General features: G+C 36.2%; 3 protein-coding genes and 1 non-coding gene across 9 annotated transcripts; 2 read left to right on the forward strand and 2 right to left on the reverse strand.

Moving 5' to 3' along the window:
• Positions 1–2,531: 2,531 nt before the first annotated feature.
• Positions 2,532–144,657, forward strand: LOC145688465 (uncharacterized). Of its 6 annotated transcripts, none has more exons than XM_081762728.1 (17): positions 2,532–2,777; positions 4,906–5,042; positions 12,591–12,697; positions 14,673–14,802; positions 31,882–32,047; positions 42,242–42,425; positions 48,010–48,229; positions 49,189–49,277; positions 58,966–59,119; positions 59,617–59,757; positions 91,724–91,960; positions 100,808–100,917; positions 109,640–109,843; positions 111,405–112,000; positions 120,392–120,543; positions 130,441–130,598; positions 142,962–144,657. In XM_081762728.1, the coding sequence occupies exons 4-17, from the start codon at positions 14,677–14,679 to the stop codon at positions 144,334–144,336; spliced, it is 3,912 nt and encodes a 1,303-aa protein (XP_081618854.1). In that variant the 5' UTR covers positions 2,532–2,777; positions 4,906–5,042; positions 12,591–12,697; positions 14,673–14,676; the 3' UTR covers positions 144,337–144,657. The 6 variants fall into 6 exon arrangements, with proteins under 6 accessions (XP_081618854.1, XP_081618855.1, XP_081618857.1 ...); XM_081762729.1 differs by having other exon boundaries at positions 4,913–5,042; XM_081762731.1 differs by lacking the exon at positions 12,591–12,697.
• A 7,857-nt stretch (positions 144,658–152,514) lies between these two features.
• Positions 152,515–414,006, reverse strand: LOC145688467 (ras and EF-hand domain-containing protein-like). The gene is made up of 13 exons (XM_081762733.1): positions 413,239–414,006; positions 294,413–294,565; positions 249,275–249,461; positions 238,518–238,738; positions 230,972–231,040; positions 227,186–227,368; positions 217,785–217,933; positions 216,006–216,142; positions 210,547–210,802; positions 186,646–186,717; positions 172,082–172,206; positions 168,604–168,800; positions 152,515–159,427 (listed from the first exon to the last, which is right to left on the reverse strand). The coding sequence occupies exons 1-13, from the start codon at positions 413,601–413,603 to the stop codon at positions 159,328–159,330; spliced, it is 2,214 nt and encodes a 737-aa protein (XP_081618859.1). The 5' UTR covers positions 413,604–414,006; the 3' UTR covers positions 152,515–159,327.
• Positions 290,101–290,172, reverse strand: TRNAC-ACA (transfer RNA cysteine (anticodon ACA)). The gene has a single exon. It is a non-coding gene; the product is annotated as a tRNA-Cys (tRNA).
• Positions 414,007–446,202: 32,196 nt separating the features above from the next.
• On the forward strand, positions 446,203–446,928 carry LOC145687489 (uncharacterized). Its single transcript, XM_081760949.1, has one exon. The coding sequence runs from the start codon at positions 446,203–446,205 to the stop codon at positions 446,926–446,928; it is 726 nt and encodes a 241-aa protein (XP_081617075.1).
• The last annotated feature ends 129,788 nt before the right edge of the window (positions 446,929–576,716 follow it).

Here is a 576,716-nt window from a genome sequence, read left to right on the forward strand (position 1 = left end):
ATCCAATACTCCCAATTCAATGACGTCATAGCAGGGCCAAGGTACCTCTGACTCATTCGCACCACCGTGCATGGCCCCTGAATAAGCATAAGCAAAATTTCAATAGGTGACACAATCCCGGACCAAAACATCCCTGATTCATTCACTACGGTCCATGGGGACCCCGAATTGGATAATTAAGAGTTCGATCAAGTGCTGCGAGTACTACTATGAGACGTGGACTTAATGATCAACGTGGAGTCCGAACCACGTGAGCTCCCCCCCGGGAATCGAGCCCGGGTCTCCCACGTCAAAGGCGTGTACGCTAACCGCTTAGCCACGAAGGAGCTCAGTAAGGAATATTAATTTTGCATTGTAATATACGAGTTTAGGGGTGTACATATACAGTTTTGTGTATATACAATTAAATTTAGTAAATTCAGCCTAATTCTAGGCTTTAGGATTATTTTGTATAACCGAAATGTGGAGTGGCTTAAGTATTGCTGAGTATTGATATATTCCAAGAAAGTGAAAACTGTATTTAATAGCAGCGAACATGTTTCGGGAAGCTGCAAAAGTATTTCTTTAAATGTCGTAGCATATGCTTGTTATATTCACTGTCATTCTAAGAGTAATAACACATATAACAGCATGCGTGGAATTAAAAATATAAGTTGATCATTAATTTCCAGTTTCAATATAACTTTGCAAAACAAGCTTCATCATTCATTACTATGATTATTTTATTAATATCATCCTTTCTGTTTATTTGTTTTGCAAATTTGTTATTAAATAGGCCCGTAATCTGATCACACAATTTTCCAGACAGATATTCATGAGTAAGGAATTAAATCTCTTCTTACACCTTCGCTGTTTAAGAGTACAAAGGGCTAGTATCTACTTGCGTTGCTCTTATCAATTTACTTAATAAATATGAAACAAGATATACGGCATTTTAACTGAAAAAGACAGTATCCTAATAGTTATACATCCTTTCGTCAAACAAAGTGTTACAAGCAACCAGGAAAACTAACATTGATATCAAATATTCAGATCATGTCTTGCCCCCCCCCCCACTTTTAACGTCCAACCGCCGCCACTGCTAGGTGGGTTCTCTTCCTCCATGGCCAAAAAGTCGATGGGGAAAATGTTGCTCGTAGAGGGATAAATCCTTGTGGTCTTTTTAATTTGGCTAATCAGAGTGCTGATGTAACCCTGTATGTTCGACGATAACCATTTGGGATCAGATAAAATCCGTTCGCCATGTAATTTTATAACAAAATGACGCGCTTCTCTTTACTTTATTTCATGGTTCTTCCATTTTCACTTTCAAACGATCGGCGACAGTTGGCATCTAAAAAATACAGTTCTTTATCCCTAACTACGTAAATAATTAACTGTTCACATACGTATGAAAGATTCATCTTAATTTTTATTAATCAGTTATGTCATTTCTTTCTTCTACATTTATCTCCCAAATTTCATGCATTTGTTGCTACTTTTTTCTAAGCGATTGTGTACTAGGACAGAAAGTGGAGCAAAAAGCGCGAAAAACCGTTGCATGTTACTGCGCATGAGCAAATGCAAAGAGCTGACTGTCATTCGTGTGTCGCTGCAGATATCAATTATGTCATAAGTATTTGAAAAAGTATGCACCTAAAGTAAGTACCTCGAACATGAAAGATATATGTCCCAAGTGACGATATAAAAGCAAATGATTATCACAGTGCTAAACTGAACCAGGGATATAAATGCTACATTTGTGGTACATAGTCGCAAATATCAATTAGGTGTAACAAGCACCTAAAACTTTAGCTAGTTGAAGTACATACTTAACACATGCCATATGTACCAAGTGTCGGGTACCTAAAAAGTAGCTGAGACACCTAAATGGCACATGCCTAGCACATCTTGTGCCGTTATGGTAGATATTTAAAAGTATCCACTTTATTGAAAGATTTCTTTGAATTTTGACATTTCCATAACCCGACCCCGGAAACTAAATTAGGCTTAGTAAATGGAAACTGGTTAACCGGAAGTAGTTAAAATTGGCATTGATCGATTTGTTTTGTCAAGCTGAATCGATTGATATATAGATTTATGTTTCGTTGCCGATTATGCGCCACCCCCGGAAACTAAATTAGGCTAAGTAAACCGGAAGTGTTTAACCGGAAGTAGTTAAATTTGGTATCGATCGATTTGTTTTGTCAAGCTGAATCGATTGATATATAGATTGTATATGTTTCGTTGCTGATTATACCCCAACCCCGGAAACTAAATTAGGCTCCTTTAACCTTTACCTCTGAAAGATATAATTAAATTTTGCGTTGCTTTAAAATCGACAGTTTTTGCGAAGATTGGTACAGAATTGCAGAATTGCATAGCCACGAAAAGTGGGGATCATTCTCTACTAGTGTTCGCTAAATTCTGGCTACAGTAATGCAATGTGTCCATGTTGTTCTATCGTCTTTTCTTTGTATTTTCTTTTCTCCGGATTTTCCCCTCCCTGAAATAATTCTAAAGATTAAATGTATTTTTTTCTTCGTGAACTGGCAATAGTGCGATTGGGTTGAACAATTGAATTTGTGTAAATAAGCAGAAATTCGTGGAACAAATTTTAGATAAGAAAATTACATTATAAAGAATGGTGCTTCAATTATACCAAAGGAAATACATTTATCCAGTTACGATGTCGTCTTTCACAATGTTTATTCCAGTAAATACGGATATCGCGTAATATGAATTGTCAAGGACGCTAGCAATACATGCTTTAACTCGTATGTGGAAGCTTTTAGCAGGTTAAGTATAGTTTCCTTAAGCTATGTTATAAACTATTGTAAGGACTAATGGATTTAAACCATATAAAGTGCTCCTGGTGTAGATTTCGTTTACGGATTCATACAGAAATTCATGGAATATACACTTCTTTTTTCAGTGAATTGACTATGCTTTAAACAATTAGTTTTAGGATGTCACTTCCATTCCTCGGTAAAGATTCTCTTTAGGAGAACTAGTGAAAAGAAACACCAACAAAACTGCTAGTTAGCCACTAAAATGTGGTAATAGTTAAGAACAGCTACTTCTCATCTCCCGTGCACGAGGATACATCTTACTGTTGCACTACCTAAACCCACCCTAAGTACAAGGGCAAGAACTCAGTCTATTACCTACTTTTTAACATCCTAGATAGTCAATGAATAATTCCTGAAAGTATGGCGTTTCTCGTCCTTCCCTAAATGGGAAGTACGGCTCCTTAACTATAACCCAAAATTGTCAAATACCGAACCGTGGACCAAAACGTGGGAAACACTGGCACAAACTAAAACTCTCATAGAAATTGAAGCTCTAGAGTGTCGAAAATGAAGTTTTATTGTCTATGCTAATTTTTACACATGAAGTAACTATTTGGCTAAGTTATAATAAGAGGAAATAAATCACTTGTAAGAATTTAAGAATACAAAATATTCGTCTTCCTTCCTCCTGACGAAAAATACAATATCCACGATTTCAATCTGTGTAAATGTAATACAACTGCTATTAGTACTCATTGTTTTCTTCTATACATCCTTCCAATGGACTTGTCCCCCACCCGAGCTAAGATAAATAAAAGTTGCGATTACATGTTACTCTTGCACACTAGCCCAAATCCCGGGGGGATGAGGGGGCACATCTTTCCAATCTTGGAACTGAGGGGACTCTCCCCCCAATAATCCGATTTGAACTGCGTTTTTCGAGAGAAATGTGATTATTTGTGTCCAATTGCCACAAAGGAAAGTGGGATGAAATTCATGCCCCCAGAATAAACCTCAAATCTGCCCGCCTCCCAATGTTGAAGACACCTCTGCCCTCCTGATCCTCTACAGCATTGTTTTCCAACTTCATAAATATTTTGAACATCTCTTAAGAAAATGAAAACGGTCTTACCTTCCCGCCCCCCCTCATGTTGAAGACAAATTTGCGCCACTGCTCTTGTACAAAGAAGGCAAATAACAGTTCCAATGCAGCCCACTCCCATTTGATTTTGCCCCCGGACGAAATTTTCTGGAGGAACCCTTTTTAGTATTGTTTGTATTGTCTTGGTCTCTCAGCTAGGAACCTAATAGTTAGGTTAATAATACAGAAACAAGTATAAATATGCAAAATTATATAACAGCTTATAAAAATTATCTCCTGTTTATTTCTGTATAATATCTTGCACAATGGGGTTCAAACCTCGAGCCCCTTTGCTTACGCCATTGCGCCACTGATTACACATAAAACGAAATGATAGAACAAGTTTAGTGTGGTTGAATGTGTCATGTAACTGTGGTCCTTAACAAGTATGTCACAGGTGAAATTGTCTGTGTACTGCGTCTATTTATTTTCTGGTACGTACGTTTTATTCATACTACTTATATTGTTAAAATTTATGGAGAAACAAGTAAAGACTGTGCCTGTGTGAATAACAAAACGTGAGTGTACCGGATAATTATTACTGCACTTGCTTCAGGAAACTGCTTATTCACTCTAGCAATTCCCAATCCTTTTCGGTTAGTAACAAAAGAGACAGCGGACCAAAGATAGTGTGTCTTTTCCTATGGCCATTTACAATAGGAGTTTCATTTAGTTAAAGGGGAATAAAGAACTCAAAGTTTTTGTATTTGTTTCGAACTGAAATATACTTCTTCCTATTATTTGAAGAACCTTTTTTTCGTGTGTCTGCATCTGAAATGGAATACCAAAAATCACTAGAATGTACAGATTTTCTCAAAGTACGTACTATATCACTAGTTCAACAGTAAAATCACTAAAAGTGGCATCCCTGGTATACAAATAAACGAGAATGGCACAAAACACGTTACTAAGGATGGTATAGGTGATATGCCGGTATCTTTTCATTGTTTGCATATTTATGTTTCAAAATAACGTAATACATTACTTGCGTAGATTTCAGAAACATATGGATCCTTTAATTCTGGAACACTTCTGTGATTGCACGTCATGAATTGAGATACTTCACATCACTTTGGAGCTAAGTCCCGCTGCGATTCCTGAAAATTTGCAAAATATACTGAAAGCAGTTGGTGAGTGTAGTTACTGTACATTGTGATAAAGTAGGAAAAGGTTCTAGAAATTAATGTTTATTAATGAATTGATGATAGTGAACACGGATCTGTTTTACTAGGCAGACGTTCCGGCGGAAGGTTAGCCCATTATGGAGGGAGTGTATTAAGAAAGTGGCGAATATCTGGGCGAAGTGTTAATTAACACTGGATAGTTTTGTCCACTTACAATACCAATAACGAAGAAAATCCGAAATGCAAAAGAAACGAATTAATGAGTGTAAGAATGCGATGTCGAAAGTGTAAGAAAAATGTTAAGATATGGAAAAATAAAGAAAGTTACGTTTTCAAATGTAATGCAAGGGTTAATGGTGTGAAATTTTTTTCGAAAGTGCGGCAGCAACGGGAAAATCTTTTAAGCGTGATCGATTATGAGAGAAAAGATGCTGTATTTTGCTCCATTCTGAACACATGATGAAGTGAAGTGCTATGTGTATCTATGAGTGTACAAGCTGATCATGGAAATGTCGCGAAGCCTTACCATAAGAAGTCTCTCTACACTATTCTCGTTTATCCGTATACCCACCGTCGCTGACGCTCCTGCTCCCTACGGACGCACACATTGGCTTCCACTTGGGTCCCCTTGCTGCGCGCCTGACCTGACTCGATTCTTTAACATTAGTGCTATTTAGTGGCCACCGATCACAAGTTGGTTGGTGTTTTTAAGTTGGTTCGTGCTTTGTACTCTGACACCCTAAAGTCAATTTGTACTCAGTAATATAACATCTACCTTAATAAACTTTTTCTATGACAGTAAGAATGCATTTTTTGCTAAAATAGGATAATATTTCAAGAATGGGAACCCTCCCCCTTGAAATAGGATAGTACCGTTAGCGAAACTGAACCTAACCTCTCAACCAAATCTTATAATGCTTTCGGCAGGAGATTTGTAATTTTTGATTCATTAGGTAGTGGGGCTTAATGAAATAAATGCCTCACTTCGTATACTGTGGCTGCTGGATAAATATCATTACATTTTTTTTCTTTAAATTTTACAAATCCGTAAAGTATTTCTGCACCGTACTCCTTCCCAGAAAATTTTGTAAGTAGTGCTCTTAGTGCATAAATGCTTCATCCGAATGTTAGGCTAGGTTAGGTTCTGAACATTCAGATTTAAAAATAAAAACATTAATCACCGCATAGACCTTTAGCCAGAGCGATTGTCGTGTTTTGTTAGAATATGATATATGTATATCTGCGAACTTTCTCAACAGGTGTAGCAGATAACTTACTGATTCTCAAATATGTTCTTGATCACAAGGAACGGAGTGCCAAGGTTAAACCTGATTTACCTGCTCATTTTTGAAAATGTTTCCACGATTCCTACATAATTTAATGCGACAAGTCGATTGGTGCAGGACCTCATTTCTAGAAGTGCCCTTATCAAGGTCAAATCGAAGTCCAAATATTTAAAAAGCTCTCGGTTAAAGTTTCTAGCTTGCACCCTCCACTCTTGTTTTAAAAAACAGACTCAAAGAGGAAGGCACACTCATACACAATGAGTTTAGTTAAATATCAGGTTAGTAGGTTCATCTTGAGTAAGGTTAGAAAATAAAGTATAATAGATTGAAGCTCTCCTAACAGCATTGTTGGTATGGATATCAAACTTTATTGCGAAGAAAGGCAGACAGAGAGAGAAAATAAGAGATGGAACTTACAAAGCCCGCTCCAGTTAGTATCCTTATGCAGTTGTATTAGCAGATGTTGAAACAATTAAATCTTCATTTATACACATACCTACCTTCACTAACGCGCCTGCTCTATTCGTACGAACTCAAGGGTGGACCCTGTAGTTTCACCCGTCCCTCACGCAAATAACAAGCAATTGGCAGATATACATATATCATATTCTAACAAAACACGACAATTGCTCTGGCTAAAGGTCTATGCGGTGATTAATAATAAGCACTAGGTAAGTTAGTGAATGTTCCTCGCCATTTGTTGCAAAACATTTTCAGAATAGTTGTACCTTTCGTTTCTGCATAACGATTCCAAATGGAGCGTAAGACTTGAGTGTTCACCAACTTTGGATAGTCTCGCAATTTATGACTTAATGTCAAGATTTGGATTTGGTGATGAGACAATTTGTGAAGTTTTTTTTTTTTTTTTTTTTTTTTAACTTCTTGTCGGCGAATCTCTTTTGTTTGTTTAACATCCCACTAGAAGTCACCGAGGCTAAGGAAGACGGTAATGGTGAGATGGATGATGATTAAGAAACTGAGAGTAAACGAAAGAACCCCGAAAAAACCTACACACACAATGTTTATCTCAAATTTCAGTTGGTGTGGTGAGGGCTTGCAACGTACCTGGAACCCCAGGCGCCGGATATGAGCACTCAAACACAGAGCCACATTGGCATCAGAGACAACTCAAGATACAAAGGAAACGATCGGAATCACATTTTTAGTTCAGGTTCAAGTTTATTGTTGCATGAAATACACCGCGGAAGGTGCGCATACAGTGATCCACCGATGCGTAATGGCTATGGTAGGTTTCTTTGATCTTTAACCTAGGAAGTGTCTTTGATGTTGTCACCTCAAGAAATTGGAGCCTTCACCAATCGATTCCTCACATCAAGTTTCATAGAAATCTTTGAACATCTTTTTGAATAAAAGAATAATAGATGTTAACTCCGGTAACAAACAGTGGCGTACGCAGGGGGAGTTTCAGGATTCTAAAAACAATTGAGTAACATTATGCAAAAGTAAACATTTACCCGTTCAGGTTAAGTTTAAGAACACCACTCCATATAATTCCTGAAAAATTATAATTCTCTTATTAATTTTCTTCTTATTGTTCTTCAATATATTTGCTCTGGATATTAAAATACCCCACTTGCCATTGATAAGGTTCAAGGAACCACCAGAAATAATTACTCAAAAATTAGAATTCTTTCATGGTTTGCGTACAAATACAGCGTTCGTTCGGACATGCCATGAAAACTACAATGCTTAAAACAAATCAACCTGGGCTAGGTGGCCACTAAGATGCACCAATGTTTTGTAGCCGAGGCAGGGCATGGCGAAGCTGGTAGACCCGTTCGGAGTACGTCTGTAGGGAAAAAGGCACGTTGTCGACAATGGACATGCTCGTAAGCTAGGATAGTGTAAACACTCTGTGTTCCTCATGTTACTAGATGCCTTACCTATCAGACAGTTTTATCTTGGCGGATCGTAGGCCATGTTAAGTTAGATTAGTGGAATATGTTAGTTTAGTAGGGTAGATTATATTAATGATTGTATGTTGCGTTTACAGGTAACTTTAATCTGAGTTTTCACATTCATACAAGTTCCTATAACAGATGTAATAGTTCCTTCCTAGTAACGCTACGCTTGTAAGATAAAATACAGATTTTGTGCACTGTGCAGAAATACTAAGACGACGAAAAATAATATCTAATGCAATCCTTTTTTCATATGCACTTGCTTATTTTAACCTTCGTGTAGCGCTTGTAATGATTTTACGCTAGCAACCGTACACCTCTAAACATAAAATACAGCCTCTAAAATACAACATAAAATAAAATACTACTTACTATTTAAATCAGTCGCTTGCAGAAATTTGTTACGTAGAAAAATGTCTTTATACGCAATGTGCGTAATTATCCCTTTAAATATTTCAAAATGTGATGTTTTTAAATTTAACCTGCACCCATTTACCATATTAAGATATGTATACAAACACCTAAAATTACGTGAAATTGGGAGCTTGAACTCTATCTTGGCGAACTCTGCGTACGCCACTGATGTCAAGTTATTTTTATGTATATAGTTGGTAAACTTCCCGAAAATACTACGTATAGAAGATTTTTTTTTTTTTTTTAAATCATCATCAGGAAGGGTATAGAAATTTCCTTTGCTTTGTTCTACAAACTAACTTAAAATACACCTAAAACTGTTCTAGAAGATGTCATCCAAAGAATCACATGAAAAGTTTCTAACGAAAAGACGAATATTTTTCAACCTTAATTAATGGCCCTGAATTCGTACTGCTTTCTATTGTGGAAAAATAATTATATAACTACATAATAAAATATTCCTACTTTTTGAAGGTACATTTGTATGAAACGCAACTTCTCGTTATCTTTATTAAACATGAGCGTCTCTGCTATGCCAAAATTGAAGGGGAACCCTCCTCACTGGTTTTATGACTAGAACGCAATACTGTTGTTCTAAATGAAAATAGCCAATGAAAACTGAGGACGGCGACAAGAATATGGAATTTCGCACGTCTATGTTAAAATCTCGAGCTAATTTGGGGATGGATTGAATTAAGAGGTGCGATTTTGTATGGTTTCTCCTTCTCTCAATAATTCATAATTTCTCTGTTATGGGTGGTAGCTCACTTCTTACACATTTAGAAGTTTCATGGTCCAGCTAATCTCCTCGATACAGAAATTCTTGTTCCTCGATAGAGATTTTCATTGTAGTCTTTCTCCTCCTCATCCTTTTTCTTGCCACCATTCCATTAACCACGCTTCTCACAATACAATTTTTCTCCCAGGGTTTTCTAACCACTTTCTAATAATCTCAAATTATGTTATTATCAACCCATTATTTTCATCATTATAATTTAAAGAACTTTCATCATCCGCATCTCTGCTGTCTATACTCCGTTCACACTTAACCCTGCTCCCGCCAAGTGAACTTTGTGGTGGACAAACACCGTGTGCGTGGGTTTTCTCGGGGTTCTCCCGTTTCCTCCCACTTTCTTCATTCCACCATTTCATTCATTACTCATTATCACCGTCTCCTTTAGCCTAACCGGCATAACCGTGGGACGTAAAACTCAAAATTTCATTTAATTTCATTTTCCGTTCACACTTAGCATCTCCATTACTGTAATAATACTGTTTAATACTTAGATACTACTCAGTCATCTTTGTGTTTTCGTCCTTAAAGTTCTATAGTTCTAATGCTCTCCGTCATTCCGAACCATTATTTTCATCTCAGCTTTTCATAATAATTCGTACTCAAGGTTAATTATTTAATTCAGATTCAAGAACACCATATTATCTGCAAAGCAAATACTCTGGCACTTCTATATCCTTTCCAAAAGCCTCTTCCTCGTTCAAACCCTTCTTCAATATTCTTCTAAATAGATATTGAATTATGTCGGCTGGGTGCAGTATTTTTTAACGAACTCGATATAACTAGGTATACTAGTGAAAGAAGGAAACAGACGATTTTCAACGAACTTAAAAAGTTCGTTATTGAATTCTCTATGTCTGTGTGTCTGTCCGTCTGCCTGTTATTTGCGATTTTTTTCAATTTTGAACCTGCATTCGATAGAGCTTCAAAAACTATCAGAGAAAGTGATTAAATTTTTCGTGTCACTCTTACCGTTCCCGAGATATTGGCCAAAAAATGGCCGATTTCCAGAGATTTAAGGAGCCATATTTCGGAAACCGTAATTCATAGAGAAATCATATTGGTGTTGATCAATATCTAAAAGAATGATAAATATTCTGGTACCAAACAGTAACCAGTGGCCACTGGTTTCGCCAATAGCCAGTTGGAGAGTAGCCACCAATTAATATCGATACCAGAATGTTTATCATCCTCTTAGGTATTGACTAACACCAATATAATCTTTTTATGACTTACCGTTCCCGTGATATTAGCCAAAAATGGCCAATTTCTAGATATTGAACGATTCATAGCTCGAGAACCATAAGTTGTAGAGAGATCATATTGGTGTTCATCAATGCCAAAGAGGATGGTAAATATTTGTTTATAAGATAGTAACCGGTGGCCACCGCCCAACTGGCCACTGGTTTGGCCAGTGGCCATCAATTAATATTGGTGCGAAAATGTTTTAACATTCTATTAGGGATTGATTAACACCAATACTATATGTCTATAACTTACTGCTTCCGTGATATTTACCAGAAAATAAATTCGATTTCGGTAGATTTAAGGAGCCAAATCTCAGGAACCGTACGTCACAGAGAGATCATATTGGTGTTGATCAATACCTAAGAGGATGGTGAACATTTTGGCACCAAATAGTAACCGTGGCCACTGATTAACTGTCAACTGGCTACCGTTCTCCAAATATTGGCCAAAAAAGTTCGAACTTCTAGATATTTAAGCAGCCATATCTCGAGAACTGTAAGTGATAGAGAGATTACATTTTGCTAATTTTTGCGAGAAAGAGAAGAAGGTGTAGATAAAAAGATTTACTTTTACATCTAGGAACAATGACAGTCATCCTTCCCGCTCCATCTCTTCATCCTTTTAAAGTTCGTTCTCGCAATGCTCTTGGAGCATTCTCAACTGGTTTATTTTACACACCAAATTCTCTATAGGTGCGAATTCCAACGCAAAGACTAAAAAAATGACTGACTGAACCGAGACTCGATTGGACCACGTGGGTTGTATCCCAGACCCCTGCTGTGATTGGACAATCCTGTGTGTCCATATACCGAGCACCTTATGACAATATATACTAATGAAAGGAGGAAACAGTCGATTTTTATTTTACATACCAAATCCTCTATGGGTGCGAATTGTGACGAAGGAGTGTAAAAGTGGCTGTTCTAGGAGGCGGACTGGATGGCGTAGTGGTTAATTCATCGACACTGTATGCCGGAGATCCCGGCTTCGAGTTCCAGCCCAGTCAGTCACTTTTTCACTCTTTGCGTTAGAATTTCATCCAACCTTTCTTCCCCCTAAATCCAATGAGGAAATTCTTCAAGTACTTTATGTATTCTTCCGTAAAATAATTATAATATTGGAAACTAACTCTGGCTACATGTGATTTGAGGCTAAAAAAGTCTTAGTCACCACTTTGTATTCGATTTCTTAGTTTACGAAGTCATAACTCTGTCGAAGGATACTTACGACATATGTCTCATTTGATTACAATCTCAGAATATTCCTTTTTTTCTTCTTCTTCCGCTATATTCTCATTAATCTCAATTAAATTATCTTCCTCACTAGTCTTTTCTTCATTTCACTGACTTTTGTTTTTTGAACTTATTCCTCAGTATTGTAAACCTCTTGTCACTCTGTAGTTCGTTCTTCTTTTCAATATTTAAAGCACGTAACTAACAAACAGTATGGCCTGTGGAACCCGGAGGTTCAATGCCGCGTTCGTAAAGCTCTCCAATGACTTCTCTCCTCAGCTAACTGGATCCAGTTTCTGCAAGGTCCATCTTAATATCGTCTTCCCATCTGCATCTATGACTTTCTAATGGTCGTTTTCCGATTAGATTCCAGTTAAAACTTCGAAGGCGTTCCTACTTTCTTCCATTCTGGTTACTTGACCTCCCCATCTGAGCTTCCTAGACTTGGCGACCCTAACAATTTTTGGTAAACGGGATAAATGATGCAGTTCCTCGTTACAAAGTTTCCACCATTCCCCATTCCTGTCCTTCTTGGGTCCTAGTATAGTTTTCAAAAGTTAGTAAATGGAAAGCCTCATAGGCCTTTTGAGTAAAATATTTCAACAAATCTGACAAATATTTTGTATGTAAACTTCTTGACATGAAGTTCCGGGGTTCAGTTGACAGCCAGCGATTAGGAATTGGGGATTTAAGGCTCAGCACATCGAATCCTGTCCCCCGTTGTTGCTAATTTTCTTAACTGGAGTTCGGAATCTCTGTCTTTCAGGTAAGCCTTTGCTCTCACAGCTGGCTATAAAAACATTAATTTTGGTAGTTTTTTGCAACAGAGTTATGAAATGTGTTGTCAAAGATGTGAAACTTAACCAATGATATCTTTCTGACCGTCCCTAATGTGGCGTACAAAAGGACAGGATTTGTATTAGCCGCCGTTACGGCTGAGCCATATCTTCTGTTGCTTCTCATTGATATATAAGCTTCGCATCTTATCGGTCGTTACATTCAGGAAGAAGAAAGATTATTGTTGGTATGCAAGTTGAGAAAGGAAACAAGCATAATGAAAACACACAGATTTTAGTTGTCAGTAACACTGATAATACCAATACTCGCGGCTTTCGAACTTTGTTCTTATTTATTATATGATAAACGATTGTTGTCTAATCTTGGTCCAACTTACTGGATAATTCTTTTGTTGTTTCACGGATATTCTATGGATTAGCGCATTCAAACGATCTTGATGAGCGACCCGTGTGAGCGCTATTAGCAGGTTTAAGAAAAAAAAATAGTTCCCTTGGAAGAGAAAAATTATTGTGAATTCAGTTGACTTTTAGAGTGAAAATGTGCGACTGGGAATTATTTTACACGGGACAGGACGTTTGGGCGCAAAGCCGTTTAGGCGCCAGACGTTTGGGCTCGAGGTACATAGTAAAAATCACAATTTACGACATATAAAGTAGCTAGGCACTGAAAACTAAGCGCGAATCAAGATATATACATTTCCTACACTTCTGTTTCTATCTCACCTCATTTATCTGTATATTTTCTAAATTAAATAGTTTAATGCGTTTGTGGTACTTGTTGCTTAACCTCGTCATGGTCTGATTTTTCGCTTGTTCACTATTCTTGTACTTCTGATCTAATGATCTAATTTTTGTATTATATAAGAAAGCTAAAAAATGAAGGAATCAGACGAACTGTTAATAATGCCGGGGTGGTATCTAATTTATAGGTCCAGGCCGCTTCCTTCCTTCCCTTTCCCCGGATAGTGTGCTCCCTCAAACGTGACGGGTTAAATGGCCTTAGATGCCGAGAGCCCAGAAATCTAAAAATCCTAAATCCTAATGAGTTGAGGGAAAGATGTTAATACAAGGTGTCTGAGACATTGAGTTTAGGAACTGCAGTATGCCGTACTTGTGCTATCACTTTTTTATATTAACATTCCAATATAAAAATCAAAATTTAACACATTTTTTTTTCGTCCCATTGTAAGCATTTAATTTGCATTAAAGAAAGTGGCGAAAGGAAAAATAGAACGATTTCAAAGTGAAAAATATTGTTAAGTGTACATATATTGGTCATTTAGCCACTAGAAATGTGTTTGACATTCACACTTATTGCATAACTACAGTAGAAGGCCTGTTTAAATTTTTAATGGAATAGGCTCACTATGTATGTAATGCAGTCAATCATATCTAGTCTGGTCTACTTACCTTTGACTTGAAAAGTTATCAAATAAAAAGCACACTTAACTTTGGCTGAAACTTAAATTTACAAAATTTAATTGTTAATTCAGTTTTTAGAATTTTGAAATTCCAGTATTTCTAGTATGTAAAACAAAATCCAGTATAATTCAAGGACTTCCACTACAGTAGACACCTTGTGATATCTTGATTGGAACTTAGTACTCAGCGCCTAACATAATGACTTTTTAATTTAACTCGCGCCGAAATGGCTTCGCGCCCAAACGTCCAGTGCCCAAACGGCGGGGCCCAAACGTCCGCGCCCAAACGTCACGTACCGTATTTTACACATGTTTTAAACAAGGCTTACAAGATTCATGAAATGTACCAAATACGTTAAGAACAAATCTTGTATATTTATCTGTTGCTGTTAATAATTATCGTGCTATTAAAATCGAAAAGCATTGAGTATAATTTTTTAATCGCAGTTTGCCGTTTTGCATGTAATAAATTTTGTCTGCTTACAAAGACTTAGAAGTGACATCGTTTATCTGTCTTTTTCAGGGACATGGATGAATCATCATTAGACAACAGGTCCCTTGATAATGATGACGATCGTCCGAAATTTACTTTTCAACCATGCGCCAGTAAAGAACCAATTATTTTGTCTCAAGCTGGAGATAGGATAGTACAGGTATGTGATTTTCTTGTATTATCACAGTTTTCTTTACTTGAGGAAAAAAATTATGTACTAATAGCAATTTTGTGATACTTGTTGTAAAATCTGTACTTAACAAATGTTGGTTATCATGTAAATCTTGAACTTTCGTCTCTATGAAATGTACTTTCTGCAGTCTCATCTACATGATGCTTCACTTTATAGAGAATACTGTGAAAACTCATTAGCGATTAAAAAAAAAAAAAAAAAAAAAATGTGGAACCGAGTACTTTAATGCCGTTAGTGGTATTTGTCTTTTATTATTAATTTTCTTTTGCGTAACGCCTAACATTTCCAATCCGTCCATTCTAATTACTTTTATGAAAGTGACAGATCAAAAAGTCGCTGAAATTATAACCAGAACATTATTGGCATAGAACACAGCATATCTGGTTTCTCATGTAACTCATGATATTTTTCATAATAATAAAACGAAATGTCATTTACGAAGGAAGATCATAATCTAAGGTTACAAGGCCGTATTTTTGTGGAGTTTCTCCTGTTATAGAGGAATGAGAAATGTGCGGTAATTTTACTAAATGGAGTTAGCAATTGTGCAGTGTTTCAGCCACCCACCACCTATGGCACTAGTTGTAGGTAAACACAAATGACGACTCATTTGGAAAACTGGTCTTTCAAAGAAGTGCACTCAGTTATTCGATTTCTGTGCGCGAAACATGTAACCGCATCTGAAATCCGCAGACAGCAATCAGGAGGAAACGGCCAGGACTTCTCACCGAGGGCGTCATCTTCCTTTACGACAATGCTCACCCACATGCAATCCATCACGCTGGAAGCAGTTTTGTTGGGACATTATCGACCACTCTCCTTACAGCCCGGACCTCGCTCCAAGTGACTTTCACCTGTTCCCGCACTTGAAGGAGCACCTAGGAGCCATCACTTCACTTTAGACGAGGAGATGAAACACTCCTTGACAACGTGGCTGAACATGCAAGGACAGGATTTTTACCAAAAGGGAATCTTCAAACTCGTCCCACGATGCGACAGACACCTAAACCAATATTTAGACTATATCGAAAAATAACCTAATATATGTATTATCTGTTGGCTGATTGATTGTATGAAATAATATATACACGTTTTACTGTAGGCTTTGTAACCTTACTTTCTGATCACTCCTCGTAGTTCAGTATTATTACGACAAAGGTTCAAGAATCTACAGTACCTTGAAATTTACGAACTGCGATCAATAGTCTGAATATCGGCCGATCTCTTGTAAGTTTTCAGTATCGTAAATAGTGACTTGCAACACAGGATGAAAAGTGAAATTGCGCCATGGTACCAGAGATGTCCAAATTGGTAAGTTCGACAGAAATTAATACAAAAGAAATATTTATGTATAGTACCAGAGTAACGATGGTTGCTCTTCTAAAGATTTGCATACAAGTGAAATAAATATCATTCATTTTTTTTTTTTCTGGTAGGAATGGTGTGATACCTACCGAAATCTTTTGGCAGATAAAGATGAAGTATCCTGATGTTTGTACATTAATTTATAGGTAGAATGGAAAGTTCTGAAATCGATAAAATTTGACTCTCTTCGTCGAGACAAGCATATCGAATAGTGTCTTTAGTGGTTACACAAGTATAACGCATCGTGATGTAATCGACCGAGTGACGTGAAAACAGTAATTAGTCTTGGCCATCGTCCATTCTCGTAAGTGTTATAAGTGACAAGATAAATAACCCCGCTGGTGACTTCAGAGAATTGGTATTGGTGATGGAAGTTCGTCTACTGACAGGCTTTGGCCACAGTGGATTACTTATTGGGTCCACTCAAGTTGGCGATGTTGGAAAACCTTATCTTTTCTCCGTCAGGTGAACAGATTCCTCAGTTGATAGATCTATGTTACCCACTCACTAATGATATATCACTGAAGCGCCCTTGAATTTCGATAAACTCCGGATAACTCTCGTCAACCATAGAGGAAACTGTAGAAATGTTGTGCAGTTCTACGACATTTGTATTTCAATTAATTGTAGGAAAAAATATTAAGTAACCGTTTAGTAAGAAGCACAACTTAAAGTAACCTGATTTTGTTTATTTGAGGATTTTCCTTTGACACAGTTAAAAGAAGTACGGTATGATTTAAAATAGAACTCGATTTACAGACGGAAGTGTTTGTTATTGTTAATAATAATAATAATAATAATAATAATAATAATAATAATAATAATAATAATAATAATAATAATAAACCAAGTCCAAGGTGAAAACTCTTCTCATTTCAGAAATTGCTGTTGTAATGACATATAGACGTGTTTGATAACGAATTGAAAATGTTAAATAACATCGTAGTGTCCTTGTAAACATCCTTCATTTTAAAACACCTTCATTCTCTTATGAAAGTGTATAAAAATTTCAGATTTCTAAAACAGAAATTCGCTTTTACGCATGAAAAATCCTGATGGAGACAAGCGAAATTTTGATATACACATGGAAACAAACCAGGGGTATAGAAGCAAAACCTGCTAAACCCATTTTTCAATTTTGCCAGGAAACGAAAAAAAAAAAAAAAAAAAAAAAAGTGAATCCCTTATGTTTCAGAATTGTTGTACAATTGTTTTTCTTTAGTGGTAGATTTCACTCATCTTCATTAAGTAGTAACCACTAAACAAAAAATTGTTCAACAATTCTGAAACATAAAGGAGTCACTTTTGTTTCGTCTCCTGACAAAAGTGAAAAATGGATTTAGCAGGTTTTGCTTCTATACCCCTAAAATATTCATGGCGTTTTTAAATAAATACATTGGTGGCATTAGTAATAGCGTATGCAAATATTTGCGTTGAGCCACGGCTTGATTATATTTCAGACTTAAGAAACTTCTCATGTATACGATGCATACGAAAGAAAGAAAAAATATGATGGTTGTACTTCTACTCTTGTTTAACCTGACAGTACAACGTAATTTTGAAAGTGCAGAGACTCACTCTGTACTTCTTTGCGTGTTTCGATATTTAAATTAAGCTATTTGTGTATCAATATTAAAGTTGAAAAGTAGTTTATATTAAATTAGGTATTAATTTCGCTGATATTATAGTAATATTTCATTATATTAACGTTTAATATAACGATATTAAATACGACTGCAACTATTAATTATAAATAACTAACCTTTCTATATTAGTTGATCGTATGTAAATTAGTGAGTGCATAGGGGCCGCGGTGGCTCAGTGGTAGCCGCGGTGGCCGCGGTGGCTCTGGTGCGTGGGGTCCCTGGTTCGATCCCAGCTCTGGCCAAGTGAACTTTGCGGTGGACAAACACCGTAAGCGTGGGTTTCCTTAGGGTTCTCCCGTTTCCTCCCACTTTCTTCATTCCACAATTTCATTCATTTCTCATCATCACCGTCTCTTTTAGCCTAGCCGGCATAACCGTGAAACCTAAAACTCAAAGATTTCATGTCATTTCAATTTAGTGAGTGCATGGGCCATCACTGAAAGAAAATATCTATATAGTTATATTATAGAATGAGAAGAAACAAACAAACAAACAAAAAAAAAAAAAAAAAAAATACTGAAATTGAAAGAAATAAAACAAGCTATTCCATCTAACTATGAATCTGGAAGTTGGCAAGCACAGATTTTTTTTTCTTTCTTTACTGGAGAACCCTCGGAGTACGAAACTGTAAAAGTTGCAACCACGTCGTGCAGAAGCCACCAAGAGAGAGTGGAAATACTAGTACACTTCTCATTTGAAATAATATTGAACTAAGCATATGAAAAGAAAAAAGGGTTAATAGCACTTCAGTTGCTTCGTTGTTGATTTTTGTTTCAAAACCTATATAAAAATTGCCTTGCTAAGGTTTCAAGTACAATATCTGGCGCATTAACACCTTTGGAAACTAGTTCGAGCCTTTAGCAGAGGAAGCTTGGCTTGGTAGCGGATTTACCTTGGCCAGCGATGCAGCCTATGTTAGTATTTCCCATAATGCACTAGCGTTTAAATTTTCTGTTGTTGTTGTACCCCTTGCTGTTTTAAATGTAAACAATGTTGTAAAATTTTTGAGAGAAACCATATCATCTTGTGTCACATTCCTAAATGTCCTAGAGCTAAAACTGAAGAAAGCATATTCCAATGCAAATACTGCACCAGGAGGTTTTATACAGCGCACGGCCGAGGAACACATACTAGGATAGAACATCCTACTGAGAAAAATATAGAAAAATAGCCGAAATAAATAAAAGAAGTCTTGAGACAAATACCGGGCGCTAGCCCCAAGTGGACAGACACGGAAATCAAGTCGTTTGTCGATATTGTAAGAACTAATTGGAGGAATGATATTTTTGCTGATAATTTTCAGGACAGAGCAGTAAATCACATCAGAGATAAAAAGAAACACTTAATTCGCATTGGTCGAATTTCGAAAGAAGCTTCAGTTTCAGGAAATGGCATAAATGAAGAAAGACAAGCTAAAAGAAAATTTGATTATAAAGAAAAACTCGAAGATGATGATGAGGGGAAATATGATCTGAGCTTTAAGCGTCCCAGATTCTCAAATAAATCGATCGAGAATAATGTCCACGACGAAACAGAACTCAAATTTAACAGAGGAAGAGGGTTAAAAGGATAGTAATGTCCTCTGATGAGGAAGAAGATAATATGGAAGCCTCCTCGAGTGTCCCTGTGAGATCGATAGAAGATGAAGATTTGTTTGTTAAATTGAACGAGCAAAACGTTAATGACAAGGTTAACACCGAAGAAGGAGATGGAAAGGGAAAGACTGGTGAAAATAGTACCAACCAAGTTGAAACGACTACTTCATTGGATGCAATTGATGAAGTAATTAGGAACACACTGAGGGAAAATGGAAACAACGGATAGATAAAGAACAATGAATCAGACTGCTCAACTAAAAATGGGGAAACCATTGCGGACTCTTTATGTTCAAACCTAATATCTGACGACTCAGTTAGTTTAGATATAATCAACAACATTATTAGAAATTGTAGAAAACTCCAGTGCAAGTAATTTCGAATGATCAGGTTGACTTGACGTTTGAAACTCAACAGAGATGTGAGGATGGAGATAAAAGTGGGGACATAACTATTGTCTGGAAATTAGATGAAATTTTCACTAGTCAGAGAGAGGAAATAAAACCGATTAAGTCCACCAAACTGGAAAAGATGATTGAAGATGGAGCACTATAACACTAATTAAAGGAAGAATCGTAAACAGGGAGCTAACAAAGATAGAAATAGAGCTAATTCCGAAACAAATGAAGGCTAGAAAAGAAGAGAGATTTATTAATGAATACCTAAGAAATCTTATCTTGGTTAACACATCTAAGGAACTTGGTGTGATCGTGGATCAAGACAAAAAAAAAAAAAAAAAAAAAAAGCCCGCCAGTTGTCATCAAAAGTGCAAGGAAGGTCAATATAATGGGTTTTTAGCTGGCTCTCAGCAACGATTTTTCATGGGCTCAACTTAACGATGCACATAAAAGGTTTTGTCAATTGTTTGTTTCCGATGAAACATTTAAGGGTATTGACATGGTCCAATTGTTTAAATCCAGGAAGAAATATAGAGAATTCTTGCTCCTCCAAACCGATAGGAATGAAAACCTTTCTAACAGCAGGGTTGTTAATGATATTGAAATTCTTTCATCAAGCGATAATGTAGAAGACGGATATTGTAAATAAAGAGCCAATTGTTAGTAAAAGGAAATTAATAAACTTTTATTCATTGAGCGATTTAAAAAGCCAACCAGATTAGAAAGGGAAAAAAATATGAAGATAATTATCAAGATCAAAATACTACAGTTAAAGACAATAAAGGCAAGATGGAACCGACCAAGAATAAAGAGGAGAGGACAATGAATGACGACACTCTATGGCAGTTGTACCAGCATGTGAGTCAATATATAAATGAAAATTTAAATAATATGGAAAGCAAAATGGAAGATTTTTTTTTTCCGATTATCGAACTTACTAAAGGAAAATAGGAAAGTCAGGAAACAAACCACTGCAGGGTATGCCGTAGCTAAGAAATTTACACGAATTAATGGTAGAAACTCCATTATACGCCATAACTCAAAATACGCCATAACTGGCGGTGATCCCTTAAAGCCTAATGACAGCGATATTTTAAAATTATACAGTATTTTATGGGGCACTATTGATAATTGCTTGATAGAATTTAAAGAAGGCCAGTTGCAGGGGGGTAAAAAATCAGGAAATAACTCAATCTATATATATATATAATTGAAAATCACTATATTTGTTACTCTAAATCTCCTGAACCGCCCGACCGATCTCGATCAAGTTTGTAACATGGATGAGGTTCGAGGCTGGGCTGGTTTTAGGCTATTCACTTTGATGGTAGAACTAAGGGGAAGGGATGGGGATGGGTTATAACAAATAAATAAAACTTAATAACTCCTGAACCACTCGACCGATCTTGATCAAATTTCCAACATAGATGAGGTTTAGACCTGGGATCGTTTTTATGATTTAAATTTGACGGAGCAACGTAGGTGTGTAGAAGGAGGGGGGGGATATAAAAATCTATTTATATAAGGCTGAAAGTGACCGTTTATGTAACTTAATAACTCTTGAACTATCTGACCGATCTCAATCAAATTTTCAAGATACATGAGGTTCGGATCTGGAAACACTTTTGTAATTTCACTTTAACGGTTGATCCTAGAGGAGGGGGAGGGGAGGGGTACGTACAAATAAAAACTAATAAAACCTAATAACTTTTGAACTATCTAATCAATCTCGATCAAATTTTTAACATATATGAGGGTCGAACCTTGGGTGTTTTCTGTCGTTTCACTTTGACGAGCCAATCTAGGAAAGGGGGACGAAGGAGATATATGTAAAAAAAAAAAAAAAAAAAGAAAAAGTTAAAATTAAAATGACTGCCTTTGTGGCTTCATCACTCTTGAACCACCCGACCGATTTCAATCAAATTTTCAACATACATGAGTTTAGGGGCAGGGATTGCTTTAGGCTACTCACTTTGACGATGCAACGTAGGGTTGGGGGAGGGGAAGAGATTTAAAAATGATCAAAAATGACCGATATTAGTGTTGAATCCATAGTTTTCGGGGTCGATGAGAGAAACAGTGACACTTCTGATGCTGTTTCAATCCAAGTTCATCCCTGATGTATGAGGAGGAGGAGGATAAACGTAGGGGAGGGGGATAAACATTTTAAAATGATCGAAAATGACTAATATTAGTGTCGAATCCATAGTTTTAGGAGTAGCTGAGATTAACATGACATTCTGATGCCGTGTGCCGCAGCATGGAGGAGGAGAGGGGAGCTATATGTAATAATAATAATAATAATAATCGAAAATGGCCAATATTATGTCTAATCCATAGTTTTCGGGATCATTCAGATAAACAATGACATTTCCATTCCGGTTTAAATCCAAAATCAGCCCCACCACTTAGGGGAGGGGTAGAAAGAGATATATATAAAAATGATCGAAAATTGCCACTATCAGTGTCGAATTTATAGTTTTCTGGGTCACTTAGATAAACAGTGATACTTTCGATCCGGTTTAAATTCAAATTCAACCCCGCAACTTGGGGGAGGGGGAGGAAGAGATTTAAAAATAATCGAAAGTGACCGATATTAGTGCTGAATCCACATTTTTGGGGTGGCTGAGATAACGGTGACACTTCCGATATCATGGCCCGCAACATGGGGGAGGGGGAAATATATATATATATATAAATGATCGAAAATGACCAATATTGGTATCGAATGCATGGTTTTCGGGGTCGCCGAAATGATCAATGATCTTTCCGATGCTGCTTAAATCGATGCCATTGAAAACGAAAGCAGCATATTTCACGTGTACTAAACACTGGAGTTGGAGTTGTGCATTTATTTTTTCATTTCAACCCAGCGAAGCGGGTAATATATGCTAGTTAATTACTATAGAAGAAGTGATTGTGAAGGTAAAAAGAACTAAAACATAACTGCTGTCCTGAATTAGATGGAATTAGTAATGTGCAAAACGCCAAAGTTATTGAAATCCTAACGCCGTACTTAACGTCATTTTGAAATCGCATACGATTCCAAAAGGCTGTAAGCAGAAGAAAAACAATTCTAATCACCAAAGATAGAGATTTGACAATGGCAAGAAACTGGCGGCCAATAACAGTTCTACCTTCCATTGAATTTTCAGCTCGATAATCGACGAACATCTAAAAAGAAGTCTTGGAATATAACAAACGGCAGAAGGGCTTCACTCACCATCAAAGCACTTCTGACAATTTTCTTCTTAACCAGATAATATTCGATAGTAAGAAGAGGAGTGTTGGGGGTGGATATCTTCAAAGCATTTGATACAATTCCCTACACTGCAATTGTTAATGTATTGAGAGCTAGGGATTGTCCTGTAGAACTATATGAATTGGTAGCTAATATGTATACAGACATAAATTTTAACATAAAGGGAGAGAGTGAATTACAAATAGAAATTAAAAGAGGAATAAAACAAGGTGATCCATTGAGCCCTTTGCTGTTCAATCGGGTATTTGATGATCTAGTTGAGGAACTACAAGCAATGCAACATGCATATATCACCGAGGATGGTGTAGATATCTCCGTATTAGCCTACGCAGATGATTTGCTGATTTTGGACCAAACCGAGGATGGTCCTCAGGCCAAATTCTATGTTATAGATAAAAAAAAAAAAAAAAAAATGAGGGAAAGCTAATCTAAAACTTTACTATTCAGGAACCATTTGAATATTTAGGATGCCATTACACAATAAATGAGGGTTCGGGTAACAAATTTACAAAGAGTTGAAGATTTAATGGATTGGGTACACGTATTAAAGCTTAAGCCCCGCCAAATAATAGAGTTAATGTGTGCCTGTACAACGATACTTGTATTTTTAATATCTTTATTTATATTTATGGGTAAAATGTACTTTTAAATTATGCACAAGCTGTTCAAGAAAGAAGGAAGAAGAAGCATATGCTAAGAGAAATAGAAGTAATTTATTTTCTGTTGTTATGCGATGATATTTTGTTATGATAGTGATTCGACGATATGAGTGTAGTTGTCATAGCAATGAAAAATAAATAAGATAAACGAAGGATCGATCTCGTGAAGACTGTATGTACAATTTTTAAAGAGTGTAAACGATTAATTTGTTTCGTACTACAATAAAAGGTAATATCATGACGCAGTGTGTAAATGGATTTTAATAAATCAGTAGCCTTGTTTATGTAAATATATGAACTGTGGACTTTACGTTATATAAAATTGGTGTTTTCCGCCTCAGGATTTTAGGAGATTTGTGTGAAGTTAAGTAAACAATCTCCTAGATAATTAACTTCAGGAGTGCAGATTGATTTTAAGGCTACGTAGTGATTTTGCTAAAAACATAAAAAACGGAGTATACTTTATTAAGGAGTGGAAGAATAATTTTCAGAAATATCAAAATGAGTCTTCCTGATATTGAAAATGCAACTGAATCAAATGGTAACAGGGAGATGAACTCCCTTGACCTAGCTGACCTAGCAGATTGGACAACTGAGGCAAGATTTTGGTGAGCAGATTGGACAACTGAGGCAAGGTTTTGGTGACCAAACGAATCAACAAATGGAACAAATGAATCAGCAGATGGGACAATTAAAGCAAGATTTTGGTGAGCGAATGAATCAGCAAATGGAACAAATGAAACAACTCGACAGTAAAATAGACATTATCAGTCAACGTTTATCAGAACAGATTAATCAGGCAAATCAACGAATTGAACAAAGTGACCTTAAAATGAAACAGACTATACGTAGATTTACCGAAGTGCAAAATTCCGTTGAAGTAATAGAAACTATAGTTAATGATCACACCACCCAAATAAGTGCACATAATAACCAGATTAGAGAGTTGCAAGAAGAAGTAAATTCTATCAAAGAAAGTCTTGTTGCTGCTAATGAGAATCATATCAATGCTCATGCGAATGGTGGTAGAGTTCTCACTAACATTATACAGGCACCCCAGTATCATCATCGAAGGAACGTGAAAGAAAGTGACTCATCTGAATCTTCAATAAGGAGTGATAGTGAGGTTTGTGTAGGCCAGCGTCGGAAAACCAATCGTTCCTCGCAACGTAGAAGAAATCATCATGTGAATTCCGGACAGGAACAGAGGTAAATTTTTTCTTATTAGTGAAATCAAATCTCTTACAAAGTTTAGTGGAAGATCTGATGATATACCAGCTACTACATTTATAGAGAAATTCAAAGATGAGTGTGATCTAATGAGGGTGGATGAATCTAAATTCTTAAAAATTCTGCCACACGCTTTATTACCTCCCTGTTCAACTTGGTTTAAGACTATTAAAGTTAACCTGCGTAATTACTCATTTTAAGAGTGCGTTATTATCCAACTTTGAAAATGACTTTATGTTAGCTAATAGGGATGCATTAATTCGTAATAAGCATTATCACCCTAAACTGGATCGGAGTATTACTGACTTTGTAATAGCCTCTTATAATGAATTGAAATCAATTAATCCTTTTCAACCTGAATCTAGGATAATAGCATCCATATGTATCTTATTACCCTTTAAGCTACAACAAATGTTAATTTCGGCTCAGTGCGTCAACTTCAACCATCTCATTATAATTGTTCAAAATTTTGAAAGCCAATCTATGATGCAAAATAACAATAGAGGACAGGCTAACCCTAATCGTAGCCACGTTAATTATGCCTCTGTCCGTAATATCAATGTTCAAGAAGAGGGTATTTCAAATGTGCGAAATAATGATAATAGATTTCATTCTAATGGGAGATCAAATGAACTAAATTTTACCGGTACTATAACCGAACCTAATTACAGGAATAACAATAGAAATAGTAATCGTAATATGTTTTCATGAAACAGATTTCCTAATAGATTCACAGGTGGCACGAATTCACAATATAGAAATCGAAATACTGTGGCAGTATATAGTAAACAGGAAAATACACAGGACTGTGGAGTGCAATATAATATAACAGAATTGTCAGATTGCCGTAATTTAAACTAGATCCGACTGACGTGGACGGGGTAGAAACCACGTCAGCGTTAGATGCGCCCAAACCTTTTTCTGAAAATGAAACTAATCTTAAGATTTTAGATACTAATGATAACTATCAATATATTCCTATTGCTAACTATCATTGGATGTTTGATGATGAAATAGAAGAGGTATGCACCTCTCAAGGTAATTTTGTTTTTCTGAAGACGTTTAGTACTGCTAAAATACACGTCAAAATTAATGAAATTCCTCTTCAAGGTTTAGCTGATACTGGAGCTACAGTATCACTTCTGTCTTATTCATTTTGGCGTGAACTTACAAAAGATTATTCTAATCCCAGGTTACAAAAGGTAGATAATTTGATATTAATTGATTATACTGGTGGACATAAGAAAAGGGTTATGGATAAAACACAAGTAGTTATTACCATACAAGGTTATGAAATTACAATTCCTATCTTAGTCATTAATGAATTGAACGAGAATGTATTAATAGGGTTAGATTTCTTAACCCAATTACGTGCAATTTTAGATTTCGAAAATAAAACATTTTCAATACGTACGCTTAATGATTGTATGCTAAAATTGTTCAAAATTTAATTCCTGTTAGCGACAGCATTGCTTGCCAATGTCAACCGTTTATAAATAATGTTTTAAGTATAAAACCAGGTGATCAGGACAAAACCAATGTCAAGAAAATTGAAAAAGAAGAGTTCATGATAGGAGATAATGATTATTCATTTCAGAAATGTGTGGACAGCATTATAAATCATATAAATATTACTGATAAGGATTTTATATTACAATTCAGGGATATTCTTTATAAACATAAAAAGGTATTTTCGCTTAGACCTGGATGTTGCAAAGATTTCGTCTATGATATTGAAGTCGATGCCAAAGATCCCATAGTAACGAAGCCCTACATTGTGCCTTATCGATTTAGAGGAAATGTGCGAAAACAGATATCGGAAATGCTGCGAGATGGTATAATACGACATTTTCAGAGTATTCATTTGAACCCTTTACATGTGGTACCCAAAAAGGATGGTAAACATTTGAGAATAGTTTTGGATTTAAGAAAATTGAATACTCATATAAAATTGCAACAAGTGAGGTACCTACCAGTAGATGAGATTCTTAGCTCATTACAGGGAAATACGATATTTGGAAATCTCGATCTCGTAATGGCGTACAACCAAATTTTGTTGGGAGAAAGTTCAAAACCATTTACTGCTTTTTCCTTTGAAGGACAATTGTATGAATACAATCGTATTGTTTTTGGACTAATTAATTGTGCTGCTTTGGCCTCATGTTTGAATAAAGTAATAGGACAAGATCTACGTACTAATGTTGTTTTTTATGCTGATGATATTTTGGTTATGGAGAAAACTCCCAAAGATTATTTGGAAAGTTTGGACACCGTTCTGGAACGATTAGAAAAATCGGGTTTGTAAATATTGGAAAATAAAAATTTTTCAGGGAATCAATTGAATTTTTAGGTTATTTCATTGATGCAAGCGGAATGTGTTTTGATGACTCTAAAGTGCAGGCCATAAAGGATTTACCCGTTCCTACCAATTTAAAGGAAACACGACAAGTTCTTGGTTTGTTTAATTGGTTTCGAAGATCAGTACCTCGATTTGCGGAAATTGCAGAACCCTTATTCTCGATAACTAAGAAAGGAATACCGTGGCAATGGGGTAATTTACAAGAACAGAGCTTTCACAAATTAAAAATTTGTATTATGAAAAACATTCGCTTAAATCATCCTAAGTATGATTATCCTTTTTATGTGCAATGTGATGGTTCATTATCTGGAATACTCTGGCAACCAAATCCTACAACAAATGAACCTGCTGTTATACATTGTATTAGCCGAACGCTAAAGAACGCCGAAAAGGGATATACCACTACAGAAATTGAATTACTCGTTGTACGCTTTTCACTGCGAAAATCCGCTCCATACCTTAGTGGATGTCATTTTACCGTTATAACTGATCATAATTCTTTACGTCATCTTAAGAAAGTACAGGGATATAACAGCCGTTTATTAAGATGGTCCTTAGAACTTCAATCTTTTGATGTGGCTCAGTGGTAGAGCGTTCACCTCTGGTGCTTGGGGTCCCGGGTTCGAACCCAGCCCCCGCCAAGTGAACTTTGTGGTGGACAAACACCGTGTGCGTGGGTTTTCTCGGGGTTCTCCCGTTTCCTCCCACTTTCTTCATTCCACCATTTCATTCATCACTCATCATCACCGTCTCCTTTAGCCTAAGAGGGCCGCGGTGGCTCAGTGGTAGAGCGTTCACCTCTGGTGCTTGGGGTCCCGGGTTCGATCCCAGCCCCCGCCAAGTGAACTTTGTGGTGGACAAACACCGTGTGCGTGGGTTTTCTCGGGGTTCTCCCGTTTCCTCCCACTTTCTTCATTCCACCATTTCATTCATTACTCACAATCACCGTCTCCTTTAGCCTAACCGGCATAACCGTGGGACGTAAAACTCAAAGATTTCATTTCATTTTTTCCTTTAGCCTAACCGGCATAACCGTGGGACGTAAAACTTAAAAGATTTCAATCTTTTGATTTCGATGTAAAACATATTAAAGGGGTTGATAATGTTCCAGTGGATACATTATCCAGATTGTTTCCAAATGAGAACCACCAAGTATTATCTATAAATGTATTCAAAGTCTTACAAGAGGAAATATCTAAAATTTCCGTGGAGGAATTGCAAGAACATCAAAGAAGTAATGAAGAATATGCAAATATCATACATCATTTAACATCTTGTTCTGGAAATTGTGATTGTCCTCGCAATTGGAATGCTTTATATCAAATGTCTAATGGTGTATTAGTAATCAAAGATTTTAAATATGAACATAGGAATAAGATTTGTATTCCACCGATATTGGTACTTCGTATATTAAAGGCCTACCATGATGATTTTGGACATTTTGGATATTTGAAGGCGTATTCTTTGATTAGCAAATCTTTCTATTGGAAATCTCTCAGAACACAAATCAAAAATTATATCAATGATTGTGAGGAACTGACACACAATCATAGTCAACGTCTTGCGAATAAAATCAGAAAAATAAACACACTGCTGAACAAGACTGCACTTATTTAATAAAATGTTTTTATTATTATTATTATTATTATTAAATAAGTGCAATCTTACAAGCAGTGTGTTTATTTTTCTGATTGTGAGGAATGTATGAAAATTAAACACAATTATCAATTTCTATATAAACGTATGATGTCGATAATGCCTGAACGACCTCATTCCTTTATTTCAGTAGATTTGTATGGACCTCTTCCTAGAGTGGCTACAGGGGAAACTTTCCTTTTCACAGTTATGGACATTTTTACCAGATATTTAGTAGCATATCCTTTGCGTAAAGCGACTTCTTCAGCAATTGTCAACCGAATTTTAAATGTATATAAACCTCATTGTGGTCCTATTGAACATATACTTTGCGACAATGGTGGACAATTTCGGAGCAATTTATTCATTCGTGCAATGAACAACGCCAATATTAAGGTGCATTTTGTTACTCCTTACCATCCCAGTAGTTCTATTGTGGAAAATATACATAGAAATCTCGGTATGTTATTTAGACACTATTGTCGTATTAAACATTCTGATTGGATTAGGTATGTTACTGAAATTACTTACTTTTTAAATTATTCAGTGTCAGATACATTGGGTGTAGCACCAGCTAATATTCATAACGGGACCGATTTCATAAAACCGATTGAGCAACATTTTGGCATTAAACTTAATGAAAATGATGAAATGGACTATTCACATCTCGTGAGTATGGTACATCTTCGTAGAACGCAGAAATTTTTATCACGCAATCAGAAAATAGAACAGCAACAATTAGGTAAAACTAAAGTTCAAACAAATGATTTAGTCTTTGTGAAATTACACCCACAAAGCGATGCATCTTTAAAAAGGATTTATAAATTTTGTGATTTATTTGCGGGACCATATCTATGTATAAGACAAGTTAATCCTAAAGTTTTCGAATTAATGGACATGAAGACTGGAAAACTTTTGGGTTTACGCAATATTGATGAACTTAAGTTATGGCGTCCTGCAAAGTATATTAAAAGTAAACGGATTCAATTAGTTAAAACATTAGTTCCTTCTGAGATTGTGACCATGAATGACATTTAATCTTCGAATTTATTTTCAGTATGATAATTTCTTTCCTTGTGCTAGTTTTTGTTGTGGTGTTAATTATCGTGTTTTGTTCTGGATATTGTCGATATTTCTTTTTAATTTGTATTTTGTTGGAATATATCATATATTTGATCCTTTCTTGTTTAAAAGAGCAATTATGTAAATGTCATAATATTATATCCTTCATAATCTTCTTAGTTTTGCCCGATAAAATAACATAAATTTTGTTAACCTTCAACTTATAACACGTATCAATGGCCTCAAAAGGACCTAAAATTAAACAACTTTTATGCCGTTATTTGAATGTACCTTCTGTTATCGACGTTGAAATGTATAAATATTTGAAATGAAATTAAGAGAATTAAGACAAAATATGAAAATAATATTGATATAAAAGTAAATATGATATATGATTATATGAATTGTAATTTTTATATATACGAGGGTCATTCAAAAACTTAAGTAATTAGTATGTAATAGTTAACGGTCCAGAACTTCTCTCTTTTTTTATTTTTAGAAAAGAAATGCCCTATTTTTAGGCGCTACATACAACGATACTTGTATTTTTAATATCTTTATTTGTATTTATGGGCAAAATGTACTTTTAAAAAATGCACAAGCTGTTCAAGAATCGAAGAAGAATAATATGAAAAGAGAAATAGGAGTAATTTCTTTTCTGTTGTTATGCGATGATATTTTGTTATGATAGTGATTCGACGATATGGGTTTAGTTGTCATACCAACGAAAAATAAATAAGATAAACAAAGGATCGATCTCGTGAAGACTGTATGTACAATTTTTAAAGAGTGTAAACGATTAATTTGTTTCGTACTACAATAAAAGGTAGTATCGTGACGCAGTGTATAAATGGATTTTAATAAATCAGTAGCCTTGTTTATATAACCTTATACCTGTTATACCTGTGTGTTGCCTAAATTTTACTATTCCTTTATTAACGCTATGACATCTTTTAATTTTCTATTATCAATTGACACAGCACTTAGGAATAAGATGAAGGGAATTTTACACTTGAATCATTCGGTTATAAGCTGTTATATTCTAGGAAACGAGCTGGTGGCTTGGAAATCCCGAGAATATGAAATAAAATATCCTTTAATATTCTCAAAATGAGTAGGAAAAAAAAAAAAAAAAAAAGGAAAAATTAAAAGTGAATTAGGTCAGAATTGTACTATTGTAATCGGTGCACGGGGCGCTGTAACTAAACAAACAAACGAAAAAACAAAAAGAAAGAAAATTGTAGGATTTAATATCACTAATAAAAGGATTTTGAAAACAATTAGTTTGATAGCTATTAGAAATGGTATGTAGTAATTACCGTAAGGTCTTTTTTATGATCAATTGTAGATTTGCCATATTTGACTTTACATTCATGCCAAAACTTCGGTACTATCTAATAAATTACAGTTAAGATTATTTGCGCACGTATGCATGGAATGACTGAGGAGTACATCATGATTCCTGTGTCTTATTCAAGAGAATTTCCGAAATTTCAGAAGTGGTTTTATTCACCCTTCCCTAAATTTGAGGAGGTAAGCCAACGTTTCCATTGCCAAAATTCAGAAGGGGTGATCCTAGGTACCCCTGAGTCATTGCCACCAGTACAAGGATCATGGGATTTGAGCAAGGGGCCACGAAATATTCTTGATGACTCGACTAGATGAACGTTGACTAATACTACTACTATAATAGGTAATCATTAAATATATATATATATATATATATATATATATATTTCATTAGTGATCTCTTAAATTGTGATTTTGTGATGCACATTTGTTATATTTCGAAGACATGGTTTGCTTTCTAATTTTGTAAACATTTTGTATTGTAGGTCCCTGGCTCTATTTCTCAATACCTACGAGACTACCAGAGAGAAGGTGTGAGATTTTTATATAACCAATATGCAAAGGGCTGTGGAGCAATATTAGGAGATGATATGGGACTTGGGAAAACTGTGCAGGCTATAGCATTCATAGCAGCCATCATTAAGATGAAAGGTGAGAATCGAGATAAATCTTTTAAAGAATAGAGGTTTGTTTTATGTTAGATCCTTTAGACTCATGTCAGGTTCAAATTGTGTCAGTTTTTATGGCGCTATTATCGGGAATGAATTGCAATTATCTGAGAGTGGTGTAATACCGTATAAAATAATAAAGGATTGTATGCTGAAATAAATCATTTCGTTTCAAATCAAAATCGGGCTTGCTTTGTTCATGTCGGATTTCATTCATCTTGTTGAAATACTGAAGGACACGAACTAATTTACATACGGAAAATATTAAGTTAAATTGTAAACCACTAGCTCATTGTAAAGTTGCGAAAAGGTTCAAAGTGATGTTTGCGCACAAGCTCAACTGCAATCATTCATAGCTAATGCTAGTTGAGATGGGATTTCTTTTTCTTAGTCGTACTTTGAAGCTAAACGGGCGTTAAACCTGTTTTTTTGTTTAAACCCGTGTTTTTTTTTTTTTTGCTTAAACCAGGTTTTTTTTGGTTTAAATAATTATCTCCATGTATTTATATCACATATGGACAGAAATAACTTGTGTTTCGCCTTGGTGTTGATATACAACAACCGTGTTATGCTGGAAGGGGTCACATAAGCTTAAAGTGGAATCCAAACCACTTCTCGGCTTACATCCGAGAGAAATTGTCCTCCATTTGAACTCGAAACCGGGACTAAGTGGCCACAAATGCGATACGTCTCCCAACTCACTCACAAAGGACTCCTGATAAAAATAAATTGTACTGATCTTTACATACTTGTTAATATAATTGTCAAGAGTCATTTCAGAAGGACAAAAAGATAAACAGTTACACAAGTGAAACCATTATACAGAATTGCATATGGACAATTTTAAAATACTGCAGAGTACAGACGAACTAATTTAGTCCAAGTTAGTTCAGTACGACATTTAGTCAAAGTTAAAGAAATACGACGACTTAATTTGCATATCAGTAAGAAAAGTGAATAAAGATATGAATTATTTGAGTCCACTTCGACTCTGACCCATTTATACATGAGGGGGCGCGGTGGCTCAGTGGTAGAGCGTTCACCTCTGGTGCTTGGGGTCCCGGGTTCGATCCCAGCCCCCGCCAAGTGAACTTTGTGGTGGACAAACACCGTGCTCGTGGGTTTTCTCGGGGTTCTCCCGTTTCCTCCCACTTTCTTCATTCCACCATTTCACTCATCTCTCATTATCACCGTCTCCTTTAGCCTAATCGGCATAACCGTGGGACGTAAAACTCAAAGATTTCATTTCATTTTTTTTTTCCATTTATACATGAATAGATACCAAAGATACTTCTGATTTCAATAAATGCCTCTCGTGGGGTTTGTATGACCCCTCCCCCCCCAAAAAATAAGTACGACATTTCGATGTATTTTATCAATAGTTAACATTATTACAACGAAACAATATTTATAATTTTTCTTTGATTACAAATGCATAACAACAATAATAAACTATAAAAAAATCACAGAAGAAACATTCATAAACTTATATATATATAAAGTGGCTCTTGTGGTATAATCTCTTTGAGTAATGAATGGGGAATTTAGGCCTGAATGTAATACGAATAATATACGGCAGTGAAACGTGATAACCCACAAATGTGTGTTCATCAAGATTTTACAAACACTTACACTTTTATGAACATTTTTCGTCTTTTGGTTTAAATCAGTTTTTTTTTTTTTTTTTTTAAGAAAAAAAAACAGCTGGTTTAAACCAAGATTTAAACCATGGTTTAAACCACCTTGGTTTAAACCAGCCAACCCTGCTAGAAAGTAATGAATTTGTTTAGGTAACTACAGCTTCACGTGGTGTGACATAGACACTTGACATTGTCGTATAGAACAGTGCAAGTTGGATGCTTTTTGAAGAGATGTTGCTTCTTCCACCAAAGTGCTGGACGCAAATTGAGTTCCAGATAGTGAAAATGCCAGACGTCTTTTGAGACGCAATATCATTGATTGTATTCCTTTGTAGAACAGTAGACATAGTGATTAGTTTTTGTAGTCATATGCCTCTTTCGTTAACACTTCCACGTTATACATATTTCAGTAATAATGATGGATAATGTATTTATTTGTTTAATGTTTTACGTGAGGTTCATATCCTCTTTCGTCTATTGCAGTTATGCGATAAATTAATATTTGTATTCTTATTGTGAGTGTTCAGGTGCAATTGTGCGGAATTCCGAGTTTTTTTTTCTTTTTCTTTCCGTTGTCTAACTTACATATATTTACCCCAACTGATAATAGTTAAATATTATATGCATTTCTGTCGTTTGTGTCATTAAATTCCTCATGCTGTCTTCAATTCCACAATGCACGCTCTCTTTACGCGCAAACACTATTTAGATAGGCCAAACGAAGACACACTGCTTTAATTATTTCTGATCGCGGGCTCGATTCCCGCTGCCGACCATCTTGACTGAGGTCTTCCAGGGTTTTCCTCAGTTCTACCAGGCAAATGCCGAGATGGTACCTGCTAAAAACAGGCCCTGACCGATACCTTCCCAGATCCTTTCCATTGTTGTTGTTAGATATCCAGTATAAAATGGCCTCTGAGCTGTATCTGGTGATTATTAAATAAATAAATAAATGAGCAAGTTAAAAAGTTCGGACTGACCGGGAACATCTCTTTCTGTTTGCAAATCCAATGCGGTAACGACTTTTTCTACACTAATCAGTCCTTTTAGGTTGCACAAAAGTTGTTAGCTAGTTGAAATTCTTTCATTTAAATTTCTACGAGCCAGTAAGGACCTATGAAGAGATGATCATTATTTGACTTAATTAATTTTCTTCATCAAATTTTGTTTAGGTAATCGAATTGCTTTATTATTATTAACGACTAGCAACAATTATCTCCTTCGCTGGGTTAAATTAAGAAAAATATAATATGTTAGTCAGTCATTTTTTACTATTACTAAATTGGTCTTTGATATCGATCATTTTCGATGATTTTTATATATCTTCCTTCCCTTCTCATGCTGCGGGGCACTGTATCGGACATGTCATTTTTCATCTCAGTGACCCTGAAAACTTTGAATTCGACGCTGATATTTTGTTATTTCGATCATTTTTATATATTTCCCCCTCTCCACCCCCAAGTTGCGGGGCTGAATTTGGATTTCAACGGTATTAAAAGTGTCACTGTTAATCTTAGTGACCCCAAAAACTGGATTCGATACTAAAATTATAACGATAAATGAATGACGGTTTATATATTCTATATTTCGTTATATATGCCCACAGTCCGAATTGCAATATCCGTGGGACGTAAAACTCAATAATTTCATTTTTCCGAATTGCAATATAAGTCAACACGGCTAAACACCTTAATTTTATTTACCAGTACTTGTAAAAACTACTAATTGCATGCATTGAGAATTAGACACATCAACTGCAGAACACCAGTAACTTTTTTATTCTCAAAACCTTTTTGAAAATTATTATTCTGTTGTCATAGCAACCAAGCAAAATAGCTATCTTCTTTTTAATAACTCACATTATTTGATTATCAATATAAAATCAACAACATATATTCTACATTTCTTCTTCTTCTTATCAACAAATCGTGCACTTTCAAGCACCGTTGTCCAAAATAACTACAAGAAAATGGAAGTAATTTATCGCATAGATATACATTATCGTTGTATACATGGCTCCTGACGAGGACTTCTTAAATTGATCACAACTTAAGAAAGAATCCTGGAGCGTTACATATTCTTACATACATGGTTACCTTACTTTTTGAATAGCCCTCGTATATATATATATATATAAATTAAAATACATATATTAATTTCATTTTATATCAACAATAATCTTACATTTATTTAATAATCAATTATATTCTATAAATTATCGTCGGAGAGGACTTATTCAATACGACCAACTTGTTATTATTCTGGTCCTAAAATAGATTCTTGCATTCAATATCTTCGGAGCTCATTAAATCATTAAACAAAAGTACATTGACATATTACACAACTTATTCCTTCCATTTGAGCATAATCAAGATGATAAAAAAAGAAAAGAATTGAAAAGCACAATATTGATAAGTTAAGCGAATTATAAAGAAATCAGAATAATACTCAAAGTAAAACGAAACACAAACAATATGATATTCAGGAATAATACAAATAAAGACATTATCATATTAAGAACTAGCAAAGTTTATGTGAGTTAGAGTACAATATAATATGTTTTATTTATTCGGGCATAATTAGCATAACTTTGATAGGCACTATTGGTATTCATTTACATTAAAAACATTATTTATATTACCTGTACAGAAATCAAAGTACGGATTATAAATGAAATCATAACGATATTTAAAGTGAAATGAAACAAAAATCAATTGAATATGTTTTCTCGGACGCCACAACATTAGCTTAAGTTGCATTACCAAAGAATTCGGTTAAGTTATATTGCTCGCTACAATCTTGTATACAGTTCTGCTTATTATGTGCTTCCACGGTACCTTGGTTTCTATTTTGAGAATTTCGGCCACCCATGAAATTGTTACGAAATCTATTTCGAAAAAAAGTAGGTGTACGGTTTGCCTGATTTCTAAACGCCATGGGCGGCGATTAGGGGGGTAAGAGGTGGAAGTTGCTCCCCCCACTTTTTTGAAGTGACGACCTAATTTATATAGTTTCATTTGGAAATGTAAACAGGGTGTCCACACAATTTGGAGAAAAGACCTCTGACTTTTCCCTGACTTTCCATGTTGAAAGTTCCAGATTTCCCTGACCCCTGAATAACTTAAAAATATAGAATTAAAAAAGAAACCCCATCCTCCACATTCCCCATAGTTGGCCTTGTTCTCTTCCGCTTCTGTTTCTTTCTTTTTTTCAATTTTTTTTTCCAAAGGAATGTAAATTTACAAACATGTGCATTAGGCCGATATTACTTAGGCCTACATATTACACAAAATGTGAAGTTACAAACGAAAATGTGCAGTATACAGAGTACTAAGATATGAAAAAAATTACACAATATATGGTTACATATTATAATACCAGTTACACAGCATTATAATATTGCTTATAGTAATAAACAGTTCATACATGATTTTACTGATTATTAAAAAAAAAAACACACACATACACACATTACTTTTGCTGGTGCAGTTGTTAAATGCAACCCATTTAGAAATTTGTTTTCATCCTTTCTCTCATAGTTTTCTTCTCATTGATCTGAATATCCTTCTTGTTGTCTCCGCAGTTTAATTTTCTTCTCTTCTTCCTCCAGCTTCTTTAGTTGTTACTGAATCTTCCGTTTCTCTTTCTTCTCGTCTCCAGCATTTATTTCTCTTTTCTTTTCCAAATACACCTGATATTGTCTAATTTAACTTCTCACTGAATTTATCATACCTCTTGTAATTATTAATCCTGATGATCCACCTATTCTCATCACAGAATTATATATGATCCGTTGAGCCACCAGAGATTCTCCTTGTAAGTTCTCAACAGAGAATTTTATTTGTTGTGAGACCACTTTCAAAAAATGCGTTTCCGTGAAAGAAAATAAAACAATTTCATAACTGACCATAAGTGAACGAAGTTTTTTCCATGTCCTAAGACTAAGTTAAAAAAAAAAAAAAAAAAACCCTCATCAAGTCCAATACCATCTCTGTTGTTGGCTATGAATTCATACTGTGTTCCTTAAATTCTTCAGTCTGAGCTTTCACTGTGAGCTGGAGATATTATTTCTTTGCGTTCTCAGCCACTTGTCCAGATATCCTCTTGGCACCATGCAATTCTTCTAGAACAGCGCCTACCCTTTTGAGCAAATATGCCAGGATGCAGTTAGATGTGTTTCTTGCAGAAAATTAGTTTCAACAACTATATTAGAGAACACTGACTCCCTCAATATCATCATTGAGAAAACCACATTTTTCATCCAGTAACAGTAAAGAAATCAACCCTATTTCATAAATTCAGTAATTGAACAATGGACCTAAATCGATTTTTTCCTGACTTTCCCTGACCAGTCTGCCATTTCCCTGACTTCACCTGATACATTTTTACTTCCCTGACCTTTCCCTGATTTTCACTTATTTTCCAGAATGTGAACACCCTGCTAAAGGTTTTGTATGTATTACTGTTTCATAGAAAAAAAAAAAAATGGTGCCATATGATATTTGCCGTTGTGTGAGTACGTATTGGTTATTTGCCTTCCAATTTCCAAGAGCTATGCATAATTTGTATAAGAATATTCCGCACGTCGTGCTGAATATACTCACTATAGAGGCTAAGAAAATTTTGTAGTAAAGCTTTGTTCTGTGGCTTGGTTGAAAATATTAGTGTTGCTTAGTAAGCCATTAACGTTTATCCGTATCTTGTGGTGTATATTCAACGTGTCAGGAAGGATAAAGTTTCTAGCTCTTCGTGTATACGAATTGATGTGGAAAATGAAGGAAATCTTGTTCCTGTAAAATACGTCGACGTTGGTTTAGCTATATGTTGTGCCATTAAGAAATGCCAACCAGTAAAGAATTTAGACATTCTGAATCTTCGCCATGATTGCAGAAAGTGTCTACAGAAATTTGTTTTTAAACTCCTGGAGAAGTCACCTTTAAAGTATAAATTGATTAGAACTCCTTGATATTTGAGTTGATGAGTTGATATTGAGTTTAACGTCCCGTTCAGCAGCGAGGCTATATGAGACGTAGACCTACTGATTAACGTGGAATCCGAACCACATGAGCTCCCGCCGGGAATCGAACCCGGGACCCCCACGCCAAAGGCGCGTACGCTAACCGCTTAGCCACGGAGGAGCTCCTCCTTGATATTTGAATTCTAATGTTTCTGCAAAATCTGATGTTGGAGTAAATTGCATGAAGTTCCTTTTAGCTGTAGCCGCTGAAATAATTGATTAGATGGCAATAGGGCTGATAGAGTTTCGAGGCAGTTCAACGATTTTTGTTCAAATCCAAATTGTAAATAAGTTATTAGTCAGTATTCTATGACTGGACAGCGTTTGTATGACTTTTGGCTATAGAATTCAGAATCTTCAGAGTACAATGATTTAAGAGATGTTAAAATGGTCCTGTCTTTCTCTCCTAGAAACTCAAACCTAGAAAGAGGATTTTCAATCAATGCCGGATGTATAGCAGGTAATTTAAAAGAACAAACTTTAGTAGGACACAGACTTGTGTACGATTCGGAGCTGCTTCTGGTGGTCTTGAGAAACTGTTCATTGGCAAACCCACGAAAATTCGTACTTGTTTTGCAGAAGCAATAGATCAGCGACGAGAGGAGAAAAAGAAACAAAAAGAATCTAAAGACATGAAAATAATGAAGATAATCGAAGACGTGAATTGCGTAACATCCCAAGTCCACTCTTTTCTTCGTATTTTGCGTTTTTTGTTTTGATCTTAGCATCTGTTTTAAGGGCTATTTGCATATGTAAATCCAAATCAAAACCTTTATATATATATATTATAATTCAGCTAAACAGAGTAGCATGACAAGTATAATCTTCTTGTCTTTCTTCTAAAATCACAAAAGTATTCCGGTGGACTTAGGTTGTTCTGCAATTCAGGTCTTCAATTCTGAACGATGGAAGATGTGCGCAATATTGATGAGAAACCTGAATTACATAAATACTATAGGTTTTTTTGTTCTAAAGGTGTGTTGTTAATATACCATAGCCAGTTTTATGTTGTTGTTTTTTTATGAGTGTCTCATCAACTTTTTCCTTTCAAATGTGACGAAATTTTCATCATGTGACTAAAGTTTCAGATTAAAGTTTTAGGGAAGATGTTTAATTTATTGTTTGTGTAGGAATTTTTATTAGATAAGTATTCTGTAATTTTATAATAAAATACGTTGTATTTGTTTTTATATTATTCATTACTCTCGTTGATTAGGGTATCATTGTTGTCATGTTTTCTTGGCCTTCTTTTTCCATCAACGTGGCAACTCTGCGGCTAATTACATAAAAAATTAAAAGTGTTCTAAAAAACCGGGAAAAGTCAGGCAATTGTTTCACCTAATTTTTGTGGGTAAAAAACCTCGCGGCGACAACCTCGCGGACCAAAACCTCGCCTTCCGAAACCTCGCTGCCCGAAATCTCGCCGGGCCGAAACCTCGCCGCCCAAAACCTCGCGGGACAAAATCTCGCCTGGCCAAAACCTCGCCGCCCAAAACGTCGCAGGCCAAAATCTCGCGGGCCAAAATCTCGCCGGGCCAAAATCTCGCCGTACCCAAAATCTCGCCTGACGAAAACCTCGTTTAATGATCTCGCGACACAGAATCTCACCTGTTTTAAATTAAGCGAGACGTAGTGTCGCCTGGGAAGAAATGTCGTCAGGATAAAACCTCTTCACGACGATTTCTTCAATGTAGAAAGTTCTATATATTACTATATGTATATATTTAGTAATAACACATAATTACATTAAAATAATGACAAGAAAAAATCTAATGCATGCTTTGGAAATCTATATATATAAAAATTAAATGACCATGTTTGTTACATTATACCTCTTGAGCCATCCTACCGATCTCAATCAAATTTTCAACATAGATGAGGTTCGAGCCTAGGATGTCTTTTATAATTTCACTTTGTCGGCACAACAAAAGGGAGGGGGAGGGGGATATATATATATATATATATATATATATATATATAGTCGTAGCTAGAGATTTCGGCGCCGGGGCGAAGTAGAATTCGGCGCCCCTGCTCTCACCACACCAAGCTCTTCCTTCCTTTTTTTCTTTTTACTTATAAGAAAAGCAGCAGATATTGTTATACTACACTGAATTTTTATTAAGCTGCAGGCGAGATTTTGGACACGCGATGTTTTGGGTGGCGAGGTTTTGGCAACGCGAGGTTTTCGCCCGGCGAGATTTTGTCCCGTGAGGTTTTGGGCGGCGAGGTTTTGGCCCTGCGAGGTTTTGGCCGCGAGATTTTGTCCGTATCCCCCTGATTTACTCTGTGCTCATGGATACATTCAAACACGTTAATACCTTTTTGTCATTCTTTCACACTTTTGCTTCGACCCATCGTGAGCTGTTTCTGAAATTGAATCTGAGCTGACAATTGGCAGTCAGTCCAGTTAACTGCAGTAGTCTAGTCGCGTGTTGCCAGTGAAACGCTATGTCTAACAATAGAAAGAAACGGACCAATGTTCAGTTCTATAGGGGTTGACACTAATTTTATGTTCAGTGTGCCTTTGTAGTCAAAATTACGTTATATTTTTTTCTTACATTTCAAAGTTCACGTCCCTGCTTATTCGTGTTACTTGCAAGTTCCTGTTCATTCGTAGCCTATTCATTGCTACATAATGTTTTATTAGCAGTACATATATTGTATAATGCTAAGAGTGAGTGAGTGTATTTGTACTAATATTGCATAATATAAAACAAGGTAGGTTAAGAAAAATTCGAGCAAATCAACGGTTTCCTTATCTGTTCACTTCGTGAGGGCTAATGAAGAAAGATCTGCCCATTGATTCTAAAGAATAGGTAGTATTGGTAAAATATCTCAGATGAAGAAAAGAAAATATTAACTTCTAGTGCATACTAATATGAAACTATGCTTAGTGGAGTTTAGCTGTGAAATGTGTCCAGGTGACACGATTTCACCCTCGAGAAAAAGATCCGTGTGCTCGGAAGCAATAGGACAGAATTTCACCTGTTTCCTGTTTCGAAAATTATGTTCCATTTTGGACATCGATTTCACTTAATTTAGTGCCTTTGTCACTTTATATGAAATTCTATGGGAGAAAGAAATGTTTTAATTATTTCTGTGTAAATACGTGCCAATTCCGAATGTGGCCACCGTATACCCTTCTCATCAAGTAGTCACCACCACCGTACAAAATTTGGTCTAGATGGATTCAACGAATTTTGGTGCAAATGCCATTCTGCTCAATTCATTTACCTAAGTTAGTGAAAAATGGAACGACGCTCTCATCGCTCCAATACACATACAAAAGAATTGTCCTCTGTAAATGAAATTGACATATTCAATAGAAACTGTAACTTCTATATTTATTTATCAGTTATCATTAATATTTTGTTTACTGTAGGTAGTATCATAAATTGTGAAATTGACACATGATTTAATATGATTTTCCCCCCATGCTGATATTTATCGACCTGAAATTAGCTATAGACTAATGTTGCTGTATGTTTCTAATTATACACGATGATTTGTTTATTTGTAGGAAACAAACAAGATTCTTTAAGGCATCTATCTCCCTGTATACGTGAACAAATTGAACCCAATTATATAGAAGAGAAATATCAGCCTGTCTTAGTTGTGTGTCCTTTGTCGGTACTTCATAATTGGAGTGATGAATTTGAGACTTGGGGATATTTTACAGTGAAAAAATATCATGGGAAAGAAAGGTAACTCACTTATATATGTGAAATTTCATTCTACTTTATCTTTACTTGTAAGAGGCAACTCAGCTTTCATTTCATTATTATTATTATTATTATTATTATTATTATTATTATTATTATTATTATTATTATTATTATTATTATTATTATTATTATTATTATTATTATTTCTTCCCGTGTTACACCACACTAGCACAATTTGGAGCTTTCTCGTGGCTATATGTTTAGCGTACGCTCCTTCGGTGCGGGAGATCCGGATTTGATTTCTGGTAAAGCTCAGCTGGTTTGGATCCCACTTTAAACTGTAGGTTCACGTCTCATGCAACATCGCTGCTGAAAGGGACGCTCAACTCGAATCTATTAACCAACTAGCCCGTAATGCTTTGGTGATCACGTCTTATTGTCGCTTTCGTAATATATATTATATATTACTATAAATATATTTTAATATCAATTTTCGTAGGATTTTTAAAAGATATGTCTTACTATAACTTGGTAATTCTTTCGTCCGTTTTTCAAGTTGGCTGGTTTCTTGGTTTGCATTTTGACGTCCCGTTCAGCACCTAGGCCTTGAGATGTGGACCTACAACTTAACATTTGTATTCGAACTACAGGATGTTTCAAAACAACACCGACAACGTTTAGGAGGTGATTCCTGACATCAAGATAAGACAAAAAGTATAGACCAACTTGGGTGCACAAATGCTTCCTTTCGGAGTTATGGCTGTCAAAAACAAGAAAAAATTAATTTTAAAGGTCCATAGCTTCAAAACTATGGGACGTACCGTAGTCGGGCCAAGACTTCCCTTAGGAAGTAATATGTGCCCTTAGGAAGTAATATGTGTGACCGACTACGGTAGGTCCAATAGTTTTGGAGCTATGTACTTTTTTTGTCATGTTTTCGGCAGCCTATAACTCCGAAAGGAGGCATTTGTGAACCCAGGTTGGTCTTTCCTTTTTTCTTATCTTGGTGTCAGGAATCACCTCCGTGGTCGGTGTTGTTTTGAAACACCCTGTATATAAGCTTCCACCGGAAATCGAACACGAGTTACCGCGTAGAGGGCACGTACGGTATTCGCAAATTGATTCCAACCACAATGATGATAATCAATGTGTCTTGTTGTGTGGTGTAACAATGTATTATATTGTAAAGTACCCAAATTCAAATATATATTTTGGAAATTTATTTTGGCTGTTGTAAAATAAGGAAGCTGCAATCAAGCTATTTGTTTAAGAAAATAAAAGCAGATAACATAGGCATCACACTACAGTTATAGGAACTTTCCTATAAGGAAATAACAGAGTCTTAAGGAATTTCATAAGATCTACACTACAACCAGGAAGCGTCCGGATCTCGGAAGAGAATGGTGCTGGTTGGTATGGAGAGTTAAGTTGGGGAGTTTGAATTATGATTTGATAGTGAAAAATCAACATTGGAGATTCATCTAAGTTGAGTTAGCTAGTGAGTATTACATACACAATAACACACTGAGCAAGGCTATGTGATAATATGTAACCACAGGATAGGGTGGGAAGGAGCAGAGGTCATAGAAGTAGAGAACAGAACTTTGGTGAGAAAATGGAAGGAAGCTAGGGAGATTATGAGGGCAGGAGACAAGATGATGAATTGGAATGCAGGATTCTCGATAAATAAAGAGTGGGAGAAGATTCTGCTTAAAGAAGAAGAAATGAAAAGGAAGAAAGAAAGAGGAAAAATTAATAAGGATAATTAGAGGACAGAATGTAGCCAACGAAAAAAGTAAACTTTTAATTGGACACGTGTGCAGCTAAAAAGTGAAAGTGAAAGCCACACAAGTGTTACTTTTTAATGAAGGGGCGGAGCCTAATTAAAAGTTGGTCTCCGGAGACTATAGAAGTGATGACCAAATCCCAAGCAGCCAGAAGGAGTGGAAGTCTGATGAAGACACAGTTATTGTGTTGAAACTGTTACGTGATTGTCTTTTACATATTATCACATAGCCTTGCTCAGTGTGTTATTGTGTATTAGTACAAAATGGAAACAAGGCCTGATAGAATAGTTTATTACATCTATTTACGATATTGAATAGACATAATGGTTAAGTTTCTGTGCCATTACAAGTTAGTAGATTTTTGTAATTAAGACCGTTTCGAGTCCTGATAGCTTGTGGTGTGATCTCGAAAATATCCAAAGAATTTATTTTCTATTATTTCATTTCTTATTCTAAGAGATTCATTAAATATACCCTTAAGTTGTCATAATACATGGTGTTACAAATTTCTGATGAGCTACGTTCTGCCCCCAAGCATAAAAGTTTCTAAAGTATTAAGCTATTTTAGTTTGAAATTTGTAGCACATGTTAATAGGATCAGTTTAGTTACTATCAAAGAAAAGATTATTACATTTATGTAATAGAGTTTCCCTGTTACTATTAATCTTAATATAATGTTTAAGGGATATTCCAGGAGGATAGCGCTATATCAATTATTGATATAAAAAAATGTCCTAAAGTAAGTGTTGACACAGTCTCATTTTCAAAGTTAGACACATTAATTCTAGTTTTATTACTAGTATTCTTTTTACAATAAAATTGCCCGGCTGCTTCATTAATCTTTTAAAATTTGTAGGTCTCTTTCAACTATTAACAAGTAAAAGTGAAAAATTCGAAGTTCCAGAGATTGTCTTTTGAATATATTTTATATAAATCTTCATGCTGAATGTTAAAATCAATCATATATACTTTTTATTGCATAGTTAGTGACTCTTAACGATGAAAATGCCCGTGGGTATACAGAGGGTTTTTTTTACAGAGTTTTTTTTTTTTTTTTTTTTTTTTTTAATGTAACATCCTTATCTCCAATAATGTATATTTACAAAGCGTTCGTTGAGTTCGTAGTTTATTATTATTATCGTACATACGCATACGCATTATCATCAGTGCAAACTGCTGAACGTGTTTCCAGGGTAGAAAGGTCCCAACAGCCAGCATTAGCCATGATGTGGATGGTTGTGAGATTCAACGGCATAACACGGCTCCATTTTTGTGAACAAGGGTGAAATCATCGGTTAACGTGTACCAAACCACAGTGCTGGAGCCCATTGTGAAACCACTGAGTACCACTATGTTCTCCAACCAACAATGGATCTTCCAACAGGATTCTGCTCCGGCGCACAATCCACAGGAATAGCTATAGGCCAACGTCATAGACTTCATCTCCACGTTAGACTGGTCCTTTAGCAGCCCGTATCTGAACCCGCTCGACTACAAACTATAATGAGTGCTTCAGTCAATGACCCACAAGAAGAGACACTCTGATGTGAACTTCCTGAAGCATGTCACCATTAGGGTACCCCGCCAGACTTACTCCGGGCTCACATCGAGGCTCAAGGTGGACATTTTAAAAACTGATTGGTGCTCTTCATGCTCCACACTTCCATGTATATCTTCCAAAAGTATATCAAATATATCAACACTCTGTCTGTGTTTCATTTCTAAACCTCTTTGACAGTATTTATGAAATAACTAGCTATATCCATCTGATTAGAAATAATATTTTCTTTCTATTGTGCTTCGCTGATACCCACTAAATCTACGTTGAGTCGTTCTTTCTCTCTCTCCAGATTTTCTAATTTACTTGCTATGTTTAGACTCCTGACGTTCCATCCTCCACTTTGTATTATTTGTCCATAACTAAGCAACTTCTTGCTTTTCCCAAAATCAATGGAGCTGATGGGAAAGATACGGTGATGATTTCGCGTTGCTTTTCACCTGTTATGAATATACTTTTTTGCTGATACTCTATTGGTTTGGGTGGGGCCGCAGTGGCTCAATGGTAGAGCGTTCACCTCTGGTGCTTGGGGTCCCGGGTTCGATCCGAGCCCCCGCCAAGTGAACTTTGTGGTGGACAAACACAGTGTACGTGGGTTTCCTCGGGGTTCCCCGTTTCCTCCCACTTTCTTCATTCCACCATTTTTTTTCATTACTCATCATCACCGTCTCCTTTGGCCTAACCGTCATAATCGTGGGACGTAAAACTTAAAGATTTCATTTCATTTTATATTGGTTTGGCCGTTGGCCATTGCTGCCGCAGGCACGCCTAGTCCTTTCCTGTAGACCAGGGCATCCGTGCATATCATTATTTTGAGATTGACCATCAATCGCGACAGAGTAAATGTTTGATCTGTAAACTATTGTCAGTTGGTCCGACGAATAAGAGACAAACGAATTTACTCTTCACTCTGGAGTCTTAATTTTTCACCATTACTTTTTTATTATTATTAAGTCACATACAGTTCAAAACGCGTTGCCTAAAATAAACACGAATTTGACAACTACTCCCCACAGATTTTCTGAAACTTCTGAATATCATTAACCGCAGTGGCGAATTCCATTAACGGGGTCAAGTTCTCATGTTCATGTTGTTTTCGGATTTTTGTTTACGTACCTTATATAGTAAATTTTATTTTTGATAATATTACTTGAAAAAGAAAGTTAAACTCCGAAAATTCCCCATTTGCATACACCAGTGATCAGCTGCAATGTGCCTTGGACTATACATATGGTTCTCTTCGCAGAGGCAGCGTTTACATGGCATGAAGAAAATTTTACAAGCAATAAACCGGGAAGAAACAGGTTTTGATCTTATCAGTCAAACTATTTCAATGTTTCCTTTGTTTCCGGAGCAATCTGAAGCCCACATGCATGATCTTGCAGGGAGAAGCATAAGAAGTTCGAGGAATGAACGTCGTCTGAAGCGGACGACGGTACTGTATGGATCAAGAGCGTGGCATTTTGCATATTGCGTCAAGATTGTTTGCTTGTTTTGAAATTCGTTTGTCCGTACCCGAAAATGATGGTATTGCTACCTATGAAAAACAGATGTGTAGGGTTTATAGAAATATGTAATTTACAGGAAGAAACAAAATATTTTTCACAAAAACGGCACTTAAAACTGATAATTTGTTCCTCGCATGGAATTCAGCAGTACTCGCAATCCACATTTGCATTTTCAACTAATTATAATTAAACATCTGTTAACGTAAATCATTATTTTATGATAAAGAGAAATGTGTAAAAAGTTACATTTTGTTGTTTTGTTTACTTTGGGCAATTGATTGCAAAAAATAAACAAAAATGAAATTAATTATTAATTGTTTGGTAATTACGAGTAAATATTGAGTTTTGCACAAAATTACGTTTAATCATACATACAACCAGTGTAATGTTTCGAAGCAAATAAGGGATGATCAGTGCATTAATATTGTAAATCTTAAGAACAGAAAAATGTCCCCTTAAATTTAATTCGTGAACTTAGGTTACTTTACTCTTACTTTATGACCTCTATAGAAATATGAAATTAGATGAAAATAAGTATTGTGTAAAGCAAGTACGTACGGAAACATGTACATCTACACGAAATAGAGAATTTTAAAGTCTATCTCATAGTATTCTTTGAATAGAAAGAACTTGAATGTAGAAATACTCGAACATATAGGATATATTTCCCCTGTACTGACCTTCTTGAATTGATAATAAGATACACTGATTATATAAAATATTAGTCACACTTGTTCTCATTGTGTATTTTTCTCCCATTGTTAAACAAGAGAGGATGTTCTGATGGCTGCCATGCAACAGAGATTAGATGTCATGTTAACTACTCTAGAGACTGCACGTGACAATATCCAAAGCCTTAATAAAGTGAAATGGTCTGCAGTAATTGTGGATGAGGTTCATCGCCTCAAGGAACCCACGTCTCAAGTAACTGCTGCTTTAAAGGAGCTGCGGTGTCGCAGAAGATACGGATTAACAGGCACTGCGTTACAGGTGCGTATTACAGGTTTCAGGTAATATTGAACATTGCAGTTTGTTTTAAGTCTTCTGCTGTTGTTTCGCTGCTGTTGAAGGTTGAATTATATTTTGCGCTAAAATTGCGGTTTTCCTTTTTTCTTTTCTTGTTGGATTCTTAGAAATGTTAGTAATTATGATTATTCATTTATGTATATATATTCTTTAAAAAACAAAAACATAAAATTTAAATAGTTTCATTATCTTCTTAATAAAAGTGAAATATATATTTCCAGACATTGTAATCATCGAAAAAATTGTTTGCTGTGTGAAGATGAGGGAGCATAAGTGAATTTCATAATTTTTTTTAAACAAGAAATTGAATGGAGGGTTGTCTCACTCCAGTGGTACTAAATTGTCCAAAATTGTAAGTTGAGATAACTTTTAGAAGGTATCAGTGTTCGTTTTAATTTTTGCTCCTACAAAACTGACTCACTTTTTAGAGATATTTAAGTATAATCATATAAATCTTCCTGCTTGATTCTGCTAATACGAAGCGGTAAGCATAGCTAATAATTGATGTGGTACTACGATTTTGTTGGTTCCGTAGCTTCAAAACTGAAAGTAAAGTTGATGTGTAAACTTATCTGTTTCTTAACACAGTATGCTTGTCTGAGTCCTTGTGGAGTTGAAAAATGAAGTATGTTCCATTTAAAACAGCACTTGAACCGTAATACTTAATCAAATTTAGTTTTCCAAGTATTTTGTCAACTTAGAAAACTGCAAAAATAGCTGCTCATGTGGTGATCAGCAGTCAACAGTATCAATATAGTTGTGTGCCTTTACAACGGAAATTGTAGATCAATAATCAAATTTGACTCTTTTTGTTGCCCTGACTATGCTAAGGAGCGCTGCAGCTTAATAATAGAGATCAAAGGGAATTTTTGTAAAAGTATTGTAAGTCACCAAGCTACGTATATGCTTTTCTCTCTTTTCAGAATAATCTAAAGGAATTGTGGTGCATTCTTGATTGGGCTAACCCTGATTGTTTGGGATCTCTTCCTTCATTCGTTGAACAATTTGCTAAGTATGTATAGTTCAGTACGTTTGTTATCTTCATCTGGATTTAAAATGTCATTAAAAATAATTCAGTTTTTAGTGTGACAAAAAGACAATGTTGAACAACTTATTAATTTTTTAAACCAGAATACACTGTAAAATGCGCAAATAAATAAATAAATAAGAATAAAACAAAAACTCATGAAACATTTGTCTGTCCTAATTAGCTGAAATGTCCATTCTTTGCATGAGGAGAATAACTTCATGGAAATTATTTGTGCCTTCTCTCTCCCTTAAGATACGCATATCAATGAAGGTGAACAATATAAACTTCATCTGCATAAATTTTGAACCGCTACTCCCCTTAGGATACGCCCTTTAGTCAAAGTCACATGTTAAATCCAAGCTTGAGGTAGGTACTATTTACGTTCATAAATTAATTTCAAAATATCGAACAGTTTTTCCGTGACGCGATTACAAACTTTGTCAACATCGAGAAAAAAAATATAGAAAATTCCCTCCTCCCCTCGAAACAGAAATTTTCAAAAACGGGAGAGACGTGTCCCCTTATTTTTGATGAGGAATTTATATATCAAATATTCTTGACAGATTGGAGGCGCGGTGGCTCAGTGGTAGAGCGTTCACCTCCGGTGCTTGGGGTCCCTGGTTCGATCCCAGCTCGCGCCGTGTGGACTTTGTGGTGGACAAACACCGTGCTCGTGGATTTTCTCGGGGTTCTCCCGTTTCCTCCCACTTTCTTCATTCTACCATTCCATGCATTTCTCATCACCACCGTCTCCTTTAGCCTAACCGGCATAACCGTGGGACGTAAAACTCAAAGATTTCATTTCATTGACAGATTTGTAAGATATTGAATTTTTCGCATAAATTTAGACTTCCCTTAGGATGCTTATTTAATTCAAAGTAACGTGATAACAAGCGAGTATTGTTTTACAGTATGAAACTAAAAGTTCCAAACTATGAAAATTCAATAGTCAAACTTGAAATAGTACATCTGTGAATACTGGTTGCAATACAATAATATCAGAAATAGAATCTTTTCCTCACATATCAAAAATACACAACTAGCTATCCCTTTGTATTTTTGTTCAATGGTGATAAAGGTTTAAACCAAAAATCGTTAATTTGAACCACTTCCGGTTTCAATAGAGGATTAGAGGAATAGACAGTACCTATTCTTGACAAACTGAATCAATTGCCAAATAGCACTTCTTGATTTCGTTTACAGTTTTTCCTCTGTGAAAATCTGAAACCAGAAGCACTAGTAAATTCAACCATTTCTGAATTTGATAGTGTTGCGAGTTGTGATGATATATACATATGTGATTGGGACGTTGTATCGATTGGAGAAACTATTTGTTGCTATCTATTATCATTTCTGTTCTATGATCTTAAATTTTAAAATTGGAAATGAAGTTTTTGAACCACTTCCGGTATTAACAGAAAGTTAATGAAAAAGATAGAACCTATTTTTGGCAGCCTGAATCGATTGTAAAAACCGCATTTCTACAGGGTGTCCGAGAAGTCCTTCCCTGATTACAGAAATTGATAACTCAGGCTAGAAATAAGATAGAAATATGAAATTGGTGTTGAATTGTTTACAAACTATAAAAGTTTTGGTCACATCAGTACACTTCCACATGAGCACCCTTGGTAGCACGTAGCACATCTAGGCGATATTCAATTTCCATCCACACATTAGCCAACATCACTGGAGGGATCGATGCAACGACTGTGATTATTCGTTGCTGCAGGGTTTCAAGATCTGGTACATGTGTTCGGTAGACCTCATCCTTGACATAACCCCATAAAAAGAAGTCTAATGGGGTTATGTCAGAAGAGCGTGGAGGCCAAGCTGTTGGTCCATCACGACCAATCCATCGCCCAGGAAATGTCCTATCGAGATAGGCACGGACGTCCAAACCCCAATGAGGTGGTGCACCGTCTTGCTGAAAAACGACATCGGGGCGATACTGAAGCAGCTGAGGAACAGCATACAGCTGCAACATATCCAGGTACACTGCAGATGTGATGGTATCCTCAGCGAAGAAGAATGGCCCGATAATTCGATCGTGCAATAACGCGCACCAAACATTCACCTTTGGACTGCCTCTGGTGAACTCCCTGACCTACCTGAGGGGTTCTGAACCCCAAATGCGTACATTATGGCGATTCACTACTTCACTGACAAAGAATGTCGCTTCGTCGGAAAAGGCAATTCGTCTGAGATAACCATTATCGTCCTCAATACGTGATAGCATTTCGACCGCAAAGTCATATCGACGTGTACCGTCGTCGGGCAACAAGGCCTGAACGAGTTGCACTTTGTAAGCACGAAACAATAAACGTTTGTGTAAAATGTCATGGATAGAGCTTTTTGGCATCTGTAATTCACATGAGGCCCTGCGCACCGATTTCTTAGGACTTCTCAGAAAAGACTGCCGCACAGCCTCCACCGTGTCTGCTGAGGTTCTTGGTCGACCAGACCTCGGAAGGTCAGCAACCGACCCTGTGTTCTTGAACTTCTCATACCAGGCTTTAATGCTCTTCACATCAGGTGGAGTCCTCCCAAATGTTGTCTGGAACTGTCTCTGCACCGTGGTTGGTGATCGTGTCTCATGGTACCACAGGACACACTGTGCCTTCTCCTGGTTGGTTGGCATGGCTTCTTGGGCTTCTTACTTACGTACTACAAACCTAAAACAAAAAAAAAAAAACAAAAAAAAATTGAGACGTGGTAAAACAGAACAAACCTAACACAGACAAAAACTTTTATAGTTTGTAAACAATTCAACACCAGTTTCATATTTCTATCTTATTTCTAGCCTGAGTTATCAATTTCTGTAATCAGGGAAGGACTTCTCGGACACCCTGTATAACTGCTATCATTCCCGCTGTATGTAAATCAGTATTGAAACAAGCCGTAGTAGGGAATTGCAACCACTTTCAGTTTTGGTAGTGTTTTGTAGGTTTTAATGATATGTTCCCCTGAAACCTTGAATCGATTGTAGAAAACTGTTTTTCGCTATATATTATCATTTGTGTTCGATGATGATAAATTTTGAAACTGGAACTGGTTAATCTGAACCCCTTCTGGTATGAACAAGCTGTTAATGGAGAAGATGGAACATATTCTTGGCAAGCTGTATCGATTCCAAAAAGCCACATCTCCATATCTGTTATTGTTTTTGCTCTATATAAATATATATCGAAGCCGAAAGTAATAGTAAATTTTAACCTCTTCCTGTTTTGTAAAAAGGAAAATGAAATCAAATCTTTCAGGTTAATGTCCAACGATTATGCCCTTAACGTGAAGGGAGACGGATAATTAAGGCAATTGAGTGATGATGGATGAGTCGATGGAATGAGTATCTGATAAGAAATGGGAGTACCGCGAGGAAACCCACAGACACGATGTTGTCCATCAGAAACTTACATGGCCGGGGATCGAACTAGAAACACCACGCACCAGATGTAAGCACTCTACCACTGAGCCACCGTGCCCCCTTCCTGTTTCGTAAAGTGTTGTCGATAGTCATGTTATACTTCATGAGGCGCTGAATCTTTTGCAAGAAAGAGCTCTGCGCTAACTGCTACCGTTTTCATTGTATGGCGATAAACGTTGAAACAGGAAATGGCTTGCTTGTTTTAACTACTTCCGGTTTGAATAGAGCTTCTGATTATGCTACTTATTCTTGTGATGCTGAATCGATTGTAAAAACAACTTCTCGGTATCTCTTACCGTTTCTGATTAACAAAAATCAATATTGAAAGTGGAAGTAATAGTAGATTTGAACCACATCTGGTTTTAGTAATGTTTTTGATACGCATGATATGTTGTCTTGAGATGCTAAATCGTTTGCAAGAAACCGCCTTCTTGCTATCTGTTACCGTTTTCGTTCTAAAGCGATAAAAGTTGAAAAAAATTGATATTTTGAACCACTTCCGGTTTGAGCAGGGGGTTAACATAGGAGATGGAACCTATACTTGGAACGCTAAATCGATAAATAAATAAATAAAATAATAAAAAAAAAAATCTCGATTTCTCTTACTGCTTTTGCTGTGGTACCTGTCAGCAAACGGAAGGACAAAGCCGTTCTTTAAAACTTCCGACACATGCATAGTTTAGGTTGGAAGTCTAAAAACCCAGTTAGAGTTACGTGATAACTATCCAAAAGTTCACTTCAGACAGTTTTCCCATGATGCGATCACAAACAAGATCTTTTTTTCATTTTTTTATAATACATAGAATGCAGTGTGTATTTAGCTTTTGTATTAAACGAAACTGACCAAAGCACTAAATATATTAATAACCTTTTTGTAACAGTTTTGGTAATGGAACAGCGCCTTCGTCAGACACGTTATCTTATAATATTACCTAAGCTATAATAGTCAGTATATTAGTCTTTGTGTTTGGATGTATCATATGCTATTTATTTCTGTTCATGACCTTACATAGAGTCTTCGAACTAATATTTGACATCAGGTTGCATGTGGGGAATTTAATTTTGGTACTTTACACTTCGAAAACTCACCGGAAGTAATTGATGAAAAATCTGAATTACGCGAGAAAAAAAGAAATTTTGTACGAACTGAAAATATACACAGCTGGATCTGGATATGAATCCAGTCTCTGACTTACCGAGCCGATGCGTTAACCAGTACACTACCCAGTCAGTTTCCTAAACAAACACACTTCCTTCTGTGCTTGATGTCGGTACTCAGCAACTCAGACTACATGTACTGTATCACACTGTTGTGCTAGGACAACCCAGCGTGCACATTACAGAACACTTTTGATGGTTGAATTATATATTCTATTTCAGAATTTGAGGAAATAACCGATTTTATATCACACCAATTCCTAGGGTTACCAGACTTCCTCTTTGTCCGGCCCTAAAAGTGGTTCAAGGAGTTTTTAGAAAAATGGGTTAATGTCCTCTTTTTTGGAGGGAAGAGTAGAAACTACTGCTTCTACTTCAAAATTTCGTAATGTATATTTGCAATGATTAATTTCCAAGGAAATACAACATATTCAGCTGTAAGCGCGAAGGATAGAAACTTAATATTTCCATAAATGGTATTGTGAAAGTTTAGTTGTATAAATTGTATTTTTTTACCTTGGACATAATGTAGGGGAGGAGAGGGGCAATTATTACCCTTCCTCTTTGGTGGATGTATATATAATTAGTAGTATAGTAACATACCAATAAGAAACGTGAAATTCTACTTATATAGGTGAAGTATCTCGTTTCTCCCATCCTCCCTCTCCCTCCCCCCCAAAAAAACGAAAAAGATCTTAAATGACATTACTGTTTCTCACTATGCTATTAATAGATTTGTCAAATAACATAAATCTTTTTGACAAATGTAAAAACATCCTCTTTTTTAAGTCTGTTCTATTGTAACCTTTCCTTTATACCAATTCCTATTGTACCAATTCATTTATACTGTAAGTGCGAAAGATGTACTTCATACATGGAACATCATCCTTCCACTCCTCCCAAATTTTGGAAACTAAATTTTTGTCAACATATTCAAAACTTCGATAATTGAATCCTACATGTTGCATTAAATGGTTTCATTTCTAAGAAAACAACAGACCATAAGTTGATATATAAATCGGTATTTACTCGATTTATCATAGTAATTTTTGAATCAGATTTTGATGTACGTAAGAAATTAAGAAACTTCTGTTTCGCTTTTCCGCAATGTTTCCTTTGCCCGTAAAAGAACAGTGTAAACGCTTTCTTTGTGTAAAGTTCGATTCCCGGCGGGAGCTCATGTGGTTCGGATTCCACGTTAATCAGTAGGTGCACGTCTCATATAGCCTCGCTGCTGAACGGGACGCTAAACTAAAATCAACTCAACTCTTTGTGTAAAGCTAATCTCGTCATACACTCAACCCCATTTCAAATGCAAAGAGAACACTTGCAGAAAAAGTGTTTAAAAGAAAAGTTTCCTATTTTCAAGCGAACATTCCAATCTCGCTGAAAAATGAACGAATTCCATTTAAAAAATTCGACTTCAGCCTTGAATAGACCACTTCCAGTTTGTTCAGAAATTCGAAAACTCAGTATTTAATAGCGGATTTTGAATTTAGTTGCCACGGTATTTAATATTTTAACAAGGTGGAAGAATGGTGTCCTAAGTATAAAAAACCTTTTTTTTTTTCTTTTAAATAAGAATAAAATCTGACGAAATACAGCTTATTAATATTAATGTTTGCTTTGTTCAGATTTTATTTTATTTAAATTATGCTTAGCTCCAAAGCTAAAATGAGGAGCAGTATATATATATATATTTAATTTGCGTGTCATTTTATTGGCATTTTGGAAAGAATGTTTGTAACAATAATTGCGTTTCTTTATTTGTTTTAATATTATTGTGTTCATTGTTAACTGGGATCAAAAATATAACTTTTCACTTAAAATATATTCTTCAGGTCTGTTTTGGAAGTCTAGAAAGCGACCATTAAATTTGGGGCACGCGATTTGATATGTTTCAGTTTCGAGACTAAATATACACAATGACAGCTGAGTTAAAACGCCTTGTACGCTTTGACCCTTTATATGTAGAACACAAGAATTTCGATGCCTGGATTAGGATTCGATTGCTTATGTAATAAATTTCTTACCGAACAGTAAGAGCATTATAGCATAACACAAAATAAGGCTCTATGTACTCTTATTATGAAAGAATTTGTAGAATGAGAAACGGGACAATCCCGGGAAAACCCACGAGCTCCATGTTGCCCACCACTTGAATCGGACCAGGAATATCTCACATTATAGCTTTCTACCACTGAGCCACCGTGCCCTCCTCCTGATATAATTATAACTGGAGAAACATTAAAAAAAAACTATTGGGATGGTTTTGTCGGTAATAATACAGCAAAATGAAGGAATAAGAATTGAAAAAGGAGATTTGTGTGTACATAATTGTAGAACGGGAAATTTTTCTTTTTTTATAAAAAATATAAATTAACAAAAACTGAATTCTAAAGTAGTAAAGAAGTAATGGTAATAAAGAAAGATAATACAACATAAAAATAACGTATGAAAATTTTTAGTGGAAACATTGATGTAGATTAATAGTAATAATAATTTTCTCTCAAAGAACACTATTTTCATGAAATGAAATATTTCAGTTTAACGTCCCACGATTATGCCCTTTAGGCTAAGGGAGACAGATGATTAAGGGAAGTGAATGATAATGGAATAATTTGTGGAACTAGTTTCATTCTAACTGATATTTTGGTTTACTCTAGTTAGAGGGTTCTCAACAACTTTAAGAAAGAACACTTGTCGCTTGCTTTCTGACTGTTTTGTTCGAATCAAATGAAGACACTTACAGTAGTAGGTTACAGAAACCCCTATTTACTGCACTGTTGTACTATAAACACTTAATAAAGATAATTTTTCTTATCCGCTAGAATCAAGTCTTCTTGATAAATGGAAGTTTATGGACATTGTCTCAGTGTTAGCCTGTAAATGCTGTTACGTTAAGAAGCTACAAGTAGAAGAACGAACTGTTTAAATTTGCAAGTGGAAAGTTTCGCACTTCAATCCTCTGCCTCCCTTTCTGATTGATTTTTTTCCAATATTTTACCCAGTCGTACCAGGCGAATGCTCTGTTGCCCCTTTTTTTATCTATGTATTTGTTATTAATTGTTTTAGTTTAATATCCCACGATAATGGACCGAGTCTAAGGGAGACGGTGATTATAATAATGAGAAAAATTATGGAATGTTGAAAGTAGGAGAAAACAAGAGAACCTCTAGAAAGTTCACTCTCGGTGTTTGTCCACCTCAAAGCCCATTTGGCGAGAGCTGGAATACAACCATGAACCTTACGCACCAGAGGTGAGCGCTCTACCGCTGAATCTCCTTGATCTTTAATTATTTGCCGTTGCCGTCGTCTTTATAATCTTTCATCGTAATTTTTTCCAATGTTAAATGATATTTGTATCTGAATCTGAAAGTCGTTTTTGTAGATTTATTGTGGTTGCTGCGGGTGACAAAAGGAACCAACGTGATAACCAAGGTTGGGAATCGAATTTGGAGTCCGTCCATCACGCGTGTATTGACAGCTTCACTAATGGCAACCTGAATGCATATAAAGCTATCCGCACACAAATGCTGTTTCAATGCAAATTGTTACGTCCATCTATCAATCAGCCATTGTTCACAATGGCATGTCTTCCTTCCCGCTCCTCTCACGAAGCCCCGCCCACGGGTCTAGATCTCAGGCGTAAAATATAATTTCGGAACCCTTAATCCATACAAATTTTTATTCATTTCTTCTGCACACTCACTCTCATTGGCTGGAGCATTATCTTGACGTATAAGCAGAATCTGACAGAGTATGTTACATCTACGATTCCCACGGATGAGGTTCAAATGTAGATAAAAAGTCCATTGTAACGTAAAAAAAAAAAGAAAATGCAGAAGTGAAAAAACAAATGCAATTCTTTAAATCCATTGTACAAAATAAAATGAATGTCCTCAAAATTACTTCATAATAAAGATAAGTTAATAAGTTATATGACGTTTAAAATGAAATTCAGAGAACATTGTGGACGTTAAAGTTATTTGCTGCGGTCACCCACACTTTTCTGAATTTTAGTGAATAGCTTAATCACCATAAAATATTAAGAGTGTAAGGCAGGTCGTAACTGTAGAATGCTAGTAAATGAACTAATAACTGCTTTGAGGTTTTTCTTATAGACCAAAAATTTTAGTTCGCAGTTTATGACATAACTGTGGAGCACTGGTGTTACTGCACTTAAAGAAATGCCTTGCGACAACCATTAGTTCATTGAATATCATTTTGCAAGTATGTCTAACCTACTTTCTAATTTTTCATTGTTATTAATTTATTTTCTAAAAACCAAAGCAGTCTGAGTGGGAGTAGTGAAAACTCTTTAAGGTGTATAAGAGTTTGTGATTCGTAGATTTAACTTGAACAAGGGAGAATTCTTTGTGAATCCAGTGTACAATAACAATATGTGGGTGACATGCATGTGAATGCTCTTTAATTGGTATATGTGTTGTGAGATAATAATAATAGTAGAAATAATAAAACAGTCTACGTCATGATCGTGACCAATGACTGCTGGGTAGATAAATTTTACCTTCTATAAGCCATCGTAAATCTAATCATGTACTTTATACATGTTAAATATAACGTTAAACCATTGCTTCATCATTCCAATGACAATATTTTTCCTTTAAATTACTTTGAAATTTTATGTTGATACTGAACTATAATATTAATATAGTATTTCATCACTGGAGTCTAATATATAAATAATAATAATAATAATAATAATACAGTATAACTACGATGTTAACACAAAAACTGATGCAAACCGTATTATCAACTTGATTACCTTCTGCTTCTTCTTCTTAAGCTCATTTGTATTAGCCTAAATCTAAGTCAGTATTTCTGTTTCCCAACAACCTTCTTAGACCTTTTAATGAAGCATTGCATCCTTTCGCTCTGAACCTTCGTCCTTTCTCCGTCTACCTCTTTGTCAATCTCCTTAGTCCTGATTTCGAAAACCTTTGTTATAGTACAAATTTTGCAAATGTACACACCATATCTAAAATGTATTAACAAGTTGTACTGTATAGAGTTACTTCGTTGATAAGTAATGTTGATGATACTACAGTGTATTTCTCTTTTCTTCAGGCCGATTGAAAAAGGTATGCGTCAAGATGCAGTGAAGAGAGATGTTGCCGAAGCTCGACGGAAAAGAGAGATTCTGACTATTCTGAGGAAAACATGGATGCTTCGTAGAACGAAAGCTCTCATAAGCAGTCAGTTGCCGAAAAAGACCGATCAGGTTAGCTTATTGTATTTCGTTGTTAGTGATATCAGATAAGCACGGTAGGAAATAGAAGAAAGAGATCGCAGGTTTAATTTTGATATGGTTGGCACCATAAAGTATTTTATCAACTCTATTTTTGTTCTTTATAGAAGCATGAAGACATCGTAAAGACCAATCAGACGTAGTCTCTTATATTTCTGCTTAATCCTTTGGGGATTGCTTACACAGGCGACAAACAATGTTACCACCTAATAACTAACGAAAATTCTGTAAAATCTCAGTCTAGATGGCCGGTGCATGCATCGAATAAGACACATTTGTTACCATAGATCAGATTACACACTCAAAAGTTTTGCATAGATTACGTGTGTTTGCGCACACTCGTCTGTGCAGTTCCCTCGTTAACTTATTGCCAGAACTCATTTGAAGTTAGGAATGTTTTATCATGCATTTTATTTATGGAAAATAAAACCAGTATATAGTAAATAAAATTCTCCATTTATTCTCTGTAGGTAGTCTTCTGTAAGTTGAGTAACCTTCAAGTAGATGTATATAGAGCCTTGCTTAACACCAAGGACGTTCATCTTGTTTTAACTCAGTGGGATCCTTGTACATGTGGAAGCAACTCTCCAAGAGGAAAATGCTGCTTTAAAGTAAGTTCGACTGTTAGATATAAATGATCAGAAATATATTGTCAGAAGATGAGGGGAGTTTCTTATATCTGAAATGAAATGAAATGAAATCTTTGTTTTACGTCCCACGGTTATGCCGGTTAGGCTAAAGGAGACGGTGATTATGAGAAATGAATGAAATGGAATGAAGAAAGTGGGAGGAAACGGGAGAATCCCGAGAAAACCTACGGACACGGTGTTTGTCCACCACAAAGTTCACTTGGCGGGAGCAGGGTTTGAACCCGGGACCCCATGCACCAGAGGTGAACGCTCTACCACTGAGCCACCGCGGCCCCATTCCTTATATCTGACTTCTTTACACCAATTTACTCAAATTTCAGGAAATTCTATAGGTGACCTTATAGTCGCTTTACAATTTTCGTTGCAGTTCTATAGTTTCATATATCACTTCTTAATTGGTTGACTTATTTCAGGCAGATACCTGAATGTGTGTACGAAATTGAATCATCTTACAGATTTACTCCAGGGTTTATACTGATCTTGAAAGTCAGGGAAATTAATATGTCAGAGAAATGCTTCAAAATATGTGAGAGTCAAGGGAATCTGCCATATTTCACAGAAGAGTCAGGGAAGTTTCAAGATCAGCCGTCCTTAAAAATCTTTTTAGTGCATCTACAAGTATTTCAGGAAAGAATGATTGTTCTCCTCCTAATGTTCCAAAATATAGCATTGAGGTTTAAAATATCCCTAAACCTTCGATTAGTTAACCAACTTCTGTACCTGCTAGTTGGTCTCGAATTGTTTTGCACTAAAGATGACATTACAAGAGCATAAGTGCTATGGGCGTTGAAGATAGTAGATAACAAGATGTTCAGACTGTTTTCAGATAGTGAAATTGCCTCATCCTTTAAAATGGAGGCGACAGAGTTTAAATATGTAATTAACCATGGTCTTGTTCCGTATTTATTAATACTCTCAAAGCTTGATGAAGTCAGTTTGATATATATATATATATTTTTTTCAATAATACTTGGAAGATACTTTGATATTAATAGAAATAGAGCGAATACTGATTCTTTTCAACAGTGTCTTTTTGGTAGAACCACAGCACAAGATCACTTAATAATTCCGTTGCAAGAATCAAACCATTGCAAGAAAGAACATTCTTTAAATCTCAGTGGATGACGAAGTGAATTTAAGATTAATGAGAAAGTTAGGTGAGAAAATCAAAGATGGTGATCCTAGTGGGGAAAAATGGAGTTTGTGAGGTTCATGTAGTAAGTGGTGCAATTAAATGTGGGCTTGAAGCTTCCAAACAGGATTTTCATAGTCTATATATATATATATATATATATATATACAAGGTGTTTCAAAACAACACCGACAACGTTTGGAAAGTGATTCCTGATATCAAGATAAGACAAAAAGTGTAGACCAACCTGGGTGCAAAAATGCTTCCTTTCGGAGTTATAGGCTACCGAAAATGTGAAAAAACGAACTTTAAAGGGCCATAGCTTCAAAACTATGGGACCTACGGTAATCGGGTCAAAACTTCACTTAGGAACTAGTATGGGTCCTATCCAAACATCCAAGTTTCAGAATCCTGCGGTACTTTCGTAAACATTTTTATGGAGATAGTTGGTGAGTGCTTCTAATTAAATGCCCGTAGAAAAACTGCCTGTATAAAAAATTGTTGCATGAATACCTTAGAATTCTGAAACATGTATTTTTGGATAGCGCACATATTAGTTCCTAAGTGAAGTCTTGACCCAACTGCGGTAGGTCTCATTGTTTTGGAGCTATGGGCATTTAAAGTTCATTTTTCATGTTTTCGGCAGCCTATAACCTCGAAAGGAAGCATTTGTGCACCCAGGTTGGTCTATACTTTTTGACTTATCTTGGTGTCAGGAATCACCTCCCAAACGTTGTCGGTGTTGTTTTGAAACAACTTGCATATATATATATATATATATATATATATATTAGGGATGGCCAAAATTTTCCGGAATCCGGATTCCGGAAATTTTGTTTTCCGGAATCGGAAAATTTACTTTCCGGAATTCGGAAAAATTCCGGAATTCGGAAAAATTCCGGAATTCAGAAAAATTCCGGAATTCGGAAAAAATCCGGAATTCAGAAAAATTCCGGAATTCGGAAAAAAATCCGAAATTCGGAAAAATTCCGGAATTCAGAAAAATTCCGTATTTCGGAAAAATTCCGGAATTCGGAAAAATTCCGGATTTCGGAAAAATTCCGACGTTCGGAAAAAAATCCGGAATTTAGAAAAAATCGGAATTTTTCCGAGATCCGGAATTTTTCCGATTTTACTTTCTGGATTCCGGAAAGTAAATATTCTGGAATTATCCATCCTTAGCTAATAGCTGTTAAAAGAGAAACACAATAATGAATAGGCTATATATACTGTATTAATTTCTTGTAGTTGGATATGTCTTTATCATTTACGTAGACAATTGCTACTGCAGTTATTTACTACTTTATGAGAAAGGTCTTATTTTCACACAAAAAAGTCGCCGGTATGTCTCAAACATTATCGCGTTCCCACCTGCAGCTGCTCCAAAGCACTGCAAACTACTTTCTAACCAGGCGAAAGGCAGTGAAGGAAAATAAATCTCAACAAATATTCTAATAACATTCGCTTATTGTCAACATACCTACAGTGAGCGCAGAAAGTGTTCGTACACCGTGCATACTTTATATTGAAAACAGCTAGCATGAGAACGGGAGGTGGAAAATATATATATATAAGCAGAATTAAGACTACACATTCATACATTTTATTTCTATATACAAGAGAAAGGCCAAACAAACACAATCACTGTTTTGTTCAGAAGAAAAGAGAGAATTCCTTTTTTGTAAACGCAAAAAGTCACCGTACACTTATGCTTGAATTAATGCTTATAAAGTATATTACGTTATTTAATATTTTGTGGGATTACCCTGTGCGTTAATGATTGTCTGTAGTCTTCGTGGCATTGATTTCACCTGTAGTAGTTCGTAGTTCTGTAGCTTCGGGACTGATTATGTCCCATTCTTCTTGAATAGCTTTTCTTAGGCCTTCTTTAGTAGACAAGCTGTGCCTTCTGATTCTTGTCTCCAGAACAGATCATAGATGTTCTATGGGGTTCATGTCTGGGGATTGGGGAGGTGTGCGAAGCTGTTTCAAGGTATTATAGAGTCAGGGGCGGATCCAGAGGGGGGCGATCGCCCCCCCCCCCCACAAGAGGAAACTCTTATTTTATATATAAATAAACCCATCCATAACAAGTTTGGAGCTCTTAAAAGTAGCAGTATTACCGCCGACCGCCCCCCACCAGAAGTCCGTCCTGGATCCGCCCCAGGCAAACCTTGCAGACAGGCCTCGTTCAACAGTACAAACAATAATTGCGATGTATAATGTTTCTATCACTGTGCGAAACCATAAAAAAATAATTAAAATAATAATAATAAAAAAAAGAACTGGAAGACCAAGAGTGTTGAGTGAACAAGTTAAACGTTACATTATTAGGGAAAGAAAAAAGGTTCCAAAAAGTAGTGCTGTGCAATTGGCAACGGATCTGGAAACACGCGGTGTTAAAGTATCAGCCAGTACAGTGCGGAATATTTGCAGGGTATCATGGTCGGATAGCCAGGAAAATGTTCTGGGTGAACAAGACAAATCGTATAAAGAGACTAAAGTTTGAAAAAGAGTATAAAGATAAGGGATCAGGCTTCTTTCTGGAATAGGGTCATATTTTCGGACGAAAGTAAATTTAATTTTATCGAGTCCAATGGGAGGCGTATGGTATGGCGCAAGGTGAATACAGAGATGAATCCTCAAAATCTCGTTCCTAAAGTAAGACACGGAGGAGGGTCCGTGTTCGTATGGGGTTGTATGAGTGCCTCAGGAGTGGGTCGTCTCCACCTTATCGATGGAGTGATGATCCACAAAGTGTATATTAACATATTAAAGGAATATCTCCATACTAGTGCGCAGAAGATGGTTCTTGAAAACAATTTATTGTTCAGCAAGACAACGACTCCAAACATACAGCGGAAAATACTCGATTGTGGCTACTCTATACAGGGGCGGATCCAGGACGGACTTCTGGGGAAGGGGCGGTCGGCAGTAATACTGCTACTTTTAAGAGCTCCAAACTTGTTATGGATGGGTTTATTTATATATAAAATAAGAAAGTTTCCTCTTGTGGGGGAGGGGGCGATGGCCCCGATCGCCCCCCTCTGGATCTGCCCCTGAGGTTTGCTATCTTTCTCAAAGACTTACCCTTCTTATGCACTTTAATAATTACTTTTCTTGTCTCCTCATTTGTTTCTGTTCGGTTGCTTCCCATTTCGACAGCCCACCGTGCAGTTTTTTCACTCCTATTCACAACTAAACTCATTCTGTTACTCGTCATGCTATACAGAGGTGTATACTCAGGTGAACACTAGTGAACCCCAGTTGTGGTATCTTTGTTTCGTATTCGTACGTCAGGTGTACGATCACTTTTTGCGTCTACTCTATACATTTTCTACGGAATTTATTTACTTTCTGACCATTAAACTTGTCTTTGTGGTTCTTTATTGATATATTCATAAAGCTTAGTTTTCATTATTCATATTGTGTGTGTTATTACACTTCTTAAATTTTCTGTTTCTTTTTCGCAGGCATTCTCGTTTCAATAGCATAGGTGTACGAACACTTTCTGCGCTCATTGTATGTACAGTAAATACAAATTTATAATTTTTGACTTTACGAAGTATACAATGTAATTGTTCAATAATTAACATAAGCAGGCATTCATTAATTTATATTAATATAATAGTTAACAAAACTAATAAGCGGGTGATTGATGACTCAGTGGTAGAGTTTTCATCTATGGTATTCTAACCCAGGACATGTGGGTTTTCGATGGCTAATTTTGTGTTCGAAAATTTTCCCGGTGGTACTCTTGGTTCCCTTTCTTATATTTGTTCCATCATCACTCATTAACGAATTTAGTTTATCAAAACTCTATAGCCATATATTCATTCTGTCCGTCAGTGAAACAAACAGTCTCAAGAACTATCTGATGGATTACCAATCAATTTTGGCCATGATGTACAGAGTCAATAGTTAAGAATCGAGTTCCCTGATGAATGTAATATTCAAACCGGAAGCGGTACAAATCAACCATTTCCGGTTTTAACGTTAATCATTATATAGTAAATATGGTAATAGATAGCGAGAAGCGGTTTCCAGTAATCGACATATATAACATTCATGTAGATAGAATGTTACCCAGTTTGTGCATCTGCTGAAAATAATGAGCTTAGGTATTTAGAGAGCACTTTCCGCTTTAGAAAATGTGTGCTTGGTAAAGAATGTAGAGAATTAGCTGAGTCAGGCACGTAGCTAGAATATGGTAATAGGAAGGGGGGGGGGGGGGTCTGTCACAAAATACTGTGGTTATTTACCAGGGGCTCAATCATTCTAAACTATTTTATTGGCAATATGTATTGGTTCGTTTAGCCAAGATTTCTAATGGGGGCATGATATGAAATACTGTGGTTACACACCAGAGGCTCGATCAATGTAAATATTTTACTGACAACATACCCATATTGATTTGTTAGGACAATAAAATTAGGATATATTAGTAAGTATTTTAATAAGAAGCTATGAAGAAATCTCGAGTAAAAGAATATAAAAAAAGTATTGAAAAAGATATCGTCTTCCGAGGTCATTCGAACGGTGTCGAGAATTTTGCGTCTGGGAAATTTGCGCCCTACCTCAAGAACAGGGAAAATTGCGCCTGCAATGTACCTCCACCGGGAAGTTTGAGCCCTGCGAAATAAAAGAACCTACTGGAGCTTACGCATTTCCTCGGAGGGGCTGACATTACAGCATAAACAATCCTCCCCCCACAACCATGCCATTTGTGATTTATTTTCATTGTGGCTATATAAGGGGAGAATAAACTTCAATATAAGCCAAAAGAACACAACGGATCAACGCAATCACTGCTTCTTCCAGAGATGATTTTGGGGGAACACTGGCCTCCTCAGAGCTCTCAGAGTGCCCCCTCGGAGGAGACCAAAATAATACGTCTATAATATAATAATAAATAGAATAGTACCAGCAGTGACCCCCCTCCGGAATACTAAATGTGCCCCCCGGAACATTTTTCCTGAAAGAACGACTGAACGCAATTGTGTGTTTGAAGTGTAATTCCAGCAAGTAAACACACTGTACATAGTTTTCTTGATAATATTACTGAACTGATTTTACATTCACTTTACATTTTCTTTTCTATATTTTGTGTCCTGAAAAGCCAAACAACTCGCAAGGATTGTGAACAGAGATATCTGGGTAGAGCCAAACAGCCTTTTGTAGATTAAATTATACTCTTTGATTATATTAATAAATAATTATATATCAGTCATTTATACGTTTATTGTAAATTTTGTAGTATAATGAAAAATTGTATTTGTATGGATTGCCCTTTAGTGAACGAAAATTGTATTTTTTTCATTTGTTCGGAATATTATAACGGATGGAGTAACTCACTGAGACGATGAGAGGCAAGCCTAGTTCAAGTGCGAGTGGAAGTTACTTTACACAATACAATAAGAAGTTGAATTGTAGGGCGCTAACATCCCAGTGCAAATATATAGCCGGCGCATTTTCCCCTCTTTTTGGGGTAGGGCGCAAACATCCCAGTGCAAATATATTGCGAGCGCATTTTTTCCTATTTTTGTGGTAGGGCGCAAATTTCCCGGGCGCAAAATTCTCGCATTCAAGGAAAATATAATGTCCGTGAAGTTGACAAGCCACTTATGTCAGACTCCAATTTCGACTTTAAACGTCGCTAGTGCTACGTTAGTGTTCGATAGTGACGCAAATCGTTAGTACTCCAACTGCATGCCAACACGCCCACTTCTAAGAATCATCTCAAAAATGAGGTTAACCGTTAGAGCAAGTAAGTGCTTATTGGTGCCATTAACATTAACGTTAAAGCCTCCATCGTACGGCCCTTTGAGTAATAATAACACCACGTTTTTTGCTAGTCTCAATGCGTCCCTATATTCTCGCGAACATTCTGACGTGCCCAAGTTAGTTACTTTTTTTGGGGGGGGGGACTATTGTTTATCTGTTGCTGTTTATTGTTTATTGCTAGTCTGCAGAGTAGTCCTTACATTAATATGCCATTGTCCTTGATAATCATTGCGTATTTACAAGCAATTTGTTATTACTGTTAGAAGATATCAAAAAACAACAGATAAAATCTACTACTTAACGGTTCATATTTTTCTTTTACAGTACATAAACGATTAATAATAATAATAATAAGACTATTCCAGCATAAAAGTTATCAATTGCATCACACTGGCAACAAGCGACGCATATTTTAACTTCATAAAAAATCGTTTCTCACGATTTTCTGGAAAACTACGTATGATAACATCTTCATTATGTCAAGTTGTTTATCTCAGTGTGATATATGTCTTACCTCTGGACAATATCACAGTAAAACAAAAATTAAATATTAGGAGTACATCGTACTTTTGGACTACATCTCATTAACCATGGGAAGATTGAGTAGTGTATACTTTAGGATGTAAGTTTCAGCTTAACTTGCATCATACATTCTTAGGATTACAAAAAGGAAATTTGTTCGTTTGCATTTGAACAAAATTCTTAGGATTACAAAAAGAAAAAATAATTTTTCTGAAATCCGGATTTTTTCCGAATTCCGGAATTTTTCCGAAATCCGGAATTTTCCCGAATTCCGGATTTTTTCCGAATTCCGAATTTTTTCCTAATTCCGGATTTTTTTCCGAATTCCGGATTTTTTCTGAATTCCGGATTTTTTCCGAAATCCGGATTTTTTCCGAATTCCGGAATTTTTCCGAAATCCGGAATTTTTCCGAATTCCGGATTTTTTCTGAATTCCGGATTTTTCCGAAATCCGGAATTTTTCCGAATTCCGGAATTTTCCGATTTTACTTTCCGGATTCCGGAAAGTAAAAATTTCGGAATTGGCCATCCCTAATATATATATATATATATTTCACGTTCAATGATTCACCAGGCAGGACTGCTGAGTTTATCACTCTGACTGGAAAAACTGGATTTCCCGTAAAGCATTGCACACAAGGTGGCTTAAAAATGTCGCTTCTATTGACAGAATTTTGACTATTTTCGAAGATATTAAGAAATTTATCGACAGTTGAAAATCTCAACACCAAGACATTAAAACTGTTTCAACAGATGTCTTTGTAAAACACAAATTGGCAGTTTTCAAAAGTATTTCTTTGTAGTGTGAACGAGTTCTGAGAAAATTTCAAATCTCTAATTCACTTGGTTCATATTTGTTTCCGATTTGCAAGTTGCTGTTCAGAGTTTATCGGAGAGGTACAAAAAGTCAAAGAAAATGCGTACCACAATCAGTGAAATATTCTCTTTGAATCTTCATGACAAAGAAAATTTAGGTAACTTAAAAAGTATTGATCTAGGCTTCGACACAAAATAGATTCTTAAAGAAATACTTCAAATGAAACTGATATTCAAAGATTTCATATAGAGTCAGACTATCCTCATCAAAATGGCAGAAAGAATGTTAGAGAGGTCCCCTTTAAAGTACAAGACTGCTCAAGGTTTATTATTAATGAATCCTTGTCTAATTTTTTACCAACCAGAGCAAGGGAAACGACGGCTTAACTTGTTACTACTATCCATTTCATAATGATAGGCCCCTGACTTCGCGGTGCTGCCGTGACGTCCAGTCAAAACTTATATCGCATTGTCGTACCTCGTTGGAATTGCTGGAATGTTGTCTTTTCAATACTTAAGACATAAAAATTTTCTTTGTACCATGTAGTGAGAAAAAAGTAAAAATTAATGAAAAAGTGCGTATTTTTTCGTACTTTTTTGGTAAATCAATGTTTATAGGACTATATCTCAGAAACGAGATCACGTGAAATAATTTCCTGTGTACAATATGTAGATGCATCCATTAACTGTAAGTTGTGAAAAGTTCAATTTTCACCACTTGATACTTTTTCTGTAATTAAAACAAATGCACGACGCTCTGATCTCCTTTACTATATTAGGTAGAGAAATGTACAAAACACTGTTCGAAAATTTGGAAGTCTAGTGTTCCAAATATTTGGAACTATTAACAAAAAAGGGTTTAGTTGGTAGAGTATTTATTTTTTTTTAAAAAAAAGTTTACTTCAACATATTCTCTGCGTTAAGCGGTGAGCCATGTTGCAACCCAATCTTTAAATTCCCCGCGCTTATATGAAGAAACAGCATACAGTAATTGCAAGTGTGGCAACGCTGTCGTGCAGTGTTGTCGCGTTCAGGAAGCTTGTAGCGCGAAGCCTACTTCATAAGAATGTATTAGAAAAAAGTATTTATTATGACCTTTCACAACATCATAAAAATAATAATAATGCATGTACACTCATGTCCAAAATTATTGTTGGATGTCTATAAATATGTTATTGTAGGAATATAATTTGATAACGAATTCGCCTGGTATTTCTTATAATGTTTGTTTATAATCGGCAAAGACATGTATGTGGCAAATTTCATGTCAAAAGAGCAGTAAATAAGAACAACAAAACGAAAATAAAACTTTCTTATTCATTTAGCAACATTTTGTTTTACTCGTACTAATTTTTGTATTTATAGTTCTTTTCCTATGAAATTTACCACAAATATACATTTCTCGACTCTACATATAGTATCAGTATTAAAAGTAGCCTGCAAAATCATTATCAAATTATATTCTCACAAGAAGACAGTTATAGATATGCGACAATAATTTTGGACATGAGTGTACACATCTCAATGTAATCGAAATAAAACGCTGAAGTAACACATCCAAAAACTAATCTCTTAATCTATTTACTTCATTCACTTTCGTCATGGCTTTGTTGACTCATCGCTGCTCCTGCTATCTTCCTGAATACTTATTAACAATGGCTCCATTTCTACCTCACATCAGTATACACACTTTCCAGGTTAAAAAGAAATGTATTGTAGCCTTGGCAATCACATGTTCACCCAAGTTCTGCGATCAATTCCCCTGCCGAATGTACAGTAACACAGAATGGGTCCTTTGTTTTCTTTCAACGAAAGAAAACAAAGCAATGAGTAGGTGACAAGAGTTGTATTTGCGTCTAATCACGTCGCACTGATTACGTCTTCAAAACTTCCCTTCGGTTCGTAGGCGTCAAAAACTTACACATGCACTCACGTCATATGGGTTCATTGCAATGAGACGGACGAATGGGCATTTATATTTTCCTGAGTAGCTATATCTCGTGCTTTTTGGTTTAAAAGAAAATATGGATATTCCTTTACAAGCGGCGGTATTACAAAAAGAAGAGGCAAAATGTTTAGCGATGATGAAATTGCAGAACTGATGAATGACTCCGAGGTGAGGTGGTGAGGTGATTTTAGTTTAGTGTCCCGTTCAGCAGCGAGGCTATATGAAACGTGGACCTACTGATTAACGTGGAATCCGAACCACATGAGCTCCCGCCGGGAATCGAACCCGGGTCTCCCACGCCAAATGAATGACTCCGACTCAGACGGTTATGAGTTAGTAATTAATAGTAATGACATTGATTATTCTGTGCTCAGTGGCGTATCCGGGAGTGAACAAGATAGTAACTCTGTTTCAAGTAAACCTGAGGCTGCGCCGGGAAAGAGAGAGAAAAAAAACGTGTCGTTCTTATTCAAAGGCAGATTCTGATATAGCTTGGAGCGATAAAATTCAAGTAAATATAAAACCCCTGTTTAGTGGTGTCCCGGGAATTGATCAAAATGCTGGGCTTACAGAGTAGTCCGCATATAAAATGTTTCAGCTGTTTTTACCGATGAAGTTTTATAGTAAAAAGAAAAGTTGAGTTGATTTTGAGTTTAACGTCCTGTTCAGCAGCGAGACTATATGAAACGCGGACCTACTGATTAACGTGGAATCCAAACTACATTAGCTCCCGCCAGGAATAGTAGTAAAAGAAATGAATCAATACACAAAACAGCAGATGTAAGGTTGTATCATATAATAAACTTTGTGCGTGTATTTGTTTATGTGCAAGTGTATTTTGTACTGCGTGCAGTAAGTGAAAAACTGACAAAAAATAATAAGTTTTCGAGGACCATCGCATGCAAATCCAAACAAGATAAGAGTTCGCTTTTCTAATTTTGAACATTTGGCACATTTACTGTATATCCTGGTAATTTCTAAGAAATTGGTTTAAAATCTGTGGAGACATTAAATTTTAAAAATATCTAAAAAGTGCCGGACAGTGTGCGTGACAAGTTTAAATACCCGTCCGGCTGAGAGTGTATACGCGCCAGGAAAATGTGGCAACGTAGCACTCCGTATAAACTGCGATAGCGAAGGGCGCAAAGCAGAGAAAATCATAATGTCATATTTGTGATTGTTTATCTTTTAAAACAAGTCAAAACAGTTTGGTTGAAAAAGCTACTTTAAGATCTTTCTAAAAGTTTTTTCAGATTGTTAATACACCGCAGCAATTCAGAGATAATGACGTCTCACTTTTTAGTGAATAGCAAGAAAATTACTACGTGTTAAGTAATGAAATTTTCAGAACTTACAGGTAATATATGCATCTACATATCGTGCACAGGAAATTATTTCATGTTCTCTCCTTTCCGAGATATAGGCCTATAAACATTGATTTACCAAAAAAGTACGAAAAAATACGCACTTTTTCATTAATTTCTATTTTTCTCTCACTACACAGTACAAAGAAAATTTGTATGTCTTAAGTATTGAAAAGACAACATTCCAACAATTCCAACGAGGTACGACAATGCAGTATAAGTTTTGACAGGACATCATGGAAGCACTGCGAAGTCAGGGGCCTATCTTTATGAAATGGATAGTAGATCATTTTACACTAATAATAGAATCGCAGATGTTGCTGACAAGGCAAAAACACGAAACAGTGTACTTTTTAATGAAGCTTAATCCGTCTTAGAATTACAGTTGAAAATAATTTTCAGAAAATGTTTTCCCATTTCAAGACTTGATTTTTATTAGTCTATAATGCTAAGAAATAAACTTTATTTGAAATCATGACAGACTTTTAAATTAAGCTTGATATTTTCACAAGGGAACTTTGCAGTGGAGTTTTTTTGTTTTTTTTTTCCTCCTATAAATAAGAACTATGGTGTAGAAAATATATATGAATATAGTTTAGTTGCTCAGAGGACAGTGTAAAATGCAATCAGATTTCATGAGAGTATTGAAAAAATTTATATTATTCAAGGAATGTTAAAAGCATTAGAGATGCCCACTGAAGATGTAAAGAACGCCTTGATGAATCGAGGCAGATTGCAAACAATGACCATAAGAAAAAAGCTGGAAAAGAAAATTGTCTTTAGAAATGAAGAAGCTACAGGGAAACATGTTAAAATGTCAAGCTTTAAAGGAAGAAGAACAAATATCGTTAATGTATGTTTGTTTGATACTAGTGCCTCATTGTATTTTAACCACAGAAAGTTTGACTTATAATAAGCATCTACAGCAAGAAAGTAAGTTCATACTGTATTTAGAAAGTGAAAAAGAGAGCATAGGACGGCTATGAAAATGGTGGGGGCCGATTAAATAATTGATATTTTTCGAAATCTAACTGTATAAATAACAAGTGTTCGCAGGTCAGGAAAAGTTTACTCACTCAGTCATGGAAAATCAATATCAGAAATTCAGTATGAACCCTGTACTTACTTCATTCAAGATAAAAGGTGGTGAAACACGTCTATTGAAGGAAAAAAGAATAGATTTAATTAGGTCCGAAACATTAAGAAAAAATATATTAGAAGTTTTAAGGCAATCCTGAGATAAGTTGGTTTGAAAAATTTAGTACACTTAATGTCTGTGTAAAGGAAACATCAAATTTGAGAGGTATCTGCAGAAAACCTGTGTATTATTCATTATTATACTTCTTACATTAATTTTTCATATTACCCAGCAATATGGTGTATCATACTCCGAGACTAATAAATAGCTTCACCTTAACCAAAAGGTTATTCCGTATTTTTAGTATTGCATATACTCAAACCAAAGTCATCGTATTTCAGTTTATGAATTCGAAAATTCACTCCTCAACGTGAAAACACCATAACAATCTAATTATACGAAAGTATAGCAGCAGAAAACAAGAAGACGACTTTTATTATTACTATTATTATTATTATTATTGTGGTTATGCTTAAGGTTTATCCTAATGGGGGTACATTGCGAGAGGTTTACTTTTTTAAACATAATTAACTTTGTTTTATACTTTTGATAGAAGTGTTATGTAACATTAAATAAACTAGGAAATTTTAGGCGTGAATAAAAGATACAAGCCTTAAATGTGTGATTGATTTTAATTTTTAGTGAAGTTATGAGATGTTTGTGAATTGGTTTATGTGTAGAGACATTTTGGCAGTTGACAGATTTTTTAAGTACATACCTGATTTTTTTGTTGAAGATTATTGTTTTACGACAGTTATTTCAGATTTAATCTCAGCCCAAGTTTTTATTGACACAACAATAACTTTTTAAATTTTATCCGATGTAGAATTTAATGTTTGAAGTTTTAAGACAAAATTGTTTTAAGTAACTCAGTTATATTGAGACTATTAACGATGTAATCTCTGGTCGCTCTTTTTTTATTTTGGAAATATCGTGAGATTATATATTATTTTTTTTGCTGAGGTTGTTACCCAAAGTGACGTAGATTCATGGCATGACCCAGAAACTCGGGTTTATGTACAAGTCGGAATTTGGTTCAGACGAAGAAATCTGTCAACGCAAGATTTACATAATGAGGAAGTTCATTATGTAAGTCAAACTGTCTTCAGCACATAAAACGAATTCGCAGACAAATTACATAATTTTTAACATAGAGTTTTAATTTGTATTTAGATAAAGGAATTTTTTTTGTTTTGTTTATTTTTAAGAGTTGAATTTAGAACCAAAGTACAACACAAATAAAAAGTTTATAACTGGCTGGTTACATCTCCGGGCCTGAATCCTGTGTTGCTACGCAAGACAGAATATATTTATATACAGGAGTAGAAATAAATAAGTTTATATTAATAACAGAAGTAAGTTAACAGTTAGTTGAAATAAAAAAATAAGAATGTGTAATAATAGTGTACATAAAATAAAACAATAATAATAGCGAAACCCTAATACAAAATTTGGAATTAAAATATTAATTTTAATTATAAATGTTTTTGCTTGCACAAAGCAATATGCGTGCTAGTCTTGTAGTAAGGCAAATATAACTTTGTTTATTATTAAATTAGTTTTAATGTTAAATGTTTAGACGTTTTAATTTGTGCTTAGAGACAAGAGACAGAAGTAAGTTTATTAGTTTAGTTTACATAAGAATGCTGATTAAGTAAGCATCATATTTGTATTAAGTTCGACTTAGCGACTCAGCTTCATATACAGTTTCCGGGATGCTTTTACATCGTTTAGAGAGTGAAAAATATAAAAAGTTGGTGCACAGTGAGCTGAGTGCGAGGATGCTGTTAAATTATTATTTTGTTTATATATTAAATTAAAAGAAAACACTTAAATTATGATGACACTGAATTAGAATTATTATTATTATTATTATTATTATTATTATTATTATTATTATTATTTTCGTCAAGCCAAGTGCTATTTATTAAAGGCTATTTCCTTATCAACAGAATTAAGTAAAATAAATCAGTCGGTATATAATTAGCACTTAGTAGCCTGTACTAGCTTACAGTGAAGCGTTAGTGTTATTATTAAAAAGAAAGAAAAAGAGACAGGGAAAAAGAAAACATCAACCAAATGAGAGAACTGAATCACAGCATTCTCGACTCACTACATTTTGTAACAAAGATTTTATTTCCCGGATTTTGTGTTGTTTTGTAGTAGGACCACCATTGGGAAATAGATAAAACTCTTTTTCATGTGCCGTGGGACGTAAAACTGAAAGATTTCATTTCATTTCAGATTTTCTTTTTCATGTGTCACGTAGAATATTTTAGGGACGACCCAATTTATTCTCAAACTGGTAAGGAAAGTATTCTATTTATAAAGACGTTAGTTTCGCAAATCGGCAATGCTGGTAAAGTGTTGCATAGGTGGCAGCGTGTTTTGCAAGCAATTCGACATTCAGTGTTAAGTGTTAATAAGGTGTGTTGAAAATAACATTGTTTTGAGTAGGTAAATAGCATGCCTGTGCACTACAAAAGTGTTCTATACTTAGATTGTTGTGCAACATTATCTCTAGACGCTGCCAGACGAATAGTGTTAACGTCTCGATGTGTGATGTGTTCAAACTTATTTTATCGTTTTAAATAAATATAAACAATGAACCATCACTGAAAAGATGGCATAGGAACAATGACATTCTTTAAAATCAGATATTTTTGTGCGTCATTATGTCGTCTAGATGCTGTGTGAACAATAGTAATATGTTCAGTCATATCCATGGGCAGTTTACTTTGTAATCACAGCGAAGAACTATGACTCTCATTGCTAGTAAGGTTCCTATGTCCTTTACTTCTGGTGTAAGATTGACGACCAAAACAAAATACAGAAACCACACATATGTCGTATGTATTGTTGAAGGCAATGTCACTTAGTGTCGCTAGATTTGATGGGAACCAAAAGATCATATGTCTCACTTTTACAACTGTTTGACAGGTGTTTCTACGCACTCATCTAAATCGAAACATACTATCATATATCCTAATCTACCGTCATCAACTTGCCCTGTTCTCATTAAAGAACACTAACTGAAATTGATAGGGAACATGATACTGGGCTCAAAGGAATGGAAACTGATCCACATAATGTGCGATATATATGCTTGGAAGAACCGCATTTAATGAGTTAGAGCGAATTAAATAACCTAATACGAAACTTAAAGTTACCAGAAGAAAAGCAGAAATTCTGACTTCAAGGTTGCAGGAAAGATACCTGTTGGGAGAAGCTGTGAAGACTTCCATCCAGCGGAAACGCGAGAATGAAATTGCACCCGTTTCCTCGAATGCTGGTGTGATGACTTTTCGTTCTGTAGTACTGGTTTGGCGAAAGTATTTGGACATAAATAAGGTCAGATGACTGGTTTCTTTTGATCGGTTCATCAATACAAATCGGAAAGCAATTCTTCACAGAAAAAATAAGTTTTCTTCAATCTCTATTGGCCACTGCCAGTAAAGAGACTCGTGCAATAAACAAACTCTTTCAATACATTAAGTACAAGAAACACAACTGGAAAATATGTGCTGATTTCTAAGTTATTGCTCTTCCTATTCTCTTCCAAACGGGTACACATAATTTTACGGCTTCCTGTGCGAATGGGATAGCCGTAATAACAACACGGCTATATTGTGAAGGATTGGCCTCGATGGAAACATTTCCATTACAGAGAAGAGAATGTAATTTGAAGAACCTTTACACATAATATAATTCTTCCCCTAGTTCACAAAAGTTGGCCTCATAAATAACTTTGTGAAGCCATTGGATAAAAACAATGACACATTCAAATACTTGAGACAAAAATTCCCAAAAATCGGTGCTGCAAAATTAAAGGAAGGAATTTTCATCGGTCATCAAATTAAAAGTCTTATGAAGCATCCCCAGTATGATAGTCTTCTAATAGAAGAAGGAAAGTCAGCTTGGCATTGATTTGATTTGATTTGATTTTTAATTTAGCGTCCCTTTTAGCAGCGAGGCTGTATGAGACGTGAACCTACAGCTTAACTTGGACTCCGAACCACATTAGCTCCGGCCGGCGGGAATCGAGTCCGAGTCTCCCACGGCTAAGGCGCGTACGCTAACCACCTACCCACGAGGAAGCTCTTGGCATTGACTCAAGCTCGTCTCAGACAACTTTCTGGACAACAATTAGGATTCCAGTCACAAAGAATTGCGAAAGCTACGAACAGATGAAGTGCGAGTTATCTTTAAATATTTACTTCCTTCACAGCTACGTCGGTTTCTTTAATGGGTACTCCATAAGGATCAGCGATGGACATGGTAAATGCTTTCAGTACCTGTATCGCAGAAAAGATACCAGGCTAAATGGACACTAACACTATTAGCAGATTACTGCTGAAACCTGAAAAGGATGTAGACAATTGACATCAAAAGCTTTCACGTAGAGCTAAATGATGTCAGCTACTATTTCATTACACAGTTTCGCACTCTAAGGAAAACGGACAAAGATGAACAGACATGTATAACTGTTTTCCGGATCTTTTTGGCAGTTTATAGCGCACAATTATATGATTTTTCTGTAGATAGTAAAATATTTATTGTAAATTTTACGTAATCTTAAATTTGTAACTAATCTGATAGTTATCTGTTTTGATTTTATTGAAGCCAGAGAAAAACAGTATAATTTAAGTAAGTTGTAAAGAATTTACAAGGCTTATAACTAGGGCTAGAATTTTTATGTGCTAAAAAATTGTAAAATATTTATTTTTATGTGCTAAAAAATGAAAAAAATACTTGCTAAAAATTGAAAAATATTTAACAAAAAATAATAAGGAAAATCATGGGAAAACGCCCAACATAAGAAAAATAAATACTGGTACTCTCCAATAGCTCTTATTCATCAGATGTTGAAATTTCATGGGCATTGTAGTGAATAGCTTACGTCTTTTCCAAATTGTCTATCGTGAAGCCATGCCTATTGTCACGGAATAATGCTTTATATTGAGAAAAGAAACGTTCTATATCACACGGTTAACCTTACGTATTTGAAAAGGGGCATATCACGAATATTCACACCATCAACTTCACTTGTGTTTTGGCCTTCCAGTACTTCAGATGTTTTACGATTGTAGTCAGTTTTTCCAAACATTTTTTTTTTCTTTTTTTTTTTCTTATGACTTCAGCTTTCGAAGCAGAAAGAACATTCAGCTTTGTTTAAACGTACTTTAAAAAAATACCGAAAAATCTCCCGTAGTTTCTAGTTTCTTTATAGATTCAGTCAAGAAACAGAAATTGGCAGATATGAAATTACCTTCCCTTTACGTAGGCCACTTCCCCCCCCCCCTTCCTTCTCAGTTTTGGCTTCAAAGTACAAAGTGCTCCTTTAGAAGGTCTTTGTTTGGCACAAGTTACCCTACCGCTGATAAGCGAAATGTATGACGACACTGTTTCTGTAGGTGTGAAATTGCTTGCAAATACGATGAATAGATTTATGTAGCATTCTTTTCGCGATGATGATTTCTTTATAGAGAAAGAAGAAACAATTCGTTGTGAAATTTAGAGCAAAATAACGGAAAATTATTTAAAAATATGTATTTATTATAAAAATATTTATTTACATATTTTTTTCAGAAAATATGTATTTTTATGTGAAATAAAATTTGTAACTTACACTTCCAGACTCTTATTTGGAATAATAAACTTTGAGGGGGGGGGGAACTTGTATGAGTTTATGTTTTTACATACAAATCCGTTCCTTACTTATAACAATACATTTTACGCTGGAAACTATGTTTCAGGATTTCAATGGATATTTGCAATTGAGTCCAATGGTGGTCAAGAACGTTTTAAGTATTTTTGTCGAATTCGGTGATGCTGAGGACTTATGTCCTGCAAATATTTCTCTCTCTTGATGTTTCTGAACAGGAACAAATAAATAGAAGCACTACCTTCATGTGAATACTCTCCTGTGACACCAACTAGTATCTATCTTGCGAAGAGACGAGGTTACCCACCTGTATGGGCAATGTTACCAATTAACATTTAAAGTTACTTTGCAATTGCTGAGTAGATTCCTTAATGCTATTCTGTTTTCTCTATTTAAATATACTGTATATTTTTACGTTCACTTGATTGTTAGTGTGTGCCAGATCAAGTTTTTCTTACCATTTTTTTTTTTTTTTTTTTAATATGCATCATGGAAAGCTTTTTTGACACTAGGAGGAGGGAAGGTGGTTTCCATTATTTCCAATAAAATGGCCACATTGATTCTGAAAGTCGCTTAAACCCTTGTGGAACCAAGTGACGCGGAAGTGCCCCTAGGTTCACCACAGAGGCAATTCAGCAACACGCTCTTGCATGTATTGTGTGCTTACTCAACCTAGTTGTCCGGGTAGAAGGAGGCAAATACATTCTTTATTGGAAAAAAGTGAATTTTTGTTTTCCATGCCCACCAAGGCGACTTCTACTAAATTCGAAAAACTATTAAATATTCTGAATGTCTGACCTGTTTTGCCTATAATCCTTTTTCTAAGGTTCCAAGGCCATTAGGGCTGACTTATAGCTATAGAAAGATTATATATATATATATATATATATTATATCACGCTATGGACTCCCTCGTTACTATGTAGTCAGCGTACACACCTTCAGCGCGCGAAACCAGAGTTCGGTTGCCGGTTGGTAGTTCATGACGTTCGGATCCGACGTTAAGCTATAGGTCGACGTCTCATATTACCTCGGTGCTGAACGGGACGCGCACTTCAAACCACCCAACACAGTTTACGCTATGTTGATCATATAATACCGAGGCATTTACGTATCAGTGCTCCCTGTGCATCCAATTTAATTGCTTTGGAGAAGGGGAAATCTGTTCTTACTGAAAAATAAATGAAATTTCATTGTTCCATGTTCCTTTCCCCAAGAAACGCCTTACGCAGTCGCTTCAGACTATCCTACATTTTGTTCCAGAGGTCTATGACAAGTAAAAACTGACCTATTAACAGTTTAAAGAAACTCTGTATAGTCCGAATATACATCCCCTTCCCTGAAATTTTAATATATCTCAATCTGACGTTCCTCTTACTTTATCAGATGTTGAAACAAAGGGAACCAATTTTTCGTTTATAAAGAATAAAAGCTTCGTGTAATTACGATCCACAACTTAAGTACTTTTTCAAGAGACAAATATAGTTACAATTAGTATTTCTAATTATTTTTAATAACCTTAAAATAAAATGTTGAATAGTTTAGTAGAGGCAAATATTAGAACATTATATGAAAATATTGATTTTTCTTATCTTGGAAGCTTTTCTGAAGCTAAAAAAACAGTGAGTGTGCTGGTTTCGCTCATTATCCTTTGTTTTATCACCAATGTTCATATTTTTCTTAAAGATTGTGTCCTATAAATACGCACAACGCATGTATATTAAGATACTAAGTTGCAATTTGTGAATTACTATTCTCCAAGGTTCTATTATTTCTTTATCTATTTCTAAATGTGTGATATTATTCTCAAATGACCTTAATTCTTTTTACCTTGACCACATCTACCTGATATATGAGCGAGGCTTACTATGGAATACCAAATTCAGTGATGAAATTTTCCAATATTTAAGTATTTTTCTTGATTTTTCGTTTTAATTTGTGTACTAAGGTCATGTCGTTAGTAAAAACAATTCAGAATCCTTTGAATTGTGTGAAATGAAACATTACTATAACATTGTCCGGAACATTTTAAACCGAAAAAATGACGAAAATTTTCAGTCACGGGCAAATTTTTAATTCTTGGTGTCCATGATGAGAAGTAACATGATGAAGAAAAGGCTAAAAATAATAATTCTTTCTGAATATTTTGAGAAAAATAACATCTTTACTTTTTTTGAAAACCATATTTAGCAAGGAGAAGTTATATACACTAATATAGTACATAATCTAATATTGTGTATTGTCTTATAAAAGAATTTGGATTTCCCCTTATTTTTCATAGAAAATATCCCTCTAGTTTATAGAGAAATAAAGTTTTTGTAAATTAATTCAACAAATAAAACACGTTATTTATCATTATACTTTAAATGTGTAAGAACGTACAGTAGATACTATATTATAATAAACAGCGAATTTATTTATTTATTTATTTTATTTTATTTACACCTATTTCTTGACGTTACCGGCATCTATGCCCCTAAGCCCGTTACGTATGAGGGAAGACGTCCCTTGGCAAGCACACTCTCCGGAGAAGTAGAAGGACTGGAAAAGGAAGGTAGCGGCTTGGGACCTGTGTTAGGTACCACTGAATTTGCGTGAGTGTAATGTTCTCGATCCCAAGTCAACAGAAAAGAGAAAGGAAACTAGAAGGTGGTAGGGAGCATAGAATGATAGTCAAGTTCCTCGTCGTAATTATAAAAATGTGAGTAAAATCGTGTGAAAAACACTCAAATGCGATCTCGAAAATCACTTCGTTGTAGTGAAATTTTCTTATACTCAGATAAGTGAATTCTCAAGAACTTCCCTGTTCTTATATGCAATGCAGTATCTACATTATTCCAACTTGAATTTTTAGGCAGAAAAATGTAATATTTATTAGACGAGAGAGAAGTTAGAATATACACGAAGTAATATGATGTGCAGTAATCTCAAGAAGTATTTTTGTAGTTTTTCAGCGTATCAAATTTTTACATTGTACATTTCTCCAAAATACATTTGTGCGCCTGAATTTTTCTGTACCTTAAAATAGGAAGTTAGGCACCAACACATTCGATAGAAGAAGAATCGAAGCACTGAAGCATTCCTGACACCTCGCTGTTTGCTGTTTAAAATATTCACTTCCTATTTTGTTACCTAATGCAATGTTACTTTCAGAACAAATACTACCTTAGTAAATGCAGAAAACTTTGTTGTAGTTAAAGAGAACACACACGCTTTTAAACTAAAGACAAACAAAACAATTGAAAAAAAAATGAACAACAAGGGTTGTTAAGTAGTTCCTTAACTATCAGTACAATTAAAAGATAATTCCACAGCTCTTTTGGTAGCCGTGCATGTTAAATTGTCTCTTTGTATTGGGATTCAATACTTTTGAATCCAACTGGGTGATATTACTTTTTTCTCGATTTTTTGCTATTCTTGGTTACAGTTTCTAATTTTGTGATTCCTTTCCTTGTCTGTTTCTTCAGAAGTCATGGTTTAGAAAGTCGCTAACTGAACACCATTTTTATCTGACAATATTCTAACCAAAGAAACGAGTAATCCCAACTTTTTTCCTTTTTTTTAAGGGTACATATACATGCTACTAAATTACTAAAATTGGTTAAATCGGTTATTCTTCCCAGTGTGTGAATTGACGCAGGGATGTCAGAAACTTCCTCTGCTTGCAAATTTTTTCTTCCCTCGAAAAGAAAATTTTCATCCCGGTAGGGGTATCTTTTCTTCCTCAAGATTTGTTTTCGAATGTTTATGAGGATATAAACTTTTATTTTGTAAACAAAGTACTACAATTTAGAAACAAATCGTGTTAAGCAGATTGGTTTACCAAAACTACTTTATATATTTACCCTGTCCGTTCGTCGGAGAGGCATAAAAATCTCAAGGGCTATTTGAAGGAACAACACCAAATTTGGTTGGAATATAAGGGATCAAAAGTTAGAAATCGAATTTGTTTACGGAGGCGATATACAAACAGGAATTGATAGCAATAGAGCATTATCGGTTTTTACGTTGATTACTATAGAGCAAAAACGTTAACTAATAGCAGGAAACGTTTTTCTATGGTGGATTTAACATCCCAAGAAGGTATTTCATCTCCATCCTTAACTCTCGAGTAAAGCCGGAAGCAGTAGAAATCTACTACAACATTCGATTTCAACATTAATTTAGATAGATCAAAAATAATTAGAGATAGCGGGAATGGTTTCTGCAAAATCAATTTAATGTTCTAAGGATAGGAACCATCTTTTATCTTAACCCCGTAATCAAACTAGAAGTGACAGAAATCAATCACTGCAAGTTTTAACGGTGATCGTCATAGAATTAAAGGCATAAGAGAAGCAACAAAGCGTCTTAAGAGTCCCAAGAACATATTCCATCTCTGTCCTGATCTCTCTACTAAAACCAGAAGTGGCATAAATCAACCACTTCCGGTTTTAACTCACTATGGAATGAACACGATGACAACGAGAAGTCAATTAAGCATCCCAAGAATATATTCTCTCTTCATCTACTCTACTTAAATCGAATGCGGTAGAAACCCACTGCAACTTCCGATTTCAATATTGATTTACATAGAGCAAATATAATAAAAGTTAGCGAGTAGCGGCGGCGGCGGCGGCGTTATTATTATTATTATTATTATTATTATTATTATTATTATTATTATTATTATTATTATTATTGATTTAGCATTCTATGAGTAAGTACGATCTTCGTTCTTAACCCCTATCAAACTGGAAGTTTCAGATATCAACAAATTCCGGTTTTAACGGTGATTGCTATAGAATAAAAACAATAATAGGTAGCGAGAAGCGGTTTCCTGTAATTAATTAAGCGTCCCAAGATATTCTACTCCACTCTAATATATCTACTAAAACCGGAAACGGCAGAAATCAACCACTTCGGTTTGTATCGTTGGTCGTTATAAGGTAAAAAGAGAAATAGATAGCGAGAAGTGGTTTGCTGCAATCAGTTCAACGTTCCATGAATATGTCCCACCACCTCCAGTCTGATCTCTTTGTTAAAGCAGGAAGTGGCAGAAAATCAACCACTTTCTGTTTTAACGATGATTTCTATAGAGTAAACACGGTAATGGATAGCGAAAATCGATAATCTGTAATGAATTACGTCTCCACCCTAATCCACCTACTAAAACTGGAAGTGATAGAAATCAGTAAGTATAGTATTAATTAAGTGATAGTATCAGAAGTGATAGTATTAATTAAGAAAATATCACGCAATTCAAACCAAACTCTTTCACGTCATATGTACATGTCATTGGTACTTGTTTTATAATGCATGATCATATTGAGTTTGAACGGCAAGCATGCTATTACTTCTTCCATCTCTCTCTTCCATCTGTTTTTATAGATAGATGGAGAGAGAGAGAGAGATGGATTGGCACCACATATATATGTAAAGGAAGTCACACATATGGTATTCAGAAATGCATATATCAGTAATGTTCAATGTGTGCGTAGCGGATTTCCTATAGGGCATGATCCCCAGATATACTTCCAACGGAATTCTCAGATATGCTCTGGCTTAAAGGTGGGTTCAAAGTAGGCAAGAGGTAAACTTTGACCGTAGTGAATACAGAAAGCGTCAACGGGAAGTCTGAAGTGTTAGTGAACCGTTTTATTTTAGTGTCAGGACTATTCTTTAGACACTGAGTCCTATTTAAAGAAAAAACTTTTCTTGATATCTCTTACAGTTTTTGCTATGATATCTGTCGACATAGAATGGGTATACCCATGCGTCCATCCGTCGTATCTAAGACTTCCTATACGTATACATAGCATACTTCGGAAATATAAAAATACAGATAATAAGCTACTGCTATAATGAATGCACTTTGTTTTAATTAGAATGGTTTGCAGGCCATACAAAAGATAGCAAACTCTAGTACTATATACTATATTGTATTGCTATAAAGTGTAATGGATATTATTATTATCATTATTGTTATTATTACTGTTTCCTTGTTTTAAATATTTAGTGGAATATCACTGTAGTTAATATGGACAGTCCAAGTAGACGGAAAATAATTTATTCATGATGGATATGGAATTCTCCTCTACATCACTGACCCTTAATTTACTTACCACAGGCTCCACAGATCGACAAAACTGCCGTGTGAATAGGCATGGCTAAGGAGTAAACTGAACAATTATCGAATATATCCACAAGAAGTGAATGACCCCCAAAGAATCCATCTTGATATGTGTCAGTCGTTGAGGAACCTTGCACTTTGTAATACTACTGTAAGAAATTGAGTTGCAGACTTCAAAAGTGTCAGACGAACTTTGAATATGAACTTTGCTGGAGTGCACAATTATCAATGGTGACCTAGAAAACATTGATGTTATCCATGACATGGTATTGCGGAATCGAAGACTATTGATGTATTATAGAAACTATTGACATTTCGCATAAGAAATTACAACACACTGAAGAAGTGTGACCACACTGGTCTGTGGCTGAGCATGAAGAAAATATTAGCGAGATATGTTCCCAAATTTGTGAATGCTGAATACGGCCGGCAGCGAGTGCAGTATTCTTTCCAGCTACACTTCCCCTTCCCCTCGAAGTAAACTGACCGTCCTTCGCCGGAGCTACGATACATCAAATAGTGTCCCGCTACAACCTCAACACATTTTGATTTCTTCGCCGTACAAACTTTTCTGGAAGAAAACATGAGTAAATGCTTGCTTGTGAGTTCATCATTTATTTTTATAAAGAGGATACAAGCAGATTTTAGTAAAAATTCATACATAAGATATGACTTACATCCACAATTTTAAACCTGACACAATACAGGTTTCCAAGTAGTGAAAAACACACTTCATCCCCACTCCAAAGTATTTCATGTGAGACTGTTCGGGGTAAGATGATGGTCAGTCTTTTATAGAACTCTGAGGTCAGTCTTATGGTAAACTTACCAAACTGCAACAGTGACATGAGTATATTATTGTGAACTTGTATTAAGTTAAAAATGAACAAGAATTTTAGGAATGATCCAAAAAATAGATCAAAAGATTGTGATCTTGGCCAAGAATTTTGGGAATGGTCCAAAAATGCATCAAAAGATTGCAAACTTGGCCAAGAATTAGTTTTTGGATCAGGGATCACAAAATTTTTGATGACCCCTAAATCGAATTTTCGTATTTTTACGGAATAAGCACATCATACTGAGTAAATCGTTAGTTTGTTTTAGCTACACTATATGTAGTTCTCAAAATATGGAGCGTGCAAGAAAATGTTTGATTGAATGAAATATATTGAATTTTTTGAATCAGTGGCCACAAAATTTTTGAGCGGTCCCTAAATAGAGTTTACGTATTTTTTACGGAATAAGCACATCATACTGAGTAAATTGTTAGTTTTGATTTGGCTACACTATATGTAGTTCTCAAAATATATAGCGTGCAAGAAAATGTTTGATTGAATGAAATATATTGAATTTTTTGAATCAGGGACCATAAAATTTTTGAAATGCCCCTAAATCGAGTTTTCATATTTTTTTTACGGAATAAGCACATCATAGTGAGTAAATTGTTAGTTTTGGTTTGGTTACACTATATGTAGTTCTCGAGATATACGGCCTAGAAGAAAATTTTTGCCTGAAATATATTGGATTTTTTGATCCGAAAAGGGAAATGGCCGTGGAAAGCTGTTTCAAATCGTTCTGATGCACCAAGGCAACAGAAAAGCCATAGGTGTAACAGCAATTTGCGAAGAAATAATATATTGTCTCATCAAATTTAGTACACTACCATCAAGCTTTCTTTCTGTTCGCCAGCTTAATAATAATAATTGTGATAATAATAATACTGTAGTAATAATATACTATGTTCCAATAGTGATGAAGGAGTTATGGCAGATAGTGATTACCGAAGCACTAGATCTTCGGATATATATCGGGTGTTGCAACTCTTGGGAGGTGACTCCTGCCACTGAGACAAGAAAAAAAGTTCTCTTGAACTTTCGGCTATCGGACATAGTTTCGGATCTACAAGGTGCCGAAAGCGTGGGAAAATGACTTTCGGACGCCAATAATTCGGAAACTATCCAACGTAAAGAGGGCGGGTAAAAAATTCACTGAAGAAGTCATACCTGCTGTATTGAATTTTGCATGTTTCACAATCCTACCATGCACGCGCAAGGGATTCCCCAAAGAAAAGTAGGGAGTCCCGGATAATCTGCCAAATGAAAATTGGTCTAAATGGATATGAATTGATAGGGTTTCTACCAGGTAACAATAATTCGTTTGTATTAAGTCGATATCTGGGACAAATACAAAATGGCGGACACCTTCATGCCTGTTGTGTGTGATTGCATAATCGCCAGGTACGGATGCTGGCCAACAATGATGTTCTGAGTATTAAGTGTAGCGAATTTGTTCTCAAATGCTCTTGAAAGACATCTGGAGTGTCGGTAGAAAACAACAGATGAAACAGGGAGATTCACATGTGTGGAAACACGTAACGAAAAATGCCCAGAAATGCACTCATACTAAGTAAACGTGAGTTCAAAGCGTCAGAAATGAATAGAGTCAAGAAAATGAAAGCCATTGCCGATTCACCAATAATATTCCATCAATCCGATGCAATATGATGTACAAGGTTGTATACCAATAAAGATGCAACAACTGAGGCCAAGTTGAAATTGTGCAAGGAGACTCACAAAGAAACTGGGTAAACTAAATGAATGTCACTAGTGGGATCGCATTATCGATATTAAAATGTGGCCAAAGCATGCGTTGATATCAACACGTAGCTAATGGACAAATGTCAACATGTCCCACTACTGCTGGGACACCGTCCCACGTGCGAAAAATAGGAAAATAACTACACAGGTCTTGAATCTGAGACCATGGGCTCCCAGTAGAATTGGAAACTGCCACCACGCGAGCGAAAGCAAGCGCTCTAGCCCTGAGGCTTCGAGGGAGCCTCACTTTCTGTGTATTCATTTCTTTGAGGAGTACCGACTTTGTTTGGCAAGCGCTCTTGTACAGCCTCCCGACATGCTTGTGTGTTTCATTTTGTTACTCGTACTGCATAGTTGTACACAATCAGACCTTTAAGACGTTTCTTTCTATTTCTCATGTCGTTAAATTTTCCATATGTATGGTGTTCCAGCAGTAGTGTTACATGTGCCAAATTGTCTTTGTCTTTGCATGTGCACTGTGTGTTACATACGAATTTATGGATATATTTTCCTATATTTCGAGTACGTCATATGTCCCAGAAGACGTGGGACATGATACAAGTTTGTTATTTTCACGCTCAATCAGAATTTGAACCATGGATTAAGGGATTTCTTTTCATATGGTCAACTGTGGGACAATGTCCCAAACAAACAGGGACATTGATACAATGGTGTCCTAGTTACGTTCTACCAAAAAATGCACCAGATGTAATAGCAGAATGTACAACGTTATTTTCCTAGTTTTCGAACTTGGGACGGTGTACCAGCAGTAGTGGGACAAGTTGACATTTGTTCATTACCTACAAGTTGATATGAACACACACATTGGCCACATTTCAATATCGATAATGCGATCCCACTAGTGACATTCATTTAGTTTACCCAGTTTCTTTGTGAGTCTCCTTGCACAATTTCAACTTGGCCTCAGTCGTTGCATCTTTATTGGTATGCAACCGTGCACACCATATTGCATAGGATTGATGGAATATTATTGGTGAATTGGCAATGGCTTGCATGTTCTTGACGCTAATCCTTACATTTCCGACGCTTTGAACTCACGTTTACTGAGTATAAGTGCATTTCTGGTCATTTTTCCTTACGTGTTTCCACACATGGGAATCACCCTGCTTCATGTGTTGTGCTCTACCGACACTCTAGATGTCTTTCTAGAGCATTTGAGGGGGAGAAAGAAAAAAATGTGGTGGGAGATAGAAAGTTTGGGAGAAGAAACAAAAATTACACTGTGCGACAAATTTAAACTTTTTTTTCTGTCCTTCAAATGAAATTATATGATTTTAACAAAATGACAGGTGCTGAATTCATTGGTGAAAACCAAAATGTTCCATGACGTCACGTTTCTGTTGGGCAGACCACAAGACATTATACGAAATTTACATATTTACATATATTTACTATCGAATATAGGCTAGGAAGGCGTATTATACTCATATTAAATTTTGTTGACTTACCCTTTTAAAATACCTTCTTTGTCCGCTTACGCTTCTAGACATCTCTTGGAGTCTCTCTAATGATAGACCAGCAATACTCAGCAAGCATACTTTCAGTCCATTTTCTAGTGTAACGGTTTTCAAATGTGACAAGTCCTGATGAAACCGCTCTCCATGTTCATCAGTTATTGTGCCAAAGTTTTGAGGTAAAAAGTCAAGATATGAGTACAAAAAGTGTAATTTCAATGTCATGTTGTATCCCGTGAGTTGAAAACTGCGTACTATCTTACTAACAATAGCTCCATAATCTTGAGCTTTTACATTTCTAGGAAAACCTCAATAAGGTTGTGAATTTCTCCTTATGGTGCGTGAAAGCAATACCTTCTCTATCTAGTGATTTAAATATTTTCATCAGCCCAAGCTTGATATGTAATGGTGGCAGAAATACATCTTGGGGGTTCACAATTGGTTTATGAGACATGTTCATGGTGACAGGAATGAAATCTTGTCTTTAAGGCTAGTATTTACGGACGTAGTGGTTTCTTTTATCACGACTGTCTGAGTTACATAGAAAACAACAATACTTTGTGTATTCTTGTTGCATTCCTGTAAGAATACCAGTAACTTAGAATTCCTTACCCACACATGCCATTTAAATTTTAACATCCAATGAAGGCCGATATCGCACTTATAACTTCATACATCTCGTTTGTATGAGCCGCATATGTTACAGGAACACGAATAGGTGAACATTTTCAATGTGGAAAAGCACTGCTTTCAACTTCAGACTTAGTTTCGAGCTGTTAATAAACAAACTGCACTTGGTGGTATTATGTTTGTGTCCCAAAGACTGAAATAAGCCATCTACATCTTTGCAATAAACAGTGACTCATTTTCAAGAAAATTGTTCTTAAAATGACTTCGTCGCTTCCTAAACAAACTTATTTTAACACTTCAAGGTAAGGGATTCCAACCTTGAAACCTGGAGCTCAACAATTCCGCTTGTCTTTTACGAAGATTTAAGTCAGGTACAAAATCGTTAAGCTCTTCTTGTGTGATTAAATAAAGTGACGTAGACTGGGATGTGGATGGCTGAAAGTCTACATCTTCGCTGCTGCTTGGAAAGTCTGAGGTATCTTCTTCTGAATGAATAGTGTAATGTTCTGGAGCCTCAGGTACTGGAAGATCTTTACTGTGGGGAACTTGTCGAATAGCTGACTTTTAAGTTAGGGTCATGAATCTGAAGTTTAGATTTAAAGGAAAAGTCCTTTACATCTTTCAAGCAAACGTAACAGTCAGTTACATTATCCATTTGTTCTCGCCAAATCATAGAAACAGCAAATTTCATAGAACTACGTTTTCCTTGTGGCCAGTTTCTCAAATTCCTGGGACATGTAGTGCAATATGTGTGTGGGGCCCAAGATTTATTCTAGTTTCCAACGCTACAGCCAAAATAAAGTTCATAAGCCTTTTTAACTAAAGGTGTAAGGCTAGTTTTTAAGTTTTAAAGATAAACTCACACACATAACAAAGTGAGTCAGGATTATTTTTACACTCCACTGCACGGGATATTGCACCCCACTATACGTAGCTAAACGTTTATTCAGCACTTTCTTGAAACCCAGATGCACAGTACATATTACCACAAAAAGACACAACCAGGCAAATCCGCCACTTTTAAAGAAACACCATCTCAGCATATAACAACAAGATCGAACCAGAAATTACTAAAATGCTAAAACATATGGCAGCAGTTAGGCAACACAAATCTGAACTCGCTTACCATTAGATGTTAATGGATTGCTACCTGAAATGAAGACAAAGAATGAGGAGAAATACAAGAAACTACTGCTCCCTGTTATAACGCAGAAAAAGACTTACGCAGTAGGAGAAAATTGGGGGGATGAGGAGAACTCCTCTTTAAACAGCGTATTCCTCCTTTAACGAAGAAAAATTGTCTCCTGGACGATATTTAAATGAGCGTATATTGTAAAGTATATTACATAGGCAACAATTTTTCTCTTAAACACATTTCTGCCCTGCCCGCTGGTCTAAAGGGCAGCAAGCGCGCCTTCGGTGAAACTTACGCTAAATTTCAGTAACCACACCAAACAATAATATTTCATCTCCACCCGTAAAAATACGGTATTTCACAGTACAAAATTTCAAACGTTTCATTTTTTCACAAAATTGGTATGTGATACATAAAAAGTAATTACAGATTTGATTTTCTCATGTAAAAATACATAAGAAAAACATTTTCATGTAAAGGACAGATTTCGTGTTGCACAGTGTTATTAAAAGAATGCTGAAGAAGATGGGAAGCATATCAACATATAGAAAAGGAAGCAAGAGACTACTGGAAGTGATAAGGGAGGAAAGAAGACAGAAGAGGGAAGAAGAGCAAGGGATGTCGATGGAGAAGAAAAGGAATGATCTATAAAATTCAATTCAGTGAGTGATATGTGCTACGTTGGAGAAACTGAAAAGAGACGAAGAAAACTAACAAAATAACATATGGATGACGTTAGGTTAGAGAGGGGTAAAAATGCAGCCTACAAAGACATGAGAGACACGGGACATGAATTTAATTGGAATAAAGTAAAAATTCTAGGCCAAGAAATGGAAGCATAATCCGAAAATGGAAGGAGGCACTATATATAGAGATGGAGGATAATAAAATAATGAATTGGAACTCAGGGCTAAACATAAACCAACAGCGGAATACGTTGTTAAAAAAGATTAAAGAATAAGAATTTGATTATGTATATTTATTATGGTCGATTTATTTATATATTTAATGATTGATGTACACTCATGTCCAAAATTATTGTCGCATATCTATAATTGTTTTCTTGTAAGAATATAATTTGATAATGATTTTGTAGGGTGCTTTTAATGCTGATACTATGTGTATAATCGGAAAATGTATATTTGTGTTAAACAAACTATTTGCTGAGCAAAACAATATATTCACATAAAAACTACATACGTGTTACAGTTTCGTCAACTAACATTTTGGCTTCATCAGACACTATCAAGATAGTGATTAGATAGTGCCTGATGAAGCCAAAATGTTAGTTAGCAAAACTGTAACACGTATGTAGTTTTTAATGTGAATATATTGTTTTGCTCAGCAAATAGTTTGTTTGTGTTTAAGTATATACAAAGCAAAGCTCCTACTTATGGAGTATATTTGTGGTAAATTTCATAGGAAAAGAATTATAAATACGAAAATTATAATGAGTAAAAAAAAATGTTGCTAAGTAGACAAGAAAGTTTTATTTTCATTTTATTGTTCTTATTTACTGCTCTTTTAAGATGAAATTTACCACATATATGTCTTTGCCGATATATATATAAACAATTTCTTGATTTCATGACAGTTATTTTTGCTTCCAGAGAAACAAAAATGGTCAATCGATGTTCACGCTCACCTTTACGTACTTGCATATGTTGCTGAAAGTTGCCAATCACATTGCTCTTCTGCAACCTAATTGTTCCAGTTCAATAACACAAGCTTCAAAGGCAGAAGAAATATGTCGCCAGGTGTTTGCTACTAATCCAGAATTTGCCGACTTGTGTAGAAAAGCAAGTTTAGCAACGTTGAATGAACCTAGATTTTCCGGAAAAATGCAGGTAAAGATAAATAATTCTAAATTTTATTTTTGTTTCCAACTATGCTCTTAATGTTTTCTGTCTTCGTAGGCATTTCTTGACGAAATAAAATAAAGAGTGGGTACTGGAAGCTCTTAAATGGATGCGAAGCTACAGATTAGATCACTTTTTAATAAATTGAATCTGTCATTGTAAGACGAAGTATTTGCTGTTTAAGTACAAAGAACATATTATCTTTCAAATAATTACTTAATGGATAAGGGCTCTTTAAAAAAGTTGAGACGAAGAGGAGGTATACGTAGTATCTCATAAAGCTATTCCAGTGGACTTTCATCATTATAAAAAACAATACGATTTATTCTAAAATAGACTTTTATAAAAACTTAAAAGCTTCAAGCATGGAATGCTTGACAAGCTACACATTTAAGTTACTTAAAATTCTTCAACAATTCTCTCTTACATTAGGCCATCGTAATATATAATGTCAGGATACTCAGGTGCTTATATTATTAGATATGTCACATATGATTAAATGAACCTAGCACATGGTCCAAGAATTAGTAAGTGCATTCTATGTACCTTTTAAAACTTTTCTGCTTTTCATAATCGTGTATAACTAACTCTATGTCTATGGAACCCGGAGGACATAAAACAAAAACTCAAATTCCAAAGAGGTTGCGGTGGTGGGTATATATGTGGGAGTGTATGCATATGCATACGTATGTGTGAAGGATTATGTATTTGCACGTGTATGTATGTTTCGCTTCGTTTAACCCAGAAACTGCTGGATCGTTTTCATTAAACCGTCACCAATATTTTCCTAATCTTGTAGGCTGCCTATAAACACCTTAAATTACTGCTAAAGCCTAAGATGCGTTGCAAGATGCGTGAAAATCAAATGAAAGCTTTTAATTTTATTCTGTTGTTAGCGTAATACTTTCCATGATATAAGGTGAATATGTCATTTTCAGTTGCGAGTTTACCTACGTCTCGATTTCGATTTACTTTGGAGGGTGTTGGGGTAGTCCAAAACTCCAGTGTATGCAAAATCTGTTCAGTGAATTTCGTGAGCCAGAAGATAATAATGCTAATTAATTAGCCACAAGGGAGCATTCAGGATATATTGAAATATTAAGCATCATTTGCTGTTGAAATTTCTTTTAGTTTAAGGGAGTTGGCAATAAGTGCAAATGAAATATGACAAAAGAATTGATTGAAAGAAACAGGAAAACTCTAAACAAATTAACAGATCTAGTTTATTTGGCAACAGTTATGTTTGAAAGCTTCCACTACCACCTTGGAAATTATACTTATTCGCATTAAAACAAAGAAAGAAATAAGTTTGTCTAAATATTACTTACCAATCTCTTGTGTCAACCATATTTACATTTCTATGTACATTCATTACGAGAGAAGGTGAGTGGAAAGTTGTATTTTCTGTTCAAATTGATTACACCAAACAAACGCAATAGACACATGTGGGAAATATTAAATTAGACGAAAACTAAACCTCGTTTTCTGCGTGCAATAAGTGCAAACTCCATAGGAAGTAAACACTAAATAATTGTTCTATAACAGCTGCAACATGACTCAGATGGCAACATGTCTGTACACTGGGCCGGCCTTGAGCCGATTGGACCGATTGCTCCCAATCGGGCCCCGAGCTTAAGGGGGCCCAACATTAGTGCCGTCTACTCTACTTGCCAGTACAATCTACTGTCCAGTACCGTTTTAACAGCGTATTCGACCCCAAAGGAGACAAGCGTGTTGTGGTTCCTATGATTAAATTTTGCTCCTGATAGAAGTAATTAATACATGCCATTCTGCCCTCCGGCCCAAGTGGCTATGGTACCGTTAAGATGGCTCTGCTACTCTCGGTTGTCAAGTATACACAACAACATATTGCAATACTGGTCTATCCGTGGACTCCACAAGGGAGGTTATGGCCTCTCCCTAATAAGTGAATGAATAATTTGTATTGTTTCCAGGCATAAGCAAATATTTTCTGGATGTAATACTGCAGTAGTTTCTTTCTTTATTATTATTATTGTTATTATTATTATTATTATTATTATTATTATTATTATTATTATTATTATTATTATTATTATTATTATTTTACGTTTACAACTTCTGTTGTAAAAATAGATATGTCCAAGGAGTATTCTGCACACTCTCAACATGCCTAACACTCCCCCAAATTTCTTCACACACACCCCTGGGCGTAAAAAATATTGTTTTCTTTAAGTTTGTGTAAAAATATATATCATTATTTCAGGTGCACACCCCTCTTTTCTTTTAAACCCCCCACTAAGTAAAAGTTCTGGCTTTCTTACTGATTGTCATGTGATACTACCGTGAATACCAAGATGGTATCAAGTAAATTAGCCTCATTGCGACTTCTTTGCTTATCCTTTCTCTTATTAAAGCTATATTAAAACTACAGAATCCAGAGGACAAACTTTGTCTTCTTCTGTGAAAAATCCCGTGGAAAGATATATATATATATATATATATATATATATATATATATATATATATATATATATATATATATATAATTTTTTTTTTTTAAATAATCAAGTCAGGAAAACCGAATGTATGCTAGTGCGTACTGAATAGGTGGCTGCTTATGAAGGTGTGTCTTCTAACTCGAATAATCCAATGGAAAATATGTCATCCATCTTCCTTCAGTTCCTTAAGGTTCGTGATCGTCTCATCACCATTTCATTTTGTCTGCAGTCAATAACGGTTTCAAGCTGATTACAACTTTCATAAGTAGTTACCTACGATGTTCTCACTAGCGTACATTAGGTTTTCCTGACTTGAATTTAGTTTCAAAAAGATACAGCTGTTAATAAATCTTTGAACCAACGAATTCATATCAATGTGCATTTCATTACGTCTTACACATATAAAGTTATGGAAACATAGACTTCACCGTTGTATTTATCGTAAAATTCTAGTCCAATTTGATATATCACATGACCCCTTTCCTATTTATAAAAGTCGAACGAGATACAAGATGGCCGACTTCAAGATGGCGGCCATGATAAGCATACCCCCAAATAGATGTCTATTTCCTCCCGGTGTCGGTTAATGTGTTTTTCCTTTTTATCTCTTTACCCGTTTTACAAATAAAATGAAATTTTCAAACTTGAAACACATTCTTATGGCTTATTCTGATCAATCAGGTTTTTGGCCACTGCGGCCGTCGTTATGGACGGAAGCTTTTTAAATTTTGCTTACACTCGTTTCTTGATATTTCATACTTCTCTGCCAAATTTGGTCAAGAATCTAGATTTCGACATCGATAGGTTTACTTGTAAGGAAACTATGAAATACTGGTAGAGAACCTTTTTGAAAACTGCAATGCACAAGGGTAAAATATGGATTTTAAAATTCGTTCACTGTCTGTATTTATATTTGAGTTATTTCTCTAAAAAATTAATTGCTATAAGCAATGTACAGGGTGAGCGTTTTCACCAGAAAATTTTGCAGATGGAAAAACATTATAAAGGGAAATGGGACCTATCCATGATGAGAGATTACTGTTAAGTTCCTCCTGAAAGAGGACTCCAAAACACAGAAACGGGAAAATGTTTCGAAACTGATTTTGCCGTTGATCATGTTTCTTAATCAAGCTTATAAGTAAACATGCAGCGTGCTCCAGGGAGTTAGCAGAAAAAACTGATGCTCAAGCAAGAAGTGATCCTATATCGTTAGTCAGTCAAATGAGAGATTACATGTTTCTGGTCTCACTAGTTCTCTGGTAGCCCTTACTATTTCAAATAAACTATGAAAGTAAGGAACTTCAGAGTGATGCTATGGATGTTACTACTGGACTTCCATCATTCCAAAAGCTTTGTGATTGGCTAAAAACATACAGGGGAAAAGGTTTCGATGAAGCCTTGATTGAAGAGGGAATCGGGCTCGAGACTATGTACACCACAGGCGCACGCGCAAACCACAAGACCAGCAGGGAGAGCGCAATATAGCTACAGACCTTGGTGCAAGTTAGTTGTAAACCTGGGGCCCCGCAAAATGTTCCCAATCATGTCCCGCACCACCTAAGGGCGGCCGGAGAAGGGAAAATAGACGAAACTGCGCTGACTACAAAATTTGAACGACATCACTAAATTTCGTTGGCATCGGGCGGGAAACTTCCAAAATGTTTAGAAAAAAATTAATAAACTTAATTAATAACTTAAATTAATAAACTTAAAGATAATAGTAAAAGAAAAAAAATCGAGACATGTTCAAGAGCATCAACGAATTTAAGAAAGGATATCAACCTCGCGCGTATATATTAAAGGGAGACGACGGAACAATTCTTACTGATACAGGTAGCATCTTGAATAGATGGAAAGATTTCTGTGACGATTTGCTTAACACGCAGCCAAAAACTAATGTTCGTGGGGAAAGGGAAATGCACAGCAGAGCCATAAATTTCAAAGTTTAGCCGAACAGAAGTAGAAATTGCTATAAAGAAATTATAGAAACACAAATCTCCGGGTGTAGGTGAAATTTGGCTGTATTAATTTTAGCCAGAGGGAAAAATTGTGGAACAAGATACACAAAATCAATCTCTTTACCTGGAACAAGGAGGAATTACCACAAGAATAGAAGGAATGAACCATGTCGTAATTCACAAAAAAGGCGACAAAGCTAATTGTAATTAATTTCGAAGTATTTCTCTTGTGGCAACATCCTATAAAATCCTGTCGAATATTTTATTAGCAAGATTAATCCCATGCGCAGATGAAATTATTAGAGATTATCAGTGTGGATTTAGACGAAATCAATCAACTATGGACCAGATATTTACCATTTGACAAATACTCGCAAAGAAATGGGAATACGATACCCCGGTACATTAATTATTTAATGGTTTTAGAAAGGCTTACGATTCTATTAGGAGATAAATATTATACAACATTCTTGCAGAATTTGAAATACTGAAAAAAGCTAGTTAGACTAATTAAGACGTGTTTAAATGAATCCCAAAGTAAAATCCGAATAGTAAAATTCTTGTACACGAGCTTCCTCGTCGAGAATGGCTTGAAACAAGGAGATACGTTGTCGAATTGTTATTCAACTTTATTCTGGAGACACTATAAGGGAAATAAAAGATAGCATCCAGGTCCTAGAGCTGAATGATATTCACCAGGTTATGTCATATACTGATGATGTAAATCTGATAGAAGAAGATAGGAGAACAATAGAAAGAAATGGAGAGACATTATTAAATGCTTGCAGGTTTAGAAGTAAATGCAGAAAAAACTAAATACATGGAAGTTCACTGGGATCGTAATACTGCTAATTTTGGATGCGTCAAAGTATCAATTAATATTTTTGATAAAGAGGATACTTTCAATATTAACAGACCAAAATCATATCCACGAAGAAATCAAATGTCGACTGAAAGCAGGAATTTCGTGTTATTATTCAGTTCAAAATTTTTTGTCGTCGCGAATTCTGTCGAGGAATTTGAAGCTCAAGATATATATAGAACGATAATCATGACTGCTGTTCTGTATTGCTGCGAAACAGTCGCTTGTTTTAAGGGAAGAACGCAAACTGAAAGTATTTGAAAAAATGAAATGAAATCTTTGAGTTTTACGTCCCACGGTTATGCCGGTTAGGCTAAAGGAGACGGTGATGATGAGTAATGAATTAAATGGTGGAATGAAGAAAGTGGGAGGAAACGGGAGAACCCCGAGAAAACCCACGCACACGGTGTTTGTCCACCACAAAGTTCACTTGGCGGGGACTGGGATCGAACCCGGGACCCCAAGCACCAGAGGTGAACGCTCTACCACTGAGCCACCGCGGCCCCTGAAAGTATTTGAGAATAAAATCCTGAAACAAATATTCGCACCTAAGAGGAACGGGAATGGGAGATGGTGGAAACTTCACAACGAGGATCTGCATAATTTACAGCTTTCCCAAACATTCTAGTCTAGGAGGCTCAGGTGGGCAGGCCATGTAGTGAGACTGAAAGAAAGCAGGAACGCTTTCAAAGTTTAGACTGGAAATTCAATCGGAAAACGTGCATTAGGAAGACCTAGAAGCAGATGGAAGGACAATATTAAGATGAATCTCGCAGAAATAGGAATACAAAGTAGAAACTGGATTCAGTTGGGTAAAGACAGAAGTCATTGGAGAGGTTTTATGAACGCGGCATTGTAGCTCCGGGTTCTATAGGCCATAGAGTTAGTTCTTTTACGGTAAAAAATAAATAAATAAAAATAAAAAATGTGAAATATAACGGAAATTCAGAAGGTTTATGTTTTATCTGTGTTTAGATAGATAAAACAGCACAACTGATACGAATGCACAGAAAACATATCCTGGCGATACAAGTAGTTGATGGGGAAATGATTCGAATAAATTCCTTCAAATTGGAAGTATTTCATATATCAATGAAATAAAAGAAAAATCACTGGAAGTTATTAGTCTTTGAAAAAGGCGAAATTCGTTGGGTTAAGTTCTGACTCTTTTAGCCCCTACTCTGCGATTTCGAATATGTTATTTTCCCCTTGTTTATCTTCATTTTTAATATTCCCCTGCAAATAGCAGCTTGCGTGTGTCTCTTCACTCCTCTCATTTTCATACCTTCATTCTCTCATTTTCATACCTTCATTCTCTCCATCGTGATTAATCCGATTGGATAGAAAAGGGTGATTAACTAAGCAAACTCATCACCATCACAACACTGAACACGTATTTCAGACTTAGACCGTTTCCGATCTTGAAAACGCTTCTGCGTATGTTATAAGTCATTACTCGACACTTTGTATATCACATCGTCATTAACAAATCATATATTACAACTTTCTTTAAGTAATAAGTAAGAACTTGTTGTGACCCTTATTGAAAATTTTGGGTTGCGAGCGAGGCGAGCAAGAAAATTTTTAGCACATTTATCTCTTTGCAAACTGACAATAATATTGATTTAATAGGGCGCCGCGTCGTTTACTCTTTTTCGACACCTTTTCTTTCTTCTTGTTCGTTCGGCGCCCCTTGCTATCAGCGCCCGGTGCTACCGCCCCGCTCGCCCTCCCCTAGCCACGGATCTGCATATTGCCAACCCCATTATGCTAGTGCCCTCGTAGGTTTGACATAGGTGGTTGAAGTAGTAATAAAATATCTTCCATAATTGATAGTATAGCTTCACCATTTGTTGTTGTAGCTCTGTAAAACTCCGCAAAGGTTTCATTAGGTTCAAACTTTCATTTGTCTAGAATACAGATAGCTTCGTATTCATTCCTTTATAATATCTCTAGCACGATCACAAATTACTGAAAACATTATGGGATTGTTAGACTTAATTTCGGCACATATTAGCAGCAGTATCTTTAGCCCTACCCGTAAAATATCTGCCAGATAGCAACCTTAGAAAATTATTGGATCTGTCGCTTCCTCTAACGATGACTTTGTATATATATGTATCAGTGCGTAAAATATGGTACAAAGGTTTCAGAAAAATGTCCCAGCTTTGGAAAATTTTGAATGAAGGGTATTTGAAATAACTTTTTCTTTTAGCTTATTAATATTAAATAGCAACAGTGGAAACAATTACAAAATTTGATAATCTTTACATAATCCTTCCATTGCTGTCAATCGACAAAAGTGGCACTATATGGTGTTCTGAACGACCGTGTTGCTGTGTAGTAGGTTGTTAGTATATAGATATGTAAATTACTACCACTTGTGATACCACTTGTGGCAAAGTAAGGACTACATGATTCCACGTGGAGTTAACGGCGACGTGGTCAATGATTACTTATCTACAGAAGATAATTGAGGTGACAAAAATATAAAGGTAAAGTGTGGTTGCCACAAGACAATTATAAACTGTATTCAGACTAAGTAAGTTTCTTTAAACGTTGATAGAAAGAAAAAAGAAACACACAAAATATAAACAATATCATTTTCAATAGTTGTAGTGTAAAATTGCAGACATATATGCGAACCGCCACTGAATAAAGATTCTACAATATCAGTTCAGTGTAGCGCGGTCTTTTTTACTCCCTTTTCTTAAACGCGAAACGATTTAAACAACTTTCGTGGAGTTAAACATAAGTTGAAATATCAAAGCTTCTTAAACAAACACACAAAACAGAAAGCATTTTATTCTACATTGTATGTAGTTAGGCTTAAGAGCACGTTTGTATACATCAGAACCAATGGTTTGTGCACAGTTATTATTTTTTTCTTCCCTTTGTAAAGAAAACAATTGTCTTCAGCATTCTTTCCCCCATCCCCTTCAAATTAAAAACATCAATAGTATTTCTATTTGGCTTTAAACTGTCTTCAATGCACGAAGAATATTCATTCCAGTAGGACTGTTTATGTTAATTTTACGAAAAAAATATGCATCTTGTATCAATAGTGAATAAGTTGCTGCAGAAAAACAGAAGGAAAAAAACAGAAAGCAGCATTGATGTAGGAAATGTCTTTTCAATGCATAAAAAACAAAGCATAATACACTGAAACTAAAACACAAGACCACATTTGGTTACGAGAAGTTCTATATTCCTTTTTCACCCTTTCGCGTCTCCATCTCATACAAATATACATATAGCCCGTGGTTTCGCGGTCTATGTTGTTGTAAGCTGTGGTGAAATTCTTCGCCTCGAAGGCCAAGAACTGATATCGGCATGGGATCGAAAAACTGGCAAAGAGTGGCTTTAGACGGGCAACTCGATGGTCTCTTGGTAGCTTTCTTTGTAAGTTGATGCAAAGTAACCGACATATTACAAAACTTTTGACTTACCTTGGTATTAGAAAATAAGTGATCTTAGAATTGATATACTCCGTCTATAGTTAAATGTAATCATACTGAATTGATTTCTCCGTTAGGTTCTTGTAGAACTATTGAAGGTTTATCATCACCAAAAAGACAAAGTCTTACTGTTTTCACACTATACTACAGTCTTGGATATTATACAACATCATATTGAAGTAGAAAGGTATGTGTTAATTTTTTGTATTGTTACTTTGAGTGTTTTGTATGTCAAGATTAAATTTGCATGACACTAGAAAAATACTATGTAATTCGAACTTCCTTACAATAATCTTGACTTGATTTCAGTTTAGTGTCCCTTTCAGCCGCGAGACTATGGGACGTAGACCCACAGCTTAAAGTGGAATCCGAATCCTTTTAATAATCAATCAACACGATATAACGACTTATCAAAAAGATAGTCGTAAATCTGGTTCGTTTGCTAAAATAAAAATTCGAAGTGGTAGTAATTCTTTGGCATAAAAATATTAGCTTCGATATTTAAATACCATTAATCTCACCTTTTTAATAAATATGACAACGTCTATAAACGATGTTAAACTGGTTTATTATTTGATATAACTTATAATATCCTTTTCTTAAAACTGTTAAGTACACAAACTCACCGACTAGGTAACCATAAAACATGTCCATATCAACAACTATCCCATAATAATCACTTACATATATTAAAAACATTCTTCTTTTGTTAATAAGAAATGAACATTCTACTAAGTATAGTGCACATGTATGAGTACTTTCTGCCCAAGGTACAGGTAAATATTACACAAACCAAAGTATTTTGTTATATAAAATGTCGCTCGACAAAGGGACTGAATATAAAAGTCATGAGTAGGCTTGGCTTTTATCTTCAAGAACCACTGGTCCGTTTACATTAGTATTCTTTACATTACTCATGTCCATCATATTTTAATCGCACCTTGTATATCTATTCATTATATTTCACATATACATATATATAAATACATTCATAACAAATCTTTCATTTCATCAGTACTTATCTTTAACAATAAAGTTTTAACACAAATTAATATAATGAAAACAATTTTTGTGCTTGATTAATCATGAATTAAATTACAATCCTTCACGTTAATAAGAAAGAATTCAAGTCATTGAAAAATTATCGTTGATGAATGAAAATCAAAGAAAATATAATTGAACAAAAATCAAAAATTAAACACAATCTACGTTTGAATAAGCACATGTAAGTAAATAACTCTATTTTTATAGAAACAAAAGACACCCTTTTGTTATTATATAAATACATTTTTATTATTATTATTATTATTTTTCATTCCTATTTATTTGAGCAAGAATGTCCGGTGCTACTAGTTCTTTCACTAGATGCATCCATTTTTCCTTTGTATACGGAGTAGGTTTCCAAACCTTTAACTCATCTATATTGCGAAGTCCAATTGACATCCCCGTTTTAGCGTTCAACAATTCGAAAACTTTAGGATTTATTTCCTTAAAACATAAATAAGGACCTGAGAAAATGTCACAAAATTTGTAAATCTTCTTTAATAACATATTACTTTGCGGATGTTGTTTAACAAAAACTAAGTCATTGACCTTGATCCGATATTTCCCTTCTTGCAAAGACTCTACTTGCGAATTACGTTTCAAAAACTTGTTATGTCTTCTGATCTTTACCATATTCACTAAATTGGATGAATCTATAGTTGTCGAATTTTCCAATTTGACATCGAAATGTTGTTCCACAGGGAAAATCAAATCAGAGCCATTATGCACATTAGCAGGAGACACACCTAAAGTATCTGATATAGAATGGTTCAAAAGGTACGTAATTTGGTTGACATGCTTAATCCATTCAGCATGTTTATCCTTGCAAAAGTGCCGAAACAGCATACCAAAATTGCGATGTACATTTTCTACCACGGAGCTACTTGGATGGTACGGAGTCACAAAATGAATTTTAATGTTGGCCTTGTTCATGGCTTTGAGAAACACATCACTTTTGAATTGTGAACCGTTATCGCATAATATATGCTCGATAGGGCCACAATGTGGAATATATACATTCAGAATTTTATTCACGATAGCAGCGGAGGTTGCTTTACGCAAGGGATAGGCTACCACATATCGTGAAAAGATATCCATAGTTGTTAACAAATAAACTTCTCCAGTAGCTGCTCTGGGTAACGGTCCATATAAATCAATCGATAGAAATGAATGTGGTCTCTCAGGTGTTATTGAGAGCATTGGTTTTTGTATAGCCTGATAATTATGCTTAATTTGCATACACTCAATGCAGTCATTGATATAACTTTTGACTTGAGCTCTCATTCCCTTCCAGTAAAAAGATTTATTAACCAAGGCACATACCTTCACATACCCAAAATGTCCGAAATCATCATGGTAGGCCTTTAATATGCGTGCTGTTAACGTAGGTGGAATGCAAATTTTGTTCCTAGATTTGAATTTAAAATCCTTAATAAGTAAAATTCCGTTATTTAATTTAAATCTGGAATTCCAGTGTTTGGGACAACTACATCCCTCGCCACATGAAGATAAATGTTCCATGATTTGTTTATATTCATGATACTTCATTTGATGTTCTCTTAAATCTTCTATCGAAATGGTAGCTATTTCATCCTGTAAGATCTTAAATTCGTTAATGGACAAAATATGTTGCTCTTCTCCAGGAAACAAACGTGATAAGGTATCTACGGGTCCATTATCTACCCCTTTAATGTGTTGTACTTCGAAATCATAAGCTTGAAGATCTAACGACCAGCGAAGTAATCTGTTGTTATATCCTTGTACGCTATTGAGGTATCGCAATGAATTATGGTCGGTAAGTACTATAAAATGACATCCGCTAAGGTATGGAGCGAATTTTTGTATTGCAAAACGTATAGCCAAAAGTTCAATTTCTGTCGTGGTGTATCCCTTTTCAGCTTTCTTTAGAGTACGGCTAGCGCAATGTATAACAGCTGGTTCCTGAATAGTTGGGTTAGGTTGCCAGAGTACTGCAGAAATTCCAAGTTGAGAACCGTCACACTGTACATAGAAAGGAACGTCATATCTGGGGTGATTCAAATGGATGTTTCGTTTTACGCACTCCTTCAACTTATTAAAACTGTGTTCCTGAATCGGACCCCATTGCCATGGTACCCCTTTTTTTATGATCATAAATAAAGGCTGGGCTATCTCAGCGAATCGCGGGATGGCTTTGCGAAACCAATTGAAGAGTCCTAATATTTGTCGTGTCTGTTTCACATTTACTGGCGCAGGTAGATCTTCTATGGCTTGAACTTTAGATTGACTGAATTGTAAACCAGAGGCATCAATTTGGTATCCAAGAAATTCTATAGAATTCTGCAGAAATTTGGATTTCTGTAGATTGATAGTAAGGCCTGAACTTTCCAATCTGTCTAAAACTATATCTAAGTACTTCAGGTATTCATGTGGATTTTTCCCCATGATTAAGATGTCATCAGCATACGTTATCACGTTGCTACGTAAGTCTTGACCTAGAACTTTGTTCAAGCAGGATGCTAATGCTGCACTACCATTGATAAGTCCAAAGACTACACGATTGTATTCGTACAAGTGACCTTCAAAACTAAATGCTGTGTATGGTTTTGAATCTTCATGTAACTCGACCTGATTATACGCCATCACTAGATCTAGATTTCCGAATACAGTGTTCCCTTGTAAAGAAGCTAGTATTTCTTCTACTGGAGGATACCTCACTTGTTCCAGATCAATGTGACTGTTAGTGCGTCTCAAATCTAATACCACACGTAGAGAACCATTTTTCTTGGGAACAACATGTAATGGATTAAGGTGGACGCTTCTTGAAGGCCTAATGATCCCATCTCTTAACATATTTGCAATTTGCTGCCGTACATTCTCCCTGTATCTATATGGAATTATATAGGGCTTGGTTACTATGGGTTTGTCTGTTTTAACTTTAAAAGAATAAACAAAATCCTTGCAACGTCCAGGACGTTCTGAAAAGATATTTCTATGTTTATATAAGATGTTCTTAAAGTCGGCTATTACTGTATTATCAGCAAAATCAAGGCTGCTTTCGAGTGATTTAACATGTTCAGAAAATGATACATCGTCCTTTATATTCATCAAATTTTGTTTGTCTTCCAATCGTGGATCATTTAATTTATCACTTTTTGCACTAATAGAAACATTATTCACTATAGGAGACATATCATTATATTGACAAGCAAGATTATCTAATTTTGGAAGCAGTTTCTGAACGACTTCCTGAGGTATACCCGGTATCGTCAACGTTTGGTTTTTGAAATCAAGCATGACACGTAATTGGGATAATAAATCTAAGCCCATAATTAATTTCTCGTTAAGATCCTTTATCACCAGAATAGGGATTGATATTTCAAAATCTTGAATAGATATTGTCACACGAGTAATTCCTGCTACTCTCTTTTTATGTTTACCGGTAAAATCAACTATAATAAGATTCTCAGCCTTTTGTAGCTTAGGATTCGAATAATTATTAGTAATTGCTTTCCACAATGAATACGATAATAGAGAGGCATTTGCTCCTGTATCAAGTAGAGCTTCGGTACTTAACCCATTGACTTTAATAGGTATTTTAGCTGTACTATATGACTTTAAAAATACAAAATTTTCTTCAATATTAAAACCATCATTGACAGTATCATCTTCAAACCAACAGCGATTTACAACCGGTATAAATTGGTACTGACACCTATTAATTGCTATTTCAGAATAATTATTTACAGCGACGTCATGTGAAAGATCATTTTCATAATTAGCATGAACATGTAAATTGGAAGATAAATGTTCGTAAGAATTATCGCTTAAATTTTTAGATAAATGTTCATGAGAATCCACAGCTGACATGGGTTTAACCCCTACCACATCAGCCGCGATTAGTTTAAATTCATACTCGTGTATGGTTCCAATAAGGTACACTGTACAGCACAATCGTGGTTATGTCCCGTATTATTGTTCTGTACAGAAATTACTTCAATGCCTGGATCTTGATGCGAAGTGCCATCTCTTGTCCTTCCATTACGTCTATCCGCGTAGTTCGCTGTATTTCTGGAATTTCGCCATACATTACGTCGATTTTTAAATCTATTTTGACTATATGGTCTAACATATGAATTGCTACGACTAATTAGGTTAGGCGGATTCTCTACATAACCTTGTCTATTTTGCTCATTTTGATTGCTAGAGTATACTCGGCTTAGGTTAGGTTCTGTATTATTCACACTCCGAATATTTAAATTCCGAACAGGCACCAAATGATCTGAATTATTCTTATTTTTACCTATTCCTGATTGTGGATTCATGGCATGGTATTGAGTTTCGTAGCATTGGACAAGCATCAATAAATGGCTGAAACTCATACACTGTGTGGAAAATAAGATATGTTGCAATTTAAATGGAAGCAAATTTCGAATCGATGCTATTATTCTCGATTCCGATTGCAAAGGATTAACAACCTTTAATTCGTTGTAGACATTTACAACAAACTCTACAAGAGATTTGTGCAATCGAGGATTGAAGTGTTGATTTCTAAGGGTGGCATCTCTATTTGCCAGCAAAAAGTCATTTTCATAATTTGCGATCAAAGCCGCTTTGAATTCCTCATATGTACTAATGTGATCACGTATTGCTTTAAACCATAAGGAACAAGGTGGGAGTAATACATGGGGTATTAATTTCATATATTGTGATCGATCGATACACATTATATTGCATTCGTCTTGGAATTTCTCTAAGAAAGAAGTAGCATTCTCATTACACTTACCACTGAATTTGCTCATAGCTCGAATTTCACTCATCTTAACACTTAATTTTACCTTCTTTTTCTCATTCCTTGTTCTTGTTGAGTGATAGTTCCTATCCGTGACATGCTGTGTCGTGACACCATCTATGTGTCGCTCATCAGTACTCTTCGGACAACTTTCTTCTAGTATAATATCTTCATCAGACCCCGGCGAAGGCGAGTTCATCCCTGGTGAGTGGGGCAACTGAAAGCGATCACTACCCAAGTTATTACGGTAAATGTGGTCTTTAGCCTGTAACGTTCTAATCTCTTCCTGAATAGTAGCTAACAACTGTGTATTTACACGTATGTTATTAGAGTTGTTGCTGACCTGGGTCTTTTGCTGTTTAATGGAAGATTCTATTACTTCTAAATCTTTTTTTACAGCACAGATTTCTTGATTTTGGTGATCATGCTTTTCCTGACAATCATCGGATATCTTTTTTAACTTTTCCTCGAACTGTGAGGATATGTCGTTCACCACCTGGACAATTGTCTGTTTCGTTTCATCTGATTTCTGTTCTATCCGTCTACTTAATTCTTCATATTGCTTATTAGATTCGTCGAACTTTTGGTCCATTCGTCTACTTAATTCTTCATTTTGCTTGTTAGCTTGGTCAAACTTCTGTTCCATTTCGTCAAACTTCAGTTCTATCTTCTGTTCCATTCGTCTACTTAATTCTTCATTTTGCTTGTTTATCTCGGTAGACATCTGCCTGAATTGTCGCTGTAAAGCTAACAAGAGTCGATCCTCTGATGACAAACCTGGTGTTACACTAGTTTCACCTTGGTCACTAGTATTTGATTCCTGCTGCATTGCTTCGTTGTCCATTTTTCTTATGATTACTTTACCACTTCGCAATATGGTTAAGTTTTTATTCATTAACTGTAGTATAAAAGTAAATTCAACCTTACTCTTCTTCTTCGGGAACTGAATTTACAAAATCCCGGGTGAGGTAAACCAAATTTTTATAACGACTTATCAAAAAGATAGTCGTAAACCTGGTTCGTTTGCTAAAATAAAAATTCGAAGTGGTAGTAATTCTTTGGCATAAAAATATTAGCTTCGATATTTAAATACCATTAATCTCACCTTTTTAATAAATATGACAACGTCTATAAACGATGTTAAACTGGTTTATTATTTGATATAACTTATAATATCCTTTTCTTAAAACTGTTAAGTACACAAACTCACCGACTAGGTAACCATAAAACATGTCCATATCAACAACTATCCCATAATAATCACTTACATATATTAAAAACATTCTTCTTTTGTTAATAAGAAATGAACATTCTACTAAGTATAGTGCACATGTATGAGTACTTTCTGCCCAAGGTACAGGTAAATATTACACAAACCAAAGTATTTTGTTATAACGAGTTTTAATTTTTAGTGTTACTAATTGATTAAACAGAATTACCTCATAAAATGCATTTGCCCCATATTCTAATGCAGTCTAAAATGCAGCTGCGTTCCTGAAGGTATTTCATTCACTAACTGCAGTAAACAATTTTTGCAAGAACATATTATTTATTGATATTTCATGGTGAAAAGGGCCGCGGTGGCTCAGTGGTAGTGCGTTCACTTCTGGTGCTTGGAGTCCCGGATTCGATCCCAGCCCCCGCCAAGTGAACTTTGTGGTGAACAAACACCGTGTGGGTGAGTTTCCTCGGGGCTCTCCCGTTTCCCCCCACTTTCCTCATTCCAGTATTTCATTCATTTCTTATCATCGCAGTCTCCTTTAGCCTAGCCGGCATAACCGTTGGATATAAAACTCAAATATTTCTTTTTTTTTCACAGTGAAAAACACGCATTAGTTAAGGAAGGTATCAAAATGTATGATCAAAATAAAATTATGTAGTCATGTTCTAAAATATTTTATTCACCATATGTATGTATTATTGTTAGTGGTACTAGTATTTCATTATTAATAATTTATGTATTCGTCAAGCAAATACAATAATATTTAAATAATTACATAATGTATACAAAAATAATAGAATTCCTTGAAACCCATCTAGAGTTGGTCTCAGAAATATCTTTAGAAATGAAAGTAGCCTTTACAATCATGACAAGTAGCCATACCCTATTTTTATTGCAGTCAGTTAATTTATTTGAAGGTTCCTTTCACCATACCTGAAAACAAATGTGGAGTAAATAAGGATCCTGGTAGAGTACTAATGTCGGGAGAGCTGCAATTACGATTATGAATGACACCCATAGGATGAAATGGATCAATTCTCTTCCCTTTGAATTTCTTTTCTTGAATCAAATCCAAAGCTGTTCGTATCCAAAGTATGCGTGTTTAACGCTTTTTTTTTTTTTTCATGTGGGGCATTAATACAGAATATAAAGCTGAAATATTTTAAGTTTTCCATTCGCCTGTTATATTTCCTATTACGCGACGTATCTCATGCTCGATAGAGCTATTGTTAGAATTTATGCATTCAGACAATTAATCGGATGCAATAGTTTCTTTAAATGGTTATTATAAACTACTTAGTATAAATGTTAGAGAAATTATTTCGTGTGCACATAATGGATGGACTTCCATGTTGTATAATATAAAAATTGCTTCATGGGAGCACGGTGGTTCGGTGGTAGAACGCTTACCTCTGATGCGTGAGGTGCCTTGTTTGATCCCCGGCCAACTAAGTTTGTGTCGGACCACATCGTGTCCGTGGGTTTTTCGGGGTACTCCCGTTTCTTTTTACATTTTCATTGCAGCAATGTCATCATCATTTACTTGCCTTAATCATCCATCTTCCTTAGCCTAAAGAGCACAATCGTGGGACGTTAAACTGAAAGAAAGAAACTGTTAGTGTGCTCTGAACAATTATTTTAAAAAAATGATGCACATCATGTCCATGGGTTTATTCACGGTTCTCCAGTTTCCTCCCACATTCTTATTCCACCAGCTATTTCGTTATCACTTTCACTAACATCCATCTTCTTTAGTCTAAAGAACATAAATATGGACGTTAAAGGTTTCTAATTTATTTTTATTTGTTATTTTTTATTTATTTTATTTTATTTTATTTATTTATTTTTTTTAGTAATATTTGAATTTTGCAGTTACAGCTACAGACGTTTAGATGGAAGCACCAAAGCTGAGTCTCGTTCTCAATTTGTAAAAGAATTCAATTCGCGGCCTGACATATTTATTTTCTTGATTTCTACGAAAGCTGGTGGACTTGGATTGAATATAACTGGTGCTAATGTTGTCATAATGTATGATCTGAGTTGGAACCCTTCACATGATCTCCAGGCTCAAGACAGGTAGGAAAATGTTATTATAGGTAGAAGTTCTTAAAGTACTATCCAGATGTACTAGTGTGTACACTAATTAAGAATTGGAACTTTCCAGGTAGTAAGGATGAATTCAACGAAAGTGCCAATTTAAACTCTTCAAAATGATATTTGATGTGTAGGAGTAGTAGTAATACCAAAGTGAAAAGCTAAAAGCACTTCCAGGCCAGAAAGGCGTTTACGTAAGAAATTTGAGCGAGATCGATCGGGCTGTTCCAGAGATTCAGTCACGAGCATAAATAGACTAGCCTTTTGCTAGCTGGGGGCTCCGCCCCCAGGCCCCAAGGTATTCTCGGCCTACGGCCTCGCATTTCTTATCTTTCGGCCTTTGTATCAACAGTGAATTTCGTGAACTTACTTTTCATATTCTCTGAATCTGCCCATCCGGGAGCTTCGCCCCCCACACACTGTCTTTGCTCGGCCTACGGCGTCGCACCCCTTGAACCCACAATTCTGTCGTTTCTTTTTCTATTTCAACTATCTAAAAGATGAGATTTCGTATCCCAAGAAAACGCCCATTCAAATGGCATGGGAATTTCTTCATCCCCCTTTAGACCCCTAAAAATTAAAAACATTCACTTTTAGCAATTTTCCTGTCGGTTAGTCCTGGAAGGCTACAATAATGCCAAATTTCATCATTCTAATCCTGCCGGAAGTGCCTAAACAATTTGGGGTGTAGAAGACGTCCCATATTAAAAACATGGGAAAGATTTTTCAGTTCCCCATAAAACCACTCTACACTTCGAAATTTTTATTTTTAGGATTTACTTAGGTAACTCTAACGAAAACGTACAAGCATACCGAATTTCAAGTTTTTATTCCAATTCTAAGTACTTAAAACATGAGATTATAGGTTTAAAAAAAAAAAATGATTATTTAAATAGCATGGGGAAATTCTTCATACCCTCTTTACACCCCCTAAAAATTAAAAATATTCACTTTTGGCAATTTTCCTGTCGGTTAATTCCGGAAAGCTACAATCATGCCAAATTTAATCATTGTAGCCCTACAAGTAGTGCTCAATAATTTATGTCAGCTCATGTAGTTTTATGTATAGTTAAGATTAAGATTTAATGAAGGCGTGTGTGTGACAAATGGAAGATTTTGGAGATCGATTTCCACTGATTCAGCGACTTTTTTTTTTTTCCATACACACTAGTATTGCGGGCAAATTAAACATATATATATCTGCATTTGAGTAGTAGTTGATTAAATATATCTGAATCTCTTAATGTAGTAGATCACATGACTAGAATATTATTAAGAAATACAGAACAGGCTTTAGGGTTAGTGAACTCACTACTATAATATTAAGAGTTTGTACATAATTTCACACCACTGTTAAAACATTAACATGCGAATAACAGCATAGAGGGCATTCTTAAGCCCTAACACTGCAGAAGAGTACCTATGGGACATACTGAAAATATTGGCAAAAATCTTTTAAATAGGAATATTATTTAGGTTAGTTTTTGATATATACTTTGTATTATAGTATGTTGCATATGCTTAATTATTAATTCTCTTGTAGAGCTTACAGGATTGGACAGAGAAGAGATGTGCAGGTCTTCAGGTTAATATCTTCTGGCACAATAGAGGAAAATATGTATCTCCGACAATTATATAAGCAGCAGCTTACGACAGCAGTTGTAAGCAATGAAAACGCAAGAAGATACTTCTGTGGTGTAGCAGGTGATTCAACAAGCAAAGGAGAACTTTTCGGCCTGAAAAATATGTTTGCACTACGCGTTGGAAACGTATGCTTAACGGAAGAAATTCTTAAGAGAAATGAAAAAATAGAAAATCAGCTACAGCAACGTGTTTTACCTGAAATAAAAAGTGGAGTTGGTGGTTTTAAAGTATGTAATTATTTAATTAAACATTCCAGTGACGAAGAAAAAGAAGAAGCAATTGATGATAAAGCCTACGTTAAAAATATATTTCCTGAGTTAGATTGTGCTCAGATTGCAGGTGATGAAGAACTAATGGACGAGTTGTTAAATGAAGGCAAAACAAGTGACCATGCAAAATTAACAGACGATGACAAAGGTGACGATCAAGTTCCTTCCACTAGTAAAGCAGAAAGTTCAACTAATTCCAAAGTTAATTCCGTGGAAGGTATTTTAAGTGAGTATATATATGTTTTCTATTTTAAAATTAATTTTACCATATTTTAAGCACACCCACTGCCGAAGTCGATATATATATATATATATATTTATTAAACTGTGCTTTTTGTCAAGAACTAATTGGATTCAACCTAACTTTTACTCCATTTTTCCATGAAATAAGCTCTAACAAAAGAAATATGTTGTCAACAAGTTCCTTACAAACAAAAAAATAAATAAATAAATAAATAAATAAATCTTTACTTGTGCAGAAATATGTGAACTCTTTCAAATGTTTTAAGTTGAATGACTGACATAACAAAACTCGCTTTCAAATGTTAATAGGAAGAATATTATGAATTTGCATATTAAATATTTGCATAGTTAACTAAAACTACTTTTTATTTTCAATTTTTAATTGTTCTTGTCATTGTAATGGATTTCTCGTAATACCTCACACACTCTAACATAACACCGTGCTCATGGGTTTTCTCGGGGTTCTCCCGTTTCCTCCCACTTTCTTCATTCCACCATTTCATTCATTTCTCATCATCACCGTCTCCTCTAGCCTAACCGGCATAACCGTGGGACGTAAAACTTAGATTTCATTTCATTTCACTCTAACATAACAGTATTCTGTTAGGTCATTATCCATTTGTAAAGAAATTCTAAGTTTCATTTGTAGAAAATCATGATCGGTTTTTACATATCTCTGACTCCAAGGTACCAACAAGAAAAGGAACAGTACTTCCACATAAGTACCTGGACTCCTGATCGTTATAATTCCATTACTTGGGGTCCAGGTACTTTTGTGGGTGACTGTACAACATATTATATTGTATGCATCTGATTGCGATATATATATATATATATATATATATTCTATGTAAGTGGAAGCTAATGCTTTTAAATATAGAGTTATTTTAGTTCAAAATCATAGAAAGCATATCCAAGGGTTCAATGTATAGGGCACCTAGCAGGCGCCCTTTGGTCCCGTTAAAGGCAGAAATATTTTATGATTATCCTGGGTTATATTGTTTTCTTAAATAATATACATATAAAAACACTTAGGAAATAAACTGTATAGTTTTCCAATTTGATACATTGATTGCCTTCAAACCAAAGATATGTGAAGAAAGGAAAAGAAAGAAAGAAAGACAGAAAGAAGACAAGGAACATAAAACTGTTATTTGTTTGGCGCAGTATATTGCTTTACGTGACGTAGAAAGATGAATATGAGATTATTTTTTTTTTAATAGGCTTTAATTCATTCAGTGTTTATTGCTTTTATTTTGTAAAAATCCATCGATTTCTGTCTGATTGTGTGCAATGAAATAGGATCTTAATCACAATAGCCTTAGATATTGGTATAAGATCTTTCTTTTATTAAATTTCAATCAGTTTAATTAATTTCACTTATTTATAAATGTCAGAATGTCAGTTATTCTGTTTGGTTTCGATTGCCGTACTAATATAAAAAAAGAGCGTGTAGTTATAAAATTACTTTTTAGTGTCATGTTAGAAAGAACCTCGTGTACATATATATATATATATATATATATATATATATATATTAGGGTAGAGAGAAAAAATCAAATTTTCAAGTATCGAATTCTAATAGAGCTCAAAAGTTGTGTATTTGCATGCTAATCGATCAAAAAATAACGGAAAAAATTCACACTTTGGATCTTCAATTCGCGCAAACGGCCTTAAAATTTGAAAAAATGACAAAAAAAAAAAAAAAAAAAAAAAAGACCAAAATTTACCTTTAACTAACTACCTCTATGGCCTATGAAACCCGGAAGTTAAATGCCGCGTTCACAAAAGCTCTCCACTGACTTCTATCCTTAGCCAACTGGATCCAATTTCTACTTTGTATTTCTATCCTTGCGAGATCCATCTTAATATTGTCTTCCCATCTGCGCCTAGGTCTTCCTAATGGTCGTTTTCCGATTGGCCTTCCAGTCAAGACTTTGAAAGCGTTTCTACTTTCTTCCATTCTAGCTACATGACCTGCCCACCTAAGCCTCCTAGACTTAATGACCCTAACAATGTTTGGGAAACCGAATAAATTATGTAGTTCCTCGTTATGAAGTTTCCGCCATTCTCCATTCCCGTTCCTCTTGGGTCCGAATATTCGTCTCAGGATCTTGTTCTCAAATACTTTCAGTCTATGCTCTTCCCTCATAGTAAACAACCATATTTCGCAACCATACAGAACAACAGGCATGATTATCGTTTTGTATATTTTAAGCTTCAAATTCCTCGACAGAATTCGCAACAACAAGAGATTTTGAACCGAATAGTAACACGAATTCCCTGCTGTGAAGAGCAGCAAAATCATTATGAAAATAAAATGTATAAAATCACTCACATTAACGAATTAATAACAAACACGACCTCACACAACTAAAATAAAGTACTTGGACACTATAGAAATTTAAAAAAAATAATATTATATTCCTTGTGTAAAAGAATATTTTGGTGTTTTTTTTTTTTTCTTTCTTTCTTATTTTAGGGCGTTTGCGTAAACTGAAGATCCAAAGTGTGAATTTTTTCGTTATTTTTTCCATTGATTAGCATGCAAATACGTAACGTTTGAGCCCTATTAGAATTCGATACTCAAATATCCGATTTTTTTTTTTCTCATAAAGGTAAATTTTGGCCTTTTTTGTCATTTTCTTTTTATCAAACTTGTGACCGTTTGCGCGAACTGAAAATCCAAAGTGTGATTTTTTTTTATTATTTTTCCATTAATTAGCATGCGAATATACAACTTTTGAGCCCTATTAGAATTCGATATTCGAAAATTTGATTTTTTCGCTACACTCTTATATATATATATATATATATATATATATATATATATATAGGGTGTTAATGAACTATACCGACAAACTGTAACAGGTTCCTCACATCAAAATAAGAGAAAAAGTTCATATGGACTTATGACGAAAAGTGCATAGTTTCAGAGCTAGGGCTGTCCAAGACCGCGAAAAATCTTAGTTTCAACAGTCCCTATTTCGAATTCCAGAAACTGTGGATGGTGGCCCTTACCAGCATACACAATCCAAAAATGCATATTACATCAATTTTCAGTGACTGTGTAGGATATTCTGTACAGTATAATTCTAAAATATGCTTTCAATAGAGTTTTCAGATATACTGTCGTTTCAAGGAGGGTCCAAAGTAGTCAGGAGGTAAGCCTTGATAACAATCAACATCCAGTGTATCGGAGGGAAATTGGAAGTGTTAGGAACCGGCAGCTCCATGTTTTCTGTGTTCTGAATAACGTGTGATGCGATGTATTTCGTCACAATATATTTCACGTTTTCTTTACTTATAAGCGTGAAAGAAAACATCGCAGCATGCGTTTTCCCGAGTACGAGAGACCGCGCAGCTGACGATCCTTAACCCTAAAAACACAAGGTGGGTCCAATGGGCCCTTATACATTAACCGACTTTTTTTTTTTTTTTAAGTGGATACTAAAACTAACCTAACCTAACCTAAACATTGTAAAGCACTAATATTCTATAACAAAATCCTTTAAAATAAGTTAGAATCATGTATTGATAAGTATGGGTCCAACGGACCCACCTTGGGCATTTTTGTATGTAAAATACCTTGGTGTTTCTAGGGTTAACACTTCGGACATCCCGCCAAAGGATTCCGTGTTCATTGCTGTCAAGGTTTATTATTTGCCTACTTTGGACCAATCATAAAGTCAGAGCATATCTCAAAATTTGGTTGACGGCATATAGTGAGTGCGTTCCACGAATAACAATAAGGCCCGTCTCCGAAGAAACCAAGGCAGATAGAAACATGAAACCTTTTGTAACCTTCGATGGTCATAAAAGACAACATTGTGCTGATATAGAGAACCCCTCATTGAGATATGAGTAACTACAAAATTTTAATAGCAACCCCCACCGTGTGGTATTTCGTTTGAAAGGTAATCACGTGTAGATACTAGTTTTGGAAGTTACATGTCGCTAGCTTGTCCCTATCCAACATGGCGGCCATCCGTAAATAGGTCGAAGTACATTCCACGCATAACACTAAGGCCCGTTTCCTGTAGAAACCTTGGCAGATAAAAGCATGAAACCTTTTGTAACCTTCAAGGGACATAAAAGACAACATTATAGTGATAAGGAGAATCCTCCAAGAGGGGGACCTAAGGGAGTTACGGGGGGTAAATACAAAGTTTTAAATAGCAACCCCCACCGTTGTGGTGTGTTAGAAAAGTAATGAGACTGAGTTTGTACTAACTAAAGTTTTTGTTTTTCAAACAACAATGTAGTTCCCTTGGACAGCTATACACCGACGGAGTCGTGGTTCCCACTGTTGGTAGCAGCGCTGGAAGTCTTCAACTGGTATGGCTTTTAACTGGTCGGTCACAGTCTTTTGAATGTTCTCCAGAGTTCCAAGATGACGTCCTTTTAGGACATGTTTCAATTTCGGGAAAAGGAAAGAGTCACAAGGACTCAAATCAGGTGAATAGAGGGGCTGAGGAACAACGTTTCGAGGTCAAAAGTTCACTGATGGAAATGGCCATGTGGACTGGGCATTGTCATGATGAAGCATCCACTTGTCTGCAATGTCTGGTCTCATACGAATCACTCTTTTCCTGAGCCCTTCAAGGATACTTTTATAAAACATTTAGTTGACAGTTTGTCCTGGTGGAACAAATTCTTTATGCACAATAATCTTTACTGTCAAAAAAACAAATCAGCATCGTCTTGATCTTTGATTTGCTCATTCGACATTTCTTCGGCCGAGGAGATGACGGAAAGGAGATGACGGAGTGTGCCACTCTTCGCTTTGCCGCTTTGTTTCAGGATCGTACTCAAATATCCAGGATTCATCACCTGTGATAACACAATTGAAGAATTCTTGGTCATTGGCAATCCTCTCAAGAAGATCAACACACACGTTTTCTTGATTGTCCTTCTGTTCAATTGTGAGGTTTTTCGGCACCATTTTGGCACAAATCTTTCGCATGTTCAAATCGTCCGTCAAAATTTGATGTACGGTAAAAGTGTTTAAATTTAACTGTTCACTCATCATCCTTATTGTTAAACGACGGTCTGATCTCACAAGAGCCCTCACACTTTCAACGTTTTCATCAGTTTTTGAAGTTGAAGATCTCCCTGAGCGAGGTTCATCTTCAACATGTTCTCGGCCTTCCAAAAATGATTTCTGCCAGCGGAAAACGCGCTCTTGATAAGCAATGTTCCCCATAGACCTGTTTCAACTTTTCAAAAGTCACACTCGCGGATTTACCAATTTAACACAAAACTTTATTGCACAACGTTGCTCTAAATTCCGATGCTCCATTTATGTAACACACAACAAAAACACAACTTCACTGATGACGCTGTCAAAAATAATGTGTTACATGTACAGTGTTGTAACTCGGACTGAGGAAGTGGAAGGGGATAAACAAACCGGTCAAGCACAGACCGGTAGACACAACGTTGCCAGATCGCCCGCAGTGTCGCCAGTCTCATTATTTCTCTCACACACCTTGTATATATATATATATATATATTGCTGTGAATTCAAGATTAATCACGAAATTGCTAGAATTCCAACCACAGGGTAAAGACTCAAATGTGCACTCCTACTCCATCGACCCCAAAAATGGGAAGGGGGATTTTTCCTATGTAGGAAAAAAATAGGTAATTAACACTTGTGTGTAATCTGAACTCACACATTTTAACGCTATTATTATTATACTTACAGGGTGTCTAGCAATCGGGAAAATCGGGAAAGTCGGGAATTTGTCTTAAATTTAAAAAATGGTCGGGAATTCGGGGATTTGTCTGGAATTTGCGAAAAAAAAGTCGGGAAAAATGGAATTAAATTCCACATGTTAGAAATGATGCTGACGCTTGTCGGAGCGACTCCGATAAACCTCGCATTCCTAAATGCATCGCGATGTAGTACGTTTATATCGTATTTTTTTTAAAGTGTTCCTAAATACATCGCGATCCATCTCAACCGTTTTTCTATTTTCTACGTAGAAGCGGTCACGTGGTACGCGTTGCATCTCGTACACCGTGGATTTTCTGCGATTTATGTGAGGCGCGCGGTTTGTCTCCTGCTGTGGTGCTGGGGGAAGAAGAGTAGTTGGCAACAATGTTTGCTGACAGCAGAAAGGTTTTTGCGTTTCAAGAGTAACGGGTGGTTAATTGGGCGTTGCATCGTACTATGCATATATAATATTTAGTATAAATTAAATGTTGGATTGTTTTTCACGTACAGGTAAGTTTACTTGGGCAATGATTTCGTAAATAATTCAACACTGTAAGGCTAGTTGTTTTAGTGTCACGGCAAACGACATGACATTTCTTACTTTGCCATGAATTACAGGCATGTCAATTTTGAGTATTCAACATTCCTGCCGTCATAAATAATTCCTGCCGTCAAAAAATTGCATGATTAGATTGTTTCATTGTATATATGAAAGAGATATTCTATGATCAGGTAGGAACTTGTACACTTTTTCATGACATTCAACATTTCCTAATTTTACGAAAACATTTTTTTAAGAATGAGTCGGGAAAAATTTGGAAATGGTCGGGAAAAGTCTGGAAAAAGTCGGGAAATTGCTGCGAGAAATTTACTAGACGCCATGTACTTATTTGCTTAGTTGTTGAATACCTCCTTGTGCAATCACATGTACTTACGAATCTAAATTCTTCATGAAAATGGATCTTAAATTTGAAATAGTGTAATGGATGCCACAGTTGTCAGAGCTAATTATCTAGCTTGTGTACTCTAGCTACTAACCTCACTATCTTGCGATGTCGTAGTGAAGGAATGGGCTAGTTTGAATCCTGAATGAAGCTGTACATAGTCTTCGTGGACACACCACAACGATATTGGTGTATTGATATACTGTGTCGGATTATGCTTGTATTCTTTTCTCACGAATATAATTGTCGAGACATAAATCCTCACATATTTGTTTTTGATGTTAATTTGAAATGATGCTGATTTTAGAAAAGTAGAATATAAAATCATATATGTATGCATATAAAATTACGCATGTAAAGATTATGAAGATTTTTATTTCTAAAATACAGCATAATTTCTATTGGTTCGGATAGTCAGTGAGAATCTTAGATTGCAATTTTGATGAGGGGAATTTAGGAAGAAGTTTGAAAACTTCCTCTCAGGCAGGAATAAATTGTCAAAATTCAACATCAACTGAAAGAGAATGATTTCTTTCCCATAATTAACGTATTAATTCTCACTGTGGAAGGGACACATACATCAGTTTTAAGGTTTAAAAATTCTGTGAAATATATCCATTTCGTATAGGATCCAAAACAAACGTTTTAAAGAATACTGTTCTTTTCTTGTGAAGTTAAAAATATATTAGTTTTACAACATTCAGTTAAATAAAGTGTATTACTTGTGTAAGTGAAAATGCATTAGTAAGATAATTGTTGCATTTATTTAATACTGGAGATGTAAGTAACTGAGATTAATGATCTTTGTCATCAAAATGTTTGTTTGGCAGCTAATTTTGAAGAAGTTTGAAAGAGAAAATCATACTTTTTTTTTTCAGCAGTGAATATGGTTTTAAAATACTAGTAAGAAATATTGATATGAGAATTTCTGAATCAAAATTAAATTCAGTAGGTTAAGGCAGAGAGTCGAAGTTCCCCTTTTATTTGTTGATATAGGCTGAGGCAAAAGACCCCATTTCATTTTTTACATAAATTTACTGAATGAATACCAAAATGATAATGGTGTTAGGTGCGCCCATACCTACCGAGTTATTTGACTAGCATGGTTACCAATGTGTAGACGGGTATCTGTGATCTTGAAACTACAGAGAATCATTAAGTCATTTAATTTATCAGCCTGAAGGTAAAAGTCTTATAATAATGTTTTTACTGCTTTTATTCGTTTAAAACTTGGGATCTACAAAGTTGAGAATTTTGCAGATTGGAGTCGAATTTCTTAGTGTTTCGAGGTACGTTAAAAAGGATGTGGCCGTTATATTTGAGTTGTATTTCTATCAAGTAAAAAATACAATCAAACTTATTTAAAATGATGAGCTACATAATAACTTTGAACTATATCCATGCAGCCTATGAATGTAGTCATGTGTAATTATTACTCCATAAGTTAGCCAATTGCGTAAGTTCGTCATTTTCTGGTAATATTCTAATATTGTGTGATGTACCACGCGACACTCTTCACATTTGGTATCCATTTCGTCACTCGTTTGTGAAAAGAAATGTTCTGAGACCTTTTCTTCAATATATATATATATATATATATATATATATATATATATATATATATAATTATTTGCTTCACTGTTATAATATATATTTAAATTAGTCTCATCTAATTTTCGTTTATTACGAACTTTTTCTTTTTTCATAGAATCTGCAGGTGTGGTTCATGTGCACGCTAATCAAAATGTTGTTGGCGGAAGCAAAGTTGAAGACCATGTGTCTCGTTGTGCTGTGAAGGATGTATTTGAGAACCAAGTAAACAGTCAAGAACTTGCTGTATATTGTGATCCATTACAGCCTGTAAGTACATTGGTATTATATGGCTTCAAAATTTCTGAGGTAGTAATTACAAATCATACGCAGTTTCGTGAGTATACAAAAGAGTACTTAAATGTTTTTCTAGAGAGTCGAGAAACCGAACACTCAAAAATTAAAATACTTGCAAAAAGACTATTTTTCGTGATTGTATTTCAAGCTAGACCGTTTAAATGTAGATATTCCACTTCAACCATACTGTGATACCCATGACAGATTATTTTTTCTTTTAGCTCGAGCAGTGTCTTTTTGAAAGTGCTTGGAAATATTTCCAAAATATCATATAGAAGTTGCATTTAAAATAACGAAAACGAAATTATACCTCGCTTGATAATGTTTCGAATTTTTAAAATCATATATTACCAATAAAAGCACTAGAATTTTAGAAAAAAGATATTATTATGTCTTGTTCAGCTGTTGTATATTGGTGATTAAATGAATTGATAAATATTTGTTTGGCATGATGCTGCAGGAGAGGATCTCGAAATATGTGAGAAATAATAAACAAATTGTAGGTTGTGGATAAAATGGAAAGCTCAGTAAATGAATGATTATGATTTAATAGGGACGTCAGCAGCGACGCTATTTGTTCCGGTCACAATAAAATGAAGAGCTCAAGTAAACTAGTTTACTACGGAAAATTGTGAACGAAGTTGTCACAAGTGTATTTAATGACGTTATTAGTTTTAGCAATCCTAGCTTTCCTATATATAACTTGGTCAGAATTCCTTAAAGTAAAACCTGCACAAGTATTTTGGGCTTGTTGCAATTTTTACTTAGATTTCTCGCAGTGTTAACATGAACTATGTCACAGTAACCAGATTATTGCGCACAGATGACTGTTCATCCAATAAGAAGAAAGCAACACTCATCATCAATCTGTTTTTCAAGATCTTCAGCAAATAAGTACAAAAAAAAAAAATCATCTTTAGTCCTAAGTGTGAAACTTTGTTTCAATGTAATTCAATAACTACACAAGGACACTGGCGATAGCTCAGGAGTACCTCCGTTATGAGTGTTAGAGATTTCGAACAAAATGATGGTGAGTAGTATGAATACGTCACAGTAGCCTAAGATAAAACCAATACTTATCCAGTAAGGCAAAGCCATTCCTTGTCCTTAAAAACATAAACATTTAGAATGTTAGTATTACCTCAAACGAAGTTGGTAAAGCATTGACAATAGGAAACCCTTTCTGTGTAATTCTTGGAACGTGTTCATTCTGGTAAAATAAAATTCTAACATTTTCTTGAGAGCAGTATGGACAGAACAAACTTTATTTAAATTTCGTGAGCAGATGTGTATGATCTCATTATTTTTCCTTGAATATACTATACTATGTCTTCCACAAAACTAGCCTCCTTCTGACATGCTTCTGATTCGAGATGGAATTTGTTTCACGACTTCCTTACGAGTCCCTCAGTTGGCGGCATAATGACTTAATGGTAGAGCGCTGAGCTGTGTTACGAGTAGTGTTGTAAAATTTCTGGAAATTTTGAACCGGCTGGTGAAAAACCTTTTTTTCCGGTTTCTTTCCGGAAAAATTGGAAAAATAACAAAAATCTTTGTATTAGGTTAGTTTTACTAGTAATGAAACAGTTTTTTTTTTTTTTTTTTTTTTCCGAACGCGTGAAAAATGTAAATTGAGAAATTTCAATATTGTGAATATTTTTTAAAAAGAAGCATTCGAAAATAAAACTGTTGTAAATATTCTTGAAAATTAATAGTTTGCACTCATTTTCTTTATGTGCCTTTTAGTCGTTTAGGCCTACTCCTGGTTGTGCATTAATTACAGAAATTTTATAATTGCATACACATCTACCATCATGAAGGGTTTCTGTTGCAACAAATAGGGCTCTTAAATGTGCTCTTTGATCTAGTGAAATTTTGTTAATTTTAATCGAATTACTTCTTAAAAGAAAGAGTAGTAAGCAAATTTCACTAATACTCATGCACTAACAAGGGAAGAGAGGGGCATTATATATCGAAGTGGAAGATGGTTCATATACCAATCGAAAGCACTAATGACATCTATTATGAAACTGTAATAAAAATTTTCCGAATACATATACAGTACGAGTTATATGAATATACAGGGTGTCCAGAAAGTCCGTTGCCACCCCTAGAAATGGCAAACGGTGAGACAAATGTCAAACCAGGAAAACACGTTTATCATCATTTCAAAAGTACAACGCATCAAAGTAAAAAGTGTTCTCACAGGGTCCCAGTCGGGATCCAACTCAAAAATTACAAATGGTAAAGGGATCAAGTAGCACATCAATGGTAAAGGGATCAAGTAGCAGTTGGAAAGCTGTTGGAAAATGAAAGAAGACAGAACAAGTGTTGACTCTCTAAAATTACCCTGTGGAAAATGTCGGCCGGTCAAAATGTCAGCAAAAACGTCATTGTAAAGTCTATGGCCACTCCAAAAACCCTGAAAGGGTGAGATAGATGTCAAAACAGCAAACCACGTTTATCATCATTTCAAAAGTACAATGATTTAAAGTAAAAATATTTGTTCCAGGGTCTTCCCTAGGGTCCCAGATGGGGTCATCCTCAAAATTTTCAAATGGTAAGGGGGATCAAGTAGCATATCGTTGGAAAGCTGTTGTGAAATGAAAGAAGACAGAACAAGTCTCGACTCTCTAAAATTACCCTGTGCAAAATGGCGGCCATTCAAAATGTACATCCTCATTTCGGTTCTGCGAGCGCATTCGCTTTCCATTTTGCAATCGGCACTTGTCACTGTGAGACACTTGCACGTATTCACTGTTCCTGGTGCAAGAAAATTTTTGTTTGAATCATCTTATACTTGATAATCCAGACAACGAGCATAAGTAGCACTATAGTACATTATATATTAACTAGTCTGTTCCATACTTAAAGATGTCAAAGTTATTTCTTTTTTTGTTTATTTCTTAATTTCTCATATTTTATTATATATTTTTTTATGTATTTAGACATTACTGGACCCAAAGAGCAGAATCTCACATTAGGGGCATTTCCTTTATTTCAGTTGAGTACAATAATTAAAGTGAAAACAAACTAAAACCTGACTACAGACAGAAGAACTAAAAAGCAAGATGTTTGCACAGTGTTATCGTAGTGCGTCCCGACTTGTTCCATCTGCTTTCATATAATAACAGCTTTCAAACGATATGCTACATGATACCCCTTGCCATTTGAAAATTTTGAGGAGGACCCCGTCTGGGACCCTGCGGAGGACCTTGGACAAATGTTTTTACTTTCAATCATTGTACTGTTGAAATGATGACACAGGTGTTCTCCTGTTTTGACATCTGTCTCCCCGTTTCAGTTTTTTGTTTAGTTTTTGGGTGGCCATGGACTTTACAATGACGTTTTTGTAGAAATTTTGACCGGCAGCCTTTTTGCACAGGGTATTTTAGAGAGTCGAGACTTGTTTCGTATTCTTTCATTTCCCAACAGCTTTTCAATTCCCTGTTATGTCCGATATGTTACTTGATCCCCTTACCATTTGCAATTTTTAAGTTGGACCCCACCTGAGACTCTGCGGGTGGCCCCGGGACAACATTTTTTTTGCTTTGATATGTAGTACTTTTAAAATGATCAAACACGTGTTTTCCTGTTTTGGCATCTGTCTCACCGTTTGCGATTTTTAGGAGTGGCAACGGATTTTCTGGACAACATGTATATTCATATAACTCGCACAGTATATGCATTCGGAGACTTTTTATTACAGTTTCATAATAGACGTCATTCGTGCTTTCGATTGGTGTATAAACCATCTTCCACTTCAATATAAAATCTCCCTCTCTTCCCTTGTAAGACACATAATTACCATTATTTAATATTCAAATACACACTAATATAAAATTTATGTACAAAATTTTGTATGTAAACAAATACCTGTTTTCTAACGCGACAAATTATCTACGTATATAAGATGAAAGTGACTATATTTGTAACTTAACAACTCTTGAACCACCAGAATGATCTCGATAAAAAAAAAAATCAATGTAGATGAGGTTCAGGCCTGGGATGGATTTTACCATTTCACTTTGAAAGTGCAACTTGAAGGAAGGAAGTGGGGATATATATTGAAAATTACCGATCATAGTGTCGAACTCAGTTTTCGGAGCTGCTGAGATGAACAGTCACATTTCTGATGAAGCATAAATTCAAATTCAGCACTGCAACTTGGGGGAAGAGAAGGGAGATACATAACATGATAAAAAAAAAAAAAAAAAACTGACAGATATTTGTGTCAAATCCATAGTTTTCGTGGTTGCTGAGATGAACAGTAACATTTCCGATGCTGTTTAAATAAAAATTCAGGCCGCAACTTAGGGGAGGGGGAAGGGTATATATATATCAGGGGCTGAAAATAGCCTATATCAGTGTCGAATCCAAAGTTTTCGGGGACGCTGAGGTGAACAGTGACACTTTCGATGCAGTTTAAATCCAAATATATCCCCACAAACTAGGGGAGGAGGGAGATATATAAAAATGATGCAAAATGATCGATATTAGTGCGAATCCATAGTTTTCAGGGCCGCTGAGATGAACAGTGACATTTCCGATGCAGTTTAAATCCAAATTCAACGCCGAAACTTTAGGGACGGGGAAGGAGGTGATATATAAAAATGATCGAAAATTAACTGATATTAAGTGTCGAATCCAAAGTTTTCCGGGTCGGTGAGGTGAACAGTGACACTTCTAACGCCATTTAAATCCAAATTCAGCGCCATGACCTAGGGGCGGGGGACATATACAAATGATCGAAAATGACCAATATTAGTGTCAAATCCATAGTTTCTGGGTTCGCTGAGATGAGCAGTGACATTTCCGATGCTGTTTAAAGCCAAATTTATCCATGCAACTTGGGGGCGGGAAGATATATAAATATGATCGAAAATGACCGATATTAGTATCGAATCCATAGTTTTTGGGGTCGCTGAAATGAGTAGTAACATTTCCGATGCCGTTTAAATCATTAATTCATCCTCGTAACTTGGGGGTGGAGAAGAGAGGAAATATATATATATATATATATATAAGAATGATCAGAAATGACTGATATTGGGGTCGAATCCATGGGTTTTGGGGTTCTGAGATGAACATTAACTCTTCCGATGCTGTTTAAATCCAAATTCAGCGGCGCAACTTGGGGGAGGGAGAAGAAGTGGATATATAAAAATGATCAAAATGGCCAATATTAGTGTCGAATCCATAGTTTTTGGGGTGGCTGAGATGAACAGTGACACTTCCGATGCCGCTTAAATCCAAATTCAGCCCCCACGAGTTACTCCAGAAGGGGGAAAGTGACATGTAAAAGTAATTGAAAATGACTGATACTAGTGTCGAATTCATAGCTTTTAGAGTCCTAAGTGCATTTCGTGACAGTTTTGGTGTCCCTTATACTCAAAATGAAACATTCTCCCCGTGCGAAGAACGTATATTCTGTTAGTCTTTAGGGGGTCTAATAATAAAGAACGGAAATTTCACATGTTAAATTCTTTAATATATTTGTCGCTGCTCAAATTTACGCACTTGTGTGGTATATGTGTGTGTATATGTAAATAAGATAATCTCTCTTTTTGAGTTGTTCGAAAAATATAATTACAAATAATAAAGAGGGATTTTTATCAGAAGTCAGAAAACTTAAAAGTAAAATTAAAATCAGTTGCCTTAAGTATTTTTCCTGCTAGCGAAATAGGTTCTATACACAACAGCAGATAAGATTAGTATCAGGCGAAGAAATAGTTTTTAATTATATTTTCCGGGTTTTGCCAATATTTCCGAACAAAAGATTTTTTCTAATGCGTTCAAAATTTCCGGAAATTTTACACAGCACAAGAAAGATACGTATCTCCATAAAATGTATATCTGATTTAACATATCGGTATTAACTAAAATTATTCTGGCCCTGTTATTTAAACACTTCCCTGCCATAAAACTGCAACTTTATAAGATTACTTAAGATAATTTAAATTACGTCTATATTAATTGATCTAACTAGAATTATATTCTAGGATCTTTTGTAGCAATAACTCCATTCTATCACGGTGCTAACTTTAAAGGAGTGGTATAAATATATTTGTTGCCACAAAATTTCCCAATTCTAATACAAGAAACGTAACTACTCAATGATCTTAACTGTAAACTAGTAAATTTAAAACAGTTTTCATTTTAAAAGCATAATGTAGTAAAATATTCGAAAATTTCAATTTTTCCCAATTTTTCCGTTTTTTTCCAAGCTCGGGAAAAAAACGGTGAAAAAACTGTTTTTTTACCCAAAATTTCCAGTTTTTTTCCTGGCCTTTACAACACTAGTTACGAGGGGTCCAGGTCGATCTCAGACCATGTGTGTTTGTGAAGATACCATCGTGCCCGTGGATTTTCTCATGAATCTTCCGTTTTCACCCACCTTCTCATTCCGCCAGTTCCTTTATAATCGTTCACTTTCATTAATCTTCTTTAGCCTGAAGAGCATAATCATTGGATGTAAAATTACAAATTTCATTTAAAAATGCCAATTCTTTAATTGAAAGTTTGCTGGTGCATCCTTACCAAAGAACATCCGATCATGGCACTAATAAGAAAGCACCCATGCTTGGATAAATTTCCAGTTGCGTTTTTTATACAAACTTGAGGACCCCCCCTCCCCCCCCAAAAAAAAATCTGTTTGTGGTACCATGAGAAAAATTACCTCACAGTTGGGAGTCTTTAAAGTACCATTTATACCAGTAGTGAATGTGCTCACACTTTGATATGTTTCTAATTGCGTCTTTTTACTTAATTTGAGAATACTAAGTCCAATGAAACTATTTTCAAACTTATCCGTCCATGGGATCACGCGGAAAATGACTTCAAAGGTGAGATATGCATCTTTGCTTTATTCATCATGAAGAAGAAATTCATTGAATATATCATACTATAAATCATATACATACCGTATCATTGCCTAATCACATGCAGACACTTTTTTAAATAAAAAATGCGATTAAAAATGTATTGAAGCGTGGATATTTTTACTATTGGCATTAATGGTACTTCAGAGACTCCAATTTTGAGGTCACTTTTTCGTGACTCCATGGACGAATAAGTTTGAAAAGTAATTTCATTGAATTTAGCATTCTGAAATAAGTATTAAAAAATACAATTAGAAGTGTATCCAAGCGTGAATAAGTTTGCTATGGACGAGTAAGTTTGAAAAGATTTTTTTTTTTTATTTATTTATCACCCTCAAATTAGGAAAGAAAAAGCGCAATTAGAAATTTATCAAGGCGTGGGCACCTTTTTATTAGTGTCATGATCGGATATTATTTCCAGTAAGGTTTCCTTGGCAGTAAAGTAACAAAATATGCGAAAATAATTTTCAATTAGACACGTTTTTCAATATCTACGCATTATTAACGAATACTGACACAAAGATATGTGCACTTGTTCAAAGGAAATCTCAGCATTGAGCTCTAATACTCGGTCGATCTGCTAACACCAAACACTCGATGAACCTACAACATCGAGTTTTATTGATGAACATTTTTTTTTGTAAGTTATTCTCCTAAACCTAACATCGAATGGATAGTGAAAACCTTGCATAAAATCGCGGATAGATATTATTTATTTTCTAGAACTTTTTAGCAAGGTTGATTCGTGTCCATCTTATTGATACAGATATTGATGAGACATTAGAAAACATCAGTGATACAGTACTATAAGAATGCAACGAAGAAAAGCATTGAATGTGTCAGTGTGGGGGAACGTAAGCCCTAATGCGAAAAGGAGTATAAAGACATGAAGGAACAAAGGAAACGGATTAGGCTAATTACAATCACTTTAGAATACAAACACCGGAAACCCGGAAATAGGCGCAAAAGAAAGGAATCCGTCCTGCTTAGGCTGAATCCTGTATCAAAACATGGAAGATCCTTAAATCTCCGGGAGCTAATTCTAGTCCAGTCGAATCACTCAAGATGAGAGGAGCCCCTTTTATGAAAGAAAGTAATTGACTTACGTGCTTAATGTAGCAGAAAGAGGAAATCCCTAAGGAATAGAAAGATTCGATAATAGTATCTATGTTAAAGAAAAGAAAAACGAACTGTAATAACTGACCAAGATATTTACTACTATCAGTATGCTACAAGATATTTTCTAACGTTCTGATAATATGGCTAACCCAGTATGTGGATAAAGTGATCAGCGTGGCATCAGAGTGTATTCAGATGTAATAGATGGAAATAAGACCAAGTATACTACATCAGACAGATATTAGAGAAAAAGTGCGAAGATGATGGCTCACCTCCTATTCAAGGACTGTAAGGAAACCTATGATTCTTTTAAAAGATAGGCTATTTAGTTTAATTAGGACACTAAAGAAGATAGTAAAGCTGGTAAAGGCGTTTCTTAGTTTTCTTTTTTTTCTTTCGTAATACGTAAGGTCTGATGCAAGGGGCACCGTATTCCTATTACTTTTTAATTTTGCTTTAGAATTCGAAATTAGAACAGAAAGAATAAAAGGAACAACACAAGACTGCTGTTTTTGGAGTGGACGTGGACCTTGTACACGCGATAAGAGACGATGAAAAATGAGTACAGAAATATAAGAACATGTTTTTGAGAATCAATCTTGAAGTTAGGTTGATAAGATGAAATACTTGGTGATAACCCGATACTGTACGACTGAAACATCGTAATCAATAATTATGACATGGAGAAGGTGAATACATTTAAATAAGGAGTAATAATAACATATAAGAACTAAATGAGTTAATAAAACTTAAAACTATGTCTAAAAATGCATGCTACTATTCAGTGCCAAAAATGGTTGTATCGTTTCGAATTATAAAAACCCGTAAGAGTTTAATTTTGCCTGTTGTATTCTATGGATGTGAAATGTGCTCGCTGGCTTACAATTAAAGGGTAAGAATTTTCGAAAACGAAATCTTGAAAAATATACTTGATATGAAACGAATTTAGTAACGATTGAATGTATAAAGTTTCCCGAAAGTCAGTAGCCACAAGTCACCGAATATCAGACGCATAAAGAAAATAAAGAGTTTGTTTGTGTGTCTGTCTGTCTGTGTGCGGCCTGGGGACCAGACCAGCGGACCAAAAGTCGCCAAATTTTGGTCACGGGTATCTTGGTCCAGGCTCCAGACCAAGACGAAGCTTTTTCTTTTTAATTTCGAATCAGGGGGTCTCGGGGGTTGGGGTAACCGGGACATGTAAAAGTAGTAGAAAATGACCGATATTAGTGTCAAATCCATAGTTTTCGCGGTCGCTGAGATCAATGGTGAAAGTCCGATCTGAACTTAGACTGAATTCGATTTGGCACAGCATAGGATGCATTGGAAAAATTATTTATTCTGTGGCCATGAAATATTGGTTCTTTACAGCATAGAGCTATTTAGTAAGATCGGTCTAAATCCAAACTTGTTTATTAAATCTTAAGTTTGCTGTGAATTAATTACAACGCTACTTTCAACATCTGAATTATATTTTCAAAATTAACATCATGTTTGGGAAATATCGAGGCTTTTGCTTATGTAAGTGAACTTAAAGAATAAACTGAATAAAATTAAAACAATAACAGTTTTCACAATGTTTCTTTTTAGTCATTGGTAGTTGTGTAGAGCAATTGAGAACTTGATTTTAGATCTCGTGGTTCTCCGTCACAGGCAATTGTTACCATTGACTGAAAATGTTTATAAAATATGCTAAGAGAACAAATTACTTCAAAGATATTTTAAACTTACAAAAAGCGCAGGCAAAAATAATATGTTAAAATAGTTATGAAATTTGTTTTAACCGAATGCCTTTGTGGAAAGCTGTCTTAATCCTTTGTTTTCTGTATCCAAATGTATTAAATAATTGTGATTGTTTCCTCCTTATTTTCAGACATTGGATCTCAGTATGCCCCAAGAAGTGGATAGTAATAAAAGAACAGTAGCTCATAGGTCTAATCTAGAAAGACCTAACAGATTTGTTCATAGGAAAACTTTTAAGTGCGGGGATAAAACTATTATCTACGGATGCACTCCGACTGACATAAAAAAGTATGTAACCGTCTTTGTAAGAATTATGTAATTAGCTTAAGGAAGCAGTAATGCCATAAAAGTTCGTTTCTCGGATAAAAGATGGTGATACTTCTTTTTTTTTTTTTCCAAATAATAGATAATAACCTTAATTGATATTAAATTAACTTAGTCTAAGTACACCAGAGGTTGGAAATGGTGGTCGAGGAAAATGAAAATATATATTCTATAGTGCTGCTAACACTGGAAACATTGGGTCTTTTTGAGTTAGCAGGTTTGTGGATTTTAGGTAGAAGATAGAATTTAGGCGTTTTGTTGTTTTTGGAGTAAGGTACAAGATTGTGATTTGGGATAGGCGCTCTAGTGGATCCTGGTTGACTAGATAGAATTTGATTTTGGTGACGAAATCATGAGTGACCGCCTTCTGTAGAAGTCTATAAAATGTGCGTTTTGAGTGTTGCTGCTTCGTTTCCGACAGAGAGAGTAATTTTTTGATCACTGATTTTGGAAACTCCTATTTATTTTGGGCACACCTTGAGATCATCCGACGATTTTGCTATCTGACGTCACGCTCAAGTCGCCAACGAAACATAGTTTGTAACATGGTTTCGGCTCCTCTTTCCAAATTGTTATCACTCTGAATTGTGTTTATATTTTATGTATTTTTTCTTGTTTTCTTTTTCTTTAAGCACTTCGCATATTTGTTTTGATAGCTTGATGCTCGTTGTATAATGAATATGGTTCTAGAACGTAATGATGTATATTTTGGCAGCGCGTTTTGCGCTCTGTTTTGCTAGCAGTTGTTTCTTGTTGGAATTGAAGATATAGTGTTGAAATATAAGATGTTTAAGGTAATAAAAACTAAGACTCAGTAATAAAATGGGGGGCGCTGTGGCTCAGTGGTAGAGCGTTCACCTCCGGTGCTTGGTTCGATCCCAGCTCGCGCCGTGTGGACTTTGTGGTGGACAAACACTGTGCTCCTGGGTTTTCTCGGGGTTCTCCCACTGTCTTCATTCCACTATTTCATTCATTTCTCATCATCGCCGTCTCCTTTAGCCTAACCGGCATAACCGTGGGACGTAAAACGCAAAGATTTCATTTCATTTCAATAACAAATTGTACCCTCATGCGCAAAAAAGAAATTGCGCGTATACTGTAACTCACGATTTTTTGCAATTATTCCATTTTCCTTATGTTTATGGGTAAAATTCAATTATTAGTATGTGGAGATAATAGAAAGCAATCTATCTAAGGAGACATTTCCAAAAAAAATAATAAAATAATAAAAATATAAGCAAAAAACAAAATTATGTTCCGTTTTGTGCATACTGGCAATAATGTTTTCGAGGGATTTTTTTATTTATTTATTTATTTTTATTTATTTTATTTTATTTTATTTTATTTTTTATTTATTTATTTTATTTTTTTTTTGCAGTAGCACAGCACGATTGTAGAGGGAATAACAGGATTGGTAGGGGAAGAGCTGAATGAAGGAACTGGAAAGTGGAGTAAAATATTGCATTTATTGGCTTAAATCCAGGGTGTAAATTGTCTGCCAAATATAAATTAGCTTCTGTAACCAAGATGTTGTACAGAAATATAGAAACAAAGAGAAAAACTGTTGTCTTAAGTTTGGAAGTGACATGCTCTAGAGCCATGAACATTTATTTGTTAAGAAAAAGACAGGCAACAAGAGAGAGTCTGTGTGGTCAAGTGAATAGAATGGCGGACTAGTAATTCTTATACTGTTTTGACCCCAGATCGAATCCCATCCGATCCCGTTCAATTTTTTTTTCTTTACAAAACATTGTAGAAAGTGTATAATTTTTATGTTAATAAGAACCAAAACAATACAATAATGAAATAACTTTTTGTTTTTCTGATGATGTATTTATTCAGAATTAGCTTACTATTTATTACTAATAGCGATTGTTTTCAGTTTATGGTATGGTATGCTTAATCATTCCCTCTCCGTTTTTACACAGCAGAAGTAACGTCAACTCACTGCGAGTGTGTCTATGAGTCAGGAACAGTAAAAAACAAAACAAGCGCGACCTGCAGCTTTACACACAGCGTGACGAACACAGTCACAGCGATAGCTCGTTGTCATGAAGAAAAAAAAAAGCTGATGTTAAATTACTGTTTTAGTGTTTCTGTGTGTGTGTGTCTTTTTAGAGTATTGACTCTCTCTCTCCTTTTGTTCCATATCCACAAGTGCAACAAATGCAAGTCTGTGTAAGAAATAAAGAATGCTTTCTTTTGACAAAACTAAATTTTACAGCTCTATTTGTGAGGAACACGAATGCTTCCAAAAGATGCCATGGATATTAACTATAATCATACCGAATTATACAGTAGCGTGAAAAACTGTTAATAAAATGATGTAACATGCATAAGCTTTTTTTTTCTAGCGTGACAACACATTAAACATAACAAATTAAATTTTTGTGATTACAAATTATCACATTACGTGTCGGTGTAGGTCTATTCGTTTTCACATTCGAGCGACGAAAGAAGAAAGTGTGGTGATAGTTATAAAAACCGAATACCAAATTTCAATGAATTCAAGTTACATGGGTCCTACATATCGAAAAAATGTTTTTTTGATGTCTGTCCATCTATTCATCTCTCGGTTCGTCACGCTTTTACACGCACTCAAATACAGGCCATACTGTTCAACGTATCTGGACCGAATTCTAGATTTAATAACGTTTTAATAACATACTATCTTTCGAATTTTATGTCCTTCGACACCTAAAAGTAAGGGTAATTTACTGACGGATTAAAATTTAAAATAATTAAATTTTCTCAAGTAAAAAAAAAGCTGTGACGATTTTATTTACTTTTTATAAATGTATATTTATTAACAAATTTCCACCGCATATGAATAATTTTTCTGAAAAAATATATATGGTGTAATTTACTGTATGGTATGGGTTCTTTTTGCACAGTTTTCTCAACCACATTTCATAAATAAACGTATCATTAATAACCTAACAATATGACAACTCGTTCGAAGGAGTAGCTTAATCTTGGGGTGAGCTTTCCCCCGATGGTTTTCCCATTAACTCCTCAATAACTGCCGCCGCATAACGCCGCAATAACTGAGACAAATTTGTTCTAATTTCAGTAAAAATATTTTCTGTAATAATCTTACAATATGGTATAACTCGCTTGTTCCGAAAAGAAAAATCCAAAAGAGATAGTTTACTTTGACAGTGAAATTTTTCCCGACGATTTGCTTAAAAATTACTCGATATACTGTCAAAATTACAGATAGAAGAGTTTACCTTTGGGGGTAAGCTTTTCCCGATGACCTTCCTAGAAACAACTCAGGAGATGTTTGTTGTTCATATTTTATAAATACATGTTACATAAATAACGTAGCTATATGGTATATTTCCCTCATCCGGAAAATCTAGAAATTGTATATTACTTTTGACTGTAAGTTTTACCCTGCGATTTTCTCAAGAACGACTCAGGCGATTGTGTTCGTATTTCATAAATAAATGTTTTATGAAAACACTAACAATATAGCATAGCTCGTTTGTCCTGAAAAGATCCACAAGGGATAATTTATTCTTGGGGGTGACTTTTTGCATAATTTTCTCAGAAACTACTCAGACGCTTTTGCTTATAGTTCACATACAATTATATCCTTAATAGTTCTAATATATGGAACAAGTTATTTCTAACGGAAATATGACCAATGGGTACTTTACTTTAGGGCCTGAAGTTTCTTCTAGCAAAGTTTTCCAAAACATTAGTTTATTCGCAATTTCCCAAATAAATGTTTCAATAATAGTTGCAGCCTAACATAAGTCAGTGTAAAATATTCGAGCGAGAAAGTACAGTGCGTTTGCTCCGTACTTTCTTAAATATGTTTTTAAATGTTACACCTAATCACAATTTTCCGAACAAAATCGAAACTTCTTTTTAAATGTGCCTTGTTGTGATCAAATGGTTCAAGTGCATTGGTTCTGGATTTGATTTCCAGTGAGAGCTAATGTATTTTCATCCAAGAGATGTGACACGTCGGTGCAAAGAAAAAAGTGTTTAAATAAGCCTAACCAAGCTAATCAACAAAAGAAATAACACAATGTTACGAAATTATCGTAGAAACGTTGTTAATACTAGGTAGGTGCAACTGAAATGTCCAAACGATGATTGTCAATTCCAAAGGTCTTTGTTTTCGTCCGGCGGGAGCTCATGTGGTTCGGATTCCACGTTAATCAGTGGGCCACGTCTCATAGCCTCGCTGCTGAAAGGGACGATAAACTCAAAATCACTTCACACATCTTTGTTTTCGCCTTTGTTTTAGCTCATAAATGTCTCTGTTCATGAGCTCCTTAGTGGCTAAGCGGTTAGCGTACGCGCCTTTGGCGTGAAAGACCCGGCTTCGATTCCCGGCGAGAGCTCACGTGGTTCGGAGTCAACGTTAATCAGTAGGCCGACGTCTCATATAGCTTCGTTGCTGAATGAGACGTTAAACTCAAACTCAATGTCTTTGTTCGTACATTTCTTTGTGTATGATTTTGCATATAAGTGGCATGGACATTAAATTTTGATTTCTACGTCATATGTATCTAATTACATACACACCTATAGAACGAACACAACAAACTTGGAATATCTACCTTGTTTGCGTATGGAAAATCATCACGCTCTACTGCACAGGAGAGCCGTGTGTATGGAATTCCATACACATGGCAATCAACGTATTAAGAAATGTATAATAATAATAATAATAATAAACAGAAAACGATACGATCACTTACATAATTTATAAACATAAGTTAACATTCAATAAGCATAACTGCAATGGAATTAAGTTGTTTCTCTCTCTCCCTGAACTCAACAGCCCTTATTGTGCTAAGGCGTAGAAGAGAACTTGTGGCACTCACGATTTGGGGCGTGTGTGGTCACAACATCGGATCCCTTTGTTAGTCCTAGCTCTCTAGACGGATGCAGTTATTCCCGGTAGAATATACAAGCAAATAGACTTTTGTATTACTATTAAAGTAAATAATTATACTCATTCCCTCAATGTGGTACTTGAGGTTGCCTAACCGTATACAGACAGTTGATCCATGGAAGAATCGTTGATAATGATAATAATAATAATAATAATAATAATAATAATAATAAATAACAGAAACTCGACAAATATTCTTGCAAATAATAGGAAAAAGTTTGCGTCACACTGTTCACTTTGTTGGACACACCAGTGTGCCGCGTTATACCGATTGTGGCACACTGGAATATAGGATATGTTTTTTTTTTTAATTTTTTCCAACTATTCCAACTGCTTCAATTGAAATGGATCTATAATAATAAGAGAGTGAATTTAGTCTTCTTACCCTTCGATTTAGAAATAAGGTTCGCGAGAATTTCATAAAAGAAGAAGATACTCAGAATTGTATATAGTAGTTTTCGAAATTACATACTTCCTGCAACTGTTTTTTGATTGAAATGATTTGAAATGAAATCTTAAAGTTTTACGTCCCACGATTATGCCGGATAGGCTAAAGGAGACAGTGATGATAAGAAATGAATGAAGAACGTGGGATAAAACGGGAAAACCTCCAGAAAACCCACGCACACAGTGTATGTCCAGCACAAGGTTCACTTGGCGCGAGCATAGATCGAGCCAAGGACTCCATGCACCAAAGGTAAACGCTCTACCACTGAAACACCGTGGTTTCTGAAATCACTTAAAGGAGAAAGTGAAAACTTGACGACGAACACATTTGTTAAAAAATACCAGCTTTTCGTGAAATATTGCTTATAGACAGGGGCGGATTAAGGCTTTTGGGAACCTAGAGCCGACTATTTTAAGGGGGCCTTATGTTAAGAATAGTTCCAGTGCATAAATTTTCTTTGCTGTCTTCCACAGCCTCATAGGCTTATGGAACTACCGAGAACTATGCTGTAATATTTGAATGTGCTCCAAGTGTACAATAATTAGTTCAGTTAAATTCATTATTAACAATTAAATAATTGCATTCATTATTAACAGGTAAATGCTGCTGATGGAAAGATTTAAGCCTAGCGATACAGCGAGCGTAACGAGCGAAAAAAAAATTAGCATCGGTCTGAAGCCTATAATATAATAAGTTGATTACTATATTTTAGTATTAAACAGAGGGATTTTAAAGGGCCCCCTGAGCTTGGGGCCCCGAACTCTAGGCTCCATTGACTCCGCCCTTAATCCGCTAATGCCTATAGATTATAAATTAAAGGGGACGGGCCGGGTCCGTTCTAAAAATTCCGGCCCGTGCAGACCTCTAGCCCCTGTATATATGGTACCTTTGAAAATACAGTAGAGTTTCGCTTATCCGACATAAAACAGGCAGGCAGAACGCCGGATAATATGGATGTGTTAAGGAAAGACCTATTAAAAGTCAAACTATGATATATAATGCCCCCTAAAACCATTTTTCCTCAGAAAATAAAAAACAGGTATTCGTTTAGTTTTTGCGTATTGTCCATACACAAAGTGTCGTTGAAATTCTTCGTCCTTTACACACATCAGACATATTGTTACTAGCACTTTTGATATTTCATGATCAAAGGTTTGGAGGGGTCTGTGCCCCACCTAACTGTTTTTTCCAGGAAAATACAAAATACGTACTCCTTCATATTACGTCTGCCATATCTGTGCACAATTTCGTTCACTTTGATCCAGTTGTTTTTGTCTTTCGGGCATCAACTTCCAAGATTTTGGGTGGGGGCTTTTGCCCCCTAAAACCGTTTTTCCGCAGAAAATAAAAAAAGCATTTATTCGTTTATTTTATGTGTAGACCCTGGTATCTGCCTGTCAAATTTTATCAAAATCGGAGTGTTACACTTGGGAAGTATTACTTGTAAGAATATACCGCAATGTCATTGATACCAGGTGTAATTAAAGAACACTTTTAAATGGGATTACAATTTCGTTTCCGTTCTGTTTATAACATTACTGTATTGGAACGACACACTCATTGCCATTTGCTATTTTTGTTATGTGATATACGTAGCAGACAGTTTTCCTTACATATCCCTAGAAAATATTTTATGATTTCATTTGTGTTAGAATGCAGTTTCACCGGTTCATGAATGAAAAGTAAGAAACATTTAAGAGAAATACAGAACTGTTGCATTGTTATTATTATTACTATTATTATTATTATTATTATTATTATTATTATTATTATTATTATTATTATTATTATTATTGATATTTTTGAAACATTAGAATTACGTGCTTACGAGGATTCGTGTTAGGCCCCCTCCGAAAAGAAAAGCTGGATACGTGCCTGTACTGAATGGTAGACGTATGAGTCAAGGTATAGACGGGCGTGCTAGGCGATCGAGTCCGAGCATCAAAAACAGACTAAGACCACAACTTGCAGTTCTTCTTGCCGATTGATGCTGCTTTTTACCTGCTATGATATGTCGGATAATAATGTGAAATAAACGAAGGTCGAGACCATGACGTATTCGTGTTTCATGCACCTAAACCTGTAAAATATTTGTCCCGAAAATATCTTTCACTCACTAGCTAAATTTGTGGGTATGATCGCACATCTTGCCTTATAAAGTACAGTCTTATAAAGAATATATATAGCATGCTGAAAACCTAAAGAAGACCAAATTCAATAATTTTCTATAGTTTTCTTTTTTAATAACGGGTGGAGACAATTTTTTTTTTTCAAGAAAAGAGGATGAGAAAACAAGCTATACAACAGCATAAACTGAAAGCATTCGCTATTTCTAATAGTACACTAATTCTAAATAAATACGTCATCAGAGGAAACAAAAACTTATTTCCTTATTATATTGTTTCAGTTCTTATTAACATAAAAATTATATACTTCCATAATGTTATGTAAAAAAAAATTGAACGGGATCGGATGAGATTCGATCTGGGGTCAAAACAGTATAAGAATTACTAGTCTGTCACTCTACCCACTTGACCACTCAGACTCTTTTGTTGCCTGTCTTTTTCCTAACAAATAAATACTCATGGCTATAGAGCATGTCACTTCCAAACTTAAGACAACAGTTTTTCTCTTTGTTTCTATATTTCCGTACAACATCTTGGTTACAGAAGCTAATTTATATTTGGCAGACAATTTACACCCTAGATTTAAGCCAATAAAGGCAATATTTTACTCCACTTTCCAGTTCTTTGATTCAACTCTCCCCCTACCAATCCTGTTATTCCCTCTACAATCGTACTGTGCTACTGCAAAAAAATCCCTCGAAAACATTATTGCCAGTATACACAAAACCGAACATAATTTTGTTTTTTGCTTATATTTTTATTATTTTATTATATTTTTTGGAAATATCTCCTTAGATGGATTGCTTTCTATTATCTCCACTTACTAATACCTGAATTTTACCCATAAACATATGGAAAATGAAATAACTGAGAAAAATAGTGAGTTACAGTATACGCGTTTTTTTTTTTTTTTTTTTTTTTTTTTTTTTAATGGGAGTACTTTAAAAACAGAGTTTAGAAAAGAGCTTCGAGAGTAATGGAGCTATAGTGTGCATGCTGTTTATTGAAGTATTTTGCTATAAGTAAGCATGTATTTTGTTGAGGAATGATTTTGTGTTTAGTGCTTAAAGAAATATTTGGATATGTGGAAAGATACGCTTCTTTTGTTGTTTAACTTGAGAGACTGATTTGGAGTAAGTTACTGATATTGATTTTGAGATCACCCACTCTGATCTTTCGAGTTTATGCTACAGTCTCATTTTATTATTCTTCTGAATTTGTTCGAGAGGTCATATACTCCATTTTTTTGTTTATTTTCATGTATGAATACTTATTTTTTTTTTCTCTTGCAAATTTTTACCATACTTCTAATTTAATATAACATGGTATATATTTATGTTTGTGTTCATACCTTTATACATCTTAGCTATTTTTATTTTTTCTAAATTTGATTTTTATTTAATATTTTTTTTATTTATTGATTTATATAAGAGAACGATATTTTAATGAATAGTGGTGACAATCTTGATTTTGACATTTTATCCTGATTTTGACTTTGTTACCCGATTTTGACTTCCTTTATATTTATTCTGCCGTTGAGGTCAACTACATCTTACCTCTAATTGGCATATATATATATATACATATATATATATATATATATATATATATATATATATATATATATATATATACTATGTGATCAAAAGTATTCGGACACCCCAAAACATACGTTTTTCATATTAGGTGCATTGTGCTTCCACCTACTGCCAGATACTCATTATCAGCCACCTCAGTAGTCATAAGACATCGTGAGAAAGCAGAATGGGGCGCTCCGCGGAACTCAAGGACTTCGAACGTGGTCAGATGATTGGGTGTCACTTGTGTCAGAAGTCTGTACGCGAGATTTCCACACTCCTAACATCCGTAGGTCCACTGTGTTCGATGTAATAGTGAAGTGGAAACGTGAAGGGACACGTACAACACAAAAGCGTACAGGCCGACCTCGTCTGTTGACTGATAGAGACCGCCGACAGTTGAAGAGGGTCGTAAAGTGTAATAGGCAGACATCTATCCAGACCGTCACACAGGAATTCCAAACTGCATCAGGATCCACTCAAAGTACTATGACAGTTAGACGTGAGGTGAGAAAACTTGGATTTCATGGTCGAGCGGCTGCTCATAAGCCACACATCACGCAGGTAAATGCCAAACGACGATTCGCTTGGTGCAAGGAGCGTAAACATTGGACGATTGAACAGTGGAAAAACGTTGTGTGGAGTGACAAATCACGGTACACAATGTGGTCATCCAATGGCAGGGTGTAAGTATGGCGAATACCCGGTGAACGTCATCTGCCAGCGTGTGTATTGCCAACAGTAAAATTCGGAGGTGGTGGTGTTATGGTGTGGTCGAGTTTTTCTTGGAGGGGTTTGCACCCCTTGTTGTTTTGCGTGACACTCTCACAGCGCAGGCCTACATTGATGTTTTAAGCACCTTCTTGCTTCCCGCTGTTGAAGAGCAATTCGGGGATAGCGATTGCATCTTTCAACACGATTGAGCACCTGTTCATACTGCACGGCCTGTGGTGGAGTGGTTACACGACCATAACATCCCTGTAATGGACTGGCCTGCACAGAATCCTGACTAGAATCCCATAGAACATGTTTGGGATGTTTTGGAACGCCGACTTCGTACCAGGCCTCACCGACCTACATCGATACCTCTCTTCAGTTCAGCACTTCGTGAAGAATGGGCTGCCATTCCCCAAGAAGCCTTCCAGCACCTGATTGAAAGTATGCCTGCGAGAATGGAAGCTATCATCAAGGCTAAGGGTGGACCAACACCATATTGAATTCCAGCAGTACCGATGGAGGGCACCACAAACTTGTAAGTCATTTTCAGCCAAGTGTCCGGATACTTTTGATCACATAGTTTATATTCCATATTACTTTTTAATTGTCAATAGGTAGTCATAGTTGATTTTTTTAAATTAAAAATATAAGAAATAAGGTACCTGCTGTTTATGAAATACTAAATTTGACTCACATTTTACTTTTCCCCAATTTTGACTTTTTCCCTGATATGACTTGTTTTATTGTTGTAGGTATCGCCTTTTGTTGTTTTATTATTGACAAGTTTTTGATTGCCCTATGGTGCAGTTATTTATTCGTGAATTTTGACTTACCTTTATTTACTGTTAGCTATATGTCATCATTCTATACCTTGGTTGTTTATTTATAAAATTTTACATGTTATGTTTGGTTTTATTGTTTGAACTTATATTTGTGCATTGCTTTCATTTCGTGTGCTTATTTTGATTTGCCTTGCACTTTTATTGAAGTAAATGTCCCCAATTTTAACTTTTGCAATTAATAATGTTCGAATTCAGTCATTGCAAAACCACGCTCAGGAAGTGTAACTATCATTTTACTGACAGGTTTCTGTAATTGCTCAATCTTTCGAGTTCCAGGCTTTCGACTCTCTCCAGGAGTCTTGGTCATGGAGGTTAAAAACAGGAAGAAAAAGAACAGAAATATTAAGGAATAAAGAGGAACGAATTTACCAACGGGAAGGGCTGTGTTGTACAAAAAACACGTTGTTGAGTGCGTCAGCGAGCTGCTGATGATGTTGAAGCAAACTAAAATATGGTGGAGTCAATTTGTGCGCCTCTCCTGTTTTTTGTTGGAAGGTTGCCAACTCATGGTATTTTTATTGTCATGTCAATGCTGTGAAAATTTTGTAATAACCACCTGCCATTTGTCACTCAGCCATCCCTTGTATAGATTTCGTCTCACAGCTTTTTCCCTTGCTAAGTCCGTTCCTTTTTATTTCTTGATGTTTCTGTTCTTTTTCTTCCTGTTTTTAACCTCCGTAACCAAAATTTCAGGGGAGAGTCGAAACTCTAAAGATTCAGGAATCTGAGAAACCTGTAAGTACAATAATAACTGCTTTGAATCTTCATTTTTGATTAAGAAAATGTATTTACACTTCATTTCATATTTTGATGTTAAGGTTTAAAAAAAATGATTAAGGTAGACTTAATTTTAAATTTCCATTTTAATTTGAACTCTGTAACAAATTTGTGTTTTCATTAAATCTAGTTCAGGTGTTGATTTATTATTTTTTTGCTATTTTATAAACTTTAGTATTATTTACTTTTCCTGAATAATTATTTTGTTCTTACTGCCTTATTTTAATTTATTTAAATTTCATGCTTGCTGACTTAAATGTGTCTTTATTTTTTTAAATTCATATATATATATATATATATATATATATATATATATATGCACGCCTGTGTATCAAAACTTGTTGTGCATTTTTGAGACGTGAAGTTCCTGTGTGTAAATTCCATACAGTTAAATCTATTCAAAACATGAGTGCCATCCATATTTTCCCATAATGCTATTTGCACAGGCTTATTTCCTGTTGGGCTTTCGCTCTCACAGTAATTATTTCTTACCAAGCAAGTTGGAAGCGCTGGTCTGCAACCAAACTTTCCCCGATGCCATTTTTGTACCTTGAGGAAATACTAAGTAGCCTTCTTTTATCTTCAAGAAATAATTACCATCAGATCTCTTTGTGTGATGTCAACTTTTTTTATTTTTTTTTATTTATTTTTTTTAGGTTAGAATAATTAATTATTAATAATTAATCCTCTATCTTTATACAGAGAGATACATGGTTGTATATAAAGGAACATTACTGAGGCTAAATATGAGAAGAAAAAAGAATTTCTCTTAATATTTGTGAAGAAAATATTTGTTATTCATTCGTAAGAACTCTCTATTAGAGTAAAAGCTTTTAGGTGTAATCTGAGTGTGGTAGTAGATTTTAGATGATATGTTGTGGATTGGCGTGTTTCTAGAAATGATTCTTTCTCGTTTTCACAGGAGACATTTTGAAGAGATAGCTCGAACGACAGGACAGAGTATTGAAGAGTTGGCTAGAAAAGTTTTGTTGATGACCGAACTGGAAAAGTTAAGGCTTTTACAGATTTATTACGTTCAACAATCGAACTACGTCGCAGATATTTTTTCTGAATTATTTCAGGAAGTGAACTCTAGATTATTAGAACAGAAAGGTGGTTTAGTTCCTGTTGATATTGAAGATTACTTCAAGTGTAAATCACGGCCTAAAAAGGGAAAGAAAAGAAAAAAGTTAGAAATTAAAATTTTGAAATCAGGCGAAAGAGAAACAAGAAATGAAGTTTGCAAAAGTGAAGATGAAAGCGAATGTGAAGTTCCTGTATGTAAATTCCATAGAGCTAAATCTATCAAAAACATAGCTAATGAACAGTCTTCTTGTTCAAGAGAGAGTGCTGGTGAAGCAACAACTTGTGGGGAAGTGCGTGTAGGAGATAATACAAGCTTGTCTAGTGCGAAAGCGTCAACTTCAAGAGTTGTTTCTGCTTCTCAATGGTCCACTGACAATTCAAACAAAGATAACCCTTCAGACAATGAACCAACACCTCAATCTGCAGAATATATTGATCATGATACGGCCTCTGTTTCTGAGTCTTGTTCATTACATATAAGCGAGGAGAGTCGAGGAATTCTGGATGATCTTCTGTTTTCAAAGAAACAAGTTCGACGTAAAACTGCTCCATCTGTACAGAATAGACGTTATGCAAGAAATAATGTAAGAGCAAGATGCAGTTTAAAGGGCACGAATTCACAGTACAGTATTATTTTTGACAAGGAAAAATCTGCAATTTCTGTTAACGGAGAGGAAATAGATGTAACTAGAATGGTAGAAGAGCCAGCAAGTGACAATATTAAGGTAACTATGGAATCGGAATCTATACCAGATAGACTAACAAAGAAAGATGAGACTGAAAATTGTGCTTCCTCATCTATAGGTGTTAGAGGAGAAAAAGTAAATCAGAAACCAGATACAAATATAAGGTCTGAAAGTAAAGACGATAATGATTTAACTTCACAAAGAGAGAATGTACGTACCAGCGAAAATAATAGTGAAAAAAGTAATGCTATTATTTCATTACCTTCATTCTCGAATCAATGTATAGAAACAAATACAGATGAGTGTTCATCTTCTGTGTATGATATGCTAGATGATCTATTTTTTTCAAATAATTCAACTCCGAATGATACTCCCTATCACTCTCCAGATTCCCTTAGTCCAAGTAATTCGAGAAGTAAGTGGAAAAAAATTAACCGTAATAAAGAGAAGGAAACTCAGTCGTTAACTTCGGATGATATTTTCACTCGCTGGCTCAAAACAGGGAAATTAAAGAAGAAACAATAACACATGAGTACCTGATGTAGTAAATTAATTTTCTACTCTCTAATAGATCACAATTTGTTTTGCTTTGCTTAATTTATTTGTACGTTTATGTATAAAAATGTGTTGTAAAATATGATTTTGGAAACTATTTAGACAAAATTTGAAGGGACGTCTTCAATAATTGATTTTAATTATTGTTTGTTGTAAATTTTTAAGGCTGAATATATATTGTGTATTGATTTTTCAAAATATTGACTATTACTATTGTTAATGAATTCGAATTATAGTTTTATAGTGAGGATTGTAAAAAAAAACTCACTGTTCAAATTAATTTAACATTTTCGTAATTATTTCCTGTTCATCATTAGTTCAACTTCCCTAGTTGAAACTACTAATATATATAATGTTTACTGAAAATAATTTGATTATTTAAGGGGGAAATTGTAAGTTGACTTTCTAGAATTCCAAATTCCAGTGATTCTTAAAGTATAGTTAAAACTATAAATTTATATTTTAATTGGGTATTAACTATCAAAATATATTTATAATTTAATATATTTATAATTGTGTATTAATATCTTGACTTACGCAAATTGAAAGTATGTATTTATTGGGTAACTTAAAACATAAACTGTTGGCTTTTAAAGTATTTTTTTACTTTTATAAATGTATTAAAATTTGAGTTGTTAATTATTATTATTATTTATTTGCCTCTGCCTTTAACCTATAGAATAAGAAGTGAAAATTTAAGATTAAATCAAAAGTGAGATGAAAAATTAGAGAAACATTGTTATTTGAGGTAATGCCACAAATTGTACTTTAATTTATGGTTTACCAAAGAAAATATTAGGAAGTGTTATTACGGTAGATATTTTCCGTGTGCCAAGCAAAACATCATGAAAGGGTATTTTGGGTAATCCTGTATCTGAAAATTTTAAATATGATCTTCGAGTGATCGGATGGTTGCGCTTAGAGAGACACATCTTGCGTACTAACTATCTTTATGACCTACGAAACCCGGAGGTTCAATGCCGCGTTCACAAAAGGTCTCCATTAACTTCTATCCTTAGCCAACTGGATTTAGTTTCTACTTTGTGCTCCTGTTTCTGTGAGATCCATCTTAATATCCTCCCATCTGCGCCTAGATCTTCCTAACGGTCGTTTTCCGATTGGTCTTCCAATTAAGACTTTGAAAGAGCTCCTATTTTCTTCCGTTCTGGTTACATGACCTGCCCACCACCTGTCTCTCCTAGATTTTATGGCCCTACCAATGTTTGATGAACGGTATAACTTATATAATTCCTCGCTGTTTGCATACTAACAAGCAAAACTTAAATTTTACATAATATAAATTTGACAAAAATTAAAAGTAATAACAGAAAAATAATTCAAGAAAAATATTTTTAATAAAAAGTACGGACCACCGCACTAAACTATCTCGCTTCAGTTTGTTAAACCAAATCACATTGTGCTGCAGTTATTATGAACGAAACATTTTCTTATCAGATACGAATAAAATTATGCGGTGTTTGCAAAAAGCTTCACCCAAGAGTAAATTATCCTTTGTGAACATTCTCGTAAGAACTAATTTCTGCAACATTATAGAATTACTAGTGAAAATATATTTATCAAATATGAACAAAATTGCTTGTGTCGTTTTTGAGGAAATCGTCCGATAAAAACTCATCCCGAAAAATAAACAACCCTTCGTATATTTTTTTTTCAGAACAAATGAGTTACGCCATGTTGTTAAGTTACTAATGAAATATTTAATAATCTATATATATAAAAGAGAACGTACAAATCCTTTGTCCGCTCATCACGCTAATACGGCTGAACCAATTTCTTTTATTTTTGGGGGGTTATTAGGATTTGGACCCTAGATGGTTTTTATCATATCACTTTAATTTTCAATTACCAGTGTCTTGAGATAATTGACCATTCAGGTGTCCTCCTTTGTTAGTTCATCATAGGTATAAAAATAAACGTATGTATATGCAACCCGCATGACCGTGTCACTCGGCGGGTTAACATAAATGACAGGCGTTATAATGGTTTTTATCATATCACTTGAAAGCGAAAAAGTAAAAATTATCTAAGTAACAAAGTTTATTGCGTTCGGGGGTGACCGCAGCGAAGCGGGGCGGGTTAACATAAATGACAGGCGATATAATGTTAACATTTACTGCAATCTTCTATGGTTTTTATCATATCAATTGAAAGCTAAAAAGTAAAAATTATCTAAGTAACAAAGTTTATTGCGTTCCGGGGTGACCCCAGCGAAGCGGGGTGAACGCTGCTAGTGAAGTATGAACAAATTTGCCGAAGTCGTTTTACAGAAAATCTAACGAAAAAACTTATCTTCAAGAATAAACTACAACTTGTTTATTTATTTTTCTATGAAATATGAATAAATTCGCTTAAGTCGTTTCTGAGAAAAAATTCTGGAAGAAATTCACCCCTAAGAGTAAGCTACCAATTATATTTTTTCAAGACAAATGTGTTATGTCATGTTGTTATATTCTTAATGAAATATTTATTAAATATGAATAAAATCGCCTGAATGGTTCTAGTGAAAATCGTTAGAAGAAAACGTAGGCCTACCCCCAAAGAATAAATTATTCCTCGTAGATCTTTTTAGGACGAATAATTTACACCATATTGTCAGGTCATTAATGAAATATATTATTATGGAATACGAACAAAATCACCTGAGTCGTTTTTGAGAAAATTGTTCGGGAAAAAGCTCTCCTAAAAATAAATTACCCTTTTTTTTTCATGAAAAATGACTATGCTATGTTGTCAGGTTATGAAATATAAACAAAATCGCCTGAGTAGTTTTTTGAGAAAATCTTCTGAAAAGAAGTTATGCCCTAGAATAAACTACTACTCGTAGATTTTTCCCAGGGAAATAATGTATACCACAGTGTAGGGTTGTTAATGAAATATTGATATAAAGGTAACCAAGAAAGTTCTGTCGCTTTTACACCCACCACCTTAGAACATCGATGTCACGTAAGAGGTACCTTAGATATACGTCACCTAAGAGAGGATCAAAAATAGTCCCTATCAGCATCGATGACCTTCTGCCAACGTTCTGGAAGGCCTTGCATTCCATCGCGGTAGAACTTGGTGGGCCGTGAAGCGAAGAAGGTATCAAGTGCATTTTTGCACCTCTAGTAGGGATTTGAACTGCCGTTCTCTAAGGTGATTGTCCAAGGAATGGAACAGGTGATAATCAGACGGTGCAATGTCCGGGGAGTATGGATATAATATAATAGTGTTTCCTATCCAAGGCGTAGAATGGTGTCCTGGGTCATCCTAGCCATGTAGGGCTTAGTGTTGTCCTGTAACAGGAGGAGCCCTTTACGATTCAGAGTTCTGGCTTCAGAGTTTTGAATTTTTCTTGAATACGGCTCAACTGCTGATAATACATAGTTGCGTTAGTGCTCTGGCCAGCTGGTAGCATTTCCCGATGATGATGCGCGAGCAGTCCATCAAACACACAGGAGGACCTTCTTGTGGTGCAGTGCTAGTTTCGGTTGTTTTGGAACCGGTTCATGGGAAGCTGACCAATGATGACGGCGCCGTGGAGCTTAGTATAGGACCCAGTTTTCAGCACATGTCAACACTCTGTCCAGAAATGGCTCTTTTCTCGGACGAGGCAGCAAAGAAACACAGGTGTCTGCTCGTGTTGCGTTCTGGCCCGGAGTCAAATCATGTGAGAGCCATCGACCCAACTTGTAGTACTTCCCAAGTTGATGGATGTGCTGCCGAATGGTTTATCTACTCATACTGAATTGTAGTTCCAGTTCCTCACATGTCTGGCCACTGTTCACCTCAATTTCTGCCTGAAGATCTTCATTTTGTACATGTGTTCGTCATCCGGCACGTGGTGCGTTTTTGAGTGTTTCGTCACTGTCCTTAAACTTGTTAAACCACCGCTGCACTGTCCGCGTAGTCACGACACCCTCACCAAAGGCCAGGCATATCTTCTGCCCCGCTGCAGCGGCATCTGACCCCAGTTTGAAATCGTACAGCATACACGTCCTTATGACTCTCTATGGAGGTCCCATGCTCACTCTGTCCTTATGCACGTTGACGGTGTAATTGAACTGCCACAACCAGGTAGTATGTTGAATATACCCACACCAGCAACTGACCTTCCCCTTATCTCCATTCGCATTCAACTCAATTGAACGAGGCCTCCCCAAAAAGCGACAAAACTTTCTAGGTTACCTTTATATATATGTAAATATAAACAAAATCGTTAGAGCCGGTTTTGGAGATAATCAACATTTTTTTACAATTTTCACCTTTCTGTAAACTACCCTTAATATTGGGAGTATTAAGATTATTGGAAAAAGATTCTGGAAAATCATTTAGAAACCTGAAGTTTAAAATTTGGTGCTGATACGTTGAACGGTACGGCCTCTAGACGAGTAAACACTTTTACTCCGGGACGAACACACGGAAAAACATCCAAAAATATTTTTTCGGTACCTATGAGCCATGAAACTTGTAAATATTGAATTTGGTTTTGTTTTCATGATCAAAATACATGTCTTCCATTGTTACTCGAAAGTAAACGTGTGAATGGAAACATTGAAACAAAATGGGAATAGTGTGCAGAAACAGCAATAAGCACAAGGCTCACATGCAATGGAGATGAGCTTCCTAGCCCCTTGGCGCGTGAGGTATGCGTATATCATTCATATGTAAGTTTGTAACTTTCTTGTGTGTTTGTCAGAACAATTGCAAGTATATGTTCACTTTGTTGCACAAATTAAATACGTTGAAACATTTACATGGTATGGCAGTGTGCTTATTTCTGTTTCTGCACACTATTTAGACTTCGTTTTATTATTTCCGTTCACATTTATTTTCAAATGACGTTTAGCGCCGAGAAAAAAAGAAAATTGAGCCAGTGGTGATATTTGAACACTGATCACCGGGTTACCACTTAAGCACGTGTAACCCAACTCCACGCTAACAAGAAACGGACATGAACGTGTCATCCAGACATCCGAATCAAACATAGTCCTTTCGATAACCATAACAAAGATATGTTCATGCACAAAAAATTAGGTGCCATGGACAACGGAGTAAGTCCCTGGGGCCCATTAACCCTATTAGTATAAAGAAAATCGTAAACTCGCAGTGAAAGAGCTATTGCATCAACACTGTTCATTGGAAAGTCATGGTCTATAGTTTATTATTTTCAGCATGAAACAAGCTTTCCAGAGGTGCTTTGTATTGGGGCCCATAACGTACTTGGACACGGAAAATTTCTTCCAGAAATCCTGCCCATCAGCTTTGACCCTTGACCCTAAAACCCGGACAAAATTCGAAAAAATAAAATTTGAAAAATGCATTAAATGAAGTTTATTTCTTGTTCTTCAATTGACGGATCTTGTAAACATAATCTCCATTATTAAAATGTGAAATGAACGTAAATAATAATTGCTGAATCACTCAATTTTTTTGGCCATGCAAATTTAAATTAGTGTGGCCGCGCGTACAGTTTTTGAGGTATTAATTTTAGTAATTGTATTAAAGTCATTATCAACAAAAACTGTATTGTTTTAAAGAGCATTAATAGAAGTTTTAATTTTATAAAATGTGAACATTTTAGCTCTAAGTCTTGGTGGTTAAATATGAAATGTCAAGAGCTTTTTTCAAGAAAAAAAATATAGTTTAGAAGATAAGAAGTGTTTTTATTTATGCTCTGATTCTAGTTGATCAATCATTCCTTTTGCATTTTAAAGTTCAATCTTTTGTTAACTTAGTCCAAGAATAAAGTTTTGCTCGAAATTGACCCATGAAAACAATAATAATTATAAAAAAATATATATATAAATTATATCTCTTTTTTTTAGTGCAAGTTCAGAAGGCCTTACAACAGTTCCCTGACATAAACCTGAGTTTAATCTTCAGTTGATTGAGTTTATACAGACAAGTAGAATTAATTTATTTAAGTAGGGTTTCATGCAATTAATTCTATAATAAATGACATTTACTGAAACTTTTAAGTTTATGAACTGCACCATGAATAATGACGCATGAAATTTGTTGTTTGTCCTTGTTTGGGTTGTCTGTCCTTCATACAAGGCTCAGCTCAGGTTTTTCGAATCAATATTACACTTATCCTACAAAGTCCCTATTAAACAATGGCAAGGGAATTTAGAAGAAGAGAAAACCATAGTTAAAGAGACGAAGAAAAATTAAAACCAGTGTCAGAGAAGAGACGAGTTTGTTAGTGAACGTCCCTAAGTATGGCCATGGGAATAAGAACGATGAGAACACTTCAAGCAGGTGTTTTTGCTGACCACGAAACTGCTACCCGAAAAACTAGTGTGGATTTAAACTTGATAAAAAAAAAAAGAAAAAAAATAATAATAAAATAAAGATTATTCTGTAGGCAGTTTCTAGTGGCCATGAAATACACGTGGAGAAATTTCAGAACTTCGCTACTGCCACTGCAGAAATAACCTTAACCACGTCATAATGTTTCTCCCTACCACCAACATTGATCACAATCGACTTCAGATCGACTGCATTTAGTTTCTCAAATATTTAGTCCGGTCCAGACTTTTGGACACACCCTGTACAGTATATCTAAAAAAGTGTATTGCTGTTTCTATTTTATGTTACTTTTTAGCCGTTATTTGATGTAGCAAGTATTAATAGCAAAACTAAGAATTTTTTCTTAAAATGTTTCAAAGTATTTACCATAGACAATTTAAAGCAATAACAAGTAGTAATAATAATAATAATAATACAGAATATGATTTCCCTGACTGTTCAAAACTACAGGACCAGGTTTTGGCTATAATGTATCGTTAAAACTGTAGGTAAACACAATTTAATTTAATCGATTATTTTATGATATTAAATGGTAAATATTTTTGTCCGAGTTTCAAGACTTAAATACTCCACTGTGCCCTCTGGAGCGGCCCCGGGTAAAAGCACACAAACCAAATGTGTCTCGAAAAATACTATAGAGGATAAGAAATGTGTGTACCAAGTTTTGTATTGACAGGTGGAATAGATATTAGGGAAAAGCTTGTATGCCAATACACGCTTTCTCCTCATCTATTCCGTCTATCAGTCCAAAACTTGGTACACACATTTCTTATCCTCTATAGTATTTTTTGAGGTACATTTAGATTGTGTGCTTTTACCTGGGGCCACTCCCGAGGGGTCCAAAGTTGATGGGAGGGGTTTATGGAGGGAATTTTCCCGACATTCTCCTAATTTTCCCTGTTCAAGTACGTTATGGGTCCCAATACATAGCACCTCTGTAAAGCTTGTTTCATGCTGAAGGAAATGAACTATAAACCATGACTTTCCAATGAACAGTGTAGATGCAATAGCTTTCTCACTGCGAGTCTACCATTTTCTTTATACTAACAAGGTTAATGGGTCTCAGGGACTTACTCCGTTGTCCATGGCACCTAATCTTTTGTGCATGAACATATCTTTGTTATGGTTATCGAATGGACTAGGTTTGATTCGGATGTCCGGATGACGGATGTTCATGTCCGTTCCTTGTAAGTAGATGACAACATTTTCTGCTTGACACTTGTCTAACGCTGAAAGTATGTACCATGCAAATATCTGACATTATTTGACATACTCTTCAATACAAGCGAATTATCAGTGTTTCTAACCTAACAGAATATTGTGTTTTTCAAATGGCACTACGTCAGGTTATTCCACATTAAACGAAAAAACGCAATACCGTACGTATTGTTCAGTGTTCCAAACTAAGGATCGTACAGTATCACAGACATCGAAAAACAACCACACTTTGGATACCCCTACAACAATATTAGCGCAAGTGAGATGAACGGGGCAATGCCCTTCCACAGTACCTTAGTGTCAAATACTATGATCATGATGTGAGGTGTTTTGAATAAATAGGAACAGAGTTACAAGATAGGAAATTTTGATTTTTTTAAATTTTATTTCAAGAATATGCGTAGATGACATGTTCTGAGAAGGTATTGAACGGAATAGTTTGAGTTGGGGTGTATTAATACAGATTTCCTATATATAAAGGGATAAAAACAAATAGTCTATCAAGCGTATAGATCATCTTGATCTACTGAGCAAGCACACTAGTGCTATTACTCCTTTCAGTACAAGGAAAATTTTTGTCTATCGATATTGAAAGAAAAATTCCATAAATAATTTCTGAAATTTATTTTTATAATGTGTTTACATACATCTCATTGCTAATTATTAATGAAAGCTAACATGTTCATTTCCACATTATTTCAACATTAAACGTACTATTCTAACTTATTGTAGCTCTAAACTCTAAAATTGTGTTAACAATTTTTTATACAAGTGCGTATTCTAATGTAAAATTACATCGATGTCCCAAAGATTTTACCAGGTTATAGACTACGTATAGTTAGCGTTGTAAAGTTAAATAAACAGTACGCCCTGAACAAAGTTAGTAGAAAAATCGTTGAAAGGAAATACACATGATAATAAAATAGCACAAATACTACCATAGACTATACTACAGTATTTTTATACTCATAATTAGTTACGCAAATAAAATTGTACAACTGTTATGTTGCATGAACTCTTTCGACATTACATTTGCGTACCCCCCCCCCCATTCCGTCTTCTGTGAAAATAAATTGTAGTAATTCATGAAGTTTTTACCACCAAAGCAAATAGTTAAATTTGAGCCTTATTTCGTACAAGCGTTCGCAAAAATTGTGGAGCATAACGCAACACAAAACTTACAAAAATCAATTACAGCTGTTATGCCTATTATTACAAACTAAAGTGCAGTTTTTGCGTGCTTTGACACAAACCAGTACAGAAAGAAGCTCCAGTCATATAATATTAACTTTCGTTTTCAGGAATAGCGTGTATATATTGCACAACTATTATAGCTGTTTTCAAATGCTCAAAGTACGTTTGTTTACATATAATTGGAGCTTGTGATTTACAACTCGTTTGTTCTTTTTTCGCTCATTTATTTATTTATACGCATTTTTTGCCATTTTCAGACGATGACGTACATTTATAGTGCTTTCAAACAATATGTAACGTATTCCTGATATTTTGGAGCAAGACCTGATCCTTGCAACGTTTTAGAAATTGTATGTGCAAAAGACGATTTCTCGTGATTCTAAGGTAAATTTGTTTCAAGTGAACCAAATTTTGGATTTTTTGTTTAAATAAAAATTTTAATTTTTCGTTCCATAGTAATACCCTTTAGGCTAAATGAGGCGGATTATTATAAGAGTGAATTATTTTGGAATAATTGGTTAAACAAGAAAACGGTAGAATCATGTCGAAACTTATGGACACGATGTTGACAACCACACGCTCACACGACCAGGGATTGAACCATGAATTCCTTGCACCAAAGAAGCGCCCAACCACTGAGCCAATGTATCACTAGATTTCAATTTCGTTTCGTATGTTCGATTTGGTACATAATGTAAGGAACCAAATGAAAAACATTGAATGAAATTCTAAATAAAACTGAAGATACAATACACTTTGTTTACTTGCATCTATATTGTTTTACAAAAATAAATAACTTGCGAAAATTGTGAACGATTGCGAAACAAGTTATATTGCTTTTGTATTATGTAAATGCGTTATTCCCTTGCACCAGAAGCCGTATGTCCGCACTGAAGACCAAACTTGGACACGATTGAGTTTTCCTGGGAAGAAGTTTAAATGATTTAGTTTCTAGTACATTTTTAAGAAATTTGCAATACGACAAAATCCTAACATTACACATAATACAAGTAGTTTATCATTAACTGAAGACTCTATTTTTTCTTTAATTAGGTGTATCACAAATTGAGTTTGTTTATTAAGCTTCATAATGCTTTGTTTCTCTAAACTTATTAAACAATAGATCTACCACATAAACCTGCCTTATTTCAAACATTACACACTTCATAATAATCCACATTTAGAGAAAAGTGCAATGAAAAGAAGATAAAGGTAAGTATTGATTAAAAATAGGATTACTCTAATATTCTGGAAAAGGAATATTTTCCGTACCTCTTTCTATTGATTTATTTATTTATTTTATTATTATTTTTATTTATTTTGCATTTATAATCTTCACTTGGAATTTTGGACTTCCTATTTCAATGAAATATTTTAATTTTATTTCTTTCTAATTGTAGTTTAGATTTGAGTATCCATCCATTGTTGTGTATATAATATTAATTTGATTTAGTAAAGTCAGATAAAAATCTAAATTACCATTGCTAAACACTAGGCAATGCATCGTTAACACAACTAACTACTTTACCGCAAGAAACTAAAATTTATTGCTTTCATCGTAGTGCATTAAAAACTAAAATTATCATAAGTGTATAATCTGAGAAAAAAACATTACATTTAGAAATGCATAGTTTATTAAATACTATCTATACAACACGCAAAAAGTGATATTAGTTAATTAGAAAAGAAATCTTCGAACGAATTTACACCTAATCAATATTTTGAAGTACGCCAAATTGCTACTCAAATCTCAGCAAGAACTGCCGCAGTACCCTATTGGTAATAGAGAATAAATCCAAAGTAAAATTTATTACTACAAGAATGACCAGCGAGTATTTATTAATTATCCAATTTTAAACCTTCGTTGCACTATGTTTAAGTGTGCGTAAATAGTTAAAGGCAGAGTAAATTATTCTACGATAGTCCGTCATTCTATATGCAATTAAACTAGACACTACACATCATCTCCTTAAGACTAGTTTTTCATATTTAAGCAAAGTACAATCGGCAGCTAAATTGGTTATACGTGTCTTTCAAGTACATATATATGTAGTCAGAAATGTTCTGCATTTGAAACTTTTGAGAAGAAAATATATAGGTAGATAAGGTAGATACCCAATCATGCTGGCGAGTGTACAATAGCTTTAACATCCTTTAACCAGTTATATATACAACGTTCTGTTTTAATCTAATTGTTCTGTAAGAACCAACATCAAAAATCTAAAGTAGCACTTAAAACTGCGCTAAATCTATATCTTTCGAAATGCAATTCGCAGTGACTTTTTCCACTTCCTGACATGGATTATATCAGTATAACCAATCTTCTCAAATTGTATAATGTCAGTGAGATAATTAAGCCTCAAGTTTACCAACAATGTGAACTAAGTCCAAAATCTTTCCCGTCTCACACTGCACTGTGTTCAGCCTTATCTTTTAGCTCTGGCGTTCAGGAAGAATGACTGTTATTGTAATCAATGGTGAAGGTAGAACCTTATCTGTATCAAGCGCTATAGTTATTCGCGACTTCCCAAATATTTCGTTCAATAGGTGTAGTTTGAAGTGGTGCTCTAGAAAAGTTAGTCTATTTCGATAAAAGTACATTTGCCTAACCTTTCTAGTTATTCAACAATTTTATTTAGAGAGGAGGGGTTCTCTGTCACATTACAAAAATAACACTTTCTGCCAAATAACTTTCAAGATTTTTTAAAAAGAAACCATTTGTTTCAGATTGTAATTTATTGCCAAATACTGGAAAATAGAACCAATCGGTTCATTTTAATGACTTTTTTTTTTTTGAATAGTAGTAAGTAATCATACAATTTATCCATATTTCCTTGTATCATACAAGAGCTTTATTTATATATTATTGTCGTCACAATAATATTCGTTTACAGAAATGATAAATGTTATATTTAGTTTATATACATATGTAAAAATACAAATTTCTTATTGCTAGGTTGTCTCTCAAAATTACCATTTATGTTATATTAACTTCATACAAAATATCACATTGTTGTAATGAGTGGAAGACCATTATATTGACATAATACTGGTATCTCTTCTTTAATATTGCTTATTTGATTTCAGAGATGATCTGATGGTGTAGTTGTACGTATACAGAACGTTTATTCCTTTCATGAACGTTTACCGGACATAAAAAAGAAATGCAGCACTATTTGTTTCTTTCTTTCATTCTTCAAATATAGTAATTGAAATTTGCTTGCAGAATTTTAAAGGACACAGAAAATCGTTTTATCTTTTGCAATTGCTAGACTAGCATACTAATGTCGCTATATACTGATTGTTCTTATATGAAAACAATCCCACTGTAAATTATTAAGACATCTACGAATTGACAGTAGACTATTACATTTTAAGGCAAGTAATGTCGATTGATCGACTGGCTGATTATAGTTTTAATGCCCTTTTCGACAGTGAAGGTATAATGAGACGAGACCAACTGCTTAAAATGGGACTCGGATTTCTTCCGACCCTATGCACAGAGATGGTAATGTGTGTGTATTGAAAGTGGTATATCGTTTAACAATGATCTCATTGCTGCTAACTATATATCTTCTGGATATACCAGTAAGAGACCAGTTAAATTATTGTAAATGTATTAATAACGATAATGTAAATATATTGCTTCTTTGGACAGTTTAATCCGACTTTTCACTATAGGGTATTTCCAATGAATGTTCAATATCTCTCTATCTAACTAAATACAAGTGTTTGAATGAAATGTTTGACTCTTGCATGATACACACACACACACACACATACGCACATGAGAGGAAAATCACAAATATCTGCAACATGCCTTCCTTTATATATAAAAGCGATTAATAATTCCTGTTTAAAATTAGTTTGATTCCCACATATTACACAGGTCTACATCGTAGAAAAAGGTTGATACAGTACTAGTGCAAATAAGAAACTTTCACAAGTGCCTGTTAGTTTTTTGTATGTTTATTCAAGACGTAGAATAACTTATACTATAATGATGAATTACCCAAAAATTACGTTATCGAAGTATGAAAATACTCCGCTGTAATGTATGGCTAAATGGGTCTGCACAAATTCAAACGAATGATAATGAAATGAAATAATGAAGCTGAAAGAAATAAAATTACATCGAGAAACACCCATATATACAATATTAAACATATGTGTGTGTGTGCTTTTTTCTCAATTTGCAATTGTCTATTAAATGTTTAGATAGACCTGAAATATTTCCATATATAAATTAAAGCTGAAACAATAAATGAACATATGAATATGAATTCTATTCCACTTATCTTACAAGACTCAGAAATGTTATTTAATAATGATTTTAATCGTGTCTAACAGCTCCAAAAAATAACGAACAATCACACTCAACACCTAATAATTATTTAACAAATTAGGAAATATTCATCCATGAGTGCAAACATAGCCATGTTGATGTAGCTAAGCGCAATGTAAAAGTAAGGACTAAGAGCACATGAGGAACTCAGAAAATGACACCGATTTCAGGTTTATTTAAGCATTTATTAGATAACAATCACAGTGTTAAATACGTAACAATGCTAATATAAATCAATAGCAAATTGAGAGAAACACCAGGCTTACTATATTACACCTACTAATAAGACGTTATGCATTGATGAAGACAATTTAAACATATTTTTGTATGTCATTATGTACAACTTCAATAAAAACTTAAGTTTTAACTAAAAGTAAAATACTACAATTCAGTATCTGGGAACACTCAACACATTCAATTATTTTTACTGGCAAAAGTAATTTTGAAAATTCGGAATCTAATAGAGAGATAAAGGATATTTATACGTTAATTTTGTTCATAATTTCAATTTACTCATTATGTTTAAAATCTAACCTTATTTTTCGTTCCTTTAATGGCCAGACGCAAAGTGTGGTTCTCTTTCATTTTCCTTCATATTGTATGGAACGTTCGAATACGGACATACTTTAGTGTATGAGAAGCATGACGACGTCATTGGAAGTGGCGCCACTGTCTCTTAAGTAGGTATACTCGTGTACGAAATAGAAAACTGTTTCCTTACCGAAGATAACATTGATTTTACACGAAATTGAAGTTTTCACAAGTACATGTTAACGAGCAGTCTAAAAACGAAGTTGAATGCATATCGTTTTACTGCTATGCAACAGTCACAACCTCCCGAAAAAGTAAAGTCTGTTATTGTTCCTGGTTCTAACAGTGTACATTCGGGATTCCTTGACTACACGTAGTTCCATATAAGTAGGGTCGTGAATTGCAAAATATCCAGCTTTCTACTACTAAGAATTCTGACACTGTGCAAGAAACCACCTTTGTGATGAAAAAAATGGAGTGCCGTCCTTTCCAAAATACTTTGGCTACCCAGAGGACCTTCCTAACCTTACCCGACTGAAGTTCTTCTTATGGGCTATGCTGAAGGGAAACGTTGATTTCAACAAGCCATAGATTATGAGGGAACTGCCAAATAGTATTTATTCAGTGAAAAATTGATGCTATGATACCTGGTGTGTTGGTGCTAACCTTCCGTAATATGGAAGGGCGTGTGCAGGCATGGATGAATGAATGGCAACCACTTCCAACACTTGCTGTGACGTCACCGTGTTTCCTATGCACCGAGAAATGTCTATAACAGATTTCATTTCATTACATTATGATCAATAGTTTGAATTTTATAAGGACTGTCTGTTCAGGAAAAGCCTCGATAACTTGCAAAATATAGAGAACAAGGTATGAACATCCATTTTATTTGGCAAGTTCCTCATACACAAGTACAAACCGAGTTCTGATGCATGGCCTTGCTAGAATGACGAAATAGATGCCTGCCTAAAATAAAGATATATATGTATGTGTGCGCTATTCTTTTGCTGCATAGAGATAAAGATATGGAGCTTCTGAAAAAGGGGTGTGTGTTCATTTTTTAAAATCATTTTTACACATAATTGTTTTGATCAATTTCGTGTGATCTGCTTTACTGTTTTCTAAACTACTGAATCAATGATAAACACTAGTATAAACGATGATATTTTAGGACACTAACAGAAATATAGAAATGTTCCTGTAAGAGATTTAACTAACATACGTTACTAGTCTTAATAAATAGTATTTAAATATTGGTGGTAATTTATATAGGTTTATGTAAGTAAAATTCTCCGAATATAAACCTTTTAAACACTTAATAATTCGTAGTATTTTTACTCGTTTAATTCCCACTGTTACTTCTTCCCACAGCATGATGATTTCTTCTTCTCGTCATCTAGTGTGATTCTTAAAGCTGATGTCTGTACTTCCACGTCTTCACGTGTAAGCATTTCTCTAAGGAAGAAAAAAGAAAAGAATGACTGCAATAATGTATTTCACTAGCAATTTATTTATTTGAATTCCATACTACTCTCTTCTCAAATGCCCCTCTCACGATAAAAATAATAAACAGTACATGCATTAAAAATTGGACCACAAATGTAATGTAAACTTTCAATAAAACATCGTATTACCACTATGTACATCCTCAAAGCAAAACAAATAACTTCTAGTCCAGTCAGCGATGCAACTAGGCTAGTTATCGCCCGGGGCCGGAACTCGCCTTAGGGCAGGAACCCCTGACCAACCAAACCAAAATGCTCCCCGAAGAAACCTGATATTGGCATCACACAGTAATTCCATTTTTTTTCAAGTGGGAAAGCTTGATTTCAAAATTGCAGTACGTAATTTAATTTTTAGTACAAGATACATCACCAAAGTAATTAGTATTTCTTTGCTAAATAATCTGAGAGTAGCACGCTTGGCATATTCTTATAGTCTTATCATAATAACTGCAAATCGTAATCCTTTAATGCTCTTGGAGTTATATCAGGATGTGCATATGTATAGAATGAATGAACAGTTTGTTGCTTTACAATAGAATATTTAATTATGACAAACAGTTAAGCTGTCGTCTCGAGTATTATACTCGAACATTTTACAAATCTCGTAAATTTACTTTACAAACCGAGCGAAGTAACTCAACCGAGCGAAGTAGCTCAAGTGGTAGAGCGCTGGCTTCGCATTGCGGAGGTTGCGGCTTCGATTCCCGCTGCCGTCCATCCTAACTGAGGTTTTCCAGGGTTTCCTTAGTCCTACCAGGCAAATGCCGGGGTGGTACCTACTAAACAGGCCCTGGCCGATACCTTCCCAAATCCTTTCCATTGTTATTGCTGTTGTTAGATATCCAGTGTAAAATGTCCCCGGAGCTGTATCTGGTGATTGTTAAATAAATAAATAAATAAATGATGTACGTTAAATGAAAACACAAAAAGTTGGAACTAAAATTTAATTTTGCGGGCTCTTTTGGCCGCAAAGGTTTTTACAATGTCCTCAAAAGATAGCTTTGAAGCTAACTTATGCTCTATGGATATGATCCTAAGGTCGATGAGTTGTTATTGTCCTGTTAAGTTCCTGAGGTAATTCTTTAATAGTATTTAGTTTGTTAAAACTCCTTTCCTTGCCTTATAGTGAAAATAACTATTTGCCTAGGTTTGCGCCCTCTCAATACGTCGCCCGGGTCACAACCCTCGTTTGACCCCCCTCCCTTTAGTTACCCAAGGGAGTCTCTGAGTGCCTAAGTACGAGTCCGTGCCTTCTAGGTTACCGTCTCACAAGGAATAAGCCCTGTAGGATGATTGACTATTAACTGTACCCGGTACCAATTCACTCACCAATTACGGCCGGTCCTGCCAGAAAGTTGGCGTAGTCTGTAATTTAGGATTTCTGAAATAAAATAAAAAATATCCGACACCTCAGAAAAATAAGAATTTCGAGAACAGTATGGAAAACTAAAGTGAAGTCGTTATAATAGGAAAATCCTAACCAGGGAATTTGCCAAAATAAAAAAAAAATAAAAAATATTTTTTTTTATTTTGAACTGGTGATTTTTTTTGCCAAATCTCATCTTGCCCTCTTCGCAAGAACCCCACATCTTGAGGTGTCGAATGATTTCAATAGCTATCTAAGTTAAAACTAAGAGAAAAACGAAAAGATATCTGCAGGGAAGAGAGGGTCGACACATGGGTACGAAGTACCGAGTCTACTGTAATTAATTTATAAAAAATGTTTAACTCTATCCATTTTGTCACCTCTACAACCAAAGTAACTTAGTCGGAATAGGTGACTTGAAAAAAAATTTCAACGCTGCAGGTTAACCTCAAAACAAATGCATATAATTCGACGGCACCACATTTTAAGCAACTATTGTACTTCCGTGATTAATTGTAAAATAATTTGAATGGTTTCTTATATGATGTTATTCACCCCGCTAGACTCGATTCTCAACGAACAGGTACTATTGCTCCTGATTGCCAAACTGCGAAGTGCTTTCATAGTCCGTCCACTAAAACACCTAAATTCTCGTGAGAGGGTATAATGTAGAGGTCAGTGTTCGAATACTCATTACTTTACCTCGTAGTAAATCAATACATTAAACACATACATTCAGGGATGTCCTATTATTCATTCACATTCATTTTCATGTATATATATATATATATATATATATACATTATTTATCTTCATCACACTCTACAATGTTTATTCACTAATGGACTCCCTATACTTTAAATATACTAGAAACTGTTCAAAACAGTTATATCATATAATCGTGACATATATGTCACTATAAGATTAATCGCGCAAGGACAATACACGAAAACACCTCACGAACTCAGACCTTTTGCAATCAAAGCCAAATTATATACAACTTCACAGTTTAGCAATGCATATACGTTCAAAGAATAACAATATTATCAACCATAATATTAATTAAGTATGTTTCTATTCTGATGGCAACAATGAGATTTATTCTACAGCATGAATAAACGAAAGAAGAAAAATTTTGCATCGCGATCTAAGAACGGAAAAATAACATCATATGTCCTAGTTTCTGCTTAATGTCGAATTATAATAGTTTATTTTTGCTAATATTTTTTATTTCTGGTTCACACAGAGCGTTGTAATTTTGAGGAAAGCTCAATTTGGAAACAATTTACCTAACTGTTTGTTTAGATAGTCCAGAAATAAAATTTATTCATAATTTATCTAGAAAAAGAGGTCATTCTCGAGTTGACCAAATCGTTATGGTTCGGAGCAACAAACCACTAGTTTGCGAAAGCAACGGAGATGGTGTTAGCGGCATCTAAATAGCCTATGCACGATCAAATGTGCCCTTGTAATCTAAATTACTATATAATAATTTTATGGATTGTAACTGTATTTTAATACCTTTTACTACGAACAAAGTATGAAAAATCATATACTAAATGATACACTGTCCCTACTTAGACATATCACACTCTTATTCACACACTACTTCCACTGTCATAATACTACATTACACATATACATGCCACTACATTCCACATAAACTAAAACACAAAGATTAATACATGTTATTATACACGTTTATTAACACTACTATGCGGTTAGATTATACACAACAAACAATATCCAAATTTTACCATATTAAATCGGCTCTGTAGGTCGGAAAATTGAAGCAGGTAAAATGAATCAGGGCCTCAATAGACCCGGCTACCAATTAACTCAGTTCTTTAAGTGACTGCCAAAGCAAGGAAAACATGTTGAACTGTTAATGGGAGGTCCCTTTCCTGAAGGGAAAAGAACACCTAAGAATTTCGTTCAAATCATTTTTGCTGGAAGCTATACTCAAGTCAGGAGTAAATGGGAGCCCCTTTCTTAGTTTGCACTACCATAATGAAAATTAAACAGCTACAGGAAAACCTACCGCCATGTTACTAGTTATTTTAAAAAATCACGGTTACTACATACACAAATTGAAGCTATATATGGACAGGTCACTGGAACCCTAAAACTGAAGTTTGGGAGGAGTAAAAAAAAGGAATTTGAATATTTAGTTCACTGAAACTCCATTTACTACTGAGAATTAACACACAGCACTATGATCCTGTCCATCACCATTAGTATGTAGTAATATGGCGTCCCTGAGTCGAATTTCTATATTTTACTAGGTTTTTGACTGTTCTCACTGCAGAATTTTACTACTTCGGGCTCCCTTCAGATTCCTGTGTGTTTAATTATCGATTAAAACTAGGTTTACCTTAATAATTCAGCTTTTTCCTGGCTAATATCCACCTTTTTGAGGATCCGAAATTACATTCTATAGCTCGGTTCTTTTCTGGTTCTAGAATGGAGATTCTCGTGCCGTAATACCATAGTTCAGGAAATAGTTCCAATCACAGCAGATTTTTGGCAGTGGAGAGTACAGAACGAATAGAAAACGGTAAAATCTGGGTCAAACCGGATTGCAGAGAGGATATGGGCATCTCAAGAAGGACGAGGGGGATCCAAAATATTCTGCCCAAAATTTAGATTGGTAGATTTTTTCAAGAAATCCTGCCCAATAGCGGGCCTACTTTTTTATATAGCATTAAAATGATGATTTCAATGTTTCCCTATTTGAAATACCCATATACTATATATTATCGTGAAATAACGTATGAATAAAGATGTTATTCCCCAAAATATAGTTACTACTGAATTATCCTGAATTTCCACATTAATTCCAAGTATAATTATAATCAATTGAATATCATATATACATCGAAATCTATTTCGGAAAAATTTAGCGTGGTACAGTAGGTGATAAAATTAGTGGGCCCCTCCGAGACCACATTACGTAATTGTAATGGTACATTACAATGGTACATAACCATTTCCCATTTAAAATTTCAAACTTGCATTCAAGATGGCGATCATGATCGCCATGAATCCTACATACTGCGGCCTCCTGCTACTACTATCTCCCATTCATAGATTTTACATTTCCCCCTCAGATTTCAAAATAAAAGTGTCCACTGATTTTGACACATCGTTTACATATATATAAAGATCGTTGTCAGTGTTCAATGAACCTTGTGTTTGTAGACCTAGCAGACAAGGTAGAAGATGCATATTGAGTAGAGTACGTCGGGTTGTCCTGGTGGTGCAGAGACAGGGATTTTCTGCTGGAAGATGCGAAGAGTCTAGGTAAGGTAGGAAGACAGGGTGTACAATTTCACGGTGCGCGATACAAAAGTCATATCCCCTGAATGAAGACCACAGGCAAGGGGAATGTGTAGTCTATAACCAAAAGCGGAATTCCATATGTGAGAACACACGATGATTTTGCCGTTCATTTGTATGTCTACGGACACAAAAACGGTCGTCACTTACCCGTGATAGAAACGACTCTCATCACTGAATGTCACTACTTGCCTCACCACTGCAGTCCCTCTCGCCACCACCAAAGGCGCACTCGGCGATGGCCAGGTGTCAGGAGTAATCAAAGAGGAACACTGAACCATGAACTTGCCTTCAACAATAGATTGTTTAGTGTTTGTGTCCCCATATGGGGCTCTGAGGTGCATTGTGAGGGCGATGGGGAAAAATTTACTGTGAGAATCCTCTATTGCTTATCATAGACGCCACCAGCGGACAACTGACACCTCTTGGCCAACGCGAGCGTCAATTCTGGTACACGGCGACTCGGCCTTTCGCTACTCCAGTATATGGCCACGAAGTCACTTAATTTCGCAATAGGCTTCATCTTGACATTGCAGATACAGGCTTTAATCAGTATACAACAGATTCACACATACACAAAATTTGTATGACCTTCGAACAACTGGCAGCTCTATAAGCACTATGATCAGCCTGCCCTCTGCGGTAGCCAGTATTTTGAGACCTTCAAACTTTGATCAGCATATCCCCTATAACGTGTATCCTGTTATTGAATTTTGTTCGAATTTTGAGTTTAGCGTCCCTTTCAGCAGCGAGGCTATATGAGTTGTGGACCTACAGCAGGGACGGACCAATGCAAAAGCTTCACCCGCACAAAGTAAATTTTTGACGCCCCCTAATCCTAGCCTATATTTTACATTTTATTACAGTGATTTTAATATTTGAAACTCATTTTTCAAAAAGAAAAATGAATACTCAAATACATGAAATAGGTATACGAGAACTTATATTTAGAACTTAAAAATATACATATGATATCAATTACATTGTGTTTTTATTATTATTATTATTTTGTACCGATATGTATAAACAAAAATAATATCGAACAGCGTTTATTGAATACTAATGGTGACATGATTGCCGCTATACTGTAAATTGTTTTGTTATATGAATAACATCAGGAGTCATTCTACCATATATTCGACTATGTAACAATCTATTCTAATGGCGTGAAATACGAATACCAATAAATACATTTCACATATGTTGAACGTGTTTCACGCACAGCAATATAAACAACCCTTTTTTATGTAGGTCCTACGTAGTAGTTGAAGTCCATAGCATTCATAAAACGTAACTCATGAATTTGTACAAAAGCTGAACACTCTTACAAGACTAAAGCTTAATAACAGGTTTTATCAAGTATTAGAAATCCTAAAAGTTTGATATGTAAGTAAACCATATCAAAGTCAATTTAGGGAACTTTATGAGAAAGCGTCCATATCTTTTTTTTTCAAAAAAACAGTGCCTTAAAATCTAGAATAGTGTACACAAACTGTTTTCCTAATTTTGAAACCTTTGGCCTCAGGCGTGATAATAAATATCATAAAAGAACTTAAGACAAACTAAATAAAAAGTTAAATTCCACTATTACTGAAAATTAGCAACAAATTAAACAATTTTAAATACACTTGTTTTCAGCAACTCACTTTCGTAGCAACTCACAACTCAGCAATATAACCTTCCGAGCTTTTGTGTCTGTAAAATCTGCCAATGACATCTATATCAAGGTTTTGAAGAATGTCGAATGCAATCGACATCATGGTGAGTCCCACGAGGCGCTCCTGGCACATTAAAGATTTCTAATAATTTTTAATCAATTTTAATTTTGAGAAGCTTTTATCGCCTGAAGCCACGCTGACAGGAAGAATGAGAGCAATTCTGAGTGCAGTTGATACATTAGAGAAATTTTCAGTCAGCTGGTTACTCGTCAAATATTTTAATACTTCAAGGGGGCTTTCAGCATTTTTATCTGTTAGTAGGGAGAGTAAAACCAATAGTTCCTGTTGAAGTTAGAAACCCTCAATATCACAATGCTCTTCATCTGTTAAAGCCATTTGAAAGTCAGCACGTTACTTCAACATGGAATCCTTGCCTTAATTTTTGATCCTGTATAAAAACCCAGATAGGTTGTGATGGTGGTTTAGTTGAGAAAACCGTCCTTCTAGTCAGTTTATGGCGTGATCCAAAACATGAAAGTATAACCTACTTTTGAAAGAAATTTTGGGATCCGTAATGCGCTCATCAGGGGCCTCATATTCTGATTGACGTTTGGTTTTCCGTGGTCGTAATTGTAACTCACTTGGAAATAGAGGGTCGATTTCGATAATCTCTGCAATTTCTCTTGTATCCACTAGTAGCTCTTGAAACCCTCTATCGGTTCACCTTGTTTCAAAATGATTTTTCACTTTTGCGATTATTTCAACTGCTTTTGAAATGTCCATTTCTTCTTTTTTGAAGTGTTTTGCTTCTGAATAGAACTGTATGCCAAAGTGCGAGACAGCAAATGAACTTGAAACTCAAACTTGCTGGCTAGACTATTGCTTTTTTCACTTTTGGGATCAATAGACAGTGTATATAATACATCGTATATTTACCCCGCTTGATACCGAATAACAGTCATTGCACCAATATGATTTTCCCATCGAATTTAACTTAAAAGTTTCACCGTTAGAGAACTGACATTTTTGTCAGTACAGACCGCCTATGTGCCGAAGCACAGAAAAAGTTATAAATTTCCTGCATACTGCTGAAGAAGTCAGCAGCATCAGCGCAAGATAAAGCAGCGTCGTTTACGACAAGATTAAGAGAGTGTGAGCTACATGGTACGAAGAATGCACGAGAGTTCATGTTCAAGATCCGTTTTTGAACTCCAGTGTGTTCTTCCTTCATGCTGTCGGCGTTGTCGTATCCTTGTCCACGCATATTTCTTAGTGGTATCTTCATTTCATAAAGTTATGTGAGAAGTGTGTCTGTTAATGCTTTCCCTTTTGAACAGTCAATAGGGATGAATCCCCCCCAAAAAAATCATGTATACGGGGTTCTTGTCCCCTGATTCGCATCTCACATAATAAATTACCAATGACAACTGCTCTTTGTGGCTTATATCAGGAGTGCAATCTAAGGTAATAGAGTAATACGTCCATTCTTGCATTTCTTTCAAAATTTGCTCTATCTTTGACCCCTAGCCATGGGTGGAGCTAAGGGGTATTGCCCCCGAACTTTTTGACAAAAAAAATGCCACCTATAAGATGGCCACCTACCAAGACCTGTCAACACAGGTCCGAGGCCGACTAAAAAATATGCCCCCAGTAGACACTTCCTAACTCCGCCCATGCCCCCAGCCACTCGATGATTTCATTCTGGATTCCTTTTCCTAAACAAGTAACGTAAGTTTCTCTTAAAATGATCCTGCGCAAGTGTTCTGCATCACTGAGTCAAATTTCGCTATGAACTCAGTCAATTTTTTAAAAAAATCACATTGTCTCTAGAGTAGAGTTTGCCAGTCTTCCCACGAAATAATAAGTTTTGTGAAACAAGGAACTCATTTATTAGAACTACTCGAAAAAAAAAAACCCTTCTCTTCAACGTTGAATTTCATTATTTATGATTCATTGATTTTCATAGTCTATGGTTTTATACAACCAAAGCCTTGATGTAAATTCTACCCATCTTGAAAAGCATTCATATGTTCTGGAGATTGTTTGTGTTCTGATAAAAGTTCGGATATATGTTTCCAGTCACAATAGCCACTCTTTCTTCTACATGCTATGTCTCCATTTGTCGATACAGAGTCCTGCTAGTACAATGAAACTTTTTTCCATGATGGAATGGAAAAAGATGATGTAATTGACGCTACTTTACAAGAATATAAACCAAAAAAGGTCAGTAGAAAACACGTTATAAAATTTAATTTTTTGAGGATCGTTTTGTCGTCCCCCCTGACTGTGTCGCCCGGTCCTTGGCGCGCCCCTGACCTAAAGTTTAACGTGGGACCGGAACCACAAGAGATCCCACCGGAAATCGAACCCAATTTTCCTACGCCCAATTTTCCTAGCCACAATGGAGCTCTGGAATTGAATAAGATGTATGGGAGTTCTTAAATACGTTTCTTTCAGTGCATATGATAGATCAGTAGTAAAGCGCTCACCTCTAATGCGTGTTGTCCCTGGTTTCATCCCACCTCGAACCAAGTGGGTTTTGTACTGGACAAACACCATGTGCGTGTGTTTTTCGGCGCTTTCCCATTTCTTCTCACTTCTTCATACTACCATTTCGTCCATTACCACCGTCTCCCTTAGCCTCGGAGCATAATCATGAGTCTTTGAACTAATAATAATAAGAATAAAGTGTATATAATAACCTTTCCACACCAGGTAATCACTCTTCCACTTTGAATCTATTGAACTCTACAAATTACTTACCTAGATAACAAGACAAGCGCATCCAATACATTCGAACCACTCTTTGAACTGGTTTCGACAAAGATGAGACCGAAGTCTCGTGCTAATTTTTCTCCCTTCTCTGGATCTATACACATCAACCCTTTCATACGGGCAGAGTCACGCAGGTCCACTTTATTTCCACACAAAACAATAGGAATTTTCTTTTCTGTTGCTTCCTGAAATTATAGAAAGTTTACATTTTGTGTTTTGAAATTATAATTTAATAGAAACATATTCTCGCACAACAATGAAATCACACAACGTACGGATATATTTTTATGTATGCAAAAAGCTATAACTGCATACTTAAGTGAAATCTGCATGTGATAAAGGCTTTTACTTTAATTGTTAGAACTGGATATCTTTACTTCGAGTATTTTCAACGCTGGTATGCAAAACTAACAAGTTCTAGAGGTGATTTGGCTAACAACCCGGACTATTTTTAGATTATTACTGATTCCTAGCTATGATGCATCTGTGAGAAGCCGGAACCTCAGAGGTAAGATATGCAAAGACAGTGATACATATTCACTTTCTAAAATAAATAAAAGTAAGCAAGCTCAATTTACATTCAAGTAGAAATGTGAAATAAGTTCATGGTGAAACTTATAATTTGAAAAGAAAGTACACGCACCCTACGCTCACTTACGTAGAATTTGAAGTTAAACTTAATATATGATTGATAAAATATTCTAACCTCTAATTGTAATTGCCTTCGCAATTCAGTGGAAAACAGCTACCTTTAAAACAACTAAAATTGTATTTTCTGATGTTGCTTATCTAATACCAAAAACTAAAACTAATAGGAACTAACTCTACAGAAAAAAAGAAAAAGTAAAAGGCAAAGTTCCCTCTTTAAACCATCCCTTGTGCAAAGCCTCTGTAACACTCAGAAATGAAATGACTTGTAAAAATTTCATTTTAATATTAATGGTTGAATTACAATAGGAAAATTGTTTACTCATCATTGGAGTAATAACGGTTTTAAGACTCTTACATTCATATTACTGAATGTCATTTTGAATACATACACTATAAGTATTTGGTTTTTGATACAAGATATTTTATATAAAACAATATTTTCAATTTTTCAGGAGCAGGTTCACTTACGCAAGATGCTGATCTAAGACAGTGTCATGACGATATATTTTTCTTGCTTTTTATTCATTTCCTGTCGGAATATAATTTTAATTTCCAGAACAAACAAACAAACAAAAAAAGAATAATCAAAAATTAACACTTCATCAGAGTAAAGTGACTTGATTTGTGACAACAGAGATCAAAGGGCTTATGGCTTATTGTCACAGACATGGGAGAGATGTGAACCCGTTTTATTTTTATTTTATTATTTTCGAAACTTCATGAAAATTTAGTTGAGAGAAATGGGAGAGAGAAGAAAAGAGTTATGCGAGAAGGCTAGAATTTTCCTTTCGCGCCTACCTCGTTGTTAATGGAAATCCACTAATTGATGAATGGTGCTGAAGCGCATGGTTACCAAAATGTTGGCAACACTTGGGGCCATTCTAATAACTTGGATTTTCTTTCTATTTGATAGCTATCTTCATTTATCAAAATATACGAAGAAAAGGATAGAATGATCTATCGGAGGATAAATTTGGACTCAGGAGAGGAAGAGGATACAATAAGTAATTCTGAGTATTGAACAACTTACCAGAATTAACAAAAATGACTTTATAGCTCTAATACATTAAAAAAAAGTTCTTGACAGTGTAGACTTGGACAATGTGTTAAAAACACTAAAGAACTCGAAGAATGACTGCAGAAACAGAACAATGTCATATGGAGTCTACAGGAAGCTAAAACCTGGTAGAGAGAAAGAGGAAGAAAGGAAGAAGTAAAATAATGATATGGACTTCCAACCACTTTTGTTCAATACATATATGGAAGAAAGAATGAAATAATGCATTGGTACTACTTGCAAGAGCGCTAGCTAGCGAGGAATTGAAGAAAATATGTACAATAATCTGAAAATAAACAAGACGACGAGGAAAATTCTCAAGTGAATGAAGAAAGAAATGGATTAAGTAAGACTCTTAATTGACGGGGAAGGAAGGAGATTGAAGATATAAAGATATTTATGTATTTCAGTAGCACTGAGTCCTAGGGTACGAGAAATAAGAAAGACGTCAGAGAGAAATGCTTACTTTAACATACTTTTGGATGGCACAGTCGAAGGGAGACCCAAACGTGAAAGTCCAAAAGTAGAGTATCTGGATTAAAACAACTAGCACAGAATATCCACCAACTTTTGGTTGAAGGGACAGGTTATAAATCCATTATTATGATAAGTCTTCTGCAATCAGTGGCAGGTCCCTTTTTGAACATTCAGAAGAAACTCAAAGAGAAGTTAGATCAACATGATAAAATACGCTAGTAGTCCTCGAACGCTCCTATAATGACAATGTCTCTAAAGAGTTACAGAGTTATGAACATAACCTCATATTCAAACTCTTTCACCTCATTCATTGATGGCTCCAAACGTGGTTATTTCAAATTCAAAAGTAACATCTTTGAAGAGTAAGAATATTCCAGCCCCCAAACGTCACCAATTGAATACTCTTTGAGATCAACGAAGAAAAGTCAAATTTCAGTACAAAATCTATTTACTCTAATCTATTACTCTGTTTAAGTTTTATTTCTAAAGTCTTTTTGCTACCTGAATTCCAAGAGACACGAAAATGAGCTCAGACTGAAGTGTTAATATAGAAAAAAAAATAAAATAAAACAATTTGAAGCTGAAATTCTACAAAACGGTAATTAAGATCCAAGGCAATAATGGATGTAACTCATCGGAAAAGAAATAATAAATGATGAGCAAAGCAAAAAAATAAATCTATGATATAGGATCTAAGTGAACAGGAAGACGAAATGTTACATAATATGTGGTGATTTTCTCTGTATAACTTTTTTTATAGGCCCAAGAAAACTAAAAATATTGAACGTTGTATTTTAATTGAAAGGTGCGACATTGATGAATTTCAGTTCTGTTGTGCATCAGTCTCTATGAGTGCTTGAAATATTGTATTTTTTTTTTTACTTTACAATTAATAAGGAAATATTTGCTTTCAACAAAATATGTTGCTTTACAAATATATGGACTATGTCTAAATTATTAACATCCTTATATCCTTAATTTAATGCGATTTTCTTACTTTGTTATTTGTTCAATATTTTTCACATTGGGCAAAAAGTTTCATTTATAATTTAATTTTATTGTATTGTATTTATTTTTATTCTTTATTTATTTTTGTATCGTAAAGTTATACATTCTTGATTTGACACACTTTCACATAGCAAGATGATGTAGAAATGATTATAGTATTTGCATATTAACTACTTTTGCATAAGAGTTATGGTCACTATTTCTTCTAAATTAAAAAAAAAAAAGTTTTACAGTGTTTAAAATAAAGAATGACAAATACTTTAGAATACTTACATCAATGTTCATTACCCACTGTCGTACGTTCAAGAAGGACCTTTCACTTGTAACGTCGTATAACAGTAACACTCCATCTGCCCTTCTAAAATACGTTTTTGTAATGGATCGAAATCTCTCCTGTCCTATTAAAGTATAAAAGGAAATTTTAAGCTTTCAAAACACATTTGCCCATTAAGAATGAAATCACAAAGAACAAAGCTTTTTAATGTTCTTTTCATTAGCATTCATGGAACCTCCTTGACAAACAAGGAATTTAATTGAATTTGAGTGCAGCTGATTTCATAGCGTATCAGAAGGCTCACTTCCGTAACATTACAGAATGTATACCGATGTGCAATAAATTTTTCTCGTACACTGTAACTGACAATTTTGTTGAAATAATGCGTTTTCCTTTGTATTTGCTGTGTATCAGATTTCTAGCAAAGGAAACATAGGACCTATATTTATGGTATGTTTTTGTTTTAAAGTAGCTACACATAATTGAATTGTAAACAAACAAGCACAACAAAACAGTCAAATTTATGATAACTGGTAAACCTGGAAAGAAGTCGAGAAATTGGGAAATTTACTCCTACTCAAGAAACAACAGCTATATACACAATAAATATGCTAATCCTCAATTGATTATTCTATGGAAACACAAAAATCTGCAGAAAATTATTTCTAATACTCAAGTAGTGAAACAGTGAACATTTTAAATACACAATTTTAAAACATTTGCTTAACAGTGCTTCTACTGTGATATCATTAGTTAGGTGCTAGTATTAAAACAACAGCTGTGAGTAATCAGTTCGAACCCAGTAAGAAGTCAACTACTTTTCAATTTGTGAATATAATTTACTAATATAAAAATAAAATATTTTAGTTTTAAAAACAACTATCAGTTTTGCTACTGAAATTGTGTATAATGTACTTGACATATGATATAAACTAAGTTAGATAAAAGTCAAAGATCAGAACGGATAACAATTTCAAAATCAGCAACAGCGCTTTCCCTAAAAGCCTAAAGGCATTTCCTCGAATCTGTACTCCCTTGCGTAGGCAGTTACCCATTAGATCAAGACTTTGAAAGCAGTTATGTAATTGAGGGTACACAAGAACATACGGCGTATACATATAATATTTATATAGTTTAGTGCATGCTCAATTTAAATTTAGAAGTACTAGAGTATATGAGATGTGACAAAAAGGTGTTTAATTTATGTTTCATAAAGGCAAGCAGTATGTTTTTGTGTAGATGTTTCACACTTCATATGTTTGAACTTGGGTATATATTCTCTTGTTTACTTTTTGATAAATGATTTTTAAACTTTTCGAAGTAAAGAAGAAAAGTTTATGAATAATTCGAAGTATGTGAATGATTTTGCCTTTCTTTGGAAACAGTTTATTTCTGTATATGACAGTGGTGTATACTAATTCAATGAATTGGACTACCACTGACATTGATAATGCGTTAATAATAATAATAATAATAATAATAATAATAATAATAATAATAATAATAATAATAATAATAATAAGAAGAAGAAGAAGAAGAAGAAGAAGAAACCATATGCAGTAATGAAAAAATAAGTGGCTGAATATACTACTGTTGAACTTTTAGTCTTCTTAAGATTAATTGTTTGGTTAAATTGGAGTTTAGCTTTGCTTTCAGGATCTAGACTATATGAGACGTGGACCCACAGCTTAACGTAGATCCGAATTACACATGCCCCACCAGGCATTGAACCCGATCCTACAGCGCCAAAGGTGCGTACCCTAATCATATAACCATGAAGAAGCTTATTCAGAACTAATTCTGAATTAAAGAAATAACACGAGAGACTTTGAGCTTAGATGGTCAATTTCACTCAAGGATTTTCAATGTTTAATATAATTTCCTTGAGTTGAGTTGAGTTGGTTTTGAGTTTAACGTCCCTTTCAGCAGCGAGGCTATATGAGACGGGACCTACTGATGAACGTGGAATCCGAACCACATGAGCTCCCTCCGGAAATCGAACCCGGGCCTCCCACGCCTTCCGTGAGTATCATATTCTTTACTTTTGCCATGACCCTGAAAACAGACTGCAATTATTACCTCAATAAAACTTTCCATAAAAAAAAAAAAAACACATTATGTTGGACATGTTATGGAATCTGTCGCTTATGTAACAGTAAATAAAGTCTGCGTAAACAAAATTTGCAAAACTCATGCTCTTGTAAATATAAGCCTTCGATCTATCATGTTTCGGTCACGTATTACTGTAATTTTGCTGCTGAATAACACAGCTAATGAAATAATTTTGACAGCTTGTAGCTATCGTGAAACCAATTCCGTTAACCACATGAAGATAATGTAAAAGTGGCATCAACACTCACGTTGTTTTTCTTTTACAGTAATAGGTGGGTAAGATGGAATGGTAATGTAATCTGGCTCTCTTGGTAATGTGGTGGAGAACGGCCTATATTGCAAAACTGATCATACATTATGGTCTGCGCATCTACTAACTTAACCAAATTCAAGTCCCAGTCAAGAATCAGAGCCCATTTTAATAGTAGGTCCTGTCATTCATAATATTGGTGTTGCGTAAGGCTCAAAATTTAAATTTTATAATAATGCATACATTTAAAGGACTCAGAAATTGGTCTACCGATTCTCATAATTCAGATTTTCTCGTTGTATGCATGATGGTTAAAAAAAAAATTTATAAAATTTCTACACCCTTTGCCAACAGAAATTCCTCTGGAAGCTTGTACAGATATTTTTAAAACAATTTTGTGATACAAGAAAACTCGATAAACTTGATTCTAGTTCCTGCATTTCAATGAACACTTAAAATTCAATTGCATTGTGAACAACAACAACAAAACCTCACTTTTCAAGTGCAAACACTGAACTGTCACACACTTGTTTCGTTCTTCAGCCTGCAACACTGAAGGAAATATTTTTTTCCGATTTTGTTACTTGACCCTTGTTTCCACCGTCATGGTGGTGATTTTTAAGCTTACAAATAAACTGCATGCAATTACTCAATTCCATAACAAAAATGTTCACCTAAACAAAAATTAATACAATATTTAAATTTTCTTTTTCTTTTTTCTTTTTTTTTAATTTTCGTAGTAGATATAACTCAGTGTGCACCTTCATGAATATTTGAGAAGCATATGAGTCGGTTGGCAACTGGCTAACCTGGCAACCCATTAGAACATTTGTAGGTAAACAAATGTGAATATCGTACAAGTTGTGGTTTCCATTGCTAGCAGCCAGCGCTTTCTACAGTGTGGTTACATCTCTTGTCTAGAGAGCTGCATGTAAAGAGACGCAGAGTACACATAGCGGAGAGCTGCTGTATCTTATTACATATTCACGTTTCCATAAAGTTTTCTGAAACGTGTACCATTAAAAGAAGAAACTAAGCAGTAAAACCATTAATCTAAATTATTTTATATGTATTGCAATATTTTTTTCTCGCAATATTCTAGGGGTACAGCCGATTGTCCACAACGTAGACCACTGGCATACTAATCGTTTGTTTACATTCTTAGCATGTGCTACGAGAGGTGTTAGGCTGGGGTCAACAAGTGGAGAGTTCATAGATGTCTACTAAGGTGATTTCAAAGATTCTTGATAAGGTTGAGGTCAGATGAATTTCACGGCCAATGAAGTACTTCGAACTCTTGATCATTATTTTCCAAGAAGTCTTTGATAACTGTGGCAGGTATCATCATTATGTTGAAAAAATCTGTCGAAATCGTGTAAGACATAAACAATATGTAACGGATGATTATGTAATTCCCGAAATAATGCTGTAAAATCGTAAGGAAGACTACCGCCTATTCGTGTTTGTCCCTTTTAAAGTACTTCTTCCTGGATCTACACAATAATTCCAACCTTGTTCCTATCGCTAGAAGCAGTTCTGGAATGTCTGATGTGGAATGGGCCGAAGTTTCCTCGTCGTGTTATTCTGGATGCTCCGAATGGCATCAAAATCTTTTCAGTTTTAAGGTTGATTTCAGTATAGGGAAAACAAAACTCACATGGAGCTAAGCGGCGTGACAAACATCTTGGCATTTGAAGGCGGCGCTCCAAGTTCTCTTTAAATGCTGCTAGCAAATGAGAGGCCAGCGGTATTGCCACGTTTATTTTTTACACATCCACGTCTATCCCCTGTCACCTGATCGCGCTGTAGATTGTCTGCTTAGCCATAGCCACACCCCTTTACCACTTGGCAACGTCACCCCAGAGCTTGCATTTTATTCGTTTAGCAGAAATGCCAAGATGTTTGTCATAGGCTTTAAATTTCGCGACAAGCGATAGTGTGCAACGGGGATGTTGTTTTAGCCAAGAAGTTGGACACCATTCTTGAAGTGTGACACGGAGCATTGTCATGGTGCAAACGCTACTGTGCAGATGCACCCTTGTCCAACCTTTAACAGCGAATGGAATAGCGAAACCGTTGGAACACAGATACGTATGACACATTGACCACATTGAAATCAATTCGTGATGCACGGTCCTGAACATATCAGAAACACAATCAGGAGCACTTTCACCTGCAATCGGACTTCCCTGGACTTTTGGGCCTCGAAGATCCAGGTGACTTCCATTGTGACGACATTACATTGGTTTTGGGATTGGGCCCGTAAAACCCATGATTTATCCTCTGTGAATATACTGAGCAGGAATGTCAAATCGTTGTCCTCAGTTTCCTCTGTGTAACAATCCTCGGCATATATTTGGTCGATATATGGAAGTCATTTGGTCGATATATTTGGTCTTCGTGCAAAATTTGGTGATAAGAGCCGATGGGCAGTTGACGATTTGATCTCATAAGTGCACTGACTTGGGCAATATTCACGGACGGATAACCAGGACGGACATCATCCTTCACAGACACTCTTCGAGTAGAAAGATGAAAACCACTGAAAATCGTTGCATGATTCATTTACGCATCACAGAACACTACTTGTAACATTTTGTACGTCTCTACAGCTGTCTTACCAAGTTAGAAACAAAGTTTAACACATATTCTCCAGTCCTTTCAATTACCTATTTAACATTTCGAGAAAGATCGTACAATACATCGCACACTATCACGTCTAACTAAACAGTCCCCGAGCTGTGGTGAACGATTTGTTACATGTGCCTGCGGTGAGGGTTCCAAACTACAATTGATACTTTTTGAGGAAAATAGCAACAATCTTGGAATTAGTTTAATCTTGTTCAGATTATTTTATATGTACCAAAAACCAAGAAAGTGCCATTAAAATATTTTTCAGACTATAACGCTGCTACCACCAGCCTGTGTGTTGTATGTAAATGCACGCCCAACACATTACCGTCTATTTACTTGGTGAATACAAATATGGACTCATCGAAGAAGCAATATTTTTTACAATTCAGATAAGGTTCAATTTTGATTCTTGTTAGCAAATTGTAGCTGCTCGTGTCATCGAACTCTCGTGATTATCGCCGCTGTTACGTAGCATCGGCTGCGGACTTCCATATACTGTGTTCTCTGAACTGTTGTGTTTGAAACACGTCTAGAAACTCACTTCTTCATTTTTGTGGTGGAACGATCAACAGTTGCGCAGTAATCAGCCTCCACCAACCTTCAAAAGTCCCATTAACCTCTCCATCAATGTCTCGTGGTGTCCAAGAGATACAAGTTCGATCTTCGAACTAAATGCCTGTAGTTTGTATGTTACGTTAAACTACAGATTCAGGTCTTATAAAGCCTTGGAGATGAAAAGGTGTGTGCAATCCCAAACAAACAAATTAATCCTCCTCTGTCCAACACGGAGCCCCTGTCTCCCTACCTGATGGCTTTGCTCATAAGCGTGAGGTGACTACAGATACAAACTAAGAAAAACTTAAAAGGCTTCGAATTTAGTTCAAATTTTTAGGCAATATAATCTGAAGTTCTATATGTTCTGTTGATGATTAACTGATCAGTATCCACATGGTCAAAATTAACAAGGAAGGAGGTAAGATAAAACTATTTTCATGTCCTATGCAATAGAACTTCCTTGAATAATGGATTCACATTTTAAAATATCCTTGAACAAAATTTTAGTAGTCTCTTTATCTGAAAATCCTAAATTTGATGTGCTTGTTACTTTGTATGGAACAGTATCTGTAGACTCCTTAACTGTTTCATCACAATTAAGAAGAGGCTCGGGAAAACATAATGGTATGTCAGATTTTCTAACTTTTCGAGTAAACTGGGGAAAAAAAAGGTTCAATATTCACATGCAATTCAATGCAATGACACATATCAAAGAAGCTTCCCCTGACATCTACAGGTACATATCTGAAATTAAATAACCTACATATTGCAGTGTGGTCCGATCCCAACCTATGCCACCTAATAACATAATTTCACCAGTAGTGGTGCTTACCATTGTCTTCCCTCGAGCCGCTCATATAATGAAAGTTAACTGTTCAAATCACGTATTTTCTCATCCATAATGTGCAAGACCACTTCAAACAGAGTTTTAATCGCATGAACACAGAAGGTATAACTTTTACATCAAAACTGTACATAAGTAAATTAAAGATAGATTAAAGATATATAAAAATTAAAGACACACTGGTAAGTCATAATTCTTGCAATATTTCCACAAACCAAGCAGTAGGTGCGTATATACGCTGTGATTGACCGCAGGAACAAGGCCAAACTGGCCCAAGAGGTAGTATTGCAAGCATACTATTTAACACGGAGGACGCCATTCCGTCAGTATCTTTAGTCAGTTTTAGTAGCAGTGACGATGAGTACTGAACAACATCTGATACGTGTACTATTACCCTATGAGTAGCCCCAGGGTAATAGATTCTGAAGTCATACGACACACCATTAAAAAAAATAAAAAAAAAATCTACAAGCACACGATGATTGTCAAACCAATTTGGCATGTCACAGTTCACTGTAGTGTGCCACTTCACGAACTCGAGAAAATCATGAGGACTTGTAGCATTGTGCCACCTGAGTTGACCCTAGCTCAGGTCCAGAGGAAAGTGGATGTTGCCGATAATTGCTGCAAAATCCGCGTGATGCGCGTTTCCTAAACAAATTGTCACATGCAATGAAAAATGGGTGTTTTTTCCTAAATCAAAATGTACAATAAATGATTCAGAGAAGGTCAACTTTCAGAACTGGTCATCAATCAGAACAGTTTCGAGTATAAAGTCATGCTCTGTTTGTGTCGAAACTAGGAGAGGGTAATTCAGTTCGAGTTCGTTCTTAACGGTCGTACCATAAATACTGATCTTAATTCCGAATAATTAGAGCGGATGTATGGTGCACTAAGCCAAAGCTATCCTGCATTGGTGAACCGAAAGCGCGCCCTGCTGCAACAGGCAAACCCAAAACCACACTCGATTAAAAATACGCCACAAAAATGCAGGAACTTGATGGCATCAAACTGATGCCCCCCATCACATAGTCCCGACATTGATCGTTTGGATTACTAATTTCGGTCCATGGCACACTTCCTGAAATCACGATGCTTCACAAACCAGCAGAAAGTGGAAACAACAGTGACTGACTTCTTTGTCTCTAAGGATAAAGACATAGTAGTGCAGTAGAATAGTGCCAAAATATTTCATGACTGGCTACAAACGGGATTTGTTTTTTTCAGGATAAAAGTACACTTATAGGAAGTGTGAAAAACACCGGGACACAAGCTGGTAGTGATGTCGCATGGCCACAGTGACGTCACAAACATGGCCGACCATCTGAAGTTTTAAATCATCATAACTCACGAACCATTTATCCTAAGGACTTGGTTCATGAACCGTTGGAACCGAAATTACAAGCTCTATAAATCATTACATCAAAGTCATATTCGTAAAATAATATCTTCATGGAGAAATTTGAATATTTTCATTTTTAGCATCATTTTAGTTAACATTTTTACATTTCAATACACAACGGGCTCACATTGATGGAAACAACCATTACATTTATTATAGCCTGTAAAACAATCTTTCTAACAAGACCAAATAGTTATTTGACTTTGTTACTTCTTGACATATTCAAGTTTTAGAACATACTAGCATATATTACCCGCTTCGCTGGGCTGAAATAAATAATTTAAATGCACACTGATATTACTCATTTCGGATCACTTTAATGCATGTCATCCCTCCTCATCCCCAAGTGTCAGGGCTGAAAATGGACTTAAACAGCATCAGAAGTGTCACTGTTCATTTCGGCGACCGCAAGAACTATAGATTCAACAGTAGTATATGTCATTTTTGACCATTTACCTGGTATATATATATATATATATACATATATATATTTCCCCCACCCCAATGTTGCGGGCCATGGCATCGGAAGTGTCACCGTTCATCTCAGCGACCTCAAAAAATGTGGATTCAGCACTAATATCGGTCATTTTCGATGAATTTTAAATATTTCTTCCTCCCCCTCCCCAAGTTGTGGGTGTGAATTTGGATTTAAATGGGATCGAAAGTACCACTGTTCATCTAAGGGATCCAGAAAACTATAAATTCGACACTGATAGTGGCCATTTTCGATAATATATATATATATATATATATATATATATATATTTCTTCCCCTTCCCCAAGCGGCGGGGCTGATTTTAGATTTAAACCGGATCGGAAATTTCACTGTTCATCTGAATGGTCCCGAAAACAATGGATTAGACACTAATATTGGTCATTTTTGATCATTATTATATATAGAGCTCCCCTCCCCTCCTCCTCGCTGCGACACACGGCATTAGAATTGTCACTTTTAATCTCAGCTGCTCCTAAAGCTATGGATTCGACACAAATATTAGTCATTTTCGATCATTTTAAATGTTTATCCCCCTCCCCTAAGTTGTACTCTCCTCCTCTCCAAGTATCAAGGCTGAACTTGGATTCAAAGCAGCATCAAAAGTGTCACCGTTTCTCTAATCGACCCCGAAAACTATGGATTAAACACTAATATTGGTCATTTTTGATCATTTTGAAATTTCTCTCCCGCCTCCCCCTCCCCTGCGTTGCATCATCAAACTGAATTGCCTAAAGCAATCCCTCCCCCTAAACTCATGTATGTTGAAAATTTGATTGAGATCGGTCGAGTAGTTCAAGAGTGATGAAATCACAAAGGCAGTCACTTTCATTTTATTCTTTTACATATATCTCCCCCTCCACTACGCTGGCTCGTCAAAGTGAGACGACAAAAAACTCCCAAGGCCAGACCCTCATATATGTTGAAAATTTGATCGAGATTGGTTGGGTGGTTCAAAAGTTATTAGGTTTTATTACTTTTTATTTATACGTCCCCCTCCTCTCCCCCTCCCCTAGGATCTACCCTTAAGGTGAAATTGCAAATATGTTTTCAGACACGAACCTCATGTGTCTTGAAAATTTGATTGAGATCGGTCGGATAGTTCAAGTGTTATTAAGTTACAAAAAATGGCACTTTCAGTCTTATATAAATTGATTTTTATATATCTCTTCCCTCCCTCTCCCCTAGGTTGCACCGTGAAAGTGGAATGACGAAAAGATCTTAGTCCCGAACCCTATCTATGTTGAAAGTTTGATCAAGATCGGTGTGGTGGTTCAAGAGTTATTAAGTTTAATTTATTTTTATAGATTTCTCCCCTCCCCTCCCCCTCCCTAAGTTCTACCGTTAAAGTGATATGACAAAAACCACTTCAGGTCCGAACCTCATCTATGTTGGTTTTTGTTTTAAACATCGGTTAGGTGGTTTAAGCGTGATAAAGTCACAAAAACAGTCACTTCTATTTTTACTTTTCTGACATATATCTCCCCCCTCTCCTCCCCTTCATTGCACTGTAAAAGTGAAATGAAGAAAACGTCCTAGGCCCGAACCTTATCTATGTTGAAAGTTTGATCGAGGTCGGTTGGGTGGTTCAAGAGTTATTAACTTTTATTCATTTTGACATATTTACCCTCCTCCCCCCTACCCTAAGATCTACTGTCAAAATGAAATGATAGAAAAACTTCCCAGGTTTGAACTTCATATATGTTGAAAATATGATTGAGATCGATCGGGTGGTTCAAGTGTTATTAATTCACAAACATAGTCACTTTTATTTTTATATTTATTGATTTTTGTATATTTCCCTTTCCCCCCTCTCGACGCTGCTCCGTCAGAGTCAGATGATAAAAATCATCCCAGTCCCAAACCTCACCTACATTGAAAATTTGATCAAGATCGGTTGGGTGGTTCAAGAGTTATTAAGTTTTATTTAATTGTTTCTATGTCCCCGCCCTCCCCGCCCCTAAGTTCTACCGTCAAAGTAAATAGCTAAAAACACTTCCAGTCTAAAACCGCATCTACGTTGAAAATTTGATCGAGATCATGTGTGCGGTTCAAGAGATTAAAAGTCACAAACATAGTCTCTTTCAATTTTATAATATAGATTTGACGTAAAAATAAGGTAAAAGCCCTGAATTTACAGAAATTTCAAATATTTCAAATGTGTATAATGCAGACACTGTTGATCCGACATACTTGATCCATATACCGTTGGATCCGGAATCTCAGGCACTATAAATCATTATACTAGGGCCATATTTGTAAAATAATATCTTCATGAAGAAATTTGAATATTTTTATTTTTTGCACCCATTTTAGTTCACATTTTTGCATATCAACACACAACGGACTCACAAATCAGAATATCTCAGAAATCTTCAATTACACAACTTCAAAAAACTTCAAGGTGATGTTGGAAATGCCATTCGTGATGCTTGTTCTTTTAATTTAATGACTGATGGCATGTGTTTGCCTCGAGTTGCAAATATTCTTCGGGGTCATATGTTTAACAAGTTCTTCAAATTGGACAGTTCCTTTACCAACCAGTTCATTACTGCCACACCAGTGCCAATTGTAGCAGCCAAAGGTCATCTGTCTTGTCAATAACACAGTTGATTCGATTTAGCAGCCTTAAACGTAAACGGTGTCATTTTTCTCAGCATCACCCTATCGAACGAGAAACACCACTTCCTTTGTACGTAAGTCTTATGCTCCATGTCAGAAGTACAAAACATGACATTCTAGATTTGCTTTCTGAACATGGAATTTGTGCCTCCTACGACACAGTGTAGCAGGTTTCTGTAACAGTAACTAATAGTTTGTGTGAAGCTTTTGAAAATTGTGAAGTTGTGTGTCCTCCAAACCTCCTCACTTATGTCTTCAAGACTGCTGCTATAGGCAATGTTGACCACAACCCTTCATCTTCAACACCAACAGATAGTTTCTGCGGTACCAGCATTTCAATTATTCAACATCTTTCCGTGCTACATTCTAACCTACAATCCTAATCCTACAGATTTCCCAGTATTAGTGAAGAAAAGATAAAGAAACGACTTACAGACTCATACACCACAGTTCCTATAGTTCCTACTGTCATATGAGATCTACATACTGTATGTAAACATTTAACCATATTTACCCAACTTCTTCGAGTCTTATAAATGCAGCAACAGACTGGCTTGATTCTGTGTACACAGCAATTACAAGTGGAACCGAATCCTCTGATGAGACGATATTATGGGCAGCCTACCACTCCAAAGGATGTGAACCACAATATGCCAATATTTCAACTCACATTATTACCTTTACTAGAGGAAGCCGTTCATTTTCTAGCGATGGTTCGACATACCATGGATATTGTTCATCAGTGTTTTCATATCTTAAAACTATCCAGACACCAGTTATTACAGATAATCAAGCAGTGTATGCCCTGACGAAACAAGTGCAATGGAAATATCCAAAGAAGTATGTAGAAGACAAAATTTTGGTAATGATGGGAGGGCTTCATATTGAAATGGCTATCATGAGTACGATTGAGACTTGGTTAGAAGGATCGGAATGGGATCAGATATTAGTCAAGGCAGATGTCACTACATCAGGGAGGGCCGAATCTCTCGTGAAAGCCTCTCATGTTAAAAGAACTAGATATATTCATCAAGTGTCATCAGTTATTCTTCGGCAAGAAGTGTATAGTCGTTACAGTGAAGCTTCTAGTGATCAAGATATTGCATTTGATGAATGGCGTAATAAGAGAATAGGCGAATCGTCACAGTTCGTGTTTTGGAATATAACACTAGAACTTGAAAATTTCCTACTTCAGCTTGTGAAAAGTGTACGGCTCGCAAAGTTCAGTCTATTCTTTGACACTCTTCTTCAGGTTTGTCCGTGGTTCTCTGCCTGTGCCCATGTTCACTATACCAGGTGGATTCCGGTATTTATACAGAATCTTCTTGAGTTGCCAACTAGACATCTCCAAATGTACTCCGAGTTTCAGAGAAATGATTTCTAAAGTAAAAAAAGTGGGAGGGCTTTTCCACATATCGCAGTAATCATCTACATGAGCAAAATAAAATGGTAAAAATTGATGGTGGTGCTGTAGATATGTTGGATAAGCCTTCTTCCCTTCTGAAATGAATGGTGACTGTCTCAGTATTATTTATGACTAAGAACAGGAGGCTGGTTTAATTGATAAGATGGGTGCGGATACAGAGCACAGGGAACATACACACGTGTTAGATTTGCTGTACCGAAAACACTTGTCAGGTATACCACAGCAATTTCGTGAGCAAGAAAACCAGTTTGAAGAAGATAGTCTTGTGACAGCTTTTCCAAAGTAATTATATTAACTGAAGCAGAGGTAAATAAGAACAATAAAACGAAAATAAAACTTTCTTGTCCATTTAGCAACATTTTGTTTTACTCATTCTAATTTTTGTATTTATAATTCTTTTCTTGTGAAATTTACCACAAATATACATTTCCCAGTTATACATATAGTATCAGTATTAAAAGTACCCTGCAAAATCATTATCAAATTATGTTCTTACAAGAAGACAGTTATAGATATGCGACAATTATTTTGAACATGAGTGTACATCCATGGACTCCACAAGGGAGGGTATGGCCTCTCCCTAACAAATAAATGAATAGTTTGTATTAAGTTTCCGGGCATAAGCAAATATTTTCTGAATTTAATGCTGGAGTAATGTCTTTATTTTTTTTACGTTTACAACTTCTGTTGTAAAAGTATATATTATGTCCAGGGAGTATTCTGCACATCCACAACACCCCTAATACTCCTCCAAATTTCCTTACACGCACCCCAGGGCGTAAAAGTGTTGTTTTCTTTGAGTTTGTGTAAAATGTATATAATTATTCTGAGTGCACACCCTCTTTTATTTTGAACATCTCACTAACTAGGGAAGTTCGCGGGGTGTTACTCTGAATTCATATCGATATTATGCTCAATACCGAGATGGCATCAAATAAATCAGCCTCAGTGCGACTTCTTTGCATATCCTTTCTCTTATTGTAGCTATATAATAAAGATACAAAACCAGAGGACAACCTTTGCCCTCTCCTGCGAAAAATCCCGTGGATGTGCATTTTTAAAAATCAAGTCAGGAAAACCGAATATATACTAGTGCATACTGAATAGGTGGCTGCTTATGAAGGTTTGTCTTCTAACTCGAATAATCCAATGGAAAATATGTCATCCATCTTCTATAAGTTCCTTAAGGTTTGTGATAGTCTGCAGTCGATAACGATTTCAAGCTGATTATACCTTTCATAAGTAGCTACCTAAGCTGTTCTCACTAGCGTACATTAGGTTTTCCTGACTTGATTCTTTTCAAAAAGATACAGCTGTTTCAAAAAGATTCTTGGAACCAACGAATTCATTTCAATGTGCATTTCGTTATGTCTTACAAATATAAACTTACGGAAACATTGATTTCACCATTGTATTTCTCGTAAAATTCTAACCCAATTTGATATATTAGATGACCCCCCATCCTATTTTAAAAAGTCGAGCAAGATACAAGATGGCCGACTTCAAGATGGCGGCCATGATAAGCATACCCTGAAATAGATGTCTAGTTCCTCCCAGTGTCGGTCAATGTGCTTTTTTTTTTTTTTTTTTGTTTTTCATCCTTTTACCCGTTTTGCAAATAAAATTAAATTTTCAAATTTGAAACACATTGTTATAGTTTATTCAGATCAATCAGGTTTTTGGCCACTACGGCTGTCTTTATGGACGGAAGAATTTTAAATTCTGTTTACGTTCGTTTCTTGATATTGCACACTTCTCTACCTAATTTGGTCAAAAAACTATATTTCGAATCGATGGGTTTACAGAATCTTCTTGAAAAATTGCGAGACACAAGGGTGAAATGTATTTTAAAAATCATTCACTGTCTGCATTCCCATTTGAATTATTTCTCTGAAAAATTAGCTGCTGTAAGCAATGAACAGGGTGAGCGTTTTCACCAGATAATTTTGCAGATGGAAAAACGTTATAAAGGGTAATGGTTACAACTACTAGACCAGCGGAGAGTGCAATATATATATATATATATATATATATATATATATATATATATATATATATATTAGTTCTACAGACCTTGGTGCAAGTTAGTTGTAAACCTGGAGCCCCGAAAAATGTTCCCAATCGGGCCCCGCACCACCTAAGGCCGGTCCTGACCAGAATATTGCAAGACTTACAATCTTCCCTGTATATACATAAGATAAGATTATGTAAAGATATTAACTTACCAGCTGTATCCCAGAGCTGTAAAGCCACATTTCTGCCATCTACTCTGATCGTTTTAACTTGAAAGTCAACACCTAGAGAAGACAATTATAGTTGATGCAAAAGAATATCATGCCATTTTTAGCATTTATTTTGAAAATAGTGAAGTTATATATTATTTAAAATTGTAGTAAAAGGAATATCTTTTAAGCATAGTAGAGAATCAATTAGGATCCAATATAACTGATCTATAAAGCGGAAGCAACAATCTAGATCAGTCATTTCCAGCTCCATGGTTTGTGACGTCATGGTTTCCTTCTTATATGCTCTGCAAATTAGACGAAGAGACTTAACGAGCACATCGAATAAAGTAGCGTAGGTAAACAGATACATCGATGGCTTTACAAGTACAGCATTCGTAGATCCATAACCACTAGTACGTTACCAACAGTTTTCTATACATTCCTTTAGCCTCCTCCTGTCCCTTTTTATCTCTTGCTCTCTCTCTGTGTCGCTGCCCCAAGTGTAAATATTGTCCAGTTGGAAATGACTGATCGAGAAGACACATTAAAAAAAAATCTAGCATACTCTTGCATCTAGATTATCGTCAGCAGTGGTGGCTCCAGAGTTCTACAAGAGAAATCACTTCGAAAATGGCAGCAAAACCGAGTTTCTATCTCTCCCTTACAAAATCAATCCCTGCCTTTGGGACTTCTATGATTTTTCAGTTTGAAGACATTCTCTAAATCCTGATGTGAGGTACAAATATTACAGGAAAATACAGTAGATATGACATTGCATAATCAGCATCCAGTATGTATGCAACAGAATTGTTTAGCTTAATTTTAAGTAGTTTACTTAGCACAAAGGATTCAAGCTATCAGGAAGTAGAAAATAATCAATGTTGCTAACACTGTTCAAATTTTTTCTTCAATTAAGGTTTCTAGTTCATTCTGTAAAAATCATTTGATTACATATTCATTAACATATACACTTATTAACAATGAAATTCGAAATTAATACAAAAACTAAGTAATGATGAAAATTTAACTAGCTGTATTTCAAGTATACTTATAATATTTATTAGCTTGTAAAACAGAGGCACGATAATATTTTCATCATCTATTGAAATTCAAGTATTCATTCGATTTCGGTCGTTTGTGAAGCAAATCAAAATTCACTCGATTATTCATTTTTAGCACCAAAATGAGACCTCTATTTAATGGTTAATCTGGATCACACGTGCTCTATCATTAATCGAACCCTATCCCATACAGAAGACCTACTTACTAACTCTGTATCCACGAGTAAGTTTCAAAATGTGCATGAAATTTCTCAAGTCTACATATTGAATACCCCGTGAAAGTGTTTTGCACCTATATGATCTGAAAATGACTTCGCATGGTTGACTTTACAAAAAATTTCAGAGGTAAGTCAATTTAAAATGTAATTCAAGAGTATTCATTCGTTCTCTAAATGCTTGAAAAAAGTTAACATACATTACACTGTTATTAAATTCTGAAATCTCAAAGTGCATTAAGATTTTTTTTTCGTAATAACTTGTATATGATAGTCATAAAGAAAGCGCAATCTTTTGTTTGAAGACTTACTGCGAAGCTATGTCTCCCTTGAAACGATATGAGTCATTCTTTCTCCCGCGACTAGCAGGTCTTACGCCTACCTTCATTGTGTGAGCTGCTAAACCCTCCTACCCATTCGCTCTCCTCTTCACTCCTCATTCCGTCTGCTGGCGACAAGGAGATAGGCAGAAAGCGTTTTTTTTTTCGTCACGTTAAAAGTGTGGTTAGCTCGTACGTAAGAGCAGACGTTTAAAGAGTTGTTTTCTGAGGCAAACTAAAGCGAGAAAGAGTCAAGCTGGAACACAGAGTAAGTCACGATGCTTAATGCTACCTCCTGTTCATATATTTCCAAATCTTCATTGACAACAATCAGGGTTACAACCTCCATACTAAAAATAATTAAAAAATAATCGTTCGCTCCTGAATCCTACGCAGGAATAAATGTTCATAATTTTTTTTTATTTTTTATTAATTATCATTTTTGTATCAATTGAGGAGGCACATGAGTTTGTACCTACATTACAGAGCCGCCTCCAATCTTCGGGTCATTTATGGTTTCACGCAAGAATTTGATTTTATTACACTACAATACTTAGGTTTGCTTACTAGTTACAGTTTATGTACTTCATAACCACATTATAATAATTAAATAATTATATAAAATTTTCAACTCTTTTATGAAATGTAATAGAAATCGTAGCTTTCACAGTATATTTCTTTCAGGAATGAATTTTCTTTTGTATTTAATTCATATATATATTTGGCAAGATCAGTGTAAATTCCTTCTTTCTGCTTATGATACTTATATCCAGTGGTGCTACTCTAATTCTTTAACAACCAGTTCTGTATAGAGACCCCTATATATATTTGAGAGATAGATAAATAGATATAATTCTCTTAGGAAACAAAAGATATAAGGTAAACAAAAGCAAATTTTTACTGGATACAACGAGTGGCAAATAGAGATCTACACAGCTTCCTTTCATCCAACAATGGATCGACAATTGTTGATAATAGTATATACGTGTTTCACGAATAACCCCCACCACTTCACTCGTATGAACCCAGTTTTTATTTTTGATAACTGATCATTTGAGATTAAGGAATAAATGAGGCGCCTAGTATCAAAAGCCGCCAAATCCATTTTTTTTTTTTACCGAAATTGAGTTATATATCGCATATTATATGGGTGATCTAAAGGAACTCCATGGAAACAGAATTTTGCTTAAAAGCTTAATATTTCATACTAAAAAGCTAGTTCAAATATGGAACTTTGTACGCGTGTATATGGAGCTTCACTGCACGTTTTGCGAGATTACTCGAAACTAAGCGAAATGGATGTGGCGGATTTTCATACTAGGCACCTCAAATGTTTGTATTTGTTCTGAGATTACACGTTTAACCCCGTACCTATAAGAATTTCTAAAAGAAAAGACACTTAAGACTTAAAATTTACCGTTCCCCCATCGCGCCATTAATATTTTGGTATGTACAGAGCATAGCAAGGTTCTTTACATAGGTCAATTGTGTTTTGGCTGTGAAAAGTGTGTATTCAATAAGATCTTCCTTCCAGCTGCGTGTGTGTGAGAGAGAGAGTTTATGACGGTATAACAAACGGTTCTTCGAACTCGACATATTTTAACAAAGGTTCTACCGAACCGGTGGGAACCAGCTGAATATCACCACTGCTTATATCCGTAGTAAAATTTTAATTACCAAGAATATCATCTTTCTGATTCTATTGAGTTTCAGTTTCATGCGCTACTATTTTATTTTCAAATGCCTGATAAATATAGAAAAGAAACCACCAACAGGCAACACATTATTAAACACAGTATTAACATGATTTTCTAGAATACTAAGGTAAAATGAAGAAGGTAAATTATTCTAGAAATAAATTTAATACATTTTCCAACTTCAATAGAAATACTTCTTTCACTAAAGCACTTATTTATGTACAGTTTGACTAAACCTCATTGCAAATTAAGTAGACATAGGAACTTCTTTTATCGAATTTCTGTTTATCTGGCTTGCATTAAGTTACGATTTCAGTTAAGAAATGATTTGTGTTATTTGTCTCTTTTTCTTCAAAGATTACTCCTAAAATGTTTGTAAACGAACTCCGTTTACGATCACGTTCACTTTTTTCATGTTCGACCGTGTTACGACTCTCTTCATTGATTTTGGTGATGGTGCTTTCATTCTCTAATGTATCCTCTATTATTCCTACTCCCGCAAAGTTTATACATTTGATATTCATTCATTAAATTTTATGCTTTTTCGTCTTCTGGTGATTTTTTTCCTTTTAGTGGTTTACATTTTTAATTCATACTTTTAACATTGTTTAAACACAGTTTACTTTTCATTACACTAAAACAAGTAAAGAAAACCAACTCGAGTTATTTCGACTTAAGAATAAACTTTATTATCATCCGTATTTTCTAAACTTTAAGATCAAAATTCATATTCTGATTATCAATATGAATCCCTTTGTTATTCTCTGCAAATATGAGAAATTACTGTGTTGCTGTATTTGTTCTTTTTTGCAAATTTGATTAATATGTGCGTTTATAATCTTTTTAAGATTATACTATATACATTCAAATTTCAAATTTTAAGCGTACGAATTATTCATTTTAAAAATAGATTGACACATAAGCCACATATATCTTCGAACTGCACCATCTAGATATAATGTAATAATAATAATAATAATAATAATAATAATAATAATAATAATAATAATAATAATAATAATAATAATAATAATAATAATAATAATAACGTAACTAGTTGTTAAATATGTTAACACTAGGAGGACGGAAATTTGTGCCTAGCTGGGATCCCGGCTTGTCATTTTGATCCAATCTTTACATCGTGATTTTTTATGCCTAAAGATTTAGTTGGTTAGCAACACTATCGCTAATAAATAATAATAATGATAATAATGAAAAAAACTATCACGTTACTGAACAAAACGTTACTTCATTTTAAAATAGCAGAGCAACACTCATGCATTAACTTAGACACTAATTATTGATTTATTTACTATATCATTAGTTATTATATGCCTAGGTATAATATATAGGTGTAGAACACTTTTATTTCACAACAAAGAAAACAAATAATTGAAGATTCGCTGTAGAAAACAATGTAAGTGCCAAGAACAATAGTTACTGTAACAGGAGAGACAAAAAAATTTAAATTGTGCCCAAGCGTCACAAAATAGAAAATACTATTGCTTAGAAATACCACCTAGCATATAACGAAATATGAAAAGCATATAATAAGTTAAACAATTCCAAGGTAACACTTACATTGTTTTCTACAACGAGTCTTAAATTCTGTGTTTCCTGTATTTTTGTACATGAAGAATTATTTTTACTTTCAAAATTGCACAATGTTTTCTAACATGGATATTTTCTGAATAGAAAAAACACGTTTATGTCTTCATTATTTGCATTTTATTATTATTTGATTATAATATTGAAGCACGCAACAGTTTTCTTCCACATACAAGAAATTACATTGAACAGCTTTCAGAGATAAATATTTTAATTGAATTGGAAGATAGTAATGATTTGTGTTTACAATTTACTATAGTCAGGCAGTTTTCTTTTTAGCTAAACTTTATTTTTAGGTTCAGTTGGATTTTCCACAGGTTTCAATCATAATTCAATCTGGTAAGTCGAAGATGAACCTTATTATGTTGATTCCTCACCTGTAATTCTCATGTACACTCCGCATCAAAAAAATTGCGACAGCTAACGCCGTGCAGCTACGCCACCCAATATACACCTTCTTATCCCATAATCGAATATGGTAAGCAGACCCCCCTCTCTCTCCCTTTCTTCTCTCCCATACTAAAATTAGCTAACAACATGAACGCAATTCTAATGTCAAACTACACATGTATTAGTATCGATAAAATGAAATAACAAAACCGAGACGAAACAAGATTCATAAGTTGATTTAGGAAGAATCTGAAAAATTGAAACCAATGGATGTCTGTTACACAGAGATTTAGAAATGAGACAGTGAGAGAAAGAGAGAGAGAGAGAGAGAGAGAAGGCGAGAGAAGAAGAAAAAGAAAAGGGAGAACAGATAAAAATATGGAATTTTAAACTAACAATATAAAATTCCGTTACCAGAAATCCAACAGTAATATAGAAATAACGATTGGTTTTATATATTTTGTTCAGGACTGTTCAAATATATAGAGGATGCTTGAAACATTCAGTCTCTTTCATAAAGGATAGCATACTCAATTTCCAGTAGAACTGTAGATCTCACAGACGCATCTAAGATAACGTGAACAGTTTAACACATTCTTTGTTTTCGCGTGGTTCGGTTGTAAATTCGGTAGTGTTCATTGGACGTACTGATGCAAACTACATTCCAATAAACCCAGTAGGTAGCGTAGGTCATATCTTCCATTCCAGACTACTAATGCAAAGTGAACAGAAAAAAGAAGAAAAAACGAAAAGAAAAACAAAGAAAGAAAGATAAAATTGAATGAGTGCTATTTTACTGGTAATTTTTATCAGAAATATCCTATATTAAAAGTCAAACCGTATCATAATGAAAATTTACAAATGTTCAAATGGAAAATTGGATGTTCCTTATAGATGAAGCAGACCTTACATGTTTCAAATTTCAATGTGAATAAATTACATTGAATTATAGGATGGAAACAAATTTGTGTCGAACTAGTATAAATAAAATTTTGTTTTCAAATAACCAAAGAGATTGCCATTTTCTAGTCTTTTCCGAAGATTTATCTCTTGCGAACATTCAGAATCACTCTCATTTCTTGCGGATATAACGTTGTAATTTCCACAGATAGAATGAACACGCTAGAGCTCAAACGGATCATGTTGGTTAGCTTATGGACCACCACTGGGTCGAGGATTCAAAACCCGTAGTGACCCGATAATTCGACTGAGACTCGGTAACACAGATGATAAAAAAGATAATTTGCTTATCCCGTTGCGTTTAAACAGTATTGCTTTCAGAGATGACCAGGGCTGGAGATGTTATGCACAGAGCACGAAAAACTCGACACTGAAGTTGCCAGTTAATTACATTCTTCAGACCAGGTCTATTGGTCTCTTGCTCCGTTTTAACTTCGGAACGTGCACACGCATATGAAGTGCGTGTGTACGTGAGAGAGAGGGGGAAGAAGTGAAAGATGTAACGCCAAGATAGGGAAACGTCAAGAAAGAAAGATATATATATAGAGAGACGAATATAAATATGAAACATACTTATCATTACAGTGTACGATGAAGAACGCACACACTGTTTATTCGAATTCTGGTCAGTAATGCTTTGTAAGTTCTCCAACAGAAGATAAATCTCTGTTCGCAGCCATTATTTTATGGGAAAAAGTTATATTACCTGACAGGGAATCGAACCCAGATTTTCCGCTTGCAAGTCTGGTACTTTACCACTACACCACCGATTGCTTTACCCAAACTTTGTTCAACAAATACTGTAATATTTCTTTCTGAGAACTATAACACGAAAACTTTTTACTGCAGATCAATGAAGTGTTTCGAATGTCCTGGTAAATCTCTTGACCTTTCCCAACCAGCATTCGTAAATCGTCTCTATCATGATAAAGGTGTTTGCTTCCACATTCTTAAGCATTGCATGTCGAATATGAGAAATCGATTCTTCACTATCACTCTGTAAAAAGTTCAACTTTGGCTTGAATAGGACTTGAAGCTACGCTAGACAGCTGTATTAATTGTAACTCGTTACGTTACCGCTATACTATCATGCCACCTGAAATTAGAAGCCGAATATTACTTACTTTAGCCTTGATCATTGGAACGATCAAGCTTCTTCCTGTAAGGTTATTTGCACCTAAGTGCACAACGAAATTCATTTATTAGATGACCTAGAGAAAAATTAGTACCCACTAGTAAAGGAAACAAGAAACAATGCAGGAAAAATTACAGAAATAAAAACATAATATCAATTAATTTCGCCCTGCAAGTTCAAAAGTACGCAAATAATAATACTAATACTATTATTATTATTATTATTATTATTATTATTATTATTATTATTATTATTATTATTATTATTATTATTATTATTATTATTATTATTAGCGTCAATTTGGCCGCTTTGCTGGGCTAAATTGAGAAAAAATAGTAATATACTCCGTTATTCAGTCACTGTTTAGTATTACTAAAGTGCTCTTTGATATCGGTCATTTTCGATGAATTTTATATACCACTCCCCTTCCAATGTTCCGGGGCACGGCATCTTTAGTGTCATTGTTCATCTCAACCATCCGGAAAACTATGAAATCCACAATGATTTTGGTAATTTTGATCATTTTTATGTCTCCCCCTCCTCCATGTTGCGGGCTGAATTTTGATTTAAACGGCATCAGATGTGTCACAGTTCATCTCAGCGACTTCAAAAATTATAGATTCGATACTAATATCGGTCATTTTTCGATCTCTTTTAAATGTTGCTATCCTTCCCCTTCCTTTAGTTACACCATCAAAATGATATGAGGGAAACCATCTTGGGTTCGAACTTCATCTAGATTGAAAATTTTTATCGAGATTGGTGCGGTGCTTCAAGACTTATTAAATGTTATTTATGTTTATATATCTCCCTTGCCCATTTCCCTTCTGTAAGTTCTAGCGTCAAAGTGAAATAATAAAAACCATATCAGGCCCGAACATCATCTATGTTTAAAATGTGATCGAGATAGGTCGCATGGTTCAAGAGTTATTAAGTTTTATTTATTTTTATATATCTTTCCTCTCCCCTAAGTTTTACCGTCAAAGTGATATGATGAAAACCACTCCAGGCTCGAACTTCATTCATGTTGAAAATTTGATGCAGATCTGTCCGGTGGTTCAAGACTTATTAACTCATTAACATAGTCACTTTTATTTTTATTTAAATTGATTTTTGTATATCTCCCCGTCCTCCCCCTTCCCTACATTCCACTATCAAAGTGAAATGATTAAAAGCATTCCATGCACAAACGTAATCTATGTTGAAAATTTCATTCACATTGGTCGTTTGATTCAAGACTTAATAAGTTTTCTTTATTTTTTTATATTCTCCATCCTCCCCCTCCCCTAAGTAGCATCATCAAAACGAATAGATAAAAATACTCACAGGTCCGAACATTATCAATGTTGAATATTTGATCGAGATCGGTCGGGTGGTTCGAGAGACTATAAGTCACAGTCACTTGCAATTTGATAATATAGGTTGTTATTATTATTATTATTATTATTATTATTATTATTATTATTATTATTATTATTATTATTATTAGATTACTTTTGAATTTGCACGGCGAAATTGCTGCATAATATGTTTTTTATTTCTGTATTTTTTTCTGGATTGAATGTGGTTTCCCTTATTAGTGGGTACTAATTTCTCTCTAGGTCGTCGAATAAATGAATTTCGTTGTGCACTTAGGTGCAAATAACCTTACAGGAAGAAGCTTGATCGTTCCAATGATTAAGGCTAAAGTAAGTAATATTTGGCTTCTAATTTCAGGTGGCATGATAGTATAGCTACAATTTCACGGATTTCAGTTACCCACTCCTACCCCAGGTACTCAGACTATACCGCATGTTACGTCCTTAACTATTTTAGGCATTCCATTCACGTCACTTCCCACTTCCCATTATGACGAAGTTTGGCAACCTATCCTTAAGCTAATTCGTGGGTTATTCTTCTCTCTCCGTTTTCGTAGACTTCATTTATGGCATCGCATTCAATTTATCAATATATACGTGGCATCTAAGTTGTGGTATAGGGCTCGGGTATTTCCCCTCCCTGAGATTTACGCAAAACGATTTGAATCCCTGTTCCTTTGGTATATATGGCGGGGTTACTATTTTCGCATTCCCAGAAATGCCATTTACCTTCCACGTTCCCGAGGTGGTCTAGGTTTAGTTCATATCCGTCTCAAATGTCAAACTCTCTTCATGGCAGATTCATTCGTGGGTCTTTTCTCCGTTGACTCTATTACGAACCATTGGTTTAGCTGTTTTTGGGCGGAGTACGATCACCCTGGCAATCCCCCTTTTATTCAATTTGCCGATCAGTGTCCGAAATACGTCTTGATCTTTATTCGATATTGGACTTATGCCGGGGTGCCTTTGATCCCTCAGCAGCACAATGCTCGCTCATTATATTCTGTTGTCTTCACATTGTCCTCTCAGCCGACTCAATTAAGAGTAGTACAACAGTTTCCACATATAGAGTGGCAGCGAGTATGGGCTAACATTTGGAACCCAATCTTACCTTCCTATATGCAAGTGTTATGGTTTCAAGTAGTCCATCATCTTATCCCGACACGTGCGCGTCTTTATGCAATACAACGAGTACCAGATGCCTTGTGTCGTTCTGAGGACAGTTTGGCTCACCGGTTTACAACATGTGAGGGAGCGCCAGTGATATTGAACGCCTTACAGGTGATGGTGGGTCGTATCACTCGTCCGAGTACACAGTTTAAAATTGATCATATGCTCCTGCCGGACTTTCATTTTTTTCCCTCCACTAAGCATCGTACAGTGCTTTTCCTACTAGCAAAAGCACTTTACTATATTTCCAGCGGTATATCACGTTACTGGATGCACGCACTTATTTTGATTTTCTTCAACGTACACGCCGGAAATGTTATTCTCCGGAGAAGGAAAGGATTTCTTTTAGTAGGTTTTTAGAAGTGCTTTTGTCATGAAATAAAGTTCCTCTCTCGTGTGTTTTTTATGCATTTATCTATTTCTAGTTCTACGTATTTATAGTTGTAAACCTAGAATTGGTCATTTTTATTTTTATGTATAGTGATTTTCTTGTATAGAATCATCTAGTTGAGTCCCTTTTGTATTTCTCAAGAAGGTAATAATAAAACTCATAGTATAGCGGTAACGTAACGAGTTACAATTAATACAGCTGCCTAGCGTAGGTTCAAGTCCTGTTCAAGCCAAAGTGGAATTTTTTACAAAGTGATAGTGAAGAATCGATTTCTCATATTCGACATGCAATGCTTAAGAATGTGGAAGCAAACACCTTTATCATGATAGAGACGATTTACGAATGCTGGTTGGGAAAGGTCAAGAGATTTACCAGGACATTCGAAACACTTCATTGATCTGCAGTAAACACTTTTCGTGTTATCGCTCGCAGAAAGAATTATTACAGTATTTGTTGAACAAAGTTTGGGAAAAGCAATCGGTGGTGTAGTGGTAAAGTGCCAGACTTGCAAGCGGAAAATCTGGTTTCGATTCCCCGTCAGGTAATATAACTTTTTCGCTTAAAAAATGGCTGCGAACAGAGATTTATCTTCTGTTGGAGAACTTACAAAGCATCACTGACCAGAATTCGAATAAACAGTATGTGCGTTCTTCATCATACACTGTAATGATAAGTATGTTTCATATTTATACTTCTCTCTCTCTCTCTCTCTCTCTTTCTTGACGTTTCCCTATCTTAGCGTTACATCTTTCACATCTTCCCCCTCTCTCTCACGTACACACGCATTTAATATGCGTGTGCACGTTCCAAAATTAAAACGGAGCAAGAGACCGATAGACCTGGTCTGGAGAGTGTAATTAACTGGCAACTTCAGTGTCGATTTTTTCGTGCTCTGTGCATAACATCTCCAGTCCTGGTCATCTTTGAAAGAGATTTTGTTTAAACGCAACAGAAGAAACAAAATGTCTTTTTTATCATCTGTGTTACCGAGTCTCAGTCGAATTACCGGGTCACTACGGTTTGAATCTTCGACCCAGTGGTGGTCGAAAAGCTAACCAACATCATCCGACTGACAATATGATCCGTTCGAGCTCTAGCAAGTTCATTCTATCTGTGGAAATTACAACGTTATATTCGCAAGAGATGAAAGTGATACTGGATGTTCGCAAGAGATAAAAGTGATACTGGATGTTCGCAAGAGATAAATCTTCGGAAAAGACTAGAAAATGGCAATCTCTTTGGTTATTTGAAAACAAAATTTTATTTATACTAGTTCGACACAAATTTGTTTCCATCCTATAATTCAATGTAATTTATTCACATTGAAATTTGAAACATGCAAGGTCTGCTACATCTATAAGGAACATCCAATTTTCCATTTGAACATTTGTAAATTTTCATTATGATACGGTTTGACTTTTAATATAGGATATTTCTGATAAAAATTACCAGTAAAATAGCACTCATTCAATTTTATCTTTCTTTCTTTGTTTTTCTTTTCGTTTTTTTCTTCTTTTTTCTGTTCACTTTGCATTAGTAGTCTGGAATGGAAGATATGACCTACGCTACCTACTGGGTTTATTGGAATGTAGTTTGCATCAGTACGTCCAATGAACACTACCGAATTTACAACTGAACCACGCGAAAACAAAGAATGTGTTAAACTGTTCACTTTATCTTAGATGCGTCTGTGAGATCTACAGTTCTACTGGAAATTGAGTATGCTATCCTTTTTGAAAGTGACTTAATGAATGTTTCAAGCATCCTCTATATATTAGAATAGTGCTGAAAAATATATAAAAAGAAATGTTATTTCTATATTACTGTTGGATGTATGGTAACGGAATTTATAATGTAGGGTTCTTTCTTTACTAAGTTTAAAATTCCATATTTTTATCTGTTCTCCCTTTTCTTTTTTCTTCTCTCTCTCTCTCTCTCTCTCTCTCTCTCTCTCTCTCTCACTGCCTCATTTCTGAACCTCTGTGAAATAGACATCCATTGGTTTCAATTTTTCATTGTGTGTGTTTCAGTTTCTCCCTAAATCAACTTATGAATCTTGTTTCGTCTCGGTTTTGTTATTTCATTATATCGATACTAATACATGTGTAGTTTGACATTAGAATTGCGTTCATGTTGTTAGCTAATTTTAGTATGGGAGAGAAAAAAGGAGGAGAGAGAGGGGGTCTGTTTACCAGACACGATTATGGGATAATAAGGTGTATATTGGGTGGCCTAGCTGCACGGCGTTAGCTGTCGCAACTTTTTTGATGCGGAGTGTACAAAATAGAAGAATTTGTGGCTGTTCTATGAAATTCTATATTATAAAAGAGAACGCACAAATCCTTTGTTAGCTTATCACGCTAATACGGCTGAACCAATTTCTTTCATTTTTGGGGGGTTATTAGGATTTGGACCCTAGATGGTTTTTATCATATCACTTTAATTTTTAATTACCAGTGTCTTGAGATAATTGACCATTCAAGTGTCCATACGTACAAATCCTTTGTTATTAGTTCATCATAGGTATAAAAATAAACGTATGTATATGCAACCCGCATGACCGTGTCACTCGGCGGGTTAACATAAATGACAGGCGATATAATGTTAACATTTACTGCAAGCATATTTCACGGGTATTAAACACATGAGATATGGAGTTGTGCATTTAAATTTTCATTTCAACCCAGCGAAGCGGGTAATATATGCTAGTATATTATAAACAGAAAAACTTGTCATTGCCTGGTTTTGCTCAAATAGGGTACTTACATTTACCCTCATTTCTTATGTTTCCATAAGTCGTAAGACTGATCAGAGGGAAGTTGATTTTCATGCCTATTATCATATTTCCCTAGGTGAGGTAAGCCAGTTAGACAATATTCAGTGTCTGCAAGTATCTGTTTATGCTGCATTTTTTGAATACAGTAATTCACCACTTGTTGCCTTTTCCTCACGATTCAGACTCCAAAAAATCCTGAAAATATCCCATGTTCAAGATGAGAGAGCAAATTTGTCATTGTGTGGCCTAATAATTCTTCCCGATCTTATTTTTCATAATTTTTAATATTTTGTCCCTGATCATTCTTCAAGAGCTAGAATTCCTCATTTCGCGAAATAACAACTTTTTAGTGGTATATTACGTAAACTCGCATTATCTATAATGTATAGCAATGCGATGAAGTTTTGAAGCTCATATTTAGACTCTGTCTCATTTCTCTCTGTGCCTTATTTTTGTACAACGCTTGGGGATTTACAATTTTTCACTTATAATCAATCGAAATGCAGTGAATAAATAAATATTCAGTTACGTATTTAACCACACAGTGCGTTGACCCCGTGCAATTCGTACAGCGTTATACAACGAATGTTTACCTGGATTCATCTAAGGGTTTGCATTTGGTTTCATCCGCTGCACATTCATATATAGGTATATTCTGTGGTGCGGAAAAGGTGGAATCGACATTTGGTTCACCTGAGGAAGACTGGTCAGAATCTTCTGAGGTATTACCACTTTCTTCTGAAAAACTAAATATCTTTATCCGTTTTGTGTTTCTTTTGGTCAGATATTCGAACACCCTCCCTTACCAGAACCGTCACTTACTATATCCTGAAGTTCAGCTAGCATTTCTTGAGTATACAAAATTTTGGAACTGTTTCATGACATGCTAGCAAAGACACACTTTTCCCAATATAATGAGAAAGTACTACAACAATAATTTATACATTTTGTAGTAGATACTGACATGACTATATTTCTAGTTCATGAGAAATGTTTTGTGGAATCTGGCTTTGTAAAGAAAAACTATACAAATGATTTCCTTCAGATTACTCAAACGATCTGATTATAATACTTTGTACTGTTATGTATGATATAATAGGTATCTTTGGCAAGAAACTCTGGAAATGAGCTGTGCGTAGCCAAGAAATGACCAAGATTAACAATTATTTGCTATTAGGGTTATCTACAGTATATTGTCATAGTTAGGGTTACCTGCGACATAAGAGTTCAGGCTCCTTTGTCTCAAAAATGTATCGTGAAGGTGACATCTCGTCTCGGAGACTGAATGTATTTATAAGATCTCTGTCTCATCTTGAACCTCGTCATGCAAATACTGTCTCATCTTGTCTTGTTGGCACCTCTAGTCATTCTTATATACTATTATTATATTATTAACTGTTCCCGTTATTGTTTATAATACAAATTGCTGTATATTATATATGATTACTGTTTTCAAAATTCAGAAACAGTGATTAAATCTTGGTTTTCTCGTACGTAAAAAAAGCCGGTTTTATAGCTATATCCTAAAATTTTCGTTTCATTTTCAAATAGAAATGAATTTAAAAGATAGTACAAGTTAGCTACACTACAAAGTATAAAGTCAGAAAACTAGAAGGGAATTGCAAGAGAAATGCCATTGTATTTCCACGGGAAAATTAGTAATGGGTCAAATTGGCCCATCTCATCACTCTAATGTATACAAATGAACAATCTTCCGATACAGTTGCTAAATATTAAAGAATATGGGTACTGTACGTAGCCAGTTTTCATAGCCTTTCAGCAAGAGAACAGTCATATTTAATTCTCCTGTTTCCCAATTCATGCCTATTATACAATAGAGTGAATATAAATTTCCCCGTTGCTTGCCTTCGTAAAAAAAAAGTCTGGTTTTAATGCCACATACACAGGTAACGTTTAAAAAATTTTTGTAAGTAAGTTAAATGACAACTTATGATATTTTTAATATTAAAAGAGTATCGAAAGACAAGTAAAGCAGTGGAGGATACAAAACGAGGGAGCACGCCTCTGGCTAAAAGTAAAAATATAACTGTTTGCGTTATTTTAAGAGACTAACTAACTAACTAACTCTATGGCCTATGGAACCCGGAGGTTCAATGCCGCGTTCACAAAAGCTCTCCACTGACTTCTATCCTTAGCTAACTGCATCCAGTTTCTACTCTGTATTCCAATCTCTGCGAGATCCATCTTAATATTGTCCTCCCATCTGCGCCTAGGTCTTCCTAATGGTCGTTTTCCGATTGGTCTTCCAGTCAAGACTTTGAAAGCGTCTCTACTTTCTTCCATTCTAGCTACATGACCCGCCCATCTAAGCCTCCTAGACTTGACGACCCTAACAATGTTGGGTAAAGCATATAAATTATGTAGTTCCTCGTTATGAAGTTTCCGCCATTCCCCATTCCCGTTCCTCTTGGGTCCGAATATTCGTCTCAGGATCTTGTTCTCGAATACTTTCAGTCTATGTTCTTCCCTCAGAGTAAGTGACCATGTTTCGCAGCCATACAGAACCACAGGCATGATTATCGTTTTGTATATTTTAAGTTTCAAAATCCTCGACAGAATTCGCGACGACAAGAGATTTTGAACCGAATAGTAACACGAATTCCCTGCTTTTAGTCGACATTTAATTTCTCCGTGAATATGATTTTCCTCTGTTAATATTGATCCTAGATATTTGAAAGTATCCACTTTATCAAAAGTATTATTTAGTATTTTAACGTATCCATAATTTGCTGTATTCCGGTCCCGACGCACTTCCATGTATTTAGTTTTCTCTGCATTTACTTCTAAACCCATGTCCCTGCAAGCGTTTAATAAGATCTCTGCATTTCTTTCTATTGTTCTCCTATCATCTCCTATTAAATTTACATCATCAGCATATGCCATAACCTGGTGAATACCGTTCAACTGTAAGCCCTGGTTGCTATCTTTGATTTTCCTTATAGCGTATTCCAAAACCAAGTTAAATAATAATGGCGACAACGCATCTCCTTGTTTCAGGCCATTTTCGACGTGAAAGCTCGTGGACAAAAATTTTCCTACCCGGACTTTACTTTGGGATTCATTTAAACATATCTTAATTAATGTAATTAGCTTTCTCGGTATTCCAAGTTCTGCAAGAACGTTGTATAATGTTTCTCTCCTAACTGAGTCGTACGCCTTTCTAAAATCAATAAATAGTTGATGTACCGGGGTATTGTATTCCCACTTTTTTTCGAGTATTTGGCGAAAGGTAAATATTTGGTCGATAGTTGATCGATTTCGTCTAAATCCGCACTGATAATCTCCAATAATTTCATCTGCGTATGGGGTCAGCCTTGCTAACAGAATATTTGAAAGGATTTTATAGGATGTTGACAGAAGAGAAATGCCTCGATAATTATTACAGTCAGTTTTGTCGCCTTTCTTGTGGATTGGAACAATGATTGATTCTTTCCACTCTTCTGGCAATTCTTTCTTGTTCCAGATAAGGAGAATGAGTTTGTGTATCTTGTTCCACAATTTTTCGCCTCCAGCTAAAATTAACTCAGCCGGAATTTCATCTACACCCGGAGATTTGTGTTTCTTTAATTTCTTTATAGCGGTTTCTACTTCTATTCGGTTGGGTTCTGGAATATACGGTTCTGCGGTGTGCATCTCCTTTTCTCCACGAACACTAGTTTTTGGTTGCGTGTTAAGCAAATCGTCAAAGAAATCTTTCCATCTATTTAAGATGCTATCCGTGTCAGTGAGAACTGTACCGTCAGATTTCTTTAATATATAAGCACGAGGTTGATAGCCTTTCTTAAATTCGTTGATTCCCTTATACATGTCCCGAATGTTTTTATTTTTACTATTATCTTCAAGTTCCTTAATTTTAGCTTTCAGAAAATCGCGTTTCTTTGTTCTAAAAGTTTTGGAAGTTTCCCGCCTGATATCTGCGAAATTTTGCGTAGTCATTTCATTCGGATTTTGTAGCCAGAGTAATTTTGCCTGTTTTCTCTTCTCTGCTAGTTTTATGCATTCCTGGTCGAACCATGGTCTGTTCCTACGTATTTCCGCGTGTCCCAATTTTTCTATTGCTGAAATTTTAATGCTATCTCTAATTTCAATCCAGGTATCCTCAACACTAGTGCATTCCGAATCTTCTAAAGCCGAAAATCTATTCGAAACTTCAATCTGGTATTCCTCTCTTGCCTGGCTCTCTTCTAATTTCTTTAAATTGAATCTCTCCGTTTTCGGACAATGCATATTACCCTTATTTAACGATAACCTCTCTCGTATTATCGCTGCTACGAGGTAGTGGTCAGTGTCACAATCAGCCCCTCTAAACGACCGGACATCAATTATGCTAGATTGCCTTCTTCTATCTACTAAAACGTGATCAATTTGATTATGTGTTTTCCCGTCTGGTGATGTCCAAGTGTATTTATGAACGTCGCGATGTGGGAATTTTGTACTCTTCACGATTAGGTTTTTGGATGTTGCAAAGTTCACGAGTCTAACACCGTTGTCATTACTTTCCTTATGCAGACTTTCGTTCCCTATAATCGGTTTGAAAATATCCTCTCGTCCTACCTTCGCATTGAAATCCCCTAATAGAATTTTCATATGGTATCGCGGGAGTTGGTCAAATATCCGTTCCACTTCTTCGTAAAAACTGTCTTTTATATCGTCATCCTTATCTTCCGTTGGGGCATGTACATTTAAAACAATAATATCACACCATCGTCCCTTAAGAGTAATAAAAGAAAGTCTGTCAGTAACAAATTCAACCCGTTTAATTGCTGGTAATATACGTTTATGAACGAAAAACCCTGTTCCTAACTGGTGATTTTTATTTCCTTCCCCATAAAAGAACGTAAAATTTCCGGAATTCTCAGATCCATTTCCTTCCCACCTAACTTCCTGAACTCCTACTACGTCCACCCTGTATTTCTCTAACTCCCTCGTTACGGATTTTAACGCGCCTGCCCTATAAAGACTCCTAATATTCCATGTTCCAAATCTCATGTCCATTTTCTTTTGCTGAGGTCGTGCCAAGTTATCAGTCCTTGTCCGAGGCTTTTGTGAATATTTCTGAACAAGTGCTTTTTTTTACAGGATGAGGTTGTTAGCCCTACCCAAACCCCCAAGCTGGAGGACCACTCCTAGTCGGCTGTCCGCGACTGCTTATTCAGTATATTCGCAGCTAACCTCTATGTCTAGAGGCCTTCTCCTCGATCCGCAACCTGAGGACGCGCCATGCCGTGGTGATAGGAACCCACGTTACACGGATTTTAAGAGACAGTACATTTTAAGAGACAGTACATTTTTTTCTGTCAATACAATAGACGAATAATCTGTTATCAATCTATTGTTAGTAAAAACTTGCTACTATCCTCAAGTTCTACAGCAGATCATATTTTGTACCCCTTCCAAACCTTCCATCCTTCTGTGCAAGAATGATGAGATAAAAGCATCTCAAGACCCAGCAGTATATCCGAAGTGGTTGCGCGTGCAGGAGGTGAGTCCTGATAGTCCAGACCCCGGAAATTTTGACTTTTCTGTAAATTTAGTCTAATTTTAGGGATAATTTTACAAATTTTAATATCATTTATCCTCATATTGAATCTGGACTTCCCAAAAACTTTGGACCACGAAATAAATTTATGCGTATATCCCTGGCGCGCGTACCGTCAAGTGAAATGTAATTCTATTTGTATTTCTTCAACGAGACGAGACGACCAAAAGTATTTTTATTATATCACTATAGTAGATCAATAATCTGCTCTCAGCCTATTATTATTACAAACTAACTAATATCTCTAAGTGTTAAGTGGATAATATTTTGCACCCCCTCCGAACCTATCATCCTTTTGTGCAAGAATGACAATTTATAAACCTTCCTAGGTGGAAGCTCTAACTTATCGAAGAAAATAAATGTTTTTGTGATGACGTGCTCTGTCATCCCCGGTAGCAAAATGAACAGAAATCTTTCCATATTGATCAAAGATAAATATTTACATTTAAAACCAGCTGTTTCCAATCGAATTATACAAAGTTTTTAGCAGGCTGTAGAATGGAAGTTATAATACAATATATTATGTAAAAAACATGCCATTTTCTCCTGTTAGATTTTTCAGAATTATCAGCACAGCTCCTGTTTCAGCAGGAACACGTTGATAAAAATACTCCCCGCATGCACTTGAACAAACTTTCTTCCAGGAAATGTTGTCCAGAGGGCAAAATATAAATATGAGGAGCTGCACTGGGACACTATTTGCTACCCTGCACAAGAGAGACACGTAATTACAGTTTAATTCACTTTAGCTTCGGCATGGTACAGGGAAGTTGGTCTACTTCGGGACACACGAGGTGTTATGTCAGCAAGAAACATTACAGCTGAACAAATGGTGATTGTCCGTCCTTTATATATACGTATATATATATACAGCAGAAGTTGCGAGGTTACAAGAAACTAGGTCTAATGGAAATGCACATACTTTCTTTTACTCTTAAAAGTAGTATAAAAATACATTTTGTTTTCATTCTATTCCTTAATTTCAATTTTGGTGCTTTGAAAAGCTATAATCCACGTGTATTCAAAATCTTTTCTTTTCTTTCAGGGTATAAAGAAAATAGGTATAAAAATAGGTACCGGTATTTGTTCATAAATTTATATATATATATATATACGAGGAGGTGAATAGAAAAACCCGTTAAATCCAAATTTTTAAATTTGTGGCAAATCGATAAAAACTGTTTAAACACGTCATAATTGTAAAATAACATTAGAGACTTTTTTAAGAAAGGAAAAATAACGTGAATGTCGGTCTGTCGAAAGCTGTATAATCGGGAATGTGCAACAGGACCAAAACGGCATACGACCGAAAATTCAGCTCAAAAACCGGTCCTGTGCCGTTTAGGTTCTGTGCCGTTTTGGTCCTATGCCGCTACTCTAAATTAAATTAACTTTTAATCATGTTCCTTAAAAAACGATATTTCTATTATCTGTTTAATCTGTGCTGCTATAAATTATAAACTCCTGTCGATTCTATGCCGGTGCGTGTCATATGAATGGACTGCGTACGATCAAAACGGCATAGGATCGAAAACAGAATTATGCCTACTAAAATATTGAAAAAAATGTATTATCAATTATACGTCGTACAGATTGGCACAAAATGAATATTGATACATAAATGCTACATTAATTTTGTTCTGAATTGAAAACAACTAGATCCAAATGAACAAAAAATTGAGTTATATAGGCTTCTCTGCATCATCTTCTACTAAATGGATATCCATATCGTCGTTGTCCTCTGGTGCAGTATCATTCCCTCAGTTTCGTATTGCTGCAAAAATCTCTGCGAAACGTAAGCTTTGTGTTGCTTTCGAATTTTCACCAAAATGTAGCAACAAAAGCTACTCACCATCATGCAGTTTCTCTTCTTTGACATAACGTCCCCCTCGGAACCGTGCCGATTGTTACATTTTGTTATTGTCTTTCCTCGCTTGCTAATTGGGTTTAGGATGCCTCTCTGGAAATTGAAAAATGGTTCTCCTTGGACCAGAGCTGTATACAGCTATAACTTTACTGAAGAGTAATTTTGCGATATTTTTGAAATTGAAAGTGCCAATTACCTTGATTTTTTAAGATTTCGTCAGAGGCATGTTTCCAGTCCATGATCTCACAGTCGCTTCCTAAATGTACAATAGTACTGAACTCTTCAATTATTTCTTTATATTTTGCAGGATTTCCTATGACGGAATTGCTTTTGATTTGCCGTTCAATATTGCCAAATACACGATCTGGAGGGATAAATGAGTGTCCCACTACTGGAAAATACAAAATAACAGTTTTTGCAAGTGGAGGTGCTTCATTCAGAAGCCAGTAAGAAAGCATGAAAAATACTGGAGTGTTTTCATTTTGACCACCACAGCGATGCGAAGGAGACGCAATTTGCGCTGATCCTTTATGAAGTTCTTCTTCGGACCAAATGCACGAAGTACTTTCTTTGGTTTGTTGATCATGTCAATACCCTTGGCACACCGTAAAATTATACAAATGGAGTTTGCGCCGATAGTACGCCTCTTAGGTACTTTTGGCAGTATCGAATTCTTCATGCAATCTTAACTAAGGCTTACTTCATTTACCGGGTGTCGTGCACGTTTTCCAGACATTTTGGTGTTGTCTGAACAACAGAGTTATGATCATCGCTGCCTACAGTATTGTTTTCTTTCGATTTTGCGTTAATTATTCTACATAATTATTACAGAAAAGCCGATTAGCACAGAAACACGACACGAAAAGTTAGATTAAGACGTTTAGTGTCTCAATTCTCAGTCCAAAAGCTAATAATAATAATAATAATAATAATAATAATAATAATAATAATAATAATAATAATAATAATAATAATAATAATAATAATAATAATAATAATAATAATAATAATTATTATTATTATTATTATTATTATTATTATTATTATTATTATTATTATAACGAAAGCACAGACTGCAAATGTTGCCAGATAAAAGTTCGAATGATTTACCAAGAGTTGCAATAAATATATAGAGTCTGACTACTGAACTAATCCTACACAGTACGAAACCTCAAGTTTGAAATATGGAATTAATCGGGTTTGATTCTGCTTTCCTCATGACGTTATATGCAGGTTTGGGATTTAAAAGTTAATGAAACTGAATGGAAGATGGATTCAACGGGTTTTCTCATTGGCCTACTCATATATATATTTAGAAAAGGTCAAATAAGTGGATTTATTATTATGTAGAAACTAGTTAATGTTAAAGTATCTAATGTAGGGAATATCGGAGCTTCATAGTTGATATTCCAAGTTGCACTTAGCAGCACACACACATATTATATATGAAAAATATGAAAATATCTGAATATGAAAAATATCTTTACTCCCAGACCTGCTTATCCAACTCAAGAAAATCATGTATCCTAATCTGGGATAAAAATATCTAAAATTTTCGTTATGAACCATGATATTTTCAATTCGTTTTTCTTAGGGAACGCTCTGAAACTATCAGATTTAGTACGAAATTGCTTATGTTGGCAGCATTGACTGAGAAAGGAAAATGAAATATTTCAGACTAAAGATACTTTTTTGTTGTCACATCCTCCTACTTCCACTAGTAGGAGAGTGATTAAAGATATAATAAGGAAAAAAATTGTTAAAATACCTTCGCAGATAGCAGGTCTAGCAAAGACTAGAAACAATCTATTCAACAGCAAGTCAGTGTAAGGCAATACTCAACTCTTGATTTTTTAAAGGGATTTCATAGCACAAGCCCCAAATGCACCAGTTGGCAATTAAGCGCTTAGAGAATGAAGGATGAAGGTGTTATGTTACATTTTTAAAACGCTACATTCTGACGTTCATGCACGTGTTATATGTTAGCCATGCTATGCAACACATCATTTAGTGAGTCCTCGTTTGAGTGAAAAGATTTAGAAACGAAAAAGGGTATATGTTAACGGAAAAAGTTGTGAAAGTCAATTTTCCCAAAATGTACAATTTGCTACATACCACCTATATCCTCTAACCGTTTCAATTGTTTTCTACACTCTACATATATGCGGTTCTGATTTAGTAAGCAAAAATATATAACAATACTTGTATAAATGCACGTATTTCACTTTAAAGTGGAAATTAAACTTAAAAAAGAAAATACAACTGAAAATGTCACTGATTGAAAGAATATAGTAGAGCAAGGCCCAATCAGCCCTTAGAAAAAGACTGACACTTATGATGATTGCAAAAATAATGCAGTAATCCTAATAATACTGACATGGACAAACATCATGTGTGTGGGTTTTGTTGTTGTTCTCCCACTTTCTTCATTTCACCATTTCGTTCATAATCGTCATCATCCTCTTCCTTGGGCTAGAAGCAAAAGTGTGGGACGAAAAACTTCTTTTAATGACGAGTTCAAGCAAAAAGAAGACTTAAATATATAGTATATATCTTATTTACTTGTTAAATGGTCTTAATAACTATTAACACTATTTGCTTCTAAATTTTACACATATATCTACAAAATATGCGAGCTCTACTTGTAGCAAGGTACGCAGCTTATAAGACAAAAATCTACTTATACAAAATTTAAATTTGAAAATTACTGTCTGTCCTTAAAATTATGCACACAAGTAAAATACAGCTAAGTATGTCCGGCTGGTTACCTGCTTATTTGGGCTGCATGTTTTTGAGCAAATATAAGTAAATTACTGCAGCTCAAGGTTTTGAAAAAAAATATATATATAATAAATTACATATTTACTTTTACAATTAAAATACAATTTTCTGTGTCTTGTTTGTTATTGAATACAGTGAAAATAAAATGGACATAGACAACTTTATCCATGTCAGAAGATAGTATTGTTTTCTACAATGAAACATTGAAAATTTAACTAAATCTCAATGCAGTAAAATTTGTTTAAATAGATTATCTTCGACTCTGGAGGAAATTATCCAATTTTTACAAGTACCTAACTTAAAAGCTATAAAACCGTAAGTGCGTATCTCTGTTTTCATAGATATTTGCCTGTTTTTAACAGGTGTGAAACTTGTAGAAGTAGGCTATTTTACAAGTTTTAATTTGTTTTGACATGGGAGAATTTGTCTAGATAGAACTAAAGGAAGCTCCGTCCATTACAACTATCTGAAAAAAGCTTAAAATCTTAAGCAATAAGAATACAAAGCTGCTACTTTTCAACATGCATTTCCTACTGTAATTTTCTGCAAATTGAAACGAATATTTACGTTTTTTGTTTCTTATTCTAAGGCTTGTGCAAGATGAAAACTTACCAAGAGTTGAACCAAGGTTATTTACAAACACGCCCTTGCAGAATCGATGGATGAAACAACTTTTTCCAACAGCTGCATCGCCAGCAAACACAACTTTGTACGTTCTATCTGGAGCGCCAGTTGGAGTCAAATCAGCAGCACGGATTGGTTTTGGAGGTGGTACCGGGGTTGTAGTTTGGCACGTGTATCGTGGTTCAATAGGAGGTGCAGGCTCTTCCTTTGGACAGGGCTCTAACGATGGAGGGTCTGTTTCAATCTAAGGATAGGAAAAGAACATTATAAATATATAAAGTTTTTCAAATAAATGTCTCTTTCACTGGACATCACCAGCTTTACATATCGCGAAAATTCTCTAAGAAAGAAATTTGGCAAGAAAGGCACTTTGCTTTTCGAATGTCTTACAGAAGCATGTGTTACTTTGTTTCCCATTTAATTTAAAGTTTGATAAATACCATATCGAATATATGTAAATATAATAATCCATTATAACAATTACTTTCCCTCTGAACAAAATTAGGCTGATGTCTTTCCTCTAGGAGTGCCATTTTAATATATACTTTTACTTGCTTTAACATTTCTTACTTAGACATGTATGAAGTCACAGCAAGTTAACATAATCTAACTGGAGTGAGAACATTGGCAGATTATGTTAAAGTAAGTAGGTATATTTATATTCCCTTGCGTTAAGACAATGAAGTGTTGTGTCCCGTACGATAAAAAAATAATAAATGGAAAATTGCTTAAAAACAAACAGAAATGAACACATGTAATGGAAAGAAGAGCACATAAGGTTAGTTTTGTAAGGCTTTGGTAAGCTGTAAACAATTTAAATACTAAACATCATTATGTGTTCCATACTTACGATTATTATTAATCGTAAGTATGGAACACATAATGATATACACTTCAGATGCTTAACAAAATAAAAAGTAATTACATTTTTCAGCAGTAGGAAACAGAAAGACTTCTATGGACTAAGTTAACACCTTCAATCTAGTGGACTTTCCAGAAGTGAGAAGATAGGCGGCAAGAAGTAGCCAAGGAAAGAAGGAAGAAATGTAAATTAATATTAGATTAAAAGATATATTCATTTTCTTTTAAATGAAATTTCTTAAGGAAAAATGTCTCGCTGCAGAACTTGCTACTTTCACAATAGCCAAGTTAGCTATCTTACTATTGGTTTTGTGCTCATGGTAGCTGTTGGAAGTAAAGCATTATAGTAGGTATGAATCATTAAGTGAGAGTTACCGTGAATGTAAAAGTTTGGTCACCACTGCATTTTCATTATTTGGGTCATATACAAAAACAATAGAAGGGGGCACAAACTGGCATTCCATCAGATCGAAAGTTATGACGTCATCAACATGGTATCATATACATGTTGAAGAAGTTGAGTCACATCTAGTGAGAGCATACCATAGTGGCAGAGCACGACTTCTAAGTGGTCCGAGGGTTGCTGTGATCTTCTCTACGTCAATTATTCTTTTCTTATTTCCTGTTACGAAATGTATCAACAGTTGACAGTCTTCTGCGTCTGTTAAAATGATAAACTAAAATGACAATAACATCGGAATCTATGGTTCGTACTAGTATTGTCCTTACTCCTTCTCTCAATGAGTGTGGGACATATAACACAATTCTGGTGTCAGCTTCTTCATGGTTGCATCTCTCTGTCATGTTGTTTTCTGGCCCAACATGGCAAATGGCATCGTCTGCAGTTACGTAGAAATAACTTTGTATATCTAAGATTTGAAACAGATGCGTCATTTAGATATTTAGATAACTTCTGTTTGTTTCGTGAGTGAACAAAAACGTTGATCAGTCTTTGAGTATTCTTACATTCGGGTCTATCTTCTGTCTCATTCCATGACCTCGATCTTCACGTGTCTCATTTATAATGAAAGTTTCATAGTAAGTGTCCGAGACAACACGTAATGCTAATGTTTTCCTCATTTCAATTTTAATTTGCCCCAAGAAACACATATAAAAGTAGTCTTCAAATGTTATAGAATCGACCATAGGAGTCAGCAAATGAATAAGGTTCCACCATCTTAAATAATAGCATAATAATTTAAAGGCTCGGCTGAAATGACATCGGTTGCTTCGTTGGCCTGAAGTCAGATTTCTTGGTACGGTACATTTTGTCAATCTTGAAATTGAAGTTGGATATTTTTGAAATTCATGAGCAAAGTTTTTGTCCATGTTACCTTTTCTTGATTGCGTAACTATGCACAGTTTGACCAAAAGAGAAACATTTGCTCTTAATATTCTCACTTGCTTTTCTTGTACCCGCTTAAACTTTGGTGTTTTGAACAGCAAAACAATTATTTTTCTGTATTGGGGTGTCAAATGGTTTACTACTTGTAATGAAGACTTCATTTACGAAACGGTCATTATGTTGTTTATCTTTATCCAAAAGGATTGACAACATCTCCTTGAAGATTCACTTGTTCATTACCGAACTCGAGAAATGAATTTCCATTCTTCCGAATCGCTTCAATCATGTTCTTCACATCACATAAAAAATGTCCTTGTCCTTTTACTATTTCATATGATGAAAATAGTCACACTCATTATATTCGTTGTCTTCATTACCAGGATAAATTTTAAAGTCTTCAAGTCTCTTATTTACTTCAGGGGCAAACGTAGACCAGTTCTGAAGAGCAATTTGATCTTAAGCCAATTATTTTCCCTGTTCCCTTTAGTATCTTGTTTAGCTGTTCATGGCCTTGATGGATTGCAATGGAAAAGAAATGTTTCTTATATCAGTTGGCTGTGAACCTTGCAATCTTGAACTCATTAAGGGCCGATTTTGACAATTGTTTCATGTCACTAACATGGTAGGAACCCATCTGGCATAGTGGCAGTAGTCACATGCAAAAAAGAGACCTCCGAGATGTTAAAAGGCTGCAATATAAGTTCAAAATATTCCCTCTCTATGAGCACATACAAAGATCATCAACAGACACTATTCCATACCAAGAATCTAATTCGCAAACGTAAGGTATATACTGTTGTTCTTAACCCAAGTACTAAATTCAGTTTCCGATGATACTTCTTCGTAAGCTTCATTGAGGAGTGCCTGCAGTGCTACGTATGTTAACTGATGGGTGTATCTAGCCTTTACCATGTACGGCATTTTAGAATATCATATGCGATTCCTTGAGGGGCTAAACCAGCTTCGACAAGAGCTTAAGTCTATGCTGATCCCTGCAAGATATTTCCAGTCGCCCTTGCACTGTGTTTTTCTGTATGAAAGTCTCCAAGCATGATCATAACATCCTTCAGAGAATCATAGCTCCACTGAAGACTCTTCATTATACAAAAATTGGCCGATCCACTGTTATGACGAATATCTGGTCTGAATTTAAATGACTTTCTTAACCACTCCATTGAGTGAATAATCATTCGTGGATCACTAGACGATTCTTTAAATAAAGGTAACAATCCATTTATGTTTGGCTGCACTTTCGTTACTAGTTTCTTATGATAGGCTGACCAAGTATCTCCAGCATTTAATTGTTCGGGAAAGTTTTAACGAAAAAGTAAAACTAAACTTAGTTTCTCCCAAAATAAAAAAAAAGTTTCCACGATTAGTTTGTCAGAGATTTTAGATACAAATGATTACAATGCAGAACGGTATTACTAACTGAAATATTATGAAACTTCATTCTGTAAAAATAAAATTTTGTCAACACTCATTTCTTATATAATTTTCAACTCCGAAAATGGTATCCAGAATTTATAGTTAACAGTATATAACGGGATTCTGGACATTGCAAATTAATTTTGTATAAATGCAATTAACATACTTTAGTTTGGTGCAAAGAATACGATTCTATCTACTTTCTGTGAGAAGTTATACGGTTTTTAATATTTTACTAGAATATTCATGGGCAGCCATATTGATGACGACGTAAGTTTTGGTCTATTATAATGTCACTTCTTCCATCCTATATTATTAACTAGGTGACCTAAAGACTAAATCTGCAGTGGTGGAACATCTTTAACTCTTATTTAATGATACAAGCATGACATACCTATAAATTACGGCTACGAAGCCACCGCACCATGTCTTATATAAAATTACATAATTACCTTATGTAAAATGACACATAAAATATATTGGTACCATTTTATAGAACATGATAAGATCTACATTTTTGTTACTGCAATGTTTTTAGAGTTCTTGATAATTACGGAGTTATACAGATCTAAAATCAAAAACGAATGTCAAAAGAAACTTTTTTCAAGTTTGCTTCAACATATCTCAAATATAGTATCATATACAGATATTGCAACTATTTGTATATAATTTGCAGTTAATTTACTTTAGTTTGGGACAAAAATGACGGTTTTACCTCTATTCTGTGAGAAATTGTACGCGTTTAAAAATTCTATCGGACATTTCACGGGCGGCCATGTTGATTACGTTATAATTCTCGATGTACTGGAACACCAGTTTGGCCCTCTTCTATTGCTTGTGTATATGACCCAAAGAATGAATTTGCAGTGGTGTTCGAACTTTTACATTCACGTAACTTCCAACTCAATTTAGCATAGGGATTCATACCTACTATTATGATAGAATTCCAGTGTGTATGTTCCAATTTGCTACTACTAATGCTACTCAGAAGCTCAGAGCCTTGAATAATTTTGAGTAATATGACCACTATTGTGATAAGTAAATATATCAAAGACGTTTTAGTTCCCCGGAACAAATAGTAAGATGAATGGCTCTACTGCTATTCGTTCCTCCCTTCGTTCAGAAAAGGAAAACGTGTCTATTGGTTATTCTATTTATGATACAGAAACATGTCAGTCTGTGGGTAACGCTAATTTTTAACACTACACAGTCAAGCTAATAGCTGTGGCAACATGGGCTACCGACTGCCTGGTGCCAATAGACGCTGCTTGCGTGCAGGCAATTTGCGGATTTAAAACTATTGGTGATTTACTGTAACTTAAAAACTGAGTTGTTGCAATTCGATTATTTCAAAATAGGACAAAAGTCTTAACCAAACTTAGATTTGACTATTAATATTTGGACATTTCTACAGTAATATATTTTGACGATTTAATTGCAACTTAAACTGTAATGTTTCAATTTAAATATTTCAAACTGGATAAAGATGATAATGAACATAAACGCGTTTTGCTGTTTATTAGGATAAGTAAAGAGCCGGAGTTTTAAAGTAAACATGATTTTAACCTATAATGTATATAGACCCGAAGGCTTAGGTGCAACAAATAGTATTTTTGTTTAAGAATAAAGATAACATAACTTACAGTTAAGTTGCACAATAGAATGTCAATTGCAGATGAGAACACAGGTGTTTAAAAGAAATTTGGGCTATTATAAAAAAAAAAAAAAAAAATGTTGATACTGATGTGCTATCTACTTCACAGATTGAAGATAGGTTCCACAAGAATCAATGAAACAAGAACTTTTTATTTACCTGGTCAATGTCATGTTCAGTTTCGGTATCAACCTCTTGCTCTATAGAACTATTTTCTGGTGCTTCCAACAATTCTTCCTGAAGAGACTTGTCACTTTCCAAATCAGCTGGATCTCTTAATGTGGATCGCCCACTGTCTATAAAATAGGGATTAATAGTTATAATATCATTTCTTTAGATTTCTGAAGAATGACTTACAATATTTATTAGTATTAGATTACCATTTATTAAAGTAATGCTTCTTATAAAAGATAAAATGTCGAGAATACTCAATATGCATCAACTTATATTGAATATTAATGTTTTCAAACAAAGAAAACATAAAGAAAAGTGTATTTTGAAAATATCAACTATTTTATACAGCGTTACTTGTTAAGCCCAAATCTAGGGGAGAAAACTGTCGGGAAAGCATCCTCTTCTTTGTTTGTTACAAAAAAAATTATTTAACTAAAAAATGAATGTCTTTGTAGTATAAGGTTAGGAAATTAGATTATCACTGTGCCAATTAAGAAGATATTACCTCATTTTCCTAAGTGTTCCACATACAAGGGAAATAAATAAATAAAATTCTTGCAAACTATCAACTGTTTAAACTTTCTGTGTTGAAAAAGCAACTAAATTACTGTTTCCTGTGGCATATAGAGAAAATGTTTTTAAATATTACCTAAAAGTTTGCTTTTCTAACGAGGATCAGTACATGTAACATATTGAAAGGTCGTATGCAACATATTGTAATCCGTCACTACTCTTAATTATCGGTCCTACTTGAGGTTGACACTTTCATTCTTTCTTTTAACTGTTCGTTTATTGAGAAAATTATGATCATGAGAAACTCTCATCCTATGGCATCTTATGTAATGATAAACTTATCACAGGTTAGTCAATTTCTAAAATAAAACTTTCTTTTTGTCAGCAGATCATGGCAACATTTACAAATGTTAAACAAATCACTTGAATCAGCAAATAGAAAGAATGTTTCAATATTAACAAGTTTCTGGGGAAGAAAATAATACCGAGGCTAAAAGTGTGCCAATACTAAAACACTATGTCTAACTGTGAAATACACTAGTTATAGTTCAAACAACTAATGCAATACGATATTTTCCAAACAAAAATAAAAAAAATGTTAAAGATTTTAGCCAGTGGATTATTTTTTCTTCTTTTTCTGACACCAACTTCCGTGGAATAGTTTCCCTCTGCTTACTTGATAAGGAATACAAATTACTGTGTTAAGAAGAAGGTTCACAACAGCTTTGCCAGACGTACAGTCTTGACAGTGAAAATATGGTAACGTGCCATTCTCGTGCGGTATACGGTTCGACTCTTTGACCATGCACATTATGTACGGTCTTACAGAAATTGTATATCGATATTTTATTTCTAAGCAAATATATTTCATCTTCTGTCATTTTTCCATCTCCCAATGATTACTGATCAACAACTCGCCGCAACCAGTTCTAATGATAATGAGTAAGATATTACTTTTAAATTTTTCTGCAATTTGCTTGTAAAGTTTCACCATATGCATACACAGTTGAACAATGTGAGAGTAACTTCTCTTTTTCATTTATTTTTATTTTCATACATACTATATATTGACAAATTTTGAAAGCAGTGGACATTCGGAATCCAATGTCTCACTGAATTCTACTCAATCTTTTCTTCCTTATTTATTGCAATAAATTGTACGATCTATCACTTCAAAGTAACATTGAGATTAAACAACAAAAGTGCCATCTACTTTTCTCTGTGTCTAAAATAAACAGAAAAGAATATTACCTAAGTCTTCCATAAGTCTTTGAATCCCAAATTGAACATCTTCTCCAGAGCGCGAAGTAGTCCACCCAAGAGGTGATCGACTTGAATCTGCTACAGACTCCACTAAACTACCTCCTTCAGAAGGAGTTCGACTGTAGGTTTGTGATGCTCTGAGACAAAAATATCTTAAATTTATTAATTAAATAACGAAATATTGATTAATGAAAATGGATTTCACATTTTAACAAACTGAAAAATGTGTGGTATGCATAATCTCATATTTCCTTTTAAAATATAAAATTTAAACAGTATGTAGCTCGTTTCCAGAATGATATAAATTGCTTGATTTTTTTCCATTAAAATAAAATGTCACTCTATCTATTATTAAAATCATACAGTATCAATGACATTATTATTATTATTATTATTATTATTATTATTATTATTATTATTATTATTATTATTAGTGCACTTAAAGCAAAAACAAGAGCAAAATTTTCTATGTTTAAGTCTTATGAAGTGGTAAGTAATTGTTTTCACACTGCATGTTACTTCAGTATGTTTAGATATTTGGAATGTAACGGTTTACACACACAAAAAAAAAATAAATAAATATATTATATACATTATGCAAACTGAATTATTACGACACACACCAGTTTAAATAAAATTATCATTGCCTCAATGAATTCCGAAATAGTCAGTATAATAGTTTTTAAAATCAACCTTCTACTTAGTTTTAGAAAACTATTGAGAAAATATACATTGGTTAACAATTGCTAGGAAACAGACACATTTTCAGCCATAACTGTTTAGAGTACAACCAGAGTACAGTAGGTGACCAATGCCTGACCGATATTATGCCAGTTTTATTGAGCAAATATGGAGGGAATTTGCTATCATTAAAATAAACAGGAAGTGAAAAACCAAACACACGGGGAGCATTACGGAGTGATAACATGAAATGCTATTTGTCGTTAACATAGTAAGATTCTGAGCAAATCAGTAAGGCATATGACTACTTCGGACACCAGTGCATGCTTTATATCCGCTTGCCGTGCTGCCCACGAGAGAGTCCTTGAGTTCCAGGGCCATGTTGTCCCATTTCTCCCTAAGGACAGTTTTCAGGCTGTGAAGGCTCAAAGGTAGTGGATTTCGCTATGCAACCCGTTGTTCAAGAGCATTCCAGGCATGCTCAATGGTATTTAGATCGAAGAAATATGGTGACCAGTCCATGCGGTAGATATTCTCACTCTCCCGGGTCACTTCAACTTGGAAGATTGTGTGTGTGTTGTCCATGAACACGAAATCTGGGGTCACTGCGCCACAGAAAAGACGAAAAAATCCTATCAGGATCTCGTTACAATACTGTTCTCCGGTTACGGATCCAGCTGCAAAGATATCCAATGGTGTTCGTCCATTCTGCATGATGCCTGCATATATCATAACATGAGACCTACCGTACCTGTTACATTCATAAGTGTTTGGTGAATAGTAACGTGTTTCTCGTTCTTATGACACCAATTGATGTTCGAAATCACTGGATACACAGAATAGTTTATAGTTTTGGCCGGCATCATCAAAAATGGACGAACACCATTGCACATCTTTGCAACTGGATCTGTCACCAGAAAACGGTATTGTAACTAGTCCCTGATAGGATATGTTCATCTTTTTCGCTGTGTAGTGGACTTACACTTCGTTTATGGAGAATCACACACGTTCGCACAGAACCGCCCAAGTTTAAGAGATCTTAGAGCGTGAGAATAGCTACTTCGTGGACTAGCTATCATATTCCCTCCGATCTGAATACCATTGAGCATGCCTGGAAGGCTCTTGAATGACGAGTTGCATAATGGAATCCAGCATCTTTGACCTTTCAAGACTTGAAAACTATTCTCAGAGAGAAATAGAACAATATACATAGGGGTGTAGCCATGGGGAAGGGCATCGGGGCTAGCCCCCAAATGATTTCCTGCCCCCCCCCCCCAAATGACCAGTCTTTTAAACGTCATCATAAGATTATCTCGCTTCAGTCATTTCAAAATAACAAAGTTTAAACATAATTAATAATTTACGGTAAAATGATATGGAAAGATATTTTACCATATCAATCGAAAAATAGTATGGTATCTCTTTCTTACACCGATCGAAAAATAGTACGGGGCGGTATACTTTTTTGTGACAGCAGATTACGCAATTTACTGTGATTTATATTTGACAGTTTGAACACAAACGTTTTAACAAGGTACTACAAATATTGCACTAAAACAATGATACTTAACTGATTCGTAAGTACATTATATTTTTTATATGGTGTAACTAGTGTTTTGAAAAACATATTTTTTACCAGTTGGAAAATTTGGTGTAAAACAACGTTTTTATTCAGTTTGGATTTCATTCGCTTTTTTTTTTCTTTTCTTTTCTTGTTACTTGGTGTAAAACAGTAAGTGAGATACAGCTTTTAATAAATTAATTATGTTTTATAGTCTCGAATAATAAATATTTTTTGTCAGGAAATCTTAAAGAAATTAAGCAAAAAGACCCCGCACAATCCTTATGGAAATTTGATTTTGGTAAAATTGCTTGAAACTGTGATATATTGTAGATAGTATGATCCTGAGAGAAAGTCGCAATGGACACAACCACCAATCACTAATAGTTTGGCCACTACAGGGCTACTTTTTTGAAAACAGCCGAACATGACGATACTCTTGATTTCGGTGAAAATGACTGAAACCGTGATATCTTTTAGATATTGTGATCCTGAAAAAAGAGACAAGCACATATCACTGGCCGTTTGCCCATTACGAGGCCACTTTTTTTAAACAGCCGAAGATAATGATATTCTGAATTTTGGTGAAAATGACAGAAACCGTGATACGTTATAGATATAATAATCTGAGGAAAAGTCTCAATGGACACAACCACTAATCAATGGACATAACCACTAACCACTACGAGACCACCTTTTTGTGCAGGCAAAGATAACAATATCTACATTTCAGTGGAAATGACTGAAACCGTAATATGTTGTAGATATTGTAATCCTGAGAAAAAGTCTCAATGAGTACAACCACCAATTACTAACCGCTTGGCCATTACAGGGCCACATTTTTTAAAACAGCTGAAGACTACGATATTCTGGATTTCGGTGAAAATGACTGAAACCGTGGTATGTTGTAGATATTGTGATCCTGAGAAAAAGTCTCAATGAACACAACCACCAATTGCTAACCCTTTGGCCACTATACGACCACATTTCTGTAAACAAGAGATTCTTTTTCACAGGCGAATGCCCTGATAGTACTTGTACGATAGGCCTAGTGTTGATATTCAAATCAGGGTTCACCAAGGATCGTTGTACCCTTGACTTGACACGTGCATTCATCACAATCGCCAAAGCAGTCTAGAAACACCAACGAAACGTCGATGTAATCATAATACTTACTTTCAATGAATAAAATCCTTTGCTAGTGAAATATACTATGTATACGTTTCACCAAACAGGCACTGATGGATGTTGCGCCCATTCGTGAGTTCTTCTAAGAATAAGAAGATCTAAACCTTTTCATGGTGACATGAAATTCCACCAAAATTCCAGAATATTGTCTTCGGCTGTTTTTTTTTTTAAAGAAGCCTCGTAGTGGCCAAATGGTCAGTGATTGTTGGTTGCGTCCATTCTGACTTCTTGTTCGGATGACAAGATTTACAACATATCACGGTTTCAGTCATTTCCACCGAAATCCAGAATACCCTTACCTTCGGCTGTTTTCAAAAAAGTGGCCCTATAGTAGCCAAACTGTTAGTGATTGGTGGTTTTGCCCAATGACACTATTTTTAGGATCACAATATCTACAAACATATCACGGTTTCAGTCATTGTCAGCGAAATTCAGAATATTATTATGTTCGGCTTTTTTTTTTTTTTTTTTTTTTTTTTTTTTTTTTAAGTGGCCCTATGATGGCCAAATGGTTAGTGTTTAATGGTTGTGCCCATAGAGACTTTTGCTCAGGATCAAAATATCCACAACATATCATGGTTTCAAGCAATTCCACTGAAATCCTATTTCCATAAGGATTGTGCGGGGTCCTTTCAAAGAAAATTGTCTTATGTAGATAGGTTCTGTATAGAAGAGCTTAAATTAAAATAGTTATGCGCAAAAGAATAACGTTTGGTCCGGGACAGTAGTTCTTCGTTAAACACAATAAAAACTCCTGCAATATAATTTATGGGGAAAAAGCAAATAATAATAATAATAATAATAATAATAATAATAATAATAATAATAATAATAATAATAATAATAATAATAATAATAATAATAATAATAATAAGAAGAAGAAGAAGAAGAAGAAGAAGAAGAAGAAGGAAAAGAAGAAGAAGAAGAAGAAGCTGAAAACAATGCTTTTAGTTTTCCGCAAGGGAACCTTTTTTTTCAGGCGTTAATTTTTTGGCTTTGTTCATTATAATTGCCCCCCCTAAAAACGACGGGCCCCTCCTACATAAACCTGCTGGCTACACCCCTGAATATACACCTGGAACTCATAATGTTCTCTTGGACAGCAGGGCAAACAGATGTGCAGGATGAATTGGTACTCAAGGTGGTAATACACCTTACCGATTTACTCAGAGCCCCTCTGTCTTCATGACAACTTATATTTCATGTCATCACTCCATAGTGCTCTCCATGCGTTTGTTTGATTTTTCATGTCCTGTTTCTTTCCATGATGGCGAAATCCCTCCATATTTGATCACTAAAGCTGGCATAATGTCGGTACTCATATATTTGTCACTTAGGGTACCCTGATTGTGCTAAAACACTTGGAGATGTGTTGAAAGTGTGTATGTTCCCTAACAACTACCAATCAATATAAGTAATAATGGCTATTCCATTACAAATTGTTACTTTTTTAGACTTCCAAACTATGCTATGCATAAGCGTCGGAAGTCTTATAGAACAGTTTTGTTTTGTCCGTCCACCTGTCGACAGGTATCATTGCAAAAATGGTAAGAGACATCGAGGTGCAGTTCTTTGTAATCGATTCAATGTCCCAAGAATAGGTTTCATCTTCTTCATTAAGCTCTATTCAAATCAAAAGTAATTCAAATTATCCATTTCTGGTTTCAATATTTATTGCAACAACATACCAAAACTGGAAATGGTTAAATTTACTACTACTTCCGATCTCAACACTGATTAGCACGGCGTAAAAACTGTAAGAGATATCCAAATGTGTATGATCGATTCATTGTCCCAAGAATAGGTTTCATATTCTTCAATACTCTATTCAAACTAGAAGTAATTTAAATGAGCTATTTCTGGTTTCAACATTTACCGCCATAGATTGCCATTTATCGACAAGTTTTTTTTTTTTTTGTTTGTTTGTTTTTTTGTTTTTTTGCAATCCATTCAGAGTGTCAACAGAACCTCTACTGTAGTTTCATACCGAAACGAAAGTCACTTGTTTTACAAGTAATTTTAAGCTGTAAATGACTTGACTATAGGATAAATGGTAATGTGAACAAAATTAATTTGATCATTTAATGAAAGAATTGAGGCTTTTTAATCAATCTCAACATTTTATTATCAAACTTCTACAGGCGATGTACACTGTTGGGTCATAGTATGAAAATGTTTTAGATTTTTTAGAATTTTTAACGTGTAATTTACATATTACAGTTACTGCGGCAAGTGACCTGCCAGTAAAGGCAGAATACCTATGATGATGATGATGAATTTACATATTATAACATGGATAATATGCTTTCAACAAACAACTTTTTAAGTATCAAAATATCAAAATTGGATATATACGAAGTAAGATCTTTAATATAAGCACATAACCGACAAAAAGAGATATGCCTATACTAGAACATTAAACTGTTTTACTAGAGTAATGAAATATATTATACATAAAACTCAGGTAAGGAATACCTACTATTTGATTTATGTTTGCGAAGTTTATTGGCAGTAGGCATATTGTTGCTTTACATTGTTTATTAAAATAGAAAGCGTAATTCTTGTACATAAGATGAGAGAAAGATCAAATTCTAATAATCATAGATCGATTTCCATTTTACAACTGTTGTCTAGAATTCTCAAAATGGCTAAGTTGAATAGAATAAACACATTTTTGACTGAGAACATTCTCTTAGATAACCAGTATGGGTTTTAAAGCCGTAAGTTTCTTAATGGTGTTATCATAAATTTTCTACCGGATATGCACTTAATGCTAAAACTTTTCTAGATCTATTAGGCGTTTTTGACGTTGCAAATTCCTATATATTATGAACTAGGATGATTTGCGCCTGAGCAAATCTTGTCTTACTTAAAACACAGGATGCTATTTGGAAAAATATATTCAACAAAATCAAACTACAACCTATCACCAATTTTATCTCACACGACTCACATTAAGACTATTTTTTACTTTATATATTAATGAATTCATCAATATAGCAAATGTGCATAATAGGGTATTGTATTCTGAGAATTAAAATGTTTTTAAATCTACCAAACCAAGATTAGCAAATTTTATGAAGTTGCAGATAAACTTATCAAGCACCAGAAATCTAACAGCAAGACGAAGGTTCGTAAAAATTATAAATTCACAATAAATTGTACTCTGCAAGCTAATGAAAAATAATTTTATAGCGATTTCCACTTTAATTGTAATCAGATACAATTTAATGTGAAAGTTAAATTTTGAGGTTTTTGAAAATTTGTCATGGAATAAGCATGTAACGGAGTTGTCTAAGAAGTTGATTAAAATAATATTTTTATTTCGTAAATGCAATCAAATATTATCGATCATTAACCGCAGAACTATCAATCAAATTTTCATTCGTTGTTAACAGTGATATTAGCACGATAACTTTTACCTCAGTGTTTTGTGTGTTTTGGAAACAGTATCATACGTACATATACACAATAGGTTGGAAGGAAATCAGATTTTTACTCTTACAATTTAAGAGATTTAAGAGTACCCATGTATTTACACTTAAGATTTCAGTTAACTGAGTCAAATCACATAATTACATTCAAAGACTAGAACTGTGTATTATATGCCAAACCAACTAGTAGAAAAAAATGAATAATATCAATTTCAAACAAAAAGGAAGGAAATAATTACAAGAACAATTATTTTACAATTATGAACGGTCAATTAGAGATTAACATAATTAATTTAATAGTATAAAAAGTTTATTTTTTTAGAATTTTTACTGTGTAACATGTGAGTAGCGTATACTTTTGCTTTTATTTCTATATTTTATCGTATGAAAAAGCCAGTGTACAAACCGCGGCAGCTTACTTCTAATAACTAAATAAATAAATATTTCGTTTTGCGAAAGCTCTTACTTACAGAACATTGAGCATACTATTGAATCATGGATGCAAAAATATGGATTGGTAATGAAATTCAAGCGAATAGTTTTCTTTTTCTTTTGATTATTGTGTAAGACATAAGAAAACCCTCTATATTAGAATAAATACAGTGGTGCACGTTTGTAAAATTAAACCTATAAAAAGTTTACCCTGTGAAAACATTAATAAATGATCGAAAATCATCGATATTAGTGTCGAATCTATAGTTTACGGGGTCGCCAAGATGGACAGTGGTAGTTCTGATCCCGTTTAAAACTGAATTCAGCCCCACAACTTGGGGAGGGTAAAGGAAATACATAAAATTGATCAAAAATGACCCATATTAGTGTTGAATCCATAGTTTTCGGGGTCGCTAAGATGAACGGTGACACGTCCGATGCCGTGCCCGTCAACATGGTTGACAGGGATATTATATACAGGGCTACCCGGACCTTTACTCATCCTTCAATGTTTACATGAATGAATTTTGCCATATTGTTTGGTTATTAGTGAAATGTTTATTTATGAAATCTGATAAATATTTGAGAAAATTGTGAGAAAAGAACTCATTCCATGCAGTAAATTACACCTTCTGTATTTTTCCAGGCGAATGATTCATACTACGGTGTAGGCTTGTTAATAAAATATTTATATATAAAAAATAAATGAAGTCGTTACAGTTGTTTTTGAGAAAATTTAATTATTTTAAATTGTTATCCTTCTGTAAACTGACCTTATTTTTAGGTGCAAAAGAAACATTTGAAACGATAGAATATTATAAAAACATTATGTCTATAATTTGGTCCATATACTTTGAATGACATGGCATCTAGCTGAATGCATGTAAGATGATGAGGAACAGATGAACAGATATCGAAAAAAAAAAACTATTTTACGATATGTTGTGGGCCATGAAACTTAAATTCATTGAAATCTCGAATACGATTTTTATCACTATCACCAAACTTTCTTCTTTCGTAAAAATTTGTCGCAAATCCCAATATTTTTTAATGAAATATGGGAAAGGTCCTTAGAACATCGTCATTTAGGAGCAGTTACTGGCAACATAATGAACGAAAACGTCACCCTACCAGTAAGTACATTTTTAGATCTTTGGTGTAATATGAATAAAGTTGGTGGACAAAGATGGATGAAATCCAAGAGGAGCTTTATGTGCACAATTACATTTCGAGAACTATATATATATATATATATATATATATATATATATATATATATATATATATATATATGTATTACAGAGTCATAATGTTTACTTTAAAAATACTCGTACGATTTTTTTTTCAATTTCAGTTTAAATCATTAAAATCTACTAACGTTTTCGATAAAGTAGATACTTTTAATTTTCACTTTTCAGTAAATTCTTATTCTGGTTCTAGGGAGGCAAATGTGCAATTATTCTGGGGAATTGCATAAAAGTGTTAGAAATCTTGGGCCTTATGCAGAGTCGTTCTGACGTGTGGTTAGTGCCATACTAAAGAGTTCCACTAACATATGTTTCCTGCAGTAGTCAGGCCTTTAGTATGACGCTAATCATACGTCTAAACAACTCTGCACTCTTAACTTTAAAATTTGTTATCGATACATTTAATGCTGTGGTCTATCCTGCATATATACAGATGATAGATATTTTATATAATATGAACGGATATTCAGAAAAACACTTCTTCTACTTGTAGAAGTCATGAAATATGTCAATTCGTTAAAATCTCGAATTCGATATAGGTTGTAAATGTACATTTTTTACGATTACAAGGTCTTTTTCACTTTTATCGTCACTCGAAAGTTTAAAAAAAAAATAAAATGAGTTATTTTCAGTTCTGTAGTATGCATCTCACACAGAATTCTCTACTCTATGTTTCCTTAATAGTGGTGTAACAAAGTCATAAATTTCTTTGCTTTCTATTTCCATTCCTGGGCAGCTTATTTTGATGTAAAAGCTTGCTAGAGATGATTGAAAGAGAAGAATATCGTGCGCCTTGTTTCCTGTAATTTTATCTTGAAATAAGAATATGTTTATTTTGATACTAACCGTTTCCTCTTCCTTCCCTCACATCCGTGATCGCTTGATCCTTGGCCTGGTCCCTGCCCTGAGCCCATTGAACTAGTTCTGCTGCAGCAACGTGGTGAGGAGGGTCGTGGAGATCTGAGACCAGATACATCCATCACAGTGAGCAAACTGTCATTTGTATCTTGTAGTTTTGTATTGGCTTCGCTAGAGAAAATATATATTAACGTTATTAATCAACAGTTATGTACTCTGATTGTACGTATTGTAACAAAACTTTGTAAATGTATTAAATAATCCATTGATTAAAGATGTTTTCAAATGATAGGAATTTGATTGAGATGGAACATAACATAGTGGGAAATGAGAAAACAAGTTTACCTTTTATTATTTATTTACTTATTTCTAAATGACGCATTAGTAATTAGGAGTTACAGAGTAGAAATACAATAAGGAGGTAGGAGTAATGATCTCAAAGATCAAAGTAATGGGAAGAATAGCCTTGATGCTAATTTTCTCATTAAATTCTTAGCAGACCGAACCTAATTATCCCTCCTTAGAACTAAAATAGATATTTCAAAATTTGAAGAAAGCATTTAAGTTACAATATTAAAGAAGACATTCTCCATTTAATTTATATTTACTAATATAATGTCCAATTTTCACTAATAAACTACAAATGTAGTTTGAAACAACATTAGTAACTAATAGGTAATGTATTGTTTTCAAAGTTTACTACTAGTGTCTGATCATGTAAAATGCGTCTATTTTTCAACGAGTCTAGTTATAAACATATTACCCGTTTTCATAATCATAAGTAGTATAATCGTAACTGGTTCTAAGACATAAGTATTTGAGAAATCTTGTATTTGCTGTAGTTTCTGGGAATGAATTTTAACTACAGAGTTTCATATTTGAGACAAATACTTTAATTTTGGTCTTGCTAAAACCGCACACAATGAAGTATACGTATCAATATTCTTAAAATTTTTGTATTGGGTTAATATGAAGCCCAAAAGTTCTATGGTATCTCTAGACACTATCTTCCGATGTTCCACAAACATAAGTTTTTCGCCTATTTATGTTACTTATAAGTATTTTCTACTTCTAGCATTTTAAAATTTTCCTTGTTTATAGAATATCTGGTCACCAGGGAATTTGTTTCTCTCGTATATGACGTTTTAAAAAGAAACTCATTCACATTAAAAGATACCTTATTTCATTAATCCAGTTCCCTACGCATATCATATTTACAACTCTCTACAATATTATAAACTGTAATAATATTGCACAATTTAATATTGTCAGCATACATCAGAATTCCAACATTATTAACTAATATTGGTAAATCAATTATAAAAATTAAGAACAGTAGAGGCCACAAAGAAGAATCTTGTGGCATCTTTTGTTGAATATTTCCAGCATCAAGAGGATATCGTACCTATTTTTACTACTTCACTTTTACCATGTCTTTTTCTTTAAAAATCTTGGAAACAATCCTCTGAAATTTTATTTTTGGCACATTTCCCTTTATTTTATTATATTTTATAAGAACGTACATATATAAAATTATTCCATTTTGTGTTTTACTAAAATCAAATTTGTTCACTTTTAGTAAAGTTCTGTATTCGTAATAATAAAATCTTGTTTGAAAATTTAGGGATTCATTATACACATATCTGTTATACAGACTGTTGGTACGACTATATTACTAACTCCATCTAGGATTAAGAGATCCATCGTACAAGTAGATTCTAGATTTTAGGTTCCAGATGTAATATACACATCACCATCGTTCTCTTCATATAATGTTTTCCATTAACCGAGCTAAATTAAACCAAAAGACAATATGCACATTTTTTTACAGATAATTCATAATTGACCAGTTTCTGAAGAGATTGACTTTAAGGTACTGTCAGGATTTCATATTACATTTTCAAATCTTACGCATTTTTAAAGTTTAATCCAACGATTATTCTTTGAGAACTAAGGAAGACAGTAATGATGATAATGATCGAAATGGTGGAATGAAGAAAGTAGGAAAAAACGGAAGGACTCCTAGATAACCCCACCCACTCACACACAGTGTTTGTCTAGAATGAAGTCCACTTGGAAAGAACTGGGATATAATCAGGGACCCCACGCACTAGGGGTGAGCACACCACCACTGAGCCACCATGGCCCCCATTGTAATGTTCATATTTTTAACTCCACGTATTTAGAAATATAATATATTTCAACAACAGATATGAGAACAAAGCTTCTTACTTATTCTGTACCCAGTGTTATAAAGGTTACAATGAAAGGGTCTTTCCTATTAAGATAGTGAAATCGGCCCTTGATCCAAGTTGGGTTGCTATTGACCCAAAAGGTTACCCTTGACCTAAAATTACTTCAAAAAAATGACCCTACCCCCTCCCCTTACCGAATTATCGTATCATACATGCTCAAAATTGAATATTTTTAAATTTTGGTGGGGTGGTCAAAAGATTTTGAAAGTTTCACAGATTGTAGATACTATCTAGATGTAAATGTGCATTTTTTCAAAACCATCGATGCGTATTTTCTTTTTTTATTTTGCGTGTTGGAAAAATTAAAAAAAAATGTAGAAAAAATTTGGGAGGACACGTCTCTGACTTTTTGGTTAAAAAATGTGTTATACCCTTAGGTACAACATATATTTTTTTCGGGGCCTGAAAGTGATGGTAACATTGTCAAAAAGAAATAAAACTGAAAACAAACGCGTTTTTTGCACAGTTTTCCCACAATTTTAGGGCCCTCAAGGTGACCCCTAACAAACCTTAAAACAATCCTTTCCCAGAGTTTACAGTTTTCCTTTCTCTTGCGTCCCTTACGATTCTGTCGTTCTTCGGCTGCTTCGATTGTGTTCGTTTGGGAATAGAAACACCAAATATATCTCCGTAACAGAGCTTCCACTGTAACCGACTCTTGCACAACGAAGTTACACACACTTCGCGTCGGCTCCTCGTATCTATCAGTGTTTGCTTCACTGGCCATACACACAGCGGCACTCTCTATCGGTAGCGCTCTCTACCGCGCGATGTGTAACTTTGTTGTGCAAGAGTCGGTTGAAGTGGAAGCACTGTTACGGAGATATATTTAGTGTCTCTATTCCGAAATGGACACAATCGAGAGCAGCCGAAGGACGACAGAAGCAGAAGGGACGCAGGAGAAATGAAAATTGTAAACTTTGGCAAAGGATTGTTTGAAAGTTTGTTAGGGGTCACCTTGAGGGCCCTAAAATCGTGAGAAAACTGTGCGAAAAACGTTTGTTTTCAGTTTTATTTCTTTTTGACAATGTTACCATCACTTTCAGGCCCCGAAAAAATATATGTTGTACCTAAGGGTATAACAAATTTTTTAACCAAAAAATCAGCGACGTGTCCCCGCCCCACATTCTTTTCTACATTTTTTTTTTGAAATTTTCCACACGCAAAAAAATAAAGAAAATACGCATTGATGGTTTTGAAAAAATTGCACATTTACATCTAGATAATATCTACAATCTGTGAAAATTTCAAAATTTTTCGACCACCACCACCAAAATTAAAAAATATTCAATTTTGAGCATGTATGATACGATAATTCGGTAAGGGGAAGTGGTAGGGGGTCAATTTTTTTCAAGTAGTTTTAGGTCAAGGGTAACCTTTTGAGTCAATAGCGACCCACTTTGGATCAAGGGCTGATCAAAGACCCTTTAGGCTTTAAACATCCAATTGATTAAAAGTAACTAAAAATCAATCACAAAGATATTACTTTCTGTATGTAAGATGTATAGAGTGTACTTACTGGAGAAGCTGCAGCTGCCTATGTACATGATCATATTGATGCATATATTCCATCACTGTTTCCTGTTGACTGTATGCAAAATAGAAGAAAAACAGGTTTAATCTAGGGTATTTAATCTATATGTAACATCTATATGCTAGTGAGATTTTTTTCACACATAAAAATATGTGAAAAGATTTCTTCTCATTATGAACAATGATACATTAGACATTAAAGACAAAAATGAAAATTTATGAACTCTTCACTAAAGTGGTGTGGAGGTTTGAAGCTTGTACGACAAGATTTCTGACATAAGATCCTCGAGTATTATGTCGTATAATTCTAATTTTTAAACTGACGAACGTTTCGCTGAGTTTGTCGTCAGCTTCATCATCTGAGGTGGTTCAAAAATTAGAAATACACGGCGTAATATCCGAAAGCCTTTACGCGATGTTTCCAAAAGCGCAACAGACTGTAAATGAATTCAATAATAATTTTGTAAATTGCAGTAATGAAACAGCTGAAACTTGAATAAATCCTCACAGAAGAAAATAATCTCATGGTAGTTATCTAAGCCTTTACATTGCGTACTGATTTCTTCCTAGAAAACCGATAAATATTGAAGATGATTATGTTCCCTAAACTAGACCGGCCTTTAATAAAATGCAGTATTAAGTATCTATTATAGACCGTTCTACTTAACTGTTATATTCAATAGAATATTAGAATGCATTCTCATGAAACGATTCATTCATACCTACAGGATCGACCGACAACTCCTTCTAACTTACAGGGGGGCACGGTGGCTAAGTGGTAGAGCGTTCACCTCCGGTGCTTGGGGTCCTTGTTTCGATCCCAGCTCGCTCCGTGTGGACTTTGTGATGGACAAACACTGTGCTCGTGGGTTTTCTCGGGGCTCTCCCGTTTCCTCCTACTTTCTTCATTCCACCATTTTATTCATTTCTCATAATCACCGTCTCGTTTAGCCTAACCGGCATAACCGTAGGACATAGAACTTAAATATTTCATTTTTTCCTTTTAACTCACCAAGCAATTTTCATAGTTTAGATGAAAATAGCATCTTAATATTCTTGCTAAGTCTATCCAGCTTAAACTTCTAGTTACGCATATCTGTATCATATAATTTGTTTGTAAACAATCCCACTTACGTTGACATCAACGATGAGTTATAATATTATTTCATTTATGTCTGATGTCCGCATGAACAGGGGTGGCTTTTGGGGCTCTGGAGCCGAATATTTCAAGGGGGCCCTATGTTACGGATAGTTCCAGCGCATAAATTTTCTTTGCTGCCTTCCACATCCTCATAAGCTTATCAAAACACCGAGAACTATGCTGTAATATGTTAATGTGGTCCAAGTTTACAATAATTAGTTTAATTACATTCATTATTAACAGTTAAATGCTGATATACTGCAGCGTAACACACAAATACCAAATATAAGCCAAATGATCAACAGTCCCTGTAAAAACACTAATGGAGTAAAAGAGATTTGGAAAGCCTCTTAGATTTGCTCTAAGTAATGACAGAGGTATTTCAAAAGAATTATCACCATAAACTAATAATTTGGTTTGTAATAGAGGCCCAAAATAGCTCACACCCTCACAAAATAATGGTCGAAGAAGGAGTTAACTCCAGCGATATCGCGAGCGGAAAAAAAATAGCATGGGTCTGATGCCTATAGCATAATAAGTTGATTACTATATTTAAGTATTAAAGAGAGGGATTTTGGGGATTCCCCTGAGCCTGGGGGCCCCGGAGCCTGGGCTCCATTGGCTCCGCCCTTAATCCGCTCCTGCGCACGAGTCGATGTTATCACTATTACTTGCTATTCTACTAATGACTCATTTTCTACTACTAGCCACAAATGTTCGTCCGTTTCAGCATGTTGAATATCAAGACTTTCCCCGCAATTGACAGAATTCATACCTCTCGCGCAATCTCACATAAGCAGCAACAGAACTCAAACCATAATTTTCATACTTCCACATACAAGATCCAAAATGCGCCGAAATCGCTCACTTCTATCGTTAAGAATTCAGGATACTCAAATACCACCCTCCAACAATCGCATGCTTAGCAGTTGTATTGGATCAAATGATCCCTGATCATCCTTACTGATAAGTTTTTAAACTCCATTTTATACACTGGATTAACATTTTATGCTCATTTTTTTATAAATTTGTAAAACAAAATAATTTGCATAATTATTTAGCTTTAGTAAAGTACACATCTTGAATATGAATAAGAAATACAAAATATCAAACATGTAGTTGAAGTTTGCTAAAAGTTAAAGTGTAAATGCTTATTACAAGTTGTGTTTTATTCACCAATTACCCGCTTCGTTGGGTTAAATTAAGAAAACTTAGTAATATGATCCGTTAGTCAGTCACTTTTCACTATTACTAAAGCGCTCTCTGATATAGGTCATTTTGGATGTTTTTTATATTCCTTTTTCCTCCCCTTCCCCCATGTTGTATGACTAAGTTTAGATTTAAACGGCATGGGAAGTGTCACTGTTCATCATAGCGACCCCGGAAACTACGAAATCAGCACTAATACCGGTCATTTTTGGTGATTTTATATATATATATATATATATATATATATATATATATATATATATATATATATATCCTCCTACCCCATGTTTTAAGGCACGACATCGGAAGTATCACTGTTCATCTCAGTGACCCCGAAAGCCATAGATTCGACACTGACAGCGGTCATTTTCGATCAATTTTATATATCTTCTCCCTCCACCTCCCCAAGTTGCGGCGCTGAATTTGGATTTAAACGTGATCGGAAGTGCCAGTGTTCAACTCAGCGATCCAGAAAGCTATGGATTCGACACTAATATTGGTCGATTTCGATAATTTTTAAATGTTTCTTCCCATCCTCCTCCCCTCCTCTAAGTTGCACCGTTAAATTGGTATTAAAAAAAACATTCCAGGCCCGAACCTCAACTATTTTGAAAATTTAATTAAGATCGATTGGGTGGTTCAAGAGTGATGAAGTCACAAAGACAGTCACTTTCATCTTATTTTTGTTTTTTGCGTATATCTGCTTCCTCCCCCTCTCCGACGATGCATCGTCAAATTAAAATCATAAAAATCGTCCCAGACCAGAACCTCATTTATGATAAAATTTGATCGAAATCGGTAGGATGGTTCAAGATTTATTGTTTTAATTATTTTTATAACTCCACTCCTCCCCCATCCTTAACTTCTACCATCAAAGTGAAATGATAAAAACATTCCCAGAACCTCATCAACGTTAAAAATTTAAACAAAATCGGTCGGGTGCTTCAAGAGATTAGGAGTCACAAACATCGTCATTTTCAATTTTATAATATAGATTTCACATTTTATTTCCGTCACAGCTTCCGCCCCTTACCGTTGCTCGCTCTTCACGCCCCCCAAGTTGGGAACCACTGCTCTAGTGCAACCGGAAGTTGTAAAAAACTACTACCAGTTCCGGTTTGAATATCAATCTTCAGGTAACAAGAAAGGTAAGAGATAGCAAAATGTGGCCTTACAAGTAAACCTTACGTTTGGGTGAATCGAGTTGCTGACTGAGACATATATGAGAAAGTAGTACTAAATGTGGTCAGTATTTCAGTGAAGTTTTAGGTGCGAAGCTCCAGGGGTTTAGGAGATACAGCTACCAGAACATCACATGGAAGTACAGAATAGTCTTCATACAGTTGGAGGTAAAAGCTCTGTAAGACCCCTTGTAACGACAAAAGATGAATAACAAATATATGGGTACATATTAGGACTAGGAGGAAGTCATATAGTAAGGGTATACCTGACGGCGGCCATCTTGAAATCCGCCATTTTGAATTAAGGTTAAGTTTTTAAAATAGGAATAGGGTCATGTGATACATGATTTAAGGCGAAAATTTAATCAGAAGAACAATGGTGACTTTAATTTTGATTTACGCGCAATTGGTAAAAAGTTACAGGGAAATTAAATATTGTTGCTGCATATGTATTAGTCCTTTACCCCACCTTGTAAATTTTGTGTTAATGATAATAATTAAATAAAAAGCAGATGGATAAATATTAGGTCTATGGTAAGAGTTGCCTTGATGGCGGCCATGTTCAAATCAGCCATTTTGAATCAGACAAAAGTTTTAAACAAAACGCATAACAGTGACACCTTATTAATAGCAAATTTTACCACAACTCCAACGGTATATCCATTTTTGCTTTATCATTAACCAGCACAAAATTAAATGGATCGCTCCTTACGACTACTGCTTTGACGGAATTGTTAACGACAAATGTGTCAAGTGTAACTCGATTGCCTTTGTCAGGTGTGCTCACTGTGAGCAGAGCATTTGTGCAAGTCATGCACTCTTTTCTGAACTACATATTGATTGTACTAATTGAGGACTTTTCTGGAAGAAAGACCCAAGTTCAATTATGACTCAATTCCACTTTGGTCATTTTTCCTTAAATTAGCAACTTGTTTATGCGATAACAAATGCTGGTTAATGATAAAGCAAAAATGGTTATACCGTTCGATTTATGGTAAAATTTGCTATTAATAAGGTGTCACTGTTATGCGTTTTGTTTAAAACTTTTGTCTGATTCAAAATGGCTGATTTGAACATGGCCGCCATCAAGGCAACTCTTACCATAGACCTAATATTTATCCATCTGCTTTTTATTTAATTATTATCATTAACACAAAATTTACAAGGTGGGGTAAAGGACTAATACATATGCTGCAACAATATTTAATTTCCCTGTAACTTTTTACCAATTGTGCGTAACTCAAAATTAACGTGACCATTGTTCTTCTGATTAAATTTGCGCCTTAAATCATGTATCACATGACCCTATTCCTATTTTAAAAACTTAACCTTAATTCAAAATGGCGGATTTCAAGATGGCCGCCGTCAGGTATACCCTTACTATATGACTTCCTCCTAGTCCTAATATGTACCCATATATTTGTTATTCACCTTTTGTCGTTACAAGAGGTCTTACAGAGCTTTTACCTCCAACTGTATGAAGACTATTCTGTATTTCCATGTGATGTTTTGGTAGCTGTATCTCCTAAACCCCTGGAGCTTCGCACCTAAAACTTCACTGAAATACTGACCACATTTAGTACTACTTTCTCATATGTGTCTCAGTCAGCAACTCGATTCACCCAAACGTAAGGTTTACTTGTTAGATATCACTTTAGCATAGAAAGAGTAAGTTCTACCTCTGACTTATCTCTTTATTACAACTGAAAAGTTATAGATCTACTACGTCTAGTATCAGTATTGAGTTCGCATAGTTTGGAAGTTTACCAAACTTTCAGGCATTTTGTAAAGTGGTTAGCAAATCAACATGACCGTTGTGTTAAGTTGGGTTGCATATAATACACTTAAAGATCACCAATGAAATATCAGTTCGAAAATCAATAAAGATAGACAGCTCTGGATTGAATACAGAACACTCAAGTAACAAATATTCTAAATGCACTTGTTTTATTTGTAGAATCTGCTACAGGAAAACAAAGGCCAAAAATGTAAATAGTAATGTAAAATAAAAATGTAAAAAGTCAAAAAACCGTTTTTTAAATAATGCGACTTTTTGTAGAAGAAACTCCGTCCCGGCTTTTTTGAATCTCTAATCTCAGTTAACAGAAACATGCAAGGTAAGATCAAATTAGCAAGAAGAGTATATCAATACATGGTGGTTAGTGACTCTCATTATTTTAGTTTATATTTGATGCTTATTCACCAATAATGGAACTTAAAACAGTTAAATTATTATATTACTAGCTGAATGGGGAGAATAGGTGTATTGAAAATATCTGAATCCCCTTTTCCTGTATGAAAGTGTAATGATAAAATACACAAGATACTGTACTTTTCGCCTAAATATCGAAATACCCCACAGAAAGCCCCTTTAATCAAACTGAATTGATTTAAAAGCTTGATGCGAATACCAAATATCTTCCAAAAGTCATTTCAAATGGGTCAGCCGTTTTTCCGACCTTAAAACTATGAATTCGGTACCAATCTAGTCACTTCTGATATTTTATTTTTCACCCCTCCCCATTCTGCCGATGGGGCTAAGCTTGGACTTAAACAGCATTGGGTGTGTCACTATTCATTTCAGTAATATCGAAAACTATGGAGTGCATTGGTCATTTTAGACTAATATAGCTCATTTTGGATTATCTTTACATGTCTCCCCTTCCAATCCCCACTCCTTGGGATGCATTACTTCCACAATACTTTTTTAGATGGCAAGTTATATGTATACCGCGTTTGGTTGAATTTTTTCCAGGCGTTCCAGACTTATGAGTCATACATACACATTCAAATCTACATTATATAGATGTACGAGAAACGCTTTTGGTGTTGCTCCTGTCAGTAAATAATAAATGATGAGCAACGCATTGGGCGTTGTCCCTGTGGATTCCCATGTCCGTTCTTGCCTAAGCTTGGGCACCTCAGCGATCCCGAAAACTATCGGCTCGACACTGATCTCGGTGACTCGAGACATTTTATTTTTCACTCACTCTTATTCCCCCGTGACGATAGGATCTCAACTTGGACTTTAATGCTATCTGGAGTGTGACTATTCATCTTAGCGATTCCTTAAACTATGGTTTCGACAATAATATAGGTCGTTTTCGATTATTTTAATGTTTCACCTTCTTTGTAACTCTAGGGTGCTAATTAGGGCTAAGCGTGGACTTAAACGGCATTGGATCTGTCACTATTTGTCCCAGTGACTGCAAAATCTACGAATTCAACACGTATCTGTCGTGTTCGATCATTTTTATATCTCACTTCCCCACTGGACGTGCTAAGTGGTTTTACTTCCACTGTGGTCAGAAGTTGGACATAAAGAGTATCATAACTTTCACCGATGAACTTAGGGAACCCAAAACCTATGAATTTGACACTAATATCAGTCGATTTTGATTATTTTTACGTGTCACCCTTTCTCCTTAGGAATGCTAATGCAGGTTACATTTAGACTTAAACGGCATCGGAGCTGTTGCTATTCATCTCAGCGACCACAAAACTATAGATTCGGCACTAATATTGACGTTTTCGATTATTTTATGTCACCCTCTCTTATTTCGCTGGGGGATAAACTTGAACTTTGGACCTGTCACCAATGAACTTAGGGACCCTGAAAACTGTGGATTTGACACTAACATCGATTGTTTTCGATTATTTTTACGTCACCATTCCCCTTCCGAGGGGTGATAATTTGGGGATGAACTTGGCTAAACAACATGGAGAGTGTCACTATTCATTTCAGCGACACCTAAAAATATGAATTCGACACTAATATTGGTATTTTCGATCAATTTTATGTCACTCCTCTCACTTCCGATGTGCCAAAAGGTTCTAACTCCCACAGTATTATTTTCCGTATTGTAAGTAATACGTGTACCAAGTTTGGTTAAAATTGCTCCAGGCGTTCCACAGTTATGCCGGAACATACATTCATTTTTAAATACGGTAGTACGATATATACTAATATTGAATGACTTGCCATGTTTTAGACTTCTTACCTATGAAGCAGACGACACTTCTCTTCGTATTCTGCTCGAAGTTGTGCCATTTCCGACCTAAGAAGGGCAAGACTAGTTCGTGTGTCAGCTAATGACATTCGTAATTCTCGGTTTTCAATAGCGGTTTCGTCTAAACGCTTTCTGGCTTCTTCTCGACGATCATTGTCAGGGCTCCCTTCGCCATGATTTGTATTACGACCTCGACTCAATAAGCTGTTCACCTGGAAGAAGAAAGATTAACATTGTTAACGAGGAAGAGGTATTTCACGTTAGATTTAGAAATACATACTATGTAGATTCTTCTATTGTCTTTACACTTTCCACTCAGTTCTCTTTGAAAAGCTTTGTATTTTGATTCATAGATGTTACTAAATCAAATTGATGCGATTTTTCTTCGACCAATCAAGTTTTTTTTTCCTCTAGTCAAAATATAATAATTTCCAATGGACAGGTGCAAAAATATGGCCTTAGAAGAGTGGTATAGGTGGCCATTTTTTAACAAGACTATACAAACTTTTTTAAAAGAAAAAACTGAACACATAAAGGAGATTAATTTAATAATACCATCAGGACAATTTATTTTTACTCGTGTAATCAATGGTTTCATCGATGACACCACATATTACTCAACCTTGTAAGTAAAAACTCTGAAAATTGCGAAACAATTACAATTAGGAATTTATATTATAAAATTGAAAATGACTATGTTTGTGACTTGAACCGCCAGACCGATCTCGATCAAATTTTTGACATAGATGCAAGGGAATATATATATATATATATACACGAAAGTAAAAACTTTTGAACAACCCGACCGATCTCGCCAAATTTTCAGCATAGATGAGTTTCGGGCCTGTTATGATTTTTATCATTTTACTTTAACGGTACAACTTAGGGGGAGAAGGGATATATATATATATATATATATATATATATATATATATATATATATATATATATATATATATATATATATATATATATAGGGGAAACTGTTGTACCATGGAACACTTTTTGCGTTTTCCAAGATATAATCTTACCAACAGTTATTTATGCAATTCTATTGCAGCGCATTTAAACTTGGATGTTTTCTGAATGAAATCGTGTCATTATTTAAGTTTTTATTTCCGTTCTTCGTGATGTTTTTAAGCTTTCAAAAATTCTCAAGAAAGTGTTCCATGGTACAAATACTCATGTACCTTGGAACACAGCCTCATGTACCTTGAAACATATATTTCTAATATGGTAATTAACAGAAATAAAGTCACAAATAATTATTCTAAGATTTATTTTGTATATCCAGATTTGTTTTTTTTGATATACAGAAGCGTGTGAAAGAAAAGAATGGAAATTTTAATACTTACTCTAATCAGGCTTTTACCTTCATATTGAACCTAATATTAATCCGAAGGTTAACTTTATTTATTTATTGAAAAATTCGTAAGCTTAGCAACAACTAAAGTATGAAAAGGACACAATAACAATATTCTATTTGTTAGTCTATTCTTAAAATCCTTAAGAAAAAAAAACAAAGAATAAAGGCTCTAAAACAGTTACAAAATTGATCATATGTTGAGCATACTATTTTCTAATTCTTTCCACGTAAAGTAGACAGGCCTATCAGAAGATAACATATGGAATTACTAAATTAGGAAATATTGACTTATTCGTGGAAACGGTCTCGGCCTGCGTGATCTATTACTTATGTACCTCAATGTTGCTCAATTATACGAACCAAATCCACTTGAAACCACAATTGTTCAGACATTCTACTGGAGCCTATTGGCCGAACGGGTGGTGGCAGTTCCACTATAATATCAGACGCATTCACTTCAGACTGTCCTGCAAACTCTTCATAAAATTTATTTGCAGTACCTGAAATATGATTAAATAACTTGATTTTAAATTCGTTGTAATTAGATTCAACTGAACAAATCTTTCCTGCATAAAATTCAATGCTTCGTTTTTTCTTAAACTGCACCAACACATAGTCAATCCGGATTGACATTATGGCTTCAATGCTTTCGTCTAATTCAACTTCTGTGTTCATCAGTTCTGCAAGCATAACATCACTATCATAATTTTCATACAGGCTTATGTTCTCAGATTCTTCATCAGATGTTTCGAAACTAATTTTTCTATTGGATTTGTTCTTTCCTTTTCTTTGCTGTTCTTGCTTCTTATTTCCTTTCTGTGTGGCTCTGTGCTCTTTCTTATCTTCCAATTCTTGCTTTGCAAGTGTGTTTCTTACTACTCTACTTTTACCTGTGACACTCTTTCTTCGACATTTTGTACTTTACGGAGTTTGTGCTTTCTGGTTTGAATGCACTTCCTCTTTAAAGACTGATGTAGAAGGCAAAACTTGCACGAGTTGCACAATTGTTTCGTTTCGTCCATACAACAGAGTGTTGTCCTTTTCACATATATCATTTAGATGACAATCCGGCCGGTGGTCTGTTAGTGAAGCTGGTAAAAAGTCTAACTCCAAGAAAATGATTGTATCTATAGGATAAATCCCTGAACAGCGAAAACCACTGGTGATATTTGATAAGCTGAAGGCACGTGCGGATAAATAATTCCCAACACTTCGACCACAGCATAAATATCAAAATGTTTCCCCGGATTATTATGTAAACATTCTTCCACAGCTTGGTTATAAAAAGCATTTAAAAGGACCGTAAACAGCCACATCCAGTGGTTGTAGTCCTGAAGTATGCGAGTGTGGAGTCAGCATGACAACTCCAGCTTCAGCAGTCATCTCAACAGCCTCGACAGATAAGTGCGTTTCATGGTTATCGATGTGGCCATTGGTCACATTTGTTATGTATGTAGTTAATCTCTCCCGTCCGTCCTCACATTTCACACTATACTCAAATGTTTCTTCCTCTGACTGTCTAAAATATTTCAGATGTCGGGTTAAAATAGCTAAAGACACTTGGTAAACTTTGCAAACTTCACGAATGGAAATACGCTTCCCAGGCTCGAAAATGACTGCTTTAATTGTGTTCTTGATTGAATTTGGGTTAATGGCAAGCCTTTTCTTCTCTATCTTGCCTCTTGGCATTTCGATTCCTACAACGATAATAAAAGAATGTTCAAAAATACACTTGACAATGAGTTCATGTACCTTGGAACATGTTCCAAGGTACAAGATGTGTTTCTGTTTCATGGTACAAGAGGCTGTAGACAATTACTAAAATGCCGCAATAATGATAACGCTACATTCAGCGTAGAAAAACAAGTCACAAAAATGCTCACCTAATCCCCCTGAACTAATAGGTTATTACAGATTAAACAAACAACAAAGAGTAATGGCACTAAAAAACAATATTTCAATTTCTAAATAGTTCGTTTTATCCCTGAAAAAAAGTTTTTCACTTTCATAAATCGCATATGCTTCTGAGCACAACGAAAGCCATGTTGGGAATGTCTGACAATGTCAAAGCATCATATAGTTCATTGAATCACCACAAGATAGTATAGCAACTCAGAAACATGCGAGTGTTCCAAGGTACATTATGCTCAAGGTACAACGGTTTCCCCTATATATATATATATATATATATATATATATATATATAAATGAAAGAAATTGTCTTTCTGACTTTATCACTCTTCAACCACCCTCCCGATCTCAATGAAATTTTCATCATAGATGAGGTTCAGGCTTGGGATGGCTTTGTCATATCACTTTGAAGGTGGATCTTAGAGGAGTAAAGAGGGAGAGGAACATTTATAAATGATCGAAAATGACCGATATTAGTGTCGAATCTATAGTTTTCGGGGTCGCTGAGATGGACAGTGATAGTTCTGATCCCGTTTGAAACTAAATTCAGCTCCGCAACTTGGGGGAGGTGGAGATATATAAAAAATGATCGAAAATACCAATATTAGTGTCAAATCCATAGTCTTCGGGGTCGCTGAGATGGACAGTTACACTTCCGATCCCATTTGCATCCTATTCAGACCCGCAACTTGAGGAAGAGTAAAGAAAATACATAAAACTTATAAAAAAAATACCCATATTAGTGTTGAATCCATAGTTGTCGGGGTCGCTAAGATGAACGGTGGCACGTCCGATGCCGTGCCCCTCAACATGGTTGACAGAGATATTATATACAGGGCTACCCAGACCTTCACTCATCCTTCTGAATGTTTACATGACGAATGAATTTTGCCATATTGTTTGGTTATTAGTGCCGCGGTGGCTCAATGGTAGAGCGTTCACCTCTGGTGCTTGGGGTCCCGGGTTCGATCCCAGCCCCCGCCAAGTGAACTTTGTGGTGGACAAACACCGTGGTCGTGGGTTTTCTCGGGGTTCTCCCGTTTCCACCCACTATCTTCATTCCACCATTTCATTCATTACTCATCATCACCGTCTCCTTTAGCATAACCGTGGGACGTAAAACTCAAAGATTTAATTTAATTTCATTTCATTTTTGGTTATTAGTGAAATGTTTATTCATGAAATCTGATAAATATTTGAGAAAATTGTGAGAAAAGAACTCATTCCATGCAGTAAATTACACCTTCTGTATTTTTCCAGGCGAATGATTCATACTACGGTGTAGGCTTGTTAATAAAATATTTATATATAAAAAATAAATGAAGTCGTTACAGTTGTTTTTGAGAAAATTTAATTATTTTAAATTGTTATCCTTCTGTAAACTACAGATATCGAAAACCTATTTTACGATATGTTGTGGGTCATGAAACTTAAATTCATTGAAATCTCGAATACGATTTTTATCATTATCACCAAACTTTCTTCTTTCGACGCTCAAATGTGAAAATGAAATGAAATGAAAGCTTTAAATGTACGTCCCACGATTATGCCGGTTAGGCTTAAGAAGACGGTAATGATAAGAAATTATTGAATGGGTGGAATGAAGAAAGTAGGACGGAACGGAACAACCCCGACAAAACCCACGGATATGGTGTTTGTCCACCACAAAGTCCCCTAGGCACGATCTGGGATCAAACCATGAGGTGAACGCTTTACCACTGAGCAATCGCGACCCCGAATGTGAAAATGAATAGGTCCACACCGACACGTAAGGCGATAATCTGTCATTCCAAAAAAAAAAAAAAAAAAATAATAATAAGTTATGTTTAATGTGTTATCGTGCTAGAAAGAGAAATAGCTTATACCTGTTGTATTCTGTTAATATCAGTTGTTCACGCTAGTGTATATTTTAGACGAATGGTATGATTATCAACAAGAAATTGTTTATCTTAATGCTTTTATATTTACCGAATGATTTTGACGTGCTAATTACGAATCTGGTATTAGTTTTCCTCAAATGTCGATTGTTTGGAAGGAATTTTACAAAATCGTCTTTGTTCAAGAACGCCATTTTAGAGGAATAATTTCAGCCTTTTCTTCGGCTGTCAATAGGTGGCAACACAGAGCAAACTCTTGTGGAGTAATTAGCAAGTTCCCTTTCGTAACATATGCGTTCTATGATTACAAATTTTGAATACAGCATTTATTTTGAATGAAAATAACTGTCTAGAAAAATACAATTTATTTTTTCCCCTTACGTTTACAAAAAGAATTACTTAAGTAAAGTCAATAAATTTCTATATGACTCCACTTGGATAGCCAGCTGCATACAGTATTGAGTAACTATAGTGGTAACTATATTATATCAGTGGCATTTGATTTAATTTCACTAGGTGCTGTGTGGAAGATAAAATGTCTACAAGTAGGCGTTGTAAAATGTCAGCAGACTCATTTTGTTATGATTGTGGGTGTTACATAAACCCCAAACAACTTAAACCAGGGATGCAGGTAAGTAACAAAATTTTACTCGCCCAAGAAAAAAGCTACTAGCCTACATCCCACAATAGAAATCATTTACTTACCTTGGGTATGATATTAAATACTCGCCCGCACCGATAAATCACTCGCCCCGGGCGAGTGGGCGAGTGGTTATTTGCATTCCTGACTTAAACATAACATTGTGCTTGGAACAATGTTCTGTGTTGCATATGAAGCTTACTTTCGAGTGCCCGTAGGTGATCAAGACAAACATTGGACTCCGCATGTGGGTTGCGGTAGTTGCCGCTCTACATTAGAAGGTTGGTTACGGGGAACCAGGAAGTGTATGTCATCTGCTATTCCTCGAATTTGGAGAGAGCCTACTAATCACCATAATGACTGCTACTTCTGTTCAATTGACGTGACACACTATAAAAACAGAAAGAATAGCAAAAAGAAATAGAACATACCAATTTACCTCTATCCATTGCTTCAGTTCCACACAGTTACGAACTTCCTGTACCCAACCCACCAGATATATTGTCATCGGAAAAAAAGCCAGAGGAATCTTCCGATCTGGATATTAGTTTTTCGCATGAAACCAAGAAAAAGGAGCCACATTGCTTAATCAGCAAGAACTTGATGACTTGATTTGATATTCCTCGAATTTGGAGAGAGCCTACTAATCACCATAATGACTGCTACTTCTGTTCAATTGACGTGATACACTATAAAAACAGAAAGAATAGGGGAAAAATATAGAACACCCCAGTTTACCTCTATCCATTGCTCCAGTTCCACACAGTTACGAACTTCCTGTACCCAACCCACCAGATACATTGTCATCGGAAAAAGAGCCAGAGGAATCTTCCGATCTGGATATTAGTTTTTCGCATGAAACCAAGAAAAAGGAGCCACATTGCTTAATCAGCAAGAACTTGATGACTTGATTTGATATTCCTCGAATTTGGAGAGAGCCTACTAATCACCATAATGACTGCTACTTCTGTTCAATTGACGTGATACACTATAAAAACAGAAAGAATAGGGAAAAAATATAGAACACCCCAGTTTACCTCCATACATTGCTCCAGTTCCACACAGTTACGAACTTCCTGTACCCAACCCACCAGATACATTGTCATCGGAAAAAGAGCCAGAGGAATCTTCCGATCTTGATATTAGTTTTTCGCATGAAACCAGGAAAAAGGAACCACATTGCTTAATCAGCAAGAACTTGATGACTTGATAAGAGATTTAGATCTTCTCAAATCAAAGGCAGAACTTCTTGCTTCACGTTTAAATGAGTGGAATTTTCTCCTTCCAACATGTAAAATATCAAAATAATGGAAAAGGCATAAGACTTTTTCACAATTCTTCAAAATGGAAGGAAGTTTGTGTTATTGTCATGACGTTAGTGGTCTATTTGAAGCTATCGGTTTCCCACATCAACCAGAGGAGTGGCGTCTTTTCATAAACAGTTCATCTAGAAGTTTTGTGCAGTTCTTCTGCACAATGGAAATGTGAATCCTGTACCAGTTGCACACTCAGTCCTCATGAAGGAAGACTACGAAAACGTAAAATTATTGTTGGAAAAGATTGAGAACCAAAAATATAAATGGGATATTTGTGGAGATTTTAAGATGATCGGTTTTCTTCTAGGTTTGCGGAGTGGCAATACTAAATATTCGTGTTTTCTTTGCCTTTGGGATAGCAGAGCTACTGACCGTCATTATACACTCAAGGTGTGGCCAGAAAGGAAACATTTACTTTCTGGTACTTACAATGTCATACATGAACCTTCAGTTGAAAGAGAAAAAATCTTACTGCCACCACTCCAGATAAAATTAGGACTTGTAAAACAGTTTGTTAGAGCATTAGATCCACATTCTGCAGCTCTTTCTTACACAAGACAAATGTTTCCACAGTTTCAGCTAAAATCACAGCTGGCGTATTTACTGGCCCACAGATACGTGTGATGCTTCAGTCTAAAGAACTTCAAAATAAAACGACTCGAGAAGAAAGAAGTGCTTGGGAAGCTTTCAGGGCGGTAGTGCAACGTTTACTTGGAAAGAATAGGAGTGAAAATTATAGGGAGTTAATAGATTCTTTGATTGACCTATATCGCAATTTGGGTTGTAGAATGTCGTTGAAATTACATTTTCTGTTTCCCCATCTTGATTTTTCCGTCCAAATTTAATAAATGTGAGTGAAGAACCTGGTGAACACTTTCATCAAGATATTGAACAAATGGAAAGAAGATACCAAGGGCGCTGGGACACCGCGATGATGGGAGATTACATTTTCACATTGATTTTTGATGACAAGTCAGCTTCGCACAAGCGAAAAAAAGCGTGCTCATTTTAAAAATGTTCTGCATTATGTGCTTGTAGTAAAAGTGCATATATATTTTTGCTGAGTTTCTTTATTTTGTACGCTGTGTTTGTACTCCATAGTGATTAAGTTAATTCTGCATAATTTCTTCAGTGAAGCATATTGTAAGATAGCAATTAGCTTTAAATTTCTCGATAAAAATCAAAACCGAGCCAAAACTGCGGCTTAGACTAGCCATTTAATATTCACTTCTTCTGCGTACGAAAAGTGATAGAAATGCAATATATTTTAGCTGAAAATAGATGTTAGGAGCTATTACACGGAAACGAAAAATGACTTTTTTCTTTTTTTTTCTTTTTTTTTGTCAAGTTTCAGTTGATTTCATAACCAAATTTCTAATTTTGCCCCCAAAATTTTGTGTCGTCTCGTAAATACCAATTTAAAACTTACAGAATCAATTTCTGATCAAAAAATATCTGATACAATTTGACTAACCGTACAGTGTTGCCAACTCCAGAGATAAAAAATACTTAATTTTAAGGAAAAATTAAGAATGTTCTTAAAATTTGTTGAATAAATTTTCTTTCGCATGTAATATTGCAAATAAACTTACGCAGTTTAAAAATCTGTTCCTTTGCTTAAAAAGCAAGGCATAACCGGTTGTGTTAGGGCAAACGGTTTCTTAGTTATTACGCTTTAACGAAAAACGGAGGAAAAATTCGACAAATTATCCGATTTCTAAGGGTTAAAGACGAATTTTAAAGCTATTTTTGACATTTTGGGAAAACTAATGTTATGCACGTCATTAGTACCACCCAACGATATTAAAAAAAGAAAAGAAATCAGATAAACATAAAGTTGGTCAAAATTTGTTACCCAGTGACCCATGATACCCTTTGGAAATAATCGTGTTCCACGCACCATGATCCGTATAGTTTATTTGTGTTCAAAGAAAGCATTCTTTATTCCTTACACGGACCTATGAGTATGATTGCATTTCTTGCACTTGCAAAAAGGAGAAACCCAAAACAACAATAATTTGGCATCATCTTTTCCCTTCTTTCATGACAACAAGCTTTTCTATTTCATTCGCTGTAGCAGGTAATGATTGGTGCCGAGATTGGAAAGGCTTCTTGTTGTGTATATTTTTTTCTTTTGTTCTTGACTCAAACAAACTCGTGGTGAGTTGAAGGTTGTCTGTTGTGGAAAAACGGGTAGGGGACGAGTAAGTATACAAGACCATAAACTAAAAGCGACCGCAGTTACCAATAGTACTCTAATCCTGACTAAATACGGCAATTAAACTAAAATATCAGTAAGTTATTTCTTTATTATATTGTTTCGGTTATTATTAACATGAAAATTATACAGTTTCTATAATGTATTGTAAAAAAAGAGAAAGAGAGGGATGTATGGGATACGATCTGGTGTCAAAACAGCAGAAGAACTTTTAGTCCGCCATTCTTCCCACCTAACTACGGAGACTCCTTTAGGTTATATTCTGTTTTAGGTTTTTGGTTTCCTTTACAGCCATGGCGAGTTTCACATCTAATCTCAAGACAAGAGTTTTCCTGTTTATCTCTATATTTGCATACAAAATCTTGATTGCATACGCTAATTTATATTTAGCAGACAATCAACACTAAGTTTAACTAATGAATTCAATATTTTACTCCACTTTCCAGTTCCTTGTTCCAGCTCCTTCACTGGCAATTGTCAATTTCTATTCGCAATCGCGCTCTGCTACTGCAAAAAGCCCTCGAAAGCATGATTGTGAGGATAAACAAAACCGAGCATAATTTTGTTTCTTGGTTATATTTTTTATCATTTTATTATATATTTTGAAAATCTCTCCATAAATGGATTGATTTCTATTATTTTCACTTACTAATAACATAATTTTATCCATAAACGCAAGGGAAATGAAATAAATGCGAAAATCGTGAGTTACCGTATACGCGCCATTTTGGGGGGCAAGGTTATACCTACATCTATTTATTTAATGAACGGAGTACCGTAATTCATCTAAGAAAATAACGCAAAATGTTTCTAGACTATAAAATATTATTGTAGTGTTTATATTTTAAAGGAGTTATTAATAACTGCATTTTAACTTATTATTAATTCTTTGAAATGGCTTATGTATTGCCATATATATGCAAACCAGCGTATACCCTCTAAAAATTTTAAGACTACGGCATTATCCGTACCATAGTAAAGCCAACGGAATTAGCTTAGGTTTATTTTCGTATTGGTATAGTCTAAGCTGTTAGCGTACGCGCCTCTCGCGTGGAAGACCAGGGTTCGATTCTCGGCGGGAGCTCATGTGGCTCGGTTCCCACGTCAAACTGTAGTTGCACGTCTTATATAGCTTCGCTGCTGAAAGGGACGCTATACTGAAAGAAATCAGTTTAGGCTTATTTGCGAAATAAGTTTAGGTTTATTTGCGTATCAGTATACTGTTCTAATACATGTAAAATTAAAATCCATTATTATAATGTCCTGTTTGTTCTTTCGACTTCAGTAGAATTAACATAATTACGTAAAATATTGAAAATATTATTTCGGTCAGTTAATATCTTTTTTATAAATCTCCGGACATAATTAGTACAAATGTTCGTGTTAAAAAATATTTTCCCCTATAATTATAAATCCTTACCTTTTGAAATAACTTCAGATGAGCTTGAAGTTCGGCCATTTCTGAGTTCATTTTTTCCTGCAAAGCTTTTTTCTCAGCCTCAAACTTACTTCTAGCTTCTTCTCTGGCCTGGGCTTCTACTCGAGCAACCTGTGCATCCAACTCTTCCTCAAGGCTTCGTAAATGAGCCAAATGGGATTCTTTCTCCCTGATAATAAAAAGGTATTGATGAAATTATATTTATTGAATTGAATCAGATATATTTATACTGTGATTTATTCCTCCTTTGTCAATTATTGCAGTGTTGTGGTTAAGTTAAAACGAAATCATAAGAATTATTAATAATCATCATTATTAATAACTGAACCTGAATGTAAATATATTGGTAGAAAATAATAAAATAAAATGAATATTCAGAGGGAAGTGACGAAGCAGCACAATATTTGCGTGGGTTACTGGTAGAGAAATGTATACACAGTGAATAACAGCAACACACCGTAAGCGGAGAACGTCGTGATGGAAGCGAGCTTAGTTAATGTACTTTTGGCGACAACATATCTTGAGCCGAATGACAAGAGTAATCCCCGCTCCCTAAATCGCTGATTAGACCAGACTGACTATTTCAGATATTATCTTTTCCCCAATTGATCTATAACTCAGTGGTTTGCTTAAAACAATTAGTTATGAAACGCTTGCCTTTTTTCAAAATTACATTTTTACTTTTTTTCAGATATTTTCCCAATGTCTGATTGTGAGAGCTGTATTCACGACTAGTGTAACTGAAAGTTTTTCCTTTATATATTATATTTTCTTTCAGATCAATTCAGCACAGACAATAGTGTTGAGGATAACTGTGACATTGCAATCAACTTAAAAGTCATTTCAGTTGCCATGAAGCGTTGGTCAGCAGAACATCGGGCATTCATCGTGGGGGCGTTAAAATAAATAAATAAATAAATAAATAAATAAATAAATAAATAAATAAATAAATAAATAAATAAAATGAATTGTTGCTGAGCGTAAATCAACACTAATTGGAATCACGGTGCACTGTGAAGAAGATACCTTCAGGAAAATCGCGTACTGTTCGAACTTTACAGAATATTGAGAATGGCGGATATTAGCTTAAATTATTATTGTTTTGGAGTTTAGCGTCCCATTTAGCACCAATGCTATGTATAGCGTAACATGGGAATCGGAGTGCACGAGCTCTCACCAGGATTTAATTTAGAAATTCAGTATGAGTCCCAATGTGGTTGATGTCAGCTACGACGCAAGCTTTACTTTTACTAGGCAAGTGCAGGAACAGCTATTGTTTTGTGTACTGAAAAGGAAAACTTTATATTATTTGACTTACACTAAGATACATTATCTCTGGGGGCCAGAGTTAGACTCCGGGGACACCAGTACTCTTGCCCCCTCTTTCGTCGTCACTGCTTGATATAGGGCTACTAAGCAAACCTCACAAATAAATTCCGTATATGGTAGCCAATAGTTCTTCTGGAATGTAAAGTCTGGAATTTATAGTATACTTTACTATTATTAGGCCCCCTAATATTTTTTATTCAGGAGTGTGCATACCAAAACATTTAATTTAGATGATTATTATAAGAGATGGTAAAGCATATCCATAAATGGAAATTCAACGCATTTGATTCGTAACTCTCATTAGAGTAAGAGAAGAGCTAAGCATTTAAAAAAGTGAGCAGTAAATTTTCAAAATTTTACATGGAACATTACTCCAGTTAATCGAACATGAATGCCGAAACCCCAAGTGCTCACTGGTATCCACTTTTTGTCTGAAGCGAGCAGATTGTTCAGTTGTGTCTTCGACTCGCTTCCGTGAGCACCCTACCTGGTGTAAGATTGGTTCTTTAATGCTGTACATTGAGAATATTTAGTTCCTTTGTGATGTTCGAAGTTTCTTTTGACATTTATTATATTGTCTTATCATGCATTCAAAATTACTCACTTTAATTACTGCAATCACAGCTATCAAAGAGCGTCGAATTAAACTTTTGTTCGGTAAGCGTATAACAAGTGTCCACTCAAATCCCAGTCAAATCTATTAATGACTGGTTACAATCTTTCTGGGTATCTTTGTTAAAATCGGTGTGTTATAATTGAATTCATGGAAATACACAAGTTATCTACGTTTTTCTATACGGAAGATTTTCAACAATTTCTTTATAGTGCAGATAGACTATGGACTTTAAACACATTAATAATATGCTGAGCCAAGTAATATGTATTTTGTCAACCTGTGATAGCACTAAAATTGTTCTGTCCTAAGATTTTCCTCTTGAACTTCCGTTGAATTTATTGGAAGAACCATTTAGTCAATATGATCAAGTCATAAAAATTGAACGAGAAAATTTTAGCTCACCTTTTTCCTCCAGGTATTGATAGTGGTATTTGTATAGTACAATTACAACATTGGAAAAATATTCCTTTAGAATTGATTATGACAGATTTTAAGGTACGGGTTTCGTACGATAATCAACCCATTACTTTTTTTTAAGTGATAAACATACCTTTATTTCCTGCCCTTTGAAATGACTGGGACCGGCCCATCAAAACCTACCCCAGACCCATTCACTCCCCATATGACAGAGTTACACAAACTTCCCAGGAACTCTGGAATGCACAATAATACTAAGGACCATAATCCACCATCTATAATACAGCCAACTTCAGATTCAACTAATACTCTGACTTGCAAGGTATAAACCAAGAGGTTCGGGCCGTTCTTCCTCAGCAGATGAAAACTCGCGTGCTTGTGCAGAAACAGTGATTCTATCAATAGTTTTTCTAATCAGTTTTTCTTATGCTATTGTGAAGCAGTTTTCCAACAACAAATTTCAAAGATGAAGCTTTTGTTAAAAGAAAGTAGTAGAAAATAAAATATAGGGTAGGTATAGGTAAATACGCCATGTTGTATTCATGGCTTTAATTTTCATGAAACACAAAGCACAAGGTATGCGCGTTGCAGAGTACCCTTTTCCGTGTGTAGAAGAAAATGTGGAAATGATGCTACTCACTTCAATTTTGTACTCAAGATAAAAGAAAAAGTGTTACAACGTGGCGTATTTACCAGCACGTGCAGGTAATTTCGCCAAGTCTAGGTTACTACTAGAAACCTGTAATAAATTTTACAACTGCTTACATCGTCTGTATTATACAAACTCAAAATAGAATAACCGAAGTGCAATATGAAGATAAAAAGATAAGATGTAAAAACGATTATCTTCAAAGTTGAAAAGAAGTTCCAAACTGAGAAGTTTTAGTCACTGAGAAGATAAACAAACGGTATCACTGTAATGTGACTTAAAGAAAAAAAATCGATATTACTAGGATGCGAATTACCGGGCAAGATGAGGGGGATTTCCCCCTCAATCGCATTCTGTTCCCTCCAAACAAATTAACTGAAGTATCCCTACCGAGGATGCTCGCTTCCCCCCCAAACCATGCTTACAAGGGACATCACCCAATTGTCCGGCTCCGATTTTAATGCAATTTTTCTGCATGATAGAGGACATATATGTATTATTTGTGATGACAGAAATTTTTGCCATGGTGCATGTTTTCTATTTTTTTTTTATAATTTTTAAGAGTTGTGATGTGGTTATTAGAGATTACTGCAGAAGTCCCTTACTAACCTTTGTAAACGGAGCGTCAATGAAAGAACAACCATATAGATACATATAAGGCCTAGGGGGAAGTTGTATGGTAGGTATGACCTTGATGGCATCCATCTTGAAATCCGCCATTTTGAATTAAGGTCAAGTTTTTTAAATCGGAATAGGTTAATATGATACATAATTTCGGGCTAGAATTTAATCAGGAAGACAATGGTGAAGCTAGTGTTGAGATACACTCATTTGGGGAAAAGTTACAGACATTTAATTGTTCACTTACTACGTGCGAAAGTCACTTACCTCCGCTTCTAACCCGCGTATTAATGATAATAAGTGGGGAAAAGCTTCGGTAATACATATTATGCCTAGAGGGAAGTGATACGGTAAGGATATCCTTGACGGCACCCATCTTGAAATCCACAATTTTGAATTAAAGTGAAGTTTGAAAAATGAAAACCATAGCATGTGACACTTCATTTTAATAGCAAATTTTCTCCAAAAGCCAATGGTATGCTTATTTTTATTCTATAATTAACCAGTGTGAATTTAGGACTGCTTCTAATGTGCACCAAACGTCCATTATTCGATCTTTCAAATTGGCAACACTCCTAATTTTCGCCGCATGTTTTAAGATTCTAACTGGCACTCTGCAATTGTTGCCATGGCTCATGTTTTCTAAATTTATTACATTTTTAAGAGTTGTGATTTGTCAGTTCATGAATAGTGTTGGGATAAGCATCCAGCAATCTTTCTGAATTTTGAAGACTTGCCATGTAATTATTTATTTTCTATACCTGCCCTTCAAAAACTTCGTTTACTGGCATGAATCATCGCATAACGAAACAACTCCAACTTTGCATTCAGGTAATACCGAAGACGTAGCTTTTGTAGTAGATGAGACGAAAAATCAAATTGAAATTCACTTCGGAAAGGAAAACGAAATATGATTGTTGTGTAAATCAAGGGTCTTTTGTTTTGTTTTATATTTATTTCTTCATTGTATATTTATTTATTTTCTATGGCAATTTTTTTTAGCTAGTCAGACAAAAAAGTCATTCGTTTTCTAGCGATTGTTGTCGATAATTCATGATTGTAAAATTTATAATCAGTATTGATCGGGCACTCAATTAAGTTACACCTCTTTATAAACAAGTTGCCTTCATATTATGCTCATGCCACAAACAATGTTGTGGGAACAGTCATATAATGCCTCTTTGATATTTTCTAGCATTGCTGCTGTATCTTAAATGTATTTATTAAGAATATTTTATTGTTTTTCGTTTCCGCAACATGTAGGCTACATTTCCTGATAATTTATTGTTCGTATAACACCAATTTGTTATAATTTCATTTGTATTTCTTTATGTCACATAGGTCCATAGGTTCTTCATGTATTCTCGTTTAAAATAAATAATTACATTTTAAGTTTTCACAATTCAGAAAGATTGCTGGATGCTTATCCCAACACTATTCATGAACTGACAAATCACAACTCTTAAAAATGTAATAAATTTAGAAAACATGAGCCATGGCAACAATTGCAGAGTGCCAGTTGGAATCTTAAAACATGCGGCGAAAATTAGGAGTGTTGCCAATTTGAAAGATCGAATAATGGACGTTTGGTGCACATTAGAAGCAGTCCTAAATTCACACTGGTTAATTATAGAACAAAAATAAGCATACCTTTGGCTTTTTGGAAAAACTTGCTATAAAATGAGGTGTGACATTCTATGGTTTCAAACTTCACTTTAATTCAAAATGGCGGATTTCAAGATGGCTGCCATGAAGGATACTCTTACCATATCACTTCCCTCTAGGCATAATATGTATTACAAAAGCTTTTATCCACTTATTATCATTAATACGCGGGTTAGAAGCGGAGGTAAGTGACTTTCGCACGTAGTAAGTGAATAATTAAATGTCTGTAACTTTTCCTCAAGTGAGTGTATCTCAACACTAGCTTTACCATTGTCTTCCTGATTAAATTCTAGCCCGAAATTATGTATCATATTACCCTATTCCTATTTTAAAAACTTGACCTTAATTCAAAATGGCGGATTTCAAGATGGATGCCATCAAGGTCATACCTACCATACAACTTCCCCCTAGGCCTTATATGTATCTACATGGTTGTTCTTTTATTAACTCTCCGTTTACAAAGGTTAGTAAGGGACTTCTGCAGTAATCTCTACCCAGACAGCAATTTAAGCTTGCTGCAAGTTGCCACAAACTTGCTGTCGCAAGGTCAATTAGCTTGCTGCAAGCTATACTATGCAAGCCAATTAGCTTGCTGCAAGCTTGTAGCAAGCTAGTTAGTTACATCTGGGCAAGGCTTGCACAAGCTTGTCTTCACAAGTTAAACACAAGTCAAATTATCTCAAACGCAAGCCAAGTATAAGCGTATTCTCATCAATGGCAAGCTTTATTAAGCTTATTGCAAGCGAAAACACGCCAAACAAGTTATATGGAAGCTTGCAGTAAGCGAATTTAGATAAAACAGTATGAAATCAGTATAATTTAACCGTCTGACTAAATCTTGCTACAATATATTTTCCCCTCGCCTTCCCAATTATTGAAGCAAATGCAACAACGGTGAAAACAGCCAAGTCTCCCATCCACTTCTGCAAAACATCAAAATAAGCAAAATTGTTACGCTTTAGTTGTGACAAGCAACGCGTTTTTTTTTTAAGGGTTAAGCCGGTCAAAGGGTTATGCCCTTTCTTCGGGACGAGAGTTATAGGTATGGGGAATTTTCTTTATTTATAGGGGGGCATTGAGGGTTAGGAGCATTATTTTATTTTATTTCATTTCATTCTTATTTGTGGGCATCTTTTTTTATTATTTTTTTTATTTTTTTTATTTATTTTTTTTAATTTTTTTATTTTTATTTTTATTTTATTTTATTTTATTTATTTATTTTTTTTATATATGAGAGATGAGGTGAAGTGCTGATGGACGTCACAAACACGAGGGTAATGTTAGTATGGACGAGTGAATGGTTATCTTCTGCCCTGGGGCGTCACAGGGCTGATGAGGACAGATGAAGCCCGCTGCTAGCAACATTGATGGAACACTAGTGCAGAGATGGATAAATGCATGGACTAAGATGAGGTGGACGGTATATAGCAAAATCGGCCTTGTGGGGGTCATTATCGTCTAAAGTCGTATGGTACAGAGTAAGAAGATGTTGAAGAGGTGTGGCTTGATGTTGAGGAGGGGTATCATGAATGATGTCCTGGTGAAAGGTGTCGAGGAAGAGCGGATTACCTTCGGCAATGACTTTTGTTATGTATTTTGTGCGGAGTGTTTCCAAGTGTTGTAAGATGGTGGGAAAGTTGATACGGCGATAGAGATCGGCAGTTGGTGCTGGTAGTCTTATGCGATAGGCAAGGCGGAGAGCATGACGTTCGGATATTGCAAGTCTAGTATATAGTGTGTCAGGGGCAGAGATCCAGCATATATGGCCATGTGTGAGAGCAGGTCGAAGGAAAACCTTATAAGTCTTAATAACAGTGTCAGTATGTAAGCCCCAAGTGGTGCCCACTAGCCGCCGGAGAAGGTTTAATCGATTTGTAGCCTGTGATCGGATTTTCTGTAAGTGAGGTTTCCAGCTGAGTTTTGAGTCAAAGATGATTCCGAGGTATGTTGCTTGTGATGATGGGCGTATGAAAGTGCCATTGACGTGAACATGAAGAAGAGCAGGATTGCGATGAATTCGTGATCGGCAGCGAGGTGGAAGAAAAATGATAGCCTGTGTTTTGAGGGGATTTATTGTTAGGCGCCACTTGTCACACCAGGAAGTGAAGGCATCAATTGCTTGTTGAAGTGTTCGATTTATCTGTTGAACAGTGTTGGCTGTGGTGAAAAAAGCTGTATCGTCGGCATATTGATATAATGAGACATTTGGTGGTAGAGGGGGCATGTCTGCTACGTATAATACATAAAGAAGGGGTGAAAGAACAGAGCCTTGAGGAACACCACAGTGAAGAAAGATCGGATGTGAAAGTGATTGGTTGACGGTAATGTAAGTCATACGATTTGAAAGGAAAGAATGGATACATCTGATGTAGGAGAAAGGAAGATGAAAAGAGAGAAGTTTTGCGATGAGGCCGGCATGCCAAACTTTGTCAAAAGCCTTTTCAAGATCGAACAGTAACAGGCAGGAAGGTTTGGAGGTATTGTAATGATTAGTTATGGCAGTCGTGAGGCGTAAGAGTTGATCGGAAATACTGATGTTTGGGCGAAAACCAGCTCGATGAAGAGGAATGAGGTTTCGTTCAGAAAGATGGTTATGAAGGCGACTGACAAGAATGCGTTCAAAGATTTTGCTGAGTACTGATGTCAGTTGTATAGGACGGTATGATGAGAGTTCTGTAGGAGATTTATTGGGTTTGGTGAAAAGTAGAGTTTTTGAGATTTTCCATTGTGGTGGATAAAAGCCGGTGCGGAGAATGAAGTTGTATATGGCTGCAAGAAGTGTATATAAGACGGGAGGAGAGGCTTTTATGAGTTTATAAGTAATATGGTCAAAGCCAAGCGCCGTGGTACGTTTCGATTTGATGGAGGCTGAGATATCTGCAGGAGTAATGGGATCATTAAGAGGTGAATCGGTGAGTTGATGGTGAATGTTGGGTTGTAGGAGGGGGGAGTGCGGATTTGCAAGGCGTTCGACACGTCGGGTGATAGTTGGATGTGGTAGTTGTACGGTAGGGGTAAATATTTCTTGGAAGAAGGAGGCAAAAGCATTTGCTTTATCAGTATCGGTTTGGAGAGGATGATGATGAGAGATGATAGGGTATGATGTATGTCGAGTTTGACCAGTTAACTGATGGAATTTTTGCCAGAATTTGGTAGGATGTGATGTAGTTGAGAGGGAGTTGCAGGTGGAGATCCAACGTTTTCTTTTATAGGCAGTAAGGTAATTATGAAGCATGCGGGTCCAACGACGATGCTGTGCTAAGGATATAGGATTATGAGTACGTTGAAAGTCACGGAAAGAGCGACGAGAAGCAGCAAGGATGGAAAGGTATTGTGGAGGGATCGGAGGTTTGTGTGGATGACGTATACGTAAGGGTATGTTATTGTGGGTGGCTGTGTCAAGAGATGCTGTGAGTTGGTCAACAAGGTCATAGAGTTCGTGCTCTGAGGTAGGCTCTGGAAGATGCTGTATCGAATTTGTAAGATCCGCTTGGAAATTAGCCCAATTTGCATGCTTATAATCAAAGTAGTGAATGGGCGGTGGTTGTGTTTGAGCTGAATGGGTGAGAATAATATCGAGTAGTATCGGAGCATGATCGCTGCCGAAAGGTGGGAGAACCCTAAGATTTTGAATATTCAGAGACGCAGAGCTAATAACTATGTCTGGGGAAGTGTTGCTGATGGGGCGAGATGGCGATGGGAGATGATGAAAATCGGCGGCAATGATATTAGAGATGTAGTTGTGAAACTGTTGTTTCTCAGCCTGCGGGCTTCAATGAATATTTATGTCTGCCATGATGATGTAATGCCGAAAAGTATTGTCAATGTATTGAAAAAATTCATATGGTATGGGGTGGCCTGGTCGAATGTAGATAGTGCATAGAGTGATGATTTTGGTGCGAAAATATAGTGTGACTATGGAATACTCGGGAAGGTTATGTGGCTTTGGAAAATAGTGAGTGCGTACAGGGATATTGTGATATGTTCCAATTGCAGTGCCTCCATTTGCTCGTTGGTATGGTCTAGAGCAATCATGACGGTGTAGTTGAAACTGTGGAAAACGGACATGATGTGTAGGTTTGAGATAGGTTTCGTTCAATGCAAAAGCCTGTATTTGTTTCTCCCTTAGGAGTTGTTCAAAAACTGCTTTGTGAGTGAGAAGAGATCGGATATTAATGAACAGGAAAGTGACTGCCATGAAGATTGATAGTGTTTTAGAAGTTGTTGGGCGATGGTTGTAAATTATAGAGAAGGCCATTCTGGATCTGTTTTAGTAGATGTGATGGAAAAGTGGGCATGTGGACCGGTGTAAGTGGCAGAAAGTTGTAGGCCAAATAATTGTTGGGCTATGTGATCGACCTGCATAAGAATGTGTGGGCGTAAGAAGGGCTGGATATTTTGAAGAACAAGAGTGGTGAAACGGAGCAAGTCCTCAGCTGTGATGGGTTCTCGTAAGGAGTTAGCAGGTGGTGTAGCGGAATCGGTGGTGCGGATGGGAACGGATAGTTCAGGTTTATCAGTAGGTGGAGCAGGTTTTTGATGGCATTTATAACTATAGGTTGGGTGTTGTTGATGGCAGGTATTGCATAGAGGTGTTTTTTTCAGGTTAGGACAGTTGTTAGTGGAATGGTCCTCATTGCAGTGTCCACAGCGGGGTGAGTTTGGACAGTTTTTAGTCAGATGTGAGGCATATGTTTGGCATCTTTCGCAGCGGATTGGGAGTGGTGGTGAAGTGCGGGATGGTTCTACTCTATGACGTCTGCGATAGATATAAGCACCATTTTGCAGCAGATCGTCTACTGTTTCCTTGGATGTTGTAAGAACTCGAACGAGATAGGTGGGACCGGACTGACACTTGATGCGAATGCATTTGTGAACTTCATAACATTCGAGTCTTAATTCGTCAAGGATTTCTTCATCGGAATATGCTGGTGGAACGCCTTTTATCACCACTGAAAACATGGGTTGGCGTCGAGGTGGCGGTGGTTGCTTTTTTCTGGTTTGAGAGAGAGCTTGGATGTTAGCTTTGTCGCCAAAGATGTGAAATCCTGCTTTGTTTCTTATTGTAGTAAGGAAGTTTTGATCTGGAGATTTTATAATTATTCCGTTTCTAGTGAAGATGATTTCTGAAACATTAGCTCGCGGATAGTATTTCATAAGTTGAATTAGAATGTGTTTTGGATTAGAGTATTTTTTGTCAGCATTAGTGAGAAGATAATTGAAGGTTGCTGGAGGTTGGTTTGAATCGATGTCCATAGCTAGATCATATAGGTCACTTTCGGAAGCCTGACTGACAGGAGATCTTGATCGAGGACGAGGTTGCTTTTTCTGATTTTGTGATTGTAGTGTTTCACCTGATCGTTTTTGGGAATTGGGACCCGTTCTGGGTTTGGCCCCCTTGCACTCCATCGAGTTCACAGGGGACACACCCACGGATCGCGAAGACTGCGGAGTGGCCGAAGCCAGTACAATATGAGAAGTGAATAACAATGATCAGTCAGGATGATGTCGATGATATGATGAAACGGTGTACAACGATGATGATAGGTTTCACCCTCCAGCACTGAAAAGTACTGTCAATCCCAGAGAGAGCGTATGCGTGCTAGTCTCTATTGTGCGTATGCTACACAATGTCCTCGAAAGCACGTTAACGATTCTCAGCTAGGCTAGGCTTGGTACAAAATACAGCTCGTGACGTATGGTACGTCTAGCTGTTGAGAGAGTATGTAAGCAACGCGCCGTTGCTTCGTACAAATATCTAATACGATGTTATATTAGCCGCGAGTACTTGAAATTTCTACCCTTTTTTTATATAAAAACGCAGAAAAATATTTATACTTTAAACACAGCATTCAGAGAAGTTTATACTGTGAGTTAAACTTGAAGTTTATATTAAAATATCTGCAACAGTTCTGTATTCTTTCGCGAAATAAGTAGGCTCAAATCTGCTGCCATCTATGTTCACATTTATGCTTTATACATAAATACTATAATTCGTTATGCCTCATGGTTACCGAAGTATGAGGAAATAAAGAGCGACATTATAGGTACGTGGGACTAGAGTACTAGAGTACTAGACGGCACAATTAAAACAAATAATTAAGTTTGTCCTTTATTCAAGCTGAATGCTAACAAGACGCCAACAACGCGAACACTACCTTGTCGCCGAAAGTTGAGGTCAGCGTCACGTGGTTTTTGAGAACAACTGAAAATCGAACGCGCGCTGGCTTTTTACTTCAATCTAAAGAAAAGCGTCTCGCAAGTGAAGCGTGGGTTGCCCGCACCACAGCTTGCGCTAAGCAGAAATAAGCTTTTGTGTATAAGCCAAAGCGAAATAAAATCAAATAAAAGCAACAGGCAAGCTTGCGGTAAGCAAACATATGGAAGCTTGCAGTAAGCGAATTTAGATAAAACAGTATGAAATCAGCATAATTTAACCGTTTGACTAAATCTATGTTACAATATATTGTCCCATCAACTTCCCAATTATTGAAGCAAATGCAAACCGTGAAAACACTCAAGTCTCCGATCCGCTTCTGAAAAACATCAAAATAAGCATAATTGTTACGTTTTAGTTGTGACAAGCAACGCGTTTTTTTTTGTCCGTCGTCCCGCTAAAGGGTTTTGCCCTTTCTTCGGGTAAGTGCTTTAAATAAAATGTAGTTTGCAGTTTAATGTGGTCGGTCTAAGAGGTGCACAAGTATATAATATTTATTTATTTATTAAATACATATACACAGAGAGGGGATGGAAGGGTGACAATAACATCTAATGAAGTACAAGCATACTGTAAGGATGAGACAGCAATATTGTAGAAAATAATACGTTTATTACCATGTAGTGCGGAGTTAAGACGAGTGCAAAACTGGAATGAATATGGTACAGGAGGCAATATAGAGAGAAGTAGATGAAGATGAAGTGAAGTGCTCTGAACGCCACATCACAAGGTATTTGTTAGTACAGACGAATGCAAGTTATCTTCTGTTCCTGGGGCGATTCAGGAACTGATGGAGACAGAGGAAGCCCATGTTAATAGGTAGTTACGGTGCGTATGATGGATATATGAAAGATGAAAGCTCACGTGGTTCGTAGATGTGGAAGATTTCGGGATCCACTACAGCATCATCGAGTTGCAAATTATAAAGAGTCATGAAGTGCTGTAGGGGAGTATCAACGTAAGCTGAGGGTGCGTCGTGATCCCGATCGTACCGTAGGATATCAAGTAACATGGGATGCTGCTGGTCAATTCGCTTGCAAACGTACCGAGTACGAAGCTGTTCGAGATGGTGCAATAAAGGTGGAAAGTCAATCAGCTCGTAAAGTAACCGTGTCGGATGCGGTAAGCTGATGCGATGTGCTAGGCGTAGAGCATGGCGCTCTAGGATAGCCAACTTCTGATAGAATTTTGGCGGTGCAGATGTCCAGGCAGTGTGACCGTATGTTAATGTACTGCGCATAAATGCTTTATATGTATGAAGTACTGTTAACGGTTTTAAACCCCAGGTTGTACCAACTAGGCGCTTGAGGAGGTTGAGCCGATTTTGCGCTTGGCGTATGATCTTGGTGAGGTGTGGGGTCCAAGTAAGTTTGGAGTCAAATATGACACCAAGATAAGTAAGAGTATTTGACGGCACGACAGGTGTATGGTCTACTTGGAGGTTTAAGCGACTTGGATTCCTGTAGATACGTGAACGGCGTCTACGTGGCAGGAAAACAATAGCCTGAGTTTTGGTAGAATTAATACTTAATCGCCATACATTACACCAGTCAACGAATGCATCAATTGCCGTTTGCATAGTTTTACTGATGGATTGTACTGTGCGGGCTGTCGTAAAAAAGGCGGTGTCGTCAGCAAACTGAAATATGTTGTTGTTGTTTGGAACCACAAGGTCGGCAACATACAGTAGGTATAATAAAGGAGACAGTGACGAGCCTTGAGGAACGCCAGATTGGATGAAGATCGGATGAGAAAGTGTTCCGTTAATAGAGATATATGCTAGTCACCCTAGTAAGAAAGAATGGATGAATCTGATATAAGAGGATGGTAGAAAATAGTTATGGAGTTTGTACAGTAAACCAGGGTGCCAAACTTTGTCGAAAGCTTTTTCTAGATCAAAGGCTACCAGACAAGAAGGAAAACCTGTGTTGTATTGATCATAAACAGCCGTAGATAGTCGTAATAACTGATCCATTGTACTAAAATGAGGTCGAAAACCGGCTTGATGAATAGGAAGTAGATTATGAGTTGCAAGATGAGCGTGCAAGCGGCGGACTAGAATGCGTTCTAATATTTTGCAAAGGCAACTGGTGAGATGAATAGGGCGATAGGACTGTACGTTAGTTGAAGGTTTGTTAGGTTTGGGAAATAGAAGAACTTTCGAGTATTTCCAGTCGATTGGAAAAAATCCAGTTCGCAGGATGAAAGTATATATGGCGCTGAGAAAAAGTAGAAAAGCAGGTGAGGCTTGCCTGATGAGAACATAGGTAACAGAATCAAAGCCTGGTGCAGTGTTTCGTTTACGGAGCAATGTTTGGCGAATATCATCTGGTTGGATCGGAGTGATAAGTTGATTATTGGGCTCTAAAGAGTGGCTGATAGATGGGCGCAGAGAAGCAGATGTTGGATCTGTACGTCGGTTTATTGAATTTTGTAGGCGCTGCGGTGTATGCCAACCAGGAAGAGGTGTAAAAATATCTTGAAAAAATGAAGCAAACGTATTCGCTTTATCCATATCAGTGATCACTGCCTGATTATTGTGAACAATGGGGTATGGTGTGCGGGATACTGTACCGGTGAGTTGATGGAATTTGCGCCAATATTTACGGGGGTGTGATTCACTTGCAAGTGTGTTGCAAGTTTGATTCCAATGGCGTTTCTTATAGGCAACAATATAATTGTGCGTAATTCTAAGGTATTGGCGATGAAGTCTAAGCGCTTCAAGATTACCCGTAGCGAGGTACTCACGATGTGCTCGACGAGAAGCGGATATGAAAGATAAATAGTGCGGAGGCAATTTTGGTTTATGTAATTGTACTTCTGCTGTTGGAATGGAACGGTGTGCTGCATCTTGAATAGATTCAGTAAGAGCGGCTATTGTGTGATCAAGATCACATTGTGTAGTTGGCATGAGTAGTGTATTAATAGCATTGTCCAAATCAGAGCGATATTGCTCCCAATTAGCTCGTTTGTAACAGAATACTTTCTGAGGAGGTAGCTTAGGTTGAGAGCGAGGAGAGCAGTGAAGTGCAAGTTTGATAGGTACATGATCACTACCTATAGAATCGAGCACATCGATATGTATACTCTGCGAGAGAGATGTTGATGTGATGACAACATCAGGAGTAGTATTGCTGACAGGGCGTGTAGGTTTCGGTAAAACATGGAACTCGGCAACTGTTTCAGTCTGAAGAAAGTCGAGAAAATTAGTTTTATCTCGCTGTGACCGGCTATGAATGTTTAGATCTGCCATGATAATGTAATGCCTAAAGGTAGAATCGATATATCGAAAGAAGTCATAGTTGATTGCTTTGCCTGGACGAAAATATATGGTGACGAAGGTGACAGTTCGGCCTCGAAAATAAATAATCATGACATTATGCTCAGGAAGATGGTGTGTGAGCTGAAATGGAACAGTAACTGCTCGATAAGGAAGACGTTGGCTAACACCTATAGCTGTACATCCGTAGACTCTTGGGCCAGATGGAGCATCATGTCGGAGAAGATGATATTTCGGAAAATAGCAGGAAAGATGTGGTGCGAGGTAAGTTTCGTTAAGTGCAAAGGCTGCTATGTTTTCTTCTTGCAGAAGTTGTGCGAAGAGCACGTGATGGGTTAAGACTGATCTAATGTTGAGAAAAAGTAAATTATAAGCCATACTGATACGTAGTATATAAGTGTATGTAGAAGCACCCATATTAAACATAGACTTCGATTGGCTGAATTTGAAAGTGAACTGTAGGTCCGGAATAGGTAGCATGAAGTTGTAAGTTAAACAGTAATTTGGCTGCATACATGATCTGATTCAGGATGTGGTTGCGATCAAAAGGATGGATATTTTGTAAAGATACAGTAAGGAAGCGCAATAGATCTTCAACAGTTATTGGGTGGCGTAGCGAATTTGCTGGTGGTGTTGGAGTGTCAACAGAACGTATCGGTACAACAAGTTCTGGCTTAGCTGGATCGGGTTTAGGCTTAGCTTTGCACTTGTAGCTATAAGTGGGATGTCTTTCAGAACATCGGTCACAGTGTGGTGGTTCTTTAAGATTAGGGCAGCTTTTTGTCGGATGTTCCAGTGAACAATAGCCACATTTGATGGTATTCGGACACTCAGATGTCGGATGAGAATTATATTGTTGGCATTTCTCGCATCTAACCGGCAGAGGTGCTGGTGTGCGAGATGGTTCCACTTTGTAACGACGCCGGTATATATATGCACCGTGTAGAAGAAGTTGGTCGATCAACTTTGTTGATCAGTAAGAACGCGAACTAGGTATGTTGGACCCTGGTTGTTCTTGATACGTATACACCGCTTGACAGGTAGTCCTTCTTGATGTAATTCAGAGTAGATTTCCTCATCGGTGAAGTCGGGTTCTGCGCCACGAATGACCACGGATAACATTGGAGGAAGTCGTGGTGGTGGTGGTGTCTTTCGTCCGCTCGAGCTTAAAGTAGATATTTTTGCTTTCAACCCAAAAATTTCGAAAGTCGCCTTGTTGCGGACGTGAGTGGCGAAGTTTGGATTGGTCGATTTCAGGATTATACCCCGACGAGTCTTGATGATTTCTCTTATTTCTGGACGAGGAACGTATTTTACAAGTTGCTGAAAGACAGCGCGCACTGTGTCGTATTTCGGATCATAATCAGTTAACAAGAAGTTATAAATGGTTTCTTGATTAAACAAAATTTGATTTTCAGCGGAAGTGGATGTCCAATCCATATTAGTGCTAGGATTATTAGCAGCAGTAGGATCTGCGATTGGTGTGAGACGTTGTTTCTTTGGATCCAATGTTTGCTCGCCATCAGAAAGAGATCTCGAACGAATTCTTCGGCCGTTAGCTACACAGGTGGCATAAGATGTTGGAACACTGGTGGTAGCTTGTACTACACGCGTAGTGCCAGTAACAATACGCGGTTGCGTTTTTTGCCGACCATTTGGCCCGATATTTAATGGAGATGTCTGAACCAGATTCGACTGTCCGGGAGCATTGCCTGAGTCCGCCATAAAGATGAAGAGTACTAGGGCCGAAGCCCAAACGGAGATGAAAAAAGATGATGTTCAAAAATCAAGGAACCCTTCGAAAGCGAGAACTTTCGTCAATCCCCTAAGTGTAGTATTTGTGTTATGCTCACAGGTACGTATTACTATACCTGGTCCTCGCTAACACAATAACAGACACAAGAGAGGCTAGGTTTCTTGTTAAGATATGTTTTTTTTAAGCAACGCTTTTTTTAACAAGAGTTTCATTCCCATCCAATGGATGGGCGGGCCGTAGAAGGCAACACCTTCTCTGTGGCCAGAGATATTTTCAACTTTTTTTGAATTTGATAACATGGGGAATGATTTCAGGCTATAGAGTAATGTGGATTGAAGTAAGGAACTAATAGCAAATCAAGTTGACGAGGATGTGAAAGAGGTGGCTATTGTGTTAAAATGTTTCTTGGGTACATGTGCGGAGGTTATGAGCAATATATATGTGGATTTCGGTGGTAGATACGGCGGTCAGGGTTATACTGATCTATGGCTTCGGTACATTCGTATATTGCTAACAGATGATCCAGTGGTGGGTAGGCATAGCGTGGTACAGCAGGAACTTGGTCTAACAGCTCATGAACAAGGGGATGTACCAATTGGATTCGTGTCACTATGTAGCGTTGGCGTAGATGGTAGAGGTGTGGCAAAATAGTTGGAAATTGCGCACGACGATATATTTCAGCAGTGGGAGTATCGAAAGCGAGAGAGTAGGCCAGACGTAAGGCATGTCTTTCGAGAACTTTCAGACGTTCATAGTAAGTTGGTGCTGCTGATAACCAGGCAAGATGTCCATACGTGAGTGCTGGGCGTACGAAGACTTTATATGTTAGCAGTAGAAGTTTTGTATTAAGACCCCACGTGGTGCCTTTAAGGTTTCGTAAAAGGTTCAAACGGCGCCGGATATTAGCTTCCAATTGTTTTAGATGAGGCTTCCAAGTAAGATGTTTGTCGAATATTACTCCCAGATATTTGAGACTGTTTTGAATTGGGATTGAAGAGTCAAAAAGGGTTAAATGTAGACGTTCCGGATTGCGACTGTTACAGTATTTATTGCGTTTGAGCCCAAAGAGAGTCATTTGAGTCTTAGTTGAATTCAGCTTGAGCTTCCATTTCAGGCACCATGTAACTAGTTTGTCCAAAACTGGTTGTAGGAGTTGATTAATGCGATCCACAGAAGATCCCAATGCGATATAAGCGGTATCATCAGCAAATTGTAAGGCATATAGTGGGGGCTGAGGTTGAGGCATGTCGGCTACATAAAGAATATATAATAGAGGAGATAAAACAGATCCTTGGGGCACACCGGCGCGGAGTTGAAAGATGCGTGACTTTGCCCTGTTGATCTGAACGAAAGCCTGGCGCTGATGTAGAAAATTGGCTATTAATCGGACATAGCTGTGAGGAAGTAGACGTTTGAGTTTGTAAATTAACCCCTCATGCCAAACAGTATCAAACGCTCTTTCAATATCAAAGGAGATCAAAACAGATGGTAAACGCTTATTAAAATGGTTGACAAATAGTGTAGAAAGTTTGAGTAATTGATCAGCAGTGCTATAGAGTGGACGGAATCCAGCTTGAATAATTGGTAGTTTGTTCGTGATTAGTAGATAGTGATGTAGCCGTTTTACCAGAAGGCGTTCTAGTGTCTTGCTAAACACGTTAGTAAGGCTAATGGGTCTGTAAGATGACACAGCAGTTGGATCTTTGCGAGGTTTTAGAAAGACCACAATTTTAGCAAGTTTCCATGTAGTTGGAAAATAGCCTGTAGATAAAATAGTTGTATACAAAGAAGCAAGTAAGACAAGAAACGCCACAGGTGCCTTAAGCAGTTGACGATACGTAATTGAGTCTGCCCCCGGAGCTGTGTTGCGACGGCATTTAAGAACAGCTGTAATATCATCTGATGTTATTGGAGCAGTGAGCTGATTTGTGGGATCAAGGTGGTAGTTGAAATCAGGTTGAAATGATGGCTGCACTAGAGAACCAGCGTGTGAGATATGGGTATCTGTAGGACAAGTGAACAAAGGTGTAGTGTGTGGAGTGAAGACTCCCTCAAGATATGTAGCGAAAGCAGTTGCTTTTTCTTCATCCGTCGTTGGTACTTGGTCAGCACATATGATAGGGTATTGTGGGCTCTGTTTCTGAAATGTTAGACGTTTAAAGGTATTCCAGAATTTAGTAGGATTTGTTTCTTGGCGCAAAGCATTACAGGAGGCACGCCAGTCTAGTCTTTGCGGGCTACTATGTAGTTCTGAACCGTTCGTTGGAATTGACGATGGAGAAGAAGAAATCGGCGGTCATGTGTGCGACGAAACTCTGTTAAATACTCGTGTGAGCGCCGGAGAAGATCGAGGGCGCGTGCTGGTAAACGAGGTCTAGATGATTTGGTGGTACATTTAGGAACTGCGTAATCCGTAGCGTGAGACACTATGTCAGTCAGAGTATGTGAGAGTGTTTCAATAGATGCAACTGATGTGAGAGTAGGTGCAGTAGCCGGCAGATTTTCGTGCTGTACTGGTCCCACCGAGCTTTGCTAAAGTTATATCTGGGTGTGCGTGGTGATGCAGATGCAGTGGATGTCAGACGTGGAGTTATAGAGAGAAGTATTGGGAGATGATCACTACCTATGGAACCAAGGACATCTATAGTAGTAAGTGGTAACAGATTATTGGAAATGATTGCCACGTCGGGACTAGTGTCGCTTTCCGGACGAGTAGGATGCGGCAGCTGCAGTAAAGAACTATGAGTAGTTTGGAGGAAATCATGAAAGCGTTGTTTCTGAGCTGCTGTACGAGAATGGTAGTTGATGTCTGCTAAGAAGATGTATGTTTTAAAGTTGAGATCTAAGTATGTCAGAAAACGATACGGAAGTGGCTGTGTAGATCGAACATAGGTGGTGGCGATGGTAATAGTAGTAGCTGGAAAATAGAGCGTCTGTATGACATGTTCGGGATATTGCCCGGGAGAAGGTGGTATGATATGGCGTCGTGGAATAGAATGCTTAACGGCTATTGCTGCACCACCACGTGCGATGTTTTGTGGCAGATCAGAGCGTATGAGATGATAACGTGGAAGATAGAAGCGGTCAGATCGTTTTAGAAAGGTTTCATTAAGAAGAATGCTATCTGCATTGTGCTGAGTTGCTAAAGTTTCTAGGAGAACTCGGTTGGTAGGTAACGAACGAATATTGCAGAATAGCAATGTAATAGTCGTCCTTCTCGACCTGTACTATTCATGATGGGTGTCTGTATGGAAATGGAAGTAGGTTGAGAGTCCGGAATATGTAGCTGCCATGTGGAGCTGGAATATATCGAAGGCGGCTTTGGTTGCATGATTTAGTAGAGCCTCACGCTGGAAAGGAAAGGCATTTTGAAGAACGATAGTGATGAACTTCAAAATACTTTCCACAGTAGGTGGTGGTAAGTAAGATGTTTGTGTGGTCGCTGTGGTACTAGTCGGACGTGATGAGACATGAACGCGTAAAGGTACAACAGTCTCGGGCTTATCTGGAAGTGGTTTAGGTTTGCCCTTACACTTGTAGGAGTAAGTTGGATGTTCCCCGTCACAAGTGTTGCATCTGGAGGGTTCGTTGAGCTTAGGACACTCCTTTATTTTAGGATCTCCTTTGCAGTGGGAGCAGACGGAAGGATTTGTGCACTTGTTCGTTGGATGTGCATTATAAGTTAGGCAATTTTCACACCGTAGTGAGAGAGGCGGGGGTGTGCGTGAAGGCTCGACCCGATGGTGGCAACGGTAGATGTAGACACCGTTATTTAGAAGATCGTCTACCAGTGCTGGATCATCTGTTAGTAGTCTGACCATATATGTAGGGCCATTTGCATTTTTAATACGGAGAGCTCTAGTAGGTTGAATCCCATCTTGCTTTAGTTCCTCCAGTATATCTTGTTCGCTATAGGTAGGATCAACTCCACGGATAACGACAGAGAGTAATGGAGTACGCCGAGGCGGAGGTGGTGTTTTGATATGAGGAGTTTTAAGGAGTTGAATTTTCGTGTTAAAGCCAAACATTGCTGGTCCCACTTTATAGATGAGATGCTTATAAAGATCAGGGTTCTTTGTTTTTAGGATGATTCCGTTAGATGTCTTGTTTAATTGATGGAGGTCCAGTCTAGAACAGTATCGTATTAGTTTTTGGTAAAACTTTTTGATGTCCATGAGCTCAGCAGGAAGATTAGTAAATAGAATTGTAAAAATGAGAGTAGGAACAATGTCCATAGTAGCTTCTGAAGTAGATGGCGTAGATTGGATGTTGGCTGTACTGGTTCTAGGAGGACTGCGCAAAGCATCAGTGTATCTAAGCTTTTTAGGTGAGCGTGAACGGTCTCTGTTTGGTTCGCGAGTTGGTGACAGGCTAGAGGTAGAGGAGTGAGATGCTGAACGTGCACGCGCCCGTGGGCGGTCTATTGGTGGACCCATAACAGTTGGCGGTAGTTTATGCCTTTCCACTCGACGTTCCGGCGGATCAGAACCCAGCATTAGTGAAACTCCTTAAGTACTGCCTTGTCAAAGTTTAAGTAAGAAGTTGCAGATAAAGCGATAAACAGCACACAGTTGATTTCCAGTAGCTCCGCCTCCGAAGAGGAGAGAATAAATCGAAAAGCCAAAAAATTTGCCAAGGTCGTCAACTTAGAATCAATTTCGTTTGTTTACCTCCGTGGAGGCTGATACTCAATTCGACGGTTGTTTCCTTACCCTGAAAAAGGCAAGTAATCCAACCGTTTATGAGAAGATCGCGACTAAAATAAACCAATAGGGATGGAATACCTAAGGGACTTGCTTATTTTTCTCCGCCAGCTACGGATACCCTAGTTTTTTATCTAGTTAGAGATTCCAGGTGGCCAGTTCGTAAGCAACGCTTTTTTTTTAATCGGCCCACCATCGGTGAGCAACTACCCGAAGAGGGTTACGCCCTCTGTAGGGGAAGAGTTGTCAGCTAAATGAGAATGGTTTGTAAACAATTGTTGTGGGGAGCTTAGGGGTTTATACATATTGCATTTACCTTCGGCTTTATTAATCATATTACATCATTTGGTCATTATGATCTTTTGATCATAATCATGAGGAAGGGTAGAAGCTAAGGGATGAGAATGAAGTGCACTTTCACATCACATCACAGGGGTAAGTGTTAGATAAACAGATGCAGGTTAGCTTCTCGCCTAGGGGCGACACTAGGCATTGATGAGAGACAGTGGGAGCCCTGTTAGATACAATAGGTGTCACTGTGCATGTGATGGCCAAATGTAAGGAAGAATGACATCGGAGCAATATGGCTGGTAGTAAGCAAAATCTGGGTGGTCTGGGGGAAGAGTAAAACGGTAAAGAGTGAACAGTAAAGCGATAGGAGTAGGAATAGACGGTGTAAGCAATGGAGGGGGACTGCGATCATGTGCTTCAAAAGTATCATGGAGAAGGGGTTGATTGAGTGCAAGGCGGCGGCAGATGTATTTGGTGCGAATGTCTTCAAGATGGTAGAGGATGTGGGGAAAACTGAGTCGCGCATAGAGTTCTCGGGTGGGACTGGGAAGCTTAACTCGATAGGCAATTCGTAAGGCATGGCGTTCAAGAACTTTGAGTTTTTCGTAGTATTGAGATGAAGCAGACAGCCAGGCAGTGAAACCAAACGTGAGGATTGGACGAAGAAAAACTTTGTACGTTTTCAGAAGCGTGTCGGCGTTAAGTCCCCAAGTAGTGCCTGTCAGACTCTTCAGTAAGTTCAGGCGAATATACGCTTTATTAGTAATGTCTTTTAACTGAGGTTTCCAGGCGAGGTGATGATCAAATGTAATTCCAAGATATTTGACTGTTTTTGTAGGTAGTAAGGGTGTGCTGTCAACGGAAAGATTAAGAAGATTAGGGTTGCGCTGGATACGGGAGCGAGCATGAGGTGGAAGGAAGACTATTGTTTGAGTTTTAGATGCATTAATTTTCAATCGCCAGTGATGACACCACGTGACGAATGTATCGATGGCTTGTTGCATATAGACATTGATCTGATGAACAGTTTTATACGTGGCGAGCAGGGCAGTATCGTCGGCGTATTGGAACAAATGGACATTTGTTGGAAGAGGGGGGAAATCAGCGACAAACAGAATATAAAGAAGGGGTGAAAGGACAGAGCCCTGAGGGACACCAGAGTGAAGGAATATAGGAAAAGACAAAGTGGAGTTAATGCAAACGTAGGCCAGGCGACAGGTGAGAAAGTTGAAGATGAATCGGATGTAAGATATGGGAAGTTTAAGCTTATTGAGTTTATAGATCAGTGCAGGATGCCATACCTTATCAAATGCCTTTTCGAGATCAAAGAGAACTAAACAGGAAGGGCGTGAAGTATTGTAGTGATTTGTAATGTAATTACTGAGCCGGAGAAGTTGATCGTTGATACTATAATATGGGCGGAAGCCAGCTTGTTGAAAGGGAAGTAGGTTTCTAGAAGACAGAAAGATATGCAAGCGTTTAACTATGATGCGTTCGAGTATTTTACTAAATGTAGATGTGAGTTGGATTGGACGGTATGACTTTGTGTCGGCGGGAGGTTTCTGTGGTTTCAAAAACATTAGCGTCTTGGAGGTTTTCCATTGAGCGGGAAAGTAACCAGTACGTAGGATGAACGTATAGATGGCCGATAAAAGGTATAGAAGGGAGAACGGACTCTCTTTGATCTGGCGATATGTAATGTTGTCCAGTCCAGGAGCGGTGTTGCGTTTGTTTGCGAGAGTCGAGGTGATGTCTGGAACTGTGATTGGCGCTGTTAAAGGAGTGTCAGGTAGTGTGTGATCTATATGGGGTTGAAGATTTGGTGAGGTTAGGTTCAGATGATCAGCTGGATGTGGGCGATGCGGGTTTGCAGACGGGAGAGGAGTAAAAATACCCTGTAGATAATTAGCAAAGGCATTGGCTTTGTCGAGATCAGTATGTAGAGGTTGATTTTGGTCTATGAGAGGATAGGTGGTACGAGTGTTCTGCCCAGTAAGAGTCTTGAAGCGCTTCCAGTACTGACTAGGGTGTGCTGTAGTGCCTAATTGATTACAAGTTTTGATCCAAGAGCGTAATTTGTATGCCTTAAGGTAATTGCGGACTGTGCGAAGAAGTTGACGATGATGGTGAAGGGACTCGATATTGCCAGTATGCAAGTAATCTCTGTATAACTGACGAGAGCGCTTAATGAAAGGAAGATAATGTGGAGAAAGGGGAGGGCGAGAGAAAGAACATTTAGATGAAGGGATGTATTGGGTTGTGGCAGAGGTGATAGCGTTTGTGATAGTATCCACACAAGAATAGAGTTCAGACTCTGAAGTAGGAGGCAAAACAGTATTTACGGTTTCCTGTATGTAGAGTCTGTATTGTGCCCAGTCGGCCCGATCAAAACGTAGCCTAGTACGAGTAGAGGTGTTGGATCGATCAATGGTAGCTGGTCTGGGATGAAATTGTAGCTTGATAGGAGCGTGGTCACTGCCTATGAGATCTAGAACATCGACCGTAAACTGAGATGCGAGATTAGTGGAGAGTATGACTACGTCTGGGGTAGTTTGACTATCGGGGCGAGTAGGTTTCGGTAGAGGAAGTATTATGCCGGTCGTATGATCGGTGATAAAGTTATGAAAGCGTTTTTGTTGTGCTTCGGAACGGCTATGGAGGTTAATATCTGCCATTATAAGATAGGTACGGAAGGTGTTAGATATATATTGGAAGAATGGTAATGGAATGTTATGGCCGGGCCGCACGTATATGGTGGCTAAGGTTATGTAGAAGTTCTTATAGTAAACAGTTGTAAGAAGGTGTTCAGGAAGGTTGAGGACAGGCGAAAAATGCTGACGATACGGAATGGCAGGCGAGAAGCCAATAGCAACACCACCATTGGCACGGCGTACGACATGTGGATTGTCGTGACGAATAAGCTGGTACCCAGGAAGGCGACAATGTTGTTTTGAAGTAAGGCAGGTTTCATTTAGAATGAATGTGTCAACATGTTCTTCTTGGAGTAAGGCTTGAAACAATAGTTTATGCTGTTGCAAAGAACGAATATTTATAAATAAAAATGTAAGCCCCATAATGAAAAAGAACATGTATTGGATTATGAAGGAATTAAACTGCTGTTTCCTGAGTACTGGAGTGAAAGTAAACATACGGTCCAGTGTATGTGGCATGGAGATTTGCATGAAAAACATATTTGGCAGCTAACTGTATATGATGTAAGATATGATTTCGCAAGAACGGATGAATGTTCTGTAGTGATAAGGTGATGAAAGAAAGCAATTGTGAAATGGTGACAGGTGCGTCCAATGAAGGTGGTGGTGCTGGTTGTGCTTGTTCCGGGAGACGTAATGGGACAACATTCTCTGGTTTGGACTGATCTGGTGATGGTTTAGATTGACATTTATAACTATAGGTTGGATGTTTTTCTGGGCAGAGAGAGCATTGAGGAGGTTGCTGCATATTGGAGCATGTACGGGTTAGATGCGGACCTGCACAATAGCCGCACTTTGGTTGATTATGGCACTGATTTGTAGGATGTTGGCCATAAGTTTGGCAACGCTCACATCTAATAGGCAAAGGTTTAGATGTGTGAGACGGCTCTACACGGTGTCGTTTCTTATAAATATAAGCTCCTAGATCCAAAAGATCATTGATGGTCTGCTGAGAATTGGTGAGAACCCGCACCATGTAGGTCGGGCCTTGGTTGTTGCGAATTCGCAGGCATTTAAGAATATTATGACCTTCGTGGGTGAGTTCCTCCTGAACCTCTGTGTCAGTATACGTAGGATCTACTCCACGAATAACCACAGAGAGAGTAGGTGATCTACGAGGTGGGGGTGGTTGCTTTAGACGTGAAGTAGAAAGCGTCTTGAGTGTTGCCTTTGTGCCGAAGATTTCGTAGCTATAGGAATTCAAAAGTTTGCGAGAAAATTCTGGATCAGTAGTCTTAATAATAATGCCATTTCGAGTGCGAACTAATTGAGTAATAGCAGAACGGGGCATGTATTTGGTGACTTGCAGAAACAAACGTTTGAGATCCTCATACTTAGGATCGTAGTGTTCTAAAAGAAATGAGTAAATTGGAGGCTTGAGTGTCTCTTGCAAAGTTGGAAACTGGTTCGTGTCAGTCATGTCAACAGACATGGATGAAGTATCTGCTGGAGTATTATCATGAATCTTATGTGGTCTCTTGGCTGGTGGTTGTGGAGTACTATTTGAAGATTTACTAGGTGAGCTTGATCGAGAATTACTATCTAGATTTTTCTCCAGAGATCGTGCCCTCCGTAACCCTGGTTTCCCAGAGGTTGAGGGGGCAAGGAGAACAGGTGGCAGATTAGAATGACGACCAGCCAAAGGTTGAGACGCCATGATGAAGATTCAGGCACTCCGGCCTGATATGTAAGTTAACAATGAACCAGGTGAGGTAAATAATGTAGGTAAAGAGAACCCCGTTTGGATAGGTTCTCAGGTAGGCTTGAAGTCGCTTTTAGCCTGCGTCGGTTTACTCTGGTATTGGCTAGATCAGTCTGTCAGAACAAACACACAAGCTATCAGCTTCTTCAGCCAGGAAGAGGATAGGATCGCAAAAAACAGCCGTACTGACGTCTGGTACGTCACAGCTGATAAAGCCAATAGTGATATTGACCTGAAGATGAGCAACGCTTTTTTTTTAACTGCAATTTCATTCCCAGTCGAAACTGGGCGGGCCACAGAAGGTAACGCCTTCTCCGGGGCCAGGAGAAAAAACAGAATTGTTAGAAGCGCCTGAATATAGTTGGGATACAGGAAGCTATTGATTGTGGTGATGTACGATCATCGTTATATTGTTAGATGTTGTAGATGAAGTGTAGAGTAAGAGAGATTATGGACGATAGATATGCAGATGGCTTTGATAGATGCGACGACGAGGGTTATAAGTTGCCGTGGCCTGGTCAAGTTCATGCAGTGCAAGTAGATGGTCGACTGGTGGATAGGCATGCCGTGGTCGTGTAGGAGTCTGATCGAGCAAAGCACCGAGAATTGGATGTGCCTCAGCTATACGGCTCTGTATATAGCGAGTGCGAAGACGATAAAGATGTTGTAAAAGCGTGGGTATGGTGGTGTGCCGATAGACCTCCCGAGTAGGAGTATTTGCCGGTAAGAAATAAGCGGTGCGCAGAGCATGACGTTCCAGGACTTGCAATTTGCTGTAGAAGTGCTGTGGAGCAGACAACCAAGCAATATGACCATGGGTAAGAGCTGGGCGGACAAAGACCTTATACGTATGGAGAAGAAGCCTGGTGTTGAGACCCCAGTTGGTGCCGCAGAGGCTTCGCAACAAATTTATTCGGCGTCGAATTTTAGTTTGTAACTGAGAAAGTTGGGCTCTCCAGGTAAGATGTTTATCAAAAAGGACGCCGAGATATTTCACACTGTTGGACAAGGTCAACGGTGAATCGAGAAGCGTAAGATGGAGACGCTCAGGATTTCGTGTCGGACAAAATTTGTTGCGGTTACGGGCGAATAGGGCCATTTGGGTTTTGGCGGGGTTCAGTTTGAGTTTCCACTTGAGACACCAGGTGACCAACTGATCGATTGCTGGTTGGAGAGTAGTGTTAATACGATCCACAGAAGAGCACAAGGCGAGATAGGCTGTGTCGTCAGCAAATTGTAGTGCATGGATGGGTGGCCGAGGTTGTGGCATATCTGCAACATATAAGATATAGAGTAAGGGGGAGAGCACGGAACCTTGTGGCACCCCAGCACGAAGAACAAAATGGTGAGACTGAGCCTGGTTGATTTGTATAAAAGCTGGGCGTTGATGAAGGAAATTGGCTATGAGGCGGACGTACGGTATAGGAAGAAGATGTAGCAGTTTAAAAAGAAGGCCTTGATGCCATACCGTATCAAATGCTCGCTCAATGTCAAATGAGATTAGGACAGAAGGTAGTCGTTTGTTGAAGTGGTTGGTCAAAAGGCTCGAGAGCTTAAGCAGTTGATCCGTGGTGCTGAAAGATGGTCGGAAGCCGGCTTGCGTTGTAGGCAGATGATGATGTGTTTCTAAAAAAGGATGAAGGCGGGTGACCAAAATGCGCTCCATGGTCTTACTGAAGACGTTGGTGAGACTAATTGGGCGATATGAGCCGATATTGGTAGGATCTCTTTGCGGTTTCAGAAAAACCACAATTTTGGCGAGCTTCCAGAGAGGAGGAAAGTAGCCAGTTGTTAGAATAGTTGTATACAACTGGGCGAGAGCATGATGGAATGCCTCTCCGGCTTGCCGAATTTGGTTGTATGTAATAGTGTCGGTACCAGGAGCTGTATTGCGGCGTCGATGAAGCACAGTGACTATCTCAGCACTAGTTATTGGAGCTGTCAAAGGATTAGTGTGATCAATGGTATGGTCTATTGCAGGGGTAAATAACGCTCGCTCAGGATTGCCCACAGTGGTAATACGGCGGTGAGATGGATGGTAAAATATTGGAGCATTATGTGGTGTGAAGACATCCTCAAAGTAAGTAGCAAAGGCGGTCGCTTTTTCGGAATCCGTGGTAGGAACGTTGCCATCGACCAGAATAGGATAGTGGGAACCTCGGCGTTGGTATGTGAGCCGTTTAAACAAGTGCCAGAATTTAGTGGCATTGGTTTCATTGCGCAACTCATTGCAAGAATTTCGCCAGTCGAGGCGTTTCCGGGCTATGATGTAGTGTTGGACCATGCGTTGGAACTGTCGATGGAGTAGGAGAAAGTGTCGATCGTGAGTTCGCCTGTATTCAGTCAGAAAGGTATGAGACCATTGAAGTAGAGTAACTGCATGATGTGGTAGGCTCGGGCGATGCGAGTGTGAGGTACGTTTAGGAACTGCGTGTTCAGTAGCGCCGGCAATGAGGGTACTGAGAGATGTGGAGACATGGTCAATGTCAGCGAGAGACGAGACGTCGGTGGGAATAGAAGCCAAGTTCTCCGTGATGTACGTTCGATATTTCTCCCAGTCAGCCTTGGCGAAATTGTAGGTCGCAGGGGAGGCTGGTGGTTCCCTGGATTGGATGTTAGATGGAGTTATTGTAAGTAGTACCGGGAGATGATCACTGCCTACAGAGCTAAGTACCTCCACAGAAGATTTGGGCAGTAGGTTGTTACTAACTATTACCACGTCAGGGGTGGTATGACTCGCAGGCCGAGTGTGGTGTGGCAGAGGAATACAAGAACTATGGGTAGTTTGAAGGAAGTCCTGGAAACGCTGCTTTTGCGCCGCAGTGCGTGAGTGATAATTGAGGTCCGCAAGAATTGCGTATGATTTAAAGTTGACGTCCAAGTAAGTGAGAAACCGGTATGCCAACGGTTGAGTAGATCGTACATAGATGGTTGCTAAGGTCAGAGTAAGAGCTGGAAAATAGACGGTACTGATAACGTGTTCAGAATATTGCTCAGGATATGGTGGGATGACAAGACGACGGGGTAGGGAGTGCCTAATGGCAATAGCGGCTCCACCACGAGCAATGTTGTTAGGGAGATCACATCGTAAGAGGTGATATTGTGGGAAGCAGTACCGATCAGTAGTTTTTAAGAAAGTTTCATTTAGCGCAACACAGTCGACACTGAGTGAGGATGCCATGGTTTCAAGTAAAACTCTGTTTGTCTTGAGCGAGCGGATATTGGAAAATAGGAGTTTGACTACCTTCTTATTTTTGTTCCCCGCCATCTGGAACAGGAGGAGTAGATTCAGAATGGAAATGAAAGTGAGAGTAGAGGCCAGAATAAGTGGCTGCCATATGGATATTAAAGATGTCGTAGGCAGCTTTTGTTGCATGTGACAAAATGGCCTCACGTTGGAACGGGAAGGCATTTTGCAAGACTAGCGTGATAAATTGTAAGATATTTTCGACTGTAGGAGGAGGAAGTAAGGATGTTTGGGTGCCAGTTGAAGTATTGACAGGAGTGGAAGAAGCGTGGAGGCGGAGCGGCACGACTGTTTCGGGTTTATCCGGCAGCGGTTTCGGTTTGGTTTTGCATTTGTAAGAGTAGGTAGGATGGTCGCCATCACAAGTGTTGCATACCGGAGGTTGTTGGAGAAGTGTGCAGTTTTTAATCTTGTGTGGGCCCTTGCAGTGTGCACATTTAGGTGGAAGAGTGCATTGAGTGGTCATATGGGAATTATATGTTAAGCAATTTTCGCAACGCCGTGAGAGAGGAGGTGGCGTGCGAGATGCCTCGACGCGATGGTGACAACGATAGATAAAGACACCATTTTGAAGAAGATCGTCTATAAGCGCTTGGTTGTCTGTAAGCAGTCTCACCATGTATGTAGGACCTTCGGCGTTCTTAATGCGAAGTGCACGACTCGGATGGATGTTATCGGCTTTGAGTTCTTCCAGCAATTCCTGTTCAGTAATACTAGGGTCAACCCCACGAATTACGACAGATAGTAAAGGAGAACGTTTGGGTGGAGGTGGTGTTTTTAAGCCAGGAGACTGTAAGAGCTGTATTTTCGTATTGGTGCCGAGAGCAACGCGCCGTTGCTTCTTACAAATATCTAATATGTTGCTACATTAGCCGCGAGTACTTGAAATTTCTACCTTTTTATATAAAAACGCAGAAAAATGTTTGCACTTTAAACACAGCGTTCAGATAAAGTTTATACTATAAGTTAAACTTGAAGTTTATATTAAAATATCTCCAACAGTTCTGTTTTCTTTTGCGAAATAAGTAGGCTCAAACCTGCTGCCATCTATGTTCACATTTATGCTTTATACATAAATACTACAATTCGTTATGCCTCATGGTTACCGAAATATGAGGAAATAAAGAGTGACATTATAGGTACGTGAACTAGAATTCTAGAGTACTAGACGGCACAATTAAAAAAAATAATTAAGTTTGTCCTTTATTCAAGCTGAAGGCTAACAAGACGCCAACAACGCGAACACTACCTTGTCGCCGAAAGTTAAGAGGTCAGCGTCACGTGGTTTTTGAGAACAACTGAAAATCGAACGCGCGCTGGCTTTTTACTTCAATCTAAAGAAAAGCGTCTCGCAAGTGAAGCGTGGGTTGCCCACACTACAGCTTGCGCTAAGCAGAAATAAGCTTTTGTGTATAAGCCAAAGCGAAATAAAATCAAATAAAAGTGGCAGGCAAGCTTGCGGCAAGCAAATATGCTGTCTGGGTAATAACCACAGCACAAATCTTAAAAATTATAAAAAATAGAAAACATGCACCATGGCAAAAATTTCTGTCATCACAAATAATACATATATGTCCTATATCAGCTAGGAAAATTTCATTGAAATCGGAGCCGGACAATTGGGTGATGTCCCTTGTTAGTATAACGCCAAATTTCACTGATTTTTGTCATTTCTTGTACGTTTAATGTGCTAGGCGTATTTCGAAAGGAGCAATGTAAACTATTCAGTTTTGGTCATTTCTAATTTCTTCACTATTTTCACCGTTGCTTAGTTGAACTATATTATTATTACTATAGTTGTTACTTCCAACGGTATCTTCATACCTTCAGTTCGTCGTCGTTCGTGTACTAATTGCGCATAACAAAGTAGCATATGGATTTATAAGTGCTCTTAGCGGTTGGCCAAGAAGTAAACAAATAGCTTCTTCTATCATACTCGGGTATGTCATATCCATCCTTTACATTTGTGTCGATTATCATCTTGTTTTAATTTTTGTTATACCTCATTTTAGTTTGCAAGTTTGCATAATATTTGTAATATCCAATAAGTAGAACAAGTGGACTTAATAGAACACAAATGGACTATTATTGCCTGAACATCACTGCCTTTTACAGTTTACGGAAATGAACTTTTGAAACTGTACTTAAAATCTGAGTTATATATTCTCTCGCGGCTATATGTTAACGTACATGCTAACGGTGCGTTCGTAGTGAGCAGACACGTTAATGAAGGTGAGTAAGCGCATAAGATTTGTTTCAGCATTTGATAATACGACTGATTCTCCGCGCCATTCATTGTCAGTGTCTGTATAAGCACTTCAACTGAAGCGGGCTTTTTAAAGTTAACCCTTGACTTTCCATCTTTCTTCTCGCTCTACAGTTTGCTGTCCACGCCAATAATGCTATGTGGAGAACTTCAATGTAATATTTGTACTTCATTTGATAACGTAGTACATAGTGAATAAACTCAGCCGTAACCTAATAGTAAAGTAATTATAAGTGTTTATTTCCTGAGCTCCGTCATGGAATCGATATTTGAAAAAAAAGTGGAGGGCGCAGCATTAGCGAGAAGTAGAAACGCAAGCTCGAAATTTGAATTGAGAGTTCTTTTAAATATTTGGCTTTCGATTTGACCTTGATGCCAGAAATCCGGACCAGCAACAATCCATGATAGGCTAACACCTAGATTTTTTTTAAAGTAAGTCCGGTTTAACTGATAATTTTAGTGGTTTTCGTAACACTGAAGTAGGTATTCTTTCGCAAGGCTGTGTGTAATAACGCAAAGTGGAATATTTCGATATGAGCGGAAAAATTAACATACGCTTGTGATCATGGCTATCACTCGGGCCGAATTATTAAGTAAATAATCCCTAGAGAGCTACGAGCACAAGAGTCAGTACAATATTTAAACACGTTCAGAAAGATTAGGTGTGTTCTATGCATGTCAAACAATATATACATAGTTATTGTCGGTATATTTATTGAATTAATCAATTGTTTATTACAGATGTCATATCATATTTATGTGTGTGTCGGGGGGGGGTAAGGCATTATTGTCTCATTTTGAATTATTGCACCTTCAGACTCTACTTCAAAGTGGCCTAATTTTATCCCCCCACCCAATATAAATTGTCTAATTCGCGCACTGGACATTACGTGAAACATGCGGAACAGATGGAAACATCTTTGTCTTCTGTAGTCAGTCCTGCACAAGTCCTGGCATATTTCGCTGCACCATGATTAGTTTTGATTTAGTTAACATGAATCACAAATACTGTGAAAATTCACTTACAAAAGAAAGTGTTCCGAGACGAACACGAAATAAGGCATACATTGCTGTAAACAATCGGCAGTGTTCTGAATTAGCACGGTACTAATAACGGATTCTTACATCTATTCAAATAACAACGTCCTTCCACGGAAGCTTCCCGAAGCAAACAACACTGCATGGCATGGCGGTCTCAGCGTTGTCTCCCGAAGTATTCGTCAAATCAAACTTGTCCAAGACCGTGACACATATTGGAGGCGCATTTTAGCGGATTTCGTCGAAAACGTAAAAGTACTGAACACTTGGCGTATTTAGCTTCACTGGCGTATATACCTACAGTTACCTTAGAATGCTTAAACAAAATTTGTCAGGGATACGATTGAAGGTAACGTTCAGAACACCTAGTAGTCGTTATTTAAATTGTTTAATTGATTACTTCTACATGAAACAGGAAATTGGCACGAAAGTATCATTTATCTCATATTTGAAGTAATTCACACGCGGCATCTAAGCTTCTAAGAACTCATAATGAGTCTTACACCGAATACGATGAAATGAGAAAAAAGAGTCAGTGAAGTTGTTGGATTTAACTAATTTCGTACTGCCTGTGAAAACGACATATCAAAATGTTATTTAAGCTTGCTTTAACTAAACTTTTGTTGTTTGTTGAAAGTATGTCTTTAAAACGACACAGAAATTCCACTCTTATATAAGTTGGAATGAAAAATAACATTATTATTATTATTATTATTATTATTATTATTATTATTATTATTATTATTATTATTATTATTCAGTTGTAGAACGCTCATCTTTGGTTTGAGGAGTTCCTGGTTCGATCCCCGTCCACACAAGTTTGTGGTGGACAACATTGTGTCTGTGGATTTTCTCGAGGTTTTCCTATTTCTTCCCACGTTGTTATTTTACCACTTATTTCATAATGATCTACTTTCGTTAATCAACTGTCTCTTTTAGTATTAAAAGAGAATCGTAGGATGTAAAGCTAGAAAACTGATTTAATTTATTATTATTAACATTCTGTAAAATAGGATTTTTTTTATAATAACGTTCTAATTGATATGGGTAATCGCGTTTCGCTTTGTTTGGTTTGCCTTCAGTTTTTTTTTCTCTTACTAGAACCGAGGCTACATAAAACGTGGATCTACAGCTTAACGTCGGACTCAGAGTCATGTGAATCGTATCTGGACATCACGCGGCCAAGGCGAGTGTACTAGTTATATATCCACGAGAGAGCTCTTGAAAGTCTATTTCTAAACTAGATATAAAATCAAACTATACTCACAAGAGACGCGTGTTCTCGAACACTCAGAACCGCACGAAAATGTGCTTGATTACCTCCTCATTCGTTTCGTTCTCTTAATGTTATTGTGTATGCTTACGATTTGACCATCGTATTCGTCATCCCGTCTCATCTGTTCCTAGGTTTTGATATTCTTCGTCACTTTGCAAGCTGTTCTGGTCTGGTTTATAATCCACAGAAATTTTCTGTTTTTCCGTTTAATGGCTTTTCCCTCCCAGCTCATCAACCGTATGCTTCTCTCATCCTTCCTGTCACTTCCACATTCTTGGTATATTATTCCATTGTTTTCACTCCATTGAACAACCACATTGTTGAACAAAAACAGCAAAAACATCTTTTACAATTATTTTTGACGCTTGCACTTATTGCATAAATTTCAGTTCATTAATTTGTACATTACACCCAAACTTTGGTTTTATGCTCAGGTTTATTCTCTCCTTGAACTTCATGCTAAAAATAATGTGAATTGTTATTTTTAGGGACCATGTGACAAGGCTATTTTTCATCTCAAAACGACGTATTTATACCTCCCTTGTTCTCAAGGTGGCTTAGATCTTATTAACATCAGCCTTAAATGTCAACCTGTTTATATGCTAGATTTTTTAACCTTCTATTCATTCTCTATTTTACAACCACGTTTGGCTTCTGTATTTTTGACCGTTCTATCTGGTACCCCAGAACTCCCCGTTATTGATATTTTCTGACGTTTGTCCATCATACTCACTGATTCATTGTGGCTTCACTCTGAGTACACTTTTCCACGTATTTTCCCTTCTGTACGTACATTATATCAGACCTTCCTTGCTTCAGTATTTGAACATTATACATTACACATACCCCAGATGTATCCACAGTAGCACTGGCCACATATCTGGTGTAATATTTTTGCTCCTTTTTTATCTCATATAGAATCTGATTGGTATCAAATTGTTCATCGCTTAATTCCTACTTACGATCTCTCTTTAAGATAGCACGTATTCCTGACTCCCACTGTACCTTGTGCGGACAAATCGATACCATTGAGCATCATTATATTATTTGTATGGTCGATTCCCCGGTCTGGGAGCTTTTGGAGCTTTTAGTCCAGTTATTAGGGCGTGTTTCTAGCAGACATCCTTCATTTTTTACCATTGCATACGTTCTTTTTCCTTAGTTTTATCTGTATCCTTCTATCAAACACAACATAGTTTTATTTTTGATTGCTAATACTATTATATATTTTCCTAGTTATTCTCCTACTCTTGATGCTTAAACTTGCACTGATTTCCTCCAATGTACTCATTGTAATTATTTGAATGTATTATCTGTTGTACGTTTTCCCTAACGAATTTCAATATTCTTCCTTCATGTTTCGATGAAGTAACGTCTCCTGTGACTTTGTCTTCCCCGCCCTTTCAGTTTCTTCTTTGACACTTTTTTGTCTTAATATTTGAGAGATAGCTTTTTGTTGATCTCTTTCTGTATTATGTTAATTTTGCAATAAAAGTTCATTGAGAGCGGTATAGCGTTTACTACCTGTGGTGCGTGGGGTTCCTGGTTCAATCCAACTCCCAACTCGCGATAACAAACACCGTGTGCATGAGTTCATCGGGGTTCTCCCATTTCTACCACTTCCTTCATTTCATTATGTCATCCACTCATCATCACTGTCTCCTGTAACCTACACGAAATAATCGTTGGACGCAATGGCGTGTGGTGTTGTTTCCAGCCGAGAGACAGGTCACGAAAACCAACACACCTTTGCCATTGACAAAACATAACATAATATTAACATATACTGCCAACGCTCTAGCTGCACATGGAAAATGCCTCTTCTCCTGAGAAGTCAAACAATGCCAGGTTTGGTCACAGAAAAGATAAGTAACCCCATTCGTACTCCTCAGATGGTGTTGTCATTGGGACGTCTTCCCAACGTGTAAGGATAATTGGGAAGCCATTTGAAAGTAACAAGTAGTGAAGTTCGGTCTAGAAATCCAGCATCAACGGTAAGGGAAGCCGATATGCTGACCATACATCACCCCAAAGGCATGAGTGCCATATGCTGGCTTGTAGGCTCTGATTCCTTAACGGTTGTTTCGCCAGGAGTTAAATATTTTACTAATATAAAGAACATGTACTGTGTTCGTAGGTTTTCTTGTTAGTGCTCTCATTTTCTCCAACATTATCATTTCACCATAATTTCATAATCATTCACTTTCATTAGTCACGCGTCTCAGTTTTATTTTTACACTGCTGCCAATGCTGCAAATGATTGATTCCTAGTAACATCTGTAAATCTTAGGAATCTTCTTCCACCTTATCACCATTTGTCAGGTCGTGTAACGGTGTTCAAAGTTGCGACTTGTTTGTTGTATCTTAGTGGAGAAATACCGTGTACGTGGGTTTCCTCCGGGTTCTCCCGTTTCCTCTACTTTCTTCATTCCACCATTTCATTCATTTCTCATCATCACCGTCTCCTTTAGCCTCACCGGCATAATAGTGGATTTCATTTCATTTTTTTCAAATGTCTTTAACGCAATAATTGGTTGAAAATGCCTCTTAGACTATTAATGAGGTACATTATCTAAATGTATAACACTAAATTCCGGAACATTCCAAAGTCATTTCTCAATAACAAACTAAACATTGTCAATATTACAATTTATTACTCAACATAAACATCTGGTTAGCCATTTCTAGTGCATGGAGTTAGTGTCAGAAACCACCAAAATATTTCACTTCCGGCTACCAGTCTGCAATTTTACACAGTTCTTATATGTATACCAAAGAACAAGAATCCGCCGGGAGACACTCGATCTGATGTCCGGAACTCCTGTGATGACGTCACCAAAATGGCGGACAGCACGATTCAAAAAATAAGCCATATCTCCGTTATTTATGGACCGATTTTCTTCAACCATGTCTAGTTTTAAAGGAAATTAAATTTGCAATAAAACATCTTACCAAAATACTTCCCCTAAAATTAACCGTTTCGGAGTTATTTAAGAATTTAATAAATTAATGAGAATTTATTGAAGAAAAGTACAAAATAACTCCGAAGCCCTTAGCTTTAGACGAAACACTTAGGTAACGTGTTATATTGTTAATTTTATTACCTTTAAAATGAGCTATTAACGAAGAAAATCGGTCCATAAATAACTGAGATATCACATATAACGTGTTAATTACATTATTAAAATGGCGGTCACGACTTCTAACAGATAGCGACAAATTCAGCCAAAATACTTCACTTCCATATACCAGTCCCAAATTTTACACAGTATTTATATACATAATAAATAATTTTAAAATACCTGGGAGACATTTGATTTAACACGCTGAACTCCTTCCTATATTGACGTCATCAAAATGGCCGCCGGGATTAAAAACATAGGTTTGCTTAAATACACTTAACTCCATTACCAATCATATTATTGAGTCTTCCAATTGCTCCGTTTGAAAGAGCATGAAATAAGCTACAAAAATTTTGTTCGATTGTAAATGGTTTATGTCGATGACAACGTGGAAGGGAGTAAAATTCAATGTTGTGAAATGGTTGCTGTTGGCTTAATATATTTTGCAATGACATTTCTGTTATTACAAGAGGCGTTCAGTCAAGTAAATACACATTACATCCATTGCAATGTTGCATGCTTGTATATTTTTTTATGAGTGATTCATAAAAGAGTGAACATGAAAATAAAAATAGTTATTTACATCTTTGAGTGGATCCCATACCCTCTTTTTACTGATTGGCAAAAATGAAAAAAAAAAAAAAAAAACTTTTCTTTTTTAGGAAGTTTAACAGATATTTACAACAGTTTTTCACAATGAAAACATGTACAATCCATATGGATTATTAACGCGGAAGGCACAACTATTGAAAACAATGTAAACTTTAAACAAAGTGACAAGTTTGTAAGATTAAACTTAATTTCTGCATTGACCCTCACAACTACAAAGTAAAGTGCAAAGTTCCTGTACACATCGACATCGCGTGCAAATCTGTTTGCACTTGCATGCTATCAACTCTTTTAGCTGTTCCAGGTGAAGTTTGGGATTGTCGACTAGAGGGGCTCGTAGTCATTTGCGGTCTTCTTCCATCCCCACTCACAAGGATCCAAGAGTTGATTGTTCCGTTGAAGACAGTTTGTCCACAAAGTTCATTGTAGGATGGCCCTCTTCAAGTGTTGCAACAGAGCGTTGCTGGTTGGTAGAATATTTTCAATGGGTCTGTTTTGCTGGGTAAAGAGAATCCACCTGGTATCATTGACGGTCTCTGCAGAGGTTGGTGAATGGTACATAAGAACTACAAAGCGTTGCATGAGTAAAAACGTGTCGTCATCTTCAGAGATGTTGTCCAGAACTTGAGAATATGCCGAAAAAGCTTTGTCTACGTCTCGGAAAGTCATCTACGTTTTCCATGCAGTGGTTTTACCAATCCTTGCAAAACTTGACACAGTGTCAGCCCCCGTAAATGCATGGAAGAAAGGCAAAAGATCTGGAACTCCTCGTGGAACTTTGTTGTGCAACTCGTGGATCGGAAGGCATTGTAGCTGTTTTCCACTGCCGTATTCCATCCAAAATTCTTTCAGTGTCTAGAAAAGGCATACATAGCAATTAGTACCACATCACTATCAACAGTTTTCACCATGACCTTAGAACAACCCGACTATTCCATTGTACGCCATACATGAAGTAGGAGACGGGCATCGGCTTCTACATGGAATTCGGAAAATGTAGCTTCAAATGTCGCCTCCATTTGCGATCCAATTACCGTGTCTCTGTAGGTGCAAATAACTTTTTTCCCGGCGGGAAGATCCATTTTGACCAGGTTTCCAGCTAAAAATTCAAAGAGTTCTTCTTTGTTTTTACTGTGAACAAGGAACATACTGCAAAACTTGGGCATGACAACATTAGATTTTACATTTATTCTGATCCCAGACCCCCTCAACTGTCTTACGTCATTTTTTAGACTTTCTTGTAGGTAGCGGTCAAAAACTAGGCCAACTCTTTCCACAGATCTTAATCTGATTAGAATGTATGGTTTAACAATCTGGTTGCAGTACTCTTGAGATGTTCGGCTGGATTTAGGGACAAGCATATGAATCAAGGCTGCTGCATCGATTATGAGCGAAGAAACTTCCGGCTAATGAGCAGTGATCACCCGAACTCCGCTTGACTCGACGATACAGGGCACCACGTCGGATTTTTTTATTGGTTTTCTGAGCTTACCGCGGTCGGATATGGAAGGTGGACATGAGATATTTTCATGGGCAAAGAACTTTCTGACGTCAATTCCCCTTGATTGACTGGCAACGTACAACTTGGCAAAAACAGTACTGTCTTTTCTCAGCTCTACTATTTTCTGCTTGTCTTTGGACTTAACTGTAACTTTCTTAGCACTCATCAAGGGAAGGATGTTTCTTTTGATGACTTCATGGGTGAAAACTTTTTTAAGGATCAACCGATCTTCGACAAACGTATCAAATTGGCTTTTCTCTGTAGCATTTGCCGACATGACGCATATTTCATATAGCATAGTTCATAAACCATTTACCTATAAACTAAATCGAATAACATTTTTGTAACTTATTTCATGCTCTTTCAAATGGAACAATTGGAAGACTCAATAAATGATCGGTAACGGAGATAGTTTGAATTTAAGCAAACCTATGTTTTTAATCCCGGCGGCCATTTTGATGATGTCAACATAGGAGTTCAGTGTGTTAAATCAAATGTCTCCCAGGTATTTTAAAATTATTTATTATGTATATAAATACTGTGTAAAATTTGGGACTGGTATATGGAAGTGAAGTATTTTGGCTGAATTTGTCGCTATCTGTTAGAAGTCGTGACCGCCATTTTAATAATGTAATTAACACATTATGTGTGATATCTCAGTTATTTATGAACCGCTTTTCTTCGTTAATAGCTCATTTTAAAGATAATAAAATTAACAATATAACACGTTACCTAAGTGTTTCGTCTAAAACTAAGGGTTTCGGAGTTATTTTGTATTTTTCTTCAATAAATTCTCATTAATTTATTTAAATTCTTAAATAACTCCGAAACGGTTAATTTTAGGGGAAGTATTTTGGTAAGATGTTTTATTGCAAATTTAATTTCCTTTAAAATGAGACATGGTTGAAGAAAATCGGTCCATAAATAACGGAAATATGGCTTATTTTTTGAATCGAGCTGTCCGCCATTTTGATGACGTCAACACACGAGTTCTGGACATTGGATCGAGTGTCTCCTGGAGGCTTTCTGTTCTTTTGGTATACATATAAGAACTGTGTAAAATTGCAGATTGGTAGCCGGAAGTGAAATATTTTTACGCTAACTCCACGCACTATTCGTAGAAATATAATAGCTACTTTGAAAATGAATTGTGTAAGATTTTTTTCGGCTTTAAGTTATGTGAGGTAAGGGCAGGCCTATCATTTAAAGTAACCTTGCATTATTATAAAATACAGTGAACAAATGGACAAAGTCCCATCTACTCACCCATGAATTCGTAAGACCAAGTTTCCAACACCGCGAACATGCAACAGTTATTGAACACCTGTTCTTATACTGTCTTATTTGCACAGATTTAACTAGCAGTATTGAAAACTAAGCCTTTCCGATTTTTTTTTCAGAAAGTGTTACAAAATGGCTTACAACATTATAGCAAAGAATGAACGGAATGAATTGTTTTATTGTTTAACGAAATTAAATTACGTAAATGAGACGAACTGAAGGAAACGCTAAATTTCTACTATGCGCAATGCACTGAAGGGAAGAGATCAACGAGACCGCTTCCAGTAGCTTCATCTTTATGAGTTTGTATCTGCTCGGTTATTCTAGGAAGAAAACATTCCTCTTTCCACCGGTCAATAATTGAAAATGAAATCTTTAAGTTTTACGTCCCACGGTTATGCCGGTTAGGCTAAAGGAGATGATGATTATGAGAAATGAATGAAATTGTGAGGAAACGGGAAGACACCGAGAAAGTCCACGAGCTCGGTGTTTGTCCATCACAAGGTCCACACGGCGCGAGCTGGGATCGAACCAGGGACCCCAAGCACTGTAGGTGAACGCTCTACCACTGAGCCATCGCGCCCGCGGTGAACAATAGACTGAAATAGTGATGTCGTCATTTCCTCTTCGTTACCATGGTGATCGCCATGTTGTTTTCCAAGCAAACGCATGAAGCCTTAGGAATACTATGAAGTATACTGTTAATAAGAACACACATTTAATAATAATTTTAGAATATTTTGAGGACAAAGTAAAGTTGACAGGGAAAGATACAGATTAAGAATATGGGTCCAATATTTAGAAAATTTTTGAGTGAAATCTAGTTATTAACCAAGTAATATATAAGGAACCTTTTTCTACAGGGGGCATCTCTAGGTAATCTGATAAGATAGAAATTTCATAAGTAATACCAATGCCATTACCAGGTAATGCACAATGAAGAAAAATAACTACAAGCAATACAAATACTCATAAGGTACAGACTGACGAGCTGTCGGCACAATGAAAATAGAACAAATACTTAATTTGTCTGTAAGAAAAAATAGTCCACTTTGAAATCTTTGATGTTAATTATATTGGCATATTCAGCTATTTTACGCCCACCGTTCAAAATATGAGTACATAGTTACAGTGGCTACAAAATAAAGAAACAATCAATCAAAAAAAAAAAAAAAGACACGAAGCTTGTAACCATATGCGTTCTGAGAATTTTCAATCTGGACCAATTTCTGGTCAGTTAACATGCATCGAATCTTTCCTTATACTTCCTACTCACCTTAAAAATATAACAAGGAAACATTCAATTATGAGAGGTTCAGCATAAGCTTTAAACATTATTTTTGCAGACCTACACGTTTGGAATGTAATGTGTGATATCGATGGTACTAAATAAAACTTTTCCACAATTATTTAAATTCAATATCCGATAATAAATAAGCTAAATATATTTTGACACTTAACGTAACCTCTAAATGTATAAAACACAAAATCTGCGATATCAGGGGAAACATTTCACTTTCAACGCTTGGCATATTTTAACATATTTACCAAATTGCTTGCTTTTTCTATGTTTTCGTAGTTTCATTCATTGGAATCTTTTAAAAACATAGAAGTGTTTCTTTTACTCTGATGTTTGCAATTCGGAAATTAACACGTCACTGTTTTCGCTTTGTACTTAGGTTCTAAGGCCATGTTGTTTAGAAAATAAAACTACGATCACCATAGCAATGAGACGGATGTGACGTCACACTATTTCAGTCTATTGAGTGTAGAATGACATTGCAGTGCAGACGACAAAAGTGACAAAAGCACCTGCCTGGTTTCGGTAAGCCAGCAAGTGGACTTCTTCCCTAGAAAAAACGGTTTCTTTTGAAAGTTTTTAAAATAACACAAACCTTAATTAGAGGCAGAGAAGGAAGGGAACAGGCTGTTCCGTCTCTTCCACAGAGCAATCGTCACTGGTCGGACACAGGCTGTAAATGATGTAGCATACCAGACGCAAGTCCGTATTTGTACATTGTGCGCCCCCTGTGCTCTAAATAATTTGCCGCCCCTTGCACAAAATTTGCCGCCCCACCTCCTTCCCCGAAAACGACTTATATTAGAGTTGAATTCACGGCTTTTGTGGTCACTGAGATGAATAGTGACAGTTTTAAAACAATTAAACTTCAAGGTACTCCACTCCCCAGTGAGGGGGCGAGATTGTAAGAGTAATCGAAAACGACAGAATTAGTCTTGAATTCATGGTTTTCGAGGTCGCTGAGTTTAATAATATCAGTTTTCATGATGTTCAAGTTCATCCTCATCCCTTGGAGTGGGGCTGGGAGAGGATGACTTTTTAATAAGAATATGATAAGCTAGCTAATTAGAGCGAATTAAACACATGTACATACTTTTTCGCGCTTGTGCGGGCCTCTGCGGGTTGCTAGTTTTAAATATTACTTTACTGGGAACTTTTAAAAACTCCAAAAATTTATCGCCCCCTAAATTCTGCCGCCCTGTGCTCGAGCAGAGAATAGCACTTACCTAAATACGGGCCTGACCAGACGGGCAAGTATACAGTCGGTTAGGCAGAGAATTCTATATTGTGATAATAAGTGAGCAGGGAAAAAATTGGGAAGTAAGATTGCTTGATCAAATTATAAAGGTAACCAAGAAAGTTCTGTCGCTTTTTCACCCACAACTTTCGAACACCGATATGTCATCTAAGACGTACCTGGAAGATCAAAAATAGTCCCCATCAGCATCGAAGACTTTCTGCCAACACTCTGGAATGCCATGGATTCCATCGCGATAGAACGTGATGGGCAGTGAAGCGAAGAATGTATCAAGTGCATTTTGCACCTCTACTAGGGATTTGAACTGGCGTCCTCTAACGTGATTGTCCAAGGAATGGAACAGATGATAATCTAACGGGGCAGTGTCTGGGGAGTATGGAGCATGGTAATAGTGTTCCCCATCGAAGTCGTAGAATGGTAACCCGGGTCATCCTAGCCACGTAGGGCTTAGCTTTGTTCTGTAACAGGAAAACCACTTTGCGATTCAGAAGTGCTGGTTCCAGAGTTTTGAGTTTTTCTTGAACACGGCTCAACTGCTGAAAGTACACAGTTGCATTGATACTCTGACCTGCTGATCCAGTGCACGATGCCGCGAGCAGTCCACCAAACCCACAGGAGAAACTTCTTCTGGTGAAGTACTGATTTCGACTATTTGGGAACCGGTTCATGGGATGCTAACCAATGATGGCAGCGTGGTGGAGCTTCGTACAAGACCTACTTCTCATCACATGTCAACACCCTGTCCAGAAATAACTCCTTCCTTAGACGAGACAGCAAAGAAACCCATGTGTCTGCTCGTGTTGCCTTCTGGCCCAGACTCAAATCATATAGGACTCATCGACCCAACTTGTAGTGCTTCTCAAGTTGATGGAGGTGCTGCCGAATGGTTTACTCCTTCACACTGAATTGTAGTACCAGTTCCTTACATGTCTGGCCACTGTTCGCCTCAATTGCTGCTTGAAGATCTTCATTTTGTACATGTGATTGTCTTCCGGCACGTGGTGCATCTTCGAGTGTTTCGTCAACGTCCTTAAACTTGTTAAACCACCGCTGTACTGTCTGCGTAGTCACGACACCCTCACCAAAGGCCTGGCATATTTTGCGCTCCGTTACAGCGGTGTTGATCCCAGTTTGAACTCGTAAAGCATACACGCTCTCATGACGCCCTGTAGAGGTCCCATGTTCACTTTGTCCTTACGGAAGTTCACGGTGTAACTGAACTGCCACAACCAAGTTGTCTGTTGCATATACCGACACCAACAACTGACCTTTGCCTTATCTCCATTCGCAATTAAATCACGGTATAAGGGCCAATCGAACACAGACCTCCGCAAAAAGCGACAGAACTTTCTTGGTTACTTTTACATTAGCGTGGCCTAAGAGTAAGTACTATGTTTGACGTAGTTTAATGCATTGTTCTTATTTCCTCCAATATTTGTATATGATCTGTAACATCAAATGCACTTTTCGTTCTGTTCTGTTAAATAATTCCTCAACTGTTCAAGTTCGCGTTTGTACTGGCAAAATTGCAGAACCTTCAGTACGAAGAACTTTTTGAAAAGGAACATCGAACTATTCGTAGTTATAGAATTTGAAGAAGAATATGGTACGTAAACTGTAAAATCTACACTCACTCCTAGGGTAAATAATCTTCTCAGGAAAATCACCCAGTTAACATTCCAGCCTCCTCAATTTTGCTGCTAGTTATGCCAGAAACAGCATTGACAACCAATGATGACTTCAGTTGATGCTCCTTCTGTTATAGCACAGAACATAATATTTCTTCAGAATAATTCTACTATTTAATGAACTTCACGTATTGCATATTACGAATACGTGGCTCTGTTGTAAAAGACTTACCTCTAATGCGAGAAGTCCCTGGTTTTAACCGAAGCAATATAAATTTGTCGTAATCGTCATCCTAGTAGGGAATATCCCTCGTCTTCCTACCATTTCCTAGATTATTTCATAATATTTTATTTTCATTTATCATTCTATAGGGCATACTCTAAAAAATATATAATCACTGGACCTTAAACTGAAGCAGTTTATCACATATGCCCAATTTTATTTCCCCAAATACTCTGTTTTATCTCCTAGAAAATTTAGATTGGAATCTTTTCTGTGTTCAACACGTGCAATTATTTTTTCTCTTTTGCTCTCTAGTGTGTGAAGTTTTTATTATTCATTTAGAAAAACTGTACTGCACAAAAACATTTTGCTAAAATATGACAATTAACACAAAACATAATTTAGGTTACTCACTTATTAAACATTTCCTCCATTTGTGAATTTTCTTCCTGAAGCTTTTTAACGTCATGGAGCAAACTGCTGAGAACACCTTCAAAATGAGAGACTATTTGAGGAGATGTATCGGTTGTTTGAAGCTCTTGGTACAATTCAGCCAACTTATCTCCGCTGGAAGAAAGAAAAGCGTCATTCTTAAAAATTTACATATATCATGTGACTGAAACTAAATACTTATCTCCTAATCCAAATCAATCATTGTGTAAACAAAAACGATTCTATATTGAATGCAAACAAAAAACTTAATTTACTTCCATACTCGGTACAGCGGTCAAACAAATCAGTCCCTTCTAGACAAACTGTTCGAAAACTTGAGTTGCAGCGTCGTTTTTCTTTGGAATGCGGCAAAGTCAAGTTGCAATCTTACAATGTACCATAGCCTTCTATTGGTGACTAGTATTACGGCAAATTTTGGAATCCATTCAACCTAAAGGTAATGGGGATTTTTGCTACAATTAGGGGCTGAACCTGGACTTAAACAAAATCAGATCTGCCACTATTAACTTAGCGGCGCTGAAAACTAATGATTCGACACTGTTGTCGGTTCAATTTCAATATGTTTACATCAGTACGTCACACCATCCCAAGTGAAAATCGGAGGTAAAATCAGAGTTGAACGGCATCTGGAGTATCACTATTTACCTAAGCGACCCCGTAAACCAGTGGTTCTCAAACTTTCCGATAACGCGGATCCCTGTTCATTCGGAAAGTGATCTGCGGACTCCCTTGGAATGCTATCTGAAATTTCACATATTAAAGAATATACTAATTAGAATTGCCACTGACAAGAAAGAGAACAAGGAAAATAATGCAATAAGTAATTTATTCTGAAGATACATGATTGTTTCCTACTAAAAATTGGAAACATGATTGAAACATGATTGTTTCAATTGAAAATACAGTAACTTTCAAGACTGAAAATCATTTTTTTTTTTTGTTAAGGAAATTCACTTGATAAACAATTCTCAAGTGTGGGGTCACTAATATGAGAAATGAAATTCTTAATGATTTCCATAATTGCATTAAAATCTGGAATAAGTTTTGTCACCATCAATCTTAAATCCGATTTCATCGGTTAAGAGGATTTCCTTTTAAGGTTTTAATACTACAAAGTGCAGAAACGATCTGCTCACATAAATAAGTGGTAGGGAAAGGCATCAAATGTTACAATGTTTTTGAAAACAACACTTCATACTACAGCGCACACGCAACCATAAGCTACAAAGTTCATTTTCTTTGAAAACGTTTTTCCATGAAGTATCACAGGATATTCCAATAGCTGTTCTGGTTCTGTGTTAGGGAGATTGATACTTTGTATGTCATGAATTTCTACATTAGTGAAAGGATTTTCAACCCAACCTTTACCAGGTTGTGGAACAGGAAAATATTCTCGAAAACTTGCAGCTAATGCTTTCAAGTGTTCTGCAAGTGTTTTGTGCATTTCAGCAGATTTTTTTCACCTGAAGAATCAATGAAATCCTTGAGCACTGGAAATGATAAATTGTTTTGTACTCGTACTGAACACAGTTGCAGCTTCTTAATCTTAAAATTACTTCTTACATAACAGTTTTGAGTTTCATTTTATTACAACAAATTCTAATTTTTAGGCGTCGCGGGTTCCCAGGAATCCGCGTACTCCACTTTGAGATGCGCGTAAACTATTCATTAGACACTAATACCGATCGTTTTGCATCATATTTATGTATATCCCTAATCCCACTCCATATCGGTGTGCTTACTCTTTTCCAGACTATAAGTAATGTGAGTAGGGAGTTTGGTTAAAATTGCTCCAGGCGTTTCAGTTCTGCTGGAACACACACACATGCATACATCCATATATATATATATAGGATCCATATATATAGGATAGAAAGAGGAAGCATCCAAAGCCTCACCACATCCATATACAAAAAATTTCAGAGTACCCGATGGATTGGGGAACTGACACACGATGGAAAAAAGTCCTGTTCTGCCTTTCTTCTAAAGCATAAATAAGTTTGTTAGACGTGGATTTGTTTCTGGGAATCGTGAGTTTTGTGTCTGGAAATAAGATTCAATTTAGGATATTTTCTCTTTATACCTGCACGTTCTCTTTACGCCTCTGATTATATTTCAAGAACGTAAATTACTTGCTGTAATCATAATATTGAGAAGTAACCTCCGTATAACAAATAAGTGCAGACAAATATACTACACAACTTATTTATTACTATTATACGATTTTCTTAATTTGTATTTAACATTCACATATACTATGCCGATGTTTTGTCAACATCAACTATATCTCAGATCCTATATTTTGAACATAATAATTACTTATTTTCCGAAATGATTAAGTGAATATATATATATATATATATATATATAGGGTGGCCCATTTTAATTTTTCCACGGAGATGTCTCGAAAACGGTTGAACATAAATGAACTGAACAAAAACTCAAATAGGTAATACCATGAGGCAAATCGAATAGTGATATCGCAGTGCCCTCCAGGGCCGCTCTTTCGATAGATCTTTCAAAACTAAAAAGCGATGTGGCAAAAGGTTTTTCATATCGGTCACCGTATTCAAAATAACAGCCTGGATATGTTACCTGTATCAGATAAACGTCCAGTACCACTCATATGAAAATGGTTGAACATAAATGAATCAAACAAAAACTCAAATTGGAAAGCCATTGGGCAAATGGTATGATGTCGCCGTGTCCCCAGGGCCGCCTTTCATGGGGGCCCAGTCCCAACTTAGAAATTTTAAACGAAAATATGGGTCAAGTAATACCTCGTTCGATAGATCTTCATACACTAAACAGCGTTCTGGCAAAATATTGTTCATATGGGTCACCGTTTTCCAAACAGTAGCCAAGACATGGTGCCTATTAGATAAAACGTGTAGTACCATTATTATGAAAACGGTTGAAGATAATAACGGATGAACAGAGTAAAACTCCTATAGGAAATCACAAAGGGTATTTATCATTCCAAGCTTCGAGAATAATCCAACGGAGAAAAAAAATTAAAGTATAAGTGACAATGCTAAAGAGGAAGTCTAATTCTTACAAAATTATCTTTCCGATCTCCCTCCGTAAGTGGGTGAAGCGGAAATGAATGGTAAAATCTCAAATGAGGATCCCAATTTTACTTGCAATAATTATAAACAAATGAAATGAAGTATTTGAGTTTTACGTCCCACGATTATGACCGGTTATGTTAAAGGAGACGGTGATGATGAGAAATGAATGAAATGGTGGAATGAAGAAAGTGGGACGAAACGGGAGAACCCCGAGAAAACCCAAGAGCAAGGTGTTTGTCCACCACAAAGTCCACATGGCACAAGCTGGGATCGAACCAGGGACTCCAAGCACCGGAGGTGAATGCTCTACCACTGAGCCACCGCGCCCCCTGCAATAATTATGGTTTGTCTGAAACACTTGGATAGACAAATGACTGGTATTGTAATGTTAGGGCGCCGATTTGTCTGTAAATTTGGGGGGGAAGGCATTCAGTTGCATAAGGTATATATATGAGGATTTAAAGACAAATTGCATTCAAATTATGCCAAATATTGTATATTCATAAATAAAATAGGGGTCCATAATATCTTTGGGAGGCGTCCCCCCAGGATCGACCCCCTTGCTGTAATGAACCAATATTGTGCAGACGACTTTTGAGCAAAACCAACGTTTGTACACATTGTTCTAAAATTGCATTGTTCGACAAGTTGGTTTCGCATTTCAGTTGATTCATTTTTGCATAGGTCATTGCCTGGAATCGAAATGGATGGTACCATTTAACAAGAATTTTTCCATTACAGACATATATCTCTTATAAAAACACACTTCAGATAATTTTGTTGTGTAGATACAATTTGCAAAAACTAAGGTTCTCATTTGCAATTTCACGGTTCCTTCCCGTCCCGCTTCACCCACTTACGGAGGACGTTGGAACGATGATTTTCTAGAAATTAGATTTCCTCCTTTGCATTATGGCATTTTTACTCTAATCACCTCTGTTGCAACATTTTCGAGGCGTGGAATGGTAAATACCCTTTGTGATTTCCTGTAAGAGATTTACTCTGTTCATCCGTTATTATCTTCAACCGTTTTTATATTAATGGCACTGAAAGTTTTATCTGATACAGACACCATGTCTTGGCTACTATTTTGAAAACGGTGACCAATATGAACAATCTTTTTCCACAACGCTGTTTAGTTTACGAAGATCTATCGAACGAGGTATCATTTGACCCATATTTTTGTTTAAAATTTCTAAGTTGGGCCTGGGTCCCCATGAAAGGCAGCCCTGGCGGACAGCGCGACATCATTCCATTTGCCCCATGTCTTTCCTATTTGAGTTTTTGTTTGATTCATTTATGTTCAACCACCTCTGGTGCTTGGGGTCCCGGGTTCGATATCAGCCCCCGCCAAGTGAACTTTGTGGTGGACAAACACCATGTGCGTGGGTTTTCTCGGGGTTCTCCCGTTTCTTCCCACTTTCTGCATTCCACCATTTCATTCATTACTCATCATCACCGTCTCCTTTAGCATAACCGGCATAACGTGGGACGTAAAACTCAAAGATTTCATTTCATTTTTATGTTCAACCATTTTAATATGAGTGGTACTTGACGTTTATCTGATACAAAAAAAGAGCTCCTCCGTGGCTAAGCGGTTAGCGTACGCGCCTTTGGCGTGGGAGACCCGGGTTCGATTCCCGGCGGCAGGTCATGTGGTTCGGATTCCACGTTAATCAGTAGGTTCACGTCTCATATAGCCTCGCTGCTGAAAGGGACGCTAAACTAAAATCAACTCAACTCAACTGATACAAAAAACATATCTAGGCGGTTATTTTGAATACGGTGACCGATATGAAAAATCTTTTGCCACATCGCTTTTAGTTTTGAAAGATCTGTTGAAAGAGGTGCCACGCGCCCCATGTTTCTATTTAAAATTTAAAATTTGGGCTCCGGGCCCCCTTGGAGGGCACTGCGACATCACCATTCGATTTGCCCAATGGTATTTCCTATTTGAGTTTTTGTTCAGTTCATTTATGTTCAACCGTTTTTGAGATATTTCCGTGGAAATATTAAAATGGGCCACCCTGTATATATATATACAATTGATTTAATTTAAAGAAATTATTTTATATAATTTTTATGCATTCTGGAAATAGCATTCCATAGCAAAAGTTTAACTCTAACAAATAGCAAATTCACGACGTTACGAATAGAAGTCCCGCGCTTCCACTGAGCTAACATAAATACTATTGCTGACCTCTTTCTGAAGAAATATAACAATATGCACGACAATTACATTCATACCCGTTGCAAATGCTGTTCTTTCTTTCCTTTCTTTTTTATTCTACTATGGATGCTAGAACTATATTCACTGTCTTTCCTTTCATTGGAAATATTCTTTTACCTATGGAGGCATAAATAAAAAGCATGTGCTAATTCGTATATATAGTTTCATATCTTATCATTAATTATTTTAATCAATGTTACATTTTTATACACTTTATAACATTTCAACGTATATTATTACACGTAAAAGAAGAAAAAAAACATATTTTCATAATTGTTTCCATTTGCGAAGGTTGGCTTCGGTGCTCGAACGTGACATATTTGGTTTACTATTTCCGAAGATGCCCGAAATTTTTAACTCAAAACAGCCATAATTAATTGAAAAAATGTAATACGTCCGGACAAAACCCGTAAACGAAAGGTCTCTCCGTTTATAAGACCTTAGTCGGGAACTTGGCTTATCACTTCAGAAATTAAATTTATAATGCTTCTAATATTCACTTATAACATCAATGTTTTCTTCCTCGACAACCTGAGGTGTGGAAGGAGCTACGCAGATTCACTCAAAGGGTACACTTCATTTCCTGGCACCCCGCTAACCACGCCCCTGTGTACATAATGTATGACTACAATTACGTTCTCAATATCATAATAATTCTAGTGATTCAAGTATGATTTAACCGACTACTGCTCGATTACTAGTACCCCACAAGATTTCCTCAAAACGATTGTCGTAACCGAGGCTTGGCTACTTTAGCCTTGATCCGGTAACTGAAGAGTTTCTGTGTTATTTCTGTTTTTTATTATCCAAAAATTGTTTTCTCCATCACCGTCTCCTTTAGCCTAACCGGCATAATCGTGGGACGTAAAACTCAAAGATTTTTTTCCATCTAAAGATGAGGTGCAATAATCATACTCATATTAACCAAGAGAGTGGAGATAGTAGTTTGACTACGAAATGTCATTTCTTATTACTTTTGTTAACTGGAACAGGATGAATATTTTGACATAATATACTTAGAGAGTGTATTATTACTACATATACCCATATTGTATCATACGTATTGACCCTATAAATCGGGTAGAACTATTTTACCCATTATATTTTAAGGAAACCAATTATATATAATTAACAATTTGAACTTCTATGTCTGGTTATTAATTTGGACTAAAACCTATCTGTATATGACTCGGAATTACTGATCTTTTCTGTCGCAGGCGTATAATAGCTTCGACTTGGCGTATAATATCATTCTGCAACATTCATACTCGGAATAATTTTCTTTCATACAATGCAAACTACTATAAACCATTTAACAGGGGCAGCCATATTTCTTTTATTTTCGGTAGCAACTAACGACCTCTTCAGCCCTTCTGCTGTCGACCTGAACGAAGTCACTTCTCGTTACTTAGCTTCCGAAAGTCATTAACGACATTTAGAGAATTCCAAGCACTTCCGAGCGACTTACGTCAAACCTCGATAGCCAGCTTACGTAACGACTGATACAGAATAAGCTTTCTGAACCTAAATTACAGAACCTTCTGCTGAAGAGCACTTTATTTCTGGAGATATGGGGAAAGAAAATGTTAAGTGCTGATTCAAAAGTTTCAAAAATGTACTACACAATTATTAACTAACTAACTAACTCTATGGCCTATGGAACCCGGAGGTTCAGTGCCGCGTTCACAAAAGCTCTCCACTGATTTCTATTCTTAGCTAATTGGCTCCAGTTTCTACTTTGTATTCCTATCTCTGCAAGATCCATCTTAATATTATCCTCCCATCTGCGCCTAGGTCTTCCTAATGGTCGTTTTCCTATGGGTCTACCAGTCAAGACTTTGAAAGCGTTTCTACTTTCTTCCATTCTAGCTACATGACCTGCCCACCTAAGCCTCCTAGACTTGACGACCCTAACAATGTTGGGTAAACCGTATAAACTATGTAGTTCCTCGTTATGAAGCTTCCGCCATTCCCCATTCTCGTTCCTCTTGGGTCCGAATATTCTTCTCAGGATCCTGTTCTCAAATACTTTCAGTCTATGTTCTTCCCTCAGAGTAAGCGACCATGTTTCGCAACCATACAGAACAACAGGCATGATTATCGTTTTATATATTTTAAGCTTCAAATTCCTCGACAGAATTCGCGACGACAAGAGATTTTGAACCGAATAGTAACACGAATTCCCTGATTTTAGTCGACATTTAATTTCTTCTTTTTACACATTATTAGCATCTTTTCACAATTATTAGCATCTTTAAAAAAAAATAGGAGATTTTAGTGTAAAGTAAAAGTAAAAAAGAAATCTTAAAAAGTATGAACCAACTTCAAAAGGTACAGTGGGCTACATAAATTCTTGAGGTAGAAAATCCGTGAGTTAGGCATCCCAACTAACGCCCGCTCCGAGATTAATTACGCCTGGTAGAGTAGCTAGAACAGCAGCTTGAAGAAAAGAGAAATGAAATCCTTACACTGTAAAAATCGTTGTGTTGCTTCAACGACATGCCTATGTGTTAACACGATTGTGTTAAAATACAATACAAACAAGTGGTTAGAACAACTCACTTTCCATTTGGAGTTGTGTGTCAAATGCCGGTAGTTGAAATGAAACACAGCCTCTGTGATAGATTAACACCAGTATAGAATCTTCGGTGTTGTTTTCTGCGTGATAGCCAATTATGTTTGGCATCTAATTATAAAGGCTTCTGAATTGAAGCTACAGACAAACACAATAGAAAGAAATACTTAAACAAATCCAGGCATACACAAAATTTCAAAATGCAAACCGCGCGATATGTTTTCAATTGTTTTACATAATGTTTCTGAAGAAACCCTAACAGCACAAAATGTGCTAGGCATGTGCCATTTAGGTGTCCTAAATTCATCTCCCACATTTGATGCATTTATTGCTTCTTTTTCTAAGCGATTATGTACTAGAAGCAACAAACACATCAACTTTATTAGATGGCAACTGTCGCCAATTTTTTAAAAGTGAATATGGAAGAACTATAAAATAAAGCAAATAGACAGTCGTCGTTTTCTTATAAAATTAGGTCTACATGGCAAGCAGATTTTATTTTATCCCGAACCGTTATCGTCGAATATATGCGGCTTAAAGGAGCACTCTGCTTAGCTAAATTCAAAAGACCTCAACAATTTATCTTTCTACAAGCGACGTTTTCTTCATCGTCTCCGTGACAAAGCCGGAAGAGCATGCGGCTAGTAATTGAAAGATTGGTGGTTCGTGCCCCCCCCCCGCCACTGGAGTACATTTTTGACTTGTTTAAAGTGCTTTTTAGACAGCATAATGTAAACACATTACGCATATAGGCGATTTAACATATTTTGGGGGAGTAATTTTCTGGTTCATTAACGCTTACGGCATGGCTCAACACCGGTTGTATGTTAAATACTTCACACACACCCTGTGTTAAACGCCAACACCGCGGGATATGTATTGAACTAACACCGCATAGTGGTAGTCACGCTGGTACCACTGCCCTGTGTTAAAATTGAGTTGAATTAACACAAGAATTTTTTACTCTGTAAGTTTTACGTTCCACGGTTATGCCGGTTAGGCTAAAGGAGACGGTGATGATGAGAAATGAATGAAATGCTGGAATGAAGAAAGTGAGTGGAAACGGTAGAACCCGGTGAAAATCCAGGAGCACGGTGTTTGTATACCACAAAGTCCACACGGTGCGAGTTGGGATCGAACCAGGGACCCGAAGCACCGGAGGTGAACGCTCTACCACTGAGATCCTTAACACACCTTTTGATGCACTGAAACATCAGCAAAGTTGCCAATTTACGCCTTCAGTTACATCTGGCAACACTGTGTGGTTCCTAGTGTACTTCAATCGTTGCTTCCTAGTTTAAAAATATATGCATGAACAAGGCTTGATTTTGGTATAACCATTATGTGTGTGTCACTTCAGGTTCAAAAATCTACTATCCCAAACTCCGGGTTGCATTGTATATTGGACACCCTGTATTAACAGTAGTCCTACCTGCAAATCATTTAAAGTATGGATGGATCATTCGAAGGAAGAACCCAGCTCCAGTGAAAATTTTGGGGGCCTAACAGGGCCTAAGCTCCTAGGTTCCGACGCCAATGATTGATACGTAATACTACTTCAAAAGAAGAAATTGTCCGATTCCATTATTCGTGAAGTGAGTTTTGAAAATGCTAAATATTGGCATGTAGTAATTTATTTGTAAATATTAAAAATGCAAAATTCGATAACACTCAAACGAGTTGGAGAACTTATCCGTACTAAGCGTATTTCCCCTTAGGTTACAAATATAACTGAGGGTTCTTGATTTGTATAATATTTGTGAATATTTACACATTGAGACACAAGGAGAAAAGGGGCGAATATAGTGTCAATAAACAACAATTTAAAATGAACGAAATTAACGGATAATATCAAATATAGAACCATTACCAGAATTAACTCTCTAACTCGTTCTGCCGGTTCACACTGGCAGAAAAGTCTGCTACGGACCTGCAGCGGGATATTCTGCTGCGGACTCGCGCGAGCCCGAAATACGTTGGTTCTTATCATTCATGCCACACTAGCTGCGGACCCACGGCGGCAAAAGTTGAGTTACGTTAAAATTGAGTCTGGTTGTGTTGGCTCGCAGCGAGTCCGCGCAGTTGTAGCGAGTCCGAAAACCATTGCTGGCAATCAGTCAAGCCACACGAGCAGACTTTCCCGCGTCCGCAGAAACGGAAATCGATGAACTCGACGTAGGACTCTTTATAAATAAAATTCAAAAATATCCCGAAATATAGGATTTTAAATGTGAAAAATATCGAGAGAGAGAAATATCGGAATATATATGACAAAGTTCTGTACTTTTTGCATATCTGCTACCAGCTGTTCTCAGCACGTAATAATAATAATAATAATAATAATAATAATAATAATAATAATAATAATAATAATAATAATAATAATAATAATAATTATTATTATTATTATTTTATTATTATTATTATATTTTTATTACAAGGCAGGATCAAAAAGTAGGGTAACAAGTGCCTAAAAATGAACCACTATATGCTAGTAACTCTTTGTGTTTGTGTGTTGTAGGTATTGATGGGTAGTATCCCTGGTGACCGCTAGAGAGCAGCACGGGGACGTAGTTGCAGATAATCGCAGTTCGAACATGGTAGGGCTACTGAAAATATGGGCAAATGTTGAAGTGCGAAGTGTTATAAGATTTCTGCATGCGAAAGGAAAAAAAAAAAACCAGCCGCGATCCATTTGGAACTTGCGGAGGTGTATGGTAACAACGTGTTATCGAGGAAACAAGTATGGTGTTGGTGTAGGGAGTTTGATAATGGGAGGACTGACAGCCATACTCAGATCGATACTATAATCGATCTTATCAGCTGTGGATGTACCATACGTCTGAAAGCTGTCTTTTGTGCGTTTACCTTCCTATTCCTCATCCCGGGTACTCTGTCGTTCCTTCTCAAGAGAACTTTGACGTCAGACTGATCCAGCCAAGGGCGTCTGGTTCTACTGTAAAGGCAACGGGAGCTATTCAACCTAGACTACTATCCAAACGGGTAGTCTAACCTTTGTTCATCTCATCATCATCACACAGTTAGGCTTACACTGCTTTGTTTACGGCCTTCGGGCCAGAGATCGGTATCATGTCCCTTGATACTTCACGGGACCTAGGGCATCATCATGGCCTACCTATGGTTCTAGCTGCCCCTTCTGCTACTGCGTCAGGAGCAAAACGAAAAGGTGCCAACAATCCGAGTACAAGTCGTGACACCAGTCCTGCTAGGTCGTTAATCGGGAAACCCTACACTGACCATCAAAAGTCACCGCCATCAAAGAAAATCCATCAAGGCGACTTGTCAGATACAGCTAGTGAATCAGGTCTTGTAATGGACCTCGAAAATTTTCCCGAATTAACAGAGACCACTCGTCCACAAACCTATCAGTTTCTACTTACCAACTTTGATCCAAAGTACTCGCAGGCACACCATCTGTACAAGCAGCTAGTTAAATACATGCCACGCGCCAACATCACTCAAATCATACCTACACGTAACGGGACTATCTTACGGACTCCCGATGCAAACTTTCGAACTACCCTGCTCAATAAACATGGATTCGAAATATTTGGGAAAGGCACTACACTGACTAGGCTCGCAGAAAAACCGCTAAAACAACGGCCCCCACCACGTAAAGAGCCTTTGCTATCAGTGGTTATCCGAGGCGTAGATACTGATATTACTGACCAAGAAGGCACTGACGAACTTACACTCGAAGGCTATACCATAACCAAATGCATTCGCATTCGAAACAACAACGGCTTAACCTATATGGTGAGAGTGCTTACACACTCGCAAGAGACCATCGACGATCTTCTGTCAAATGGGGCATACATATATCGTAAACGCCATAGAGTCGAGCCTTCTAGATCTCAGCCACCACTACCCTTACGTTGTGAGAGATGTCAAAAATATAATGCTCACTCTACTGATAAATGTCCGAACCAGCCAATCTGTGGGTACTGCTCCGGACCACACAATACGAGACAATGTCAAAACCTTGCTCAACCTCCGACCTGTTCAACCTGTCATGAGCAACATCCAGCATTCAGTTACAAGTGCAAGCAGCGACCTCCTCCGGAACCGACCAAACCTGAAATGACTGTTCCTTTGCAGCATCACACCAAGTCCATTCCGTCTTCTATACCTACTGACAAACACCAGGCCGTCACTATTGAACAACTCCTTGCTTTCATCACACTCACACTTCAAAATATTAATCCTTTTCACCGCCCTCACATCCTACAACAACTGCAATACTCAACACGTGCAATCTTTCATATGAACTTCCATGCTACTTACAGCGGACATAAAGTATACTTTCATGTCAGTCCACTTGAAACCGAAGTCTAATTCCATCTTACTTCTCTTACGAATGATCATGGCATTATCCTTTATATTTGTTAATATCAGTTCTCTCATCCAGCACAAACCACTCTTCGCACTTTTACTGCAAGAACACCGCACTTCAGGATTTCTTCTCAATGAGACTCGCCTTACACCTCGAAGCTCCTGCAAAATATCTGGATATTCCGTCACAAGAAAAGACAATAATATGCCAGCTAGACGTGCTAACGGCGGAGTTGCAATAGGCTTTCCCCCTTCTATACCGTGTCGTCATTACGAACTTCCACAGCACAATCTTCCAGAGTACCTAATAACATCCCGGCCATCATCTCAAACCACACCTGATGTTGTAATTACTTCTACAAACTTACTATCTTCCTGTACAGTTGAAGTGCTGGATCCAATAGGAAGTGATCACTTGCCAATCAAGCTTACCATCAACCGCTCGCATCCTAATACCTCTAACCATAAAAGTTTAACACGCAAATCTCTGAACTATAACAAAGCAGACTGGATCGGATATCGAAATTTCCTAACTGCAAAGCTTTCTAACATTCCCGAACCAACATCAGAAGACGATATGTATAACTATTAATCTCCTAACCAGTACAATCAATCAGGCCTCCAATAACTTCATTCCTACATCCAGTTCAAATCCATACAGTCCCAAATTACCTCCGCACTACCTTCCGCTCATACGTAGATCTCGTCAGTTCTACCGAGACTACGAGCGTACGGGAAACCGAGAATCATTAGTTCACCACCGATACATGCAACACATCGTCACCAATTACATCACAACATATAAACATCGGCAGTGGGTTAAAACTTGTAATACGCTAGCTGATACTTCTCATCCAACGCAGTACTGGAAAAGGTTCAATCAACTCAGCGGCAAACGTAGTATCACCACATATCCTATTCTTCTTCATAATCAACCGCTTCAAACTGATACTGACAAGGCAAATGCTTTCGCTACTTATCTGCAGGATATATTGACACCGCCTTTAACACATCCTAATCCTCGACATCCCGTCGATCGAATTGATTTTCAATCTCCACACCTCCAGCCTGCACTCAGCCACACATTGGGTCATACCCAAGAACTTACAACACCTATCACAGTCGATAACATTCTAACTGTCACCAAACGAAAACGCAACAGTGCACCTGGCATGGACAATATCTCTTACCGGCATATTAAAGAGGCCCCTTATTGTGTCCTTCATTTCCTGGCTATACTCTTCACATTCATACTCCGCACAGGTTTCTTTCCTATCACATGGAAAATGTCCAAAACTTTAATGTTTCCGAAACCTAACAAACCTACCAATCTTGTTTCTTCCTACCGCCCCATTCAGTTAACCAGTACACTCAGCAAAATCTTCAAACGAATTCTAGTTACTCGCCTTCACACTTACTGCACAGATCATCGCCTGTTACCTCTTTACCAAGCCGGATTCCGCCCTCAATTCAGCATAAATGATCAGCTACTTCGTCTTGTCAATCATATTTACAATCAATTTCTCTCCACGAAACCTTCTTGTCTGGTTCTCTTCGACTTAGAGAAAGCCTTTGATACTGTTTGGCACCACGGCCTGGTCTACAAACTTACTAAATATAATCTGCCTCTCACCTACATACGATTTATATTCAATTTTATCACTGGACGCATAGCCTACATCTCCATTAACAATTCATTATCTCATCCAGTATTTTTACATTCAGGCGTTCCACAGGGATCTGCTTTGTCTCCGCTTCTTTATCTTCTCTATGTGGCAGATATTCCACCTCTTCCAGCAACTGTCAGCACTTTTCAATACGCGGATGACACTGCATTTCTGGCACTTGGCAAAACCATACAGCACATCAACAAACATCTTCAGGAAGCTATCGATCTATTCACCTCCTGGTGTTCCAAATGGCGACTTAAAATCAACGCCGACAAAACTCAAGCAATTGTCTTTGTGCCTCCTGGCAAACGCACTAGGGTTCACCGCAACCCAACTTTGCTGAATGTTTCCGTTCAAGGAAAACGAATTCACACTTCAAACACAGCCAAATATCTAGGACTTCTCTTGGACAAACATCTCACCTGGAGACCTTACATAAAATCTATTTTGACCAAAGCCTATAATCGAATTAATCTACTCCGTCGATTGACTGGCACGAACTGGGGTCTCAACGCCTCTACAGTTCTCACTACATATAAAGTCTTTCTCCGACCAGTACTGACTTCCGGATTCACAGCCTGGATACCTGCAGCACCCTTCTTTTATAAAAAAGCTACAAATCTTAGAACGTCATGCCTTCAGAATCGCTTACCGAATATCCTTACCTAGCCCCACTGCCGATCTCTATAGTCGCATTACTTTTCCCACACTTCTTTCCCACATAGAACATCTTCGGTTAAAATATATCACTCATCGACTGACAATGAACCACCCTCTACTCATGGACACAGTATATACTGCAGCCGACTTCGTTACTCTCACACCATTACGTCCCACCCCTCTATCTCTGCTTTTTACCCTTTATCGATACACTGTCCCTCCGAATCATCCCGACATTCCTCTTCTCGATGCATTTCATCTCGATATTCATTCACATTTCATCTTTCCATCACATCATCCACAGTAATCCTACTGTACTAACAGGGCACCAACTGTCTTACATTAATGCCCCGCGTAGCCCCGGGGCGAGAAGATAACCTCACTTGTTCTTCTAACCTCACCTATGTGTTGTGATGTGTATTGCACGTACTCATTACTTTCATACCACATAATCATTTCATATCTACCTATGCTAATGTTTATGATCATAAGATCATAAAATCCAATGACCATTAAATGTTAATAAATAAATAAATAAATAAATGGATAAATATCACTTATCCCAACAACAGTAGTCCATATTCAATTTTCCTTATTACCTCTTCCCGAGTCGAGGGCGTAAGCCTTGGGTGGGGCTAGCTTCAGGCTAGCAAAAAAAAAGGACATATAGCAACTGGCCACCTGGAGCTCTAACCAGGTTAAAAATAGGGTATCTCTAGCTGGCGGAGAAAAATAAGCAAGTCACTTAGAATTTCCATCCCCATTGGTTGAATCGCGAACTTCTAAAATACGGTTGGATTACTTGCCTCCTCGAAGTTCAAGGAAACAACCGTCGAGTTGATTTTAAGCCTCCATGGAGGCTAACACACCTAACTGGTCTTACCTATTGACGACTTTGCTATTCCTCTTGGTTTTACGGTTTATTTGGCATCACTCACCATCGCATACTCGGGTTTAGCCCACCAGGTGTTTTTTACTATGGCGGAAAATGGCATCGATCATGGCAAACGCGCAACACCGGCTCTATCGGTTGCCGTTAGAGGGGTTGACTCTTCTCTAACCGACGACGAGGTCATGGAAGAACTTACTCTTGAGGGACACCATTCTAAAATGCCTTCGTATTAAAAACGACCAAGGAGCTACGTAAATGGTACGAGTATTAACAAATTTTCAAACCACTATTGATGATCTTCTCACCCACGGTGCCGTCATCTATAAAAAGAAACATCGAGTAGAGCCTTCGAAATCGCCGCCACCTTTACCATTGTGTGAGCGCTGCCAAGCATACAATTCACATCCAACATCGAAATGCACCCAGCCAAGCAAGTGTGACTACTGCAGCGGAAACCACGAAACAAAAGCTTGAACTACTTAACGAAGCCACCCCAATGCTCTACGTGCCCGGAACAACATCCCACATACAGCTATCGCTGCAAAGCACGGCCAACTGCCAAACCTTTAAATCCGGAGCTCACTGTTCCGCTGCGACCCATCCTACCTGACATTCAACACAATGTAGCACCAGAACCTCTTGGCGAAGCAATTTCCATCCAACAACTCCTTTCGTTCTTTACCATCGCATTGCAAAATATTCATCCTTTCCTACGTCAACATATTCTCCAGGTGGTCAACCACGCAGCCCGCGTCATCTTTAAATATTCTTTCCAAGCTACTTACTCTGGACCTCACGGCTATTTTCCATGTCAACCCTCTTGAGGAATTCCATGTGTCCTCCGCCACTTCCACCACTACTACTGCACCTTAGTCATGGGTATTTCATTACTGTTTCTTAATATTCGGTCACTTATTTCCCACTATACTCCCTTCGAACAGCTACTTCTAGATGAAACTATTCACGCCTTCCTTCTGAACGAAACTCTCCTTATTGCATCTATAACGTTCAGGATACCTCGCTATACTCTACTCCGTTCTGATTCTACCATCGCAGTACGCCGAGCAAATGGGGGAGTGGCCATTGGCTTCCATCCTTCGATTAGTCACCGCCAATATCATCCTGCATTGATTAACGTTCCAGAGTATCTTATTACTATGTTATACTTCCACTCCCTTTACGTTACCATAGCTACCATATATACGCCCTGGACACCCCATCCCACGCTCATTCTTTCTTTACATCTCGAATAACTTTAAATATTATATCATAATGGCCGACATCAATATTCACAGCCGTCCCGATAATCAGAAACAAAGCTTCCTTGACTTCATTACTACTCATACCACCGGCCATATTTTTGATATACCTAAAGCAACCAGATCCATCGCGAATACCACACCTGACGTAGTTATTTTTTCTGGCAATCTCTGGCAGCGCTGCACCCTTGAAGTGCTCGATTCCATAGGTAGTGATCACCTTCCCATTAAACTTCATATCGATCAACCGCAGGCTCCTACTCTTCGTTTCCTACCCGAACCTCGCCGTGTTCCGCGATTTGATCAAGCAAAGTGGGACGATTATCGCACTACTATTGCTGAAGACATGGTTACCATCGAGCCTCCTACTACCGAAGGTGATCTTTACGCTCGGGTCTCTGAAATCACGTACTCAATCCATAACGCTTCTGATCTTCATATACACACAAATGAAATCTCCAGGTACCAACCACGTTTACCGCCAAACTACCTATCTCTCGTACATCGTTCTCGCGAATTCTTTAGCAAATATCAGCGCACTGGTAACCTAGAAGCTCTTCGTCCTCATCGCCAACTCCCGCGCACTGTGCGTAACTACGTCAAGGCACATAAGCTTCGCAACTGGGTGAAGACGAGTAACAACTTATCTGAAACTTCACACCCTACTAACTATTGGAAGCGATTTCATTTGTTAACTGGGAAGCTTACTCGCACACCATATCCGCTGTTAGTTAATAACCAACCATTGCACACAGATGAGGAGGAAGCAAACGTTTTTGCAGATCACCTGCAGACTATCTTCACCCCGTTCAATATGATTTTGTTCAAAGACATCCTACTGATCTCTTTAACTTTTCATCTCCATATCTACAACCCAGTACAGCACACATTCTTCCAGACGACAATAGTCTCACAGCTCCAATCTCTACATCTGATATCGCCACCGTCGTAAACCGTAAGCACAACACAGCTCCTGGTATCGACCAAATGACTTATCGTAATATCAAGAGGGTCCTTATTGTCTTCTTCTGCTTATTTCATATATATACTCTTTTATTCTCAGGATCGGCTACATCCCTTGGACTGGAAGACTTCTTCCACTATTATGTTTCTTAAGCCCAACAAACCTGCAGATTTTGTTGCTTCTTAGCGTCCAATACAGTTAACCTCCGTTTTTAGCAAAATTCTTGAGCGCATCATTGTCATCAGGCTACATCACCATCTTTCTCAACATAATCTCTTGCCTGTACACCAAGCTGGTTTCAGACCTAATTTCAGTATCAATGATTAATTGTTCAGACTTCTCAATCTCATCACGAATCATTATAACACTGTTCATATCTCATTCTTTTTGACCTAGAGAAGGATTTTGATAAAGTGTGGCATTTAGCTCTCATGTTCAAACTTCACCGTTTTAAGCTTCCATTCTCCTACCTCCGGTTCATATTCCATTTTCTTTCTAACCGCCTATCTTGTGTTACCATTAACAGTTTCTCATCACATCCGATCTGGTGTATCCATTCTGGTGTACCTCTAGGCTCCACTCTCTCGACTCTTCTCTATCTTCTGTTTGTAGCTGATATGCCAACCCTTCTTCCCAATGTTCATACTTTTCAATATGCCTTTCTTTGCTTTTCTTTGCACGGCCAGAGCTATTCAACAAGTCAATTCTGCTCTCCGCCTAGCAATAGACTCTTTTCTCCGATGTTGTACTAAGTGGAGCCTTTATATTAACTCGACTAAGAGTCAAGCTATAGTCTTCATAGAACCTCGAAAACGTTCTCGAGTTCAGAAAAAAACAATCTACTCAATCTCGAGGTTCACGGCACATGAATATCACCTACTAAACAGGTCACCTATCTTGGTATCATCATCGGTCAACAGTTAACTTGGCGGCCACATCTTCAAGCAGTCATTCGCAAAGCGTATTCTCGGCTCAATTTACTAAAACATCTACTTGGTACCACATGGGGATTACAACCCACTACAATCCTTAATACGTATAAGGTATTTTTACGTCCAGTTCTAACATATGGTCATCTCGCTTGTATTGCTCCACCACCTTTTTTTCTATCAGAAATTACAAGTTCTTGAAAGACATGCATTTCGTCCGACGCACGAGCTTTACGACCATATCACTTTTCCTACCATTCCCCGTCATCTGGAACAGTTACGAGTAAAGTTAATCACAAACCGGTTTTAGCAACTTCATCCATTACTTCTGGATACTATGGATGCCGGCCGCCACTATGATTTAGGATATAACTTTTCTACTTGCCCTCTATCCCTACTCTTCTCTTTATATCTCAGAACCATTCCACCAGACCATCCAGATAATTTTGTCGCTTCAGCTTATTTTTCTGATCACCTTCCACTTCATATATCTCCTACATAGGCTAGCACCTTAACCTATTGTGCTAACAGGGCTCCACTTGTTCACATTACTGCCCAGAGAAGCCCCTGGACAAGAAGATAATCTACATTCGTCTAACACATCCTTGTGTTGTCCTGTCATATGCACTTCATTGTCATTATTTTTTCTTCCTGTCCTAATGATTATGAACGAAGTTCATAATGTCCAATAAAATTGAATAAAATGCAATAAAACCATAAACTGTAATTATGATCTAAAAATAAAATAAATGATTTTTCCGCTTATCCTTACTTCCCATAGACCACCTCCAATATCCTTCCTTCCCGTCTCTGCACCCCTCACCCCGGATAGAGGGCGTAACCCTCGCAAGGGAGCTATCCTTTGGCTAGCAAAAAAGACTGACATCACCCAATAAAGCTCAGCCTCCAAGTATCTACCACTTGTACTACCGTAGCACCGCCACCTCCACGACTCGTTCCCCGTTATGATAAGGCAGATTGTTCGAACTATCGCATTTATTTAACACATTCTCTTGAGAAATGCGCTCCTCCTAGTATGGAAGATGAGTTATACTCTACATTGGACAATATCACTAACTATATTCAAGTTGCCTCTGAACAATTCATTTCCCATTCTACCTATTCACCCCACAAACCTAAATTACCCCACAATATCTTACTCTCATTCAGCGTTCACGTCAGTTTTATAAAGAATATGTTCGATCTGGCAACCGCGAAGCTCTTCAACATCACAGAGCCCTCCACCGTACAGTCTCAAACTACACTAAAACATATAAACTAAAACACTGGATCAAGGCTTGCAATTCTCTTCGTGACACATCCCACCCCACAAAATATTGGAAGCTTTTTAACACACTCACCGGAAAATACACAAAAACGTCCTATTCACTCATTCATCATGATCAAGCACTCCACTCCGACCAAGATAAAGCCATGCCTTCGCTACTTATTTACAGGATATATTTACGCCATTATCATCTATGCGCCATTTTTGCCATCACCCCACAGAGAACTTTAACTTCTCTTCTCCACATCTTCAACCTAACGTAAAGCACACAGTTTCTTCTCGCCAAACATTCACTGCTCCTATCAATCCTGCTGAAATCACGAATGTAGTCTCCCGCAAACGTAACACCGCTCCAGGCATCGACATCTCGTATCGCCATGTGAAACAAAGCCCACCCCTTCTGATAAATATTCTTGCGATCATATATACTTTTATTCTTCGTACCGGCTATATACCCAACACATGGAAAACGTCTAAAGTTCTTATGTTTCTTAAACCAGAGAAACCTCACGACCAAGTATCCTTTTACTGTCCGAATCAGCTCACCCCTGTTTTCACTAAAAATCTGGAAAAAATAGTAGTATATCGTCTTCATCTCCATCTTTCAAGGTACAATCTTCTGCCACCACACCAAGCAGAATTCTGTCCACAATTCAGTATTAATGATCTGCTCATGCGTCTTCTAAACTATATCTCTAATCAATACAATACGGCAAAACCATCCTGCCTAGTCTTTTTTGAACTGGAAAAGGCATTTGATAAAGTTTAGCATCAGGGACATCTCTCTAAGTTACTTAATTTTCACCTTCTACTCGCATACATACGATTCATGTATAACTTCTTGTTTGGACGCCTCGCATACGTTTTCATCAGTCAACGATCATCTCATCCTATCTTCCTACATTCCGGTGTACCATAGGGCTCATCTCTCTCTCCCCTACTCTACCTGCTATACGTCGCCGATATGCCTCAACTTCCCACCAGCGTTCATTAATTTCAATACGCTGACGACACAGCCTTTCCTGCTGTAGGCCGCACTGTTCACCAACTTAACACAGCACTACAGGAGGCGATAGATACATTTGTCCTGTGGTGTGATAAATGGAAACTTAAGATCAATGCCAGTAAAACTCAAACTACAGTATTCTTACCACCGAACAAACGCTCTGAAATTCACCGCAATCCATCTCTATTGAATATCACCGTTAACGACACTCGTCTTCAGCTTTCTAAAACATTTAAATACCTGGGACTTACATTGGACAAACACCTTACTTGGAAAGCACACCTACAGGATGTCACTGCAAAAACTTACCGACGACTTAACTTAAACGACTAACTGGTACAACTTGAGGTCTTCATTCAGAACTTATTTTAAACACCTACAAAGTATTTCTTCTTCCATTGCTGACTTATGGCCATCCTGTCTGGATTGCAGCTCCCATTCCTATTATCACAAACTAAAAGTCCTAGAACGACACGCCCTTCGTATCGCCTGCCGCATCAAACTTCTCAGTCCAACTCAGATTCTGTACGATCGAATGCCTTTTCCCCACATCTTATTCCATCTCGAAAAGCTTCGCCTTAAATATTTTCAAACACGTCTCAATTTGCATCACTCGCTCCTCCGTGATACTATTAGCGTTCATACCAACTTTGATCTTTTACACCCTATCACACATTCTCCTCTTTCCCTTCTTTTTACATTGTATCGTTACTCTCTCCGTCCCGACCACCCCGATCTTCCACTCACTTGTACTCTTCTCATTGACCATCCCTCACCTCATATCATACCGTCATATTCCGCACAGTAGTCCTTTGTTACTAACAGGGCTTCCACTTGCCTCTCATCAATGCTTGGAGCAGTCCCCAAGCGAGAAGATTAACTTGCATCTGTCCTCTAACAATCATCCTCGTGTTGCAATGTCAAGTGCACTTAATCTCATAGTCAGTTCATTCCTCTTTTCTCCCCCATAAACAAATATTGTCCAATCCAGCAGTGTACTGTAATCAATTTATCAAGTAATGCCGATATTCCCCTACCTTATGATTGCTATCGCAAAGATAGCAATATCCAAATTCTATATACTAAATATTATGAAATAAAGTGATAACAAAGTAATGAGAAATTCCCTAGACCATCTCCCGGTCCTTTCCCCTAAATTCCCAAACTTCTCTCTCCCCATGGAGGGTATGAATATTGGGTGGGTAGCTAGCCTCGGCTAGCAAGAATAAAAAGACATATCACTGAAGGGCATCGAAGTGACAGACTGTCAATGTCTGATAGCGGCCAGAACATTTGTCAGGTGGAGGGAATGATGAGGGAGAATAGACGAATCACACTATCACGCATTGCAAAGGTACTGAACATTTCGTATGGTTCCGTTCATAGCATTGTTCACAACACGCTTCACAACAAAGTGTGTGCACATTGGGTACCACGGAATCTCACAGAAACGGACAAAAACAGACGAATGGACATTAGTCTGAACCACCTGACCAGTTATAAACAAGAATGGTCTTCATTTCTATATCGCATCATTACGGGTGATGAGAGACCTGTGTCATTGTGGACACCTGAATCGAAACGTTCCTCCATGATGTGGAAATATCCTTCATCGCCCCCATCCAAAAAGTTTGAAACAGTAACATGTGCAAGGAAAACAATGGCCACCTTGGTGTGATTCAACTGGAATTCCTTCCACCGGGTACTGTAACCATATGGTTTAGCTCAGTGAATATTAATGAAGGATTTTTTTTTTAATTTTTAAAGAAACCTCGTATAAAATCGCTCTCAAGAATTTCTCTCTCAGCAAACAGACGAATATGCATATATGTGTGTGCGTCGCGTCTGCAACGGAGATCTTGGTGACCCTCTCGTCTCCCCAAATAAGGTGCTAAAATTCAACTCAGGAAGCAAACGTCGTCTCTAAAAATTCCTGCCTATGGGTTGTCATAGCTATTTTTAGCTTTGACATCACCAGACTGCAGCAAAAGCTTGTCCACGGCGTAGAAACGCGAGGAGACGGGAAGAAAAACTAAGTTAGTCTGACTGGTGCATCTACTATGACAACAGCTAACAGTTGCGATGGAGGCTGCTCAAGACGAGTTTCACAATACTGCATATAGTATTATACATCTTGTACGTTGTAAGTGCAATACCACAGTACATTTTAAAAGTGAGTCGAAAATATTAAAAATGTTGTTGTAAGACGAAAACTCGAAATCTCAATTATTGGCACGTGATTGTTAATTTTAATATCATCTCAACGATGAGAAGCGGCAGAGCAGTGAAATACGTTCTATTCATCACAAAGAAGATAGAATGACAACAAGGGAATTCAACCCGTAACCTTCAGGACTTCCCACCTGGAACCACCAAAAATGGTTTTTCTTCATCAACAAACCGAGTGAGCAGTGACAGTGCGAGATTGTGGAAAATAACGATGTAACAAAACACAACAAGTAACCCGCGACAACCGTGTCTTCCGCGTTTACAGCAATAATTAATGGGCCGAGTGTTAAAATTCTATTATCATATTCAATCATTCAAATCAAAGTGCCTAAATGTAATATAATATGTGCTCATGAAGTCTTAGTTTTGTTAATTAAAGTGAAAAGTGAAATCTTGAGTATCCTTTACCAAAATAATTATCATGATCTAAATTCACATTTTCTAGTTTTAAGAAATAATTTAATTTACTTTTCTTTTCAGCACACGTAACCAATGCTTATGCGACGTAATAATTTTTACATTATTAAATCGCATCAGCATTAAGAATACAATTACAGTCAACTTTTATGTCGATTTCTCAGAACGTTCTGACCCGAACTCTGAACTGTGTTGTCCAGTGGCTATATGGTCGACTTTGGCTAAAGATCCGAATCGTTGTCAAAGTCTGAAGGAGACGTATAAATGGTAGAGGATCTAATCCTGGACCATAGTAAATGCCCAAACCCTCCTTGGGAAACGCAGGACACGAACCACTTACTGTTATAAAACGTCTTCCCAAACAGGGACATACCAGGTTCGAACCACATACTATTATAGTACCACGATCGCTGCTCGGACCTACTGTCAGACGTTGGGCAGACTGAGAGAGGCCATACGTCGAAAAAGACCTGGAGCACTAACAGAGAGTGTCTTGTTGTTACACGACAATGCTCGACCGCACACAGGCCATCTTACCCGTGACCATGTCACACGTTTCAACTGGGAGGTTTTGGAACACCCTGCATACAGCCCGGACCTTGCACCCAGTGATTTCCATCTTTTTCTTACCAATGAAGAAACATCTTCAAGGACAACGCTTCAACACAGTGCAAGAGGCACAGCATGCAGTGAAAACCTGGTTGAACAGCCTTGACACAGATTTCTTTCATAGCGGCGTTGATGGATTGGTCACCCGCTGGAACAAGTGTTTAGAAAAATATGGCGACTATGCAGAATGTTCGTTTGCAGTGTCATGTAAACCGAGACAAACATTTCTGGAAAAAAGCAGTTACCTTCCTTTTTGATCCTACTTTGTATTATTATTATTATTATTATTATTATTATTATTATTATTATTATTATTATTATTATTATTATTATTATTATTATTATTATTATTATAGGGACCCACAGTCAAAGGATATAATGAGAATTATGGTTGTTGTCACGCACATAACATCTTACAACATTGTTAGTAATTACACAGCCATACACAAAAGATAGAAGTTGTGTCCATAGGACCCCAGGGTATGGATTCGATGTATTTTGTTACACAGAATCCAAATTTCGAAACCCCAGGACGACTGAACATGTAAATTTTTTACGGGTGGAAAATTTGAGCAATTTTGGATAGGGAGGACATATTTGTCGCCCATAAAAAGTTGATACGTTAGTCGTCCTAAGGTTTCGAAATTTGGATTCTGTGTAACAAAATACATCGAATCCATATCCTGGTGCCCGCTGCACGGAAGTGTTGTTTTTTGTGTATGGCTGTGAAATTGGTGTAATGTGGTTTAGAAATTTAAGCTAGTGACCCCTTAACTAGTGCCTCCTCCAAATTTCTGTAGCTTTTTGCGAGCCTGAGGTGGCACAAATGTTAAGTCTATTATACTTTCTTGTGCCGTTAAATGCATGTATACTTCAGATTTTTTCATAATAGACGTACCTTGCGCTTTTTCGTGTTGGGTTCACCTGATTTCACGGGTGGCATGTATAGCAACAGTAGGAAAAAGAAAGCAGTATGCGCGCGACCAACCCGATATGCTGTGGGGAATATTGATAAGCTTTTGAGACAGTGAGCATTGTTAACACTGCACCGATGTCATCACCAAATTAAAAATAAGGAATTACTTTATATCTTGATAGTCCCTCTGTTCTACTCTTAAGGCCAGCCAAGCCAAGGCAGAGAGATACAGGAGAAGATACTGAGGGAGAAGCCTGAGTGCACTGACTGTGTCTCTCTTTCATAACGTTAGAGAGGCCTTTGCCTAGCACGTGCTCGAGTGAATATGCAGTCCGAGGCTTTGTTACGTTGGTCACAGTACTCAATCTCGGCTTGGCTGTCCTGTCCTATGGTCAATATACAGCCGGCATTATGAACATAGGACTAATTTTATCCTACAAAGCCGCCATAATTCATAATTTGACACTTTTTATTCAGAAAAGGGGATAGTGTGTGGGCCTCCAATCCACAGAGCTCCGCGATACCGTAACGCTACGCCACTGTACATCATTATCTTTACACTAACAGAAAGGCCAGTTGTACGAACGCTCGTCAATGTCAACATAGCTAACTTGTAAAGTAGTAAGGGGAAAATTTCACGACAGAAAGAGAAAAGTACTTTGGACTGCAAACCTTACTTTGAGAATTGTACACTAAAAACTAAGGCAAAGAAGACTGAGTTTACAATTTTAGTTGAAAATCTTCCTAAATTTTGAAATATGATGTTTACAATTTTCATAATTTGAAACTGTAATCGTTGATAACAGCGCTTATATAAACGCCTCGAGTCGCAGCTATTAATAGAAGAAATAGTAAAGAATGCCTACATAGGAGAAATATCTGCATTTGGTGCGAGGTATAAAGATTATGTGTATATGGTTTGCAAATGATATACTGTACTAGTTATTGGAGCATCTCAACGAATATAAAATGGACGGAAACGAAAGTGGGAAAGACAAAAGCAATGGTTATTGGAAGGAAGCGGTTTGTATCAAATATAAGGTAGAAAGAAGAGTTGATTAATCTTTGATACCTTGGAAGCATCATTAGGGAAAGCATGAGTTGCATGATTTTAGAAGACACGAAAAGAAGGGATAGGTGTTGTGATGAAGCATCTACAAAGAAATATTTTTGGACCTGTGAATAAAGAGATAAGAAGAAGAGTCATCAAATATTTCCTGTATAGTATTATACTCTACAAGCACAAACATGCACATTACGCGAAAGCGAAGAAAAATGGTTACAAGAAATTCAAACTTTAGGGGGGAAGAAGAACGTAGATTTCTAGATGAGTCGATTAGAAAACCAATCAGGAAGTGTCCGAAATACTATAGAAGGAAGGAACAACATAGGTTGTAACTAAAAAGGAAAGGAGATACTGGTAAGGACTTGCCTGAGAAAGAACTGTACCTTGAGAGACGCGATATAACATACAATGGAAGGTAAAAATGAAGAGGTAGACAACACTGTAACCGATGGACAGCTATAATATCAAGCGCATAATTGCTACGTGAAGACGAAGAGGTAAATGGGAACCATAGAGCACCGGCAAGTGACCTCCCAGCAATAACAAAATATTTCTGTTTATGTCAATTATAGTACGATCTTCTGTATCTTTGAACCTTTTTTTCATGTGTACACTTTATGAATTGGCCTCTAATCAACCGAAATATTGGACCTACTACCAGGAGATCCCTTAACCATGGAACTTCTAAATTAATATTGAAAAATATATTTTCTTGCAAATACTTAATGCTAAATAGGCTTTAGTATACATAAAGGAATCTAACAGACATTTTTGTGGAAGATTGATGGATACATGTTGTATGTCAATTAAACAACTAAGGAAATAACGACAATTAAGCCACAATATTCCGGAACCTTCATATTTTGTTCATACCTGTATTTAAGAACTCATAGAAATACCTTCGTCTAATGGAATTTCATTCATTACAACTGTTTAAACGCCCTTATTGTTAATCACAACCGTGTGATAAACCAGCCCGCATGTATTTTAACGATGTCAAGGTCAGATAAAGTAAGACATTTTTGTTTACATTTATTTCATAAAACTTGACCTCTAATAATGTCGTTTACAACACTAAGTACCCTCGAAATGTTGAAAGTTACAATGAAACAACTTTTGGATTGAAATGTGTAGTCTCTACATAAATTTTTGACATAATAATAAGAATCCTGTAACACTGGCAAATCTCTGTCAGGATTGAAAAGTTTTTACACATTAAAATCCTCTGCTAACCTCCTCATATTCACGCAGAAATCATGCCGTTCAATTCCGCTAATCAATATTATACGTAGACTCACCCTACCACCCTCTTTTCCTTTCACTGTATCTTCTACCATGTCTCTATAACATCAATCATCCACAAATTAACCGGTTTATTATCCCCTTTTTGTTAGTCCAATAACGTTCTTTCTCCCCTACGATTTCCTTCATTATCTCATTATTTTCTTCATTCTTCTCTTCATTTACGTTTCAAATCTCCATTTGTTTTTCATTGTTTTTTTTATAGTATTACTCCTTATACCTCGAAAATTCAATACTCTACACGAACCATTTAATGATTTTTTCAAATTCTTTATTTTAACACGCATAAAGAACGCTCTATCCTTACTTCTACTTCACGTTTTTACTCTGTCTTCATTAATAATTCTACTGTGGTCCTACTTCCATTGAATTGATGAGATTGAAATATCCGTGACGTGTGTCAATGATAAAGGTATGACGAAACTTGTAAACTACGAAACCTGGTTAGTAAAACTGATCTCCGGCTATAGTTACACACTTTCATCATCCTTAAGCCAACGAATGAATTCCATGACGAATGAAGTACGGAATCTGCGATCCGAAGAAGTTCTGAAGTTTATGTAGCGCCACCCGGGCATCAGGGAAGTTCTTCATTGCCAAGAAGTGAACGAGATGCCGAAACAGGTGGTAGAGATTCATACTACAATTTGGCGGGTGAGGAAGGGATTCATATTACAACTGATGGATATCCTGCACCGCTCTCTCGAAAACATGTGAACAGTGTAGTCCAAAATAGGGACAAAGTTGGATGCTTATGAGTTTCGCTTCGACAGAGAAAGTTATGATAGATCACCCCACCATAGACTACTGTACCAGCAACAACCTCTCCGAAGCAACAATAAAACTCTTACCTTGTTTTCTTCTAGTGTGTTCGGGAAAGTTGTGATTGGACCTTTTCGATATAAATTGATAACTTTACTAATTTGTTTGTAAATACGAAAGTTAGCATCACGCATTAGTCAAACTTTTAATACGACGCTAAAAACGATTCTGCATAGGGTACATTCTACTAATCTCTATTTCATTTTTACTCAGAAAAAATCGCACAGTAGAATTACGTCATTTAATTTAGTGTAAACTTGAGAATTTCGCGTTACCCACACCTAATATTCTTTGTTAAGTACTGACATGTCCAATACACAAACATCCTTTCCAAGTATTACAAAATATTCAAGAAAGCCTACTCAGGATGTATCCATGAGTTTTTCAGTTACGTCACTAGCTCTTGTTAGTTTAACTGTAGACTTCGTTCGAACATTCGCAATTTAATTCTATTAATTCTTTGCAATTTGTTTCCAGTAAAAAAATATAAATGCAATTAATCTATTAAATAAAGTCAGAAAAATACATACGTTTTAATAGGAAAGTACAGATACAGTCTTATTATAAAACTAGAATTAGCGCTAATTGTGTTTACAAGTAAATAATTTTGAGTTTGCGCAAGTGTATTCTATTGTACTTGACGCAAGATGTTCGGTGATATATTCTTTCTCAGTTTCTTTACATCGTGAACATAACACTTGTATTGTACAGTGACCAGAAAAAGTATATAACTTCGGAACGGATGGTAATTACAAACATTTTCTCTTACAGTTCAATTACATAATCTTCGAATAGTTACTGGAATCTGGAGTCAAATTGACCCTTCGTTTAGGAGTTATTCAGAACAAAAAATTAAAGACTGAGATACGTAACTTCAATAATTACTATAAATACTCTAAATTCTCTGTATGTAATCCCTGATATATTCACCAGCAGAAATCAATGCATGCATTTTACATTTTTTTTAACAATTTTGGGAAGGGTGCTCATTTCTTAACGGTCTTCGCAAAGTTTGCAGATTGCGGCGCAATACAGCGCAAATATTGAACCTAGTAAATTACAATTGCTATGTTGTATATCGGAAACTAAAACTTAAATTCTGCGTTGCGCTGACGCATACTAATGCTGAATGAGGGCCAACAAACTAATGCTACGGACTGAAGTATTTAATTATCACTTATATAATTGATTATGTATGCTATGTATACATTATAATATGTATATGTTGCATTAAATTGCGGTTCTTATCTATTTACAAGGATTATGCATTTTATTATAACAAAAGGTTTAGGTTTAAATTATTTTCAGAGAAAGCAGAAAGATATGAAAGCTACAGAATTGCAGTATCTCACGTTATATGCAGCAAAAATCCTCTTTCGAATATTGTAATGAACATTATATGGTTGAACAAATAAAGTTGGAAAACGAGATAAAATGAAATCCTTAGTTTAATCTGACATTTTATACCCTGCAGGCAACAGGTGGATTATTAATGAAAGCGAACACTTGCGGATAATTTTATGGAATAAAGTGGGAGGGAACGGGAAAACGCAGAGAAAATCACTGATTTGATGATGTTTACCGGAAACCTGGCCTTGGATTGGATAAGGATTTCCCGTACTAGAGATGAGCGACCTATTACTGAGACTCTGACCCACCAAGAAGTCGAAGAGAAATACAAGGCTTTTCTGAAAGTATCCGACCTTTTTTGTTTCTGGAGGAAATACATGGTGCAGCTTGGCCTCACTGGTGGGGTCCATGATGTGTTTGTCCTGTAGGTGTGATTATGTTCACTTATATATATTGCTGTGGAGGAGTAGTTATATTGGGAATTGTTATGCGGCCTTACCACGGGTCTAAGAGGATGAAGATGTGGGTGTACAAGTACGATCCGAAACGAATGTATAATCGACTCTGTGACAGTATCCAAGTTTGTCAAAGCAGAAAATACTCGCAGTTGTGGTTATATATATATATATATATATATATATATATATATATATATATATATATATATATATATATATATATATATATATATATATATATATATATGTAAAACTTCTGGTGTGCAGCGAAGCCAAATTAATGTTGATTGCATTCTTTAATTATCGTAACACGGTTTATCATGTGTACGTGAAGAAAAGGACGTATAGTTATAAAGAACTACTTCTCCCGTGTTTTCCGTTGTCTTGGCACTTTTATTCTTAGAAATTACCAAACCTGTGGAGCTCAAAGACTAGACAACTGCACCAGAATAATATTCTCATTCATGCGGCTTATGTAATTGTGTCTTTCGGCACAGTACAACATTCCGACAGTTTGTTAAGCTCTTCACTCTTCCGACATAGTTCCGTGCGAGTTTCGCTACTCACGAAAATTAAAACTTACCTGAAAGGAACTTACTCGGCTTTCTCACCCGAGAAGACACTACCGCAATGCGATGGCTGCCCTAATATCAATTTGCAAGTAGGGATTGCAAGCCAGTTTCGAATAGTGGAAAGTCCACTGAACTCGGAGTGTGGAAGTGAGGGAAACTAGTATGAATGAGGGGAATCAGAGCGACGAATACAACAGATGAGTGTTTTGCTTTTAGGGATTATGGTCGGATACTTTTCAGAAAGACCTTGTAAGTGTGCTTTATGGGGAGAACGGTACTATGGTTGCAATTAGCTTTCAACGAGGAATAGGCAAAAATATTTAGACGAAGGGAAGAAAGTGTAATGTTTGTTGATTTAGTTATCCTTCGTTGGGAAAGGATTTCAGATATGTGAATTGTATGGAGGTACTAAAGAAACTTAGGAAGAAATTGAAAGACCCAAGACCCAGAAGAAACTTACATATCATCCAACGATCGGGAGCTAGAACAGAAGAATAAATGACTGTCTAACTGGAAGAGGTATTTGATAAGGATATTGTATGTCATGTGTATTATTTAAAACCTATTTACAAGTTTGAGTAGAAAGTGGTTGTATACAAAGAGGGTTAGTGTATTTGGTTAATAAACGATATGTCTGTTGTTGCGTAATCTGAGTCGACAATTAACATTATGTTACAAGCCATGATGAAAATAGAATGTGAGACGAAAATAAATACGGAAACGACGAAAACAATGGTGATCGGAATGAAGAGAGCTGTGACAAATAAACTGACTACTTTTTGCTATGTAGATAGTATCGTTGATGGAAATCTAAAATGTGAACGAAAAATATTAAGAAAAAAATAGGAATAGAAACAGAAAAGCAAAAAGTATATAATAAATATAGTTGATGAATAGATTTATCAAATGTTGACTATTGTACTATATGAAGCACAAATGTCGACATAATGGAAGGCAATGTAAAACAATTAGTTCTCCTAAACGTTTGTATTCATAACAATGGCCATGTTGCTGTATGGAAAAGAAAAACAGATGGGCATTGAAAACAATAGACAGAAAACATAATTGAAGAGAATTAAAAAGAAGTTATGCATAGTTTGATAAGAAAATATGCTCTGAGGAACGTAGTAGAGGAACTAATGGAAGAAAAACAAAAGAAAGAGAAAGACCACAAATAACAGAAGGAATTAAAGAGAATAATTTTTACATCAAGATGAACAGATAAGCTGATAACTCCATGGCAAGTGTTCTACCAGCAGTGCCAAATAATTATAATAATTAATTGTATTAGTAAAAGTCCATCCCTATGCGTTGAAATACAGCACAATAAAGTAGATAGCGCAAGGCATTGCAGTGTTTCCGCATGAGCAAACAGGGACCATTGCCCGGGGTGGCAATATTGGAGAAGTGGAAAATTTTCAGTTCTGCGAATTACATAAATTTGGCAGAAAACATCGGTATTGACGGGGTAGAGTTTCTAATGCCTCGGAGCAGCAAACATGTTAAATATGACCCTGGCACAGTGTACCTTCACCCAGTTTTCGGAAATAATGTGCGAATGATAGATACAAAACGAGCCATTAGTCCACCGCTTTAGATTAAATACCAATAGTCACAGTTAATAAAAAAATTCTACATGTCACAAAAATTCACATTCGTAATAAATAATCCATTTGAATACATCAAATTTCCAAGTGAAGTGGTATAAAAATTAACTTTATACATACATACATGCATATATATATATATATATATATATATATATATATATATATATATATATATATATATATATATATATATATATATATATATATATATATAATACGACAAAAATGTTTATAATCCATTTTCCTTGTCTTAATCTTTTCCAAGATCATAAAATTAATAATATTCAATGAAATATATAGTAGTATTTCTCTCGAAGTATAGCAATGCCTGATTTAACAACACGGACTTAGTGATTTACATCTACATAGAAAAAATGATAGCGGTTTTAGACAATAAGAAGAAAGCTTTACGCATTTTTCCTTGCCTAGCAAAGACGTTTAACACCTCATAATATCTTGACCCAATTTTTTAAAAAGTCTTAGGTTACGAGGAATTTATGGAACGGGCTTAACTGAATCAATAGAAATAATCTTATAACAAGGAAACATCTAGTTTAGCATATTCCTAATTTCAATATTTTACTAAATCCTGTACCGTTAGGATGGATTTTATTTGTATATGAACGACTTTTTCAATTAAATCACTGAAACCAAATCGATTTTGAAGAAACTAATGTGTATACTTGATAAGTGTAATTGTTCTACTCTTCGACCAATAACAAAGTCCACCACAATACGATTACAGAAATAGTTTTTCCAAAGGAATTTGACAGCAAACATCAAAATCGGTATTTTTCAACTTTCACTATACACGATATTATTATTATTAATAATAATAATAATAATAATAACAATAAAGTGATACATTGTTTAACAATATTTATTTAAATAATAGAGTATAAACAAAATTGTTAGGCTATTAAAATGGATTTGCATACGTTTGTGCTAAAGAAAAACCCTCACAAACTACGCTTTCAACATGGTTAAAAGTGCTTTAACTCAACATAGTCTGCTGCAAGTTTTTTCTAACTCATTCACTGCTTTTTAACGTAAGGTATTATCTTACAGTGTGTACTTATTTACTGAATGTTTCAAGACAATGCAAGGCCATTTGATTCTGAAACTACAAACCAAATTGTGAAACAAAACAGTTTACAAGAAAGAGTAAACAACACAAAACAATAAATATACAACATAACACTGTGTATTTATATGATTTTCCTTAAATGATTTCTAGAATCACTATTCGTTTTCAAGATATTTATATCCCACGATAAAGAATTGAAATTAAATCACAGTATGTGCAATAGGGAACACTTAGTAGGAGATAATATTGGTATTTTATAGAATAAATTCTGCAAAAGTGTATGACGGGTAGGAGTCCAACTATTAAGTTGAGGTACCAGAAATTCAAAATAAATTCTACTTCTAAAATTTTTGAATAAGAACAGCAAGTTAGTCATACTTCGTTATCCCTCTAGGATGTTGGTTGATTTGAAGTTTAGCGTCCCTTTCAGCACCGAGAATATATGAGATGTGGACCTGAACTACATTAGCTTAACGTGGGACCTGAATTACATGAGTTCCCATCGGGAATAGAACCTGGCCTTCTGCGCCAAAGGTGCGTACGCTAACTACACAACCAATAGGAAGTTTTCACCTTTCTAAGGAATGGATATCTAATAAGGACAAGGAAAAACATCCCCAAGAATAAACTACCCCTTGCTGATAGCTTCAAGAGAAACGCTTTATGATACTACATTATAGGGTTGTTAATGAAATATGAACAAAATCGCCTGCTTCGTATAAGAGAAAATCGTCCAAAAATGGACTTATCCTCAAGAAACAAATATCCTTTGGGCCATTCCACTGAAATCGAGAAATCAAGGTGGCTCATGTGTTTTAGAATTTCTTCAAATTTTGTACAAATGTTGTGTTATCCTAACATGGAACACCTGTCAAATTTTACAGCTCTACCTCAAAGGGGACTGCTGTAGGAGTCATTCGAAATTTGGGGCTTTTGTGCGAAAAGCATCTAAGTCCGCCTTCGACTTAAAGTACTGAAACCGTTAATCTCTGGAGATATTGAAGCTATTTGAAAATGGTTTTCTCTAAAATATTCTTAGAATTTGTAGCCTTTAAAACATTGTACTAATAAACTTCTCAAGTGGGGTTAAGCAAGTGAATTTTGCCATCAAAGAGAAAAAAAGAAGAAAAAAAAATGTCAAAATTTGGCAATTATTTCTGAAAAAGGCCCTCCTAACACCAACCTCATTTTTTAAAAATAAGTAGTTCTGGTGTTCCTCTTTAACATATAAAAAAATTAGGAGGGTGTTTTTTGGTATGTTCAAGAAAAAAGCAAATTATGACATAATGTAAGTTGAGGGCGGACTTAAGCACTTTTTGTGCAAAACCCCCAAATTTCCAATGACTGTTTCCAGTTTTCCGTGTTGAAAATGTTTATAATTGTCAAGAGTGAACTAATTGAGTAAATGAATTGTGCGAGAAATTTGAGACTTCAAGTACCATTGCTGAAGGGACTCAGATTTTTTCATTAGTTTCAAAATCATCGACGAATAAGAAAACAATTGAACCATTTCAAACAACTGAGTATCTCGTTCGTGCATCAAAAGAACTGACTCACTCAGAAGATATAAGTACGAACAATGGGTACAAACAGTCGGAACCGAAATGGAGGCAATTATTAAAGAAACAGACGACTACATTGAGATTTTTGTAGGAAAAAATGACAAATTAGCGCAGCATCACTTCATAGCCAAATCCAAGAGCTACTACTTCAAATACACACAATAGAGATTTTGCATGACAAACCATGTTGATTTTGCTGATTTTGAGTTGATTTTGCTGAAAACTAGTACTGTATTATTCAAGATGAAGTTCAAGATTAGCACTGGACCAACATTCTACTCAACTGTTCAACATTCTAATCTTTTTAAATGCAACATCCTAAGAGATCCTGTAACTTCTGTTATCAAATGTTTCATTATGTTGTGTCAGTGATATGTTAAAGCACGACACAGTTACATTTTATGCTTTCCAAGTTATTCTTTTGAAGTATGTTAACTATGTTTTTCGTCAGACTTAAACACGTTATCTACTTTGGAGATGGGCCAGAAGCCAGATATAAAGACTGTAAAAAGAACTTTGTCAACTTGTGCCTGCATGAGTGATTTTAGACTCAGTTGTGAGTGGAACTATTTTGCCACAAGTCACGACAAAAGTATTTGCGATGACATTTGAGACGCTGAAATGTCTAGCGAGACATGCTAGTTTACAGAGTCCACTGGATGACCGAATTGTTACTGTTGCCGATTTGTTCGAATTTTGTTAAACTATAACCAATGTCAAACTATAACCAAACGCTTTTTTGTGTAGGAATATGATGGAACCTTCGTCCAATACTTCAAAAGAGATTGTAAAAGCCATAACGTTGCAAGTCACGCGTGATATTCATCATTATGAACACATCAGCCTGTTGAAACTTGAAGTCAGTCGTGTATCTTCTTCAAAGTCGTGTATCACATTCACTTTAAATTCTTGAGCAGAATCGAAAGACATTAATCTTTTCATATGAGCAATTTATTGCGAGCATTTCTGAAGAGGAATGGTGGATTGGAAAAATAGTTGAGAATTCACAGGAACATCGTGACTAATGTGAATTTCCTTCATCCCTATGGACCCAAGAAAATGTTTTTTTTTTTTTTTCTGGCCAAGAAGACCTGACACATGCTGGATTCCATACGAAAACTGTATAATTAATATTGGAGTACCCAGTATTTCAACAGGTATTGGCAGAAATTACAGCATTTCTGAAGAATAAATTCAAGATACTAAGACCTTCTCTTAATTTGGTGATAAGATATTTTAGGCTAAATGTTTCAAATTGATTACAATCAACAAAACACGTAAATGTTACAGTAGGACGTCGATAATCCGGACGTCAAAAATCCGAACGCGGTCCCTAGAAGCTAGTGACAGTACACTAATTTTTCTTTGTGTGAAGTCAATGTTTTTACAAAAGTTCATTCATATGTAATTATTTGTCATACATATTTTTATTTTCCCTTAGGCCTATAAAAGTTGTTTTAAGTGTGTTACAAGAACAGTGTAATTTAGTGTATGAGCAGGTTTTTCAGAAATATTAAATGTAAGTATAATACGGTACGGTATTGTAATTACTGTACTGTATATTCACTGTATATGTACTGTATGTATATGTACTGTATATGTACTCTATAACCAATGTATCGATAAAAGAGCATAGCGTACAGTATATTTAAGCCTAAATGGAATTTTCCTGGTCATTTTCGAAAATCCGAACAATTTGAAAATCCGAACTACCCGTGGTCCCAATTAGTTCGGATTTTCGACTCCCCTACTGTATTTGTGTATTATGTAACAATAATTCACTATTGTTCAGTGTTTTTTTTTTTTTTTGTTAAATCTAACAGCACTATATAGGTGCGTAATAGTTACATATTGTTTTAAAATAACTTTATAAATTACATTTAAGGAAGGGTTCCTACTTTTATTAGGTTATTTTTTCATAAGAGCCATCAACTATTGTAAAGGAACTTACTTAGCCATGCAAGTCGTATTACTAGAAAATTAAATAATATGAGACTTGAATTTTTTTCCCTTCAACATATAAAAAAACACTTTCCTAATTTTTTTTAATATGATAAACAAGAACACCAGAGCTACTTATTTTGAAAATTTGAGGTTGATGTTAGGTGGGTCTTTTTCAGAAATAATTAAAAAATTAACATTATTTTTTCTTCTGTTTTCTCTTTGATGGTGAAATATACATGCTTACTGACACTGACACTGAATTCAGCATTTCAGGGCACTTTATCACTGTGACTAAATTAAAGGTGTTTGCAGGAATATTATGTCCTCTTTTAGAACCAGATTTGGCTAAAATACCATGCTCCTTACTGATCTTCTGAGCTTTACGAGCGAGATACTCGATTGTTTGAAATGTTTCAACAGTTTTCATAGTCGTCCATGATTTTGAAACTAATGAAAGAATCTGAGTCCCTTTAGCAATGGTACTTGAAGTTTCAAATTTCTGGCACAATTCATTTACTCAATTACTTCACTCTTGACAATTATAAACATTTTCAACACGGAAAATTGGAAACAGTCATTGGAAATTTGGGGGGTTTGCGCAAAAAGTGCTTAAGTCCGCCCTCAACTTACATTATGTCATAATTTGCTTTTTTCTTGAACATAGCAAAAAACACCCTCCTAATTTTTTTTATATGTTAAATAGAAACACCAGAGCTATTTATTTTTTAAAAAATGAGGTTGGTGTTAGGTGGGCCTTTTTCAGAAATAATTGCCAAATTTTGACATTATTTTTTCTTCTTTTTTTCTATTTGATGGCAAAATTCATTTGCTTAACCCCACTTGAGAAGTTTATTAGTACTGTGTTTTAAATGCTACAAATTCTAAGAATGTTTTAGTGAAAACCATTTTCAAATAGCTCCAATATCTTCAGAGATCTAGCGGTTTCAGTACTTTAAGTCGAAGGCGGACTTAGATGCTTTTTGCATAAAAGCCCCAAATTTCGAATGACTCCTACAGCAGTCCCCTTTGAGGTAGAGCTGTAAGATTTGACAGGTGTGCTATGTTAGGAAACCACAACATTTGTACAAAATTTGAAGAGAATTTATAACATGTGAGTCACATTTTAGTTTCAAATTTGGTGATTTCATATGGAACGACCCCTTTATGAATATTTTCGTGAAGAATTTCTTTCACCTCATTGTAGATTTATAATAAAATACATATTCATGAAACATGAACAAAAGCAACTGAGTCGTTTTAGTGAAAATTATCCGAAAAAAGAAAATAACCCCGAGAGTAAATTACCCCTTCCTGATTTTCTCAAAAGACATAACTTATGTCCCATCGTAGTTTGTTGCTGAAACATGAATAAAATCCCTTAAGTAGTTTTTGAGAAAATCGTCCATAATGAATTTTCTCCAGGAATAAATACCCCTCTTGATTTTTTTCTAGAAAAATACTTATTCTATGTTATATAGTTGTTAATGGTATATTGATTTATAAAATGCAAACAAAATAATTAGAGGGACTTTCGAGGAAATAGCAAATTTTGACTTTCGACCTCCAGTGAACTAAAACTACTCTTATTTTTAGGAGTAGAAAGAAAATTCGAACCCTTAGAGAATTTTGGAAAATCTTTAATTTGAAATTCGGTTTGAATACGTTGAACAATATAGCGTATGAGCGTGTATACGTATATCTGAACGAATGGGCAGATATATATGGGTATACATATATATATACCGAAAAATCCGTTTTTTTTTTTGGCATGTAGGGGTCATGAAAAGTGTAAATCTGTTGAAATCTCGAATTTGATTTTCTTTCCCATGATCACCATACTTTCTTCTCTATTCTCTATCACCACTTGAAAGTAAAAATATTTTCTCTGTATGATGCAACAGAAGATATTTAATATTAAATCTTCAACAGATTTTCAACAACCTTCAGAAACTAAAACTGACGTATTTTTAGGAAAGTCTATTTTCTCAAGTGTATTGCCAAAGTTTACTAGAAAAAATGTGAATCAAATTTCTGTTATTGAGAACTTTTCACTTGATTATTGCATTCGTTGATGATTACATGTATTTTTATTTCCATTCGAAAATAATGGGGAACGAACTTCTTTGTCATTCAGATCATTGGTAATGTTTTTGTACAGATAATAATAACGTTATTGTCGTAATTTTGAGTAAAATGTTATTTTTGTTACAGGATGAAATAGCCTAAGACAATGATTCCGAACATCTTTTGACTGACAACGCACTTTACTGACAATGTTCACGACATCGCGAGACAATTACTTGATTTTTTTTAATTAATAAAAATACAAATGGCGGTAGTGCAAGACTATAAATTTCTATGAAGTACTGATCCTTGTTAGTGCCACCGAAGGTGTTGACTGGTACAGTCTGTCTCAAAATTCATTTTAACTAATAATTAAATGCTTCATAATTTTTATATTCTAAAATTTCGCCACACATCCTATGGAATTGCGCGATACACTAGTACGTTGCGACACACCTGTTGGGAGCCACTGACCTAAGCGACAGATTGCGCAAGAAATATTAAGTACATAATATTTAATGTTGTTCAATCATACTACATTACGATTAACTTTATTTTTATTTGTATTTTATAATTTGAAGCTTGTAGAGTACTCAGAACAAAAATATTGAATTTTTAAAGTACTAGTTGCTGAATTGAACAAAACTATTCCATACAATTTTATTGTATTAAAAAAAGAAAAAGAATAGATGAAACGTCGCTACTTTCAGTCCTCGAGTACTATAAAGTGAACTTAGATTTTCTCAATTATTTCCGAATGAACACTAAAAGAAAGGCATTAGTCACATATGCATATGCATAAATATTAGCCACAAATATGTCATTCACTTATTCAAGTTCACATAAATACGATCTTTATCAAGTATACATATATACACTGCAGATTTTCTTGTTTAACTGCTGGTTTACCATATGCTTTCCGGAAAGTTGTTTAAAATCTCGCTTTATACAACATAAAGCTACTTTTCAACATATATTCTCACCCAAACACAGTTACACACCTGTTGTTTCATGAGTCATGTGAGTGATAAAGTTTTATAGCGGCCTTGAACGTTCTTACTTAGCTGAAAGTATGTCACTACAGCAAGCTCATTCTGTATTGGAAAAATGTTACACATTGTGATTTGGTTGTTGTTTTACTCGGTAACTTGGTGAATATGCCTGAAACTGAAACGCGTAATCAAAACTTTGAAGTTAGTTCTAATAACGAAATTGGACTATAGTTTGTGTTATTACTTCATAATAAACATTCGGAGTCCAATAGGATAACGACAAATATATGACCCAATTAATCGGGATTGTTCCATTTTGAAAACACAAAATATTGTCCCTATTTATTTTAAACAACAACAACACTTTTTTTTTACAGGATGTGTTATTTTTATGCACAATAATTAATTTAAGCTGATCAGTAAACAAATTTTCAGCGAAACACTAGAGAGACTACAAGAACTTAATGCCAATATACGTATAAAGAGTTTGTGTTAAAGCATAGGCGTAGCCATAATTCTTCATATGAATATGAACAAAGGTACTTAAAGCCCATCCTCTCTTTCACTACAACATTCTCACGTTTCATTTTATTGGGTCTTAAGTGTATTAGAAAACCAGATCAAATGTTATTTCCATTAATAGAAGAATTACAGATAATAACGTTTTAGAACCCACAACACTTGGAGAAAAATAGAATCAAAATATTTTACTAGGGTGTGAACAGGTACACCCCGTAGTTGCGCTTATAGCGAACACGTTTACTACTAGGAACATTGAGTATTTTGCTTACATGTTTCAATTTTAGGAAATATAATTGCAGTGAGATTTATACATAGTATACCTGACTTATTGAATGCAATAGAGATTTCATGCAAGTATGATTGTAGTAACCAACTAAAATTACTTTCAGTGATTAATGAGCTAATGACAATATTTTGGCACATACTTTTGTCACTACAAAACACCATGTATAAGTTGTATTAAAATGTTTATTATGTAATGCTGCCTTACGTTTTCAACTACACAATAAATATCGTTTCAGTTTAACATTTTCATTTTGCATTACTATTTTACTGAGAAACTACTGATTTATTCCATCATACTCTTATGTTGAAACCGCTTTGTGTATTGTGTGTCCCGCTTTCATCTGTTGAAATTACCCAAAGTGAGATAGATAGTATCCGAATATTGCTTGGCTACCGTATAACACTACGAACAAGTCTGAAGTTAATGAGTTTGTTCAATGGTAATTGTGTTCTGTTGTTCTTTGCTAAAGAACGCAATTTTAACTTAAGACGTGCATTACGTTCGGTTTGAATAGTTTTCGAAACACAGAAGTTCCCTTGTTCTATCCTTATGCATTTCTCTTCGTCATACAGTCATCGATCTTGAAGGAAGCAGTTTCTTCAGGCATACTTTGGGAAATGATTCCCCGCTCCCGGAGATAAGATAAATTAAATTGCAATTGCATGCAACTCTTAGCAGGGCACTTTTTAAAAAGCAAATAGTGCCTCAGTGTAGCCAACATTTTGTCCGCCCCCCCCCCTTCCCAGGATAAAGCTTTCATGCAGCAACAACTATGACTACCCAGAGCACTCTACCCAAAACAGAAGCGGTTCAAATTTACTATTACCTCCGGTTTCAATACTGGTTTCCATACAGCAAAAACGGTAAATGCTATCAAGATGCATGTTTTGGTAACCAATTCAGCGTCTCAAGGAAAATTCCATCTTCCCCATTATCCCTCTATTAAAAACAGTTAAATTAGCAATTTCTGGCTACGACGTTTATCGCCATAGAACGAAAACAGTAACAGACAGCAAGAAATGGTTTATTACAAACGATTCAGTGTCTGAAGTCAACATATTGCCACTATCCAAAACACACTACAAAAATCAGAAGTGGTTCAAATGTAGGTGATACTTCCGGTTTCAATGGTTACTTCCGTAGAACAAAAACGATAAATACTATCAAGATGCGGTTTTTAGCAATTGATTCAGTGTCAGAAGAATAGGTTTCATCGCATTCCCTATTCCTCTATTCAGATGTGATTGAAATAAACGACTTTTGATTTCAAGCTTTATTGTCATAGTACAGAAACATGAATAGCGAGTAATATGTTCTTGATATGGATTCATAATCCGAGGAAGAGGTTCGATCTTTTATATTATTCTCGTGCAACCAGTAATTATAGATGCACTACTTCAAGTTTGAGTATTGAATTCACATAGTTTGGAAGTCTTAGTTCCACACTGTGAAACGATACTCACTTGTTTAGAATTCAGAACTATGCTATGCATAAGTATCGGAAATCTTACAGAACGGCTTTGTCTATCCCAACTCTTAACACCATAACTATTAGTTCGCATATGAATTGCATCTATAAAACAATTTTCTGGAAATGTCTCTTGTCTAATGTCTAAAACGATTGTCTCTTCAAATAGGAAGTTGTTAGAAACTGGACTACTTTTAAAATAAGAAATTCTCTTACCTTCAGATTCCATCACTGGGCATCCTTAAGAAAAAATCCTTCAGCTTATTCTTAGTTTGTTGTAACATTTTTAAATTATACGGTCTCGTTTATCCTATCTTCGTTAAAACCTTATTTTCTACCTCCCTCTTCAAAACAACCTCCCTCAGAAAAAAAAAATGCTGGGACCGTACAGTATAAATAAACTTTAATTGAGCTAACAAGATTCTGTTTAGAATATTTGGGAAGCCAAGTCCACCGCATCTCTTTTTTTTTGTATACAAAAAAGCATTAATCGTGGACTGGTGTAAATGAAGCCATTTCTTAAAACAAGATCGTATAAGATTATCTACTTGCTTTAAGTAAATAGAAGTAGTCAAACCAGATACCAGACAAAGGAAATAGGTAAAAGATAGATTTGAAGGAGCAATGGCGTGACTTAAGTTCTATTCTACCTACCGACCCTTTCAAGTAATCTTCCACAGTTACTAAGATGCCATTTATTTTTTATACCTTTCTGAATTGTATACACTGAGAAAAAAAAATTGTAGGTGGCGTACTTAAAAAGATAGGTTACATGCGTAATTCCTGTAGTTTTGGGACTTAACGTACAGCAGACGTATAACTGAAAACGGGATACGGACAAAATCTCGCGGCCGAAACATCGCCGCCTAAAATCTCGCCAGCCAAAACCTCGCCACCCAAAATCTCGTGTGGCCAAAACCTCGCCGCCCAAAATCTCGCGTGGCCAAAACCTCGCCACCCAAAATCTCGCCGCCCAAAATCTCGCGTGGCCAAAACCTCGCCGCCCAAAACCTCGCGGGACAAAATCTCGCAAGACCAAAACCTCGCGTGGACAAAACCTCGCCGCCCAAAACCTCGCGTGGACAAAATCTCGCCGCCCAAAACCTCGTGGGACAAAATCTCGCCGGACCAAAACCTCGCGTTGCCAAAATCTCGCCGGGCCAAAACCTCGCCACCCAAAACATCGCGTGGCCAAAACCTCGTGGGCCAAAATATATATCTACCACTCCCCCTCCCTTTTGTTGTGCCGACAAAGTGAAATTATCAGACACATCCTAGGCTCGAACCTCATCTATGTTGAAAATTTGATTGAGATCGGTAGGATGGCTCAAGAGGTATAATGTAACAAACATAGTCATTTAATTTTTATATAGATTTCCAAAGCATGCATTAGAATTTTTCTTGTCATTATTTTAATGTAATTGTGTGTTATTACTAAATATATACATATAGTAATATATAGAACATTCTACATTGAAGAAATCGTCGTGAAGAGGTTATATCCTGATGATATTTCTTCCCAGGCGACACTACGTCTCGCTTAATTTTGACCAGGCGAGATTCTGTGTCGCGAGATCATTACAACGAGGTTTTGGTCAGGCGAGATTTTGGGTATGGCGATATTTTGGGGACGATGTTTTGAAAGGCGAGGTTTTGGCTCGCGAGGTTTTTCCCAGGCGAGGTTTCGGCCCGGCGAGATTTTGGGCCGAGAGGTTTTGGGAGGCGAGGTTTTGGCCAGGCGGGGTTTTGGGCGGCGAGGTTTCGGCCCGGCGAGATTTTGGGCCGCGAGGTTTTGGTCCGCGAGGTTGTCGCTGCGAGGTTCTGGCAGCGATGTTTTGTACCCAAACAGGCAGTGCATATGTAGCATACGGATAACGTATGCTCCGTACTAATTTCTATAGTAAGCAAGAGGATACCGTATATTTGTACAACATACCGCTGTCCGGAGAACGTATTTTTCTCTGTGTAATAACATCCCAAATAATTAAAAAGTTCATCCGCTTTTTTTAAAAAAAAATCTTTGCCCAGTGAAAACCAACTTAAACGGCTTGAATAACCAGGATTTTCTTCTTGGTTCAATCCCGAATACTGAGCACTTTATTACAGATATCGTTAGGCTCATATATTTGTTATTAAAAATACCCAACAGTCATTTCAAATTACTGATAGGCACTACATCGTCTGCATAGGTGAAAATTGGTAAACAAAAGATTCCAACTTATAAGCTATAACCAAATCAAATAAATGCCTGATCACTGTATCTATCACCGAGTGAAACAGCAATGGACTAAGAGAATCACCCTAGCAAACTTCTCGTTTTATCTTCAGTATTATGTCAGTGGACAATACAAAAAATTGCTGAAACTATGAAATTTTGCTACTTCCGACTAAAGCGAGTAAAATCACAAAGTAACTTTGGTAAATTAAGAGTTTGAGTCAATATTAGAACGAAATATCATTCACGGCATATGTACCGATGAGGAGCAAAGAACTTTAAGTAAAAAAAATGTTCTAAGTGCACCTATCGCATTCAAGTGTATAAGGAAACAACGAAACTACCGCTTCCTCTAGATCAGCGTTTCCCAACCTTTTTCAACTTGCTGCACACTTACAGATATTATTATTTGTAAATATAAAACACAGTGGTATTTTTTCTGTTATTATTGATCTTCTTCTCACAGAGAAGAAAGCTCTGTCACTGTTTTTTCCCCGTGGTAAATCATTGTGCTTATTTTTCATTCTAATTTAAAAATAGAAAACAATTGCATGAAATATTGGACTCAGGTTTTTAAAAATACGCTTTCTTTTTAAAAACTGTATCCAACCTTTTACTAAGAAGGAAGATCACTAAATAACGATCGAACAAACAAACCTCTTTTACTTTTAAAATACAAATGTAGGTAATTTTTCGAAAGGATTGGATGATATTTTAAATTTTCAAGTTACGAAATAATCTGCAACAATAAAGAAGCAATAATGGTCATAACAATGATAACAAATACTTTTTTCAACGTTACAAATGTACAGAACAGTGATCCGGCATGAAACTTAAAATTGTAGATTCATAGTAGAGGTTCATAGTAATGTGAAATACAAATATACATTGTTCCCTACGTTTTGCAATTTGATTGCTTTAAAATTAATAATTTTGTTTCGATTCCTCGCGGCACACTAGCGGCCCATTCAGGCACACCAGTGTGCCGCGGCACACCGGTTGGGAAACACTGCTCTAGATTGTCATTAGGTGGGACAGTTCTTATGTGAGGTACTATAGAATTGTGAAAATGTTGATAAAATAAAAGTATCCCTTGGAAAATTTATCCGTCAGAGGCAGAGGTTGTGAACACTAATAAACTTATAACTAGAAAAGACTATTTTTTAAAGAAAACAGTCATAGATATGGTATGGTTCATAAGAAAATGTTCATGGTTACAAAATGCTTGTCGATTACATAATGAAGGTCCAATGCATTTGGGGCATTCCATGTGAAATCAACCAATGAAATGACAAAATCTGACCTGACGATGTTAGATTTTTTGTAAAAATTGGTGCACAGCTTTATTACAGTGGGAGATGAAAAAATCCCAAATATTACCTCTCTCTTCCTGAAAGTGTTCCCACACAGGGTGTTCAAAATTTGCGGAAAAGGGCATTTTTTTCAGTTACAGTGATTATTAAAAATTGTCATAAAATGGTTAATATGTGTACTAGAGACATGAAACGAACACCATTGGCAAGCTTAAGAATTGCTCTATAAGTTGTACTGTATTAAAAAAACATCTGGAATAAAAATAACACTTCAAAAATTCAAATTAAAATTTAAATTTTGAATGTCGCACAGAAATGCCCCTGTGAATTTGTTCAAAACTGTTCAGATTGTAGTCTCATATGTGTACTAAAACATCACAAAGGTGCATTTTGGCCAATCAATGGGATCCGATTCAAAATTCAACATAAACCAAACATTGCAAGATATTGACCATGTGAATATCTGGGTTCAGATCAATAACCATTTGCCTGTAGCTATTTATCTGCAGCATCAAAGGAATTTATATTGAACTTCATTTGTTTCTTGATGTATTCATTTGAATTTACATAAATCCAGCTTTCGAGTTATTTAGAGAGGTATTGAGTTTCCGAACATTACTCAATACAGGTCACAATTCTTGTTAGTCTGTATGGATGTTTATAAATTTATATTGGATATATTGGTACATGTTATTTTCATTCCTTTGTTTCAGGATTGCTGTTACGAAACTTTTTATGAAAAGGAGGGATATATTTCCCTAGCTTTCACGATATTTGTATCAAATGTGTTATGAAACACAGTGATACTGTTCACAATCACTTCACACACTTTCAGCACAAACAATTAGTCAATAAATTATTTTTCCTATTTCAATTATGCACTTCCACATGTCTGCAACAGCAATCCTGAAACAAAGGAATGAAAATAACTTGTATCAATGTAGTCAATATAAATTTAGAAACATCCATACTGACTAACAAGAATAATGACCTGTATTGAGTACTGTTCGGAAACGTAATACCTCTCTAAATAACTCGAAAACTGGATAATTGTGTAAATTCAAATGAATACATCAAGAAACAAATGAAGTTGAATATAAATTCCCTTGATGCTGCAGGTAAATAGCTACAGGCAAATGGTTATCGATCTGAACCCAGATATTCACATGGCCAATATCTTGCAATGTTTGCTTTATGTTGAATTTTGAATCGGATCCCATTGATTGCCCAAAATGCACCGTTGTGATGCTTTAGTACACATATGAGACTACAATCTGGACAATTTTGAACAAATTCACAGGGACATTACTGTGCGACATTCAATATTCAAATATTGATTTGAATTTTTGAAGTATTATTTTTTATTGTACTAGTTTTTTTTTAAATATAGCACAACTTGTAGAACGAACTTTAAGCTTTCCAATGATGTTTGCTCCACGTCTCTAGTACACATATTAACCATTTTATGACAATTTTTAATAATCACTGTAACTGAAAAAAGAGCCCTTTTCCGCAATTTTTGAACACCCCGTGTGGGAACACTTTCAGGAGAAGAGAGGTAATATTTGGGATTTTTTCATCTCCCACTGTAATAAAGCTGTGCACCAGTTCTTACAAAAATCTGAGATGGTGAAGTCTGATGACTTGGTGATTTGGCATGGAATGCCCCATTTCCAAGCAGGAGCAATGTAACATACTTCAAGCTTGAAAGGATAGTTTGCAGGGATCAACAAAACTCAGATTTGAAAGTAGTAGGACGAAAACCCCCGACCTCTTAGAAGTTGAAGATTAAACTAATATAGCGGACATAGTGTGTGCCGTGAAAACAAAGTACATGTATGCTCTTTTAATGTCTGTTTACGTCGAACGCCCCTTGTCGCAGTATAGAGTACTCCTGGTAAACAACATTGAGAAATTCAATTAATTTCTGTTTGATTCTTCCACGTCTTGAAATGTCAATAAATGGAAGGTCAAATTGTGAATTCATTTACATATTTCAGTGTTCAACTAGAGACATATTTTTCAAATGACCAAAAATCTAGACGTATTGAGTTTGGCATAAAACTATTAAAATTGTGTTTGTGATGTAGTATAATTATTAATTAAGATAGTTTGACCACCAAGTTTCCACTAAAATTGGTGTTTTTTCCCACCTTTCCAGACCCCAATTTCACCAAGAAATTCTAGCCCTAATTATGACATTTCTCAGCTAGAACAATGTATGTTCAAAATTCCTTCCACTCTTTATTTCATAATACTTTTTACTAGCGTTGCCAAGATTTGGGACCATCTCGTGTCATAAAGGTGTCGTGCAAGAGATGCCTCTCTTCGGAAACTGTATTTATTTCTATTGAAAGAGCTCTATCTTGACTCCTTTATCGTCACGAGAATTCTATCTTGTCTCGTCTCGTAGGCAACTATACTTTTTTATATTCTACGACGATATTCACCAAATTTTAAATTCATTTTGGTATTACATTTAATAGCTGTTCGACTTAAGCCTTTGGCTCACTGAACATTATAAGATATAATTTTTACCAAAAGCTCCATTTTTTAAAATTTGACAAATCTGTTTACACCTTTATTTTGAGTTCCCACCTCCCGAACTCAATATCATATTAATGCAATTGTTAAAGGACTATCTTATATAGGCAACAGATAGCGTAGATAGCGACATCTATTAGCGTCACTGTTTATTATTAGGATCAGCGTTACGTACAGACAGAGACGTTTTTCATTTATTATTAGGATTATTTACTAAATGTACTACCACCTATAAATTATGCTTTTCTTAACGTATTTGCAGATTGGATCATACATCTGTGACGCCTAGTTGCAGGGATCACAAAAGTTACGTCACTGATTTTTTCCTCTAGGATTATAAGATTTCATTCATATCTACAATTGTTAACAGCTGGAGGCACGGTGTCTCAGTGGTAGAGCGTCTACCTCTGGCACTTGGTATCCCTGGTTCAAACACAGATAAATTAATTTTGTGGTGAACAAGATCGTGTACGTGGGTTCTCAGGGTACTCCCGTTTCCTCCCACATTCTCATCCCACCAATTCTACCATAGTGATTCACTTGCCTTAATCATCCGTCTCCCTTAGTCTAACAAGCATACTCATGGGATGTAAACTGAAGAAGTTCATTTCAATTCTCAACAGTTTATGTCATTAACATAAACAAGTAGATTAACTGCTAAAATGAGGACATCAAGGATTAAGATCAACTGCCTGTCTATGAAATGGCATGGTATTTTCTTCTATCCTAAACCTACTGTATTATCTCTTTGGTTTGTAGAGATCCTAAATAAAATGTAGGGAACACCGCACTAAGCTTGGTCGCCCTCACTTTTTAAATTGAAGCATGTTATAGTTATTACGGAAACATTAATTTATGAGGCAACAAATTGCCCCTTGCGCATCTTTTCATGAGAAATTATTCATGACACATTGTGGGATTATTAAATAAATATTTTATGAAATATGAACAAAGACAACTGAACAGTTCTTGAGAAAATTGTAAAAAAAGAAAATAAAAGAAAAGAAAAAAATAAATAAATAAAAATAAACTTTCATACAAAATGGTTTGTGCTGTATTACAGGATTGTTAATGAAATACTTATTTATGAAAAAATAACTAAATCTTCTTAACAATCCTGGAGTTTTTTTTTTAAACAAAATAACTTCGCCTTCAAGAGTAAACTTCCCCTTGTTAACTTTTCCATGCAAAATCATTTATACCATATTATAGGATCTTTAATGAAATACTCATTCATGAAATACAAACGAAATGGACTAAACAGTTCTGGAGAAAACTGTCCAAAAAACTCACCCCCAAGGATAAACTAGACCTTGTAGACTTTCCATGGCTAACAAATTATGTCTACATTATAGGGTTGTTAATTGAACGTTTACTTACAGAAATGTGAACGAATTGCCTTAGTCGTTTTTAAGAAAATCTTCTGAGTAAAACTAATTCTCTATAGAAAACTACCCTTTGTATTTTTAAATGACAAACAAAACATAATGTATACCATATTGTAGGTTTGTTAATGAAACATTCGTTTAGGGTCAATGTTATCTTTGTACACAAAATATTACTATATTTACAGAGTCGAAACCAAGTGTTCGTTCATCGTAGATGTTTATTTTCTTTATCTAAGCGTCCATTTTGTATAAGAGTGTCAGCTTACTTTGCTCTTTACAAAAGTTTGCGCTAAATGTAGTTCCTTTATTTTTAAAGATACTAATTTAAAAGAAACACGCATTTGAAAGACAATTAATTGTGCAGCATTTTATGTTCAGTGCACATTTAAGCATACTACAATGGAAATACTTTAAAAAATGTTGAAAATTTAAGTTTGAAAAATGTTAATTTTCATTTTTGAAACAAGTGGGTATAATTTCACAGTGTGAAACTAAGACTTCCAACCACGCGAATTCAATACTCAAACTTCAAGTAGTGCATCTATAAGTAAGGAGGGGCTGCAGTAACTCAGTGGTATAGTGTTCACCTCTGGTGGTTGGGGTCCTTGGTTCGATCCCAGTTCGCGCCAAGTGAACTTTGTGGTGGACAAATAGCGTGTGCGTAGATTTCCTCGTTGCTCTTCCGTTTCCTCCCACTAGCTTCATTCCATCATTTCATTCATTTCTCATCATCACCATCTCCTTTAGCCTAGCCGGCAAAAACGTGGGACGTAAAACTCAAACCTCAGAGTACTGGATGCAATAGAATAATAAGATCAAAGATAGAACCTATATCTCGGACACTGAATTCATATCACGAAGTCATTACTCGCTATCCCTTAATGTTTTTGCTCTAAGACAATAAACGTTGAAATCAAAAATCGCTTATTGTAAGAACTTACGGCTTGAATAGGGGGGTCAACAGAGCAGATGAAGCCTATTCTTGGAAAGGTAAATCGATTGCAGAAAACTGCATCTTGATAGCATTTTTCGTTTTTGCTCTACAGAAATCAGTATTAAAACCAGAAATAAAAATAAATTTCAACCACTTTTGGCTTTAATGAACAAGTTCTGGATAGTAATGATATGTTGTATTAAGACGCTGAATCGTTTGTATAAAACCCCTTCTTGATATCTCTTAGTGTTTTAGTTTTATGGCGATAAACAATGAAGCAGGAAGTGGTCAATTTTAACCACTTTCGGTTTGAATAGAAGGTTACTAGAGAAGGCGGAACATATTTTTGGGACGATAAATCAATTAAAAAAAGAATCTCAATATTTTTTACCTTTTTTTTTAATGAAAATCAATATTGAAACCTGAATTTGCAGTTCATTTCAACCACTTTCGGTTTCGGGATGGTCATGTTGCGTTTCCTTGGGACGTTAAATCGTTTGCAAAAAACTTCTCGCCATATGTTGCTGCTTTTGTTCTACAGTAATAAAAGTGAAACTGGAAGTGGATAATGCGAACCACTTCCGGTTTGAATAGAGGTTTAATGAAGAAGATTGAACCTATTCTTGGGATGCCCAATCATTGCAGAAACAGCATCTTGTTATCATTCACCGATTTTGCTCTACGGAAAAAATATTGAAACCGGAACTACCAGTAAATTTGAACCACTTCCGTTTGTGATAGTGTTGTGAATGGTCATGGTATGTTACCTTGAGACTCTGAATCGTTTTCAAAAATCTGCTTTTCGCTATCTGTTGTGATTTTTGTTATATGACGATAAACGTTGAAACCGGTATTGAAATCGAAAGTAATAGTAAATTCAAATCCTTTCTGGTTTTAGTAGAGTGTTGTGGATTGCCATGATATGTTGTCTTGAAACGTTGAATCTTTTGCCAACACAAAAACAAAATATCACTATCTGTTACCGTTTTTGTTCTATAGCGATGAACGTTAAAACCACAAATGACTAATTTTAACCACTTCCGACTAGATTTGATTTGATTTGAGTTTGAGTTTAGGGTCCCGTTCAACAACGAGGCTATATATGACGTGGACCTAAAGCTTAACGTGGAATCCGAACCACATGAGCTCCACTGGAAATCGGATCCGTGTCTCCCACGGCAATTGTGCGTATGTTAACCTCTTAGCAACGAATGAGCTCTAACTTGCAGTTTGAATAGACAGTAAACGGAGTAGATGGATCCTATGTTTGGAACGCTGAATCGAGTGCAAAAAACTTAATTTTGATATCTCTTACCGTGTTTGTTCCTGATATGTAGACAGTCAGATGTACGGACAAAGCCGTTCTATAAGATTTCCGACACTTATACATGGTATAGTTTGGAGGTCTAATACAATGTTAAAAAAATAAGACTCAGTTTTTTTTTCGGAATATAGGCTACGTGGTATACTACTTCCTAAAAATGTTGGATACCTGAGAGTCTCATTCTTTCTTTTATATGTCTTTAGACATTTCTAATTTTTGAAAATCGGCTATGTTCAACCCGAATTATCTCAAAACGGATTTGGAAAATCTTAAATTTTCACAAAACATAGGTGTTTCTGTTGTAAGAAGTTGTTAAAATTGAATCTTGGCTTGTTTTTGAGTAACAGTGCTTTCGGCAAAATTCGGTTTATTAGCAACTAAATTACGACTAAATTAATTTTTCATTCTACAACTAAAGTACATATGTTAGGTAGTAAAACACATAACTAACTAACTAACTCTATGGCCTATGGAACCCGGAGGTTCAATGCCGCTTTCACAAAAGCTCTCCACTGACTTCTATCCTTAGCTAACTGCATCCAGTTTCTAGTTTGTATTCCTATCTCTGCGAGATCCATCTTAATATTGTCCTCCCATCTGCGCCTAGGTCTTCCTAATGGTCGTTTTCCGATTGGTCTTCCAGTCAAGACTTTGAAAGCGTTTCTACTTTCTTCCATTCTAGCTACATGACCTGCCCACCTAAGCCTCCTAGACTTGATGACCCTAACAACGTTGGGTAAACCGTATAAATTATGTAGTTCCCCGTTATGAAGTTTCCGCCATTCCCCATTCCTGTTCCTCTTGGGTCCGAATATTCGTCTCAGGATCTTGTTCTCAAATACTTTCAGTCTATGTTCTTCTCTCAGAGTAAGCGACCATGTTTCGCAACCATACAGAACAACAGGCATGATTATCGTTTTTTATATTTTAAGCTTCAGATTCCTCGTTAGAATTCGTGACGACAAGAGATTTTGAACCGAGTAGTAGCACGAATTCCCTGCTTTTAGTCTACATTTAATTTCTTCGTGAATATGATTTTTGTCTGTTAATATCGACCCTAAATATTTGAAAGTATCCACTTTATCAAAAGTATTATTTAATATTTTAACGCATCCACAATTTGCCGTATTACGGTCCCGACGCACTTTCATGTATTTAGTTTTCTCTGCATTTACTTCTAAACCCATGTCCCTGCAAGCATTTAATAAGATCTCTGCATTTCTTTCTATTGTTCTCCTATCATCTCCTATTAAATTTACATCATCAGCATATGCCATAACCTGGTGAATACCGTTCAACTCTAGGCGCTGGTTGCTATCTTTGATTTTCCTTATGGCGTATTCCAGCACAAAGTTAAATAATAATGGCGACAACGCATCTCCTTGTTTCAGGCCATTTTCGACGTGAAAGCTCGTGGACAAAAATTTTCCTACCCGGACCTTACTTTGGGATTCATTTAAACATATTTTAATTAATCTAATTTGTTTTCTCGGTATTCCAATTTCTGTAAGAACGTTGTATAATGTTTCTCTCCTAACCGAGTCGTACGCCTTTCTAAAATCAATAAATAGTTGATGTACCGGGGTATTGTATTCCCACTTTTTTTTCGAGTATTTGGCGAATGGTAAATATTTGGTCGATAGTTGATCGATTTCGTCTAAATCCGCACTGATAATCTCCAATAATTTCATCTGCGTAAGGGGTCAATCCTGCTAATAGGATATTTGAAAGGATTTTATAGGATGTTGACAGAAGAGAAATGCCTCAATAATTATTACAGTCAGTTTTGTCGCCTTTCTTGTGAATTGGAACAATGATTGATTCTTTCCACTCTTGTGGCAATTCTTCCTTGTTCCATATAAGGAGAATGAGTTTGTGTATCTTGTTCCACAATTTTTCGCCTCCAGCTAAAATAAACTCAGCCGGAATTTCATCTACACCCGGAGATTTGTGTTTCTTTAATTTCTTTATATCGGTTTTTACTTCTATTCGGTTGGGTTCTGGAATATACGGTTCTGCGGCGTGTATCTCCTTTTCTCCACGCACATTAGTTTTTTTAGTAAAACACATAGTTGAGTTTAACTGTACATGTTATTTTATTGTAACAATATTTAACTGGCCGAAACTAATACTGAAACTAAACTAACACGCCATGGTTTGAGGAAAATATATGTCGGCCCGGCAACATTACATCATTACACCCGTATGTGTTTTATGATGGGAAAAAATATCGTGATACTATTTTCTGCAAGAGTTTGTATGATGAGTGACAACTTGTACCACAATTCTGCTGTTGTACACACTTTTCAAAAATAATTGGTTGAAGAAATCAAGAAAGTAAAACCAGATGTAAAAAAAGTGACTATACTGATGGTGTCAGAAGCTAATATTAAAAGAAAACTTTATCAACAACTGGCGCCATAAAAATTAATTTGGTCTTGACGTTGAATCGAATTTGTTTGTTTCCTCGTATGGGAACAACACATGTGATGAACTTGGTGGAGCCACAAAAGGAGCAGTTACCAACGCAATCCTTCAGTGACCATGTAGTAATCATATTTTAACAGCTGAGTATAGGCCTACGTACAGATTTTGCTACGAGAATGTATCAGACATCACAAATTGAAGAAACATATGAGGAAAACAACGATCTTTTTATTGACTTTTTCATTCGTACGGATTTGCTTTCCAAATCTCTAAAGATGACAATATTTGAATGGCAATTAGTAAGGTTTTAAGAAAACTATCACCAATAGAGGTCGCAGCTGTTACAAGTCGAAGTCATTATATCAGCGAAAACTATATGAAGCTATCAGTCAACATTTTTCAGCAAAGACATTTTAAGAAGATAAAAGATAAGAATTAACAATCGTTTGTCATTTTGTTTTAGGTGTGAACTGTAGAAATAAATAAAAAAACACGCTAGGACAGTGTTATTAATGTATTATTTCTCTTTGTGAGACAGTTTTTGTTATCATATTTGCGCAACGCACCACTTCTTGTGATTTCACCACGTAAAAAGAAACAATGGAACTCAAAAACTATTCAAGTCTCGGTGATCAACATTTAAGAAATTTTAGAGACGTAAACATCAATTGTTTTGTGAAAATTTGAATTGTATAAAGTGAGTTTAAGACACTTTAGGTTGAATATAGTAGATTTTGGAAAAATCGCAATATTTAAAGAACTAAGAAAACAAAAGAATGATATTCTCACGCATCAAACTTTTAAAGAAGTAGTACACCACGAAGCCTATAACTAAAAGAAAAAAGATTATTCTTATTTTTTGCTTTGAAGTATGTTATATTCAAACTGACAATTTCCATTTAACTTCCAATATTTTTAAAAGGTAGTTGTAGTGCAGAAAGCTTAAATGTGCACTGGACATAAAATGTTGCACTTTTAATTGTGATACATTTTTTTTGTCTGAAATCAATATCCTCAAATAGGATGGACTACAGCCTTTACCGAAAACCTTTGTAAAGATTAGGATTAGGAATTAGATTTCTAGGTTTTTGACATCAACGGCCATGTTTGCCCATTACGTACGAGGGATGACATCCCTAGGATGATCACACTATCCGACGAAAGGGAAGGAAGAATGGGGCCTGAAACTTGTATGTTAGGTACTATCACTGCATTTGCCTGATGTAAGTGAGGAAAACCTCACTCAGGATGGCTGGCCGTTGTCCTTTTTTTCGACCAAGCGTCCCCATCGGGAACCTTTGTAAAGAGAAAAGTAAGCTGACGCACCTATACAAAATCGCCAGATAAACAATAGCTGAGCATCCAAAAATAATGAATATTTATTTTAAACATCTAAATATAGTACAACTTTGTGAAAAAATGAGAAGCTTTGTCACCAACCTCATTAGGTAATTTCAAATGTATTGACCCTTTACGAAATATGAAACATTTTCCCGAGTTATTTTGAAAAGATCGTCCGTAAAGAGCTCACTCTAAGAGCGATCTATCTTTTTGATTTTTTGTAGAGACAACCTATACTATATTGTATATTTGTTAACGAAATATTGATTTATTGAAAAAAGATTTTAAAAAATCGTTAGAGCCATTTCCTAGAAAATCACTTTTTTAATTTTCACCCTTCAGCAAAATACCCTTATTTAGGAAGTAGAAAAAAATTAAAAATGGATAGTATTAAGCATAATTTTGGCCAGGTTATGCTGAATGGTATGGTCTCTCAAGGAATGTATATCAGGAAGAATAGATGAATAGACGGTAACAGTGACTTTCGCGCTACGTAAGAATCATCAAACGTATAATGCGTTAAAATCTCGAATTTGACTTTTTCTTCACGATCACGATACTTTCTTCTCTGCTTTCGTTGTTTCAAAGTAGCAAAATTACTGAAATCTACACTAGTACGAAAGAAAAAGAGTCAACATGACTGAATAAAGAAACAAGTGCAGAGACTACATATATTGTGAATATGAATAAGGTAGAGAGTGATAAGGTGATGCAGTTATTAGAGGATGGAAATCGTCGTGTGTAGCAGAAAAGGAATAAAAGGTACGGTCCCCCACACCAAACTTTCTTGCTCCGATTCCTTTTTTAAGTCATATTGTGCTACAGTTAATAATGAAACATTTTCTTGTGAAACACGAACATAATTCTAAGGCGTTTCCGGTAAACTTCAACGAAAGAAAACTCATACCTTGTAGGTCTTTCCGTAACAAGTATCTTATGACACATATAAGAGTTATTAATGAAATATTTGTTTATAAAATAATTTTAAGAGTCGCATGAATGATATTTTGCAAAATTGTAAAAAAAAAAAAAAATCACCAAAAGTGTAAAATATCCAATGTGAATATTCGTATGGAAGTGATTTATGCAACATTATAAGAATAACAATGAAATATTTATTTATGAAACCTAACTAAAATCGCCCGTGTTGCTTTCGACGATGTAGTCTGGAAAGAAACTGGTTCCCAAGAGTACTACATCTTGTAATTTTTTGTATGGAATAATTTACAAAGTATTACAGAGTTATTAATGAAATATTTATTTATGAACAAAACATTACTCGTTATTGAGAAAATCATCCAAAAACTCATCCCCAAAAATAAAGTTCTCCTCATAGATCTTTTCAGCACAAATGAGTTATGCTATATTGTCGTGTTATTAATGAATGATTTACTTATGAAGTATGAACAAAATCGCCTGAGTCGTTTTTGAGAAAATCGTCCGAAAGTAAACTCACCCCAAGAATAAATACCCTTGTCGGTTTTTCCCAGAGAAATGACTTTTAACACATGATGTTGTTGTTTTCGGAAAATTGATTTATGAAATAAACAAAATTGATTGAGCTGTTCTTGCTAAAATGGCAATTCTTTTTCTTTTACCCTTAAATAACTAGACTTATCTTTAATGATAGAACATACAACGTCCTTCCGACAGGACTTAACGTTCTAAAAGTCTTACTATGTTTATCTATAAATTAGAGTACTTTGTGTACTCCAGCAGGACAGAAAGTTCTCCTGGTGGAAGGAGCATAAGCTCTATTGTTACCACAGAAAAAATCATGTTGGTCCGACTGACAGGATGGCGGCTCTGTACAAAATCCTTCCGAAGCATGTAGACTTGTACGTTGTATCATTGAGGGTAGGAAGAACATTCGAAAAACTCTCCTGGAGGATCACGTGTAAGCCTTAAGTTTAAAATTTTATATAGACACATTGAATGGAACAGTTTCTAGGTGAATATATATCAGGACGAACAGAAGAACGGACAAACAGACGAACAGACGGAGAGAGTTGAAAAACATTTCTTTTTCAGAATTTGTGGGCCATGAAATGTGTAAATCCATTGAAATCTCAAATCCGATTTTTTTCAGGATCATTAAGCTTTCTTCTCTCCTTACGTCGCTCAAAATTAAAGCATGGATGACAGGGGTAAACGTTGTGTATTAAAAGATTGCAAAACGAAGAAATGGTTTGCTTTCTTTATCAATGTAAAAAAATATATTGCGAATAGGAGACTTGGTAAGAACACATACAATATTCATGAGACTATATCATATTATCTCCATATGTCTGATTAAGGTAAAATATGTTTAGTGCATAGAAGTAAATGTATTATAATGATTTTATTGTATTTATTTCATTACGTAAGGAACGAGTTTCTTTCTTCTCCCATAAGTTCGAACGAAAGTGTTCAAACCAAGATTTTTAAACACTAATCAATAAATGTTAAATAAAACTGAATGCAGCAAAGATTTGAAAATCATGAACCAATCAGATTGCACGAAAGATAGTGATCATCCAATCAAATTGCATCAACAATAACTTTGCCAGTGATCAGATTACATCACCTTGTGACTAAATTTCAAAGCGTTGTAGTATGTATTGCCTTTAGACTATGAGTCTTTAGACTATCAGATTTCTGAAAACTCAAGGTAAAATCAACCACCACCAATGATCTTAGACTATGAGCTGTGACTAAAGTTCAAAGTAGTGCTTCATATTAATCAGGTATTGGACATTCAAACTTCGCGCCTCATACTAAAATTTTGTTTATCACAATTCCCAAATTTAAAAGAATGGTCCTACGTACCTCTCTCGATATATCTAAGTCTTAGAATTAACCGTATCATTTTATGCTCAATGAGGTCAATAACCTCTGTCAATTGTTTACCTTAGCAGAACCAACTGTTGTTTAGAAGTGTGTTATTTGATAACTCCCACGATTTTTGAAAAGGAAATGAATCCCTGTAGACTACCTCATCAAGGTCAATCACGTGATACAACGTACTGCTTACGTTTATATTTTGCCCCGTAGGATGAATAATCAAGACCAATGACGTAATTTTATTTTGACAATTCTCAAATTATCCTCCCAAAGTTTCAATGTACCACTGTCATGGACTCCCATAATCCCATCATAGGTTAATAGCTGACCACGTGACCATACTAATATTTGACAATGATTTACCCGAAGAATAAAAAAACTGGATCACCCAATTCTACGAACAATTACCAATTATTGATTTGACAATAAGAGATGTATCCCTCCCAAACCTTAGAATTGATGCACAAATATACCTACCTGTGTGTGTTATGAAAAAAGTAATAAATCCTGTACTCATTCAAAAATAAAGCCGTATCAAAAATGATAAAATAGGTTAACAACCTTCGAAATTTAAATATTTGGCCATAAGAGGGACGCCAACGTTTACAATAGGCCCTAGAAAACGTTTACCGAATTTTGTTATTTGATAATTCCCAGATTTAAAGAATAATTCTATGTACCCGAACAACATTTAAAAGGAAACATAAAAATATAAAGGTAAACCTCAGTGCATACCCATATAACATGCTAAATCCTTATCAAAGGGAATAAATTGAGTCAATAATCCAACACGTGGTCATACTAATTTCTGGTAATTTTTACCCATGAAAGGGAACGAGCTTTATAATGATATATATTAAGAACCTATATTATTATACCAAATTGGGAAATTTCTTAACTTTAAGGGTGAGCAAATGTACCTCTAGCAAATTTTAAGATGAAAGCATCGATGTACTCATGCCTTATAAAAGAAAGTAGACCCCTGAATACATTCATATATTCATATAAGGTAATAAAACTGCAACAAAGTCAATAAAATGGGTCAATAACCTCCGAAATTTGAATTTTTAACAATTTTTTTTATCTATAAAAGGGGACAAAATGGACAACCAAAATTTACACAAATACATATTATGGTCCTATAGTACTATATTAAATGTTTAAATTTGGCAATTTCCAAAATTTAAGGTGGGGCCAATGTACTCCTTCAAATTTTTCAACGGATGCACCAATGTATCTATATCTTAAGAAATAGAATAGACCGCTATGCATGGCCATATAATCATATACGGTAATAAGACCTCATCAAAGGGGGGTCAATAACCTCCGAAATTTGATATTTTAGCAATTTTTTACCCATGAAAGGGAACGTGATGGATCACCCAAATTTATAGTAATACATATTGGGGTCCTATACTATGATACCGAATTTTTTAAATTAAACAAATTCCAAAATTTAAGGAGTGGGCCAAGGTACTCCTTCCAAATTTTAAAGGGGTGCATTAATATGCCATGTCTTATGTAAGATAATTGACCCCTATACATACCAATATAATCATATAAGATAATAGGACCACATAAAATGGGATAACTTAGGTCAAAACCAAACGCGTGGTACAATGTATTGCTTACGTTTATATTTTGGCAATTTTTTACCCATAAATGGGAACAAGATAGATCAACCGAATTTATAGTGATACATATTGATGTCCTATATAGAGATGCAAGGGCTCGAAAAAAACCCGGCTTTTTTGAAAAAAAAACTCGGTTTTTTCTGCTTCGCTTTTTTGCTTAGGAAATTTTGGGCTTTTTTGAAAATGTTGCTTTAAACTGATACCGCAGACTTTGTTTCACTTCTCTACAACAAAAAACTCATTTAATTAGTGGTTAATGCAGATAATAATATAAAGCCTCGAAAATAAACCATGAATTTCAAATAGATTTTTTAAAATTGTTATCATATTTACATTATGAATTCCAAAGGATTTACCAATATATGTAATAATATTTTAACCTTATATATACAATAAGTACTTAGAAAAAATGATACACAAGTAACTAGCGAAATTGTATGTAGTATTTTTACTTCAAAATATCACACACCCTCTTTTTGAAGCAAAATAAAAAAAAACATGAAAAATCTGCATATCAAGAGCTTCGTTTCGGGTGGTTCTGTACATTCTTGACAATTTTTAGTTAAATTTTAACTTTCATATACATTGTATGAATATTTCGAACAAAATTTTCACTGATTGATCACACACTTAATAATCTGTTGCCACCTATCACGTGCTTCGGATCTGCAAAATCGGTAAAGCTCCAAATTCTGTAATGCAGTGACTGTTTCACAATCGGGAAAGTATCGAACTTTCTGTTCATGGATCATATACGTAATAGACGGTTCATCTGAGCAGACGGTTTCCTAGACTGTAGAATATATAACCACCATCACGGTTTCTCAGTCCTGAAGGTTTCTGAACTTTTAACAAGAAAATTTAACATATCGTTACGAAACCATTTTTTTTTTTTTTACAAAAAAGAAAAACTATGGAATACATTTAAAAAAGAGTGGAAGAATCCCTCACTGTTCCAATTCACAAGAAAGACGACAAAATTGATTGTAATAATTATCGAGGCATTTCTCTTAACATTCTATTAATAAGATTGACCCCATACGCAGATGAAATTATTGGAGATTACCAGTGTGTATTTAGTCGAAATCGACCAGATATTTACCATCGGACAAATACTCGAAAAGAAATGGGAATACATTACCCAGTACGCCAACTGTTTATTGATTTTAGAAAGGCTTACAACTGGGTTAGAAGGGAAACATTGTACTACCATGAGCAAAATAAATGACGCGTCTCTTTATTTTGAAGTTTTTTGAAAATATCTCCGTTTTCTTTATATGTTCGAAATTTCGGAAGGTTTCCCCAGCAGGACAGGTTAATAACAAACCCGTTTTTAATATTTGTGTTAGATATTAGCTTAAAATAAAGAAATTAGAAGCAAAAAACATTAAATCGACAGAAATCTCGAGAATTACCAACTCTGCTAAAGTGGGAAATTTTCAAGAACACGAGGGAATTCTGCAGTTCAACACGAAGCAGCGACATCTATGTCATTGAGAGAAATGTGGATTAAATCTACAAACTAAACTTTTAACGAATATTTCTAGTATGTCTTATTATATGCATTATCTGCAAACTCCAAATATATGAATATATGCTAAGTAGTAACATAAAGATAGAGCAAACAGTGGAAATTATCTATGGAAAAGGACGAATTGGTAGGACGATCGTAATGAAATATCGTCTTTACCGGAACAGGCTCAGTTCACGTAAAAAAAACAAATAGCTCAGTTAGTTAAAGTAACGAGTTTGTATACTGAAGGTAGCGGGTTCGATCCCGTGGAAGTGCCGTTATCATTTTTATCACTACACTACGGTTATTTTTTTTATTTTTTATTTGGGAAAGAATCAAATTGTAACGTATGTGTAAAACTCATGACGATACCAAAAAAAGAAAAAATGCTGTTGTCGCACTTGCATTAGCGTCCCTAATTTTGTTTGCAAACAGTTTCGTAATTATTTCCCCTGTGCTCACTGCTCACCATATGCTCGCTGGCGGCGCATAACGAATGTTTCCCAGTAAATGTTAATTCTAATTTGGAGAATTTTATAAAGTTTCACAATATTTCTCACTAGATAGTCTTCTATCTAAGTGTTTGGATATTTTGATAACAGATTTCCCTATTAAATGTTTAATTTTCCCTAGATGTTTAATTAGGGAAAAGTTTTACAATGTATTTGTATTGAATTGAAATTGTTTTGAATTTACTACATAAGGTAAGTAGACCGAAGGAGGAGAACTCAAGTAATTGATATTCTACGTAAAAGCAACCTATTGTATTTGGTTTAGGAATTAGTTCGTGCGGTTGGTACGCACACATTGAAGCTGTAGTACAAACACAAAATACATAAATACCTTAAGAAAAATATTGTCCATCGCTAGCCACCACTTTCGCCCATCTGTCAGGCAATGTACGGATTCCGTGGCGAAAGAAGCCCTCATCCTTGGAAGCGATCCAGTCAGAGACCCATGTTTCGATATCTTCTGAAGAAGTAAACCGCTGTCCAATCAAATCGTTGTTCATGCAATAGAACAAGTAGTAGTCCGAAGGAGCAACGTCTGGTGAATACGGCGGGTGGGGTAAAACTTCCCATCCGACATTTTCTAAATATGTTTTGACCGGTTTTGCGACATGTGGGCGAGCGTTATCATGTTGAACAATAAGTTTATCATGTCTGTTCTCCCATTCTGGTCGTGTTCTGGCCAGAGCTTGCTTCAAACGCATTAATTGTCGTCGATAACGTTCTCCATTCATAGTTTCACCCGGTTGCAGCAGCTCATAGTACACCACACCTTTCATATCCCACCATATGCACAGCATAACCTTTGCACAGTGAATATCTCGTTTTGGTTGTGATGGACCTGGTTCACCTGGTTTCACCCCGGCCTTTTTTCGTTTAGGGTTCTCGTAATGGATCCACTTCTCATCACCCGTAATAATTCGATGCAGAAACCCCTTTCTGCTCTGTCGTTGAAGCAGCAATTCGCAAATGGTTTTTCGTCTTTCAACGTCTCTGTCTTTCAATTCATGTGGAATCCAATGTGACATCTTTTGAATCATTCCCATGGCTTTCAAGCGTTTGGAGACTGTTGTTTGATCAACGCCTAATGCTGCTGCAAGTTGTTCCTGCGTTTGACACGAATCCTGCTCGAGCAATGCTGTCAATTCTTCGTCTTGAAATTTTTTTGGCTGTCCAGCTCGCTCTTGGTTTGCCAAGCCGAAATCACCACTTCTAAACCGTGCAAACCACTTCTGACACGTTCGCTCAGCTAGAGCATGGTCACCATACACTTCCACCAAAATACGATGACTTTCAGTCGCACTTTTCTGCATGTTAAAGTAATGCAGCAGGACACCCCGCAAAAACACTTTATCAGGCACAAATTGCGCCATGTTCACTTAACTACAAACTGGTGTTGGTGACGCTTTAATCCACTGCCCTATACTACGAACGATACGCGATGACAGGGGTTTGCAACACATGTGTGGATACACGGAACTGTGGGACGCTCCGTTCGTTGCGCCATCTCTTGTCCACCCGCACGAATTAATTCCAAGACCAAATAGAATGATGATGCTTCTTACCTTCAGCACATAATCTTTACGTTAGAGAGTCAGACAGAGAAAAATCTTGGTTTTTCCTCCTCTGTGACCACCCATCTTAAACCTCTACATATCATTGTTCGTCTCACAAAATTTCGGTGCTCCAAACACATTCAAATAATAATAATAATAATAATAATAATAATAATAATAATAATAATAATAATAATAATAATAATAATAATAATCCTGAATATGCCATCCTTACATAATGTAGGAAATCTTAGATTCCTAGTTTAAATCTTAAATATCTTAGTTTAAAATGCTTTCTTTAGTACTTATTTGAGCAACCATGTAGGAGGGGGTACGACTTTTTATTTTGCCCCTCTCATTTCAGTAGCCTTCCAACAGAAAGTAATTTTTGATAAGCAGGACAGACAAAATGAATAAGAAATATATTTACAGCATCCTCTCCCCTTTCATGATTGGAATATCACGTAATATTTTTTATTCTACGAAAGATGGCCCTGTGCGGTTAGGGGTAGGTAACTAAAAAATACCTAATATATAGCGCCCCTTGATTGTAATATTACCGCTTCTTTATTTGTACGAGGGAGCCCCTACACAATCAAGGGTGACAAAAAGAATAGGAAGAGTGTCTATTGATTCCAGTGGTGGATCCAGCACGAACTCCTGGGGGAGGGGAGGGGAAGTGAAACATTCTTTTGATGATGTGAAGCTGTCACAAATTACCACTTAACTAAACTAAACAATAGTGGGGGGAACTGGAACCCAGTCAGTTTAAATTGATGTAAAAGTTTAATTTTTGGATTCATATTAAAGTTTTGGTTTCAAATGAGAATTTCAGTCCAAGTGGTCAATGATCAAATCTCGTGGGGATCTTCAGTGTAGGCTAATACGGCCCCCTTATGAGAAAAGGCAAAATTATTAACATGTTTATAACTTTCGAATTTTTCGTCTATTTTAAAGAAATATTTTGCTTCGTATTAAAGTGTTGGTTCCAAATGACAAACTCAGTCCGAGTGGACAATGATCAAATCTCCGGGGGGGTCTTCAGTATAGGGGGCCACGGCTCCCTTATGGGAAAAGGCAAAAATATGAAAATGCTTATAACTTCCGAATTTTCCGTCTATTTTAAAGAAATTATTGGCTTCATATTAAAGTCTTGGCTTCAAATGACAATTTCAGTCCGTGTGGACAATGATCAAATCTCGGAGGGCTCTTCGGTGTAGGGGTTTCGGCTTCTTTATGGGACAAGATTCACGTAGTTGATATTGCAAAATTGTTTTGTATATATAAGTGGAAACTTGCACCATTTGGTTAATTTTACCTCTTATGTTTTGCAGATTCATATTCCAAGCAATAGTTACTTCGCAGAGCTAAAAGAAGGCACTTACTAGTTTTATTAAAATGAAATGTCTTTTATGAGAGGAGCAGACGAACGAACAGGCACCCAAACGTTGGTTGAGTCGTACGGTTGAAACTCGTTAAGCTCGCTTCAATTATTATTATTATTATTATTATTATTATTATTATTATTAACAATAATAATAATAATAATAAATCATTGCAGGGACCTTTGGTGCAGGGGGTCCGTGGCTCGATTCCACTTCGTGCCAAGTTAAATTTGAGGTGGACAAATACCGTGTGCATGGGTATGTGTTTTCTTGAGATTTTCCATTTTCCTCCCACTTTCTTCATTTCACCATTTCATTCATCATCATTCTCCCTTAGCGTAGGTGCATAATCGTCCAACGTTAAACTAGATATTGCAATTTCAATAATAATAATAATAAAAATTAATTCAACTGAAAGGACTGTAATTTATGTGGACAGCAATTATCATAAATGTGCAACCATTATAAAAACAATGCTTTGAGTAGAAAGATAATCCTTCCCAAGTGTTAACGAATGCGCACGAGATAAGACATGTCTCGAGAAAGAGACAAGACGCGCTTTGTGACATCCAAGATAATACGAGGCAAATGTTTTGGACACGAGATAGCTTGTAAAATGTCTCGTCTTGTCTGGAATGTCTCGAAAACAAAAGTCTAAGTTTTAAAATTATTTTTCAAGATCTATTCTCTCAGAAGTAGTTCTCTGCCTTAAAATTAATAACGACATTTGTGATTTAAAAAAAGATAAACAATGCCTAAAGTTAATAGTTAACTTTTCGAAAAGAAGCTTCATTAAGGGTGAACCTGAAAGATGTCCACAAACTTCGGGAGGTGATTCGTGACATCAAAAGGAGACAAATGGTTCTCTTGCAGTTTTCGAATTCAGCTTCGTTGTCGAGATACAGGGTTGCCAACTGGTAGTGTTTGAGAAACTCACTGGGAATAAATTCAAGTCCAAGAATAAACTACTACTCATATATTTTTCAGGTCAATTGACTTATATCATGTTGTAAGGTCAAATATTTATTTATGAAGTGTGTACAAAATTCGCCAGGGTCTTTTCTGAGAAAATGGTCGAGAAAAAGTCACCTCCAAGAATAAACTACCCCTCGTAAATTTTTCTAAGAGAAATATCTGATACTGCAATATAGGGTTGTTAATTAAATATTGATTAATGAAAAATAAACAAAATTGTTAAAACCATTTTTGAGAAAATAGCGTTTTTCGATTTTCGGTTGTTTGTAAACCACACTTATTTTAGGTGGTAGGAAAAAATGGAAAAGCTCCTGTAAGAATACTAAGTAAACCCTAAGTTTAAAATTTGGTGTAGATAAGTTGAACGGTATGGCCTCTAGGCGAGTGCATATAAAAGTGTGCCGAACGGACGGACCGGAAGGACGGGTGTCGAAAAGTCACATTTTCGGTATGTAGACGCCATGAAACATGTAAATCCGTTGAAATCTGAATTTGATATTATTTTCACAATCACTATATTTTCTTCTCTCTTTTGTCGCTCGAAAAAGAAAAGCCTGAGTTTACCACAAAAAGCTAGGGAGTTTCTCAAAAAATATTCAATTACAGGGCCACCGCACTAAACTTTTTCAATTCAATTTCTTAACTGTGTTAGGCCGCAGTTGTTACTGAAGTGTGTATTTGGATAATACGAATAAAATTATCGTATTATTCAAATACATCGAATGTCAGATTATCGAATAAAAAACTTCGATTGAAGAAAATCCATACTACAAAACTAACTCACACTTTGAGCACATTTTCATTAGACATATAATAGACCAATTAATGCAATCATTGTTTATGAAATATGAAAAAAATCAAATGAGTCACTTTGGGAAAGTCGTTCAAAAAGGACACGTCAGGAGTAACCTACCTCTTGTGAATTGTTTCGAACAATGAGTTAAGATATACTTTTGGTTATTAATGAAATATTTATTTGCGAAATTTGAACAAAATCGCCTGTCGTTCGAGAAAATTGTCGGGGAAAAAACCTTGACCCCAAAAATAAACTATCCGTTGTAATTGTTTTTCATAGAAATGACTTATACTAAAATATAGGGTTATTAATGAAATACTTATTTATGAATTAACAATAAAATTGTCCGAGTAATTTTTGAGAAAATCGTGAGGGAAAAATAACTCCCCGAAGAAACTATCTCTTGAGAATTCTTTCAGGGTAAGCGAGTTATTCCATATTACTAGGTTTTTAATGAAATATTTATTTCTGAGTACGAACAAAATTGCTTGACTCATTTTTGAGAAAACCGTGGAGGAAAAACACCCCCAAGAGTAAACTACCCCTCGCATATTTTTTAAAGACAAACGAGTTTTGCCATATTGTTCGGTTATTAACGAAATATTTATTTTTGAAATATGAATAAACTCTTTTGAGTCGTTTTTGAGAAAATCGCCCAGACAACACTCCACCAAGAATAAACTACCCCTCGCATTTTTTTTTAGGACAAACGAGTTTTCCATATTGATAAATTATTAATGAAATCTTTATTTATGAAATATGAACGAAAACATTTGAGTCCATTTTGAGAAAATCACTGAGAAAAAACTCACCCCCTTAGTATAAACTACCCCTTGTAGATTTTTCTCAGATAAATGCCTTATACCACAAAATAGGGTTGCTAATTAAATATTGATTTATAAAAAAAAGAAAGAAAACAAGATCGTTAGAGCCAGTTATGAGAAAATATCTTTTTTTTTATTTTCATCGTACAGGAAACTACCCTTGTTTTGGGAGTAGGAGGGAAATAAAAAAAACTATAGGAAATACTATGAAAATCTTAAACTAAAATTTGGTGCAGATAAGTTGAACATACCGTAAATTTTTCAACTAATTTACGGTATGTTCAAGTATGGCTTCTAGGCGAGGTATGGCTTCAGGTATGGCTTCTAGGCGAGTGCACAGAAAAGTGTAGCGAACGGACGGACGAACTGATGGACATGTATCGAAAAATAATTTTTGGGTGTTAGGGGCTATAATACGTGTAAATTCGTTGAAATCTCAAATTTGATTTTTTTTCGAACACCATACTTTCTTCTCTCATTTGTCACTTCAAAGTAAAAGGAACTCAGAACTACAGATAAAAGACACCTACTTTTGCACATAGACATTTATTGATTTAAAACTGTTTTAGTTTGTGTCATTTCACTTCCAATTGAAAGGTTTTACAATGATTAACGGCATACCAAAGACGAGACGGAAGTTTTCAGGAAGTAAATGCATTCAGAAGTCTAGACTGCATTACAGCCTGTTTTTATTTCTGCAATTGTTAACAGCTGTAATTTCGTCCAAACGCTACATGAAATAATTTTTGGTTGACGTCATTGTATTACTATTTTAGTATTGTTCTCTTCAGACTTGGTTGAAGTTTTGTCTTAACGGTTATACATTTTTTCTTTCTTATTTCATCGTTACACATAAGAACAAAATGTTATGGTGAGTGGGTAGATTCGAACCTACGAACATTGAGTTTATATTCTTCCAACACTTTACCAATGGACCAAGCTTTGTCTTCACGTTAACGCCCGGTTACAGGGTTTACTAAAATTTAAATAAAATGGCTGGCTGTTAGAATTCCCTGCTCATATATTTCGATAAATAATTTTCATTGCTTCGTAGATACGTAGAGCAATGTTTAGATACACATTTTAGGAGAGTGAATTTTGGTGTATATAATAATTTCATGCCAGGTAAAAGCTAGATAAGTTTTGATAAAATGTTTCATATGTAGTTCTCAATAATAAGCTTGCTGTTCGGAGTGAAGTTCCAAGGTTCAGCATTGCCTAGCAGTTTTTGCTATTAATATCCCTTCTAACAATATTGGCAGTGGACAAAAGTTAGCCCGTGTTGAAGCTTTTTGCTCCTAATTTAGTTATTTTACTTATTTAAGGAATATATTGAAAATTGTCAGCAGGCACGTATGCAGTAATTTATTTCGGGAGAAGTCCGACTTCAATATTAGGATAAATTATAATAAAATTTAAAAGACAATCCTTAAATTTAGGCTAAATTTACAGAGAAGTTGGGATTTCAGAGGGGAGTCCGGACCACCTGGACCCACCCCTAAATGCGTCCTTGTTTGTCAGTAACGTTTCCTCATTTTGAAACCCTCAAAAACTTCGGATATATAAAGGAAAACGAGTTATTTTCGATAAAATATCACTTCAGAAGACGCGATAGTTTTATTGCACATGGTGGTATCCCAAGTTCACAAGGGCAAGAATTCATTAATTTTGATTCTCTGTCATTGTGCTCTATCGAAAGGTTAGGGTTGTAACATATTACTCTTACGAACAAGCATGACTGGCAGATAGGAATACTGAACACAACTCCAGAGAAATGCATGCTGAACTCGTTTATAGCTACGCATTGGTGATTTGCCCTCAAGGTCAATCGAGTGGTAATTCAGTTCCGTCTCTGTTCTTAAGCCATGTTCGTATTACTTCGAACAGTTTTGATAATGAAAAGCATGCCTCTTAATATAACAGACTTCTTTCGCGTAAGAAATCGAAACTCAGTTGGTCAGAGCAACTAGTCTGTAAGAATTAGGTTGTTAGTTAGTTAAAAGCCCAGTACGAGTAAGGGTTTTTATTACTATTGTTTTTATCTTTTTATGTGAGGAAAAATCAAATTGTGACATCGCGATATCAAATGTATTTGATTAGGTAGCTTTGTCTTAACTAAACTTTAAACATCAGTAACCGTCGAAATTATTTCACCAACTGATCACTTACTGAACATTTCAAACACGTCAAACCAGTGGCATAACATGAAGGTTAACCTCTCCTCCGCAGTCCTTAGTTATGCGTCCGTACTTTCAAGGGCGGACTAAGGGCCGGGCGACTGCCCGGGGCGCCAGAGAAAGAGGGGCACCAAAACGAGCCTCAAAAAGTAAATTTTATAATGTGCTTTCTACTGACGTTTTTGGTTTATATTCTTGTAAAGTAGTGGCAATTATATGATCTTTTTCCATTTCACTATGGAAGAAGAGAGTTTCATAGTACTAAGGGGGCTGTATCGAAAAATTGAGAGATGGCATGTAGAATAAAGAGTGCCGGGAATTAAGTATTGTTTGTTTGTTTGCTTGAGTTTAGCGTTCCACGGTTATGCCTTAATGGGCAAGGGAGATGTGGATACTAATTATAGTGGAATCCGAACCACTTTTATCGTTCAACAGTAATCCACCGGGAATTGGACCCGGTACCACAGAAGGCAGGCGTGCTAGCCACTAGACCAGGGGGGTGGAGTTGGTATTGTTTATAGCGAGCCATATTCTTTGTGAACTTTTCCTAGGTAATGGATTTCTTTTTGAAAATGGGTTTAAAACAGGGGCGTCATTTAGGGAGGGCAGGGAGGGGCATTTGCTCCCCGTGAGTTTGAGATGTATATAGATTTTATCATTAGAATAGTAGTAAATCAGTGAAAAACGCGAAATTTTACTTATATCAAGAGGTCTTGCCACCCCCCCCCCCCCAAAGCAAAATCTGAAATGACGCTCCTGGTTTAAACTATTAAAAACACTATGATAAAATGTAAAATATAGGCTACTACTAGGGGAAGGGCGCCAAAAAGTCACTTTGCCCGTGTGAAAATTTGGCCTGCTCCGCCCCTGTGTACTTTCTGTATATTTTTTGGCCTTGCAGCTTGTACGGTCCCCACGCTTGTGCGAAGATCTGTTTCCTATGTAAGTTCCTTTCAGAAAGTTTGCTATCTCTTTAACAGTGATGTAAATAAATATACTTATCGTTATTAGCTCGACACCAAACCATCCTGGACAAATCCCTCTAGAACAATGATCGGCAAAAGTTATTCTGCATAATTTTATAAGCGACTCAAGGGTGAAACACTTGTTAACGAAAGCAATGTTGTGTATATACTGCCTTGTTTCTGACAAAATATAAAGTCTTTTGTAATCTTTAGACACTTTTCCTATTCTTTTTGTCACCCTTGGTTGTGTAAGGAAGCCTCGAACAAATAAAGAAGAGGTAATATTACAGATAAGGGGCGCTATAAATATATTAGGTATTTCTTTTGTTACCTAACCATAACGGCCTAGGGTCGTCTTCAGTAGAATAAAAAATGCTACGTGATATTACATTCACGAAGGAGGAAAGGATGCTCTAAATATATTTCTTATTCATTTTGTCTGCCCTGCTTCTCAGAAATTATATACCTTCTGTTGGAGGGTGCTGAAAAGAGAGGAGGGGAAATAAAACGTCGTGCCCCCTCATACATTTTAAATTTTGTGACGTGGTTGCTCAAATTATTACTAAAGAAAGCACTTTAAACAAAGATGTGTAAAGTTACAACATTATGTAAGGATGGCATATTCATTAATAATAATAATAATAATAATAATAATAATAATAATAATAATAATAATAATAATAATAAATATGAATGTCTTTGGAGAGCCGAAATTATGTGAGACGAACAATGATATGTAGAGGTTTAAGATGGGTGGTCATAGAGGAGGAAAAACCAGGATTTTTCTCTCTCTGACTCTCTAACGTTAAGATTAAGTGCTGAAGGTAAGAAGCATCATCATTCTACAATAGGTTGCTTTTACGTAGAATATTTATTACTTGAGCTCCCCTCCTTCGGGCAACTTTGCTTATGTAGTAAATTCAAAATAATTTCAACTTAAGACAAATATTTATAGAGAAAATTAAACATTTAATAGGGAAATCTTTTATCAAAATATCCAAACACGTAGATAGAAGACTATGTAGTGAGAAACATTGTGAAACTATAAAATTCTCCAAATTAGAATTAACATTTACTGGAAAACATTCGTTATGCATCAGTGAGCACAGGGGAAATAATTACGAATCTGTTTGCAAACAAAAATTAGAGACACTAATGCAAATGCGACGATATTTTCTCTCTTTTTTTTTTTTTTGGTATCGTCATGAGTTTTACACATATGTTACAATTTGATTCTTTCCCAAATAAAAAATAAATAAAATAACCTTAGTGATAAAAATGACAACAGTACTTCCACGGGATTCGAATCGTCTACCTTCGGTATACAAACTCGTTGCTTTACCTAACTGAGCTATTTGCTCTCTTACGTAAGCTGACCTTGTTCTACAGTAAAGACGATTTTTCATTACGATTGGGCTAACAATTCGTCTTTTTCCATAGGTAATTTCCACTATTTGCACTATCTATACGTTAATACTTAGCATAGATTCATATATTTGGAGTTCGCTGATAATGCATATAATAAGACATACTAGAAATATTTCGTTAAAATTTTCGTTTGTAGATCTAATCCACGCTTCTCTCAATGACATAGATGTCGCTGCTTCGTGTTGAACTGCAGAATTCCCTCGCGTTCTTGAAAATTTCCCACTTTAGCAGATTTGGTAATTCTCGAGATTTCTGTCGATTTAATGTTTTTTTCCTTCTAATTTCTTTATTTTAAGCTAATATCTAACACAAATATTAAAAACGGGTTTGTTATTAACCTGTCCTGCTGGGGAAACCTTCCGAAATTTCGAACATATAAAGAAAACGGAGATATTTTCAAAAAAAAATTCAAAATAAAGAGACGCGTCATTTATTTTGCTCATGGTAGTACAACATTCTTACAGAATTTGGAATACCGAAAAAGCTAGATTTATTAAGTGTTTAAATGAATCCCAGAGTAAAGTCCGAGTAGAAAAATGCGAGCTTCCACGTCGAGATTGGCCTGAAACAAGGAGATGCGTTATCGCCGTTATTATTCAGCTTTGTTCCGGAGTACACTATAAGAAAAATCAAAGATAGGAACCAGGCCTAGAGTTGAATGGTATTCACCAGGTTATGGTGTATGCTGATGATGTAAATCTAATAGGAGGACAGTCGAAAGAAATGCAGATGCCTTATTAAACGCTTGCAGGGACATGAGTAAATGCAGAGAAATCTAAATACAAGGAAGTTCATAAGGATCGTAATAAGGCAAATTATGAATGTTAAAATATCAATTAATACTTTCGACACAGTGGATACTTTCAAATATCTTGGATCAGTATTATCAGACCAAAATCATACCCACAAAGAAATTAAATGTCGACTGAAGTCAGGAAATTCTTGTTATTATTCCGTTCAAAATATTTTGTCGTAGCGAGTTCTGTCAAGGAATTTAAAGCTTAAAATATATAAAATGATAATCATGCCTGTTATGCTTTATGGTTGTGAAACATGGTCGCTTACGCTGAGGGAAGAACGCAGACTGAAATTATTTGAGAATAAAATTCTGAGACGAATATGTGGACCCAAGAGGAACAAGAATGGGGAATGGCGGGAACTTCATAAAGAGGAAATGCATAATTTATACGGTTTACCAAACATTGTTAGAGTCATCAAGTCTAGGAGGCTCAGGTGGCCAGGCCATGTAGCCAGAATGCAAGAAAGTAGGAACGCTTTCAAAGTTTTAACTGGAAATCCAATCGGGAAACATCCATTAGGAAAACCTAGGCCCAGATGGGAGGACAATATTAAGGTGGATCTAGCAGAAATAGGAATACAGAGTAGAAACTGGATTGAATTGGATAAGGACAGAAGTAAATGGAGAGCTTTTGTGGCCACAGACAAAGAGAGAGAGATAATACATTTAAGTTAAGCACAAGAAACATGAGTGAGTGGTTAGTTTTTGCGTTTCTACCGTGTAGTCCGGGATTCAACCCCGCATTCGACCATTTTGACAAAAGTTTTTCTTAATTCCATCTGTGAATGTAGAGATAGTACGTGTACTGTGAGTCCCAGCCGACTTCCTTTCTAATAGTTTTTAAATCTTTGTTATTACTTATTACCAGCAGTGATGGATTTGCGAAGAGGGTTAGCGTGGGGATGTCTTTTGGATTGCAGCCTCTACCTCGAAATTACGGAATTTCTAAAACAAACTGAATACTAGTTTTGCCTTTACTCATAAACTTCAAGCTGCCCTCAAATAAAAAATTAGGAATTTTTAGAAGAACTAAGAATTAATAAGAAAAGCCCCTCTCAAAATACTTTTCTAAATCCGACACTGATTATCAGTATAAAATGGTATTGAAGGTTCTGTCTGGAAGACTATAGCCGAGTATACAAAGGAAACGAAATATTTGTTATGCCTGTAATCACAAACGTAAGCTCCTCTTAAATAAAAGTTAGGATTTTTTTTCTTAAAACAAACATTATTCAGAAAAAACCCTCCCAAATATTTTTCTAAATCCGATACTGATTATTTCTATCAAACGGTATTCAAGCTTGTATCCGGAAGATTATTGTTAAATCATTGCACAGCTACGGTATAACGGAAATGTGGAAGTACGCTCTGACAGATATATTGAAAAACGTACGCTCTGATGGATATATTGAAAAACATAATTTGAATTATGTGCTAGAAGGTAGAGTACTAAGCTCTAAGAAGTGAAACACAGATGACTAAAAAGAATTGATCTAGAGAAGAAAAAATGTCGATAATTCAGAAGTTAAAATAAAGTTAAATATCCTCTACAATTGCCCTCAAATACTACATACTTTATGTTTACTTTAATTCATAAACCATGTGTTCCATCCATCATGATGGTGAATTCCAGAGCGAAATATGGTATTTAGGTCATGGAATCTTATTTAACTTTAGAGTATACTATAAGAAAGCTCTTTAAACAGAAAAATCATGAAAATGAAAAAAAAAAGCCAAAATTTCCAAAATTCTCGTTTTTTCCCAAAAAAAGCCGGCTTTTTATGTGCAAAAAACCATCGACTCAAAAAGCCGGCTTTTTTGCATCTCTAGTCCTATACTATTATACAAAATGCTTAAATTCGGCAATTTCCAAATTTTAAGGGGTGGGCCAAGGTACCCCTTCCAAATTTTAAGAAGGGTGCACTAATATATCTATGTCTTATGTAAGATAATTGACCCCTATACATACCCATACATATCTTATAATCATATAAGATAATAGGACCGCATAAAAAGGGATAACTTAGACCAAGAACGAAACACGTGGTACAACGTATTGCTTACGTTTATATTTTGGCAATTTTTTACTTATGGAAGGAGTGGACCACCCAAATTTATCATGATACATGTTGAGGTCCTGTACTATGAGACCGAATGCTTAAATTGGAAAACTTCCTAAATTTAAGGGGTGGGCCATGGTACCCCTCCCAAAAATTTAAAGGGGTGCATCAATATACTCATGTCTTATGATAGGGAATGGACCCGTGTATACGCTCATATAACCGTATAAGGTAATAGGACCTCATCAAAGGGGAGAAAATGGGCCAAAAACAAAACACGTGGTACAACGTATTGCTTACGTTTAAATTTTGGCAATTTTGAACCCCTAAAAGGGAACGAGGTGGACCACCCAAATTTACAGTAATATATATTAGGGTCCGGTACTATGATACCAAATGTTTAAATTGGGCAATTTCCAAATTTAAGTGGTGGGCCAAGGTACCCTTCCCAAAATTTTAAAGGGGTGCATTAATGTACCCATGTCTTATAAAAGGGAATGGACCTCTATATACGTCTATATAACTATATAAGGTAATTAAACCTCATAAAAGGGGATAAATTAGGTCAAAACCCCCCGAAATTTGACTTTTGGGCAATTTTTTACCCATGAAAGGGAACGAGGTGGACCCTTAATACCGATAGAGGTGCATACTATGGTCCTAGGCTACCACACCCAATTTTTAGATTTGGCAATTTCCAAAATTTAAGGGCGGTGGTCCTATGTACTCTGCCAAAATTTAGGGGGCGGGCCAAGTTACCCCTGCCAAAATTTAGAGGGGGTGGTCCTAAGTACCCCTAGGTCATTGACCTCGGGCCAAGGACATTGACCTTTGACCTATGACTTCACTAAAATTTTTGCTGACTCGGCTGGACATAATTAGGCCCCTACTACTAATATACGTGTATAAACGAAATGACTATTCTAATCGTTGTAATTAGCACTTTATTTTTCTCAACAAATCTTTCATATGCATATCACAGGTCTAGAAACATTGTCAGATCTTCTATGTATGGGTATTTTCTGCTTGATAAGATTATTAGTTGGAATGAGAATTAGCCGAAATGCGAATTCGTATTTCGTCTAAAATGACGGATGACACATTTGTTTGTGAATGACAGCTGATAAAATGTTAGGCGAAATGATAATTAGATGAACTGATGAGTAAACATCTCATTACAACTATTTCAGCTTTGTACCTTCCTTCGAAGTATTTTATGAATTGGAAGTACTGGAGCTCACCGTGGTAATTGCCTTACAGTTCAATTTGTGCATTTTCTAATGGACAGGCAGGTTTTCAATATTTCACATCAATTTTCTCTATTGCAGGTAACACCTGGATGAACAAGTACCAATGCCAAGTGTACACTTCGCAAAGGAGTTCAGCTTGTATATCGTGATATTTCCCACCACTTCCGGTATGAGTAGAAAGATTAGAATGGAGTTAGCACATACTTTTGACACTCTAAATTGAGTACAGAAAACCACTTCTCTCTACCCATCACGGTCTTTACTTTATAAAGATCACCACTAAGACTGATAGATGTTGATTATCTTCCGGCTTCAATAGAGAGAGTGTGGAGATGAAATATATTCTTCAGACGCCTAATTGGCTACAAAAAAATCCCCTCTCGCTATCTATGACTGTTTTTATTCTATAGTGGTCATTGTTAAAACCGTAAGTAGTTAATTTTCTGCAACTTCCGATTTGAATAAAGAGATTAGAGTGGAGATGGGATATATTCTAGGACGCTTAATTGATTGCAAAAAAAAAAAAAAAAAAAATAAATAAAAAAAATAAAAAAAATAAAAAAATAAAACAGTCTTTTGGCATCTGTTACCGTTTCTCTTTTATAATGATCAACCTTAAAACCAGAAGTGGTTGATTTCTGACACTTCCGGATTCAGTAGAGAGTTAGCGATGGGTATGGAAAGTGTTCTTGGAATGCTTAACCCACTGCAGAAAACTGCTTCTCGCTATCCACTACCGGTTTTGCTCTATAGTGATCAACATATAAACAACAACAAAAATGGTTATTTTTTACCAATTCTGGTTTTAGTAGAGATTAAGGGTGTAGATAAAATATATTCCTGAGACGCTTAATCGATTGAAAAAAAACCTTTTCTTGCTATATATTACCATTTTTGCTTTATAGTGATCAATGTAAAAATGGGAAATCGTTTATTTCTACCACTTCTGATTATGATATTGCCTGCATCAACGAACACAATTCCAGACTTTCCTCAGAACTCGAGTTACAGAAGCTATGCTGATTTCTGTTCAGAGTTACAGAAAGCAAGACAGTTGAGAGTAGTAATATGAAGAAGTGGATACAAATTGTAAAATATTTAATAAATTTTCCTGTAACAAAATGTTATTTTCTATCACTTCCTTGAGTGAGTCGTAATGTTTTGCTGTGGTAATATTAGAAGTGAGAGAGTTTTCTGCAAATTTAAAATCAGGAATAAGAGAAGTCAGAACCGAAAAATTGCCGAGATAATGAGTTACAGGTTTTCCATTCATTCTACTTTTTTGTCTCATTGTTTTACGTTTATTCCAAGTCAAATATCACCTTGAAATGTGCAGAAAGAGCTCCTACCGAGGTTAGCTACATAAACTTTCAAACTTTCAACCCTGAGCCTGAAATACCCTATAAACACGAGCTGTCACGTTCGCGTTTTTGCTTTATATAAATAATCGAGTGGGGGCAGGGTTGTATCCCTATGCACCATTCTTCCTGAGAATGCGGATAACAATGGGTCTATTGAAGATGACGGTGATGTAGTAGATGATGTCTGAGTGAGAAGAAAAGTGAATAGAGCTGTCCTTAATTCCATAGAGATTGATTAGTGCTAAGTATTTTAGTACGTATGTTCCAATCTTTTAATTAATAGTTTTGAAAAAATCGATTTCGTTTCATAATATACATATATTATTAATTTTTTTAAAATATTCTTTTTATTGACAGAAATTGTCATTTAAACTTAGCATCAAGAGGTAGATATATTGTGCCCCAATACCTACATAAATATTTAATTGTTGTAGGGGCGTGCGTTGGCTCAGTGAGCCCTCCCTGCTGGTCTAGTGGCTAGCACGTGCGCCTTTGGTGTACGGGGTCCCGGGTTCGATTCCCGGTGGGAGAGCCTTTGTGATTTTAACTGTCCTCGATATTTCTGTGTTCGTGTCCCTGTCGCTCTGGGTAATTGGAGAAAGCAAGTTAAAAATGAGTAAAGCAAGTAAAATTAGTAATAAGTAGTTCAAGTAAGTTACTGAAACACGTTCGGTGAGTCAGTTGACTTTTTTTTTAAAAAAAAAGTGGTAGAGCGTTCACCTCCGGTGCTTGGGGTCCCTTGTTCGATTCCTGCTCGCGCCGTGTAAGCTTTGTGGTGGACAAACACCGTGCTCGTAGGTTTTCTCAGGGTTCTCCCATTTTCTTCATTGTACTCATCTCTCATCATCACCGTCTCCTTTTGCCTAACCGGGATAATCGTGGGACGTGATACTTAAAGATTTCATTTTTAATTGTTGTAAAAACATTTGTTAATCATCTGAGTATCTCAGTAGGTATTTATGATTTTCATAAAAAGAAAAGTGTAACATTTTTAACATAATTGTATCACTTAATATTTATTGTGTGATGTGAACATGTTTTTCCGTAAAAAAAAAAAAAAAAATATGCTTGGCAGCTAGATATTTCAATTTTAATATACATTGGAGGTGTTACAACAAAACCGAAAATGTTAATTTTGAAATAAAATCTATTTTCATTCCTTTACACCGTTGTTTTATTTTTCAACCACTGAATATGATCAAATTGGCTTGGCCAACTAAACCGTTGACTCTCTAGGTGAGGCCAGTGAGTGTGCCAATTTTTAGATTTCCAGCTCAATTATTCTAAAAGTTATTTAATTTTGAACATTTTTTTTTTTGTTTTTGGCCCTCTGGAGGACGGACGGACGGGCAGAGTAAGTATATAAAGAAGATTGATAAACCAAAATATTTTCAAAAATGGTCAAAAAGTGTATATGGGTACAAAATGACTATAGGATTCATTTTTTTTATTATTAGAACCGGGCTACGTCGGTTAGCCAATCAATGTTGTAAAAGCTGGGATGGCAGGTAATGGCACTTGGTAGCTACAAAGTGCATTGGAAAACACTAGTCCGAAGATTACTTTGTAACAATAAGTATGAATATACTATGTTTTTGACAAGTATAATAACATTTTTTTCTCTTACCAATAGTCTCTTGATAACCAAAAGGAAACCTTAGTTACGAGATTCTAAGGAGCATGCAACATTGAACATATATTTTAGTATTATAATGTGACACCTTCTTGTAACGACAGCTATTTCATCATCTGCTTTTATTTTTTGCTGAGTGAATTTTTAAAATATATGTTTACTAATCAGAATGTGATTGTATGAAACATTTAATATTTTAAAATAACAAAGCACATACCGGTTCATATTTACAGGAAACTTGGATCTGCTGACTATTCTTATGGACGGCCTTTGAAATATCTATATTTCTTAAACTACGGAAGAATCAATAATTTTGTCAGCTAAAAGTAAAGAAATAAGTGCTATGTAACGGATCTGAAATTGTAATCTCATCTATAAGTAGCTATTGATGAAATAACTACAGCTAAATACATTATTTTCAAAAGAAAACATTTCCATTTTTTCTTTTTCTTTTGTAAAAAATTCACTTTTCAACGGTTTTAGTCTTACAAGTAAAGGGTCCAAATGGATGAATCGAGTTGCAGGATGAGACATAGTGCATCTGATAGATGTTGCGAAAATATGTGTATGCGCAAAGTTATAGCGGTTGAGCGCCATAAGAAACGGAGGGGGAGGGGGTCAAAGTTGGTGGGAGAAGGGCTATGCTATGTTATTGAAATACATCAAATAAACTGTTGAATCTTAAAAATAGTGAAAGATAGACAATGTAAACGGTGGTAGTTTTACATATTGACAAAAGAAGAATGAACACAGTAGATCACGAACCTCCGCCGCCATCTTGAAATCCGCCATTTTGAAATAAGTGATATTTTTGTAAATGGAAAGGTAGCCATGTGATACATCAGTTAGGGCCAGCATGTTCTCAAAAAGTCAATTATGAACTTTATTGATCATTATCTGCACTTATTTGGAAGATTTAAGATCATCTTTATAGTTATTTACGAAAATCTAGGAGACTGTTACTTGTATATTGAAAGTTAGGATTATCACGAAAACACATGTCAGTTAAACAATCTACAAGCCAAGAAAACTAACAGTGCAATTTGATATCCAAGTTATATATTTTACATTATTATTCATGACATTACTTTCAATTTGCTTCATACAATGCCGAAGAGAACTGTTCCAGTCTGGAAGAACAGCTTCAGCTTTCTTTTCTTTTTTTCTTTTCTTTCTTTCTTTTTTTCTTTTTTTTTTTGTATCTTGCGCTTTTGATCGAAAACTATGTGAAGTTTAAATAGCTACCTTTCGTTAAATGACATACGGATATAGACCATAACACAACAAATTGATAGATTTGATAGATTGGAAAGCAATTATTACGTACTGTACGTAAACCACTATATTTTTCACCACTTACTATATTTTTCACTCAATTTTCTTTGTGCGCCTACTGCAGTCGAATAGAGCAATGAAGTTGTAGCGGAAAATAAGTTTTCGGGTGAGGTGGCTTTCTCGAGTCGTGCCACAGTATGTTTCATCAGTTTGTTTGCAATATAAAGCCTTCGATTATTGTGATAATGTTGGCACACGACACGATTACTGTGTCCTCCGACGATGGATCATGATTGCAACTTCTGAACTTGCGAACCACTTTTCGTTTAGATATCACATGCTACACTCATCTCAAGTTGCTATTGCTTATGAAGGTAGACAAAGAAAGTTGAGTGAAAAATATTGCAATGCTGAAAAATATTGTGCTTTATGTACAGTACGTAATAATTGCATTCCAATCTATCAAATTTTATTGTGTTATGGTCTATATTAGTAAGTATGTCATTTAACGAAAGGTAGCTACGTATATAAACTCTACATTGTTTTCCACCAAAAGCACGAGAAGCAAAGCAATAAAAAAAAGCTGAAGTGGTTCTTCCAGACTGGAACAGTTCTCTTCGGCACTACAAGAAGCAAATTAAAAGTAATGTCATAAATAATAATGTAATAATATGCAACTTGGATATCAAATTTTACTGTTAGTTTTCTTGGCTTGTAGATTGTTTAACTGACATGTGTTTTCGTGATAATCCTAACTTTCAATATGCGAGTATCAGTCTCCTAAATTTTCGTAAATAACTATAAAGATGATCTTAAATCTTCCAAACAAGTGCAGATAATGATCAATAAAATTCATAATTGACTTTTTGAGAACATGCTGGTCCTAATTTATGTATCACATGAATACCTTTCCATTTCAAAAAGTATCACCTATTTCAAAATGGCGAATTTCAGGATGGCGGCGGAGGTTCGTGATCTACTGTGTTCATTCTTCTTTTGTCAATATGTGAAACTATGTGAAACTATTTTCACGATTCAACAGTTTATTTGATGCATTTCAATAACAGTATAGCTCTACTACCACCAACTTTGACCCCCTTCCCCCCCGTTTCTTATGGCGCTCAGCCGCTATAACATTGCACATACACATATTTTCACACCCTCTATAGGTGCACTATGTCTCATCCCGCAACTCGATTCATCCATTTGGACCCTTTACTTGTTAGGGATGAGGCTTATCGGATTAAGCAACAAAATATATGCGAACGAGAAAGTTTTTGGTGAAGTTAGTTGTTTCTACGACATCCACCTCCTTCATTCACTGCGATATTTTTCATATAAAAGGAAACATAACAAAGTGGTTTTTCAAAACGGCACATTTTCAGAAATGATTTCAACTAAAACTTTATTTCCTTCTACAGTGCAAGGTGTGATCCCAAAATATGGTAGAGTTTCTTCGTGATTAAGCGGGTAGTGTACGCGCCTTTGGTGTGGGAGACCCGGGTTCGATTCGCGGCGGGAGCTCATGTGATTCGGATTCCACGTTAATCAGTAGGTCCACGTCTCTTATAGCCTCGCTGCTGAACGCAACGTTAAACTTAAAATCAACTCAATCAGCACAAAATACGGTGTATTATTTTTTTTTAGCAGCAACTGTTAACGTCACAACCATTTAATGTAATTTGTCCGATACCTGACCCGTCGAGACAGGCACCGTCAAATCGAACATGTTCTAACTTGTCAGTAGGCGTCCATAGTTGCCAGATTAAGGTTGTGTTTACCATTTTTGTTACGTATCAACAGCGCGTGAACATTCAGTTCTGTTTCAAGTTGCAAACATGTCCCAAAGAAACTCATGAAATGCTGAAATTGGTGTATGGCGATAATGCTGTAACTCTGAAGACTGTTTACAAATTGTATGAGCAATTTGAAAGCGGAAATGAATCAATAGAAGACGAGCAACGTTCGGGACGTCCATAAAACTCAGAAATAGAAGAAAATGTGCAAAAATGGCAAAAAAAAAAAAACTATTCGAGTGTTCACTTAAACAGACGAATAACTATTCGAGATATTCGAGAGCTTTCTAAAGAACTAAACATCTCGTACGGGTCACTACAAAGCATTTAACCACCGGTTTGAAAATGAAAAGAGTGGATGCAAAATTCGTTCTCCAAACTGACTGACGAACAGCAGTTTTTGAATGAAAAAATATTCCTGTCTTTCCACATCCACCGTACTCTCCAGATATAACATAGCACGACTTCTGGCTCTTCTCAAAACATAAAACCGTGATTAAAGGAAAACGTTTTGACATCATTCCTGACATTGAGCTGAGCAGCTAAACGCACTTCCAAAAGAAGCCTTTCAGAAATACTTCCAGCCATGGATTCAACGTTCGGATAAGTGCATTGGTAGCTAAGGATGGTACTCTGAAGAGCATTAAATCAAATTCGATGTGAGATTATTAATTTGCTCTAATAAAATTATTCACCGTATTTTTGATCACCCCTCGTAAAATTAACAATTGTGGCTTTTGAAAATAAGTTCCTCAGTTGTGGTTGTCGTATATGTGCGGATATGAATGAACCTGTTGATGTTACAATCTTTAGCTAAAAATATTGAAATAATTTGAGAAGATTCTTTATTTTGCACCAAACGTAAGTGCATTGTAGACAGCGATGTTACTGTATTATAACTATTAAAATTAAATAAATCACGAAAGGCTTGTTTGAATTAATGCTTCAAAGAAGCAGGACTAAAAAGAAAAACATTTGAATGTGCATAGGAATTACTTTGTAAATTATGCATGAAACATATTCTCATCATGGAAACTGTTAAACAATTAATATAAAATATACTTTTATTTTTCTTTAAAAAAGGAATAGTTCTTTTGGGTCTACGAGAAGTAAAGTTATTTCTAGTTTTCTCGTAAATGTAAAATAAAGTACAAATTACTCTCCAAAACAATTTTCTGTAAATACTACTAACCAGGAGAATTTGTGTGTAATTTAATTGTATATTTTGCTAATGTTTCTCGTAATATACCGGTGAACAATATAAAGTTATGTCCATATTGTTCTTAACGTACCACTTCCAAAACTAAATATGAAAATCTACATATATTCAAAGTCCAAAGTGCAAGAAATCATGCATATTTAAGGAGCAATTGTTTCAGCATACTCATGAAGCTCGTTACAAGCTCAATTTCAATCCTGGTATGAAGAATGTGGTTTTATAAATGCTAGTTACGTGACTAGCATTTTAGTTTCAAAGGTACACCATAGCAAATCGTGCGAAAATTCATTCTATTTTTTAATATATATATATATATATATATATATATATATATATATATATATATATATATATATATATATATATATATATATATATATATATTATTAACTTTGATACTAATTTTATTTAATATGCCTATAATGGTAATTCTTAGTTTCGCCAGTATTATTGAATTATCGCTTACATAATTTTCTTCTGTAGTTCGCAAATGCTTGTGTCCAAAAACAAACAATTTAACTACCACTAAAATTTTTCTCACTTAAAGCTAAAACTTTTTTTTTTTTTTTTTTTTTTTTTGGGCACAAGAAATTTGCTTTAAAGTAAAAACAATCTTAGCTGCACTAGAACCGCCTACAATAAAACGAAACGAATCTGTGCAGCAGAAAGTGAGTCTCTTGAGGTTCGAAGATCTTATTTTAATTCTACACGCTCCTAATTATTACACATAAAACTTATACTTCGTTTCAATGATAATCTAAACCCAGTCAAATTGAAAGCAGCATATTTCTGTTATATTATTTATAAGAAAATAAAATGGAAATAAGGAAAATAACTCATCAAGTAGTATTGTCCTACTTTATTACTTTTGCCCATCTGTCTGGCTTGATGTCTCTGCTTGTACCTTTGGTAAACGTAGCCCCGTATTCGATTTATGAGAGAGAATATTGAAATTCGAACTCACTACGATGTTTCAGATTTCATCGTAAATCTGTATGTCCACGTCTCACTTGGTCTCAGTGCTGAAAAGAGACGCTATACTTCAAAAAAAAAAAAAAAAAAACAATTTTTTACTTCTTCATCACATCATGTAACGAGAGTAGTAAAATTATCACTCAATTGAACATTTTGCAACAAAAATAAGAGGTACGGACCACCGCACTAAACATTCTTGCTCCAATTTCTTAATCTAAATAACGGGTGGCAAGTTGGCTCAGTAATACGGTCACAGCTCAGACGCATCTTGACAACGAATTGACACAGCAGACAGCTCAGTGGCTTCCAAAGAATTAACCAATATATGTAATAATATTTTAACCTCTTATATACAATAAGTACTTAGAAAAAATGATACACAAGTAACTAGCGAAATTGTATGTAGTATTTTTACTTAAACATATCACACACCCTCTTTTTGAAGCAAAATAAAGAAAAATATAAGAGAAATCTACACATCAAGAGGTTCGTTTCGGGTGGTTCTGTACATTCTTGAAATTTTTCAGTTAAGTTTTAACTTTCATATACATTGTATGAATATTTCGAACAAATTTTTCACTGATTGATCACATACGTAATAATCTGTTACCACCTATCATGTGCTTCGGATCTGCAAAATCGGTAAAGCTCCAAATTCTGTAATGCACTGACTGTTCCTTAAGCTTGTTCAGAATAGGGAAAGTATCGAATTTTCTGTTCATGGGTCATATACGTAATAGACGGTTCATCTGAGCGTATGGTTTGCTAGGCTGTAGAATATATAACCACCATCACGGTTTACCCAGTCCTAAATATTTCTGAATTTTTAACAAGAAAATTCAACATATCGTTACGAATTTTTTTTTTTTTAATACAGAAAAGAAAAACTATGGAATACATTTAAAAAGAGTGGAAGAATCAATCACTGTTCCAATTCACAAGAAAACCGACAAAACTGATTGTAATAATTATCGAGGCATTTCTCTTAACATTATATTAATAAGATTGACCCCATACAGATGAAATTATTGGAGATTATTAGTGTGGATTTAGTCGAACTCGACTAGATATTTACCATTCGACAAATATTCGAAAAGAAATGGGAATATATTACCCAGTACATCAATTGTTTATTGATTTTAGAAAGGCTTACGACTCGGTTAGGAGGGAAATATTGTACAACATTCTTACAGAATTTGGAATACTGAAAAATCTAGATTTATTAAGTGTTTAAATGAATCCCAGAGTAGAGTCCGAGTAGAAAAATGCGAGCTTCCACGTCGAGATTGGCCTGAAACAAGGAGATGCGTTATCGCCGTTATTATTCAGCTTTGTTCCGGAGTACGCTATAAGAAAAATCAAAGATAGGAACCAGGCCTAGAGTTGAATGGTATTCACCAGGGTATGGAGTATGCTGATGATGTAAATCTAGTAGGAGAACAATCCAAAGAAATGCAGAGGCCTTATTAAATGCTTGCAGGGACATGAGTAAATGCAGAGAAATCTAAATACAAGGAAGTTCACAAGGATCGTAATACGGCAAATTATGAATGCGTTAAAATATCAATTAATACTTTCGACACAGTGGATACTTTCAAATATCTTGGATCAGTATTACCAGACCAAAATCATACCCACAAAGAAATTAAATATCGACTGAAATCAGGAAATTCTTGTTATTATTCAGTTCAAAATATTTTGTCGTCGCGAATTCTGTCAAGGAATTTAAAGCTTAAAATATATAAAATGATAATCATGCCTGTTATGCTTTATGGTTGTGAAACATGGTCGCTTACGCTGAGGGAAGAACGCAGACTGAAATTATTTGAGAATAAAATTCTGAGACGAATATTTGGACCCAAGAGGAACGGGAATGGGGAATGACGGAAACTTCCTTGTATTTAGGAGGAACTTCCTTGTTGTTAGTTTACCAAACTCTAGGAGGAACTACATAATTTATACGGTTTACCAAACATCGTTAGAGTCATCAAGTCTAGGAGGCTCAGGTGGGCAGGTCATGTAGCCAGAATGGAAGAAAGTAGGAACGCTTTCAAAGTTTTAACCGGAAATCCAATCGGGAAACGTCCATTAGGAAAATCTAGGCCCAGATGGGAGGACAATATTAAGATGGATCTAGCAGAAATAGGAATACAGAGTAGAAACTGGATTGAATTGGATAAGGACAGAAGTCAATGGAGAGATTTAGTTGCCATAGAGAAAGAGAGAGAGAATACATTTAAGTTAAGTACAACTGCATAACAAACATGAGTGAGTGGTTAGCTTTTGCGCTTCTATCGTGAAGTCCGGGATTCAACCCCGCATTCGACCATTTTGACAGAAGTTTTTCTTAATTCTATCTGTGAATGTAGAGATAGTGCGTGTAATGTGAGTCCTAGCCGACTTCCTTTCTAATAGTTTTTAAATCTTTATTACTAATTACCGGCAGTGATGGATTTGCGAAGAGGGTTAGCGTGGGGATGTCTTTCGGATTGAAGCCTCTATCCCGAAATTACGGAATTTCTAAAACAAACTATTAGTTTTGCCTTTACTCATAAACTTCAAGCTGTCCTCAAATAAAAAATTAGGAATTTTTAGAAAAACTAAGCATTAATAAGAAAAGCCCTTCCCAAAATACTTTTCTAAATCCACCACTGACTATCAGTATAAAATGGTCTTCAAGGTTGTATCTGGAAGATTATAGCTAAATATACAAACGAAACGAAATATTTGTTATGCCTGTACTCATAAACTTAAGCTCCTCTTAAATAAAAGTTAGGAATTTTTAGAAAAAACAAACATTATTTAGAAAAAACCCTCCCAAATATTTTTCTAAATCCGATACTGATTATTTCTATCAAATGGTTTCAAGGTTGTGTCCGAAAGATTATTGTTAAATCATTGCACAGCTACAGTATAACGGAAATGTGGAAGTACGCTCTGACAAATATATTGAAAAACGTACGCTCTGATGGATATATTGAAAAACATAAGTTTAATTATGTGCTAGAAGCTATAGTACTAAGCTCTAAGAAGTAAAGCACGGATGACTAGAAAGAAATGATCTAGATAAGAATAAAATGTCGATAATTCAGAAGTTAAAATAAAGTTAAATAGCTTCTACAATTGTCCTCAAACACTACGTACTTTATGTTTACTTTAATTTATAAACCATGCTGCAGCCACCATAATGGTGAATTCCAGAGCGAAATATGGCATTTAGGTCATGGAATCTTCTTTAACTTTAGAGTATACTATAAGAAAGCTATTTAAACAGAAAAAATCATGAAAATGAAAAAAGCCAAAATTTCCAAAATGCTCGTTTTTTTAAAAAAAAAAGCCGGCTTTTTATGTGCCAAAAAAAATCGATTCAAAAAAGCCGGCTTTTTGCATCTCTAGGCAGAGGATCAAATGAAACCGTGTCGTTCGTCTAGCATTTTTTAAATCGTGTTCTGCCACAACATTTCAAAGCACCCTTATCGAATCAGTAGGTACACTGCGCATATTCTATGACAACTGTACAGGACAGAACAAGAATTACGCCATGCTTTTTATGTTAATGAAGTTCTGTGCAAAAGCAAAACTTGATTTGCATTGCGTATTTCCCGTGAGAGGGCACTCATATTTGCCATCAGATAGAGCCTTTGGATTGGCGGAGAAACAGCTTAGGAAGAAAAGCCAGATCATCGACCTTAAAGAGTATGATGAGATTTTTTCATCAGTAAGAACACTTCATAATGAGAAATAGGTGGTTGTGCAAACTTGGGGGGAATCAGTGAAACCTTCCTTAAAAGTGAATAAAGGATTTAATATAACTGCGAAGGTGATTCATTTCAATCACAAAGTTCCAAGTAGGATCTACGTGCTGCAGTTTTACACAGAAGGAACTGCGACTGAACACAACATTCTGAAATCTAAGTGTAAAGGTATTTGTAAAGTAAATATCAACCTGAGACAAGTGAAGAAAGAAAATCAATATCTGCGGAAATAAACTGAACACGTCAAAAATTTTGGAAAAGCTGGGCGTTCAGTGGAAGGAACATGCATTGTATATACAACAGATGTCTAAGTGATAACATGGCACAAGAGAAATATATGAAGTTCCCGAGGACATGGAAAACAATGCATATTTTGACGAAGACCTCCATTAGGGTATTAATGATTTTTCAGATTGTAAACTTATGTGTGGGAAATGCAAAAAATAATGTCATAGTGTAGGCTTTAGTGTAGCAGTTAGCTACTACATGTTTATAAATATAATCTCTAATTACTGTCTTCCATAATTTTAACTTTAAAACATACTATATCCATTGTATTTTGTACCAAAATGTACAATATCCACCTATCAACCCAAAAGGTACTATATCCAAAAAAATCTTTTTTTTTATTGTTTTATTAAAAATTACTAAGGAGATGTATACATAATAATGCGTGATGTGCAGAAAGGCCAATCAGGGCGACCTCACACGGCTACGTGTTGAATCCTCAGTTGTGGAGCTGGAACTATTTCAGCGTACATCCAAAAATCTTCAATGCAAGAGTCACGTGAGAGCGGTGTAAGCGTTAGTAGTTTGCTACGCATATCTAAGAAAAGTAAGTTTTAGTGTGTGCATTCCAAGGTTGGTGCAACAACTAGGTGACAACGATCCAGTTCACTCGATACAATTTTGTGAATGGATTCAGGTGGTGGTTATACATGAATCGAAATTTATGAGTTGAATTGTTTGGCCAGATGAAGCACAATTCAAACGTAATGGAACTGTCAATAGATATAATTCTGTGTATTGGGCTGAAGAGAATATTCTCATTATTGTTGAAACGGCTGCAAATTTGCCTAGTGTAAATGTGCTATGTAGTTTGTCTCCTAGCGGACTCATTGGGCCTTTCCGTTTTGACGGTACTGTAACTGGAGAAAGTACCTAACAAAACTCGCTTATTCCATTTTCCCTAGCATTGTGCAATGTACAATGACGACAGGTTTTATCACCAACAAGATGGTGTCCCGCCGCACTATCATAAGGGTGTGCGAGCATGAATGAATGAAAATATACCAGGCCAGCGGAAAAGACACAGGGGACTAATGGAGTTTCCTGCACGCTCTCCAGATCTTACGCCATTCCATCTTTTCTTATGGAGAACGGCAAAAGTTCACGTTAACCGTCGTAAGCGACGTAACCTGCAAACATTTTGGGATGAGATTTAAACAGTATGCGCAGAAATGCGATTGAACACTTTGGAGTGAGGTACGGAAGCAGTCTTGAATCGTGCTCAAAAATATATCGAATATCACCATTTTGAAGATTTACTTTAACTACCATTTGGAACATTCAGTTTGACCAGAAAGTACACTTATTTTGAAATTGGACTGTAGCCTTACTTTACTCAAAAATTTAACCTTGAAGATAGGAAAATAAATTCCCTAAGACAGTTCAAAGTGTGTATACATTTATTTGATGCACTTAATATATGAACTAAGTACCGACTATGCTATCAATAAAACAATGTTTTTACTTGTTAATATTAAATTTAGAAGCAAAATAAAGTTTAAAATTCGTGCTCTCGACTACTTCCCGTAGCTACTACATTCATAAACGTATTGTATAGGCAAATATTATGTTGCAGGTAATATGTGTACGAATTTCATGACAGAAATACGCAATATTTTATGGAATAAACTATCAATGTACGCACGCCTCCTACGTTAAGCAAAAGATCCACGTTTCTATAGTTCCAATACTGACAAAGAACAGACGCTTGTAACCAATTAATCAATATTTGCCCTAGAGCTCTAGAATTCTCTGTAGTTTTGTCAAATATGATTGCTGCAAGACAGATGTTGTGGTTGTTGGAAATGACGCTACAAAGCTACCGACACACAACGTCACTGAATACTAGCACATGCCTCTCTATATAATCTTGGTTGATAGAATAGATGCTGTGAAAACAAACCATGTTGGATTGTAATCAGATCAATATGGAGTATGAAATCAAGGAATCTGTTAATGTGCTCTCATAGGTTGGAATTTCTATCTCTAATTATGTGAATATGATTATGTGAGCATTAAGTAGATCATAAGAGTAAAGGAAACTCTCATGTAGAATTGGAAGTGCAATGCAATAATTATCAATTGAGTAATTAGTGTGTGGATGTTTAGTTTTGTGCAGATGCTGAAGCCTAATTTGGAGCTTAGGAACGTACTGTTATGAATGTGGAGGTACTCAGTTGTGAACATAAGAGTAATTTGTGGCACAGTTGTAGATTATATGTTCCCTATCCGAAACTGAGATTGATTTAGGCTTATTCTAAATTATAGAGGAAGTTTCTCTAACAGAAGCTGCCTCGTCTCGAAAATGTGTCGTGAAAATATTGTCTTAGCTCGTTTTTTTTTTTTTTTTTTTCGAAAAGCGTTGTCTTGTTTCGTATGTCGTTACGAAAGCTCTGTCTCGTCCTTTTTCGTGAGCAACCGTATTGGCAAAGGATGAGGGTTAATAAGGCTAATTTATATGGCCTATATGTATCGTATGGTTGAATAATTAGAACATTTATGTTAGTAGTGAAAGTTTTTTTTTTCTCTACTGATGAAGTTAAATATATTCTCATTTTCGCGTATTTTTGAAGTAGTTTTTACACTTCCGTCCATTTTTCGAAATCTTGAACTAGTTTTGCTAAGATTTTTAAATATGTTAATCTCTTATCTATAAAGAAGCTGTATTAAAATTGATACAGGTATTCCAAAAATGTGAAAACAAAAGTTTTTTAATGTTGGGTGCAACATAACTAGCTAGGTTTGATCTAGGTAACTTTTGACACGTTTTAATATACCTACATTAAAATAGTCCTTTGTAAAATGACTGGGTATCTGCTAGGTGTCTATGTTTTTACATTGTCAACACGAAAAACATTTTAATCCACATAAAGAAAAGCAACGAACATTCTATCCGGATTTTTTTCTGCAGGATCACACCATGGTCGTTGAGCACCATTTCAAGGACCTTTTTCTACTGCTTAACAATATGAATCTCGTTCACAAAATGCAGTCTTTTGTAAACAAGCAGAAGCAATTGTCGACTGAAGACGCTAATTCGACAAGACTTGTTGCTGAGTTGGGTTGAAAGGGCTGTCAATGGAAGGATAAAACACTGCAAGGCTTTGAACAATGTTACATCAAATGTTACAATCCCGCATATTGGTGATTACGCAATGATTGTACATACATTGATGAAGTACGTTTTTTATCCTTTTAAGATGCACAATACCGAAGATAACGACATAATTGCACAAATATGTATATAATCACCAAATGCTCCAAGTGTCTTACAACATAAAATTGAATCTAACGTAATCTACTTGAACAAAGCTAGCCAACTCTGAACTTATTGATTTGCCGTCTCTGTCTTTCGAACTTTTTAATTAATTAAAGCAGAGTATACGCTAGAACACATTAATGACGGCAGATTGTATTCTTTTCGACACAAGTGTGCGTGAATTTTGTCGGGGTTCTCCCGTTTCCTCCCACTTTCTTCAATCCACCATTTCATTCATTACTCATCATCACCGTCTCCTTTAGCCTAAGCCTAACCGGCATAATCGTGGGACGTAAAACTCAAAGACATTCATTTCATTTTCTTTTCGACACACAAATTCTACGATTTATGACGTTTCAATTCAAACAGATCAAGGCAACATTACCCCTGATGTAAGATAATATTGACCATGCAGAGTAAGAGTAGTCGGATGCTGTGTACATGCTGCGTCAGTTTTATGGTATGCAATCCTATTAGTCATCCTCATAAAAAAAAGAGTTTAGCATATCCATCAACATTCAGAACGCTACAATAGTCTAATCAAGAAAACGGCGAGCACAAATAAAATGAACCCAAAAGGAATATTCCTATTTAAGGTTAATTTTTAAAACTTGTAACTATTTCAGAATACAGAATATTTTCAAAAAAATCTTATATGTGATTATTCATGTCTTACGTAACCATTTATACTTTTATAATTTACTTTTCAATTTCAATCATATTAAAAAATATAATTAAAAGAACAAACACTTATTTAAAAACACCAACTGGTGATTCTCTTCTGAACCTAAAAGTACATTAATTTTGACCTCATTTCGCAAGAGTATTATTGCTCACGAGACGAGAAAAGCTAGTTTCTCGTCTCGTTAAATTTTTATCTGGTGCATGGAGTCTGCTTGGATCCCCGGCTAAGTAAGTTTGTAGTGGATAACATTGTGTCCACGAGTTTCCTCGGGGTACTCCCATTTACTCCCAAAAACTCATTCCACCAATTCTTCCATCATCATTCTCTTGACTTAATCATCCATCTCCCTTAGCCTAAGGGGAATAATCGTGAGACGTTAAATTGAAAAGATTTCATTTCGTTAAATTTTTCAAAAGTATCGTCTCGATTTTCGAAAAAACCTTCTTGTCTCGTCTCGATTCTTGAGCAACTTGTCTTGTCTCAATATATATATCGTCTTGTTTTATAAATGTATGTACAGAATATATACCCTGATTTTTTCTTATTTTCATGTAGAAGTTATCAGAATTCTTTCGGGTCACGAGAGGTGCACGAAGGGTGTGATATGGCAACGTTCAAACCATATTTATTATTGAAGTATATTGTGTAATGAATTGCATATCTTTAAAATGTTGATAAATGCACTTCATTGTGTTCATTCAATTACTTTATCAATTTGTGGTTTTTAATCTATCATATTTCTTTAATAATTTGACAATATTGTATAATATATTTGCCCTGAAAAATCTACGAGAGATATTTTATTCTTGGGTAAGTTTTTTTTTTTTTTTTTTTGTTCAGGTGATGTTTTCAAAATCAACTCAGACAATTTTGTACACATTTCATAAGTAAATATTCATTAAAAATCTATTATGTTCTGTAAATTATTGCTTAAGAAAAAATCAAAAGGAGTTACTCTTGGGGGCGAGTTTCTCTTCAGACTACTGTCTCAAAAACGACTCAGGTGATTTTGTCTATATTTCATAAATAAATATTTCACTAATATTCCTACAATATTGCGTAAGTCACTTCCGTCAAAATATTCACAAGGGTTAGTTTACTGTTAGGGGTGTGTTTTCTTCTTTTAGTTCTGAAAAATACGACTCATGATATTTTGATGTAATTTTATAAACAAATATTTCACTAATAACCGTAATATATATGTACCATAAGCCATTTGTTCACAGCAAAATCTACAAGGGGAAGTTTACTTTTGAGAGTGTGTCTTTCTTTGGATGAATTTTTCCGAAGTCGGCTTATAGTTTTGTTCGTATTTCACAAGAAAATAGTTTATTAATAACTACAACACAACACTATGTAGATTAAGAAATTGGAGTCAGAAAATTTAGTGCGGTGACATTCTATATTTTATTTTTTATACTGTTACCATATCATTGCCAGCGCAAAACTGACATTGAAAAATTTTAATCCCAGCTCACTCGCTTGTGAGTGGCGGCCATTTTTGTTGATCGCCGCGTGCCAATTGGCAACTTTGTAGATGTCAGGGTAAACTTCTATATCTTAGGAGTGGATTACTCAAAACTATTGCAACAAACAACAGAAGAGAGCTTTATATTCTTTAATTTTGTCTATTAGCATAAAAAAGACGTAATTGAACCCCAATAGGTAAAAAAATTACCCCCTGATTTTAGTATCGAAATGAAACAAATTCCACTTTCTACAACTGAAATTTATAATAAAGGGGTGAAATATCAAAGTTACTTTTTTATTATAGTTATACGTTGTACTGTACCTACTATAGCTATAGTAACAACACTGATAAGTGGTTCTTACAAATTTTGATATTTTTTTAAATTTCAAATTTTGTAAGTTTTGCAAAGTTTGAAGTATTATATCTCTGACGGGACACGAATAGAAAGCTATACTTTTTTTATCTAATATACATATACATAAGAGAAAATCATAATAAAAATTTTAGCTTTGATATTTGACTGTGAATAAAGTAATGAATTTTCAAAAATTGCACGGAAACACACATTTATGCTACTTCCAACCATTTGTTTTTGCACTAAATACTTTACCAACTTGGACCATAGACCACATTGTTTTAATTTATTTCTATTTTAAAGATGAATGACTTACACCTTAGCACAAGCTTACAACATTCAAATACGATAGGAAATTCGTAAAAAGTTCCGTTTCGATTTTTCTCTGCGGCAGCGCTACGATCGCAGTTCCGCTCATGCGCACTAGTTACTCTGATACAAGCAGAACGAAATGGCGCCATTTTGAGATCGCTTTATGTTTTGTGTCCTTAATAGCGTACGTAAAAATTATTACGTAAGCCGAGCTTCCTACGGAAGCGATCGAATAAAAATTATTACGTCATAATCAAATTTTAAAAAATGTTTCCAAAGGAAACGATAGAATACGTAAGCACAGTATGCTATGAATACGATCCGGTTAAAGAAATCATGTGATATAGGTCATTCATTCACCTTACAGGAAAGTCCTCACCTACTTTCCCATGTACCACTTAACGATACAACACTTTCTAGACCTTGTCAAACATGATGAAACACATTAAAAATAAGAAGTCCCATTAGGGCGGCAAGTCTTTTACCGTGTACAAACCTACATCATACTACTTCGGAAAAATAATAAAAAGGAAAGTTTTCCATATTTTGGTTAATTTATTTTTATACTTTGATTACGGAAATCAAGCGATCACAAAAGAAATAGCCTATATTGTTAGTAACTTTTCTACTTGATGTTAATCACAATGAAAACTGTGATAGATGGTAAATGCAAGAGTCTACCTTTATAATTACAAATGGAAGGGGTCGATCCGTACAGAGCAGTCGGGGCACATTGGTCCGTACCAATCTACCGCACATGCATATGTACTAATGTACCCCAATCGAACTTCAGGATCATTAATTCCTGTAAGTGAAAAATTACTTCACTCAGGGCAATTGAACATAAATGAAATTATTTGTAAAGAATTACACTTTCATGCAACATACATAAGTTTTCAAAAATTCAGTGCTTATTACAAATATAAGCTTACAAAGACATAAGTGAAAACTTACTTTTGCTCTAAGAAATCAAGTTTTTTTTCAAGAAACCAAAAGAAACGCTGCGTCCATCCATCAACTCACGATGTGTCTCACGATGTTCGTTTGTGACCAATGTTGCCAACACCAAACTGTTGTCCATTTACCTCTTCACAGTGGAAAAATATCTACCTCGTACCTATGTGCCTCGTGTACCAATGTCTCCCCTCTCCCCTATACGTCAATATTGAGTTAAAAAATTAAAATCTAGCTTGGCTTATATCTGTGTCAGACATTTTCATATTGTAACACACATACACAAGGAGAATGTGAATATTTCAATCTTTACTCACAATAACAAGTACCTACTCCGGAGCAACAGTTTGAATGCATTCTATTTTTGTGATTGTACGAATTTTGTGCCAAAATATACATTAGCAGAAGGATTGACATCTCTTTTCAATGTTTTAACCCTTCTTCTCATTGTATTTCAACCCATAAATACCATTCAAATAGTTCATTTAATCGCTACCACTTTAATAATTCACTCCAAATTCCGATGGATTTAAAGCTACACCAAGCATGTGTCAAAACGTAACACAACCAGTGTTGCCAGACTGGACTACAAGTAGCGGACTTTCTAAGTACCCTCCCTACCAGTAGCGTACGCAGGAATTTATTTCGGAGGGAGTCCAAGCCCATTATGAGGGTAGTTTATATTAAAATTCCTAAAATTTCCCCTAAAATTAAACTAAATTAACACAAAAGTCAAAATTTCGGGGGGCTATGAACCCCCAGAACCCACCCCCTGCGTACGTGCCTGCTCGCTACCAAAATTTCAAATTGGGTGACACAGTACTTTTTTAGCTACTTTTAATTATCTACACTCTATAACTTTTAAAAATGCGCTACTTTCTAATGTTCATATATGAAACCACAAATTATTAGTTTTGTATAATACAATAGAAGTTTTGTTTGTTTAGTATTCTATTTACAATGAATAATAGGTTTACTAAAACTAACATGTTCGACACTAGTTAATTTTTGCTTCAGTACTTATCAATTTTTACATCTGACAACACAAGACTTTCTTAAGTTTGACCTGTTGCAGCATCGCTAACCGTGTTGCTGTCTCCATTAATGCCTAAGTCTAATAGCATTATGAAGCTGTGTAAAAGTGAACATCGGAATTAAAATTATGTTACTGTATTATCCATATTAACATAATCATTAAGTCAAGTTACAATGAAAACTTCCAAAATTCATGGTTCCCACATAAAGAATTTAGCAAATGAATTAAAGAACTGAGGAATAACAATGGAAAACATACTGTAAACTTTAAAAGCCAATTAAACTTACGTAAGTAAACATGTCTCTTTGGGAATCAGAAAGCTCGTCAAGTTTAAACTATCGCAGTCTGCAGAGTTCATTGCGCACTGCAATTCTACTGATCCTGACGTAGAATATAGTTTGCCCTAACGCACCACCGACAACAGTCCGAAAACTATAGTAGCCGCCTGACCATTGCCAACCTGCACATCTAACTATTTATCAACATCAACATCTGAGTATTTCTAAATTCGAATTTTTCCATTAAATCGATAAAGATCTCTCAAAGTGTATAGCTACAAAAATCATTTTTGTGTTTGGGCTACAAATAGCTTAAATCTGCTACTTTTCGAGCACAACCTCGCTACCTTTTACTCTTGGAATCTGGCGACACCGAAACAACTAGGGTAATATAGATTTATTGTGGTGAGTTAACCCAAAATCTTTCTTTTCTTTTTCTAATTTTCTAGGTAATCTAATCAACTTTTTTCAAATGGTGTTCATTCGTGGCAAGTTCATTATATCACATGATATCTTAATCGATTTGGACACGTTTTGACAATGCAAATCATATTGACAACACGAAGTATTTCAATATTACTTTCTAAGCCTCTTAAAATCAAAAATAAATAAATAAATAAAGGAAATTGTAGCCATTAATTTATGAGAATTCCTGCTCATAGCGTGATTGCCTTAAATTTATAGTATATGCGTCATTGTCTTCAGAATGAATCAGGCTTTTTAAATGTAATCACATATACTTTTCACGGATTATAAGAAATTAGGACGTTATCTCATAATTTTAAGGAAAATTGAATGACCCAGGCTACATGTATCCACGACTGATACCTCAAAAAATACATGTCTAGAAACATTATTTAACTTATTGAAATACGTGAAATACGGGAAGTAGGTATAAAGATAGAAAATATTTTTGAAATGTATATGTTGTGCGAAATTGGTAAAAAAAAAAAAAAAAAAAAGAAATAAGAAAGTTTAGAAAACTTCTACTCGTATACTAAATATATATATATATCTTAGATTCATAATTTGTATGTCATTGTCTATGGAATAAATAAGTAGTTTTAAATGATACTATATACATGGCCCAAAATTCAGAGAAATTAGAGAAACACAAGGAAATTCTAGCAATTTTATATAAAAGTACTTAGGAAACCAAATTATTTTAGGATTAGTTTTGACACCACAAGCATGTGTTACGCAAATTCACATCCATTGATTCGGGAGAAATTCGGAGTGTTCCATTTTCCTAACAAAGGTACTTTATATCAATCTAGGCGCTATTATTAAGAGACAAGAGTTAGGTACCTCCACGATATGTATCTCGAAACTTTCTATATGTCCTAGAATTTGATACACTGAGAAAAATCCGTTCTCCGGACTGCGGTATATTGTACGAACATACGGAATCATCTTGCTTACTACAGAAATCAGTACGGAACATGCGTTATCCGTATGCTACATAGGCACTGCTCTTAGATGTTACATCATGTCGATGCAGGATGTCTGATATCTTACAGTCTTCCTTATATTACATACATATATGTATGTTACCTTCGTCAGCTATATGTTATATACGTCCAATTGTATGTGAGATCCTGATCGCCTATGTTGCTTCATACTGAAAGTACGTACAGATGTAACACTTATATAGAAAGTAATATAAAACACGCGTTTGCAGTTATACGTTTGTTGTACGTTAAGTCCAAAAACTACAGGATTTACAAATGTAACATGCGATTTTACTCAGGGTTGAAAAAAAAGTTTTTTTTAAACGTTTTTTATGTTTAAAACATGTTTTTTTGTTTAAAACGTTTTAAACGTTTAAAAAGTACTTTGTTTTAAACAAAAAATTTTTAAAATGTTTATTTTGTTTAAAACAATAATCTAAATAGGCATATACAGTGGCGTATTTAGGGGGATTCCGGGCTTAAGCCCCCCCCCGAAATCTTACTATAGTAAAGTATATTAAATATCTTGCAGAATTTTCACATTTTCAGGCAAAGCCCCCCCCCCCCCGAAAGTTAGCAAAGCAACTCCCGAAACAAAATCGTAAATACGCCACTGGGCATATATATTACATTTTTACACTCTTAGGTATTGCATCCCATCTATATTCAACCGTTAGATCAAATTTCGGGAACTTCCCTAATCTCGATCGGCCCAAATGTTCAATTCCGGAGAAAGAAATCGGGATTTTCTCGATCTCCGTTCACAGAATATGTAGTTTAGTTTCTTTGTGTTACGTTCTACTGGTCGTCTGCATTCTTAATCTTTAAATTCCCATTGACGCAACTGCTGTGTTACGGCTTTAAACCTCAATGGCTCAGTCTTAAACCTCAAATTAAGGCTGGAAGATGGTTTTGGTACCAATTTATTCCTGAAAGATGTAGCTTTGCTGATGTGCATTTTATACATATGGGAGGAGGGTAAATATCCTTTTTTTTTCAACAGTTTTTTGGGGGGCCATTCCCCCTCTTGTGGGATAGATTCATAAAAATTGTTACGTGAAGCAATGAAGTAGGTTACTACATGGTAATATCGTGTATTTGTACTACTTGCTTATATGGGGGAGCAGGGAGGGGGCAAAGTTAGCCAATTTTTGAAGTTTAAGTTTTTGACGTAAATTACTTTTATTTTTACAATAAACATCAATAGCTCAGTCCTTAATTAAGCTAGAAAGATGATTTGGTACCAAAGTATTTTTGAAGGATGAAGCTTTCCGCCAGTTGCATTTTATGTATATAGGAGGTACGTATGTACGGCCGAGAAAGGGAGGATGAAGTTCGTTTTTTAATTTTTCATCAAATTTTTTCATCAGGTTTTGGCGGGTATCCTCCCCCCTTTGTGGTACATCCATAAAAATTAATATGTGAAGCAATGAGGTAGTCCCCTACATGATAGTAACCTGTATGTGTACTTGTTGTTTATAGAGGAATAAGGGGTCGAATTTGGTTAATTTACATTTATTTTCGGGACGGTCCCATATAACACAATATATATTTCACTGATGTGGTCTAGAAGCATAATTCTTGTTCGTATACATGATGTGTGCAGCAAAAATGATTTGAACATGGACGTGGTACTATAGTGGGGGAGGGGAGAGAATGTCTAATTCAATGAATGTTTTCTGCGCATAATTTAAAAAAAAATATTTTCTACATAAAACGAATTCATTACGCAATGGCAGCAATGGCTACCATTTCTTATATTATTGTCACAAGTATGTGGCCTACATATTCATCATTTTGTCAGCGTAGGGTGATTGCAAGGGTTGCTACGGCCCTGCAGTCAATATTTTCATATTTTAATGATTTTTATGTTTGTTCTTTTTCTACGAATACGGCGGGAATTTCACGAATGTTACCTCATTGGAATTTGTGGTCTATAAGCTTTCAATGGTGTATAACTCATGACTCTATGATAATTAGGGGGGTCACCAGAGCACCGAACGTGAAAGTCTACCATTTTGTTAAAATCCCTGGCGGGCGTCAAGAGTTAATTGTGTTGTTATGCCATAGACATTAATCATTATTAGCTACCCATGTTGCAGATAGAGATGTATCTTGAAAACCGTTTAGTTAAAATGTGTCATTTGCTCCTTGTAGGCTAGTCTCTGCTCTTTTCTATGAGTTGTATTGTATTTGTCAGAGCATTTCTTCTAGCTTATGATGTAAGAACTCTTTATTATTATGGAAATGGTACTGATCAAAAATACCCAACTTTTGAATTTGTGACTTTGGATCTTAGAATAGTGTATAGTGTGTTTAACCTTCGTTATTCTTGGAAATTAAGAAATGTTGAAATACTTCATTTGAATTTCTGTTAGTTTAGTTATACGCACATTGATGTGCAGAATTTCGTTCAGTAATTGCTGTTATAATAAGAATAGTATAACTCTGCTTGTAATTTACTCCATGCACAAATCCTGCGGAGGATGGGTTGTTTGTTAGAAAATTAAATTAGCTTCTTCAATCTGATATTTTAGTTGTTTTAAACATGTTCAACCACCATCGAAAAAAAAACACGTTTAAAACAATTTATTTACGAACGTTTAAAACAAACTGAATAATACAACAGCCCTCGTTTTAAACATGTTTTAAACACTTGTTTTAAACATTTTGTTTTAAACATATCAACCCTGATTTTACTACGCCACATACATTTTTTTCTCAGAGTACGTTCCATTGAAATATGCTTAGTAGGTATAGGATTGCGCACGAGACAAGATTTGAGGCTGTCTCGTCTCGAAAATGTGCTGTAAAAGCGATGTCTCGACTCGAAAAATGTATATTTCTCTATTGGAAGAGCTGTGTCTCGACTCGAATTTTGTCAGGAAAATTCTGTTTCGACTCGTCTCGTGCGCATCCCTAAGTAGGTAACAAAAGAAGCACTTACGTTGTAATTAAACACATGTAAATAATAGTTAAATGACAACATCTGACAATGAATCATTGTCGATTCAAGGATTTTACAAGGACTAATACTAAAAATTATGCAGAGAAATTGTAGTACTATAAATTGTGAATTATAGAATGGTGTGAAAAATGACCGAGGGACTGATGGGTACCTTTAAGTTAATAGTTGCAAAAGAATTTATGAAACATTGAAGTGAGCGAAAAAAAATAAAACAGGAGTAAATCTCCGAACACAACGTTGTCCACCATACCTTCGTATGACCTTGGATCGAAATGGGACCATTTGATTCAAAGATAAGCGCTTTACTTGTGAGATCGCGTCTCTGTTGGAAGTACAATACATAAACCAGCTAAAAGCGCTATGATAAATTAGTAATAATTTGCTTACCTGGTTCAAACGTTGCTTGGACAAAGTTGGATTTATGCAAAATAAACATTGCATCGTCACGTTTTCTTGCAACCTGCTGTTTCCTCTCACCATTCCATTTATTATTTCATAGTCTTTCATTTGCATTTGTTAATGTTTCCTTTGACAAGAAGATATAAGATAGAATATCCTCGGGACTTAACGATTTCATTTAATTTCTAGGTAAAGCTTTGAAAGGAAATTACCTGGGCTCTAAGTAAACATAATCCTGGTCTTTTCCTTCCACTGCGATAAGTTAAAATGCAGAAAGTCTATTGTCACGATGGACGGAATGAGGGGACTCAAATCATCTACACCTCTCATTGCCAGACTAAATCGGAAAGTGTTAGATACAATAACACTATTTACAATATACTAATTATAATTAATTATTCTATATGCATACTACTAGGAAGTTTTCCTATAGCGAAAAAAGATAGTCTTTCATTGATTTTTTTAGCAAATCTTGATTACAAGTACATATTACACTTAATCCCCGTGACAGGCTTATTAAGTTCAGTCCCGAAATTTGGTGCCCAGTAAAGGTCTCCACTTGACCAAATTTGAAATTTAGTAGACCTTAGTAAGTTAAATGTGCGTATGAAATGCCATGGTGTGCAGGTGTTTGGTTCTTGATTTACTAACCATCAAATTTGTAGTTTGAATTTTTGGTCCAAATTCAAATTTCATGGCAAGTAAGTCGATAACTAAACACCTGTACACCAGAATATTTTATATGTATACTAAGATTATAATAAAAATCTACCGCTATTCGAAACTTCAAGATCGGAAGAGTGCCATCGATCGATTGCGATATATAGGCCTACTGTCTTTGTAATTGATAGTGAAAGAAAAATCAATGAATGACGAAAATAAGATTTGAAATGTAAATCATGAATGATTATGTGTGTCCAAGCGGTGTCCAAACTGTGACCTGCACACCCCAAGGGATCCTATATGAGCTTAATATTGATATTTACTTTCTGACCTATCCGAGTTCTTGTTCTTTTTATACGATAGTTTTAAAGTAAAATCTTAGTTCGAATATACTAATTTAACGTAATTGTGATGGTTTTATACTGTACCACCTATACTATACTGCAAATAAATATAATTTATGATAAATCTTACCTTTCTTTCTAATACATTATTTAGAATATAATAAAATCATTACGTACTATAGCTGGTTACAACAGTAAATATGAATAAAACGTACTACTCACAGAAACAGACAACTTTTTAAGAAACAATAAATTATTTTAATTTTATTGTAATAAAATTATAAGAATTGATATTTTATGTTCTATTTAATGTCCCATGATTATCGACAATAGGTCAAAGGATATGGGTGATACACGCAAGTAACCACTAAAGGAAGAAAGATGTAATGAAGATTGGAAGAAAAAAGACGAACTTGGAGAAAACCCACTAATACGATGATGTTCTCCACAAAATTACATGATTTCGAATCGAGCCAGGTACGCTTTCCACGAGAAACAATACTTTCATATGATGAGAATTAACCAAGTTGAGATATTAATATCCGATCATTATCCACAAACACAATCGCTATTTAGGTATGCGGATATTTCATTCACGTATTGCCTGCATCCCAATACTAATAGATTAAACTTTTGTTGATTGATAGAAACAAGACGTTTAGTTAAGAGTTGAAGGGTTGAAGAGTTTGATGCAGTTCGTTAAATCAAGCCTCGTCGTGGTAACGAAACACTAATTAAAGGACTCACACAATTCAAATTATAAATTCCTCAGCTGGAGTCCCGAACACAGTATATAAACTCTTATGCTGCCATAAAGTCTATCCGCCCTTTGTGTACTAAACCATCGCGCAAAAACTACTATATAAGTCTCGGTTACTTTTTGTATGATTAGACATTGCTTACGGCAGAATTTTATAGTAAATATTCAACTTTTAACAAGAGAACTTTTTACTATTAATGCATGTTTCTGTTGAGGGAAGTATGTTTTAATTTTCTGATTAACACTTCATTTCCTTCTTCCCGTAGTAATTTAAACAGGTGTACGCAACATCAAATTTGGTATATGAGGCCCTTTTGGATCAAAGAATATGAATCTTTCATCTACTTACATCAATTCAAAATGTGTCTGTCACCCATAGGGATGAAACCAAGACCGATTAATCTCGGTCTCCTTTTGTCTCGTAATTTCGAGACCCAGATCGAGGCGAGACGAAGTCCTATCTTGAAAGCCCCGTTATTGTCTAAAATAATGGCAACAAACAGACAAACAAACCAAACTTGAGTTATCCTTACTCAAATTCGTTCCGTTGTTATATGGAGATATGGGAAACGATTTCTTTGAATGGCCGCAACAATATGCGTATACACAGGATAAAGAAGGAACAAGCGGTACCTCTGATCACTAGTATTTCAAAATATTTTAAACAGCACATCCTGAGTTGGTATTTAATTTATAAATTAAGGCGCTTAGAATCAAAGCCAGCCAAATCCATTTTTCATACAAATTGACCTATGCATCCCATCCTATAGTTTTAAACATGGTGAATTCAAAGAAATCATTATTTCTTAGCTAAACCCGTCACATTCTACTTTAAAATAATGTAGAAAATGTGGCTTGGTTTCAAAATCTGTCAGGTCTGAACAGAGGTAGCTTATGCTTTGTTTCAAACTCCGCCCCATACAAGACAGCCAATGAGAGTGCCGGGCTCAGTCATGTGACTTCCCAGAATACTCAACGCTTTTGGATTAATAGAAAAATACTTGAAACCGAAAGACACGATTCTGAGACAAGACCAATATGAGAGCATCCTTGCTAAGCATGGTACAGTTCATAAGGTAGGGCTAACAGCACCAGCTAAGATTGGAAAATAGAAGCAGAAAAAGTACAAAAGGAGCCAGGCAACTTGCATTTCAAATTTAACCCATCAAAGCGAATCATTTTGAAGCAATATCAAAAGAAATCCTGGGTTTTTACGTAGTGGGGGAAGAAGATGATAATCTTAATATCATTTAGGAAAATAACGTAAAAAGCCATTCTTCCTTAGATTTAACATGTTCTCAGACCTGAGATAGTTTTAATATTGCAAATGACCGTGTAATCTAATTTTGACAACACAATAAACTACTTTTCAACTTTACATGTTATCATTGACAGGGCCAGCCTTAGGTGCCGCGGGGCCCGATTGGAAAAATTTTGCGGGGCCCCCTGTTTATAACTAACTTGCACCAAGATCTGTAGAACCAATATATATATATATATATATATATATATATATATATATATATATAAAATACGCTCTTTCTGCTGGTCTAGTGGTCAGCGCGTGCGCCTGTGATATACATATGTCATAATAACTATAAGTAGCATAGTTTCTTTGTCAATTTGGCCTTACACGAATTGACTTTCGAAAGTCATTTTGAAATTTAAGGTTAAAATAATAGGCCTACTTACACTGTTAATATGACAATAAAACGTAACACCTGTGTATAATTTCTTATGAAAAAACTCTCGTTAGTAAAGATATACTTGAAAATGATTGAATGAATTAGAAAATGAATTCATCTTCCTTGTTTCGGTCACACTAAATAATATACGATAATCTTTTACCTAATGTTTTATTGACATTTTCTGCTACTGTTTATGCTATTTTTCCACAAATCAGTGATTTTATATTTGAGATACATTGTTTATATATTGATCACTAAAACTTACCTCAATTATATTTCAATGATATAACAATTGTAAATCCCAATCAACTATGTTTACAGCACATGAACGAAGATGAGTCACACTCTTTTATTCTATGAAACAAAAATGTAAATCTGTTGACGTGACGGATGCACTTCAGTATTCTCGCGCACATAGGTTACACTAGTGCTGTCTTTCGATTATTTTTGTTGGTTTGTAAGGTTACTGAAGACACAAGAAATGAAAGGCGAAATCTATTGCACCTTAATTTAAAACTATCGATAACGTAAGTAATAGCAGCCACGGATTAAATTTATACACGGTGTCCACAAAGTAAATTTGCTACCCCTAAAACTCGGAAACGGTGAAATATATGTCAAAACGAAAAAGCACGTATTTCATCATTTTAAAAGTACCACGTATTGAGAGAAACAAAATTGCCCCAGGGTCCCTCGGAGGGTCCCAGACGGGGTCCAACTCAAAATTTTCAACTGAAAAGGAGAGTTAAGTAGTATATCGTTTGAAAGCTATTTTCAAAAGAAAGACGATGGAATAAATTTCAATGTTCTATAGTAAACCTGAACAAAATGACTTCAGGTCAAAATCTTAATACAGTTTGCATTGGAAAGTCTTTGGCCACCTCTTGAAATCTGAACTGGCTCAACATATATCAAAACTGAAAGACATGTATTTAATCATTTCAAAAGTACCACTTATTGAGGGAAACAAAGTTGCCCCAGGGTCCCTCCTAGAGTCCCAGACGGGTTCCTACTCAAAATTTTCAAATGGCAAGGGGACCAAGTATCGTTTGAAAGGTATTGTTAAAAGAAGGAAGACAGAACAGGTCTTATGTTTCAATACCAATCCTGCTTGCAATGGTGAGGGGATTAAAATGTTAACACAGCTTTCATCGAAAAGTCCATGTCACTTCCAATGATCAGAAATGGCAAAACATAAGATGTCAAACGCTAAAAGGAGTGTTTCCTTATTTGTGAAGTACAGCTTTTCGATGTACAAATATTTGTCCCAGAATCCCTGCAGGTTCCCAAGTGGGATCCAACTTAAAATTTGCAAATAGGAAATGGGTCAAGTACCATATTGTTTGAAAGTTATCGATAAAAGAATGAACATGATACAAGTTCGGAACGGCTATGCAAACCTGTCCGAAAGAACAGAGATTGGGTGAATTGAGAAATATGTAAACAGTCACATTTATTGAAATGCTTAATTAACTGGATGTAATGCCTGGATTACTAAGTGAGACAATACTATTTCAGGTAGAAGTGTGCCTACTACTACTTCTGACGTTATTACTAATATTCCTATTACAAGTATTAGTACTATTATTAGTATTACTACAGTTTGCTTTACAAGGCAGTGTTAACATTTTCAGTCCCCCGTCATTTCACAAAGTGTTAGTATACTCACAAGACTTGTTCCATCTTCCTTCTTTTAACAATTGCTTTCAAACGAACATTTACAACTTTTGCGTTGATCCCCGTCTGAGACCCTATAAGGCACCCTAGGACAACTTTGTTTCCCTCAATAGGTGGTACTTTTGAAATGATTAAATACATGTTTTTCAGTTTTGATATATGTTGAGCCAGTTCAGATTTCAAGAGGTGGCCACAGACTTTTCAATGCAAACTGTATTAAGATTTTGACCTGAAGTCATTTTGTTCAGGTTTACTATAGAACATCGAAATTTATTCCATCGTCTTTCTTTTGAAAATAGCTTTCAAACGATAAACTACCTTACTCTCCTTTTCAGTTGAAAATTTTGAGTTGGAGCCCGTTTGGGAACCTCCGAGGGACCCTGGGGCAATTCTGTTTCTCTCAATACGTGATACTTTTGAAATGATGAAATAAGTGTTTTTTTTTTCGTTTTGACATATATTTCACCGTTTTCGAGTTTTAGGGGTGGTAAAAGACTTTATGGACACCCTGTATATTTATTTTTACATATAGTTTCAGTAATAAACTTTGTAATACTGATAACTCGTATCTCAAATTTCAACATTCAAAAGTGTGCAGAGAGACAATAATATAATCCTTACTAAATTAAACGTCCTGAAAACGAAAATGCAGTCAGCTTTTTTGTATCAACTTCATGTCAGGTTTTCTGTTATGATAACGATGATCTGTTATGATTAACTGCCGACAGAAGTAAATGTAATTTGAGATATAAAATGAAAGGTGTTTATGAAGACAAATTCTAAGTTTTAATGAAAGAAATACATGTATGTAATGATAAACATTGCAAACACATCATTTACGAACTTATGAAGGCTTGGACTGGCCAGGGCAGGAGGGGCCTTCTGTCTCACACATACATAGCTATATAATTATGAATATTGAATAATATGTAAAGTAAGATAAAACATGCATGCTGTGTTGGAGCGTAATTACTCGTTGTAGTTTGTTCCGTTCCCAGAGTTCGGTGGCCCTGCATTGAATGTAGTCTTGGGGTCGCATTTTGGAATGAAACTAACAGTATTACAAAGTCCTGTTTGGGGCCTAGTAAGAATACATTTCAGCAATATGAAGAATGGGGCCCCAACATCATATTGTCTACGTAAATGTGTATTGGAGTTCCATAAAGATCGAAATGTGACTGCCTTTTATAAATTTTTGCTGGGGCCTTCTGTTAGTCGTTTGACAAGTTATTGCAACACTGTGAAGAAATAGGTCAGGCCCCCACCTTGGGGCCCCATTACCACGCGTAAATGAAACTGACAGTTTTATGAAGAAAAGTCCCCCATCACAAAGATTTTGCAAGACTTTGTTAAACTTGGACGACGAGACTGAACTTACGTGTATATCGTTATTAAGTATTTATACGCAAGGTGTTCCGGGAAAAGCCGAAAATTTAGCGTGTGTGTGTTCAGAAAAAAAAAAAATCTGCAACTTTGATCGAAAACGCTTAATTACGGAGATTGTAATAATAAAAGGGAAAGAGAAATGACCAATTCCAGCAATTACTTTTAATTAGCTCCCTCTCTCTCTCTTCCTAATTAAGCGTTTCCAAAGTGGCAGAAAAACATTTTTCTTGTATTAAGATTCTGAAAACACATGATAAGATTGTCAGTTTATCCCCGGAACACCCTGCATGTTTACTTATAAGCTTGATTAAGAAAAATGATTAACAGCAAAAACAGTTTCGAAATATTTTCTCGTTTCTATGTTGCGGAGTTCTCTTTCAGGAAAAACTAGCGGTATTTTCTCATCAGGAACGGGTCCCATTTTTTGTTATAATGTTTTCCCATCTGCAAAATGTTCTGGTGAAAACGCTCACCCTGTTCATTGCTTATAGCAGCTAATTTATCACAGAAATAACTCAAATGAACATGCAGACAATGAATGAATTAAAAAAAAAAAAAAAACTATTTCACCCCTGTGCCTCGCAATTTTTCATGAAGGTTCTGTACCAGTATTTCATAGTTTTCTTCTCTTACAAGTAAACTTATCGATGTCGATATCTAGTTTCTTGACCAAACTTGGCAGAGAAGTGTGGGATATCAAGAAACAAGCGTGAGCAAAATGTAAAGTGCTCCGTCCGTAAAGACGGCCACAGTTGCCAAAAACCTGATTGATCAGAATAAGCCATAACGGTGTGTTTCAAGTTTGAAAAAAGGGATGAAAAACAAAAACACATTAACCGATATCGGGAGGAAGTAGACATTTATTTGATGGTATGCTTATCATGGCCACCATCTTGTACCTCGCTCGACTGTTCTAAACAGGAAGAGAGTCATGTAATATATCAAATTGGGCTAAAATTTTGCGAAAAATACAATTGTGAAGTCTATGTTTCCACAAGTTTATAGTTGTAAGACATAACAAAATGCACATTGATATGAATTCATTGGTTCAAAGATTTCTTAACAGCTGTCTTTTTGAAAATAATTCAGGTCAGGAAAACCTAATGTACGCTAGTGAGAACATCGTAGGTAGCTACTTATGAAAGGTATACTATAATCAGCTTGAAATTGTTATCGACTGCAGACAAAATGAAATGGTGATTATACGATACAAACCTTAAGGAACTGATGGAAGATGGATGACATATTTTCCATTGGATTAGTCGAGTTAGAACACAAACCTTCATAAGCAGCCACCTATTCAAGTACTAACCAGTATACATTCTGCTTTCTTGACTTGATTTGTTTAAAAGAAAAACACATCCACGGGATTTTCTGCAAGAGAGGGCAAAGTTTGTTCTCTGGTTTTGTATTTTTAATATAGCTACAATAAGAGAAAGGATATGCAAGGAAGTCACACTGAGGCCAGTTTATTTGATGCCATCTCAGTATTCACGGTAGTATCACATGGCACAATCAGTAAGAACGCTAGAATCGTTAAGTTAGTGAGATGTTTAAGAAATGGAGGATGTGCACCTAGACTCAAAGAAAACAATATTTTTACTCCCAGGGTTATATGTAAAGAAATTTGGGTGGGTGTTAGGGGTTTTGGGGTGCTCCCTGGACATAATATATATTTTTACACCAGAAGTTGTAAACGTAAAGAAATAAAGAAATCACTGCAGCATTAAAATCAGAAAATATTTGTTTATGGCCGGAAACTTAATACAAACTATTCATTTACTTGTTAGGAAGAGGCCATACCCTCCCTTGTGGAGTCCATGAATGTACCTCTATTGCAATATGTTGTTGATATACTTGACAGCCGAGAGTAGCAGACATCTTAACAGTACCATAGCCATTTGGCTGGGGGCCCCGCGAACAAAATGGCATTTATTAATTACATGTATTAGGAGCAAAACTCAGTCATAGGGACCACAACACACTTGTTTGCTCTCGGGCCTAATATGCTGTTAAAATGGCAATGGAGAGTAGATTCGACTGAAGAGTAGGTAGGTGTCACTAGCGCGGGGCCCGATTGGGAGCAATCGGTCCAATCGGCTTAAGACCGGCCCTGATTATTGATATCCTATAATGTCATAAATGTATTGGTTCCCCTCTTTTTATTGTTAGATCCTACTTAATTTTAAAACCCTTTTTGAGCAAAAGCATAAATTTAGTTCTGATTTTCAATACCAGCCAAGTCCTGTCAGTATCAAACTCCGCCAAATCCTTCATTCAATATCAAAATCCGCGACATCCGAGTTTTCAACAGTATTTTTGCATATATATTAAATACTTGTTGTTGGAATTTTGTTTCTATGACAATACAATTAACAACATGTTTAGTAACAAAATTATGTTTGTGTTTGCAAGAGTTTGTTTGTGACAGTTTTTGATACTTTTCTACAAAAGTGTGTAAGAGAATTTGGCAGGGTTTGATTCTAGGCGCCTCAATTATCTTATTCTCTTTCCAGTCATTTTAATTGCTTACAGAGCATGCTGCATGCGTACTCTGAAATCTAATTTTGTAAAACAAATAAGTAAGATTTTAACTTCCTAACATAATTATTCCACACAGTTCAGGAATTCTCCAGGAATTGACATGTTCAAAACTTTCTTTTTTTATTGCAATTCTCGTAAAAGTAATGGTACTAACTTTTTTTAAGGTAACATTTTCAGATTGGAAGACAGTATGAGCAGAAATTGAATAGGATAGAGTAGGATCACGGAAAGAAGAAGAGCAACAGATCAAACAAGATAATTGGTTAGAACAATTAAGATTATTTTCAGAAAAAACATTGTAACTGATGGTACATTAAAATTCCTAAAATTTATTTTTAATAACCATTCATAAAAGTGTTAAAAAGCTTTACTTTCTCTCTCTACGCCGATAGTAGTTTACGATATAATTCCAATATTTGAAGTAAAATAAAATATTCTGAGATAGAGATACTAAGTATTTCTTTCAAACTCAATAATGTACTCTTCACCACATATGACTCAAGTTGCTCAAACCATTTTCTCAGGCTAGCAGCCAGGAAAGCTGTAGGGTTTCAGCATAAGTTTTTCTCAGCTATCCTAAATTATCAAGACAAATTTCAAATGGTGTTTTCCAAAATGTTGGAGCACCCAGTTTTCTAAAAGCTCTGTTTTGTAACGTTTTTAACATGAATGTCAAATTTTCTCTATAAGTACATTTATTTTCGTGGTTGTAGAATTTCAAAGGTGGACTGAACTTTTGCCAAACTAAGTGTGTAAAAATAAGTTGAGTTTGTATTGCTTTTGCAACATCCAAAAACCTAATCGTGAAGAGTACAAAATTCCCACATCGCGACGTTCATAAATACACTTGGACATCACCAGACGGAAAACACATAATCAAATTGATCACGTTTAAGTAGATAGAAGAAGACAATCTAGCACAATTGATGTCCGGTCGTTTAGAGGGGCCAATTGTGACGCTGACCTCTACCTGGTAGCAGCGATAATACGAGAGAGGTTATCGTTGAATAAAGGTAATATTCATTGTCCGAAAACGGAGAGATTCAATTTAAAGAAATTAGAAGAGAGCCAGGTAAGAGAGAAATATCACATTGAAGTTTCGAATAGATTCTCGGCATTAGAAGATTCGGAGTGCACTAGTGTTGAGGATACCTGGATTGAAATTAGAGATGGCATTAACATTTCAGCAAATGAAAAATTGGGACACGCGGAAATACGTAGGAACAAACCATGGTTTGACCAGGAATGCATAACACTAGCAGAGAAGAGATAACAGGCAAAATTACGCTGGCTACAAAATCCGAATAAAATAAATACACAAAATTTCGCAGATATCAGGTGAGAAACTTCCAAAACTTTTAGAACAAAGAAACGCGATTTTCCGAAAGCTAAAATTGAGGAACTTGAAGATAATAGTAAAAATAAAAACATCCGGGACATGTATAAGGAAATCAACTAATTTAAAAAACGCTATCAACCTCGTGCTTATATATTAAAGAAATCTGACGGTACAGTTCTCACTGACACGGATAGCATCTTAAATAGATGGAAAGATTTCTTTTATGATTTGCTTAACACGCAACCAAAAACTAGTGTGCTTGGAGAAAAGGAGATACACACAGCAGAACCGTATATTCCAGAACCCAACCGAATAGAAGTAGAAATTGCTATAAAGAAATTAAAGAAACACCTATCTCCGGGTGTGGATGAAATTCCGTCTGAGTTAATTTTAGCTGGAGGCGAAAAATTGTGGAACAAGATACACAAACTCATTCTCCTTATTTGGAACAAGGAAGAATTGCCACAAGAATGAAAAGAATCAATCATTGTTCCAATTCACAAGAAAGGCGACAAAACTGACTGTAATAATTATCGAGGCATTTCTCTTCTGTCAACATCCTATAAAATCCTTTCAAATGTTCTATTAGCAAGACTGACCCCATACGCAGTTGAAATTATTGGAGATTATCAGTGCGGACTTAAACGAAATCGATCAACTATCGACCAAATATTTACCATTCGCCAAATACTCGAAAAAAAGTGGGAATACAATACCCAGGTACATCAACTATTTATTGATTCTAGAAAGGCGTACGACTCGGTTAGGAGAGAAAAATTATACAACGTTCTTACAGAAATTGGAATACCGAGAAAACAAATTAGATTAATTAAAATATGTTTAAATGAATCCCAAAGTAAGGTCCGGGTAGGAAAATTTTTGTCCACGAGCTTTCACGTCGAAAATGGCCTGAAACAAGGAGATGCGTTGTCGCCATTATTATTTAACTTCGTTCTGGAATACGCTTTAAGGAAAATCAAAGATAGCAACCAGGGCCTAAAGTTGAACGGTATTCACCAGGTTATGGCATATGCTGATGATGTAAATTTAATAGGGGATGATAGGAGAACAATAGAAAGAAATGCAGTGATCTTATTAAACGCTTGCAGGGACATGGGTTTAGAAGCAAATGCAGAGAAAACTAAATATATGGAAGTGCGTCGTTACCCTAATACAGCAAATTATGGATGCGTTAAAATATTAAATAATACTTTTGATAAAGTGGATACTTTCAAATATCTAGGATCAATATTAACAGAGGAAAATCATATTCACAGAAAAATTAAATGTCGACTAAAAGCAGGGAATTCGTGTTACTATTCGGTTCAAACTCTCTTGTCGTCGCGAATTCTGTCGAGGAATTTGAAGCTTAAAATATACAAAACGATAATTATGCCTGTTGTTCTGTATGGCTGCGAAACATGGTCGCTTACTCTGAGGGACGAACATAGACTGAAAGTATTTGAGAACAAAATCCTGAGGCGAATATTCGGACCCAAGAGGAAAGGGAATGGGGAATGGCTGAAACTTCATAACGAGGAACTATATAATTTATATGGTTATGGTTTATTTGTATGGTATAACATTGTTAGGGTCGTCAAGTCTAGGAGGCTTAGGTGGGCGGGTCATGTAGCTAGAATGGAAGAAAGTAGAAACGCTTTCAAAGTCTTGACTGGAAGACCAATCGGAAAACGATCATTAGGAAGACCTAGGCGCAGATGGGAGGACAATATTAAGATGGATCTCGCAGAGATCGGAATACAATGTATAAACTGGATGCAGTTAGCTAAGGATAGAAGTCAGTGGAGAGCTTTTGTGAACGCGGCATTGAACCTCAGGGTTCCATAGGCCATAGAGTTAGTTATTGTTAAACAGGCTTTTCTTCATCCCCGAAGTAAGAAAAAGTATTCACGATGCCTACTCTGAAATATCTTAATTCCCATCTTTAATTCCTGGGTGATAGTTCAGGACAAATACACAATGAAAAACGTTACTTTTATGAAAGTAGAAGGTTCCACTCGGATGAGGCACTATGCCCACAAACTGCTTCGCACTTACGCGACTTCAATACTGAGAGGAGCTGACCATACTCCGGCCGCCTCTATCCTCAGGTTTTTCCAGGTATCCAGTTGACAGAGGGTAGAGACCTGCACGGGCCGAATTTTTCGGCCCGAGCCCAATCCAGCCAGAATGTACCTAGGCCCGGCCCAGACCGGGCCCGAAAGTTTTGGAGATTTTCGGCCCGAGCCCGGCTCGGCCCGATAAGTTTTTTAAAATTCTTGGCCCAAGCCCGGGCCGGGCCCGATAAATTTTAAAAGTTTTTGGCCCGACCCCGGCCCGATATTTTTTTTTCTTTAAATTTAGCTCGAGCCCCAATCTTTCTCAAAATTTAGTATTAAACTTGACCTAACCCTTCAGAAACATTTTCTAAATTGGTTCACAACCTGACGCTTGCCTCCCGAATGGTACCATTGTATCCTAGAACTTTGCCTGTCATCGAGAGAACAAAAATCTAACTTAATTGATTTTAGCATAAAGTGACGATGGCAATATTGTTTAGCGACAAGCAAAACTTTCCCACCTCTTCTTGTCATATCTTGGGTTCAGTGAAGATCAAGGTCAGAGCTCAATTTACTGCGCAATGCCTGCAATCCTCTATAGTGAAAGTGGAGCCGCTAAGCAACACAAACTGTAAATAGCTATTGCGTTCTTTGTATCATTTTTCACGGGCACACTTCTTCAACGTTTGGCTTTATTCCAATTATCGTTTAACGAAAGTCAATAATTATTAAAGAATTGCAATTAATCGGCCCCAGCCCGGCCCGATCTGAAGAGAAGTCAGTGTCGGCCGGCCCAAAGAAATAACAGAGTTGGCCCGCCCAAGCCCGGCCCGCGGGCCGGGCCGGGCTGAGTCCGGCCCGTGCAGGTCTCTAACAGAGGGTAAGTGAAACCCTAAGCCACATTTCGACCAGTATGAAACTGAAGAATGAACCACTCCCCATCATGAATCGAAACCGGACTGCCCTGTTGGTAGATAGATGTTTTAGCAATTAAGACGTCGCGGCTCTGAGTTGATGAAGGAGGTGCATGTTGTAGTTTTGCAGAGAGTGAACATTTTAGTTGATTGTGCCAGCGATTTACATAAAATATACTACATACTCAATCTCTTTTAAGTAAACAATTAAAGCATCAGTATTTAAAACATTTCTTTTGATACGACGTGGAAGACCCGAGTTCGGTTTCCGGCGGGAGCTCATGTGGTTTGGATTCAATGTTAATCTGTAGGTTCACATCTCATACAGCCTCGCTGAAGAACGGGGCACTGAACTAAAAATCAAATCAAATCAAACTTCTGTTGATACAAACAATAAGGACAAGCATTTAAATGTCTGCAGCCATTTGCTTTAATATTCGTATACAAATGATGCATTGCAGAGTCCTAGGGAGCGCGATGGCTCAGTGGTAGAGCGTTCACTTCCGGTACTTGGGGCCTGGTTCGATCCCAGCTCGCGCCGTGTGGACTTCGTGGCGGACAAACACCGTGCTCGTGGGTTTTCTCGGGGTTCTCCCGTTTCCTCCCACTTTCTTCATTCCACCATTTCATTCGTTTCCTATAATCGCCGTCTCATTTAGCCTAACCGGCATAATCATGGGACGTAAAACTCAAAGATTTTATTTCATCGCGGGATCTGTACCACAGGAGCTCCCGCCGGGAAAATAACCCGTGTCTCCCACACAAAAAGCGTGTATGCTAACCGCTTAGCTACGAGGTATTTTGCAGGAGTACCGGTACTCATAAATGCAATACCGCATTGCTTTCTGGGCAGTGGTGGCGATTGGACGTTAAAAGTGGGATTGAGCAAGACATGATCTGAACATTTGTATATCAATGTAAGTTTTTCTGGTTAGTGCAAGAAGAGGTTTGATTGCTTGTTCATTAACATCTTAAAATTCTGTTTGGAATGTTGTGTGATCAGATTATTTAACAACAAATTTACAAAACAAATAAATAGAAAGAATAATATTAATCATAGTAATGAATAATGAGGCTTGTTCTATGGGAGTTATATTGAAACTGGAGATTAATGAACAACTTATATTTTTAATTCCACACATGCCATTAAATGTATGTTATTGCTCTTAGAAAATGAAAGACAGTATGTGTACTACAAGCATATGCTACGACATATAAAGAAACATGCAATTGCAATATTAATAGCTTTGAGTTACAATTAAAACGCAATTCCTGTAGCTTTCTTAACTCCACGGGAAGACAAATAACCAATACGTACTGACGCAACGGCAAATATTATGGGGTCTATGACACCATTTTTCTATGAATCAGTAATACAAACAACAACTTAATATTTCCAAATGAAACTATATACATTAAGGGCTCACCTCAAAAACGTGGGGGCAACTGTCTCCTTTTACACCCCCCTAATCGCCGTCACTGTTTTTTAGTATAGGTATTTTGTTGTAGATTACCTTCAGTTGTAGATTACTCGGGCTGAATTATTTTAGGAGAAGTAAAAGCGATAAATTCTTTATTGAAGGCAGTATTCAGAGTAGAAGACTTCATTAGATTTGGGACTTGCAACTACGCGGCTAGTCATTTAGTTGCTTTGGAGTACAATCTCTCTTTCAGCGAAAGGCTACATGAAACGTTGACAAATAGCTTAACAGGGGATCCGAACCTATGAACTCCCACCGGGAATCCAACCTAAGTCTCTCGCATTTGTTAATCATACATTCACTAGAGAACTCTTAAATTACGCGACAACTTTAAGGTTTTCTTTACATAACTTTGGAAACCGCATCGTTTTATTATTGTTTGAAGAAATTATTTTAGTTGCATCTAACCGCAGTTGTTGTGAATTCGGCGACAGATGTTACATAGAATACAAAAGAAAACGTCTTCTCTTACATACAGGCCTTTTTCCAAAGAACTTTCTAGGAGTGGGCAACATCAAAATATGAGGAGGTTGCACTACAATGCTATTTTGGTATATATACTGATTTATGTCGTAATTTATCTTAGCTAGGGGGAAAGGGAATTTGGCCAACTTCGGGGGAAAGAAACACTGCTTATGTAAATATCCATCTTCTTAATTTTATCGCCACATTCTCTATAGTCTGTGTACGGAGTTGAAAAATGAAAGAGCAATTGAGTTATTTTAGACGGTTGTCATGTTATTTTTGAAAATTATTACAAGTACAGAGACCACACTTTTGCTCCTGGACGTACTATAAAAACAAGCATAGATAATGATAGGCCTAGGTTGGCTCGTGGTTAAATGTTTGGGTTAAGTTTAGAGTTACCCCTCCGCTTTTTATAAAAATCAGGAAAATTTACAGGAGAAATGAGGTAAGAAATGATAATTTGAAGTTTTTATTTGATGTTTAGGAATGTAAGTTCGGCAGGAGAGTTATGTTTAATACGAGAAAAGATATGTAGAAGTTAGCACTATTTGCCGGATGCGGAAGCATTGCGGAAGGTTTCAGCAGCATGGTAGTTGTAAAATATGACGAATATGGCGAACAGGTGTAACGGATACGCAAAAATAATGAAGAAAACCTTTAAAATTTTTGTGAAACACACGGAGCACTGAAATTAATTGAAATGTATGGTAACTCTTTACTTTGGGCAAGGCAGTGATATCCCGTCACTGTTAGTATTATTCACAGGTGTCATTGGTTCCTTTCTGTTGCTAGGGATTATTCATAGACTATGTACGACCTTAAAAAGGCAGTAATAAGGGGACTTTAATTTACTACATTATTGCCCTTGTACTTAATGCAATCAGTTCCTGTCACTGCCTTGCCTAAACTAAAGATTTGCCAAATGTATTAATGTTTAATACTTTAAGCACTGTTTTTTGTATGTTGCAAAGTCCAAGGGCAACTTCAGACTGGAGGGGCAACTCTAAACTTAAGCCAAATGTTTAGTGTCTCACGCATTTATTTATTTATTATCATGTAATATTTAAGGTTATAAATATATTTTAAAAGATTTTAAGACGTCTGGAACAAGACAGCAATATGAATATTTCTTAATTATCCTCTATGTTATTATCATTTTAATTTACTTAAATGTTTCGAATGCTCACTTCTGTTTGGCTCATACACATGTCGGAGGATTCAACCTGGCTTTCTAGAAAGATTGTAGGTAGCAACAATATATTAACCTAATTCAAGATTTGCTAAGTGTCTTTTAAGTAGTATTCACCAACAATTTCGGCTATTAACTCTACGAAAATTCATTATTTTAAATCTTTCTATCACGGTGAGATTATTATTCAAATTATGCGCACCAAACAAAAACTGAAAACTGAGAAACCACACTTTAAGAAAATGTTTTACAAACTCAGTATAACCAGATAAAATTTAAGCACACATTTCCCGATGTTTCCATTTCGTTGAGGATGTTAAATTAAATGGAGAAATAGTCTGTTCTATATAAATTACTGTTTAGATTGTTGACACAATAGATAGGCAGAAAAATGTTATTAATACGTATGAACGGATATTGAAGTTGATTAAATTTTTGTTAGTTTCCTTACCTTGTTTGAAGAAATTTTTTAACAGTAGATTCCCCAACACCTTGCACAAGATGTGACCAAGCTAAGCGTGCTTGAGAGTGGCGGCGTTCCATTTCTGCTTGACGTCGGAGTGCTTCTATACCTTCTCCAACTTGCATCGATCCTCGTCGAGATCCGGGAGTCAGAAAGTCTCGAAATCCCCAAGCAAAATCCTGCAAACTAACCTGTCCATCTCCATCATGATCAAGATCGACAAAAATTGCATCAGAGTCTGTTGGACTTATATCAAATTCCGCACAAAGTTCACGAAATTCTTGGGGTCCAATATGGCCCGTGCCTCTTGTATCACACGTTCGGAATAATTGCTCCAATTGGATGTCGGCCATCTCAGTCTAACTACAAGTGCCACATCTACGCCAGAGCGTAAGTACCAGTTCTTTTTTTTATTCACAATTGACAAACAATATTTTTGAAACACTTCCTAAAAACAAAGTTCTCTTTGTTTTAAAATATAGGAGCTTTCTATCACACTTGTTATGATTATCCACAGTTTTTCAATAGCTCTCATTGAATAGAAATTATCTCTCGTTCTGCAAATAGAGGAATGCTATTCGCGTAATTCCAGTACTGACTTCAATAACTGACTACAAGTTTATAGAGCACTTGAAGACAAAAAACACCGCTAATAAAGGGAAGTTTAAGCGCTGCCCCCACCACCTTTCTTCCACGCTGATAACACTTGTTATGTTCTCTAGTACTGGCAGCATGCTTACCTGCCTGCTCTACAGGTGCGTTGAAAACCTTGACAAAATGACGTCACATCAACACAGCCACGTTGTGTTGGACGTCGGATGTGTCGGTTGAGTAATGGTTTCCCCTCACCTTCAATTGACAATGTTAAGAGCACTGTGATTGACATATGAAATGTTAATCTGTTTCATTTCGATATTTTTTTTCTCTCATTCATAGTGAATTAGCATAAGCGTGGATTTCTGGAATATATTAATGTTCCGAAACATGTATGTAAAAATGAATATTTTAACCTAAGAAGAATGCCTAAACAAAAGTACAGTCGAAATGCCATATAAAACAATGTATTAATATTGTAAAAAAAAAAAATACATTTTTCAAATTAACTATTACGGAAGAAAAACATTGTGGTCTTGAACTTGTAAAGCGTATTGCATACAACATAGGCTATTAAGCAACAACAATTTGCTGTGTTTTTTGGGAATTGTTTAGTATATAGAAATTTGACTTCTAGTTAATTTCATGTATATCGGAAGCACTTATTACTATTTTATGGTTTTTTCTAAATACTAAAGTATAGAAACAGTAAGGAATTTGTAAACGTAGTAAATAAAACAATTAGAAAATTCTGGCTCAGACAACAAACAAAATTTTGGGTGTCTAGGAGAATCGATAAAAATTGTGTAATTTATAAAGTTTGAAGCGAGAAATCTGTTGAAGGAAAATATATGCAATAATAATAATAATAATAATAATAATAATAATAATAATAATAATAATAATAATAAATCACAGGTCAACATCTGCATTTCCTCAGAAAACTCAGGGGCGCACCCACGGGGGGTCCACCGTGTCCGGATCTCTCCCCCCAAAAAACTTCCTAACACAACATAAGATACATTTGTACATTTTCTCAATAAAACTATCCTTGTTTAACAGGGAAATAATTGATGTAGCATAAAACGTTGATCTTACACTTCATCTGTACACTTTCTCTTATAAAAATAATTTAGTTCTATCATTTTTTCTGAAAATATAGGTGGAAGTATAGATGGTAAAAGGTTTATCGTCTTTTTGATTGCAGAATAACACCACGTCTGTGAAGTTGTCCCGCCCGCCTAACGAATTTTTCTTTTTCTTATTTACATCATTAGTTTATCGTTAGTTTACGTTAGTTTTGCTAAAACTATCGTTAGTTTCGCAAAAACAACGATTTAATTCGACAAACAATGTTTTCGACAGTGGCGTAGCCAGGATTTCGTTTCGGGGGATCCGGGGCCCTTCCCGGAAATTTTTGGCAATTTGTAAAATAGGAACGCAAGTTTAGACTAAATTTTAATGACCCTTACAAATTTGGGGGATCCAGGGGTCCTACCGCAGAAAATTTTTGGTAATATATAGACTGGAAAGGCGATTTTAGGTTTTATTTTTACAACGTTTAAAAATTTCTGGGGGTTCAGACCCTCCAGATCCTCCCTTTGGCTACGTCGCTGTTTCCCGCCAAGTGTGAAGTTACCCTGCCCACAAAGAATTTTCATAAATTTCCACCTCATATCGTTAGTGTACATTAGTTTTGCTAAAACTCATTAGCTTCGCAAAAATAAGGTTATCGCTCATCGATAAGAATTATATTTAAGTTCATAACAGCAGGAGAGGTGAACGGTCTACCACTGAACCACTGCGGCCTCCAACAAGATTGGATATGATCATGGCACAACAGGAGCCCATGCGACACAGGAGATTTCTTAATTACGCGTTAACTTCAGATATGGCGGAAATCATTATTTCTAGAAAAAAAAAATCTTATTTTTGCGAAAATAACGATAGGTTTAGCATAACAAGTGTAAATTAACGATAAACTAACGATGTGATGTGGAAATTTATGGAAATTCTTTATGAGAAGGCTAACTTCACAGTTAGCGTGATACTGTACTTTTGCGAAACTAACGATAGTTTTACCAAAGCTAACGTAAACTAACGATAAACTAACGATGTGATGTGAAAGAAATTTGGAGGGTTTGGACCCCCCAGAAATTGTTAAAAGTTATAAAAATAAAACCTAAAATTGCATTTCCCGTCTATATATTGCGAAAATATTTCCGCGGTAGGACCCCTGAATCCCCCAAATTTGCAAGTGTCCTTAAAATATAACATAAACTTGCGTTCCAAGTTTACAAATTGCCAAAAAATTTCCGGAAAGGGCCCCGGATCCCCCGAAACGAAATCCTGGCTACGCCACTGTCGAAAACATTGTTTGTCGAATTAAATCGTTATTTTTGCGAAACTAACGATAGTTTTAGCAAAAGTAACATAAACTAACGATAATCTAATGATGCAATGTGAAAGAATTTTGAAATTTGTTTGTGGGAGGGGGAACCCTGAACATTTATTTTTTTAATAAAATCGTTATTTTTGTGAAACTAACGATAGTTTTGGCGAAACTAATGTAACTTAAAAAATATACTAACAGTATGAGGTGGAAGTTTATGAAGATTCTTTAGCGGCGGGCTAACTTTACATTTGGCGGGAACCTTTATTTCTCGAATAAAATCGTTATTTTTGCAAAACTAACATAAACTAACGTTGTGATGGAAAAAAGCTTTGAAATTCATTTGTGGGTGCAGAAGCGTGAAGTTGGTCTACACATTTATTTCTCGAATAAAATCGTTATTTTTGCGTAATTAACGATAGTTTTAGTAAATCTAACGTAAACTAACGATGTGAGATGGAAATTTATGATAATTCTTTATTGGCGGGCTAATTTTACATTTGACGGAAACCTTTATTTCTCGAATAAAATCGTTATATTTGCAAAACAATCGTTAATTTAAGCAAAACTAACGTAAACTAATGATAAACTAACGATATGAGTTGGAAGTTTATGAGAATTCAATATGGGCGGGCTAATTCACATTTGGCGGGAAACTTTATTTCTAGAACAAAATCGTTATTTTTGCGAAACTAACGATAGTTTTAGCAAAACTAACGTAAACTAACGATAAACTAACGATATGATGTAAAAAAAATTTGAAATTCGTTTGTGGGTGGGGAACCGTGAAGTTAGCCTGCCCATTTATTTTTTAATAAAAATTTTATTTTTTTGAAACTAACGATAATTTAAACAAAACTAACGTAAACTGACGATAAACTAACGATGTAGATAAGAAAAAGAAAAATTCGTTAGGTGGGCGGGACAACTTCACAGACGTAATAATACCCGCTCAATACTACATTGACATAGTGCCTTGTAATATTGAACCCCCTCCCCATAGCATGGATCCCTCCCAACAAAACTTTCTGAGTGCGCGCCTGTTGATACGTATTGAGAATTAGAAATAAGTAAGAAAATAGATAAGCCTACTAAAGGTATCATACCAGTTCAGCATCAGGTGGATGAATGGAAACCAAAGACTTTGCTCTAGTGCTATTAAAATTCATTTCATTTCATGTGTAACAGAACTAGTCAAGGAGCTAATATCTAAAAAAAAAAAAAAAAAAAAAAAAAATGTTTCTCTCAACCGGCGCTACATCTAAGGTTTGACACCGCAGTTTGATAGAATGGGTTACACAGGTTGTTAATGAACTATACCGACAAACTGAAAGAGGTAATTCCTCACTCAAAATAAGAGAAAAAGTTTATATAGACCTATGGCGAAAAGTGTTTAGTTTCAGAGCTAGAGCTGTCCAAAATCGCAAAAAAAAAAAAAAAAAAAAAAAAAAAAAATGCAATACGCCCTATCAGAAAATGTGGAAGGTGGTCCGTATCAGCGTAAAGGAAGCCATGCATACACAATCCAAAAGTGCATATTTCATCAATTGTCAGTAAATGTACAAGGTATTTCCTACAGGATGTAATTCTCAGATATGCTCTCAATAGAGTTTTCAGATATATCCTGATTTCAAGGCGGGTCCAAAGTAGGATGGAGGTAAGCCTTGACAACAATGGACATCCAATGCTTTGGAGGGAAGGCGGAAGTGTTAGGAACCGGCAGCTCCATGATTTTTTGTGTTCGGAATAACGTGTGATAATATGCATTTCGTCATGGTATATTTCACGTTTTCTTCAGTTATAAGCATGGAAGAAAACATCGCACCATGCGTTTTCCCGAGTACAAGAGACCGTGCTGCTGACGATCCTTAACACTTCGGACATCGCGCCAAAGGATTCCGTGTTCACTGCTGTCAAGGCTTATCGTTTGCCTACTTTGGACCAATCATAAAGTCAGAGCATATCTCAAATTCGGTTGATGGCATACCTGGGAATTTCACCCTGCACGGAATACTCTGTTCACTCATTGAACATTAATGAAATATGCATTTTTGGATTGCGTATGCGTGACTTCCTTTACGCTGATAGGGACCACCATCCACAGTCTCTCGAATTCAAAATAGGACCTCTCGAAATTTGGCTTTTTCGCAATTTTGGACAGCCCTAACCAGTGGCGTATTTACGATTTTGTTTCGGGAGGGGCTTTGCTAACTTTCGGGAGGGCTTTGCCTGGAAATGTGAAAATTCTGCAAGATATTTCATTTAATTTACTATACTAAGTAAGATTTCGGGGGGGGGGCTTAAGCCCGGAAGCCACCCCCCTAAATACGCCATTGGCCCTAACTCTGAAACTATGCACTTTTCGCCATAGGTTATAAGCTTTTTATCTTATTTTGATACGAGGAATCACCTCTTACAGTTTGTCGGTATAGTTCATTAACAGCCTATATATAAATACTGTAGGTAGTATGTCACGTCTAAATGTGGCATCACTAATTTCTTGGACGCCATTTTGTGTTTTGGTCACGTGAGTTTGATCACGTTTGGGAGTCGTTGGCTTAAAATGTGCATAACTTCGGTTAGAATGGCATCAAATGAAAGACAATGAAATGTTCTACTGCATTTGGCTGAACCTCGCCCGCTTCAATAAAGACATTTTCATTTCATTTCATTTCATTTCATTTGAAGCCAACAATTCTAAAACGTGACCGAAGTCAGGTGATCACGACCAAAAATGGTGCCCATAAAGTTAATGATACCACAATTTGGCGTTTAGGTAGTATGTCACGTCAAATTGTGGTACCTCTAATTATATGGACGCAGGAGCGGATCCAGGACGGACTTCTGACGGACGATGGGTTGTAACACTGCTACTTAGAGCTACTTTTAAGTGCTCCAAACTCTGGGATGGGTTTTATTTATATATAAAATAAGAAAGTGTCCTCTTCTGGGGGCGGCGACCGCCATGATCGCCCGCCCTGGATCCGCCCCTGTATGGACGCCATTTTGTGTTTCGATCACGTGATATCGCTCACATTCGGGAGTCATGAGTTAAAATATTCATAACTCCAGTTAGACTGGAGCAATTCAAACAATATTCACACCAAATGAAAGATAATAAAATGCTCCTCTACTACATTTTAAACCAACTACTCCTGAATGTGACCAAAGTCGGCATCTAAGGCCATTTAGTCCTTCACATTTTTGAGGGATGACGTCCCTCGGCGAGCACACAATCCTGGGAAAGGGAAGCAAGAAAGGATTGGGGAAGGAAGGAAGCGGCCAGAGACCTATAAGTTAGGTACCACCTCGGAATTTGCCTAGTGTGAATGAGGAAAACCGAGAAAAACCTCATTCAGGGTGGCTGGCCTGAAAAAGCGTTTTACAATTTTTCGACCGAGTGGCCCCACCGGGAATTGAACCCGGGACCGCCCGCACCGAAAGCGAGAGCGTTAGCGATTACGCTACGCGGGGCCACCAATTTGACTTAGCATGCTACTTAGAATGGTTATATATAACCCATTCTACCGAACTGTGGAATCAAACCTTAGATGTAGTGTGCGTTGTGCAAATTTCGATTTTAGAGGCCCTGCAGATATTAACTCCTTGACTCACATTCTATGTAGATGCATTAGTTAATTGTAAATATAGTAATACAGATTTGAACGACATTCAATAATAAAATTAACAGTTACAGAATATACAGCAAATCTTCCACCAGTTCCCAATGCAATAACATCAGAAAATTTGATTGATGTAATGGCGTCAGTGCAAATTTTTAAGAGTGGAAGGTGTATGGATTTCGGTGATCTCGCAGTGAAGCATTATGACTCAATCACTGCTCCGTTGGGTCTTGATGGATGCATGCGAGTCGATGTTGTTTTTGATCAATATAATGAACTGTCAATAAACGCTGGATAACGTGACCGAAGAGGAGTTTCTACAGAACTAGAAGTCAGAATTACATCAGAAACCACACCACTCCCAAAACAGTGGTCGAAATATATTGTAAATCCTAAAAATAAGGTGAATCCATATGGATTTCTGACTAACATTTGGTGCAAAATGGGACAAGAGAAGCTTCAGACACGCCATCAAGAATGAGACAAGAACAGTACAGTTAATTAGAGGACTCTGTAAGGAATTATGGGTTCTAACATCGAATCATGAACAAGCAGATACGCGCTTACTTCTATATGCTGCACATGCATCTACCACAAAAGACTCGTGATTCAATCCTCTGACGCAGATGTAGCTGTACTATGCACCACACACTACAGTGAATTTGGATCTGAAGAATTGTGGTTTCGTACAGGAGTAAAAGATAAACTGTGGTATATTCCGATACAAGCTGGCTGTTGATTTGGGTCTTAGACTATGAAATACACTATTACCCTTCCATGCACTGACTGGCTGTGACTCCACGAGCTGGTTCACAGGAATTTGAAAGAAAAGACACTTCAAAATGTTGTGTGAAAATCAGCTATATCAGAAAGGTGTTTGCAGGTTGGGTATGGATGTAAAACTCACTGAAGATACAATTTCAGCATGTGAATTATTTTTGTGCAAGTTATACACAAAAAGTGAGAAGGCTAGTCTGAAAAGTGATGCTGTATGATGCCTGTTATTCTGTCAAAAGGACAGAAAAATGAGCTACTGCCTACAACAACAGACAGTCTGCTACAACAACTGAAGCGTGCAAATTATCAATCTCACAACCGGAAGAAGGCATTGACATCAAGGCAAGATTTCCCATCACCTGAAGAACACGGCTGGCGCAACTGCGATGGTGTTCTAAAACCTGTGTGGATGACAAAAGAGTCAGCACCAAATGGACTAACTGAACTTACAATGTTTCACCGTTTTAAATCACGTTATGTAAGGAGAGATTGCCCATGCATGGTGCAAAATCTTTCGTGTACGGAAGCATGTTCTAGCATGGCAAATGAAGAATGTAAAAACACCCACATACACACCTATATAAACGTTTAAATGACTCACGCAGTGATGAGGACGACATTTAAGAATTTACAGTAGTACAGTAGAAATGTAGGTTTAATGCAAGTGGTAAAATTTAACGCGTAAAGGTGAAAGTAAAGGTAAATAAAATCATAAAAATAATCATATCTTTTCTATAGAGCATTTCATTACCTCTCATTTTTTAATATATCGTCGCTGCGCCTCGAAGAACCGCTATGTGACATTTTTGCCGAAAATGAGTTATGCCGTGCAAATAAACCTGAAAGCTGTCAGACACCGTCCCTTATACAATGACAGGTGAATATTCAATTTTTCGCCACAACAATGAAAAATTATAGACTGAAACTATGGCTTAAGATTCTCATCACATACGTATTGATTAATGTATACAAATCCTCCAAAGGCGCAAAAGGTGATACTTAAACACAAAAATAGTAATTTAATATTGTTGAAGCAAGCTACAACAATGTCCAGTGCATAATATTTGTAGAACCAATATTATTAAATTTTTCAAGTGTTTCCGTGTATATTTGGCAAAATTTTAAGTTGGGAATGTTTTTCATTTCTCCTGAAAAGTTGTGGTTTTAGCACATTGCGATTCTTCGAGGCACAGCTACGATATGTTAAATATTGAAAATTTGTGTGGGTCTGGTTTTTCGAGTCCTTACACAGGAGCCAATTTTCTATAAAAGGAAAAAAATATGGAGAGTGTTAAGCGCAAGCTTAACAGAGATATTTTTTATTTATTTTTATATTTATTCATAAAATTTGCATACACAATCTAAATTTTATATTCAGATTATATATATATATATATATATATATATATATATATATATATATATATACTCATGCTCAAAAATTAAGGATAATTGCAGATTGTGATACTACACAACGTGGCACTACACAAAACTGGCGCTAATAGCATAGGCACATAGTGAACACAACATACAAACAAACGAAACATATCGGTACCACGGTATCCACGGTATTGGTGATAAGTTGAGAAACACATGTGCTACACAACGCCACTGTTTCCTGCGTATGTGCCCCGATATCAATATGGGATATGATCACCATGCACACGTACACAGGCCGCACAATGGGTTGGCATACTCTGGATCACGTGGTCGAGCAGCTGCTGGGGTATAGCCTCCCATTCTTGCACCAGTGCCTGCCGGAGTTCATGAAGTGTGCTAGGGGTTTGAAGACGTGCAGCGATATGTCGACCGAGAGCATCCCAGACACGCTCGATGGGGTTTAGGTCTGGAGAACAGGCAGGCCACTCCATTCGCCTGATATTTTCTGTTTCACGGTACTCCTCCACGATGGCAGCTCGGTGGGGCCGTGCGTTATTATCCATCAGGAGGAAGGTGGGACTCACTGCACCCCTGAAAAGGCGAACATACTGATGCAAAATGACGTCCCGATACACCGGACCTGTTACAGTTCCTCTGTCAAAGACATGCAGGGGTGTACGTGAACCAATCATAATCCCACCCACACCATCAAACCACTACCTCCATACAGGTCCCTTTCAAGGACATTATGGGGTTGGTATCTGGTTCCTGGTTCACGTCAGATGATAACCCGGCGAGAATCACTGTTCAGACTATACCTGGATTCGTCCGTGAACATAACCTGGGACCACTGTTCCATTGATCATGTTCTTTGTTCTTGAAACCAGGCTTTACAGGCTCTCCTGTGAACAGGGGTCAGTGGAATGCACCTTGCAGGTCTCCGGGCGAATAAACCATGTCTGTTCAGTCGTCTGTAGACTGTGTGTCGGGAGACAACTCTTCCAGTGGTTGTGGCAAGGTCCCGATCAAGGCTACCTGCTGTACACCGTGGCCGTTTGTGGGCACTGATGTGACATATCGATCTTCTTGTGGTGTTGTACACTGTGGACGTCCCGTACTGTAGTGCCTGGACACGTTTCCTGTCTGCTGGAATCGTTGCCATAATATTGAGATCACACTTTGTGGTACGCGGAGGGCCCGTGCTACGACCTGCTGCGTATGACCAGCCTCCAGTCGCCCTATTATTCTAACCCTCATAACGTTATCAATATGTGTTCTTTGAGCCATTTTCAACATACAGTCACCATTAGCACGTCTGACATCTGCACACTTACACGCTGCACCGTACTCTGACATGCACCAACACACCTCTGCGTATTTGGACTGCTGTCAGCGCCGCCATGCGACGACCGTACCGCATGCACCGAATGGTCAAATGCACCGCATGGTCATACCCCGAGGTGATTTCCAACCGAAAACCGCCTACCACAGCGTTGTTTCACCATGTATCCACATTATCCTTAATTTATGAGCACGAGTGTATTTAATTAGTTATTTTTCTTATACATTAGATTTCAAGCTAATCATTCTCATAGGCTATATATATATTTTTTAAATTTCATTAAGTTTATCTGCAGAACAGAATACTGCTTTTTCTTTTGTATATTTGTTGGAAATTTCCGTATGATTGTAGAAACTTCAGGAGATAGAGGTTAGTGACCTATACAGCATCAAAGATTGCCAACTTGTAGTATCTAGGAAATACTGTAAACAAGATTCTTTTAGTGTATTATAGCTATTATAGCAATATATTGTAAGAATAAGGAAATAAATACTAAGAATGGACAAAACAAAATTGGCAACAGAAAGTCGCTGAGCAATCTTTTGTTTGACACTACACACCTAGATACGAATTTTCAAATACAATACATGAGAAATTGTTTCACTGACCGCGATATTCACACTTTTAATGGAACCGCTACCTCTCCGGTGGGGGTGGCTCAACGATTCTGGCTGCCCAGTCAGCGAACCTTCAATTCAATTTTGATGGTGTTCCAGAGTTACTAGAAGGTATTGGTACATCATATATATTTTTAAATGCAAATTCTAACATATAAACAATTCTTGAACAGATCCGATATAGTTATATTAGTATATAGAATTGCGATCCACACCCGTATATTCTTTATAGAATAGCTATTTTGGCAGTTTGCTATTATTTATTTAATTTTAAACTCACAATGTTGAGTCTGTATGTTGAGTCTGGCACTCCCGGCATGCCTTGGAGTGTGATGAAGGGTAGCAGAAGATTATTGTCAACCACTAACAAGTTATTTTGCATTTTTCTTCTCTTCTTGAGAATGACAACTCTATCTAAATATATAAATGTAAAATAAGATATTGAAATAATAATTTTCAGTCTTTGTCACATGTCAATTGTAATTCATTAATCTGTAATAACATTAATTATAAATGTAAACAGCAAAGTATATCGGCCACTGAGGGAGGTTGTTTACATTTGAGAAAAACAGTAACCGCTAGAGGGATACACCAGTCAGGCCTCTCGCAAGCAAACCCTTCCCCTATTACGAAAAGAAAGTCCCGCTACCTTCTGACAATGAAAAAAAAAAACTTTTGAAGCCTCGCGAAGGAGGCGAGTTTTGGTAAAACTAACGTTAGTATGTGTAACAAAAGCAAATTATAATATAACATACAGTTAGTTGAAGCTTCACCGTTCTCAAGATCACACATCGCCGTAACAAACTATAGCTATAACAGCAAGTCCGATAAAAAGGGAAGAGTAATAACTACAGTGAATCTGCAATAAGCACTAATACTAAGAACATTATTATTGATCACTAAAAATCTTCACAAACTTGTTTGATAAAATCAGATAATTATTACGGAATGTATAAAATATATTTCATTTAGAAGTTTCAAACTACATTTAGTTTTTTTATGTAGTGCTCAGCATATATATACACGAATTTAGTTATCCAAACTAAAGAACTAAAGAAACTATATTATTTTAATTGGTGCTATTCCAATACAGTGAATCGTCATGTTATGACATGGAAGATGTAGCAGGACTATTATAAATATGCTTAACTATTTATAACAGAAAATTCATAATTAATATTTAAGAAGATATCAACCAACGGCAGAGAGACTAAAGGAAGAAGGATCCCTGACTATGCAAGGAAACTTCAAGTTTGTTGTGATGTGTAATTAGTGACCGAAAAATGAAATATCTTATTTAAACGGTTTGGTGACAGTGAACATTCGAATTAGAGAGATCTCTTATTCTATTTTATTACTTTTTTTACAAGGTTCATTTAAGGCTTTTATCAAAGTCAATAAAAAATATCTATCGAATATCTAGTGTAGTCTATATATATACTGGGTGTCAAAAAATTCAACCGACAAACTTCGGGAGGTAAATCCTCTCATACGAAGAAACAAATAAGCTCAGTAAACATAGGTCCGGAAACGCGTTGTGTCGGAGATTTAAGGCACCGAAACCGTGGGAAAGAGTCTTCAAAGGCGTATATTCAGAAACTATTCAACGTAGACGGTGCGGTTTGAAAACTCACCAGTGAAGTCATACCTGCTCTTGTTAAACATGCATACTTCATAATCTTGCAATGCCTGTGGAAGGGATTCTCCAAAGGAGCATAGGGATTCCCGGATAATCTGCCGAGTGAAGATGGCTCGAAAGGGGTATGAATGGACGACTTCCTCACCTGTTAACAGTACTTCCTTGTACCAAGACGATAACTCAAACGGATACAAAATGGTGGACACTTGTATACCTGCTGTGTGTGGTTGCATAACCGCCACATAGGGATGGTGCCCAATAATGAAGTTCGGAATATGAAGTACTGTGAATATGCAGTCGAAGGTTCGTAGTGGGGCACATACGTAAGAAACAGCTGACAAATGACCACCTGGGAACAGCGATAATGTGATTCACATATTAGTGGCATAGTTGGTGGCGTGCAATGCTGTAAAACATAACCTCCAGGCACACAAATAAAATACACAAAGCACAAAGGTAGAAGAAGACGAGTCAATACAGGAAATGGTGGTTGTAATTCACTTGTACCTTACAACGTCACGAAATCTACTAAAACTGTGAACAATTGACTTCAATGCACAAGAGATAGCGTCGAAGCACTTCGTCTCGCACACGAGGAAAAACGTCGTGGTTAACACGAATTCTTGCGGAAGCCTCGACAATGCGGCCCACAAGGTCCAATTCATTCTCCACTGGTGTTTGATAGACGAACTTCTTCATGTGTACCCATAGGTAAAAGTCTATAGGTGTCATATCCGGTGATCTAGGAGGCCGTGCTACAGGACCACCATGCCCGATCCACCGATTCCCAAACATATCAGAAAGTACATTTTGAAAAGGCCGCTGCCGATGGGGTGGAGCTCCGTCATGCTGGAACCACATTTGTCGCCGGACTGCACGGGGGACATTTTCTAGCAGTTCCTGGAGTACCTTTGAAAGAAACACTGTAAGTATGCATGTTCAGTCGTGGAGGTAATACATAAGGTCTTACTAAGACATTGTCCACTATACCGGCCCACACATTAGCTGTGAATCGTTTTTGATGACCTCGGCGAAACATTGCATGCGGATTGTTTGCTGCCCACACATGCTTATTATGAGCATTGTAACATCCATCACGAACAAAACTACTCTCATTCGTGAACAAAACATGCCGCGCGAACTCCGGATTCTCCACACACACTGCCGCAGGTACCATTGGGCAAATCGCACAAGTTTGGGATAGTCTGTAGGACGCAAAACTTGTACTCTTTGAGGATGATATGGATAGAGATGTTCTTCTTGTAGGACGTTCCACACTTGCTGGTGCTGAACATGCAACACATGTCCAACGGCCCACGTGCTTGTTGAGGGATTTAGTTCAAATTGGTCCAACACATTCTCTTCGAATGCTGGTGTTCTCACTGTTCGTGGTCTTCCTGCGTCAGGCCGGTGAATATGTAAGGAACCTGATTCTCGCAGCTGCTGATCATCAATCGACGTAAATGTAGTGCGATGGGGGCACCGTCGTTCTGGAAAACGTTCTCTATACAGTCTTTGTGCCTCCCTTGCATTTCTCAAAGCTGCACCATATGCCAGATACATATCACTTAATTCTGCCCAAGTAAACTCCATTTCCCACTACGGTGTTTTATAAAGCACAGACAGTAAGCACTGCACACAAGCACAGTCACTTCCAGAATACACGTCAGTCTTCGGTAGACTAGCTTCTTTAGGTGCTCGTCTGTCATATGGCTTAGAGTCGAATCCCACTAACAGCATGACTCTGTTAGTTAATGTTTATTTTATTTTTCTATCGTATTTTTGTTCCTATAAACGATTTTTGGGCGTAAGAAAAACGCCATGTACTGTCATTTCAAGGACAATGTCTTTTTGTTGAATATTCTGGACTCAGTTAAAATTATCGTGTGAAACTGAAATACCTCTTACATGTTTTAATATTTAAAGACGACCAGAAACCAATTTCCTCACACACAGTAAAATGATAATCAATGTTGTTTTTGTTTTTAAAGATCCAGAGTTCGACTGCGTGTGCATTTGAATGCAGCCTAAATCTGTTTACATTATGAGAGTTAATTACATCCGACGACTAAAGTTCAGACATAAATGCAGGCGATCTTGCGGCCAGTGCGTTTATAGAGGTACCATCTTGGCATTCGACTTGTGAAACTGAAGAAAGCCACTCAGAATGGTTGAACAAAGAGTGGCGAATCTTGGCTGGGGTCGGGGGGGCTTGGTCCCCCAGTTTTGCTGCGTTAGTAGAAAATCACTAATGTCATAAATACCAAAACGCAGTCCAAATTACGTATTTTACATAGCAAAATACTGACACGCCCTCCCCCTTCAGTTTTTACTTTCAAGATTGGCTACTGAACACAAGGATCGTACCCGGTTCTCCCTACACTTAATCTACTCTGGTGTGCTAAATTGGAATAAGCGTATAGATTTGAGGCTCCAGCAGTTGCATTGTAAGCAAAAATAAACATGAGAAGAGTATGACGTTATGATTATTATTTTGTAACAACGTCCCCGCCTTATAGACCTAACAAAATGGACACGAAGACAATCTTGATGTAACTTCAAATAGAGAAATAAAGACAAGGTATAAAATATGAAGGTGGTTTATTGTTCTGTTTATTCTACATATTTTGGAATCCGTTAACACGAGCGGCTTGGGTACCCGAAGAGAAAACGAAACCGTAGCAGGACTTACGTTTAATTTAACGAGCTAAACCAATTCATTTAGATATCACATTCGCGCACTACAGTATCATTCAATTGTACGTTTATAACAATTGTTTATTGTTTGATAGTTTATTTGTTAAGATGTTCAACGTTCCTTTTCAGCAGCGGCGCTATATGGAGACGGGACCTAAAGTTTCAAATGCGATCCGATCCATCTCTTGGTTCTTGAGTCCAAAGCTTGGATTCTTAGTGGGGATTGACCCCGCGACACGGCGCGTCAACGTGCAACCTTGCTTTCTGTTGCTTCCTTGCTTATCCACGTAATGGTGCAACAACTGAAAGGAACAAGTACCATTGAAATCAGGTAGATGGTTGCAGACTTACTAAGATAATGCATATGATTTCAAATCACAAATCTCTTATACATTTAATCAGATCATTCATGTAATGTACTTAATATTGGGTCTCGTTCATTACTGCCATTCGCTCAGTTCACTAGACACAACGATATTTCTAGCCATTGCTAAACATTACTCATATCTGGAAATGTGCTGACTGTATTCGCTATCGTGCTATTTGGGGTTTTCCTTTGCATTAAGTGTTTTCACAATTTCAATGACTCTCCTTCGTGTGTTATGCTGTAGCAACACTGCATATGCCTCACTACGAACCTTAGACTGCATATTCACAGTACTTCATATTCCGAACTTCATTATTGGGCACCATCCCTATGTGGCGGTTATGCAACCACACACAGCAGGTATACAAGTGTCCACCATTTTGTATCCGTTTGAGTTATCGTCTTGGTGCAAGGAAGTACTGTTAACAGGTGAGGAAGTCGTCCATTCATACCCCTTTCGAGCCATCTTCACTCGGCAGATTATCCGGGAATCCCTATGCTCCTTTGGGGAATCCCTTCCGCAGGCATTGCAAGATTATGAAACATGCATGTTTAACAAGAGCAGGTATGACTTCGCTGGTGAGTTTTCAAACCGCACCGTCTACGTTGACTAGTTTGATGATAAATTCACATTAAAAAAAAAATATATTAAGATAATATCTGACCGCAAGTCAGAATTTCAAGCAGCATTATTGTCCCTAACGGGGCAATGGAACGTTAAAATAGAACCCATGTTGCAGGAATGTAAACTCTAAATTTAGTTGTAATTTTGGCTCTACCGACACGAAATAATATTTTTTTTTTATCTTTTTATTTTGACTAGTCTAAATTTTGTTAATTATTTACAACATTTACATATGTTTTGCATATGTCTTACATTCCTGTAGAAGAGCGTGATATGGGTATTAGGAAGCACCTCCCATTTATCTCATGCTCTTTACAAGAGGAAGGAGGGTGGTGTGCTAGTCCTTCTTCGAGTATGAGTATGGTTTAGATTCCGGGAACTAAAATTTATTTTATAAGCACCACCGTTGATGTCTCTGTTCCTGTGTAATGATGTCATGCATGTAAATTATGTGGAAAACGAAAATGAGAATGCCTTCCTCTATGCTAATTAACCAAAGTTGTGACCTAAATAAACAACGTGACTTCTAGAAAGATACGCTTTGCTCGGAAGCATGAGATCTTGAAAGGAAAGTGACCTATTTGGGTTTCGAAAACAACGACCCTTTTAAATAAAATGCTTTAAAAAAAAAAGACTGATAGAAATACTATCTTCCTGTGGTATTCCAGGGCTTTAGGAAAATGTGTTTCCTAAATGTGTTTAGGAAAATGAGTACACGAAAAATTATTTATTTATACACTGTACGGTATCTCTATTCACATGCTGCAATGCAATACTGAAAAGGAATTAAGCTCTAATGTTTGATTTATAGAGACGAAATAGACTCACTTTCACTTTTCTTTAAAAAAGAATAAAAAAATAAAATAAATTCTGAGAGAACGAAATGACTAATTTTAATATGAATTTTGACTGAAGGTTAACCCCTTCAGTGCGTAATTTTCAGATGCGAACCGCTGTAAAAAGTGTAGTTTTTGGGGGGAACTTTGGATGTTGATTCTAAATCTGTTTCAAAATCACTTACATCAGAATCACTAATTAATAATTCTTGCTCGATGTCAGCATCGTTGAAATATCGTTTTGAAGCCATTACTGTGCTGTCTGCTCTCAAACAAAACAAAGAATGAAAACTGTATTTGACGAAGCCCAAACTCTATTTTAATTTCTTTCTTTTTCCTCTTCTTCTTTTAATTAAGCAACAATTGAAACCAGCTGAGCGCAAACTAGCTAAATATTGTCGGGATAACATTACTCATATTATAGGCAAGTATATTCGCCATACGCAATACAAAATAGCCAAAGCAAAATGAAAGCGTATATATACGCCACCCACACTGAAGGGGTTAAGAAACTCAGTTTAATTCAGTCCGTGATAGATTGAACCTAAAATTTCCTGCATTTCCTGTCATTTTAACCTACCAAATCCTTATGAAAACGTTATTATTGTTACTGAGGTTAGGAATACAACAACTGGTTTATGAAAGAAAAGCTTAGAAATTTAGGTTAACAATGAATAAAAGCTTAATAATTAAAAAGAAATGCTGAAAACAAGTCAAGTATATCGAAAAATAACAATGAATTTTGAAAGTATAATAACAAATATAAAAGGGTAGGGCATAACTCCTTAGCATCCAAAATCAATTAAGTGAAATATGTTGCAATTTTTCTCCTTCTTGACCTTTGACTTGAATAAATTTCTGAATGATTTGACATACTTGAGCAAAGCAGCGACATTATTTTTCGTAACAAGTCATAACTAGATTAATTTCGACTTTTTATTACATAATGAATTTTCGTAATTAAGAATACAATAATAATTAATTCATAACCTTACATTGGCCAATATCTATTGACATGATTCATAAGGATTAGCAGATAATTGATGTTCATCAGCTGATACCTCACTAATTAATGACATCTCAAGATTTATTGATTTAAAGAAGTATGTAGTTTTTCTGGAATCTACGTTTGAATAACGAAGTTTAGACTAAGTAAATCAAGTAAATTAATGGGATAAGTGACATAAGTGAAATATAGAAGTCATGACTTTTACAGAAAACTTTAATAACTTTTTTTTTTTAAAAAAAAAGCAAGATGGAAATATCTAATAAAAATAACTGAGTCGGTAGCTGGGTTTAAGTCTTATACAACTACGACTAAACCTTGGGGCCTAACTGAGATACATTTGCGTATTAAAGTATTATCAGCAATAAGAATATACCAGTAACATCTTTATTCTACCATACATATTATATACCTTAACACATACAGAAATAAAAAAAAAATGAAATGAAATCGTTTAGTTTTACGTCCCATGATTATGCCGGCTAGGCTAAAGGAGGCGGTGATGAGAAATTAATGAAATGGCGGAATTAAGAAAGTGGGAGGAAACGGGAGAACTCCGAGGAAACTCACGCACACGTTGTTTCTCCACCACAAGGTTCACTTTGGGGGGAGCAGGGTTTAAACCCGGGACCCCAATCACCAGAGGTGAACGCTCTACCACTGAGCCACTGCGGCCCTATCACATACATAAATATGCCAACATACAAATATACAGGGTGTTTCAAAACAACACTGACAACGTTTGGGAGTTGATTCCTGATACCAAGTTAAGACAAAAAGTTTAGACTAATCTGGGTGCAGAAATGCTTAATTCAGAGTTATAAGCTGCCGAAAACATGAAAAAATGAACTCCATAGCTCCAAAACTATGGGACCTACTGCAGTCGGGTCAAGACTTCACTTAGGAACTAATACGTGCGCTATCCAAAAATACATTTTTCAGAATCCTTCAGTATTCACACAACTATTTTTATAGAGGGAGTTTGGCATATAATTTGAAGTACTCACCAACTACCTCTATAAACATTGTTGTGAAAGTACCACAGGATTCTGAAACCTGGATATTTGGATAGGCCACATACTAGTTCCTAGATGAAGTCTTGACCAGACAACGATAGGTTCCATAGTATTAGAGCTATGGCCCTTGTAATCCAATTACAGAAATCCAATGCTTAAATTAGATACATGATTGTCTAACAGCACCAGAATAGGAGATTGTTTTAAACGACGCACGTGCAACGCATGTGTTTCATAAAAGAAATTTTAGGATTTATCCAGCCACTGGGATTAGCACTTTCTATACACCTGTTGATCCATTACGTACAAAATATTCTTTGTAAAACTTCAATGAAAAAATGAACATGGAAGGCATGAACATGGAAGTATGAACATGGGCACCTAACGCATTCACCGCATAAACCATAGTTATATTTGTATCAATTTCAGCAGATAGCATTTATCCTTTCTCTCCTGTAACCTTACATGATTTCTGTACAGTTCTCATTCCAATTTTGTCAATGTTCCAATTCCAAATATAATTTCCTGTGATTGTGTATTGTTGTAATACTTACTTCCTCCGAATTGTCAATAAAAACAAACATGGCAACATTTTGACTGTTGAAACACTGGTGCTTCTGATTACCTTCATAGGTTCAAGTACCCTCAAAGATACTTTTGGGTAGTGTTTTCCGAAAGCAGTAAACCTATCTTTGCTTGCTGGTCTATTTCTTACTCAGCTCTCTGACACTTTAATGTTATTAGGTAGAGCAAACTCAAATGCTAAAGATTTTAACTCTCTATTTTAATAAATATCTTGTAAGCTTTCAATGCGTAATCACACAATTCTTCTTCTTGATATTTCGTAAAAACCATTCACGTCTTCTTGTATTCTATTTCAACAGCCTTATCCGTGTTATGTTTTTTTTTTTTTTTTATGTATCTATGTGGAGACATTTTACTGACATTGAAGAGTTCTTGTGCCTTCTGTAAACTACATCTTCCAGATTCCACCTCTTTAGCGGCCCTTTCACTTCCTTCTAAACTTGATTTCCCTCTATCTGTCCTTCTTTTTAATTGTGCACCATCTTTGAAAGTAGAGGAAAGGAAAAAGAACGTATGGTCTGATGTGGGATAAGTTGTGACAGTCACAATATGTTCCACGTTACTATAGTACTCGCGCCGAGTCGTGAAGCTTGACCTAGATCTAACGATTTCACCACCCAATAGAACGCGAGAGTGTGTTCTGGTCGTCAACCCCCATCCATCAAATTTTGTCAGTGTCTTCTCCCGCGTTACACGGAAAACATCTCCCGAGAGTACAGTGTTGTCGGAATGGCGTCAAGTTCCGTTTTGCTAATTCTTTTTTGTTGCGTTATGTTTTCGTTGTTACTATTTGTGCTATTGTTACCATTTTAGACTAGTTGTTACAGTAGTTATTGTTGTGCAGTGTTATTATTGGTAATTTTAAATGCTTATATATATATATATATATATATATATATATATATATATATATATATATATATATATATATATATATATATATATATATATACTCGTTAGGGTGGGCCGAAAAATTTTTTTCAGATATTCAGGATTGAGTAGTTATCAAAAGTTGTGTATTGGTACGAAATGAAACCATGTCAAATATGTTGATTTTAAAACAATATTTAACCGGGCCCCCGTGGCCCTAAAGTTCCTAATTTTTTTGTTAAAATAAAATGATTTTAGGTAATAAGAACATTTTATTAGACAATACTATTAATACACAAAACATGAAATACATGGTTTTAATATACGCAAATAACTATTGAGACCTTAACAAACTTTCATAGCTACCATATTGACTTACGAAAAACCTTCGTGTTGAGCCCAGCTAAGAACTCTCAAACTTTAAGAGAATATCACTTTTTCGCATCTGGATGCAAAATGCACAACACTGGCTTTCCGAAGGCGGCGCTTACATTGCTGAATTCAAATAAACTAGAAACGATATGGCTGCGAGCCTCTCTTCCTGTATTGTCTTGCCTTCGAATTAAGGATATGATTTTGAATTACAAGTCAAAATGCAAAACGATCATTAACCCCATTAAGAAATAAAATACCTCCGAATCTTATTCGTTTTGCCAAATTAAAGAAATTTAAGAACGATGCTCAAAAGTTATTTGATATTTTCTCTTGCAAATGCTGCGATAGAGTAGCCTGTAAGTGTGATAAATCAAATTAAATACCGCCGTGGGACCTCATATTAGATCAGAGAAATCAGAGACAAATGACGAGTTGCAATGTAGATAAAGTAGAAACCCATAGGCTCAAAAGAAAGCATGACACACAGATCAATTATGATGCTGCGGTACCAAATACAAGAGGGTTACAATCGTTAGCCTCAATCACGCACTTGGAACATACATTAAGTGCTTCCACCCCGAATTCAGACGATGAAGAGTTCGCATGGAGCTATCGTTTAGAGAATAAAATCTAAAGTAAACCTAAATAAACAATAGTGAGCCCTAAACAAATGAGTACCGCCAAAGATTTAACAGGTGTCTCGAATAAGTCGGCTGCTAAAATTGTATCCGCTGTTTTAGAAGATATTAATTTACTGAACAAAACTAACCAAGACAAGGTAGTAGATAAAACCAGAATCCATAGGAAACTAGCAAAAAAAAAAGAAAAAAAGAAAGAGAAAAAAAGAAACCGTCTACAGTGTAAAGCTACTAATTTTAAGGGTCTATTTTGATGGCCGAAAATACCAAACTACAGTTCTAATTGACAATTGCAGTAGGCAAAGCACTGAAGAATATGCGGATTATATCGATTTGACCGATTGGTCAGAAGTAATAGGAACGAAACCTCCAATTTTGGCTAACGTACCAACAGAAGAATTAACCGAAATGATTGTGGAAAAGAGGAGGTTTCACAGTTTGTCACGTTCCCCTTCCACAGACAGGCTTTGGAGAGGTGCGTAAAGGTAGTAACAGAATCTTCTTCAGAAGTATGCGGTAGTGCTGCACGAGACGGTTATATTCGCGCAAAACTGGAAGCACGAAAGTATCTACCAAGCTTCGAACATAAATCTCAATATTTTGTTCCAAAATTCAACTAAGGAGCTTTAAGTAAGAGGAAGGTGGGTGGGAGGAATTCGCTGTGTAGCCATCTCCACGTGGTGAGTTCTGGGCTGGTTTGGTGTTTGTTGGTCAATTTTTCAATCTTACCTTATGTATTTGTGTCCGTACTATTATATCTACTAAACACCAATCAGACGAAGAGCTGCACATTAGATCAGAACATTTAAAATCCTGGGGTCAAGTTAAAGTATTAGGAATCTTAACCAATTTTCTATACATACTTAAAATAATGGTATATATTAAAAAGAAAACACTTTTCGGACCCGCAGGTCCTGGTGAAATATTTTTATCTGCCTCTGTTTTGGGGAAGAAACATAGCATTATACAACTTTTGCACGGTACTCAAACTTAATTTTCTGAAAACAAATATTTCAATAGTATTTTCACTACTCACAACCATATATATATATATATATATATATATATATATATATATATATATATATATATATATATATATATTAGCATTAACGTTCTTTCGGGCTCCCGGGGCCCGGTTAAATATATTTTTATCCGGCTCTAGTTTGGTGAAGAAACATAACATAACATTATACAACTTTTGCATGGTACTGAAACTTAACTTTCTAAAAATGTATTTTAATAATATTTTTATTGGTCGCTACTTTTTTTTTTCAAAATTACTGTTCGTTCGGGCCCCTGGGGCCCGGTTAAATATCTTTTTATCCGGCTCTATTTTGGTGAAGAAACATAACATATTATTATACAACTTTTGCATGATACTCAAACTTAACTTTCTAAAAAAAAATATTTCAATATTTCACTGCTCGAAACTATTTTTTTTTAAATTAACGTTCTTTGGGGCCCCCGGGGCCCGGTTAAATATCTTTTTATCCGGCTCTATTTTACTGAGGAAACATAATATAACATTTAACAACTTTTGCACGGTACTCAATCTTAATTTTCTTAAAAAAAAAAAAAAAAAAAATTCAGCCGTTTTCGGCCCACCCTAATACTCGTTTACTATGTCTTCAAAATTTGGCAACATAGTTGGTGAATTTCAGCTGTTTGACGTTTTCCCATGTGTGCGCTCGGGAAGCGGCTCCACAAATTGTACCGAAGTTTTCCGATGTGTTGGAGCTCAAGCAAAATATTTCTATGATTGGTTTAGAGCCCAAGCTTCACGACTCGACGCGAGTACTATAGTCACAACTAACCCCAGCCCTCATTTTTCTTCTTTCTTGGAATATCCAACTGTCATGGCCAGGTAGGATCTATTATCGCCAAAGCATTTAGTAAAACAGCACATGAAAAATTACTGAATAGAATTGTGGAAAAGTTTTCACTTACCCGATTACATGGCTGAATTGATCCTGTTCGAAAATAATCTTCAAATTTTACGTTTATGACAAAAAAGAAAACACAAAGACGTCTTACCGCGCGGGAGTTGCAGGTCATTGCAGTGGCATCACTCAGCATTGACGTCCTTAAGAAGAAAGAAAAAAGAACAATATATGTCTTGTCACTACCTGATCTTGTCACTCATAGCCCCGCCCTACCCTACACTATTGTCCCTAGTTTGCCGCAGATGAAAGAGAAAACTTGTAAAATGATCTCTGCGGACGCAAAGCATATAATTCCGGATGTAAAATATCTCTCACTCAGATTTTCGGGAAGAGGTTGTTTAGGAAAAGACTATTGGATGTGCGAATAATAATGTGGAAAAGATAGCTGCAGTGAAGAAAATAAGTAAGAATAAAATGAATTAGAGTATAAACTTGAAACGTAAATACTTGCTCAAAGGAAAAGTGGTCATTTGCTTTTCTTTGAAGGTTATATTATCGCAACAGTACGTAGAAGACATTAATATTCTGGCTGGAAATGAAGACCTCAGTTAGAAAAAAGAAACTTTACATTTGCTTGGTAAGGATACAAAACTTTGAGAAGAGAGGTATGCAGCCAGTTTTCTAAAGATCAACTCTGTACAGATGGTTATACAAATAATGGAAACGCCTGAAGAAAATGCAACTTACCTAATAAGTATGGCGTGGGACTAACGTTAGCCTGAAGGACATCTCTAGTTCGTCGTGGAATGGAAGCATGCAAATCAAGAATGGTTCCCAGATGAATTTTCCTCATGTATGCAACCATGCATGCATACAATACCGTACCATTCACAACCGAACTTGCCACAGCTCTTCTTAGTGATAGAGGCCTATCACATGTTGAAACAAAAGAACAATATTGGTCTGAAGATCGAAATGCTCACAAGGAGATGGGATGACGCAAAATGCATCACCGAAGCTTTAAGTGATCGAGATTACATAATTAAAGCATTTAAACCAGCAGGTTACTTAAGAATTGTATAGAAACTTTAATTTACAGCCTGGAGTAAGTTTAGAGTCATTGAATAGTTATTGAATAGTTTTTAAATATGGTACTAATTGTTAAAGGGAGACATGTCAGTAGAAGTTCTTAAGGGTGCATGATAGACCATGGGGCAAATGAGCACTTTTGATGGACGTATAGAGAAAAATTGCGTTCGTAAATCCATTACCTTTCCATTTAAAAATAACTGATTATTACTTATGTAAACCAATGCATACGTGGAGAAAGATCCAGATTCCTCTCTCGACAAGTATATCCTTTCATTTTGAATTACTCATATAAACTGTAGAGAGCAAGCATGTTTCTTTGCACGCAGAGCCGACTATCATCAGTAACGAATGGGGATGCGGACGGGCCAGACGGATGCGGATCTCGGATACCTGGATTCTGTAAAATCCGGATCTCGGATCCAGGATCCGGATAACCGGTTCCTGGACCCGAATCCGAAAATTCGGATCTTGGATCCGGATCCGGATACCTGGTGCCTGGATCCGGAATTTCGGATCTTGGATCCGGATATCCGGTTCCAGGATCCAGATCCGAAATTTGGAAGTTCGGATTCGGACTCATGTTTTGAATATTTGAGACCTTAGATTCAGACTCAGAATTAAAATATCCATATGTATAAAATAAACCGTTTCAGATCTGTCCATTTGCTTAAAAAACAATGTTTATTAGATCGCGTTTTTCTATGTTAGTTATTCATGGTAATTATCCGTTGCTTCTGTTGTATGTCTGCTCTTAACTGACGATAAACTTAATGAAATGTACACCCCTGGAGAGAAGTGCCTTAAAATCTTCGAACAATAGTAAATCACTTTTTAAAAACATTTAAGCCTATAGCCTATATAAGTAACGAAATACGTGAATGACAATATTTATGAGCACATCTTACAATTCATTGAAGGAAATACTAATTAAAATCATTAAAGAAAATAGTATTCTTGAACGTGGGTCGGTGAGAAAATAATACCTTCTTCTTCTTCCTTTTGAGTACTGAGTAAAATTAAAATTCTACATTAAAATTTGAAAGTTGTATTAAATTCCATCACATCGTGGATGTCTCGTCTCGTTTCTGGTGCAACACTATTCGTTGACAATTTTCTCATTTTTAGGTATGTATATAACACATAAAACTACAACATCCAACAATAATAATGGAGCCTGAAGTGTTACTCTCCGTAGATGAGCAAGAAGTGCAGATTGAAGAAACGATTGAGGTGTGAGGCCGTAGGCCGATCAAATGAGATATCAGAGAGTCTAAGCTTTCGTGGTGCGATGTCGTAGGCCGAGCAGTAACGGGGTCTGGTGGCGAAGCCCCCAACTAGCCGCAAGTTAGTAAGTATATAAACGTATTTGCGTAATGAGTGGAAATTGTATGTATACCTGTGGACAAATTGCATAAGTAGCCACGAGAAATGACAACCCTTTAAAATAAAAATTTTAAAAAGTCAACAAAATGTATTCTTGAATGGATTGTGTATTATTTTTGCGCAGGGCAGGCCCATTCTGACCTACCGGGACATGTCGCGATGCGCCTTCCCAAACATCACATTATAAATAAAGTACAAGTTTTTTTTTTTAAATAATAAATTCTTAAGGTTGTTATTCGTAAAGGACCCGTGAAGGGTACAGTGCGCCCTTGCGAAACATCACATTATAGATAAGTGATTTTAGTTGCTCTTCTGTATACAAGTTCTGTATAGTAGATTCATATAGTGACTGTTGGTAATGAATTCGTAAAGGGTACAGTGTGCCCTGCGAAATATCGCATTGTAAATATTCTTTAAATTCTTCTGTATACCAGTTTTGTATTATACATACATACAGTTGCTATTGGCAGAGAACAGGTACAGGGTGCAACTGCTTTTCAAAAAAATATGTATAAAGCTAGTAAAGAAATTAACATGTAGATCTAGTTGATAAGAAAATATAGAAGTTTTTCGTGCTGCTACTCATTTATTGCCAAAAAACTTTCAGAAGGTAAGCGCAATCGATACAGCACAGTTTAAACAATTCAAGTTTTCTTAAAGTTCTTTATTTACAAATCTGATTGTTTCTGTGTGTTTTAAAGCAGTTTTCTTGTAATCAGTGCCTATTGCATTTCTAAAATATAGCTATATTGATTTATTGGTTTTATAGCTATATTGATTGACAATGTACTGTATATTGATTGAAGGGCTAGTAAAGACGTTTTCACAATTTATCTATTTGCATTACTAGACAAATTTGGTGGTTTTAATACATAAAATGGCGCCCATATATATATATATATATATATATATATATATATATATATATATATATATATATATATATATATATATATATGCAGGGATAACTTAATATAACAAAGATCGGGAGGTGATTCCTGACACCGGGATAAAACGAAAAGTATATACCAACCTGGGTGTAAAAATGACTCCTTTCTTTGCCTTGTTCACCCGAAAATTTGTCGGAAAAATGTAAAAAACAGCCATAACTCAAGAACAAAACGTCCGATCAAAGTCGGTCGGGTAAAAGAGAATGTCAATTATTTTTAGTTGCAGATTCCAATAGTTTACAATCGGATATAGTACAGTGACAGCACAACGGAGACTTCCAAAGAAACTGGAGGCCGATGGAGTACCGGCCATACGATGGTACGCTCTGCGGAAGACAAAGTGGAAATAATCTTCCTTTATGGAAAACGTGGTCGAAACTGCAGAGCAATCTCTAGAAGGATCAATGACTTATTTCCTGATCGACCAGTCGATCACAAGTACGTATGCGATTTAGTACAGAAATTTCGCGAAACGCAAAGTATAAAAGATCGACTATGCTCTGGTCGGCCTCAAATGGACGAGCGCACAGTGCTGGAAGTTCTCGGGAACGCTATTATAACACCCCAGCAATCCTTGTGTGAATTGAGTGCCTCCTTGGGTATTCCCAAACCCACAATCGGCAAAATCCCGAGAAAACATTCGTTTCATCCATATAAAACGCACATTACTCACGAGCTCAGTGAGGATGACTTTGATCGTCGTCTTGTGTTGAGTTGATTTTGAGTTTAACGTCCCGTTCAGCAGCGAGGCTATATGAGACGTGAGCCTACTGATCAACATGGAATCCGAACCACACGAGCTCCCGCCGGGAATCAAACCATGGTCTGCCACGCCAAAGGCGCGTATGCTAACCGCTTAGCCACGAAGGAGCTTAACGTCGTATTGAGTTTTGTGAAGTAATGATTGCAAGAATCGCCGCAAATAATCAGTTTGTACACATTTGTTTCAGCGACGAAAGCACATTCCTTCTGAATATACATGTTAACACCCAAAATGTGCGTTACTAGAGCGATGCAAATCCCCATATTTTCAGAGAAGGACTTACTTAAGAAACACACAAAAAAAAAAAAAAAAATGTTTGAGCAGGAATTTTAGGAAACCATATCATAGGGCCTCTGTTCGTTGGTGGCACTTTAACCGGGGAAAGATATTTAGATCTGCTCGTAAATCTAGTAGATCCTCTCATTACAATGATTATTGAAACTTCTACGACTGAAGAGGACGAGCCAGAATTTGATGCAGAAGGAATTATATTTCAACAGGATGGTTGTCCTGCACATTATGATCGCACTGTGTGTCAGTATCTGGATCATAGATTCCCAAACAGGTGGATTGGTAGGCGAGGAGCAATTGAGTAGCCGGCTCATCCCCAGATTTGTCTCTAAATGACTTTTCCTTATGGGGACACCCGGAAACTGTAGTCTACAGAAGGCAACCAACTTCATTACTGGAATTAAGGACCCGAATTGTGTGCGATCATACACACAAATTTAGCTAGTGAGTAAAAGATGTTTTCTGCACAAATATTTTACAGGTTTAAGTGCACGAAACACCAATACACCATGCTCTCGCTTATCTGACCTTCGTTTATTCCACATACCGTATTATCCGACATATCATTGCAGGTAAAAAGTAGCATCAATCGGCAAGAAGAACTGCAAGTTGTGGTCTTAGTCTGTTTTTGATGCTCTGCACTTGATCGCTTAGCACGATCGTCTACCATGACTCATACGTCTATCATTCAGCGCAGGCACGTATCCAGGTTTTCTTTTCGGAGGGGGCCCAACACGAATCCTCGTAAGCACTTAATTATAATGTTTCAAAAATATCAATATCAATATCAATAATAATAATAATAATAATAATAATAATAATAATAATAATAATAATAATAATAATAATGCAACTGTTTATATTTCTCTTAAACTATTTCTTACTTTTCATTTATGAACCGATTTACTTTAAACAAACTGCATTGTAGCACAAACGAAATAAAAAAAATATTTTTGAGACACATGTAAGGGAAACTGTCTGCTACGTATAACACATAACAAAAATAGCAAATGGCAATGAGTGTATCGTTCTAATACATTAACGTTATAAACAGAACGGAATCGAAATTATAATCCCATTTAAAAGTGTTCTTTAATTCCACCTGGTATCAATGGCATTACGGTAAGTTCTTAGAATGATAACAACAACGTATTGCCCACAGTTTGGACACTGCCTCAAAGTAATCTGATATAAAAGAACCTCAAAAGGGAAAAAGGTTTATTAAAAAGTACTTGAGTTTTGGAAGGGGACAGCTTCCAGGACCTCGCGCTCGATATATCCCTGATTCAATGCATTATATTTATTTCTTACAAAACATGATTATTAGATGCATAATATGTAAAATTATATCACAGGTTGGCTTTTAATAGGTCTTTTCTTAACATATTCATAAATTCCGGCGTTCTGTCTGCCTGTTTTATGTTGGATAAGCGAAACTCTACTGTATTTCCAAAGATAGCATATAAACAGGGGCTAGAGGTCTGCACGGGCTGACATTTTTAGCCCGGATCCGGCCCGGTCCCTTGAATCTATAAGCACTAGCGGATAAGGGCGGAGCAAATGGAGCCCAGGCTCCGGGACCCCAAACTCAGGGGGCCCCTTGAAATCCCTCTGTTTAATACTAAAATATAGCAATCAACTTATTATATTATAGTCTTGAGAGCTATGCTAAAGTTCTTTCGGGTCGTTACGCTCGTGGTATCGCTAGATTTAAGTCTTTCCATCAGCAGTATTTAACTGTTAATAATGAATATAATTATTTAACTTTTAATAATGAATGTAACTAAACTAATTATTGTAAACTTGGAGCACATTAAAATATTACAGCATAGTTCTCGGTGGTTCGATAAGCCTATGAGGCAGTGGAAGGCAACAAAGAAAATTTATGCGCTGGAACTATTCGTAACATAGGGCCCCCTTAAAATAGTCGGCTCCAGGTCGCCAAAGGCCTTAATCTGCCCCTGTCTATAAGCAATATTTCACGAAAAGCTGGTATTTTTTAACAAATGTGTTCGTCATCAAGTTTTCAAAAAAAGTAGTCCCTTTCTCCTTTAAACAATTTCAGAGGCCGCGGTGTTTCAGTGGTAGAGCGTTCACCTCTGGTGCATGGAGTCCTTGATTAGATCGCTGCTCGCGCCAAGTGAACCTTATACTGGCAAACACCGTGTGCATGGGTTTTCTCGGGGTTCTCCCGTTTTCTACCACTTTCTTCATTCGACCATTTCATTAATTTCTCATCATCACTGTCTCTTTTAGCCTAGTCGGCATAAACGTGGGACGTAAAACATAAAGATTTCATTTCAAATGATTTCAATCAAAAACAGTTCCAGGAAGTATGTAATTTCGAATAAAACAAACTACTATATAAATTCTGAGTATATTATTTTTTAAATGAAATTCTCGCGAACCTTATTTCTAAATCGAAGGGTAAGAAGACTAAATTAACACTCTTATTATTATAGGTCCATTTCAGTTGAATCAGGTTAAATATTTATAGTTGGGAAAAATTAAAAATCCATACCCTATATTCCAGTTTGCCACAATCGGTATAACGCAGCACACTGTTGTGTCCAGCAGAGTGAACAATGTGACGCAAACTTTTCCTATTATTTGCAAGAATATTTGTCGAGTTTCTGTTATTTATTATTATTATTATTATTATTATTATTATTATTATTATTATTATTATTATTATTATTATTATCAGCGATTCTTCCATGGATCGGCTGTCTATATACAGTTAAGCAACCACAAGTATCACATTGAGGGAATGAGTTTAACTATTCACCTTAATTGTAATAGAAAAGTCTATTTGCTTGTATATTCTACCTGGAATAACTGCATCCGTTTAGAAAGTTAGGACTAAAGGCGGATTTTCATGTGTCCTTTACCTCCGTGAGTTGCGAGCGATTGTGCTAAACAGCCAATGAAATCACGCATCGGAGATGGCGCGCTACACTCGCGTCAGAGTAGAAATTTGTTCAATTCTGACGGAAGTAGCGCGCGTACACTATTGTATTCACTGACTAACATGGCGGAAGTCGCAAACTTTCTATTTTACGCATGCGCATTAGCTAGGGAGTAGTAATTTGGCGCAATACACGCACGGATGTATGAAAACGAAAATAATTTACGGTGAATACGCTACATGTGATGCTTCCGTTCTAACGCGGGCATGAAAATCCGCCTTAACAACAAAGGGATCCGATGTTCTGACCACACACCGCCCCAAAGTCGTGAGTGCCACAAGTTCTCTTCTACGCCTTGGCAGAATAATGGCTGTTGCGTTCAGGGAGAGAAAGAAACAACTTAATTCCATTGCAGTTATATGCTTTGATAAACGTTAACTTATATTTATAAATTATGTAAGTGATCGTATCCTTTTCTTCTTCTTCTTCTTCATCATCATCATCATATTATTATTATTATTATTATTATTATTATTATTATTATTATTATTATTAATTCTTATTATTATACATTTCTTAACACGGTGATTGCAATTCGTATGGAGTTCCATACACACGGCTCTCCCATGCAGCGCCGCGTGATGATTTTCTATGCACAAACAATATAGGTCTAGACATTACAAGTTCGTTGTGCTCGTTCTATAGGTGTGTATGTAATTAGATACATATGGCGTAGAAATCAAAATTTAATGTCCACGCTACGTATATGCAAAACCACACACAAAGAAATTTATGAACAAAGACATTGAGTTTGAGTTTAACATCTCGTTCAGCAACGAAGCAATATGAGACGTCGACCTACTGATTAACATGGACTCCGAACCACGTGAGCTCTCGCCGAGTCTCCCACGCCAAAGGCGCGTACGCTAACCGCTTAGCCACGAAGGAACTCATGAAGAAAGACACTTATGGGCTAAAACAAAGGCGAAAACAAAGATGTGTGATGTGATTTTGAGTTTATCGTCCCTTTCAGCAGCGAGACTATATGAGACGTGGACGTACTGATTAACGTGGAATCCGAACCACATGAGCTCCCTCCGGACGGAAACAAAGATTACTGGCGGATTGCTGTCCGTGATGCACAGGTGATAACGGTCAACAGTTTTAAATTTAAACAAATATAGTTTTCATTAAGCATACAGTGAATAGTAACGAATTTAACTTACAGTGTACAGACCTCGCGCCACGAGTAAACTCTATACAGAGGGGAGACGGAGTAAAGAGAGGCAGGAAGGTCAACTCTATTTTCAGAATCTGGGGGTGGAAGATGGTTTATGCTTGGCCTTTCCGCGTGGAAAAGATGTGGTATCAAGGGTTGCCAGCACGGCGAAGTTGATTTACAGTACATTGACCTTCTACATTTTACCCGAAGAAATTATCAATCGGGAACCGCAATCATATTTTCAGTAGTGAGCTACTGTTTTTTTTGTGTAGAGTGTTCTTTATTTATGTAATTCAGAAACTATACATGACTGAAGTAAGTGAACATACTAATCGAAACAAAGTGTTAAAAAAAATAAATAATTCAGCACACAAAATCTCATGCCACTGATTTCCAACGATGGCAAGCTTGCAGAGGTTTTGGGAGGGACACGCGATTAGAAATTTAGTAGTTGTTTGCTGTCGCAGTAAGTGGTCAGTTCAACATTTTAGTGCTTGTGGTGTGTCGGCTGTGGAATTGTTATTGTTTGGGGTTTTATTTGTTCGTGTTTTTGTTATTGCTGTTAATCGTTGATTAGTTTGTTATTTGTTGATATATATTTCATCGTGGTGATTTTGTTGAGGAGTTTCCGTGTGTTACGAATTATTGCAAGAGCATGGGAAAGAAAGGCAAAACAATACACAGTGAAGGGAGAGAAATTATTAGTAAAGTTATAGACTTTTGTGACCAAGAAGCTAAAAGCAAGCAATGCATTGTCCCTATCACTCGTGCCAACAAACGTGCAGCAATTGCGACAGGTACTTCGGTGTCTACAATTATTAAGATCCGGAAAGAATCAGATGAAAGAAATGCGCGGTCTCCGCAGCGGAAACTGTTATCTCCTGGGAAACATAGGAAAAAACTCCTAACAGAAATGTACATGTCGATGACTTTGATCGATGTGTTATTAGAAGAACTGTTAATGATATGTACTTAATTCAAAAGGTGGTACCCTCATGTAACAAGCTGTTGCCTGTTTTGAAAGAGAAGATTCACTTTCCGTGGAAAGCCACTTCGTTAAGAAAAGTTCTTAAAGAAATGGGGTTTAGGTGGAAAACTTGCGCCAACAAACGAAAATTGCTTATTGAAAGATCTGATATTGTAGCTTGGAGAAGTAAGAATTTACGGTCTGTAAAGAAGGCTCGTGAGGAAAAAATGACGATCATATATGTAGATGAAACTGCTGTTGATAGTAATATTACATATTCGCGATGTTGGCAAAATGATGATGTAACAGGAGTATATTCTAACAGCAGCAATAAAAATAGACTCATTGTAGTGCACGCTGGAAGTACGGAGGGATTTGTGCCTAATGCACAGTTAATTTATAAAGCAGGCAGTTCTACTGGTGACTATCACGGGCAAATGAATAGTGAGAATTTTGAGAAGTGGGTACGGGAGAAGTTATTGCCAAACATTCCCCCTCAATCTGTTGTAATCTTGGACAATGCTCCATACCACAGCGTGCAATCACTGAGAATCCCAACATCTACCAGTTTAAAGTCAACTATGATTCAGTGGCTACAAACACAGAACCTTTCTTTTGATGAAAACTTAAGAAAGGCTGAACTGTTCCAAATTATTCAGCTGCACAAACCAAGGGAGAAAGTGTATCGCGTTGACAAACTTTTTGAAGAGCACGGCCATTCAGTCTTATGGCTTCCACCCTATATGTGTGATTTGAATGGAATTGAACTTGCTTGGGCAAAAGTAAGGACAACAACACGACAGGTTCGCTTGCAAGTAATACATTGCATGAATTGACAGAACGTGGAATAATGTCTTGCACACAAGATGACTGGCGAGGGTTCTGTAGACATGTAGAAGAATGTGAGCGGGAATATTGGGAAAAAGATGGATTGATGGAACAAGAAATAGAAAGAATTGTGATTTCGTGTACAGATAGCACAGACAGTGAAACATCGGCGAGTTCTTCAGACTCAGATGATGATAGTGATGATTCCCAAGAGATATTAGCTGTTCCATTAGAGTAACACTGGGTAAGTACAATGGAATTATTTTTCTTAAAATTAATTTGAATTTGTTCTAGCCTAGTCAAGTAGACAATATTTCCAGGGTGCGGGGAGAAAAATATATTAGAACGTTGATTGTAACATCTGTATGCCAGTTGTAAGGCATAAGCGTCACAAACCGGTTGGAAGGCCGTTGTCTTCTAAAAATTGGAGCATCAGAAGTACAGTATTTTATTTATTATTACAGTTTTGTTTTGGATGAGGACCAATCGAGTTTTTATGTGAGTCTGCACCTCATGTAAATTAAATTTTTCAGTTTAACGTCCCACAATTATGCCCGTAAGGCTAAGGGAGACGATGATGAAGCAAGTGAATGATAATGGAAGAATTGGTGGAATGAGAATGTGGGAGAAAACGAGGGTACACCTACAGACACAAACTTACTTGACCGGGGATCGAACCAGGGACCCTGTGAACCAGAGCTAAGCAGTTTATCACTGAGTAACCTGCCTCCCTTTTGTACCCCATTCTGAAGTTTGAACTGAAAAAGTAGCGTTTTTTTGGGGGGGGGTGCGGTGATATTCCAGACGGTGGTATTCCCTCTCCCGCATTTTTCTTTTTTTTTTTTTGAGACCAGAAGTCAACATGTGTAACACTTACAAGTTTTTCCTCAAATATAAAAATATCAACCAAAGCAGTTTTTCAAAGAAACTCGAAAAGTAGCGGGGCCGCGGTAGCTCAGTGGTAGAGCGTTTACCTCTGGTACATGGAGTCACTGGTTCGATCCAGCTCGCGCCAAGTAAAGTTTGTATTGGACAAAGACAGTGTGCATGCGTTTCCTCGGGGTTTTCCCGTTTCCTCCCACTTTCTTCATTCCACCATTTCATTCATTTCTCATCATTACCGCCTCCTTTAGCCTAGCCGGCATAACCGTGGGACGTAAAACTCAAAGATTTCGTTTCACTTTTTTCTCGAAAAGTAGCCATTTTTCAAGTTTATTTCCAGGGTAGTATCAGTGAAAATCTCGCCAAAATGGATTCAATGGTTCTTTGTTAAGTGCAATGGTATTTGCTACAGATATTTTCTTTTTTCAAATCTTAACAATTGCTCATAACGTGGCAACCCTGCATCTAGTTCTGAATACAGCGTGTTCGTCACACGGTGTCTTGTGCCCGAATGAAACGGCCTCCCCTGCGCCTGTAAAATCGACAGGGTAGACACATGTGATACACCTACGTCAGAGTTTTACTCGTGGCGCGAGGATAATACAGTGGGGAAGGCTAAGTGGTTCGCAAGAATCGTTACAATATCAAACCCCGTCAAATACACTGCAAACCTGTCAGCAAGCTCCGATCAATATTAAACAGGTATTGTGTTGTAATGTTCATTTCAATGTTTACCTATGTAGGCCTACGGACTTCAATACTCGCCCTCAAACGAAGGTGCAGACTATCCATGATTTGCAGTATCAAACTCTCTGTTTCACCCTCTGTATTTTCGTAACATGTCTCCCAGCGACTACAACATTTTTTTGGTATCTCAATCACTTCTTAGTAGGATAGCTTTAGCTAGAGGCCACTGATTTACCTGGCATTGTATTTTTCACTTTTTAACCTTTGGAATTGACAATCATCGTTCGAAAATTTCAGTCACACCTACCTACGTAATATTAACAACGTTTCTTCGATAATTTCGTAATATTGTATTATTTCTTTTTGTTATTGATTAGCTTGGTTAGGCTTATTTAAACACTTTTTTCTTTGCACCGACGTGTCACATCTCTTAGACGAAAATGCACTAGCTCTCACTGGAAATCAAATCCAGAATCAATGCACTTGAACCATTTGACCACAAGGCACATTTAAAAAGAAGTTTCGATTTTGTTCGGAAAATTGTGATTAACTGTAACATTTAAAAATATATTTAAGAAAGAGTGCGGAGCAAACGCACTGTACTTTCTCGCTCGAATTTCTTACACTGACTCATGTTAGGTTGCAGCTATTTTTGAAACATTTATTTGGGAAATTGCGAATAAAATACTGTGTTTTGGAAAACTTTGTTAGAAGAAACTTTAGGCCCAAAAGTAAAGTACGAATTGGTCATATATCCGTTAGAAATAACTTAAGCCATATATTAGAATTCTTAAGGATATAATTGTATGTGAACTATAAGCAAAAGCGTCTGAGTAATTTCTGAGAAAATCATGAAAAAAGTCATCCCAAGAATAAATTATCCCTTGTGGATCTTTTCAGGACAAACGAGCTATTATATATTGTTAGTGTTTTCATAAAACATTTACTTATAAAATACGAACACAATCGCCTGAGTCGTTCTTGAGAAAATCGCAGGGTAAAAATTACTGTCAAAAGTAATATACTACTTCTAGATTTTCAGGATGAGGGAATTAAACCATATAGCTAGGTTATTTATGTAACATTTATTTATGAAATATGAACAACAAGCATCTGAGTTGTTTTTGGGAAGGTCATCGGGAAAAACTTACCCCCAAAGGTAAACTATTCTATCTGTAATTTTGAGGAAAAACGATTTATGCCATATTGTAAATTATTTATAATTTGGACCAAGTATATCGAGTAATTTTTTAAGCAAATTGTCGGGAAAATTTCACTGTTAGAGTAAACTATCTCTTTTGGATTTTTCTTTTCGGAACAAGCGAGTTATACCATATTGTAATATTACTAGAGAAAATATTTTTACTGAAATTACAACAAATTTGTCTCAGTTATTACTGAGAAAATTGTAAAAAAAAAAATTCAACCCTTGAGAAAACGTCTCCTTCTGTATGTAATCGGGATAAACGACTTATGTTGTATGTTAGTTTATTAATGAAACATTTCTATACGAAATATGAACAAAACTGCCTGAGGCGTTAATGATAAAATCATCGGATGAAAGCTCACCCTAAGAGCAAACTACTCCTTCTGAATGTTTACATGACGAACGAGTTGTCATATTGTTAGGTTATTAATGATACATTTATTTATGAAATGTGGTTGAGAAAAATGTGCAAAAAGAACGCATACCATACAGTAAATTACACAATATGTATTTTTTCAGAAAAATGATTGATACTACGGTAGAGAGTTGTTAATAAAATATATATTTATAAAAAAATAAATACAATCGTCACAGCCTTTTTTTTTAGAGAAAATTGAATTATTTTAAATTTTCATCCTTCAGTAAACTTCCCTTACTTTTAGGTGTCGAAGGATATAAAATTCGAAACGATAGTATGTCATTAAAACGTTATGTCTAGAATTCGGTCCAGATACGTTGAACAGTATGGCCTCTATTTGAGTGCATGTAAAAGCGTGACGAACCGACAGACGATGGGATGGGATCGGATGGGATTCGATCTGGTGTCAAAATAGTATGAGAACTACCAGTCCGCAACTCTACCCACTTGACCACACAGACTATCTTTTGTTGCTTGTCTTCCTCTTAACAAATAAATGCTCATGGCTATAGAGCATGTCACTTCCAAACTTAAGAAAACAGTTTTCCTCTTTGTTTCTATATTTCCGTACATCTTGGTTACACAAGCTAATTTATACTTGGCAGGCAATTTACCCCATAGGTTTAAACCAATAAATGCAATATTTTACTCCACTTTCTAGTTTCTTCATTCAACTTCTGGATACTGCGATACTACAATTGTGAAATTCCCTCTGCAGTCGTGCTGTGCTACTGAAAAATTCCCTCAAAAGCATTTTTGCCAGTATACACAAAACCGATCATAATTTTGTTTTTTGCTTATATCTTTATTATTTTATTATCTTTTTTGGAGTTATCTTCTTAGATGTATTGCTTTCTATCATCTCCACTTACTAATAACTGAACTTTACCCATAAACGTAAGTAAAATGGAATAATTGCGAAAAATCGTGGGTTAGAGTATACACTCATTTTTTTTTTTTTTTGCGCATGAGGGTAACTTTGAGAGTGAAATCACGTGGATGCAAGTGATAGTCACAGTCTATGTCCGTCCCTAGACACGTGCCTGACATGTACCTGGGGAACGTGCCTAGTATGTTCTAGGTATGTTCCCCATGCCGTAAGGGTCAAATAACTACAAAATGCCCCCCCCCCCCCAAAAAAAATATGTTAAATCGCCTATATGCGTAATGTACTGACATTAAGGTCAGTCTAAGAACACATTAAATAAGTAAAAAAAAATGTAGGTATACCTCAGGGTGGGCGCAAACCACCAACCTTTGGATTGCTAACCAAGTGCTCTTCCGACTTGGGACGCAGAGGATGAGGAGTACGTCGCTTGTAGAGGGATAAATTGTTGTGGTCTTTTGAATGTGGCTAATCAGAGTGCTCCTTTAACCGCGTATATTCGACGATAACTGTTTGGGATCAGATAAAATCTGGTCCCCATGCAATTTTATAGCAAAATGACGAGTGTCTATTTACTTTCTTCCACATTCACTTTCAAAGTATACTTGCGACAGTTACCATCTAATAAAGTTGATGCGTTTGTTGCTTCTAGTACACAATCGCTTAGAAAAAGAAGCAACAAATGCTTCAACGTCGGAGTTGAATTTAGAATACTGAAATAGTGCATGCCTAGCACATCATGTACTGTTAGAGTGTCTGGAACAATATGTATTATCTGTCAGGAAAGTAAATGTACACCTACTTTTCGAGTCTGGCATTCCTGCGCTCCATCCGTGGAGAGCATGAGAATTAAATCAATCAAATATTTACTGAGGGGCAAAAAGAAAATTTTAATCCGAATAAGACATTCCTGAGGGGCACAAGCTGTGAATACGAATAGTGCAGCGCGTAAATAAAGGACGACACCGAAAGAGAAAGCCAGAAACAGCTGTTAAACTTAGAAAAAAGAGTAAAAATTGTCGATGTGGGAACGACAACTAAACGCCGACAACTAAACGTTCACCATGCCATGATGTTGGTGTAGTGGTTAAGGTGCTTGATTACAAATGCAAAGGTCGCCAGTTCGGACCCCCGTCAAGGACATTTTTAAAAATTTTTGTTGATAATACATACAGCTCATGAGAGGGTAAAAGAGGTCTATTTAGTTTTTCGTAGCAATTATTATTGGTAATGTTTAGTACTGATAATACTTTTTGACTTTGCGTATTGCTTTTATTCTTTTCTTCATTTCGAAAGAGAAGAATATCCGAACAAATGCCACCAAAATTTCTCTTATTTTGAATGTAAACGCACTTTGCGATTAGTGAAGAATAAAAATTGAACGTTCCGAAGTAGCTGCAAAAGGTAAAAACATGGAAGTGGACCATACTCATGGTTACTAAAAATACAATTTCTACATGCTTTACACCTCCCGACCACATTTCTACGTTAGCAAGTAAGAGGCTTGTGTTTAGGTTAGGCTGGTCAATACGTTTTGCAAAGGGGCCCGGTTTAGCTCTGACGCACCACAGGTGCGAGAAGGGAGCAAAACACTTCTGTTTGTGCTATCTATCTGTATATATATAACGCTATTTGCGAATGCCATAACCACCCTAATTTTCAGCGGATTGAGACGAAACTTGGCACAAACATTAATTGTTGAAATATCTTGATGAGTTCGTTAACCAGAATAATCAGATGGAAATGTTCAAAATGGCGGCCCTTCAAACTCTTAAAAAGTTCCAAGGGAACCAAATTTCGCCCATAAATAGGTATTCAGAAAGTTTCAATAACTTTTCCTCTTTTACTGAAATATTTGTGTGCAGGGACTTATCCCCTTTTATTGAAATATTGGACCTGGATAATCGCCTAAAAAAGGTTCACGCCCTTTCGGTACGGTCAGGCTTTTTTTTTTTTTTTGCAGGAGAGGGTTATTTCCTAGCGGGACAAGGTGATTATTAGTGATGATATGGAATTACACATTGAAAGTGAAGTAACTTGTGAAACGTGGTACTTGAAAGAATAATATAATAAATGTGCTTTCCTCTAACACAGATAACTGTAAATCATGTATTTCGAGTTCGGGAGCGTGAATGGCGAGGAGTGTTATTTGATTTGCTTTTTAGTAACACTTTCCAATGCAAATAAAGGCAGGCAACATTAGTGGTAAGTAATTAATAATAATAATAATAATAATAATAATAATAATAATAATAATAATAATAATAATAAAGTGAAACCTCCCTTAACGGACACCTCTCAATAACGGACACCTCTATAATACGGACAGATTTTTTGTCCCGGCAAAACTATAGGTTCTCTTACGGAACAAAACCCTCCTTTATACGGGCACTCTCAGATACGGACACGGACAATCCTTTTCTTCCCTAAACGTTTCAATAACCTCTTCATAACGGACAGGAATTATTATCAGTTCTGCGATATATTACACTAGACAGAAAAGTATTTTCCTCACAAGTGTATATATCATTAGCCTAGACGTGGTGAACCATCAAACAGAACAGATTGAAGCTGAACTTGAAATTATTCTTATTATTTGATTTAAATGAAAATCACTTTCATTCCCGCTTTCCCCACCCATGTAGGAAAAATATATCCAAACATCTTTGGTATATTATTCTTCATTAGTTGATGAGCGGTATACGCGGGTTTTTTACAGGGTGATGACATGCAGTTAAGAAAATTACCATACATACATTATCTTTTGTAGTATACGAATATATTAACATATCCCCCAGCAATAACATTTGTAGTGTGCCGGACGCACCATCTCAATTGGCGCCAAAATTTTTGCCACACTCCACAATTACTCAAACAATTAACGACAATTATTTTACTAATTGTGTAGACAAGTTTATTTTTTCTTAAATCTTAAAACAAGGAAAAGCAATAGAACAGGGAAATGTTAGTCATTCTCTTCGCGCTCATTCGGTTCCTTCCAGCTGTCTTTATTTTATTTTATGTTTTTTCGGATGAAATATTGAGTCTGCTTCACCCTCTCCCAGGCAGCTGACTGTCTGCCTCAAGAAGCAGTTAAACTATAACCTTTCTCATCTGAGAAGATAATATTTTCTTTTAGGAGGAAAGTAACAGATTCCTACTTTTGGTTATCACAACCTTAAATAAATAGACACAACAGGAATAATCTGAATTTCGTTTAGTTAACTCAAAGGTTAAAAAGGTTATTTTGCTAGCCAGCAATATATTCAATAACTCTGACACAAAGTCTCATTTCCTCGCAATACAACCACAAGTGTTGGATTATAAATTTGATTACTCACACTGTTTTTGGACGTTTTAGTAATACAAATTGTCATAGTCTTAAGTTATTATTTTTACAGCACACTTGTAAAGTTTGAACTTTTAAACTCTTTAAATTTTATTGGAAATATAATGTGTCTGTAGAGTCATGGTGTAATTGAACCTGTCTTAGTAAATTGCACTATATGTAACCAGACGTGACTCTTTGTACACATGAGGTCAAATGTCAGCCTCCTCAGGTTATCAGGGTTTTTGTATAAAGAAATTTTCCCATGTAAAGGAAGCTTTTAGGATACGCCCTTCGACTGCTTGCTCAGCTGCAGATACTCAAATTCGTTTCATAAATATTTAGAAATCCAATCAGGTAAAACCCTGGCTTACCCCTGCATTCACACGTTCCTGCCCTAGTGCCGTGTGAAAATGATAAGGGCAAACAAAATTAAGGACATCTCTCTTTTTTGGGGGATTATCATCAGGGAATTAACATACAGTTTTTCGAAGAGGCACGAGCTTACGCTCGTTGCCCCCTTCGGGGAAATTCCGATAACCTTTTCGAAGAGGCACAAGCTTCGTGCTTGCTGCCCCCTTCGGGTAAAGTTCCATCAGACTCCAAGACATGGACTTATCGTCCACAGCCTAACTATGAACTTACGCCGGAACGTTGACACTCTTATTCTAGCCCGTTCTTTGGTCGGGAGAAACTTTGTTACATCATTCACCGACTTGTGCTATTGTGTCGGCAGTGACTGTTAAATTCCATCATACGGCGTAAGGACGGTATTCCTTTCACCACGGTCATTTCATAAAGATTCATCATTGGAGACGAGCAGTGTGTGTTATCGCCAATTCATTCCTAAGTGCTCACTTCAACTGGATAGTACCACTGGTCTCACTGTGAGTATACAGTTAATCTAAAAACTTAGTTACTACTACTCAGATTCTGTTTACCTAATCTGAGCACTGGCTCTACACGAATCTCTTCAAGATCTCTCATTAACTCTAACTCTTGTGTTCCTGAACGCTTCCTAATACAATATTAGTTAACCTGTGCTAACGCTGATTTACGTATCTGTAGAACACCACATGTAGGAAGTCACTTGTGTTGTATTAAGTCCACGGACTTATTCGAGCCAGCTAATAAAATTCTTCCTAACTCGAACTTGCGTCGCTTACGTCATTTAAAAACATTCTCAATACTTCCTTTTGGTGAACGTTTCATAATCTTTCTTAAGATCTATATTAACGCCTCGTATCGACGTGCCAATATTGTAGTCTACTGGAGATAGCAGATGACCTTTGGAATGAAATCCTGTTGGACATCGTTCTAACCTGGGAACTGCATTTTCCATTCGTCTCACCTCTATTCCATCATCCATCCAGGAGAAGACCAGCCTGTGCGAAGTCCCAATTTTCCGAAGACTTCTAGTCCTGTGCGAAGCTCAGTGACGACATCGTCTTACACGAAGTCCTGACCATCGTCCGTCTATCCTGCTCTTGTATTTCAGCCGCTCGAAGTACAAGTGAGTAATTTTATCGCAATAGTGTTTTTAAGTGATTGTGCTACCTGGTGCAGACGAAACGGCTACAGCAACGTCGAGGTAACCCAGAGTCTTCCCATCTCGACTTGGAGTGCCTGGAGGTAGGACCACGGACCTCAGGTGGGTTACCACTGTGTATTTAATATTTTCATGTATCGTCATCCGCAAAAAAAAGTTCGCATATACTGTAACTTCCACATTTTCATTAATAACTCGCTCTTCTGACTATATTATCGCTTCTTTGTGCTTTCCTTAACAAAGCAGTGTAATAATGCATAATTATTTATTATTTTAGAGAAAACATAAAGCAAAATAAGAAAATTATAAGCAAAAAACCTTTAATCTTATGAAACCTTAGTGTGTCAAATAATTACACGAAGAATATCCCGTGGGAAAAAAGAGGGAAAATGACACAGGTATTAGGAAACACTCACTAACATGTGAAGCTATTGAACAGAAACATGAACTTAAGAGTCAACTACGTATTTCTGCGTTTAATATGCAATTCACACTTCATGCACAGTTCCAATATGCAAAATCAGTCAATATCTTCAGTTGAAATTACTGATATAGGGAGAAAATGACTATTTAAAACTTCAGGTGTGAACGTGCGCTTGGAGCGATATATGAGCATTATTACAACATATTTTTTCATGAACTGTCTCGGTGGTCAAGCGCGTTTAGTCGTGTTCTTGAAAGTCTAGCATCGGAGGGCGGCAGTTCGAATCTGCCTCCCGGCAGTTTTGACTTTTTTCAACATATGGAAACATTTCTTTAAATATAAAGTTCTGCTTTGAAGTGCTTGAAAAAAAAAATCAGATGAACTATCACGTTTCAAAGCCTGTTACATTTGTTCACCCTGTCATCATTTATATACGAAGACGCTAAAATGAGGAAAGTTAACATCGTTATAATGGGAACAACTTTCTGATTTGAATACCAACCTTAAATCACACGTCCAAAATGAAAATTATTCATGTTTTGATACCTATTGTAATATACAGGTGTGTATATATAGAGAAAGAAAGAGAGAGAGAGAAAATATAAGAGAGAGATAGAAAACAATATAAACGTAAAAAGTTATTGCAATTCATAATCTGGATTTTTACAAAGCGATTTCAACGCTTGAAGCGACTTAATATTCATAAAGCATCTTTTTCTTGAAGTGTCGCAAATAGTCCTATGCTTTGTAATATGTGCCAAAGAAATAAATACATGTTTTTAACAGGATAGTATCGTCTACCTTTTGCTTCAATTGATGGTATAAAATAATGTTGAGTTGATTTTAACATCCCTTTCAGCATCGAGGCTATATGAGACGTTTACCTACTGATTAGCGTGAAATCCGAACCACATGAGCTCACACCGGGAATCGAACCGAGTCTCTTACGTCAAAGGTGCGTATGCTAACCGCTTAGCTACGAAGGAACTCGGTATGAAACTAGAATAGCACACATTACCCCATATTATTTCACCGAAAGATTTCTGTTTTATGATCAGTTAAAATAGTATTTCTGGACACCGTAGCGAAAAATGTATTTGCTTTTTCAAGTAGTGTACGAAAAATACAAAGAATAAACACAGTAGAAACGAAACCAAGAAATGAATTCAAAGTAAAATGCTTTGCCTCTCTCGAATAAATCACTCAATGTATTACAAGTGCATATCTCGTGCATTTCCAGTAGAATTATTAAAACGCGCTGGCTTTATAACTTGGCTGTGTGGTCTAGTGGCTGGCATGTGTGTCTGTGGTGTACAGGGTACCGGGTTTGATTCCCGGTGGGAGAACTTTTGGAATTTTAAATGTTCTCGACGTGTCTGTGTTTGTGTTCCTATCATTCAAGGTTACTGTAAAACGTGTATAACCGAGTAGGAAATATACAGAAATTACTGATAAGGGGAAAGTAGACTTTGGTAAATGAACTTCGGGGCCGCCTTTCGCGACGTAAATTAAGAAGAAAATAAGTGGGTTTAGCGAGGCGCTTGAAATTACAGTAATGATTGACGGTTCGGTTCCCAGTCCGGTTTTCTTTCAATATAAGGATATTTTATTTTTTCGAAATACAACGTTACATTTTTAACATTTGAATTGGTTATAAAAACAAAATCAGATAAACTGTCAGCTTTCAAACCTCTGTCACTTTCATTCACCATCTGTTTGTATACGAAGATGACGCTATGGAAATGCTAGCACTACCAAAGTTCAAATAGATTTCTAAGTTAATATCAAATTGAAAACACACGCCCATATAGTTCAATTATACCAAACAAAGTCCGCTATCCCCATTCCCTTTGGCGGTAGGGGTAACTTCAAAATTTTAAAGTGGGACCCCCATTTCTTATTGGACATTTCGATTCTCCAGAGAAAACTGACTGGTTTCACCCAGAATTGAAAACAATTCCTTCACGGATGGCACTTTAATACGGGAAAAGGAGGGGTAGCAAAATGTTATGAAATTTTTTTTTTGTCAGATCCGTGCTCTGTGGTCATACAGTTAGCATACTGGACTGCACAGTCAGAGATCCTGATTTCAATTCCTAGTAACCCTAGGGGAACACCAAATGAGTACATAACAAGTAGTGACTATTTTCATGAATATATGCATCATATAAAAATCGCTTAAAGTTTGATACTAAGATATTATTATTATTATTATTATTATTATTATGTTACATATTACTTGAGCTTATAATTAGGAAGACCTAGGCGCAGATGGGAGGACAATATTAAGATGGATCTAGCAGAAATAGAAATACAAAGTAGAAACTGGATCCAGTTAGCTAAGGATAGAAGTCAGTGGAGAGCTTTTGTGAATGCGGCATTGAACCTCCGGGTTCCATAGGCCATAGAATTAGTTAGTTAGTTAGGAGGGTAAGTGTGCCTAAAGTCAGCCGTCTCCAGTAGTCAGCCATTTTTCATAAAAAAGCATATTAAATAAACATACAGTAGCTTGTTATCAAACAAATAATCAACTACAACTTAAATCAGAGCTCCAGTATTCAACCTCATTTGTTCTGGCCTGGTGTGACTCCTCGTGATAGAAAAGAAAAATTATCATTTGAGGTCTGCTGATGCAAGTGAGCAAAGTGCGCATTTTGTTAATAAAAAAAATAAGGAAGAAGCTTTACTTCAAAGTTAAGTTAAAATTATATTATTGTAAAATAGTACGAGTTGTTCCTTTCTTCTATGCATGAATGTATCGTAGCTTATTAAAAATTCGTGGTTTATGATACAAAACAAGATATTGCGTAGAAATAAGGGGGCTGACTACTGGAAATGACTCTTCACTTCAATTTCCAATGGTCAGCCCCCCATTACTTTCAACGGACGGCTACTGGATACATAAACTCCAGTAGTCATCCACTTATCATTCATTCAATTTAAATGACACATGACATACAACTAAGACACTTAACTAATACGTAGAAGACTTTTCTAACGATTTAATGAAAAAGTAACTGTTATGATGTCACTAATTGCATCATACAAGTATAATACAGTTATAAAGTACGGGACAAAATTAAGCGATCGAAAATGCCATTAAAACTTATGACGATGTTGGTCGTTTATTTTTGTCCCGTACTTTAACATCAGTCTGGTATTGTAACCATTTCAATTCTTGTATTTTTCTAGAACTGAGGGAAAAAAGGTTAAGGACTTATGGCTGGTCTGAATTATTTCTCTAAAATTTAAAAAGGACAGGTAATGAGTATTTATTTTACCCTAATCAAGGGCGCCGATTTCCCTGTAAATTTGGGGGTCATTCGGATGCGGAAGGTTAGGATTTTAAGACAAATTGCATTCAAATTATGCCAAATATTGTATATTCATAAATACAATAGGGGGCCCACATAAGCTTTGGGGGCCCGGGCCCCCCGGCCCTAGCAGGATCGACGCCCTTGACACTGATCATAGCTTAGTCTTTTAATCTAAGGTAGCTATGAGGAAGTAAGGGTTATCAATATCTAATTGATTTATTTTTTTAAATCACTCCGCACAATGTCGCGTTTCTGCACGTTTTTAATTCCAAGGCTGCAATTGCTCTTCAACTATTATTATTATTATTATTATTATTATTATTATTATTATTATTATTATTATTATTATTATTATTATTATCTGTTCTTATCTGCTCTGTTCCTAGAGTTGCCTGATTGCCGAAACAATACAGAATAATCATAAATATTTACATTCTAACTCACTGTGAGCGTGAGGAAAATATGTCTAACAGTTTAAGAACGCGTGATTTAGCGTTTCTTTCAACCAATCCAAAGACATCTACTGGAATAGACTCAGTGTCAGATGTTTTTGCAATCAGGTGCGTTGAGGATACTCTATCCAAAGAGTCTTCTTATTCTACACTAATGAACACATATAAGGCTATTGTTCTGTCCGAAGAGGATCGATCTGCTATCAGTAGATACTTGCTAGTGAAATGTTCGATATCTTAGTCCTGGAACATACTAAATTTTAGCAATTGGCCGTCTAGAGCCTACAAATATATCTTCGATATCAGAAATAGACGTTACGTCTGACTCAAACCAGGAAAACAACATATCCGTTATGGCATCTTGTACTGAAGCGAGGCAAGGTGAAAGGTCTGCTTCTGCTTCTACAGTCAGTAGAGCCAGAAATAACTCCATATAATCTCAGAAGAAATTAAAAGAAAATCTTCGTAAAATACTTCCATATCATCTGGCTTTGATTAGCATCTTTTCTGGCTAGCTCCAATCAAAAACAAAACTACCAAACATGTGCCCAGAGAAAAAGTTCAACGTGCAGTATCCTACCAAGCATGGAGAAATTATCAGATGGTAAAGAATGAAAAGAAAAGAAAACTAGAAGAGGAACGTCTAAAATGAAAAAGGGAGAGAATACAAAAGAAAGGAAAAATTTTAAGTAAAACAAAAAGAAAAGGATTGTCAAGCCAAGTAGCACTAGTAGTTAAAAAGACGAGACGCAAGAAGTTGTTGAAATGCCGTCTAAGGCCTGAAGAGGAATTCACAAGTGATATTGAGAACGATACACTTAAATATATTGGGTGTCACTTTTGTGATCACTGGTACTACTTAAAATGCACATGCCTCAGTGAATTATCGTACGAGGAACCTGCTAAACAAGTGCTTATGTGTCCTGAATGTGCTTAATGAACTTCATATTAAAGGGTTAATGTCATAGCTAAATATAAATATCAATGTAAATATAAATAGGCCTATATATTAGTTTTAAATAGGCTAGTCTAGGCCGAGGCACATTTTTCTTAGTTTATGGTAAATATCATACAAGATGTCTTTTTTCCTGTATCGCAATATATTTTCCACCAGGCCTGCTTCTAGCCACAGAGGTTTGGGGGGGCATAGATATGTTAGGGGGGGCAAGTCATTAAAAATCTCTTACACATATCTAAATTGTGTTTTTTGTGTTGAGGTCTGGAGGGGCCACGAAAAGTTTAGGAGGGCCAGGCCCCCTAGCTCCCTCTAGTTGCGGGCCAGTTTTCCACGTAGTTTTTCTTTGTAGGAACTCTGAGTGCAATATATTTGTCCCTTAATTTGCTACTGAGGAATTGATCTCTAAAATTCCATTAAAAAAGTCAATTCTATAGTGTGGCTGAGTATTGGTTAAAGTAATGGCTGACCTTTGGTTTTCATAGGCCGACTATTGTTTTTTTCAGGGTTTCTGGTATTTTCTTTTTCCTGTGTAATTATTTATAAAAGATTTCCTATGCGAGCTACACAAACGTAAAATTTAAACACTGTTCTTTCTAATGACATATGCAGTAAAAGTTATTAGTAAAAAATGATTTTTTTATACTTTAACAAAGTTGAAAATCTCCTTAAATGGTCGACTACTGGCACATTTACCCAATTACTTGAGATGCAAACTATAGTTGCAATTTTTTGAAGGAATGTTGCCTAACTGGAAAGTAGAACTTTACATATTGTTTTGTCTGTGAAACATATGCTTGTTTAGCTTTATTTGAAAGTGTTAATTTTGCCAAAAAATATTGAACGTTGGAAAACCGCAATAGCATATCCTTATACGGGCCAAAAAAAAGAGAGCTGATATTTCTAAAGGAGGCAATCGTAATAAAAACGCATAGGAGATAAACATAAATCGAAAATGTTATGTTGAAAACATTTTCATTGATTTTGTCTTCTGCCTCAGGCACTGACAAGGTCAGACAAATATTGTCTATTACGTTTAAAATTGCCTAAAGGAAAGTTGAACAGAATACCACAGATCTTATCACTCAGTAATCAGTTGTGAAGTGCTCCCTTCTAGTCAAACAAGCATGTCCAGAAGGCTCCAGGCAGTCATCGATGTAGAAGGTCATTGGACCTCCTATTAGACACTTATATATTTACAGCCCTTTTCAGGTTTACGTATTCCCTTCCATTTTTCTTTTTTCTTTTCTTTTCTTTTTTTTTTTTTTTTGAATGCCAATGAAAATGTATCTACGTCACTTTCAATGAAAATGAAAAAAAAAAAAAAAAAAACATAATGGCAGTGGACAAGACTCGATCGTGCGAACTTGTGTATTGTAATCTCTCACTTATCCCCTGAGCTACGAAGTAACACGTAGATTTTTTTTTTTTGAAAAATATATTAGTAGTTCATAACAACACACTCTCTTTTTATGTAATTCATGTGCCCCTTGCTGCTATCGATGGCGTGAAAACAAAATGCTACACATTACCCCATATCATTTCACCAGTAGATTGCTGTTTTCTGATCAGTTAAAACAGGATTCCTGGATATCTAAGCGAAAAATGTATTTCTTTTTCATGTATTCTACGAAAAACCTAAAGAGTAAACAAAATCGAGACAAGCAACTTTCTCGAACAAACCACTCAATGTATCAGTGTCATTGCAAACAACGTCTCGCTGAGGTAATGAATAACAACATGTAGTAAAGATCATGGGGTCTTCAGATCAAATACAACTTGTCATATGGTTTTGTTTTCTTCAGCACAATAGAATTTTTTAAAAAATTATCCAGTCATGTGAGAAAAACAAATTTTGCAGAAATATAACATTTCGTTTTGAGAGGCGTATTTGCACGAAGAAATAGTTTTATTTCTTGCAATCCAAACCGTGAAGAATGAGCTAATGAAAAGCGTTTATGGGTCTTTCGATAAGCACCATCCGATAAGATAGTTAACATTCGATGTAAATAAATAAGAAATGTATAATGTTACAGATTCTGGAATTGCAATTTAATTCAATTTTAAACTGTATACATTTCCTATATGATTGTTTAATTTACTTTATAAAAATCCAGATTATGATTTGCACTAACTGTTTTAATTAAAAATACAAGCTTATACAGGGTGCGGGGAAAGTCCCGGAACGGTCCAATATCTCGCGAAATATACAGATCAGCAAAACAAAAATAACACGTGTTAAACAGTTTTGAAAAATCTATCCAATGATACCAAACGCAACCCTCCATTCCCACACGTGAGGTAACTTTAAAATTTTAAATGGAAATTCCCATATTTTGTTGCACATTTGGATTCTTCAGAATAAGTAACAGTGATTTGACCCAAAATTGAAAACAGTGCCTTCACGGATAGCACTTGAATCGACACATAAAAAATGGAGGCGGTAAATATTTATGAAAATGTGGGCTCTCAGTGTCGAGCTCTGGGCCATGCGGTTAGCGTACGGGACTGCGGCATGAAAGGTCGTGAGTTCGATTCCCACGCAGAGTAAACTTTTTATGTGATTTTTTTACCCACATAACGAATTCATACATTTTAACTTCCATAAAATAATGCATTTGTCCATATTTATTAATTTGCAAGAAAATACAAATGGTGACAAAAATGGCTTATTTTTGTTGTAAATAACCCTACTACTAAGAACTACTTCATAAAGCTACTTTGCAAAACAATTATCGATATTGTATTCCATGTAACTTCATCTTCGCACACACTGTTTTCAATTTTTGATCAAATCACTATCACTTTTTCTGAAGAATCCACATATGAAATAAGAAATAGGGGTTCCCATTTAAAATTTTAAAGTTATCCCCCGTAGTCCCCAAGGAGGTAGGGATAGGTGATTGCGTTTTCTATCATTGGATAGCTTCTTTAAAACTATTTAACATGTGTTATTTTTGTTTTGGTGATATTTATACTTCGCGAGATATTGGACCGTTCCGGGAATTTTTCCGCACCCTGTATACAGTATTTTATCTCTCTTTTGCACTCTCACTCTCTATATTACAACTGAGTGTTGCAATAGGTATCAAGAACATGAATAATTTTCATTTTGGACGTATGGTTTAAGGTTGGTATTCAGATCACAAATCTGTTCTCATTATAACGGATGTGGTATTAACATTAATAAGGATCGTTAACGTTCCACATTTTAGTGTCAGTGAATAAATGTGACTGAGCTTTGAAAAGTGATTGTTCATCTGGTCTTGTGTTTTTAAGCACTTCAAACTAGACATTTATATTTTAAAAAATATTTCACTATATTGAAAAAAAAAAAGCTTTCAGCACTCAGGCTCGAACTGCCACCCTTCGGTTCTAGAATTTCAACAGCATTGCTAAACCCGCTTGGCCACGCAGGCATGTTACGAAATAATGCGTTCTGATATTAGAAATAGACTCGCTCCAAGCGCAGGTTTACACTTGGAGTTTTAAATAGCCATTTTCTTTTTTTTTCAGTAATTTCAACTGAAGATATTGATTGATTTCCCATATTGGAACTTCACGTGAAGTGTGAATTGTATGTTCATCTCAAAAATACATTATTTTCTGTTCCTTCAATTTTACGTATTTGTGAGTGCTCCTAATACCTGTGCACTGTATGGAGTGAATTTCCCTCGGGATATTCTTCGCGTAATTATCTGACAGACTAAAGTTTCATAACAATCACAGTTTTTTGCTTATAATTTTCTTATTTTGCTTTATTTTTTCACAAAAATCATAAATAATTATTCATTACTACACTGCTTTGTTAAGGAAAGCACAAAGAAGCGATAATATATTAAGAAAACTGAGTTATTAAAGAAAATGTGGAAGTTACAGTATATGCGAACTTTTTTTTGCGGATGACGATACCTGTCATTTGCATTTTGTTTTCATCGAGTCGCTTAACTGTAAAGGGGATCACCTCCCAAGTAGTTTCAAAATTACTTTGAAACTTTTTAGTTGTTTTAATATCGTTTGTGTGAATTGTTAACTACATTTGATTTCCAAGATCTCTTTTAGTTCGAGCGGTAATCTCGTGTTTAATTGTAATGATATAATATGTTTTGATATGTTAACTTGTTAAGTATTCTGAACTGGCTGATAGCAGTGGTATTCCAACTCGCTGACGCCTACTCGCTAATATCATAATACTCGTAATCATTCGTTCTCTTGCGTACTGACCACCCTCGTCCTCATTCTGACGAAAACCGCCTTGCTTTTGTTATTTGTATTGCTACGGGACCCTAAAGCTGTTCCCTTGACGAGTGCTCATTCGATAGCCTATTTGCTTGAGATGGACATCCGCGCCTTTGCGCCCTGACTCGGTTGTTATCGAAATTGTATCCTATTAAATTATCTACCATCAGAGCTGCATAGCTCGTCTTGATACGGACTAATTTAAAGTCCCAATAGAAACAGCCTTTTTCAAGGCTACCTCTTGCTCTTAATTATTATTATTGTGCTAATAATAACCTCCTTCACCAAGACATATTTTGGTGGCAGATCGGTGGAATGTGCACGCGCGACATAATTGGTGTCGGCCGGTGACATGCGATACCCCGCGTCACACACATAATCTGGTGACAGAATCGTTGGGATATGAACCCGCTGCCATAATTTGGTGGCAACATTGAGATTCGAACCCTGGCCCATATAAATAGTGGAAATGATGTGAATTATTCTTGTTGTGCGATTATTATCCACTGGCGGTATATAAATACTTGTCGTTCTTGGCTATCGTTCTCTGTCGGTGTCTTCACAACCTGTCAGTACGCCCATAAATTAGTTAAGCGCTTGTGTATATAAAAGCAATAGTTTGAATTCTACCAGAGCTTACTTGGGAGCGTGAACAAACTATTCGTTGTTCTTTGAATGCAAATGATAGAAGCGGTGTTTTTACAATATCCTAACACTGAAAAGCCTACCAGTCGACCACGAAGGTCTAGTGCCCCTTGAGACCGTTCGTGGGCGCGACACATTATTTAACAAAAATGAATTTCTCCTTCAACCCTCCAAGTAATTCAAATATGTACTAAATAGAATATTTTCATATTGAATTTTACATATTTACGCTCATACACAATAACTGCATATAATTACTGTTGTGGGGCCGCGGTGGCTCAGTGGTAGAGCGTTCACCTCTGGTGCTAGGGGTCTCGGGTTCAAACCCTGCTCCCGCCAAGTGAAATTTATGGTGGACAAACACCGTGTGCGTCGGTTTCCTCGGGGCTCTCCCGTTTCCTCCCACTTCCTTCATTCCACCATTTCATTCGTTACTCATTATCACCGCCTAACCTGCATAACCGTGGGACGTAAAACTCAAAATTTCATTTCATTTTTCATTACTGATGTGAGAAATTAAACTTCTGTAACCTCTCTGTAACGGACACCTCTCAGTAACGGACAAAAATGCATGTCCCATTGGTGTCCGTTATTCAGAGGTTTCACTGTAATAATAATAATAATAATAATAAGTGTTGTTTGTGGCAAGGCAACATCTTCCTCAATTCTTCTTCAAACGTAATGATTGTAACGCCATATCTCCCTTACAAACAAAATATTAGCAACTTATATCGAGAGAACGGGAAATTGTATAGTGATGCGAGCAACGTTGGACAGTATGCACTCATAGTACTCAGAAAAATAAGCGATTTCAATGCAAAATGAACGAAGAGTCATTGTAATGGGGAGTCATGGGGCCACGGCAGAGCCTTCTTTAGGCAAAATGTCGATAACGTATATCGAGAGAACAGGAGGTGGTGGGGTGGGACCAACGTTGGACACCGTGGACCCATAAGGCGCATCGAAAAAATTCGGGGGGCGGACGCCAGCGAGCCTTACTTATTTCCACGTAATAATATAAAATTATATTGTCGAAATACACACACGAGTTAGCTACTAATATTTCATATTATTATTATTATTATTATTATTATTATTATTATTATTATTATTATTATTATCGACAGCGTCTTTTCATTACGTGAGCATGTTTGACATGAAACCAAAGAGAAGATCCATCATTCGTAGAAAGAATAAGAATAGCCAGTTACTTTAACTGTGAACGACGGCGAAAAATACGAAAAGAGTGACCACCTGTAGTGAAAAGGGACAATACTTTCTCTCAAATGGATAAAAAAATCAAGCCGAGATAGATTCGATTTCGCATGGAGCGCGCGAAAAGCCAGTGCTTTGTCCACTTTTTTTTAACTGACTCACCGAGCGTGTTTCAGTAACTTACTTATTGCAAATTTTACTTGCTTCACTCGTTTAACTTGCTTTTTCCAATAACTTATAACGACAGGGACACGAACACAGAAACATCGAAAACAGTTAAAAATCATAGATTCTCTCCCGCCGGGAATCGAACCCGGGACACCATACACCAAAAGCGCACGTGCTAGCCACTAGACAGGAATGGGGGGCTTAGCTCAGTCTCGGTGTCGTTAAGGATTACGATCACTGTATTGCCAGCTATCACTTCTGTAGGTTGTATACTATGATCACATGTTTCTTCTTTGCTGGAAGAGTTAAACCTACATTGTGTGTAAGACATGAGGTATTTAGACCTACATGCTCTTCATATAATGTAATAAAAGGGTCATGCTGGGAATAAGAAAAAGAACATTCCTTGGACGAAACGGAAACTATTGGCATCAGAATTATTTATCTACGAGGCATGCGCAGTAGTATATTTCAGAATAGTTACTGTTTAATTCAGTAAACGAAGAAAGGGGTATAAAAAAGCAAATATGTCGCGTCAACGAGATCAACCAGTGTTGACAGAGGCGGAAGCAGATGTATAGTCATACAACAACTTGGTTAAATTGCTAATTGGTTCTTTATTCTGTAGTAGATCGTATCACAACTTTACGGCAGAGCAGAGAAAGACTTACTGACGCTATCATATACTAAGCTTTAGTAACACGATCATATAGACACAAATGGATGTAACTGTGAGTACTACAACTTGGATTTAACGAAAGCCGTTTATATATTCAGTGGTTTACAGGGTTTTATAAGACACAATACAATTCTTCATACCTCAGCTTCCAGTAGCTAGATACATGCAATTTCTGGTTAGATACTGAAACTGCTGTCGGATTTTAATACATGACGTATTGCAGGATACAAAATGCTTTCCATTACTTGTTTGTTTGTAGACAGCTACTAGCTTAGTGTTCTGAAAGGTTGTGTATAAACTAGAGATAGCATATTCCGGAATTATTACTTTTCGGACTCCCGAAAGTAAACCCGGACAAATTCCGGAAATCGGAAAATTCCGATTTTGGAATAATTCCGGAATTCGGAAATATCCGGAATTTAGAATTTTCTGATTTCGTTAACATTCCTGAATTCGAAAAAATCCGGATTATTTTCGAAATACGGTGTTTTTCTCAATTCCGGAATTTTCTAAATTCCGGATTCTTTCCGAGTTCCGAAATTCTTCTGAATTCCGGAGTTTAACTGAATTGCATAATTTTCCGAAATCCGGAAAGTGAGAGTTCCGCTTCCGAAAAATAAATTTATTTTGGTTAATATGAATCGTGGCGGAAATAAGTCTTTGACCAGGTAATGGCGATTGCATTAAAAGAAATAGAGAGTATGAGAATTCAATCTGTTATATTTGTAGTTTCGTGTGGAGAAAAACAAACTTCTGAACCAACGGTTCAAGAACAACTCAAGTTATTCATGTAAACTTTGCCGACTTCATAAAAGAAATACAAGACATTTTGAATCGAAGAAATATAACATACAAGCTTGCAAGCGGAGACAAAGAAACCTAACGTAACCAGACTAAAAACGAATCGTTTACCGCGTAGCGATCGCGGTTCAGTGGTCGAGGAGCTTGTGCGAATGCACGTTGTAATTTTTTTTTTAAACTTTAGGATTTTTGATGGCGATTGATAATAATAATAGTTATTATTATCTCGTAGAAAATTAAAAGCTAGGAGCTAATTATCGCTCAGGTCATACCATTACAAGCAGAAACGTGACATTTGGAAAGAATATTTTGATTTGGTTTAATGTTGCTCACGAGAAGAGGATTTTCTCATCTCGTTTCTAAAACAAATAAAATAACATGAGAATTAACATTTTACATTCGAGACGGGTCAAGGCTAACTCAAAATTTTCGTCTCTCTTTGGAGATGAGAATCGAGACGAGACGAAAATTATCATAAACATTTCCCGTTTTGTCTCGATTCTCGAAATAGTGTATGTCCATTCTTCAACTAACAATTGCTCTGTAGACTGAATCTCATAGGCTATTTCGTTACATTCTATTTCAGAAGTCATTGAATAATGCTCTGTGTAGGTATTTTGTAGCAAAGTTTTCATATTTATCTCTGCATATCCTAAAAATTAGTTTATCATATGCCTTACTGTTGCGTGATATTCAGTTATATTTATTACAGTTATTTTCCTTAAAACATACAGTAGAATACTTCCTACATGAAACTTCAATGGAACTTTCTAGTTTAAAATGTTGGTAGTTGCAGAGGTGTGTCTTGAAGTTACGGAACCCCTTCCCCGAAATCTCTACCTTTAAGTAAGTTTTGCCAAATTTCAGGGCAAGTTAAAAACTTTTATTATTATTATTATTATTATTATTATTATTATTATTATTATTATTATTATTATTATTATTATTATTATTATTATTATTTTATTATTATTATTATTATTTTATTATTATTATTATTATTATTATTATTATTATTATTATTATTATTATTATTATATCAACACCGTAAAATTGTTAAAAGTTATAGGCTTCAGCCAATATCATTACATGAACATGTTTGGGACGAACCAATAATGTTTCTGTAATGATATTTCCACAAAAGTGCATGCCGTAGTTAATTTATTTGTTGATCTAGAGACAATTTAGTGCCCATTAATAAACTAAATAACATACAATGGAGTAAAATTACAGAAATAATATCGTATTATACAGTAATTTCGCCATGCAAGTTCAATAGTATAATAATAGTAATAATAATAATAATAATAATAATAATAATAATAATAATAATAATAATAATAATAAATTATTATTATTATTATTATTATTATTATTATTATTATTATTATTATTATTATTATTATTATTATAAATTTTCATCGGTCCTGCGCGGAAAGTGAGAATTAAATCAATCACATGTTTAGTCAAGGTAAGGAGAAAAGCCTAAACTGAATAAGACATTGAAGCGGGTCACAAGGTGGGAATAAGAATAGTGCATGGTCTAAATAAAGGACGACACCGAAAGAGGAATCCAGAAACAGCAGGTAAACGGAGATAAAAGGGTAGAAAATATTGAAGTGGAAACATAAAATACAAATACGAATAGGGATGAGCACGAGTCGAGCCAAAATTCGACTCGACTTGAGTTCAATTCGAGTCGAGTCAAAGGTAATTTTTTTGAGTTGAGTTCCGAGCCAAGTCGCTGTTTTCGAGGTCGAGTTTCGAGTTGAGTTGAGTTTGATAATGGCTCGCTTGCTCGTTCAGCTCGTTTTAACTCGTTTTGAAATAATGGCCTGATTAGACTGGAAAGCGAAAGCCATGAGAAATGTAAGCAGTAACATGGAATACTTTTAGTGTTGCTCACGACAGGGATGCTTTCGTCTCGTAATTTTAATGCATCTCGTGGGGCAATTTTAGTGTATCTAGTCTCGTCTAGATAACGAGAAGACAAGAGTTTTTTTTTTTATTATTACGAGACAGCCTCAAATGTCGTAATCACCAACATAAGTATATACTGTAGTTCTTAAAATCAAGGCTGAGACCTGCACTGTCCAATTCTTGACCCCAAGCAGAAGACCAACTCGGGTAGTGATATCAACCGGCTCGTCTCGTATCAACTAAGCGAACAGCTCGAGTAAGCTCGGTTGGGATGAGCCGTCGGCTCGGCCTAATTGAGCCGATGGGTCGAGCTTTCTCGGTTGGGATGGGTCACCTACTCGGCTCATGTGAACCGGTTCGAGCCAGCTAAGTTGAAACTAGTCCATCGGCACGTTTCGACTCAGCTGAACTAAGCCGATGGCTCAAATCGGCTCGGTTGGGTGAGCTGTTGGCTCGGCTCACTTCCCGATTCGGTTCGATAGTGAATGAGCTGTAAGCCGAGCCGCTCGAGCCGTTGAGGAGCCTAAACCCGGTCCCAGCTGTTTTCAACATGTTTGGCTGAAGCCTATAACTTTTAACAATTTTTGGCTCGGTCCCGAATACTTGCCCCTTCGGAACTCAAACCCAGAATGTGACCGATGTCCTTGCCTCCTGAAGATTTCTCGACGACCGAGATCGACAGTCACTTAGCTTATACTATTCAGATACAAACCGCATATCTTTTAAAGATTATACGCGGTGTTGATATAATAATAATAATAATAATAATAATAATAATAATAATAATAATAATAATAATAATAATAATAATAATAATAATAATAAAAGTTTTAAACTTGACCTGAAATTTGGCAAAACTTACTTAAAGGTAGAGATTTCGGGGAAAGGGTTCCGTAACTTCAAGACACACCTCTGCAACTACCAACATTTTAAACTAGAACGTTCCATTGAAGTTTCATGTAGGAAGTATTCTACTGTATGTTTTAAGGAAAATAACTGTAATAAATATAACTGAATATCACGCAACAGTAAGGCATATGATAAACTAATTTTTAGGATATGCAGAGATAAATATGAAAACTTTGCTACAAAATACCTACACAGAGCATTATTCAATGACTTCTGAAATAGAATGTAACGAAATAGCCTATGAGATTCAGTCTACAGAGCAATTGTTAGTTAAAGAATGGACATACACTATTTCGAGAATCGAGACAAGACGGGAAATGTTTACGATAATTTTCGTCTCGTCTCGATTCTCATCTCCAAAGAGAGACGAAAATTTTGAATTAGCCTTGACCCGTCTCGAATGTAAAATGTTAATTCTCATGTTATTTTATTTGTTTTAGAAACGAGATGAGAAATTCCTCTTCTCGTGAGCAACATTAAACCAAACCGAAATATTCTTTCCAAATGTCACGTTTCTGCTTGTAATGGTATGACCTGAGCGATAATTAGCTCCTAGCTTTTAATCTCCTACTAGATAATAATAATTATTATTAGTTTATTATTATTACTATTATTATTCCTGAAGATTTGATATTTCAAGTATTGAAACATCCGAATATTCAAATATCTGAATATAATAAAACGTGTGTTATCGCTGATCAATCGCCATCAAAATTCCTAAAGTTAAAAAAAAAATTACAACGTGCATTCGCATAAGCACCTCGACCACTGAACCACGATCGCTACGGGGTAAACGATTCGTTTTTAGTCTGGTTACGTTAGGTTTCTTTGTCTCCGCTTGCAAACTTGTATGTTATATTTCTTCGATTCAAAATGTCTTTCGTATTTCTTTTATGATGTCGGCAAAGTTTACATTAATAACTTGAGTTGTTCCCAAACCGTTGGTTCACAAGTTTTCGGAAGCGGAACTTTCACTTTCCGGATTTCGGGAAATTATGGAATTCAGTTAAACTCCCTAATTCATAAGAATTCCGGAACTCGGGAAGAATCCGGAATTTAGAAAATTCCGGAATTGAGAAAAACTCCGGATTTCGAAAGAAATCCGGATTTTTTCGAATTCCGGAATGTTAACGAAATCAGAAATATCTAAATTCCGGATATTTCCGAATTTCGGAATTATTCCAAAATCGGAATTCCGAATTCCGGAATTTGTCCGGTTTTACTTTCGGGAGTCCGGAAAGTAATAATTCCGGAATTGGCTATCTCTAGTTTATACACAACCTTTCAGCACACTAAGCTAGTAGCTGTCTACAAACAAACAAGTAATGCAGAGCATTATGTATCCTGCAATGCGTCATGTATTAAAATCCGACAGCAGTTTCAGTATCTAACCAGAAATTGCATGTATCTAGTTACTGGAAGCTGAGGTATGAAGAATTGTATTGTGTCTTATACAATCCTGCAAACCACTGAATATATAAACGGCTTTCGTTAAATCCAAGTTGTAGTACTCACAGTTACATCCATTTGTGTCTATATGATCGTGTTACTAAAGCTTACTGCCGTAAAGTTGTGATACGATCTACTACAGAATAAAAAACCAATTATCAATTTAACCAAGTTGTTGTATGACTACACATCTGCTTCCGCCTCTGTCAACTGTAGTCGATCTCGTTGACGCGACATATTTGCTTTTTATACCCCTTTCTTCGTTTACTGAACTAAACAGTAACTATTCTGAAATATACTACTGCGCACGCCTCGTAGATAATATTTCTGATGCCAATAGTTTCCGTTTTGTCCAAAGAATGTTCTTTTTCTTATTCCCAGCATGACCCTTTTATTACATTATATGAAGAGCATGTAGGTCTAAATACCTCATTTGTTACATAGAATGTAGGTTTAACTCTTCCAGCAAAGAAGAAACATGTGATCATAGTATACAACCCATAGAAGTGATAGCTGGCAATACAGTGGTCGTAATCCCTATTAGAGCGGTGCCCTCCCTGCTGGTCTAGTTGCTAGCACGTGCGCCTTTGGTGTATGGTGTCCCGGGTTCGATTCCCGGCGGGAGAGAATCTATGACTTTTAACTGTTCTCGATGTTTCTGTGTTCGTGTCCCTGTCGTTATAAGTTATTGGAAAAAGCAAGTTAAACGAGTGAAGCAAGTAAAATTAGCAATAAGTAAGTTACTAAAACACGTTCGGTGAGTCAGTTAAAAAAAAGTGGACAAAGCACTGGCTTTTCACGCCGCCCATGCGAGTTCGAATGTATCTTGGCTTGATTCTTTATCCATTTGAGAGAAAGTATTGTTCCTTTTCGATACAGGTAGTCAATCTTTTCGTATTTTTCGTCGTCGTTCACAGTTAAAGTAACTGGCTATTCTTATTCTTTCTACGAATGATGGATCTTCTCTTTGGTTTCATGTCAAACATGCTCACGTAATGAAAAGACGCTGTCGATAATAATAATAATAATAATAATAATAATAATAATAATAATAATAATAATAATAATAATAATATGAAATATTAGTAGCTAACTCGTGTGTGTATTTTGACAATATAATTTTATATTATTACGTGGAAATAAGTAAGGCTCGCTGGCGTCCGCCCCCCGAATTTTTTCGATGCGCCTTATGGGTCCACGGTGTCCAACGTTGGTCCCATCCCACTATCACCTCCTGTTCTCTCGATATACGTTATCGACATTTTGCCTAAAGAAGGCTCTGCCGTGGCCCCATGACTCCCCATTACAATGACTCTTCGTTCATTTTGCATTGAAATCGTTTATTTTTCTGAGTACTATGAGTGCATACTGTCCAACGTTGCTCCCATCACTATACAATTTCCCGTTCTCTCGATATAAGTTGCTAATATTTTGTTTGTAAGGGAGATATGGCGTTACAACCATTACGTTTGAAGAAGAATTGACGAAGATATTGCCTTGCCACAAACAACACATTATTATTATTATTATTATTATTATTATTATTATTATTATTATTATTATTATTATTATTATTATTATTATTACAGTGAAACCTCTATAAAGCGGACACTCTCTAGTACGGACACGGACAGCCTTTTCTGTCTTTTATAGGTATCATTTACCTCCGCACTGCGGACACTTTCTCTAGAAACAAGTTGTAAAGTACTGTAAAAGTACATATTTAGTAATTCATACATGTGTCACCAAAGAAGTATTGTGACATTTTGCCTCCTCAACTGTCTTCTCAGTAATCCAGACGAAGCTTTTCTGTTTAACAACACTCTCATGTTTTTTGCTTGCATTCCACTCCCACCCAAGCTGTTTTAGACACAAAAGTAATTGGAAGTTGCCCGAATTTTGGGATGACATTATTGTACTGTCCCGCTGGAATCTCTAACCAAGCAGAAGAAATGTTCGTTATTTTTTGCCTGTGGGCATGCATATTGCCTCAAAAAAGACACAAATGGAATGCAATTAACCCACAAATTAAAGCGAATTACTGAAAACCTAGTAAGTAGTGATAAATGTAAAGTGCAGAGAACTATAACATCTTATTTGCATGTTGTGCCTAGAACATAAAGTATTAGATGGCGAAGGACTATTCAGGTACAGTAACATTTTGGTAATATTCGTGAATACATGATTCATGCAAAAAAAAAATAATAATTCTAATTCCATATTACCTTATTTACTAATTTACGTAAGAAAATATTGAAACCTCTTTAAGGCGCACACCTCTCTATAGCGGACAATTTTTGGTTCCCCACGGCTGTCCGCTTTAGAGAGGTTTCACTGTATTATTATTATTATTGTTTTACTTACCACTAATGTTGCCTACCTTTATTTGCATTGCAATGTGTTACTAAAAAGCAAATCAAATAATACTCCTCGCCATTCACGCTCCCGAACTCGAAATACATGAGGCCCGGATTCGATTCCCGGCGGGAGCTAATGTGGTTCGGATTCCACGTTAATCAGTAGGTCCACGTCTCATATAACCTCGCTGCTTAAAAGGGACGTTAAACTCAAAATCAACTCAACTCAACTCGAAATACATGATTTGCAGTTCTCTGTGTTAGAGGAAAGCACATTTATTATATTATTCTTTCAAATACCACGTTTCACAAATTACTTTACTTTCAATGTGTAATTTCATATCATCACTAACAATCATCTTGTTCCGATACGAAAATAACCCCTCCTGCAAAAAAAAAAAAAAAAAAGCCTGACCGTAGCGAAAGAGCGTGAACCTTCTTTAGGTGATTAATCGGGTCCAATATTTCAATAAAGGAGGATAAGTCCCTGCACACAAATATTTCAGTAAAAGAGGAAAATTTATTGAAACTTTCTGAATACCTATTTATGGGCGAAATTTGGTTCCCTTGGAACTTTTTAAGAGTTTGAAGGGCCGCCATTTTGAACATTTTCATCTGATTATTCTGGTTAACGAACGCATGAAGATATTTCAATAATTAATGTTTGTGCAAAGTTTCGTCTCAATCCGCTGAAAATTAGGGTGGTTATGGTATTCACAAATAGCGTTATATATATACAGATAGATAGATAAATAGACACACAGAGGGAGAGAGATAAAGTGTTTTGCTCCCTTCTCGCACCTGTGGTGCGTCAGAGCTAAACCGGGCCCCTTTGCAAAACGTATTGACCAGCCTAACCTAAACACAAGCCTCTTACTTGCTAACGTAGAAATGTGGTCGGGAGGTGTAAAGCATGTAGAAATTGTATTTTTAGTAACCATGAGTACGGTCCATTTCCATGTTTTTCTTTTTACTTTTTGCAGCTACTTCGGAACGTTCAATTTTTATTCTTCACTAATCGCAAATGGCGTTTACATTCAAAATAAGAGAAATTTTGGTGGCATTTGTTCGGATATTCTTCTCTTTCGAAATGAAGAAAAGAATAAAAGCAATACGCAAAGACAAAAAGTATTATCAGTACTAAACATTACCAATAATAATTACTACGAAAAACTAAATACGACTTCTTTTACCCTCTCATGAGCTGTATGTATTATCAACAAAAAATTTTAAAAATGTCCTTGGTGGGGATCCAAACCGGGGACCTTTGCATTTGTAAGCCAGCACCTTAAGCATTACACCAACATCATGGCATGGTGAACGTTTAGTTGTCGGTGTATTTGTTCTATTTGTGTTTTATGTTCCCACTTCGACAATTTTTACTCTTTTTTCTAAGTTTAACAGCTGTTTCTGGCTTTCTCTTTCGGTGTCGTCTTTTATTTACACTATGCACTATTCGTATTCACAGCTTGTGCCCCTCAGCAATGTCTTATTCAGATTAAACTTTTCTTTTTGCCGCTCAGTAAACATTTGATTGATTTAATTCTCATACTCTCCACGGATGGAGCGCAGGAATGCCAGACTCGAAAAATAGGTGTAAATTTACTTTCCTGACAGATAATACATTTACTTTCCTGACAGATAATACCTAAAGGACGTACCTAGAACATGACAGATATATGTCCCAAGTGACGATATAAAAACAAATGACTGTTAGAGTGCAAAACTGAGCCAGGTATATAAATCCTATATTCGTGGTACCAAATTTTACAGAAGTAAATCCCCATGTTAAGCGGGTTTGCATATCCAGGCTCCTAATTATGAAAACATTTACGATCACTCCAACCCCAATCATTTCACAGATTAAACCTTTGTATGTAAGTTATTAGGACTAAAATTGAATATAATTTATACGAAAAAGACTTTAATGCATTGCAAGAGTTGTAACGTCCAAATATTCACCACAAACTTATAGTCGTATCGACATAAACAAAAAAAAGTGTGGAGCAGGAAACCATTTTACATAAAAATCGAAAGAGGTTCAATGAAGATATACGAACTGGTCGAGCGGTTTAGGTCACTAGGCTGTTAATCAATAGTTTATGTGTTCAAACCCTGTAGGAAGATTCGTCTTTTTTTCTTAAAAGTAAGTTCCAACTTTCATCAGAAGATTGGGAACATTTCTTTGAATGAATCTTGTGCAACTACTTTTTTCTCAAATTCGATTAGAAGCGAACATTATATGAATTGCAAATTTAAAATCCACAGCTGAGAACAAAATATTAAGTATGTTCAATATTTCATTATTATCCTTTGATTTGTAATGAAAAACTAATTATAAGCATTGACGATTTCAGAAGATTCTCCCCGGGGGATGGTCAATATATGTATGAGAGAAAACTGATAAAACATTATTAGTCCACTTTGAGCATGATCGAAGATAACTTATGTCGACAGGGTCTCAAATTCTCCGACAGGCCATGCCCTGAAATCAGCACTGTTTGAAAGTTTTCTTAACAAATAGAATATTACATTTATTTCTCGTTCTACGTTTTGAAATGGAAAAATCATAATTTTAAAGAGAATTATAATACGATAAGCATAAAGATTTATGGAACTAATAAAGTAAATATTCTTGTGTAAGTTATCGATTTCTAATCGGATATTAACTCGAATATTCGTTGGCATCGCAATTTAAAGTAAATCATCTCTCTATATAATTCTTACTGGAAAGCATGTTTAACTCCAATTACGTAATCAATATTTTTAATAATATATTTTTATTGTAATACTTTTACTATTCAATGTCGTTTACGCTTTATTTCCCAAAGCAAAACCTCACAAATGTATAGTGGACTAGTGAATATTATCATTTAGTTTACGCAAATACCGCATCGCCTGATTTGAAACTTCGTACTTTAACCCTTATCCGGGCAACCGGGGCCTCCCAGGCCCAGTAGCTTCATTTTTCTAAAATTTCTCAATAACCATACATATTTCGAAGACATAAAATACTGAATTCTTCTATCTTTCGTCGAAGTTAAAATCATGAACATATCGAGTTGGTAAAGCTATTTTTTTTTTTTAATTTGAAAATCTTTTCCTGACGTAACCGGGCAACCGGGGCCTAGGAGGCCCCGTATAACTTTAGTGAAATTCCTGTCAAATATTAGATCAAATTGTCACATAATTATATGTTGAACACGTGACTATTGTAACCTTTAGTCGGAACAGTATGCGGCAACTGACATTGAATTTTGAGTGTTCTGCACTTAAAATATATACTGGGCCTGACAGGCCCTGGTTGCCCGTTTACGTTACAAAAATGTCTGGACCGGATTTGCTATTCTGCTTGGCTTACAAAAGCGTGACACGAAGTTTCGCTACTTGACAAAAATATATACCGGTACATTCTAGACTAGTCTAAACAGTAAGTGACAATAGGCATTGATTTTGTGTATTCTGCACTTAAAATATATACTGGGCCTCACAGGCCCCGGTTGCCCGTTTACGTTACAAAAATGTCTTGACCGGATAAGGGTTAAATAATAATAATAATAATAATAATAATAATAATAATAATAATAATAATAATAATAATAATAATAATAATAATATCATAGCCATATCTTTATCAGAATTTCAGGCTTAGTCAATAAATGAATTCACGTAGTCTTTATTCTATTTAATCGAATCCGATAGAAATACAGAGAGAAACTCCGAGAACAGGTAAAAGAAAAATGTTAGTTTTGTGAGATTGAAAGTAACCTTTAAGAGTTCTTTACAATTTACAGACAAGTGACTTAAACACTTTTTCCTTTTCTTTAACTTAACTGATTCACCTAACGTATCTGAGTAACTTGTCTCTATTTTCTACTCGGTTATACACGTTTTACAATCATTTCCATTAACCTTGAACGACAAGAACACGAAGACAAAAAATCTACCTAGGTAGGACAGTTAAAATTCCTAACTTCTCCCACCGGGAATCGAACTCGGTACCCCATACACCCAAGGTACACGTGCTAGACACTAGACCAGCGTTTCCCAACCGGTGTGCCGCGGCACAGTGGTGTGCCGCGAATGAGTCGCTGGTGTGCCGCGAGGATCGGAACAAAATTATTAAGTCTATAGCAATCAAATTGCAAGACATACAGAAAAAGGTATATTTGTATTTCAAATTACTACTATGAATCTAAAATTTAAAGTTTCATACTGTGTTACTTTTCTGTAGAACATTTTTCTGTACATTTCTAATTTTGAAAAAAAAAGTATTTGTTATCATTGTTATGACCATTATTGCTTCTTTATTGTTGCAGACTATTTCGTAACTTGAAATTTTAAAATATTATTCAATCCTTCCGGCAAAGTAAACATGCATACGAATTACCTATATTTGTGTTTTAAAAGTAAAAGAGATTCGTTTGTTCGTTCGTTATTTAGTGATCCTCCTTCTTAATGAAAGGTTGGATACAGTTAAAAAAAAAAATGTATTTTTAACAACTTGAGCCCTATATCTGATTGTAATTGTTTTCTATTTTTAAATTAAAATGGAAAATAAGCATAATGATTTACCACGGGGAAAAACAGTGGTCTAGCTTTCTTCTCTGTGAGAAGGATGTCAGTAATCAGAAAAAAATACTACAGTATTTTATATTTTCAAATAATAATAATAATAATAATAATAATAATAATAATAATAATAATAATAATAATAATAATAATAATAATAATAATATGTGTGCCGCGAGAATTCAAGTTACCCTGAAGTGTGCCGCAAGTTGAAAAAGGTTGGGAAACGCTGCACTAGACCAACGGGAAAAATGACTGGAAAGTATTCTGTAGTGTCTGAAATTTATACCTATTTCAGCCTGCTGTATATGTCTTGATTTTTAATATTTACCATATTCATTACTTTGAGGAATGATATATATTATTGATATGTGTTGTATCACATATTCTTCCATAAATATTATATAAATTATAAGAATTATTCATGATATTCCATGGAAATTCACTGGTGCATGCGCAGTAGAAACAGAAGAATGCAGTTTCCTGATATTAGTCAGAATGCAAATTTATAACAGGCTATCAGAATTTCTTAATGGAAAGCAGTGGTTCCCAACATGGGGACGCGAAGCTTCCTCCTGAGTAAGTATGAAGAGGAAGTAAGGGGGCGAAAGCTACTGACAGAAATGAATTGAGAAATAAATAAATAAATAAAGCAACACTTATAATGACTTAAAATTTAGCTTGACAATTTTATAATGACCGTTTAAAAACATAATACTGCACTAGGAGGGTATGCAAAAGTCTTGCTGGAAATAAATATAAATTTCTAAGATTATTATTATTATTATTATTATTATTATTATTATTATTATTATTATTATTATTATTATTATTATTATTATTATTATTATTATTTAAAGTACGAAGTTTCAAATCGTGCGATGAAGCATTTACGTAAACTAAGTGATAATTTATTTGATAATATTTACTAGTCCACTATAAATTTGCGAGGTTTTGCTTTGAGAAATGAAGTATATACGACATTGAATAGTAAAAGTATTTCAATAAAATATATTATTAAAAATATTGATTAAGTAATTGGAGTTAAACATGCTTTCCAGTAAGAATTATATATAGAGATGATTTGCTTCAAAGTGGGATGCAAACGAATATTTGAGTTTTAATCCGATTAGAAATCGATAACTTACACAAGAATATTTACTTTATTAGTTCCATAAATCTTTATGCTTATCGTATTATAATTCTCTTTAAAATTATGATTTTTCCATTTCAAAACGTAGAACGAGAAATAAATGTAATATTCTATTTGTTAAGAAAACTTTCAAACAGTGCTGATTTCAGGGCATGGCCTGTCGGAGAATTTGAGACCCTGTCGACATAAGTTATCTTCGATCATGCTCAAAGTGGACTAATAATGTTTTATCAGTTTTCTCTCATACATATATTGACCATCCCCCGGGGAGAATCTTCTGAAATCGTCAATGCTTATAATTAGTTTTTCATTACAAATCAAAGGATAATAATGAAATATTGAACATACTTAATATTTTGTTTTCAGATGTGGGTTTTAGATTTGCAATTCATATAATGTTCGATTCTAATCGAATTTGAGAAAAAAGTAGTTGCACAAGATTTATTCAAAGAAATGTTCTCAAATCTTCTGATGAAAGTTGGAACTGACTTTTAAGAGAAAAAAGAACGAATACTTGCTACAGGGCTTGAACACCAAACCTTCTGATTAATAAGATAGTGACCTAAACCGCTCAACCAGTTCGTATGTCTTCACTGAACCTCTTTTGACTTTTATTTGAAGTGGTTTCCTGCTCCACACTTTTTTTTTATGTCGATACGACTATAAGTTTGTGGTGAATATTTGGACGTTACAACTCTTGCAATGCATTAAAGTCTTTTTCGTGTAAATTGTATTCAATTTTATGTCCTAATAACTTATATACAACAGGTTTAATCTGTGAAATGATTGGGGTTGGAGTGATCGTAAATGTTTTCATAGTTAGGAGCCTGGATATGCAAACCCGCTTAACGTGGGGATTTACTTTTGTGAAATTTGATACATAGTTGCAAATATCAATTAGGTATAGCAAGTACCTAAGGCTGTAGGTAGCTGACATACTTAGCACATGCATATCATATGTGTCAAGTGTCGGGTACCTAAAATATAGCTGGGACACCTAAATGACACGTGCCTAGCACATCTTGTACTGTTAGGGTTTGCAAATACATGTTGTTCAATTTGTAGTATTTTATATTCTTCACTGTTTTAAATTGTTCAAATAGATTATTTCAGATTATTCACTAAAATAAAAAAAAAGTGCGGCAGGCGGAGCTTAGCAAACAGCCTTAACTCAATGTTAGGTAACTGACATGACTATTTGAGTGTTATTTTTCTGAATAAACTTTGTATGGTTTGGTTAGATTTTCTGACTATAACTAACCTGACTACTTCATTAAAAAATATTTTTTATGTATTACAGATTGAAGAAGAAAAGTCTTCCCTAAACAAAGCTATTTTATACCATTATATAAGAAGGGAAAAACTATTAAAATGATGAAAATAATGAGCGGTAAACAATACACAAAATACAGAAAACCTCAATAGTTAAAGCTATTGTTGGCTACTTGTTTAATTTAGTTTAACTTAAAATTCAGAAATCCGAAATGGTTTGATTTAAAATCCCACTAGAGAGAAACAGCATAAAGTTGTTTTCTTTGAGGAAGGCAAAAACTGTAATTTTTAAACTTAGTCTACAAAACAGTATACTGTATCTAGTACAAAAATATTAAAACTGGCGATCTGGTGCCATACGAAAGAAAACGTTATAACGCCTCTAGCACGAGATTCCTTCACGCTAGAAGAAAAGAATAATGATGTTACTGATAGTAAAGTTGCATTCTCCGAAGTGTAAACAACCATACTAAGAGCGCTATTCAAGATAATGCAAAGAACAATAAAAGAAAGTTGATCTATTGGATCTGCAATGTTATGACAACCCATGTGATCGTTTGGAAGAACAATACAAAGCACTGCAGTGGAAATGTCAGCTTTTCCAATTGCATTTTAACGTCCGGAAACACAAAATACTAGTGACTTACCCATATAACTAGAAGTTTAGTAAACAGATTAAAGAAGGTTTAATCGTTGAAAGGACCGGAAGACAATAAGAATATACTTAACAGACAAAATTGAATATATATATATATATATATATATATATATATATATATATATATATATATATATATATATATATATATATATATATATATACTGTTCCATAATTCCTGTAATTTTCTACGGCATTGGAAGAAAAAATAAAGTATTTAAGATTTAAGTCCCACGATTATGCCGGTTAGGCTAAAGAAGACGGTGAAGATGAGGAATGAATGAAATTCTGGAATGACAAAAGTAGCAGGAAACGGGAGAACCCCGAAAAAAAACACGAGCACGATTTATGTCCACCACAAAGTCCAAACGGCGCGAGCTGGGATCGAACCAGCGACCCCAAGCACCAGAGGTGAACAATCTACTACTGAGCTACCGCGCCCCAACAGCATTGGAAGAAGATGAAGCTTTCACATTATTAATGTAAAATTTGGAATTCCTATTGAAATATGTCTGATTTTTTCAAATTTCAAAAGTAAAACAGAGAAAATCACTGTTAATATCTTCTTTTGAAGGCGTAAACACAAAAGTTCATTTTCTTTATGAGGTATTCAACATTAAATTTAGGAAGCAGTCTTCTTCAATAATTATTGCTAAAAATTTCAGACAAATGAATATCATTTGTTACAAAATGCAATAACACTCATCCGCAATGCTAGTGCAGTCGTCTCACAATCAGACATTATTTTGGGTAAGACTCCATCTTTCGGAGCAAGGACTTAGAAAGGTGGTCGGTATAGTATTACCAATATCCAGAATTTTATTTTGAGAACGCCAATAAGCATCAAATTAATCACAAATGTTACATAATTAATATTCCGATGATTCTTGATTGTGCCAGTGCAAATGTTCCAAATTACACGAATTATAGAACAGTCTATACAGGGTGACTGGTAATTCAATGCATTCCTTGCAAGGGGATATTCTACAAGTACTTTGGAATATTTTCACCTATATGAACCAGGGGTTGCAAATCAATACTTTCTGAGTAATTTGCATATTTGTGATTTCTTTGAAATTAACCGGCTAGCGAGATGTGCGCGAGAAAGTTCTACCCTGACCCACTTTCACATATCGTAGAGCGACGAAATGTTACAAGTGCAATACTGCATACTTATGTAGGTCATTGTGGTCATGTACGGCACGGAACTCTGCAACATTGCTATGTTATAGGTCCGAACGTGAAGTAAGGTGTATTTGTCCAATATCCTTTACTGCATCTCAGAAATCAGCGTGGCAACATCGCAGAAGTACTTACCCCTAGGAAATGACTACATGGTTGCGAAGAGGTGGAATGAAAGTAGTGTGCGGTAGCATATCCTTGTAATTGTAGTACGCTTTGTCTGGGAAGCAAGTAGCGATGCCCCATGCTAATCCCAAAAAACGTAATCATCACTTTGGTCGCTTAGAGTTGAATACGAACTTCCTTTGATGTGGTACATCCGCACGCCGTCTTTGCTTCGACTAGATTCTTATGCAAGAAAATGACTCAAGTAAGGATTCGTACCTCCAACTCCGGGGTCACATCGGTCTTTTAGGTGGATCTAGGATTAGGGAAGGAATTGGCCCTGGCCATCTAGGAGGTATTATCCCGGCCTTCGCCTGGTGAGAGTGAAGAAAGCCAGGGAAATCCCAGTCAAAACAATGACAGCGTGCTGAGGTACCAACATAAAAGGAAATCCGTATTCAACTCTGAGCGACCAAAGTGGTGATCACGGTTTTTTAAGGGGATCAGCATGGGGTATTATTACTACTTATTTTCCAGGCAAAAGGTGCCACAATTACCAGGATATGCTATGTCTCACTGCTGTGTGCATTACGGGATTCTGTAAAATCCAAAAGCGTGGCATGCTGAAAAAGATGTCTGCCTCCTGGAAAACAATGCACCCGTTCACTGCCCAAATCTTGGCCAGACAGATGCACGACCCTGGGAACGAAATCCGTCATAGTTGGCGTTTTCTCTTAACCGCACACCATCTTCATTCGACCAGTTCCCAACCAAGCAGTCATTTCTTAGGGGTAAGTACTTCTGCGATGTTGCCATGTTGGTTTCTGAGGTGCAGTAATGGATGTTCGACTACTACACCTTACTTTTCGTTCTGATCTATAACACAGCAATGTTGCATAGTTACGATCTGTACATTATCACATGACCTACATAGGCATGCAGGATTACACATGTAACATTTCATCGCTCGACGGTATGTAGAAATGGGTCAGAGTAAAATCTTTTCGCGCACCTCTCGTTAGCTAGCAAACTTCAAAGAAATCACAAATGTGTAAATTATTCAGAAAGTATTGATTTGCGACCCCCGGTTCATCTAAGTGAAAATGTTCCAAAGTACTTGTAGAATGTCCTCTTGCAAGGAATGCATCGAATTTCCAGTTACCCTATATATCTCGTATATACGTGTATATAGCCTATATATACACCTTACGTGTATATATCAGTGTTGGGCAAATTTCAATTGAATTAACAATTAACAATTAATCTGTAAATTTAATTGTTAATTGCAATTGACAATTGAAGTAAGTAATGGTTAATTGTTAATTGCAGTTGGCCATTAATAATGGGGAATCAATTGCAATTAATCAATTGGTTGAAAGTAATTGCAGTGGAAAGTAATTGCAATTGAATTCAGTCATTCAATTGCAATTGAAATCAATTGGCAATTAATTCAATTGCAATTGATTTCCACAGCAATTACTTTCAATTGATTGATCAATTGCAATTGATTTTCACTGATTAATTTTCAACACTGTAGTTCAGAGAGGACGTGGGACAATGAAAACTTTAGCCACGACCAATTGACTCACCACCCATCGTGACCCACGACCCACCGTGACCCACTCTGACCCACCACCCACCATGAACCACTCTCACCCACTGTGACCCACAGACCCACCAAAACCTATTGTCATCAACTCTGACCCATGATTCACGCCCTTTTCTCTACTGACTAAAGAGTTTAAACTTGTAATAAAACAAGCCTATGAAATTATCACTCATCAGAGTTTGAATTTCTACGATCAATCGCTCAAGCACCGCTCTATTACAATAACGGCGGATCTGACCTTTCTAATATAAATAAAATAAAGAGTTTGTTTGCGTCTGTCTGTCTATCTTTGTGCGGCCTGTGGACCAGATGAGTGGACCGAATCTTTTCAAAATTTGGTCACGGGTAGCTTGGTCTAGGCCCCAGATCAAGCCGGAGAGTTTTGTTTTTCAAATTTCGAACTAAGGGGGTCTCAGGGGGACGTTTTCCGGGACCGGCCTAGGGACCAGACAAGTTGACCGAGAATAACCAAATTTTGGTCACGGGTACCTTGGTCCAGGTCCCACACCAAGGAAAAGCGTTTTTGACAAAATTCGAACCAGGGGGTCTCAGGGAGGCGTTTACCGAGACATGTAAAAGTAGTAGAAAATGACCGATATTAGTGCCGATTTCATAGTTTTCGCAGTCGCTGAGATCAATGGTGAAACTCCGATCGCATTAACTTCCAAACTCACCCTATTCGGCTGCGGGCCAGGGGTCAACGGGGAGGGGGAGGGATACCGAAACGTAAAAGTAATCCAAAATGACCGATATTAGTGTCAAATCCATAGTTTTCACGGTCGCTGAGATCAATGGTGACACTGCCATTAGCGACGACTTTCAAATTTTTCCACCGTTGTATGCGGGCCTTAGGTCACCAGTGGGGGGAATTCCGAGACATGTAAAAATAATCGAAAATGACCGATATTAATGTCAAATTCATAGTTTTCGGGGTCGCTGAACTCAATGGTGAAACTCAAGACCGCGTTTACTTTCACATTTAGCTCCCATTAGCTAAGGAACGGAGGCATTATAAAGGGGATCAAGAGACATGTAAAAATAATCCTTAATGACTGATATTAGTGTCAAATCCGTAGTTTTCGCGGTCGCTGAGATCAATGGTGATACTTTCATTAGCAATGATTTTCAAATTTAGCCACCATTGTATGCTGGCCGGGAGTCACCGGGGGTGGAGAATTGCGAGACATGTAAAAATAATGGAAAATGACCGATATTAGTATCAAATCCATAATTTTCGCTGTCGCTGAGATGAATGGTGATACTTCCATAGGCGTTGACTTCTAAATGCAGCCCCCATCGGCTGTGGGCCAAAGGCGTTGTTTTTTGAAAATTGGAACCAGAGGATCATAGGGGCTTTTACCGGGATATGTAAAAAGTAGTAGAAAATGGCAGATGTTAGTGTCACATTCATAGTTTTCGCGGTATCGGCTGGGGGCCAGAGGAGATTTTTTTCACAATTAGAACCAAGGGGGTCTGAGGGGGCGCTCACCGGGACATGCAAAAGTAGTAGAAAATGATCAATATTTGTGTCGAATCCATATTTATCGGGGTTGCTCAGGTGTATAGTGACACCCCCGATAGTGTTTACGTTCAAATTCAGCCCCCATCGGCCTTCCCAATGAAAACACATGTACGTTGTTGGATATATATTCACACAAAATATATCCAATTTTAGAAATGTTTTTTAATTGTTCTCTCGTTGTTCAGTTTGTTTACATTGATATTTTATCTGATCCCTGCGAATAATGGGCATAACAGCTAGTGCGAAATGGTAAAGTGTTTGTCATGGACCAAATTACAATGAATTCAATTATATAGGTAATTATTATAATTATCATTGATAATTATTTCCTTGCTACCGTTTTCTAAGCCTATTTCCACGTTTTGTGAATCAATGTTAGTGGGTCAAAATGGGCATTCAATGTGGTAAGAAAAATGACCCACTATCCCACCAGTATCCCACAGTCGCTTTTTTCGCATTGTTTATTGCATGTTTTGTACCGTTTCTGCGCATATTTTCACGTTTTGTACGCCACCGAAAGTGGGTCAAAGAGGACCTACAAATATGGCAGAAAAAGACATATTCATCCCACATTCAAGGACCATTTTGACCCACTTCCACTGATGCACAAAGCAACACAAATCATGCATAAAAATGTGAAGGAAACGGCATCGACATTCGATGGTGACGGAACAGCATTAAGTTATTCCGCTATACTTCTAGGCCATTTTGGCCCATTTTTCTTGTCGCAGTAAAGTGGAAATAGGAGCACAAAACGGTACAAAACAGGCACTGTACGATGCGAAAGAAACGACCTCCAAATTCGATAGTGACGGAACAATGGTTCTTTTTCCTCACACCTTGATGGACCATTTTGACGCATTTCTGGTGATGCTCAAAACGTGGAAGTAGGCGAACAGAACGGTACAAAATACACACTAAACGATGTGAAGGAATCGTCCTCCAAATTCGTTGGTGGCGGAACAGCATTAACTTGTTTCGTTATATTCATAGGTCCATTTTGAACCACTTCCGGTGACACACAAAACGTACAAAACAGGCACTAAACGATGCGAAAGAAACGACCCCGAAATTCGATAGTGGCGGAACAGTGAGCCATTTAACTCCCACCTTAAAGGCCCCTTTAGCTCTCCTCGGGTGATGCAGGACGAGAAAGAGATGCAGATTTTTTTTTAAAAGGTACTAAGCGATGCGAAAGAAACTATCTACAAATTCGATAGTGTCGGAACCGTAGGTCATTTTCGTCACACTTTGGAGGCCCATTTTGACACACTTCTGGTGACGCACAAAACGTGGAAACAGGGACACGAAACGGCACGAAACATTCACTAGTCGATGCGAAAAGAAGGACCTTGAAATTAGGTAGCGGCGGAGCAGTGGGTCATTTTCGTCCCACCGAGGCCCATTTTGACCCTCTTCCAGTGAAGCACAAAACGTCGAAATAGGCGCGCAAAAAGGTACGCGATGTGAAATTAACGACCTCGAAATTCGATAGTGGCGGAACTGAAAATGAAATTAAATCTTTAAGTTTTACGTTTCACGGTTATGCCTGTTAGGCTAAAGGAGACGGTGGTGATGAAAGATGAGTGAAATGAAGAAAGTGGGAGGAAATGGGAGAACCCCGAGAAAACCCACGAGCACGGTGTTTGTCCACCACAAAGTCCACCCGGCGCGAGTTGGTATCGAACCAGGGACCCCAAGCACCGGAGGTAAACGCTCTACCACTGAGCCACCCCGCCCCCAGTGGCGGAACTCTTGGTCATTTTCGTCTCATCTTGGAAGCCCATTTTGACCCACTTCCGGTGACGCACAAAACGTAGAAATAGGGGCACGAAACGGCACGAAAATTCTCTAGTCGATGCGAAAGGAAGGACCTCGAAATTCGGTAGTGGCGGAGCAGTGGGTCATTTTCGTCCTACCTTCGAGGCCCATTTTGACCCTCTTCCAGTGACGCACAAAGCGTCGAAATAGCTGCACAAAAGGGTACGCGATGTGAAATTAACGACCTCGAAATTCGATAGTGGCGGAACTCTTGGTCATTTTCGTCCCATCTTGGAAGCCCATTTTGACCCACTTCCGGTGACGCACAAAACGTGAAAATACGCTCTCAATAGTGCAAGAAACCGGCACTAAACGATGCGAAAGAAGCAACCTCGAAATTCGTTAGTGACGGAACAGTGATTCATTTTCGTCCCACCTTGGGGACTGACTCATTATAACCCACTTCCCATGACGCACAAAACGTGGAAGTAGACACACAAAACGGCACAAAACGATGTGAAGGCAACGACCTCGAAATTCATTGATGGCGGAACAGCAATAACTTGTTCCGCCATATTGGTAGGCCCATTTTGACCCACTTCCGGTGACGCACAAAATGTAGGAATAGGCTCACAAAGCGACACAAAACACACACAAAAGATGCAAAACAAAGTACCTCGAAATTCGTTGGTGGCGGAACAAGTTAATGACGGCGTGAGCACCAATGTAAGTATACCATCAAGGCTGAGAACTGCACGGTCTAATTTTTTTGGGCAAAGTAGAAGCTCAACTGGAATACTGATGTCCGGCTATACTCGGTTCAACTGAGCGAACAGCTTGAGCTGGATTGGTTGAGATGACCCATCGACTAGGCTGTATTGAGCCAATGGCTTGAGCCGGCCCGGTAGGGACGAGTCATCGACTCTGCTCGATTGGAGCTCCGTTGAAACGAGTCCATAGGCTGGGTTCGAATCAGCTCAACTGAACCGATGGCTCGAACCGGCTCGGTTGGGGTAAGCAATCAGGTTTGGTTCAGCTCGTGTTTGCCACCGGCTCGAGCTGGCTCGGTTGGATGAGCTGTTGGCTCGGTTCACTTCTCTGTTCGGCTCGATAAGTTAATGAGCTGTGAGAGAGCCGTTTGAGTCGTTAACAACCCTAAACCCGGGTCGAGCAGTTTTAAACATGTTTGGCTGGAGTCCTATAACTTTTAACAATTTTTGGCTCGAGCCCTAGTACTTGCTCCTCCTCAACTCAAACCTAGAACCTCGTGACCGATGTCCTTTCCTCCTGAAGATTTCTTGACGACCGAGATCGACAGTCAACTAATTTTTATATTCAGATACAAACCGCCTATATTCCATGTTTATACACGGTGTTATAATAATAATTAGTTATAGTAGTAGTAGTAGTATCATGGATAATTATATTGTCTATGTAGGATACTTGAAGAGAGTATTACTTGGAACTACACAACGGATTTAGCTCGAATTGGCTCGTTTTGGCTCGACTCGACTGGAAACTCGATCCGAATTGAGTCGAGTTGGGGGAAATTTTTCGAGCCGAGTTCTCGAGTCGAGCTCAAAGATGTCTGCTTCGAGTCGAGTCGAGTTTTAAAGAAAACTCGCTCGAACTTGCTTGTGCCCATCCCTATTGTATACATGACGGGCATATAGAGTTCTTTCGAGGGGGATAGAATCATAAACATAATATATTTAAAAAATGGTAAGTTTCACGGCTTTCTTTCCGGGGGGGGGGGGAGCGAAGGGATGGTAGTTATCCAGCATTTCTTATAAGTGCCTTTTTTAAAATATGTAAAACAGTAACAAGTGGACAACACAATATACACATATCTTCTTATCTTCAGTTTTAATTACTGATTTCAATTGCAATTAACAATTACAATTAACAATTACAAGTTTCAATTGTCAATTGCAACTAACAATTAAATGTTTCAATTGCACTCTTTGCGATTGACAATTAACAATTAAAAGTTTCAATTGCCTGGTGACCAATTAACAATTAACAATTGACGAAAAACTAATTGCAAATTTTATGATTGAATTCAATTGCAATTGAAATTAATTGTCAATTACAAATTGAAATAAATTGCAATTGATTTCAATTGCAATTGATTTTCAGAGCAATTACTTTCAATTGATTGATCAATTGCAATTGATTTCAATTGATTTTGCCCAACACTGGTATATATAAATATATAAATGCTCTATTCGTTTCATTGCAATAACAATATTTCAATCCCTTATGAACGGTATAAAAATTGTACGTATATAGTATATATAATACTCAACTGGTACTTTTTTTACTCTTGAATATATCATAGTTCACTTTATAGTATTCAACCAGTTGAGAATGCTCCTAGAGCACTGCCAGAACGAACTTAAATAGAATTAATCTTTCTTATTAACTTCTATAAGCTTGATACCAATTGTTCTATGTACTTTATTATTATACTAATTAAACAATTCTTGATATATATTTATCCATTTACAATTTCCTTCAGTACTATTTTTTTTTCACGTGTTTTGTTTGAGAATTCTGTTAAAACGTTCTTCGATATATTGTTTTACGAGGACACATTCTCAAACAAAGGTTCAAATTGAAAAATTCGCAAAATATCATCTCTCTAGACTTATGGTTCCCGAGATATGTCTCCTTAGATCTCCCGAAATCTGAACTTTTTTGGCTAATATCTGGGGAACGGTGGTCATTTAGCCAGTGGCCATCCGTTACTATTTGGTACCAAAATGTTCACTTTTTTTTAGGTATTGACCAACACCAATATGGTCCCTCTATGACTTACGGTTCCCGAGATATGGCTCCTTAAATCTGTGAAAGTCGGAACATTTTTTGGCCAATATCTCGGGAACAGTAAGAATGACGCGGAAAAATTCCATCACTTCTTTGAGATAGTTTTCGATGCTTTATCGAATGGAGGGCTCCAAATTGAAAAATTGGTAAATAATAGACATACACACACACAGACATAGGGAATTCAGTAACAAACTATTTAACTTCGTTGAAAATTAATTTACTATAATGAACTGCTAATTTTGATTGCTCTAATTTGATATTCGACAGGATACGTCAGTCATTGATGCTACGTGTTCATGTGTGCATCGACAGCAATGGAAGACATTTCGAACATCTACTTTGACTCCACTCGAGGTAAGTACAAAATGTACTGTGCTGTACGTACGTATGTTGGCTATCAGGTTACTCGTATTGTGAGCGACGTCTGCATTGCTGATAATCGTCACTCCACAGTGCACAATTGGTGCACCGCGCTTCTTTCTTGACATCGCCCATCATTGTGTGTTCGTTGTCTTTCTTTCCTGCTCAATTATTGGCTTTGCGTTTCTTCATCATATTTATCCTGTTTATGCGCGATACCTGTGTCCGAGGTACAATATTGTCTCGGCCAGGATGTAGTACCATCAACTACCAAGCTGATCCTGCTCGCTGAGACAGCTCTGCCTGTGAAACTACCTAATGTACCATTTTGCTGATGTTCATAGCCACACTTAACTAGTTTTGATGTCACAAATCAGTTCCCGCAGTTTGTGCACATCTTTCTGTTCCGTTTCAATTTTCAGGATTCGAGTTTAGATCCAGTTTACGTCCAAATTAAGCTCCGTAACTTGAGGGACAATATATATATATATATATATATATATATATATATATATATATATATATATATATATATATATATATATATATATATGGTAAAAAAATTACGAATATTAGTGTCGAATCCATAGTTCTCGGGATCACTGAGTTGAACAGTGACACTGACGACCCCGTTTACTTCCAAATTCAGACCCTTAACTTGGGGAGAGGGAAGATACATAAAAATGATCAAAATAGTGATTTTAAGGACAGGCAGAGCCCGTACCTAAAGTTGTCCCGTCCAGTAGTAAAGACTCTTATCTTCAGAGCAACAGGAACCTTCAAGTGAAAGGGAACGAACCATTTCCACCCAAAATGTTGAGAGCCAGTATATTACAAGATATTAATAACAACGTACTGAAGAATATTTATGAAGATTATTACAATCGTGGCTTCCACTCCTTTAGCAAACTTGTAAGACACTACAAGCACAATCGAATAAATCGAATTGCAAGGTAATATTAGGCTATATGACCAACAAAAAGCCGGATCAAGCTCACCTCAAGGGAAACAGACTGTCACAATTAAAAACGATAAAAGAGTATGTAATGTCACAATTTGATAGAAGAAGAGCGTAAGAACCTGCTATTTACTATTGGCATCTGCAAATGTGGGCACTAGAAGGATGTAAAGAGGTTGGCTGAGACAATTTCATAGCTTCGATTACTTTTATCAACAAACTTACGGCTGAATATCGCATTTCTTCCAACGTTCGTCACAGGTATGGACGTAGAGATCAAAGTATTCGTCAGAAAACACTAGGATTTGTGGAGAAGGTAAACAAATATGTAACAGACGGGAGTGGGGACAAAGAAAATGTTTGGAAAAGTGACCAAAGTCAATCCGATTATGAGATGTTTTCATTATCAACACTATCTCACAGAGGCAAGAAAACTACAGCTAGTGTGTTGCAGGTTGTTCATGGCTCTACACACAACTATAAAATTTATGTGTTATCAATGAGTGGCAAATAGCTAACAAGCTCTATATCTGTTTTAAAGAACCACAAGTAATTTTTGAACTAAATGTTTCAAAGAAACTTGAAGCAACATGCCCATCAAACATTCATGTGGAGGTAAGCAAAAATCCCCCACGAGGTCCTCCCTCTTTCACGAGGAGAACCTTTGGTTCAGCAGAGGTTACTCGTATCATCAGAACGCCCTACACACGTTTTCAGGAGGTCTTGTGATTTTTCTTGGGTCTTCAGATCTAAATTCGCCCTCAAGAATCCTATGAAAAATAATTGAATTAAGAAATTCGCTTATGTATGGGATATGGGCTATAGATAACCACTGTAAAACTCGCCGTTGTCCGTTAATACATTAATGGATTGACTCCATTAACGAATTTGGCCGAGACAATTGCTCTAACTACCCATTTTGAAAACAGAACTAAAAAATCGCTAATATGTATGGGATATTGGATATAGATAGTCACCATTAAATTCTCCTTTAGCTGTTAATATGTTAACTGATTGATTTTATCAACAAATTCAGCAAAGATAATATTGTCATATAGAGCACTTCATTGCGAAGCAATGTAGAAAGAGAACGATCTACTCCATGTTTTGGATTGTGGTTTGAATTTGATCATGCACTGTCGGAGATCGCCATACGGTATATCATGCTGTATGAATATCACCAGGGACATTCAGCGAGAGCAGCAGTACAAATACCAATGCTGTATATGGTCAGGGTGGATGTGTGGAGTGTTAGGTGTAGTTCCAGATATTTCGGTCTGGTGAGACCAGCTTCATCGACAAGCCACGAGAAGGGAGACGTGTGCAGCTCAACAATGATGTCCTGCGAGCATTGGTAGAGACACATCCAATACAAACTGTTAAAGAACTAATCAGCAAACTCCATGTAATTCATTTGTCCGTCCATCGTCATCTGCAGTACCTTCGGTAGTATGGAAACGTAAACGAGCACCCCATGCATGCTACATGCAAACGTCAGTGGATACCTAGAGAGGGACCGCAGAGACTGTGCTAAAACAGGACTTCCAGTCCTGTAAACTGATGTTAAGTATTTGGTGGGATATCCGTGAAATAATTCATTTTCAGCTCTTGTTACATAATCAGGCCATCAATGCAGATGTCCACTGTTATTAGCTTGAACGCCTACCGACTGTATTGTTGGAGAAACGTCCTGCTCCAATTCATCGTTAGAGTGTGCTCATCCAAGTGATAACACGCGTCCACATGCAGCAAGAAGAATCTGTTTCGAGGAATGTGGCTGAGTGAAAATCCCCACCAGGTGGTTTCGCAAGATCTTCACCTTCTGCTGTCTTTTCAGCATCCTGCAAAATCACCTTTCTGGGAAAACACTGCAAGATGAGGATGACGTGCGACGAACAGTCACCCAGTTATTTGCCTCCAAAACCGCTGATATCTTTCAGATTTAAAAACTGGTTGACATTTGGCAGCGTGTTGTGGAGTCCAATAGAGACTATTTTCCTGACCAACGGCTGTGTTCCAGGCAAGTTATCATTCCTTTCTTCACAGTGAAAGATATGACACTACTTACGGGATTACTCTGTATATAATTAGTGTATGTACCTTCTTCGCAGAAGACCCGAGTTTAATTCCCGGCGTGAATTCATGTGGTTTGGATTCCTCCATAAGCCTACAGTGATAATAAGCCACGTTAATTTTACTTTCATAAATCTTTTGAATGCACCATAACGTACAGTCAGCGAAAAAATTCTCTATGTTTGATTAAATTAGTTTCATAAAAACTTCAGAATGGAAGGATAATTTGAGTACCGCTTTCAGTAAATTAAAAATAACGTAATTTTCTGTTCCAGCCATACCACCGTTGTACTTTCAAGTCATACCACCGTTATTCTCAAAATAAATTTTACTAAACGAAAGAGATTTTGTCGCTGACTGTACCTCACCATGTTTCAAGCCCCGTTTAAGAAGAATGAATCTTATTATTAATGAATGCCGCTCTTTCTAAGCTCCACGCTACATAAGAACGTAAAGGAGGAAAATCATAACCTAATGGCCAAGAAGCGCCCTGCATAATCTAATATATCTGACACTGTTTCCCTTACATACTTATTCTCAGCGATGCTTATATTGTGCTTTCAAAATTCGTATTTATAATTCGTTGGAATGCACAGTAGTTTTCATTCAATCTCAGTGACAATCAAAAGAAAAAAATCAACATCACATACTAGTAGGAAGCAACATCTTTAATAAGAGTGCGTTCCGCGTATCAACCAGTATATAACCATTTATACGACTTTCCCAAATTAAGATTGTTGTTCAATTTCGACATTTGGGAACAATCTGTTGTTCGTTTAGAAATAATTATTGAAAGATATCCCTGCTTGACAATTTTTTCTCCATGACCAAACTTTTGAAATTTGTAAATATGGATTCCAATACACAAACAAACTGTTGATGGTAACACTAAACGAGTAAAATTGGAATATGAGGGGATAGGCATCCACTCAGTAATGAAATATAATAACTCAAATTTTCGCTTTATCTACTGAATTAGTAACCAAACCTATTCAAACGATTTTAATAAACACACGAAGGTAACAGGTATGGAGCATAGGCGCCCAAAGGGGAGGGCAGGATGGGGCTCGGCCCCCATTCTGGTTCACGAAAATGTATATGTAATATAGCAAATCACGTATGTTAAATGCCAGAAATACCAGACGTAATAGCAACCATAAAGAGAGGCCCCTCTCTAGAAAATTTTCTTCGGGCGCCCCTGGTATGGAGATATTGCATACTTACTTAATTTCTTTGAATTCGCTATGGAAAGTAATTTTGAAGAGATTTTGAGTCCATGGAAGAAGAAGTATAGATTTACTCATTAACAATTTCCAGATATTTCTGAACAAAATACAGTGTTTGTAAAAAACGAAACGGTTTCTTTTCTACTACTTTCTAAGCCTTAGACCACTGTAAAGTTATCATTAAAACCGTGCTCTGAGGCTTCGTCATCTTAGAAAACGTCAAGAATGTGTGATAGGTATAGGGATCAACAGGAGTCCCATTAAAAAATGTGCTGTTAAATTATAAGTTTATCATCTTATCAATGAATTTAACATCGTCGTTTAGACGAAGTAATATTGAAAATATTTAACAACAAAACCTTCAACAAAAATCATCTTTTTATTTTTACTGCACATTATTTGAGGGCAAGGTTGTTCCACTCGTATGCTTATCACTGCTTAAGACACAGTGATTAACAAATCTTTGTGATTACCACGCGTGAATAAGTGACAACTCTAACTGTATATACTTTCACCAAATGACAACGATAGATAAATAATAAAGTAAATTAAACTTTACTTACATTGTAAGGCAAATCGCAATATGATCCTCAAAACTTTTTTAAACAAAACATAAATTTAGCTTCGACTTTTTGTACTTTACCTTTTTAATTATCGATATTATAAAATTGAAAGTGGCTATGTTTGTGACTCCTAATCTCTTGAACCACCCAACCGATCTCGATCAAATTTTCAACATTCATGACGTTCGGACTTGGAAGTACTTTTATCGTTTCACTTTTACGGTAAAACTTAGGGGAGAGGGAGAAGGGATATAAAATATAAATAGAACTTAATAACCCTTGAACCAAACGATCAATCTCGAACAAATTTATAACACAGATGAGGGTCAAGCTGGAATATTTTTTATCATTTCACTTTGACGGAGCAACTGTGACAATATATATAAGTGACTGTGATTGTGACTTAATGACTCTGGAACCACCCAACCGATCTCAATCAAATTTTCAACACAGATGACGTTCGGGACTGGAAAGTTTCGAATAAATTTACCTTGAAAACAGAGCCTGGGAGGGGGAGATACATAAAAATAAATAAAACTTAATAACTCTTGAACCAACCAACAGATCTCGTTCAAATTTTCAAATTTTCAACGTAGATTAGGATGAGGACTAGGATGGTTTTTATAATTTTATTTTGACGATGCAGCGTAAGGGGGAGAGGAAAGGGGTATATAGATATAGATATAGATATAGATAAAACTCTTGACCTACCCGATCGATCTCCATCAAATTTTCAACATAGATGAGGTTTAGACTTGGGGTCGTTTTCACATATAACTTTGACGGTAAAACTTAGGGAAGGGTAGGAAAGGGGTCTTAGTACAGTGGATTATTTTGTAAACAAACATGATTAAAGCAAATCTGATCAGCGGATGGCGGACTTGGATAAAGGAGGTACCGATTGACGCATGCTTGGTGAATAGCGGCCGTCATCTTGTATCCAGATTATTTTTTTTCAAATAGGAAGGTAATAATGTGACACATCAATTAAAATTTTCTTTTTGCAGGGAAATACATTCCCCCAAGCTGAAATGCGTTATCATGTCCCGTTCCAAAGTTATGACGCCCCAAAGTTAACGGTTTTCTGTTTCCTTACAGGGAGAGCGACATGGCACTAACGCTGCAAGAAAGACGTAACGCAACAAATCTGAAAGTTTTCTTGTTGTTGCAGGTAGAGCGAGATGGCACTGAGGAAGCAGGAAATGATTGAGATCATCCTTATGTCTGGTGAAAGAAGCAGTCGTGTGATTACCCAGAACTTCAGCGCGCGCCACCCCGAAAGACCTGCAATAAGCCACAACACCGTTAGCTACCTTATTAGGAAATTCAGTGCAACTGGTAATGTTGCTGATGCCGACAGACCACGGTCAGGTCCCCCACGAACCGCAACAGATGAGGAGACATCCACAATGGTCCTTGCTGCGAGTGTGGAAAGTCCGAAGCGCAGCACAACACAACTATCAGCGATAACAAGCGTACCACGTGCTTCCGTGATAAGGATTCTCCATACGAACAAGTGGCATCCCTTCAAGCTGCAGCATGTCCACAACCTTTCAGAGGATAATCCAGACCGGCCCATGGACTTCGCCAATTGGGCTTTGTCAAAATATGACCGAGATCCTAATTTCCCAGCCAGCGTTCTCTTCACAGACGAGGCAAATTTTTATTTCGATGGCGAAGTGAATCGCCAGAACATGCGATATTGGTCGAATGCAAACCCACGTGCGATCAATCCCTGCAAGATATCATGCTGCTCATATCATGGTGTGGTGTGGCATAACACGTCAATCATAGGACCCTTATTCATTGGAGTGGAGCGTTTTGCACTTTTGTTGGAAATTCGATGGTGGCTGGTGCGGAAAAGGCGCCATTAGTGGCACCGACCTTACTGCCTTATTTTATTTTTTTTTGGATAACCCCTTACCCTGCCCCAACGGACTTAGAGTTTCTTTAAAGTGTTTGGTTAGGCAACACGCAGAACACCAATGACAGGAAAGCTACTTGTGGTCGTTTTCAGAGTTACATGATGGCTATAGTAGTAGGGGACACAGAATATCTAGTCGAGTCAGCAAAACTTTTTGTGACGTCATAGGTCAAAAGTCAATGGCCTTGGCCCGGGGTCAATGACCTAGGGGTACTTAGGACCACCCCTCCAAATTTTGGCAGGGATACCTTGGCCCACCCCCTAAATTTTGGCAGGGGTACATAGGACCACCTCCCTTAAATTTTAGAAATTGCCAAATCTAAAAATTTAGTATGGTAGCCTAGGACCATGGTATGTACCTCTATTAGTATTGGGGGTCTATGTCGTTCTCTTTCATTGGTAAAAAATTGCCAAAAATTCAAATTTCGCAGATTTTTTACCTAATTTATCCCCTTTGATGAGGTGTTATTACCTTATATGTTTATATGGGTGTATACAGGGTCCATTACCTTTCATAAGATATGGGTATATTAATGCACCGTTTTAAATTTTGGGAGGGGTACCTCGGTCCACCCCTTCAATTTTGGAAATTACTCAATTGAAACATTTGGTATTATAGTATAGGACCCTAATATGTATCATGATAAATTTGGGTGGTCCACATCATTCACTTTTAGGGGTACAAAATTACGAAAACATAAACGTAAGCAATACGTTGTACCACGTGTTTGGTTTTTGACATAATTTATCTCCTTGGATGAGGTCCTATTACCTTATATAGTTATATGGTCATGTATAGGGGCACAGTCCCTTTCATAAGATATGGGTATGTTGATGCACCCCTTTAAATCTTTGGGTGGGATATCTGGGCCCACCCTTTTAATTTTGGAAATTACTTAATTGAAACATTTGGTATTATAGTATAGGACCCTAATATGTATCATGATAAATTTGGGTGGTCCACCTCGTTCCCTTTTAGGGGTACAAAATTGCCAAAATATAAACGTAAGCAATACGTTGTACCACGTGTTTGGTTTTTGACCTAATTTATCTCCTAGGATGAGGTCCTATTACCTTATATAGTTATATGGTCATGTTTAGGGGTCCATTTCCTATCATAAGACGTAGGTACATTTGTGCACCCCCTTTCAATTTTTGGGAGGTGTACCTTGGCCCACCCCTTTAATTTTGGAAATTGCCCATTTTAAACATTTGGTATTATAGTAATCAACCCTAATATTTATCTTGATAAATTTGGGTGGTCCACCTCGTTCTCTTTAAGGGGTACAAAATTGCCAAATTTTAGTACAACCGCGTGTTTGGTTTTTGGTCCAATTTATCCCCTTTGATGAGGTGTTATTACCTTATATGGTTATATGGGCGTATACAGGGCTCCATTTCCTTTCATAAGACTTGGGTATGTTGATGCACCCCTTTAAATTTTGGGGAGGGGTACATTGGCCCACCCCTTTAATTTTGGAAATTGCCCATTTTAAACATTTAGTATTATAGTATAGGACCCTAATATAGATCACTATAAATTGTGGGTGGTCCACCTCGTTCCCTTTAGGGGTACAAAATTGTCAAATTTTAGTACAACCACGTGTTTGGTTTTTGGCCGAATTTATCCCCTTTGATGAGGTCCTATTACCTTATATGGTTATGTATAGGTGTCCATTCCCTATTAGAAACATAGGTACATTGATGCACCCCTTTAAATTTTTAAGAGGGGTACCATGGCCAACCCCTTTAATTTTGGAAATTTTCCAATTTAAACATTTGGTATTATAGTACATGACCTCAACATGTAATATGATAAATTTGGGTGGTCCACCTTGTTCCCTTTCATGGGTAAAAAATTTGCCAAAATATAAACATAAGCAATATGTTGTACCACGTGTTTGTTTTTTGCCAATGTAAGCCATCGTGAATGTGATAATGGTAGTGGTTTTCTGTTTGCTAGATCGGTAGTACACATTCCTGTAGCAACAGCCGTACAAATTTCTAAGAGATAATTCTGGTCGCTGATTAAACAGTCTGGATTTTCCATTTGAGACACCTATTCAGCGGGAATAGGTGTAAAGGAGGCGATCGGTGAACGTTCACATTACATTAATTTCTTTCCGATGGGGCCGGAAAAAGCGTTGGGTCCGGTCGTCTCACCATCCAATTCGGTAACCAAGTGTCGAAATGGCAACTCATTGTTATGAAGAAGGCAAATGAGATGCTGCAGTTCCTTTCCTGGGGATCTGTGTATCTGACTTATCACGCAGTTTTCCCATCCTGTGTTCGTGGCTTCACCATCGCCGCCGACTATCTCAAGACTTGGCACATCGTACTGGTTCTTCTCTGAAAGCTCCAATATAGAGTCGGCAATATCCGTGTCACTGCCTAACTTAGGTGTGGCATGACCCAAGTATTCTGAACCATGCTCCGATACAACTGTGATATGCTTTTCTGTAACCTCTCGTCTTCGTAGTTTGCCGTTATTTTTTCTTGCACAAGAGTTGCATAATTTCTTCCGTCGAAGTAGATACTTGTAATCGCCCGGCCTAGGTGAGCCGGGATCTTTCTGGATCTTCTCACCCAGTTTATGTTTTCCTTTTCGTACCTTAAGTCTGTCAACAACAAGATTTTTGTCCTTTGGCGTTTAGAGTCTCGCGTCCTGAAGTACGGCAGAAGCGATCAAAGCAACCTGTCTGTCTGAAACTCCAGTTATAAACGCTGCCTCCGCTATATTTTGAAGACAGATACGCTTTAGGCTATGTTTCCTTCTTTGTCGCGCCTCGAAGTCAGATTCCGCTTCCCGATTCAACAGCTTCGCTGGATTCCCCTGACGACGCCAATATCTTTGACCTGTGCCTATGCCTAATCCCACTAGTTGATGGACTTGCTTCAACACTTCCAGCGTCTTTCTTGGTTGTCTGCCCCTTAAATCTGCTCACTTTACGGGAAAACATCTTTGACAGAGATTTACTTGTTCGGACGTCAATGTTACCAATGCTTATTTTCCGTGATGTTCTCTGGTCCAAAAGAAAATTGAATCCTTGTTTTGGAATCTTGCGTGTCCTCTCACAGTTGCAGTCTTCAGCGATTTTACATTTGCAACTCGCAATATCAAAAAGAGACTTTTCCTCATGTGCAACAAAAAGTGCACTAAGTGTTGCTTCTTGTCCTTGTCGACTGAAATGTCTTTCCTTGGTGCGACATTTATTATAAAATGTTTTCAGCATGTCTAAAAGTTTCTTTTCTGAAACCACAGGAATGCTTGCTTTACGCCAAATATGTTCAACTCTCTGTCCAACTAGTTTAGAAATGTCAGTCACTGGTAATTTAGTTACACTTTCGTCACCACTTAAACCACTTCGAAACCTATGATAATGTCGCATAACGTCAGCGTATGTGGGTAACTGCACTTCACTCATTTCACTTGGAGTGCCAAAAAAGCTTCGTTTCACACTTTCCCGCGTTGGTCTGCTATGAGGGTTTTTCTTCATCTTGCTTTCCATTGCTTCCGAACTTCGAAACCAAAGTATACAAAATGTCTCTGAATTGTATCGCACTAAGAAGATTGTAACTTTACGTACAATGCACAAACTCTCTGTCTTAACAGAAACAGTAGCGAACTAAAACCGTTAAAGCTTAAGCTGCAATAAACTGGCCTGTTGGATTGGTTGGCCGAAGTACACAATATTTATACCACCGCCAAACTACAAGCGAGAATATTCTAGAAGCGTCGGCGCAGGTTCTGGAGCCAACGAGGCGAGCGGGAAGTGCGGAATCTTTTGGACGGAGCCGGTGTAACGGTTCAGTTTTACCCCCTTAAGTTTTTACCCCTCGGTAAAACTGTCCCGGGAAATTTTTACCCCCCTGCCATATTATTCATACTAGCCTACATAGATAAAAGTTTACCACATATATGACACCTACATCCCTCACTAAAACCAACAACAAAATTTCACCTCCCCCAACCATTCCAACAATGAGAAACACAACGGAGTAAAACTGTCCCGGGAAATTTTTACCCCCCTCCCATATTATTCATACTAGGGTAAAAATTTTGTTGTTGGTTTTAGTGAGGGATGTAGATGTCATATATGTAGTAAACTTTTTTCTATGTACTCTAGTATGAATAATATGGCAGGGGGGTAAAAATTTCCCGGGACAGTTTTACCCCCCTTGTGTTTCTCATTGTTGGAATGGTTGGGGGAGGTGAAATTTTGTTGTTGGATTTAGTGAGGGATGTAGGTGTCATATATGTAGTAAACTTTTATCTATGTAGGCTAGTATGAATAATATGGCAGGGGGTAAAAGTTTCCCGGGACAGTTTTACCCCCTTTTGTTTCTCATTGTTGGAATTGTTGGGGGAGGTGAAATTTTGTTGTTGGTTTTAGTAAGTGATGTAGGTGTCATATATGTAGTAAACTTTTATCTATGTACGCTAGTATGAATAATATGGAAGAGAGATAAAAATTTCCCGGGACAGTTTTACCCCCCTTGTGATTCTCATTGTTGGAATTGTTGGGGGAGGTGAAATTTTGTTGTTGGTTTTAGTGAGGGATGTAGGTGTCATATATGTAGTAAACTTTTACCTATGTACGCTAGTATGAATAATATGGCAGGGGGTAAAAGTTTCCCGGGACAGTTTTACCCCCCTTTTGTTTCTCATTGTTGGAATTGTTGGGGGAGGTGAAATTTTGTTGTTGGTTTTAGTAAGTGATGTAGGTGTCATATATGTAGTAAACTTTTATCTATGTACGCTAGTATGAATAATATGGAAGAGGGGTAAAAATTTCCCGGGACAGTTTTACCCCCCTTGTGATTCTCATTGTTGGAATTGTTGGGGGAGGTGAAATTTTGTTGTTGGTTTTAGTGAGGGATGTAGGTGTCATATATGTAGTAAACTTTTATCTATGTACGCTAGTATGAATAATATGGCAGAGGGGTAAAAATTTCCCGGGACAGTTTTACCCAACTTGTGTTTCTCATTGTTGGAATGGTTGGGGGAGGTGAAATTTTGTTGTTGGTTTTAGTGAGGGATGTAGCTGTCATATATGTAGTAATCTTTTATCTATGTACGCTAGTATGAATAATATTGCAGGGGGGTAAAAATTTCCCGGGACAGTTTTACCCCCCTTTTATTTCTCATTGTTGGAATTTTTGGGGGAGATGAAATTTTGTTGTTGGTTTTAGTGAGGAATGTAGGTATCATATATGTAGTAAACTTTTATATATGTACGCTAGTATGAATAATATGGCAGGGGGGTTAAAAATTTCCCGGGACAGTTTTACCCCCCTCGTGTTTCTCTTTGTTGGAATGGTTGGGGGAGGTGAAATTTTGTTGTTGGTTTTAGTAAGGGATGTAGGTGTCAAATATGTAGTAAACTTTTATCTATATAGGCTAGTATGAATAATATGGCAGGGGGTAAAAATTTCCCGGGACAGTTTTACCCTCCTTTTATTTCTCATTGTTGGAATTTTTGGGGGAGGTGAAATTTTGTTGTTGGTTTTAGTGAGGGATATAGGTGTCATATATGTAGTAAACTTTTATCTATGTAGGCTAGTATGAATAATATGGCAGAGGGGTAAAAATTTCCCGGGACAGTTTTACCCTCCTTTTATTTCTCATTGTTGGAATTTTTGGGGGAGGTGAAATTTTGTTGTTGGTTTTAGTGAGGGATGTAGGTGTCATATATGTGGTAAACTTTTATCTATGTAGGCTAGTATGAATAATTTGGCAGGGGGGTAAAAATTTCCCGGGACAGTTTTACCCCCTTGTGTTTCTCATTGTTGGAATTGTTGGGGGAGGTGAAATTTTGTTGTTGGTTTTAGTGAGGGATGTAGGTGTCATACATGTGGTAAACTTGTATCTATGTAGGCTAGTATGAATAATATTGCAGGGGGTAAAAATTTCCCGGGACAGTTTTACCGAGGGGTAAAAATTTAAGGGGGTAAAACTGAACCGTTACACCGGACGTTGCGATGACGCTCGAAGAACGTGACCAAAGTAAGCAACCACAAAGTTGTGTAGCCTGCCGCTAGATGGCCTTTGCTGTTGGTGTACATAACAAGCGAAGAGTTGCCAAAAACAAATCGTGTTATATGAAGAGCTATGCCTATAATCATCGTTAACGTGGTATTCCAAACAAAATCTGGACATTAATTCCAACAACTGAGCTAATATGGCTGTACTTTGACTCACAAACATTTTAGAATTATTTACTGGCATTGCTACAAGATTCTTTTAATAAAATAATTGTATTATAGCCATCAGGAACTCTAAAAACGACCACAAGTAGCTATTCTGTCATTGGTGTTGTGCGTGTTGCCTAACCAAATATTTAAAAAACTTTAAGTCCGTTGGGGCAGGGTAAGAGGTTCTCCAAAAAAATTAAAAATCAGTAAGGTCGGTGCCACTAATAACACCTTTTCCGCACTAGCCGTCATCGAATCTCCAACAAAAGTGCAAAACGCTCCACCCTATTATTCATTCCTGGTATCCTACATGGTGTCCGATATCTGGACATGTTACAGAAGTTGGTGTTTCCGTTCCTTCTCCGCCCTGATGCCACCTTGCCGCGACATTCTCAGCAAGATAGTGCCCCACCGCACTATGGGCTGCCTGTGCGGGAATGCTTGGATCTGCATTTTCCTCGACGTTGGATCGGTCGCCGAGGTCCTGTGGGGTGACCAGCCCGGTCCGGGCCTCACTAAATTGGATTTTTTATGGGGACGCTTAAAACCCCTAGTGTTTGAGAAGATTCGGGATGTTGCACACCTACAGGGACGTATTCAGGACGCCTCTGATAGCATCAAAACCGCTGTATTGTTACGGGTTCAGGAGGACTGGATTAAGGGACTCCTGTTGTGTGTTGCAATGGACGGGCAACATGTGGAGCACATCCTGTACTTGGGACTTTGGGGTGTCATAACTTTGGAACGGGACATGATAACGCATTTCGGCTTGCGATAATGAATTTCTCTGAAAAAATTGTTAATTGATGTGTCACATGCTTACCTTCCCATTTGAAAAAAATAATCTGGATCCAAGATTGCCGCCATTCACCACGCATGCATCAGTCGGTAGCTCGTTTACCAAAGTCCGCCCTCCGCTAGTCAGATTTGCTTTAATCATGTTTGTTTCCAAAATAATACACTGTACTAAAACTAATGGACCACCTGTATATATATATATATATATATATATATATATATATATATATATATATATATATATATATATATATATATATATATATATATATATATTACTTTAAAACTCTTGAACCACCCAACTGATCTCGTTCAAATTTTCAACATAGATAATGATGGGGACTGGGATGATTTTTATCATTTTACTTTGACGGTGCAACGTAGGGGAGGGGACCGTATCTCGCAACATGGGGGAGGAGAAGGAGGAATATATATATATATATATATATATATATATATATATATATATAATCATCGAAAGTGGCCGATATTAGTGCCGAATCCATAGTTTTCGTAGTTTTTACTATGACTTCATATTGATACTATGCTCAATCGACTCGTTTTTACATTTTTGGAAACATAAAATCACATGTTTTAGGTGCCGTAATTGAAATCGGAATAAAAACTTGGTAGTTCAGTATGTTTATAGATTTATGAGGTGTGAGACCGTAGGCTGAGCAAGTTTTGGATTTGGTGACGAAGTCCCATCCAGCCAAAACTATTCTAATTACATAAAAGTTCAACTGTGCCAACTGCCAAGTCCGTAAAAGAGTTGATAGTTCACAACAACTGGGTAACTAACAAATTGCTAAACCAAGAAAGTCAGTTGAACGTGACGACAGTCTTCTAAGTAATAACTGTCAACTAGGCATTTTAATTTGCCAACTTGTTCAGAAGTTGGTAAATTTGGGACGAAACCATATCTAGCCAAAAACCTAGAAAAATTCATAAATCTTTAATTGTGCCAACGCCAAGTCAGTAAAAGAATTGATAATTCACAACATCTGGATAACTAAGAAAATGCCAACTCGATCAGAAGTCGGTGACTTTTTGGGAGGGGAGGCTCCCCCCTTTCCCCCTTAGCGACGCCCCTGGTCGTATGCAGTGTGGATCCTACGCTGTGTGGATTCTACGCAGTGTGGATCGTACGTAGTTTGGATCGTACACAGTTTGGATTGTACGCAGTTTCGGTCGTGCAGAGTCCATGAATATAACCCTAATTGATAGCTGCACAGGTTAAACAAATTAAAGAGATAATAAGAAAATATTTTTTTGAGCGCATGATTAAAACTTAAATTATTTCAGGGCAACGGCGTAGGAGGAAAACTGCGTAGGATCCAAACTACGTAGGATCCTACGCCGCATTCCCGTAATTGTCAACAGCCACAGTATCATCAGATGGCGAGGACGGTGCATGACATCCATGAATTGTAATATCATACACTTTCTCACTCGCCATACTCCCCCTTATATCTCTCAATGACTATCACGTCTTCTGGCATATCGACCAGTTCTTGGGAAGGAAGACCTTTCGTGATGATTGGCTGTGCAACGTTCGGCTGAAGTTGAAGACTTCTTCGCATATGAAATACAATCGTTAATTAAGCAAAGATAAAAATGTATGGTTTAGGACTTTTGAGGAGAGATTCAGCTATTTGCGTTAACCGATATTTTAGTTTAAATATGCTGGCCTCTGGAAATGACGCACCTCGCATGGACATTTCATTCGCACCATCATAATATGAACATTCTTTATTTGTTGTGAACATTGAAATGGTAAATATGTTTAATAAACACATAAGATTCAGGATATTACTCTGGATACATTTTGAAAGGATTTGTTTTGTGTAAACGTGCAAAAAAAAAAACTAATTTGAAATTATTAGTTCTCACATCATGCTATGAAGTGCTGGCGGGAAAAGGAGGTGGGTAATGATCAACCTCTTCTCATCTATGATAGTAATGAAAAGTAAAAGTATTAATTAAAAATAATCCTTAGAGGACAGATGAGCGGGTAGAGGTCAGGGCACTTTCTTGTCCTTAGGAGGAAAAGTATCCTAAAATCAGATAAACCCCAAGATGGTCAACGTCATAGAGATATGAAAAGGGAATGAGAATTCTACCTCATTACCTTTTTCTCAGGAGGGACAAAGGATCAAATTAATGATGGTTCTTTTTGAGGTAAAACACTTCGGAGATAAAATAGTCCCCAGTTTGAATCTCCGGGTGGGGACCACTCCGAGAAGAGAAATCAGAGGAGAAAATAATAATAATAACTATCATTTCAGCATAGCATAGGAACTTGGAACGTACGAATCTTACGATGTACGGATATAGTTGGAAATTTAAACGTGGAAAGGATAAATGTAAAGTAAACTTATTAAGTTTGAGTCAAGTGCGGTGGTCAGAAAAAGGTGAGATAGTACCGGGAGATTACAAAATATTATATTCGGGTGGCGTTACGGCCGAAAATAGTGTTACGATAGCAATAAGGAACGAAACAACAAAAATAGTAACCAAAGTGAAATGCTGCAGTGACCGCACGATGTTTGTAAAACTGAGTGCAAAGCCCTGGATATGGTGATAATACAAGTGCATATGCCAATAATCGACTATGATGAGAATGAAGTAGAATATGTGATGAGCGTAGTGATATATTGCATCTAGAGAGAAGGGGTAAGGTCAACGCCATAGTAATGTGGAACTTCAACAGCGTAGTGGAGAAGGAGCTGCAAATAAGGTGATAGAACAATTTGGACTAGGCAGAAGGAACATATGGGGCCAGATACTGATGGACTTCTGTAGGCAACATGATATAATGATGACGAATACGTGGTTTAAGAAAAGAAAAAAACAAGCTATACAAATGGAAAAGTTCAGGAATTAAGAAACACTACCAAACTGATTACGTTCTTGTCAAGCAATGTTTCAGCAATATTGTACGAGATGTCAAGACGCTACTGGGATAGGACATAGATTCGGATCACAATCTCTTAGTGACGGAAGTGCAAGCCTGGTTAAAGTAAATCAAGAAACCTGGGAGAAGAAATCGAAAATGTAACTTAGAGCGTCTATGAAGCATGTACAATGATGTTAAAGAAGAGATTGAAGAAAAATTCTCTGCAATTGGTAGACAGTGTAGAAAATATCAGGGGAAAAGTTAAGCGAATTCTACTAGGCACACTCCACGACAGGATGAAAAAAGGCACCGAGAAAACAATGGGTTAACTGCAACAATGCTTAAGAAGACAGAGGACGACAGAAGGGCGGAAACCACGAACATCAAAGAATACAAAAGGCTGAATAATAAATTGAGAAGAGAAATGGACAAAGCCAAAGAGTAGTTCATGGAACAGATATGTGAATATTGGAACTTCCATGGCGAGAAAGATATGATCTGACGTATAGAAAACACAAAAAGTTGGTAACAAAGATATATGCACATTTGAAATCAAAAATAAACAAGATCACTGACCATTAAAGAATCCTTAGAATCTGGGAGGAATACATAAAGGATCTCTATGACCAGAAGAACTGCCCCAATGATAGAGCGACCGAAACAGAGGAAAATGTGGATGACGAAACGAAAGGATCCAGCATATTGAAAAGTCAAATAGTACAAGCCATCAGAGGTATGAGAAGGAAGAAGGCCACTGGAAACGAGGACATACTACGGGATTTACTCATAGGATTAGAAGACAATGCAATGAAAGTCTGACTTCATTTCTTAACAAGATCTACCTGAGTGGAGAATGGTTAAAAGATTTCATTGATGTTACAATAGTTGCATTAACCAAGAAAAAGCCGTCAGAGAAGTGCAGTGATCACAGAACAATTAGCCTTATTTCCAACACTGGAAAGATTATTATGCACATATTGAACAGGCAGCTGGAAAGTAAGATAAAGGAGAGTTAGAAGACATCAATTTGAATTCCAGAAAGGAAAAGACACCGGAGATGCCATTGCGTTGATGAGAATTATATCAGAACGAGCTTTTGAAGTAAAGGGAGATTTGTGTTTGTGCTTCATCGATCAGGCCAATTGCACTAAACTTCTGAAAATACTTCAAGAGATCGGATGACTCATTTGCAAACTGTACGTAGGACAGTTTGAAGTTACACTTGAATCAAAGAGAAACAAACCGTGTGGAGATTAGAAGAGGATTCAGACAAGGATGTAACATATCACTCCAATTATTCAACATTTACAGTGCATGTTTAATGAAGAAAGCATTAATGGGACTTGGAGATTTGAAGATTGGAGAGGAGATCATTAACAAGGTCAGGTATACAGATGGTACGGTTATTACAGCTAGAACAGAAAAAGAACTACAGGAGATGATGAATAGTTAACACTGGGAAACAATATAGAATGGAAATTAACATCGAAAAATCGAAAGTCATCAGAATATCCCATGTAAACGCGCCCTTACAGGTCAGGATAGAACAAAGAGAACTTCAAGAGGTCGATCATTTCAAATATCTGGGAATCATTTTGACGAAAGACTCTTACTGCCCCAAAGAAATACGGTCAATATTAGCCAAGGAGGTACTCAGCGACAAGAGATCGCTCTTAACTAGCAGGCTTAATAATAGATTAAAGAAGTTGGTCAAGTTCTATGTATGGAGTATTGGACTATATAGTCCCCGAGACTTGAACATTATGGAAGTTAGAGAAGAAATATTTAGAGAGCTTCAAAATGTGCTTTCGGGGAAAGATGGAGAAAATAAAATGGCCGGAGAGAGTAACAAACAAAGATTATGTAAAACGGGTAGCAGAGAAGAGGATACTCCTTTATCCAGCACCCTTCGTAGGAAGTGAACTTGGATTGGACACACCTTGCGAAGAAATTGTCTTCTTTACACCGCCATAGAGGCGAATATGGAAGGAAACCGAGAAGTAGGAAGAGAAGAACACAACTGATCGATGATTTGAAAAATAAAATAAAATATTAGGAATTAAAAGAGGAAACAGAAGGTCGAGGAACGTGGAGGAAATATTTACAGGCTAGAATCTAAGAAAAAATCGTTCATCCCAGGGCCTGCCAACAGGCAAAACGCTTAGTAATAATAATCCCACAAGGTTCAGTCATGAGTCTTGCAATATTCTGGTACACAATATACATGTATTAATTACAGTACAATGAAAGCAATTTAACACTCAAAGTATATAGCCTGTCGTATTAAACTGTCTACAGACACCTTCCTGTCAGTTCCTGTCCAGTCAGATATCACGCATTGTAGTAAGAGACAACGAAGTTAGTCACTGATGTTTCCGCACCTTGCTGATTGGTGAAGCATCGTGATTTCAGGAAGTGCGCTATGGATGGATCAAAACAGGTAGTAATCCGAAGCTGCAAGGTCATAACTATATGCCTAATGTTGGCATCAAACTAATGCCATCAAGTTCCTGGAGTTTCCGTTCCGCTTTTCGAGCCGAGTACGGTTTTGTATTATCCTACTGCAGCAGGGTGAGCTTTCAGTTCACCAATGCAGGATATTTCTGGAGTAGTACAGCATACACCCGCTCCAATTGTTCGGAGTGAAAGTTGGCAATGATGGTACACTCCGCATCAAAAAAAAATGTGACAGCTAACGCCGTGCAACTAGGCCACCCAATATACACCTTCTTATCCCATAATTGTGTCTGGTAGAGAGACTCCCTCTCTCTCTTCCTTTCTTCTCTTCAATACTAAAATTAGCTAACAACATGAACGCAATTCCAATTTCAAACTACACATGTATTAGTATCGATAAAATGAAATAACAAAACCGAGACGAAACAAGATTCATAAGTTAATTTAGGGAGAAACTAAAAAACACACAGTGAAAAATTGAAACCAATGGATGTCTATTACACAGAGGTTCAGAAATGAGGCAGAGAGAGAGACAAGGCGAGAGAAGAAGAAAAAGAAAAGGGAGAACAGATAAAAATGTGGAATTTTAAATTTAACAAGAAAACAATCTAACATTATAAAGTTCCGTTACTAGAGATCCAACAGTTACATAGAAATAGCGTTTGTTTTATATATTTTTTCAGGACTATTCGAATATATAGAGGATGCTTGAAACATTCATTAATTGTCTTTCATAAAGGATAGCATACTCAATTTCCAGTAGAACTGTAGATCTCATAGACACATCTAAGATTATGTCAACAGTTCAACACATGCTTCGTTTTCGCGTGGTTCGCTGTAAATTCGGTAGTGTTCATTGGACGTACTGATGCAAACTACATTCTAATAAACCCAGTAGGTAACGTGGGTCATATCTTCCATTACAGACTACTAATGCAAAGTGAACAAAAAAAAATAAATAAATAAAATAAATAAAATGAAGAAAGAAAGAAAGAAAGATAAAATTAAGTGAGTGTTATTTTACTGGTAAATTTTTATCAGAAATATCCTATACTAAAAGTCCAAACCGTATCATAATGAAAAGTTACAAATGTTCAAATGGAAAATTCGATGTTCCTTATAGATGTAGCAGACCTTGCATGTTTCAAATTTCAAAGTGAATAAATCACATTGAATTACAAGATGGAAACAAATTTGTGTCTAACTAGTATAAATAAATTTTTGTTTCCAAATTCTACTGAGACTCGGTAATTCAGGTGATAAAGAGATACTTTGCTTATTCGAATATTTCTTTCAGAGATGACCAGGACTGGGGACTTTATGTCCAGAGCGCGAAAAACTCGACGCTGAAGTTGCCACTTACTTACATTCTCCAGACCAGGTCTATCGGTCTCTTGCTTCATTTTAACTTTGGAACACGCACACGTGAGAGAGAGGGGGAGAAGTGAAAGATGCAACGACAGGATAGGGAAACGTCAAGAAAGAGAGAGAGAGGGACGAATATAAATATGAAACATACTTATCATTACAGCGTATGATGAAGAACGCACACACTGCTTATTCTAATTCTCGCCATTGGTGCTTTGTAGGTTCTCCAACATGTAACGTTGAATGCTCACACATACAACCGTGGTCCCGCGATCACTTTGTCCACAGGTAAAAGTCAAACCTTGCCCAATAAACAGACACAATTCCTTCCTTTACCTGCATACAAATCAATCGCAAGCACACTAGCCGAGTTAGATTTCCCCGATTCTTGTTTTGGCAATTGCAGAGTAAAAACACTGAAAAAGTAATATGTTTTTTTTTCCTGGTAGCAATCAAGCTTGTTTGAACTAGGAGATATATGTAAACTCGAAAATTTCAACTTGAACAATTTATTATGAACAAAATATATATATAACAACAACAAGAAATTTCTAAACCCCGTTGAAAAACGTTTAAAGACTGAAATTACTTCAAAAATTTTCCAACAAATGACAACTTCAACGATTAACATTTAATTTTCCCAAAGTATACGAAAATATCAAATTCTTGAACATTAATTCATCAAAAAGAAACGTTAATAATTCCAAAAGATACAATTATACCCGTATATACATTTACTTTTTTCCATTAACTGAAGTTTACCACCCTTCCGGCACTCAGTGACAATCCGGATCCACGTGAATAATTAATTTTGCTTTTCTTTCCCCAAAACTTACAATGTTTCTTGATTAGGTTAGGAATTAACAGTAATACGTCTACTCGGGTTTTACGCGTTTGTTTCACATGAAAATATTCTCCCAATAATAATTTTGAGTTGGCATAAATGAGCTTATTGGGATCCGAACCCAGCATGCGCGATCCGAACCAATATATATTATAATGGGATCCAAACCCAAGGATTGGGTTTCCCATGCACTGCTCTGAAAAATAACGCGAGGACGAATAAATTTCGAATCTCCTTCTACAGCCCAAAAAGAAGTTAAATAATTCGTCCTCACTTTATTCCCCAGGACAGTACTAAGTACAAACCCAATACTCAATTTTTGTAGAAAAATAGCACTCTACTTACCAAAAAAAAAACACAAGAAATTCTTATACATACACTAATATTCAAAATATTCTGTTAACACACTAATTGAAGCAATCTTATTCATGTAGATTTAAGCCAACTATCACTTAATTTCCAAATCATATGTTCGAAAGGGAATTTCAATGTTGTATCATACCGAAATTGAATTTAACTTAATTTCCAAGAGTTTTTAAACCTAACCCTTACCCTTTCCAATCTTCAAGTGACCGAATTGCTGGGCAAACCCACTCAGCAGCTACAGCCACTAGTGCTGCCATCTCTTGAGATTCGAGGGAACTCCTCGTAACAAGCACTCATAAGTGAAGTGGAAGGGCATCTATTGAGTAGAAGCCGTATTACTTAACTCCTACCTTTACATCCAAATATACAATTAGAATTCCATCAGAAATCTCTTTTTTTTCTTCGACGGAAACGCTAATATACGTTACAAACAGAAGATAAATCTCTGTTTGCAGCCATTATTTTATGCAAAAATGTTATATTACCTGGTGGGGAATCAAACCCTGATTTTCTGCTTGGAAGTCTGGCACTTTACCACTACACCACCGATTACTTTACGCAAGCTTTGTTAAACAAATGCTGTAATATTTCTTTCTGAGAGCAATAACACGAAAAGTGTTTTTGCAGATTAATGAAGTGTTTCGAATGTCCTGGTAAATCCCTTGTCCTTTCCGAACCAACATTCGTCAATCGTCTCTATCATGATAAACGTGTTTGCTTCCACATTCTTAAGCATTGAACGTATCATGTGAGAAATCGATTTTTCACTATACTTTGTAAAAAATGCAACTTTGGCATGAACAGGATTTTAACCTATGCTGGACAGCCTTATTAATAGTAACTCCATTACGTTACCGCTACACTACCATCCCACTTGAAGCTAGAAGCCAAATATTACTTACTTTAGTCTTGATCTTTGGAACGATCAAGCTTCTCCCTGTAAGTTTATTTGCACAAAGAAATTCATTTATTTACGACCTAGAGAGAAATTAGTGCCCACTAATAAAGGAAACCAAATTCAATCCAGGAAAAATACAGAAATGAAAATATATTATGCAGTAATTTCGCCCTGCAAATTCAAAAGTACGACAATAATACGGTAATAATAATAATAATAATAATAATAATAATAATAATAATAATAATAATAATAATAATAATAATAACCTATATTGTAAAATTGAAAGAGACTGTGACTTATAGTCTCTTGAACCACCCGACAGATCTCGATCTAATATTTAACATTGATAATGTTCGTACCTGGGAGTATTTTTATCTATTCGTTTTGATGGTGTTACTTAGGGCAGGGGGAGAATGGAAAAATATAAAAAATAAACAAAACTTAATAAGCCCTGAATCAAACGACCGACCTGGATGAAATTTCCAACATAGATTACGTTTGTGCAGTGGAATGCTTTTAATCATTCCACTTTGATGGTTGAATGAAGGGAAGGGGAGGACGGGGAAATATACAAAAATCAATTTAAATAAAAATAAAAGTGACTATGTTAATGAGTTAATAAGTCTTGACTCACCGGACAGATCTGCATCAAATTTTCAACATAGATGAAGTTCAAGCCTAGAGTGGTTTTCATCATATCACTTTGACGGTAAAACTTAGGGGAGTGGATGGGAGGGGAAAGATATATAAAAATAAATAAAACTTAATAAGTCTTGAACGACGCGACCTATCTCGATCAATTTTTTTTTTTAACATAGATGAGATTCGGGTCTGGTATGGTTTTTATTATTTCACTTTGACGCTAGAAATTAGAGAAGGGGAATGCGAAAGGGAGATATATACACATAAATAAAATTTAATAACTCTTGAACCACCGTACCAATCTCGATAAAATTTTCAACCTAGATGAAGTACGAACCCGAGATGGTTTTTCTCATATCATTTTGATGGTGTAACTAATTGAAGGGGGAAGGATAGCAACATTTAAAAGAAAACGAAAAATGACCGATATTAGTATCGAACCTATAATTTTTGGAGTCGCTGAGATGAACAGTGACACATCTGATGCCGTTTAAATCCAAATTCAGAACGCAACATTGAGGAGGGGGAGACATATAAAAATGATCAAAATAACCAATATCATTGTGGAATTCATAGTTTTCCGGGTGGCTGAGATGAACAAAGGCACTGAATATTCCGTTCTCAGGAACATGGGAAGGGGAGGGGATATATAAAACCCATCGAAAATGACCCATATCAAAGAGCGCTTTAGTAATAGTAAAAAGTGACTGAATAACGGAGCATATTATTATTTTTTCTCAATTTAGCCCAAAAAAGCGGCCAATTGACGCTACTAATAATAATAATAATAATAATAATAATAATAATAATAATAATAATAATAATAATAATAATAATTATTATTATTATTATTATTATTATTATTATTATTATTATTATTATTATTATTATTATTGGCGTACTTTTGAACTTGCAGGGCGAAATTAATTCATAATATGTTTTTATTTCTGTAATTTTTCCTGGATTGTATGTTGTTTCCTTTATTAGTGGGCACTAATTTCTCTCTAGGTCGTAAATAAATGAATTTCTTTGTGCAAATAAACTTACAGGAAGAAGCTTGATCGTTCCAGAGATCAAGACTAAAGTAAGTAATATTTGGCTTCTAGCTTCAGGTGGCATAATAGTGTGGCGGTAACGTAATGGAGTTACGACTAATAATGCTGTCCAGCATAGGTTCAAATTCTGGCCATGCCAAACTTGTATTTTTTACAAAGTGATAGTGAAGAATCGATTTCTCACATTATACGTTCAATGCTTAAGAATGTGGAAGCAAATACCTTTATCATGATAGAGAAAATTTACGAATGTTGGTTGGGAAAGGGCAAGAGATTTACCAGGATATTCGAAACACTTCATTGATCTGCAGTAAACACCTTTCCTGTTATCGTTCTCGGAAAAAATATTACAGCAATTGTTGAACAATTTTTGGGGAAGCAATTGGTGGTGTAGTGGTAAAGCACCAGACTTCCAAGCACAAAATCTGGGTTCGATTCCCCACCAGGTAGTATAACATTTTTGCATAAAATAATGGCTGCAAACAGAGATTTATCTTCTGTTGGAGAACTTACAAAGCATCACTCACGAGAATTCGAACAAACAGTGTGTGCGTTCTTCATCATACGCTGTAATGATAAGTATGTTTCATATTTATATTCGTCCCTCTCTCTCTCTTTCTTGACGTTTCCCTATCCTGTCGTTGCATCTTTCACTTCTCCCCCTCTCTCTCACGTGTGCGTGTTCCAAAGTTAAAATGAAGCAAGAGACCGATAGACCTGGTCTGGAGAATGCAATTAAGTGGCAACTTCAGCGTCGAGTTTTTCGCGCTCTGGACATAAAGTCCCCAGTCCTGGTAATCTCTGAAAGAAATACTGTTTAAACACAAACGAATAAGCAAAATATCTTTTATATCATCTGGATTACCGAGTCTCAGTCCAATTACCGGGTCACTACGGGGTTGAATCCTCGATCCAGTGGTGGCCCATAAGCTAACCAACATCATCCGACTGACACTATGATCCGTTTGAGCTCTAGCGTCTTCATTCACTCTGTGCAAATTACAATGTTATATTCGCAAGAGATGAAAGTGATGCTGGATGTTCGGTACATATAAATCTTCGGAAAAGACTAGAAAATGGTAACGTCTTTGGTTATTTGGAAACAAAATGTTATTTATACTAGTTCGACACAAATTTGTTTCCATCTTATAATTCAATGTGATTTATTCACTTTGAAATTTGAAACATGCAAGGTCTGCTACATCTATAAGAAACATCCAATTTTCCATTTGAACATTTGTAACTTTTCATTATGATACGGTTTGGACATTTAATATATAATATTTCTGATAAAAATTTACCAGTAAAATAGCACTCATTCAATTTTATCTTTCTTTCTTTCTTTTTCTTTTTTTGTTCACTTTGCATCAGTAGTCTGGAATACTATACAGATGAATACATAAATATACAGATGATACTAAATCTTCCAAATAAGTACAGACAACGATCACTAAAGTTCATAATTAACTTTTTGAGAACTTGCTGGCCCTAATTGATTCTTCACATATCTACTTTTCCACTTCAAAAAATATCACAGTTTTTAAAATGGCGGATTTCAAGATGGCGGCCGAGATTCGTGATCTACTCTGCTCATTCTTCTTTTGCAAATATGTGAAACTACCACGATTTGCATTGTCTGTCTTACACTATTTTTATGATTCAACAGTTTATTTGATGTATAGCCCTTCTCCCATTAACTTTGGCCCCCTTCACCGCCGTTTCTTATGAAGCTCACAAGGGACATCACCCAATTGCCCGGCTCCGATTTCAATGATTTTTTTTTCTGGCTGATAGAGGACATATATGTATTATTTGTGATGACAGAAATTCCGCCGTGGTGCATGTTTTCTATTGTTTATAATTTTTAAGAGTTGTGTTGTCGTTATTAGAGATTACTGTAGAAGTCTCTTACTAACCTTTGTAAACGTAGCGTTAATGAAAGAACACCATGTAGATACATATAAGGCCTAGAGGGAAGTTGTATGGTAGGTATGACCTTGACAGCAGCCATCTTGAAATCCGCCATTTTGAATTAACGTCATGTTTTTAAAATAGGAATAGAGTAATATGATACACAATTTCGGGCTAGAATTTAATCAGGAAGACAATGGTGGAGCTAGTTTTGAGATACACTCATTTGGGGAAAAAGTTACAGGCATTTAACTGTTCACTTATTAAGTGCGAAAGTCCCTTACCTCCACTTCTAACCCGCGTATTAATGATAATAAGTGGATAAAAGCTTTTGTAATACATATTATGCCTAGAGGGAAGTGATATGGTAAGAGTATCCTTCATGGCAGCCATCTTGAAATCCGCCATTTTGAATTAAAGTGAAGTTTGAAACCATAGAATGTCACACCTCATTTTATAGCAAGTTTTTCCAAAAAGCCAAAGGTATGCTTATTTTTGTTCTATAATTAACCAGTGTGAATTTAGGACTGCTTCTAATGAGCACCAAACGTCCATTAGTCGATCTTTCAAATTGGCAACACTTCTAATTTTTACCCCATGTTTTAAGATTCCAACTGGCGCTTTGCAATTGTTGCCATGGCTCGTATTTTCTAAATTTATTACATTTTTTTAAGAGTTGTGATTTGTCAGTTCATGAATAGTGTTGGGATAAGCATCCAGCAATCTTTCTGAATTTTGAAGACTTGCCATGTAATTATTTATTTCCTATACCAGCCCTTCTAAAACTCGTTTACTGACATGAATAATCGCACAACGAAACAACTCCAACTTTACATTCAGGTAATACCGAAGATGTAGCTTGTGTAATAGATGAGACGAAAAATCAAATGAAAATTCACTTCAAAAAGGAAAACGAAGTATGATTGTTGTGTAAATCAAGGGTCATTTGTTTTGTTTTATATTTATTTCTTTACTGTATATTTATTTATTTGTTTATCTTCTATGGCAATTTTTTTTAGCTAGTCAGACAAAAAAAGTCATTCGTTTTCTAGCGATTGTTGTCGATGATTCATGATTGTAAAATGTATAATCAGTATTGATCGGGCACTCAATTAAGTTACGTCTCTTTATAAACAAGTTACCCGTTTCTAATATTATGTTCATGGTACAAACAATGTTGTGGGAACAGTCATATAATGCCTCTTTGATATTTTCTAGCATTGCTGCTGTTTCTTAAATGTTGTATTTATTAAAAATATTTTATTGTTTGCTGTTTGTGCAACATGTAGGCTACATTTCCTGATAATTTTGTGTTCGTATAACACCAATTTGTTTTAATTTCATTTGTATTTCTTTACGTCACATAGGTCCATAGGTTCTTCATGTATTCTCGTTTAAAATAAATAATTACATTGCAAGTGCTCAAAATTCAGAATGATTACTGGATGCTTATCCCAACACTATTCACGAACTGACAAATCACAACTCTTAAAAAAAAAAATGTAATAAATTTAGAAAGCATGAATCATGACAACAAATGCAGAGTGCCAGTTGGAATCTTAAAACATGCGGTGAAAATTAGGAGTGTTGATAGTTTGAAAGATCGAATAATGGACGTTTGGTGTACATTAGAAGCAGTCCTAAATTCACACTGGTTAATTATAGAACAAAAATAAGCATACATTTTGCTTTTTGGGAAAATTTGCTATTAAAATGAGGTGTCACATTCTATGGTTTTTATTTTTCAAACTTTACTTTAATTCAAAATGGAGGATTTCAAGATGGCTACCGTCAAGGATACCCTTACCGTATCACTTCCCTCTAGGCATAATATGTATTACCAAAGCTTTTATCCATTTATTATCATTAATACGCGGGTTAGAAGCGGAGGTAAGGGACTTTCGCATGTAGTAAGTAAACAATTAAATGCCTTTAACTTTTCCCCCAAATGAGTGTATCTCAAAACTAGCTTCACCATTGTCTTCCTGATTAAATTCTAGTCCGAAATTATGTATCATATTACCCTATTCCGATTTTAAAAACTTGGCCTTAATTCAAAATGGCGGATTTCAAGATGGCTGCCGTCAAGGTCATACCTACCATACAACTTCCCCCTAGGCCTTATATGTATCTATATGTTGTTCTTTCATTAACGCTACGTTTACAAAGGTTAGTAAAGGACTTCTGCAGTAATCTCTAATAACCACATCACAACTCTTAAAAATTATTTAAAAAAAATAGAAAACATGCACCATGGCAAACATTTCTGTCATCACAAATAATACATATATGTCCTCTATCAGCTAGAAAAAATTCATTGAAATCGGAGCCGGACAATTGGGTGATGTCCCTTGTCAGCCTCTATAACCTTCCACATACACATATTTTCACATCCTCTATGAGGCTCACTATGTATCATCCTGCACCTCAATTGATCCATATGGACCCTTTACATGTCCGTTTGACCTTGCACTTACGGTCGATCACGGCGTATACACGTGTCTGCTGTTTGAGTTGTGGAAATATTACAAGATTTATGACTCATATTTGTAGTGAAAGTGTTGCATTGCCCGAACCAAACATTCACTGGAATATATATATATATATATATATATATATATATATATATATATATATATATATATATATATATATATATATATATATATATATATCGTTCTATTTTTAGAGATATACTCAAGTTAGTATTATTGTAATATTTAGCCAGCATAACTCCTCCATTCTTTAAATTTGACAAAATAACAAGAACAGTAATATAATTTTTATTCAAATTACGAGATAATACGCTTTGTGGGAATTTGATTTGATTATCTTTAATTTAGCGATTCTATATGAGACGTGGACCTATACCTTAACGTGGAATTCGAACTATATTCGCTCCCAGAGGGAACCAAGCATGGATCTCCCACACCAAAGGCGTGTATGCTAACCGCTTATCCATGAGCGAGTTCAAGCTTTGTGGAAAGAATAATTAAGAAAATATCCATAAGCGAAGAAAGATATTGAATTCTGATAAAGAACTACACTTCTACTTAAACTTTTAAAACTTTTTAAAAAGGTGAACATTTTACAAAGGGTAATGACGCTACTTAGAAGTAATACTTCCAAAGTGTAACACTCCGATTTTGATAAAATTTGGCAGGTAGATACTACACATAAAATAATCGAATACCTGTTTATTGTCTGCGGAAAAACGGTTTTGGGGAGCAAAACCCCACCAAAAATTTTGAAAGTTGACTCCCGAAAAGCAAAAAGAAGTGAACCGAAGTGAATGAAATTGTGCACAGATATTGGAGACGTAAAATGAGGGAATGCGGGTTTCGTATTTTCTTGGAAAAAACGGTTAGGTGGGGCACGGAACCCTCCAAACCTTTGACCACAAAATATCAAAAGTGCTAGTAACCGTATGTCAGATGGGTATAAAGGACATGAAGAATTGCAACGAAACTTTGTGTATGGACAATACGCAAAAAGAACGAATACGGGTTTTTTTTTTTTATTTTCTGCGGAGAAACGGTTTTAGGGGGCAAAAGCTCCCACCCAAAATTTTGAAAGTTGACGCCCGAAAGGCAAGAAGTGAACCGAAGTGAATGAAATTGTGCACAGGAATGTGTTAGGAGTACAGACTTCTGACACAAGTGACACCCAATCACCTGACCACATTCGAAGTACGTGAATTTCACGCAGCCCCCCATTCTGCTTTCTCACGATGTGTAGTAGGGATGGTATCGAGACGAGACGAGACGAGACTTTGTACAGTCTCGGTCTCGTCTCGGTTGATAAGTAGCGGTCTCGATCTCGGTCTCGTCTCGAGTCAAAAATCGCCGTCTCGGTCTCGGTCTCGTCTCGGTCAACAGATGCTTGTCTCGATCTCGGTCTCGGTCTCGAGGACCAAATCTCGGTCTCGTCTCGAAAGTCTCGAAATAAATAGTGTGAAATTAAAATTGTAAAAGTGTTATTATCGTACAGTCTGTCGTTTCCGCTTCTTATTTTTTGTCTTCATTGTTGGTAATTATGGTACGCTGTACCTCTTCATAGCTAATTTGCTAGCGCTAATGCTTTCCATGCGTGTGTTCCAGGTTCAATCATCAGTGGGTATATCATATCTGGGGTAAAACCCTAATAGTAACACATATTTCACTTTTTAGCGATAGGCTTTGTCTCATATAGCCTCAGTACTTCTTATACAATTAAACTATTAAATTAACTCCAGTACTATACAGTAGTTTATATCCTTCATTTGAATCAGAATTGATCAATACCTCCTAACGGATAACGCAACACATAGCAGCACGAAAGTATTAAATCGGACCGAAATTGAAATTTTACAATATCTCATTTATTGTCCAATACATTCTGCTTTGACTGTCATTTTAAAAACACAATATAATATTCATGATCTTAACAAATAGGGTAAATTATTACTACAATATATTTTGTTTCTAATTGATCAAATGCTTTATTACCGTTTCACATCTCCGTGTTTAATTTGCACTTTATAACACGAACTTTCTGAACCTTGTGGTGGGAGCTAAGGCACTCATCTTTGCTATGTGTGGTCTTGGATTGGATCACGAAACAAGTTAGATTCAAAGTCCGATATTTCGCATAGTTCGTGTCTCAATTTAAGTACATTCTGTTTCTTATACAAATTCATAAGGTCGTAATGCATTACATAAGCATATATCCAGAGCCGTAACTAGGCAGGAGCAACTAGGACAGTGTCCTCACCCATAAAGGCTTCGAAAAACTAAAGAAAGGATAATACCTAAGAAATTGAAGAATTTAGTGCTATAATTTAAATAAATTGTCATGGATGCTGCAGATCTATCTCTTTGTACGCTAGGAAAAATGTCGCCCCTCGGTGGCGACGAAATCAGCTTTGGGGGCCCACAGAGTTATTGTTACTCATCTAAGTAGGACAAAACAATAATTTGTTTCCTTTTGGAAATATCTAGTTTTACTCTTCGTACTACTCTTCGCAAGAGCTTATGTGAAGTATAAAAAAGTTTTAAAAATTATTTATTTATTTTTATTTTATTTTATATCTATTTTTGCTCTGATTAACCATAGAATTTCAATGATGTCACGCAGAGACGTAAGCAGACTACAGCACACTTGACACCAGCAGAGCCGTAAGCAGCACGCTTGACTACAATTCGCGTGGTCCCAAGTTCGATTCCCGGTGTGGGTACAGTTGAATGACCGAAGTGGTTCCACTATAATCAGTTGCTCCACGTCTTCTTTAGCCGCCCTAGCATAACTGTGGGACGTTAAACTAAAACAAACCAACTCAAAAATCAACACAATGCGCATTACTAACTGTAAGTCTTTGAATAATTGCATATACACTGAAAAAAAAGCCAAGTCCAGATTTCAGGAGAAAACGAGGATAATATGCTTTCTGTTGGGAACACCATGACAAGACAGTGGTGTCAATCGTAATACTGGGTGAAACACTCTCATTTCTATGGCGACATAGTAAGTGAGAGCGGTGCTTACTGTTTTCCCAGGAGTAATTGGTGCTCTCACTTACTGACTATGTCGCCATAGAAATGAGTGTGTTTCACCTAGTATTACGATTGACACCACTGTCTTGTCATGGTGTTCCGAACAGAAAGCATCTTATCCTTGTTTTCTCCTTATATCTGGACTTGGTTTTTTTCAGTGTAGCTAAATGGTATGGATCGAGTTTGAGGCGGTCGATGGCCAAACTAAAACAAGTGAAATGTAATTAGGGTGTAACTAGAACTTTTGATTAAGCACGGTTTTAATCTAAAGTGTATACTAGGCCTAACAAGTAAGGGTTCTCTCCCAAGAATCGGGGATCCGGAAACTGCGCATATATTTAGATAGAGGAGGGCCATGAAAGAATACTGGTAAAATATGCCGGGCCGACAGCAAAGGATAAATCCAATATGGCCGCCCGAAGGTCATGCCAATCGGCTTTTGCAAACAATTTCTCATCCACTTCCCATGGGCAGATTGACTTAATGTTTTGCAGATTGATATATGTATGAACACAACACATCTATTGGTTTGAAATTTCGCGGACGTTGACGTATTGAACCCAATATGGCCGATCAAAATGTCAATGTGTCAACGACTCGTGTCTGGAAAACGAATTGTACTATGGAAGTACAGTATTACTCACTAGAGTCTATATATACACTAGCTGAAATACCCATTCTTTGCACGGGTCAGATAAAATATCTATGTAAACAAACAGAACAACGGAAGAAAAATATATCGTTCATTTTCTACTACTGTTGCATATCCTGAAAAACACCCCCTGAGACCCCTGGTTCCCAGCCAATGGGGGCTGTATTTGAAAGTCAACGCCTGTTGGAGTATCACCATTCATCTTAGCGACCGCCAAAACTATGAATTTGACACTAATATCGATCATTTTGAATTATTTTTACATTTCTCGGTATTATCCCGGTGACCCCCGGCCCAAAGCAAAAGAGGATGAATTTAGAAGTTAATGCGATCCGAGTTTCACCATTAACCTCAGCGACCGCGAAAACTGAATTCAACACTAATATCAGTCAATACTACTTTTACATGTCCCGGTAAACGGTCCCTGAGACCCCTTGGTTTCCAGTCGATGGGGGCTGTATATGGAACTCAACGCTTGTGGGAGTATCACCATTGATCTCAGCGACCGCAAAAACTATGAATTCGACAGAATCGGTCATTCTACTACTTTTACATATATCGGTAACCACCCCGCAAGTGCCCCTAACAGCACAAGAGTTGCTAGGCATGTGCCATTTAGGTGTCCCAGCTACTTTTTAGGTACCCGACACTTGGCACATATGATATTCATGTGCTAAATATGTGCTTCAGCTACTTACAGTTTTAGGTACTTGTTACACCTAATTGATATTTGCAACTATGCACCACAAATATAGCATTTATATACCTGGCTCAGTTTCGCACTCTAACAGTCATTTGTTTCTATGTCGTCACTTGGGTCATATATATATCTGCCCTGTTCTAGGTACAACCTTTAGGTACATACTCTTTTCAGATACCCTAACAGCACAAGATGCGCTAGGCATGCGCCATTTAGGTGTTCTAAATTCATCTCCCACATTTGATGCATTTGTTACTCCTTTTTCTAAGCGTTTGTGTACTAGAAGCAAGAAACGCATCAACTTTATTAGATGGCAACTGTCGCCGATCATTTGAAAGTGAATATGTAAGAACCATGAAATAAAGTAAATAGACACTCGTCATTTTGTTATAAAATTACATGGCGAGCAGATTTTATCTGATCCTAAACGGTTATCGTCGAATATACGCAGTTAAAGGAACACTCTGATTAGCCAAATTCAAAAGACCTCAACAATTTATCCCTCTACAAGCGACGTTCTCTTCATCAGTTCCGTGGCCAAGTCGGAAGAGCACGTAGCTAGTAATCCAAAGGTTGGTGTTTCGCGCCCAACCTGGAGTACATTTTCTAACCTGTTTAAAGTGTTTTTAGACTCTCCTTAATGTAAACACATAGGGATGCGCTCGAGTCGAGACATGTCTCGAATCTCGACTCGACTCGACTCGAATTCGAGTCGAGATTCGAGTCGAGGCACACTTTGTAAAATTCGAGACGAGTCGAGACAAACGTATTTCTCGACTCGAATTTTCGAGTCGAGACACGAGTCGAGTCGAGACGGCTCTTAAAAATCTCGACTCGACTCGAATGTCTCGAAAATTTTTCTATAATTTTTAATATTATTTTGAAGAAAGTATTCACTCAGAAACAGCCTTGAAACCAATTCCAGCTTTTATTCCTTCAGAAAGGTACAGAACGCATAAAATTAATAATTAATCTTTAAAGATCAAGATTTAATTTTCAGCTCAATTCAGTTAATTAGAACTAATAGTTAATGTTCTTGTATTTGGTTGTACTGCAAATATAATGATAATAATAATAATTGATTATCTAGTTTGTATAAAACTATTATCCGTAGTTTAAATCTAGTTTGTATAAAACTATTGCGATAAAGTGGACTTCATAAATTCTCTGAATGAGCAGTTGATAGTCTATAGTAATTTAGCATAGTTATAATTATTGTTTTTGTTCCCATGAACGCAATAGGGTTACGTAACTTCTGGATTATTCGCTTGCCCAACTATTTTGAGGCTTTAATATGTTGCAGCATATCAAGAGCTACGGATAATATATAATGAAACATTTGTTGTACATCACATATTGTGATACGAGACTATTTTACATAGTATATCTTATCTAATATAAATAAAATAAAGAGTTTGTTTGTGAGTTTGTCTGTCTGTTTGTGTGCGACCTGGGGACCAGACGAGTGGACCGAGAGTTACCAAAATTTGGTCACGGGTACCTTGGTCCAGGCCCCAGATCAAGACGAAGCGTTTATTTTTAAATTTCGAACCAGGGGGGTCTCGGAGGGGACGTTTACTGGGACCGACCTGAGGACCAGACAAGTTGACCGAGAGTTGCCAAATTTTGGTCACGGATACCTTGGTCCAGGTCCCAGTCTAAGGCAAAGCGTTTTTGTCAAAATTGTAACCAGGGGGGTCTCAGGGGCGCGTTTACCGAGACATGTAGTAAAAGTAATCCAAATTGATCGACATTAGTGTCAAATCCATAGTTTTCACGGTCGCTGAGATCAATGGTGACACTTCCATCAGCGATGACTTGCAAATTCAGCTACCACTGTACGCGGGCCGGGTGTCAGCGGGTGAGGAATGCCGAGACATGTATAAATAGCCCATATTGATTGATACTAGTGTCAAATCCATAGTTTTCGCGGTCGCTGAAATGAATGGTGATACTTCCACAGGTGTTGACTTCCAAATACAGCCCTCATGCTAAGAATGGGTATATTAAGCTAGTATTACAGTAAATGGACTGCTTGGATGCTAAGAACTAGTACAGATAAGTACCTTTCACTTCTGTGAATAGGTATTTTTTTAAAGGATTTTTGTAAACACTAAATTATAAAACAATGAACTACATACAGTAGTTATGGTTTTGGTTCCCAACATAAAAGAAATATGAATTGTTAATGAGATATTGAACTTTAACTTTCACTCCTGGAAAATTTCAATTTTGACGGTAAAGTCGGTAAATATTTTCTGAAAGAGACGGTAAAGTCAAAATCAACTCAACAATATATATGTGTGTGTGCTTATGTGAATTTCCTCGTGGCTGTATGGTTAACACATACACCTTGATCGCGGGAGACTCTGGTTCGATTTACGGTGGAAGCTCATGAAGTTGTTACCGGTATTCCACTTTAAACTGTAGATCCATGCCTCATATAACCATACATATAATATATATGCCTTTGATACACTTATTTTCCGACTTGGAAGCCATCGAAAATTTCCGGACACAGAGTCCCGTAGACCGAAAATGAGAAACATGGCTACAGAGTAAAACTGCCATAAAAATTTAAGCTTTTTAGGCTAACTTAATCCTTATATATAATGCAACTAGCTTGGCCAAGCTATAATGAAGAAAATGCTATCATTTGCAACACTCTGAGAATAGAAAATGTTCGCCAGGTATTACTATCCTCCCCTCTCCTGCAGAATGAAAACCCTGACTAAAACTCAATATTCTATATATATACAGTGGCGGATCTAAGGGGGGGCTATAGGGGCTATAGCCCCCCCCTTGACGCTCGGGTATACACTGGATAAAATGGACTTCAATCCTGCTTTACACTAGATAAAACGGAAAAATATGGTTTAGCCCCTCCCTTGATCATATCCTGGATCCGCCCCTGTATATATATAACTATTTTGTGTAATGTAACAAACAGTGGCGGATAGTATTCATGTTTTCTTGCAGAGGTCCTTACGAGGGTTCGCTTCCATCTTCCTCTCCCCAAGAACTAATAAATTAAAAAATTGCGATTACTTGTTAATCTTGTAAAATTGCGATTACTTGTCAATCTTGTACAAAGGACGCAATTAAAGTCCCAGTGTAACACCCCTTCACATTTAGATTTTTGCCCTGGAAGAAAACCAGTTATTATTGTTTCTTGATTTCTCAGTCTCACCTACATAAACATACGAATAGAATTAAAGGATAGGACATGTTTAGAGTGCTTGCACGTGACATCTAACTATATTTCTCATCAAATGTGTCACAGATGAAAATGTCCGTTTGTACTGCCTCTATTTTCTGGTACACATGTTTCATTTATGTTATGTTGCTAAAATTCGTTAGGAAACAAGTACAGACTGCGCCTGTGTGCCTGACAAAACGTAAATGTACTGGATAATTATTTCTTCACTTTCTTAAAAAAAAAGTAACACATCTCATGTCGGCTAACAAAAGGAGGTAGCGGACCAAAGATAGCCGTTGTTTACCTAAGGTCGTTACACAGCAGGGGTTTCACTCAGTCAGAGAGAAAAAAAAATAATTTAAAGTTTCTACATTTGTTTTGAACTGCAACATACTTCATTTCCTTGTCATTTGTCTGCATCAGAAAAAAATGCAAAAAAATCACTAGAATGTACCTATTTACCCAAAGTACGTACTAGATCACTAGTTCAATAGTAAAATCACTAAATCTAGTATTATACGAAATCATAAATGTGGCATCCCTGGGTTGGAGCGAAAGTAATGGTTGAAGTAAAAACTAGTCCGTATTTCTACTGCGTTCTGTTGTTGAATTCACAGAAATGTTCAAAAATAAATTCAAGAAGTAAAACACGATCCTACAAAAGACTGTTTACTTGCTCACTGGTTTTAGTATTGTGAACTGAAACTCAAGTCGCAGTCATGTTGAATACTTCTGTCCCTTTCTAGTAGTTTCTACTTTACAACTTGAGGTAGGATGAGGGTCGAGTCGGAAGCGGTATGTATTGTTTATACTACTTACAATGTTACCCCCCCCCATAAAATATAAATTCACCCTTTCTCCCTTCCCTTTTTCGAATACAATGAACCGACTCTTTTGCTGAAGAAAGATGCTAAGAGAAAATTGAAACATCTGTGTCTAAACTTTCTTTGAAGCGCATTCTTTTGTATTTGTAGGGTTTTGCGAGTGTTTTCACGTCAATATGAAGAAATAGTTAGCCAAATCTTTTACCATGGACTCCTGCTGCGAACTGACCGTGAGTAAACATAAACACCCGATCTCGCTGTGCTCAATTTCTCTCGCACACGTGAAATGGGTGTTGTTGTTTCCAAAACAAATAGGAAGTTATTTTGTGCTTTTGCATTTCTGCACGCACACAGGTACCATTGCTATATTTTAATGATCAGAAGAAATATCAAAACCATCCAATATATATGATACGAAACAGCTAACAGAGGGAGGCAAAGGTTATAGTATACCAAGTTTTCCGCGTGGTACCATTATGGAGAATAAATATTTGATAAAGTCACGTAGATGCGCTTAAACCTATTCCATCTGTCCTTATAATTTTTCTGGTCTCATCAATTTCTCAGGAAAATACGTACAACATATGTCCAAATTCCACATATACTATTTCTAAACTAATGAGTAAACTCATTAAGAACACCAACTGATATCAATAAACAGGAAAGAAAACAATACTTTATACTTCTATCATTTGGTACACATCTCTATGAAGCACAGCTTGTTTCTTTTCGAAATAGCTCCTTCGTGTCACAGCTGTGGTTAGTTTTGTTTTGTGTTAGGATGAAAGAGAGAAATGCAACATTTGCTTCGCGGTGAAGTTATATATATATTATTAAGATGAGCGGTGATGAGCGGTTTAACAAAGAGTGCCTTTCGGATGCACAATTTAACGGGTAGTTGCAGTCCGTGTTGAGAATTGAACCAAAGCTATGTAAGACATGTCAATATTGAGCTCTTTTGTGGTAAAAGTGAACTTCAGAAACACACAAAAGACTTGAAACATCAAACTAATGTAAAGCAATTGAAAAATAGCCTACCTATCGCTGCATCTTTTCTGTGGCTAGGAACATGCAGTGTATAGCAACAAGAATCGTGTTAAGGACTTTTTTTTTTCAAACATAACATTCCCTTCCACACCATAAAAGACAATATAATGTTTGTTAAAAGAAAGTGCACATAATATTTTTAAATTTTGTTTCTGATCCTATCATGCATAATTATAAATAATGCCTTTCATACTACGAGAATGAGTTCAACTATACGTCATGGCCCCTCTAAAGCGGGGCCGCGGTGGCTCAGTGGTAGATCGTTCACCTCTGGTGCTTGGGGACCCTGGTTCGATCCCAGCTCGCACCAAGTGAACTTTGTGGTGGACAAACACCGTGTGCATGGGTTTCCTCGGGGTTCTTCCGTTCCTCCCACTTTCTTCATTCCACGATTTCACTAATTTCTCATCATCACCCCTCTCCTTTAGCCTAACCGGCATAATCGTGGGACGTAAAACTCAAAGATTTCACTTCATTTTTTCCCTCGAAAGCGATATCTTTCAAAATTATTTATTGTTAGATATTGTAAATTTACGGTATCTATTTTAGTGGACGGGGAATTTTGCATCTAATCGGATAATTTCATGGCTTCTAACAGGAATTCGCAGTTACGAAATTTGCATCACTGTATTTTGAAAGGATGCCTAGAAAAAATACTACTAGAAAATAACTGAAAACACAAAATGGATTTGATAGCCAAATTCACGTCATCTTGGTTCGTCATCATTTTTCTTTAAATATTTGTATTTAGTATTAGATTAGAGTTTAGAGTCCCTTTCAGCATCAAGGCTATATGAGACGTGAACTTACAAATTAACGTGGGTTCAGAACCATAGGAGTTCCCATCGGAAATCGAACCTAGGTCTCCCGCACCAAAGACGCGTACGCTAATCATATGGACAAGGGTGTTCGATATTTAGTAATGTGTACATAAAGTTGTGAAATTGCGCTTGTATAATGGAATGCAATTCCTTCTACTGACATAAACCTTCACAATACTTAGCTGGACAAAGTATCTTTTTAAAAAGAAAATGTCACTCTTTATGTTTCAGTTCCTGGTTCGACTGAAGGATGGAACAAATTGCAATGAGCGTTTTTGGATCCTACGTTGTGTAGTTCATTCATCATAAACTTGGTATTTGATACGGATATGAACTATTACACTTATTTGGTGTTTATTTCTAAATAAGTCCTAATACAATTTCATAAAGTTGTAATTCTTCTTTAGTTTGTATCACTTTACACAATGACAAATCCAAAAGGTGTGTTGTATCGGTGCAGTACCAGTTTTTCACGTTTTTCAAAATGTTCCAAAACCCAAAGAATAATCTTTAATTTCTGATATTTTAGTCGTCACAAATTACAATTTTATAATGTAGTCAATGTAACGTCCCGTTCAGCAGCGAGGCTATGTGAGACGTGGACCTACTGATTAACGTGGAATCCGAACCACATGAACTCCCACCGGGAATCAATCCCAGGTTTCCCACGCCAAAGGCAAGTATACTAACCGTTAGCCACGAAGGAGCTCCACCATAATTTTAGTGGGCGATAAGAAATATTTCGCCAGTGCTTTTACAATAAATAAAATTTTATAAGTATTAAAGAATAGTGGTAAGAGATTTTATAATAGCTCTTTTATTTATGAGATATGAGTATTAAAAAAAAAACAACTAAAGAATAGGTTGGCGGAACCACAAAAGACTCGTAAAATAAACTTTCTTATAAATACATACGCACCTTACTCACCTTTTATAATTGCTATGCTTACGTTCTCCATAAAAACAGAAATTCTCTTTTAATGATACTTTACACAAGATCATGAAGTGGGTTCAAATTTAATTAAAGGCAAAATACAATACAATAATCCACAAATATTGCCTCAAGTGAGTTTAGATTTCTAAACACTAGTGCGAAACCGGGCTCTGCCGTTGCGATCGATTTACAGGTCTTGAGACGAAAGTAAGAAGGGACTTACGCACACAGTAAGTAAAAACAATTAATATGCCTGTAACTTTCCCCCAAATGGGTGTATCTTAAAACTAACCTCACCATTATTTTTCTAATTAAATTCTAGCCCGAAATTATGTATCATATTATCCTATTCCCATTTTGAAAACTTGACCTTAATTCAAAATGGCGGATTTCAAGATGGCTGCCATCAAGGTCATATCTACCATACGACTTCCCCCAGGACTTATATGTATCCACATGGTTTTTCTTCACTTTTCTTCATTAACGCTCCGTTTACAAAGGGTAGTAAGGGACTTCTGTAGTAATCTCTAATAACCACATCGCAACTCTTAAAAGTTATTTAAAAAAATAGAAAACATGCACCATGGCAAAAATTTGTCATCACAAGTAATGATGCATACATGCCTTCTATCAGCAAAAAAAGTTTCATTGAAATTGGAGCCGTACATTTGAGTGATGTCCCTTGTGGGATGTGATTGAACGTGACGTCAGAACACATCGCCCCCCTTCCCGGAATTTACGGGAATTAGGTGACCTGAGTGAGCACATGTGGTGCCAGCTCTCTCCAGCGACCTATCAAGGATCATTGCGTGTATGCCAAGACGTGTCGCCGTTTTTATCCATGCCAAAAGTCGACATACTGACAATTAGGTAGGTAGTCATGATGGTCTGGCTGATGTGTGCGTATATTTTAACTTGTACATTTTGTCTCGACTCGAATTTCGAGACGTCTCGACTCGAATTCGAGTCGAGTCGAGACAGAGACTGTCGAGTCGAGACACGAGTCGAGACAGAAACATATTTTCGAGTCGAGACACGAGTCGAGAAAACATTTTCTCGAGACGAGTCGAGACAGGCTTAAATCTCGACTCGACTCGACTCGAATGCATCCCTATAAACACATTACGCATATAGGCGATTTAACATATTTTGGGGAGTAATTTTGTGGTTCATTGACACTTACGGCGTGGGGAACATAATACTTAGAACATAGCCACGTTCCCCAGGTACATGTCAGGCATGTGCCTAGGGACGGACATGGATTGTGACTATCATTTGCCATCCATGTGATTTCTCTCTCCGAGGTACATAAGGCACATACTGGACACATTCCCATGTTCCTGAGGAAACATGATAGACATATGCCTGCTATGTAATTGTGCTATTAGGGGGCCCCGGGCCGCATATAATGATAGCTGAGTTTGAATGTCATCGCTAAGGAAGTGTCACCATTGATCTCAGCGACCACCGAAAAAACTAAGAATTCGACATCAATATTGGTCATTTTCTACTACTTATCGGTAACTACGCCGCAAGCCCCCCCCCCCCCGGTCGCATACAGTGGTAGCTGAATTTGAAAGTCATCGCTAATGGAAATTTGTCACTATTGATCTCAGCGACCGCGAAAACTATGGATTTGACACAAATATCTGTCATTTTGGATTTTTTTACATGTCTCGGATCTCGGTATCCCCCCGGTGACCCCCCGCCCATATACAATGGTAGCTGAATTTGAAGTCATTGCTACTGGAAGTGTCACCATTGATCTCAGTGACAAGTAAGTACGCCAGAAATTTTTACTTAGGGGGGTGTTCAAAATAAAAGGGGGGGGGTGCTCTCAGAATAGTGATATAATTTTCAAACAAACTCAAACAAGAAAACAGTATATTTTGTTACACAACTATTGCATTATTATTATTATTATTATTATTATTATTATTATTATTATTATTATTATTATTATTATTACTACTACTACTACTACTACTAATAATAATAATAATAATAATAATAATAATATCAACTCTTTGCAGTGGTAGGTTCAATAAGGTAAGTTCACACATTTGAGCATTTAGTATTAGATCTATTATTAAACTAAGTAATACAGTGAAACCTCTCAAAACAGACATCGGTGGAACCGATTATTTGTCCGTAAATGAGAGGTGTCCCTAAAAGGAAGGGTTCTCTCTCATAACACCACATCACACATATTTATGGCATGGAAAAATAAGAAAGTTTGTTCTCTTATGAAGATGTCCACTATTGAGAGATGCCCGTTAAGAGAGGTTCCACTGCATTAGGAATTAACCTACACTATTTTACCTAGTAATTGAATGAATCAATTTACTCAATCAATCTCTTTTCTTGGAAACGACCGTGGAGCCCAGGAGGGTAGGTATCAGCGGTCTGTTTTGTCAATTGTTTCGATCGAAATACCGCCCGAAACAATGAGGTCATGTGGTTCTCGAAGCCATACATGAGAACGAGGTCGCTTCGTATTTTGAAGTGAAATAAATAAATAAGAATATTGCCTTCTTTCCTAAACGCTAAACCTTTTTTAACTTGATGTAATAAATAACTTATATGATACTGATTGATACAATTGGATTTGGGGGAGTATTCCTTTTCCATCTAGGGGTGTGTGTAAAGAAATTTGGAGGGGTGTTAGGGGGGTATTGGGGGTGTAGATTACTCCCTGTCAGTGACCACGAAAATATGGATATGACACTAACATCTGTCAGTTTTTAATATTTATTCATGTCTCGGTAACCTCCGCCCGCAGCAGAATGGGGTGAATTTGGAAGTGTTCCCTGAGACTCTCTGGTTTGAATAAAAAAAACACTTCGTCTTGGTCTGGGGCCTGCATCAAGGTATCCGTGACCAAAATTTGACAACTCTCGGTCCACTCGTCTAGTCCCCAGACCTTACACAGACAGACGGACAGCCAAACACACAAACTCTATTTTATTTATATCTATCTATCTATCTATCTATCTATATATATATATATATACAGTGGCGGATACAGGATATGATCAAGGGAGGAGCATAACCATAGTTTGCCGCTTTACCCAGTGAAAAGCGGGATTGAAGCCAGTGTATACCTGGCCAATTTTATCCTGTGTATACCTGAGCGTCAAGGGGTGGCTATAGCCCCCCTTGGATCCGCGCCTGTATATATATGCGCAGTTTCCTGCGGTACTTCTGCAACAGTTTTTACAGAGGTAGTTGGTAAGTACTTCAAATTATATGCCCTTAGCCAAACTCCCTATATGAAAATTATTGCGTGAGTATCGCAGGATTCTGAAACATGTATTTTTGGATAGGGCACATATTAGTTCCTAAGTGAAGTCTTGACCCGACTACCGTAGATCCCATAGTATTGGAGTTATGGACCATTAAAGTTCATTTTTTCATATTTTCGGCAGTAAGCATTTGTGCACCCAGCTTGGTCTTTACTATTTGTCTTATCTTGGTGTCAGGAATCACCTCCCAAACGTTGTCGTTGATTCTTTGAAACATCCTGTTAGATAGATAGATAGAGAGCTTCATCAGCAGTGGATTTTGTTTCGGGAGAGGTTTGAGGAACGGGTAAGAAACATTTGTGCTGTACGTGCAGTGCGAAAAAATCATCACAAATTTATTTCGGGAGAGGCTTGAGCCTGATAGGCACTCCCTAAATACAGGACTGTACATCAGTCAACCATTCCCATATTATCTAACACTGCGACGAACGAAATTTTGAGTGAAAGCAATTTTAATATTTTATTAATATTCGAGACGAGACCGAGACTTTCGAGACTGACCTAAGTCTCGTCTCGGTCTCGTCTCGATTTATAGAGGCCTGTCTCGGTCTCGGTCTCGTCTCGGCTATATAAAATCCGTCTCGGTCTCGGTCTCGTCTCGGTATATAAAAGCCCGTCTCGGTCTCGGTCTCGTCTCGATAATTCGAGACGAGACCGAGACGAGACCGAGACTAGTCTCGGTCTCGGTACCATCCCTAATGTGTAGTGACTATTGAGGTCGCTGATAATGAGTACCTGGCAGTAGGTGGCAGCACAATGCACCTAATATGAAAAACGTATGTTTTTGGGGTTGTCCGAATACTTTTGATCACATAGTGTATAGCCATGTTAGCCCGTCATATACGAGGGATGATGTCTCTCGGCAATCACAGTACCCAGAGAATTGGGGAGGAAGAAAGGAATCGGGAAGGAAGGAAGCGACCTGGGAGCGTTATGTTAGGTACCATCCCGGCATTAGCCTGTTGTGAGTGAAACAAACCCAGGAGAATTTCACTCAGGATGACTGGCCAGAAAAAGCTTTTACACGTTTCCAATGGAGTGCCCATACTGGAAATTGAACCTATGAATGCTCGCAGTAAAGGAGAGATCATTAGCGAAGATTCTACGAGGGGCCACAAACAGATAAAACGAATGTGTATTCCAAGCTTTCGTTGATTAAGGCATTACAATGGCTAGTGCAAACTGAGTAGTCCATAGATTCGAATTCTGCCCTGCATTGAGTACAAGTATTTTTATTCTGTCATTTTTCATTTTCATCATGTTATGGATTTCTTTAGCTTACAGAACGTGAGAAAATAATAAAACTATTTGGTTATTGATGTCTTTAGTTCTCACAAACCCATATAAATTCATGGCTCTGGTTACTCCTATTTTACTTCCTTTTTTTGAAAGGAACTAGCCATGACTTTGACAGTGACAATCTTCTCTCAGAGCACTAGTTCGGCAGGCAGGATATAGTGTGCCCAGTGGAGCTCATGTCGTTCTCATCCCACGCTAAGCTAAAGATCCACGTCTCGAATAGCCTCGCTGCTGAACAGAACACTAAATTCAAATCCAATCCAATATATAGCGTACGTGAATGATAGTTATAATCAGTGGTGCTATTGAACTGGTTCGCACCGGTTCTTAAGATATTTCGAGTTTGCAGAACCGTTTGTTATACCCAATCATAAAGACACGAACACGCAGCTGGAAGGGAGAGGGTGTTGGATACAAAATTTTCACAGCCAAAAACAATTGACCTATTTAAAAATACCTTTATTTGCTTTGTACACGCCAGAAGATTAATGACGGACTGAGGAACGGTAAATTTTATTTTAATGTACGATGGTCATTCGGAAAGCAAAGAACGTTTTCGTATAAACACTTTAATAACTGATATATAAAGGCGAAATTTGTGTTACATACTATGTGATACTTAAGTTACTTTTCGACATAATCGCCGTGTAAATTTAAACACTTGTCATACCGTGGTACAAGTTTTTCTATGCCTTCGGCATACACAGTTGCCGCCAAACTGTTTAACCAATCACTAACAGCTTCCTTAAGTTCATCATCACTGCCGTAGTGGCTTCCACCCAAAAAGTCTTTCAACTTTGGGAATAGGTGGAAGTCACTGGGGGCTAAGTCTGGACTATAGGGTGGATGCTCCCAAACTTCCCACTTAAACTGCTGAAGCAAGTCCCTCGTCAATGCCGCGGAGTGAGGACGGGCATTGTCATGGAGGAGGATGACGCCGCTGGTCAGCAATCCGGGCCTTTTGTTTTGAATCGCGCGGCGAAGTCGACGTAACGTCTGACAGTAGGCAGCTGCATTTATGGTCTCACCTCTCTGCATGTAGTCAACGAGCAAAACACCCTTACGATCCCAAAATACCGTAGCCATAACCTTTCTGGTGCTCAAAATTTGTTTGGCTTTTTTCGGCTTTTTCGGAGAATTTGAATGGTGCCATTCCATGGATTGGCGCTTTGTTCCTGGAGTGATGTGCGAAATCCACGTCTCATCTCCAGTAACAATACGATTTAAAAGTTCATCGCCATCCTTATGGTAACGGCTGAGAAAAGTCAATGCGGCTCCCATTCGCTTGGTTTTGTGTTCCTCCGATAACAGTCGAGGCACCCACCTTGCACTAATTTTTTTGTAACCAAGTTCACCACTGACAATCTCGTACAACACAGTTCTTGAAATTTCAGGAAAGAATTCGTGCAGCCCATCAATAGTGAATCGCCTATCCTCTTGAATTTTCCGCTCAATTCTTCCTTTGAGTTCGTCAGTCACAACAGAAGGCCGACCCGAGCGTTCCTCATCGTGCACATTCGTCCGTCTGTCATTAAACATAATGCACCACTTACGAACTGATGCTTCATTCATTACATTTCCATACACCTCAGTGATTTGTCTATAAATTTCTATCGGACGCACTTTTCTTGCATTCAAAAATCTTATCACACCACGAACCTCACACTTGGCGGGATCAGTAATTGTATCGCACATTTTACAGTCACACAGCGAAGCAATAACGGACCGTAGCGGATCGCAGCTGGTGCCAGACTGAGGCTAAAGCATGCCCAGGTCAATAACCCAGCGGCAGCGGTGGTGGGGGAACACGCGCACGCGCTAACGCAAAACGTTCTTTACTTTCCGAATGACCCTCGTATTTATTTCTAGAAATTCTTATAGCTCTCAGAAGTCAGAAGAAGGGAATTCCCTAATCTGAAATGCTCAGATATCAAGAATGAAAAGTGGGGTTACATAAGAGAAGTGGTGAGCGTTATTTATATTTGAAATACATACATACCATTATAAACAATTGTCGATCCATTGCTGGATGAAGGTCTTTCTAATACTTTTTACAACCATCTATCTTGTACAATTCGTTTCCAAGATATTCACAGTGCTACATAATTTCCTAATATAATCTTGTACTAGAATGCTGTGTAGTTCTCTATTTGTCACTTGTGGTATTCAGTAAAAAAATGTTTTGATTAAATTGTATTGTTTGTTTCCTAAGATAATTATATAAAGTTATAATCACTGTTGTTCTTAGTAGTTGCCAAATTTCTGAGTGATTGCCAAATTGCATTTTCAGTGAACTGAAGTTTCACCTACTAAAAGGTTTTTGGAACATATACGTATTACGTGAATAGGTTATTATATTAATTGACTCTCATATGCATTTCCACGATTGCATTCATTTCGATTAGCTCCCTTGAACGTAGAATGTTCGATAAATCAAGAATAAAAGAAAAGTACGTAAATTTGTAACTTTATCGTTAGTTAAGTACAATAGGAAAGGGAATTAATCCTAATAATATTATTTGTTGTATTTACCATGAAAAAGTATAAATTGTTCTTGTTTAGGAAAGAAATATTTTACAGTTTTCGCGAAGGAAGATGAAACTACCTAATGTTTTTAATTTGTTCAGTTATTATTAAGTTTTCTGAAACTTACTTGTATTTATTAATGTTTGACCTTGTAACAAACAAAAAAGAAGAAAATACATGAGTCGTAAAATAGTTTAACACCCAGACACGAAGTTACTTTTATTATTGCGATCTTGTTTTAGAAATACGTTGTTAAAGTTTATGCATACACATAATTAATAACCACTCTTCCGTGAGATTACATTCGTGTTGAAACATACCATACGTGCCAGACAAGGAAATGTTAAATTTTAGTAACAGTATTATCGACATCAAATAAGCGCATGCCATTTTTCGGCCTTATTTTTAAGATACATTGTGTTCTTTTCCATCCTCATGATAAGGAATAGTAATTTCTTAAAAGTACTGGAGACTTGCACTATTTTACTAGAAAATATAGCGTATGTTTGAATTACTACTCATAACTATGTTCTGCAATCAAGCATTTCTACTCTTGTAAATACAGTTAATGAACATATTGGACTAATATAATTATAATTCTACCATAAATTTTATAGTGTCGAAATTAATAACACGAAAACGATGTGAATTAATGCAGTAAAACACGTTTTTAGTTATTACATTATTTAGTGTCGTGTATTATGTGCTGTCTCGACAGAAGCACCAATTGAAGTTAATCGAAAGAGGATTAGATTATTTCATAGGACAATTGAGTTTCGTTAGTTTCCATTATTATTATTATTATTATTATTATTATTATTATTATTATTATTATTATTATTATTATTATTATTATTATTATTGAGTTTGGAAAATGCATTAAGTTCTAAGTTTACGTCTCATATTGCCTCGATGTTAGAATGTGTGTAAAACCGCACACAGGTGTAGTAAGCCTAACGAGGTTTAAAAGCAATTTACGCGCACACTACTATTATTTTGCTGGAATGCTCATTTCCAGTTATAACCAGGATAGAAGTGCGGGGGAACGCGGGAGAACGCGGGGTGACGTTATCCCCTCACCTCCAAGAATATGTACGGCGTCCCCCCAGTTCCTAAAAAATTACAATGGACAAAGATAGGCAGGGGGACGGCGTGACGTCATGCCGCTACCTACCACCCACCTTTTTAAATCCACTTTTACCCCTGGTTATAACCCATCACCGCCAGCAGACTGGTAGACAGATTTAACCGACCATTTATTTTTTATGTTTTTCTTTTCTTTCATTTTGTAATTTTAATTGTTCTTTTTAATTTTTAACTAGCAGAATACCCATTCTACACACGGGAAGAATATGTTTCATTTGGGACACAAAGCAGTGAATTTGGATTTAAACCTACACTACTAAGCCTCTTGCGAACCACGTAGATGCTAAACATTCGTAATTTTTACGACTAACGTTTTCTTCTTCTTTTGGTTATATATGTATGATATGATGGTTTAAAATTATTGTTATTTCTGACTATGTACATTATTACGTGAAATAATGGGTATATTTTATTTTGAAAACTTTCCATTTCTCTACTGTGGAGGTCATTTTTCACACGTATACTAAAAATGCAAAGGTTCAAAAATTTGAAAAAGAAAATATTTTAATATAACATTTTTACAAATAAATTACTTTATATTATACAGAAAGAATTCAAAAACATTATCTTATATGATATAAGGCAAAGTTATATGTTTTTTTTCTATTTTAGATGTAAACTTAAATATCATATATGTTCAAAATGAAAAATGATACATATAAATGTTTCTGTAATAGATACATAACCGCCAGACAGTAAGTACGCCAGAAATTTTTACTTGGAGGGGTGTTCAAAATAAAAGGGGGGTGCTCTCAGACAGGGGCGGACTGGCAACCATAGGGTCCACCCTGCTAAACTGAAATTGGGGCCCACTGTATAAAAATGTAAAAAATGTACTTGGCATTCTTCATATGTATTACATATAAAAGTCCATCTTCGAACCCATAAATAGTATCCCATATATTCATACAAAAGCAAAACATTAATTAAAAAAAATCTGAAGTAGGAAGATTTTAATAGTAACTCATACAGTGTGTAATTGGCATTATCATTTTTTATTGTATGCACACACAATACCGGAATTGATGCTTTCAGTTATTTATATAGTGCTATTTTTTATGTAATAAATTTAAACCATTATTTACACAAATGAGTGTCATGTTTTAGAAATCCCAAAATTTATACATGTGCAATAAGTAAAAACTAATCTCAAGTCAACTTTGAAACAGTAAATAATTAAAGCACTGTCAGAAATAATGTAAGTTTCTTTCCTCATAAATCAGTTCTAATATCAAATTGGTTGAAATTTTCTACTGAATTGCATACTGTAACCTAATATAATATAATATTAATATGAATGCCAGAAATGTATCCTAATATTAATATCTTCATTATGCCCCAGTTATACTCAATTTCAAATATCTACCTAATTTTTTGGAGCTAGATACAAGATTGTCAATCACTTTGGCTTAATCAAACGTATATGATCTTTCTATGTATAAAAGAATAAAATCTTACAACAAATTTTGTCCAAGCGATGAACGCAACCGATTTTTGATCACTTTCATAATCGAGAAAATTTATGTTCAGGAATGCGATGATTCATCGTTGCACAGCCCATTTACTCATGACGGAAAAAGTTTTTCAATGGAATAAGGGCATGTAGCCTATTGAGGGCCGGCGGAGAATGAACAATAGATTTTTTAAAATTATAAACTAGTTAATTTTGACATGATTTTACCCATGTCTGCTGGAAATCCCAAAATAAAGACTGGTGTTTCAGAAAATGCCATCAGATTAAAAAAAAAAAAAAAAAAAGCAGTAGAGAAGATATAGACATTTGGGAAACGTTAATTAATTTTGAGGCAATTTTTATTGCGTTTTAATGTAAAATAACATATCTGAAACCTTTTTTTAAAGTAACCAAACCTGCAACCACCCTACTTAACGAAAATCCGTATTTGTCATAGCTTATCTGGGGCTCCCCTCCCCCTTGGTACGTAAAAAAATACCACTTACTTCAGTCGGGAGTCCGCTCGCGAATGTGCTGCAATCTCTCTCTGTACCTGTCTTTTTGGCGAGAAGAAAATGTTGTAACCCACATACACAAACTCGTCTAAATATTGCTGTATAATGTCGAGGAAGTACGCCCCGTTCTTAGCAGACAACTGCCCCCTCCCCCCCCCCAAGCGTGTCAGGTGAAACAACAGACATGACGTCAGTGTTGGAAAATTGAGAAAGCTGTAACTTTGTGGGGCCTCAATGCAACACAAAGAATGCGATTGGAGGTAAATTTGCGATAGATTTCGAAACGCAAGATTTTCCTTTACATAAGTAAGTCATAATATCATATCTTCATGTTGCAGAAAGATTAGATATCGTTTATCGTTTAGTGTAGTCCGCCCATTCCTCGGCTGGCCCCAACTTCTCTTTTCATATGAATACCTACTCTGCGCATCACAAATAATTTTTACATTTTAGTACACTTTTATTTTAAATTAACTTTAAATAACTAAAGGGAAGTTAACATTTACACGATATACACACTGATTTGACTGACAGCATAAGTGTTCAGCACTTTTAGAAGTTACACCAACGCTTACTGAGCCCATTGCCGGCAGCCAGTGCTCTCAAACGGGTCAGGTGAGGCTTCATTGGGTCAGGGCTCGAGTCGAACCTCCTTGGGTCACAGGTCGGGTCAGGGCTGCTCTAGCCACGGGTCGGCTCAGGTCAACTTTCTTATGCGTCGTTTCGGCTAAAACCTATTCGGGTCATGAGTCGAGTCGGGTTGACGTTCAACTCAATCCGACCCTCTCGATCCGAGAAGGGTTTAGCCGAAACGGCGCATAAGAAAGTTGACCCGAGCCGACCCGTGGCTAGAGCAGCCCTGACCCTAGCGTAGGTGACCTGCCCCGACCCGTGTCTCAAGCAGGCTTGACTCGACCCCTGACACATGAAAGCCTGATCTGACCCTTTGAAAGCACTACGCTTCAGCAAACATTTCAGTTAATTTCGTGTTCGCCTGTTAAAGTTGTGTAATTTCAAGTAAAAATAGCCATAAAAGATAAGCTACAATTGACTGAAATCATCCAAAGACGTGGTGTATACATTATAATTTATAAACACCTTAGACAAAAAAAAAAAAAAAAAAAAAAAAAAAAAAAAAAAAAAAAAAAAAACCTGGCAACTGTCCTGCTGTACTCGAATGAGTCACATCACGCTCATTTGTTTCTTGGGCCTTTACAGATTCAAATAGCCTACGTTGTTTTGGGTCAGATGCAGCTTTTTGTAAATCACATCTACGTTTGTGTTCTCGCTTTTTAGCTCCACTTTTATATTTTTTCTTTACAATAATCTTACAATCACTCTCACCATCCATACTGACTCTACCACGACAAACGACACGTTACTGGTGTTCCAATAATTGAATTACTGCTATCAGATTTGCTCTTCGATGTAATATACAAATAAAACACGAGCCGAGGGCAGCAACTTCATAGTAATTGTTTGAGGTTTGTATAAAACAATCGTTGATAGTGGCGACTAATTTCTTTTCGCTTTACCGCACTGAAAAAAAAAAAAACGAAGCCTGATCTGATTTCTTTCTTCGAAGCTTGGTCTGAGGACAATGCAGTTCAAAAGCGTTCCGACTCCACCTCCACTTTCCACAATAACAATATCTACGAACTATTGTTTCTTTAAAACATCGCCACTCGCCGGCTTCTAAAAGGACCGGAGTAGGCAATGGTATCCAAATCCAACAATAGCCTGAAATCTACTGTGTTTCTTATAGGGCCCACTCACGGTCCACGGTTTGCGCAAACATCATGTTTGTGCAAACATCGTGTTTGCGCAAACACTCGGCCACACACGATACAACTGTTTGCACAAACTTCAGTTCAATTTTGAGTTTAATCGCGTAAGCATGTCCACTGAAGCAGCTTGTTTAGCGATAGTAATTGCTTGTGCTTTGGAAGCGGAAATATCCGCGAAACCAAAAAGAAAGAAGAGGGTGTGGATGAAAGAGTGGTTGATTATGACACATACGAGTACATTGGCAACATTATTCACAATGTAGATGTAGGCCTGCTATTCCAGCAAACTCAAGAATTTTGACTGTGCATCCTAGAAGTATATATAGCAACTAAATTACTTACATGTTAACTTTTCCAGTGAAAATGCTAAACACTTGTCTTCAACACTACTTTCACTATCATCTATGTCAGTTAATATTTCGTCTTTGAAAAACTGTAAGCACAAAAAATAATTCTTCGAGCTTGACTTCGTAGCACTTGAAAGAAAAAGAAAAAAAGGAAGACAGAAAATAAAACTTCTGCTGTACTTGGTATGCTTAAAGACATTGTCAACTATAATTTTGGAGAATAAACGAACTACCACGAAAGAAAGCAACGAGACACTGATGAATTCTACACTAGCCCCTTTCTTTCCTTCTCCGTTTTCATAACAAGTAGCACCCTTGTTCTTCGTGTAGGTGCCACGAAAGTAATCCATCTGATTCCTAAGCAACTCGATATGCTCGAGTTTGTTTTGGGTTACGATAATTTATGACACCATTCAGACGCCTGATGCTTTTGATTCCCTTATAGAGGAGAAAAGAGGGTGTTAAAAGTCGCATGTAAGGCAGTGGAACGTGAAAGAAAAAAAGAAACAGAAAACATACTGCGTTCCTTCTGTCGAATAAGAAAGGGTCTATCTTGAAGTAAATTTCAAAACAAATTACAAACGTCCCATACTTTATTCTTACGATGATGGCAAAGATTGCAAAGGTATGTAGCCACGGGGGAAAAGGGGGCTCTGTCTTTCCGAACTATTTCCAGCTCCAAAATGAGGTTCGTCTGGTATATGTTTAATAAACTTATTTAACAGTTAATGCAAATGAAGGACTTTATAATAAAATATGAATTTTTTAAAAAACAATCAATCATCATCAATACGGTTTCTATACCTAATTGAATCAAATAAAATTAATCATATGCTTTATATTCTCATTTCCCTAACTGGGTGCACTGTGAACTCACTACTATATTATTGCATAATAATATCGGAGTTAATATTTTTTCGTTTTTTTTTTCCTCTTTAGTATTTTAACCTACATAAACACAAAGTCAGATAAACAGACTGCTATAAACAGCATTTATTTTCTTATGAATAACTTATTGATTCATCTTTTACACTCCGGTTTTTAACTTCAGTACCGTCACGATCCGTCTTTTGATAAGGAAGCATTGTGAAAATATATGTGCACAGTATGTATGTATGGTAAGTTAAAATGCTTTCATGTTGTGAAAGAAGTAATTTGTTCTGCTTTTAATATGTGAAAAGCTTGCCTCCCCCTGAAAGTAATGTTCTCCTAGAACAACTTGCTGGCTACACCCCTGATTATCCTGTAATAAAAGTTGTAAGTTCTATTTGCAAATCGAAAAAAAAAATCCACTGGAAATTAGACGCGGGACTCAACGCTCGTTTCACTAATTGTTTTATATGGAAACCTTTCAAAGCGTGTATCATGACAACCAGTTGACATAGAAAGATGTAGTTTTCACGTGTGTGTTCGTAATTCTTTTCTCTACTTCCTAAAGTGAGCAGTTAATGTGCTAGTACAATATTTCTAAGTAGCGCCTGTGATATTGTCAAGATTCGCAGTAGCGCGAGAAGACAGCGTGCAGAACTGCTTGTCGCGAACTGTCAACACCGCTCAATGCCAATTGGACGCCGTGTGAAGCCAACACAAGGCCATGTCGTTTCTCATCTGAAATCTGCAATAACTTCTCATATGCCGCATTTTTCAAATTCCTGTTTTTATAATCTTCACTCTTTACGTTCCACAGTTCAGGTAAATTTCGATAAAGGTCAATAAATTCTCGACAGAATTTTTGATTGCTATTCATTGACGCTATAGCGCAAGAAATAAGCGTCTGTACACTAGGCTTCCTACTCGGAAATAAAGCTCGTGTTTGCACAAACATGCCCATACACGGTCCACGTGTTTGCGCAAACATCATGTTCGTGTAAACAATTTTCGAACGAGTTCGGTGTGGAAAATGTTTGCACAAACGTTTGCGCAAACAGTTCATACATCGCCACACACGGTCAAACTGTTTGCACAAACAGCCTTGTTTGCGCAAACCATGGACCGTGAGTGGGCCTCTTTATATTTAAAAAAGTAGTAGTTAGCGTGCTCGTTTTTAACAGCTGCTGTATCACAAACCCCGCAATGTTTTAGGACCTGATTGTCTCATAGACGGAACCTTTTCAAGTCGATAAACGTAAAGAAGAATAAGGTATGTTCATGAAAGTTTAACTTTACGTCTTTTTTATGCAAAACACAAGTTTGCGGGAGTTACCCTGCCATATTTTTGTTGCTGGTAGGTTTAATTGAGCACATCTTTTTAAAATTGGTGGAGGGGGCCCACCCTGCATTTGCAGGGTAGCAGGGTGGGCCAGTCCGCCCCTGCTCTCAGAATAGTGATATACATTTTTAAACAAACTCAAAGAAAACAGTATATTTTGTTACGCAACTATTGCAATAATAATAATAATAATAATAATAATAATAATAATAATAATAATAATAATAATAATAATAATAATAATAATAATAATAAATAAGCTCTTCGCAGTAGTAGGTTCAATAAAGGAAGTTCACCCATTTGAGCATTTATTATTAAACTAAGTAATACATTGAAACCTCTCAAAACGGACATCGGTGGAACACGATTATTTATCCGTAAATGAGAGGTGTCCCTAAAAGGAAGGATTCTCTCTCATAACACCACTTAAAAAAAAAAAAAAAAAAAACTAAATCTATGGCTTATGGAACCCGGAGGTTCAATGCCGCGTTCACAAAAGCTCTCCACTGACTTCTATCCTTAGCCAACTGGATCCAGTTTCTACTTTATATTCCTATCTCAGCGAGATCTATCTTAATATTGTCCTCCCATCTGTGCCTAGGTCTTCCTCATGATCTCATAACACCACACCACACATATTGATGGCATGGAAGAATAAGAAAGTTTGTTCTCTTATGAAGGTGTCCACTATTGAGAGATGGCCGTTATGAGAGGTTTTACTGTATTAGGAATTAACCACCGCTATTTTGGAAAGTAATTACATATGAATTGATTACGTACGAATTATTGCAATTATTTTTCAAAATTCTGCCATTATTTCAATTTATTAACCCCCAGCAAGTTTTAGTGCGTGATTTTTTCCCCCAAAATGTTAATTGGGAAAAAATCCCTCGTCCCATGCTGAAATCACATTCGTTCAATAATTAATACTGTACATAGTTGCAATTTCATTATTTTAATATTCTAACCCTGTTGTTAACTTTATTTGTTGTAATATTATTTGATCTCTTAATTTCCGCTCCTGTCCTTCCTGCCTACGTTAGTGGCTCTGAATATCTTTTATAAGAAAATTATTCATTGATTTAATAGTTTCCCAGAAAGCCAGTTTTTCAATTTACAAATATTTTGAATCTTTCCGTTTCGTCTTTTTTTTTTAATGTAGCCTAATTTTAATAACCCGCTCAACGAATTTACGTGAATAAAAATATACTTTACAAAAAATTAAGGTAGCGACAAATGCGTTCCTGCATAACACCACAGTCAGTCTAGAATACATATATTTCTTACTTCGAGTGATCTCTTCATTTCTATAAACGTTTTGACTACACCCTTCTAACTTCCGTCCGTTGATACACCACTTGCACAGTAGCACTTACCAACTGAATATGGTATAGGGTTATTACTACATTGTCACATTTTTCCTTATTGAGGAGGAGGAGGAGGAGGTATTGAATGACCGCTCAAGACGTTGACAATTTCAGTCATCTGCATCTGTCCATCAATCTCTTTTGTCGGAAACGACCGCGAAGCCCAGGAGGGTAGGTATGAGCGGGTCTGTTTTGTCAATTGTTTTGATCGAAACACTGTCCGAAACAATAAGGTCATGTGGTTATCGAAACCATACATGAGAACGAGGTTGCTTCGTATTTTGAAGTGAAATAAAAATAAATAAGAATATTGCCTTCTTTCCTAAACGCTAAACCTCCTTTAACTTGATGTAATAAATAACCTATATGATACTGATTGATACAATTGGATTTGAGGGAGTATTCCTTTTCCATCCAGGAGTGTGTGTAAAGAAATTTGGGAGGGTGTTAGGGGGGTGTTGGGGGGGTGTAGATTACTCCCTGCCGCCAGACCTAATAATTCTACTGTAAAATTGGAAAATTGATTTAGTTTATACTGTTGATGGTTTAATACAGTAAAACAAAGTGCATTTAGGGGTTTACTTTTCCTTATCACGTTGAACCCACCATGTTACTTTATGCTCTGTACAAATAGGCAGGTGGTAGTGGTTAACACTAAGTGGTTGTCATCCTCCTTTTAGATTTTGGGCAGCAAAAACATGTTTTTTCTGGTTCCAGGAAGCTACCATGTATTAAGCAGTGTGCGGGTTTACTTTTGACGCACCACTCGAAATAATTGTTGAAAAATTATAATTCTTTCACTAATTTCCTTCTTATTGTCTCCTAAAAGATTTGCGCTGGGGGACATGAAAATATCTGACTTTGCATAGATAACATTCATGGGGGCCACCAGAGATAATTGTTGAAAAATTACAATTCTTTTTCGATTTGCGTATAAATCCGGTTTCCGGATGGTTGGCATAAGAACTAGCGTGCAAAGACACAAACCAAACGGTGCTAAGCGGCCACTAAAAAGAACGAATGCTGTCTAACCGAGTCAGGGTAGTGCGAAGCTGGTGGGTCTATGCTGGAAGCGTCCGAAGGGAGCAGGCGTGTCAGTGGTGGTGAGTATACGCGTAAGAGATGATAGTGAAATGGAGAAAAGAAGTGCATTTTGGCAAATATATGAGCTTCAATAGCACTTGTCATGGTTTCACATTAGTAACGTTCCACTTGTAAACATAAAATACAGCTTCTGTACACTGTGCAGAATACACCACCAGTAGAAAATGACATCTAATAGGTTCATCTTTCATATGCACTCACTTATTTTATCCACCGTACGGCACTTATAATGAGTCTACACTAGTAACCCTACACTTGTAAACCTAAAATACATCTGCATTACTTTGTATACAATTTTGCCACCTGCAGAAATACATTTCTTATAAATATATCTTTCCATTCAAAGTATTGAATTTTAGCTGTAAATCTTCCAAAATGTGGTGCGCCAAAACCACACCAGTAAATTAAGCAGATTGTGTAAAAAAAAAATACGTTTTATTCGACTTCATTAAAAAACAGGAGCAACCCGTAAATGACAGCAATGACAATGTCAATGACTAAAAGATTACTTTAGGGTTGATAACATAGAGACTTACGCAATACCTTGTAACTGTAAGTTTAAATCAAGTTAAGGCTCACAATGCTTCTGATTGTTTTAACCCTTAATTGGTGACGTGAGGTCCCACGGACACCGAACACCTTTTCTTCTTCTCCCTCTAGCAAACGATTGACCTTGAATGCGTGCCACTCCCAGTACCTTTCTCGCTCGCAATTGGCTACAAGTAGCTGTAGAGTTCGGAAGTCTAAACGTCACTGTTATGTTTCCTTGCAATTAGTGGAATCCCAGGGACCTCACGTCACTAATTGTGTTACTATTTTGTTCCAGGGCAGTGTTCATAAGTTGAGTTGATTTTGAGTTTTAACGTCCCTTTCAGCAGCAAGGATATATGAAACGGGACCTACTGATCAACGTGAAATCCAAACCATATGAGCTCCCGCCGGGAATCGAACCTGGGTTTCCCACGCCAAAGGCGCGTACGATAACCGCTTAGCCATGAAGGATCTTGCCAGTATTCATATTTTATGCATTTTGAAAACTTCATAATCACTTTTTCTCGTTCAATGTATTTGACAAACCTGGCCCATCTAGTGTGAATGGGTATGATTCAGAATTTACAGGAAAAAGTTTATTACCTGTTACATGTTTCATGTCAGAAAGTGAAAGTGATGCAGTGAGAAGTAAGGTAGAACAGACCTTTGCAAAATTGGCAAAACTAATATATACTTCAAAAATTTCACAATTTGTAAATGTCTTGCCTTCCATTGACAATAATTTTGAGGAGTTCGTTTATTATAATTTGCATATCAATGTCAGTGTAGCCATGTATGTAGCCATGTATGAAGCAAAACCTGACCCTCCCCCTCCTCTACCTGAAAAGACCTGAATTGTTATCCACAAATGAAATTCAAACACAAAGGCAAAAGGCAATTAATTGTCTTCAATCAGTTGTATTTTTATTTCAAGTCTGAATATTAAAATGTGCTTCGTATGGCTGTAATAGATTCTGTGGCTTTTTTTTTTTTTTTTTTTGTTTATTTGTTTGTTAATCCTGAATTTAGGTACCTAACATTCGCACTCATCTTCTTCATGAATTGATGTAAGAAGCGTCCGCGTGATTTTGGGCCAATTATTTCATTACCAGTATCTTTAAGCAATAAGGTAACAGTGGAAGAGAAACTTCGTTCTTCTCAAACTTGACACTTTGAAAAACTTATGCAAGTGATTTTGTTATTGAAATACATATTCACCCTAATAGAATGAAGGAATAAGTCTCGAGTTTCAACGTTAAACTCTATGCAAAATTGAGTTAGGTAAAATTATTAACACAGTTTTATTGAAATATATATGGCCACTCCAAGAAATCTGAAATGGATTGGAAACCTATGGGGGGACGCTGGGACAAAACTTCCTACCTCGATACGTTTTTCTTTTTTTTCTTTTTTTAATGATGATACACTTTGTTTCTGTTTTTCTAGAGGAGTGGCCACAGACTTCAACGACAAGTGTGTTGACATTTTGATCTTCTGCCAGTTGGCACAGGATTAGCGTAGAGACTCTAGACGGTACCTAGATACCGGAAACTAGTTAGTTGTTCTCAGTGGCGTGCCGTGACTTTTCTCACAGGGGACTAAGTTCGAAGAAAATGTGTGCTGTAGAATGGAGGTCCTGAGTAGTATTGTTGACACCAAATAACACAATTTATATGTTTCTGTAAATGCTTCTTCAATCAAGCCTCTTTCTTTCAAGAAATGGATAATTTCAGTCACAGTTTTATTTGAAAAATCTAAGTGTCTGTAAACCTATATTAATTCACTCCGCAAATTGTTAAAATTAAAAAGAAAAAACTCCCGTAAATTGATTTAAGGGTCAAAAACAAGCAATCAGGATATCGAGATTTCAAACACTGAAAATTCTTTAAATCTAACAGCTCAAGAAATTGTAACTCACTGACATCTTGAAATCACAGTATCAATAATGTCATTGAAGAGACGCACGTATTTAATTTCTGAATCTGTTGAGTCATCTACTTTACATCTTTTATTAGAAGGTTCCCGTTGTTATCCAATTCTACTTTTCTATAATTCTGCAAAATCGTTTCTTGCATTTCTAAGTTGAGATACCATCTTTTGTACTTTTTGGATGCAATATTTCACATCCAAGGTTTTACTTTAAAGAATGTTGAATAGTATATCCGTGCGCGGAAAAAAAAGACTGAAAACTTTTAGTAGAAATGCAAAATCGAAATCCTTCAATGATAACTCACACATTTTTTTCTTTTTTGTAGTCATGAAAGCTTCGGTGTCGCAATTATCTGAATCTTCTACAATGTTCTCAGAACACCGTAAGATTTATATTTGATTTTCATTTACTGCATTCACAATTCTGGAATTGTAATTCCATCTTATGTTGGCAACCGTTGGAAATCGCTTAGTTATTTCTGATTCAGCAAGCGCGTTACTGCATTTCGATGAATATGAAAAGAAAATTGGAAATGCCACTTATTCTAAAAACATATTTTACATTCCTTGATGTGATTAACAGACTGTGGAACAACGAGATTGAGTCTGTGATCATAGCAGTGTATGGTGAGTGCACTCAAACACCAATTCACAAAAAATTGTAAACCGTTCAAATGTTCAGAAAATGTGGCAGCTCCATCCATAGCCTAGTGCTACAAGCTTTTGCTTACAATTAAAGTGAGAGAGAACTTCGAAACATGCTCACTTCGAGCAGTCGCAGTGCAATCACTAGTAACATCTGCAAAACAAATAAATCTTTCATGAATTGCCGTCTTTCACGTACCGATTGAATGTTGAGAGATCTTTGCAATGTCCGTAGTTTTGTCCAACATTATTGCTGTAAGAAGTGTATTGTTTATTTCTGACTTAATTTTATCCAGAATTACTCACCAACACATTTAATAATATAATTCTGAATTCTGTTTGATGTTCCTTTAAACACTCCCATGCTGTGAAGATGACAAGTCAACATGGGCGCCCGAACGAGAGAGCAGGGTGAAGCCCGGACCTTCCTCTGGCTCACGAAAATGTATACATAATATAGCAAATCACGTACTCCCATGCGCAAAAAAAAAAAAAAAAAAAAAAAAGCGCGTATACTGTAAATCACGATTTTTCTCAATTATTTCATTTTCTTTATGTTTATGGGTAAAATTCAGTTATTACTATGTGGAGATAATAGAAAGCAATCCATCTAAGGAGATATTTCCAAAAAAATATAATAAAATAATAAAAATATAAGCAAAAAACAAAATTATGTTCGGTTTTGTGTATACTGGCAATAATGTTTTCGAGGGAATTTTTGGAGCAGCACAGCACGATTGTAGAGGGAATTACAGAATTGGTAACAGAACAGGGGGACAGTTGAAACAAGGAACAGGAAAGTGGAGTAAATTATTGCATTTATTGGCTTAAATCTAGGGTGTAAATTGTCTGCCAAATATAAATTAGCTTCTGTAACTAAGATGTTGTACGGAAATATATAAACAAAGAGAAAAACTGTTGTCTTAAGGTTGGAAGTGACATGCTCTATAGCCATGAGCATTTATTTCTTAAGAAAAAGATAGACAACAAAAGAAAGTCTGTGTGGTCAAGTGGGTAGAGTGACGGACTAGTAATTCTTATACTGTTTTGACCCCAGATCGAATCTCATCCGATCCTGTTCAAATTTTTTTCTTTACAAAACATTGTAGAAAGTGTATAATTTGTATGTTAATAAAAACTGAAACAATGCAATAAAGAAACAACTTTTTATTTCCTCTGATGACGTATTTATTTAGAATTAGTGTACTATTAGTAATAGCCATTGCTTTCAGTTCATGCTGTTATATAGCTTCTTTTATCATTCTCTTTTCTTGAAAAAAAAAAAACAAATTTGTCTCCAATAAAGTATGAAAAATATATATAGACAGAAACAGACATCTTAGTATCAAACGTGATTTATCGTGATGAAATAAACAAGTTTCCCGTTATTAAAAAAGAAAACTATAGAAAATCATCGAATTTGGTCTTTAGGTTTTTACCATGCTATATATATTCTTTATAAGACTATAAGGCAAGATGTGCGATCATACCCACAAATTTAGCTAGTGGATGAAAGATGTTTTCGGCACAAATATTTTACAGGTCTAGGTGCATGAAACACCAATACGCCATGGTCTTGACCTTCGTTTATTTCACATTATTATCCGACATATGATAGCAGGTAAAAAGCAGCATCAATCGGCAAGAAAAACTGCAAGTTGTGGTCTTAGTCTGTTTTTGATGCTCCGGACTCGATCGCCTAGCACGCCCGTCTATACCTTGACTCATACGTCTATCATTCAGTGCAGGCACATATCCAGCTTTACTTTTCGGAGGGGGTCCGACACGAAAGCTCGTAAGCACGTAATTCTAATGTTTCAAAAATATCAATAATAATAATAATAATAATAATAATAATAATAATAATAATGATAATAATAATAATAATAATAATGCAACAGTTCTGTATTTCTCTTAAACATTTCTTACTTTTCATTTATGAACCGGTCAAACTGCATTTTAACACAAACGAAATCAAAAAAAAATTTTCTAGAGACATGTAAGGAAAACTGTCTGCTACGTATATCACATAACAAAAATAGCAAATGGCAATGAGTGTATCGTTCTAATACAGTAATGTTATAAACAGAACGGAAACGAAATTGTAATCCCATTTAAAAGTGTTCTTTAATTTCACCTGGTATCAATGGCATTACGGTATATTCTTACAAGTAACACTTCCCAAGTGTAACACTCCGATTTTCATAAAATTTGCCAGGCAGATACTACACATAAAATAAACGAATACATGTTTTTTTTATTTTCTGCGGAAAAACGGTTTTAGGGGGCAAAAGCCCTCACCCAAAATTTTGAAAGTTAACACCCGAAAGACAAAAAAAAAGTGGACCAAAGTGAACGAAATTGTGCACAGATATGGCAGACGTAAAATGAAAGAATACGTGTTTTGTATTTTCCTGGAAAAACGGTTAGGTGGGGCACAGACCCCTCCAAACCTTTGGTCATGAAATATCAAAAGTGCTAGTAACAATATGTCTGATGTGTGTAAAGAACGAAGAATTCCAGCGACACTTTGTGTATGGACAATACGCAAAAACTAAACGAATACCTGTTTTTTTATTTTCTCCGGAAAAATGGTTTTAGGAGACAAAAGCCCCCATCCAAAATTTTGAAAGTTGACGCCCGAAAGGCAAGAAGAAGTGAACCGGAGTGGGGAACGGACCTTCTAAGCTGTTGATTACGAAATATTAAAAGTGCAAATAAGTATACGTCAGAAGTTCCTAAAGAGTATGGAGAATTGCAACGAAACTTCGTATAGGGACAATTTGCAAAACAATAAATGAAATGCGTTTTACTTTGTACGACAAAACAGTGTTGGGGCCTAGAGCCCCTCCAAAAAAAAAAAAAAAGTAAATATTACCGTAAAAGTGCAGGAAGGAATGGACCGAAGCAAATGAAAATGTGTGTAGATATTGTATAGACTGTATGTAAAATAAGGACTTTCGTGTTTTTAAGATGTCCCTATCAATTTTGGCACATCAACAACAAACAGGAAATTAATCGGCACGTGATTTTGTTTATGCGGAAAAACATTATAAGGGTTAAAGTTGCCTCGTGATATACTACAAAATACGCTAAGTGTTTGTGCTTGTTGTTGATCTGCCAAATTTGAAGAAATCTGATGGAGACGCTTGTGAAACACGAGAGGCTTTATTTTTCATATCCAATATCTACAGACAATTTCATTCGCTTCGGTCCTCTCCTTCCGACACTCAACGCCTCGGTCCACTCAACAGTTTTTTTTTTCTTTTCAGAAAAATACGAAGCACGTATTCCCTCATCTTACCTCTACAACATTTGTGAACAATTTCATTCAGTTCGGTCCATTTCTTCTTGCCTTTCTTGCGTCCAATTTCAAAATTCTGGGTGGGACCTTTTGCTCCCTAAAACCGTTTTTTCGCAGGAAATAAAAAGCCGTATTTGTTTATTTTTTGCTTATTGTACTAACACAAAGTTTTGTTCCAATTCTTCGTGTAAATTTAGGCACTTCTGGCATACTGTTATTAGCACTTTTGATATTTCATAATCAAAGGTTTGGAGGGGTCTGTGCCCCACCTAACCGTTTTTTCCAGGAAAATACAAAACACGTATTTCCTAATTTTATGTCCGCAATATCTGTTCACAATTTCGTTCACTTTGGTCCACTTGTTTTTGCCTTTCGGGCGTCAACTTTCAAAATTTTTGGGTGAGTTTCTAAACTAGATAGATTACAATTATGTGTTCGATTAATCCCATTTCTATTTTACATACGTATTTCAACCCTAATGCACGCAAAATGTTTCGTCCATAATTCTCTAAATATGACATCCGCAAACGAATTGACGGTTGTATTTCATTTGTTAAGTCATAAAGAATAATTATTCAAAATAAAAATAACACCGGAGAGTAAACAAAAAATCAGGTCTGAAAGGGTTAAATACCAGAAATACCAGACGCAACATAGCAACCATCGAGATGGGCCCCTCCTTAGAAAATTTTCTTCAGGCGCCTCTGCAAGTCCATTTAGTGTCGTACTTAGAAAGTAACTGAATTACTTCAATATAATTTCCCTAATTGACAGTATCTTCCTGTTTGTTATGACTTCTAAATGATAGCTCTTGTTTAGCCATAAAACAAGAGGAATAAATCAATCGGTTCATTAGTTCTCGGTTTGAATCAACTTCTGCATTGCTTGCTTAATTGAAAATCAATTTTGGTTTCCCGAAAGTTTTCAATTTAGTTATTGTGGACAGGTGTGAATAACATTTTTCTTGGCGCAGCTTGGGTTTGTGAAAATTGTTCATGTCACAAAAGCCATAATTCTTCCACACGTCCTTTTCTATGTGGAACAGAATACAAGGCCAGCAATACAGTTTGTTTCTTGTCTTACATGCAGTTAACTATTTCGAAGAAGCAAAATAATCCGTTTTGATATTATGTATATAATCTTTCATTTTTGTCTAAGTGGAAATGCTTGGAGTTATTCTACCACTGGTTATTATTTGTTGCATTTCTTGAAAATTAAGGAATCCAATGGTCCAGAATACAAGACTGAAACGGCCAATCCCCACCCCTACTGTCCCCTATACCAATTGAAGTAATACTTTATTCTTCGAGTCATTTGCAAAATATATTGATAATCTAAAAAGTTCACACTTCACTAGATTTCTTAAAGTGTCAAGATTAATAATGTAAATTTAATGGCGTTAAAACTATTAACTGTAAAAAGCAAACGAGCATTAAATTCGCTTACGACAGAACGCCCGTGCTTAGAGCTTAGACAACATAATATGAGGACTAGCTGGCTGGACCCTGTTCCCTTCCCCGAGAAAAGTCGATTAAAACCCGAGCGTTTCCGATCTCCACTTCGCTGTCGCACCCAGCACACGGGCGCTGACTATATTTGTGTCAGAACAATTGAAATAGTGTTATTTTACGAAAATAGAGAAATACAAACAATGTTTTCGTTTTCTTTGGTATATATTTATCACAAAATACTTTAATTAAAATGCCAAGGGACTAGCCTAGTCCCCTAGTCTCCTTGACGGCACGCCGCTGATTGTTCTACGATTTTCCCTATGATTTTAAAATGGCCTCAGTTACCTTTAGTGTCAGTTACCATACCCGTAGTTTTTCGTTTTTTTTTTTTTTTTTTTTTTTATTTTTCATCCTGTAGTCTTCGCAGCTCTTCCTCAAATTCTCTAACATTGCATTAATTTTGATTTTAGATTCCGGAAATCTTGTTCCATCTTCTTTTATCTAACAATACATTGCAAACGATATACTAATTGGACCCCTCTTGCCACTTCAAAATTTTATAGCTGAACCTTGCCTGGGACCCTCCGTGGAACGACGAGGCAAATTTTGTTACCTAGATACGTGGTATCAGTACTTGTGAAATGAAGAAATGCGTATTTTCTCGTTTTGACATCTGTTCTACTGTTTCCAATTTTCAGGGATGGTAACAGGCTTCATGCCCACTCTGTATATTTAAGCACTGTTAGCTTTGGCTTCTCTCTTAAATAAGCATTTAGGCAAGCACATGGATGTAGTTTGAGATCGATTGGTTTGGTTAGGCTTAACACCCTTATTTAACCGCGGGGTTGAGAAGAAGGGAAGTTACTGTTTAAAATACCATCTGATCCCGGTTTGCACCTTAGAAATTTTGCAGTCCACTGGGTTTCTAACCTGGAAGCCAGTGACAAAAGGCGAAAATTAGATACAATTAACGTAAATGGATTGACTTTCAGATATAGAGAAATGTGACCCTAAAATTTACACGATTTGTTGTCCTTTATATTTAAATTAGTTTTTGGTATTAACTATTTAAAAAAAGCTGAAACCAATGATGTATAACTTCTTAGGACTACAGGGCCACGGAGTGCACATTTCGAATCTCGGGACCCGCAGTCCTGTTTCAGTTTTTAGTGTCCTTTTTATTTAGTTCATCTAATAAATAAGAGAATCGCTTTTGATTGCGGTGGTGGAACAAACTATTTACAGCGGTGTGAGGTTTTCTTTGGAAATTAAGAAAAGAGCCGTGTCGGTTTGCTGGAAACTCGAGAGAAATAGGAACTATACCTAGATTAAAATACCTTGCTAGTCTCAGCAAGAATTCAAGCTGGAATTATTATGGAAGGTTAATGGTTTTTGCTGGATATGCTGCATGCAGCAAAAGGTTTCAAAATGGATCTGACATGCTGGGAAATTTTACTGTATTAAGCTGGTCAAGCATATATTTAAACATGTTTAGTTAATAAAACGAAAAATACTAAATCTTTAAAATTGTCATTAGGGTCCCGGGTTCGATCCCAGCCCCCGCCAAGTGAACTTTGTGGTGGACAAACACCGTGCTCGTGGGTTTTCTCGGGGTTCTCCCGTTTCCTCCCACTTACTTCATTCCACCACTTCATTCATCTCTCATCATCACCGTCTCCTTTAGCCTAACCGGCATAACCGTGGGACGTAAAACTTAAAGATTTCATTTCATTTTTTTAAAATTGTCAGAGATAATAAAAATGTTAAATGCCTCATAACAGATTAATACTTATGCTGGGTTCCTACTGGTCAGAGAAGTCAGGGAAAATTACTTGAAATCATAGAAATTCAGGGAAATTTTATAAAAATGTATTTTTTTAAACATTAATTGTACACCAATTTCAGCTTTGCCAACCATAAATGATAACAGTATGGGATTGCTCTGATTTTTATCGGAAGTAAGTGAAATGTACGTATCAGCAATTTGTTACTATTTGTCTCTATAGAATAAATGGCCTCATATATAAATATTCACCGCTATTTATTCTTATTTATATATCGTCATCCGACACTTGTCATGAAAGTCAGGAAATTTCCTTCCAAATGTCAGGGAAGGTCAGGGAGAAGTAGTACTATTTATTAGAAGTACTCTTTAGGCAGCGTAGAAAGTGCGGCTTATTAAATCACTTACGAAAACATATACAAAGGTTGTTCAAAAAGTTTGGCACAGTGGTCTCTATTTTTTTATTTGTAGCAGGAAGAGAATGAAATGTTTTGTGAACATACTTGGAACATTTAGCTATACACTGAGCCTAGTCAATGTAGCCTCCATCAGCTGTGACGCATCTGGTCCAACGTTCTTTCCATGATGTAAATGAACTTTGGTAAAATTCTGGGGATTGACTTTTACACCATCGCTTGACACAGGAAATAAGATCTTTCTCACTATCAAATGTTTTACCGCGCAGGTTGGCCTACAGACGTGTTTTGCTCTCAGGTTCGGACAAAAACATGGGTAATGACGCCGTCAAAACACTGTTTCCACTCTTCAGTAAAGGTCGTCATGAGACCCTCGCACACATCCTTCCTCATCTTTTCATTTCTCTTGTCAATAATCTAAGCACCCAACGTGCACAGATTTTTCTGTACCCTAGTGACTGTACCACTGATACCACACTACCCAATGACAAAACAGTCATTTCAGTAAGCTGTCGTGTCGTCACACATCTGTCATTTTGGATGGTTTCCTTATTCACATCACTCACTACCGTCGATGGTCTACCGCATCGTGGGTTGTCCAGTAGAGAGAAATCACCTTCTTTAAACATCTGCAACCATCGCTGGGTACTGTTGCGATCCAATGCGTCCTCTCCATAAACAGGGAGCAACTTCCTGTGAATCGATGTGGCAGAGTCATCGCCGGTCTTGGAGAGGAACTCCATCACCGACCGTTGTCGCAACCTGGCATCTACTTCACGGTCCATTATGGCTCACCTGTAAATAAAAGAAAACACTTTTATATATAAATTTATAGCTAAATATTCCAAGTATGTTCACAAAAAATTTCATTCTCCTCCTGCAACAAATAAAAAAAATTAGAGACCACTGTGCAAAACTTTTAAAACACCCTTTGTATCTGTTACTTTTTTTGGCCTCTCCGAGACCGCCATCTTTTTTCCCGTTCTGTGTGCATCGTCTGTATTTCTAAATTTCAAAGAATTTCTCGATAGCTTCGGCAATTTTGTTTGTTTTCTGTTTTCAATGTAAGTACTATTTTTATCTTAATTTTAACCTGTTCTAGTTAAGAAATGCATGTTTCAAAACTGTGTGGTACGTGTCCAAGGGACTCCTCTGAAAGAGCTTGACGAACCGACAGTAAACTTCATTGGTTCATCTTCGCTCTGGGGAATCCCTTGCGCACTCATCGCACAGTTTTGAAGTGCATTTTTTTAAATAAAACATTTATGATTTCGTAAGTGATTTGTTAAGCTGTACTTCCTTCTACGTTGGATAATATTTGAAATATAGGCCTCTGAAATTAATTTCCCACGCTTTTGGCAGCGTATATCTCTAAAACGTAGATTTTGTCCGAAGTTCAAGAACAGTTTTTTCTTGTTTTGACATGCGGTATCTAACATTTACTTTTTGTATACGTATTAATCTAACACCCAGTATACACCTGAAAACTTGTAAATTGTGAACAGGAAAAGTCAGAAAAATTTCGGTCGCCACAAATGTGGGAATCCTGGTATATTTCCTTGTAGATCACTAATATATTTCTTGTATAATTTCTTATGCTATGCCAAATTGTAATTGTTGTATCTTTGTCAAATGTGAACAATATGTCGGTACTTAACATAGTAGATTTTTTTTATATTTAGATATAAATTGTAATACAGAACATATTGTACTACAGCAATTTCAATATTTTACTATAGTTTGTATTCCATGTATGTAATGTTTAGCTAAGTGAATTAAACGAAACACATTTATGTACAACAAAAGTTTCTTGATTTTGTTAAAAGTGTACAACCTGTAGAATAGTAAATGATGCACGTTCATTGTATGTATTTTCACTTGTAATCAAGACTTTGTCAAAGTGTAATGGAATATGGTCCCACCGAAGGTGTAAGAAATCACATTTCAAGTGTTCCCTCTTCCCGAAGGTGCATTCTGGTTTCATAACGTTACCTGCAGTGTATTGTGTTGGTCTGTACATTGCTTTACATGCAGTACACATGATACGGCGTGGAGGCCTGTAGTCTCTAAAAATTGGATGCAATTGGCGGATTTAATCAAGAATAGTATACGTGAAACATTATGCAACTTTTCAGATGTAATTGCTGACTACATCATTTCGCATGTTGGACTAATGCTTCAAATTTTCTTTTCTTCTTTATGTTTGAGGAAAAACATACCAACAAGGAAATACAAAGTGAGAACAGCCCAGCATGCGAAATGACGTAGTCAGCAGTTACATCTGAAAAGTTGCATAAACATTCATGTACGCTACTCTTGATTAAATCCACCAATTGAACACAATTTTTAGAGACTACAGGCCTCCACACCTTATCATGTGCACTGCATGTAGAGCAATATACAGGTCAACACAATACACTGCAGGTAACATTATGCAACCATTCAATGCGAAGGTAGGACGAGAGGATATTTTCAAACCGATTATAGGGAACGAAAGTTTGCATAAGGAAAGTAATAACAACGGTGTTAGACTCGTGAACTTTGCAACATCCAAAAACCTAATCGTGAAGAGTACAAAATTCCCACATCGTGTCGTTCATAAATACACTTGGACATCACCAGACGGAAAAACACATAATCAAATTGATCACGTTTTAGTAGATAGAAGAAGACAATCTAGCATAATTGACGTCCGGTCGTTTAGAGGGGCTGATTGTGACACTGATCACTACCTGGTAGCAGCGATAATACGGGAGAGATTATCGTTGAATAAATGTAATACTCAATGTCCGAAAACGGAGAGATTTAATTTAAAGAAATTAGAAGAGAGCCAGGTAAGAGAGGAATACCAGATTGAAGTTTCGAATAGATTCTCGGTTTTAGAAGACTCGGAGGGCACTAGTGTTGAAGATACTTGGATTGAAATTAGAGATAGCATTAAAAGTTCAGCAATAGAAAAATTGGGACACGCGGAAATACGTAGGAACAAACCATGGTTCGACCAAGAATGCATTAAACTAGTAGAGAAGAGAAAACAGGCAAAATTACGGTGGCTACAAAATCCGAATGAAATAACTAAACAAAATTTCGCAGATATCAGGCGGGAAACTTCCAAAACTTTTAGAACAAAGAAACGGGATTTTTTGAAAGCTAAAATTAAGGAACTTGAAGATAATAGTAAAAATAAAAATATTCGGGACATGTATAAGGGGATCAGCGAATTTAAGAAAGGCTATCAACCTCGTGCTTATATATTAAAGAAATCTGACGGAACAGTTCTCACTGATACGGATAGCCTCTTAAATAGATGGAAAGATTTCTTTGACGATTTGCTGAACACGCAGCCAAAAACAAATGTGCGTGGAGAAAAGGAGATACACACCGCAGAACCGTATATTCCAGAACCCAATCGAATAGAGGTGGAAGCCGCTATAAAGAAATTAAAGAAACACGAATCTCCGGGTGTAGATGAAATTCCGGCTGAGTTAATTTTAGCTGGAGGCGAAAAATTGTGGAACAAGATACACAAACTCATTCTCCTTATCTGGAACAAGGAAGAATTGCCACAAGAGTGGAAAGAGTCAATCATTGTTCCAATTCACAAGAAAGGCGACAAAACTGACTGTAATAATTATCGAGACATTTCTCTTCTGTCAACATCCTATAAAATCCTTTCAAATATTCTGTTAGCAAGATTGACCCCATACGCAGATGAAATTATTGGAGATTATCAGTGCGGATTTAGACGAAATCGATCAACTATCGACCAAATATTTACCATTCGCCAAATACTCGAAAAGAAGTGGGAATACAATACCCCGGTACATCAACTATTTATTGATTTTAGAAAGGCTTACGACTCGGTTAGGAGAGAAACATTATGCAACGTTCTTACAGAGCTTGGAATACCGAGAAAGCTAATTAGATTAATTAAGATATGTTTAAGTGAATCCCAAAGTAAAGTCCGGGTAGGAAAATTTTTGTCCATGAGCTTCCACGTCGAAAATGGCCTGAAACAAGGAGATGCGTTGTCGCCATTATTATTTAACTTTGTGCTGGAATATGCCATAAGGAAAATCAAAGATAGCAACCAGGGCCTAGAGTTGAACGGCATTCACCAGGTTATGGCATTCGAGAACAATAGAAATAAATGCAGATATATTATTAAACGCTTGCAGGGACATGGGTTTAGAAGTAAATGCAGAGAAAACTAAATACATGGATGTGCGTCGGGACCGTAATACGGCAAATTGTGGAGGCGTTAAAATATTAAATAATACTTTTGATAAAGTGGATACATTCAAATATTTAGGATCAATATTAACAGATGAAAATCATATTCACGAAGAAATCAAATGTCGACTAAAAGCAGGGAATTCGTGGTACTATTCGGTTCAAAATCTCTTGTCGTCGCGAATTCTGTCGAGGAATTTGAAGCTTAAAATATATAAAACGATAATCATGCCTGTTGTTCTGTATGGTTGCGAAACATGGTCGCTTACTCTGAGGGAAGAACATAGACTGAAAGTATTTGAGAACAGGATCCTGAGAAGAATATTCGGACCCAAGAGGAACGAGAATGGGGAATGGCGGAAGCTTCATAACGAGGAACTACATAGTTTATACGGTTTACCCAACATTGTTAGGGTCGTCAAGTCTAGGAGGCTTAGGTGGGCAGGTCATGTAGCTAGAATGGAAGAAAGTAGAAACGCTTTCAAAGTCTTGACTGGTAGACCCATAGGAAAACGACGATTGGGAAACCTAGGCGCAGATGGGAGGATAATATTAAGATGGCTCTCGCAGAGATAGGAATACAAAGTAGAAACTGGATCCAATTAGCTAAGGATAGAAGTCAGTGGAGAGCTTTTGTGAACGCGGCACTGAACCTCCGGGTTCCATAGGCCATAGAGTTAGTTAGTTTTTCTTAGTTAGTATGCACCTGCGGGAAGGGGAGCACCTGAAAGGCGATTCCTTACACCTTCGGTGGGAGCATATTCCATTACACCTTTCACGTGGAAACATTTACACCCTAACGTGTAACACAGAGGTTACACCCTAACCCTAATTTTATACCCTAAGATGTAACTAGGGTGGAACAAGAAAAAATTATTTCACCCCAAGGTATAATGTTACACCTTCCTTTTCAGTTACATCTTCCAACTTGTCAAATACACCTCAAAGGTGGCAGCATTTAGGTTACACCGCAGGGTGTAAGTGAAGGCAGTGAAATTACTCCCCAAAGGTGTTTGTTTACACCCAAGGGGTGATAGTTTGGCGGCAAAATTTGCAGGTTTGTTACACTTATAAAGTGTTTCGTAGCACCTTACACGTGTTAGTTAACACTTTTGGGTGCAACTTTACATCTCGTGAGTGTAGTTGTGTGGACTCAATACTGTACACCTTTGGGGTGTAACAAATCAGCCGGTGGAAACTTTACACCCTTCACTTACACCTTGAGATGGAACCTAAATGCTGCCACCTTTTTGGTGTAAAGTTACACCTTTTTGATTTACAGTGAAGAAAGTGATTTTTCGGTGTCTGTTTGATGTTCATCCGTACATCTGACCTTTCACCCCGATGTAAATGTGTTCGCTCGCCAAGAAGCCATACCGTTCAACGTATTCGCACATTCTAAGCATATATATATATATATATATATATATATATATAAGACTAGCTAAACCTGCGCTCTCTACACAGCGTGTCATTCACATGTGAGCATGAATCTCCTTGTCATTCCTCACAACATATGTATATGTCCCTTTACGGACACAAGTGAAAGACGTCTTGATAAAAATCGGTAAGGGGTATCATAAAGAGATTTTTTTCAATATCTCGCACAGTTTGCAAGATTTGAGCCTGCTTCAGGTTAGAGTTTCTAATTCATGTATAATCAGTGTTTTCTTTCTTCTTACATGCAGTATGTAATAAGCAGATACATTACACACATAATTAATAATACTGCCAGTGGTATATGGGATTCATTGGGCAAAACATCGAAACAATAAAGAATCAACTTACAAGAGACAATACCCAGGTGTGTGACTCCGATTTCAATGAGATTTTGTTTTCTGACAGAGGGCATGTATGCTTTATTTGTAATGACAGAATTTTTTTTTGCCATGGTGCATGTTTTCTATTTAATATATATATATATATATATATATATATATATATATATATATATATATATATATATATATATATATATTAAATATACGCAGAAGTCCCTTACTACTCTTTGTAAACGGAGTATTAATGAAAGAAAAACCATATAGGTACATATAAGGCCTAAAGGAAGTCGTATGGTAGGTATGACCTTGACGGCAGCCATCTTGAAATCCGCCATTTTGAATTAAGGTCAAGTTTTTTTTAATAAGCATAGGGTAATATGATACATAATGTCGGGCTAGAATTTAATCAGAAAAACAATGGTGAAGTTAGTTTTAAGATACGCACATTTGGAGAAAAGTTACAGGCATATTAATTGTTTATACTTACTATGTGTGTAAGTCCCTTACCTCCGCTTCTAACCCGCGTATTAATGATAAAAAGTGGATAAAAGCTTTGGTAATACATATTATGCCTAGAGGCAAGTGTTATGGTAGGGAGTAGGGGATACATGTATGTTTTAGAACACTTTTCCCCATCCACCCCCTAACTACCAAAAATTATGAAGCCAGCACTGGCTATAGAACTTTAACACAGAGGGGTAACCCAAAGTGAGATTGAATAGGCTTTTATGACATTTAAAATCATAAAAACTTACATCTAAAATATTACAATGAAATCCTACACAAAATATATTTATTGCATCTTAATCTCCAGTTTATAAGCTTTCATTTGACACTTGATTCGTGAAGATCCGTTAATAATTAGTTTTAAAAAATTCAATGAGAAGGAATATAACAAATGTAGCATTTACTGGAATAGGTGATCTGTTACTGATTCATTTGAACGATTCCAGTACCAGCACAGGACCGTCCAATCCGATTCTCTTTCCTTCTGTTCACACCAACATACATATATACATTAGCAACTCTCTTCCTTCAACACAGCTTCTAGGTAGCAATGGTAAGAGGGCGCTATATACCAATGACGTAGTCTCCTCCAGGGAGACGACGCAATACATGACGTCATTGAATCCGTGACGAAATATCTCTCGAGTCTCTTTCTCTCTTTCCTTCCCATCAGCAATCAATGATATGCAACACCATATATTGAATAAGTGAGTAACTGTTTGAATATGGTCACCTAACCGGCAAATTTAGTTAAAACATCAATGTTCAAAAAAGAAAAAGTCAGTGTTGCCAACTCAATATTTTTTTCGGAACGTTCCAGGATTTTAATTTTTCAAGATATCGCTTTAAAACATATAGGGATGAATTCACCCCATTACTAATAAATATGATAATTGTTAAAAGTGAGTTGGCAACACTAGCAGCCTCACCCAAATAACGTTAAAATTCAATAGCTCGGCCCTTAATTAACCGATTTCAAAAATTCAAACGGCAAATGAATACTAATAACAAAACCAATTTTATAAAATGCATAAATGGTTGCATAATCCACAGGATATTTTTACCTTTTTCAATATATATACAAAATTTCAACAAATCGAAAAAATAAAAAATACTACCATAATTTAAATAAAAATTAAAGACTTTTTTAAAGAATAACATTTTCCTGAAAACTCAAAAATAAACCCGTAAAAAATTCCCGAAATTTCGAATTTGCTATAACCATCATATATTAACCGATTTTCAAAATTCAAACGCCAATCAACCGATTTAAAAAATTCAAACGGCAAATTTCCTATCTATCGAATGTTTTGTAGGTAGCATAACTCTAAGGATATAATTATAAAAAGTCAAATAAATCTCTTATTTATACATATATCTTTAAAATTCAATTGACATTATGTTCTGTATATCCAAAGGTCTTAATTTTTTATAGTCTTGATACTATAAAAACACTTATACACTTAAAACATACTTAAAATTACAAGTTCGGATATTGATAATGAAACCATAATAACACTTATACACTTAAAACACTTAAAATTACAAGTTTTTATTTTTGTTATTTTTTGGATTCATTTCTAAAGTAAAACATGTATTTTATAACAATTATCTAAATCTTTCAAACCCTCATACTTAACAAACAGCTTATACTTTTTCAAATCTTTCAATACTTGCTCAGTTTCATTATATCTTTGTGGTAATAACGTCTTATATTTCTCATCTAAATGTACTAAAACTCTTTGACCATAACGCTGTGTTTGAATCAATTTCCATAATGTTTTCTCGTACGCTTTACCTTTTTCTAACTCCTCTATGCGAAGGAATCTCAATGCTTTAACGTCATTTTTTATTCAAATAAGTAGCCATAGCTTGTTTATTATAAGGAAAATGCTCGTTTTATGAGAAATTCATAAAACCGATTCTCATTTACATACAGAAAATTTACATAAAATTTACATACAGAACTCAACAGTTGGATAATTATCTTTTAGACCAGTGTATTTGATTTTTATTCCATCTTTAACGATCTCATCAATCATTTTATCTGTTAAGTGTTCTGTAAATCTAGGTGGAAGAAATACTTTAAACTCCTCACACTCAACTAAAATGCTCTTTCCAAACTTAGTTTTAATCTTTTCCATTTTCACAATCTTATATTCTGTATGTAATTCTAATTCTCTTAATCCAATAACTTGTTTTTGCTCAAGACTTCCAAGTTTATTTAAAAGCTCAATATGACTCGACATCGTATTTATTATATAGAAAATCAATAAACACTATTCAATTTTTATCTTCACCAAAAATATTTAATCATTTTTTATCAATTTCGTTTATGGAAAATCTTTAATAAAATAATACAAACATACATTTAACTATCTAAAACTCTTCTACTACTTTCTCATTCTTGGGATCATATGTAAAGTTCTTTTGTCCAATTAAAATCGCATAACATAGTATCAGCAGCCACAGCTTCTGCAAAGTCTACTACAATCTTTATGTTTGTTCTCTCATTTACCGATACATTCTTCCTCTTACTACAATTAATCGCATACATTGGTCTATTATCTATAAACTCTTTAGGGTCATAGTACATTTCGGTATTGCCACATGTTATTCTCTTAAATGCAGTATAATCTTCATACATCTTAAAATAATCCTTGTTAGCAATATCTAAGTTTCTTGATTCTTTTGGAAATACCTCATTCCTCCCATTCTTAAGATAGATATTCTTTACCTTACAATGATCAAACTTACTTGCATCTGCTGTTTGTTTGCCACTTCTATCAGTTTGGAACATTACAACTACGAAACCAGGCATATCAAATTGTCTAGAATTAAATTGAGTAGTAACATCAAACTCCAAGAAAGAACCTACAACAGTCTTCTGAACACGTTGATAAGTATGGAATGAAAACATGATTTTAGGTTCTTTAAGAATATTCAACTTTAACTTGTTTTCATAATTAGATTCGTATTCAACAATAGGCATTCTTATCTCCATACTTTTTATTGCTATTTTTCCATCATGAGGAGCTGCTGCACCTGCTCCTGTTCCAGTCCATTTGTACAAGACATCGTTATTGTTGTTAGCTTTTGTAAATGTTATTCTCAATCCACCTTTCCACATAACCTCTTTATAATCACTTAAAAAGCCTGGAATTAATCTTAATGGGTACAAAACACTAAAGTCCTTTCTTAGACCAAGTTTCTTATCTGTTTCAAATCCTGCTTGTTTTAGATATTCAACTTCTGGTTTGGAAATCTTTAGTGTTCCGATAGCTGTAGATGTTATTCCAGGTAGTTCAATCTTATCTATAACAACTCCATGCTTTCTAACCTCAATTTGAGAAAAGAAGAATGGTAAGAAGTTATCTACAAGTTTTATAGTATCATTTTCACCAAATGTTCCTCCAACTGATGCACCAACAACTTCAAAAGTCATATGACAATCTGCTTTGTGTGCATGTATAAAGCCATCCCCCGCATCGAAATCAAACTCAATATCTTTGTTAGCTTCATTCAAATTATTAAATGTTCTTGTGTTAGCTTTAAAACTCTGTAACTCGTAACTCTCAACACTATCCATTTATTATAAAGAAAATCTTGAAAAAACGCTTTTATGGGATATACCCATAAAACAATCATATATAATAACATTTAAAAACTTATAGTCCCCATCCTAACTTAACCTTAGCATTCATAGCAGTACCAACTCCAAAAGCAGCTAATCGTTCACCAATTGACGCATCACTACTAAATGCTCTTTTCCATGCTTTAGTTTCTAGTTCCTTATCTGCAATATGTCTCGACTCTGTATCTTTATTGTCTCTGTAGTATATATCATGTTCTTTACAAGCCTCATCTAATGGGTTAATACCTTTATCACCTCTCTCTAACCTTTCTTGAAGCTTCGTAAAAGGCCCGCAAAATCTGAAGCCTGGTATATGTAACTCCGGTATTCCCTTCATGTTTAAAATCTTATTCATTAGTCCTTTCCCAAGCTTCTCATCATTCCAGAATCGTGGTGGTAACGTATTTAAGATCTTAATCAAATAACCTATACCTTTTGGATCATTAGGAATAAATTGTGAAAGCTTATTATTAATCATACTCACTATACCTACTTTCTCATTATAAAAGTTATTATTACCAGCCTTTTCTTCTCCATCTATAACTATTAACCGATCAATTAACTTTCTCACATCATTCATCCATATATATTCTTTAGGTATCTCTGTATATTGTTTAATTCCTTCACTAGTCCTTTTAGGAGTTGGGGGTAAAGATAGTTTAATTATCCCAAATAGGCTTGATAATATTAATGTACTTAGAACCTCTATTAGATGCTACTTTTTTATCTCGATTATATTTTTGGAAGGCAGCATCTGATTCTATTATTATTTCCTTGTACTGTTCAAAATCATCATCATAATCTTCAATGGTTTTATTAGTATTCATCGTTAACAATTCCCATAGACCTTCTGTTCCTTTATAAGTTTTACCATTAATTATCAAATCATCACCATTCACTTTAACTTCAGAATTTCGTATCTTATTTATTGTTTTCCCATCTTCTTCTACAGTTCTTATTCCAAACACACTATCATTTCTTTTACTATAATATTTTGTTGCAATCTTACCAAATGACTGTGCTGTTGTTAAAGGTTCTACTCCTTCAACTTTGTCTTTAATTTGTTTTCTCATTTGTTTTATTTCTCCTGTTATAGGTGTATCACTACTATTTGGAGGACTATCATAAGTTATCTTTTTAGGTGTTTCTAGTAGACTAGGATCTATTGAAGTCGTCTTATGTACAACTGGAACAAGTCCAGTTATTAGATTTTTATTTTGTTCCGCTACTTCTTTGATCTCACTTCCCAAGTTTTGAATACCATCAATTACAGGTTGTTCTTGTGTATTAAATTTATCATATATACCTGCTCTTTCTTTCTTCGAAGATTTGAAGCCCTTTATCAAGAACTCCTTTAACTTAATATTCTTATGAATATCTTTCTCATCCATTTATTATATAGAAAACGAACAAACGTCAATAAACGTGAAAAAAGTCAAACATTTAAGAAGTGTTTTATCTTGTTCCTATACTTACCGTTGTTTACCTTCCTTGTCATATCAATTACTATAAAACCATAAGCATCTTGCCAACATTTTGAACATATCTCTTTAAATTTATCATAAGACATATCTCCCCCAACAAACTCATTATACACATGTTTAAGATTAGTATCATCTTGTCTAAACATGCATAGGAAGTTAACGTTATCTCTTATAAGCTGTTTAGGTACTTTTGAATATGTTTGTACAAGATGGAAACAGTCTAAATGTCTATGCCTACCTCTTGTAAAGTAATTTCTAACAGTATCTTGATTCTCTAAAATGTAATCATCAAACACAACGACAGAGTATTTTTCACATTCATCAATAGGTACAATAGAATCATTACCGCTTAAGAACGTTGCTATTTGCTTCTTAAACTTTAGTTCTGCTTTTTCTAGAACTTTAGTTCTGATCTTTTAATTGCTCATACTTTGGCTGATTCATGCTTTTAGAATATATATAGAAGTAATTATTGTTTAACCAACCTGGCTGTAATAAAAAATTAAATAATAAAAAAGTTTTACCACACCCAGATGGACCCACTATAAGGCATCGAATATCATCAGGTATAAGCTCTCCATTTCTTTTCTTAACTGCTGTTTCTTTTATCATCTCTTTTACATCCCAATTAATAGTTTTCTTACTCATTTGTTATAGAGAAAATCGACTCTTTTATGATCTTATATATTTGAGTTGTTCTCTGATCTTAAGCAACGTATCTTTTATATATTCGTTATCCATTTCACTATTTAATGTTATTATCATCTCTAACTGTTCTTTAAATGAGTTAATACAAGTGACAATGGTTTTATATTCGTCTTTTCTTTTGCTTATGTTTAACTTAGAAGATAAACCTGTTATAATAGCACTTCCAGTTGCAAGAGACGTTGTTAATATCGAGTAAATTGTTACAGGTATAAAAATATTAATAAATCCAGTTGTTGCAGAAAGTATAACTGATAATGTGATCAAAGTGTAGTATGCATATTTAACAATTCGTAGTTTTCTCTTTTTCTTCTTTAAACTGTATTCTAACTTCTGAATGACATCTTCTATTAACTTGATTACTTTCTCTCTTGGAATATCTCTAGGTAAATCAAACTCATTCATTTATTATATAATAAATGGCTAAGGTATTTAAGTTAACGAGTGATACTTCTGTTTTAAAGAAGAAACTCCATTACGAATTAGACAACAGTAGCAACTATTTAAGTATAGGACTAGTTGGGTTTTACACAACATACTTAACTCCAAACATAACAGAAAAAAAACAGTTTCTCATATGGTGATAGACAAGTTTTTATACCAGAAGGGCAATATAATTTAAAATCACTTAATGAGTATTTAAAATCTCAATCCATCAACATAACATTATCAGAAGATCATTTAAGAAATAGAGTTAAAATAGAAACTGATAGTAATGATGTTACAATTGGGGGTATAGGTACAGTCCTCTGGCTTAATGTTCTTGAAGTTTTAGAAAAAACAAAACACATATTGGAAGTAAGTTGCCAAAGTTTCATCCGTTTGATACTATAAATGTTCACTGTAATATAGCAGATGGTATGTTTGTTAAAGATACAGAATACACACATAGAGAAACAGGAATTATAGCATCATTTAAAACAGATGCTGAGTTTAAACATAGTATTATTTATGAGCCTACTTATCCATTATTTTTCCCTATATCTAAAGACAAGGTTGACAATTTTGTGATAAGGATAACAGATGAGAATGATTCCTTAATTGATTTTGGTGGAGCTACAACAACTGTACTTTTACAAACTAAGATTTTCTCTTAAATAAATAGGAAGATGTGTTCTATTAAAGGTTGTATGTTTAGTGTTCCTTACAACGAACTAAAGGATTTAAATATTGATCATGTATTAACAAAGAAACAACTTAGTGATAAATCTAAGAAAATTAAAGAAGGTAAAGGAATGGATTTAACTTTAACTACTACACAAATGAAAAAGATTAAGAAAGAGCATATGGGTGGTTTTATTTTTACAATTCCAGCCATTTTAGCAGCTTTAGGAGCAGTCGGTTCATTAGCAGGTGGTGCAGCAGCGATTACTAAAACTGTATTGGATGCTAAGAAGAATAAACAAGAACTTGAAGAACAAAAAAGGCACAATATGGCTATGGAAGAAAAGCAGGGAGCAGGTAAACCAAAGAAGTCAAAAAACTAAAACCATTGCCCAACTTCGATATAGAGAAATTGGTTAAAGAATTAAAGATAAAACGATTTAGAGGTGTATTTATGAGTGACGAACTTCCACAAAAACCCTATATAAAAGAGTGTGGTGTAGTTAACCTCGATAAATCAGAAAACATTGGTACTCATTGGATATGCTATTGGAAAGATAACAACATAAAGTACGTGTTCGATTCTTATGGTGGTGTTCCTCCTAAGCAGCTAGTACAATATCTTGGTACCAAAAACTTATTTTACAATGACGAACGAATACAAGACTTTGATTCAGTTATATGTGGTCATCTTTGTGTTAAGGTTTTAAATCTTCTAAATCAAGGGTATTCTTTTAGTGATGTTATGTATATGATTAAAAATGATTAAATATTATTAAGTTTAAGTGCTTTTATGGTTTATATTCATAAAAGTTTTGTTTCAAGATAAATATGGAAGCTATACACAATAGATTTTAGATTATTTTGAGAAGCATGAGGATGAACTAGATGCACTAGTTAGATTTAATTTTAATTGGTATTTTCGGGATGTTAGTAAGATAGACATAAAAGATAAAAACAACGCATATACAGTTGTTCAGTTATGGAAAATGTTAATACCTAAATTTTTGTATACGGAAGAAGAGTTGGTAAAGTTATATCCAATAATTACCTTAAAGGATATGCTGTCTAATTATAGCACCGCACCATTAAAATGCAGTAATTGTGGTTTTAAGTCATTAAGAAAAGGTAGGAGTACACATATTTGTGATAATTGTTCTGTAGCGAATGATTTTGTTTACAGTACTAATGAAGGAATGAGAGCTGCTTGTGTGAGAAAACCATGGTATGATACTATAAAAAGATTTAAGTTAAAGTTATCTCGTTTCCAAGCTTTACAGGATGGAATTATTCCTGAAGAGGTGTTCAAGGTGTTAAATGATGAATTTAGAGATATATCAAAAGATTTAATATCAACAAAAGATGTTTTAGAAGTACTGAAGAAAAATAAATACACAAAATATTATGATGATGTTTATTTAATACACTATCACCTTACCGATCAAAAACCATTAAACTTACGACATATAGAAGAAACACTTATAAACGACTTCGAAAACTTATACGAAACCTTTAAAGAACTGTATCCAAAAAGAGTATGGTTTATTAACTTAAAATGTGTATTGTACTATCTGTTGAAAAAGCACGATGTTCATGTTGATATTGATTTAAACACTCATCTAAACAAATAGAGATGTTAAAGAAATGTTTTGAAAAATTAGGATGGACATTTTCTGTATAATAAATGAGTATGGATATATTTGGTAATGTTAAAGATAGAAAAGATAATGTTGATATTAGTGAAGAAAAATTAAAATTGTTGGAGAACTTAAATGATGTTGTTAGTGTAAGTCAACTTAGGTCAATAGAAGCACAATTAGAGAACGATAGAAAACGATTTGAAGATGCATTAGAAACGTTACAAGACATATACATCAAGAAAGAAGATTTTCAAGAGGTTAGGATGGATACTACTAAATTGATTATGCAAAAAGAAACTATACCTTTATTATATCGATTGAGAATTAAGAATGCTACGGGGCCAATATTTAAAATATTTAATCTCACTAATGGTTACACATTTTTTCTATAATGGAAAAATAATGCACATGGAATTAAGTTTGGATAAATACTTTTTAGATATATATTTAGGTGATACTTTGATTGAAAATATACCTTTTGGTTTTAAGAAGAATGATATAATAACCATTAAACCAAATAAAAATTCAGCTATGGAAGAAGGTCAATTTTTGTTTGCTATAATGTACATAGAAAGAGAGCTTTCCTTAGGACGTTTGCTATATAGTAAATATGGATATTTTTGGTAATGTTAAAGGTATAATGGACAAATCTAGAAACGTTTTTACATCCTGGGTTGATTTTAAGAACAAAAGATTGGTTAATGTATCTAATGCTATCGATAAACAAGATGTTGTAACATTAGAACAGCTTGAATCAGTGAAAGAAGAATTTAATTTACTTACAAGAAAAGAAATTGTTGAAGTTCCATGTCGATTGGCAGAAGATGATCTTGGGAAACCAGCCTTTTTTGTATATAATTTAGCTGCAGCCTACAAATTTCTTTATAGAGGTAGGTTAATGGATATAGAATCGAGTCTTAATAAACATCTTATAGACTTATTTTTAAATGACGCTTTAGTTGAAAGTTTTCCATTACACTTTAATATAAATGATCAGTTAACAATTAGACCAACCAAAGGTTCTGAATTGAAAGAAGGTAAATTATTATTGTTATTATATATATAGAAATAGAAGATGAAGGTGAAAACGAATCAAGTGATGATGATGATAATGTTAAAAGTATAGTATTAGGTAGTGATAAATTTTAATTTTTTTGTTGATTTTCTATACAATAAATAATGATGATGTATTGTGTTAAGTGTAAGAAATTGACAGATACGGAGAAAGATACCATTAGAATTGAACAAACAAAGAAGGGAAGATATCTAAAGAAAGGTATTTGTTCTGTATGTGGTGTTACTAAAACTCAATTCGTTAAAAAGCCTGATTGACTAGAAGAAGGTAAATGTATTAGAGAAGGCATTATAGAAGAAATTCACAAACCATCTAGAAAAAAACTTTGACAGATTAAATGTAGTTATAAAAGGTATCGATGATCTTTGGCAAGCTGATATTGTTGAAATGGATAGTGGAGTATTAAAAGGTGTTTCCAAATTAAATAAAGGTTATAAGTATCTGCTAACGATTATAGATGTGTTTTCGAAATATGCATTTGCTGTTCCTGTTAAAGATAAAAGTGGGAAGAATGTTACAGAAGCATTCGAATCCATATTAAGAATGAGAAAACCTAATAACTTACAAACAGATCAAGGTAAAGAGTTTTACAATAAAGAATTTAAGAAGTTAATGGAGGAAAATAAGATTAATCACTACTCAACCTATAGTGGTAAGAAAGCTTCTGTTGTTGAGAGATTTAATAGAACACTTAAACAAAACATGTCGAAAAGGTTTACAACACAAGGGAATTATAAATGGATAGAGATATTACCAACATTGGTTAGTGAGTATAATAATAGAGTACATAGAACAATTGGTTTAAAACCTATAGAAGTTAATAAGAAGAATGAGCGAACAATATTGGAGAAAGTGTATAAGAAAGAATATAAGCGTGTTAAACCCAAATACAAGTTAGGTGATCATGTTCGTATAAGTAAATCGAAAGGGTTATTTGAGAAAGGATATACACCTAATTGGTCAGCAGAAGTATTTGTTATTAGCGAAGTTATTCCATCTAATCCACCTACGTATAGAATTAAAGATTTAGAAGAAGAAGATGTACAAGGTAGATTTTATGAACCAGAACTATTAAAGACGAAACATAAGGATGAATACTTGGTAGAAAAGGTGTT

Source organism: Thermobia domestica, chromosome 6 (genome assembly GCF_964235325.1).
Source record: "Thermobia domestica chromosome 6, izTheDome1.hap1.1, whole genome shotgun sequence".
NCBI classification, from domain to species: Eukaryota; Metazoa; Arthropoda; class Insecta; order Zygentoma; family Lepismatidae; genus Thermobia; species Thermobia domestica.

Coding starts and splice junctions, on each gene's coding strand:
- LOC145687489 (XM_081760949.1), top strand. CDS start 446,203: ATGGGGTTTAGGTGGAAAACTTGCGCCAACAAACGAAAATTGCTTATT.
- LOC145688467 (XM_081762733.1), bottom strand. CDS start 413,603: ATGGCCGACATCCAATTGGAGCAATTATTCCGAACGTGTGATACAAGA. Junction 294,566..413,238: donor AAAAAATTTCTTCAAACAAG/GTAAGGAAACTA, acceptor TCTTTCTTCCAG/CGGAGATAAGTTGGCTGAAT. Junction 238,739..249,274: donor ATCTGAAGTTATTTCAAAAG/GTAAGGATTTAT, acceptor TTCTTCTTCCAG/GTGAACAGCTTATTGAGTCG.
- LOC145688465 (XM_081762728.1), top strand. CDS start 14,677: ATGGATGAATCATCATTAGACAACAGGTCCCTTGATAATGATGACGAT. Junction 109,844..111,404: donor GATCTCCAGGCTCAAGACAG/GTAGGAAAATGT, acceptor ATTCTCTTGTAG/AGCTTACAGGATTGGACAGA. Junction 130,599..142,961: donor ACTCCGACTGACATAAAAAA/GTATGTAACCGT, acceptor TCGTTTTCACAG/GAGACATTTTGAAGAGATAG.